This window comes from Malaclemys terrapin, chromosome 3 (genome assembly GCF_027887155.1).
Source record: "Malaclemys terrapin pileata isolate rMalTer1 chromosome 3, rMalTer1.hap1, whole genome shotgun sequence".
NCBI classification, from domain to species: Eukaryota; Metazoa; Chordata; order Testudines; family Emydidae; genus Malaclemys; species Malaclemys terrapin.
In genome coordinates, this window is record NC_071507.1 from 83,538,672 (window position 1) to 84,115,387 (window position 576,716).

The 576,716-nt window shown below is 42.1% G+C and overlaps 3 protein-coding genes across 23 annotated transcripts; 1 reads left to right on the plus strand and 2 right to left on the minus strand.

Moving 5' to 3' along the window:
- Nucleotides 1-1,072: 1,072 nt before the first annotated feature.
- FRMD1 (FERM domain containing 1) lies at nt 1,073-74,675 on the plus strand. Of its 4 annotated transcripts, XM_054024549.1 has the most exons (15): nt 1,074-1,464; nt 12,473-12,507; nt 21,760-21,938; nt 29,929-30,019; nt 45,443-45,522; nt 47,607-47,683; nt 49,863-50,049; nt 52,683-52,838; nt 55,949-56,014; nt 56,209-56,277; nt 56,443-56,617; nt 68,422-68,757; nt 68,898-69,026; nt 70,621-70,700; nt 73,029-74,675. In XM_054024549.1, exons 3-15 carry the CDS (start codon nt 21,843-21,845, stop codon nt 73,317-73,319), a joined length of 1,833 nt encoding a protein of 610 aa, XP_053880524.1. In that variant the 5' UTR covers nt 1,074-1,464; nt 12,473-12,507; nt 21,760-21,842; the 3' UTR covers nt 73,320-74,675. The 4 variants fall into 4 exon arrangements, with proteins under 4 accessions (XP_053880525.1, XP_053880524.1, XP_053880523.1 ...); XM_054024550.1 differs by lacking the exon at nt 12,473-12,507 and having other exon boundaries at nt 1,073-1,464; nt 73,032-74,675; XM_054024548.1 differs by lacking the exon at nt 12,473-12,507.
- Nucleotides 74,676-101,258: 26,583 nt separating this feature from the next.
- Nucleotides 101,259-179,280, minus strand: KIF25 (kinesin family member 25). Of its 3 annotated transcripts, none has more exons than XM_054021357.1 (15): nt 179,220-179,280; nt 164,015-164,080; nt 154,947-155,069; nt 153,088-153,226; nt 145,645-145,748; nt 145,167-145,255; nt 143,341-143,383; nt 131,784-131,851; nt 125,138-125,212; nt 120,020-120,169; nt 118,649-118,825; nt 113,990-114,144; nt 111,298-111,495; nt 108,254-108,409; nt 101,259-101,550 (listed from the first exon to the last, which is right to left on the minus strand). In XM_054021357.1, exons 4-15 carry the CDS (start codon nt 153,107-153,109, stop codon nt 101,393-101,395), a joined length of 1,395 nt encoding a protein of 464 aa, XP_053877332.1. In that variant the 5' UTR covers nt 153,110-153,226; nt 154,947-155,069; nt 164,015-164,080; nt 179,220-179,280; the 3' UTR covers nt 101,259-101,392. The 3 variants fall into 3 exon arrangements, with proteins under 3 accessions (XP_053877332.1, XP_053877330.1, XP_053877331.1); XM_054021355.1 differs by lacking the exon at nt 179,220-179,280 and adding an exon at nt 170,869-172,423; XM_054021356.1 differs by lacking the exons at nt 154,947-155,069; nt 164,015-164,080; nt 179,220-179,280 and adding an exon at nt 154,183-154,249.
- A 6,421-nt stretch (nt 179,281-185,701) lies between these two features.
- Nucleotides 185,702-405,846, minus strand: AFDN (afadin, adherens junction formation factor). Of its 16 annotated transcripts, none has more exons than XM_054021677.1 (34): nt 405,502-405,846; nt 339,272-339,467; nt 327,018-327,130; nt 319,906-320,069; nt 315,660-315,820; nt 314,607-314,764; nt 309,698-309,809; nt 309,073-309,240; nt 292,724-292,818; nt 290,405-290,667; nt 284,933-285,002; nt 283,736-283,854; nt 268,186-268,247; nt 266,425-266,630; nt 263,114-263,134; nt 262,215-262,360; nt 258,752-258,846; nt 255,965-256,230; nt 255,297-255,440; nt 250,448-250,646; nt 249,429-249,532; nt 245,813-245,899; nt 216,722-216,787; nt 216,436-216,509; nt 215,705-215,823; nt 214,276-214,470; nt 213,902-213,993; nt 213,244-213,432; nt 209,743-210,741; nt 208,016-208,051; nt 201,998-202,132; nt 198,650-199,160; nt 189,253-189,337; nt 185,702-187,940 (listed from the first exon to the last, which is right to left on the minus strand). In XM_054021677.1, exons 1-34 carry the CDS (start codon nt 405,607-405,609, stop codon nt 187,796-187,798), a joined length of 5,703 nt encoding a protein of 1,900 aa, XP_053877652.1. In that variant the 5' UTR covers nt 405,610-405,846; the 3' UTR covers nt 185,702-187,795. The 16 variants fall into 16 exon arrangements, with proteins under 16 accessions (XP_053877652.1, XP_053877663.1, XP_053877657.1 ...); XM_054021688.1 differs by having other exon boundaries at nt 199,064-199,160; nt 327,018-327,133; XM_054021682.1 differs by having other exon boundaries at nt 198,875-199,160; nt 327,018-327,133.
- Between the last annotated feature and the right edge of the window lie 170,870 nt (nt 405,847-576,716).

The window sequence follows — 576,716 nt, forward strand, 5'->3', positions numbered from 1 at the left end:
TGGGGCCAAGCCTGGCTGTTTGGGGAGGCACAGCCTCCCCCAGCCTATGCCACCTGCTGCCCATGTTTGCTATTCTATACATTATGATGGTCCTTAGTGTGAATACCTGATCTACACAGGATTTCTCAGGTTTGAATCCAGCCCGTTCTTCTTTGAGCTTTGCATCCTTTCCACCCACTGCTAAAATGCTGGAGATTTTTGAGACAATCTTGAGAAATTCTCCAAAATCTAGAAGTTAGACAAATATTCCCCATCCCCCCACAACTGTGTCTTATCTTTGGCCCACATCCCTTTCAGGAGACTCACTCCTCTATTGTTACTGGGCCTTCTCTACACCACCTCCATCCGTACCCCCTTCCAGTTTGCACTCAGTGCTGAAAGTCAACCCTATCCCATAGACAGTCCATCTAACTGTGTGTGCCACATAAGGTGATCAGAGAGCAAGTGTGAAAAATCAGGACACTTCCCCCCCGCCCCCGGGGGGTATAGTTGCATATGCAAGACAAATCCTCTAATATCAGGCAGTCCCAAGAACATCAGTATGTCTGGTCATCCTAATGCCTCACACCCTGAAGAAAGAGGGAGCTGCTGAGGCTGGGAAGGAGAGCCAGGTTTAATGGGCTGCCAAGAGGTGTTAAGCGAGGGGAGGGGGTTAACCCGGGTCAGGGCGGAGGTTACTCTGCTAAGGGCTTGGCAGGAGGACGGAGGCACGGTGCTGCTGGGGCAGAGACTGTGAAGAAGGGCTGCTGCGAGGGATGCGGGGGTGCTGTGCACGGCCCAGGTGAGCCGGGGGCTACCGCGTGCCTACACTTTGCACGTGCAGCGTTCCCCGGGGCCCCGCCTCAGCGAGACAGGAACCCCTGCAGCTGCCCGGACTCACTCTCAGCGCTGCTAACCCCCCCAGCTCGCCTGCACCGCCCGGCGTTCCGCGACGAGCCGCACCGGACTGACACACCCTGCCGCCAACCGGGAGCGGGCACCGCCCACTCCCCACCCGCGCTGGCCAATCCTAGGGTAGCGGCCGGGGTGGGCGCGGCTGCAGCGTTCTCCCCGGGGCAGCAGGCGCTGCGGGCGCCGCCTCTCCACGTGCACTGCCTTGAGAAGGCAACAAAGCGGCTCCCGCGGCGTGTTTACAGCCGCTAGCCGGGTCTGAGGGGTAGCGCCTGGGGCTGCCTGGCCCCTCACTGCAAGTAGCAGCAGCCCGTGCCGCGTGTGCCACCGTCCTGTACCTGCTGGGGCGTGTCTGTGGGAAGCCAGTGAATATATCCGCGTTTCAATCCCTCTCCCTGCTCTCGGGGGTGGTGAAGGGTACCTGGCCGCAGGGTGGGACCGAGCCGTTGCGCTGAGGCAGAGCATTGGATGCTGCGTCCGAGAGAAGGAGCTCAGGTTCCTCCTGCGCTTGGCAAAATCCAACCCCCCTCATCCTAAAAATAAGGGGGGATCGGTTGGCTATTGGCTCCTGCGGTAAGTACTGAGATCTATCGCAGACCTACTGTTCTAGCTAAAATGAAGTTTCCAAAGCCGCTGTTTTTATGCAATAGGCTTGTATAGACTAAGCACTGTTAAGCTATTATTAGGGATGAAATTTACTAAGCCCCGTTGTGGCAGATTTATACACCCTATTTAGTCTTCTGCTTTACCTACTTAAATGTTTAAGGTATTGCTAGTTTCCAGAGTCTTTTAGCAACAGAATTCTCCTGCTGCAACAGGTGCTTAAATACAGAAATGAGCACCTCTGATCAAAGCCAGTCCATCCATCCTGGTCTGCTTTTTGGTTCTAAATTCAGGCTACTATGTTATTAACATAATGGGGGTTGACATTTTCAAAGCTTGTTGGAACAAGTCCCCTTCTTCCCCACCCTGTCCCAAACATGAATCTTGACTCACTTGAATATACTTAGATGTAGACTACTTTGTCATGGGAATGGGGTAGTTCATTACTGTTCTCATTGTTTGTGTAAGTGCAATACTCCATCTTGTCTTAAACGCCAGGATTAAGATATTTAGTGATGTTTTCCATGATCCTCATTTAGGGTTTTTGAAATTATTCTTCTGGGAATTTCACTTTGGTGAGTTGTTGTCTTTTATAGGCTTGCTTTATGGAGTAAAATCTTGGTTCAGCACTTTTCAATGTTTAGACTAGAATCTTTAATCTGCCTTCATTCAGTACCCTAAATAGTCAGCGGCCTGATTCCTGTCTGCATTACAGCTTCTACCATTATTACCATTGATGGAGCTGAACCCACTGGTGAATTCCAGCTATGAAGTTTGCTAGTGAAGGCAAGGTCTAAGAGAATTAGGTGTTGATCCTTCTCTAGTGGTGGGAACACTTCTATGCCAATTCCTCCAGCAGTTTTGCTAACTGGTCTGTTTCTACAAAAAGAGCATCACCTCTGATTAAAACAAAGCCCAGCTGAAGTAAGGGTTTGGATCATTTATTGACTGGTGGTAAACTTAGGGTTTGTTACTATTACACCTGTCACCTACTAAAAACCATAAAATGCCACACTCCTCTCCTTTTCCCCCTGTTTGGGAGCCTATGATTGTTTAGTATTGTATAATATAAGACAGGAGTCCAAGCTACTTCAGTGTTCTTGGCCCATGCACTCCGTTGCTTTTCTCCCTGAAAATACTTCACAGAGAGTGTGCGGTCAACAAAAAGAGCTTGGGAATTTTAGAAGGGGCAGTTAGTAGCTAATGTGAAAGTTGTTTTCACAGAATAGTTTTCTTAAAGAAATCATAAGCAGTAAAGGAATATTGGGGGTTAGAGGTCGATCAGGTGAGAGTTTATAACAAAGTAGAATTTCAAAGTAAATGATACTTCAAAATTTTTGTTGAGTGGCTGGCTACAAATCAGATGCAAGGGTATCAAATCTAATATGTTTGTGTATATAAATGTATTAAGTATTTCTTCTGAGAAGCTATAATTCTGCACAAATACAGATTAATAATGACACATTGTCATTGCTAAGATACCTTGGAGTACTACTGTTCCTCTCTGAATTAAGGTTATATTTTCTGTGGAAATAATGTGGATTGCAGACAAGCAATGTTGACCGTGATCAGTCCTGTGATGAGAAGGAGTTCTCACTTTGTGTGTGTTTAAAATTTTATTCTTAGTCTCTTGAAAAATCTTCAGTGCTGCCTACTTTGCCAGTAGTTTCTCATCACTTATACAAATTTATTTTCATCAAGTTCTTAACATTAATATAATTCATAGATTCTCATTTTGGTTCCTCCATAGTAGATCATTCTCTGCATTTTGGGGTATTTATCCTCTAGTTAAAATTATTAGTCTCTAGACTTTCAGAACATGTAATTGTTCTGGTACATGACTGAAATTAAAACAACTTTATTGCCACAAAAATGGCAAGACTTGGAAATAAATCTCTTGGCAGTAGTACAAGATGAGATTCTTGCCTATCAATGCCAGTCTGCATGTTTTCACTATATAAGCTTTTTTATGAGCATGGGGTATATTTTTGTGTTAATCCACACACATTTTGCAATAATTAATTCTTATGAATGGTTTACATTTACAACTAAAATAATCTTGGATATGGACTCTATATGACGAATAAAAACTGATATCTTTCAGTTGTAAGCAGAGTATAGTCAACAAAACTGTAGATCAATTAATCTCCGCTGCCAAAAAAAATTAATGGAAAGTTAAGGTTGCTTCTGGGGTTGCCTGGTGCCCTTCCAGAGTGCGAAGGGTACTAAACTTAAACCTCTGAAAGTCAGGAAACACCGAGATAAGGTAATGCTTCACAGGCAACCTCAACTCTGGCTCCTTTAAACAATGTCAGGGAGTCTCTATGAAAGATCCCAGGACAGTACCCTTATCAAGGATGTGAAGATCGATGGGGAAAACTCTTTAGAGTGCATAAATTGTTAAAACTCTTTCATCCTTGCCTTAAGGAATGCCTCAGGGCCATCCTCTTACCTCAGTAAACTTTGTGCTGCAGAGTGGTGTGTGCTAACATTTCTAGTATTCCTAGGATCAATGGTGGAGAAAAGAAGATAGGGAGGATGTATGGCAATATGTGAATGCCAGTGCAGATAAGGCATTCTAGTGGGCACAGAGACTGTACAAGGGATTATTAGAATAGTTCACCCCATTATTATGTTGCTTGTTCCTTTTGACATGGCTAATGGATGTTGTGACCAGTGGAGGTGACAGTAAGTGCTATGCTAACCAGCTGCAAGTACTCCCTGCATCAATACTGGAAGACCTAGTCTAGTGAGAGGTAAGGGGGGGTGTTGCTCTCTAATTAAGAGTAATGAAGTGGAGTTGTGATGAGCACAGAAAACTCATCTATATTAAGTATCCTTTGTCATCCCCCTCAGGGGCAGAGTTAAGGTAGTAAGTACTATGGGAGCGTAGTGTAGCAGGCATTACCTTAACTCTGTATTTCAGAGGTTTAAGTGTAGCCACTCTACACATTCTGGAAGGGTACAAGACAGTGTTAGGTAACCTAACTCTGTGCTAGCATTTTTGGTGGTCAGTATCTTGTTTTGTTGTTGCTGTTAAAGAAAGCAGTGTTAGTGAGGTGTGCTGGAATGAGGGGCATTGAAAGGGAGATGATTGTGAGGGCCATTTGGAGGGTTTGTGGCATCTGCTAGCAGTTTTGTACCTACCAGTAGAGGACTGGGGAATTTTGGTAGCCCCAGAGAACCACTGCCTTTGCTGGGGGGAAAGTAGATCAGTGTCCCTTTTTTCTCAGAAAGGAAGGAGGGTGGAGAAAGGGAGTGCCATGAGTCTGTGTAGTGAAGTGACTCTTTTCTTTCTGAGGTTTGTGGTGTTTTGTTTTGGTTTTTTCCTCCCCCTTTGTACACCTCCTGGGGTATCATATGTCACAGAGAGTCAGACTTCCCCCCCCACAGATAGGCAAACTTCCCCACTATCTTTTTAGGAAGTGTTTGCATCAGCATCGGTAACCACTTCTCCTGCCCCTCAGCCATGCTATTCTCTTCCTTCTCTGAACCTTTCCCTTTGGGCTCTCCTAATGATGAGAGGTAACTACCTCTCTGCAGGGTTCCTCACCCCCATGCAGCTACATCGCCTGTGCGCTTTTCTCTCCTCCAGTGGCCTCTGGTGGTGCAAGGGCCTCTACAAAATATCTTTCAAAAGGGCAAGGATGTTTTAGCATGTAAGACTTTTACCAAAACATGTATTTCGAACATCGATCACCTAGAATTATAAAGAGCCACTTAGCTCCTGGAAAGCTTTATATTGTCCAACTAAAATGTTTTTCAATGTCCTGTTTTTATTACTAGAAATCTGGAATGACAACACAACTCATCCGCACCTTGCAGTGTATTGCTTTAAGTTATAATTTTCTGACATCTCCATTGGTTACTATAGAAATATTCATAATGTCACAATGTCATTATGGCTTCAGGTGAGGACTAACAAACCAGAACAAACGGATTCCTAAAGAGCAAATAACTTGCAAATATTGCTGCTCAAAAAAATTCAGAAAGAAACAGAAAATATATGATATGTATGCATAAGCAGATATAAAAGAGTTTTATAGAACTCAATTTGTGGTAGCCTTTCTGGTCTATTATCGCAAAATAGTGTCTGCATCTTTTTGATAGCCTGGTTTGGGGAATTTTGTGGCAAATGAGTCTTGTATAAAAGTGGTAAGCTGAGTTTAAAAACTCACTAATAAATCTTTTCCTTTTTTAAAAGCGAAAGGATCAGCCATTTTTTGCATGTGTGTTCCTCTGATTAGTTTGAGTCTGTTCAGATACCATAGGAAGCTTGGTGGTAAGGTAGGGATGCTGTCTCTTTATTTTATTTTCTATATATTCCTTGCATGCATACATTATCCCCAACAAAAAGAGTCCGTAAACAGTCTTTTTAGAGCATTCTGAACGTCTGAAGAAACAAAGATGTATTGGATACCGCTCTCAATTTACTGTTACTAATTTGATCCACTAGCACCTCAGGTATAAGGGATATGAACTGGTGGTAAACTTTATATCTGTTCAGTGCACAACAAAGTAGTATTCCCACTGTTAGACTGATTCAGAATAATGTAAATGACTTGCATGCCTGATCTACTCCAAGGTTACGATTCTTCTGTTCCTGCAGAAATTCCTTTTTAACTACACTGCTCCTTGATTATCTTAGCATTGTTTAGCTGCAGTACCTTAATTCTTTCTGTGGTGGTGGTCAGGCAGCAATTTTAACAGGGACAGATTGAGGGGCACAGCCTATCCAAATAATCCTCTTCTAAGTGTGAGTTGCTCTTTAGCATTTTATTTTGCCATTCTTCTTCCTTGAAAAAAAATTGTTTTTCATATTTGTTTAAAATTCTTGGCTTCCTCTTTCCTTTCCCTGCAAGGTTTAACTTCATCTTAACCAGGGATTGTTTTCTGTAGTGTAGTTTGGGTTCCTTTTTAAATTTCCCTATTCCTTTTAAATTTGATTACTAGCAGTACCTTGTGTGGCCCTTGAAGTTGTATTTAATCTTAAAAGCACTGCTGTTTGTGTTAATTTTGTTGGGGTTTTGGCAGACTGGAATTTTTGCTCTTCTATTGTACTAAACAGCAAGCTGAGTTCCAGAAATAATGGACACAAGATATCTGAAAGTCAACACATTTTACATAGATGACGTGATATTAGTCTCTGCACTGACTGAGACTGACTGACTAAATTTAAAGTAAGCACTGCAGAAATAGCTTTCTTTAGAAAGCAAATCTGTATCCAGAATGGTGGAGACTCTGAATATTTGGATATTGTGATTAAATTAACTATTGGGTAGCATTTGAATTTGGGGGGTGGATTTTCCTTCAGGTGGAGTTCATCCCATTTTTTTGAGATGGTATTAGCATAACTATTCTTGCCTCGGATGGCTTTTGAAGAGCAATTTTTGTTTGAGGGATAGCTCAGTGGTTTGAGCATTGGCCTGCTAAACCCAGGGTTGTGAGTTCAATCCTTGAGGGGGCACTTGGGGATCTGGGGCAAAAAATCAGTACTTGGTCCTGCTAGTGAAGGCAGGGGGCTGGACTCAATGACCTTTCAGGGTCCCTTCCAGTTCTATGAGATAGGTATATCTCCATATACTACAAATGTATCAGATTACACCAATCAGCATGTAATTATAAAAAAAAAAAAAAAAAAAAAACAAAAAAAACTTCCGTAGGGAGGAGATTCTTAGACTTTTTACAACGGGTTTATTTATTAACCACCTAACTCTCCAATATTTTGTACACCACTCAGTGCAATCAGACTGATGCTCTTTGGCTGTGTCTACATTTCTTTCTGAAATTCTCCTGCTGTTTCTGTAACATTTTCGGAGCACTAGAGCCGTCTGGCTGCTAATGTTCACACCTTCTTACCACTGTGTTGTCTAGACCTGCTTTGAGGTCTAGACAATATAGTAATAGAAATGCATATAGATAGAACCATGTAGTTGTAGACTATCCCTATGTCTTCTAATCCTGCTCTGAGCAGATCTAGAGGTCATAGTGGTAAAAACATGTCTGTCTACATTAGCACTCCCATTGGTAGTAGTGCCGGGGAAGCAAGAGCAGAGTTAGATTTTTCAGAGAGATGCAGATGCTGCTTTTAGGACCACTTTAAGACTGTGTCTTCACTAGGGAAAAGTGTTTAGAAAAACGTTAGAAATGTTTTGATTTGGTGTTTTACAAATAAATGTTTCAATTCAGGTTGACAGCACGTGAATAAAAATATTTCATCTAGGTTTTTTTCCTTCCCACTAAACATCAAAACATTTCAGCAAAATCAAAATTTTCCCATGTTAATTGAAAATTTCCAGAAACTGCATTTTCTATAAAAACAAATTAACAAAACTACATTGGCAAAATATTCCTAACCAGCTGTGGCGCAAGGGTATAATTAGAAATGTTACATTTACCCTTCCAAAAACCTCAGTATAATCCCAGCAGGCTCGAAAAATGTAACAAGTACTCAGAGAACTTGCCCTGGAGTGATACCAATAGTAGATCCCATTCCTTACTTCCCTGAACCACTTGGAAAGGATCTCCCAGCCCTAAAGCCTGATCTACACTCTGGGGGATCGATCTAAGTTACGCAACTTCAGCTACTTGAATAATGTAGCTGAAGTCGACGTACTTTTAAGGCACCGCGGTAAGTAGATCTCTGTGGTAAGTCGATGGCTGATGCTCCCCCGTCAACCTACGCTTCTCACTCCGGTGGAGTATCTAAGTCGATGGGAGAGTGCTTGGCGGTCGATTTATCGCATCTAGAGTAGATGCGATAAATTGATCCCTGCTGGATCGATCGCTGGCTGTTGATCCAGCACGTAATGTAGACATGCCCTAAGATTCTGGGAAGGAGAAGAACCACTTTTTCATTCCTTCTGCCTTGTCATGGTGGCTCAGATGGGAAGAATTCCGTTCTCACCTCACTATCGCATTTCTAGTGGCAAGGGGCAGTGCCACTAACTCTTTTCCTTCGGTCTTATTATGAAGATCAAGGTGTTTTTGTTTTGTTTTTTTTCCTAACTGCCCCACTTTGCACTGCCAAAACACTCACTCCTTTCTCTCTGAAACACATGAGTAGAGGAAGGGAGCACCAAACCTAGGAGTGTTCTCTGTTCTGCTTCATCTTAGTGTATCAGGCACTGCGTGCCATTCTGTACTCTGAGGGGAATTCTGCGCCCCAAAATTAAAAATTCTGCATATTTTATTGGTCAAAATAACACAATACCATAATTGAAACTGGTGTGATTATAATTTATTTCAAAATACTGGTCAGCAAGTATGTCTGTAAAAATACAAACCAGAAAAAAAAATTAGGTAATTTTTTTTTTTTTTTTTTTACAAATGGATTCCTTACTAGTCATATTAATACAGAACTTTAAGTAATACATTTCTGTATTGTAGTTTAAATGAATTTCCCACACTTCAGAAGCAGTGCAAAAGGCTTGTGGGGATAGGGAAGGAGCCTGGGAGTGAACATGGAGGGTCATTGGGTGTGAAGTATGGAACAGGGTTTTTTTTGTGGGGGGGAGGACGGGATTGTTTGGGTGTTGGGGAGCCTCCCCCATGCAGACCATGGCTGACCCCAAGCCTCTCCCATTCAGTCAGGCACATCTACCCTGTCCTCTTGGTGCTCTACAGCACCCCTTCCATTCAGCCACTGGCTCAGTGCTGTCACCCTACTAGCTCCCAGTCTGTAACCTCCCAGCAGCCAGCATGCCCCAACCCTGTCCTAACCTGGCTCCACGGGCAGGGTGTTATGAGGAACACAGCCGGCTGCTGGCTGTTCTGGTGCCACAGCGTCCCCAGGTGGGTGAAAGGCAGAATTGCAGCACTTCTCACGCAGAATATTTTTTCTGCAGAAAATAAGTCAGACATGAATTCTGCACATGTGCAGTGGCTCAGAATTCCCCCAGGAGTAACTCTTCTTTGATCAGTACTGGATTGCTGGTTCTGCTTATGCATTGCCACAGATGTGCTTACTCTGATAAATGAGGGCCAGTAATGGAAGGGCAATGCACATGCATTTCTGGGTAGAGCTGAACTCTCTATTAGTGAATATCTTTCCAAGCCTTGCACCTTAAACCACAAAGAATAAAAAAAAGTCCTACTAAAAATTACATTGATGGTACAATTGACAACAGGAGCATGGTGTTTGTGGATTAACTTTGTTCTGTTGTATGTTTGTGTAGTGCAGGAGAGATGCAGAAGAGCCCAGATCAGGGATCTCAAACTCAAATGACCACGAGGGCCATATGAGGACTAGTACATTGGCCCAAGGGCCGCATCACTGACACCCCTCCCCCCCACTGCCTCTGGCCCTGCCCCCACTCCACCTCTTGCATGAGGCCACGCCCTTCCCCACCCCCATTCCTACCCCTTCCCCAAAGTCCGCACCCCAACCCCACCCCCTCCCTATCCCTATTCCAACTCCTACCCCAAATCCCTGCCCCGCCTCTTCTCCGCCTCCTCCCCTGAGTGTGTGGCTCCCTGCTCCTCCCCCCTCCTTCCTGGAAAGCGCTGGCGGCGGGAAGTGCCTGGAGGTAGGCAAAGGAGCAGGGATGCGGCGCACAGGGGGGAAGAGGGACGGCGGGTAAGGGGAGCTTGGCGGCCACAGGAAATAACTCGAGGGGGGGCGCAGGGAGCTGCGGGCTGCGTGTTTGAGACCCCAGCCCAGATTCTGATCTCTGCCGCATGACATGCTCCATCCCATATTTCCATAGTCCCATCCTGTGCTCTGTACACGTCTAAGCTAATCAATAATTCTAATGGCTACTAAATCTTAAACTCATATTCATGTGCTTGATTTATGTAGCCTGTACACATCCTATAAATCACACAAGTTTTGTTAATCGATATTTGCTGCAGAAAGTGGAGCCATGAGCCTTGTAGAAATAAACAAATTCATTATAATGAAGAACCTCTTGTCAGTAATTCAATTTGTTATGTGGAAAGAGCACTTGCAGCTACTGTGTCAGTGGAGAAGGTGAGATGGGTGATCCATTGCTCCTTAAGGGATTTGCATAGACAAGGCATTCTGGAGAGAATGCTGTGCTGAGAAAGAAATACATGCTGTTTCTGAAGGCTTCACTCTTTCAAGGGCTCTTAAATTTATATCTTACATATCTCTAATATTTGCAAAGCAATTTGCGTGTTTTTATATAATTGTCTATAAAATAATGTTATTAAGGTTGCAAAGTCAAGCCCTCAGAAGTGAGGAAGTGCCATAGTTAAGGATCCCTGTGCAATGTTAATTCAGTCTCCTGTGCATATGCATTATAACAGTGTCTAATAACATGATCACCATCTAGGCTTTGCATAGGACCGCTCTCTCAGAGGGTGTCTTCACTGCAGAGCTTAGCCTTGTGATTGGCACCGGATTATTTTGCTTGGGTGTGTGCAGCCATGTTGCAAAGCACTACTTGAGTTAGTGTTTTCACTGGTGCAGCACTCCCCGTGTGTGCCGCCAGGATTTCTGAAGGCATATCCCATCATTCTTAGTGCTGCAGTAAGCTAAGCCATTCTAATTCTGTCCCAGTGGATTGTGGGAGAGCTTGTCTGTCCTGGGCACCCATGCTGGGGGGAATTGTGGAAAGACACTGGAGGACTATTGACATTCTACTGATTTAGGCTGTGTCCTCACTGAAAAGTGGGTGGGTTATCAGCCCAAGTGAAAACATAAACTGGGCTCTAACCCTTACTCTCAGCTGTGCCAACTAACTTAGGTTGAAAGCACCACTTACCTCGGATAAGAGGGACAAGAAGAGGGTTATTGGCCACACACAAGTAAGAGCACGAGCTAGCTCTGCATATCAAAGTGTTTTCCCCTCTTCTCTCCAGCATTACCTCTGTCTCACCCAGGTTCAGCTTCAACCAGGGGCTTAGAGTTGGTAGATAGTGCTAGTTGCACTAGAGGAGAAGGAGCTGGATATCATTTGAGTATGGTTCAGCAGTTGAGACCAGTGGCTCTCAATTTTCACACATTTCCTCCACCTCCCAGCACTGTAATATAGATGCTAAAAAGGATGAGGACTCCACAGATGAGCTCACTGAACATCCCCAAAAGAAAGGATTGGAGCCACTTCAGAGCTTTTCCATCAACCCAAGCTACACCTTATGAGAAACGGTAATAAATGGTATCAAAGGCAAAACGATGCAAGAGGGCAACTACAGATGTTTTCTCTCTCATCTGTGGACAGGAGGCCACCCATGAATAGCCTGAACACTAACCGGGAGGGATCCAGTATATTGGCGAATATGTGCGATTGGAGGTGGTTTTTCCTACCTACCCTATCTTGTGCAAAAATAGGCTTGACACCAGGAGGTAGTCTGCAAAGTCTTCTCTTTTCGGAAATAATTTCTTCAGAATAGTCCAAACTATGGCATGTTTTGGGCTGGATTTTCCCTCTTCAAGAGGTGATACCAGTCTCTGTCAGCAGGGGTGCATGGTGCTCCTGATCAAGGATCTGACGTGCGAGTGCTGATTCGGATTTCTTCCAGCAATTCTAGTGTGCTGTGAATAGGCCAGATTTTGGTGACAAGTGTGTGTTCCATCGAAGTATGGAACACAGTATACAGAAAAGTTAACGTCTCACAGAAGCTCAACAGTACCTCCATGTTATGTAGAGCTGGTTTCTGGCTTGGCATGGAGGCAGCCAGGGTTGACAAATCAACTTACTGTCTGGAAATATTCTCCAGGACACGTTTTAGCTGCTTTGATGGCTTGGTGGAGGAAAAGAAGGATGTTTTTACTTCTAATAACCATGGCATAAGATCTCTCTATATCTAATCTTGTTTCCCAGCAATGACGCACCAGTTTCCCCCCCACCCCCATCTCATTGCATCTCATCTGAGAACTGTGGTGATCAGCAGAAACAATGAAGGGAGGGAGTATGTAGATGTTAGCATGTTGATGGTAGTGGCCAGTGTGTCACCATAACATCTCACCAGATCTTACACTCCTTAAAGCTGCTATTTCTTATTCTAATTACAGGGAATAACTATGGTATCTCCCGGATGCCACAATGGGTAAGTTTTGATTCTTCAGATGAGGGAGGTTCCTATTTGTGTGGGGAAGGCAGAGGTTAAAAATCCAATTGGTCCCAATTTATCCAGAAATGTTTAGGTTCTTTAAATATAAAGTGATAATTCCCTGTTCTTTTCCTCAACAAAGAAAATCATGCCGTCTCACTCTAACTGTTAATTGTTTTGGAGTTAAATGAAGTGTATCATTTTTGGGATTGATTATGATACTTCAGGGCATGATGCTTGCTGTTCGCTGAAATGTATCCTGAGAGCCCATTTGAAGGTCAGCTGGTGAAATTCTGAATAGGGTATGGGAAGAGCTTTTTGAATGGCTGATGATCTTGTGTGCTTTTCCTCTGTAATGTGCTGAACAATCACTTTCTGTCATCATAAAAGATGTGTTCCCAAAAATAATCTGTAGTGATTGATAATAAAACACCCTTCCTGGATAAGAATAATATGCACTTCAGGATAGAAACACAGAATTGCCTATGTCCACTTTCTCAATTTGAGTGTTTTCTTGCATTCTTTTTGGCTAGTGAAGTGTTACACTCTCACTCTTTATTATGGTGGTTAATACACAGAGACTCTGATCAGGGCCATAGTGTGTGGCACATTGTACAAACATAAAATACTCTACTAAGAACTGTCCATTCCCTTTAGCATACCTGTAACAAGCCTTGGGCCCAGTCTACACTTAAAAGTTAAGTTGCCATAGCCACATAGGTCAGGGTGTGACGTTCCCCTCTGGTGTTATCTGGACCGGGGACCTGCTAGGTCACTCCAATCCTTGATTCTGGGAGCCAGTCTTACCCTGCTCTGCTGTGAGAACCCCCACTCCTGGGCTGTTCACGCACAGCCTCTGGCATGTAAACTGCTCCTTGGCTTGTGCAACCGAATGACACTAGCCAATATCTCCTGTCCCAGACACAACCCTAGGAACCTCCGTCTTGCAGTGTCAAGTTATGCCTGCTGGACGCTGCAAACTTATGAGTTTATCAATTTCTTTGTTAAATTGACATGTACCAGGCTTGTTATCCCAAGGGGAGCCTCTGACACACTTCAAACCAAATGCGCTGCTTCAGGTAGAATAAACAAACAAATTTATTAACTATAAAGATAGATTTTAAGTGATTATAAGTCAAAACATAAGTCAGATTTGGTCAAACGAAATAAAAGCAAAACACATTCTAAGCTGATCTTAACACTTTCAATGCCCTTACAATCTTAGATGCTTCCCACCACAGCCAGGCTCTCCCCCGGACCCTTTCAGAGTCAGGTGAGCATTACCACATCGCAGTTCCCAACTGACCAAAGGAAGGGGGGTGACTCACTGGAGAGTCCAACAGATCCTTTTGTTGCTGCCTAGGCCAGCGTCCTTTGTTCCTGTGAGGCTGGGCTGGGTTTGTCCCATACATGCCCCGATGAGGTGTGAACTGCCTGGGCTTATTTTAAGCCACGAGGATACATTTTCAGCCTCATAACTATATACATAAAATTATAACCTATAACACTACTGCAACAACAATTACTATAACATGACTATAACAATGCTCAGTGCATCATAAGCCTTCCGAAGACACCCAACATGACAAAGTTTGCATTGGATACCACACAATCACTTTATAAGGATGAACATGGGGGTGTAGGGTGTTCCCACGAAGTACAGAATATCACAAGGGGTGCAAAAAATTCACTTTTCTGGCCAACAAACCTATGCTGACCTAACCCCCAGTGTAGATGCAGCTGCGTTGATGGAAGAATGCTTCTATCAACATAGCTATCATTGTCCAGTGAGGTGGTGTTCCTACAGCGATGCAGAAACCCCTCTGTCAGCAAATGTTGTGCCTACACCTAAGGGCTATGCCAGCACACCTATGGTGAGGTATCTGTGCCAACGTAGTCTCCTTAGTTTAGAGTAGACATACCCTTGCATGCACAATACGTGCTCTGAATTGTGGACATGCCTGCCAAATACTGTTGGATTAGACTTACTTTCTTTAGACTTAGGCTAATTGCTGTGTGGTCCTAAACTCTGTCATTCTGAACCGTTTTAGTGGCAGTGTGGATGTAGGCTGTCTGGTTCAACCAGTCCTCCCACTACTGTTCCACAGTTGTCTGAAGCCCTTTCAGAATTGTCCGAGTCCGCTACTGTTCGGGAGTGTGGAATAAGTATTTGGAGGGAGTTGCTCCTGAACAGGTTTAGAACAGGGTTTAGCATGGAAGCAGAGGTGAACCGGTAATGGTTCTTGCCACAAATCAGCATTCCTAGTGTGGCTGTTTAGACAACTGAGGCATCTGTACCAGAACGAGTTTAGTATAGATACATCTGTGATTTGGTCCCTCTAGGCCAGGGCTGAAGCACCTGAAGGGGCTACTGCCACGGTTTGTACCTGTTCAGTAGAGCAACAGAAGGCTGACCTTTAGGCACTGAATTAATTGGGGCGGGGGGGGGAGGGGAAATGAATACTGTATACTCTTCCCCCCCCCCCCCCCGTGGAAATGAGGTGGCCTAATCTATACTGGGGCTTGTCTATAGGGCAAGTTAATGTGCAGCAAGACAGGGCATGAATCTATAGTGCACCAGCTCGCTTCACACTAACACACCATTTGGACACTGCTACAGTGCACTGAAAGTCTCAGAGTGTGGCTTAGCATACTACTGCTACAACTGTGCTAAGTTCTACTTCAGGACTTTGGGCAAGCTGTTAGTGTCCACATAGGATATAGCTGCGCTGCAAACTAGCGTGCTGTAGATTCATACCCTGGCTTGCCACACAGTAACTTCCTGTGTAGACAAGCCCTTTGAAAATTATCAGCTAACAGCCTGACCAGTACGTCATGTATGATGGAGGTCTTGTGAATGCAGAAATGGCAAATAACTCTAAGGCCCCCGAATTTGGAGGGGGGGAAGAGGGTGATGAAAGACTGTCAAAGCAGTTTAGTAGCAGTTACTCATGATGAATCTAGTCACTTCTGAGAGGAAACTGTTGCTTTGACTTCAGTTCCTGGGCTGAGCCTTGGTAATTGTTGCAGTCATCAACATGAATTGGTGTTACTCAGTTCAGTTCCAGTGCTGTTTGATGGAGCATAAAGTACAATTGAGAATAGTATTATGATGCTGCTCAAGATATTTAATCAAAGGAACCGGGAAAATGCAGAAGCCCAAAAATGTTTGTTTTCCAAAGTTTTGAGATGTGAGTGTTTTTTTTTTGTTTTTTTTGTTTTTTTTTTTTTATTGTGCCAAATAAAACCTGTTCTGCCACTCTAAGCACTAAGATTCCTGACTGAAACAAGGAGCCTACAAATTAGTGGTTTCTTTGATTGTTTGTTTGTTCTATTTGGACTTTGACAAAGCAATTACATCTTGAAATTCACTTCTCTGGGAGCTAAAACCTTAAGTCATTTTTAAAAAAGCAAAGTATCCCAGAGACAGATGATTGACTTAAGCTATATTAATTCTTCTTCAATGCCTTTTCTGGGTTCTTAGGGTTTAATTGGGGTTAAGAGGTTGGAATCTGTGGTAAACAAAAGAATGGCATATGGACAGGCTGAAATTCTGTGTATTTAAGCAAGAGCATTCCTTTTGGCCATTTGTTTTCATTGGAGAGCTGTTCCAGGTTCACAGTATAAATGTGTAAACTTGCTACACTGGTAGGTTAATAATTGCTTGGGCTTTTATCACATTCTGATATACCTCTTGAGCATAAAAGACTCACCCTGGCATGTGTTATCCGTTTCACCTGAAGGTAGGTGTTTGGATTTTTTTTTTTTTTTTAACATCTTCACTGCTGCTGTAATGTGTGTGTTTATTTTAAAATCCACCTCTGACACCCCCCCACCCCCACACACACCCCAAAAGAACCCCTAACCATTCTTTTTTAAAATTCAGGTAGATCGGGGTTTCTAAAACTTCACTGCACCGTGAGTGACCCCCTTCAGACAACAAAAATTACTACAAAACCCCGGGAAGGGGGACTGAAGCCCAAGCCCTGCCACCTGCCCGGGAGGTGGGGGGGAGCCGAAGCCTGAGCCCTCCTGTGGGGAGGGGGAGAAGCTGTAGCTTGAGAGCTTCACCCCTTGGGGGGGGATAGGGGGCTGTAACCTGAGCCCCGACTCCCAGGGCTGAAGCTGAAGCCTGAGCCCTCAGCTTCAGCCCTGGGTGGAGGGGCTTGGACTTTGGCTTCAGCCCAGGGGCCCCAGCAAGTCTGAGGCCAGCCCCGGTGACCCCATTAAAATGGGGTCACGACCCACAGTTTGAGAACTGCTGATGTAGATAAAGTAAACAAGGGCATCTTGTTCCTAGTTACTTTTGCTGACTAATATTTTATAGAAATTAGTGTTAAAATGACAGGGTGAGTGAGGTGGTGATCTATTTTATTGGACCAGCTTCCCTTGATGAGAGAGACAAGCTTACACTCAAGTCTCTCTCACTAACAGAAGTTAGTCCAATAGAGGATACTACCAACAGCAACCCTATGCTACAAAGCCTGAGTGTACTCTCTGAGTCCCTTATGCCATTCACAAACTTCCTGGAGCATATGATGTCAGCAGGTAATGACACATGTGACCTATAGGTCTGGAGTCACTTTGCAGACATCTGTTATCTTACATGCAGTTGTTTACAATTATTGCTTGGAAGCAGAGAGAAGAATATCTAAAAAAATGTCACACGCACACACAGAGAGAGAGAGAGAGAGAAATGAGGAATCACTTACAAGAAAACCTATTCTAGGTGACTTTTACTTGCCAACTTTTGTGGAATCAGATCTGTTCCATGTGTATTGTATTCTAGATTTTTTTTTTATCCTAAAAGTTTTACACAGCTGAAATTCTGATCTTAAAAAACTGCCCCCTTCTACTTTATTAACCTAAACACATTAAATTAGTTCTTGCTCTTTCTGAAAAGTTTGTTAAGTGTGTGTGTGTGGGGGGGGGAGTGTACTATTTGAAAGGAGGTGACAATTACTGAATTTTCCAAATGAAAACCTCAAATCATTCTTTGATTTTTTTTTTTAAATGAATTAAATAATTTAAAAAAATTGTCATTTCAAAATAGACTACAATTAATGGAAATATCCCATCTCCTAGAACTGGAAGAGACCTTGAAAGGTAATTGAGTCCAGCCCCCTGCCTTCACTAGCAGGACCAAGTACTAATTTTGCCCCAGATCCTTAAGTGGCCCCCTCAAGGATTGAGCTCACAAGCCTGGGTTTAGCAGGCCAATGCTCAAACCACTGAGCTATCCCTCCCGCTGCTAGTTTTAAGGTTTAAATCTTTTTTATTTATTTACTACCAGCAAGAATAACCCTTCCCCCCCCCCCCCCAAAAAAAGAAACAGAGCAATAACTTACTTTTTCAAGCAATAAGGTGATAAGTAGCTTAAATGTCACTTGTTCTGATGCTTAACATCTACATTTCAGTAAAAACAGGGAACTGTTGCATTTCTGATTCACAATGCACGAACTTAATACTCAACCAAAACAGTTAGCAGTGATGATTTTAGTGGTATTTAGATCAAACATATTAGAACAATCTGTCTTAAATTTCTAATATAAACTCGCAGTAGATTAAATACTTTAATTCTGCATCTTTGAGGCTATCCTCTTGCAGGATTCTCACTTTTGGGTCTTGAGCTCAAGAGAACTTTGGAGCAGAATTCCCACTCTTATCTTTAAAGAATATACAATGTGCTTTTCCCATGGTGTTCATCTGTATTTCTAAAAGCATCCTGGGTTTTCTCTTTTGGGATGCCAGGAATTGCTAATCTGAGGCTCATCATACTTGGCATCGTCTAAACAAGCTCATGAAAGCACTGATAAGACCCTTGAGAGTGGAAGTCACTGTATTTCTTTGGAACTCTTTTTCAAATGCTTCATTCTAGATCCCTGTTCCCAAGGCCCAGGACTTTGGGGGATTGTTTCTGGCATGTTGGGAGATAGCACGTGGCCCACTGTAGGTTTGGGCCATGATGATTTAGAGGTTCTTTTCACTGCTTTTTCTGACCCTGAAAAGGAGCCATGTCTCAATGTCTTAAGCCAAAGAGAGTGAACAAGAGGTCTGCCACTACCCCACTCCCAGATGTTTGTCTTTGGTTTTTCCCCTTTCTTAGTTCCATTTTCCCTTGAAGTCACTGCAGTCACACTCATTAAGGTAGCCTTCAGGGCCAAAACAAAGAGTCCATGGGAGCCTAGTAGAGGTGGGACTTCCCTGTCTATTTTAGGATTTTCTATAGTACGGACTGCTTTAGTATCTAAATACTTCCCAGGTGTAAATTAAGCTCCTTGGTGGACTTTTTTATTCTTCTACATGCCCTGGTAAAAGAAGCTCTTGTCTCGGATAACTTTTTTTCTTTCCTATGCCATTGATGGTAGAAAAGCTTTGTCCACATAGGAGGACCTTGCATCATGCTCGGGATGAGTCTGACCTCCTCTGGAAACTTATTTGCCAACATTAACCCCTCCTAAATAAGAAGCCTTTGTCTCTGGCTTCTGCATGGACTGACCTGGGCTCTGTGAGCAGCATTGTCACTGAGGAGCATAATTGTCTTTTTGGGTCATCAGTAGAGATGTGGTTATTGTGTCCTGTCCTATTGATGGGAGGTGCCTTAGACTGGGAGCTGGTGGAATGATCAGAGCACGGGGGTGATGTGCCATTGGCAACCCATTCTACTGAAGGCCACGGCCACCCACAGTCTGGAGCCCTTGGCATTCCTTCCATCTTCAAACAACATACAGTGAATGGCCATAATCCAGTTTGGTGGTTGTAACGTTGACTTACCAGATAACAGGTCATGTCAGAGTGTATTCAGGTCAATTCACTTGTGTACTAGTACTGTATAGATCAAAGCAATTTTGTTAAAGGTATAAGTGTATTTAGTGTTTAAACTTTATTAAAACTAATAAAATGTCCCGTTTCTTGCATTGTTTTCACTTGTATGTATCCTGTTATAATGCAATAGCAAACATTTACATTTAAACAGCCCTGTGACTAAATAACCCATCAAAGAAGTCTTGTGGAATGCTAATAAAGGTCTTTCACAGAAAGTGCTAATTTCAAAGCAAGTGGCCACTGTGTGTGATGACTGGAGGTCAATGACTCAAAGTGCATTCCTCACTCACCGGACATCAAAGGAAAAGCCCACGCGGGTAGAGCATGTCAGCAGTGACTATAAATATATGGATTCTAGGAAAGATCCTTCATCTCTGGACTAGGTTTGGACTTTTACAGGGAAGTGTACCAGATGCAAAGTGGAGATCCGCAGAGACAATCTGGGTACTCTGAAAGACTTTTGGGCAACTGGCAGTTTATTCCATCATTGCCACCATTTGGAATTACAAAGTGTGACTCACCTGTTTAAAATATTTTATCAGCTTTAACCTCTCAATAACTCTCATTTCCTTTTCTTAGGGCTTGTCTACACTGGCACTTTACAGCGCTGCAACTTTCTCACCCAGGGGTGTAAAAAAACTCCCTCCTGAGTGCTGTGATTTTCAGCGCTATAACGTGCCAGTATAGACAGTGAACTAGTGCGGGGAGATATTCCCCTCATGGAGGTGGGTGTGTGGGTGTGTTTTTTGAGCGCTGGATGCCGTGACTACACTGCCGCAGCAGCGCTTTAACGTTGCCAGTGAAGACGTGCCCTTAGCTAATAAAACTATAGAATTGGCTGCCAGCGTCGTCTTTGGAGTAAGATCTGGAGTACCAATTGATCTGGGATAAGTGATCAGTCTCTTGTGACTGGGAGCAACCTGATGTGGTGTGATTTTTTTTTTTTTTTTTTTTTTTTTTTTTTAGCTTAAATGACCATTATCACTAAGTTCAGTTTGTCTGGGTGGCAAGATAGACTGAGAGCCCAAGGGGACTCTCTCTGATTCCATGGTAAGACTGTTATAGTGATCCCGGAGTTCACATTTGTTACTGCCTTGGTGAAATCTAATTAAGGAACACACCACCAGCTTGGGTTGTCTGCCCTGTTTTATGATAGTCTGCCCTGAGGTAGGCACTCACGGTCCTGATCCACTCCAGACAGCGTGCCAGAAGTGACAATGCCTGGGTCATTCTGACCAAGTCCTCATCTTTCTGGGAGGAAAGGGACAAAGTGTCTGAACAAGTTGGAGGGGAAGTAAAGCTGGCTGGTTGCTTGGTTTTTGTTTTCGTCACTGACTCTGTGTGGCCTTCTAGGCTAATTGATGAGTTAAACAAGACTGCAAGGCTTCCCATCATTCATTCACGAGCAGGGAAGGGAGCAGTCATTTTAAAAACAGAAGACCGTGATCCAGTTAATTCTCCAAAAAAAGAACAGGAGTATTTGTGGCACCTTAGAGACTAACAAATTTATTAGAGCATAAGGTTTCGTGGTCTACAGCCCACTTCTTCGGATGCTCTGTTGCACTATTTGTCTCATTTCTATTGTTTTTACACATTCTCAGATTTCCAGTGTATGTTTAACTAAGACACTTATGCTTGGCCATTAAACAGAGAGTGCACAATGGTTGTCTCAATAGAACTGTGGTACAGCAGCAGAGCTTGGCCTATGGCTCCTTACTGGCTTCTAGATGCTTTTCTCCTTTGGGACTTAAGTAAGGTCTTGCAACAATGTTCCAAGGAAAAAATGAAAATACAGACTAACTCCAGGCTCTTCTACATTGATAGACTCCTGTTGAGAAATTGGATTAAATCTTTATTTGCACTGAGGGTCATAAACCATCTAGGGAAAGGGCAAGTTCCTCCTGATGTTTCCTCTTCCAAAAAGTTGCCTGTGACGTAGTTATTTGTTGCTAACTATTGCTTTGTAATCTCATCCCTGGCACTTTGATATTCTAAGTACATTTAAATGTTTTGTGGCTCTATAAATCTGATGACTCAAGTGATTTTTGGCTGTTCAAAGGCTGAGTGCCCCTGTTATATGCTATGCTGGTGTTAGAATTGTGGTTCATCTCTTAGTGGGCAAGGTAAAAGAATGACTCAGGAAAAAGGAATGTGTGCCACCTGCCAGTCCCATACAAGTTTCCTGAGGTTTGTATTCCCACCTCCAGAGTAATGTGACTGCACTGCTAATCAATAAGTGAGCTGACTAATGTCAGAATAACGTATGACGATCACTCAGTCAGTGCTGCCTTTTGAGATATTTCTGTTTACCTTGTGTATTAGAACGAAGCAAAAAACATTCTGTTTAAATACAGACTGCCTGTTGCTCAGTGCTCCCAGCCTTGTTCCCATGAACATAACACTAAAGCCTTATGTTTTTGGCAGGTGTGAGGAATGAAGGGAGCCTGGTTTCAGTCCTGAGAAGAGTGCCCCAATAGCCAGCTGGAGCGGGTCAGAGAAGCTCTGCAATGAGCAGACAGCTATTGCAAAGCAGGATGCAGCAGGAATATCGGAATGTTTGCGTCCTTCTGCCCAACAGAGAGCAACTCAGTGTAACCATTGGGGTGAGTTGTTTAAAGTTTCATTCTGAGCTCTTAGTGCAAGTTTCATGGATGTTTTGTGTTGTAACTGCCAGAGCAGACCGTGATAAGGCTGAGCTTAACTTTCATTGCACTTACGAGAGTACCATATTAGTTCATTGATCAAAAGACTATTAGCTGATTTAACATAATTGGTGTTTTGCTTCCTAATTGGCTAGCCTAGCAAAAATTTACAGGATGATCTGATTAATCTCCTTTATTGCATTTGATAATGAGGACCTAATTTTTAATTCCCTTTCACTCTCAAATTGTTTTGTAACAAACTGAAATGAAAATCCAGCTTCTCAGAAACCTGAAATGCGTTGACCTTTGGACCTCAGTGGGCAGTGCTAATTGACATCAGCTCACCCTGCAGTTTAGCTCTGTTGATCTTTCTTTTGGAAGCTGTTCTGTAAATGGGAGTCTCTCTCAGAGACTTTTTTTTTCCTTTTTATAGTTGTTCTTTCTTTACTCCATTAAATGAGAGAGAATTGCATCTGTAGATTTCCAAGTACTTTGCAAAGTATTGTCATCCCCGTTTTTACTGTAGGGAAATCTAAAGCACAAAGAGAAGTGAAGTAACTTAAGCAAAGTCTCACTCGCTGGAGAGATTCCCAAGATGGAATGCTATCCGTGATTAGATCACGCTGCTGCCTTTGTAATATAGTTTGTTTATCAAGCATATGTGAGAAACTGAACCAATGCCTGAAGCTTCTTAGTTTAGCTTGCAATCTAAATTATGAACTGTCCATTTTAGGAATGGGGGTCTGTCTGTCTCTGTAGAGTTTTTCTAGACTTTATTTTGTCTCCATCCCCCCAAAAAGTCTTATTTTTAATTCAAAATGTGGCTTTAGAAAACATGTACATCAACACAGAAATATGCAAAAATCTTTACAGTCTATACAGGAATTTTCCTACTTGCCATACTTAAATCTAGTATCCCCTAAGAAAACAGCCACAGAGCCTAGGGTAGATCAAGGGATTGGTAACAGACTCTCACTTTCAATAGTTCAAAACCAGGCCAGATAAGGGGCTTTTATTTAAGCGCTTAGAAATTTATACTGGTATGGCCACCTACCCACTATCACAGCTGACCCTAAATATCCAACTTGTTGGTAGCTTTTAGCAAGGGTGGGTGGAGATCCAACAGGAATGGAGCCTGAACTACCCTCCCATCTTTGGGCATTGACTATACTAGAGGCGCTTCTCAGAAATTTCCTATTGTTGCCCCTCCAGCATTATCAATACCGGCAGCCTTAATATAGATGATCTGCTGGTGTTTCAAGCATCCTGTCATGTAATTCTGCCTAGTGCAGGATTAACCGACAATGGGTATCTCCGCTCCCTAATTGCGGGGTGTGATTACAGTTTGTGTAGACATGCCTGAACTAGCTTTAATCTAGCTAGCTTGGATACCAGAGCAGTGAAGCTGTGGCTTTAGTATGGGCTGTACAAGTCCACCTGGAACCCTGGATAATTTCTCAGGTGGGTAGCCTACAGTGAAGCCCCTGCTAGTTAAATTGAAGGTGACTTGGGTATGTGTATACGAGCTGCAATCAGACCTCATGATTGCAGGTTAAACGTAACCAATGGTGCTTAAATTGGTTGTGATGTCTGGCTCCCGTGTTTAAAACTGTAGCTTGAAGCGCTTCAGGCTAATACAGTTTTAATAAGCGTAGATGGGGCCTTTAGAGTTCGGCTTTTTAGTGTAGGCAAGAATGGAAAGAATGTCAGGGGTATCGTTCCGGCCATTTATGTCTCATTTCCTGAAGCCTCTTTGAAGGCCCATGTTGTTGGAAAAACTGAGGGGGATAACTGAGTGCAGCCCCTTTTTGATACTTTATCTTAAGTGTCTAGCTCTACATATTTGCCTTTAGAGATGTGTAAGGGTTCTGTAACTTTATATCTGTCAATAGCCTTTTAATAAGTCTTTTTTGTTTATACCTGTTTTATTGGCTAGACGGATGGGAAACTTGGTTTCTTTAATGTACTTGGATGTGTCTGCGTATGAAAGAGAATAGCCGGCTGAAGCAAAACATGAACTTTGAAAATACAGTTGGGTGCAGATTGCATAAAGGATGGAACCCAACCTTTTAGCTAAATCAGGGGCAAGTAACAAAATAAACACGTGACTTAAAAAGATCCTTCCTCTTGCAAAATCTTAAAGGAACATGGGAACAATTTTCTAGCAACCTCAGTAAGGCCTTGTCTACACTGCCACTTTACAGTGCTGAAACTTTCTTGCTCAGGGGTGAGAAAAAACACCCCCCGAGTGATGCAAGTTTCAGTACTGTAAAGTGGCAGTGTAGACAGTACACCAGCACTGGGAGCCGCTCCCCTCATGGGGGTGGTTTTTACAGCGCTGGGAGAGTTTGCTAGTCCCACAACTACACAGCCACGTTAAAGCGCTGCCCCTGCAGCGCTTTCACATTGGTAGTGACCACATACCCTAAGACTTCAGATTTAATTAACACTACAACAGATAACATCTTCCACATTCATTGCTATAATAAGGCTACTGCTCAGGACTTGCATAGCACTTCACATTTTCGATATATTGTGTAAACACTAAATAACCTTCACAAAAGCCCAGTGAGGTAGGTAAGTGTCATTAGCTTTTCAGTAGATTGAAGTGCAGATTCTCCACTTGATAAGCAAAGGATTTATGCATATAATTCCCACTACTCCTGTTAAGAGATGCCACATATATCCTGTCCATCAAGATGAGGCTATAGCTGTACATTTTATGTGATCATATTTAAATCCATGGGGTAGGATTTGTACTTTAACTATTTTTGCATATCTTTAAAAACAACAACACGTACATCACAATGCTAAGGGAAAAAAGAATGTGGCTTTAAAAAAGAAAATCCCTTCCCTCTCTCAGTATCAAATGTCTCCAAGTTCACATTGTTGTTAGCATCTTCCTCTTCCTTCATTATATAAAAGATTGACATTTGAGAAGATAGGTTGTAGGAACACAGTATTTCCAAAATGCTAACTCTCGAAAGGCTGCCAAGAAATCTTTAAGGAACAAAACCATAGGGAGGGATATAGGGGAACTTGCTAAGCACTCTGCATAAATTGAAGCAACGCGGGAGTAATCTTTCCTGAGAGGGAGGAATGTTGTTTGGGCACAGAGGCAGAGAAGGAGCACAGATGGGAAGACGTAGTCTGCGCCCTGAGGCGCTTACTTAAACTGTAGACAAAACGGTACAATTTAAAATGCACTAGGTGACAGAAGAAGGTTTTAACACTGTCACTGGCTTTATTAAAAGATATTATCTGTCGTCTTAGCTCAGCAGACTCAAGCTAACAGGCTTCAGGGAAGTATGGGGGCCTAACTTCTCCATTGCCTTCCCCCTTGTGGAGATACTGACCCCTGTAAAGTGCATATAAAACACCCCCAGTCTCATTTGGCAGCATTTTACACCCACTTTGCTGTCTGTAAAGGACTAACAAGAGGCAAAGCAGTGGAGAATTGAATCCTGTGCTTTTTGAGGAGAGGGAGAATGCACGCTCCGATACCACAGCAAGCTAGGAAAGTGAGCTCCAGCATAAAGAATGGCTTGGCAGAACAATGCAAAGTGAGTTGTCTGGAAGAAGACATGTCAAGGGAGGGAGTATAGGAGATGAGACAAAAACTTAAGCATTACCAAAACTAAGTTCATGGCCTTGAAGATGAGAAAGATGAACTTGATACAGAAGGCGAGAGTTAGTTGAAGGATTTGAAGAGATGAGTGATGTGGATGGGACAGCCTATATTCACTTAAGTAGGCAATTTGATCAAGTTCCCTCTTCAGAAGTGTTCTAACACTTACCTTCACATGTTCAGTTTTAGAGAACTCAGTACATTAACAGGCTTCTGCTTCTCTGAAGTGTTTTGAATATGAAAGTATGTAAATACACTAATTATTTAAAATGTCTGTTCTATTGATATAATGCATTCTAGAGTCTGCGTATGTCTGTGCATTGTATTCTTAGTTACCAGTATGCCAGCACTCTTCATTAGGATATCCCTTCCCAATGACTGGTCACAAGTAGTAATGTGTGCATGCTCTATTTTGTGGGGGTGGGGAGGATGCAGACCTCAGTACACTAGCTCTTTCCTCTTGATTGCACATCATAATGAGCTAAGCAAATACCATACCTACGAGCGTTCTCTCAACTTCAAGCCTCAGTCTCTATCTAGTTCTAATAGGAATTGTACAGTTAACCCCACACACACCCCTAGCTGTCTGTCTGACGTCAGAAGGCACCCCTCTAGTGCAATTTTCATACCTCCTGGTAATGTGGTGATGACTAGCTGGCTAGTGGTACAGTGTCAGTGTTCTATAGGTAGAACTGGCTTCTGGAATGACCCCTGCCCTCCTGCTGCCCAGGCTGGAAGACACTTAATATGTCCAAGAGCAGGGGTAGTCATATTTTTTTTTTTTTTTTTCCCCCAAGTTCCAAATGTCTTGGTCAAGGTATAGTCAAGGTCCAGACTCCAGAGAAACATTTTTCACACTGCAAGTGCCCCTGTTCAACAAACGTGCAATGCTGTGTAATATACCCAGGGATATTGCTTATATTTGTAGTGCATTTAAATGAAAAATAATATCAAACTAGTTGGGGTTTGGTGTATTGTGAGGAATTTTTTTTGTCAATCTCAAGTGAATAAATTCAACCTGGCAGGTCATTGAATCTGCACACGGGGGGGGGGGGGGGGGGATACAATTCTTTCTTGATGACATTAACACTACTGGTCCCAACTGTTAACAAGTGCAGTTCTGTGCTACACTCACAAGACAGGGTTTCAAAAGGAAGGAAGAAGGGAGTGGGAAGAAATGCAGTTGAGGCAACAGTGAACCTGGGCTTTCTGAAGTAAGGGGTGTTAGAATAGACAGTGGCCCTGATGCTGCAAAGATGCACATACGTGATTAACTTTACATACTGTGAGTAGCTTCACTGAAGGCAATGGGACTATTCAGAGTGTATAAATTCAGCATATGCTTATGTCTTTGCAGGATTATGGCCAGTATTAAGTTAGCACCCAATTCTACAAACACTTAAGTGCTTGACTTTACTACCCTGAAGTCCCCTTGATTTCATGATACTAAAGTTAAGCACGTGTATAAGTATTTTCAGGATTGGGGCCTAAGGTACTAAGTGCTACACCTGATAAGTGTATTCAGGCTCAGGCCTTTCTTTATTATACTTTGTGTTATATTATTGTATCATATAATTATACTCATCAATTCTTTTTATTGTAATTTTATTATATTACCACATTATTATTAGGGTTTTTACTACTTCTTTTTATCAAGAGTTGGTTGACAATTTAAAAAACAAAATTGGCGGGGGAAAAAAATCAGTTGTCTCCATTTCACTAGCTTTGAAATTGAACAATTTCTTGCGATGTTTTTGATTTTTAAAATCAAAACACAGTATAAAAATCTTTTCATTTAATGAAAATCTGAGTTTTTCAGTAACCAAATGTTTTTCATAACCATTTCATTAAAGTTTATGATAATATAAAATTTTGAAAAAAATAAATTGCAAAAAAATGAAGTTGAGGAAAAATCAACTTTTTTTTTCACTTTTTTCATCTTTCAGAGAAGACAACTTTTCAATTAAAAAACCTTTGTTCAAAATTTTTTCTACAAGTTAAAATGTTTTCCTTTGTATTTTTTACTTTATTGTTCCCTGTTGTATTTATTAAACCCCAGGCTGATCCCACCTGCAGGATCAAAAGCCAAATAATCTAAGTTAACTGCATCAAATCTGATATGCCACAGCTTATTCAGATGTGGTCACACTCCTGTCAAAACAAAATGTTTCACAGCTCCCTACAGCCCCCTAATCTGATCCTTCTCCCTTTAAAGTCAATGGAAAAACTCTCATGGACTTCACTGATGAAAGATGAAGCTCTCAGTGAGGGCAGATTTCTGTGCTACCAGTAATTGAATAGCTTTCAGTTTTAACTGTTGCGCCTCTGACTGGTATCTCAGCTGGGAAAGGCAATGGATTGGAGCTTCAGTTCTTCTCTCTCATAGGGCTGGGTGGTAAAACAGACACAGTGTGACTCTGGTACTGAAAGAAACTCCCTGAAAGTGACAAGACACTGAAACTCTCACTCTGTCCCCACAAAACCAGAACAGAGTGGGGGACAGTGAGCTCAGAAAGAGGGTGGGGAATAGGTCAATGATCAGAGGGTGACTGAAAGGACCAAGAAAAGCAGTTGCTTGTTCCTCAGAGTGAGCCTCAGACATTCCCCACTGCATGATTGAATCATCTAGGCATATAACTCCCTTATCTCCTGTTAGCTCCCTGCCCGCTCCACCCAGAGAAGCTCCCGCTGCCCCAGCCGCCAGCGCCTGCTCAGCTCATTCACCCTGCACTGCTACCAGCCGGTGGAGGACAGAGCTGGTGGGGCTGCAGCTGCACAAGCAGCCACCCGGGGACACGCTGCACCCTGCAGCTCGCTCGCCCTTGGCTGGGGAGTGGTCATAGCTCCACACATGCAACCCCGGCCCTGCTTCAGCCCATTTGATCTTTATGGTCCATTCAGAAGCTTCTAGCAGTCTGGATTTGGCCTGCGCTCTGCCTATTGACTACCACTGTTCTAGAGGGATGCGTCTGGTCTCTGAGGAACAGTGATAAATACATTTGCAATAACAGGCTTTGAAAAAAAAAAATCTACTTGCAGTGCTATTTAGAAGGCTGGCCTTAGCAATCAACTTCTGCCAAATTTTAAGTTTCTCGCCTTTATGGTTGTGAAGATAATCTTCCACGTATGAACTGATCAGTACTATTTGCAGACAGGCAGCTCCAGTGTCTCTACTGCTGCTCATAGGTTTGCCCAGCCACTGCACAGTGAAATTAAAAAGATTCTTGATAACTTTACTGTTGCTGTTCAGATCTCCGTGGGTGATAAAATGTGATTCTTGTCAGTTTCCTGTCATGGAGTTGCTGATTGGGAAATCTCTGACTAACAGCACATGCAGATGGGTGCTGGAGCTATTTGAGGAAGAGTACCCGAAGAAAAGCTGCCGGGAGTAGTAAGAGTGTGGGAATAGCAGCTGGGAGTCCCCATACATGGTGTTGGGTATTACCTTCCCCTTCGCACCAATTGACCATGAAACTTACTTTGTTGCCATTTTTCTTCCCTGCTTATCCTCCATCTCTCTTTCATATCAACCTGTGGCTAGTAGATGTTTGGTAAACTTTGAAGCTCTTAATAAAAAAAATAAATAATAATAAAAAAAAAAAATCAGACCCTTGGTAGCTTATCTACAGAGCAACGTTTCTGGAGGTGGCATTGTGTGTGGTGGGGAAGGGACATGAACTCTGCTGTTGGTCAGAAGTAAAATATGGTAAAGGGAACTAGCGAAGTAGCGTGATGGCATGGAATGAAGGAGTGGGCAAGAACCCCGGGTCACTCCATGTGAGGCCAACTTGAAAATTAAGTGTTCAGTCTTTGTGGTCAAAACCATCTTCTCCACCCCTCAAAGTGTGCAGTATGGGGGGTGGTGTTTTTTGTTTCCTTCCTAGGTGAAAGTTTAAATCTGTAATTCCTCAAACCCTCCAAAATTAATTTTTCTCCTTCTAAACAATGTCTTTGTTTTGCTGGCAATAAGTATAATACCGCAAGAGTTTCAGTACATGGTCGCATTTGCACAGCATGAATAGTCTAGATGACCGAGTTCCAGTCTCATTAAAAAGGATACAAATAGTCTGGCACCTAAGTTCCATTGTACTGGGATAAGAGCATATACAAAGAGGGCTGGGGGGGGGGGGGGGAGAAGGAGGACAGGAATACACTACAACAGTGCCTTACAGCGACCAAAAAACCCTGGCCCGAGAACTGAATTATGTGCTGTGATTCTGATCTGGCGGCCTTTGTGCCTGTTGATAACCTATGACCATGAAGAATTGTTCAGTGCCAGTATGTGTGGGCTGCCTGTAATGCTGGGTTGGTTGTTTCTTTCAGGTAAAAGCCACCGGACAGGAGCTCTTCCAGCAAGTTTGTGACTTAGTGAAGATTAAAGACCCTCACTTCTTTGGCCTCAGTATTGTTAAAAGTAAGCGAGCTCCATGCATGGAGACAAATGACTTGGCAAATGTCCACAGACACATTTGTGTATCTACAGTGTGTGTGCATATATACACACACTGGCCATGCCTGAGTGGGAACTTTATTGTAATATCACAAACTATGTAAATTATCCAAAGCCTTGTCAGAGTCCTTTGATCTTTAGTCCTTGAGCAGACATATTTGAGGGGGGTGGGGCAGGTATATTTAACCTTGTTCTACTCTGTTTTTCTATAACTATGTTGTTTGCTGACATTTTTGCCATTGATTGAATTTAAAGTGTCAGTTGTTGCACAGAAGATGAAATTTTAAATGACTTTGGGGCTAGAAGTATTACATACCTTCCTAAGTAATAAATTTTAAAGAATGTGGTTCTCGTTAAACTCAGTGATTGGGGGTGGGGGGAGAAATGAGTTTTGTGAATACTAACTGCACTTGGATGAAGTGGTTTATCTGCAGAGACCTTTTGACTTAGTGGCTGTTTTTTGCAGGAGATTGCAGACCTGAATCTGCCAGGTACTCAGTGCTCTCAACTCAGGGGTTGTTCGCACAAACACTTAGTTTTTCTTTGAATGATGGTCCTGACTGTATTCCACGGTGGGTGGGTTAGGCATGTTCCTGGAGCCAGAGAATTTGGAAGTAGCTCTGTTGGCTCACCTCATGACTCCATCCAAGGTCATAAAAGGTGGAGCGGATCAACCCCTTCTTCGGTTCCTTCTCACAGCTGGATGATCTGGATCAGAACCTCCAGTGTCCGTAACTTCAGCTTCGTCCTACAAAATAAGAATTGGATTTACTTTTGTAAATGGTTTTGACAGTTTTTATGTTTTTTTTTTTTTTTTTTAATAGTCTTCAGTATAGCTTCTTATAGATTTAGTCTCTTGGGAGAATACCCTCGCGTTCTGCCTGTGATCCTTCTCAGTCAGCAATGGCCACCAGCACTGCCTTGGGGAAGCCCATGTCATGTTGAGGTGTGGTATCTGCTGACTGCTCCCCAGCTGTACCTGACAAGGGCAGGAACTTCATTTCTGCAAATACCATGTGGAGAAGGCCAGGAGGCCCCCAGCCGACACAGGCCGGGGAACCCCCCTGTACATCCGCCTGATTCAGCATGGAGCATGCCTCCTGCAGTGAAGTCCAACTCTAGTGCAGGAAACTCTCTCTGAATCTCCCTCCCCACCCTCCGGCAGGATCTTGTTGGGAATCTAGGAAGCACTCTCATAAGCATGAGACTTAAGTGTTCCTCTAAATTCACTTCAGAGAAGCCTGATTCAGCTCTAAGCAAGCCCATCAGCTCGGCCCATGAGGCATTGGGGCATATTAAGTCCCAGAGGCACAACAAGAAAGCCCATAAGCATTGGGCTATATTGGTACCAGAACATGATCCATTGCTGTTGTCATCCTTGGCACCTCCCAAACCCCGTGATTCATTGGCATTGATGAAGTCCAATCATTGTCAGTTTCAGGCATGGTCTTCCTCGATGGCTGCAGTGGTTCAAACAAGTAGAACCCCTCTTGCGCTGGGGAGAACTGAATCCCTTGCTGCTCCATAGAATACTTTCAGTCATCTGCATCCAGAATCCCCTCCTCTATCTCCAGAGAGAGAACACCACCACCAAAGGAGTTGACCACTTAAAGGGAGTTTGTTGCCTGTCCCATATGCAGAAGACAACTCCCCTGCAAAAGCACTGACAGTCCTACCATTACAACTGGAATTAGTCCTTTTTCGCCTATCCTATGTATCCTCGACCACACAAAAGACCTGCACTTGTTTGGGGCCAACCTCCACCTCATCCAATACGGCAGTGGTTCTCAAAGCCGGTCTGCCGCTTGTTCAGGGAAAGCCCCTGGCGAGCCGGGCTGGTTTGTTTACCTGCCGTGTCCGCAGGTTGTGGCCGATTGTGGTTCCCACTGGCCGCAGTTCGCTGCTCCAGGCCAATGGGGGCTGCAGGGAGGGCGGCCAGCACATCCCTCAGCCCACACCGCTTACTGCGGTCCCCACTGGCCTGGAGCAGCGAACCATGGCCAGTGGGAGCCGCAGTTGGCCGCAACCTGCTGACGCGGCAGGTAAACAAACCGGGTCCGACCCGCCAGGGGCTTTCCTTGAACAAGCAGCAGACCAGCTTTATTATGTGCTGGCCAAAAGAGCAGAATTTTTGTTTTCTCACCCCGCTCCCAACTCACTGGTGGTTGAGGCTGTTTCTGAAAGGGCTAAACAGCAACATCCCAGGTCTGCACTTACCAATAAAGAGGTCAAATGCCTGTATCTGTTGGGGAGAAAGGTCTTCTTATCATCTAGCCTCTAGTTCAGGATAGCCAATTACCAGGCACCAGTGGCTAAATATGATTTCCTGAACGACTCCATGTTTGCAGAGTTGACTGACGGCTTTTCCCAGCAGGACAGAGCCTGTTTCCAAGCTCTGACAGACGAAGGCAAAGTGATAGCTAAGACCACTCTCCAATCCGTCGTCGATGCCACTGATACCTCCTCTAGAGCTATGGCTACCGCCATCATCCTGTGCAGGGAGTCATGGCTCCAGGTGTCAGAGTTCCCTGGGGAGGTCCAGAATACCATTCAGGACCTCCCCTTTGATGAATCGCAGCTCTTCAGCCAGAAGACAGGCCAGTTTCTCCATGCCCTAAAGGACTCTAGGACTACCCTCCACTCACTGGGGATATATACGAACATGTCTGCTCCTAAGAGGAAGTTTCGCTGCCTATCATTTAGACCTAGGCGTATGGCTCAGCAGTTTTTCCATCGGAGACCCTATGAACCACGACGCAAGAGACAGTGTTCAAAAGAGCCGCTTCCCCACACTCTCTCTGCAACAGTCTCTGCATCTCAATCTCAGCCCCCGTCTCGACATTATTTTTGAATGGGAGCTCAAGAGTTGTAAAATACTAAGCCCAACCTTCCCAACTCCCACCCACCATTTGTGGGCTGTTTAGCACTCCCCCTCCATCCCTCCCAAACACTGGGAGTGCAGTAACAATGGACAAGTGGGTACTGAACGTCCTCTATTCTGACTATAAGATAGAGTTTGCATCCCTATGTCCTCCCTCCTCTTCGGGGACCGCTCTCAGGAGAATACCCTCAAACCAGTGTGGGCTCCCTATTGCAGCAAGGAGTGATAGAACATGTCCCTCCTCAATACCAAGGGAACAGGTTTTACTCAACTTACTTCCTGGTACTCAAAAAGAAGGGTGTATGGGGACCAATCCTTGACCACTGCCATCTCAACTGTTTCATTCACAAACTCAGATTTTGCATGGTTATGTTGGCATCTATAATCTCCTCTTTAGAAAAGGACATGTGGTTTACAGCTCTAGACATGAAAGATTAATCCCGCTCTCAGACACTTCCTCAGAGAATCTGTTTTCTCTACATTGCCCTCCCTCTCAAATAGCGACCACCGCCAGAGTCTTTAGCAAGATATTCTTGGTAGTAGCAGCTCACGTCGGACATCATCTCATTGTCTTCCCCACCTCTACAAATGGCTCCTTGTTGCCAGGTCCCGCCAGGTAGCCTATGCATCAACTTCTATGATGCTGCACTGGGAGTCAGCGTAAACACTGAAAAAAATCTGTTCTCACCTCAAAGCAATCTCTGGATTTCATTGGGGCCACCTTGAATTTTATGGTTGCAAGAGCGTACCTGCCCAAGGACAGGTTGCAAACCATGATTACAAACAGCCCTCAAATACCAGTCAAGACATGTCTTTCCCTTAGGTCATGTGGCCTCCTGCACCTACGTCACCCCATTCGCAAGGCTCCACCTTCGTTGCCTTCAAACGTGGCTGTAGTTGGGATATTCTCCAAACTGCCACTCCATGAACCTTATGATAACCGTTCCGGCCAAGGTACTGTTTTCCCTGCTATAGTGAACAGATCCCGATCAGGACCATTATTACTGTTGCATCCCTATTGGGTTGGGGAGCCGCATGAATAGCCATACAGCATGAGGTACCTTGATATCTCGAGAGTCCAGGATGAACAGCAATATCCTGGAGTTGTGAGCTGCCTGGAAGGCCTTTCTTCGGTTCATGCACACTCGCCATGTCCTTATATCAAACAACATCACGACTATCTTCTACATCAACAAGTAGGGAGGCGGGAGATCCCTCTCCCTGTGTGCAGAAGAGGTCAGCTTGTGAAACTGATGTGTCAGCAGTTGAGTCACCCTATCGGCCAAATGTGCTTGCAGACACTTCATGGAGTGGGAGCTCCACAACTTGGTATTGTGCAATATTTTATTTTAGCTCTGTGCAGAATCCCAACCAAGGATCTGTTTGCCTCTCAAGCAAACAAGAAATGCACGACACACTGCTCCAGAGGAGACCTAGGTCGCCACTCCCAGGGCAACACTTTTGTTTTTTCCTGGGTCGAATCAGTTCAACTATGCCTTCCCTCCGCTACCTCTCCTGTCACAAGTTCTGCGCAAAATCTGGCAGGACAGACCACGGGTCATCCTGATCACCCCCTTCTGGCCCAGGCAGCTTTGGTTTTCCAGCCTCCTATGCCTGTCCTCCAGATTACCAATCATCCTCCCAAGGTTTCCCAAGCTCCTGACCCAGTGGAATTCATAGATTCATAGATTCTAGGACTGGAAGGGACCTTGAGAGGTCATCGAGTCCAGTCCCCTGCCCGCATGGCAGGACCAAATACTGCCTAGACCATCCCTAATAGACATTTATCTAACCTACTCTTAAATATCTCCAGAGACGGAGATTCCACAACCTCCCTAGGCAATTTGTTCCAGTGTTTAACCACCCTGACAGTTAGGAACTTTTTCCTAATGTCCAACCTAGACCTCCCTTGCTGCAGTTTAAACCCATTGTTTCTGGTTCTATCCTTAGAGGCTAAGGTGAACAAGTTCTCTCCCTCCTCCTTATGACACCCTTTTAGATACCTGAAAACTGCTATCATGTCCCCTCTCAGTCTTCTCTTTTCCAAACTAAACAAACCCAGTTCTTTCAGCCTTCCTTCATAGGTCATGTTCTCAAGACCTTTAATCATTCTTGTCGCTCTTCTTTGGACCCTTTCCAATTTCTCCACATCTTTTTTAAAATGCGGCGCCCAGAACTGGACACAATACTCCAGCTGAGGCCTAACCAGAGCAGAGTAGAGCGGAAGAATGACTTCTCGTGTCTTGCTCACAACACACCTGTTAATGCACCCCAGAATCATGTTTGCTTTTTTTGCAACAGCATCACACTGTTGACTCATATTTAGCTTGTGGTCCACTATAACCCCTAGATCCCTTTCTGCCGTACTCCTTCCTAGACAGTCTTTTCCCATTCTGTATGTGTGAAATTGATTTTTCCTTCCTAAGTGGAGCACTTTGCATTTGTCTTTGTTAAACTTCATCCTGTTTAACTCAGACCATTTCTCCAATTTGTCCAGATCATTCTGAATTATGACCCTGTCCTCCAAAGTAGTTGCAATCCCTCCCAGTTTGGTATCATCCGCAAACTTAATAAGCGTACTTTCTATGCCAATATCTAAGTCGTTGATGAAGATATTGAACAGAGCCGGTCCCAAAACAGACCCCTGCAGTACCCCACTCGTTACGCCTTTCCAGCAGGATTGGGAACCATTAATAACAACTCTCTGAGTACGGTTATCCAGCCAGTTATGCACCCACCTTATAGTAGCCCCATCTAATTTGTATTTGCCTAGTTTATCGATAAGAATATTATGCAAGACCGTATCAAATGCCTTACTAAAGTCTAGGTATACCACATCCACAGCTTCACCCTTATCCACAAGGCTCGTTATCCTATCAAAGAAAGCTATCAGATTGGTTTGACATGATTTGTTCTTCACAAATCCATGCTGGCTATTCCCTATCACCTTACCACCTTCCAAGTGTTGGCAGATGATTTCCTTAATTACTTGCTCCATTATCTTCCCTGGCACAGAAGTTAAACTAACTGGTCTGTAGTTACCTGGGTTGTTTTTATTTCCCTTTTTATAGATGGGCACTATATTTGCCCTTTTCCAGTCTTCTGGAATCTCTCCCGTCTCCCATGACTTTCCAAAGATAATAGCTAGAGGCTCAGATACCTCCTCTATTAGCTCCTTGAGTATTCTAGGATGCATTTCATCAGGCCCGGGTGACTTGCAGGCATCTAACTTTTCTAAGTGATTTTTAACTTGTTCTTTTTGTATTTTATCCGCTAAACCTACCCCCTTCCCATTAGCATTCACTATGTTAGGCATTCCTTCAGACTTCTCGGTGAAGACCGAAACAAAGAAGTCATTAAGCATCTCTGCCATTTCCAAGTTTCCTGTTACTGTTTCTCCCTCTTCACTTGGTCCTGCCATGCGGGCAGGGGACTGGACTCGATGACCTCTCGAGGTCCCTTCCAGTCCTATAATCTATGAATCTATGAATCTATGAATAAGCAGTGGGCCTACCCTGTCTTTGGTCTTCCTCTTGCTTCTAATGTATTGATAAAAAGTCTTCTTGTTTCCTTTTATTCCCGTAGCTAGTTTGAGCTCATTTTGTGCCTTTGCCTTTCTAATCTTGCCCCTGCATTCCTGTGTTGTTTGCCTATATTCATCCTTTGTAATCTGTCCTAGTTTCCATTTTTTATATGACTCCTTTTTATTTTTTAGATCGTGCAAGATCTCGTGGTTAAGCCAAGGTGGTCTTTTGCCACATTTTCTATCTTTCCTAACCAGCGGAATAGCTTGCTTTTGGGCCCTTAATAGTGTCCCTTTGAAAAACTGCCAACTCTCCTCAGTTGTTTTTCCCCTCAGTCTTGATTCCCATGGGACCTTACCTATCAGCTCTCTGAGCTTACCAAAATCCGCCTTCCTGAAATCCATTGTCTCTATTTTGCTGTTCTCCCTTCTACCCTTCCTTAGAATTGCAAACTCTATGATTTCATGATCACTTTCACCCAGGCTGCCTTCTACTTTCACATTCTCAACGAGTTCCTCCCTATTTGTTAAAATCAAGTCTAGAACAGCTTCCCCCCTAGTAGCTTTTTCAACCTTCTGAAATAAAAAGTTGTCTCCAATGCAGTCCAAGAATTTGTTGGATAGTCTGTTCCCCGCTGTGTTATTTTCCCAACATATATCCGGATAGTTGAAGTCCCCCATCACCACCAAATCTTGGGCTTTGGATGATTTTGTTAGTTGCTTGAAAAAAGCCTCATCCACCTCTTCCACCTGGTTTGGTGGCCTGTAGTAGACGCCTAGCATGACATCTCCCTTGTTTTTTGCCCCTTTAAGCCTAACCCAGAGACTCTCAACACTTCCGTCTCCTATGTCCATCTCTACCTCAGTCCAAGTGTGTACATTTTTAATATATAAGGCAACACCTCCTCCCTTTTTCCCCTGTCTATCCTTCCTGAGCAAGCTGTACCCATCCACACCAACATTCCAATCATGTGTATTATCCCACCAAGTTTCAGTGATGCCAACAATGTCATAGTTGTATTTATTTATTAGCACTTCCAGTTCTTCCTGCTTATTCCCCATACTTCTCGCATTTGTATATAGGCATCTAAGATACTGGTTTGATCTTTCCTCCCAGTTTTGTCCTGACTCTCCTTTCTCTCTGCCAATATAGCCCACACTCCCTCTTGTTTCCGACTCATTTCCCCGGTCTCCATGTTCCCCACTTACCTGTGGGCTTTGCTCACCTGTCCCCGTCGAACCTATGATCAAGCACCTCGATCCACATCCGCTCCACCTCAGGGCTTGGAATTTGGGTGGGCATCATCCTTAAAGTGGTCCTGCTCCATGCCCGTGTGAGACATCCTTTCTCATAGTAGAAAGGACTCTATTAGGAGATGTAATCTAGCTAAATGGAGGCACTTTTCTTGGGCACATCAAAAAGACAGGAGAAGGAAACAAAGGGATTTCTATAGAAGCATGAAAAATGCACACTGCACAGATTACTTGGATTACAAATCCCCTTGACCTATGTGTTGTGCGGATACATGAACACACATTAGTTCTTATAGTAAAGGGGAGGTGTCAGTCAGCAGCCCCATAAGGAGTTCTGAAACATTTTTGAAAAGGTTTCAGTTTAAAAACAGAAGCTTCATATCCCAGTGTGGGAAGAGTTTAAAATAACAAGTTTTGTTTAAACATCATTTATGGTTTTTAGCTTCTTTGTAAACTCTTGAGTTCTGAATGTTGAGATTTCTTTTTCTGGATTTAACTGTCTCACTATCTAATGGATTGTAAGGATGCAGCTCCTTGCACCACTTTCAACCTTACTGCTGCCCTCAACTGCTGAAAGAGAAACTGAGTTCAGGCTTTAGAAGATTTTCCTAATGAGGATAGGATTTTTCACCTCTTTTGGTTTTGTATGGTCTATATTTTTATTAGGTTCTCTTCCTTTTAAAATAGAAAGCGACTCAATTCATTTTGAAGAAATGAACTTTGCACCAGTTAGACTAATCTCCTTTCCCTTCGAAACGAAGCTCAACAATGGTGCAGACTAACAGGGTGCTGCATTAGAATGTGGCTAGGACACATTGCTCTTCTGCCACGGATCATACTGTGTGCTGGGCCTTATTCCCTCTGCAGTCTTTTGAGTGCATCCTTCCTAAGTGACAGGCCCTGAGCCTCCACTTCACTCCCGGCTCAGTCCCGTGACTGATGCTCTCAGATGGGGTCCCTAGACGTCAGCACCCCTGGGTCATGCTGCGACTCCTTCAGCAGGGCCAGTTTGGCTCGGCACCTTGCAGGATTCTTCTCCTCTTAGGAGCTTTATAACCAGAAAACAGTGCAGTCTTTTCAAAAACTAAGTATTATTTAACTGTCAACGGGAACACAATACTCAGAGATATGGCTCAAATAACAGAGACCTTCTAAAAACGTTAAAATGTATTACTGGCACACGAAACCTTAAATTAGAGTGAATAAATGAAATCTCGGCACACCACTTCTGAAAGGTTGCCGACCCTTGGTTTACGCAGTAAAGTGCCTCCCACAGAGATGGTTGCAACTTCCTGAACACCCACACATTTGAAAGACGCTCCTTTTCAATAGTCACATAGCTCTTTTCCTGGGAAGCAGTTTTTTTTGCTCAGATATACAGGTGTGTGCGTGTGTGTGTGTGTGTGTCTCGCTTAGCATTGATTTGCACCAACACAGAGTCCCGTCCTGTGTCTGAGGAATCTGTGAAGACCGTGAAGCATTTGTTAAAACTGGACTTACCAGAACTGGATCCCGGTTCAGGGCATCCTTCAGTGCACAGAGAGCCTTTTTAAAATGCTGTTCAATCCAGATGATTCTGTCTGGTTTGCCCTTCTTATACAGGAATAGGAGCTACTAGGGAGCTAAAAGTGAGATCCAAATCTCCTGTAATACCCCAGGCTCCAGTCCTTAAGAGCCACCACCTTTGCAGATTCTGGCTTTGGCTACACTGGTGCTGTACAGCGCTGCAACTTGCTGCGCTCAGGGGTGTGAAAAAACACCCCCCTGAGTGCAGCAAGTACAGTGCTGTAAAGCGCCAGTGTAATCAGTGCCTGCAGTGCTGCACGCTCGCTCGCAGCACTGCAAGCTATTCCCCTCGGAGAGGTGGAGTACTTGCAGCGCTGCGAGAGCTCTCTCGCAGCGCTGGCGGCGCAACTACACTCGCGCTTCACAGCGCTGTGAAGTCCCGAGTGTAGCCAAGCCCTTTGTGTGACTACTACCCATCTTGTGTCCTAAATAAACCACCTCCGCCACCCCCACTTTACACTTCTCCACTTTTACAGGCAGTCCCACCTATCGAATGCAGTTGAGCATCGTCCTGACTTGGGGTATCTGTTCTGCCAGATCTTACTTTAAAAAGTAGAAATGTCATCAATGTATACCAGGGCAAATCCTGCCATTCCCCTCCTTAGCGATCTGCAGATGCTGAAAGATGGCTGGGGCACCCTTTAGGCCCAAAGATAAAACCAAGCCCTGTTGGGGTAGTGAAAGCAGACTTAATTTTAGCCTTAATCCTAGTCCAAAGACACTTGCCAGTAACTGAGGTCCATCATGGTAAAGTGATATGTGCCGCTCCCCCGCCCCCAACTTGTCTAGAATCTTATCGGCCCTAAGCATGGGGCACATCAGACACTCTCATTCAGCTTTCTATAATCCACGCAGAATCTGATCCACCTGTTCTCCTTGGGTACCAGCACCATGGGGGTGAGGTCCATGGACTGTTTGACTGCTTAATAACCCCCAGTTCCAACAGGTCTCTGATTTCTTTTTCCATGTTCTGGGCTGTTTTCCCAGCAACTCCAAAAGGGTACATCTAATGGGAGGTTTTTCTCCATCCGATGGTCTGGCTAGCAAGACTGGGAGTACAGTAGTTAAAAAGTGATGTGGGAAAGGACTGTGCCCTGCTTAAATTGCTTGCTGTGCATGGAACTTTGTGCTCCCATCAGTTCACATTTATCTCCATCCTAATCTCCGGAATGTCTGTGTCATCCTAATATTAAAATACACTTAATACAACCAGATTAATTAATGAGCCATTTATGGTTGCCAGTTCGAACAAAGTTCTCACTTTTAGTACCACTCTGGTATTTTGCTCTCCTGATGTGTGGAATTCTTCAGTGGCATCAGTGCAAGTATTGTCCCTATAGGGATAGCAGAATATGAACACTGAGCACTGTATTACCATGCTGCTCTGTGAGGAGACTGTAATAATAAAAGTAAAATTAAAATAGAGACAGTCAGGAAATGTAAAAGTCAAGACTCCTACAGTAGTACTAACTCCATCACATTTGAATACATGCTGTGTTTTCTATTTCAGTTTTCCTTGATAAATGTCTAATTGAATACATATTGGGTCAGATGTGTAGCTGGTGTAAATTTGGCATAGCTCCATTTGATTTCTGTGGCGCAATACCAGTTTATACCATCTGAGGATCTGGCCCATTTTTGTGGTGATAAATCTTTAAATATACGGGATGTGCAATATGCCAAGTTAATGTCGTTGTAGAGCAACAACTTAATGTTTGCATTTCCTGTTTCTCTTTTTTTAAAAATGTGACGTGAAATCTTTACATTCCAATTCATTTTTTCCTCACTTAATTTCATAGAGTTTTTAAAGGTTGGTTGTGGGAGGAAAGTTTAAACAAACTGCACTGCTACAAACTATCTGGGGCAACAGATGGATTTCTTGGAATTACTGCACTGGTAAAGTGCAAACTACTAACTAGCGATTCTTCACTTGTGCTTCATGCTATGCCTACACTACAAGCTAGGGATTGGATTCCCCTGCTGGTGTGTACACGCTCACGGTAGCTCTGTGGGAACTTCACGGTCAGTTTGTTCTCGATATGGCTCAGCCATGCCAGTACCTATGCTATTGTGGCTTCGCTGCTCTTTATACTCACGCAAACTCATTGAGCTACCGCAAGTATGTGTACGTGAGCAGAGGAATCCTGCCTGTAGGTCGTAGCGTAGACTTATCCTAAGAGGAGCTGGTGCACATGTGCGTGCACATGTGCATGCACATGCATCCTTGTGGCGGCCAAATCTTGACTTGTGTAAATTGTCATAGCTCTACTGAAGTCAGTGGAGCTATGACTGCTTTCTCAGTTGCTGTATCTAGCCTGTGTGTATAGTGAATTATAATAGATTTCACCTGAAATGGCGAGACTGTGAATTTCTAAGCAATTCTTTCCAGTTCTGTTCTTAAATGGGTAGAGTTCAGTGCCCACATCTCTGCTGAACAGAGATTGCATCCAAACCAGAGGCAATTTAAACATTTGACAAAGATCTGTAAACTTCACAACTAATCCCGTTTAAAAAAAAAATACAAAAAAAAACTTATGGGTTGGGGGAGCCTTTGTTTTTGTAGACTGAGGATTATACTGCAGGTTGGCATTCCGACAGTAACTTAATTAAGCAGGAATGTGATGCTGCATTCCTGGACTGAGGGGAGGACTGCCACGATTCCAAGCTACACTGAGATGAGGGGGGAGAAACCAGAAGGGGAGGGGACAGTGGGGGAGGTCACTTGTTCAGGCTGTTTATGAAATTTTGAAGTTGGACCCATGTACTTAAAATATCACGTACACTGTTCAGAAAAACGTATTAATTATCAACTGAACACAGTTGTCTGTATTGCCCTAACCTGATCAATAGGATTAAGTTGTGACCCAGGTTATAGGTACTCTGAAATTATGGCTTCTTGTGGGGTTTATCTCAGCTGCTGTTTTATGCCTTGTCCAGGCTAAAAGTCTTAACAAGGTCTATAACTGGTTTCCATTATGGTTGACCTCCAAACATGGTTTGTGTATGGATGCAAGGTAGCTAAAACTCTTAGTAGCCACGGCCCGCTAACAGTGTTTCAACCCTGCCAGAGGCCTAGGTCTTCCATGGTTGTCTTCCTGTAATCTGTTCAGCACACTTGGGGACAGGAAGGGGATACTAAGTGTGGATGGGACAATCCTAATAATCTTTGAGACTAACAAATTTATTAGAGCATAAGCTTTCGTGGACTACAGCCCACTTCTTCGGTTGTAGCCCACAAAAGCTTATGCTCTAATAAATTTGTTAGTCTCTAAGGTGCCACAAGTACTCCTGTTCTTTTTGCGGATACAGACTAACACGGCTGCTACTCTGAAACTAATAATCTTTGTGTAACTTAACTGCTTTGGCTGCTTCTCCTCTTCCCCAGCTCTCTGTGACAGATATAAAGCCCCACGTGCTTCTGGTGTTAAACTGAATGCATGTCCTCCAAACACTTCCCCTCCCCTTCTGAGGTAGTGTGGGATACTTGCTCAGTAAAAACATGATTGGGCAGCATGTCAGATGCACCCAACACAATTGTGATGTCAGAAAAGCTGCCACATGGGCCCAAACTGACCCATGGAACATGTGAAGGTCAATGTGCTCCACCCGGTTCCAAAACCATGGTTAAAACCTGTAGCATGGACAGTGCCTTTAACCAGACGCCGCTTAGGTCCACATCTAATACGATGTGACATAGTGTGATCAGAAATGTTTCTTAACAGAGCAGTCTAAAATGAGGGGTAGCCTATAACAGAGGAGTCATCTGAAATTATGGGCCCCATATAGGATAGGATTGCGTAGCCACACACATTGCTGCATCATTGGTCCTGCTTGAATTGGTCACATAATTTGTGCTCCAGAATACAAACATTTTGTAAAGTCTCTTGCCCAAAATTGCAAAGAAACTCTTCAGAGTGAACTATTGTTACCTATGTGGTGACAGCCTGAAACAACAGCCCCTAAGAGGCGTGGACTGCCTCATGCATTTCAATGGGCCTTTAACACTGAAGTCTAATTGGGAATACTTTAAATGTCATTGTTAACTATTTCACTCCTGTCCTGGTCATCTTAGCACAAGCATCAGCTAAGGTGCTTCTTCCACTGCTGCTAGACACAGGGGTAGATATTGTGAGGGAGGTGCCAGCCATTTGTGTGGGAAGGAGGAATTCAAACCACCCTTCCTTCGTAAATTTAAAATCAATTTTGCAGCTGCTCTTGCCCAAAAAAGGGAGGGAAAGATAAGATGTAGCCTCTCCCCAGTGCCAAAGGCCTAAACTGCCTCCTGGTTGTCAAAATAACAAAACTTCCATATCCTGTGGAGTTAGGGTGATCAGACAGCTAGTGTGAAAAATCAGGACAGGGGGTGGGAGGTAATAGGAGCCCATAGAAGAAAAAGACCCAAAAATCGGGACTGTCCCTATAAAATCGGGACATCTGGTCACCCTATGTGGAGTGCCAAACCTAGTTCTGTCTTCCCAAAACCTCCGGTCCTCCACACCACTGGCAACACCTGCAATGCTACTAAACGCTTTTGAGCACAAAAACCTGTGGCATGCTGAGTGTTTGAGGGCAGCATACAAGGAATAGAATTTAATATGAACATAAATAACAAGTGGTAGTTTACGGACTGGGCTAGATTGTTGGGGGTGAGGGTAACAGGCAAGGAAACAGGACTTGTGGGGGAGGGGAGTGCTGCTAAATCAGGGATTTGTGACATAATTTAAGGGTCACTTTCTCATAATTAGTCTCCTGTGCCATCTACAGACAAGACTTCCTGTCATAGTAATGTATGGAACAATGCTGGCCAAGCATAGAGGTTACTTTTTGTGGGAGTGGAAGGGGTTGTTTGTTTTTTGATGGTTTTTTAAAACAAAACAAACAAAAACCTGCTACGTCTGTGTTCTTAGCTTGAACTTGTTTGGAAAATAGCTGTAATGTAATCCAGAGCAACACTGGATAACTGTTTTGAACCCTCTTGTGGCTAGAATGCTTCATTCCATAGGGTATGCAAGGAAAGGATTATCAGTGTAATCTACTATTCTTTCCACACAGTTGCTGGTTATGCCAATTTGCATTTCCTGTTTTCCCCTTCTTCAGTTCAGCTTTGAACATCATAAGCCAAAGCTTCAGAGTCTCTTCCACCCTCCATTTCAGGTCTTTCAGGAACAAGATCTTTTGCTTGGTACTTATGTCACCAGTCAAAACACTTTTTTCCCGAGTGAGACCGGGGAATAGAGTGACTAGTCACATGAATGTGGCTGCTGGAATTACCTATGTAGCCTGAAGTACTCAAGTCGTCTCTTGAAGACTTGAGAAGGGTCAGACACATTTTCACTAGCTGAATTGCATTTGTTTTTGATACTTTTTGTACATACAAAATTCCAGATTTTTGAAAGGCCCACAAAGTGATTTCAAGACAGCGGTTGTCCAGATGGCCTCCCTTCATTCCCCACCACCTACTCTCTTAGCTGGAGAACGTTCCAACCATTCATGGCAGGCTGGGTTCCTCCATTTCCAATCCAGTTGCTCTAACTGTGTAAGAGAATTTGGGCTAGAGGGGAGATGAACCAAGCTTTCAGCAGAGGGAGTTTGGGTGTGTTGATATGTTGTATTGGGGAGGAGTCGTCTTTTGTTTTTGTGTGAGGGGGCACAATCTGGTCAGAAATACTTGGAGGGAGGAGACTCTCCATTTCATGGATAGGGGATGGTGTATAACATACCAGCTCTGGTAAGAAGGGAGGTTGCTGAAAGTTTCCTTTAAAGACCGTGTTGCTCTATTAATTTGACAGTAAGGTTAACTCAACAAGCTGGCATTTCTCCCTTCCATAATGGCTCACCTCAAGAAGTGAGTATTGGGCTTGATTGTGCAAGATGCTGAGAAGCCTCCACTACTGCTCAGCACCTATAGGGGTCAGGCCTATTTATGAGCTTCCTTCCAAGCCCATGTCCCCAGCAGCGTACAGCTGGAGAGCAAAGTCCCATTTCCCGCCACCTCCCTTGCTGGTGCCTATCTAGTCCTGCTCTGCGGTTACATTTACTATAATTCACGTGCACTGTTGGAAGACTATGAAACAAATCTCCAAGTAATTGTCAGATGGGAATTTCAATTTCTGAAACAGCCTTCGATTCCTACTAGTACCCCCTTCTCTTCTCTCTCTTTCAGACAATGAATATGTATTTATGGACCTGGAGCAGAAGCTTAGCAAATACTTCTCGAAGGAATGGAAGAAAGAGACGAGCAAAGTAGGTCAAATGTGGTTGTATTTCAGAGATTATTAACTTTGTGATGCTATGATTACACCATGAAATAGAGGCCTCAAACTGAAGACTGAGGAGCACTTGCTGGTGGTCTCTGGTGAGCTGGTTGGTCACATGGAACTGAGTCTCGTAATTTCCAGCTGCTAAATTGGATTAAAAGAGGGTAAAATTACATTAAGTACTTTATGCTGCCACATAAGCAACTGCTGTAGCTGCCACCGGGGTGGTGTTCAGGTGCCCATAGAAGGGGATGGGGGTCAATAAGCCACTCTCTTTTGAGAATAGTTGCTCCATGGAAAGGTTTGAGAACCCCTGCTGTATAAAACAGAGCAGCCTTTGGGTAAAATGACCTTGCACAGCTACTTGTAATAACCTGTGTACCACTGTGCATTTGACTATGAAACACAACGGGGGCTGGAGTTGCAATTCAACAGAGGTGCGTGAAAGAGCAGCAGTTGTAGGGAGGAAGCATTTTTTTATTAAGAGGAGTCTTGATTTCTCTGCGCTAGCTGAAATGTCAAGAAAAATCATGTGAGACGAATAAGACATGTCTGGCTTGTACCAAACAACTATTCTAAAATAACATTGTCAAGTCTTTTTTTTTTTTTTTTCTTTTTTTTTTATTAGAAGTTTAAAGATCAAGTCCCATACCCAGTTGTCATCTTTTTACATCAAAACAAAATCTTAAGAGCTGAAACTAACACGAATGTTTTCATTGAACTACATTGTTAGGCTCCAGACATGTTTGTATACAAGTATTGTCTGTTACACCTCTCTAGGAAGATACTTTGCTCAGCAAGTGAACTTTTGGTTTCTTCCACCTCCAGAGCGACTGCTGATTCCAGCAGTATCTCCCATTTTAAGTACAGGAAATATCTCTCAACACAGTATAGCATCTTCCAAATGAGAATAAGCTTTCAAAATGCGACTAATGGAATTTGCTACTGTGGCACCAGTTAGGGCAACATGCCTGTGTAGGTACTCACGTGGCCCTCATCACCATAGTAACTGAGCGCCTCGCAGTCATTCATGATCTTTATCCTTACAACACCTCTTCTGAGGTCGGAGAGTGTTTTGATTCCCATCTGTAAAATGGGGATTAGACCCAGAGAGGCTAAGTGACTTGCCCAAGGTCACACAGGACATCTGTGGCCGAATATGGAATTGAATCCTGGTCTCCTGAGCCTCCTGGTTCAGTGCTGAGTTGGCTAGCTCCCTCCTCCTTATCCCTTCATTGACAACAAAATGGTATCCTTGCGCAGTCTGCAAAATGATTAAGTGTTGTGACTGGATTTTTTTTTTTTTTTTAAATGAATTCCTTGGCGATGGAGTTGTTACTGTTGGTATCATAAGTGTGCTTGACTCATTATGTATGTAAGCAGATGGATCTGTGACCCAACATATGCTTGGGTCTGCTTATGTGAGTGAAGTTACATACTGACCAGACCTCAAAATAGACAAAGCAGAGACGGGAAGGAATGCGAGACTTTAACTCTGTCTTAATATCTATTTTTCAATAAAAATTTGGTGCTCAGGGGACTTCCCCTGTAAGGGAGGTAGGTCACAGTTTGAACAAAAAATCTTGACAGTATTCTTTTAAACATCTGTAGTTGTAGTCTGTGAAATTGACATCGTGTCTCCCTCGAGTTCGTGGCTATATGGTGTGAATAACCAAAGCAAAGGGTTTGCCCTGCCAGCCCAAAGATCAGTAGCAGCCTGGAATGCTTCAGCCTGGGTCAGGAAGGGCTGAGCATATTGCAGAGGTAAAAGGTTTAGTCTTTTCCTGAGAGTGGGGCTGAGGGCTGGTGGCATAGGGTATAAGGAAACAGGAGAGCTTGGATGCTTCATTTATGTCTTGCCATGGCCGAATGTTTCATAGTGTCTCATTGATAAAAGCTCCCAAGACAATTGCTGTACAGCTAAGTGTGGTGAATAAAAAAAAGAAAATGTGGGGAGTGGGTCTGGAGTGGGGAACAATGGGCAAAACACAGAATAGTGGGGAAGATCATGAGCCTCTGGGCTCATGAGAAAATTGTCTAATGCTTTCTTTTTCTCCCTTTGCCCTAAAGGGGACAGAGAAGTTCACCCCTCCTTTTGTTGCCTTCTTCAGGGTACAGTACTACGTAGAAAATGGAAGGGCCATAAGGTAAATCTGTCCAGGGTAACAACTTTATTTTTTAATAAAGCTGTATTAGATGGAAAAACAAAAATCTCTTTCCTTTGAAGAGCTCTTTCCTTCTCTCTCTGGGTGCTGTAGTCCTAAAGGCATTCTCTGGAGGTCAATAATGATGTCTGTCAGTACATCCTTTTATCCAAAGGAGTCGACTTCCATCCTGGTAGGATTCAAACTGAGATGCTTTTCAGCTATCTTTTTAAAGCGCCATGCGCCAATAAATTAATGTTGCTGCTTTTTAATTGTTTAGCATCTAAACAATTACAAGACTGAAGTTAGAGAAGTTATTACAAAATTAATAGTGAGCACCCTCAAGTTTGTTCTGCTATCGACTCTCCATCCTCTCACTCACATGCTTTGATTTAGCTGTTGCTCTTCTTCAAACTCCCCATCCATTTGCCCACAACAACTATGGCAGCCTTGTTTTCATATGCTTTCCACAGCCTGAACTTCAGTCTACAATAATTTTCCCCCTTCTTCCTCCTTGTTCGGAAGGCTTAACTCTTTTTTTTATTTCTCTCTCTAGATATGGATGTAGGTAATATTTATTAAAATGCAGCCAACAAACCTCTGATTGTACGTACAAGATTAAAAAGAAAATCAGACCAACACTGGCAAAATGATCATAGAAATTGTTACTCTGGGATACAGCCTAATATTTTTCCTTTGGTAATTTATTTTTTGTATTTACTGTATCTGAGCCATGCGCATGCTGGCTAATTTGGAAGTGGACAAAAGGAATGACTTGTGAGTTATAGAATTTTGCATTTGAGTGGGTTCCATTCATGTGGAATATAGGATGCACACAACTACCCTTCCCTCCCCAGGCAACAAAGGATGATTCAGTTAAAAATGAACAACTGACAGAGTGTTTTTGCATCAGCACTGCTGGTGTGGTTCTGGCCTCAGGGCAAACCAAGAGCTGGAAGCATTCAGGTGGATTAATGTCAGCATAATCTTTGCTCTATTTAGGCATTTTGCTGTCCTCATCTGAATAAGGCTTTTTTTATTTTCCTCTTTGGACTGAGGGGAGAAAGTTTCCCTTTGAAAGTTTCTCTCTGAGAGGAGGAAGTTTTTCTTACTGCTAAAAGGAGACTTCCCAGTATTCATCTTCCTCTGGGTATGTCTACACTGTAATTTAAAAACCTACCACTGGAATATGCCAGCTGACTCTGGCTCGCAGGCTTTGGGCTAAGGGACTGTTTAATTGTGGTATAGACAGTCAGACTCAGACTGGAGCCCGGGCTTTGGAACCCTGCAAGGTGGGAGGGTCCCAGAGTTCAGGCTGCAGCCCGAACCAGAGAACATCTACACCGCAAGTCAGCTGGCACAGGCCAGCTGCAGGTTTTTAATTGCAGTGTAAACGTACCCTTTGTACCTCTCCATTGGCATCACAAGCGTCTTTCCTCTGCAGTAGTAGTAAAGCAGAGAGAGGTGCACAGAGGCACATCCATGCAATCATGGGGCTTCTTTAAAACACACTCATTGAATCAGAGTCCTAGAAGGGAGGTCTTGGTTCTGTGACCATCTAGCCATCTATTTATCATATGCTCACCTTTCCCTAATAACATCCCCATTTAGTGCTCCTGCAAGACAACAAAAGCAAATCCAAGGTTCCTGCCATTATTATCTACCTCCCAGGTAATTCACTGATATTGTAAAGCACTTTGAGAGCCTCAGCTGGAAGGTGCAATACAAAAGCAGTGCCAGTTCTAGAGAGGAAGGATGGACTTTTGGTTGAGACACTGGACGGGGACTCAGGAGATCTGAGATCCTTTCCTGGCTCTGCCACAACTTCCCATGTGACTCTTGGCACTTAATCACTCTGTGCCCTAGTTCCACTTCTCCGCAGAAAAGTGATGATATGAGTTCCTTTCTTCAACCTTTGTCTATTTGGATTGTTTAGACTGTAAAGATTTGAGGACAGACTATTCCCTACTGTGCCTAGTGCAGTGGGGCCCTGGTCTTGACTGGGGCTGTAGATGCTACTATAATACAGAGAGTAAATGACTATTTAAAAATGCAGTTTATGCACATCAGTGATTCCATACATGTATCCATTCTCGACAGTGAAGCTGCATGTGACTGGCCTTACCTGAATGTGATCTCTCTTTGCTGTGGCTTAAATACAGCTTCTCTCTGTATTCTGCAGTGACATGGCAGCACGGCACCTGTACTACTGCCATCTCAAGGAGCAGGTGTTGAGGTCTCGGTGCCTCCACAAAGAAGAAATCTACTTCCTGCTGGCTGCGTACGGTTTACAGGCTGACTTGGGCAACTACATGGAGAATGTCCATGTTGGGAAATATTTTGAACCTCAAGCCTATTTCCCACAGTGGGTAAGTTTTCACCATGAGAATGAGGCAGAATCGTCTGTAGTTGCAGCAGGGACTCCCCAGGCTCTGTGACTATATGTGGGATGAATCCAACAGGGCTTTTTCTCCACTGAGGCCTATGTGCTTCCCAGTCTGAATCCAACAGTTAAATGGCCGATATTTTCAGAAATAAATTTGCATTGAAATGCATTTGCTTTTGCATCCTAAGATTCTCTGGAAAACCTCAAGGGGCTGAAGAAAAGTATCTTCAGTACCTTGGCCCCATCATATTTACCTGTGGGGTGGACTGAGTTCAGTGCGGGGTGGCAGTACGTGAGGGGCAACACCAGTTGGTCAAAACAGAGAGAAAAGGACTTCTCGCTCTGACTAGGCTCAGCTGAGAATTTCATTGTGATCCCTCTGTGTATGGTCTCTTGGCCACTAATTGGTCTTGAGTTACTTGTATCTCATTGTCCAGTGCTTCTAGTATGTACTTTAAAGATTTCAGTTTCCATGCTCCATTTTTACAGATTTTGGGGTGTTTGGGATAGTTTGGTGGTTTTTTACCCTCCCATCCCCACCCCCCAAAAAAGTCTTAATAGGTTAATTTGAATTGTAACTATCATTTTGAGTAAAATGGTTTGCCTTTTTTAAACCTGTTATGGTGACTAACTCTGCCTGAGGGCAATGACTGAACCAGTCACTTGTCTTCTGGCCATTCAGTACCTTTGGAAGGAGCGCACAAACATGCAACGTGCAGAATGCTTCCTGCACTGTTTCCTACTCTGCTGTTACGCACGGATGCAAAGTGAACCACCACAGTCAGTGAGAATGCAAGTAAATGACAGGGAGGGAGAGGATGATGCTGTGGACTGGGAGTCAAGAAGTCAGGGTTCTACTGGCTCTGTCTCCAACCTGCTGTGTGTATCCTTGAGCACGTCTCCTTACCTCTCTGCCTCTGATTCCCCTCCAACCCCAGCTGTTTCCAAGCATCGGGCGGGGGAAGGGTTCAATGCAGGAGAAATGAATGGCGTCAGGAGGCAGGTGTGGTGGAGGCAGGGCAAGTCTGGACTTTTATACTCCTGAGCCCCAAGCTACTTCTCCTCCCACTGTGCACAAATACTCCCTTTTCCCTGGCAGAATTCTCCCCACTGGACTCTTCCCCACCCTGGAAATTGCAGTTCCCAGATGACATACACCTGGCATTACGTAGTTTCCAAAGGGTTTAAGAAGGTGGGTCTGACAGGGACTGTTCTAGGGCGGCTGTCAATCTTTTTAATCTTGCAAACATTGCAAAGGCCAAGGCTGAGCACAGCCCAGCTGCAGTGAGCCACAGGCCCACGCGAGCGTGTAGATGATTTATTATTACAGATAGCAAAATCTGGCATCTAGGGGGATGCTTCTCTCCCTGTCCCCAGGGTACAGCAGGGAAGACACTGCATGATCTACTTCTTTAACCGCATCTCGTTCAGATCGGTGGCCGAAGGCTACTGCAACCCGAATAATGAATATAAAGGGTGGAGCTGCAGGCTAGCAAGTGGGAAATCTGGCTTTGAAGTCTGGACTTGGCTCCCAGCTATAGCCTCGTGATGCTGTACAGCTGCTGGCTGATAAGATCAAGAGTGACATTGACAGAGCTCAGCCTTCTTGGTAGGAGATTGATTATAGTCACATGAGGTCTGTGCACAGGGAAAAGCAGGGAGTTTGTATAAGAAGGCAAAAGAAGAGCTTAATAGAACTATGGAAAAGGCTCTGTTTGGTCACTGTTCATATCCCTGCTTGGGCAATTTGCTCCCTATTGGATATTCTCAAGTGCTTTGCACAGTCTAGTTTTAAATGTCCTGTGTAATGGGGCTTTGTGAAGAAGCAAGTTTAGCATAAATTTCTTGCTATCTCTGTTGCAACTGTTCCCAACCCAGCCTTTCCTATGTGGAGGAAGGCTTTAACATTACCCTAGAATATTGCATTATTCTACAGTAACACATGGCTGAGTGATCTGAGCACAAGACCAGGAGCCAGGAACTCCTGAGCTGTAAACTCTGGCACTCATTGGCCCTGGAAACATCACTGAACTTTGGTGCAAATTTTCCCATCTGTAAAATGGGAGGATGGTAATACTTGCCTACCTCCATAGAGGCAATGAGAGGTGTATTTGGTTATTATTGATAAAGCACTGTGAAGATGAACACTGCTAAATAAGCACCATGTGTAATTATTATTGATGCATATACTAGCATTTCTGCAGTGTTTGGGCCGTGGCTGCAGAATACGCCAGTATTTTAGGTAGTATTAGATAGCTGCCTGTAAGTGTTTAGCAAAACTGAAACCTGAGAAGAATTGCCAGGACTAGAGAATACAAATATTAAATACCAAATACTATTGTCTTATTGCGCTCAGATATTGCATGTTATGATTTTGCCACATAATTAAGGGGGGACCTATTCAGAGACCTTATTCTCTAATATCTTTTGGGCAAATTTAAATGCTGGCTCTTCAAGGAGAGAGAGTTCAGTGAACTTACATTGCCTGGTGTGGTGTTCAGGTTAACTGGGAAAGAGCTTCCGTTTCCACTCTTGTTTGGTCCTTGCTGTTGACCCAGCTGCCTCCCGTTGGGATCGTTGAAAAGCTGCTGACCATGTCTCTTTCCTTTGTGGCAGATAATTGCAAAGAGGGGGAGTGACTATATCTTGAAGCATGCTCCAGAGATGCACCAAGAACAGCAAGATCTGACTGCTAAAGATGCAATCCTGAAGTTCATTAAGGAGTCCTGTTTGCTGGAAGATGTACCTGTCCATTATTACAGATTACAGAAGGTTAAACAAACAGCTGCTTATTTCATCCTTTTGTCAAAGATGAATGTGCTGCTGGGTTTCTTTTCCCTTTATAAATGTTGTGCCTCTAATGTTAAAAGCAGAGGCTTTGCCACATGTGGGAGTGAATCCATTTGTATCTGGGGAGGCTCCACTGATGTGCACAAATACCATTCCATGGCAGACTCATTTGGTAGAGAGAAGAAACACCTTTTAAGTTCTCAGCCGTTGATTCACAGCCCCACAAGTAGGTCAGCCTCCCTTCTCTAAGGGTAGGTCTACACTACCTGGTAATTCGGCGGCAAGCAAATCGAACTTCTGGGTTCGACTTATTGCGTCTTGTCTGGACGAGATAAGTCGAACCCGGAAGTGCTCGCCGTCGACTGCGGTACTCCAGCTCGGCGAGAGGAGTACCACGAAGTCGACGGGGGAGCCTGCCTGCCACATCTGGACCGAGGTAGGTTCGAATTAAGGTACTTCGAACTTCAGCTACGTTATTCACGTAGCTGAAGTTGCATACCTTAGTTCGAATTGGGGGGTTAGTGTAGACCTGCCCTAAGAGTAGGGTGGAGTCTGCTCCCATTCCATTCCACGCTGCTCTGTGTGATGCCACAGCAACTGCTACAGAGTATTTTTGGGTGCATCTGAGGACTGGCTGAATGTGGAATCGTGGGAGGGGAAAACATTGAAGCCGTATGTTGTCAGATGAGGGAGATTGATTTTGGGGGGTGAGGGGGGAAGAGGATTGTTGAAAGGATAATCAAAGGGGTCTGTCCTATGGCATTCAAGTGCTGTGAAACAGTGAAAGAGATTATTTGTATTATCATAGCACTGAGGGACCCCAGTCATGGCCCGGGACCCCTTTATGCCAGGGGCTTTGCAAACACAGGACAAAAAGACAGTCCCTGCCCCCAAAGAGCTTACAGTCTAGCGCTGAGTGTGCCCAAATAGCAATTTTTGTACCTCTTTGTTCTTGATGTGCGTATTTTTCAGTTTTTGTTTTTTAATTATTTAGTTATTTTATTTCCTTTTTGCCACCTACTCCCTCCCCTCCAGTCTCCTCAATTGCTGTTTGCTCCCAGGCAGATGATGTTACAGGATGGGGAGGTGAGGAGGTGCCTCTTCCATTGCCTACAGTAGGTCACTTATCAAGTCAAAATGCAAGAACAATATCCAGAGTCCAAGAGCAAATATTCACCCCTGGGTGAGTTTCCTTTCCCACATAGGCAAGCCAGGTCCTAGGAGATGTACAGGGCTTTTCCGGAGTGCACGCGGTCCACTTTGCCAGAGCTTACTGAATAATTTGAAGGCTTCCTGATCCAGTCTGTCTTTCTGTGCTGGTCACATTCAAGCAAGGTTATGTCCAGGAGATACCAAAAGCTTAAGAGGCCTGTTTCATTCCATTAAATCTCTGAGATGCTCCACTTACGGGGAAAACATCAAGAAGAAAGTTTCAGGTTCTCTACAGGAAATACATTCCAATTTGGGCTCAGATTCTAATGATGTTGATTTAACCTCTCATAAGCCACATCCATTCCCTCATCTTCTCCCTGCTTTGACTCTAATGCCATTAATGATCGTCATAAGACAGTCTGGCTTGCACTTGAAGGCTATAAGAAACGCACTGGCAGGACGTGATACAATTTATGTCCAGAGGCATGACAGGTGTGAAATCGGTTGTCCTTAATACCTGAATTCCTGTCTGTCTTGAATTGTAGCATATGTTAACTGTTAAATACATTGCTATGGCCACAACACATTGTCCTTCCCGCTGCCAACTCCACCAGAGAGGCAAGAATACTGGCGTGAGTAAGTTTATCCATCCATCGTTGGATTACGAAGCACCAGCCCATTTGGACAGTATGTCAGAGGAGCCAGCTGCTGGTGGCTTGTGTGGCAGTGCATTGTGCCAACTCATGGGAGATCTGAGTTTAAGAGCAGTCTCACATCTCCTGGTCTCTGGGCTGGCGAGGCTCACATCTGTTTCCTACCCTGTTTTCCCCTCTCCAGGCCAGTTTATGAATTCGATAAAGCTGACACCTTTCAAACCATTTTTAATTAGCCTTCCACCTTCTTCCTCCCTCTCTTTTACCACCCCATTCCCAGCAGAAGGAAAGTTAACTATAGTTGTATGAGGCCTGTATCTTAACCAGTGCAGGATGGGAATAGTGGAAAGTTTAATGTTTAGGTCTGAGCTTTATATCATGGTTTGGAGTTATTCTGTTTGTTAGTTCCCAAGAAATTCCAACCCCTCCTCTGATAGGGGAGGTGTGTGTGACTCTGTATCACTGGCATGTCCTCTAGGAGGTATATGTTGCTTAAGGAAATAAAAAGAATCCAGAACATGTTTACACCAACTAATCTCAAATAGAATAGAAGTGTCAATGATACAGCACATGTGTCCATCAAGGTGCAGCACAGGTACAATAGGATAATGATCCTAATAATCCTTTAAAAGCCTTAAGTATAAAACTATGCTACAGTATATACTGAGGACAGAGCGAAAATGCTAAAAAGCTAGATCCAAAGCTGCATTAACCAACACCAAGTCATTCCACCTATGGGGCTTTATTAACCCCTGCTGCTGAACTGCACCTCCAGGTTCCAGCAAGGCCACTAGTGGGAACATTTTCTGCCCTGGCAAGGAGGTGGGACAAGCGGACCTAATAACAGTTTGTTTCAGTCTCTACTTCTGTGCTGTGCAGGTGGGGGTGTTCCTGGGGATAGCAGTGGAAGCAGATTGAAGTAAGGGGCGATTGGCTATGAATAACCGCTTTGTTAAATAAATGACAGTGCTCTAAATTCAGTAAAGCCATTGGATTCCACTTCAATGACTGCAGGTTGTCTTAGGTGTTCAGTATGTGGTGGAAACTCTCAAGACCCCAGCATGAGAAGAACTACACAAGTGAGATATTTAATTCAGTGTTTTTCAGTGAGGAAATGGACACACAAAAAAACCCAGCTAAAAGGGGGGAGGGGGAGATATGAAAGTCTAATAACTTGTACTGAATTGGGATAACCTTGCTGCAGCTCTGTTACAGTACCTATCAGTCAGTGCGGGTCTGTGTGTGTATGGGCTACTTTTTTGACCTCAGACCTTTATGTTCTTGTAGGATAAGAAGGAAGATCGCCCAACAGTTGTCCTGGGCCTCACCCTTAAAGGAATTCACATCTATCAGGTAACCAAATGAAATGAAAGCTATTGATGTACCATTAACTCCATGTAGCCCTCAGCACTCCCTTCTCCCTGTCTCGTTTATGTTCGCCAGACTCTGTATTTCACATTCTTGATTGCGTGTGAATTCCTTGCACATCTCCCCCCCCTCCTTATATCTGCCAGCCCTTGTGTCATCGGGTGTTTGATATGTTGCAGGAGGTGAACCATGTCAGCCAGCTGCTGTATGACTTTCCCTGGTCACACATTGGGAAACTCGCGTTTCTGGTGAGTGTAGCGGAATATGGCCGCCTGGAACCTGGCAAAGCAGTTGGCTTGCCTGCATTTCCGTGCCAAGCTTTACTAGTGTGAATAAAAATGTATTGATCTTTGCCACTGACTGATAACATCCCTCTCCTCATTTTTCTGGGATTGCTCCTTCTGTTTGTCCAGGGGAAAAAATTTGAGATCCAGCCGGACGGTTTGCCCTCTGCCCGGAAGCTGGTGTACTACACAGGTTGCCCTTTCCGGTCACGACACTTGCTGCAGCTCCTGAGCAACAGCCACCGACTCTTTCTGAACATCCAGCCGGTGCTGAAGCATATCCGAAAGCTGGAGGAGGCGGAAGGTACGTGATGGGGAGCAGACTTCATAGTGGCTTCTTCTTATTTGATAGCCTTTCTGTCATGAAAGTGAAGATAGTGAGAGGAAGGAAAGGGATCAGGTTTGTTCCCGTTGGTTAGCATGAAATGGTTACGACTCCCACTGCGTGACTTGGGTTTTCTCTCACTAGAGAGACTGTGTTCAGGAAACAAAGGGAGATTTCCTCCTTTCCTGATGTGAGTGGTGATTCTCGCTCATTGTCCGCTCAACCTTATTTTGACCTTTAATAAGTTCTGAAAAAGATTTGAATTGTGATAGGATCTGCAGTTACTCAAGGTATGCTACAAATCATGGTCACTCTGCTGTATTAAAAGTACCATTTATGAAGGGTTGCTAAAGAGTTAATCAATTGCTATAGATTGATCGAGTCCAGCCATTCAGGAGGTTACTTCATAACCATCTGGAACACATTGCTCATGTTTGTAACATGGGCATAACATCTAATAATTTATCTTTAAACATACTCTGAATATATAAATTGTAATTAAAATGATACGAGCTGTCAATCCTGTGGCTTCAGGGTTTAAGATGATTCCCAGAAGGGGTCAGGAAGCAACTTCTTCCTGTGGTTTTGTATTGACCCACTTGAGTTTAATTATGGGGAATTCACATCTGTCTGAACCAGTGAGCATTGGCTATCCTGAGTCAGGATACAGGGCAAGATGACCCATTGGCCACTTCTAGTACGGTCCTTCTCTGTGTTGTTCTGTTTTTTGTGTTAACTGTTAATCCCAATTACAGTGTGTAAAGAAGGTTACTGAGGAATATGGGTTCCAGTCAATGGCATGTGACCATCATCTGCTAAAGAATGCTGTTAGAACATTAACACAATGCATTTGGGCAGGGTATTCTATGACTGCCATTATGGAGGTTTTGCGCCTTCCTCTGAGGCATCTGGTGCTGGCCATTGTACCAGACAGGATATTGGGTGAGATGGACCATTGGTCTCAACCCAGTCTGGCAAATCTTATAATATTTGTGAAAACAAAATGCAGCAGGTTTGGAAATACATAAATGTCAGGAGTCAAAGTGGGCTCTACTTGTGACCTGCTTGACACACACACACACTGTTCTGATAGTTCTTTCCCATTCCCTTGTGGCTTATTTAGGACTCAATCCTGTGAGGTGCTGAGCATTAACTCCCATTGATTTTAATGGGAGTTCAGTGCATACCTAAAAATTCTGTTTCTTTTACAGATTTCAAGTCCTATCCACACAAGAAAATTGACCCATTGCTGACAATGACTGTGAGCAGTAAGTTCCCCCAGGACTAGTGTTTTGAAATAGCTTTATCCCATCTCCTATACTAGCATTTAAACATCTTTGAACACCAATACAGGAGGACCCCTGCTGACAACTGTTTTCAGTGATGGGTCAATTTCCTGGTGCAGATGGGCTCAGTCTTGCCACCGCTGAAGTAATTGGGAGTTTTGCCTTTTTAATAGCATGGGAGCAGGATCAGTCCCTAAGCTACTAAGTGCTCGGACATACAGAACCCCCTTTCTCGGCCTACCGTGCAAGCTACCTTGAGCCTCAAAATACTTCACACGTTATCTTAATTTAGTGAGAAGTTTTTCAGCTCCACAGAATACTTTTAATTGGCTTTTGTTTTTCATTTTAAGAATGATCATTGCAGGTTGCCTAGATAACATAACTCTCAACCAAAATGTGTCTGTTTTACTCCACACCTGGGGTGAAACTCTCCCTGTCTGGCTGCTCTAATTCACCAGATCTTAACTAAGCTGCAAAGTATGCATCGCAGAAATAATAGTGTTAATAGCCAGCTGGGTGTCCCCTACTCCATCAGAATACACAGTATATAAAAACGTGATACTATTTTTGCTTCTGTTGGTTTTTAATACCTAATGTATGATTCTGCCTCCCCGCCTCATGTTCTTGGTGCTCTGCTGATTTACAATCATTTGGATTAATATTTGCTGTCTGTAAATAAGTTCAAATGTCCATTAAATGGGGACAATGATACTAACACACCCTTACAAACAGAGGTGCTATGTAAGTGCTAAGTATTATTCATTTAAAATTAATTCTGAATGATTGAATACATGGCTAACTGGAGGGGATGACACTTCAGAATGTTAAATATGCAGTCACTGTTATACAACTTAACTTTTTTTAATCTAAAAAACAATCCTCAACTTAACTTTGCAAGCCCTCTGTCAGTGGAGCCAAAAAATCTAAATCAAAGTTAATAGCCAGGACTTTCAAAAGGACTAGTGATTATTTTTTTTTTTTTGGATGTGACACATTACAGGGGCATGATTTTCAGAGTGGGGAATGCTCTCCACGTTTTGAAAATAAGTTACCTTCAAGGTTACTTAAGTTAGGCACCCAAAATTCCTGGTCACTTTTTTTTGAACAATATTAGCCAGCATTTGTGCATCTTCATTAGTTCCTTCTCCCAGCAAAGCCTGGTAGATCTTTTAAGTTCCTAGCTGTTCCTGATGTCATGAGCAGCTCCCCTCTCCATGTTCAAAACGAGCTGTAGTGGCTCAAAGTCCAATATTTCTGCTTCAGTGGACTTAGCCACTAAAGTTCCTCTCAAATGTGGAAACCAGGATTGTTTGAAGGAGTGGGAGGTCTGTTACACCTCACTGTTGAGAAGTAGACTGAATGGCATTGGAGTAGAACGACAAGAGTTTTTCTAAGGAGACCGATTGGATCTGAGGTGGGACAGGGACGTTTCTTTTTTATGTTTGGTTTGAGAAGGAAAGGTGAGGAGTGTGTGGAAGAGCGGCAGGGAACAGCTTGTATGGAAAAGAAGAACACTCCTTCCTGATTTCCCTGTCTATTTCAGTTTGGTACCTAAGACAGTAGCCATGGCAATAATATCAGTTGCCTAAGGTTAACAGTATGTACAGCCACAGCATAATGACTCCATCAGCTAGCTAGGCTTGCATTTTAAAATATTGCTGATCTCCTCCTCCTCCTCATGTAAATCCAGTTTTGAACAGTGATTCTGGGAAAAATCCACAGAATCCATTTGTCTTGGGATGGGGGGCACTTTGTGAATGCTCATGATCCCCATTATTTATCTTGGCAGTTGAACTCCCTAAAACAAACTAGTGAGTATGAGGGTATAAAAATGGGAGAGGAGGGTACAGTCACCTGCTTTTAGTCCTAAGGAAGTCCGTGTGATATCCAGAGCTCTAGGCATTAGACAGAGCTCAAGGTAATGTGGAGAAGACTGAGGTCATGTCACTTAATGATAGGTGGAGCAGGGACATCCTACATTCCTTGCAAGGAAGACTGAAGTCCTTAAGAGTCCGGATGTTAAATTACACCCAAAAATAAACTAAATCAATTCATTGTATAGGATAGCCCCCTTCTCTTCCCACTTCCTAAAGGTCGTTAATAAGGACTTCAGTAGGTTGCGTTCACTTCTGTTGCCCACCGGTAAAAGATGGGGTGTGGCGAGCAACCCAGGCACCAACCTGGTGGTTTGGTTCATGTTCACTTTTTCCTCCTTGTTCCTTTTTCTGCTACAGCCTTACCCTCTTACTCTTGAGTTTGCTTTCCTCTTCCTTCCACTAAGCTCAGTTACACAATGGGTGCAGTTAAACTCAGCACTAATCACTAGTGACAGGTTTGAGGTGACCGGCATGCCTGAAGGGTGTGGGGGTGTGCAGAAGAATGAGAGAGATGGGGCGGGGGAGGTAAACCAGCAAAAGGAATGTAACAGTAGTTTACATATGTCTGAGTGCATAAAGGGCTCAGCAGTGACTCACTGAAGAGACTGTCTAAAGCAGGGGTCAGCAACCTTTCGGAAGTGACAGGTTTCAGAGTAGCAGGACAGTCTCTGCAAAACAATAAATGGACACAAATCTGACATCAGGAATCATAACATTCAAAAACCAGTGGGAGAACACTTCAACCTCCCTAACCACTCAGTGACAGACTTGAAGGTGGCAATTTTGCAACAAAAAAACTTGAAAAACAGACTCCCAAGAGAGACTGCTGAACTTGAATTAATATGCAAATTAGATACAATTAACTTTGGTCTAAACGGAGACTGGGAATGGTTGGGTCATTACACTAATTGAATCTATTTCCCATGTTAAGTATCCTCACACTTTCTATGGGTCATCTCGATTTATCACTTCAAAGTTGTTTTTTTTTTCTCCTGCTGATGATAGCTCTTCTTAATTGATTGGCCTCTTACAGTTGGTATGGCTACTTCCACCTTTTCATGTTCTCTGTATGTATAAATATCTTCTTTCTGTGTGTTCCATTCTATGCATCTGAAGAAGTAGGCTGTAGCCCACGAAAGCTTATGCTCAAATAAATGTGTTAGTCTCTAAGGTGCCACAAGTACTCCTGTTCTTTCAGAAATGGTGTGCCGAGTCTTAAATTAGAGTGAATAAATGAAGGTTTCGTGTGCCAGGAATACATTTTAATGTTTTTAGAAGGGCTCTTTCTATAAATCTATAATATATAACTAAACTATTGTATGTAAAGTAAATAAGGTTCTTAAAATGTTTAAGAAGCTTCATTTAAAATTAAATTAAAATACAGAGCCCCCCGGACTGGTGGCCAGGACCCGGGCAGTGTGAGTGCCACTGAAAATCAGCTCGCGTGCTGCCTTTGGCACGCGTGCCATAGATTGTGTACCCCTGGTCTAAAGAAACCTAAAGCTCTGTGGTGTATTGTCCCCATCCTCCTCCCACCCCAACCTCTCAGACTTCACAGGTCCTTGGAGGAAGGTGGACTACAGCTGGCTTTAGCATTCACTGAGCCCCAAACTGGGGTTGGTGAAAATGGGCCATATGCTGCCTCCCTTTCCCATCCCACTGCCAGGTAGGTAAGTTGTTTCACTGTCTGATCTTGCTTCCAGGAGTGGGGGAAGGGGGGAAGATAAAGCGATTATGCTGGCCCAGGAAATGAAATCTGCACGGGGACTCCAAAAGCCAGCAAGTTGAGCAGTCCCCATCAGTGCTTGGCCCAAGTTCCCAGCTGCACCCAATATCCACTGTCACTTAAACTCTCTGTGCCCCCATTTCCCACCTGTAAAACAGGGAGGATTGCACTTCATATGTAAGTGTTGTGAGGATGTTTATCTGAAGTGTGCAGATACTAGGGTGATGGGGGGGGCTATATAAGTACAATAGGTAGAGGAATGGGAGGCACAGAGAAAGATGGTTGAGACTCCCTGGCTTGGGACTGATTGTGTACTGACTCTGTCATAGTTTACAGCAGCCCTGAGGCTGCACTAAAATGTGCCTGCTGACTGTTGCCTCCAGAATAGGTGGAGCACAGTGTGAGTCCCTTGCTGTCCCCTGCCTCCTGCATGAGGGAGTCTTACCTAGGCCTATCTGGGTGTCCACTCTCTAACATCACCACCCTTGCAGGCACTGTGACAATCTGGTCGGGGGGCAGTCCAGATCAGCTGGGTTGTCACCATTTGCCCTGCAGCTCGGTGCCTTTCAGTGCCTTGTTACTGTAGCAGCCAGCCAGGGATATTCACAGTCAGCAAGTAGTATTCTTGTCTCATGCTGCCCTGATCCGGCAGCTCTGACCCCAGCCTTGGTTACAGCCAGCCAGGTGACTCCCAACTCACTCCCAGCCCCAAACCCTGTGCTTTGTAATGTCCAGCCTTCTCCTGGACAGTTCAGAGAAATTTTATTCTTGTAGAGAGACAGAAGTACATCACAATTTATTGACTTAACTGGGATAAACATACCCTTTCATTTAAACACTGCACTGAGTTGGTTTATAGTAAATATAAAAGAAATTTATTAACAAGAGGACATAGGTTAAGAGATACCAAGTAAAAGCAAGAAAGTTAAAAAGGGTCACAAGCAAATTAAAATTGAAAAACACACATCTAAAAGTCTAAAACTTAACTTAGCAAGGTACAAGCTTTGTTCAAGATATTTTTTCTCACCTGTATTTATTTCCCAGAGATTTCAACCACCCTTAGTTGAAGGACCCATCTTTCTCCGCTCACAAGAGTTCTGTTCCCTTGTCTCTGTCTTGTGATGTATGCCAAAGATTGCTTCTCTCCTTACTTGCATCTTCCAAAGTTCAATGAACTTGTTTCACGAGGCATGATGACCTCATGCTGGTTTTTTTGTTTTGCTTTGTTTTCTTCTTGTGGGCTTCCTATTCCCCTGCTGATTTCTCTGTAAATGGAGCTCCCATTGTTTCTGGTCACACCATGCTTAATTTATGAAGGAGACAGGTAAATAACTGGCTTCTCTCCTTTCTGGAAGGGAACCTGTTTCTCCCTCTTTGTTTTAAAATCTGGGGCCACAATATCATTAAGAAACCACATTTACCCATATAGTATTGTTACTGGTGAACAATAATGTTGTGCAACATATGCAGGGCCGGCTCCAGGGTTTTGGCCGCCGCAAGCAGTCAAACAAACAAACAAAAAAAAGCCGCGATTGCAATCTGCGGCGGCAATTCAGCGGGAGGTCCTTCGCTCCGAGCAGGAGTGAGGGACCATCCGCCGAATTGCCGCCGAACAGTTGGACCTGCCGCCCCTCTCCGAAGTGGCCGCCCCAAGCACCTGCTTGGTAAGCTGGTGCCTAGAGCCGGCCCTGAATGTATGTGTGTCCTTAACTTCCAGAAAAGACCTCACTCAATACACTTTTATAATACAATAATATTGTATACAGTCAGTTGATTCAATTGCTTCTCGTTTTGAGGTTCAGCCCCCTGTCTTTATAAATAATAAACCTTTGAAATGGACTCTTTGGAAAGTAAAACCCAGACCTGCCCTCTCTCTCCTGCTGGTTCAGATGCCATGCTCCCTTCTCCCCCAATTGTTAGAGAGAGGTTTGCCTCCCCCCTTCCCCCCCCTTGTTAGCTTAACAGGTCTGTTTACACAATATGTGAGCACATTCTCCTTCTTTCACAGTACTTTGGAAGCAACTCCGAGGTGGGGAAAACACAGTTCCTTTATCTAAGACAGACCTGTTTACCAACCGCCTAGTATACCTGGTTTAAACACTCTTTAGTAATCATTCCAGCATATGTCCTAATACTTAATATACATTGCACACATGTATCATGGAAGAATATTAATGATCAGTGAGTTATTCATAAATGATACCTCACCCAGCATATTTTGTACAAAGCTTATTACAATAGAGTGTAGGATGTGAGTACAGGGGTGCTTGGTGTCACAGCCACTCAAGCCTTCTCCTCTGGGCTATGCCAGCTCTCTTTGCCTTGCAAGTTCATAGAATCATAGAATATCAGAGTTGGAAGGGACCTCAAGAGGTCATCTAGTCCAACCCCCTGCTCAAAGCAGGACCAATTCCCAGCTAAATCATCCCAGTCAGGGCTTTGTCAAGCCGGGCCTTAAAAACCTCCAAGGAAGGAGACTCCACCACCTCCCTAGGTAACGCATTCCAGTGTTTCACCACCCTCCTAGTGAAATAGTTTTTCCTGATATCCAACCTGGACCTCCCCCACTGCAACTTGAGACCATTGCTCCTTGTTCTGTCATCTGCCACCACTGAGAACAGCCGAGCTCCATCCTCTTTGGAACCCCCCTTCAGGTAGTTGAAGGCTGCTATCAAATCCCCCCTCATTCTTCTCTTCTGGAGACTAAACAATCCCAGTTCTCTCAGCCTCTCCTCATAAGTCATGTGCTCCAGACCCCTAATCATTTTTGTTGCCCTCCGCTGGACTCTTTCCAATTTTTCCACATCCTTCTTGTAGTGTGGGGACCAAAACTGGACACAGTATTCCAGATGAGGCCTCACCAATGTCGAATAAAGGGGAACGATCACGTTCCTCGATCTGCTGGCAATGCCCCTACTTATACAGCCCAAAATGCCGTTAGCCTTCTTGGCAACAAGAGCACACTGTTGACTCATATCCAGCTTCATATCCACTGTGACCCCTAGGTCCTTTTCAGCAGAACTGCTACCTAGCCATTCGGTCCCTAGTCTGTAGCAGTGCATGGGATTCTTCCGTCCTAAGTGCAGGACTCTGCACTTGTCCTTGTTGAACCTCATCAGGTTTTTTTCTGCCCAATCCTCTAATTTGTCTAGGTCCCTCTGTATCCTATCCCTACCCTCTAGTGTATCTACCACGCCTCCTAGTTTAGTGTCATCTGCAAACTTGCTGAGAGTGCAGTCCACACCATCCTCCAGATCATTAATAAAGATATTAAACAAAACCGGCCCCAGGACCGACCCTTGGGGCACTCCACTTGAAACCGGCTGCCAACTAGACATGGAGCCATTGATCACTACCCGTTGAGCCCGATGATCTAGCCAGCTTTCTATCCACCTTACAGTCCATTCATCCAGCCCATACTTCTTTAACTTGGTGGCAAGAATACTGTGGGAGACAGTATCAAAAGCTTTGCTAAAGTCAAGAAATAACACATCCACTGCTTTCCCCTCATCCACAGAGCCAGTTATCTCATCATAGAAGGCAATTAGGTTAGTCAGGCACGACTTCCCCTTCGTGAATCCATGCTGACTGTTCCTGATCACTTTCCTCTCCTCTAAATGTTTCATAATTGATTCCTTGAGGACCTGCTCCATGATTTTTCCAGGGACTGAGGTGAGGCTGACTGGCCTGTAGTTCCCCGGATCCTCCTTCTTCCCTTTTTTAAAGATGGGCACTACATTAGCCTTTTTCCAGTCATCTGGGACCTCCCCCGATCGCCATGAGTTTTCAAAAATAATGGCTAATGGCTCTGCAATCTCACCCGCCAACTCCTTTAGCACCCTCGGATGCAGCGCATCCGGCCCCATGGACTTGTGCACGTCCAGTTTTTCTAAATAGTCCCGAACCACTTCTTTCTCCACAGAGGGTTGGTCACCTTCTCCCCATGCTGTACTGCCCAGTGCAGCAATCTGGGAGCTGACCTTGTGCGTGAAGACAGAGGCAAAAAAATCATTGAGTACATTAGCTTTTTCCACATCCTCGGTCACTAGGTTGCCTCCCTTATTCAGTAAGGGGCCCACACTTTCCTTGATTTTCTTCTTGTTGCTAACATACCTGAAGAAACCCTTCTTGTTACTCTTAACATCTCTTGCTAACTGCAACTCCAAGTGTGATTTGGCCTTCCTGATTTCACTCCTGCACGCCTGAGCAATATTTTTATACTCCTCCCTGGTCATTTGTCCAATCTTCCACTCCTTATAAGCCTCTTTTTTGCGTTTAAGATCAGCAAGGATTTCACTGTTTAGCCAAGCTGGTCGCCTGCCATATTTACTATTCTTTCTACACATCGGGATGGTTTGTTCCTGCAACCTCAATAAGGATTCTTTAAAATACAGCCAGCTCTCCTGGACCCCTTTGCCCTTCATGTTATTCTCCCAGGGGATCCTGCCCATCTGTTCCCTGAGGGAGTCAAAGTCTGCTTTTCTGAAGTCCAGGGTCCGTATTCTGCTGCTCTCCTTTCTTCCTTGTGTCAGGATCCTGAACTCGACCATCTCATGGTCACTGCCTCCCAGGTTCCCATCCACTTTTGCTTCCCCTACTAGTTCTTCCCTGTTTGTGAGCAGCAGGTCAAGAAAAGCTTTGCCCCTAGTTGGTTCCTCCAGCACTTGCACCAGGAAATTGTCTCCTACACTTTCCAAAAATTTCCTGGATTGCCTGTGCACCGCTGTATTGCTCTCCCAGCAGATATCAGGGTGATTAAAGTCTCCCATGAGAACCAGGGCCTGTGATCTAGCAACTTCTGCTAGTTGCCAGAAGAAAGCCTCGTCCACCTCATCCCCCTGGTCTGGTGGTCTATAGCAGACTCCAACCACGACATCACCCTTGTTGCTCACACTTCTCAACTTTATCCAGAGACTCTCAGGTTTTTCTGCAGTATCATACCGGAGCTCTGAGCAGTCATACTCCTCTCTTACATACAACGCAACTCCCCCACCTTTTCTGCCCTGCCTGTCCTTCCTGAACAGTTTATATCCATCCATGACCGTACTCCAGTCATGTGAGTTATCCCACCAAGTCTCTGTTATTCCAATCACATCATAGTTCCCTGACTGTGCCAGGACTTCCAGTTCTCCCTGCTTGTTTCCCAGGCTTCTTGCATTTGTGTATAGGCACTTAAGATAACTCAACGATCGTCCCTCTTTCTCAGCATGAGACAGGAGTCCTCCCCTGTTGCGCTCTCCTGCTTGTGCTTCCTCCCAGGATCCCATTTCCCCACTTACCTCAGGGCTTTGGTCTCCTTCCCCCGGTGAACCTAGTTTAAAGCCCTCCTCACTAGGTTAGCCAGCCTGCTGGCGAAGATGCTCTTCCCTCTCTTCGTTAGGTGGAGCCCGTCTCTGCCTAGCACTCCTTCTTCTTGGAACACCATCCCATGGTCGAAGAATCCAAAGCCTTCTCTCCGACACCACCTGCGTAGCCATTCGTAGTTAACAATAGATGCACCCCAATCCCCGAGCCCCTTTGAAGTGTTCCCCTTTGATACCCAGCCCCCGACACTGCTGAAAGGATAGAGATTTTACTAGAAACAAGAGTGTGAGGGAAACAAATGATAACTTGCAGTACAAAAAATCGTAAAATGTGAACGTGGGTCTGCACTTAATAGTTAACTTTCTTATCTAATAAAGTAGGTTTTCCTCCCCCAAAGTTTGTCAGTTGCAGAGCTGGCTGGCTTCACAGGAATCAGGATCCAGTATTTAATGAGAACACCCCTGTTCCTCAAGATGTGTCTTCAGTGCATGGATCCACAGTGCCTTTCCATATTCTCTGTTATGCAGAAACAGGTTTTTGTCTTTACTCCTAGGAAGGAGTTTCAGTTGTTCGCAGTTGTCTCCATTGGCTTTCCATTGAAAGTCTTGGAGCAAGGCCAGTCAGTTGAGCCTTGCATTGCATCACTGGCTAAACAGGGTGGGGTGACACCTCCCTCCTGCCTGAATGGGCCATCACGAGACATATCCCCTGGTGACTAACTTTTTACACTCCCAGTCCATAAAGTAGACATGCAGTATAAATACATAATTCCTTCAGTATTACCCATACAGACATCTTGCAATGAATATGAATCTTGACAGGTAAGTTTCTGTAGATACCTTTTAGATGTTACTCTTTATGGATAACTGTCCTGCAAGTCATGTTTGGTGTCCATGAGTTTGTCAGGTCTGAGGTGAGAGTTGTTTGCGAAGATCGGGGGACTCTTTGCCAAGGTGCCACAGTAGTGTTGTAGACCCACCATCTAATCTGTGGATTGATGTAGGAGCTGATGCACATGGGGGGGAGGGGAGGAAATCTTTGGCTGAGGAGATCTGTTAACTTTTCAGCCCCTCTGTTCTGCCAGAGTGGTGGAAAGGGGCTGAAGCAAAGAAGAAAATGTGGTCCTTGTTTGTGCTTAATATTGGCCCTGGGGATGGTCTGTTTGGAGTAGAGAGCTAAGCATCTCGCTAGCTCCTGTTTGAATGACCTCAGGATCTACTATAGAAACTTGTGGGGAGGGACCCAATTAAGATATGTTTCCAGTGGGGGCATAGCCTCACATACGCCTCCATCCATCGCCTACCACTTCTACACAATTCCCTTGTGCCCCTACAATTGCGCCCACCCTCCCCATTTCCTTCAGATTATGGGCCGTTCACTGATTAGCGTGCTGAGACCGCAACAGACCACAGTCCTATGTTTAAACACAGGACAGTCGCCCCTCTTGAGGCTTCTACTCCCCCTTCCTTACAATGGTTTTCTCTAGAGCAGGAGTCATGGTGAAGAGAATCAATGAATTTTAGGATCTCCCTTTGGATTTAATTTGTTTTATCTCCAATTGGTTCCTTTCCCCACTGTCCCCCCATATAGAGAAGAAGCGTTATCGGGAATCCTACATCAGTGACACTCTGGAGATGGACCTTGACCCCTCGGATAAGCACTCCCACGGCAGTGGAAGCAGTGGGGGCAGCCGGAGGAACAATAGACTATCTCGTCAGTCAACTGGGAGCCACGGCAGCTCGCACACGTCTGGTATTGAGGCAGATTCGAGGCACAGGATGTCAGTGGAAATGTCAGTGGATGAGCCCTTCGGTATCGATCGGGTTCATCGGAAGGAGAAATCATGCAGCTCGACAGTTAGCTATGGCAGCTCTGGCATTGACAGTGGTGGCAAAGGGAGAGCTGAAGATGACTCTCAGGATGACGGTAAGGAAGTGGGGGGGGGGGCATGTGGTGTTTAGTAACCCTGGTCCTATGCTGTTGTAATGGAAAGGAGGAGGTAATGAAACTTCAAATGACTTGGGAGGGCAGAGACATGACGTTAACTACTCTTCTTTCTCTTCCAGAGGTTGAGCTGGCAGTGGATGAGCCTGAGGAGGTGCCTGTGGATGAGCCTGTAGAGAGAAACCAGTTGGAGGAGGCAGCTGAAGGAGAGTCTGTCAGTTCTCTTGCTTTAGATGCACTTTGCTGTCAAGGTGAGGTGGTTTTCTGCAGTCGTTCCATGCTCTCCTCAAGGTTGCGTATAGTTTCATGGAGATGTGCGTGGCAAGCACAGAATCATCCGGAAGGGATTCCGAGGTAGGCGTGCTGGGAATTGGCTCTCTGTGTTACAGTTCAGTTCTCTCTCTTTGTGGCTTAAGACCAGATTGGAAGCCAAGTCCTATAGAGGTGAAATGCAAATGTGCTATATTATACTGCAGCATCATCCCTGTCCTCCGTAATGGCCTCCGTTTTTCCCTTACCCATCTCAGATTTTTTTTAAATTGATTCATGAACATCTCTTCTGTGTGACTTGAAAACATATGTAAGCCTTTCCAGCGAAGGAATTAACTGATGTACATTGTGAAAGGCAGACGTGTTCAATCACAAGTTGTTGAGCTTGGTGAGGTTCTGTGGCCCTTGTTATGCAGGCCTCCAGTGATCATAGTGGTCCCTTCTGACCCATGAATCTATGTCCCGTTCCAAGCATTAAAGCAGGGCGAGACTGATGTGAATATGAAAGTAGGGCCTTTTGGCCTCAGCCCTGAGGTTGAAAGACACATGAGTATTAGTGACTGAAACGACATCTGTGAGTGTCTTTCAAATGAGCTAGGGAGGTGTGTGGTATGGGACTCGCTGAACATTGTAACAGTCTGAGGAGATATATTGTAAATTGCCTCTTCACATAGGGTTACCATTTTTTAAACTAACAAAAAGAGGACACTCCAAGGGGCCCCGGCTCCACCCCAACTCCGCCCCTTTCCCAAAGTCCCCGCCCCAACTCTGCCCCCTCCCCTGAACGCTCCGCCCCCTGCTCCTCCCCCTCCCCTGCTTCCTGCGAATCAAATGTTCGCGGGCAGCCTAAAACAGGGAGGCAGGCAGCAGGTAAGCTGGGGGGGGGGGGGCGAGGAGGCGCAGCCCCGTCCAGCCCCCTGGCCGAGCGGCTCGGGCCCTGGGGTACCAGCCCCAGTTCCAGCCGAGTGCGCCGGCCCCGGCGGTTCCAGCTCAGCTTGGGCCCCGGGGCACCGGCCCTGGTTCCAGCGGAGCGCACCAGCCCCGGCCCCGGTGGCTCCAGCTTGGCTCAGGCCCCGGAACACGGGCACCAGCCCCGGTGGTTCCAGCCCGGCTCGGCTCGGGCCCTGGGGCACCGGCCCTGGTTCCAGCTGAGCGGCTCCGGCCTGCCCCGGCCCCAGTGGCTCCAGCTTGGCTCGGGCCCCGGGGCACGGGCACCGGCCCAGCCGAGCGGCTCTGGCCCCGGCGACTCCAGCTCGGATCGGGCCCTGGGGCACCGGCCCGTCTGGCCCCGGCCCCAGCTGAGCGGCGCTGGCCAGTGGCCGAGCACCGCCGGCCCCAGCAGCTCCGGCAGCGGCTCCAGCTCCGGCCCCAGTGCAGATCCAAGCCCCACGACCCCTCCCTATTTTCCCAGACAAGTCCGGCTTTTTGGAATTTCCCCCCGGATGGGGATTTGACGACCAAAAAGCCGGACATGTCCGGGAAAAGCCGGACGTATGGTAACCCTATTTTCACATGAACTACTGTAAATGTTTCAGTGCAAATCTATAATCTGAACTTGAATCTCTTCCTCTGCAGCCCTTAAGCAGAAGCCTCTCTCTGTGGTACAAGTCACACTGATAAAAATGAGAGGCCAAAGTGTGGAATCTCTTCATCAGGTAAGAGGAAACAGCAGACTGGTGGATCTGACTGTGGATATTGGGTTAAATTCTGCTCTTCTTTACACAGCTGTAAAACAAGTCAGAGGGGCTACTCTGGATTTACACAGGCAAAAGTCAGACCAGAAGCTGACCAGTAATTACTACTAGAGATGGGATGAGGAGGCAAATTATAATGAGAAGGTTTGGAGTGAGAGAGACTGAAATCTTGCAAACTGTCCTCCTTAGATTTAGGCTTCCAAAAAGGAAATGGAAAATAAGCCACTCCAAGTTTTGTGTCCAAACCCAGAGCCAAGACCATTTGGGTGATTTTGGATTTGAGAGGCAAACTCAATTTCCTCTCCACTCCTGAAGTTGGAAGAGGTTCAAAGCTGAGGGACTGGTTTTGCTCCGTCTGTAATTATTACTGTTTGTTTCATTGTGCTGCTTGTTTGTTGAACTTTTCTGTCTGTTTTCTTTTCCCCAAGCCTCTGAGAAAAGGGAACTATATATGGCAAAAGCACGTACTGTGTCTTAAGCAATACTGTCATGCCCTCTGAAAAACCTCTTACATTTAAAAACTTCTTTAAACCTTTTTATATTTCAAAGTGTGGCTATAGTAATAGAAACAAACTTTTTTTTAATATGATTCTATCATGGGGATTCCCAGTTATTCCCTCTGAGTCCAAAACAAACTTGCTCAGCTAAGAAAATCTGATTATTTTTTTTTTCTCCCTCCCCTCACCTCCATCTGCAAACACTTCCTCGATCTCTCTCGTTTAAATTAATCTGGGGTCTTTCTGCCTCTTACTGGACATGGTCAACAGTGATGATCTCCAGTTGGAGTTTACCAGTCTTTTTTATTGATGCATGAGACTAGAATAGATACCAACTTATTCTTCCAAAATCGTTGGTTCTGCAGGACAAACCATAGTAAAAACTTATTTCTGCTGTCGAGTTGAACAGAGGTGACTCAGACACACAGGGAGCAGACATGTTGAGTAAATTAAATAAATAGGATATCTCCATTAATTTAATTTATCTCCTAGAACTGGAAGGGACCTTGAGGTTATCAAGTCCAGCCCCCTGCCTTCACTAGCAGGACCAAGTACTGATTTTGCTCCAGATCCCTAAATGGCCCCCTCAAGGATTGAACTCACAACCCTGGGTTTAGCAGGCCAATGCTCAAACCACTGAGCTATCCCTCCCCCAAAGATACGCTGTTTTTACATTAATCTGTTTCTGACCACACACTTAAACAGTGCTTTCCACTGATGATATTAAATCTATTTTGGCCCCAGATTCAGACACCTTAACAGTTTTTTATAAGAATAGTTCTGATTTAAATATAGGTTTGATAACACATTTCAAGAGATCTTTTCTTTCTGATGGCTGCCTCTTTTACCAGCATATATACCGAATAGTCAATTTGTGACTTTGGGCCTTTTTTCTTATATACAAGGCTGTGTAACTGAATTAACTGTATTATTGGTAGGATTTTTGAAATCACTCTATGTTCAAACTCTTCTCTCAAAGCAGAGCTGGGGTGGTCAGCCTGGCATAGCAGAAGAGTTGAGTGCTTTTGAAAGTGTGTCTGAAAATTATATATATTTATAATAAACATTTCTATCGATATATGTGGACAAAGTTTTATGTCTGCATTGATAAGGTAAGTGTTTTTGTTTGAATGCTATATTTCTAGAATTTAATCTTAAAACCAATTTAAAGAATAACTATCAAGAGCCAGGGCTGGTGGGTAATTCCTCAGTAAAGGCTAGGCTGCTATTGCTTTTGCCAAATGAAGTCTGCCTTTAAATGCTACTACTGGTTCACTGCGCCAATTTTTCCATTTCTGCGTAACGTGTGGATTAGTTGTACTTGGCATTTGTGTTTAAAATTAGGCACAAAGCTCATCAGTTTTCACAGTTGCTTTCTTGAACCTTCCTTTTAGCTCATAAATTTTTAGTGGACCCCATCCCAATGTTTTCTAGTGCTTGTTCTTCATATGCAGCCAGAGGCTGACCACCCCAGCTCTGCCAGGAAGTGTCACTTTGGCCACGCTTTATGCCTGTCAGATGCTCCATTCATTGTACTTGACACTGGGGACACAGTGTACAGAAATCAGAATCTGGATGAAATAAAAGGGCAATTAAGTGAATTCACAATTTCATTATGGTTCACAGCTTCTTCATTAAGACAATGACCTTCAGAAAGCTGATGGGGGTGGTTTGAGGTAACAGGAACAGTTTAAGAAAATTCCGATAAGCATTAGGAACCAGCATCCTTCGGCTATGTACGTGCTGTTCTTCAGCTCATAGTCATTTCCTCATCTGTCTCTTACTGAACCAGCAGGTGAGACAGCCTAAAGACAGGAGCTGCGCAGACCAGCACAGCCAGAGTTTGGATGACATCCGTCTTTACAAGCATCGGCATCCACCGCTAAGCTCCACATTATCTTCGGACACCTCCCACAGCTACACATTTGGTTGTGCACTGGAGGATAAGCTGGCCAACTACGGCTGCGTTTATTCAACAGCAGACTGCAAAACCAAGTCCGCCCTCTATGGAAAGAGATCCATGAACTGCCTGTCTCTGGATCTCTTGGGAGAAGACCAGCTGCCGGAGGAGTTTGTGGTGTAGCCAAGTTGGCAAGGTCCTAACCAAGGAGACGGCTCATTAGGGAAATAAAAGCTACTATATATACCTCATCAATGCATGATACATTGCTTTTGATCTCGGAGGTGATTGGTAAATGACTTTTGTACCCTATTAAGGGATGTATAAGTAGTGTCACAACCCAACAATCCTGACAAAAGTGCAAGTTTATTACAGGGCAGCACTTTAATTAAAAAGAAAAATACTGGCAATGGAATATCTGTCCTCTACCCAGCGCACAGTTAAAGTGGACTGCCCCAATAGAATAGACAATTTTTTTATTTAAAATACCAGTGGGCAGTTGGCCCAAAACACCTAATAAGCTAATAGCACAGAGAGCACATCTGAATTGACTTACCTGAAAGCAACTACAGATTCCACATTGATTTTTTTTTTTTAAAGCCACCTACTTCCTGACCTTTTGTGCCCATAATGTTACACTAATCCAGTGTGTTGGTCCCCTTGAATTCACTCTACTGAGGTACCTGCTGTCAACTGTCAGTTTTCTCCTAGAACATATCTCAGCCTACCAGCAATGGGGATGGACCTTCTGCAGCTCTGTAATATCTATACCTGTCCTGCTCCCTTTGAAATCAATGGAAGCTTCACTGTTGGCTTCACTAGGAGCAGGATCTGCCCCATTGTGGGTTTGTTTCTAGGTTCCCTCCCCCACCAAACCAAAAACATACCAGCAATTGTACTGCTGTTTTTTTAAACTGCATTTTAGAGCAACGAAGTGGGAACCACTGGCCACTAACTATTGCCACAAACCTCCACTATTGATCCCTAGATACAGTCTTCATCCTCGTTATTGTTTGGAAAATAACAGGATGACTCAACTACTTCCAGCAGTTTGGATTTTGAGGAAGTCATGACAAAAGTGCTAATTGATAGGCTTTTCAGGAAAGAAGTATGACTGGAGAAGTTGTTCAAGGATGATGGCTTCTACTTGAATCAGCACTTTTTAAAAAACAACTCCATTCCATATGAATTCACCCTCTGAGTTTTGGAGGTCGAACATGGAGAAAATAGATTTCAGGGGATGACTAGAGTAGTTATTAGGGATGATGCCCAGTTTTGGTTTTGATTGGGGCATTCAGCTGGTGAAGGATGTGACTGTAAGGCACCTGATGATATATATTTGTGGTTGTTTCTGAATCAAAGGTAGTGGTGTGTGGGTTTGTTTTTTTTTGAGTGCTATGGAGCTGTGCCAGTGTTCTGTGTAAAGATACGTGTGCTGGTACTATACGATAAAAAGTGCTCATATTAGGTCTGGAGATGAGATGCTTTCTGCCTTCATTCACAAAAATGATGCTATGTTGTTTTCCCCTTTTTTCCCACCTGCAGTACTTGGGGGGGGGGGGGGGGGGGGGAGGGGAGGGGAGGGGAATGACACAACCACCCATAACCCAGTGGCCAGTTTGCATCGTGGCGAATGGAGAGAAATGATGTAACGAATCAATGTTCCATGCATCCCCCTCAGCAAAGAATAATTATTTTAGAAAATAAAGCACAATGAATGCAAAATGTCCTCTTGCAGTATCAATCTTGCTGCACTAAAGAGTTGAAAATAGTAGAATGCATGTAAGCTGCAGTCAGACCACAGTTAAAATTGTCATTGCAGTTTTGAAAGTCAGTTTGTTGGGCCTTTTAAGGGGAAGATGCTCACTGTGAACCCAGCACAAATGGAAAACTGCATTGTATTACCATCTTAGGCAGCAGTCAGTTGGACAGTTGCATTGCAAATGAACTATTAAAATAACCAAGCCAGAAACCCCATGATCTCAGTTATGGTACAAGATTTCCATACAGATAGCTATATCTCACAACAGCAGCTGCATCAAACATTGCTCTGTTGAAAATGTCAGTTATCCTGTTGCGTTAGATGACATTTAACTTACTATACATGAGGTAAGGATTGTTGGTGTTGTCTTCTTTTTTCAGTCATCCTTTGTTATCCTGACAAGGAAGTGGTCTTAAACTTAAGATGCACAAAAGCAGCTATGTAGCATGCTCTCAATATGTCATTCTCTCTGACTCAACGTATTTTCATTATCAAGAAACTTTTTTTAAAAAACAATTTTTTTTCTCTATTTTTGGTCAGAAAATGTTTAGAACGTATTTGAGCTTGTGGCTGCTTGAGTGCATGAATAAAAGAGTTGTACTTGCTATATGTATGGGAATCTTCATGGTTTACTGGTAACTCTGGAACTCCATACCTTGGGTCAGTCCTTGATGGAGCAAAACTCCCTATGAAGTCATTGGGAGTCTTGTTGAACTCAAGAACTGTAGAACTTGACCATTTGAGATTTCCCCATTCTCAGCACTGTGTCCATGGGCCAGATCCTGCACCCACTAATGTAGTGTCATTGAAGACATTTTTTGAGTCGAAGAGATGCAGTACTGACCCCAATATGTATTTTTGATAGTGTGTCTCCGCCTATCAGTCACCTATAACCATGTTTTATTCCACTGGTATTGCTATTATTACTTTGTAATGCTTTAGAATGATTTGTATTATGCTGAGTTAATCAGTTTACTTTGACTATCCAAAGCAAAGTGCAAAACCCCTCTACATCATACTTCATTATTTTTACTTGAGTCTAGACAGCTATAGAGCTTTTAACTCGTACATTACCTGTCAAATCCAGCCGAGTTGGGGAAAGTGGGTTTAGTCCAGGATCATGCCGACAAGTGACCTCAATCCATGGAGACTGAACTTACCTTTTCACTCCTTAACTTGGAGGGACCACCTCAGAGTTGAGAAATGCTGGTGCGGGTCTGGGGCTGCTTTTGCTGTCCATGCTGTAGGTCTATTCTATCTAAAGAGAGGACTTCAGCCTACAGTGCTGTCACTTGAATGCTAAATTCACTCAATCACTCACCCATTCTAATACAGTTCTTCCAGGAAATCTTCTATTGTTAAGACTCTCACTTTCAATTATTTTCATTTTGGGGAGGTGGAGGGTAAAAATCCAGCAAGGTATTTTTTTCTAGAAGTTCTTTGGGGAAAAATTTTATGTGCTGCATGCTCGCTCACTCTTTTCTATAAATAAATTACCTTTAACATTTGGATATTTGCTATATTCTAATAGACTGTCTGAAGTGTTGACTACTTTAAAAAAAAAAAAAAAGTGCCAGTCTGATCACTGTCACCAAACAGTGAAGTTAAGTTTTATTATCACTGATTTTTGTGCATGTTAGAAACAAACAAAAAGACCCACAATTCCAAGGTGATGTGAAAACTCACTCTCTAAAATAGTGGCAGCAATAATTTAAAAATTGTAAAGTGCTAAGTTTGTGACTGATTTACAAACGAGGTGGAACACCAATGCCTAAAAGTTAAAGTAGTTCTTGCATGTGTATCCATTGCATGCAATTGCTGATTTTGTGTAAATATATGTATATATTTATTTATTTGTAGTTGGTGCAGAGAGAAAACTCTCCAAACTTTGGGCAGTCTTATCCTGTTGGTACATGCAGCTCATATTGATACTGATGTATGCATATGAAAGGCAGAATAGACCCGTTTTCTGTGTAGATTGAGAGTGACTCGCTCTATATCTTACAAACACTGTGAATATCTATTATGCAATCTTTTTGTATTCATGTGACACTACTGTTTTGACTAGTAATGTACTTTGTTATCTTTGAGTCTAGAAGTTCTACTTTATTATTTGTTTTTGGATTAGTTGTGGTAGGGGGTAAAAATAAGCATTTTATCTATGATGTTATGAAACCAGCTGCCGATGTTTGTACAGCTGTAATATACTCATGGTATAAGTCACTCTATTTTAATGGCAAAAGTTTCTCCTTTCCATGAAAGGAATCTTTGTTTTTAAAAATTTAAATATATATAAATATATGTACACTTGTAATAAAGGATGGATAGAAAAACAGACTTGAATGGATTCACAGTACTATTCACGGTGTAGATGTAAATAACGTTCTTTCCAGAGGCATTTGGGTTGAGGAAGTTTTTTGACTTGCTGATGAGGATTTCTGCACTGTATGTATTAAACCAGAGCCCACACAAGTTAAAACTCATTAGTCAAATCATTAAAGTAACTGTTTTTATCAGTGGGGACTGGCAGAAAGAGAATAAGCTTTTTTACAGTGGCAGTGTTTCCAAATCCATCTATGTCTTGTTTTCAGGATCCAGTCTAACTCTCTGGTTAAAATCAGTAGAAAGATTGATGGGTATTGAATTGGGGCCTAAATGTACAAATTTAGACTCTACAAGAGCGAGGTGTTTGGTTCTAGATGATTGTGGATATGATAGTTGCTGCTCCAGGAACCAGAGCTTGCGGAAGATTCCCAGTGGTGTGAGGACCATCTCCCCATCCTGATATCAGCTGCCACCCGAATCGAACTCAGAGCATTTCTAAAGAACCGTCTTTCCTGTAGCATCTGGGTGCTGGTGTAGTAGCTGCCATGTGTAAGGAACCTGTCTCTTTCCTCAGAGCATGAATTGCATTTCATTTTTTTTAATTACAAAATTTGCATGCTCTCTGAGGACAAAAATAAGTCATTTGAAGAGGTGCCAATAGCTTAGTGGCTGCTCAAATTTCCCGCTTTTTGAGTGGTTTGCTGTAGGTTCTCTGGCAAATTAATTTCCTGCTAACTTCTGCGCACCCAATGAGTTAACCTGCTGTATTTCTTTATATTTTTGGTTTCCCTCTGACCACTTCTTGTACAGTAACATCCCTAATCTCATGATTGAGATTTTTTTTAAAGTCTCATCTTTCTGTAATATCTACTGTACTTATTTTATTGTTTCCTCCCCAGGTTTTTCTCTTTACCCCCAGAAATATTTTATTTCCTTTCTCTTTTCTTAGTTCCAAACTGAGTTTTCCCAAAATGATTTTTTTCCATATTGGGATTCTCTAGTTCCACATTAAACTTCTCAAAAGGCCTCTGCCATCTCCAATTTTCTTCCATCTGCCAGACCATAGTGTTGTATTTGTTTGCTGTGGTGCATTGGCCAATAAGTGTTGTTGACCTTCCGCAGTGTGAAGTTGTCAGTATTAGTTGTTTGTCCATTTCTTTGAAGAGGTAGACTTTTCTATGGGATTCATCACTGTAGGATCTGAGCATCTTGCAAACATTTAATAAATATATCCTCACAAGATATACAGTACTTCCCTGTGAAGTAGGGAAGTATTGTAATGACTAGTTGCTGAAAGCCCGTGATGTTGCATGGACAGAATTAATAACTGTGGCTTTAGTTTTTTAGTTTTTTTTTTTTTAAGCCAAAATTGGCTGAGAAATTGCATTATAACAGACTCTGAATCCCCGTGGTGATTGAACCCCATGATACTCTCAACTAAAATAACTTTTCAACTATGCTTGTATCTGTTGCTATCACTTCACAGTGACTCAACAGCTATTCTAGGCTTCAGATGTTTGTGGTTATTGTTGTGTTGATTTGTGTGTGGGTTGTGTTGTGCTGGGAGAGCTGTGTGCGCAGTGGGGAGGGGCTATGTACATTTGGGATTGAGTATGCTGGTTACATTGTGGGTGGTTTTGAAGAACTGGTAGTTCGGCCAAGTAATCCACCATTTGTGCAGTCTTGCTCATACAAACTTCCATGCAAATTAGCTGTAGCAGTAAGGGCGGTGATTGGTTGAGTTACTTCTGATATCACAGTGGTCTAAGACTTTCCGCATGGCATAGCTACATAGCTCGCTGTCGCATAGGTGTAGGCTGAGAACTTAAAAATTGGATGGTAACACTGTGAATCCCAGTGATGATAGAACCTGATGATGTTCTGAACAAAGAGCTCTCAGCTATGCCTGGAGCAGTTTCCTCTGCTTCATGCTAACTCAACAGACATTCTAGACTTCAGAGTGACAATCCTGGAATCTTATTATATAGATGCACCAAACCTCTAAGGTACTAATAGCGTACAAAGTGTACCATGACTTTGAGGTAAACACAAGAAGTGCTTCAGAGGCTAGGCCATAGCCTTAGAGCATTCCACTCAGACCTGTGGGTAAGTGAAGAAGTATTTTACTATGGCTGGCAGAAAAAGGAATGTTGCAAATATCTGAGGTACAGTAGCAATTTAAGGTAAAACAATAGTAGTGCCTATGTGGATCCTGGAGGAGGACAGCCCAATAGAGGGTAGGGACTCCTCAGGTGTAGTTCTAAAAGCAAATAGGAGCTTGCAGGTTTCCAGGCCAGGATCAGTAAATGGGGTGTCTCCTTGGGGCTCCTCTGTGACAGCACTCTGCCCAGTCTCTGCTGCTTCCTCACACGTTATGCATAGACCTGAACCTGGTTGTGACATCCACTAGTCACAGCCTGTTCACATGCAGTTCCCTGGCTCCTGTTGCAGCCTGCTGTGTATGCAGTTCCCCAGCATTCAGCTTCCTTGCTAATCCCAGTTTGCCATGCAGTGGGAGGAGGTGACGGGTGAGAGTGAACCAGGAGCACCCACCTCCTGCCTCCTCCAGACACCCACAATCCAAGCCCCTGCATCTCCCTGGACACCGAGCATCTATCAGCCCCTTGCCTCCCTCTAGACACCCATCCCCCAGTGCTCCCTTCATCCCCCAGCACCCTGCTTCTCCCAGGTACCCAGCACCACTTTTCTGGCATTTATAGAGCTCTTGACACTACCCCCTTGTCACCCATAACCCTGTCTTCTACACAACCTCTTGCCCAACCCTCAGCCATGCAGTACCTATAATGCTTCCACAAGCTCTCACCACCACTCCCAGCACTTAACTCAAAACCTTTTTTTTGCACCATCTAGAGACTTTTCAAGGTGAGGGCGCTTGGCAGCACTGCACAAGAGGCCTTTGAGTGCAGAAGCAATTCCTCCACACCTCAATTCCAATGAAGCGACAGGTGAAGAAATATTCACCTGCGTGAGGTAAGTCACGTTCAGGGGAACATGAGACTTTTGGTGTAAGGGTCTTCGTGCTCTAAGGTGACCAGACAGCAAGTGTGACAAATCGGGACGGGGGTGGGGGATGAGTCTATATAAGAAAAAGACCCCAAAATCGGGGCAGTCCCTATAAAATCGGGACATCTGGTCACCCTAATTCTGCTGTGAGGCCAGGAGTTAGTGAAAAGCAATACAGTTGAAAACAACATAGCAGTATTCCCCGAGGTATAACTGCAGACCCACACATCACTGAAGCTCCATCTGGTCAATTTTTAATGTGTGTGTCAAAAAAACATGGTTTTAATGAAAATCTTTTATGGAAAAAAATCATTTTCAATGACAAACTGGGAACTGCAAACTTTTTAGTAAACACTTTCAGTTTTTGAAAGTTGAATTGTTTAGTTACATTTTTTTTCATAAAACAAACCCAACATTCAGTTGAGAAATTTTGACACAAGTGAACTTTAAATTAAAAAGGTATTTTTTGACCAGCTTCAACTACAGCAGCAAGATTTTAATGCTCCTCTGGAACAAGGGAAAATCCTGAGGCTATACCCTGACTGATGATCTGTTGCCTCCTCACTGTGCTATCAAAACAGTGTCCTGCAGTCCCACCCATCTACCATGCTGATCTTTGAAATGCAAAGCTGGTTTTCCTCCTAGGATCCTATAAACATAGTTAGGAACAAGTAACTGGCATTGCCCATTTGAAGCACAAGAGGGCGCTAGTGTCTATCAGAAACAAAAACCACTCATGGCAAAAGCGTGTGGTTTAGTCACTTCAGTGAGACTTTTATTGCCATGACAAGCTATGCAGGTATTGCCAAAGTGTGAGAAAAAGACCCTTTTGTTCGAATTGCAATAAAAAGACTTGTTACACAAAACACCGTCTAAACCCAGAGAGGAGGGAGTGTGCAGCCCTGACAGAGGAGGACTGAGCGAGAGAGAACAAAAGGGCATGCTCCACTATTGTGCCACTTCTGCCAAGTTACTTCACTGATGTAAGAGACTCTGTATTTGAAATGGACAGAGCTCTGACTAGGAAGGATCTTGCAGCCAGTGTTACTGGCATGGAGGGCTTTCCTGTTTTTAGTATATAAAGGCAGGTATGTTAACCGTTTCAGTGCCCTGACATCATCTCATTGAACTCTTATTAGAGTTGTATCTGTTGCTGCACTTCTCGTGGTGTGGTATAAATACGTTGTCGGGATGTATCAGGTCACAGTAATATACATTCTTAAATGTTGTTCACTTTTGCTGGATGACATTTGTAACTCAAATAAACATTTTCAGGAATAACCTAGAAGCTTTTAAATGTAGCCATCAGGAAAAGTCAGTGGGATTTTGTGCTAAAAGGATTTGATTTATGCACTGGACAAAGGCTTAGGGTAGGGAGAGTGAGGAAGTCTTCTGAATTTTTGTACAAACTAGTTTCCTCATCCCTCATCAGAAACTTTGTGGCTCTCTTTATCCTTGCCTAGGACATGAGCCAGTGGAACAGATTTTAGCACTATTGCTTCAGATACTCAAGGGTATTTGGTAACACTTGCTTTGCAGTATCTGTTTCACCTCCTATTCCCTGCTCCCTGAAACTTCCATTCATGTTCAGTCTCAGGCTCTCAAGTGAAATCAGTTCAGTGGTGTCCACTGTGCCCTGAACAGTAGTTCACAGTATCACACCACACACATAGACTTGGACAGACAGTGTCTCTCTAGAGAAGCCAGACCGAAGCTGGAAGAAAAGTCTGAATCATCAATTTTGGAATGCGTGGTTCACTTCAGGTCAGTTAGTGGTCACTGTCAACCCTCAGTCCTTCTGCCTCCACTAAATATAAGCACTGAACTTTGGTTCCAACCACATCCACACCATTTGGCTGCTGCCCTGCCACAAGCAGGAATGGTTCACATTAAAGATAAGTTTACTTTGTGTTATTTTCCTTGTCCGAATGAGTAGAAGCAACAATATGTGGCAGTTTGCCCCAGTAGAGGAGGAGGGTGCAATGAGTTTGTGGCCATGATATTTTGTAACCTGATAAATACAGTGGATTCCATTCATTCATGGATCTACCTATAGATTGGAACTCCACATTTGCCCTCTGCAAAGACTGTGATACCACAGTATCTCAAACTGCAAGTATAGGGAGAAACCAAGGTTACAGCAATTATCCAGGGCAGTGACTATTGCCTTTTCAATTATGTCTAATGTAGGAGTGGTTTTCAAGACAGAAAAGCTTCTTAACATTTTGCCCTGGGTATATGCAGTGCTCAGAGCTCTGAAAACCTTGCATTGTACCCACTGCATTTGCGAGTAAAATAAACTACCAAAATGGCAAACAAGATAGCGATTAGTCATCATTAGAGAACTGGCACCAGCTCTCATGTTGTCTATCATTTTAGCCTTCCAAACTCTCAGCACTCAAGGTGGCATGAAAGTGACGTATATTTGGTTTTGTAGTTTTAATAGCTGGGTCAATAGCAAAACCTTGGATCTGAACATACTTACACTTTGAGGAGGGTACTCTTGGTAAATTTGATTTAGATACAAGTTCTACAGCTTGGGCTTATCTGTTTGTTTACTGCAGAGTTCTTTAATCTTTTGTCTAACTCAAAAAGAGCTGAACCTTTTCTTGTAACTTTGAAATAAAATACAATTTTGGCCTGAAACTTTCTGGGCCAACTTTTAAAAAATGGAGAGTAAAGGCTGTCCTGCACAAAAAAAAAAAAAAAAAAAAAAAAATGGTCCTTGTACTTGTTCAGCCATGTTGCCATGTGAAGGTTGGGTAAATGCATGCATCAGTGACTAGTTACAATAGTTGATCAGCTAGTATGTACAGTTGTACTAATGCTACACTCATCTAAGTGTGTTTTCATGTGCATTTTTGGCATGCTCAACCAAACCTTTCCCCTCTGAAAATGTAGCCCACTGGGTCAATGGTCAACCTTGAAGGAATTCTTATCATACTATTATAAATCCCTGAAAATAAGGATTTATAATAGAGCCATTATCAGGCACAACTATATTGAACCTCTTAACTTCTCAATCCAAGTACATTCACGCCAAGCCATTTACTAGCCACTCCTACTTTACTAGAATTACTAAAGTCCTGGTTTTGCAATTAGCTCTGCAGGCATAGACCAATATGCTGGGTCTCTGTGTGGGGGGTGGGGCTTTGCCCGTGCAGATCTGATTGCAAGATCAGGGACGATACATCGGTTTCCCTTCCCTGTGTAAATGAAGCAACTGTTGATTTCAGTGGGAGCAGCTCCCATGTGTTTGGGGGCAGAATTTGACCCATGGTTTTCTGGACACCTTACAGAAGAATTTTGTATGAGTTTATTTCCAGGATGCCAGTTTATAATTAGACCTGTCATGTGGCAGTAGAGCAAAGCACCTCATGCTTCTATTGCAAAGATAATAGGATTTTCATCCTAATGCTGCAATGTTCCCTAAATACTCTGCAACACCTGTTTATATACAATATAAATCTACCTTTTCATACACTCTTACAAGCATTATTCCCCCATGCTGCACTGTGACCCTGAAAGCCTGTTTCTAGGTCTTTTGGTTTAATCAGGGGCTTTGTCACAAAATGCCTTTTTTTCCCTTTGTGCACAGATATGAAAGAATGAAAATTGTCCTTGCTGTAACCTGGCTCCCAGCAGTGCTCCTGATCTGATGTGTCTCTCCCATTGCATCTAGCAGTGTATACTGCTATATAACATAGGCAGGGCAGGAGCTAGAGTACTTCCTAAATTACCAGTCTCACTTGAGTCTGTGTCTGCCTCAAAATACATGGAAACACAGGAAATTTGTAGGAGGAAAGGGGAATAGGGAGCTTATACAAGCCCACTTTTTTCTTCCTCTGCCGCCTCCTTTGAAACAGTGTTGGAACCTGCTAAGCACCAGCTGTTTGTATTGTTGATCTTGGTTTTTTTATGGCTTAGTGGAAGGATTGTGCAGTGGTTAGGGTAAGGGATGGGAGACTGAGCTTCAATTCCCATCCCTGTGTGAGTTTGGGCAAGTCACTATGTAGAATGGGAATAAGGCCTGTATCACAGAGGTGTTATGAGGGTAAATATATTAAGATGGTGAAGCACTTTGATATCTATTGTTGAAAAGTGCTATAGAATAAATAGGCATTATTATTAGCAAAATCAGGCCTTGCTCACTCATCCAGTGATCTCATATCATCCCCAAGTCACTTCCACTCATAACAAGTACTTCCCAGATTTGATATCTATACAAGTTCATTATCATTTAAGTGGTTTCCTTTCCTCTACTACCCTGTTTCCCCGAAAATAAGACAGTGTCTTATATTAACTTTTGCTCCCAAAGATGCGCTAGGTCTTATTTTCAGGGGATGTCTTATTTTTCAGAAATGAAAAATGCCTTATTATTGGTGGATGCCTTATTATCGGGGAGGTCTTATTATCGGGGGGATGCCTTATATTACAACGAGAGGCAAAACTGTAAGTAGGCCTTATTTTCGGAGGATGTCTTATTTTCGGGGAAACAGGGTATAACCCCTACATAAAAATAAAATATAAAGGGGTGGTAACATACACTAAAATACTCAGATCCATTATGTCCATATCTTGTTTAATAATTTGCTTTTACTCCATCTGAGAAGAGGTCTGAGATCTGTGTGAAGCAAGATCCTTCAGTTGTACAATGTGGACTCTTCAACCTTTAACTCGGAAAACATCTTTCTAGATTATTCCCCTATTTTTTGCCCAAAGGTCAGAGTAGAGATGATCACAGTTGTCCCTTCAGACCTTGGAATCTATGGTATCTTGCTCTCTGCTGAAGTTTAGATGAAATATCTCTAGATCCCACAAACATTCCTGGTTCCCAGACTGATACTAGCTTTGCCGTAGTACCAATCAGAAGCAGTTCAAATTTTAACTAAAAAGCTCTCTCTCCCTCTTGCCACTTAGGAATTATCAGCTGGCCCTGAAGTTTTGTCAGTCTTCAGCCATTCTAACGTCTCTGAGGTAATTTTGACTGACTTTAGTATCCCTTTCTAGCATCAGTTATCAATCCTCATTGGTGATCAGAGAAGCAAAAGAATGCATTGTATTTCTAATACTGTCTACCTGCTGTGCCAATAACTTCCCCTTGCCATTTCTTACAGGCTTGCTCTTCTTCAATGACCTCTGCTTGGCCCCTGGCACTTGAAATAATCTGAATTTCCTGAGTGGTGGTGGTAGTAAGGCTCTCTCACTGCTGCTCCTTTGAAAGAACTTCTGTGCTATAGCCATGACCAGAGGTGGATTAAGATTTACTGGGGGCCCTGGGCTCAAAAAACATTTGGGCCTCCCACACTCCTGTCACCATGAGCCCTGCCCCCTGCTGCTCCTTGTCCACCAGGGCCCCCACCCCCTAGCCTGGCTGGAATATAGTAAAAGCAGCCCAGGGAGTTTGGGCCACTGCGGGGAGCCCCGGACCCTCCACCTGCCCTGGGTGGTGCACCTTGGGGGGGAGGAGGGGGGCAAGGGACCCTGGCCAGGCTGCTCTTGGGCACCCTGACCCCCTGCCCAGGGCAAGTGGAGGGTCTGGAGCTCCCTGGATGGCTCTTGCCACAGCCTGGCTCTGATTTCTGTCCTGGCCAGGGGTAGGGCTACAGGGCCCCAGTGAATTTTAATTCCCCCTACTTCTACACAGGTTGTGGAACTCCGGCTGGGGCCCCTGAGCATGGGTTCTGTGGGCCACTAACTGTACCTAAGGCTGCTGAATCTGCTTGTGAGCCTGCTGCATGGCACTACACATAACCCAAACTTTGTGGTGCAGGGTTCCCCAGGATGGAGATAAAGTCAATCAATTCCTCCCAGAGCCAATTCTTACTCTTGACTAACAAAGATTGTGGATTAAAGGTTGAATAGCTGACTCTGTCGCTGGAAGAGTCAGTGTCTTAATTCAGAGACGTAAGAGACAAAAGCCACGTCTGTTCATTCTGGTAGATACAGGACTTAGGCACTGAATTCTATGCGCAAAGCAGGGATTTAGCCACACCCCTTTCATTGGCATCACCCGTTGGCTAGCTTAGACGGTCCCCCACCCCCAAGCATGCTGGCCGAGCAAGTTGGGCCAATAAAATATACTATCTCCCCTATCTTGGCTTTTGTGGCTGGCCTACTAGAGCAGCTGTCTTCCCCTAGTCATTGTATAGGGATCCTAGGTGCCTAACTCAGGCTTTGTGAATCAATGATTTTCCAGGCATCTAAAAGTTAGTCATTGCAATGCTCTGCCGTGTAAGGCCTGACGTCCCCTGGTGGATCTGGGGCTGTGTCGCTGTGGTACAACTGCTGCCTTTTCCATCTAGTTTATATGTGCAAAAAAGTGCCATAAGAGTCTTTCAGTGGAGCTGAGCAGCATGATGCTGAACTTCTGTAGCTGGACTCTGTCCCGCCATTGCTCGCCCGCCCTCCCTCATGTTCCCGGACACGTTTTATTTTATTGCTGTAACATAAGACAGTTGTGTGCGGAGGCAACACTGGCCTGTAGGCTCATGTCATGATTAACAGCAGGCTCAATGGTGCTGCAGCTGGATGTGATTTTGCTTAATGCATTTGCACGACAACTCAGCCATAGCGTGTAAAACATTTCTTTCTAATTTGCGTCAAAGCAAACCACTTCCAGAGTCAAAACAAAATTACTGCTGAAAAATAAAGTGCCGGTACTGGCATCTGAAGAGAGGATGCCATGTTCCTTCGACAGAAATTGCCGTTTCCTGCAGCTTGATGCTGACTGAGCTCCTCTCTACAGTTGCATGACACAGGTATGAGCAGGATTAAACTTTAGGGCCTGATTGTCGTAGGTACTGTGCACATTTAGTTCCTGTTGACTCCTGGCTGCATTGTGGCTATTCAGCGCTTTTCAAACTCACAAGCAGCTCATTGCATTTCTCACCTTCCTAGTTGCTGCTGCCTGATTCTCATGTAGCTGCAAAGCTTTTAGTATAAGTATTGTCATTATGATGACATCGTTTATTCACAAGAGCAGGAGGTGCCATGGCTGTTTGCACAGTAAAGGAGGGGTGGACACTGTCCCTCTTGAAGGTGGGTTCCGTTGTAACGTAGCACGAATGGAAGTGCTGCACAGCACAGTAATGCAGGGTCTATGGGGGTAGAGGGTGCAGCTTCAGGGCCTAGGCTGCTGTCAGCTGGCAACATACTGATGGAGTGTTGTCCATCTCCATCACTCTGCAGCTCCCCCTGCACCTGGCTCACCAACAGCTTTGGCCTTTCTTCTCCCTTTTAACTCACATCTTTCCTGTGTTTGTAATGAAAGGGAAAGGATGAAAATGTAATTACTAGCCTAAACTCTTTGGACAAAATGTTCAAATTTGTGTACCTACATTTAGGCACCTAAGTAGTTGGTCTGATTGTCAAAGATGGTGAGCCCCTACAACTCCCACTGAAATCATAGGGAACTATTGCTTCTCAGCATCTCTTGAATAGCCAGACTCTTATTTAGGCACCGAAGTTTGAACATGTTGGTCTTTCATACTGAGCTGTTACTTGTTAAGTATTCATTTGGTGGGCTTGGCTTTGTACAGCCTTCCAAAGAATGCTTAAAACACTAGTCACCAGTGACAAATGAATAATTTAATCTGATGCGTCAAAGCGACAATGCAGATGTTTAAAAAAGCTGGTAAGTACTCAATTTGTGGACTCGCATATCATCCAAATGCCTTGCCTGCTTAATCTCAAACATTGTGAGGGGAGGAATATCTGTGGTCTCTAGCGTCAGGTGATAAGAGATGTCAGGCAGAGAGGAATTCTTTTGATTAAGTGTAGTAAAAACTGGGCTTTCAATTGAAACAAAACATCTTAACTGTAGAGATATTACTGCAACATCTACTAACATGCTTGTTAGATCAGACAGTGTAGGGTTCTTTATGTAACCTATATGGTTCTTTAAATAAGCCCCAGCAGTAGGTGAATCGGTAGGCTATTCGTACACAAGCTGGGCCTAGGGTGAAGCACAAAGCTAAAGTCTTCAAATAACGATTAGCACCTCAATGGTTTACTGTACAAATGCAGACACCTGCATGGAAAAGGAGGCCTTACTTTTAAATTTCATTGTTAATAACCAGTCTTGAGGTTTATTTTCTTTTAGATCTAGCTCAGGTACAAGGACCCTTGGCCCCTTTGCCATATATTGAATATGGAACACAAAACTAAAGACAATGGCTTCCTCAAAACCAAGACTGGTGGCGGAGGGAGGAATGGGACAGCAGCTTTGGATCCCAGCCTCAGCTCATCTCTCCCTCCCCAAGGCCCAGGATAGCGATTGACTTTGCAGCATGTCCTAACACAACATGGAGGGAGTGAATTCCAAAGATCACAACCCCTCACTGCAATCACTGCCAGTAGGTCCCTCTCCTTTTAACCCACCAGGGAGTTCTAGCTCATGTGCCTTCTTTAAGTGCTGCTGCAGCACAATCAGCTAGGGAGAAAGGTGGTCGCTCCAACAGGCAGGTTACTGGCCCTACTGACAGTGTGCCTCCCACTCCAGGTGTCATAGAAATGTAGGACTGGAAGGGACCTAACAGACATGCTCTGCTAATGCTACTGTGCTTAAAATAATAGGCTGTGCCTGAGTGACAAGCATGCCTGCTCCCCTACATCTGAGCTTGGGTAGCTACCCTGAGCCATTACCCATACGACAACATCCACACTGCTATTTTTAGTGTGCTAGCTCAAGTGCCATTAACCAAAGTCTGTCTACCAGGGCTGGGAGGCTTCCTCCCAGCTGTAATACTGACATGCCTTTAGGGATTTTTAGGTCATGTTCACCACCACCCGCTATGTGGCTGTTGCTGATCCCACACCTCAGACATCACATACAGCAAGAAACTCCACTTAATTGCTGCATTTTGCACTAGCTTCATTTTCTGAGTTGATGTAATGTGTAGCCTCCCTGTGCACAGCCAGTCTAATCTCAAAATGACAGCAGCTTGGACCATAGTAGCCTGCATTAGAGAGAAATGGTCACATGCTCTTGGTCAGAAATAAATGAGTAAAAGCTGTCCAGGGTCATTGCTTTTATATATCCGCTTAATAGCGCTGCAGATCCAAAAGTCCCTTGAGATTGCTAATTCACATAACAAAAGGTAGGCACACAGCCTCAGTTACAAGGTAGATACAGGCCTTCCCCTACCTTCCTGTTACTTCCCCCATCCTAAAAAGCATCACATCTGTCTTATCTGAATTGATCTTCAGCCATCTAGGCCTCTTCCATGCCCTAATCTTTACTAAACACTGGATGAGGCATCGGACGGCACTGGTAGGTTCAGATGAAATGGATTAGGCCTGCATGTTATTTTACTGAAAGTGGCATAGTCCCCATCTCCAACATAAACCTTTTAATGATCCCATATACTTACTGAGTTAGAGGAAGATGCATGCAGAACTACACGTGAGAGAGATTTTGGACAGAAGATCAATTGCTCCAACTAACCTGTAGGCATCTTCCAAAGAGAAGAACAAAGCCTTTGTAGGCTGGCCCTATCTACTCCTGTTAGTGTTCACATGTAAACAAACAGCTCCTCATAGTCAGTGGTACTGAGACCACTGACAGATTGGCATCAGCAAGGACGTTATCTTCATCCAGCATATGAAGCATATAATCTAGGGTTACCATATTTCAGCGAGCAAAAAAGAGGACGGGAGGAGCCCCGCCCTAGCCCCGCCCCTGCCCCTCCCACTTCCCGCCCCCCCAACCCTCCCCCCGTTCCTTGTCCCCTGACTACCCCCTCCTGGGACCCCTGCCCCTAACTGCCCCCCAGGACGATCTAAGCCTCCCTGCCTCTTGTCCCCTGACTGCCCCAACCTTTATCCACACCCCGACCCCCAGACAGACCCCTGGGACTCCCAAGCCCCATCCAACCACTCCCCACCCCCTGACAGCCCCCCCCAGAACTCCCAACCCATCTAAACCCCTCTGCTCCCTGTCCCCTGACTGCTCCGATCCCTCTCCGCACTCCTGCCCCCTGACAGCCCCCCCCAGAACTCCCAACCCATCTAAACCCCTCTGCTCCCTGTCCCCTGACTGCTCCGATCCCTCTCCCCACCCCTGCCCCCTGACAGCTCCCCCCCAGAACTCCCAGCCCCCTACCCCCCCGCTCCTTGTCCCCTGACTGCCCCCTCCTGGGACCCCTGCTCCTAACTGCCCTCCAGAACCCCACCCCCTACCTAAGACTCCCTGTTCCTTGTCCCCTAACTGCCCCCTCCTAAGACCCCCCCCCCAACTGCCCACCAGGACCCTACCCCCTACCTGTACCCTGACTGCCCAAAACTTTCTCCACTCCCCCCAAAAAGCCCCCCCCCGTTTCTTGACTGCCCCCTCCAGAACCTCCCTGCCCCTTCTCCTGCCCCCCCTTACCCTGCTGCTCAGAACAGGGTGTTGGGCTCTGTGCGAGCCGGACACGTGGCTGAGCTCCCCAGCACAACAAAACCCGGTCCCTGGCCCTGCACAACAAAACCCGGTCCCTGGTCCGGACCGGGTTGCAGGGGAGAGCTGCCCTTGTATCAGCACAAAGTGCTCTCGCTCCCGTTTTGCTACCCTGCATGGCAGAAACCGCTCCCAGTTGCAAAAGGGGAGGGCTGCACTTTGTGCTGAGACACTTGCTCAGAATGCAGGGCGGAGCTCCTCTCCAGCTGCTCCGGAGTCCAGCCCGGGACTTTCCTGCAGCCCTCCCAGCCGCTCGCTCTGCTGTGCCGGGGGAGGGGGAAATCCCGGACATTGTGAGTGCTTTACAAATTCCCCCCGGACGCTATTTTTAGCACAAAAAGGAGGACATGTCCGGGTAAATCCGGACGAATGGTAACCCTAATATAATCTACCAAAGCAACCAAATGCAATCTCTGCTGTACCTCGCTTTCTACCTGGAGTAACAAGGCCTAAGGAAATTTAAGTGAGCCTGGTACTCAAAGGTATCTTACCAAAACTTTCTCAATAATCTTAACCAAAACCAGAAGATTGGGTTCTGGATGATAGCTAAGCAGGTTGTCAGCAATAAGTGATGGGTTTTTGAGGGTATGTCTACATTGCAACTGAGAGTAAGCCTTCCAGTACAGGTAGACAGACTCATGCTAGCTTCACTTGAGCTAGCATGCTGAAAATAGCAGTGAGGATGTTGTGGCATCACTGTGAACACAGTGTAAAATCATTTGTGTCTGCTTCTTCCTGAGCAGCACACAGCCGATGCTGTCTTGCATCATACTTCAGCCTCATCATGAAAGTCATAATCAGAATGATGATTTTGTCATGAGGTACTTATGTCATTAGTTTGTCAGATAAAAAGATTGCAAGGTTCTTATTTTCCAGAAACACAGTGAAATTCATCCAGTTACTTAGAAGCACATATCTGCTTCCTACCAATCTTTGGATGGTTCTTGTACCCTCTTGAGCATTTTTGCCTTGTACCCCCTAAATAGGTTCCTTGTAGTACCTGTCAAAACTCACATCTAATCTGTGGAAGTCTGCTTCAGTCCTAAATTCTGGTTTTACAAATGTGTCTGCACGGTCTCCAAATGTTTGGCTCCAAACATTTGTAAAAACAGAATTTAGGACTGAAGCAGATTATGTCTTGTACCAAAGACTGTGCATCCATCAGTCAGCTTCTCCCACAGGGAGAACTATTGATGGGCAGTAGATATCAGCTGTCAGTATTTCACGCAGTATTACCTTTGTGCCAGTTCTTAGACTGCCATTTATCTGTGCTGATGCCAAAGGGATAGAAATTAACCATTTCAAAATCTGTTGCAAATTCACAGTCCTGCACAGGCTGTGATTAGTCACTGAAGAATGTTTCTGCCCGCCTTCATGGCTGAGGCCTTTCCTTTGACTTCTTTCCTCAGCTCATATAATGTGGAAAAAATTGGAGCATTAGTTTTTGGCAGTGGATCATGAACATGTACTCTTACATAATTGTGTCATCAGCCATTTCTCAACAACGCAGTCCAATTGCACTTGTCCTAGTATCTTTGTGTTCAACAGTGCATCCTGTATGGCTTCAGTAGCCAGGTCTTTTGGTGCAATATTTTGCAATGGAGTGGGTGGTTCCTGCCCAGGTAAAACCTTGAATCTTTGACGTGTTCGTAAGAGTGCATCCTCATCTTCATTGCCATGTTGCTTTCTTGCCTGTCTTGACTCATTGTGAACAAGTAGGTTATCCAAGCCAACATGGCTCTGGTATCTGCTGTGATAAGGGCTCAGGTTATAAAACAAGGACCATCTGCTGAGGGCTGAGCCGTGATGATACTTACAATTCTACCTCCTTTCTTTCCAGTGGAATTAAGCCACTCTTGGCTCTGATCTGGGTCTATTTGGTTGAACTTCTGACACGATCTCTTGACAAAAAAATTCCCTTGCTGGAACTGCTTAAGCACTTCATTTGATAATTAATGCATTTCTGCAGTGTAGACGGCAGAACCCTATCTTGCATAGTCTGTGTGGTCAAATCTAATGAAGAATGGTAGCATACATTTGAAAGTGAAGAGATGGAGCTCCCAATTTTCTTTTCTCTGGGAATGGTTGAATAAGAGCAGTCGGAACACCATGTATTGCCACCAACACCTGAAGTTCACACTACCTTCTCTTTTGTTGGTCACAAATGCAGAGGTGAGATTTGGCAATCTTTGTGAAGTATGAACTGACATGCTCTCACATAAGAATGTGACTGATGGGCTTTGCTGATATCTTCTTTGCGCTCTTGATTATGTGCTTTCCTAAAGTCCAAGAGTTGTGGAAGAAGAAAGCACCATAGTGCTTGAAATGTCAGTTTGTGGGCCCACATCACCCTGGCATCTGATTTGCCATTCATAGCTTGTTCTGTTGAGTTTGGTCCAAGAACTCCACTTTCAATCCAGGCACCTGCTAGCCCTAAAGCCGGTGTGTGCTGGCCTATGAATTGCTGAAAGTTCATTGAGATATGGAAGCCTTCTAATCATGGAATAAGCCACTTTCTATATTTTTATGTGGCCCATTTTAGTTCCATCAGTTTGAAGTATAGAGCTTCATCAACAGAACCGCATACTGACACGTTTGCATCTCCGTACAAAAAAGTACTTGGGGTGTCTAGCTCATGGGCAAGGGCTTGAATGATTGCAAATATCCAATGGTAGTTATTACTTGTTCTGCTGTCATGTTGAAATATATCCACTGACATCCTGGATTCTCATTTTGACATTTTGTGATAAAGGCCATATCAACTGCTCCTGCCTGCACAGCAGCTTTGCAGTTTTCTTCAGAGTACCCATCTTCGCAGACACAGTCCTTGAATACTATTTTAGCTTTACTATTTCTTATATTGGCTGGTATGATTGTGGTGATTGCATCAGGAACACTCTATGTGCTGCTGTTTGATTACTTTAAATCAGTCAACATCGGATCAGGTTCTCTTTGCCAACCAGTGACTTGGGTTGCATGGAATGTGTTTTTGCCATCCAGCGAAAAATAATGTATGCCAATATTGTCAGCTGTATAGTGAACAAACTTCCTGGGAACAAAGTTGGGAAGAATAACAGCACTGTTTTCAGCATCCATAGTTTGTAGGGTTTTCTCTGCTAGGGCAGTGTCTACCTTTAGGATTGCTTCATAACAAATGCAGTGGCCAGCCTTATGGAAAAGTTAATAAGTTGTTTTGACCTTGTTTCCTAATGGGAGACGCTGCCGAGACCAATATGCTTTGGTGTTCCTTTCTTCCCACCATATATGTCTTGAACTACACTAAGCACCTTGAATTCACTCATTCACTCAAGAGATTGGCCTTCATACAGCACATAGAGGAACATGTACAGACTATCTGGAACGCAAGAAGCTGTATAATCCTCACTGACATTGAAACCTTTGTGGCCAGGGTGTGACAAAGCATATTCCTGGATTTTCAATGCAACATGTGCCAGAAATATGTCTTCCTGGGAATGGTAAATGAGGATGGCCATCTTGACAAGAATCCATCATTTGTGAGACAGCTACATATATATACTTAGCTGGGACTAAGAGTATTTGTCTCTCAGCAAGAGACTGGTCAGGCAATTAAATGAACTGAAATAAATCCCCAGTATGAGCTTGGAGTTTTTCCTTGAATGGTGATCTACATCTGATGTAGGAATATGAAATTTCAATGCAAGTTTCCTTTGAAAGATTGGAGTAGCAATGCCAAACCTCAAGATAGCATCAAAACATGATCTTGATTGGCTGCATACTGAAGCTCATTTTGAAGCCAAAGCACTGCTGGGTCAGTAATTTTGGTGACCCCACTTTTTTTCAATCACAGACCTCAAACAGGATGTAACATGTCAGTTGGTACTTGACTTGAGAAGCTATAAGGTCATTTACTCCAGCTAAATGAACACTCATTTTGTGATCAAATACAGCTGCCTTCATTATCTGTCCACTCATCTTGAAATGTAATTACAGAGATGAGTCTGGGTTTAGGGTCCATTTCTTGACAAAATATGCAGCCTCTCCGGTCACGAAGGTTTCACAGAGCTGGACTGTCTTGTATTATGGACACTGGTGTCTTTATTGGATCACTACAGCTTGCCACATATGAGACATCAGTTGCAGATGCTCTTGCTTTCTGTAACATCTTGATTTTGCCTTTGTCAATATACTGGGCATTGCAATTTCTGTGGATACTGTCTGTTCTGAATGAAAGATGGTCTCAATTCTGCCGGTGGCTGTCCAGTATTTGTCATCTTGTAGTTTCTTTTTAATGGCTGTTGCATCCCTTATTCTATGCAATCCTTGTTCACCTGTTTCACGCACATCTTCTTTACTTGTTTCTTAGGAGTGGCTCTCTTGAGACTTACTACCAGTTCTATGATTTACCTACAGTAACCAATAGGAGTGTCATAAATCACCTCACAGAATTATAGGATGGGAATGGACCTCAATAAGTCATCTAGTCCAGTCCTCTGCACTCAAGGCAGGACTAAGTAATAACAAGACCATTGCTCACATGGGTTTGTCTAACCTGTTCTTAAAAACCTCCACTGATGGAGATTCCACAACCTCCCTAGGCAATCTGTTCCAATGCTTAACTACCCTGAGAGTTAGGAAGTTTTTCCTAATGTCCAACCTAAACCGTCCTTGCTGCAATTTAAGCCCATTGCTTCTTGTCCTATCTTGAAGTTAACGAGAACAATTTTTCACCCTCCTCCTTGTACTTGAAAACTGTTATCATGTCCCCCCTCAGACTTCTCTTCTCCAGACTAAACAAACCCAATTTTTCCAATCTTCCCTCATAGGTCATTTTCTAGACCTTTAATCATTTTTGTTGCTCTTTTCTGGACTCTCTCTAATTTGTCCACATCCTTTCCTGAAATGTGGTACCCAGAACTGGACACAATACTCCAGTGGAAGCCTTATTGTTGTTTTCACTATCTGTTTAGAAAAAAAAATACCATCACTTTTATGTTAATGCTTTGTAGTTAGACTAGAATTATGTACTATAAAACAAATACTAAGCATGCAAGAAAATGACTTCACATATGTCAGGAAAAATAACTTATGTTATGATTAACTTATTTCTAATATTCTGATATATGGGTGACTAAATGCTATGAAAATTTTAATATTAATATGTAATAGGTGTTAAAACTATGATGTCTTCTCATTTCTGTTCTTAATAAACTAAAAAAGAATTATGCCAAACAGTTTGATATTGCTGATAAATTCATGCACATGCTGTTTGTATATCAAACATTTCTGGTGAATTTTGGTAGCCATATTAATTTGCAAGTTTGAGGGTCTAAACATCAAAATTCAGCTTGGTAACAACCATTTTCAAAATCAGCAGTTTCAAATTATGTTGGAAAAAGTTGTTACCTACTTTTAACAAAAAATACTTCTCGACCACTTATAAAGGATTGATTCTGAGATTTCCATCTAGTCTATATAAGAAAATGATATCTAAGGCAGAATATCCCGAAGTGTGGGCCACATGAAGGACTAGCCTCAAGAAAAAGAGCCAGACCATCTAATTGCTTAGAAACTGATTTACTTGTGTTAGTGCAAAACCCTTGTGCAGATACTTACTTGAGCTTAAGAAGGCCTTGTTTTGATTTAGTTTGTCATGTTTTTACTGACAAGCTAAACCAAAATAGGCCACTTTTTATCCAAAATAAGAATGTCCACACAAAGAGTTTGCTCAAACTGTATAAATACCAGCCCTTAGTCTCTATTTGTTATCACTGCGAATAAAACCTTCAAAATATGACCAGAGTGTAATCAATACAGAGACATCTGCTTGAATTTGCAGCAAGCCTGAACCAATAACTTGGAGGTGTGACCTACCCCATTCATCTCAAGAGGGTGCTAATTCAGATGCCAATGATGTTACTTTAGATGTCAATTTTAACGAGTTCATTGTTGATCAAAGCATGTAAGAAGGGAAAGGAAGTGTTATATCATTAAAATGTGCACAATGAACTCTGAGTAACTCGGATTGCAGGGGGAGCATGATTGGTTGCATTTCCTGAAAAGGGGCTCAGATTTCAAAGGTCTGGGAAATACTGAACTAAGGAATTTAAAATATTAGTGACTCGGTTATAGTCTAAACATCCCGCTCTAGCAGTTTAATTTTTACTTATTTTTATTTTCAGGTGTTTTGGACTCTCTCTCACCTTCTCTCCCATTCCCTATGAGACCCACTGACCTATCCTTCATACTTTGCAGAGAATGACCACTTTCCACTTCTAGTGTAAAAGCTAAATTTTTCTTGGTGATGAATTCCCATCTGTGCACTACTTTGAGATATAGAATGGCCATAATCTTATCAAAAAGACCCTGCTAGTCCCTAAGGATGTGGATTTGAAAAAAAAATCTGTGTGTGTGTGTGTGTGTATATATATATATATATATACACCCCCCCACACACCCCCCTATGAGGCAAAATATAAAATGGGCTACATGCAGAGCCGGGGCACAGATCAGAGGCTATGTTACATGCACAGACTGCACTGGATATGCTTCTTTCCTCATGCCTCTTCTATCCTCTTCCTGCATCAAGTTCACCCACTGGTCTCCTTTGTCTAGTAAATGGTCTGTATGTTTGACTGCCTGGGACTATTATTAATTACCGGTATACTCAACCAAGAAAAACTAAGCCATAGGGGATGCTTTCAGCATTCCAAGGGGCTTGGGCCAGGCCCAGTCTATCCCCTCCATGAACAAAAGCTGCAGTCTTTTTTGTTGGCTGAAAAGAGTTGCAAACTCCTTATCTTCCAACTACTGCCCCCTGGGGGAACGCAAAGCCTTTTCCAGCAACCAGCCCGCTCCTCACAATCTGTAGTGGTTTGGAAAAGCACTTAAATAAAATAGCTTCAGTGATGAATATTTAAAAACAACTTAAACATTATTGTGAGCAGTCCAGTACTAATTATGGTTTTCCAAGCCCTGGCTAAAATGAAGAACAGCCTTTCTTTGTGGTGTAGCTGCAGCCAAGGCATGAAGCTCTGTGCGGACAATAAAATAAGTAAATATATATATATATATATATATATATACACAAATAAAATCAATCTTCAAAAAAGGCTGAGGTTTAGTTTAAGAGTTGGCGAAAGAGGCATGATAGTTAATTGTTCCTTTTTATAAAACTCCAAGCTGATTTGCATAAGTGTAGACAATTATAGCTCCATTTAAGCTCCCAGGAGCTGCTGGTGCTCAGAACCTCTGCAAAAAAAAATCAAACTACTTACTTAGGGGTAATACTTTCAGAAGCATGTACCTGACTTAAATTGCATTTTCAAAAGTGATTTAGGGTCAGATTTCCAAAGGTATTTAGGAGCCTAAAGATGCAAGCAGGCACCTAGTGAGATTTCAAAAGCACCAAATCAGGTAAGATTAATTAAAATCTGGAATTTAGGTCCAGATCCAGGGAGTAAAGCATCTAAATACCGTTGAGGATCTGGGTGTTAGGATTTAGGGCGAGATTTACAAAGGCATTTAAGCACCTAAAGAAGTAGATAGGTGCCTACTGCTACAAGGACTTGAGAGTTAGGTGTCTAACTCCCACTGTCTTTCTGCATCTTTATTCACCTAAATACCTTTCTAAATCTGGCCCTTAGTGACTTGTCCATGTTCATATAGCAAAATAAATTGCATTGCTGGGAAAGATGTAATGTAAACTCCTTGCTATGGACTGCATTTCCTGATGCTTACGGTGCTGCACATTTTAATAGCAATAAAATGACTGCCTATAGAGCTGTGCTCTTCAGGGCATGAACCATAGAGTAAGGAGCACTTTAATCACAGAGCGAGTAAAGCAGCAATGCTAGAGAGTGCACAAAAGGAACAGCTGAACTCTAAGCTGTATACATATTGTGGCTTCATTAAGACCCTATTTTAGGAGTCTCTTATCCAGACTGTACACTGGTTATAATTCTTACCCTTAATTTGCTTGTATTTTCATAATAAAACATCACTTCTTCTATGACACATGAGCCCTTAGGTTATTATTAGTGCAACCCTGACAGACCATAGTTCCATCTAGGTACTAATGGAGACACAAAACACAAATAAACTTATTCTCTCCACACTCCTATGAGAGGGTTAGAATGGGTCCTATAACACAGTTATAATACAAATTGATCTGGTCTCCACAGGCACAACTAAATCATGTTACACCATAGTTAGGACACAACCATGTTGTTACTCCACTGAGCCCCAGACCCAGTATATTAACCACGCAGCCATCTATCATCTCTATGATAACTGAGGGCTCTAGCATAGTGGTAATTTTAGAGTAGACAAGGCCTTATGGCTAGAAACGAGGAATAAAAAGAAAAGCAGCTACCAGGAGAGTGTAAGTACTTAAAAATGAAACGTAATAAGGCCACCTCTTTTAACTTGCACCTTTTCCTGGACCTCAGTATGCACGTTACACCAAGTTAGATCTCCCTGTTTCCTTAAGAGGATGTGAGGGAGTCTTGCAGCATAACAGAATCTAGCTTACATTGCTGTATTAAAGCCAGTTCAGTTCATGCTACAATTTAGAAGCAGTCTGTCTCCCCCACTCACATCCCTCTGTAAAAATAAAGGGACATCAAATACAACACTAAGATTGAGGAATCAAATCCTTATAAGCAGGAAATTCCAAAACCAAAGGTTTCTAGAGTAATGTTAACTTTGCTGCACTGCATATCCTGTACATGTTATGATACAGATCAAACAGAGTAATGCACTAAGGTAACAAGGAAAACAGGAATAGAAAATGCTACATTGTGCAATCTGGCAGAGTTAATGTTAATGTAGAAACTTTAACTTTTGGTATTTGCTGACACTTGAAGACTTGATTTCTCAACCTTAACAATACATTCTTGCTAGTTTTTGTATTATGTAGATTTTGTAAATAAATACCTAGCTTTGAAGAAAAGCCTCAGCAAGGAAATAATAGTTTATGAAAAAAATCAAGTTTGAAGGTAAAATTTTTAAAAGTACCTTCAGGCCAAATGTTCAAAGGTATTTAGGTATCTAAAGATGCAGATAGGGGCCTAGTGGAATTTCAAAAGCACCTAGGTGCCTAACTCCCACATAATTTTATACTGTGCATTTCATTTTATATGCTAACATTACTCAGTCCAATCCTTTCTCCTTTGATTATTTTAGCAACCCTTGGACTTCATTATATCCTCTGTCCTGTCCATATGAAAATAAATTCACACCCAGAAGATGACTAGCTTTTTGTTGTGTTACAGCTAAAATCAGGTAAAGTCAATCCAGGAATTTTAACCTGGCCGCATTATTAGGAAAATGAGTTTTCTCACATCTCACAATTACAATGCTAATGTACTGAGGGTCAGAGATAATACCAGAGCACCACGTTCAATGTAGCAGCTGGTATACATTCAAGGGTGAAATTCCAATAGTAGCATGCTATATAATCTCTGGATAAATATTTATGCTTGTGAAAGTTAAGAGACTCAGAGCACTATAAACTCAAGTCTTTCAGATAGGCAAATGCAATTTAAGCCTTCTCACAGAGCCCCTCCAGTGACCTCTATCCCAGGCTAAAGGCAGTACGATCCCTAGAGGCAAAAAGTCAGAGTGAATCACTGGCCTCTGCTGAGCATTCAAACAGCACGTAACACACATTAGATGTTAATAAAACCCAACTACATGCCTCAGAATCTCTTTTGATCTGTAATGTTATTTGAAATTGCTTAAGACTCCTCCCTCAATGTCATTTCATTCACAAACCTCAACCCACCATCCTACACATTCAGCACAGGAAAGATGGCAAAAGCAGCTAGAAGAAGCCTGACTTAGGGCTTGTCTACATTGGGTGCGTGTGTGTGGGGGGAATCGATCTAAGATACGCAACTTCAGCTATGCTATTCGCGTAGCTGAAGTCGAAGTATCTTAGTTCGACTTACCTGGCCATCCTTACGGCGGCAAGTCGACCGCCGCGGCTCCCCCATTGACTCCGCTTACTCCTCCTGCTGAGGTGGAGTATGGGCGTCGATTCGGGGATCAATTTATCGCGTCTAAACGAGATGCGATAAATCGATCCCCGATAGATCGATTATTACCTGCTGATCTGGTGGGTAGTATAGACGTGGCCATAGTAGTTAAAGCATGGTATTTTAAGTTAGGTTGTTTGGATCCTGTATTTTTCTTGAGGGAAAAGGAATGGGTTAGGAATAACCCAATGCTAGAGAGAGGAGAGCACGTCAGCAAGATATATGCCTAATTTTAACCCAAACATCAAACCAAATATTCCCACCAAGTTTGAGATATTGAAATGAAACCGAGTAATTAAAGACTTGTGTTTTTTACTGAACGAATAGGACAGAGATTCAGCCCTTCCAGTGTGAATTGTCCAGGATCAGTGCACTGCTAATTTAATTTACTTATTTCCCAATGCTAAACATTTGCTCTAAAACTCTGTCTTGATGTTGCTCCCCTAAAAGGCATAATATATTTCTATGCCATGCCATCCATCATGCTTGGTAGCCGTTTTCAATACCTGTTGTTATCTTTGAAACAAGAATATTATCAGCAAGTTTATGGCTTTGCTAATGCCATACTGAGGAGTGTTTATTTTAACTGGCAGTTTACATCTTAAAGCATGGCTTTATGACAACAAGATACATTTCAGTCTGAGGAACTCATTAATAATACTTTAATCCACGGGAGCCTTAGCTTTTATTTTGATTTGCTAGACACTGGCAGATTTCTTTTCTTGACTTGTCCTCTCTGAACTTGCCGAGCACGAGTTCCGAATCCCAAGGATTGCAGCGATTCCGCTAAGTACTTCTGGCAGGGGGAGACGCACAGCATCACCAGCAATTTAGCGTTGCCCCCTAAAAACAGTAAAAAAAACCACACACACAAACACACTTATTTTCAATAAGTTTTTAAATACTGACCTGCTGAACTTCACAGAAGCCAGAGTAGGCTGTTATCAATTCTATGAATCAGAGTGCTATACAAACAGCTCTCGAAAGCACTAAGGTCAAGCCATAGGGGATTGTCTCATTTAGCTAGCTGATCATTTGCTGTTATTTTTCACCATTTGTAATATAGAACTTTCTGCCCCTTTCACTAACAAGTCTACGTATACGTTTTGGGTATCAATGCTTTGTTGTATTTGTAAAATCAGCACATTTAAAAGCTGAAGAGATCACTTGTATCTAAGTATTGCAAAAAAGGAAGCTTTAACTGTCAAGAGCTCATGGTGGTAGTTTAAGGACATTCCCAAAATCATGCATGGGTATAATTGACCTGACTGGTTGTGTCATAGGATGGAAACTGTAGCTCAGAGTTTAGGTAACATGTCCAAAGTCCTACAACATGTCAGTACTACAACTTGCATTAAAACCCAGATCTCCTGACTCACCGGCTCATGCAAATCCCTTCTCCAATCACTGTCTCACTTTCCAGAATTTGAAAATAGGCAAATTTTATCCATCAAAAAAAAAGTTACTGCAGGTATTTTGCTAAGCTTCAATATTTGGCCTTTCACAGGGTGTACTGATTTCCCAAGGCTGTGGTGCAGGAAGAGGTGAATTTAGAATTCTGTGGCAAAAAACCCTCTTGGAAAATCTGTGCTCATGTTATAGTCCCCACACCTGAGATTGAACTGGGCAGCTCAAGAGCTAAAAGCTGGTACAGCTTGAGCTGAATCTCACTATCTAGGGGCTGTAAGAGAATCATATACTCCATGGATAGGACATAGAACGGGACCTGCAACACACACTCACCAGTGGGTTACACTGATTTTTCCTATCACTACCATACACATGGATGAAATGTTAGAGTAGAGCAGCCCATCCGAATACCAAAAGAAAAGACAGTTACCTTTTCCGTAACTGGTGTTCTCCGAGATGTGTTGCTCATGTCTATTCCACAATAGGTGTGCGTGCTCGCCACATGCACCGGTGCCAGAAGTTTTTCCCTTAGCAGTACCCGCAGGGGAGCGCCCCTAACGAACTCTGGAGTGGCGCCTCCATAGTGCAGTATAAGAGCTGCGCGCTCCCCCCACCCTCAGTTCCTTCTTGCCAGACAACTCCAACAGAGGGGAAGGAGGGCAGGATGTGGAATGGACACGAGCAACCATCTCGAAGAACACCAGTTATGGAAAAGGTAACTGTCTTTTCTTCTTTGAGTGATTGCTCATGTGCATTCCACAATAGGAGATTCCAAGTTATATCTGTTGGAGGTGGGTAGGAGTTCACAGACACTCGGGATGGAGCACAGCCCTGCCGAACCCAGCGTCCTCCCTGGTCTAGGAGACTATCACATAATGCGAGGTGAACATGTGAACCGATGACCATGTGGCAGCCCTACAGATGTCCTGAATAGGGACATGGGCCAGAAAAGCAGCCGATGAGGCTTGTGCCCTGGTCGAGCGTGCCCTCACAATCAGCGGCGAAGGGACTCCTGCCAGGTCATAACAAGTCAGATACATGAAGTGATCCAGTTGGAGAGCCACTGAGTGGAGATTGGCTGACCTCTCATGCGCTCGGCCAAGGCAATGAACAGTTGTGAAGACTTCCTGAACAGCTTTGTATGTTCTAGGTAAAAAGCCAGAGCCCATCTCACATCTAGCATGTGAAGGCGGCGCTCCTCACTGGACACGTGGGGTTTGGGACAGAGCACCGGTGAGACGATGTCCTGGCCCATATGGTAGGTGGAGACCACCTTAGGAAGGAACGAAGGATGCAGTCGGAGCTGGACCATATCCTTATGGAACCCCATGTACGGGGGTTCAGAGGTCAGGGCCAGGAGCTCCGAGACCCGTCTAGTGGACGTGATCTCCACCAAGAAGGCTACCTTCCACGAGAGGTGCAACCAGGAGCATGTGGCTAATGGTTCAAATGGAAGTCCAGTTAATCTGGCCAGCACCAAGTTCAGGTCCCACTGTGGGACTGGGGGCCTAACATACGGGAAGAGGCGATCCAAACCCTTAAGGAATTGGCCAATCCTGGCATGAGAGAATATCGTGTGGCCCTGCACAGGCGGGTGGAAGGCCAATATGGCCACCAGGTGCACCTTGATGGACGAGGGTGCTAGGCCCTGGGGTCTAAGATGAAGGAGGTAGTCTAATATAAGCTGGATCAGAGCAGCCTCAGGCAAGATGTCCCGCTCAGTGGCCCACCGGAAAAAACAATACCATTTCACCAGGTAGGCTTGATGCGTAGAGGGATGCCTGCTCTCCAGGAGGATGCGCTGAACCCCTTGCCAGCAAGTCCTGTCCTCCCGGCCTAACCATGGAACTGTCACGCCGTGAGGTGGAGTGCCGGTAGGTTGAGGTGGAGGAGGTGACTTTGGTCCTGGGAGAGCAGGTCTGGGCGGGTTGGCAACAGCCACAGCGGGGCGACCACCAGGCTCATGAGAATCCCGAACCAATGTTACCTGGGCCAAGCCAGGGTGATCAGGAGGACCCGCGCCCTGTCTGTTTTTATCTTTTCCAAGACCATGCCGATCAACAGAATCGGGGGAAAGGCATAGAAAAGTTGGCCCGACCCGGACAAAAGGAAGGCATCGGAGATCACACCAACACCCAACTCCCCCGCCCTTCCTCCCCCTCCCCCTGGAGCAGAAGCAGGGACACTGGCAGTTCTGTTGTGTCGTGAACAGATCCACTTGGGGAGTGCCCCACGTTTGGAAAATCCTGTGCACCACCTCTGGGTGCAGAGTCCACTTGTGCTGAGAGGAGAAGTCCTGGCTCAGCCTATCTGCCCGAGACTTCCAGACGCTCAGTAAGTGATGGGCTTCCAGGCAAATATCATAGTCTGAGGGCTTCATGGCAGAGGTCTGAGGAACAGGCCCCACCTTGCCTGTTGATGTAGAACATCAAGGCCGTGTTGTCTGTGAGAACTCTGACCACTCTGCCCGCCAGGTGCAAGTGGAAGGCTGCGCATGCCAGACAGACCGCCCTGAGCTCCTTGACATTTATGTGCAGGGCAAGGTCCTGTGTGGACTACAGACCTTGGGTCTGGAGGTTTTCCACATGGGATCCCAACTCCAGCTCCGACGCGTCGAACACCAATTCCACAGACGGGTCGGCCCCTGAACAGGACCCCTTGGAGCATGTTCCCCAGGGAGGACCACCAGTGCAGGGAGGCTATCACCGGTTCAGGCACAGTAAGGACCTTGTCCATTCTGTCTCTAGAACTGGGAGAATACCGAGGCCAACCAGAGCTGAAGGGGCCTCATCCTGAGTCTGGCATGGCGAACCACGTATGTGCACGCCGACATATGACCCAGGAGTTGGAGGCACGCTCTGGCTGTGGTCACGGGGAACCTTGTGACTGTGCTTATGAGCTCCCTTAGGGTTTCAAATCTGTCCGGTGGGAGGGAGGCTTTGGCCGATGTCGTGTCTAGAATTGCCCCAATGAACTCTATGTGCTGCACCAGAACTAATGTGGACTTGGTGTCATTCACCAACAGGCCCAGTGTGGTGCATGTGGACAGGAGGAGGGAGATGTGAGCCTGTACCTGAGACCTGGAGCTGCCCTTGACCAGCCAGTCGTCGAGGTAGGGAAAGATCTGGACCCCCCCCGACGTCTGATGTAGGCCGCTACCACAGACATACACTTTGTGAATACCCTGGGAGCCGTGGACAGGCCAAACGGGAGGAGAGTAAACTGGTAGTGCTCCTGCTCTACCGTGAAATGGAGAAAATGCCTGTGCCCCTCGAATATATGAATGTGGAAGTACTCGTCCTGCAGATCGAGGGCGGCGTACCAGTCCCCGGGATCCAGGGAGGGGATGATGGAGGCCAGGGAGACCATGTGAAACTTGAGCTTTACCATGTACTGGTTCAGGCCTTGCAGGTCCAGGATGGGCCCAAGTCCCCCTTTGGCCTTCAGGATCAGGAAACCTTTGCATCTGAACTCCGCTGGCACCATCTCCACCGCTCCTAAGCCAAGGAGCTGCCTCACCTCCTGCTCGAGTAGGCTCTTGTGAGAGGAGTCCCTGAAGAGGGATGGGGATGGAGGGTGGGTGGGTGGGGTAGAATTAACCTGGAGGGTGTAGCCCCGGGAGATGGTGTTGATGACCCATCGGTCTGAGGTCAGCCGCAACCACTCCAGGAGAAAAGCACACAACTGGTTGCAGAAGGGAAGCTTTATTGTGGGTGGATCTCTGGTATAAACTGGTAAGTTGCCCCCGGACATCCATCAAAACTGGCGATTTCCTGCCTGTTTACCCTTAAAGGGCCCAGGCCAGGATTGCCTTTGCAGGCACTTTTTATAATCCCTTGACTTTTTATAAGGGGGCTCATATCTGCGGGACAGAAGGAGCCGTGATCGCCTCATCGGGGAGGATGAGGATGGGGGTGCGGTACTCTGCGTCCCCACCGGTGCCGCAGGTCCCACCACTTGGTCCCCTTCTGAGTGCAGGACCAGGGATGAACGCACCACCAACTCCTTTCTGGGAGGCTGTGAAGGGGAGGCCAACGACCTTCCGAAGCTCCGGCCACTGAGCGAGCCACCACCGGGGGCCCATTGGTACCATGGCACTGGCCAAGGAGCCTGGTGCCACTGCACCTGCTATGGCACGGCAGAGCGGGCTGTCCAGCCTGAGCAGCCTGGCCCATCGGCTAATGACTTCGAAGGGAGGCCGGGCTGGCATACAATTGACCTCTATCACGGGACTGGGATGAGTGGCAACATCGGGAGCAGTGCTGACCGCGAGATTGTGATCCCGGCGTGGAGAAGCGGCTCCGACGGGTGGATCCACGACGGTGGGGTGCCTGTGATAGACGCCTGGGGCAGCGGGAGCGGTGCGAGGCGGGAGCCTCAAGCGAGACAAAGAACAGGAACGGCGTCAACGCCCATACCACGAGGGGCTACGGAAGCTTCTCAGAGACAATGACCTCCGGTGCTGTCTGTCCTGGTCTCAACGGGGCAGACTCTCCTCACAAGGTCTATGTTTCCTGGAGGCGGAGCAGTGCTTGGAACCCCTGCCAGTTGGTACCCAGCCAGACAACCTGGTGGGTGTCGACAGGGACCGGCGTGGACTGTGCCCGGGACGGTCACTGAGTGGGGAACAGCGTCGGGAACCTTCCCTTGACCATGAGTGGTACCGTCCAGGCGACGACTGCGGCAGTCCAAGTGGTGGCTTGCCTCTGGACTGGGGAGCCGATGATGGCGGTGCTACCAGTACTGGCAGAGACATAACGTCTCAAGACACTTGCAGGGCCTCTGGTGTGGAGGGCACCTAAATGTGGCCACTGGTGTCTGGAGAGGCCGGCTCTGAGTGGGCCGGGCTACTCTGCTCAACTTGAGTCGGAGACCGCGAGGCCGACGGGGACCGAGAGCTGCCCAACGTGAGTCTAGTCTCTCCCCCAGTCTTGCTCCGGTGTCTTGGCAAAGACCTCTTCTTCACCTTTTTGGAGTGTCCTGTGGACGGGGAGTGGTGCCAACTGGTGAAGGGCACCGTTGGGTCACTGTGCACCGATGTCGCAGTGCTCGGTGCCGACTCGGAGCAGCGCAGCGGTGTCGGGATCAGGACCGACTATCAAAATGGCTTGTAGCCAAATGTCCCGCTCCTTCTTTGTCTGAGGTTTGAAGGATCTGCAAATCTTGCAGCGATCACTGAGATGGGTTTCCCCCACACAGCGTAAACAGTCCACGTGTGGATCACTCACAGGCATAGGCCGTTTGCAAGTGTTGCACGACTTAAAACCTGGGGCATGGGGCATGTCCTGACCTGGGCACACTTAACTAATTCTAACTAAAACTACTTTCTTTTAAACTACAAGCACTACTAACTATGAACTAACAGAGTCCAAGAGGGAAAGCTACAGCCGAGCTGGAGCAGAGCAGTTCCGAAGCACCTTTACTGGCAGCAAGAAGGAACTGAGGGTTGGGGGAGTGCGCAGTGCCCCTTATACCGTGCCATGGCGGTGCCACTCGGGACGCTCCCCTATGGATACTGCTAAGGGAAAAACTTCTAGCACCGGTGCACGTAGCAAGCATGCACACCTATTGTGGAATGCACATAAGCAATCACTCAAAGAAGTTGTTGCAACACTTAAATGGATGCTGAAGTGTCTCCATTTACTGTTTTGGTATTGTGCATTCTGGGCAGCAAGAACAGCCATGAAATCTGCAAATTTCTTACACACATTGTATTAACAAAACCCTGGAAGAGTTAAGCTTAACTTTTACACTCACTTGATATTAAACCTTAAATTAATGAATTAAGCTTCACAATATCTTATGGAGGTAGGTCACTGTTATCAATTACCAATTTACCAACGAGAAAAGCAAGACTCAAGAAAGTTAAATGACTTAAGCAAATCAGTGAGAAGAGACTCCAGAACAGAACCCCAGAGTTCTGACTCCACATGCCCTGCTATAGCCTCCCACACAACATTGCTCCACACCATACCCTTACAACCTTTGTTCTACCATGCTACACAACATCAATGGGAAAAGATCAACACACAAAAAACAACAACAATTGATTATTTTCCTAACAAAATGTGAAAAAAAGTTTGGAAGAAGAAATGTAACTCAATGTTGTTACATAGAAGGCAAAAGAAATAATCACCTATGGAGTCCTGGAGTAGGTGGGTAAGTTTGCTGTTTCTATATGGAATGTGAGAGCGCTGCTCTGCTATTGCTCCAAGTACGTCTGATAGAGCTGATAAGCTACGGTTAATGAACGAGGTCTCTCGCAGGGCTACTCCTGTCACTCCAGACATACCTAATGCAATATAAGGAAACAACAGTCAGAATAATCAAAGCTTCTTTGTCATCTTCAGGCATCTGCTAAGCTCAATGTACATAAGCTCTATGCGTGGTATATCACTTGGACCTGAAGTGTAACTTTTTTGTTTTAATAACACATTTAAAGACAAGTGATAAACATGATTTACTATCTCTCTTGGGTACTTATATGGCTCCCATTACTGTCGTATCTGAGCACCTCATAATCTTTGATGTATTTAACTAAACTGTCTTTTGCAAAAAATATCCAATATCCATGTTCACATATATACATATTAAAAAGTCAGAATACGTTATACTGCATATTTTTTCCTGACTTCACTCCCTCACATAAAATGTGAAAATACAAGTGAAAGCCACTTGTCCTGTTCTGAATACCAAATATCCCAAATACAGGAAGAAAAAGTACTGCTAATACTATTGACAGAATTATTTTTAAGTCAATATAAATCAGACAAGTACATTAATATATGAAGAAGTTACAAAGTTTTAGCCATACAGGATTTGTTGCGGAGAATATTGTCTTAAAAAGCACCTTTTGCCTTGAAAAATTCAAAAATATTTTATTAATTTAAACAGATAAACAAACCACACACAAGAATCACATCCCCCTCCACTGAAAGGCAGCCACCTCTGAGGTGAAATCCAGCAGCTGTTTAATAATGCACAGTAGCACTGCATTGTTCAATAACACATAGCAATACTCCTATTCTTATGAAAAGTGCTACAGAATCTTGAATGATCACAGGTGGTCTGGGACCTTGCTTTTATTTCTCATCTATACTTCTCCAGTTGTACAATATATCTTCTGTGTCCACCCTTGTCAGTACTAGGGCACTGAATCAAGTGCTAATTCAGAGAGAAGACTGGAAGACAATTCAGTAGGACAGTATCCCTTAAGTCATTGGGTATTGGTTCACAATGACTGAGAAGGAAAAGTGCCATCTCTTACCATTTCCTGCAGTAGGTCCAATGAACGTTTCTCGTGGGAGAACTGAACTGGCATTAAACTGATAGGATCACAGCTCAAGATGGTATAGCAACAAACAAAAAGACTGCAATACTGGATATGAAGGTAGCTATTAATGTATTTCTACAAGTATTTACCGTATGATCTTAGGTAGTAGTTTTGCATAAGGGGCTAGGGTGTCCTTTTATCTCTAGCCCAGTGTAAGAGTTGGCGCATAGTTGCACTGCCCCAGTAGTAACCCAGGAAAGGTTGCCTCTAAAGCCTGGTCTACACACAAAGTTGCACCAGTTTAACTAAATCAATGTAACATCACAGTTTAGTTAAACCTGTTAAAGTTGTTTGTAGACAAGTCCTAGGAGGGAGAATTCCTTCCCTACTCTTGCCATGCTCCCCGTGGGTAATAATCTGCTACCAGCACTTACCAATAGCAGATTAGTACTCTCTCCCACCTTTTCCATGACTGCAGCTGAGATACGGGGAAGTCATGTAGTAACATTGGGAATGGGGGAGAAGAGGATCTTATTCCCCTTATGCCTTTGTGCATAGGCCAAGCCCATGATCTGACTCAAAACGTTTACCTAAGTTTTTATAGCAAAGGCCACTCCAGACAGATTTATAAGGAAATTTGACAAGAGTTTGCTAAGAACTAACAATCTGGCTCATAGACAACGATGTGAAAACAAACTACAATTACTCTGGATGTCCCTCAAGAGACCTATCAAGCTAAGGGGAAAAAGTACATGTCTGCATCAGACTCATGTACAATAAACACTTTAAAAATTGTTTCTCACTTAAACTTGTCCTAAATCTCAGCTTTCAAAAGATAATGTGCTAAAATCTGCTCTAAATTATACCTATGTAAATCCAGAGTAATTTTGCTGTCTTCGGATTTTCACCAGCATAGTTAAGAATAGAGTCTAGCCCACTGCATATGTTGGGCCAGATCCCCAGCTGGTGCAAATCACCATTGCTCTATTAACTTCAATGCTAAAGTACATCATTTTACACCTGTTGAGGATCTGGCGTGTTGAGTACACAGAGCATGAAATGCTTGCCCTTGTCAAACTGAGGGAACAGACACATACAGTATTGTCAATGACATGTTCACCAAAAGGTTTCTAACACCCCCAGCAAATTTATATATATATTTATATATATATATATATTCCGTTATGTTTTTTATAGAACAAAAGTTAACAGTCACCAGCAGAAAGAACTCTTGGCAGTAACCTAAAGAGTTCTTTCATAACACAGATTCAGTTTTCAAAACATTATTTCTGGACTGGTACATTTAGCGGTGTGGCTTTTCTTGGTAAGAAAGCTTGTCCTTTAGGAAATAATCAAGGTTTTGAAATTATTGTGTGCATGGAGGAGGAAGAAAATGCTTTGAAGGAACAATGAAAACAATATTATCTTTTCAATACACCAACTTCCTTCCAGAGTTTTTCCAAAAGCAAGCAGAAAAACCCACACACAGCGGTATGCTCATGACAAATATTTAGTATATTTAAATAATGTATGCACTTTGATCATTTCTATACAAAAATAAGAACATGCTCATTTTTATACATATTTTTGCACTGTAAAAAATACAGCTTTTAAAAACAATCTGAACAAATGGAGCATGTACACCCTGCATGTCACCATTGGCCTGACTGGCCACTGAGTTGCTTTGGTTTTATGCCACCTGATCTTAATGAAGCCCCAGTGACATTAACACAGTGGTGAATCAGGCCCAATAACTTCATTTAAATTTGGATGCACGTGTCTAAATCACCTCTTATGAAGAAACACAAATACTCAGTTAATAAGCTAAATGCAATTACTATCTCCATGAGATGGAAGGCTCTATGCTCTCAATTCAAAATAGCCTGGTCATAAAAAGGTCTGCGTACCAACACATTCACTGCCCGCCAAATCCACCAGCTGTAGTTTAGTTTTGATGTGCTTCAGTTTCTCAGTAGATTCAAACTGTGCTGGAGAAGAGGCTCTGGAAGGAAAGAGGAGTTTATCGTCTTTCACTTGTTGAGGAAAGGTGCAGAAAAGCTCTTTACTTAGCCTTGGACTAGACTCTTCATCTGTCCATAGAGGAGCTGGATGATGGAAACAAATGAATGAGGAAAGTTTATTTTTAACATCACAAAATGGGAAGCAAAAAAAATGCAACAGTGATGGGTTAACCCAGTATCTTCTGTTTCAGATCGTTTTGTGGGCTGTAATTAATGACCTAGGCAGGTTGGATTACTCAGATGCACAAGTATGAAATCTTGGTCTATCTTATTTCACTGGCAATCAGGAAGGTGATACCAATTAGGTAGTAAGACTTATTTTTTTGTTTTGTTTTATTTAATATCGCCAACAGCTCCATCACTACATTCAACTCCACATTTGTACAGCAGGTAGGATACTCCTGAGAATGTGCAGAAAAAGTCATGTTTGCAATTGACGGTTGCTTGGCAGTCCCTTGATTCCTAGGATGGAGTGGGACTCTGTATCTTTAAAAGCCTTGAGCTCTGCAGTCCATTTCTAATGCTGCTGGTCCTTCAGCTACTGCTGCTCTGGCCAGAATTGTTTCTCTTGTTTCTGTTGTCCCACCCTTTGCTGCAATTCCCTCTGGAATCTTTGGAACTCCTCTTTTCTCCATCTCTGCCTAATGAGCCACAAGCAACTTTAACAGTACCCCTACTTGTTCAGGTAGGTCACCTATTAATTATTATTATTTATGTGGATTATCATAGTGCCTAGCAGCCCTAGTCAAGGGTCCTATTGTGTCAGATGCTGTATAAACACAGAACAAAAGATAGTCCCTGGCCCAAAGAGGTTAGTAGTCCTGGCCTTGGTTCTGCAGCCACAGTTGATTCTTTGCTACTGGTCCTTCAGTGCTAGCTTCACTTCTGACATTTTGGCTAAGTGAGCATCTCTCCTGCAGGCAGTAAGAATCTGTGCAAAAGTCTTTTCACTGGGCAGTTTAGCTTTGACTTTCTTCTCCAGTGTCTTGCTTTATTCTTTCCTCTCCTTCTAGTCTGGAGTGGAGTAGCAACCTACCCATGACAGCATATGTCAGAGACAGAGCAGCTGTGTTGGCTTACATAAAAAAGAATGCTTCAGATGAGAAAGCATGAAAGTAAAATTTCTTTTTCCTCCTTACTATAGGGCAAGGAACCAAAACAACCCTCTCCCCACATACACAACAAAAGTTATTGACACTAAATCCTAAAGCTCTGGCTTTAAGTCCCATTTCCAAAGCCTAACTACCACTTCTTAGCTTTCTGATTTTATCTACTATTTATTTCTTCAGTGCCTACCATTTGGCAATTTGCTGCACCTAGGCCTTAAGCAAGGCGTGTCTCTTATTACAGAGGCAGACCACACTGTCACAATTCCACTTTGAGGTCACATTTTGTAGTGCTTCTTTACCTACTGTAATGCTCACTCAGCTATCATAACTCTGATTCTGTGATCCTGAAACTTGAGAGTCCTCCATCCATCAACATATGGCAGAAATTCCTATTTGGCCTTGCTGTGAGGCTTAAAGAAGGGTAGTGCAGTAATTGGCATAGCGTATCAGCTAATGAATGACTGAAGGAAGCCTGGACTAAACAAGATGGCTGGCGAGTTAAAATGGCTGCATTTTGTAATGTCTGCCTGATTTGACAAAGATCTGGAGCTGGATAGATCTAACATCTGGACTGGTAGAGCTGCAGCATCCGAAGTAGCTGTGTCTTTTGGCAGGGGCTGCAGGTAAACGAGGGCACCATTTGTTCTGTTTTGCTAATATCCTCTGTTTAATTTCCGATAGAGATCTGGAGAAAAAAGTTTTAAATATTTTCCACTTCCTAAAACCATATTGTTGTTGCAAGGTATGAAGGAGACAGACCACAGTGCTACAAATGGAGAGTCTAATTACAACATAAGCAAAAGGAAGAAAAGGAAACAAAGTTAACCCCACAAGAGCCAGAACTGCTCCTAATGCAACAGACTGCCAAACCTATATGTGACACTGAAAAGCAAGAAGGGACACAACTATAATATAAAAATACAGGTTTTTCCATACTTGATAAGATCATTGGTTTGTCTACTCTGGCAGGGACCAACTGAAAACCTCCTTAACACACCTAGCTAGTTGTGTAATGTAGTATGTAAAGAGAAAATCCCTTCTGCCCCAGTAGTGATCATATGCCCTGAAGCTTAAACTTTGTTCTAGCCCTGATCTTAGCATGTATAACTAAATAATTCCTTGTAAAATTATCCAGCTACACTATTTGATTCTATGCCTGTTAGCCAGTAAGAGAAAACTACTACTAATACAACATAGACTGCTTCACACTGCATGCCCATAAGTACAACAGCAGTGTGTAAAAATCATCACACGATGTTAGAAGTGTTAAGAAAACATCTCAAACACAGCAACATCAAGAGGTGTTCACAAAAGCAGCCAAAAGGTTAAATAGAAAAGAACAGGGGGGTTAAAGAGTGTAGCAAGAGACAGTCAGAAGAGAGAAAAGAGCAATAAGAAAATCCCTCAACCCAGACACTGCATTTCTGACACAAATGGCTCTAGATAGATTTTAGCACTATCCTACTTACCAAAGCTATCTGCAGAGACAGCCTTCATGGTTATGGTCAATGTCACTACCAGATGAGAGCGAGAAGAATGAGCATGCACCAGGGTTGGATGTTTGACCCTTAGCTGCAGACCTTTATCAACTAGCTGTAAGAATTCTACAGCATTTTCAACAGTCCTGGTAAAACAAAATAGTGTTAGTTGACAGTAACGGTGACATTAAAAATGTGGCAACTTGAACATGAATTGATAATTTCCTCTTATGCCCCTCCCAGTTCCAATCCTGTCTCCAAAATGCTCCCCTTGTCTCCTTTGCTAACTCTTAACTTCATATGTTGCTGCCCTGCAGAATCTTTCAACTAGGTCATGTTCCATTTCAGCCCAAGATGAAGCTGTGCCTCATACTGAATATGCTGGCACAATGCACGGTTAACCCATGGAACCCATTGCTAGGGTTTGTTGTGAAGGCCAAAACTATAAAACTGGGTTCAAAAAAAGAATTAGGTAAGTTCATGGAGGACAGGTCCGTCAATGGCTATTAGTCAAGATGGTCAGGGATATAACCCCACGCACTATGTGTCCCTAAGCCTCTGACTGCCAGGAGTTGGGCCTGGACGACACGGGATGGATCACTCAAAAACTGCCCTGTTCTGTTCATTCCTTCTGTAGCATCTGGCACCAGCCAGGGTCGGAAGGCAGGACAGGGGGCTAGATGGACCATTGATCTGACCCAGTATAGCCATTCTTATGCTGTTAAGTAGCCTGGACACCTTGTATCTAAAGTATACAGCCCCCATCAACATAACACCGGAACACCTCAGAATATTTAATGCATGTGTCCTCACAACACCCCTGAGAGGTAGGGAAATATTATCATCCTCATTTTACAGATTGGGAACTGAGATACAGAGAGGCTAAGTGACTTGCCCAGTCACACAGGAAGTCTGGGTCAGAGCAGGGAATTGCACCTAATTCTTGGAAAAAGTTCACTACTGTTGTCCACTGAACATGGCTCCTAGCTCAGGTATCCTCTTAACTGAAGTAAAAAGTCTAGGGATCACTAAGATTGACATGAAGAATGGAGACATGGATTTGAGAAACTCAGGAGGAGGATTCACCAGAGTGGGGGACACAAATGTGGGGCATTTTTTAACTGGTGGTAGGTTAGCCAACTTGATTGACATGTGGCACCTGAAAAGAAGGAGTAGAAAAAGATTTTCCCTAAGAGGAGTCTAACTAAATGAACTGTATCATATTGTAAATATTACACTTGCACATGGACAGGTTTTCAGGGACCAGCTGCCATTTAATCTATTTAATGTATGGAAAAGCCAATGAGACTCAGTGGGCCAGTACATTTTAGATGAAATATTATCACAAATGAGGATGTGTTTTTATTCAAAATGCCATGTGTTTGCTTAGACTCCAGACAGCAGGGGTGGCCTTTCTCAACGGTTTTCTTGAGTTGTTTGGGTTTGTTTTTCATTGTTAACCTTTTTCGCATAAAGAACAGGAGTACTGGTGGCACCTTAGAGACTAACTATTAATATAGTCTGTTTATGGATTTGACTTTTTTGCTGCTTTTATTGTAATCAAGATATAAATACTGAATACTTATTGGTTGATTTAGATAAACATTTTCCAAAAGTGCTTATCCAAACCTCTAAACACCTTTGCCATGTATTGAAAATTAAATAAATAAATAAATATAGGAGTCACCCCAAGAACAAAGGAAGAACAAAGGAAACCCATTCCAGCCACAGTTTCCAACCCCCATGGCACAAATCCCAGCCTGCAGTGCACCTTCCCCTCCCCAAAAGCCAGGGAAAAGAGATGGGTTAACAACTAGCCAGGCAGAACTCCCTTGATCAAGTAGGCATAATGGCTATTTTTCAAGCATAAATTAAAGCCAGATTTGAGTAATTGGGATTCCACAGTCAGAAGGTGCCTGGACGGTGCAGTGAATTTGAGTCAGAGAGATGGGCAATGGCAGAGGGCGCAACTGATAGCCCGATGTGCTGGGATGAGCTGTGTGGGCTGCCTCACTTGGGAGGAGGAAGTCCAAGAACTCAGAAGTGAGGAAGAAAGAGCTGGACTGGGAGCAAGAGTGTTTCCAGAGTGCTCCTAAAAGCATAGCCTTAATCCACTCCCTGCTTCTCTTTTCAGAAGAATAGAGTACAGATGAGGGTGCATTAATATGCCTGGAAATCAAATTTAACCCAAAGACTTTTGTATTCAGTGATCTGAAATTTAATTTTACTAGGAAGAACCCTAAAAGTTTTGTGTTTAGCTGTAAATAAGTAAGAAAAATAATCATTCCTAGATTAACTACAGTGACTAATTCCACAGAGAGGAAAATTACAAATCCTAGATTCTGGAAAAAGCAATTTTACAGTTTCTATGTGGGTTCCAATTTTGTATGAACAGTTCAATGGACAGAAAACATGTCAGTAAATACAAATAACCGCAGAGAAAGAATTATGTCCTTTCAACCCTCCAGAATATTGGCTGTATTATATCAAGGTTTTCTGGCAATAATATAAAACCACATAAACAAATCTCAAGTTGTTGCTTATGTTACTAAAACCCACAAGATAAAAATACTACTGTCAATTATTTCCATTGAGAGTGCAGTTTGTTTTAATCCATGGAGGAAAAAGCTACTTCTTGCTCTGACTTCCAATTCCCACTGAAGTAGCATAGAACAGCCTTTGACAGGCATTATGATTAGAGATGTGTGAAAAAAAAAATCATGTTTCCACCAGCAACAGAACATTTTATGGTTTTGTGCTGAATTGTTCAGTGTGATGGACAGTTTTCAGAGAAGAAAATTAGTGTTTGCTCTCACAAACCTCTTCTTGTTCTTGTCCTCAAAAAGACACGTACAGAATGATTTGCCCAAAGAACTTTTTCCTCAGTGTGTCACACTAGGCCCTTTGGGAATCCTCTAACACAGTGGTTCTCAAACTGTGGGTTGTGCCCCCATTTTAATGGTGTTTAATGCCAGGGCTGGCATTAGACTTGCTAGGGCCCAGGGCTGAAGCCAAAACCCGAGGGCTTCAGCCCGGGGTGACGGGGCTCAGGTTACAGGCCTCTTGCCTGGGGCTGAAGCCCTTTGGTTTTGGCTCCCCACGCCTGGGGTGGCAGAACTTGGGCAGGCTCAGGCCCCCCCATCCTGAGGTCACGTAGTACTTTTTGTTGTCAGAAGGGGATCATGGTGCAATTAAATTTGAGAACCCCTGCTTCTAACATTTCATTGGGGTAGGAATGAAATGGCCAACACCTTCCTTCTACCTGCTAATGTCATCTTGCAAGTGCCACGACTGCTGCCTGTCACCTCTAACTCTCCCCCATTTTTAATTGTGCTGTTCCAGCAGTCTGTGCAATAAGTTTGTTTAAGACAGGATAGTGGTCTTCCCTTGTTAGGACATGATTTTTATCATCTACATTGTGTAGACAGCAACAGAGAGTCCTGTGGCACCTTTAAGACTAACAGATGTATTGGAGCATAAGCTTTCGTGGGTGAATGCCCACTTCGTCGGATTGTGTAGATAGGAGCCTTATGGGGAAAAAAAAAGGAAATATTTTACATAGGCTGTGTGCACAGGACATGTATCTATAGTGGGCCTGATTCTCATTTACACCACTCTGGCAGTGTAGCTGCAGATTATGCCCACTTTAAGGCCCTGCTGCACAGTCAGAACTGCTGTAAAGGAGAATCAAACCCATTATACATATGTGCTGTAGAAAAAGGTTTATCTAAAAATATAAAGAACAGAAACTGGAAAGGATGGCTTAGCAATCTACACCTTTGGTTTGAACAACCTAGCCTCTCTGGGACCACAGATTTAAATTCCAGCAGCGTCAACACCGCCTTAATCTTTCTAAACGAGATAAGCAGAGTGCTAAAATATGTACGATGGGTAAGTATTCTGGATGACCACTTATAAAATGAAATCCTCTCTCTTCTGTGTGTATATTCAGGACTTACGACATTTTTCTTAAGAGTAGGGTTTGCTCTGGTGTGTTTGAACGTAATTCCCTTCCTTGCCCTTATGGAAAAGTCTCACAGACTTTAACAGGAATTAAACCAACAGGGTTCTATAGAAGTTACTCCAAAATCCCACAAAATTTAATACAGAGTACTATTCTTTCTTTAAGTATTTTCAATGATCCTATTTCATAAAATTCTACACAATGGTCTAAAAAAATCTACAAAAAGGTTATCATTTTCTATAAAGTTCTACTGGACTTTTTCACAGTGTTCCCATTTTTCGCAATGTGCTAAGAACTGCTTTGCCACTGCCATCCCTGCCATACAGCTGACTGCATTTCAAAGCTGCTGAACGTAGGGTACATACAATTGTTATAACACATCGTGGGAGGGAAGGTGGTGTATAAATATAAAAGAATATTAATTGTATTATTATTATTACTGCAGAATATTCAAATTGAGACTAGAAGCCAAGTGTGACCTAATTAGTTGAATTCTTAGTGAAATATTAACAGTAAATGGAATCATCCAGGGCTTTTCTATGTACTGGGGAAGGAATGTATGCTTAGAAATACTAATCAGTGCCAACAATTATGTCTCCATGCCTTGTAGCTGACACATACTGTAACAACTTTTTTCTGTATCATGATCTTGCAATAATGGTTTACTTATTGTTCTGTGTACTCACTCATAGGTAAGCAACGGCACATCGCTCTTGCCTTCCTTGGTTGTGACAACGTCACGTTTAACGCCGAATACTCTTCCACAGCTGTCTTTGGCCAGAAGATCAAAAATTTCATTATTATACACTTCTACAACAGAAACCTCAACCCAATGACTTCCTGGTGGCTTTTCTGAAATAAGCCTGAAAAGAATTACAGAAAAGAAAATGAAACAAAGCTAAAATGGCTGAAATCAAATCCTAAGTAAACCATCCTTAAGAAACAGTTGCATCTCCGAGCTGATTATAGTCTGATGAAAGTACTTATCAAACAACCACAATCATGAGAGTATGTTGCCTTCCACGTTAATGTAAAGGTTGAAGAACAAGAATGTATGCACTTAAATTATAGAGTAAATATGTCACAGGGAGAAAATTACCTTGTTTTGGCTGCATTTAAACCCTATACTATCTGTTCCTGGACTGTGGGCGATTCTAATATCTTGTTACTATTGTGACCCCAATAACTCCTGGGATATGCCAAAGGATTTAAAGCTCTCCAATTCCTAAGACCTAAAGAGCAGCATCTGTGTGGGAAGTGTAGGGTTGTGAAAGCCCACTATTGTTAAGAGGATGGGGAAAAATGCACAAGACACTGGGGCTAAAATAAACCCAGAGAATTTATAAATTAAGCCCTTTCTGCACAGGACAATTTTCCCAGTTAAACACTCTAATATAAAAGTGGCCTTTTTTTGCTGTAGTTTAGTTTAAACCCCTTCCCAAGCAACATAAGCTAAGCCAAGAAAATAGCACTTGTGTATCAGAATATGTGTGTCCACACAGGGAATTATATCAGTATAACTATATTGGGTTTAATTCACACCTTAGGTTATACCGAAGTAAGTTATCCCATTTAGATAAGGCCTAAGTGGAAAATAAATATCCATGATCAAATGTTGTTCAAGTTCCAGAAAAAAATCTCACTCGCCTCCCTTATTTTAATGACTACAATATGCAAACCAATAAGTTACCTCGTAAAATATTAGAGGGGGGTTAAGAAAGAGTATGAAAAATGAAAATTTAGACTCAAACTTAAATATGGATTTGCTACCAAAGCCTCTATAATTAAGTGTTAATCATCTTGAAAAGTTAAATCTGAACAGCAAGAAAATCATGTGCTGAAGAACAGCTCTGTGTAAGATCAAAAGTTTGTCATTTTTACCAACCAAAGTTGGTCCAATAAAAGACATTATCTCACCCACCTTGTCTTGCTAATATCCTGGGACAAACACAGCTACAACAATACAGCAAACAATGTGCATTTTTTCCCTTTTGCATACAACTGTAATGTAAAAACTGGCACTCAAACGTTATTCTCATTCTCCTGGTCAGCAATACCTGAAGACTTCTTCTGTGGCTCTAGGAATAATTCCTAGCTCTAGTTCATCTTCTATTGAAAGAGTGACATCATCCTCAGATTGCGGTCCCAACATTGTGTACGTCTTCCCACTCCCTGTTTGTCCATAAGCCATAATACACACATTGTATCTGAAAATCAAAAAGACCTTGTTTCTTATGCCAGTTTTTTAACAAATTTATTTGGTATTTAAATGGTTAAACCAAGTAGTATTTGGAAAAATATCATTGCTTATTTAAAAATATTTAATTTTAAAACATAATATAATAGTAATATTAATAATAATAATACATATTTCCATATGGCCTTTTTGTAGATCTGAAAACTTTTTGCTAAACTAAATTAAGTAACCCTCACAACACCCCTGAGGTGGATATTTTTTTTTTAAAACAGATGGGAAAACTAAGCCATAAAATTAACAGCTGGTATACATACAAATTTGCAACAAAATACCAAAAGGTGTAAATTAATACTAAATGCAATTCTGTTTGTGGACCCTTATTTCAGAACAAAAGTGGCTAAAGTTAATTTACTTAAAACAGTCCGTTTGTTACATATCTTGCCTAACGCCACTGTCCCCCGCCAAAAAAAACACAAGAGTGTCCACATACAGATTTGGACTGAAACAACTAAACTGATTTTAATTCACACCTTTTGTATTTCAATGCACATTTATGTGTAGACAAGCCCTAAGTGAGTAGGCCATAGAATCATAGCACTGGAAGGGACCTCAATTGGTCATCTAGTCCAGTCCCCTGCACTCAAGGCAGGACTAAGTAATAACTAGGTAGTAACTTTGTATTACATGTCAACAGAGCAAGTCAGTGGAAAAGCCAGGAATGGAAAGCCAGGGTCCCAACTCCTAACGCTTCACTTCAGTCCACAGATAAAAGATAAGAAGCTTGATACCCGCTGCCTTGCACCATGTGTAGTCATTTATACCCACACAAAGTGAGTGCAAAATGGCAGTTAACATGCTTCATTAATTTTAGTTTGTTAGTAGTAAAATCTAGGGCCCTGTCTCACTGCTAATAAAGGTGTGTTTTTCCCAGAGTAACTAACGTTCATAAGCTATCCAGAGGCGAAAACACAGCAGAGACAAGATACTGTACTTTGTTTTATCGGGAGATAAACTATGGAACATCAACCACAGGCTAGGTATTGTGCTGACCTTCCCTAATTTACCTCACAGTAAAACTAAAGTGCCTTGTCTCCACTGTGCCTGGGGATAGCTCATTAGTTTCATAGAGATAAAAACAGTGAAGACCAAGGCCTAGGTCTGATAGGCAGAGTGTGAGGAAGCTTGCATTCCAACTAGGTGATAACTGAATCTTGAAGAGGATTAAAAAACTTAGGTCTGTCAACCTGGCATCTTTGTCCTGTATTAAACATGGTTTTTCAGGCATGTGCAGGCAACAGAAAAGATGTGCTTTGCTGAACTTCAATGACTCAGGTGTTATTTTTTTAATTTGTTTATCTTTTCAGATCACAAAACTTTACATACTGATACTGACAGACACTGTAGAGAGTTATGTTCTCAGCTTACAAGTGGCCTTGCTGTACCTAAGAAAGTTTTTTAGAGTGGGGTTGGGAGAGTGAACACTGATAGCATTGCAGCTGACATGGGGAGGGAGCAGATCCTCGCAGCAGTAAACAGTCATAGATCTGCGTCAATGGAGCTATGACAATTTACCCCTGCTGAGGATCAGCCCCAGATAGGGAGCAAGTCTGCAAGATTGGAAGACAATAATATTTAAAAATCTGGACTTTAGACTTGATGGGCTAAAGGACTCAGACCTACGACGGAAAACAAGGTAGAGAACCTAAAAAAGTGGAACTCAGGCTGCAAATCTTGAGGATGGGATTTCAAAAAACATTCACTGTTGGCCTAACTCTGTCTCTGAAGTCAATGGCAAAACTCTCACTAATTTGAGACAGGTCAATACATTTTTGAAAATTCCACCCTGAAAGTGCACTGTCTGATCAAGATATAGGTTCTACAGGCCTGGTCACTGAACACAGAGTCTTAAAAATAAAATGACATGCTTGGAAACAAAATTAGAGTCTTCAGTTTGTAGTTAACTGGGTTTCCCCAGGAAACAGAGGATGGAAGTCTGAAAGGTTTTGTTTGGTTGGTTGGTTTGGTTTTTTGAAGTATGGATCTATAAAAGTTGCTAATTCCACATATACCTGCTACCTCAGCTTCCCTCTTAGTCACTAGCCATTTATCCTTAAGAAATTCAGCATCATTGGCTAATGCCAGGACAATTCTAATACTTGTACAGATAATGGGATTAAATATAAGGGTTTGAAGACAAGTATATTTGCATAACCTTGAGTATCAAGGATCTTGATTTGGGGTATAATCCAATTATATGCCCTCTCTGCTAAAGCCAAAAAGAGCTTCACTGAGGAAAAAGAGAGTTGGGACTCATCAGGGTGGTATTAAATCCAGATAGGTTAGCTCTAGAACTAATTGTTTGGTGTCTCAACAGAAGAACTAGAAGCAACTGACAGAATTAACACAGATTGAGTTTTATCTAGTTTACTTTGCTTATTTTTTGGTTACACCAGGGTGGCTTTAAATGAACTATACCATTTTTATCCCCAAATTACTAATCTGCAAAAAATATTGGTAAACCCTTATTTCTGTGCTTGAACTTTTTCTTCCGCATTTGCTCACATAGTTATATCGTTCTTAAAAAGACTTTACTATTAAACTAAAATACCATCTATTAAGCTTAATAGCACTCAGCATCTAAAAAACCTCAGATGCTCACTCTGATAGAGTTAGGACCGGAGGGGAACACAATCAAGGAAATCAAAGTAAGAGGAATTTCTTTTTTCTTTCAAAAATGAGCACAATTTACTCTTAAATCTTGTGAGAGAAGGTGATGTTATTTTAATCCCCTGCTGAGCTTGTATTGGGAATTCTAAACTTTGAAGTCTATTTTTTTTTCTATTTCGTAAAGGAACAATCGTTTTTTCCTGTATGCTTACTCTGAAAAATAATACAATGTAATTTAAAAAATATGTTTAAACCCCACCACAAACTCCATTTTTTATAAGTGGATGTTTTGGAGCTCAGACTAGAAGCAGCCAGAAGGAGCAGATAACTTCAAGGATCAAAATAATTATGTCTGTTTCACATTTATAATAGGAAGGCTGTTCAGAAACATGACTGATACAGGCAGACTATTCCTTTTCGGATAGTCTGCTTCTGTTTAAATGGTACATCCTGAAAAAAAGACAGACCTGTAAGTTTTCAATAACAGAACATTTCCTAAATGAATATGAAGTTCCTGGGTTTCAGGACAGAGACTTTAGACAGGAGCATACTAAGAGGTGGAAGCTTCTCTCAATATACATATGTAACCTGCATTGGGGTTAATTGAAAGTACTGCACATAGATAGATAAGTAGGTTGGGACCTAGGGCACAATCCTGAGCTGAGACAAGCTCATGCTCTCTGCAGCTGGAAGGGTGGGGAGAGACAACAGTAACTCTAAGCCATCTCTACGTCTTCCCCTGATCATGTGGTGTTCCCAGGTGAAAGTTATGGTTACTTTACCTTGTAGTGGCTAGAATAGTCCCTTAAGGGCCATTTGGATCAGCAGAACTCATCACATTCAAGCTCTATCCCCTCAGGTACTCTCTCTTTCAGGTCACCATCTCACCCTTCCATACCCCCTGCGCTGTGTGAGTATGTGGGGTGCCCAAGACTCCCACACACTTAGGGAATCCTCAGCAGCCTCTTCAGAGCAGCCTTAAGATCACTTTGAGCTGCTAGGGTACTTGTAGCCTTGGTCTGTGGAATGCCAGGCTCAAGGGATAGGCATGCATTTCCAAGAGTTGTCAATATTTGAAAAAAAAAAAAAAGGTTCCATGCATAGGTGCTGACTTTTACTTTTCCTTGGGGTGCTCCACCCCAAGGCCTCGACCCTTTCCCCAAAGTTCCGTCTTCGCTCTGCCTCTTCCCACCCCTGCTCTGCCCCTCTCGAGACCCAACCCTCACTCCACCTCCTTCCCCCCGCCTCTTCCAGCCCCATCTGCACCTGCTCCCTGAGGCCCCTGCCCACCCACCACTCGCTGGTCTCCACCCTCCCCCAAACGCCTCCCCAAGCCACTAAACAGCTCTTTGGCAGTGCCACCAATCAGTTGTGGCTGGTGGGTGTTGAGCACCTGCTATTTTTTTTCCCGTGAGTGCTCCAGCCCAAAGCACACATGGAGTCGGTGCCTATGATTCCATGGTCATGTGGCTACCCACATGATTCATATGACATCATGGAGACAATGTCACGAAGGAAATCTGAATCAGATGGACAAAGAACATCCACAGTTGAGTTGGATCAGGCAAGGAAGAGAAAGAAAAAGAGAGGAAAGGAAGGAATTAATGGATTTCTGTTTCATTCCCACTGTTTACAATTACAACCACTTCAAGGCCCCTTTTCCAGAGGACTGTAAATTAGCCTTAATGGTTTTGCTGGCCAGAAGTAATTAAAAATGTATAGCAGTATTTATTTCTGGTAGTGTAGTTTCCAAAACTGATTTTAACTTCAGGGAATCTATTTGATGCTGTCTCAAAATCTACAACTGAGGATCATTAATTCTTAAGATCCTCAAATGCTATTGAAGAAAGGTAGGTCACACTGCCTATTATTTTAAAAAATGTTTCAAAATTTAGCACAGCATACATTTTTATCATGCAGAAAAAATAAAAACAAATGTACTATTAACTTAAAAAAGAAATTACACTTGTCTGAATTTGTTTTACCTCTGTTATAAGTAGCACCTATATTTACTATAACTGAAAGAGGCCAGAGAAAAATAATTTTGCCCCCCCCTTTTTTCCCCCCCAAATTTGTCCACTTTGTCTGATAAAAATTTCAAAATAGTCACTTCCATTATTTCCTGTCTGAGTGGGAGAATATCCTAATACTGAGTGACTGTCAGATTACAACATTGAAAATGTGATTGTAAACCCACAAAAACTGGCAAGAGAACTTGGGAAATAATTCTTTAAGTCATTTTAAAAAAAACTGAATAGATTTCAAGTTGGTCGTGTCACTTTACATTGTTTCCTCCTACTTTTCAACTTACCCATCCAGCAGAGATGTAAGCAAAGGGGCCACATCTGCAAACACTGTGTCTTGAGACTCAGCAACACTGTAAACTCTGAGGGGGAGGAAAATGGAATGATTCATTGAACAAAAACGATCCCAGTGTAATAACACAGACCAGAAAAATAAAAGTCAGTTGCTGTGTGCCACTAACGCACAACTCAGGGTTTGCTGATGTGTTTCTATGACAACAACAATTACAGACTGTGTTTCAGAATACTTATTTACCTTTGAGACAGAAAGATCAGTCGAGGGAAACTACTCACTGCAGTTCTGAAACTGGCTTTCTGAGCCAGGAAATGAAGAGGCAAGGAAAAAAGAGCTGAACTACTAGAGTTGCTACTTTGTTCAGGTAGCGGAGGCAGAGAATTTGGAGAGCACCATAGGGCACAGCCAAACCCTACAGATTGTGTAGAGAAGTCTGAGCTGCCTGTGGTATATACTAGAAGAGATGCACACACCAAATGTCTTGGAGAAGGGGAGACACAAAGATCTAAAAAAGTAGTTTGTTTGTTCAGTGTGGTCCAGTGGTTAGAATAGGGGACTGGAAATCAAAATTCCTAGTTCTACTCCTGTCTTTTGGAGCGGCTGTGGTCTTTATTATGATGTGATTTTTAAGGGGGGCGGATTCCTTGGGGATATGAATTCTTTGCACCCACAGAGCTGCTTCAGGGAGACAGGAAGACTGGGAACAGAGTACCTAAAAGAAATTTAAAAAAATAAAGGGGTGTGCATTGGTGACTATCCTTCTGCTAATCCCGCCCAATCACCAGGCCCCAGCAGTCTTTTTGGACCACTCCTGTCTCCCAGCTGTACTGACCCACACTTTGTTTTCTCCCAATTGTCACTTGGCTGCTGGAGACCCGGATTCCTGTGTTATGACATTAAGGAGGCATAGTACTCCCTTCTGTCATTCCCTAGGGCACCGGCTGTTCTCCCAGGGAATGGGATTACTCAGCATGTGCTCCCCCTCATAGCGTCATAGAGTTTAAGGCCAGAAGTGGACCATTTTAGATCAGCTAGTCTGACTTCATGTATAGCATAGGCCACCAACACCGCCAAGCACCCACACTCTAAAGCCAACAACCAAAATTACACCAAAGTATTACAGCCCACAGGAGACTACTAGACTATTATGTGCCACAGGAAGAGAATAAAAGAGGCCAAGGTGCACCAGTACTCAAGGGCCCCACAATGGCAGGAAATGATTAAGTAAGATATACCCAGATAACCCTGGCAAGTGACCTGCACTCATACACTGCAGAGGAAGGCCAAAAACCCCCAAAGACACTGCCAAGCTGACCTGGGGGAAAATTCCTTCCCAACGCCACATATGGCAATCAGATAGACCTTGAGCATGTGAGCAAGTATCAGCCAGCCAAGCACTTGAAGAGAGAAAACGCTCAGTGCCACCTCAGAGCACTAGCCCAACCCTGCCTATGTTCCATCTCCAGCCGTGGCCATCTCTGATGCTTCAGAGATCAAAAACCCTCCCAGAACACACTGAGGCAAAAATCCCTTCCTGACCCCTGCAGGTGGCTGGCTGAAACCCTGAAGCATGAGTTTAAGGAGGCATGGTACATATGTGAAGGGTTTCACAGCTGCAGAGTCAGCACCACAAACATTTCACCTTTTCATTATTAAGTATCTATTGATATAGCTCCTTGCATCACAGCATCTCATCATCTCGCAAACACCATTGAATTTATCCTCATAACACCTGTGTGAGGAAGGGAAGTGCTATTAACTCCATTTTCCAGATGGGGAACTGAGGCACAGAGAGAGAATGTGATTTGCCCAAGAAGAGGTGATGTGTAGGGAGGGCATGTGGGATCAAGTGCCCTCCCCCAGACTGGCCTGCCAGGGGCAGGGAGGGAGCGGGACGGAGCTGCTTGCTTCTGCCTAAGAGAGCCTGGTTGGGAGGCAGCGGTGGCCTGCTCAATGCCCAGGGTTGGCTGCAGGGGAGAGGAACTGAGTGAGCCAGAAACATGCTGGAGGGGAGAGGGGGCTCTGGCTCGCTCAGCCCCTGTCCCTGGCAGCTGGGGCGCCAGCAGGCTGCCCCCAGCCCGGGCCCTGCTTTCAGGAATTGGAGCCGCCCTTCACCCTCGGCTTACTCATCCCCTGTCCCTGGCAGCCGAGCCCAGGCAGGTAACGTGGGGTGGGGAGAGCACGGTGGCTCCGGGCTGGGTGCAGGATGGGGGGTTTATTGGGGAGAGAAGACACTTAGGGTGGTCACATGTCCTCCCCTTTAGATTGTGTCCCAGTATGGGGAGGCAGGAGTTGTCTATGTGCCCAAGGCCACACAGGAAGACTGTGGAAGAGCAGGGAATTGAATCCAATATTCCTAAGTTTCAGTTCAGTGCCTCAACCACAAGACCATCCTTCTGATAAGCATTTTTCACTGCACAGAAACAGATGTTTTTCTTTTATGTTTAGAGTTGTATGTTGCTTTTAAAAATAAGTTTTTGAGGGATGTAATAATTAAATTGAATTAGTTCTTCCACTCCTTAGCAAGTAGCAATAACAACATAACTCTTGGAGTGAAACAATGATAATACCTTAACGAACTGTACACATTTTCAAACTCAAGTAAAGACCCAAACTAGTTTATATAAGGTACTTCTTAATCTACCCCTATCACCTACCCCTTCAAAAACAAAGTACGAAGAGCTCAGAATCCACACCTGAAAATAACAAATCAGAACCTCCTCCATTTCATGATAATAAAACAGGACATTCTGACTCATTCATCTCTTTTCTTTGCATCATGACTAAGTAACTCCCTATAGATTACCAATTGAAACAAGTACAGTCTTGTTTACACAAGATGTACAAAGACAATATGAAAATCATTATCCACACTTAAGAATTTGACATATAAATGTAGTAGATGTCTCTTTGAACAAACTTAATTTCTGATGCCTCCCTACTTTTCCTTCCCTTCTTGCTCAACCTTATTCTCCAATGAATGATGCATCTTTTCAAGATGTTTTGACCCATTAGCTGATTAGAAGCAGGAATTTGGGTAGCAGCAAACAACATAAAATAGTCAATTTGCATGTGATCAAATATTCTGCTGTTTATATATGTTACATTAAAAATGTAAATTAATGAACGTCACATTCTGCTCTTTACCATTTATCCATAAGGTTCTTCAGGTGTATAATTGACCAAGATCCCACCACTCTGATTCATTACATGTACAAATGCAGACTAAAGTGTACACTTTAAAGTGTAGACTTAGTGTACACTACAGATACAACTGTGTCTGGGGACCCCAGTGACACAGGAACATAAAAACCGTCATGCTCAGTCAGACGCAAGTTCCATCTAGCCAAGTATCCAGCACCAGATATTTCCAAGGAAGGTGCAAGAAATGCTGCAGTAGGCAGATGTGGGATAATCTGTCTCCCATGAAGGTCTCATCCTAATCCTTAATAGTCAGATATTGGTTTAGCCCCTGAAATACAAGGGTTTATATACTTTCCAAATTTTTTGTTAGCATTAACTATTATAACTCTAGCTGTTCTTGCTACCCATAAAAACATCCAGTCTTCCTTTGAATCTTGCTGAATTCTTCATCCAGATGGCATCCTGTGGCAATGAGTTCCATAGTCTAATTACGTGTATGAAAAAGTATTTCCCGTTTAATCAGCGAATAGGCACTTGTCTGGCTTGATTGACAAATTCTGCTTGTCTTGCCATTCCATTGACATGTTTTCAAAAAACAGAGACACCTACAAATATGCAGTTATGGTAAAGCACTTTTATTGAGAAAACAGTTACTGAATAACAAAATTACCTCCTGGTTAGGTATGCATGCACATGCATACATTGCTGCATGCTTTTCATGTCAGATCTTCAAAGTCAATCTGGTTGAACAAAAACATCCCCAAACTGCTTTTTCTCTGCTTCATTATTCACCCACACCATTTGAAATATTCATTAGCACCAAATCCCCAATCTTAAGGCAACGAGTCTCCATCTCAATTTGTCTTGAACTGATTTGATATTTCTCCCTAAAACATGTCAAAGTATCTCTCAAGAGATCATCTGAGGACTGTTACAAAGGATTAATTGGGAAGGTGTTTATATGGGATGTGAATACTCAAATTGCCCTATATTGGTGCTGATGAGTTTTTCAATCTGTTGATATATAAAGCAGACAGAACACAACTTAACTGACTCTCTGTTCAATGCTAGAAACAGACTTGTTTTAATTAGTTATCTGGGACAATGGAAGGTACAGCAAACCCAGGGAATCTGCTTGTACAAAATTATTTATTCTACTCGAAAGATGACAGATTTCCCCCGAAACGGATATTAATGTTAATTTCATCCTGAAAATTATTAGCTTATTTTTTATTTTGTTAACTGATTTAGTGATAAAATTATTAAAAGCATAAAATGCTGAAAGATGGAATTTTCTTCCTGAACTGAAATAAAATATTTTGACATTTATTAGTTCCATAAAAAGTTGCTAAAAAAATAAACATTTTGAGTTCATAAGAACCATATGCTCTACTGTTTATAAAAATGAGCTGTGCTGGGACACTGAAAAAACATTCCCCAAGAACAGCATTCTTTGGGGGATTTACATTTTTAAAAAATCCTTTTCCTGATTATCTGGATGGTCACCACATGTCCAGAATCACAGCACCTCCAGAGTGCTTTGCAAAAGTACTCCATACACTTTAATATATTGTGGCATATCTTTAACACTAAAAACTGATACCTATATTAAATGCCTAAAAACTTTGGTAACAAAGCTAAGGTTGCCCAGTGATGCCTTGTGCGCTTCTACAATGTGGAGAGTGGCTAACTCAAACCTCTGAAAGCCAGGAAATGAAGAATTACGGTACATGCCACCCCTGCAATGCAACCTTAACTCTGTCTCCTGAAGTTGGCAATAGCCTTGGAGAATGGTTCAATAAGGAGTAGTGGTGCCATAAGAAGACATGAAGATGTTCTAAGAGAATGTGCCATTATCTGTGTTGTGCACCACAGATTTGAATTCCAGCAGTGATCAGTAGGTATTCCAACTGCCATTCACTGTGTTAGGTGCAGCTGTATTGAATGATGGAGAGAATAGTTGAAGCAGCCTAGCAGAACTATGCCTGTGATATGAGGAGAGGTGCATGAATACTTTGAAGGATCAAGCATACCCTATTTCAGGACCCAGTTCTGTAGGCTGTGTCAGTAAGGATAGTCAAAAATCTGGTGGCATGCATGAATGACAGTGGTTTCCAGGATTTAATAAGGGGTAAATGAAGGCAATGTCTCAGAAGGAATCCTTAGGGCAAGAGTGAAGGGGTGGTAACATTTTGTCAGTCGGGGTGGTTTGTGTGGACTAAATTCAGTGTTTGAGTGTAGGCAGATCCTGTTTGCGACACCAGACCTAAATCTGCGTTTCACCTTAGCAAAAGAGATGGTGTTAGACTTGGTCCTAAAGTGCTCAGCTGCTCTGCTCCCAGAGCGTTCAGCAGCATCTGTAAGGGCAGAGTGCTAATTTGTGTATTATTGGGGTGTTGGGGCATCACTCCAAGAGGACAGAAATAAGGTTGTGTGGAGGGGCATGAGGCACCACTGCGTAACCTTAACTCTGCATTAAGCATGTCACCTTAAGCTACGCAACGACTGAGAGACATCATACTGCCTGGAAACACTCCTGCTTCAACAGAGCCCTAGTTTTGCGGCAGATGTACATTTCACTCTTTTAGGCGCATCAGTTTGGCACATGCAGACCTGGAGTTCTAAACTATCTTTAAAATCTTTTTTCACTATTGCTTCCCTAAAGGGGCAATGAGTACCATGCACCAATTGGGATAAATCCTAGGCAACTGGGATTAATGTAAGGTGCATCAGAGCTATAGTTTGAGCCCCAGATGTGCACAAAATAATGTTACAAGAATAAGGTGATTTTATAAAATGCTGGTTTTTTAGGAGTGCGGGCACTATATCTCAGGAATACCTTGCTCAAAAGACCTCAAATTTGGACCACCAACACCACCGAGCACTTCCATGAGAAATGGCAAATTCCAAGACAATCCAAGCCAGCATGTGGATTTTTTGTGAGCTCGATATAGTCCACCTTTAAAAAGAAAGTGATGCTTAACCTTAACTATAACAGAATTGAGGCTTCACTACAATTCTACATTGTGGGTAGCAAGGATACACTAATGGACAAAACACTGGACTAGGATTCAAAACACCCAGGGTTAAATGCTTGGCTTGGTCACAGATGTCCTCTGTGACCTTGGGCAAGTTATTTAATCTATCTTGTGGCTCAGTTCCTCATCTGTAAAATGGGAATAATAGTACTTTCCTATTTCAGAGTGTTGTGAGGATTAAGAATTGCAATGCGCTCAGATACCACTATGATGAGGGCCATACAAGCACCTAAGATAGATATTAAATTTGGAATATTAGCTCTCTTCTTCATTTGGAACTGTAGGATGAAAACACTATCTAATCTAATTTCTGCAGTGCTTTGTGTCATGGGAAACACCTCATCACCAAATAAGTGAGAAAAATGAGCATGTTATGCTATCAACTCCTGCTATGAAATCAATTTTCATATTTACTGCATCGCACAACAATCCAGAAAGCTTTTCAAGATCACCCACCTGTCAAACTGAAATGTCTTGTTGATCAAAGTATGACCAGGACGATTGCATTTTACAAGGACAGTTTCCTAACAGAAAAACAAAGTGGTTACCATTAGAACATATAGCATAAGTGAACAAACAACAAGAAACCCCTCTTCTGGCCAAGTTCATCATCAGAAGCAAACTCCCCACAGACCCGGACCCACCAACTGAAAATGGCACCAGACCCTGCCAAAACAAAGATGCAAAACCTGCAAACATATCTCCACTGCTACAATGATCAACACCCCTGACAATACACATTTCAAGATCCATGGGTCCTACGGATGCTTATCACAATATGTGATAAGACAGGAGACATTCCAGAAGACTGGAAAAGGGCAATTATAGCGCCCATCTATAAAAAGGGAAATAAGGACAACCCGGGGAATTACAGACCAGGCAGCTTAACTTCTGTACCCAGAAAGATAATGGAGCAAATAATTAAACAATCAATTTGCAAATACTTAGAAGATAATAAGGTGATAAGTAATAGTCAACATGGATTTGTCAAGAACAAATCATGTCAAACCACCCTGATAGCTTTCTATGACTGGGTAACAAGCCTTGTGGATGGGGGGAAGCGGTAGATGTGGTATATTTTGACTTTAGTAAGACTTTTGATACTGTCTTGCGTGATCTTCTCATAAACAAACTAGGGAAATACAACCTAGATGGAGCTACTATAAGGTGGGTGCATAACTGGTTGGAAAAGCATTCCCAGAGAATAGTTATCAGTGGTTCACAGTCATGCTGGAAGGGCATAACGACTGGGAACCCACAGGGATTGGTTCTGGGTCTCGTTCTGTTCAATATCTTTATCAATGATTTAGATAATGGCATAGAGAGTACACTTATAAAGTTTGCGGATGATACCAATCTGGGAGGGGTTGCAAGTGCTTTGGAGGATAGGATTAAAATTCAAAATGATCTGGACAAACTGGAGAAATGGTCTTTAGTAAATAGAATGAAATTCAATAAGGACAAATGCAAAGTACTCCACTTAGGAAGGAACAATCAGTTGCACACATACAAAATTGGAAATGACTGCCTAGGAAGGAGTACTGCGGAAAGGGATCTGGGGGTCATAGTGGAACACAAGCTAAATAGGAATCAACAGTGTAACACTGTGCAAAAAAAAGCAAACACCATTCTGGGATGTATTAGCAGGAGTATTGTAAGCAAGACACGAGAAGTAATTCTTCTGCTCTACTCCGCACTGATTAGGCCTCAACTGGACACAATTGTCCAGTTCTGGGTGCCATATTTCAGAAAGGATGTGAACAAATTGGAGAGAGTCCACGGAAGAGCAACAAAAATGATTAAAGATCTAGAAAATGTGACCTATGAGGGAAGATTGAAAAATTTGTTTAGTCTGAAGAAGAGAAGACTGAGGGGGGACATGATAACAGTTTTCAAGTACATAAAAGGTTGTTAAAAGGAGGAGGGAGAAAAATTGTTCTTCTTAACCTCTGAGGATAGGACAAGAAGCAATGGGCTTAAATTGCAGCCAGGGAGGTTTAGGTTGGACATTGGGAAAAACTTCCTAACTGTCAGAGTGGTTAAGCACTGGAATAAATTACCTAGGGAGGTGGTGGGATCTCCATCATTAGGGGCTTTTAAGAGCAGGTTGGACAAACACCTGTCAGGGATGGTCTAAATAACACTCAGTCCTGCCTTGAGTGCAGGGGACTGGACTAGATGACCTCTCGAGGTCCTTTCCAGTTCTATGATTCTACGTGATGTACCTCATCCAGTGCGCCAAATGCCCCAACACCTACTTTTTGGTGAAACCAGACAATCACTACACTCTTGAATGAACTCACACAGAAAGATGATAAAAGACAAAAACACCATATCACGCATGGACAACACTCTTCACAAAATGATCACTCCATACCTGACCTCTCAGACTCTGTACTCAAAGGAAACCTACACAACACCTTCAAAAGATGAGCATGGGAGCTTAAATTCATAACTTTTCTAGACACTAAAAATCATATTCTTAAAGATACTGGATTTATGGCTCATTACAACAATCTGTAACCCTCAACCCCCCTTTTTTGTTCTGTTACTGCAAAGGTGTTAACAGGCCACTTCACCCTGAATGGTCTCTTACAATGTGTTAACTACTTATGCTCAACAATCTGTTCCACCTCGTACTTAGCTGTGACACTCTGAGTACCTTTCCCAGACCTGAAGAAGAGCTCTGTGTAATCTCAAAAGCTTGTCTCTCTCACCAACAGAATAAAAGACAGCACCTCACCCACCTTGTCTCAAGAAAGTTTACTGTGCTTAAAGTTTCAACATACAGTATGAATTTAGGAATTATCATACTAGAAAAGACCACCTAGTCCCACGCTTGGTTTTTATTAGGAACTTACGTTGATACTACCTCACTCAGGGTGTGGAAAGTCCACACCCTGAACAATGTTGTTATACCAACCTAACCCCTGGTGCAGACAGTGCTATATCAACGGGAGACTTCTCCTGTTAACATAGCTACCGCCTCTTGGGAAGGTGGAGTACCTATGCCAACAGGAGCAGCTCTTGTCGGCATATGTTGCGTTTTCACTGAAGCACTGCAGCAGCGCAACTGCGCTGCAGCATTGTAATTGCAGACCTGCCCTTATATCCTGTTTCCAACATTCACCAATTCTTGATGTGTCAGAGAAAAGCACAAAATCTCCATAATGCAGTTAATTCCTTAGATTGTAAACTCTTACTTAGATTGTATACTCTCTTGGGCAGGGGCAGTCTTTTTGTTCTGTGTTTAAAGTACAACGCCTTGTACAATGGGGTATTGGTCCATGAGTGGGGTTCCTAGAGTCTACCACTATACAAATAATAATAATTAAGAGCAATAATTTTCTTTATGACTGTTGCCAGCAATCAGTTTAAATTCAGGAGTTGAGCCAGTCAGAAAATTTTAACTGTTCAAAACTTACATAGGAAAATGTTCTCTGGACTTCCCCCTCCCCCCCTACAGTTCAACCAGTTCTATCTTAAATAATAAGAATCAATAACTTTTGTAGTTGCCATCCTAACTATTTTAGCTGTAGGTGGTACTCTGATTCATATAGAAGACCATATATGCAAAATACCATTGGTGGACCTGATTATTTACTCATATTTTTGTGCCCACAATTGAACTGCAGATGCAAATTACATAGAAATATCATGGTAATCCACAGTGGAGAAAAGGGACATAGTAAAATTGCTGGCGTTCAATGAGACTTGAGTAAAATGCAATTTCTAAATGTATATGTAGTAGTTTTTGCAAGTGTCAGTGGCTCTTTAAAGCCTAGGCAGAGTGTAATCACAGCACCTTGGCATGAGTTACACAATAACTCAAATCCTGGAGTGCTTTTCTGCTCTCCTCAAATGTGTTTTTAACTGCAGACAAAAATAAAGTAAAATCGCAAAGATTTACAGTATTTCCCCCAACAGCTCAAGGGGTGGCACATAAAATATTTTTAATGACAACTCATCCAATGCCAAGGAGTTTCATAGCTACCTCCGATTTTATTATATTTTACTGGGAGTGCAGAAGAAAAGTCTACTATGTTTCCAATAACAAAGAATCAGAAAACTAACTTGGAGGGGTAACACTAGTTCCTTTCAAAGAACAACTCAAACCAGTGGCTGAGTGTGTTCCCAATACTCTGAATGATGGGCTATGTTGTTGAACCAATGTCTCTACATAATAATATGCCCAGCACACAGGTGGCTAATAAATCAGAGACAACAACACTGCAGATGCATGAATTTCTTATGTTGAATTTACAAGGAGTACTGCTTCCTCAAGGAAGACAAGGGTTGGTGTACCATTGCTCACCCTGTAGATTCAACTGGCCAATATATTGGACAAATCAAGGGGAGATATAAATGGTGGTGGAGATACAAATCAGTGGCAACTGGTGTTACAGAAAAAGAAACCAACAGATTGTGGAGGTGGGGCAGTGGATTTATGAAATGGAATCTATTTTCAGACCAGTTTCCTTCCAAGATAAGTAATGAGAGAGAAAAATCCCACTTGTTTAGCATAGGAAGGAAAAATGTGTTTGTGGGCAGAGGTTTTGATAGGGGAATGTATGGTAACCTTCCTTCTTTAGGGGCTTAGTATGGCTTAAGACAACTTCCATTGCTGCTGGCCTACAAAAGCTCTGCGGGTTTCTCTAGATACACAACCATGGAGGTTACTCCCTATCCAGACGGAGCAATTTCCCTGTCAGTAGTGGCCATGAAATACCAACAGTTGTATTATATCCATCCAAGAGTGCTTCCTCTTCTAGTGGCAGTCATAGACTCCTCCCAGTCCAAATGCCATTATGGCAATTAGGCTCATGGAAATGATGTCAGGATACATCATAAATAAGGCTAAGATTTTGTCACTGTTATTTTTAGTAAAAGTCGCAGGCAACCAACAAAAACCCACGGAGACCATGACTTTTACTAAAAATAACTGTACAAGCCTCGGCAGAGGCGTACAGCTGCAGCCTCCACCATGGGGCAGGGACGCATGGCCCCCTCCACGAGCCACAGGCACACGGCCCCGGCAGCGGCCCCCACAGCAGGGCTATGTAGGGAGCATAACACCGGCTCCAGCCCCAGCTTCAGCTGCTGACAGCTGAAGAAGTCATGGAGGTCCAGCAAAGTCACGGAATCCATGACTGCTGTGAGCTCCGTGACTTAATCGTAGCCTTAATCATAAATATTCTCAGTCTGTCCCTGACACCCCAATGTGAGGAGCTCTGGCTAAATGAAATTCAGAGAACCAAGGAAAGAAATTTAAATGAGTTGTGAGGACCAAAGATTAAGTCTCTGGGTCTGACAGACCCATAACAGAGCTGTCACCTAGGAAGAGAAGGGTCCTATTGGGCTGAAAATTTACATTCACTCAATACGATTCCCAAAAAACAATAGGAGTCCCTCTGCATCATCTTTGTTACTGGAAGAAAGGCTCTCTCCCACCAACCATCTCCTCTTGACCATCCCAAAAATGAAGAGGTTTTAAAAGTTATTTAACAGAGAAAAATAGGCAGCCAGTTCCCGGGGGAATTCCCGGGGGAATTCTGTGCCAAAAAATTACATTCGGCACCCAATATTTTAAAATTCTGCATATTTTATTTGCCAAAATAACACAGTATAATCATGCCAGTTTCAATTATTTTGGTAATTTATTTCAAAATAACTGTCAGCAAGTATGTCTTTTTGAAATCTTTTTCTGACAAAGATTCCTTACTAGGCATATTAATACAGAACTTTAAGTAATAATTCATTTAAACAACAATACAGAAGCATATTTCCTACAACCCTCAGAAGCAGTGCAAAGGCTTGGGGGAATCAGGGGTAATGGAGGAACTTCTTTTTCTTCAATGCTTAGCCAGACAGTCGGCCGTAGCGAACGTTCACCATTTGGTCTGTTCCTCCCAACCGCAAAGGCTTGACGGCCTGAGAGTCCAACATCGGAACAGACATGTAATATGGGGTCTGCCTCTGGGCCACCTCCACCCCTCAGTTGGTGGAATTTTATCCCAGATGTTACAAGCCACCCGGAGAACGGCGTTCATTGGAATGTCTTGTGGCATTCTTGTGATATGTCCGAAAAGCGTAAGGCACTGCTTGCAGACAATGGCCCCAGTAATCTGTAGACCCAAACGACCATAAACATCTGCATTACAGATGAAGTCATTCCACTTGATGCCCAGTATACGACATTCACATTTTGTGTGGAAAGCTTACAGCTTTTTCCAGTCTGTGCAGCGTAGTGTCCATGTTTCACAGCCATACAACAATTTGGGAAGGATACAGCCCCCTGCCTCCCAGTCCGACCTGTACCTCATTGTGGTGGAGGGGGTGCAACATCTGAAGTAGGGGATTGCTCATTGGACCTATGCCATCAGCGATGAAGACTTGTCCGAAATATCACCTTAGGCATTATGCGAGGTGGACAGATCCAACGTGAACCCTGAAAATGATGGCTAACAGAGGCGGTGAAGATGCAGGGCAGTAGCTGCACCTAGCTACCTGAGGCGAAGGAAGTCGCCAAGAAAGACTCAACGGCGTGAAGCCAGTGCTGGTAGACCAGGAAAAGGGTCGTGTTACTGTGCTTCTGGCCATTTTTCGTCTGGTGTGGAGAACTGGAACCCTGCCAGCCACCTGGAAGAACGGTATTGTGATCTCACTCTATAAGGGCAAGGGACCGCGCAGCGAATGTAAAAGCTACAGTCCGATCACTTTGCTCTCTGTTCCAGGGAAGGTGTTTGCTACATCGGAAGTGTCGTCCCCAACAGTCAGGCTTTACGAGGAACAGGTCCACATTAGACGCCATTTTGGCCCTTCGATTGTTGTCAGAGATGCATTGCGAGTTCATGAAGCCCCGGCATGTAGCATATGCTGATCTTAAGGCTGCATTCGATTCAGTAGACCGTGTCGCATTATGGAAGGCCTTAAAGGGCATAGGTGTCCCTACCACTCTGCTGGACTTGATTAGAGAGCTGCATAATGGAACCACTGCCTGTATTCGTCTGGGGACCCAGATGTCAGTGCCTTTTAAATCAGTATCTGGTGTTAGGCAGTGTTGTGTTCTGGCCCCTGCACTCTTTTGTCGGGCAATGGATTTCATAATGCAGCATTCCGTCAGATCCATAGGCATTGAGATTGGTGATCTCTCGCTCACAGACCTTAACTATGCTGATGACATTGTTCTTTTAGTACAGAGCCCCAACAGGTTTCATGAGCACTCCAGCATATGGAGGAGGAGTCAGCGAAGATTGGTCTTCTTGTTTCATGGTCAAAGACAAAACCGCAAAATCTAGGACCAAGTCCACCTATGACTCCAATCTCTTTGAACAACGAAACCGTCAAATCAGTTTCCAGCATTTGCTATCTTGGTTCCATACTTACCAGCTCCTCCAATTCTCACACAGAAGTTCTCCATCGGATTGGCATCGCAGCATCTGCCAGGGGCCGTTTACAACGGATATGGAATCAACATCAATTTAGTATGGCAACCAAATTCAGGATTTATTTGTGCTGTATCCTTCCCAACAGAGGAGCTGAGGGAGAGGAAGTAACTGCTGGGAAGGAGACTGGGAGGGTTTTGGGTGTGGGTGAGAGAAGTATGGAACAGGTGTTTTCTTTGGGGGGAAAAGGGATTATTAGGGATTTGTGGAGCATTCCTCCATGCAGACCCTGTCTGACCCCTAGCCTCTCCCATTCAGTCAGGCACCTCTGCCCGTGTGTCCCTGCACCCCCACTTCCCATTCAGCCAGGCATGGCTGCCCCAGTCCCCTTGCACCTCCATTCCCTATTCACGTAGGTACAGCTCCCCTGTCTCCATATGTCCCTGCGCTTCCCCTCCCCCATGTGGCCCTGTACCCCCACTCCCATTCAACCCCTGGCTCAATGTTGTCACCCCACTAGCTCCTGTGTCCCTGCCCCCATCTGTTTCCCCCACTAGCCCTTCTGAACCCCAGTCTGTTACCCCCCAGCAGCCCCATGAGCCCTGTTCTGTCCATCCCTGCTATATCCCATGCCTCCTCACCTGGCCCTGCACAGAGGGCGCTGTGAGGAAGGTCGCCTCTGCCCCCTCCCTGTCTGCAGCTGTCTGCTCCAGCCTGTGAGCCAGCTGCCTTCTCTTCTGGCGCCACATCAGCCACTGGTGGGCGAAAAGTGTAATTGCAGTTTCCCTTCATCGCCCCATCAGAATCAATTATTCTGCAGGGGAAAAAAATCTGTGAGGGACATAAATTCTGCACTTGCATAGTAATCCCTCAGGAGTACCAGTTGCTCTCTCCTCTCTGCAGACCCAATGCACTAATCACTCCCACAGGCAGAATATCCACAGTGAGAGACAGGGACAAGTAAAGGATAAGAAGTTGCAGAATGCATAAGGTAATGGCCTCATTTATAGAAACTCCCCTTCACCCAAGACACTATACAACTTTGGGGCTGCTCATTGTGTTGATCTGTTCCCCAGTTAGGTCAGCCTGGTGTACAGCCAATACCCACATCCTTCCAAAACTCAAACAGATGGATAACTTCTACTAAAGAGAGTCCACAATAAGCAACTGCCATCCTCACACCACCAGCTTCAAGAAAAGTCGTTGTTACTGTTCAATTGAACAGTTAGGCTTACCACATGAAAACAAAGAAGCAGCCTTGCCAAGCAAATTTTTAGTGAGAAAATCTGAAAACCCAGACATATGCTCTTTCAAATCTCAAAAACCAACAGATTTGAATTAAATAAGAAATTAAAGAAGAAAATACCTTAGAGACAGTCACCCTGGAGCCCTGATGCAATAGCCAGATTCTCCATATGAAAATGATTTTATTTATAGATGCAATCTAAGGCTTTAAAATCTTGAATTAGCTCAGAAATTGAAAAGAAATACTGTGCTGAACAGCCAATAAAAACCTAAACCCTTTTTAGACTTTGGGTTTGAAATAGTGACTCTGAAGACAAGATGTACAAGACTGTAAAACAGATCACTTGCCTCTTTTCCAGATGTAATGATAAGAATCCCTAAATAAACAGGATGGATGTGACTTGAATTTTACTCTTCTCTGAACAGTCTCAAACCCCCCTTACCTGCTTCCCAAATCCAAGGTCATTTTGGCCATGTTTCAGCGCTGCCTATACTACAGTTCAATCTGTGTTAAGCAAAACCTTATTCAACACAGTTCTTGATAGGTAGATAGCAAGGGTCCACCTACCGCTATAGATCTATCTGTTGGGACCGGGTTACAATGGAACTGTCCCACTTGTCATGGTTAAAACACAGCTCAGTCTTGTAGCACAGACAAGACAGAATCACGACATATCTAAAGTTCTAACACAGTTCAGGGACATGGTCAAAACATAGTTAGAGCCCATCTATAAGATGTATGTAGGGGAATTGTCTTGTGACTTGGTCCCCCAACACACCAGTATTTGTACTGCAGATGGGCTCTAATGAGAAGAGTGTAGACAGGTGAATAACCATGCTATAAGCATATTGTAAAATATTTTATAACATGATTAGGTCCCATCTATCATCTACCATGGTCTAGGAAACACTGCTAGCCTCTTGCTAGCAAGATCCATGATTCAATATGGTTCTGGCTAATGTGCTTCTAGTGCCAGTGTTGACAGGGCCATACAGGGAGGGATATGCAATAAATAATATTTTGCACTAAGTGCCTCATCATTGTATCTATAAAAAGTTTACATTACACACAATAAGCCTTACAACATCCTTGTGTGGTAGATACTATTATACCCCTTTAGCAGATGGGGAAACTGAGGTTAAATGACATGCTCAAGATCACACAATGCATCAGTAACAGAGCAGGGAATAGAACCCAGGAGTATTAACACCCAATGTGATGCTCTAATCACCTGAGTATCTTCATGGCAGCAACAGTACTATCTACACAATTATATTCTTGAAATTATTTATTTCCTAACATATTTATTCTTTCTAGCCAATTCTTCATATATATCATTAGCTTCCTAATTGTGTTAATCTAAGAGTCCATTCTAGGCCATTGGGGACCATCTAGTACAGCTATAATTAGGAAGATTTAAATGCATGTGATACTTTGGAAACTTTTCAGTTGCATTCTAAGCACTACCCTAAGAAAAGGAAATTTGGCTCCACAATTAAATACCATATAAATAACACAAAGCATCTGATTGAAAACTATAGCAGCTAAGAAAATTAGGGCTAAAACCTGAATTAACACTCCATCCTCAGCTCACAACTTTTAATTTTTATTTCTTGGTAAGGGCATCAATTAATACTGGAATGTCATCAATTCTCATTCTCCTTACTCTCATGGATTTAAGACAGGCCCTTTAACATGCTTGAATATAATATTTTGTAGGTGATTGTGCTAACTCTTTGGATATCATATTTCCATCCTGATCCACAAGCCATGTTGTAATAATAAAAATGAAAAGGGTCTGACATTTTAAAAAATAGTTACAATGAGCACAAGCAGCTTGACAGGACAGCAGGAAGTCTGGAGCAGTCTGAATATTACAAACAGAGACAAGGACTGATTCCCTCCATGGCTGCACCAGATGAACCCAGACCACCAGCACTATAAAGTTAATCAAAAGCCAGGATGCAGCAGCAGATGACAGAACAAGGAGCAATGGTCTCAAGTTGCAGTGGGGGAGGTTTAGGTTGGATATTAGGAAAAACTATTTCACTAGGAGGGTGGTGAAGCACTGGAATGGGTTGCCTAGGGGGGTGATGGAATCTCCATCCTTAGATGTTTTTAAGGCCCAGCTTGACAAAGCCCTGGCTGGGATGATTTAGTTGGGGTTGGTTCTGCTTTGAGCACGGGGTTGGACTAGATGACCTCCTGAGGTCTCTTTCAACCCCAATCTTCTATGAAATCACCTGCTAATGAGCTAGTCACTGATTCAGAAAACCTATGATGATGCTTTTCCCAGAAGGATCAACATCTGTCAGCAGGGTGGGTTGTTTCAGGTAAACACTTCTAGCCTGTTATGGGAATGCATTGCTGGTAGAGGACATGACTGACCTTTGGTTAATGAATGTTAAAAACCTTATTTCATAGAGTCATAGACTTTAAGGACAGAAGGGACCATTATGATCATCTAGTCTGACCTCCTGCACAACGCAGGCCACAGAATCTCACCCACCCACTCCTGTAACAAACCCCTAACCTTTGTCTGAGTTATTGAAGTCCTCAAATCGTGGTTTAAAGACCTCAAGGTGCAGAGAATCCTCCAGCAAGTGACCCGTGCCCCACGCTGCAGAGGAAGGCGAAAAACCTCCAGGGCCTGTGCCAATCTGCCCTGGAGGAAAATTCCTTCCCGACCCCAAATATGGCGATCAATTAAATCCAGAGCATGTGGGCAAGACTCACCAGCCAGCACCCAGGAAAGAATTTGCTGTAGTAACTCAGATCCCACCCCATCTAACATCCCATCACAGACCATTGGGATATTTACCTGCTAATAATCAAAGATCAATTAATTGCCAAAATTAGGCTATCCCATCATACCATAAATTTATCAAGCTTTGTCTTGAAGCCAGATATGTCTTTTGCCCCCACTACTCCCCTTGGAAGGCTGTTCCAGAACTTCACTCCTCTAATGGTTAGAAACCTTCGTCTAATTTCAAGTCTAAACTTCCTAATGTCCAATTTATATCCATTTGTTCTTGTGTCCACATTGGTACTAAGCTTAAATAATTCCTCTCTCTCCCTGATATTTATCCCTCTGACTTATAGAAAGAGACCTTCTAAAAACATTAAAATGTATTACAGGCAGGCAAAACCTTAAATTAGAGTGAATAAATGAAGATTCGGTACACCACTTCTGAAAGGTTGCTGACCCCTGTACTACAACAATTTACATTTTGTTTTCACTGCACATTACTCAAACCAAATTATTTTGCATGTGAAGAAACAAAGCAGGTGCTTTAGACATTTCCATTTCTTTTGTCTCTTTTCTATTATAATTTAATTTGTTCCTGATTCTGAAGATACTTTCATTATTAAACATACTCACATCATCAGTAGCATGTGCCACTTTTTCTGAAAGCTTTCTGTGCCTGGTGGGGGTGGGGCGGGGGGAGAGAAACAAAATCATTTTTTCATTCATCTTAGAAAAATGTGAACTCTCAGAATGTCTGTGAACTATGTAATTATCTAAACAATGTCAAGAATGAAACCTTAAAAAGGAATTTCTTAGAATTTTCACTACTTTTGTAGAAATATTATAACCATAAAGTAACTACATACTTTTTTTATTAACAAATATAGTATTAAATTGCAATTAACCACAGTAATGGAGTTTATTTAAACAAGCAAATTTACAATAAATAAATTAAGAATAAAACTATATGCAAACCATTCCAATGATGCAGAAACTCTAAGGGCAATATAAAAACAAGTGGTGTTTGGTAAGAGTTTGCTTAGCAGATTCGACATTAATAAATTCAACTAGATACTTTCTTTTAAAGTACTTGAGCTGATCCTTCAAACACTTGTTGACATAAATGATTTTACATATATTGCTAGTCCAAAACTGACAGACTACTGATGTGTGTAAATTTACTCATGCTTGTAAGTGTTTGCAGGATTGGATCCTTAGTTTTCATACATTGTTTGAACACTGTTCCAGCCCATTAAGACAAGTTAGACTTAGCGATCATTTGTATGACATTATCTATTTTGTTCTGCATTGCAATTCTGCAGCTAAATGTATTTATTATTTCAGAGGGTACAGAAACAGTGATCAGGTCCCTTACAGGTATAAAAAGCATACATTATACAAAATTTCCTCATCGGGCTCCTGGAAATTTCCTGAATAAGTTGTTTTTTTTAATACTTAAAATGACTATATTTTGAACAGAGTTGGCAAAAATAAATAGGCTTTTCAAATATATTCTAAGCCAACAGGCAGATACACCAGCCAGGGAAGGTAAAATAGAGCTCCAAACTATTGGTAAACCCAAGGTTCTTTCCAAATGGCTACTTTTATTAGCAGGAAAATTCAAAACAAGCAACTTTGCACCTACTAACAAACAATAGAGGTCTTTGCAGCTTTCAATAAAGGGGGGAGGAGAGGACACACACTCATCTGAGTAGCCATCCTGACTGCGTCCCCTGTGCTTTTATAGCCCCCATCGCAGATCAGCCATGAAATAGGCAGTGGACCTGGGTTCTCTCTGTGACCTCTTACATGCTGGGCCTTAAGGATCACCTTTATACCTTAGGGCTCTCTCTCTTTCACCCCCCTTCCCAAATTAAAGGTTTTAAATTGTGGTTTCTAATCTCGGAAGATCATAGTGCGGTTGGTGTCTAGCCACACACATAGCTCTTTTTTCTTTTTTAATCCCTCCCTTCTTTTCCTTTAGCCATCTAAGCAATTTCCCGCTTCTTACTTACTCAAACCTAATCCTGCCTTTCCTCTTCCATCCCAAAATGTGTTGGCAATTACAAGTGATTGCATAATGGGCTGGAGTTATAGGACCAAATACCCCAGTAGTGTAAGAAGATGCAACTCCACGGAAGTGAATGGAATTGCACCTATTTATGTCGGCAGTGAGTCTGGCCCACAGTATCACAAAACAGCACATGGAAAACAACTATTTTACTGAACAACAGAAAAGTGTGAGATTTCCTTCTCTAATGTCACATTATCAATTTGATAGAAGAAAGCCGATGTTGGCAATACCTTTACAATATATATTTTATAATAAGATTGCAGTCCTCCCAAGAAACCAAGAAAATATTTATTTTCACACACATCCCGCACATACACCCCCACTGTTCTCTCTGTACATCACTGTATGCATCAACTAAAAGAATAAAATTTCAAAAGTAAGTTACCTATCTTGTGAGACTGAATGTCCAGAAGCAGTATCAAAAGGCAGTAAGGGACGGATCCTGCAGTGCACTCTGATATTTCCCCTCAGTTCCTGGGATTATAATATAAAAATGTAATTAGTACAAACTATTACAAGAGGACATGCATGTAGGCCCTTGTCCTGCAAATACTCATGTTTAACTTTTTAAGAACATGCATAAGAGTTTGCAAGGGAGGAGAACTGGGAGACTAAGTTATGCTCCAAGGATTCTTCTTTTTAGAGCAATGGACACAAGTACTATATTTAAAAGACATTTCTGATTAGGAACAATATGGTATGACTTGCTGCAAAAAGCAGATGTGCCTCTGTAAAGAAGCATATGGTACATAGACAAAGGATCTGATACATCAAGTAGGAGCATATTCATTAGTTATGATGTTTGGGAAATTATGCATATAATTGCAGGAGATCTCAATGGTTCTCTCATTATAGATACTCACAACTAAACTGTTGTGAAGTATTTTTCTCTTTCGTTTTTCTTGCTGGTATCTCTCATTAACTTCCTGTAAAGACTGCTCGAGATCAAACGCTTTTGTCTGGAATGCTGGAAGAAGAAAGCCATTTTAAAAACCCAAACTCTTGCGATATACAGGTAGGATTTTCAATAGCACCTAAGTGAACTAGGAGCACAGTTACTATGGACACAAATACATAACTTTGAAAATGTTAAATTATTAGACGTACAAGGCATTCAAAGATCATTCAGATCTGCCAGTCCAGTTAGGCCAGTGCTATTTGTCACTATTTGAGAGATCAATTTACAGAGGCTATCTTGGGACTCTGGCTGTTTAAAGGAGACATCAGACATGCTGCAGTGGTGATGGGCTTTTTCTTACACTGAGCAAACAGGTGGTGATCTATACCATTCTTACCACTTCTTCTGCAGACTCATTAGGCATCAATAGTGACATGTGCTCCCCTCCTATGCAAAGGAAAAGTGCTGAGGCAGCTGCAACTGTGGGTGGCTTTTTAAGGAGTTAGGGTGGAAATGGGGGAGTGCTCTAGCATGAACAGACAGGCTTGGATACCCATGGAGTCACGAGTAGATAGGAGAGTACAAATCTTTTGCAAGTTGCAATGAAAATACTTCACATGTGATGGAACAGGAGTCTGACTGTCCTGGAAAATGGAGTCTATACATATAATGAAGGCAGAAGAGTCATTACTTCATGCCTCTGCTTGTTCAGCTGAGCATAAATTTTCAATACAGTAAGAAGAGAGTTAGACATGCGACTCATTTAGTGTGCTGCTAAACCCTTGTAAACAGAGCTAAAAATGTTCCCCATAAGATGCCAGAGTACACTTCATTTCTAGGATTTTATAGAAAGCTTAATCTTTTGAAATCCCATGAGAGTCCTCCTCACACAAACTGAAGAGAGATGGATAGAGCAGAGTAAAAGCTCTCCAACCTCACAGATGATTTTGTTTCAACCTAATTACATTCACACTGAAAGGTCCATGTGGCAGATGAGAAACACCTGTAAACTGTCAGAGAAAGCAACCTCCCAGGAACCCCAGCAAGAAATCAAAGTCCCCAACATTAGCGAGATGTCCAGTGACACAGAAGTACAGTAGCCCACGAATGTGGCTCTAGAGTTGGATTAATAATAAGGCCACCAGGCAGTATTCATCTTTTTATAAAGAAGTTAATATTGAATTTTAAGATCTCAACATGACAAGCATGTGACTTATACTCCCAGCTAGAAGCTAAAAATCTGAACACTTTAAACAACATTTGTCTTATATTGGAATTTTCCCAGATATTATTTTTGCCATTCCCAATCTGTATGCCTCACCCGTCAGCCTTGAGGTACTCTCCAGTATTCAAATTACCAGGGGTACATGAAACGGTCAGCTGGAGGGGCAAGGCAAGACCCAAGAGCTGCATAAAGAATGGTCACTTTCTTGCATTCAGTAAATCTAGTAAGCTTAGTTTGAGCAATCATTTGTGGGTTAATGTTGGGTTAAACCTCAACAATAAGGGGGTTAAATTTTTCAGTTTTACCCTGGAAGCCTAAACAGAAACTTCTCTCTTTGGCCACATAAGATAGTAATATATATAATTTTTAAATATACACAGCAACACTCAATTCTTGAATTTTCTTGGAGAAACCAACAGAGGAGGAATTGTATTATGGAATTATAACAGTGACCTCCGCTAGGCTGCAAGACATTTTCCATTATAGGCCTGAATTTGACCACTCGGCACAGCTCCCTCACATAAGATTTTCCAAGTGAAGCCCCTCATAGCTAAAGCATGATGTAAAAATCTCTTGTTTGTTTTATACACTAATCCTCTTTAAGAACTAGCCTTTTGGACTATTTTTTTAGCAAGCTGGAGAGCAAATGGTTTTAGTTATTGGAGGTGATCTTTGTGAGGTGAGCTTCTGCGAGAGGTCTGGTGAACATTACAAGCTCTGCTCCACTTAATCTGTGCTTTAGTTTAAAAAACAAATTCTAGTCCTTTTTGTTGTGAAAGTAATTGTGAAAACAGAAATCAATCGTTAGCTTGTCACAATGGTCACTAATTTGTCACAATGCTTTTTCGAAGACAGATGGTTCCTTGGGATCTGCAGAAAACAAATAAAGGTCTACAACAAGCTATGTTTATCCAAGCACTGAACAACCCCCTACCTCGTGTTCTTACACCTGACAGCTGGTATTTTCATACATGCTTTCCCAACGCTCACTCCCATACAAGGAATAAACCATTATGCCGCTCATGTTTTGTGAGGCTTTATATGCAGTAGAGATGGACCCTTTTAATGAAAGTGCCACAAAGCCCATTTTCTAACAGGCAATTACTTCTAAACCTTTCTTGTGTGGAACTATTTGTTTATGTACCTGGCCATTTGTTACCATTATCATTTGTGCTCTCCTGGGATTCCTGCTTGTTTCCCCTGTGAGCCACTCTAGAAGTTATATCTTATTATTTCGTATTCATATTATGGTAGTGCCTAGGAACTCATACTGACATCCATTGTGCTAGGCACTGTACAAACACAGAATAAGACACCGTCCCTACCCCTGGAAGGTTACTATCTAAGTAGACAAGACAGACACAGGGTGGGGAAAAGGGTATCCTGTACAAGCAGAATGAACATGAGTGATAGTTTACAAAGATCGTGTTAATGTCATAATTTTTCATCTTTTCTTCCCCTACTGGTTCCAAATTTTAAAAATGAGGCCAATCAAACCCAATGGAAATGGTTCTCCTACCTTCTAGGTTAGAGAGCCATGATACAATATGCTTCACATCACTAGACCTTTCAATGTTGTTGCAGTTATCTTGCAAAAGAGATTGCATAAGAGGGCAAACATCAGTTATCTTTTCTAAATGATTAGCACCAGCCTGAGTAACTGGTTTTGTTGCACACTGTTTTAGTCTTAAACAGATGCTATCTATAGGTTGTCAGATACTCTATTTGTCTGTAATACTGCTCTGTAGGATAATGCATTTTTATACTGTGCAGAGGTTTGTCTTGCTTTTTAATCTCCCCACAAGAAATTGCGGGTGATTGATACAAGCTTTTAAAGTAGCAGGTCTGTTGTTTTGTTCTTAATGTCAGAAGGAACATTTTGAAGGCACAGAAAAGTCCAGGAAGAACATTCATTTGGGCGCAAATCCAGCCCCTTCTCTTCCCCAGGTGCAGGGGACATCCCAGGCAGCAGAGCTGGTGAGGCTGGGCTATGCAAAAGTGGGCAAACGCAGGATCCCAGGGGACCATGCAGAGAATGCACATCTCCTGCTTGGTGCAGAACTCAGCTCCTGGGGAAGGAGGCCCAGAGTGACAGCACAAAGGGGGCAGGACTTGGGCAGGCTAGGGGATGAGCTGCTCTACATCGTCTTCCATCTTCCCCACCACAAGAAGGAGAAGCCTGTGTAAGGAGACATGGAGGCTTTCATAGATTGGGCCATTGTGGCTTCCATAAAACCTATCTATAGCTTATTGGGGTTGTGGAATAATTCTTCCCCCAGTTATTCATTCGGTCAGGTACAGGGTTTAGAATTCGCTCCTTCATAACTGCTAGGGTTGCTAACTTTAATCTAAACGCACAAAACCGAACACCCTAGCCCTGCCCCTTCTATGAGGCCCCGCCCACTACATTCCCCCTCCTTCAGTGGCTCACTCTCCCCCACCCTCACTCACTTTCACTGGGCTGGGGGAGGGGGTTGGGGTGCAGGAGGGGGTGAGGGCTCTAACTGGGGGTGTAGATTCTGGGGTGGGGCCAGAAATGAGGGGTTCAGAGTGCAGGAAGGAGCTCCGGACTTGGGCAGGGAGTTGGGGTGAGGTCTCCGGCTGGTGCAGGCTCTGGGGCTGAGAGGTTTGGGGTGCAAGAGGGGGCTCCAGGCTGGGGCTGCGGGATTCAGAATGTGGGAGGGGGCTGCCGGTTGAGGCAGGGGGTTGGGGTGGGAGGGGTACGAGCTCTGGGCTGGGAGTGTGGGGTCTGGGGTTGGGCTAAGGATGAGGGGTTTTGGGTGCAGGAAGGGGCTCCTGGCTGGGGGATGGGGCTGCGGGATTCAGAGTGTGGGATGGGGTTAGGGTTGAGGCAGGGGGTTGGGATGTAGGAGGGGGTACGGGTTCTGGGCTGGGGGTGCTGGCTCTGGGATGGGGCCAGGGATGAGGGGTTCAGGGTGTGAGACGGGGCTCTGGGCTGGAGCAGGGGGTTGGGATGCAGGCTCCAGCTGGGGATGCAGGTTCTGGGGTGGGACTGGGGAAAAGGAGGGGGCTCCAGGTTTGGGAGGGGGGCTCAGGGCTGGGGTAGGGGCATAGGCTTACCTCGGTCAGCTCCCAGTCAGTCCCTACCTGTCCTGGCACTGTGCTGCGCCCCGGAAGTGGCCAGCAGGTCCGGCTCCTAGGTAATGGGGGGGAGGGGCCAGGAGGCCCCGTGTGCTGCTCTCACCCGCAGACACCACTGCCCACCCCTAGCTCCCATTGGCCACAGTTCCCAGCCAATGGGAGTGCAGAGCTGGTGCTCGGGGCAGGGGAAGCGTGCGGAGCCCTGTGGCCCTCCCGCCTAGGAGCTGGACCTGCTGGCCGCTTCTGGGGCACAGCACGGTGCCAGGATAGGTAGGTACTAGCCTGCCTTAGACCTGCAGCACCGCTGACCAGACTTTTAACATTCCGATCGAAAATCAAACACCTGGCAACCCTAGTAACTGCTAATTTGCTAAGCACTGACAATACTAGTTCTTCCATCTTTTGAAGACTATTCTGGGTCCACAGACACTGATGTGGCCTTTTTCAGAGAGTATCTATATGATGGATTAAGTTAAAAAGTCTTCTTAAATTTTCAGAAACTTGCCACCCATCACAAAAATGGCTTGATTGATATATGAGTCCCAGGAGGACCCCTGTCAGTCAGTCTGCCAATATTTTTGCTAAAATGATAACATCTACATTAACCAGGGAACTATGGTAATAAGGACAGAATAATGGGTCTGTTCCTGGTTTGGGAATTACTATTATTCACACTTCACATAGCAAAGATGGCAGTGTCTAGTTTTCAGACTGAGATTAAATACATCTAATAAGGGGCTACTCAGTTATTTTACAACTGTTTGAGTTCACTCTATACCCACCAGACTCTGGCAATTTACATACTTGGAATGCTTTTTAACATTTTTCTATGGGTATCTACCTATCAAGCATTTCAGCGTGAGCCTCTATTTTATGAGGTTAAACGGATAATATATGATTTCCCTGGTATATATATTTGGGATTACTGCTAGTAAGGGATGAAGTGTACATCTCATGACAGTAATTCTGAATATATCTCTATGATAGTAAAGACTGTGTAACTGGCCCACCAATTTTATTTTATTTTACCAGATGGACAAATCTGCAGGTAGAATCTCTTCCATGATGATCTGTGAACCTGGTTGTTTAAGTTTATGATGCTAACTATGTAGTTTACTATTTCGTTCATACTCTTTCCCACCTCTACCTCGTTTAGTTAAGAGGGATAAGGGTATCCGACCACGTACCTTTTGTATCATGCTAAGTTCCATTTAGTTTGGGTCAAACAAATTTACAGCAGAAAAGTTCCTCCTACCTTTTCCATTTGCATTTATTTAAAAAAATACTTTAGAATTTGTGTGCATTTGGTCAGTCTTTTGAGTCCGTCAAACTCAAATTTATCCTACGAGAATATTTTTTGTGCTAATGCTGGGCCTTGCTGGATATCTTTACTATTTACCATTATTAACATTTATGTAAGTGTTACACTTGAAAACATTTCCCATGAGTTAATAGCTCACCACTTCTTGACATCCTTGCAAATGTCACTGTTACATAAGGTCCCAATCCTGCATTGTGATCCACATGGGTGGAACTGCTGCACTCACACACAGCTCCACTGAAATCAGTGGCTGCACCCACACAGATTACAATGCAAGACTGTGGCCTAATTCAGAACATGAATATTTTATATTTCCAGGTACATAATATTATAATTAATACATTACAATAATGAACTGAAAAATATGGTTAAGAAAACATAGAATTCACCCAACCGCCAACATGCTATTTTGATATGTGTTGAAGTTTCTCTTAGCTGTGACATTACAGACTGATGTATTAAGGGATGTGAACAGCAAGACTAGAACAGGCCAGAGGACTTTGTGGGACCTATAAAGAATACTTTAAAAACTAGTTTACAACATTGTATTTGTTTATGGGATAACTGCCCCCCAGAGCCTGATAAATTGGAGCATTCAGCTTAATCTCGGTTCAGTTTTGTACTTTGTTCTCCACTACTGTATCAAAGGTGGTCTGTTTAATTGTTTTCTTCATCTTGGCAGTGGAGCATTCTAAATCCATGCAGAGTACATAGTCTTTGTTTAATCCATCTGTCTGACTAATAGGCAAGTTCATTGGCACTGATCCGGCACACACTTGCCACTGTGCATTCTGCTTGCTACCATTACATGAATAATCCCCCTGGAGTCAAATAAGACCCAGACCTAACTGATTTTTGCAGCATAAAAATGGACAATTGTTTCTCATGTATTGCAATACCTGGGGATAGCATTGCGAGTTGCTGAGTGGCCCACAAATTTCAGTTTTTACTTTTTATTCCTGCATTTTGGATAAATTAAATCAGATCTTGATGGTTACATTTTCAAAACTCTGGCCCCCAATCCTGCCATCAGATCCGCTAGCACAGATCCGCATGCCTGTGTGGGGTCCCACTGAAGTCAATGAGTTCTGAACATGTGTAGGAGTCCAGACTGGAGGCTCCAATTGCAGAATCAAAGCCTTGGTGAGTTTTGTGCACACAAGTACATGCTTTGCATTTATACATGTTCTGCAATCAAACATAGGCACTGAGTTTTGAAAACATAATCTTTATAGTGTCATTTTACACAGTACCTTGTGTATGTCTGTTTTTTAATTAAGAAGTATATTTTCCTCCTAAAACATAGGGAAAAAATTAAAAAACCAGTTTGCCCTATTTTCTGACATTATTCTGAGAAGGCTGAACTCTCCTGAGATTTTCCCTGGTACAGTCAAAAGTACAAAGTTTCAGCTAAGGTAACACATTTTTTATTTTACTATTCCAAAACAATCAAGATAACAAGCCTGAAAAATTCACATTAAAATGTTAGAACTGGGCCAACTCGGCAGTCTAGTAGAAGCTGCAATCAGCACAAAAAATCGATCCGAACTATTGTCAGGTATGCTGCCCTGTGAAAATATTTGATTACATACATATTTTTGGTAGTACCTGCTTAAGGAAAGCCCATGATCTAGAAGCCTAAATGAAAAAAAAAAACCAACCAAAATTTAAGTGACACCTGTGTCAGAACCAAACAAAACACATGAAAGAAATGTAATATCAATGTTACAGGTCTGAAACATAAATACGGGGAGCCTTACTTTGCATAGCTTCATTCTGCATCTGGATCCTTTGGACAGCAGTCAAAACTTGGTAAAGAGAATTCTTGCATTGATGATGAAAGTCTCTTGAAAGCTCAAAAGCAAATGAATGGAGATTTTTCAGGTCTCGCTTAAGTCTCTATGCAATAAGCAGAAAACAGCATCTTAAAAAAGATGTAAAAATAGCAGTCGGAGAACTGATAAAATATCCATAATGCAAATAATTACTGTCAGGTATCACAACCAAGAAGAACGTTTATATTTCACATAATGAATTGATTTATTTAAGGACTGAGCTTGCGAGATGCTGAGTCATCTCATTCCCAACTGACGTCTGCAGGAAATTTCATAGCAAGTGCTCAGACCATCACTGCATCAGGCCCTACATGTGGAACAAAGTATCTTTTTTTATTTTGTTAACTAAAACCAGGACACTTTAACTGTGTGTGATGTATATGCTTATGAATCACATATACAAGTAATTTTAAATACAAATACTTAAAAATAAATAATAGTTATTGCTATATTCTTACTTTGCACATTTTACATACTTTGTTCAGTAGCTACACACCTAGCTCATCCTCAAACTTTTCTAGACTTTGCCACTTCTTCTGATATGAAAGAAGATGCATTTTACAAAAATCTGATTCCTTTATAGTGTGGGATACGATGTTTTTTATTATTAGAATACATTAATATACTGTATATTATGTGACTATTCAATAGGTGTAAGAGCACCCAGAGCATCTTAGACTGAGAGTTAAAAATTGAAATAAGTAAAAATAAATTAAATGCAAGAGAAAAGTATGGTCTGACTGTAGGACCTAGGAGCCTTCTAGGCTCTTGGACAAGGCACTTAACCAATCTGTAAAATGGGATTAATAATGATTTACCTCACAGCGGTGTTGGGATGGTTAACACTTTCTAAGGCCCTTTGAAGATGAGAAAGTGCTGAGCATTACTCTGTGGCACTTTGATATTACTAGTACTACATAGTCAGCCTGTCACTGTGAATTAATTATGTGACTAATTTTTAATGGTAAGACAATAAATTGTACTGAAGGTTAAAAAAAAAAAAATCTGCTGCAGCTTTACCTCCGAAAAGCTACGGAACACCACAGGGTAAGAAAACCAGTGTTTTTCAGTGACAGTTCTAGGAATACAGGTAATTTAGAATTGTATCTGGAGAGCTTTTGCCTCTTGTAACACATTTATCTCCTTGTTGCTAGAAAGCCATCACAGTCCAAATGTGTTGCATCCCAATCAGCTCTGCCATTCTATCTAACCTAAAATTTAAAATAGTATTATAAGATTTTCTATGAAGGGTCATTCTAATGAGATTAGCACACTTCATTTATTAAACACCACATTCCTCTTTTCTGTTATTTCTCCTTTAAAGAAGATTCAGATGCACTCCTTTTATACAGGTTTTAGGCATCAACTCAGAGACTCATGTTCCTCTAAAAAAGCTGACATCTGCAAGTGTCCTTGAGAGAAACCCACAGCTTCACGGCCTGTTTGCAGTCAGTATCTTTTAACAGAGGTATAACACATTTTAATATAATTGGGTGGACAACTCTGGTGTTTTCATTGCCTTGAAAATGTTTTAGCTCCTGTAAAACAAACATACACTGACCAATAAAATATAGACTGCTCATGGGTTCGTTCCCACAAGCCCTTCACGTGGGGAACTGCTGATGAAGTTGATGGGAGTGTCACATGCAGAGGTTTTTAGGATCAGGCTATCTTTCAGAAATTATTAACATACTTAGACTTAGAACAGACTGTTTCTTTTTAAACATATTTTACGACTGCTTCAGTGCACTGAGTATCTCTGCATTATTACTAAGATTCTTTACCTGTATTGCTCCATAAACCTGGATTATAACGGAGCTCGTGCTTCTACACAAGTTCTGTTGCTTGTCATGAACAAAGTTAAGCTGTGCCACTTCATTAGTGTCTCTTCCAAACAACCCTCGACACTGTTAAAAAAAATATTGGAGAATGTCACTTTGAAGATTCACAACTCTGTAAGTGTATGTTTTGGTCTAACATAGGAGATTTCTACAGTAGAACCAGCCAAGGAGTAGAACACAGGCACCCAAATGCCATCTCTTAATACAGTATATTCCATATTTGCAGTAGTGAAAAAAGATCAGTCTGTGAAAACCATACTTTAAAAAATAACTGAAGATTATTTTTTATCCATTACGGATAAAAAGACAATGCTCCATCAGCTTTTTTTTTTTTTTTTGGGGGGGGGGGGGGGCGGGGGAGTTAATACAAGTCACCAAATTTTACAATAGTTTTCCTTCAAACTATGAAAATGAAATATTAAAGACCATAACCAAATAAAACTAAAACTAAAAAATGGGAGTGAAGGCTGTAATGCTCTTCTTTTCTAATCCCAAACAAGAGGGCTAATTATTGCAGGGTTTGTCAATTAGCAGATGACATTAAAAATCATACAATATGTTCTGAAGTCCACAGGCACAATGGAATAGGTTAAAGAAGGTGTTTCAGCCTACTCTCTGAATTGCCAGGCTTATGTTACTATAAACACCTTCCTACTATTATTTCAGTTGTGTTTTACATTGGATTATATTTCCCTTGGATTTTCATTTTTATTGAAGCAATTTAAATACTCAGACCTTGACTTACCATTGTGATACTCCAGTTTTACACCAGCAGAACTCCACTGAAATCAGAGGAGTGATATTTGTGTAAACATCAAATAATACACTGGTACACTAGGCCCTCAGTTTAAAGTGGCCAAACCAATTTTTTTTAGGATGTATAGAATAATTAATATCAAAAATCTAAAAGTGTAAACTTAATCCAAAAGCTAGAAGAAGAAAATGGATTTTGTAACTGAACTGAAACTACAACCTTTATTATATTGAAGATCACTAGAAAATTAAATCTATGCAGAGAATTATGAAATTCTGCAGAGCAATATCCCACATAATATAAAAAAACAAGCACTTTTCAGTCATCACCCTTGTTTACAGGCATCTTGGCACCACTAAAGCTAGCTAACATGTCTTATTTCAATTCCCCCCATAACCTGTTGACACCTGTCAATTCTTAACTAGCATTTGTACTCTTCTTTCTTATTTTTAAAGTGCACTGGTATCTACCATGGAACTTGCTTTCCAGTTAATTCAATCTATAAATGAGTTGTGGCTGCAGTTCCCAGTTGTTTAAATTAAGATAGCAGGATAGAGTGCAATAACAGCACTTCTAGTGACAATAAAGAACTAAATCCAGTGAGACAGTGGATTGATTTAATTCAGTTAATTTGCCATCACAGTTATTGTGGAACCAAAGATTCAATTACAGCTGACACACGGAAGACAACAAGAGCAACATGATGCTCAGTGAACTTCTGTTGTCAAAACAAAACAAAAACATAAATAAGAATGATTTATGCTCTCCAAAAAAATCTTGTACTTATCCAAGCAGGGTGAGGTTCTCAAAACTTTTTCATAGTATGGACCACATATTAATAGAAAAATTGTTTTCCAGAGCAGAACACCTCCTATTCAGGATTGCAATAATGAAATAGGAGGATCCACCCAAACACATAACATCCCTGGAGCAGCTACAATTGCTTACACGATAAAGGAAGGCAGGGAAATATTTAATATTTTAAAAAATCTTATTTTAATTAAATTTAATAACTGGCAACAAGGAGGAGAATAAGAACTAACAGCCCAAATCCTCAAAGGTATTAAGGTGTCTAATTCCAACGGATGTTAGGTGTCTAAATACCTTTGAGAATCTGGGCCCATGCTTTCCCAGCTTTCCCCCCTCTCTAAGGACTCCATGCACCACAGTTCGACAACTACTGGAACAGAAGATCACCTAACTTTTCACCTTTACTAGTACTCTCAAATCACTGTAATCAATTATTCTTTTTACATGTAAACAATTGGGAGCAACAAGTAATATGGGAGGCAGAGAGAGATTCTCCTGCATTTTGAAGGGTTGACTCCTCTTTTGAGAGTGCTCAGAAAATGCAGGTAAATATAAAACTCCAGCTTAGAAATACCCCATCAGAAAATCTTCATTCCTCCATATCTTAGCACAAATCTTTCTATGTTAATATTTAAAAGGATACTCACAAGGTTTTTTGATCTGAAAGTCATCCAGTCTTTAAGCACTACCTAAAGTACAGCAGGTCAGAACTTTTTGAAAAAGGTTACCTGACACTAGAAATATAGTAGAATGAAAGCTGCATGATTGTCTATGAGATGCACACAAGGTATTTTATAAATTCATATTTTTATTATAGACTTGATTAGCCAGAAATTGTGACCGCTCCTATCTACTGATTACATGGCATTTTTTCTTTTAGTCTATTTTATAAAAGGACTCCCAGGATTCAAATCTCTTAAGTGCCATTTTTGCAAACACTTATGCATGTGCTTCACTAAATGCACATATATAGTCCTACTGAAGTAAATGGGACTACTCGTGCAAAATTAAGCACATGAATAAGTCTTTGCAGGATTTGGGGCTATGTTATTCAGAATGTTTGAGGTTATTAAAATTAAGAGCATTTTAAACATTTAATTTAAATTTTTGCTATTAATTCTCCTTGTTTTACTTTTTCTATTTTTCTCAGGGTGGACAATAAAAGTGGTTTGGTCAGTTTCACTTTTTCTTTATAGTCAGCTTCTATTCAATTTCACTCAGGTTTTATCTTTATTATCAATACTCCCATGACCTTTTCTATGCAAATAGTTTCCTCTTTGGATTTATCATTCCCCTGAAGTGTTTGCCACCCAGAATTTGTAGGATTGTGTTAGGCCAGGAGAAGCTGAAAGTAAAACAGACTACAAATAGAGAGAAACTGACCAGTTTACTTGCATTGTGCAAAATGTGGCCCCAATAGATCCATGCTTGCAGATCTAGGTGTCCTCATGTAAGTAACTGCAGGATCAGGGCCCTAGTAGGTGGCAAACAAAAGCAAACTGCATGAAGTAATAAAATAAACTAATACACAGTTTTTAAATTTTCAGTTTTAATAATTTAAGATATTAACAACAATACCAGTAAAGAACTAATATTTTATAATATTTTTTCTACTGAGTATATCCCTCCACGTATATGGTTCAAGCAAAAATAAGAAACATTTAGAAGAAACGTTTATTTTGTTTTGTTTTTTAGTGGAAGAGAATTCAATTTTCTATGCTATTCAAAAATGACCGCTCCAGTGCAATGCTGGCAAAATAGTAAGGTTATTAAAAACATGATTGATTAGGAAAAAACACAGAGGACTAAATTGTGGCTTTTCCATAGAATCATAGGACTGGAAGGGACCTCGAGAGGTCTAGTCCAGTCCCCTGCACTCAAAGCAGGACTAAGTATTATCTAGCCCATCCTTGAGAGGTGTTTGTCTAACCTGCCCTTAAAAATCTCCAATGATGAAGATTCCACAACCTCTCAAGGCAATTTATTCCAGTGCTTAACCACTGACAATTAGAAAGTTTTTCCAAATGTCCAACCTAAACTGTCCTTGCTGCAATTTAAGCCCATTGCTTCTTGTCCTGTCCTCAGAATTTAAAGAGAACAATTTTTCCTCCTTGTAATAACCTTTTATGTACTTGAAAACTATTATCATGTCCCCTCCCTCAGTCTTCTCTTCTCCAGACTAAACAAGCCCATTTTTTTCAGCCTTCCCTCATAAAGATCTAGAAAACAGGACCCAATCATTTTTGTTTTTCTTCTCTGGACTTTCCCCAATTTGTCCACCTCTTTCTTGAAACTATATTCCAGTTGAGGCCTAACCAGCGCAGAGTAGAGGGGAAGAATTACTTTTTGTGTTTTGCTTACAACACTCCCGTTAATATATCCCAGAATGATGTTTGCTTTTTTTGCAGCATTGTTACACTGTTCACTCATATTTAGCTTGTGATCCACTATGACTCCCAGATCCCTTTCCGCAATACTCCTTTCTAAGCAACCATTTCCCATTTTGTGTGTGTGCAACTGATTATTCCTTCCTAAGTGGAGTACTTTGCATTTGTCTTTATTTAATCCTATTTACTTCAGATCATTTCTCCAGTTTATCCAGATCATTTGCAACCCCTCCCAGCTTGGTATCATCCGCAAACTTTATAAATGTACCCTTTGTGCCTTTATCTAAGGCTGGTCTACACTGGGGAGGGGAGAAGGGGGGGAGGGGGAAATCAATCCAAGATACGCAACTTCAGCTACGCAAATAGCGTAGCTGAAGTCGAAGTATCTTGGATTAAATTACCCGGGGTCCACACGGCGCGGGATCGACGGTCGCGGCTCCCCCATTGACTGCGCTACCGCCGCTCGCTCTGGTGGAGTTCCGGAGTCGACTGTGAGCGTGTTCGGGGATCGATATAATGCATCTTAACAAGACGCGATATATCGATCCCGGATAAATCGATTGCTACCCGCTGATACGGCGGGTAGTGAAGACGTACCCTGAGTCATTGATGAAGATATTGAGCAGAACCAGATCCAGAACTGATCTCTGTAGGACCTCACTTGAAATGCCCTTCCAGCTTGACTGTGAACCACTGATAACTATTCTCTGGGAATGGTTTTCCAACCCTTTATGTACCCACCTTACAGTAGCTCCATCTAGTTTGCACTTCCTGAGTTTGTTTATGAGAAGGTCATAGGAGACAGTATCAAAAGTCTTACTAAAGTCAAGATATACCATATCTACGCTTCCCTCCTATCCACAAGGTTTGTTACTGTGTCAAGGAAAGCTATTAGGTTGCTTTGATATGATTTGTTCTTGACAAATCCATGCTGACTGCTACTTATCACCTTATTATCTTCTAGTTGTCTGCAAATTGATTGCTTAATTATTTGCTCTATTATCTTTCCGGGTACTGAAGTTAAGCTGACTGGCCTGCAATTCCCTAGGTTGTCCTTATTCCCCCTTTTATAGATTGGCATGGTATTTGCCTTTTTTCAGTCCTCTGGAATATCTCCTGTCTTCCATGACTTTTTGAAGATATTTTCTAATGGCTCAGATATCTCTACAGTCAGCTTCTTGAGTATTCTATGATATATTTCATCAGGCTCTGTTGACTTAAAAACATCTAACTTGTCTAAGTAATTTTTAATTTGTTCTTTCCCTATTTTAGCCTCTGATCATACCTTCATTTTCACTGGTATTCACTATGTTAGACATCCAATTGCTACTAACCTTTTTGATAAAAACTGAAACAAACAAAAAAATCATGTAGCACTTCTGCCATTTTCACATTTTTCATTATTGTTTCCTCCCCTCGTTGAGTAAGGGGCCTACTCTGTCCCTGGTCTTCCTCTTGCTTCTAAGGTATTTGTAGAATGTTTTCTTATTACCCTTTATGTTGCTAGCTAGTTCAACCTCGTTTTGTGCATTGGCTTTTCTAATTTTGTCCTACATACCTGTGTTATTTGTTTATATTTATCCTTTGTAATTTGACCTAGTTTCCACTTTTTGTAGGATTCTTTTTTGAGTTTCAGATCATTGAAGATCTCCTGATTAAACCAGGGTGGTCTCTTGCCATACTTCCTATCTTTCCTACACAGTGGGATAATTTACTCTTGTGCCCTTAATAATGTCTCTTTGAAAAACTGCCAACTCTCTTGAACTCTTTTTCCTCCAAGATTTGCTTCCCAAGGGATCTTACCTAGCAACTCCCTGAGTTTGCTAAAGTCTGCCTTTTTGAAATTCATTTTCTTTATTGTGCTGTTTTCCCTCCTACCATCCTTAGAATCATGAACTCTATCATTTCATGATCACTTTCACCCAAGTTGCCTTCTACTTTCAAATTCTCAAACAGTTCCTCTCTATTTGTCAAAATCAAATCTAACTTCTCCTCTAGTGGTTTTTTCCACCTTCCGAAATAAAAAAAAAAAGTCTCCAATACATTCCAATAATTTATTGGATAATCTGTGCCCTGCTGTGTTATTTTTGCAACAGATGTTTAGGTAGTTGAAGTCCCCCATCACCACCAAGTCCTAAGTAAGGGGCAGATAAAGGGCAGCATATTGTGTGATTTTTAGCCAATTCAATTGAATCAATGTGCTGTGAAGGTAGACACCCTTAAAGTGATTTAAATCTAGTTTGTATCAATTTATTTGTGGAGCAAAAGAAACCAATACAAACAGGTTTAAGATAGTGTGTTCACTCACAAGGGTCCATGGTTTAACTAAACCTGCTTATTTAAACCCAGCACAAGTTTGTGTGTAGACAGTCCTGTTGCTCAGAGAGCCACAACCTCCCTCCTGGTTAGCCCACTGCTCCCAGGACGAGCAAACTTCATCAAATCTATATCCAATGTAGAAGCTTCTCCATGCTGGCTGGTGCAGGGTGGGAATGGAGGTGTCACTATACTCCCAACCCAACCACCTGAGCAAAAGAGGTTCAGTAGCCACTTTGCAAAGCCCACATTGCTGCCTACGATGCAGACAGCTGGCACAAGGGTGCTTGCATCCCTTTATGCCTCTGGGCCAGTGCACTGGACAGGCCAACATTTAACTCAAAGGAGTGGCACTGATGGTTTCTTAAGACTCCAGTCAAAGAGTAAAAGTGACATGGGGGTAGGGCTGGGGTTTCAGTAAAACAATGTTTTTCATGAAAAGTGTCTGCTTTCTGCAGACATTTTCCTTTTTTCCTCAAAAGACTTTGGCCAAAAATGGGCATTGCTCTCCCATAATGCACCACAACCAGCGACTCCATGTTGCACAGCTTCCCCTCACCAAAAAAGGGAGACTCTGATGCATCATGGGAGCTGTAGTCCAGCTGGCGATCCTGGCCCACAGAGGAGAATGGGGACAAAGAACAAGCTGCAACTCCCATTAAGCACTACAACTTACATTTTTGGCAAAAATCTGGTAGTTTTCAGCCAAAACCACTGAACACTCAAAATTTCCCACGGAGAATTTCCATGAAAACCTCAAAAAAAAAAAAAATCTTTTATTTTCCCTGAAAATTTCCATGAGGGTTTAAATATTTGCACCAGCTCTACTGGGGGCTTTTGTATTAGGGGAAGAAAAAGTAAAATGGGGAAAAAGGGAAAGGATATTCAAGTTGTAAGACCGAAACAGTGGTCCCTTCCCTCCACTCTACGAGGAGGAAAGGATCTGAAGTTTATCATGAAAATGATTAAACCACCCGTGACCACAGATTATATTATATTTTTCTATACATAGCTTTGTACTTGCATTTCTGTTAAGACGGTTAAGTAAAAAGATATTTTGATTGTCAGAAACCACTGGCAATGATTCCTCCTGCTTGTGGTGCATTCAGGGTGCTCCCCATATATCTTTATCTCCTCCAGCCACACAGTATATTTGGCAGTTAACAAGTGGAACTCTGGAATGGATTTTTCTAGCAGCAATGTCTAGATTTGTGACAGACTGCCTGCTTGATTAGCCCTACAGGCAGAATATTGAAAAACTTAGTCTTTTCTACATAATGCTTTAGTCCACAGAAGAGGAGTGTAAATGTTAGTCTCTGTTAGCGTGTCCTGCACTAACTGACCTGGGTAGACTCTGCTGGCACACACTAAAAGTTCCCCAGTGCACGTTAATATAGTATGGTTTGAAACAGGAGTGCATTAATGCACACCAGTGAACTTCCAGTGTGAGCCAGCAAGGGCCACATGGGCCAGTTAATGCATGACACACTAGTGCAAACTAAAATAGAAAACTCTCCGGTGCAGACTAAACATCATGTAGACAAGTCCTCATACTGGCTTTGGCTCTGGAGGAGGGTATCTTGTTTACAAGACACATTCTTCCCTCTGATGTATCTTACTATCTAGAATGGTCTCCATATTGTATGCTTGAGATCAAAAGGTCAGTTCAAATTCCTAAGAATACCTTCACTAAATGCTACAAAAGACAATAAAAATATATTTCGCTGAAAAAAAGTACAGTATTCTTTTGTGTACCCAGCAAAAGTCAGCTCAGATGCACCATCTGGCTTGCAGTCAGGACTTCTTATTTTTTTAATCAAACCCAATTTCATCCAGCAGAGTTAACCAAGACACAGTGAGGGCAAGTGGCTTTCCTGAGGTCACACAGCGATTTAATGACTCAGCCTGGATTAGAACGTCTCAACTGACAGTCACTATTACCTCTAATCCACACAGCCAGTCCTGGTCTTGCACAACAAACAACTGCTCAAATTTCTTTTAATCTCTAGAGACCCAGATTTGAAGAGGCAAAATATTACAGTATTTATGAGGACTGCTCATTATTTCAATAATTGCTCCAGAAATAGTTGTCCCTTCTGATCAGTGGTATGATGAAAGAAAGTGGGTTAGTTTAGCCATAGCTAGGTTTTTCTAACTGCTTATATGACATTTTGTTTTACTCCCTCCAACACAAGACACACATGTACACAAATATGAAGACACTGAATAGAGCAGCTTTGATAAGCCCATTAATTATAAAAGGCAGATTCCTGAAACCTACTTATGGCCAAATATTTGAAAAGAGTGGCTTCCTTTTTGTGGGTGTAAACTGCACCCCCAAAATTTGCACTTACATTTTGCACGTCCAGTTCAACTGCAAGCAGAAATAAGATAATTCAGTGTGAAAGTTCTCAAATTTGGCATGCATGTTTAACTCCCTCAGTTCATTTTTGAAGGCATGAAATTACAGGCAAGTATTCTAGTATTTGCACTTCTGATTACCTGATTTGCACCTGCGATTAAAGAAAATGTGAAAATTTTGCCAGCAAAAATTTGTGCTCACAAAAAATGAGCTGTGCCCTGTCCTTCGAAAGTTTACTCCACAGGAAGATGACACAATTTGAAAAGGAGAAAAAGGATTCCAACTTCTTTTTTTAGGTGGTGGGTTTTAGCTCCAACTCACAAACAACCTGGATACATCTCCACCCGCTTTACAAGAGATTAAGCATGGACAAAATAATTACCTCTGCAAGTTTCAGATGAAGAAGAGCATTTTCTGTTTCCAGCACAACTATTCTTTCTTCTTTAGCCTGAAAAAACAACAACAACTGATAGGCTAGATTCCGCATCCTCACCCTCAGCAATAAAACTGAAATAATAATTTCTGAATGTAGTCAGACCAATAATCTTTTGACAATCATGCACTTATTATTCACAGCACGACTATTGCAGTGTAAGAAGTTGGTGTGATATAATAAACTTTCATTAATATATTTTACCTTAGTATACATTTTTATAACCACTTAGAATAAATAATTTCCATTTATTAGATTGTCTAGTTACTGGTTCTCACCTTTTTTCAATATTGAGACCTACTTTCCCATACTGGTACTCCCTTCCAACCTAGCTGGTTTAGCAGCTTGGGGAAGTGCGGGTGTTTACGACACCATGACATCTGTTTGCAACTCTGCTGGGTGCGATGCCCCCTAGGTTGAAAATCCCTGAGCTATTGTTTCAGGTTGTCTGCAGATTTATGCAGGCATCACTGCATCAGTTAAAGCTCAGCTCTCCTTTTCAAGATATTTCTAGCATTATGATTGCAGAGACTATTTTTAAAAATAATGAAAAGGGTAAAAAAAAGGAGGATGACTGGAGCCCACTCACGATCCCCAGATTGAGAACCCTTAGTCTAGTCTTAGTCATCTTAAGCAAAGTAAGCAGTCATGGGATAAGAGGGAAGGTTCTCTCATGGATTGGTAACTGGTTAAAAGATAGGAAACAAAGGGTAGGAATAAATAGTCAGTCTTCAGAATGGAGACAGTAAATAGTGGTGTCCCCAAGGGGTGTGTACTGGACCCAGTCCTATTTAACATATTCATAAATGATCTGGAAAAAGGAGTAAACAGTGAGGTGGAAAAAGGGGTAAACAATGAGATGGCAAAATTTGCAGATGATACAAAACTACTCAAGATAGTTAAGTCCTAGGCAGACTGTGACGAACTACAAAAGGATCTCTCAAAACTGGTTGACTGGGCAACAAAATGGCAAATGAAATTCAATATATAAAATGATGGGGTCTAAATTAGCTACCACCACTCAAGAAAGAGATCTTGGAATCATTGTGGATAGTTCTCTGAAAACATCCACTCAATGTGCAGCCGCAGTCAAAAAAGCCAACAGAATGTTGGAAATCATTAAAAAAGGGAATAAGACAGAAAGTATCATATTGCCTCTATATAAATCTATGGTAGGCCCACATCTTGAATCCTGCGTGCAGATGTGGTCTCCCCATCTCAAAAAAGATATATTGGAATTGGTTCAGAAAAGGGCAACAAAAGTGATTAGGATCAGGAGGTAGCCGTGTTAGTCTGTATCCACAAAAACAACAAGAAGTCCGGTGGTACCTTAAAGACTAACAGATTTATTTGGGCATAATCTTTCGTGGGTAAAAAACCTCACTTCTGCAGATGCATGGAGTGAAAGTTACAGATGCAGGCATTATATAATGACACATGAAGAGAAGGGAGTTACCTCACAAGTGGAGAACCAGTGTTGGCAGGGCCAATTTGCTAAGGGTGGATGTAGTCCACTCCCAATAATAGATGAGGAGGTGTCAATTCCAGGAGAGGCAAAGCTGCTTTTGTAATGAACCAGGCACTCCCAGTCCCTATTCAAGCCCAAATTAATGGTGTTAAATTTGCAAATGAATTTTAGTTCTGCTGTTTCTCTTTGAAATCTGTTTCTTAAGTTTTTTTGTTCAAGAATAGTTACTTTTAAATCTGTTATAGAATGTCCAGGGAGATTGAATTGTTCACCTACTGGCTTTTGTATGTTACCATTCCTGATGTCCCATTTGTGTCCATTTGTTCTTTTACATAGGGACTGTCTGGTTTGGCCAATGTACATGGCAGAGGGGCATCGCTGGCACATGATGGCATATATAAAATTAGTAGACGTGCAGGTGAATGAGCCCTTGATGGTGTGGCTGATGTGGTTGGATCCTCTGATGGTGTCACTAGAGTAGATATGGAGACAGAGCAGGCAACAAGGTTTGCTACAGGGATTGGTTCCTGGGTTCATGTTTCTGTGGTGTGGTGTGTAGTTGCTGGCGAGTATTTGCTTCAGGTTGTGGGGTTGTCTGTTAGCGAGGACTGGCCTGCCTCCCAAGGTCTGTGAGAGTGAGGGATCGTTTTCCAGGATAGGTTGTAGATTATTGATAATGCACTGGAGAGGTTTTAGCTGGGGGCTGTACATGATGGCCAGTGGTGTTCTATTATTTTCCTTGTTGGCCCTGCCCTGTAGTAGGTGATTTCTGGGTACCCATCTCGCTCTGTCAATCTGTTTCCTCACTTCCCCAGGTGGGTATTGTAGTTTTAAGAATGCTTGATAAAGATCTTGTAGGTGTTTGTCTCTGTCTGAGGGATTGGAGCAAATTCGGTTGTATCTTAGGGCTTGGCTGTAGACAATGGACCGTGTGATGTGTCTTGGATGGAAGCTGGAGGCGTGTAGGTACGTATAGCGGTCAGTAGGTTTCTGGTATAGGGTGGTTTTTATGTGACCATCACTTATTTGCACTGTAGTGTCCAGGAAGTGGATCTCTTGTGTGGACTGGTCCAGGCTGAGGTTGATGGTGGGGTGGAAATTGTTGAAATCCAGGTGGAATTCTTCAAGGGCCTCCTTTCCGTGGGTCCATATGATGAAGATGTCATCAATGTAACGCAAGTAGAGGAGAGGCGCTAGGGGACGAGAGCTGAGGAAGTGTTGTTCTAAGTCAGCCATAAAAAAGTTGGCATACTGTGGGACCATGTGGGTACCCATAGCACTGCCGCTTACTTGAAGGTATAAGTCAGGGTTCGGCAACCTCTCAGAAGTGCTGTGCCGAGTCGTCATTTATTCCCTCTAATTTAAGGTTTCGCGTGCCAGTAATACATTTTAACGTTTTTAGAAGATCTCTTTCTATAAGTCTAGAATATATAACTAAACTATTATTGTATGTAAAGTAAATAAGGGTTTAAAAATGTTTAAGATGCTTCATTTAAAATTAAATTAAAATGCAGAGCCCCCCGGACCGGTGGCCAGGACCCAGGCAGTGTGAGGGCCACTGAAAATCAGCTTGCGTGCCACCTTTGGCACCTGTGCCATAGGTTGCCTACCCCTGGTATAAGTTGTCCCCAAATCTGAAGTGGTTGTGGGTGAGGACAAAGTCACAAAGCTCAGCCACCAGGCATGCTGTGGCCTCATCAGGGATACTGCTCCTTACAGCCTGTAATCCATCCGCATGTGGAATATTGCTGTAAAGTGCTTCTACATCCATGGTGGCCAGGACTGTGTTTTCAGGAAGATCACCGATGGATTGTAGTTTCCTCAGGAAGTCGGTGATGTCTCAAAGATAGCTGTGATTAGGGGTATGAAAGTGATTAGGAGTATGAAACGGCTGCCGTATAAGGAGAGATTAATAAGAGTGGGACTTTTCAGCTTGGAAAAGAGACAAGTAAGGGGGGATATGATAAAGGTCTATAAAATCAAGACTGGTGTGGAGAAAGTAAATAAGGAAGTTTTATTTACTCCTTCTCATAACACAAGAACTAGGGGCCACCAAATGAAATTAATAGGCAGCAAGTTTAAAACAAACAAAAGGAAGTATTTTTTCACACAACGCACAGTCAATCTGTGGAACTTCTTGCCAGAGAATGTTGTCCCTCTGGGGCACCTGGCACCGGCCACTGTTGGAAGACAGGATACTGGGTTAGATGGACCTTTGGTCTGACCCAGTGTGGCTGTTCTTATGTTCATTACTGTTTACAGTAAGAACAGCCATGAACCCAATCTTGTATTTCAAGGATCTGTACAGATTATACTTTCTTGGTAGTGCAGAGAAGTAAGCATTGCAGACACAAAGAAAATTTCCCAATTTTGGAACCACAAGGGGTTCTTTTCTACACAGCCAAAATGGGTTGGGAAAGCAGATGATGTTGCTCTTTTCCGATTGCCAGAAGATGCTGAAAAGGAATATTATCTGGGGAATCAGAAGTTTCTCAAGGTCTCAGCATGGATTCAATTTTATATTTTAATTTTGGTATATATATTTTATATTTTAATTGTGATCTAGCTCAGATGTCCAGTGATATTTATCAACGCCAACATTTAAATTATTTCACTGCTACTCAAAGCATGTAGAAAGGGAAAAGGATGAGTATAAAACATGCATAAGCACAATCTGCCAAGAATGACAGCTCATTTTGGGGTGTCACAAATGGAACATGCTTGGATGATGGTCACCATTTCCCCCCAAGTGCTCAAACTGATCCTCGGAAACAAAAGGCTGTAAGGCATCTGAGCCCCATCAAAGGGGAATTAATCCTACAATACTTAGTGGGGCATCTCAATCTTAGCATCCGAAGACACTCCAAATCATGAGCAGCCTTATCTATTCTGGTGGTGAGTGAGAGGTCAGGTAGCATCTTCCACGACTCTAGTGCCTAATGCTCTTCTCCCTGCTGGAGGCATCTACAGAGTCAGGCAGACATCACAGCACTGATCACATTCAGGTCATGTTTTCAAGCTTTTCTTAGCAACTAGGAGGGGTAGAAACATTGTCTTGTAATGGAAACTGAGGTTCTGATCTTATTACATGATTCTGGGAGCAGACTGCCAGGCATATGTTTATAACTTAGTGCAGCTCTGCCCATAGATGTGTCCCAGCACACAACAGCTGCGGCACCCTGGAGCACGGCAAAGCCCATGGCGCATATTTGAACATCTGCACAATCCTGCTGTGAGCAACTTCTTGTCTTGGTGCCCTGAGCAGGTGGAACTTGGGGCAGGAACACGCAGCTCCTCTCCCAACATGGGCCCTGACCCCCAGGACCATCCAGCTGAACCAGGCTGCCCATGGCCAGGCCCAGCAGGGGACATAGTACCATGGGCCAGTGAGCAGCAGCACCGGGGAGACCACAGAGATGCCCAAGAGCTACTCCCTTGCCCCAGCTCCTTGTGGTGGGTGCATCGTTGAGTGGTATTGCCATGGCTTCCAGCTCCACAGCCCACCTGGGATATTAGTTGGCAGCTCCTCCATGGGGCTGCAAGCACAGGTGTTTGCCTGATGTGGTTCACAAACTCCCCTGACACCTGCCCCTTTTGCAGCGAGAGGGAGACTCTGGTGCACACCTATATAGGATGTGTCAGGTTGCAGCACCCTGGTCATCTACCCCTGCAGCAGGAAGAAACTGGATGGGGGGGTCTGCAACTGTGAGGCTTATTTGCATTCCCTTGTTCGATCTGGTCTCCAGGAGAAGCTCCCCTGGGCAGTGCCATTGGCTCCCTAGGGCCTCGGGGGATGGTGAGGAAGATTAGGGGCTCTCTGCTGCACACCCCCTCTGGGCCCTTCCTTATTGCCCCATCACCTTTAGTCCCCTGCCTGTTTTCTCCTTCATCCTCCCCCATGACTGGGGCCCGGCCAAATTCACGGTCATAAAAAAGTATCATGGTCCATGAAATCTGGTCTCCCTGTGACGAAGTCACTGGAGCAATGTTCTGGAACTACTCTGTATGAAGACAGCCAGGACTCTGGGGGAGCATGTCTCCTTTCTCTGAGCATACTGTTGCCAGGGCAAGTAACTTATACAGCTTTGACCTTCCTGGATCTGACCTCAGAGCATTCAGCATCCCCTTCCACACCGAACGCTTCCCGCAGAAAGTCCACCCGGGCGGGGCTCCTGGGAAAGCCAGAGGGCCCTGCACCCCAGCTCTGCAGTCAGCAGTGACTCTCAGCCAGCATGTAGAACAGAAGGGTTTATTAGTTGACAGGAACACAGTGTAGCACAGAGCTTGTTAGCACAGAAATCAGTGACTTTCAGCCAAGTCCATTTTGGGAAGTCCTGGGCCAGACGCCCTGGACTCCCCCTCTTCCAGTCCCCCCAAGCAGACTGCCAACTTCCAGCGACCCGACCTCAGACACCCTCCATTGTGCCTCCTCCTCCTTCTTTATGTCACTTCCCAGGCAAAGAGTCACCTGGTCGCATCCCCTCTCCTGGGTCTCAGGTTATGAAGGGCACCAGTCATAGCATATGTGCAGGCATCTGGAGAAGCCTCACCTGCTCCAGAGGTTTCAGCCAAAGTCACACACCCCTATTCCCACCCCGAGGTATTGGTGAAGCACACAGGGAAACTGAGGCACACAATATTCATGCAAAACAGTAAAACTCACATAGGCTCACATACAACATAACAAGGGAAAATCTACCCTTTGTCACACTCCCCCCATGAAATCTGTTTTTGTGTGTGTGTGCGCTTTTACCCTATACTGTACTATACAGATTTCATAGGGGAGACCAGTGTTTCTCAATTTGGGGGTCCTGACCCAAAAGGGAGTTGCAGGGAGGTCACAAGGTTATTTGGGGGTGCGGGGGGAAGAGTTGTGGTTATTGCCACCCTTACTTCTGCACTGCTGCCGGCGGTGGCTCTGCCTTCAGAGCTGGGATCCTGGCCAGCAGCCGCCGCTCTCCAGCTGCCCAGCTCTGAAGGCAACACCATCGCCAGCAGCAGTGCAGAAGTAAGGGTAGCAGTAGCGCGACCCCCCCCCCCCCCTCCGACAATTACAACACTGTGAAATTTCAGATTTAAATTGCTGAAATCATGAAATTTACGATTTTTAAAGCCCTATGACCGGAAACGGACCCAAGTGGAGGGTGCAGAGGCACAGCGGCTCCTCCCCGCCCCAGCACCTCAACCAGCTCTCTGCAGTGTGTGGGGCGGGGCGGCGGCGATGACGTCACTGTCATGACGCACTAAGGACGGCCCAACCCCCCGCAGGAAAGGGGGCAGGGCCACCGGTTCCTCCCGCAGCATTGCCCCTGCCCCGAACGCGGGCCGCACTCACTCGCAGCTTCTGCTCCAGCTGCCGGATCCGCTGCTGGGCCACGAAGCTCGGGCTGATCCCGCCATCCGGCCGCATCCTCTCTCCCGTCCTGCCGCCGGCACCGCGCGGTCCCGCTGCGCGCACCCAACAACCCCCACCTCGCGCAAAGAATCACTTTGAATCGACCAATCAGATGCTGGGACGGAGCTTCGCTTCGGTTGCTACGGAGACAACGCTTGTCCGCCCGCCCGCCGCACTAGGCAAAGACTCCGATTGGCTGGACGAGGGCCCGGGAGCGTGTAACAATACCAGGGCGCTCTCCGAGTGTTCACTGACAAGCGTTAGGGAGCGTCTGCCAAGGCCCTCGCTGGGGCAGCGGCGGAGAGCGCCACGCAGGGACTGAGGGCAGGGATAAGGAAAGGACACTTGAGACGCTCGGCCTCCGCTCAACCGAACCTGTTCCACGGAACTTGCTCTCTGCTCCGTCATGAGTGACAGCCGCAGCCTGCCAATCCAATGGGGGGGGGGAGGGAGGCGGGACGATGGCGCCTTCCTCGCAGGCAGGGCAGCGTGCCCGCCTTCGCCTAAGTTCTGCAGCGCACGCGCTCTGGAGCGGTGGGCCGTACGGTAGCTTGAAGCGCGTGCCCACCAGCTGCCCGGCGGCGCACGTGGGAGCAGGTGCCCCGAGCTGGAGCGGGGCTCGCTGAATGGCGGGAGCAGGGGGCGTCGCGTGGAGGTGCGGCTGCCCTAGTGCTGGGGGTCGGATTGGGAGCCCCGCTCCTGCAGCAGCCTGGGGGGACAGGAGAACGGCAGCTCGCCCCCTGGAAACAAGAGACGGGCCCTTGTCTTCCCCGGGGCAGGGAAAGGGAGAGTTCGAGCACAGGCTGGGCCTCTAGGCTGTCCGTGGGGAGCGCGCTTCAGCCTGTTTAAAATGCCGTGGTTCTGTGCGCCTGGAGGGAGGCCCTGCTGCCTCCCTAGAGTGAGGACTTGGAGAGGAGGTGGGGGTGGTCGGGGCCCTTGAGCTACACGCTGTGGAAAAGTGATTAGGGCTCCTAGACCATCGCTACAATAATACACACAACCACTGTGTTGTGGTCAGGGGAGAGGGCAGTGCCCTGAAAAATCAGTACAGCTCCCTCTGCCCTGCACTGGGAGTTTTCACGTTTTGGAGCTCGTCCCATACAAAGAGCATATTTGTGCCTCTATATGCATGACACCAGGAAAAGCTCTGTTAACTGATATTAAAAAATATACTTTCAGATTATGATCCCTCACTTTTCCTCAGTATGTAAAATGAGGTGCTGCAGTGCATGCTAAAACTAATAGGTTTGTAAAGCATTTTTTTTTTTTTTTTTTTAAGTCCTACAGGTTTCCCGTTCCCCGGTAAAATGCAGGGTTGTTGTATGCTATGGAGATAAAGACACAGTTCATTTGAAGCTAGCATTGTGTGGCAGTTTATCAAATCCAAAAGAGGTGCCTGAGGTAAGACAAGTTCATTTGACATAACTCATCTGGCAACAGAAACCAGAGCCACAGCTAACATAGATTTTATGTTCAATTAAAGACCAACACAGACTAAAGTTTCAGAGTAACAGCCGTGTTAGTCTGTATCCGCAAAAAGAAGAACAGGAGTACTTGTGGCACCTTAGAGACTAACAAATTTATTAGAGCATAAGCTTTCGTGGACTACAGCCCACTTCTTCGGATGCGGGCTGTAGTCCACGAAAGCTTATGCTCTAATAAATTTGTTAGTCTCTAAGGTGCCACAAGTACTCCTGTTCTTCTTTTTACAGACTAAAGTGTTCATAAAAGAGCTCACTGATATCTTGTTGGTGATGGTAGTGAAATACTCCAGACTTGTCATCCTGGGAGACTTCAACATTTGTGTTGACAAGCCCATAGGTACAAAACTCCAAACTCAAAGAAACTAGCCAAAGGCCAACTTCAAGCTCATCTTAATGGAGCTAATATCCTAGACCTGGCACAATCTGGATTCACGCCAAAACATGGAACTGGAACCACTTTAGTGGCACTGATGAATGATCTCTTCCTGTCAAAAGGAAGAACAGGAGTACTTGTGGCACCTTAGAGACTAACAAATTGGATAGAAGGCAGACATCCATTGCCATTCTTCTGGACCTCTCTGTAGTATTTAACACTGTTGACCATACAATACTGTTGTTTCATCTGAGGGAGGTAGCAGGGGCCCAAGGTAATGTGCTTAAATGGTCTGAATCCTTCCTGGAGGGACACACCCGATGAGAAACTGCACCTCCGCCACTAAGCTTCTCACTTGTAGAGTTCCACAGGGATCAATTTTCTCTCTAGTTCCATTCAACATCTACATGTAGCCACTGGGTGAATTGGTCAGATGACATGGACTCGAGTGCTAGCAGCTCTACCTATCCTTCACTATATACAACCACACTACTCAGTTGAACTGCGGCTGGGTGGAACTGATCCTGAGCAAGACAGAGGTGGTGCAGCTGGGCAGAGGAAAGCATTTTGAAAAGTTTCAGTCCAGTCCATAGTATAGGAGTGCTGCCTTGATTCCTCACTGATGCTAAGCTCTCACATAGCTGCATCCATGAGTAATGCTTTCTACCCTCTCCAGTTGGGAATGAGAGTCCATCCCTTCTTCATGAATGATGACCTAGCCTCAGTTATTCACGTCTTTCTCACTTTCATCAGGACTACACCACTGCAATATACCTGGGCATTCAGCCCTTAGGATACTCCAACTAGTACAGACCACTGCAGCTTGTCTCCTAAGCAACATGGGCTACTGTGAACACATCTGATATGTACTTTGCTCTTTACGTGGGCTTCCTAAAGAACATAAAAGTCAAATTCAAGGTCTCAGTCATTCCCTTCAAGTTGCTCAATGGCCTGAACCCAGGATACCTAGAAGTGTATAAGAACCGATACAGAATAGAATTAATAATTCTCCAAATCCTGATAATACTCCATGAGGAAAGCTGTTCCTCATTCTCTTCCATGTGGGATTAGTTTAGTTTTGCCAAATACTTTTGGCTGTTTGCATGGCTTTGGCACCTGCTCCTCTAATTATGTTATCTAGTGCAATCCATGCAACTGTTTGCTTTTTCATGGAGTACTAAATTGCCTTATGAGAAACCTATTAGGAAACCCTGCATCCAAGGAATTTCTTTTTAGGGATCCAGAAACTAGGCTGAGTACTTTATGTAGTTACTTCAGATGAAATCTTTATGATGGGGAATATAAATGTGGCAGCTGTATAGGAGCAGGAAATAAGCAATATTTACATGTATGCACTTTGTGTATGCACTATACAGTTTCTCCTCCCTTGGTGTTCACATCTCAACTGCTAGCACAGGACCTCACCTTCCCTGATTGAACTAACCTCATTATCTCCAGACTGATTCTTGCCTGCATATTTATACCTGCCTCTGGAAATTTCCATTACATGTGTCTGAGAAAGTGGGTATTCACCCACGAAAGCTTATGCTCCAATACTTCTGTTAGTCTTAAAGGTGCCACAAGACTCTGTTGCTTTTTACAGATCCAAACTAACATGGCTACCCCTCTGATATGTATGCACTATGATTTTTCTGGCAAACCAAAGCCAGGATCATAGTTATAGACCAGTTGAATTCTTGTGAGGCAGTCCAACTCTGACAGACCAAACAAACCTCTCTGCAGAGTTCAGTGAACAATAGTATGCCAAGATACCATTGTTTCCCTACAAATCACTTAAATATTGCAGCACCATAAAAAGCCACTTTCAGACTTGGAAGTTCTCAGGCGTGTATCCTGGCAGCAATTTTGTATTGGTAGGAAGATGAAAACTGACGAATGTGGTTCAAAAAGATTTCCTGACTGCTGTGTTACTGACGACATTCAAAAGATGTTGGCACTAAAAGAGGCAGACAAGTTTGTGTGTGAAAGGGAACATGCTACTGCAATTTACTGGCTTTTGAGAAGATGACAGGCTTCACAGAGGCTGGGATAATGTGCATTTGTGTGTGCCATTTTGAATGGGCAAAAGTTCATTGCATACCTTCTCGGCCAGTTTCCCCTGTCAGAGTAAACAAACAGGATGTATTAACATGGCATTTTAAAGATTTGGGCATTGGCTTTTTAAAAGGCAGTATCTTGAGTGGCCAATATTTACCACCTATATTCAAGGGTCCAGCTGCAGGACTCTGCTCTCCATTTAAACTGCAGTTGTTCGCATTACCAGGCCAGACTCACCCTTTTGTTTCCCTTCCCATTAAATTATGCTGCAGGAGTCTATTATAAAATCCTCAGAACATCACCTGCCTCACTGAGTAATGAAAAAAAGACATAACCAGTATTAATATTTTAAAGCAAATAGTATTGTAGTTTTGAACTCCTATACAGCTGCCACGTTTACATGCAATGAGGTCTTGTTTCTTCCTGTAACACTTATCTAACATATAGCCACAATCCAATGAGATATATTATCTTGCAAAAGTGACTCAGCTTTGAACCAGCACAGCACCACACTTCCAAGCCCCTGGAATCTGGGTAACTGGAACACCAACACCTTCAAAGGACCTTGAAACCTATTACCCACAACCTTCCTCAAACCTTACCACCACCGGCTTGAGGAGATGTCCCCTAAGAACACCAGGCACCAGGATAAAACTGAAAACCAGGCGCCTGAAGCCATTTTCTCAATTTGTAACATCATTAAACAGAGCATCAAAAGAAAACAGCCTGAAGCTTCTGTTGCTTAATGCAAGAGCAGCAGCCCATAAAACCAGAACCATCCCTGTTCTCATTTTAGATGAAGCACCTGCCCTTGCTTACATCACTGAGACATCATTCAATGCTACTGTGAAGCTTCCCAGGGGTACCCAGAGTTGTGGTAGGCATATGCAACCCCTGAGTCCTTCAAGAATCCCTTTGGAGAGCTCAGCCCATTACATGTACCCACAGGGTCTGGGCAGGTTGGTACTCAGGGCAGCTAGCCCATGGTATCAGAGCTACACTACTACTTTTAGCATTCTAGCTCAATGGATCTAGTGCAAGTATGTCTACTTGAGCTGGGAATCATACCCCTACCTCCAAGTGTAGACATAGCCGCATGGCCTTTCCTCCTTCCAACCAGGATAGTGAGCAACAAAGCTGGTCCACCCCCAAAGACTGCTGATGTCCCTAGGTTTTCAGATTGCCCTATGAGAACAAGCCACCCAAATACAGGGCTCAGGTATTATAAATAAATAAGGACATCAGGTGATTATGTTAAGATATTTTCTTATTAAAAAAAATTATTTCAGGGAAGTTCTACAGCCTGTGTTATGCAGGTAGTTAGATTAGATCGGGGTTCTCAAACTGGGGGTCGGGACCCCTCAGGGTTGCAAGGTTATTACATGGGGGGCGTGAACTGTCAGCCTCCACCCCAAACACCACTTGCTCAGCCTATAGTTGAACAGGTCCTGACTACTGTCCAGGCTGCCTGTGTACGGCTTCATGAGCCATGGCATTAAGGGGTAGGCTGGATCCCCAAGGATAACTATAGGCATTTCAACATCCCCAACGGTTATTTTCTGATCCGTGAAGAAAGTCCCTTCCTCCAACTTTTGAAACAGACCAGAGTTCCTGAAGACGCGAGCATCATGTACCTTTCTCGGCCATCCGGCGTTGATGTTAGTGAAACGTCCCTTTTGATCCACCAGGGCTTGCAGCAGCATTGAAAAGTACCCCTTGCGGTTTATGTACTTGCTCGCTTGGTGCTCCGATGACAAGATAGGGATATGGGTTCCGTCTATCGCCCCACCACAGTTAGGGAATCCATTGCAGCAAAGCCATCCACTATGAGCTGCTCGTTTCCCAGAGTCACTACTCTTGATATCAGCAGCTCTTTGATTACATTGGCTACTTGGCTCACAGAAGCCCCCACAGCAGATTTGCCCACTCCAAATTGATTCCCGACTGACTGGTAGCTGTCTGGCGTTGCAAGCTTCCACAGGGCTATCGCCACTCACTTCTCAACTGTGAGGGCTGCTCTCATCCTGGTATTCTGGCGCTTCAGGGCAGGGGAAAGCAACTCACAAAGTTCCAAGAAAGTGCCCTTATGCATGCAAAAGTTTCGCAGCCACTGGGAACTGTCCCACACCTGCAACACTATGCGGTCCCACCAGTCTGTGCTTGTTTCCTGGGCCCAGAATTGGCGTTCCACCGCATGAACCTGCCCCATTAACACCATGATTTGCACATTGCTGGGTCCTGTACTTTGTGAGAGGTCTATTTCTTCATCACTCTCGTCGCTGCGCTGCAGTCACCTCCTCGCCTGGTTTTGCCTTGGCAGGTTCTGGCTCTGCATATACTCCAGGACAATGCGCGTGGTGTTCATAGTGATCATAATTGCCGCGGTGATCTGAGCGGGCTCCATGATCCCAGTGCTATGGCGTCTGGGCTCAAAAAAGCCACGAAACGGAGGGAGGGAGAGGCAACTGACGACATGGCTTACAGGGAATTAAAATCAACAAAGGTAGCTGTGCATCAGGGAGAAACACAAACACAAACAACTGTCACACAGAATGGCCCCCCCAAAGACTGAACTCAAAACCCTGGGTTTAGCAGGCCGTTGATTTCACGGAGGGAGGGGGAAGCAAATGAATACAGAACAAATCTGGTCCATCTATCTTTTACATCTTAGGCTGGCAGCAGACGGTGCAGCATGACCGATAGCCATCGGCATCTTCTGGGTGCTTGGCAGAAAATGCTGCATTATGATTGCTAGCCATCATCGTCAAGACGGTGCAATAGGACTGCCAGCAGGACTGAGTTTCCAGAAGACAAAACATGTCTGCCCAGGCGACTCTGACCGAACTCACTGAGGAGTACAACGACGGATACCAATCGTAATACAGCATCTGCTGCCAAAATGCAAGGAGCTGCTGCTGTATAGCAATGCAGTCCCATGTCTGCCAGCACCCAGATAGCCAATGACGGCTACCAGTCATACTGCACCGTCTACTGCCAAAAGGCAATTAGCTGCTGCTGTGTAGCAATGCAGTACCATATCTGCTGGCACCCAGATGACATATGGTGATGGTGAGCTGAGCTGAGCGGGCTCCATGCTTGCCGTGGTATGTCGTCTACACCGGTAACCCAGGAAAAAAGGTGTGAAACGATTGTCTGCCGTTGCTCTCACGGGGGGGGGAGGAGGGAGGCTGACAACATGTACCCAGAATCCCCCGCGACACTGTTTTTGCCTCATCAGGCATTGGGATCTCAACCCAGAATTCCAATGGGCGGCGGAGACTGTGGGATAGCTACTCACAGTGCAATGCTCCGGAAGTCGACGATAGCCTTGGTATTGTGGATGCAGTCCGCCAACTTAATGCATTTAGAGCATTTATGTGGGGACACACACAATCAACTGCATAAAAACGATTTCTAAACAACCGACTTCTATAAATTCGACCTAATTTCGTAGTGTAGACATACCCTTCATGAAGTCCATTAGGGACTTCGCTGTTGCTATCCATTTTACATGGAAAGCATTCAGATACTTCACTGACGGGTGGCAGTATAAAACCCTACAATAATGGAAGTACTCAGGATCAGGTGCATAAGTTACTAATGCTCTTCACATTAACCCTAACACAGTGAGCATTAGATTAATCAGCTCCCCATCCAGCATTATAACATGAGAGTGTATATATTATGGCCTTCCTGCATGCAGTAACTAGAAACTAAAAGGATGGAAATGACCACTGACAGTCTGCCAAACAGTGACCCTGTCTCTGCCCCTGCAGCACCAAACATGAGACTGTCACCGCTGGATATCATTGGATTCTTTTTGTACTGCATACAAGATAGTAAATTGGCTGAGTGCAGTTGATAGTAATCAGAGACTGCAGTTTTGTACACACAATCATTGAAGCTTTACAAAACTTCTGACCATTTGATCTCATTACTGCTTCCTAGTAAAATGATGTTAAAAACTTAAAGGACATGGATCCATGTTTCATTTTGTTTAAAAGACTCACTGTTTCAAACAGACATACTTTTATTTTCAACCAGGAGGTTGAACAGAATGGCCAATAAATGCTTGAACAAATCCTTCACAAGTTTTGACAGTACCTTTTAGCCTCTAAATGACCCAGCGCTCACACACTTGCCAGTGCAACTCTCTATAGCAGATGGTAGAGTTTTTTCTCTAAGCTGAGAGAAAACTGGGTTACTTACTGGTACCTGGAATTCTCCATGCAATCACATTCACTCATGCACAGTACTCAGCCAGAGAGCCATTAAAATTTAAAATACAAAATGCAGATTATGGGGATTCATAAATGCACTGAACAGCACATTTTCCATCACACCTGATAGTAGACCACTCTTCAGTAGCTGCCTACCTGCTTGATGTGAGAAAAGCTATTGACATGAAACTTTGCCTTGCATTTCTTTATCTCTTTTCTTCTTGTTAATTATACAGACATGGTCACTTAAATGTGTATCTTGAAGTCACATGAAAAAAAAAAGTTTCCTTGTAAGGCAGTATCACATTTAAGTGAACACGGTTGTAGTCTGTTGTGATTGCTAGAGTTTCAAGGTTTCCCAGCCCCAGTACTGTAAGACCCACCATGTTTGTTTGTTTAAATAGAAGCCAGATCCACCCAGAAAATGTGGAATTCTGGTCTGAGCCTGGACAGCCCGCAGTACTAACACTTAGCCTGAAATATAGCACTGTCTTCAAAACACTGTACAAATGTTAATTAAGATGTTCATAACAGATTAGCACTCCGTGTGCCTTAGGTGCCTAGATCCTGATCTTTTGCCAAGCTATTTTTGTTGATCCCTTGAGCTGTATTGGATAAGTGTTAAATGCTTTCTCCTTCTGGTCTTGTAAAACCCGTCTTCTAACATTGTTTGAGACATATTCAGTAAGAGGATTTTTTTTCCTAACTATGATCATAACTTCATACTAGAATAACCAGTTGTCATGCAGCCATAGCATGGGAATTGTGGGCTGCAGATTAATTTAAAACTAGTGAGGGGAAGATCAGAAATAAGTCAAGAATCCATTTTTGGGTTTAGTTCTTACAAAAAAATAGGTTATCAAGACATGAAGGTACACCTATTCAGGTAATAAATATCTCTTTCAAAGACCCAACTTTTTAACTCTAGCCTGAGCTGAACTCTAGGCTAAATCGAGGTCTGGTCCAGACTGACAAACCTAGGCTTTGGGAGACCAGATTTATAGCCCCATTACTGTACCTGCTTTAGGGCACATCTACACTGCCGTCAGGAGGGGTGAGTGCAGCACATGTAGCCATTCCTGAGCTAGCTTTGATTGCGCTAGCTCATTAAAAACAACAGTCTAGCTCCCTGAGTACAGCTACATTGCGATTTTTAGTGAGCTAGCCAGAGGTGCCGTCTGGCTAGCTCACGAAAGGGTGAGGGGTGCTTGACCCCTGCTCTCCCCCAGGCCCTGCCCCCAACCCCCGTCCCCTGAGCATGTCTCATCCTCACTCCTCCCCCTCCCCTCCAGCACTTCCTGCATGCTGCTGAACAGCTGATCTGCAGTGGGAGGGGGATCTACTGATGGGGGGAGCACCCATTGATTCTTTATTTATTTATTTATTGCATGGGTGCCATGGAGTCTGTGCCTATGCAGCTAGCCCAATCAAAGCTAACTTGAGTACGTCTACATGTGTTGCAATCACATCTCCTGAGTGCAGTGTAGACATACACTAAGCTTCAGCCACTTAGCCCTCATGCACCCTTTCCGTGCATGCCCTCATCTTTCTCTCCCCCGTTACCCCTTTTTTCCCTTTAGTGTTAAAAAGTAGTTTCCACATCTTAGCTTCCCATAGGCAGAAGGATGCAAGAGGCCAGCAACACCAGCTACCCAAAACAAGAGTTAAAACAGAGAAACCAGGCAATAACAAATGAGCATGTGCAGAGCTGTCTAGTGTCATGCATGTAGCAGCCCTGTCTGCATTTCCAGAACCCAGCTGGATTGTCATGCATCCCGCTGGGCTGCAGACAATAGCTGTAGCAGCTCCTTCCCAACCACCAGAGGCCACTAGTCTAATGGGCTCTCTTCAGCAGCCTTCGCAGGCTATGGTTTCCCTGATATGGAGTTCCGCCATCAGTTGGTGCTCACATACTTCCTAGGTTCTGTGATGCTGCAATTGGGCCAGTATCCCTGCAGTTGTCGCCTTTGTGGCATCTGTGGAAGGAGGTGTGATGCTGACAGATCAACTCAGTGTGACGCTGACAGACGAGCTCAAATCAAAGCCATAGGCCAATTCTCTTGTGTGTGAATATCAAGGAAATGTTAAGTGGGCTAGGAGGCATACGGTTATTAATTTGTGTGTGGATATAAAAAATGTTCATGTCATTGTCTTCACTTACCTATAACTAGTAAACAACATCTACAACAATAACTATCACATTACATTACGTGTGCCCTGGACTTACTTAACCCTAAATCAAAGGTGTATTTACTTGATGCTTAAACTTCATGAAAACTAACAAGAGACTGTTTGGATTGCTGTAGCTGAATGCATTACGTATGCATCTAATTGGATTGCCTATCAAACAGGATTGGAGCCTTGGAACTGTAAATGAAGAAGCATGCTAACTTCACAGCATGGGTCATTGTGTTCGACAGTGGGAAATCCACAGACCCAGTCTGCATTTAGTCAACAAAGGAACAGCACATGCTGAGGTGGAGACACTTGCCAGATTGCTTTCTGGAGAAAACAGCTATAAAAATAAATCCGGGGGATGATCCTGTATCTTTACACTGATGGATTCTGACAGGGTGGAATACTGAGCGATTTGACAGAGATCCCTAGAGCTATGGTAATCCTGAGAGATTTATGGAAAATTACTACATCTCTGCTATCACATTGGATTTACAAACTTTGACTCCCTTGTTAATGTATTTTATCTGCTTTAACCTCTCAATAACTCATTTCTTTTTCTTAGCTAATAAACCTTTAGTTAGTTTATTAGAGAGATTGGCTGCCAACGTTGTCCAGAGTATCCATTGACCTGGGGTAAGCGACCAACCCTTTGGGATTAGGAGTAACCTAATGTGAGGTGATTTTGGGTTTTAATAACCTTTCATCAGAAAGTCTAGTTTGTCTGGTGGCAAGATGTGCTGGAAAGCCGAAGACCATTTGTGACTACAGGTGAGACTAATATAGTGATCCAGGAGTACATACCTGTTACTGGCTTGGTGAAATCTAATTATAGAATATACCACCAGTTTGGGGTGTCTGCCCTGTTTTCTGACAGTTTGACCTGAGATTAGCACACCCAGTTATGAGCTACTCTAGACACTGTGAAAGAAAGGTCCTTGGGCACCACTGCCTTTTCTTCCCCGGCACCTGGTCAAAACTTAATGCAAACAAACTTTCAAGGTCTTTTTTTCCCCATAGGACCATCATAGAACTGTGGGTCACTCATTGTGGCTATTCTTTAAAGTTATCAATATCTAGTTTTAACTTTTAACAGTGTTGGGGCTATGAGCTATAAACTTAATTGACATGTTGAATGTGAATCCTGTCAACTATGCCAGTGTCAAGCTGTCCTGCAGTGGCTCGAGAGCACAAGTACGAACCTCGGGGAAAACTGTAGGAAACAGCAAAAAGAAGAACAGGAGTACTTGTGGCACCTTAGAGACTAATTTATTAGAGCATAAGCTTTCGTGGACTACAGCCCACTTCTTCGGATGCATAGGAAACAGGTCACAAATCCCAAATTGATGGTGAGTGCTATACTTAAGTTTCACCAACCAATTATCAAGTGTAAACTCCTCAGACACTAACAGCCTTGACACGGAGTCACAAACAGTCCCCTTGGGTACTCCGATCTGTCTTGTCACCGTGATAAGCCTGCCTTTTTTGACTGCTGGTCCCTTACACCAAGGATCACAGCAATATTCAGGTTACTCCCAGCCCCAAAGCACCAGTCACTTACCCCAGGTCAATTGCACTTTAGATCGCACACTAAAGAGAACGCTTGTAGCTAATCCTATAAGAAAAGAGAAAGAAACAAGAGTGTTATTTACAAGGTTAAAGAGGGTATATATACATAAATACATATATATACATATATACATATACATATATACACACACACTCCTATGTGAGTTCCAATTTCAAAAAGTAATAGATGCTTCTATAATAAACAAGCGCTATATGTCCATTAGGGCCTTGATTTTCACACTTTTTTCCTGGGGACCCAGTTGAAGAAAACTGTTGATGCCTGTGACTCAATGGAGCTGGGGATGAGGGGTTTAGGATATGGGAGGGGGTCAGGGCTGGGGCCGGGGAGGAGGAGTTTGGGGTGCAGGAGGGGGTTCTGGGTTTGGGGATGGGCTCAGGGCTGGGACAGGCGGTTGGGGTTGCAGGAGGGGGTCTGAGGATGAGGGGTTTGGGGTGTAGGGAGAGGTTTTGGGGGGGTTCAGGGCTGGGGCGTTGACTTACCTCTGGCAGCTCCCAGTCAGCGGTGCAGCCGTGATGCAGTCAGACTTCGCGTCTGTCCTGGCCCCGCGTACCACGCTGTGCCCTGGAAGAGGCCAGCAGTAGGTCCAGCTTCTAGGTGGAGACATGCAAGCAGCTCCGCATGGCTCTCACGCGCAGGCAGTGTCCCCCACCCAGCTCCCCACGGTGCTCGGGCAACATATGGAGCCCTGTGGCTCCCCAGCCTAGAAGCCGGACCCGCTGCTGGCTGCTTCCGGGGAGCAGCACTGTATCAGAACAGGTAGGCACTAACTTGCCTTAGCTGGGCAGCATCGCTGATGGGACTTTTAAAGTCCTGGTCGTCAGTGCTGACCGGAGCCACTAGGGTCCCTGGGTGCTGAGCAAGGCGACCCAGTGCCTTACATGCTGCGACCCAGTACTGGGTCACAACCCAAACTTTGAAAAACGCTGCTTTAGGACTAACCCAGGCTAAGCACTGGGGATCTTCAGCTTATGCCTAGTGATCTTTGCCTCCCATCCCAAGTTCAAACAGCATAAAGATATTGTTGTTAAGGGTTTTTATACCCTGCCCTCTTTCTGCTTTGAGCTGAAAACTCAGCTGATTGGAGGAATTCACTTGCAAGACATATTCATAGGGATGGGGTGAGTAAACCACAAAGTGTTTTGTCCTCTTTAACGTTCCACTCTAGTTTGGCTGGTGTCAGTGGGCCTTCCTTGTTTGGCAGGACATAACACCTTCTGCCAGGGATCAGCATGTCAGACTAGTTCATGTCTCTCCTGTCTGGTGATTTACAGTTACAGAGGCTTACCAATGCAAACATTACTCAACTATTACCTTATAATATGGGATACAAATGCTATAAATCATATTAATGCAGGCAGCAATTTACAAGCATTCCATGAAGTCTAAACACTGAACACACACTTGTAATTCTAATACCTATTACACCAATAGTAACACACAGATGAGCCCAACAGAATCCAGCAATGTATTTGTTGGTATTCAATTGAGGCTTGGGGACTTTGGCATGAGCTGGCACCTGACCTGCCAGCACCACAGATACTAATAGCTAAATCTTTCCAGAAATCACAACAATGGTTTAAGTTTGTTTAATCGTGGTAATATGCTACGTCATGGAGGGTCCACTACTTAATTATTGGTACCGGTGCACCATTTAATGATTTTTTTTTCAATGCTATTATAAACTCTTCTTTTCCCCTCTGGAGGTATGGTGTTCGATTTTTCAAACAGGTCATTATTTTAGGAACATTTTCTGAATATGGAAGTTGTGCCTTCATTTTGGCAATGAGAAAAGCCTGTATTTATGTCCTCTCATTGCCCGTTTTCCCCAAAAATTTTCAGGGCTAGTCTAAAGATTTCTTACAGAAAAGCACCATGCACATACGTGGTATTTGATATGAAAACTGCTGGAAAGGCTCTGGTTCTTAGGAAATGCATGAACTAACCTCCCTCAATGCAGTTCTATAAGAAACAGGAAGCTGGCGTGGAGGGGAGTGGGAAGAAATCGTTCTATAAAATTACATGTTAGAAATATCTTTTTTAAAGATACAGAAATTTACACTGTACACGGTGATCAAGTCACCTATCTTGGATAAACTAATACATTGACCTTCAGAACTCTCTCACTACTTGTTCTTTCTGTTCTTTACTGAAGACTTTCTCAAGTGTGGATGCTAGAGTTGGACACAGTGTTCCAGGAATGGCCTCCTAATGCCATATACAGAGGTAATACCACTTTTCTACTCTATTTGATATTCCTCTGCTTATAGAATTGTGTTCATTCTTAATACACTGCAAGGTTATGTTCAACTGGTTATCAGCCATGATCCGCAAGTCCTTTTCAATGTCACTGCATTGAAAGATAGTGTCTCCCATCTTATAACTGCAATCTACATTCTTTGTCCCTAGATGTACGACTTTCCATTTGGATGTATTAAAATATGCCATTCACTTTACCAACCAATCTAAGTCAACCTGTAAAACGGACTTGTCCACATCGTTTACCACCCCTCCAATTTGTGTGTCAACTTCCAATTTTTCCAGTAATGATTTTATATTTTTGGTCCAGATTATTGATTAAAATAGTGAATTGCATTAGGCCAAGAACAGATCCTGTGGGATCTCACTTGAATCAATCTCATTGGATGATTCCCCGTTTAAAATTACTTTTTGAGATCTATCAGTTAACCAGTATTTACTCTCATGTAGGCTACACTGATTTTGTACAACTTTTTTTAAAGCAAGTTATGTATCTATTCTTTGAATACCTATAGGGTAGCTGTATAATAAAGAGTATTAGTAATTTATGGCATGAATGAGTTAATACAGTATTAAATAAAAAAAACAATTACAGAAAGTTCTATAAAATGCAATGTTAAATACAATACAAAGTTTATTAAAAATAGGTTGCAAGTGAAATACAGTAGAAATGGGAAACTACAGCAGTTTTCATGTTTTTCCATAATAATGCACAGACAAATATGAAAAGCACTTTTACACATATTCACACTTGACCCGAATGCCCAATAGCGGCCAAATCCACTCAACTGAAGGTTTATATGTATTTTTTTGCTAAGCCTTTTCAGATTCTAGCAGCAACAGTATTCCAGCCACAGCATAATTTTTTTTTCTGAAGAAAAGAGTATTTGTCACTGTAAGGCTGCTAGTGTTCTCAAGATAAATTGGGAGAGGCTTGCTTTTCCTGATTAACAGACACAGCAAGCATGCAAATCCTTCATTAACACTTTGAATCAGTTTAATCTCCTACTTCATATTTAACAGGTGAAACGGTAAAAGCACACTTTCAAATAAGAAACCTGAAATATGTAAAAAACAAATATTTACACTCCAATTTTCATTAACTTGCATTTATTTATCATACAACTCTTATTAAAAGTGATTTCTTTTCTAAGGCAGTGAAAGTCTACCCCTCTGTATTTGGAAGTGTGCATAATTCCCTAAATATATATTTATAAGAGAACAATATGATACAGAAAAATCATCTAAAGCCCAATTTAGGGCTTTGCAAATAGAAAATTTGTTTGGAATCACAATAATATATTTTGTCTTAACGTCACACAAAGAAAAACTCTGATGAGGTCCTTATACCCAACATCAGCCATATATGCATAGCTGAAGAAACAACAGTGGGAGGAACAAAAAGAATTCAACAATTTAAAATTAAATAAGGCTATTATAATGTGTAAAAATAGCTTGAACTGCTGAGAAGATTCTCTACAGTATATAACAATATAAGAGGATGCAAGTAAAACCAGATACATGGACAGCTTGACTAGCACTACTTTCTCAATATTAATAATGGTGGTGTGCTGTCAGGATAATAAGTCAAGCCATCTCACTGACAAATTCATATTCGCAGCCAGCAACATCATATCTGATATTTCAAATATCATGACTGTATGCTATGCCATTTTTCTTCTCTAAAAGTAGTATGTAGCTCAGCTGCTATAACAAACTCCATCAATGATACTCTGTGGCTATTTGCTTAATACTCTATTCTACCCTCCTTGGAAAATGCATGCCTTAGTTCTGCTAGCTTTGGACCTGGAATCATTACCTCCATCTTGAACATTTAACATTTTGGTCCTAGCTATGATAGGGCCACTAAGGTAGCCTATTATCTATTGCTTGTTATAGTCTGTTATTTCAATACAGTGTTAAACAAAACAAAACCCTAAGGTTTTTCCTCTCCACAGTTTTGTTCTTTTTTTTTTTTTTTTTTTTTTAAAAGGAGGTTTGTAAACCAGACACTTCATTTACAAGAGGGATGTATTTATGTATATGCTTTTCCATGGTTATGGATTAAACAGTTTCTGTTATGCATCCATTTTAGACCCAAACAAAACACCTACAGGATTAAAACTGTTTCACTCAAAGACTTTATCCTGTTACTCTAATGCTAGGTAACGATAAGAGGTTTGTACTGATATGCTAATAGTCTGTATGAACAGCATACAATATGTCAAACTTGTATATATAAATTAGACCTTTGTAAAACAGCCCAGAGATTGGCTTCTGTGTCAAACAACTTATAGATATTAACAGCTAGTGCACAGATTAATTTAGGCAGTTCAAACTATTCTCACTCTCTCTGCTCAGCAGCTAAAACAAAGTATGTCTGTAAAAGACCAGGAAACAGAACTTATCTTTGACAAGTGCTACTTGGTCTATTGCAGAAAAAGTTAACCCCCAAAACAAAAGAAAAAAGTGACCTTCACGTGATTCATAGAATTAACATTTTACAGTGTTTTAATTGTATAAACCACAAACTCTTGGTAAAGTAATCAGTATTCTTGCTATTGCAACATCTCTAAATCTCAATTAACAGTCTTGGATACAGAGGAATCAAACTCACTCTTCACAGACAATACACCCTCGTCTTGAACAGCCCCATCCCATTCCCTTCTTTTAGAGATCTTTCAGTAACATTTGATAAGGTGCTTTTATCTTATTTTGTGTTCAACTCATTTTCCAGTTCCATTAATTTCCTAGAAGCCTTTACTTTATTGGATACGTCCTGGCCCTGGGAAAAAAGTCGTTGGCGCTCCCTGAATGTCAAGTTCTCTGGTGCTCCGGGTAAATCTGTATCTTGACTGGAAGAAACAAAAGGTTTGTTACAAAACTTAATTTTAAACATCCTTTTATATCAAAGCTTTGCATCCATATAATCTTATCTGGTGTCCTCTTGCCTTCTAACTGGAAGATCTAGAATCAAGTCCTGCAAGGCTCTTCTTAATGCTGACACTACAGGGCTGTCATTCAGATGAGCTATTAAACAGAGGACATTTATGACAATCTCTGATAGTTGAACATGTGGATGAGATTACCTGGCACTTTTCAAAAAGGATTAAAGGGTAACTAAGGCCTAGTCTACACCAGAAAAGGTTTGCTAATATAGCTATACTGGCAGGCCCTCCTTATATAAATCAAAAAAGTTCTTTTGCCAGTATAGTTCATACTGGTTTTGAGAGTGAAATAAACTGATAAAAGTGCTTTGGCAACTTTGGCCAACCATTCAACAAATTAAAAAAAAAAAAAAAAAAAAATCATCCCCTAACTGATATTGCTATACTGGCAAAGTTTCTAGCGTAGAGTGGCCTCAGAACTTCTGCTGCCTCCTCCTTCATCCTTGCTGCTACCTACCTCTCTGGTTAACTATTTCTGCCACACCAAGAGAGAACTCCGTTCTCGTGTGTCCTCCTCCCTCACCAGCTTATATGTCTGGAAATCTGGCCCTTACCCAGTCAGACTTGGCTCCACTTAAGGCTCACCAGAGTGAGTCTCTATTCTGTGAACCTTACAAAGTGCACAGTGGCCATCACAACACCTTTTCACCTTACAATGTGCAGGAACCAAGTTAAAGGCTCCTGTAGTATCCTTGCCTCAGCCAATGTGAACCTTCAATACACTATGCAGCTAAATTAGCCACACATGCATGTGCAATGCAGTCTTTGTTAGATGTCCACTTCACAAGCTTAGTAAAAACCCCATATAAAGTGTACTGTGTTTGCTTCCTTGTGTGTGCAAATTTATAATCTGGTTGAGGTAGTAAAAAAAAAAAAAACCAAAAAAAACAAACTTATGACTGCTGTTTACTCACACAATCACAACACTAATTTATTTTAAAATACCACATGCATGAAAAAGCATATAAAACCAAATTCTATTTTGTGATAATCCAAGATATCCCAGAACTAACTGTAAAATTGTTTTACACTGTCCTGCATATTCTTAGCACACTCTTTGAAAATCTTTTCTAGGCTTAAATAAGAGCTTTTGAATTCTCTATCGAGAAAGATTTATATAGATATAGGTATTATATGAAGAATTAAAAATATTCCAGAGATCATCAGCTAATGAGTCTGAATACAGATTAATATTTCATGAGTCTCTTCCTCATTTCACCTTTTAGATCTTTTCTCTCTTGGATCCCGATAAACTTCATGGGCTCCAACAATTGCTCCTGTAGATCCAGTGTAAGAATTTGGTCCTTATGCAAAATAATATAAAAGTTACAGTTGAAGGATGGCAGTTATAATACAAAACAAGCTTCAATTTATTTTTAAAAAGGTGCAGTGCTCTTTGCAAAAGTACTGTTTTGGAGGTTTGCCTGAATGCCAGAACAATGATTTCAGTCAAGAGCAGTCAGTCTCTTCCTAAAACTGCAACTTTGCTTGATAAATAATAAAACTAAGGGGTAAGAAAGCAAATTATATTTGGAACAAACTGTGACATGTATCAAATCATGATAAAGTTATTTGTCTTGTGGCTCATTTATTATAATGCAGAAATGAAATCAAATATTACGTGTCTAGAAGGATGTACTTATGCGCAGCTACAATTTCTCTGTGGAACTCTGTCACAAGGTTTTATGGAAGAAAGAACAGCGACTCCAGCTAATTTAACTAGGATAAATATTACTAGTATTAGTAAGTGCCAGTATGCCAATTCCAATTATCTTAAGTTATTTTATCTTTATTCAGCCAGGCTGTGAAAATATTTGGAAACTCTGTAACCTGTAATGTTTAGAGGATGACTATTCATGTCTTATTTCTGTAGTTATCGGGCTTGTTTCATACAAACACTTACAGCACTGCACCTTTAGTTTTAAATTCATATAAGATACACAGTTCTACATAATATATTAATCCTCTTCAAAGGCAACAAGACTAAACACAGGTTTCCAATCAAAAAGTTTTATCATCATAGTCAGCTTTTAAGTATGTTTCTTAAATCACCGGTATTTTTAGGACAGTCAAATTAACTGTCTTGATTCTCAAATTTGTTTTCAGACATTTTTGGTTTCCTGACATAGTATATGTCATGTCTTGTGAGCCTTTCTCCAAACAGAAGGAAATGTTTGCTTCTTCCACTGGTGTATTTTGAACCGCAGATAATTAAAACGTTAAATGTCAGTAAAAGAATAGAACTAGTTTGGATATTCATATATTGTACTCATTTAATAATTTAATACTGTACATTACAATAGTTAGCTAAAAAGGGGTAGCTCAAATCATATTTAAAACACTTTTAATACTTTAGTAGTATGAAGAATTAATTATCTTTTATTCAGACCAAAATCCCATATATCTGACCACCGCCTCCCCTCCAACTTTGAAAAAGTCTAGGTCTGAAGTCTGCTTCTCACACCCTTATCTAATTTTGTTAAAATTAGTCAGATTTTATGCCCCAATTTGATGGAACCAATGTTTTAAGTCAGTTCCTTAAGTAATCCAGTGGAAGAAGCTGGGAGAATGCAGTTTGCAGAAGCGTGGTTTACCAGTGCTAGCATTTATAGCAGAAAAGAGCCGTAAAGAACAATAAAGTGGCAGTGCTAGTGAGATGGACAGATGGTAAGCTGCACAACGAATTCTGCATTTTGTGCAAACGGCTTTATACTTTACAAGGCAGTCTTCACAGAAGCTTGAGCAATCAGGTGGAGTATTTAACCTGTTCCTATAGACTATTTTAAAAGTGTGAAATAAAGTAATCACAATTGTCTGGGTTATGTATTAAGGTTATTAAAGGTGGAGCATCATACTACAATGTTCCTCAATTGTTACCAAAACCCATATAACTGGATCTGACTTGGAAATGGTCCTGATTGTTTACTGAAAAACAAAAATGTTGCTGGATGTGTCACTTGAGATTCCACTTTTCACACGCTCTTTTTTTGGGGGGAGGGCATATGAAAGTCAGCAGAATGCAGGGTTGGAAAATGTAATTAAAAGGCAAAGGGTTTATTGGTTGGTGGATAGGTGGGAGTGGATGGAGAGTGAATAGTGGTTCCAGAATTACTCAACTTAAACACATATACAGCCTTTGAAGTACCAAATCAGAAAGAGAAGTAACAGCATTTTAAAGTGGCTATATTATGATGGAAGCGTGTGACAAAGTGGGACTGTTCTTAATGTTTCCTCTGAATACTGTGTGGGTGCCTCAGTTTCCCTTATGCATTTCTTAAGTCTCCAGTGTGCATAAATGGTCGACAATCTGTCTCCTAGCAACAAATGGCCAGGGCCCTTCCCCCCTTGCAAGGGGATAGCTAAAGGTGAACAAAGAGATCAGGTGACCTCCTGGCCCGGGAAAGAGACAAAGGCCAGAAAAGAGGGGCTGGAGGGGGTTTCAGTTTGGAGCTGGCTGGGGACAGGAAGTGAGGGCAGACGGGGTCGTCTGGCTCGCTGGGCCCCAGAATGGACCCGGCTGAGGGATCCCGTTCTCTGTACCTACAAGCTCTGTTTTAGACCATGTTCCTGTCATCTAATAAATCTCTGTTTTACTGGCTGGCTGAGAGTCACGTCTGACTCCGTGTGAGCTTCTTGCCCTGAAGACGGTCTGCTCCGAGGGAGAGGAGGCTCCCTAAAGTCCTGACTGGCTTTGTGGGGAGCGGTTCCAGAGCATCGCCCGGGGACTCTGTGACAGCATGTTTTATACTTAATCTCAAAATGGCTGTAGTTGAGAATTTCAAGCGTAGAGAAAAAGGAAAATATTTTGAAAGGATAAAAATAAAGTACTAATTTATTAATTTTTAAGAGGCTTTAGGGCTGGGTCTGTTCCAGCATACTATTTAGAACAAACAGATGGACTCATCATGGTTTGAATTTCTGATATTTAAGGAGAATGTTTATTACAAACATATTTTCTTTTAAATATAATTCAACTTAAGAGCCACTAGTCAGCAGCCCGAGTCCAAACACTTTTGATGTGGAACTATGTTTTGAAAAAGAATGTTACTTGCCCTACAGTAAATGGGATTTTTTTAGGTGATGTAGTTAGTGTGGATCCCACTATAGGTGCGCACGCACCTCATGCATACAAGATTAGATTTTTGGAATAGCTGTGTCTGGGCTATGCAGGCGCCCTGTGCCGCCTTGTGTCCCCTGCCAGGGCATACAGGGCAGAGCAGTTACATGTCTCCCTCAGTTCCTTTGCAACCCAAAGCCCATATCAGAGGGCTCAATGTGGGGATGGAGGGCAGATCCTGGGATCCACACCAACTATAATCTCACTCAAAGAACCACGGTAAATGTAGGATAAATAACCATTTTGCTTCTTTTAAGTGTGTGTCAGTGTGGATCTCACTGTAGGTGACTGGCAAGAAGTATCCCCTCTCAGAATGAGGTCTGCCAGCTGTATCAATTGAACAGTGACTGCAATACTGCATTCTCAAAAGCTGAACTGCCAGCTAAGTGCAAGGCATAGCCTTTGACAGAAGTCACTGTGTGATTCCACATTGCTGCCTATTTCTGAGATTGGTACATCACCGAAGCAGGCAGAGAATGTTGTCTGTGCTCTGGTGCAGTGAGTCTTGATGTCTGGTGGGAAATGTATACCAGCCAGCTGGTAACACAATAAAATGCATTGTGTAATCTATTTCAATATCCTTTAGATGAGATAGCTTTAGCTGGGCATTCAAAAAGGTCAAACTATAAATAGCCAGTATGATAGCCTGAATGGCTTAGTCTTGTCAGTGTAATCAAGTATTGGAGAAGTCTAGTGAATGTCATTTCTCTTTTTTTCCATAGTACAGAGTGTGGCTTGGGAAGACAACGGGCAGGATGGCTGATTCCTTCAGACTAAATTTCAAGACCACTTTAGGAATGAACTTGGGTTGGGGTCTCAGCAACACCGTGTCCCTATGGAAAGTCATATTGGGACATTTGGACATAAGAGCTTGGACTTCACTCATTCTTCTGGCTGTGGTCATAGTCATTAGGAATACTGTCTAGTGAGAGGTGATGCAAGAAGCATTCAGAGAGGTTCAAATGGAGGCTCCATGAGCCTCAGGAGGAGTACATTGAGGTCTTAAGCAGGGGTAGGTTCTCTCACTGGTGGGTAAATATGTAATAGCCCTTTGAAAAACTTCAATACTATTGGATGAGGACAGACCTAACACATGAAAGAACAGGTGGATGGTAAGTTGAAGTTGCCACAAGGTGGATCTTAAATGAGTTGAATGTAAGGCCAGCTGGCTTTAAATGCAATAGGCAGTCAAGCATCCGAGGTTCAGGGGCTGGACTGGGTTCAGACCACATTGAGCTACCCATATCAAGAGCCTCTTCCTGCTCTGTATCAAGATCTCCTATTCTTGTAGGGAACAGTATCTGTCTGTTGTATTCAGTCAACAGCCACACTGTCAATCAAATACAGTGACTTTGGATCTGGATGGAGCATTTGACTATGGTGCGGGGGGATCAGATCCAGGATAGGTGGTTGAATGGACATCTGTAATAGGTCTGTTAGACAAAACTGCTTTGGCCAACATGGAGCTATGAGAACTACTATGGCCACGTCCCTTTTGTTCTTGGGAATTGTTGGAAAGGCATAGAAGCAGGCCTGTTCACCTGCAGGAGGAAGACATCCAGCAATGATCCTGGACTCAGCCCTCCTCTGAAGCAGAAGTTCTGACACTTGACATTGTCCCTGGTGGCCAACAAGTTTATTATGGGGGACTCCCCATGATGAATCTATGCAGGGACCATTCGTGATTGGCCACAGATTGCCTGCTCAGGAAGGCTGCTAGATTGTTGCTGACTCCTGGAAGGAGTCTATTCTGATGGCAACAGGTCCAGAATTTGATGGCCTTCATGCTAAGGGGTGATGAGCAAGCGCTCCATTGTTTATGTAGTGCATAGCTGTCATGTTGTGTGAGAAAATCTGTACTACTGAATATGAGGACAGGCAGGAATGCCATACAGGCTAGTTTGATGGCCCTGAGCTCCAGCACATTCATAGATAAATCTCATATTGCCTAAAGATCAGGTTCCTTTAATTTTTAGTTTGCCCAAATGAGTCCCCCAATCTGTTCCTGGTGCATCCATGATCAGTGTCTTTGTCAGGGATGGGTACTGAGACATGTATCCATTTCCATGTCTTCACGGTTCCAACCACCAAACCAATTCTGCAGTGATATGACGTCACAGAGACCTTCTTTCCGTCTGATGTCTCATCAGGGAGTACACTGACATGAGCCAGAGCGGAAGTCTGTCAAGTGGTGTTATTTACATGCATGCCAACTTGTGGCCTAACACTGGATGACATGTTTGTACTGTCAGCTATGTTTGATGTTAGCTGAAGTATGCGTGCTTGTAATGACTAGGACCTGTCCTTACGCAGGTATGTTCTTTCTGCTCTGAGTCAATCATGTCGTTCACTAGGAGGCCTAGCTGTGTGAATGGGGATAGTGCATTCCAGAATTGCTGGTGCCTTCCACTGAAATCTGCCTCTGATCAGCCAGTCATCCAGCCTTACCTTCACATAGGAGCCACTACCACTGAGTCTGAATGGCAGATCCTTGTTCTGGCAGGGATTTGGTCAGACTGTAAATCTCAGGTACTTCCTGTGGGCTGGGTGGAGGGCTCTATGGAAGTATGCACCTTGCAGCTGAAAGCAAGGAAGCAGTCTTGAGCCTGAAGAGATGGGATGTTGGAGGCAAGGCTTATTATCCTGAACCCGAGGTGGTGTACATATTTGTTCAGTCTCCTCAAGTGTAGGATGAAAACACCCCTTCTTCAGGATAAGGAAATATCAGTAATAGAAAGACTCTTGCCATGTAATCCTGAGGATCATCATCTGTGGTTCCTAGATGAAACAAGGCAACTTTTTGAAACAGGCTCTCTGAAGACAGACAGGAAAGGAGGGTTGATGGGGGATGGGTGTGGGAGTGAATGAGATAGGCGTGGGCAATTGCCAACACCCATTTGATGGAGATGATATTGGTCCAAGCCCAATGGAATGGAGCAAGGCTGCTCCCAAAGACTGCTGATGTCTCCTGATCAGTTCTGATGTGACTCCTCACATTCCTGTCAAATGTGCTGCCTAGTTGATGGGCTGGGTCACAGAGAAGGCAGAAGATGGCCATTTCCCTGAGTATCACCATCATTTTCATGGTGGGTACTCTGGTTGCCTATCCTGAGAATAAGGATGTGCCTACTGTCTCTGCTAAGGCTGATATTTGTATGGCATCCTTAAGAGGGGTATTGTATAAATTTCCAGTGACCTTGGGGAGGATCATGAGTCTTTTACTAAGTGAACCACTTCATCCATTCTTTTGCTGAAGAGCTTTATTACCTCAAACAGGAGGTCTTCTTTTATGGTCTTTTAGTCATCTCTTTAATATCTCAGCTGCTAACAGCCAAGAGGCTTGCCTTATGGGTCACCATCTTGGTTATCACCTCGCAGATGTGTCAGAGGTGTTCCTGGATAGCTGTAGAATTGTTCTGGCAACACTTTAAATGATTTAATTCCTCAGTGTCCTGAGATACTTTTGACAGGAAGAGAGTCACCTTTTCCCAGACCAGGAAGTCAAACTGGCAAACACGACTTGGGAGTTTGCCACATGGAGCTGCAGTGAGTTGGATGAGTAGGCTTCACACTCGAACAGGTCTAGCTTTTTGGGATTTCTGTCTTTGGGTGTGCTTTTCATCAATTTAGATATTTCCTGCATTATTGCAACTACCAACAATACTGGATTTGGGTGGGAGTAACAGTGGCCAAAGCTTTTTGGGGGAACTGGATAACACTTCTCCACCCACTTAGATGTGGGCTGAATGGTAGCTGGGGTTTGTCAGAGCTCCTTAGATGGTTCTAGTATGCCCTCACTGATGAGGAGTGCAATCCTAGGTGATGCAGTCAAAATGTTGACTTTATGGGATTTCTCTTGTAGGAGTGTTGTTTCAGTATGTATGATCTCAGGGATACAAAATAAGAAATCCTCCAAGGCTTTAAAATAGTCAATTGCTGCGGCAGAGGCTAGTATACCAGTCTCATTGAACAACAAATGATTATTATTTCAATAGAGAATGGGAATGCTACTGTTCTTTTGCTGCTCACACCAGTGGGTGCTGACATGCAGTCTGTTGTTGGTGGCTTGGGTAGTGATGCCACTTGACAGCCTAATCTCCTCCTCTTTCTGGACATACAGGAGGGGTATCTGCTGTAGGACACATCAGAGGATGGTTCCTAATATGGCCCATATGGCCAGGAAAGCATGTTATATCAGTACTGACCTGGTTGTGGCTGATTGGCTCAATGCCATTACCATCTCTTTTGTGATGATGCTTTGTGAGAAGGCTCTCCAGTACAAGCTTCTAGGGTTGCTCTAAAAAAGCAGGGGAGAGGCATCACTGTTCAATACCAGGAAAAAGCATAATCAGACACTGGTGAAGAAGAATACTCGTCAAATAGTGGTGCTTTAGGGTAATGCCTCAAAGCCAGCTCCAGTGCCAGGTGCCATTCTGTTACCAACGATGTCAATGGAGGGATCTTGATACTTTGAGAGCATCTCTCTGGCCCCTAACTGGCACTGAGGCCTTCATTGGTGCCAATCCCAGCTTCCTGTGCATCACTCCTGCCTTAGCAGAGGTCTTATACATCCTGTCCTTGGAAGAAGGGTGGTTCTCCTCCTTATACGATGGTGTCTCTCAAAGTCTGAAGTCATATATGGATTCCGCCTTTTGATCTTGTCCTTGTACTCAAGTACCAGTCTCAGTTCTGAATCTGCCGGTGTGATGATGGGTTTGTTGGAACTGGTCTTGGTGTAGCAGCAACCCAAACCAAAGGCCCTAGTGCCAAAATAGTCTGTGTGATGTGACTAGTGCCGATTTTGATGATATCTTTTCCTGTTTTCCTTTCACGTCTGGCCCCTAGGCTATACTGTCTGCTTGAGGGAGAAGTAGTTGACAATGACCCCTTTGGTACCTTGGAGGTGGTAGTCTCCTTCAGGTGTGACAAGGCGCTCAACCACCATTCAAGTAGGTGTAGTTTTAGCCACATGTTCCTTGACATGCGGAGTCCTTGGGGAGGACTTGCACACTAAACACTTATGACTGTCCTTCAGACAAACCAGACATTGACCGTGCCCATGGACCAGGGGGATGAGTCAGTTGCAGGCTGGGCAGGGGTTGAAGCCTGAAGATTTAGAGTCCACCATGATGGTTGATGTGAGAGGCATCGCCCCACCATACAGGAGGGTATGGATTTTGTTTTTTTGGGATCATCCAAATTCAAGAAAATAGAGAATAAGAAGGATGAAAATAGATTTTCTTTACCAAAACTAGCTGAGAAAAGGACAAATATAATTAGGAGAAGAAGGTCAGACACTCACTGGATTCCGTCTTGCTGCCATTGGTGGTAAGAGGGAACCGAGGGAGGGTTGTGGCCACTCCACTTCCATGGCCTCACATAGGAGAACAAAGAGACACAGGATACATGTGCGGCCCCAATGGATACTATTTTAAAAAATCCTGTGCATGATGCACACGCATGTGCCCACATACAATGAGATCCATACTGATACATACTCGATACTGACACATACGCAAAGACTCAATGTTATGAACTTTCTCCTACTTAGACATGGTATCCAAAAAATCTAGCATTGAACTTCAGTCTGTGATAGCATCCAGGTTCTGGGTACAGTTAGAAGAAAAAATGTAGTGCTTTGCAGGCAATGGATGGTGCTAAAATTAATGCAACTAAATTGCTAATAACGCTCTAATTACCAGTGTAGTTGTGTGCTTGCAGTGTAAAGGGAAAGAGAAGGAGACTACAAAGGAACATATGACAGGCTGGGAAGAGGGAAGGAGCAGGAAGAAAAGCACTTTAATGATGGAAAAATAGGTTCTTGCCCCCAGGCATAAGGTAACCTGCACTATAATGCAGAAATATAATGACTACTACATGCTGCCTAGAAAATTGTTTTCATTACGTCAATAAGCCCCAAATATCACCTTAATTTTGAATATGTAAGATTTAAAGTGTACGGGGGTCCTTTGAAAGCCATTTGCACACCATATTTAAATCAGTAAGAGTCCCCCTTGTGCCAAGTAATGAAAGCAGAAGCCCCCCCGTCCCCCCATTAATCAATCAGAAAACATATTTTATATTTCATGGAAAACACATGTATAGAAGCAGCAAGGGCACAGCCAACGAAATAGAGTAAGAAACAATTACTGAGACGGTACAGAATGAAAGCCAAAACCAACAGTACTTGGAACTGGTGGAGCAACAGTCAAACTGATTGTTTTTCCTTCATTGTGTGAAAGATGGGATTTTGAGAGAGCTTGGTAAGGAACAAGGAAATTCGAAAGATTAAAAGGTTTACAAATAGGAGCATTCACATTGATATCAGGATGAAAGTTAGATCACCACACTGAGAATAGTGACCAAGTGGTGGTGGTGGGGGGGGGGGGGGGGGAGGAGGGGAAATCACAGAGTAAGTGATTATATCTACAGCACCACAGTGGGAAATGTGCAGATAGATTTGTAGAGAAAGATTCTGATTTCATTTTTTTGTTTCTACCTTTTGAGCTGCTGGGATGGAAGAAACTTGGTTTGTTTGATGGGGAAGGGGGATGACTTGTTTTGGAAGCAGTACTGTTGGCATTGACCGAGGGTGGCTGGAATGAGGTGGAAAGAAAGATGCCATCTGAGACTGGGCGAGGCTGGCGGAAGAGCTGCTGTGGCGGAAGGGTGGCAGGAGGAAGGTCACCATAAGATTTTCTTGTGCTGGAGTACTTATCCTGACCTGCTAGAGTGGAATCCTCCTCCTCATCATCATTGTATGCAACAAACTTGGCAGTATAAACCGTGTCAGGGGAGAGGACCTGTGTTTTGAGGTAAGAGGTGTTTCGCTGAGGTGGGGGAGGAGGAGCATTAGATGAAGGGGGTGGGGGTGGGAGCTCATATTCCCGTGGAAGCGGAGGTCTGTACAGACCAGGCTCGTCAGGTTCCAGTAATCTTCGTTCTGCCTCATCATGCTGTCTACGCCTTTCAGCTTCCAAACGGTTGTAATACTCCTCTTCCTGTCGCCTCTGTAGGCCCATAGGAAAAAAAAGTGCAGTGATCAGAACAAGAGAAACATTTAAACATAGGATGGATTCAAGTTTTCCTCCACAAGAGCACTGAACAGATCCCCTCATCTCCCTTCCCTTGCAATGAGTAAGGAAGCCACTCAAAATCATTATACAAAGAGTATAATTTACTAATGTGAAAATGACAGAATTGTCCTGTAACACAATGGTAATTCTGAGTTATTTCTGGAGTTGATGCATACTCTATGCTGACAACATACTTGAGTTAACAGAAATAAAGCTGTACTGACTAAAGGAATTCCCTGCACTCATCTTTCATAAAGTTAGAGTTGATAAAGTAAGGATTTAGCAAAGCTGCAAGGTATTTAAAAAAGAATGAAAATAAAATGGGTGATCTTAGAAAGGAACTTTGGAAAAAAGTACAATTTTGCCTTATCCCTCCTGAATAGGTCATCAACAGAGCTTTCGAGGTCACTGATTTTACAAGCCTAAGTTATAGACATTAGAAAAATAACTTCATGCAAAGACAAGTTGCGACTTGTGCAATTTAATTTTTTTAAAAAAAAAGCTTTAATAAATCTCTTGAAGTTTCTTCTACAAATTCATGAAGAAAATGCTCTGCCCATGATGCTTCTATAGGGCCATAATAAAAATAATCTGCACTGAACTCTTGGGTGAACCTGAGAAAAATAGAAGTGCATAATAAGGTACAGTACGTATTATTTGAACTCTACCATCTCTCAGAAGCTACCATGTGACTACCATATGTGAACAAAGTTTCCTATATTTTTCCAGTTTAAAGATTGTTTATTGTTTTGTGAAATAAAAACACTTAATTTTCATCAACACCTGTCAGAACTCCACTGTGAGCTAATAGATACAGATCTATTCTGGACTTTCACTACAAATTGTGAAGGTCAAATTCTATCATTTCTTGATTCACTAACTATCGAATATTTGTATTTTGCAATCACATTGATAAAACATTATTTCTTGTTAAATTAAGGATGTATAGTACAGCTTCTTAAAAAAACTTCTTGTAATTTGTGGCAGGATGTCTAGAGTTTTGGATACACATCTTTTTAAAAATATAAATCAAAATAAGTAAATATATACCCTTCTTAAACAGCCTGAGAATCTTCTTAACTAAAGAAGTGAGAGCCAGTTACCCTTCTATTGGTTATGTATGAAATACTATTTTCCATTTTGAAGGCTCTAGAGTATTTAGGTGGCACTAAATTTGTAACAATCTCTGTCTGGGACTTGTATGTAACTGTCGCTGGGACAGATCACATTTGCCAGTCATAAAAGCCTTTCAGCTGTAGATGACCCAAATATCATTAGAATGTACCACATCACCGAAGTTAGAGATGGAGAATATCTATTTATTACTGATCAATCTTATCCACCCTCCACCTCTAACTTTCCTATGCTATGACCTCCACTACTTTGCTGAGTCCAGTTGTGTGTGAGATATCCCAGTGATGGGGTTATGATGACTTCCCTTGGAAAACTATTCTGTTCTTGATTTTCTTTTGCTCATTGTCAGCCCATTACTCCTAGACCACTGAAAAACAGGTCTTAGAGCTTTTAAACTTTTTCCCTACTTGATCTTCCCAGCAGGAGCTTTTCCTATCATTAAAACATCCTTCTCCATTCTGAAATCACAGTTTCACTAAAATCCAAGTTTTCATTCTGAAGAAACCTGATTGTCACTGCTCAAATGAAATCTTACAGTGGGTGGGATGGTTCTACATCTACCACATTGAGAGTCAAATAAAAAGATTGAGATCTTAAGAAATTTATCATAAAAATTTTAAAACATCATGTATGAGCTTTTAAGGGATCCAAATGTCTGGAGTTTTGGAGTGTACCTAATTGTACAGAGATCCAATTTCCTGCTGGATCACATTCAGGTCTAATAGCTTCCTGCATAAAAGAACCAACTCCTAGTAATTTTTTTCCGGATTCAAACAAAAGTAACAAAAATACAGTGAAGCATTCTCTCCAATTCTCCATCTCTGAATTCCATACAATATATTTTTCTTTTCTTATAAAAAAATCCCAAAGGCAATACAAAGCTCTTCTATTGAGTCACAATAGTCGCAGGTGCTAAAACCTGCATTAATTTCCAGGATGATTACTGCTGGGGCAGGCTGGCAGGTCAGTCAGCTCCAACCCAAACAAAAGCAGCGTGGGAATGTCTCTTTCAGGCAGAAGAAACTAGAAAGCCAAGGTAGAGAAGGCTCTGAAGGTAAACTCTAGCAGTGACAACCAAGCTCAGGGAGGACACTTAGGGTATGTCTTCACTACCGGCCAGATTGGCGGGCAGCCATCGATCCAGCGGGGATCCATTTATCGTGTCTCGTCTAGACACGATAAATCGATCCCTGAGCTTTCTTCTGTCGACTCCTGTACTCCAGCTCGGCGAGAGGCACAGGCGGAGTCGACGGGGGAGTGGCAGCAGTCGACTCACCACAGTGAGGACACGACGGTAAGTCAATCTAAGTACGTTGAATTCAGCTACGTTATTCACGTAGCTGAAGTTGCGTAACTTAGATTGCTCCCCCCCAGTGTAGACCAAGCCTAAGCCTGAGATTTCTGTTGTGTTATTGTTTGCGAGTTACCAATAAATACAAAAGCCATGAATGATATGAATCTGGACATTAACTCAGGGTCTGTCTATTCTATTTTGGATGGTAGAGGGTCTGAGCCCATGAATATTACCATCATGTTAATATATTCACCTCCCCCCTACAGCAAAACCAAATTGTTAATGGTCAGGCTAAGTAGGTGAAGCCTACAAAGAATTCTTGCTGCACTCAGAAGACCATAACCTTTTCTTCAGCCTCTCTCTTGGTCCGCTCCTCCTCCTGGCGCCGGCGCTCTTCTTCTTGCCTGGCCCTATCTTCTGCTTCTCGTTTACGCATCTCTTCTAACTGTTGCTGCCGTCTGCGCTCTTCATCCTGTAACTAACAAAGACTTGTCTTTAATTGTTTATGAAATCACCTCCCCCTGGATAAGTCAGAGAGCACATATACCTGGAGCATTCATTTTAAAAACTGACCAGTTTAATGCAAAGCACTACACTACAGCAGACCAATAATGTTTTCCCTGTCCAACTCTGATTACATTATATTTTCCCTGAAAGTCCCTAAAAACCATGCAGAATTTCTAATAATTGTTGCACATAAAAGATGAGAAATGTATAGAAGGGAATGTACTGCTTTCTTTTCACTGCTGAATTGTTACAACAGCTGTGCACAACCAGAGAGACTTTTGGAGACACAGACTGTGCAGTTCCACCTACATTTTGGCATTATGGGAAATTCTACATATAGTTAACTAAAATGAATCAGCAGAACTCTATTAAAAAGCTACCTTGCAAGTATGACTGTACATATGCGTACTGGACCCCTACAGAGGTACAGTTTGACTTACCGTCGAGACCGCTTCAGTAACAAGCGTTTCACAGGTGAACTGAAATTAGACATTTGGAATCAACATTCCACAGCTTCAACGGCTAACAATTAGATAAGGATTTAAGCATTGAAAAATCTTGACTTTTTAGTCATGGGGTCAATCCATTTAAAGTAAGAGGCTCATGTGGCAAGTCTACCAATACCCTCAAAAGATAAATAAAAAGTCTCCCAGTGTTTCTACAACAGATGCGCACTAGGAAAACAGACAACGAAGCAAGGCTTTGGCTACTTGAATCTAACATTGCTAATATATAAACCTCAGATAAACATATATACAATTGTCTATCAGACATTATAACAATGCACTGATCAGACAAATTAGCACCACTACAAATAAATTTTTGCATGGTTCACTGAAGCGGTCAGGAACTGCCACCTATGATGGAGAGTGTACTCATTGGGATATCAACTATCCCTAAAGTACAGAAATTATCTGCCATCTAAGTTGAGTCATGTTTCTTATTGCTATGAGCTTATATTTTTACATTGAACTTTTCACAGCAAGATTTATTAAATTGATTTTATGTCTGTGTTTCCTAAAGTTGTCATAATGTTTACATGTGGTTTTCTGCTAAATATATTCAGTCTGCTCTTGTTCATAGTCAAGCAGTTTATGCACATACATGGTATGTCTACACTGTGATTAGACACCAGTGGCTGGCCTGTGCCAGCTGACTCGGGCTCATGGGGCTCGGGCTAAGGGGCTGTTTAAGGGCAGAGTAGATGCTGGGGATACAGCTCCAGCCAAAGCTCTAGGACCCCCCACCTTTCAGGGTCCTATACCTTGCGCAACAACCCCAGCGTCTACATACCCCGACAGAATACAGCAATAGTGGGAAAGTGGAACTTTAGAGACAGTGATATTTCTCTCCCTATTTCCCATCTATTTGAGCATGTAACTCCCATTAACACTAACAGAAGGGAGGATATGCATTTCAAGACAAAAGACCCTTTCAACTTTCATTTTGATATCCAGTGTGTCAAATATTGAGTGAGGGCTTCCTAATGTTGCAATAGAATTTTTTAAACTGAATCTAAACGATTCTATTGTTCTATTAAATGACTGCAATCAGATTTATAACTATACAATTTCTTGTTCAAATATTTAACCTAAAAATTGAAATAGCTAGGCAAAATACTGTAAAAACAGACCTTTTAAAGAATATTCAGTTTCTCATTTATCTGATTAATCTTTCCTTAACTGGCCGTTTCTTTGCTAATGCCCTGAACACTGGATTTACTTATATGTATCTGGTGGGGGTCTGATTGTAGGTTACATCCTCTATAGAGCACTGTTGTCTCATATGCCCTTAAATGCATAACTAAATCAGCTGATTATCAAGCATGCATTTCAAAGCTGAGAATTCCTCTGATTAGATGGTCAAAGTTACAAACATCAGAGTGTGCCAATCTTTCAAGACCAGTTCATGGTCGTCAAAGTGATCTGATTTTTTTTTTAAATAAAAATGATTTAATATTCATATTGGCATGTATCTGGTGAATATTTTTCAGAGGATGTTACTTTCCTGTAACTGGAGTTCAAAGGTAAGTGGCTTTTATAGTTCTTGACATTGCACAAAGGTAGAGGGAAGACTCAAATACACTCAGTACAATAGGGAAAGCAACTAAACAAGTTTTATAAAATATCTGTTATAAAAGAATAGATCTGTTAATAAAAAAAAAATCTTATCACAATTAAAAGCCTATTGGAATAAAGATCTCTTCTTCCCTTCCCCCTTTTACAACAATTCACCAATTTAGCATAAGAATTAATCTTATGGTACCAAATAATGATATGGAAGGGCAGGAGAGATGAAAAATTCAGAAAAAAAGTCCTCAAGAAAAATACTTTTTTTCCATTCAAAGAAAAAAAATTGGCAAAAATAAGTCTTAATGAGAGAATAAAGGAGAACTTTTTGACTTTGTCCCAAACACTTAAAGAGAAATATTATTTGTATTTCTAAAGCACCAAAATAAGAAGAAAAAACCCTATGCAATGTGCCAATTTTGGAGTTGATGTCAATGTGTTGACCACAGTAATTTTGGAAGGACAGCTGTATCAGGTAGGAATGTGCCAGCTAGATCAGAGGTTATTCTAGACCTAAATCCTATGAAACAGGCCAAGAGTGAGAAATAAGGCTGAAGTGGTAGAGAATCGAGTGATCACTACAAGATGACACCTCATTTCGGTATTACCTGCATAACTAGCTTCTATTTAGCAGTTGTCATACACCAAGAAAGGACTGTTGAGATGGCAAGGCTCTCCATACTGCTTGAAGCAATTAGCTTTTGTGACGGTGTACAACGTGTACTATACTAACCCTACAAGCGGTGAGTAAGGCACATTTAATTCCTAAATTTTCAAAACGGTGAGAAAATTTACCCACAAGCCCCATTTACATCAATAGGACTCTTGCAATTAAGAGTATCATGCACTAGTTTGAATATTTAGAGTCTTTTCTAATTTTTTGTTTGTTTGGTTTTTTTGTTTTTAAAGTTTACACATCTGTCTAGTCTGACATTCAGTTAAAGGGACACCTGTCAATATAACTTCTCAAGATGCACAGTACAACTCAAGACCCACCGTACTGCTTACGTGGAGAGAGACATGTTACATGTAATATGAAAACAAGTTCATTTGCTCTATATTCAGTACCTCCCTTAAGCATTTTTTTGTTTAAATAGTAAAGAACAGAAAAGAAGCTCCGTATACACAGACATACAAGAGTAACTGTAACAGATCACTAGGTATAGAAGCATGAACTTTCCCTTCTCCTCTATCCTAGGTAGATTAGTTTACCATATAAAATGTCAAAAGTTCATCTGGTCCCATAATCCTTGGTTTCCTGTGTGGCCAACCTGGACTTCCAATACAGTCTAGCTTGGGACAGCAGCCAAGCAGCTTCTTCCAAGTTGTTCCCTCTAATAGAGGACTATATCATGACACTGCTAATTCTTCTCACATAGTACTGCTGTGACATGCTCAGTGTGTAGTAGCCCAGACTGCACAAGTACCAATTATGTTCTCCAGTTCTCTCAGGGCAGCATGATGTGCCTCTGCCCAAAACTTAATACACAGCTTCAATAAACTAAACATCTAATCTTTAACTAGATAGCCTATTTCCCTTATATGACAGTCCAAGGGGGTAAAAAAAGGAAATCAGTGCTAGAGTATTAGGAGCTGTTGAGCTTAATTCATGGAAATGGCTTGCGTGCACTGGACTTCAAATTGTACAAAATAAACTAACTTATGGTAAACTAACTAACTAACCAACCTACCTACCTACCTACCTACCTACCTAGGATAGGGGGGAGGGATAGCTCAGTGGTTTGAGCATTGGCCTGCTAAACCCAGGGTTGTGAGTTCAATCCTTGAGGGGGCCACTTAGGGATCTGGGACAAAATCAGTACTTGGTCCTGCTAGTGAAGGCAGGGGACTGGATTCGATGACCTTTCAAGGTCCGTTCTAGGAGATATATCTCCATATGAAAAATAAAAAAAGATGGGGTTGTTAGGAACTTTTAAAAATAAAGTTATTAAATATTTTAAGTTTATCTTTATATACGGGTTTAATACAGGGGAGGGTCAGTTAGAATTAATAATTGCCCCACAGAATTTAAAAGGAAAAACATCACGAAAACTGACATTTTATGCTTTCAAGTTTTCATTAACCACTTGAGGGCCTTTTTAAACATACAGGTTACACTGTTCATTCTACAGGTCTAAATATACAATGAATGTCCTTCAACTTCATTTTCCTGTAGAAAGCAGACAATCTTGGGTACATAAAATGATTGTGGCAGAGATGCAACAAAAATGTAAGGGGTATTATCACTGAAGTTCAATATTGCCCTCCCCAACCATTCAAAAACAATCAGACAAGATTTAAAAAAAACTCATAAGATTGGCTTAAAAATGATGAAACTTTTAAAATAATAGATTTGGGGATCTTTTTATTTGTCTTCTGCTTTTTTGCCTTTAGACTTCACATTTTCAAACTTTTCTCCAGAACATTGTAAAAACGAAAGCTGAGATTCTCAACACAATGACTCCAGGACTTGGAGCTTTAAGAACAACACTGACTATCCAAGACATGCCATAAAACCTTGAGAGATGGCAACACCAGAAGCTGGAATATCCATGGCTTTTCTGAATGTACTGGTCTCATTCAGAAAACAACTGAGAGAGCTCACCTGTTTTGTTGCTGCCAGAGGACTTTGAGATTGGTTATAACAATAGTAATCTGGCACAGAGATACTACAGTAGTGTTTAAATACATGTTATAAATTAGCTGAAGCATACATTTTAGAAATTGGTCTTATAAAGCAGTGTTTGCATTTCAATACCAAAATTGGGCAAAATTTTGAACAGTCACTTTTTCATCTTTTGAGTGGTATAAATAATTTGTATCTACAGGACCTGTCCCAAGCATTGGTTCAGATACATGAATTGCATTCAGATTATACCCAATTATACAGTAACTAATTTTAAAGGTGAGAGTTTCTTTTCTAGAGAGCTACAGGAAACCTTTCAATTATCTGCTCATTCTCAATGCTGGCAATAGCATTTATGTACTGGTTTAGGGATTACTGCCCTAAAACAATCACTTAAACAAGAGATTTTTCCATCTCAATTTTAAATGTAAATGAATGGTATTGATCCAAATGAAATGGCAGTTTAGGAAAAGAAAGTAAGAGATAGGTTTTCTGGTTATGTTTGTAAATTAGTTGGATATACTAACTCAGGGCAACAGCTCCTGAACTAGTGTTTCATTCTATTACAGAAAAATATCAGAAATTAAGAAAACATTGTTTACTGCCAATTAATGGAGAAGCTAAACTGGTACACAAAGCCATCACAAGGGAGAATAGGGAACATGACCTTTTAAAGTAATAGGCCATGTACATTTACGGTGTCACTGGATTTAAAAATCTTGTGTATTTAAGCTGCTAAAACAAGTTCATATACATTTCTGAAGAATGGCAGGACAAGTTTTTTTTGGCTTAGGACTTAAAATGAAAGAAGTGAAACTGAGAAAATCTCACCCCACAATTTGTTCCTTCCAACTGCTTAGTAAGATGTTATAAATATATAGTTACATAGAAATATCAAATACAGAGTTTCATATTAGATCACAGCTGCAAACAATTCAAAGCCACGGGCAGAACACAACAATTAAAGAAGAGAAGCAGGAGGAGAGGAGTAAGAAGAGATTTAGAAACATTCAAAATGCATGCTTACAGTTAACTTACTGTATCACACCTTGATTCAGAACACCCCAGAAATGGCAAAGACAACATCCAATGCATTTTGAACAAAACAAAAATATCAAGACGGGGAAGAGGTATTGAAGAGAAAGAAACAAGAACATACCAAATCTAGAACAGAGATTGCTGGCACAGCAGTCTGCTGCAGGTAATAAAAGAAGGGAAAAAAGAAAGATGCACAGTGAAAATAAAGGTAAGTTTAGATTTGCACTATGCCAAAAGCATTTCCCTTTGCTTTGATACTTCAGCTGTTTTAGAAAGGTATTAAAAAAAGGAATTGAAGAATTTTGGACATTAGATTGCTGAACTGTCTGAACAGCGAAAACCCCAGTGTCCTAATGGTGATAACATTTCAGATTAGCTATTCAGACACTCAAAAAAACAAAACTAATGATGATGCTAGAGATACTATTTTTATTTGCATCTCTGGCATTATAGATAATGACATACAACAGAAGTGCAGACATTATCTTTAAAAAAGAGCAAGCAAACAGCTAACTTTAGTCTCTGTAGGAAACTTTTTACATGTTATAATTCAGGCTAGGATTGTGTAAAGCCACTAATGTTCTAAAAATGTTGGAAAACCTCACTGACAGCTAATATTTAAAATTCATCCCTTATGGAGAAGAATGATATAATGTTATGCAATACAGCTGGCTACTCAACCCATTAATGATGTGTTTTTTTAAGCCAAGCAATAATAAAAACGTTAACAGACTTTTCTGTGCAAATAGCAGTTTTATATGGAATTTGATGCCCATAGGTAACTGCTTATGTGTTACAATCACAAAGTTAGCAACACTGGCCAAGGATATATTTAGCCTTTCCTTTCAGTTTGTAAGTGTGGGGTATTTATTGCTTCAAAACAGTAATAAAGTTAGCCACAGGGTAAAAGGAAAGCAACAGGCACAAAGATTAAGTTTAGGAATTAGTGCCAATGGAGTTAATACAAAGCCAAAAGCTGCCAGAAAGAATCCGGAAGAAAAAAAAACTTCTCAATCTGACAGTTATTCTACGTCAAACAAACGTGCACAGATGTTTCTTAGTGCTTGCCATTTGCTTACCAAGGAACTGATTAGGTCAACTCTTAGGACAAGTAGCAGTAAAGATGCTCAACAAACTATGGAACTAGTTTATAAGTCCTTCAAAGCAAAAAACCTCTCAACTTGCAAATTCAGTATTCCTGGGGTTATGATTCATAAGAAAAAAATTAGTTTCTATACAGAAAGTTTCTCAGTGAAGACAGAAAGGCCAGAATAACTTTAACAGATAGCAAACAGTTGCATTACCTTCTTGCATTTAACAGCTATAAATATCAAGGGCTTTCACCACTAAAGAAGCCAAATAAGAGCTATCAGAGAGTTAGAATAAAATAAAGATACTAAAGAAACACTGCCCTTTTTTGTCCCTTCCCCAAAGGCCTTCATTTTTATCCTCCATAAATAAAACTTCCAAAGCATACACCAGGCATCAACTTGTGTACGTTACTTTGAGGGAATTACAGTCAATAACTACCTCTTCCCCTATCTAGGGGGAAGGGATAGTCATTTCTCTGAAGGAAAAGTTTTACAGTCAGGGGAAAAGATTTTGCTCTCATCTTTGCAGTTAGTCGCTTCATACTTTTATAATATACCACTTAACTGGCCAAACCAAGGTAGTTTACAATATTTTTCTTTAGCATTTTCTATATAATGAAAGACAGGGACATAAAGATAGTCCAGTCCTCCTTTATCCTGTGACAATTTCAAATTTTGTTTAACCAGTCTACTAAAGAACACAAGTTTAAATAATTGTTTGCTATACTTGTGCCTAGAAAGGATTACCCCCTTTTACCCTTGCTCTTTTTTCAGCCTCCAGCCGTTGCATAATTAGCATGGTATCCACATCATCATCTTCTTCCTCGTCATCATCCTCATCCTTTTGCTTTGACTCTTGAAGTCGTTTCTGGAACTGCCACTCGAGCATAAGTTTGCGCAGGCGATCGTTCTCTTCTGCTGTGCGGTCGGGCTTGTTTTGAAGTTCCTGAATCTCTTTACTCAGCATGTCCACAATGTGCATCTGCTGTTGCTTTTCTAGCTTCTCCTTAGCATCCCGTTTCCAGGGATCAGGAGACAAGCTATCGCTGGAGGATAGTTCTTCTTTGCTGATGGTGATGTACTGCAGATCTCTACGTTCGATGGTTCGGGGCTGCTGTTGGGGCTGTAGCTCTCGAATGACAGTGTCCTGGGACCTCTGCAATGTTGAAGGCTTTTCTGGTTTCACCTGCTGCACAGAAACAGGAGGAACCATAGGCTGAGTACGCATCTGGCCCAATTTCCTTTCCTGCTCACGACGCTTCCTTTCTCGCTCTTCCTCTAGACGCGCTTTTTCCTTTTCATACCACCGCTGATGCTCCTCTCTTTTTTTACGTTCTGCAGCAGCTAGCGTTCCTAGCTGGTTTGAAGGGGGAGGTGGAGGCAGAGGCAAAGGCAAATCCATTTGCAGTCCATCGAAATCAGCTGCGTAGTGCACTGGTGGAGGAGGGGGAGGTGGAGGAAGGTCTGTTCTGATGGGTTGGGAAACTGCCACTGGTGTTGGCTGGTTGATAGCTGGAGTTTTCCAACGGCCAGGTCCACTTTTGGTTAAACAAGAACCAGGGGAAATAGATTTGGAGGAGTGGTTCAGATGCTCTTGGCTGGATGTGCTGGAATCCACAGATGAATTCATCCATGGATCACTGTCTGACTTTCGATCAATGTACTCTACATCCTTTCTTATAACCACCTCCAGACGATTCCTCTCTGGTTGGAAAACTTTATCATCTCGAAGTTCTTCCTGGGAATGAGCTGCACGCTGGAAGAAATAAAATAAAGTATGCGTATTAGTTATCTGTATGTAATAACATTTATATCCAATTAAAAAACTAATGGATGACAAAAAAATGCATTTCTACAAGACAAAAAGCCTTCTTATCAATACATTTACTCTTTTTGGTAAAGTAGAGAACCTTCATAACTAGCAAGTTTCTCAAGATTTTAATGTCCGCACTACCACAAAATCACTGAGCCTTTTAAACCATGCAAGCCTAGGAAGACTTTGTAAGCTCTGAGGCAGAGCTGTCAAGCTACACTGAGGGAATGATGAAAACAAAGCAGAGCTCATGCCAGCAATCTCCCCCATCTCACACAAGTTCTCAGGGCTATCCTTATCAGCTCTTACCCACTTACAAACACACTGGCAGCCTCCAACAGTAACTCAAGTGCAATAACTCTTCAGTTCAGCCTGCTGCTGGGCTGGCAAACATTTTTCTTTCATGAACACAGACACAAACAAGGAGCGCTGAGGGAAGGGGGGGAAATCATCCACCCCCCAATTGGGGGCATTCTCCCCTCTCTTGCCACTGTGAAAATCATTTGGGGTAGAGGATGTGGGTGCTTAGATACCCCACCTTACTCAACTACCTCACAGGAATATTAAGCATTTATTCGTTTGTATACTTATAGCATTTTAAAAGATGTCAAGCACTAACTACTATTACTGCATAGAAAGTGGGAATTCAATTGGATATGAAAAATATTCAAACATGATTAGGCTGATGAAATCTATTTAAATATTTTATTTTTTCTTGAAGCAAATATTCATATTTTTGAGGATTAGAACATTTTCAGTATTGACAAAGAACGTACAAACTTTCCATAAGTGACACTGGAGGAGACTAACAATGCAAACTTCTCCATGCTGCCCAACCAATGACCTTAACCATGAACTAGAAAGAATGCCTTGTTTGGGATGAAAGGGTGTATTTTTTATGCTCTATTAGTTCTGTAGCTCTGAACACACAGCTACTTGTGTCAGAAGCACTGGGAAGATGCACCTAGCCAAATAGTTTTCTAATAACTTATGCATTTAGATGATAAAACAGGCATTTAAAGTGAGCCATTAGTTACTGCAACTTTCATGACCACAGCTCCAAATATAATTTAAATGAAACTGCTCCTTAAAAGTGAATAACTAGTTAATTTGACAAAAAATAACCAGAAGAGATCATTCACTAAGATGATTTTACAATAATGAAATTATTCTGAAACTAAGAAAAATAATGCTTTTTAAAACAAAAATAAAACCCTATAAAAACAACGCTTGTGGATTTCATTAAAAAGTAATTGATGCTGTGAGATTTTTAAAGCTGATTTATTTTAACAGTGAAATTTAAAAGCATTGATTGATATATGTGTTGTGAAAACCTAACATACTTTTCAAGTACTTGTGAAAAACAAACTCCCAGCCATTTGTTGCTTTAGTAAAATGCATTTTTCCTGGCGGAATCAGGGTTTCAAGCTGCAACTCAAGGTCTATACCTATCATCAGCTTTCTAAATGTGGGGTATTTAGGTGTTGATGTTTAGCTAAAATATTTTTACAGCAATTAGCCAAATATGATGTGTTAATTTCCATCTTAAACGCTCATGAAAGTTAAATGAACACTGGGTTTGCGTTCTAAATTCTTAACAGCTGTGAAAACTGGAAGTGTATTATAGGCACCAACTACATATCAGCACAATCATACTAAGGTTTTACCTATAATCCTTTCTCAAGTGATTACTGCATTGACTTCAGTGGCACTATTAGCATGAGTGAGGATTACTCTCACAAGTAAGGTTTCCAGAGTCAGTTTCCTACTTTTTTTGTAGGATTGCTACCTCAAGAATCAAGAAAGAAAAGCTTTTCGAAAACAACATTAGATTTTAGCACCCAATTCTAAATCTTTTCTGTGCTTATTATGAATGCTGAGAGACGCTGTATGGTAGTTTTACAGAGGAAGATGGTGGGTGGGCTCTACTAGTGTGGGAGATGGGAGACCCTGGTTCAATTCTGTGGTCCACCGCAGATTTCCTCTGAGGCGTTGGGCAAGTCTACCAGCACAAAAGAGAATTATAGTTCTCTCCATCTCCTAGGAGTATTGCGAGTATACATTAAATATTGTGAGAATGCAAGACACTGTGGTAAATGGTTTCCATAATAGTACAACTGGTGCACTGTTTTTATAACGAGAGGCCCAGTTTACAAGTGACTGAAGTAAATACATGTCATTATAGATCTTGGGTTGGTTCTGAACTACAGATATTCCTCTGCTCCACTTAAAAAAAAAAAAAAAAAAAAAAAGCCACATCAACAAAACTACATGCAGGCACTGGGGTCTGTGTTTAAAACTTCTTGTGGAACTGGCACCTTAATTTGCTTTTTAAAAAAATTAAATGTTTTGAAAGAGAAAACCTAATATTTAGTATTTCTTTGTCTTCAGCAATCAGCAAACAGAAGGGAAAGGTTTTTAAATTCTTGACAGATTATTTCTAACCTGCATTGCAGCACTAATTGAGTGATTACTCTCTGCCTGGATCTGTGGCTTGTCTTCATAACTCGGCCACTGATTCTGAGCGGGACCCATTCGATCCTGGGATTTTGAAGCTGGGAATGTGAAATATTCTCTGGTATAGGTTTGTGTTGGTATAGGATAAGCTTCAGGTCTTGGTGGCAGTGTCTGCTCCTGTAAAAGATAGAGAGAATAGGTTAAAACTTATCTATCATACAGATTTCTGCAGATTTTATTTTAACTTCTAATTTCTTTTTTAACAAGTATATTTTTAGGCATTGTTCTTAATCCCAGCTTTAGCCAAATAAATATGATTCTAAGATTTTCTAAGAACAATTAAATATAAACTAGTAATTATAATTCAGGGTTTGAGTGCTCTGGAATTAAATGCACAATGCTTATTGCATAAATTTACTTATAATAATCAAAAATTCAAATGGCAACGCAATAACCACAATTTTGTGACAATTTCTGTTGCTGACTGAACAGCAGAAAATAAAGCAACAGTGAAGAAGAATAAATACAAATAATTGAACAGTGGCATTCTATTAAAAATCTTCAATAAAAACCTCAGCTTAACCCTACTACTTCTATTGAAATTTAAGTGACGTTAATAGCCAATCCCTTTCTTGCCATTTCTGACCTCTGTACAAAGATTTCCAGTAGAGACTGAAGTTATCTTGGTGGTCGTTCCAGCAGCATAAGCATTCTTCCCTCCAGGGCTTGGTGGCTGATCTATTAGACAGTGAAGTAAGCATTGTTAAACATCAGTAACATCAATTTGACATATGTAATAAAACAAACCAATTAAACTTCATAATGTGGCAATAATAAAGCATTAATTGCATTAGTTGTAACTGCTCTTTAATGAATGACTTTCCCCAAATTTTGTTGCAGTTATTACTGTCAGTATTTCAAACGTAGTCTACATTTTAATCAAGTCATCTTCCCATTTTTAGATTTCAAAGACTACTAATAATTTGCATGAAAAAAGAACAGAAGTGAAGTTTAGCTTACTTGCTACATTGGGACTGGAGCGGTGATCAGCTCGATTCTTCATCAGTCTGTCATCCCCTGACAGCTTCTTTGGTTCATTATACTCTGTCCAAGGCAGCTGAGGGCTCTCAGGTGACCCATTTTGAGCAGAATTATTATACAGCTCAAAACCTTCACTCTTTGGTCGGGGTTTACCTGAGCCACGGCGGTCCGAAACTGCAACAGATTAAGACCTTTAAATTTTTGTTCTTATCCACTTGAACAACTGTTTCCTATTTTAGTCTTGTTTAAAAAAGGTTACTTAACTTTTATAGCTAAAATGAATCTTCTAGTAAAACATGCTGGATTTTAAAAAAGTTAGAATTCTTCAGATATACAATCCCATATTGTTATGCTGAGAGTTCAAGATTTCTTTGATTTACAGGCTTCAAAAAGGTTTTTGAAACAAAGACACCATAATATTTGGCAAAGCCAGATGCACTTTTACTGAAAGAAGTCTCTTGATTAATCTGAAAGGCTTATGATGTCTGGGGTCATGATGTAAACTGCAGTAACGAGGGTTTATTCTTTTAACTCTTTCCTTCCTATATTGCAGCATTCTTTAATAATCTTTAGAAAGCTCTCATATTATAACTTAATCAATCAAAATTTGTATAAAGTTGCCACATGGTCATTAAAATGCCACTTCTGAAAGAAATTTTTGATTTATATGGGGAGGGGGAAGAAAAGCAATTTGGAAAAAATACCGAAGAATCCTAGCTTTTAAAGGATCAGATCTAGAAAATTAACAACTGTCATTTCAACATGATTCTCAGTGAAAATCAATGACCAAACATGGCCCAATGGCTTCTGTTTAGTTTTAAAATTATTTTACTGGTAATCACAAGTATCACAGCATCTTTGCAATCGGTGCTCTTTTGGAGAGGGAGAAAAAGTGAATTGAATTCTTGGTCCCTTTGTGAATTTTGTGTATTCCATTTATTTAGATTGTAAATTCCTCTTACACTTAAATAAATTATATAGTATTTGTACTTAAATGTTGATAACACATTTACTTATGATTAGAACGGTGTCTGTACAATAACTTTAAACAATGGTTACAACTGAGCTCACTCCTTGGTAAGAGAAGTTGCATTGCCATTCCATGGATTCTACATCTGTTTAAAATGTAAAATTTTGGGTATAAAATACTAAACCACTGCTATCAACAGGAACATATGTATATATGTTTTCTCCACCTCTTCAAATTACTCCCAGAAGCACATGCGGAAATCTTTATGAGATGAATTATGTAACTCATGTACATTACAGGAGTAAAATGCTACGTCTAAGTGTTCATATTTCATTGTGGATTGTTGAGGGATTATTTCTCCCTTTCACCAGTGTTGGGGAAAAGGGCCTAAATTTGCAGCACTGTCTTATGAAAATGTTAATCAGTTATTTATTTTACCTCTTTGCATCATTGGGGATGGCTGGTTAAGCAGGGTTGCCAGACCGTGGTAAATTGCTCCTTGTTTTGCTACTTCTAGGGTGACTACAGAACCTGTTCTTGTCATGAGCTCTGCTGCCCTGTGACAGGAGTCAAACAGAAGAGAACTAAGTATAGCATTATTTAAAAGTAATCTCTATACAATTCTTTTTATGTCACTGTTGCTAAACCAAGCATTCAACAATATTTTCTGTTACACCACAGCATTTCTTTTCTATTCAGCTTCACATGTAAGTCACTTATCCTCTTTGGACAATCAGAAAACAGCATCTAGAGGACGTATGAATATAAATGGGGAATGTATGCTGGCAGTTACTATTCCTAATTTCCACAGTTCAATGCCAGATGTCAAAATCTTCAAGACAAAAGCTAGGACCAGTTTCCTTAAAAGATTTTATACTATGAATGAGAATATACACTTTAAGAATTTAATACAATGATGTTTCTATACGGGTACCATATCACAACTATAGCAATATTTGTTCTGAACATACTAAAATAATGGAGTGATGAGCTTTTGTTCCTGAGGCTATATGGAACCAATATAAACCAAGACAGAAATATTCTTAAGTCAAACTAATATTTCTGTCCCAAAACTAACCAAGCCCTTCGTTCACTGCACACACACGCTCTCTATTTTTACAAAGAGTATTCGCTTCTTCAACTCACATCATCTGAAAGCAATACTGTACCTTTCTTGGGACAGACCTACTAAACTTCGACCATCCACGCTGAGCAACTGATCCCCTGCAGCTAGCCGACCATCCTAATTACACATTCAAGAAGAAAAACACTTTATATACACAATCCTTACACGGGCTTAATCAAGATAAATGTAAATTAGATTAGAATAGTGTCTGTACTAATTTTATTTTATTAGTCCAATGAAGAGAATTACAAATGTTTTTATTGAAGTAATCTCTAAATTTGACCATTTGATAGATTTTAACAACTTTAATATTTACAAACATTACTAACCACATCTGCAGCACCTCCTTTTACCACAGACTTGACATAGATTCCAAGTTTATCTTGACCCGCACCCTGCAGATAAAAAGACATTTATGAGGCCATATTTAAATCTTCTCTTTTGTAAGAAAGTGCTCCATGAATCTGTTACATTAATGTATCAACTCTGACGTTTCGTTATTTTAAAACTTCCCCAACTTACAAAATCAGTGATATGGAAAAAGTTCATATCTTCATAACACCAAAGAAAGAAAGAAAAGGTGTTAGTATTTGGTTTCTTAAAACTGTAGCAACTAGAGTACAGGCAAAGGTTATTTGGTTCCATGATAATCAAGAGACTAGGAATAATCCAACAAGAAAACAGGTTTATTAAACCTGTGCTTAACAGTTAACTTTTAATCCTTTTTTAATGAAAGGATTTGTAGTTTTATAGGTATATTTATGAATCCAATAGAAGGGCCTGGTTGTATCCTCAATATCCCATGGTACACCAAAGCATTACACTGCTACCCTGGCCATCTGGCTGGTGAAACAGAGAGCAGTTTGGAGGTGACTTATTTAACCTTGAGATGACAAAGGGAAGGGAGAAAAAGTGCATTGTAAGTTCTTTGGGGCCGAGTGTCTTTCACTACATATCTGTAAAGCATCTAGCACAATGGGACATCTAGGTGCTAATGTAACACAAATAATAAATAATGGATACAGGAGAAAGGAGATGAAATAAAAAAATTCACTTTCATAGTTGACAGGTCCAAAATTTAAATCTACTGTAAAATGTACAATTGTATTCTTAATGCCACCTTCTTGCTCTCTAAATGTACCTATAAAAAACCTAGAAGAAGACAGGTGTAAGCATACAGTAAAGTCATACTGTTGCGCAATCATTTCACATGCACTCACCTGCAAGCTACTACGCAGTGGATTAATCTAACGATAGGGGTACCAGCTTCAAGTGTCACGCTAAGTATAATGATGGGAATGTGACATTATTATTTACTACAGCGATCTGTGCCTTTTTAAAACTGCTCTATCAACTGAAGTCTACCAGTGGCATTGCTAGTGAAACGACAACATATTTTCAGCTGAGATAATACATATATAAAATATTCCTCCTCTGAACAACATCCCAAGTTACTTTGTTATAGAGCAGAGGCTCTCAAACTGGGGGCAGGGGGCATGAGGATTTGTTCGGGGGGGGGGGGGGGGGAGGAGAGAGAAGAAGGGGAAAGGCAATGAGAAGCTTTAGGAGAGTGGCAACTGCTGGACGGGTGCCTAGTTCTGAAGGCAGCGCCGCCACTAGCAGCAGCAGAGAAGTAAAGGTGGCAATGCCATATCATGCCACCCTTACTTCTGTGCTGCTGCTGGCAGCAGCACTGCCTTCAGAGCTGGGCACCCAGCCAGCAGAGACCACTCCCCGTTCTGCCTTCAGAGCTGGGTGGTGGTATATGTACTAGTGTGGGGGATGGGAAATGACTACAGACACAAAGAAGGGGAGTGTGATCAAATAAGTTTCAGAACCAGTGTTAGAGGGAACACACCTATACTACTTACCAGCATAAATTCATCTCCACATTTTGATTTATGTATTTGTGATATTTTGGTAGCAGTACTATTTGTGGTATTTCCTGCTTAAAAAAAGATTCTATAATGCTTAAGCCACTTCCATTTTAACTTCAAGCCAATCATGCTAAAAACTGAATTTAACAGTTTTTTTGGAGAGGTAGAGAAGGACTGGATATGTATTAATGAAAACAATAAAATGGAGTTAACTTGAGTTGATCCAAGTTTCTCCTGTTCTAGATTTCACAAATTCTCAAACACATACAAGATAATTCTTCTGAACTCTAAAATATTCAAATTACTAGCTGATCATAATTGCTTTACTTTTATTTTGGTTCTTACTCCCAATAATGCTTTTTAAAAAAATCTGGAATGAGTAATAAAAATAATATAGAAAGCAATAAATCCAATCACTCAATCAAGACATTAAACAAAAGAATATTTTTTATATACCACCTAGAGCCATATAAATATTCACTTTAAAAGCAGTCAACTATACATTTGTGCAAGAGTAACCTTGAAAGTTTAAAAAGCAATCACTTGCTCAACTGGCACTAAACTCACTGCCCCTTCCCCACACCATCTTTTTGCAGTCTATACAATTTGGCAGTCGCAAAGCAGCACTACCATGTGTACAGGTATCCTTCTTAACTGCAAGTCAGCACACTTACAGAACACTACTGAATTTTAAGAGTCCCAAAAATAAATTATATTTTTAAATCGTCTCATTTAGACCACATCAAGGCCCTTCATAGCCTATCCTCACCCGTGCCCCCTCATTGAGATGTCAACTCCTACCTCTATTCTGCCAATGATGCCATCCTTTACAACTTACTTGTTACATTTCCCCCAACAAGCACTTTTGTGCTGTCTCCCATTTTGCACATCATACATAGGAAGAGCTCCTAGTAAACATGCTCAAAGCCACCTCCCTGTGCTTCAAAAAACTTGACAAGTTAGGGCAGCTGGTGTGCTGACACCGCTGCCTACCAAGCTGACCAATATTGTCTCACTGTTTCCCTGTGTATCAATTCTGTCTGTATCTGCCTCTTTTCTTATACTTAGATAGCATGCTCTTTGGGGAAAGTATGCTGTTTCATGTTTTGTACAGTGCCTATCACAATGGAGCATGACTGGGGCTTCTGAGCACTACCACAACACTTATAATAATATGAAGCAACATCCTTCCAAATGCATGGATGCTAACATCCAGGACTTACATTATGAATACTTTTACACAGCCGAAAACAAACAGGCAACACTGAGGAAAAATGATCCTCTGGGAAGGGCACTAATAGCTTTGGAATTGGGAGACCTAGATTCATTGCCCTTCTGAGCCACAGACTTCCTGTGTGACCTTGGGCACTTAGCCTCTCTGTGCCTCAGTTCCCCATCTGTAAAATGGAGATAAATGGCACGGTCTACCTCACAAGAGTAATGTATGGAAAAATACCTTTAAAATTGTGAGGTGCTCAGATACTACAGTGATGTGGATCATCTAAGTACCTAAGATACAGAGACACTTGTCATTATACCCAAAGAACAGTTTTAAAAATGTGGATTCGACTATGAAAACATATGACCCATATATTATTTCCCTGAGTATCATTTCAGAAAGATACATTACAGTAACATTTGGACCTCTATGGACAGGATATATTATAATACTTTTACCGCAAAGTGAAAGACAACATGGTAAAGTATTCCCTTACATATAAACTGTGTACACTAGTCTAATTTGTTGTCTAATTTATAGCTAAATAGGAAGTTAATATTTAGACAACCTACTAAAAGAATTTTTTCCAATGGCAAAAGTTTAACTCCCCCCTTCCATTAAAAAAAACTACTGTACATTTATGTATGAAGATTGTGAATTTGCCTAAAAAGTTGAATTGCAGTAATAAACTGTATGTGTTAATGGAAAGTGAGGCAGTTTAATATAGATAAAAAAATCAGGACTGGGAAAGCCAAGTCTCCCAGGAGCATACTACAGGTAAAAATTCAAAATTACTCAGAGCTAGATCTATACCAAAATGTATACAAAATGTGCACAAAACAAGAATATCTACAATACTCTTTTGTAGACCAAAATACTCAATTCTGTAAGCAAAGATCTGTCTGCAGAAGTTAACTTCAGAGTTTTAGACCATTTCCTCTGTCTTTCCTCCCACTCAAAACACAATTTTTGAACATTCTTGTACGTGAAAGAATGAAATTTTCCAAGGAAAAACAAGAATGTCAAGACATCCCGCACTTCCAAAACTTCTATTAAGTAGTAGACAAATTTGTCTATAACTAGAAAAGCCATATAAAAATATAACTGACAAAATGCTAGCTATCTTTTAGCACTCATGTTTTTAAAAAAATTCTTATTTTCAACCAAGAGATTACCTGTAGGAAACCTATTGCACGAGTCCACAACAAAACAGTTTTATTAGTTATTTAAACTTCACAAAAATTCTGGATTTATATTAATGCACCAGGATTAAAGAATATTACTGTTACTATTTATCTCTGTATAAAAACAATAAAAAGTATATTTATTAACAGGATCCACATCTTTCCAAGTTCAGGTTCTCTGGTAGGAGTACTACAATAAAAAAGGGTAGCAGAAAATGGTGAAAATATTAATATGACATGCAAATTAACTCCACACAACAGTTTCACAGGATTGTGTATAATAGTTCAAACCTCTTCAGAGCTCACAAGTTTTGGGCAGTTCCATTCCACATGTGAAATTTAATTAAATGTTGTATATTATACAAAAACCTACATTAAAAGAAAATGAAGGCTGCAAACAAAAGCACTTAAAATTGGTGGTATTACTCCCATTTTGTAGATAGGGAACCGAGGCACACAGATTAGTGGAAACTTTCACCTTAATTTTAAGTGCCCAATCTGAGATAACGAGCAACTGATTTATCAAACTACTTGGAATTAAACAGCAATTTATGAGGTCAAGCACAGCTCCCACTGATTTCAGTTGCAGCTGGGAGTGCTCAGCACATCTACAAATCAGACCCCTTATGTAAGGCATCCAGAAAATGAGGAACAACTATTAACGACCACTTGTGAAATGTGTGGTTTAAGTGACTTGACTAGCATCATACAGGAACTCTGTGGCAGAAGGTGGGATAGAAATCAACTCACTAAGGCAGCATTCAACTGCCTTAACCATAAAACTATCCTCTCTCTTCCTGCAATCCCCGGCCTTATTCAACAACAAACAGGGATCCTACAAATAGTCTCCTTCTCTATGAAACCCTTATTTACCCCGAGCAGGTCTATAGATTCATAGATTCTAGGACTGGAAGGGACCTCGAGAGGTCATTGAGTCCAGTCCCCTGCCCACATGGCAGGACCAAATACTGTCTAGACCATCCCTGATAGACATTTATCTAACCTACTCTTAAATATCTCCAGAGATGGAGATTCCACAACCTCCCTAGGCAATTTATTCCAGTGTTTAACCACCCTGACAGTTAGGAACTTTTTCCTAAGGTCCAACCTAGACCTCCCTTGCTGCAGTTTAAACCCATTGCTTCTTGTTCTATCTTTAGAGGCTAAGGTGAACAAGTTTTCTCCCTCCTCCTTACGACACCCTTTTAAATACCTGAAAACTGCTATCATGTCCCCTCTCAGTCTTCTCTTTTCCAAACTAAACAAACCCAATCCTTTCAGCCTTCCTTCATAGGTCATGTTCTCAAGACCGTTAATCATTCTTGTTGCTCTTCTCTGGACCCTTTCCAATTTCTCCACATCTTTTTTAAAATGCGGTGCCCAGAACTGGACACAATACTCCAGCTGAGGCCTAACCAGAGCAGAGTAGAGCGGAAGAATGACTTCTCGTGTCTTGCTCACAACACACCTTTTAATACATCCCAGAATCATGTTTGCTTTTTTTGCAACAGCATCACACTGTTGACTCATATTTAGCTTGTGGTCCACTATAACCCCTAGATCCCTTTCTGCCGTACTCCTTCCTAGACAGTCTTTTCCCATTCTGTATGTGTGATACTGATTTTTTCTTCCTAAGTGGAGCACTTTGCATTTGTCTTTGTTAAACTTCATCATGTTTACCTCAGACTATTTCTCCAATTTGTCCAGATCATTTTGAATTATGACCCTGTCCTCCAAAGCAGTTGCAATCCCTCCCAGTTTGGTATCATCTGCAAACTTAATTAGCGTACTTTCTATGCCAATATCGAAGACGTTGATGAAAATATTGAACAGAGCCGGTCCCAAAACAGACCTCTGCGGTACCCCACTCGTTATGCCTTTCCAGCAGGATTGGGAACCATTAATAACCACTCTCTGAGTATGGTTATCCAGCCAGTTATGCACCCACCTTATAGTAGCCCCATCTAAATTGTATTTGCCTAGTTTATCGATAAGAATATCATGCGAGACCGTATCAAATGCCTTACTAAAGTCTAGGTATACCACATCCACAGCTTCACCCTTATCCACAAGGCTCGTTATCCTATCAAAGAAAGCTATCAGATTGGTTTGACATGATTTGTTCTTCACAAATCCATGCTGGCTGTTCCCTATCACCTTACCACCTTCCAAGTGTTTGCAGATGATTTCTTTAATTACTTGCTCCATTATCTTCCCTGGCACAGAAGTTAAACTAACTGGTCTGTAGTTTCCTGGGTTGTTTTTATTTCCCTTATTATAGATGGGCACTATATTTGCCCTTTTCCAGTCTTCTGGAATCTCTCCCGTCTCCCATGATTTTCCAAAGATAATAGCTAGAGGCTCAGATACTTCCTCTATTAGCTCCTTGAGTATTCTAGCATGCATTTCATCAGGCCCTGGTGACTTGCAGGCATCTAACTTTTCTAAGTGATTTTTAACTTGTTCTTTTTTTATTTTATCTGCTAAACCTACCCCCTTCCCATTAGCATTCACTATGTTAGGCATTCCTTCAGACTTCTCGATGAAGACAGAAACAAAGAAGTCATTAAGCATCTCTGCCATTTCCAAGTTTCCTATTACTGTTTCTCCCTCTTCACTAAGCAATGGGCCTACCCTGTCTTTGGTCTTCCTCTTGCGTCTAATGTATTGATAAAAAGTCTTCTTGTTTCCCTTTATTCCTGTAGCTAGTTTGAGCTCATTTTGTGCCTTTGCCTTTCTAATCTTGTATATCTATGCTATATAAAATCCTAGACTTCAATAAGCTATCATCGATTTGGTAGCATCTCTGTTCTTGCCAGATTTCCTGCATTTACTAGCACACATGCTTAACTTTACACATGTGAGTAGCTCCACTGACTTGAATTTTGCAGTTCTGACTTACAAAAGTCTGAGCAAATATTTTCTCTCATTTTGATCCAAGCATGTTTGTACCCTCATCCCTGAAACGTGGGCGTGAACAAAACCACAATCAGAGCTCCATTGAAATCACTGGGTTTCACCTGGAATCAAGTCATGAAATTAAGAACGAAACTCACATGAAATGGCTAAACTATGAGTTATGCATCACTAATTCAAAACCATACATTGATTTATGCTTGCCCAAATGTGTCACAAACCTTAAATGAGCCTTTTGATGAAGCCAGAAACAGAAAGATTAAATAGAAACCTTTAAAAAGTCTCTTCCCACTAAAATAATATATTTTGTACATGCTATTCAGATTTATTTGTCCTATAAAGGTTTGTCATATCTTCATTTTAGTCAACCTGCTCTCTGAAATTGGCACTAGCAACTACTACTTGCATTTTCACTGCCAGTAATCAACTACTTCTCAGACTATCTACATAACAGACTGACCTATTTTGTAAAATCACTCCACAACAGCAGCAGTCATTAGGGGAATTAAGAAAACAATGTATTTTACGCAGCGAACAACATTTAAGACTGATTACAACTAAAAGAACGGTCAGTTACCTTACATTCCAGTTTTGGAATCTAGTGACAGTTCTCTTATTTGAAATTAATGACAGCTTTGAAGTTTGGAATGGGTAATAAGTGGCAAATATCACATTACCAAATTATTGTACACTGTTCTAAAATATTAAACAGCACACAAGTTTGTTTCAAACGTACATGAAGAAAATCTACAGAAACATTTTATTTGTGTTGCTGACTTTTGGTGAGGTTACAAATTATCTATCTATGAAGCATTTAATAGTTCCTGAATAAAATATAGTGACACTGTGTTCAATATACAAGACTGAATGTAAAATAGGTATGGTAATTAAACTAGGTAATGTTATCAGACTGTTAATGGAAGATAATTTGACCTATGCACTGCAGCATAAATGAAGCTACGTGTTTTATTGTTTGTTGGTTATTATACCAAGTCTCTCAACTTTGAGCACCAAGTGTCAAAGTTGAAGAAAAAATTTGTACAGCATTAAGATGTTCATCTCTCCTACAGTGCACACTGATTACAATTCTAGTCTGCATTCTTAGATAACCTGCATAAATACGGACTTTTATGGATAAAAAGTTTCATGTACAAAAGAATGTAGTTTACATTATAAAAATGCTTTACAGCATATATACAGAAAACACTTCATCCACTATTGAAATACAGGAGTCATCTAACAGCACCAGCAACACTATAACGGGCAAGACATCTTATACTGCTCCCTATATCACTGTGGTATCTGAATGGCATGTTCACCTTATGTGAAGAACTTCTCCAGCTGAAAGTAAAGGTGAACTTTTTTTTTTTTTTTTTTTTTTTAAGTCCATGATTTTTAGTGTTTAGCAGAGTTATGAATTTAAGATACCAACTAATTTAAGCTCACAAAGTGATCACCCTATGTCTGACCTATAGGTCCTAACTTGCACAACTTTCAAAAGATGAGCCTGGGTGCTTCAATTCATAACACTGTTAGACGCTAAAAATCATGGACCGAAAAGAGACTGGATTTATGGCTTATTACAACAAGCTGTAACACACTAACTCTCCTCTTTTTGGCCTATGACTGCAGGGGTGTTAAAGGACCACTCTACCTTGACTGGTCCCTTAGTAAAGAGGTTCCCAAACTGTGGGCTGGGGCCCAAAAGTGGGCCACGACACAGTCCTGGGTGATCCGCCATCATGGGCGGAGTTTCGGGGGGGAGGGAACAGGGTGAGCAGCAACGCCAGGCACTCTGTGTGTCCAGATCAGTTTCCCCACGTGTGTTGTGTATCAGCCGCCATGCCCTTCAGTCTCAAGTTGGTGTAGTTCTTGTTGCCCGCGAACCACTGGTGCCAATGGCCACAGTGACCGTATAGGACAGCTTGGGCCAACCCAACCTTGCACATACACAGCCACAAGGAACGAAGCTGCCCCCACTGTGTCAACTACGAACTGAGCATATGGACAGACCCTGCAGCAGCACCACCTCCTTGGGCACAGCCCCTCCCTGCACACCTGAGTACACCCCTCCCAGCACACAGCCCCTAACTACCCCCTTCCCACACCCTGAGCAACCCCCCTTCCTGCCCACAGCCCCTAGCTACCCCCTGCCTGCACCCTGAGCTGGCTGAAAGGCTGAAAATTGAAATTAAGATCAGGTTGAACCTCACTAACATATGTCCCCAGCTGAAAAAACTGTGCAAGGAGAAGCAGGCACATCCATCCCATTAAGACGACTTCTGGTCTATAAGTTATTACATATTTTTACTTACAATGTTTGATTCTTTTCTAAATAGTAGAGAATATCGTTGGTCTTTACTTCGCACAGAAATTCAGATTTTACACTAAAAATTGAAAACACAATATAGTGTTCAAAGTTGGACAAATGTTGTTTTAAAATCAACCACCAACACAATTTTAACAACAATGTGGTAAACATTGTTGTGTTGCTTATTCAGTTTTATACAAAATTGTATTTTCCTTGTTTGAACACATTTTGCTCTCAACTTTTTTTTAAAGTGTAGTTTTACTAAAACTGTTTGGTTTCAAAGATCTTGAAGCATTTCTTTAAGTGCATATTGCTAGGGATTTCTATAATTACAATTGTTAACATTAAAATGAAACAAAACATGTCCATTGTTTATTTACAGTATTATAATTTGTATGTATGTAATGATTAAAATTAATAGTTTTCCTCAAGAAATGTTAACAGTGGAGTGCACAGGTAGACCCCAGGGAAAAAAGTTTGGGAAGCCCTGCCTTACGCTATGTGCTAACTACTTATGCTAAACAATCTGTTCCACCTTGCATTTAACTGCGATGCTCGGAGTACCTTTCCCAGACCTGAAGAAGAGCTCTCTGTGGCTCGAAAGCTTGTCTCTCACCAACAGAAGTTGGTCCAATGAAAGATAGTATCTCACCCACCTTGTCTCTCTTATATGCTTCCTACTTAAACAAGACATTCTCCTAGCACTTAATTTATGCACAATAAGGATTACAAATTTTGTAAATTAAAGGCTTACAGAGGATGATAACCTTTGAGCACTCAGTTTGGACAGTATGACCAAATCATTTTCTGATCTGTATTATTCAAATATAAAGAAAAAGATGGCCTTAATTCAGCTTTTAGCCGACTTAAAAATCTATATTAAGTACAGTACTGATTTTGATGTATCACATTATGTTCTTAAAATTAGAACAGATGCAAGTTGTCAGAAGAAACAGAATAGGATTTTTATAAATGTGTTTCACAGGAGGAAGTACTAGATAGAGAATAGGCCTGCTAACAAGTGAGGATGTGGATTAAATTAACATAGAAATGGTTAAGTCACTAAATTCCTCTGTTATATACCTAAGAAACAAAAGTTTGAACTGGGCAATAATGAAAACCTTTTAACAGCTATTACTAAAAAGCAGGTAAAGGAATAAATGGGGTAGAAGAGAATGTGACAAATGTAACATTTGAGTTTTAGCAAATCACATGGACTGAAAACTCACAGAAAGATAATTTAATGATAAACAGTGTCAAATTGGGATAAGAGAATTTAGCAGGGGATAAACTGTGGTAGGTACCGATTAATTCAACGTAATTAACAACAATCTGGAAGAGGAAGTGGAGAGCAAGTAAATAAAGTTTATTTACAGGTAATGCCACACTGGGATAATTTGCCCCAGTGAGAAAAGACAAATACAAAAAAGAGATCTAGTGAAATTAGAGAATGGACACACAAAATGAGAGACTCACCTTGGAAGAATACAAGCTAATATAACAGAGTAAAATCATTCAACACAAATATTTAATATGAGAGAAATCTAGAAATGAGCTCCGCTGAGAAAGTTTTATGGTTGACAATGACAGCAAATTAGATGCAATGACTATGTATATGCAGTCCAAAATTACATCAGCCCTTTTTACTATCATCACATTGCAAACTCACATCATACGAGTTCCTATATGTTCTAGCCTTCACTACAAAGTTAACATATTAAAACACAACCATGAAAGGTTGAGTTAGCTAACAGTGCATGACTCTGCAGTCAGCCTAGATAAGGACAAGTCATATTCAGCGTCATTTCAGCTATTCAGTTAAGCACTTCTGTCTAGCATCACATTAGTTAATGTAACTTCAAAGTCGTGTTTTAACATAACATGTTTTGGAAGCCCTCTAGGGCCATGATGTAGCTACATCTGGAATACTGCACTTATTTCAGAGAGACTCATTACTAAAAATACAGACAAACTGAAGGGGGTGCAAAAATGATACAGAAACTATTTGGGAATGAACAGACTGATTTATGAGAAAAGGAACGCAACAATCCTGAGATATCTGAAGAATCTAAACCAAGAAAGGAGAAGAATATAGTAGTACAAGAGAGTAACAGCTAGGAATAATGGTGTTAATCTAAAGGAATAGTTAAGAATAGCAGAAAATACAGTGAGATTTATTAATAAAACTGTAAATTAGACTCCTAAGTGAAGTCACAGAAATTGCACCATTTGGGACACTTTAAACTAGACTGACCACAGAACTAGAAAATATACCATATGGAATAATTCACTCTGCTTTTTCAGCTGAGAATGGTAGTGGATTGACCACATCCCTATTTGCTATAGTGATGGTGACTGGACCTTGAATTAAGATCTTAAAGGTAGGCACAGGACAGAAGTCTAAACTTCTTTCCCTCTGGGCTCTGTGCTGCTGGAATAAATACCCAAAAGAATAAGGTGAGGGTCATGGGCTCCAACTTCTAGTGGGAGTCATTATTCTCATAGCTTCCAAAGCTGATCATTTGAGGGTGATGGATACTTAGCCGGGGGGAGCTAAAGCTCTCACTATGTTTAAAAACAGTGGTCTACAATTTTTGAGAAGTCGTCTGCTTCAGAGATAAAATGTTCTATCTATTATGTATTTTGATGTGCTGAATTCAAATATGACAATTAAAACAACTGATTGGCTACTGTTTCTAAGATATTTAAGTTTTTACATTTTATGTCTATGTATATTGTGTACATAGTAGAGTTTTAATCAAATTGTAAACCTAGGTCTTTTCATGTGTTTATGGTTGCTTTACATGATCATATTTCACCTGTCCTGTTTATGTAACACTTTAAAAATCAGCAAAAGGGTTATATAAATCAAATTTATTATGAAACAAAAGGCAAAAAACTATTATGTACATAGTTTAGTCTTATTCAGTGTCTACTCGGCGCTTCTTGGCTGGTCTCTTGTATTCATTAAATGGAGCATCTCTTGTCACTGTCCAGCAATCTCTTGTCACTGTCCAGCAACAGTCTGCAAGCATTGATGGGCTCCATTTGCCCTGATAGCGTTTCTCCATTGTTGCAATGCCCTGGTGAAATCGCTCGCCGTGCTCGTCGCTCACTGCTCTGCAGTTCGGTGGAAAAACAATCTAGATGAGAGTGCAAAAAATTTATCTTTAGTGACATGTTGCAACCAAGGCTTTTGTATGCCTTGAGGAGGTTTTACATCAACAACCTGTAGTTGTCTGCCTTGTTGTTTCCAAGAAAATTTATTGCCACTAACTGGAAGGCTTTCCATGACATCTTTTCCTTGCCACGCAGTGCATGATCAAATGCATCATCTCGAAGAAGTTCACGAATCTGAGGACCAACAAAGACACCTTCCTTTATCTTAGCTTCAACTTAACCTTGGAAATTTTCCACAGAGGTACTTGAAAGCTGCTTGTGTTTTGTCAATGGCCTTGACAAAGTTCTTCATCAGACCCAGCTTGATGTGTAAGGGTGATAACAAAATCTTCCTTGATTCAACAAGTGGTGGATGCTGAACACTTTTCCTCTCAGGCTCCAATGACTGTCGGAGTGGCCAATCTTTCTTGATGTAGTGGGAATCTCTTGTACGACTATCCCATTCGCAGAGAAAGCAGCAGTACTTTGTGTATCCAGTCTGCAGACCAAACAAGAGAGCAACAACCTTCAAATCGCCACAAAGCTGCCACTGATGTTGGTCATAGTTTATGCACCTCAAAAGTTGTTTCATGTTGTCATAGGTTTCCTTCATATGGACTGCATGACCAACTGGAATTGATGACAAAACATTGCCATTATGCAGTAAAACAGCTTTAAGACTCGTCTTCGATGAATCAATGAACAGTCTCCACTCATCTGGCTCGTGAACGATGTTGAGGGCTGCCATCACACCATCGATGTTGTTGCAGGCTACAAGATCACCTTCCATGAAGAAGAATGGGACAAGATCCTTTTAACGGTCACGGAAAATGGAAACCCTAACCATTTTAGGAATTGAGGAATCTCCTCAAGTGCCAGGAGCTTCCACTGCTGTAGTCTGGAGCCCAACAGCTCTGCCTTACTCTTGGGTAGTTCCAAATCCCTGACAAGGTCATTCAGTTCACCTTGTGTTATGAGGTGTGGTTCAGAGGAGGAGGTTGGGAGAAAATGTGGGTCCTGTGACATTGATGGTTCAGGACCAGAAGTTTCATCCTCTTCCTCGTCTGACTCAAGTGAGAATGATTCTGGTGCATCAGGAACCGGCAGTCCTTCTCCGTGGGGTACTGGGCGTATAGCTGATGGAATGTTTGGATAATGCACAGTCCACTTTTGCTTCGTTGACACACCTTTCCCAACTGGAGGCACCATGCAGAAGTAACAATTGCTGGTATGATCTGTTGGCTCTCTCCAAATCATTGGCACTGCAAAAGGCATAGATTTCCTTTTCCTGTTCAACCACTGGCGAAGATTCATTGCACAAGTGTTGCAGCATGTGGGTGGGGCCCACCTCTTGTCCTGATTTCCAATTTTGCAGCCAAAATAAAGGTGATAGGCTTTCTTAACCAGAGTGGTTATACTGCGCTTTTGTGATGCAAAAGTCACTTCACCACAAACACAGCAGAAGTTATCTACACTGTTCACACAAGTACGAGGCATCTCTGCTCACTTTGGCTAAACAGAAATGTGTCCCTTTGCAAAATCAAACACTGACAAATAAAAGAGCATGACACTGATTTCTAGAGCTGATATAGGGCAATTTGTTCAGCAGAGTGATGTAAGCTTCGTTATGATTGCATCATCCTTCTAGGAATAACATGATGAAATTCATATCATGTATGATGCAATGCCAGCTTCAGATTGCATCATTCGTTGTTTTGCCTAAAAAGCAAGTACTGTCCAAACCCAGTCAGAGATTTATTCATAGATCCAGTCAAAGATGTATTTTAGTCATTTCTGATTTAAACTGAGATCCCTTCCCTTTATAACTCACTTATCCTCCGCCATTCCCAAGTCAAGGGTCGTATATACTGACCCAATAGCATATCTTGAAAACTAGAGCCAATCAACAATTTTAAGCATCATTTTCGTTCTCAGTGACCCAGAATTAGTAAAGTTTGACTACATTTATTTCAGAAGCACTTTGGCTGTAGAGCAGTGAAATCGGTGTGCAAAGTGGTTGGCTCAGGCAGCCAAAATAGTGCTCCAGTACAGTTCATCAAAGTGGGACTGCATAGTTTATGTTCAGTTAAGAAAATGGTAGTGAGGACAAGTGTGCACTCCTAAGGTCATTTGCAAGGAGTATCTCTACCCCTCAGGCACTAGTAACTTGTCTTAATATATTGGAATTGGAAAAGGTTCAGAAGAGGGCAACGAAAATGATTAGGGGTATTGAACGGCTTCCGTATGAGAAGAGATTAATAAGACTAGGACTTTTCAGCTTGAAAAAGAGACGGCTAAGGGGAGATATGATTGAGGTCTATAAAATCATGACTGGTGTAGAGAAAGTAGATAAGGAAGTGTTGTTTACGACTTCTCATAACACAAGAACTAGGGGTCACCAAATGAAATTAATAGGCAGCAGGTTTAAAACAAATAAAAGGAAGTATTTCTTCACACAACGCACAGTCAACCTATTGAACTCCTTGCCAGAGGATGTGGTGAAGGCCCAGATGATAATAGGGTTCAAAAAAGAACTAGATAAATTCATGGAGGGTAGGTCCATCAATGGCTATTAGCCAGGATGGACAGGAATGGTGTCCACAGCTTCTGTTTGCCAGAAGCTGAGAGTGAGCGACAGGGGATGGATCACTTGATGATTACCTGATCTCTTCATTCCCTCTGGGGCATCTGGCACTGGCCACTGTCAGAAGACCGAATACTGGGCTAGATGGACCTTTGGTCTGACCCACTAGGGCCATTCCTATGTTCTTAATAAAACTGTGCAATGGCACAGACCAAATACGTGGTGATCATTTCACTGGGTCCACAGCATTTCACTGGGTCCGGTGTTGTCAGCAGATGGACTAGATGACTTAACAGAGTTTTCCCAATTTTAATTTCGGTATTTCTATGGTTAGAACTAAACATTATGAAAAATACTATGGAAATTTTTTTCCAGGTGACAGAAGAAATGATCAGAAAGCTAGCATTAGACAGTCTCAAACATGTGAACTTAGGCATCTGTAGAATATATTTGCATATGCAGGTACTGTAGCTAAACCTGTATTTCTGCAGATAATTAATGGCAATGCTTCGTTGCTACAAGTTTTAGACAACTATTGTTTGCCTATACCTGTTCAGCTTCACACACCTTGCTTTCTATTCAGTTAAAAATGCCAATAAAACTGGTAAAGCTAAGAATTATGCTTGATTACAGAGTGCAAAACATTAATACACACATGAATTATGTTACTACAGTATGTTACTGTATTAACATCTACTTTAGGTTACAGGAAATATATTCAAATTTTACAAGTGACTTGAGAGAGGACTTGAAGATTTCTGCTTTAACTCCATGATATCTTTCAATGGTTTGAGAATTCACATGCTTAGTATTCTGGGGAAACAACTTTAAAATAAAAGATATCTAAATTTTCCAATTATTATATAATTGAAACATCTGAAGTTGTATTGAGCCCAATTCTCCAATCATTCCCTGAGTATTATTCCCATTGAAATGGTTGAAAAGATCAGGCTTACGTATCAAGCCAGAAGTCCATAAGGCAAAAGAGCTTTGTTAATCAGAAGTCTGATGGGCACCCTGCCTTTTTGTTAATGACAATCATGAACGTTATCTACAGGAAATATATATTTCAGAAAACATTCCAAAAGAAGATAAAGAAAATAACACCACAAATATTTTAAAAAGTGAGTAGAATAATTGGTATGCACTCTGCACACCATTCAGCCATGGGAATAAAATTGTTTGTTCTTGTCATGGAGAATTTTTTTTACAACCTATTTGGGAAGGAAAGAGGGAATGATACAGAAAGGAACGTAGATATAAGAGCATAACACATTGACTAAATCAATTTTTTTATAATAAAAAACCATGCTATTTGAAATGGATTTCTGAAAGGATTAATCACAAAACTTTTGCTTGGAGTAAGCCTAGTCCTAAAATAAGTGATTTGAAGAATAGTTTAAAACAAGCCTTATTTTATTACATTTAATTTAGATTAATCTGAAATGTGTTAGATGATCAATCTACTCAACTGAATTTATAATTAAAATCTTACTTGCTTTCAGGATGCTTCATAAATGAGGATATTATAATACAGAAGAAAAGAAAAAAATAAAAAACTTTTTATGTGTATCTTTGGATTAGATTTTTTGTGCATTATAGTAACTGAGCATATTTTCAGGGATACAAAATAATCTGTGTAACTAGAACATTTTAGCAAACCAATATAACTTCTCCTCTATGATAAAAGAGTCCAGGCTTGATAGCTAGATTTTTACTCCATTCTTCCCACCACCTCTGAAACAGTAGTATTCACTGGTGTCATCAAGACTAATTCTCATTTTCCAATCTCTGTAAGCTTATACAGAAGATCAGAAGTTTTATAAACATCCTTAAAGGCAAGTTTATGCAGGAGAATCAGTCTCAGCCTGACTTGTCTGGCAAGCAGTAAGTCTACAAGTATTTAAATAAGCTATATTTATAAGCATTCTACGAGTACACCAGTTTACTAAAACACTCCAGCTGGTTTACATATGCACTTACTATGAAGTATAAAGGAAAGGCTTCTGAAAAACCACACACCCACATTCCCCCAAAGTTGTATGATTTCACAGGTCAGCCTTGGTCAAGAATGTAAGCATGTAAATCTGCTTATCTATGTACAGAACACGTTGTGACCCTGACATTTTTTAATTTGCCATCAGGTCAGGAGAAGGGGGGGGAGGGGAGAAAACGAACTCAGTAACTACTGATTATACATTTAAAATGAGGACAAAAGGAATCTCTTGTATTTGAAGGTCAAAAACTCTTTGGCAGAGGAAGTTCAGTCCCCCCAAGTCCAATTTCAACTTTGGAAATCTAGCAACATTAGACAAAATACTCTAAACCACACTCCATATAATCTCCAAATATAAATGAGGTGAACCAGCTTGCTGTATGTAAAACTGCTTCCTTTAATTGTGGCTACAGCTGCTTTGTTTCATGTGGTGCTCTTCAAAAAAAATACTGATTTTTGAAACTGACTCATGCTCCACATATGCAAACTTTTGTTTCCCCCTCCCTTGAAAAAACCAGAAACATTTTAGGAATTGGAGAAAGTACAGTTGTAAGCAAAAAAACCTCCTCCAGTAAAACTAAAAGGTATTCAAACACTACCACCAAACAACGTCACCAGCTGGAAGAGACACACAATGCACCTGGATGACAATGACCATTTGAACATACTTTTGTTAAAATACTAAGTAGTGCGGGGTTGAAAGACAGACAAATTCAACCCCCCTAAAGAGCTGGAAAAATGCCACAGTTCATACATGCACAATTTCTTAGAGTTCAAAAACACCCAATGAATCTGCTGAAGCATATTCAGTGTTTACAATCCCAAGGAGAAGGGAATAAAAAGCAGGGCTAAATCAGTGCAAGTTCTGTCATTGACTTTAATGAAACCATGATTTCACACTAGGTATTTGTTAATTTGTTATAAAAAAAATTTCCAGTGAAAACACTACAGGTTCAAGCACAAAAGAGTAAGTTAACTGGACTTCACCTACATTTTCATAAGACTTGCTTCTCAAAGTAGATAGAAAAGAAAAGAATAACCTTTACATCTCTAAAAAATTATGCTTTTCTTCTATTAAAAACAGTATCAAACATATCTTATTTTCCTTCATTCTTAGCTTAAATTTTTACCTGGTTTTGGTTTCCATCTGATTTAACTGCCTTGCTATTAATTCTAATTTGTTAGGTAGATGTTATTTTGCAGGTGATATCTACTGATGTAGACAAAAGTACATTGATTTAGGTGCCATATCATCTTTGTCTCAGCACTAAATCGCACCCATCTGGAAATCAATCCGTTCCAAATAACCTCTTCATTGATGAAAAATACCACTATTTCTCTCTAATTGCTAAGGAATCTGGATTTCAGAAATTAAAGCTGAGTATGCAATGGGTGTTTTGCCTACCTGAATTTTACTCCCACTTTAAAAGACATGGGAGAAAAAAGAAAAAGTGAGAGGAGAAAAATACTTCAAGTGGACTTAATCTTTTCTAAACCTTCATGAAAAACCCTCTTTCACATGGCAGATATGTTATTTAGTATTCCCCAGCTTTTGCAACAGAAATCTAAAATATAAATCTGCATGAAACCCTTCACTTACCTCAAATTATGAACTTTCAAAATACAAAAATTGATTATTTGTTGAGACCCTTTGAGCTTAAAGGTAAAGTCCTCAGTTAGTAAACTTTAACATACACTTTCAACTAATATTCAGATCTGTAAAGCACTGAGATATTTGGAGTCAAGCCATTTACCAGAAATGATACTACTACTGATTCAGTGACACTTTTCCCTTGTGAGTCAGTACTGAACTGAACTAAACTAATGCCTGAGCCATAATTAATGGTTGGAGGTGCTACCTTGTGGGTGTGACATTAATTGGGCAGGACCTCTGTTGTACAATCCAAATATTCCAGAGCACTTTTTTCAAGACATGGGTTTTAGCCCCTGGTGTTGAAACCGAACTTGAGATAATTACATTCTACCCATCTCAATTCAGGTGGACAGTTTTAGATGGACGGAGTTTAAAGTCACATGTAATGTTGCTGGGTCCTGCTAAACAGCTAACAATTTCCAGACCAGCTGAGACTACTTTTCACTGGTGACAGAAGCTATTTCTTTAGGAATAATTGATAGATCTTGTGTAATATACTTTGAGATCCTCAAGAATGAGAGAAATCACAATCAGGATGCTATAGTATTACTATTTGCAGTGTTATTCCAGTGGCACTGGTCCCAGGATATTCAAGATACAAGGTGGGTGACGTACTATCTTTTAATGGACCAACTTCTGTTGGTGACAGAGACAAGCTTTTGATCTTACACAAGAGCTCTTCTTCAGATCTGGGAAACTCAGTGTCACAGCTAAATACATTAATGAAACAGATAAGCAGTTAACACCTTTACCGTCATATGATAAAGTAGTGTTAGTGAGTTATAGACTGTTGCAATGAGCCATAAGTCCAGTATCTTTATTAAGTCAATGATTTTTGGTGTCTAGCAGAGTTATGAATTTAAGTTCTCAGGCTCATCTTTTGAAAGCGTTGTGCTGGTTTCCTTTGAGGACAAGGACTGAGAGATCAGATATAGAGAGATCATTTTGTGAAAAGTGTTCGCCCACAGGTGACATGGTGGTTTTGTTTTTTTATAATTTTTCTGTGCAAGTTCATTTGAGAATGTAGTAATTGTCTGGTTTCACACACATATTTGTTGTTGGGGGCATTTAGTGCATTGGATGAGGTACACTACAAGTTGTAATAGGCATGTATAGGACCCCATGGATCTTGATAGGTCCAATAAAGTTGTCCAAAAGAAGCTGGTCCAATTAAACCCACCTTGTTTAAACTATTGTTTACTGTGCGTAGCTAAAAGGCTTATGAAAAATAAATTTCTTTAATGCCAAAGTTGATCAAACCTAGTAGATGAATACCAGTTAAACCTTCTACACTTACTATGCCCCCTTCCCCTCCGGCTTAATCAACAGGAAAAACCTTTGAATGCTGTTTCTATTGCACAATAAATTGAGCAGCTTCCCCACACACCTATTCTTCTGTACTTACAACAGATGTAATCTGTTTGTGACTGTCTTAATTAAAAAACAGAACACCCTAAATAGACTGTGATCCTTGGATTCTTCCTTTGTGGTTTTCCTCCTTCCAACATGCTGCAGTCTTTGGAGTGGGGAGGGAAAGGAAGCAATCAGAATGAAATAAAATATTTTGTGTATACTAGTAAGTGCCTGAATACTGAAGCTATTATTGCACAGGTAGAATTGGCATATCCACCTGGTTTTGCAAGGAGCTTAGCTCCAGGGAGAAGTGCTTTCCCAGCAGACGACATTAAAACAAACATCTGGGTGACCCATTTGCAATATATAGTCGAAACTTACATTGAGTGAAATCTTACTTGTCCAGCTGGATCAGATCTGTGGCTAGGGTGACCAGATGTCTGATTTTTAACTGGAACACCCAGTGGAAAAGGGACCCTGGTGGTTCTGGTCAGCACCGCTGACCGGGCCATTAAGAGTCCATTCGGCAGTGCTGCAGCGCTAAGGCAGGCTAGTCCTTCCCTACCTGTCCTGGCTGGCACCGCACTGCAGCCTGGAAGTGGCCAGCAGATCTGGCTTCTAGGCGGGGGGCAAGGCCATGGGGCTCCATGCACTGCCCCCACCCTGAGCTCTGGCTCTGCATTCCCATTGGCCAGGAACCGGTGAGAGCAGCCCATGGAGCCTCCTGCCCTCCCCCTCCCCACCTAGGACCCAGACCTGCTGGCTGCTTCTGGGGTGCACGCAGCACGGGTGCCAAGGCAGGCAGGCAGCCTGCCTTAGTCCCCCCTGCTGTGCTGCTGACTGGGAGCCACCACACCCCAACCCTGAGACCCCCCTGCCCCAGAGCACCCTCCTGCACCCCAAACCCCTCATCACCAAGCCAGAGCCCTCACTCCCCCACACCCCTGCCCCAAGCCCGCTCCCATACCCTGAACCCCTCATCCCTGGCCCCACCCCAGAGCCAGCACCCCCAGCCCAGAGCCCTCACCCCCTTCCACACCCCTCATTACTGGCCCCACCCCAGAGCCCGCACCCCCAGTTAGAGCCCTCACCCTCTCCTGCACCCCAACCCCCTGCCCCAGCCCAGTGAAAGTGAGTGAGGAATGTAGTGAGTCGTGGCGGGGCTAGGGTGTTTGGTTTTGAGCGACTAGAAAGTTGGCAACCCTATCTGTGGCCTCAGATAAAGGGGGTTTGGGGGGAGGGGGAGAGAGCGCGCGCGAGCGCAAGCCGCCATGGTGCCATAAGCTTATAAGATAAAGAAGTAGGAAGCAGTTACCTATCATGGAACTTCCCTCAGTACCAGAAGCTATAAAAAACGCTGGAAAATGATGGGGTGGCAGGAAGCAAGTCACTTAGCACCATGTTAGCTGCTTATTTGTATGTCCCATGGCATGAACTAAACTGGCAGCTTCCGTAATTACTTACTTCTAGGAGACCGAGGCATGAAAAAACAAAAACCCTGTGGTGATAATGCTAACGAAATGCTCTAGGTTCTAAAAAGTTATTAAGAAGCATAGGTAGTTGAGATGCCTGATCTGAAATAATAGGCACCAGAAAAACCTTCTTTGCTCAATAACATCAAATAATACACAAGATTTGCTTTAGGCATGTAAACTAACGTACAGACTGATCAAGTATAAGTCTATCCACATCCCCAGGATGCCTAAACACTAGAATTCTACCAGAAGAGAAGCTTGTATGAACAATGAAATAATGAACCGTACAAAAGTATACCAATGCTTTGTAGTTTGCTAAGTCATGATAAATATACTCATACATATTTGTCAGCATATACTGGAGAAGTTCAGATCCTAAAAGTACTATTGGTGACAGAAGAATCCGATTTTAAAGTTCTTTTTGCGGATACAGACTAACACGGATACTCTGAAAGTTTTTTTTAGTAAGTCAGATAATTCTGGATTGCCTAACAAACAAGTTATCTACACCACATGTGAAATATCAGAAAAAAATTTCTGATTTGCATAGATATCCCACAATATATTCAAAATTCCTGATATTAAAATCAATCCCATTTCAGCCCCTTTTTACACCACCAACTTATACTGATGTAATTTATTGGGCTAAAGAACCAGTAGCAGTTAGTACAACTAACTGATTATTTAATACAATCAATTTATTTTCTAGTCTAAAATGTCTTATCCCATATTCTGATTAATTCAACCTTAAAAAAACAAAGTTACATAATCAAAATAATCTGTTTTAGAAAGGTAATGCCTTTTTCTACAGTATCTAATGGCAAAATCTGTCTTGTTCAGATTCTGAAATTCTTGTAATTTTTTTTAAAAGCCTGTATATCCATCAGCTGGTCACTTTATTTCAATGGAAATACTTTATCCAATTACCATATTTTTACAGAAAAATACACTTATTTGTGTTTTGAAAAATGTTTTTCCTGAGTCAGTTTTCTTGTGGCTGTAACAAATGACCAATTTTAATAAACGGAAGAGAAAAGTCCCATATCCTTCGAAGTACAAAAACACAATATGTTTAAGTCAGTCTTCACACACTGGTTGTGTTAATTAATCAGCAGCTTCTTCTAAACAATTTTTGTTCTACTGTGCTCACAGAAGATGTTGAAATCCTGCCTTGTTTTGTACAGTATCAATCTAAATTTCTCCACTCTGTAAATATACCTTAAATTCAAGAAATAGTTTGACTCACTGGAGCACATTTTCTAGGTCTGTTAGTTATTCTAGTCACAGACCAGGTCCACGAAATATTAAAATCTCTCAGAAGTACTGTTTAGGATGTCAATTTTAATTATTCTTACAACACTTTATAAATGGTAAACAGGGACTTTTAGAGGAATCTGGATTAAAGCCAATTAATATGACAAGCAGACATCATAAGTCATGCTATTCATGCTCTTTTAAAGTAAAATAGTTGCAATCAGTGCTGTTACTTAAACAGTAAAAATCTAAAACTGTCACTACCACAAGTCTTTCTTTTGAGAAGTGCATAGAAAGAAAAGTACTTAAAATTAAAATTTTTTCCCCTTCTAATTTTTGAAAAGTTAGCCACTACCCCAACTGTGTAACTGCATGCTACATTAAATAGCTGCTACAAGAACAAATACCTACAGACAGGTTTAAACAAGCAAGAGTACAAGTATAACATTTAAAACTTTACAGCAAAACAGTTCCAAATAGAACTCTGAACAAAACTTACCATGGATTCTGTTCTTCCAACAACAGAAAACCACATTTTGATCTCCGGGACTACAGATCCTTAAAAGAAAAAAAAACCAGCAACAAACAATTCTCCACTTCTCTCTCAGCCCTCAACAGCAACCAACACTACAGTCTCCTGGGTTTTCCAAGACACCCATCAAGATAATTCTGAGCTGGACGCTATGACACTGTATGGCATTTATCAACACTAGCTATAACCAATACAATATTCAGACTCTTACGTAATCACTTATGCGGCTCTGACTTTCATTTACTTTAGGAGCATTATTAAACTTTGAAAACTGATAGAAAAACAAAAAGGGACCTCTTGTACAAAAGACAAAAAACCTCCAAATTAAACAGGAAGTAATGTGCTGGCCCACAGATGGGTACGTCGTCACATGCTAACCTCCCCACCCCCCAAAGTGATATATTTTTAAAGTAAACTGCATGCACATTCTGCTTCCAAATCATCTGGATTGCATAAAAAGTAACCGCAATGTGGTTGAGAGTCAGGCAGCTTTTAACATCACAACATCTTTCAGGGTTAGAGCAACCAAATTCTGCACACAACCGCAAAAATCAGTACTGCCACTGATGCTCAACCACTCCCATCTCCCTAAAAATCAATGCCCCTCTGATGCTATTTGAGGCACGATTACAACAGGCTTTACTACAGAAAAATATGCAACATTACAATAGTGGTGGAGCAGCAGTTAGACTTGCTGGATAACACTGGACAACCTGTATAATTTAAGCTTTTTAATCAGAATACAACTATTCATAGTTTTAAAAGACATTCCAAGGTATTTTTTCTAACTCTTAATCATTTTAATAAACTCTTATAAGCTCAAAACAGGTGTTTCATTACTAACATTTGTTTTCATTCATTGTACATGCACACTTGTTTGTTACATGGTTTCTCAAAAGCTGTGTTGACAAACATACCATTCATTTATAATGTAAAATTACACAAGTTGAAGGGTAGGGCCAATTTTGAATCACATTTATAATTGTTTGGGGGGTCAGAATAATGTACCCAGTTAAAACATTAAAATTGAAATTAAAAGAAATGCTGTTGATATTGTAGACTCTGATTAAGTGGAAAGAGGACCAAATAAACTGCTTCTCAGTGACTATATAAATGTTTTCATTCTTATATTCCTTGTTTCACACCTTCTTAACTTAACATGGGTTTGCAATCCCGTGTATTACAGACTGAACTCCACCATAAGGACAAGCAGGTCCAGCAAATTTCAGTGCAAATTCTGTTACTTTTCCTTACAACTTTAGGTTTGACCTGAACAGACTATCCTTTGAGATAGCAGAGAATTCTTTCTGTAGGAAGAAGTGACAATGGACTGTGCCACTAAAGTCTTTGTGTTCTTAATTAGTAAAAGTTTTGCAAGTTTTCCATTATGTCTCCTTAACTTCCATGGATTTTAATTCCTTGAAATATGAAGTTTTGAATATATGGTATGAGCCAAGAAGGGAATTTTAACATTTTAAAAATATGACCTACTTCATACGTTATTTAAATGTTTCACTCTGATTTGAGGGGGGAAAGTAGTTAATGTTTTTGGGAAGGGGGAAAGAAATGCAGAGTGAAAAGAATTTCATTTTCTTCACCAATCTGAGAACCTGCACACTTCCCTCTCTTCTCCAAAAATGCCTGTAACCTTGCATTACAGTCATCTTCTGACTGGCAAATGTTGACCAAACAGGAGTCCCTTCAAAGCTAACCAGTTTCACTCAATAAGTGAGAGAGGTCAGTGTTGAGATGGCACAGCACTCCCTTCCCTCCTTTATGAAGCATAGAAGATTAGGGTTGGAAGAGACCTCAGGAGGTCATCTAGTCCAATCCCCTGCTCAAAGCAGGACCTAATCCCCAACTAAATCATCCCAGCCAGGGCTTTGTCAAGCCTGACCTTAAAAACCACTAAGGATGGAGATTCCACCACCTCCGGAGGGAACCCATTCCAGGGCTTCACCACCCTCCTAGTGAAATAGTTTTTCCTATTATCCAACCTAGACCTCCCCCCACTGCAACTTGAGACCATTGCTCCTTGTTCTGTCATCGGACACCACTGAGAACAGCCGAGCTCCATCCTCTTTGGAACTCCCCTTCAGGTAGTTGAAGGCTGCTATCAAATCCCCCCTCGCTCTTCTCTTCTGCAGACTAAATAAGCCCAGTTCCCTCAGCTTCTCCTCATAAATCGTGTGCCGCAGCCCCCTAATCATTTTTGCTGCTCTCCGCTGGACTCTCTCCAATTTGTCCACATCCTTTCTGTAGTAGAGGGCCCATAACTGGACGCAATACTCCAGATGTGGCCTCTCCAGTGCCAAATAGAGGGGAATAATCACTTTCCTCGATCTGCTGGCAATGCTCCTACTCATGCAGGACAATATACTGTTAGCCTTCTTAGCAACAAGGGCACACAGCTGACACATATCCAGCTTCTCGTCCACTGTAATCCCCAGGTCCTTTTCTGCAGAACTGCCGCTTAGAAAGTCGGTCCCCAGCCTGTAACAGTGCATGGGATTCTTCCATCTTAAGTGCAGGACTCAGCACTTGTCCTTGTTGAACCTCATCAGATTTCTTTTGGCCCAATCCTCCAATTTGTCTAGGTCACTCTGGACCCTATCCACCTCTCCCCCCAGCTTAGTGTCATCTGCGAACTTGCTGAGGGTGCAATCTATCTCATCATCCAGATCATTAATGAAGATGCTGAACAAAACTGGCCCCAGGACCCATTCCTGGAGCACTCCGCTTGATACCAGCTGCCAACTAGACATCCAGCCGTTGATCACCTTCTGTTGAGCCTGACAATCTGGCCAGCTTTCTATTCACCTTACAGTCCATTCATCCAATCCATACTTTTTTAACTTGCTGGCAAGAATACTGTGGGAGACCGTAACAAAAGCTTTGCCAAAGTCAAAATATATGGCATCCACCGCTTTCCCCATATCCACAGAGCCAGTTATCTCATCATAGAATGCAATCAGGTTGCTCAGGCATGACTTGCCCTTGGTTGACTTTTCCTGCTCACCTTCCTCTCCTCCAACTGCTTCAAAATGGGTTCCTTGAGGACCTGCTCCATGATTTTTCCAGTGACTCAGGTCAGGCTGATCAGTCTGTAGTGCCCTGGATTCTCCTCCTTCCCTTTTTAAAGATGGGCACTATATTTGCCTTTTTCCAATCGTCTGGGATGATTGGAAATGAAATGAATGCAGTTCTTTTGTCACTGAAGTCAGAGACAGAGCTGTATTCATAATTTAAACTTTAGCACTGGAAGTATAAAAGTAGCTCCAGCAGAGTAAATTGATACTTGCGTTATTTGTAACAGTGCCATCTACTGACAAATCACTGTAATTTTCAGTTTTTATTGCCTTTTTTGAAGCACTCCTATTATCTAAGGGCCCAAGAGTTCCACCTCTGACACAGGTCTTCATTTCTTACAATAAAATATAATTTTACATTATTATTTGAAAGTCAATCGCTTTTCCAATTTTGAAGAGAAATATTGCAAAACCAATTTGCAAAATGTTAACAATGGTGTGTAAGTGCAACCGCCAAATTAATTCCACTCTGACACATGCCGTCTAAGTCTTTTTGGATATTCCATACATTTAAGAACTTCATTTCACAGCATAATTTTTTTTAGACCTGGCAAATTTCAAAACATATCATCTCTCTCTCTCTCCCCCCCCCCTTGTTTTCTGCAGGGGAAAAAAACAAACAAACACAAAACAACCACATTCTTCCCTCATTCCAGAATTTCAATTTCTGTATCAATGCAAAATATATGACTGAAATCCACTGGAAAAAACCAAGAGTCAATAGCTAAGGGAAGTAACAGAAAATGAGAGAGTATGTTCACTGTTACAACTTCTCAAATACCATTTACCTACTTTGAATTGCTCTTTTCTACACAACCTTGGAAATTGCACTGCCTGTACACTTTTTTGCACCTTTTATTACTTTTATGATCATACAGGAAAACTGAAAAAAGCAGCTCTAATAAGCAATTCTCTGTTCTATGCAACCACTTGAAAAATATCTCCATTCTATTTCTAGGACCATTTGATTCAGCTTTCAATGAAAGACCATCTCTTTTATGCAGCCAATATTCTACTGGTTTCTTAAGTAGTCACATAACATAGATTTCACTATTCACTTTGCTATTTGAAATATATATTAGCTGGGCAAAAAATATTTTCTACATATCCATGGATTAACATCAGGATAAGGAGACAGAACATCTGCTTTTTACTAATTTTCAGAGAGGTGAGAATTATTTTTTAAGCATAAACTTTTTAAAAAACCTATTTTGACACCAGCCAGTAGTCCAGTTGTATACTGCTGCTATAAATTAGGAGTATGCTTCCAGTGAAAACTGTGCCCGACAGGGAAGTCAGTTCCAGTGGAAACTGCAATTTTCCCCATCTCATATCCCTGGTCCTCCTTACATGAGAAAGTTTTTTCATGCTAAATTAGGACTTCCCATCGATTTAATAAAACAGTTCCACTTCTCATTTCCAATTCCATCTCAAGCAAACACTGAACTGAAATTCAGTTGGCAGTCAGAAGTCTGATGTGAAGATAAATTGGAGTACTCTCAATACTCATGTACTATTAGTCTTTCAGACTACTACTGTACTAACATGTCAACAGCACAAAATTAAAATTTTTAGTCTCCAATTTCGAGATTATTTTCTTGTAGTCACAACATGATCATTAGGTGTATACTCCTGAAAGCCCCCCAGCCCCCTCCCATGGCAGAAACAGAACATTAAAAATAAATACAAAATAATCAAATCAACACCATCAAGCAGAAACACATTCTGAAATATGCAAAATTTCAGCAAAAAGAAGAATCTTTACAAGAACTCAATCATGTTTGACAGCTTAAAAGCCATCAGATAAAAGCATCTTTAGGACGTAAACTCGTTGGGACAAGGGACTTAATTGTTTTGACACAGGTCATCTACTGCACAGCAAAAAGACACTGTCTCTATCGGTTTGTACATGGTCTACTCATGATTGGGGCTTTTGGGCACCACAGTTATATTAATAAATCAGTCACTAATATTTAAGCTGAAAAATCAAGAGAATGTTGTGTCTGCTACATAAAGCCCATATAAACGGACCTAGCCAATAGGTAGAGCCCTCCATCTGGTGGCTGGAGTAATATGTGCATTCTTTATGTTACCAGAGCCAAGATGAATCTATTGCCAGTACCCTTTATAAGGCAAACTTTCAAAAGGTAACCTCCTCTTGCTACAGCTACTCTGCATAAAGTATTTTAAAGAGCAATAAGATGAAATAACAAAACAAATTAAAATCACAGGCACCTAATTTCAGTGCACAGAACAACACTTCACTACACAGCGTAGATAGAAACTTCCATTTACATACTTGAATCTTATTTTTCTATTATCTCATTTTTAAATTGTAATACATATAAAAATAACACTTCCATAAAAATTGGCATTTATTACTCCTTATCCTAAAGAGTTTCTGCTACTTTTTAACAGTGAATCGGTTTTAATTATCTTTTCATACTCAGTTCAAACCCAAAATATCCAAATACAAAGGGTTGGAGGCATCAATATTTAACTTTAAAAAAAAAAATACAAGTATGAATGCAATATTTTAACAATTACTGTGATACAGTCAATATTAAGAGTGCCAAATTATAAAATTAAATCCAAAAATTCATTATAGGACAACTTCAATATTAAAATTTTCTGATTTAAATAGTTGTTTCTCTTACTTTGTTCATACTGTGTGTTGAGTGTAGACCAGCATTTCATAGTCAGGAACCTAGCAGGCTAAATATGGTATGCAACATATACTTTCCCAGGACATGTTTAAGGAAATGTTTAAGTAAAAAAAGGGTCGCTTGATGATTTTACTGCAATATGTTTTCATACCTTAGCAGCAACAATGCTTAGGCCCATTCCATTTTGTTTCTTTAATGTTACTGTGATGATTTCAGGTTCTTTCCTCAAAGGCTGAGCCTATCAAATGGAGGTGGGGGAGGGGGAGAGACAAACATGTAAGTTTGCATTAACAGCAAAACTAAGTATGACGAGAGCTGCATAAAACAGTTTAAATCAATAAAATCAACAATGAATGATTGGATGGAATACCTGCTGACACGCAAAAACTCCTTTTACAAATCATTTTCACTTTAAACACCGGTGACTCTTGATTAGAATTAGTTTAGACAGAGGTTATCAGCATTAAATCTGTGCTCATATCACTGCCAAAGGTAAGGTCAAAGTCCACCAAAAAATTTACTGAGGTCTAAGAGATCTACAATTCTAAAATCATTTAACAAAAATAAAAGCTGAAAACTAGTTAAATCATTTTATGATAACTGTGCTCTTTGAACCTTGTTTCAGTTTTTTTTAACCCAACTTCTAGAAAATAAAATTCACGTGCAAAAATACTGGGGCAATTAATATCTTCAGAGCAGATTAAAACCTTTAATACTTCACAAAAAAGCAAGACATTTAAGTTTGAAAAAATCGCCAGTGGATATTTGCAGTAGGTAATTTTCATGGTATTTTCTGATGGTGCCAATATACTCTTAGGTAATGTAGGTGACACTACAATCTTAAGCATATGAAGCCCATAGTAGTGTCCAAATGAAGCAAAACTCTTACTGTCAGTTTCATAAGACAAAAGTTTCATTTTTTTTAAATTGTGTAACACAATTGTGGTAAAGTTAATTAAAAAAAAAAATAAAAGCAAGGAAATTCTAAGCGAAGTCTACCTCAGCACACTTATGCCAAAGACTGCAGCAAAACAGGAGCCTGCTCCCATTTTATTTAATAGGAGTTTTTCTATTGATTTAAACTGGAACACAATCAGGTTTCAAGTCTATTAAAAACCCACTGGAGAAGTGACGAATTTCTCCAAAAACACTATGTAGATGAAAAAGTCACAAGACCCGGGGAACATATAGCTTTGTCACTGTTTCCATCTTTCAGCTCCTTTTCAAACAAAGGCTTAAAAACTAAGTCAATGTAAAGCAAATCTTCAGAAGTATTTATTTTTATAATTTTACAAACTACCCACCGGGAGTAAAACTCAATTTTAACTCTCAAAAAAATCGGTGTCTCAAAAAGATTTCATCACCTGCTCTAGAACCAAATTATCCACTTTGTTATGGATGTCACAAAAGTACAATTATTGTCAAAAAAGCAAATGGAAAAATGGCACTTTCTTACTCATGAGATCTACTTAGTGTGTGTAATTCAGGGTGATATTAGCTTACATTAGTGACAAATAGACAATGTGTTACTTGATTACTTCCTTTTTGGGACTGATCTCTAACTAGTCCAAGACTTCCAGGATACTGTCCCCCTCTGTTTCCAAATATTGGAGGCAGTTCAGATTTGTCCACTTCTTAATAGTAATGTCTTATACTATATTCCACTATCTACTGGAAGACATTTCTAACTTTTGGCTTGGCTAGACAGGTTGTCCCAAAGAGCCTGAATACCATAAGACTTGGATGAGCCTGCATTTATGGCATTATTTAATGAGGAGGCATGAGGTGTCATGGTCAGAGGTCTAATCCCAAAGAGCTGAAACATCTTATTTCCTTTGCCTGTTATTCCTTTTTGTCCACACTCCTTTTTAGTCCGAGATGGTGGAATGCCTGGCATGAGGCCAGAAGAGCCATTTACCTTGTAGGAACATCCAATGTATTTTAGAATTTATCACTGAGTAGCCAATCAATCAGATTCCAAGTATTAGGAACTGGGATATATAAGCAAACTCTATCCCACCTATTCAGATGATGGAGAACAGACCCCTGCAATAGCTCCATTAGTGTTAATTGTGTCACAAAGAGATACCATCTAATAACTAGGTACAGACAAATTCCTAGACAAGCCATCTAGTCTATTATTAATATTTTTGTGAACGCTCTTGGAGGAGTAAGTGAGACCAAAGAGTAACATTTTGTACTAAAAAAAGCAACTGCTATGGGTGAATGAAGACTTGGCTGATGAAAGTGTCATCTTGTAAGTCTGACAGGTCCACTGACATGAGGGGGTTTCCTGGAGAGATTACAGAGAGAGGAAGACTGTCTCCATCCTGACTTTTGTTTTCTTCATCAACCCCTTCAGCCTTTTGAGCATACACAGCCCAGACTCCTCCAGAGCTTTTTCATATTATGACGAATAAAGTAGAACCTTGTTACCTTTTCTTGAGGGACAAGTTCTACTGCCCCCAGCTGTAGGGCCTACAAGATTTCCTTCAGGATGAGTTGATACTTTTTGTCATTGCTTGAAGTGAGGAGATGAAAACATGGTGTGGAAGAATCTGAAGCCCAAGACAGTACCTCAGCTGCACTACCGCTTGTACCCACTTTTCTGATGCCTATTAGCACCAGATGTCTTAAATGAGATATCATGCCCTCAAGTCCATTTTAGAACCAAGGCAGGATGGGTCTCCGTAATAGTGACTGTCTGAACTGGAAGGAGATTTTTTTTTCTTTACTGTTAACTTAAATTTGGCATAGTTCTGAGGGGCTAAGCTTCTTTACGCTATTGCAACCAGGATATTGTGGTTTAAAAAAAAAGAAAAATTGCCAGTGAGGCTCCTAAAGGCAGTTTGGAAATCCTGTCTAATGAGGATTTCTACCATCCTGTCTATAGGGTCTTTTGGGGAGGAATCCCTCTCAGCAGGAATTGCCATTTCCTTTCCCAGGGATGCCACTGCTGCATCAGCCTTAGAAAGGATGAAGAAAAAACCTTTGGGTTCAGGATTTCTTGAGTCCTGATCCCCCACGTTGGCAGGCACTTTATCATTCCATCCTAATGATTTCTTCGAAGCAGTTGAGTAGGGGATGGCAAATTCTGCATTTCTTGATTTCATCATATTATATTTTTGGTAAACTAATGCAATTATAACAATGTCAAAACATTTAGGCTATGACACAAACTTCTCATTGAAGTAGTACTGGTCTTTTACAAAAAGGTTAAATAAGTGTTTTTCAGACTGAGTCTTGTTGCCTAAGAGTGCTCCAACAAGTAAAATGAAAGTGGAAAAAAAAACAACCCAAGAACACATTTCCCTGACGATTTGGCAAAAACAGAAGAATGTGCTAGATTACTGAATATTCAATATTAATATTTAGTTGGTGACTGCTGGTTTACACAGCCCAAAGCAGAAAAGAATACACAAGTAAACAAATGAACAGGTTGCCCTGTACATATAAATTAAAAATATACTTTCAAAATGAATCTTTTAATAGTATTTTTGAGGGAAATCCCTTTGCCTTCTGCTCCCCATTGAAAAATTGTTTACATTATGATAGACATGCTATGACAAAGATAGAGAATAACGGATAGAAACTGATCTTGAAACATTTCCACAAATTGTTATTTTTCTTTGCTAAGAAGCCACATAAACATCAGTGACATCTATTCTTTGGAATAAGGATAAAAACTGAGTACACAGAAAATATGGTTCACTGCAGGTTAACATTTATAGACTCTCGCTCTGAATTACCCCAAAATGAATACTTACTAGCTCAGCATTCTCACGTAACAGGTGACTTTCATAGTCTGCACCTTCAAAATACATTGTCCAAGTACCTGGTGAACGTGGATGAGGTGTCAGCCTGCAAAAGCCTAGAGGGGAAAAAAGCACAAGTGAACATGTGCCACTCACTAGAAGAATTAACTGGTGAAACACAGCTAAAAATAACAGTTTTGTTGGTGCATTACTACCATACAGCAATATTTATCCTTATCTGTTAACATGTTTTGAATGGTGTATGCTGAACAAAAGATTACAGGCATGTAAGAATTACACCGTCACAAGCACATGATTAACACCACAACCTTACAGTTCTTTATAGCATCTTCCACTGGAGGAACCCAATGTGCTTAGCAAACATTAAGGGGTCATTTATGACTCCTTTGAGCTTAAAGTGTTCTACAGAGAGAGGACTGGCTGTATAACCCAAGCAGCAGTTCTTGGTAGTATTGTGCCTTTGAAAGACTTGGTGGAACACATAGGAGACACTAAGCCCTTTTCCCCTCCTCTTTCAGTTTATGCACTTTCTCCCAATTCTTTCATGCCATGTTTCTCCTGTCTTTCCTGTTATTTTTCATTTCTGCAGGATCCGAAGTGGTAACCCTTTACAAAAGGAAGGGCCACACAGGGAACATTTCTCTCTTTCTACAGGTCCATGTATAAAGACCTTGATGTAGGTGCTTACTAAACACACACTGCCAATACACAGAAGCTCACTTCAATTATTTAGAAGCCTGAAATAAACATGCATTATGCCAAGGGGATTCACAATGTCATACGAAAGTAAAATTCAGAAAAGTATATAGAAGTTTTACATACCATGTGAGTGAGGTAAATTTAAATAGTTTAATGAAAGTGTAAAGCAAAGGATAATGAAATAAGGATTGAACACTATTGTGATTGAGGGGAAAAACACAATAAATACCTCTAAAGATACCTCAAGTTCTACATTTACTATACTACAGAAAAATAACATTAATATACAGTTTAATAGTAGCAGGACTGACCTCTCTGGCATAGTGGATCTAAAAATTCTTGTAAACCACTTGGAATGTTTCTGACAACATCACATGAATAGCCATCTTCTGGCAAAAGAAAAGGCAGCTGTAGATCAGGATCCTCTTCTAGCTGGACTTCTCTGCCATCACTACGAGCTAGTTCGTCAGCTGTATTTTCTGCAACAGCCACTACATTCTCTATCAACTCCTGTACATAAGACAAAAGGACATTGTTATGTTTAAAGGGCTAAATTAATTCCAATATTGATAGATAGATAGATAGATAGATAAATAAATAAAGAGAACGTTATGATTGTATCATTAAGCAGCCAAAATTCAGGAAATTACAAAGCTAAAGTTGCACATAAAACCTCAACTCTACCCCCAGACACGTGCCTATATATTACAACACAAGCTTTATCAAATCCAATATCATGCAACTTCATTCTCCAACCCTGTGTAGCATCTTCTAATATCGTCTCTTTTTTAACGTAAGTCAATACACTAATGAACATATATTAGACATTTTACATGAGGTCTGCATTTGAGAATTAGTATGTGATCATGCAATTAAAAACTATACTGTAATGCATATGCACAGTCAACTGCACATGGCAACCTTAATTATGACACTTCTTGTCTTGGGTCTAATAATTTTTGCATAATATTTTGTCCTTTTTTGTACAAAAGAAAGATAGGGGGGAAATGCATTAAAAGGGGCTGCTTATTCCAGAATATGAAAGCTCTAGTGGCTCACAAAATGTTGATGATCATGTACAATTCCATAATCTGGGCCTAGTTAGCTATTTGCTACCAGAATGCCCTGTCCCACAGTTCTTAGAAGGTTCACTGGAGGGAGGGCCCTTATCCTGTACCACAGTAAATAAATCCAAAGGGGCCCATATCATAAAAACTTTTGGAATAATCAAAGGTACATCAGAGTGATGCTCCCACTTGCACACACTATATAGTGCAAAGCAGCCCTTCATATCTTGCAAAGTTTCATGTACAACTTCAAAACACTTTTCACTGTGCAGCTAAATAAGCAACATATGTATACACAGTGATTGAGCTTTTTATGAGCTTAGCAAAAGAAATTCAAAAGCTACCAATTGTCACAGTGTTCACTTTTCATCGGAACATTCAAAGGGAAGACCATCTCCATGCCACAATTCTCTCTTTAGTTGCTTCCACTCTAGAGCTGTTCAACCACCACAACATTTTAAAAAATAAATAAGACATTTTGACTCTCTCTTCTTATACTCAATCTTCTAAAAATGTCACTGCAGGTCAAAGAAACCTTGGAAATTTTTAACCTGAAATGTGAATGTTCTAAATGGGCAAGATGCTCCACAGATAGTGTTTAAGAAACAAATATAAAAGACCCCACCATGCTCACCATTCCTCAGTTCCTCTCCAAATCAGAAGAAATGACTAACACGCCAGACATATTGGAGCATAAGCTTTTGTGGGTGAATACGCGCGTCTGACGAAGTGGGTATTCACCCACAAAAGCTTATGGTCCAATACGTCTGTTAGTCTATAAGGTGCCACAGGAGTCTGTCGCTTTTTACAGATCCAGACTAACACTGCTACCCCTCTGATATTTAACGCTCCAAAGTAGAATGGAAGGGGGTGGGGGGTTAAATGAGGATATACAGAACAAAACTCTTGTTACTGGCAAGTAATTTTTTTTCTTATGACTGTCTCTGCAGATCCCCTCCGCAGTGGACCAACTTAATAGCAGTGATAATCCTGAGAATAGCTAAACAGTGTGTGACTCTTACTAAGTGTGGATGACCAAATATCAGTACATAAAAATGCCTTCTTTCTCTTCGAGCTCCCTAGTGAACAAAATCCTTTCCACAATGATCCATGCATTTGTCACCTCCAGGCTGAATTACTGTAACTCACTGTATCTGAAGGTAAAAGTCAAGATAGAGCACAGCTTTCAGCTGGTACAGAATGTGGTTGCCGGCCTTCTCCATGGCTTAGATCGCGGTGAGCACATCAGACTGGTACTTGAGTCCTTATACTGCAGGGATTCTCAAAACTTCATTGCACCGTGACCCCCTTTTGACAACAAAATTTACTACATGACCCCGAGAGGGGCTGGGGGAGGGTGTGACAAAATCCAAACCCCGCCGCCCTGGGTAGGGGGCCAAAGCCGAAGCCCAAGGGCTTCAACCCCAGGAAGGAGACCTGTAACCTGAGGCCCGCCACCCAGAGCTGAAGCAGTTGAGTTTTGGTTTTGGCCCTGGGCAGTGGGGCTCGGGCTTCAGTCCTGGGTCCCAGCAAGTCTAATACCAGCCCGGGCAACCCCATTAAAAGGGGGTTGCGACCCACTTTGGGGTCCTGACCCACAGTTTGAAAACCTGTTATACTGGCTTCTGGTCAGCTTTCAATGCCAGTTTAAGGCTTTGGTCCTAATCTTCAAAGCAATTAATGGCTCAAGCCCCAGTTCTAAATTGTACACCAAATTTTGATCTATGAACCATTTTGACAGCTGTGCTTCTCTGGGACAACACAGATCACAAAGATCAAGACAAAACACATGAGAATCTTCTTCAGCTATCCCTCGATGCGAGGATAATGTCTGCCAAGAGGGTTCATTGGTGAGTTTTTAAGTGGCTGAGGAGCCCAATTCTTGCACTGCAGATTTTCCCACAGCAGTGGCAGGTGTAATCTTGGAGGAGTCAATTGTTGGCTGGACTGTTATGCCCTCTCTTTCCTCCTTTGTTACTTCTGTCTCATGAGCAAGTCTGTTCTCCTCAAAGTGAGCTGTGGCTTGGTGTATGGTGTGGCGTCACTGTGTTCTGTTCCGTGCCAAGTCCTCCCAGTTTGTTGGGTTGGTGCCTCCCTTTTTAAGACGTACTTTCAGTATGTCTTTGAAACACTTCCACTGCCCTCCACGAGCCTTCTTCCCTGACTTAACTGAGAGAAGAGCAGTTGCTTCAGGAGGTGAGTGTCAGGCATAGCCAGTCCAGCGGAGCTGGTATTTCATGACCTGCGCTTCTATAGTGCTCATGTTGGCTGCAGAGAGAATGCTGATGTTAGTGTGTCTGTCTTCCCAGCTGATCCTGAGAATCCTCCTGTTGGAACCACTACAGCCACTTGAGATGAAGGGTGGGGATGACAACTGCCTTGTAAACCAAAATGCAAATCCCTATAATTGAAGACTCGTTTGAGTAGTCTTCCAAAGGATGTGCTGGCACAGTGGATCCTGTATTCAATTTCTGTGTCAATGCTAGCTGTTTGGGAGAGGTGGCTGCCAAGGTATGGAAAATGGTCCACATTTTCCAGGGGGTCTCCACTGATGGCGATTTATGGAGTACAAAGAGTAGATTGTGCAGGTGATGGCTGATAGAGTACCTTGGTTTTCCTGATGTTGAGAGAGAGAGAGAAAGAGAGAGATCCAGACTATGATAGGCATCTGCAAAAAGATTTAGGGTGCTTTGCAGGTCAGCCTCTGTGTGTGTAAGAATGACAGTCATCTGCATACTGAAGGTCAGTGCCGCCAATTCTTGTGATCTTAGATTTTGTTTGGAGACGTCAAAGACTCCCAGAGATCATTGCTCCTGTCTTCCCTGCCACTTAGAGATTAAGGATAAAAGATTCTCAGTTGAGGAGATCCAGATATGGAACAAATTTCCAGAGGAGATCAGGCAAATCCAGAATCTGACTGTCTTTAGGTAATACTACGAAACCTCTGTGCCATAAGAATGACATTAAAAACAATGGAACACTCCCCTTGCAAAAAAGCCCATCAACCAATACAAAATGTTGAACCAAATCAACCTTAAAATAATGCCTGGTCTACTCTAAAAAGTTAGGTTGACCCAACTACATTGCTCAGGGGTGTGAAAAATGCACACACACACACACACACACACACACACACACACACACACCCCCAAGCGAGATAGTTAAACTGACCTAACTCCAGGTGCACATAGCACTTGGTTCACAGAATTCTTCCTTCAACCTAGCTAGCACCTCTCAGGGATGCAGATTACGTGTGTCAATGGGAGTCCCGTCGGTGTAGGCAGCATATACATTGAAGAGATCTACAGAAGTGCTGCTGTAGACAAGAGTTCAGCATCTGATCTGGATTTACAATTAAGAGAACAGAGCTTCATAAAAGCATGACTTGAAATCTAGACAACAGCTTTTGCAAATTTCAAGCAGGCCGCAAGAGCTTTAGAGAGTGAGGAGGATTCAGGATCAAAGACTGCTTTGCATCACTCAACAACTCACAGTGCAGAGACTTGAAAGACCACAAAGTAGGGCCCCAAATAGGTGTTGGTTCCAAAACACAAAAAACTAACACGCAGTCTTGGATCTGAAAAATCCTAACTCCTTCAGATCTCTTAAGTATCCAATGAGGGTGAGTTCAGAGCTGACTCCACAGCATAATTTTAAATGTCTACCAATTGAAAATCTGTGAATATGGCCTAAATTTGAAAATAAACACAATTTTCCATACTCTTCTTTACTGCAGAACATAGCTTAATTTAAACTGCCATTTTACAAGCAAGATTCACCCATCATTTTTTATTCATTCATTTGCTGTTAGAGACCTGGAAACACTTGATTAAACCATCATCTTTGCATTAAAAACACTGTTTGCTTTTTTCCTTTTCTTTCTTTTTTTTTTTTTTAAGCAACCTTTGCTAGTAAGTTACTTTATAATGGTATCCAGGATACCATAATTCAATATATACTAGAAAAGACTCAGTACACTGGGACATATCCCTAAAGTCTGAGAAGAGGTCCTAGATTCTAACAGAAGAGAATCCAAACTCTATAGCCAAAGTATTTTCCCCAGAAATGCTGAACAATGCATTAAATGACTTACTGTTGGGATAAATGGTTCATCTGGAGCACAGTGATAATTCTGCAGTAATGCCTGTAGCTGTAGAGAATTCAACTTAAAGCAGGTACTGTTAATATTTGGAATGTCATCATGTGAGTATTTATCCATGGTAAGTAGTGTAGTTGCCTTAAAAAAAAAAAAAAAAAAAACACCGGAGACTTAATTATAATTTAAGAATGGAATATAACAATAGTTCTTATTTATTTCACAGTTTCCTTCTGTCTACAGAGAAGGCAGAGCAGAGGACACCATGAAGCAAGAAGCCAGAATTGCTGCAAAAGTGATGTAAACTTCATTTTCAAAATCCCTCTTCTCTTCTGCAACACAAATACTCTTCCTCTTAGTTCAGGAACCAAGGGAACCCTAAATTAGGTAACATTAATTTTCCTGCTACTATATCCATGCAAACTAATCAAACTCAGTGTATTAGGAAGAAACTGATTTGATTCTCTTGGGGGAAAAAAAAAACCCACATCCAGATATTCAGTTCATTTTCAGTAAATGATTGCACTAATATACAGAGGCTTTTACAACTCTACACACTGAACCAGCGGTTCTAGAATACATTTACACAATTAAATCATGCTATATATTTGAAAAAACCTTATGAGGAGTACGTTTCACTGAGAACCAAGAACAACAATACTCACCTGCACTATCCTGCTTAGGTGGCAATCAGCAGCCAGCTCTAGGCCCTGTTTTTCTGCCCAGGCCTCTATATGGCCCAACTGCTGACGGATGATGGCTCCCCAGTAATGCGAACACAATCCTGAATCTGGGTCAGTAACCAATCTATTAAAAAGCCACATGTTGATAAAGTGGAAGAGCTGGGAGAAGAGCTGTATAGTCAGTGCAGCATTCACTCTACATCGTCGCAACAGGGACATAGCTCCAGTTAGTGTATGCAAGACATCATCTACAGAGACAAAAGAATGTATTAGTACACATTAGTATTTAGGGTTTAACAAAACCATAGGTTCAGGCATCCAAATGGAATTTAATATTGATATTGGGTACTATTACATGAATTATGAAAGACAATTTAGAACACTGTTCCAGAATGGCACCTACACACTTGATATCGGTTTATTCCATAATATATTCCAAGAACTTATTAACTGATAAAAATCTATTTTAAAATTAGAAAGCTAAGTGATTAAAGTTGAATCTTCATAGCATTTTATTAAGCTATACAATTATAGAAACCAACTAATTATACTCTTTAGATTCCAACACAAAATAAATACAGTAAAAAATTATTGCAAGTTATGGTTCCTATGCATAAAACGCATTTAAGCTATTCCATACTAGTGATAAATAGCATGCTTTTTGGCAGAAGACAAATAATTATTGGTTTTTCCACTTCTAAGAGAATATAGACAAGGATTGTATTGTAAGCCCAAATTAATATATGGCACATAATGTAGTTAAAATTACATAAAATGTCCTCTTGCTCACAAATGTCCAGGGTGGGTTTTTTTTAATTATTATTTTAGTTCCATCTTTCTACAACTACATTATAGACAGACACTTTGCACTCCCCCTCCTAGCTTTAACTCAAACAGGTAACTAAAACGGTGCTAGAGACTTCCTGATAAGAAAGTTTATTAATAGTCTGTAGAGCATGTTTAGCTTTTCAGATGAAGAAACACTATCATTAATGCCCAAAGATGGTGGGAGTTGTTTGGGGTCAGGGGAGTTGTGTTTTTTTTTTTTTTAAACATACATATGGAATTACTAGAACTTAAAGTTCTTATTAAATAAATCAGCTATACTATTTTCACCTTTGCTCAAAAATTTAAATAAGTCATGTGACTGACAAAAATCATCCCCTAAATGTTTCAATGCTAAAACCTATAAAAGTTACTTGAAAACACTTAGTACTTAAACACAGTGAATACCAGGATAGACTTTAATGTGGAAAATGCAATAGAGTCACATCTGACTGTATAGTGCAGACTCACATTATTACCTACTAAGCTTTATATAATTCAGATCTCAGAAAGATGTAAACATACTCTTTCGCTCCACAGTGCAGGTCACCATGTGAGAACATATTTACATTTTCAGTCAGATCAGAATATTGTACCTTTTCTTTATATACAATATTATAATTGTGATGACTAAACATTTTTCCTGAGATGATGTTTGCCAGCTAAAGGTTATAAGCAAAGATCAAAATGAAGGTTGAATAGTTTTTAAATTGTAAAGAAGGGCTTTCACACTCGAAGAAGCTTTAATATGCACTAAACAAAGCTTTTCCTAGTTTCTCATTTTTCTTCACATTTCCTAGTTTGTATTTTTTTTTTTAAATAAAAGCTTTTTTTTGCGCATAGTCCTCCTTCTTACACCCCTACTTGATCCCAGTTAAAACAATGAAATTTCTTCTTGTTTCCATACAACTATTTGTAATGTCAAATGAAAACTTACAACTATCTAGGTTTTTATATGGCACCCATCACCATAGCAACTGACTGTACTTCAGGATCATGCAAAAGAGGAAGCTGGACAATGACACAAACCCTTATTCAAGCCAAATATCTGAGAGAACAGTAAAGGAAATACAGAAACTGCTAGGTGAAAAACTGCTTTTTAATCAATATTTTTCTCTTTTTTAAAAAAATTCCGCAACACAGAAAAATGTTCTAATCTCAATCTTTTTATTCAAAAGATCTAAACTTTATATTTTATTTTACAAGAACGTAAATGTTTTCGTTCAAACCTGAGTATATTATTTAACATTTTTGTCAGTGGATGACATACCAGTAAATGCTCATTGTCAGTGGAAGACATACCAGTAAATGCTAATTATCTGGTATTCTATTACATAGATACACTCCCCACTTTCCAAAAGCTAATTTCTTTATCTACAACACTGATTAACCAAACATTTCAAGTGTTTTTCCCAAGACATTATCTAATGTGAGTTTACATGAAAAATACTCTTTAAAATAAAGGTAAATTCCATCCCAAAGAGTCTAGTATATTATCCATATATAGTGAATTTACCCACAACTAAGGTGTTAGTGAGAACATGTAAATTTCAGATCAATGGTAAGGTAGACCAACTCAATCCATTAACAGTGGCTATAGACTAGGTGTGGGAAAACTACGGCCCGGAGGCCACAGCCGGCCCTTCAGACATTTTAATCTGGCCCCTGAGTTCCTGATGGGGAGCGGGGTCTGGGGCTTGCCCTGCTCCGCATGTGCCATGGCTCTGCATGGCTCCCGGAAGCATAGGGGCAGCCAGGGGGCTCAACACGCTGCCCCTACCCCAAGTGCCGCCCCTGCAGCTCCTATTGGCTGGGAACCGTAAACATTCATAGTCCACCATACAATTTCCATACCCAGATGTGGCCCTCAGGCCAAAAAGTTTGCCCACCCCTGCTATAGACTATTGATTTAATAGCAAGACAAAAAGACCAAGCAAGACTAACCTATTTTAGGCCTTTGAGGATTATTTTCATCTGGATCATCAAGGAATGCTGGCATGTAATTGTTAAGCTCTGACTGAAGACAGTGAACTAAATATCTGAAAAAGAACACAATTTTGATTATCCAATATAAGGAATTTTGCTTTACTTACATGGAATCTGTTATCTGAAATATATACTGGACCCCCATATAGATTATTTAAATCTGGAGTTATTTGTAGCAATAAACGCTGACATTGTTAAGAAACAGGTGCCAATTTGGTTAATCTCTGTAGAGTTGCCCCAGTATAATGCAATTCTGGAAGGAGCTCGAGAGTAAAATTAACTTTATGTCATCTGACATTTGTACTTAAAAGGACTACATATTATTCTGGGGTTAGTAGGTACCATAAGGAACCTTGATTATTCTAAGAAGCAATAGCTGTACAGAACCCTGATAGTGACTATAAAAAGTGTTCTTCAGTGGAAATAAAAATCCAGTCCAATGACTGAGAATTGGTATACTGGTCTGGCTGCACTGCTAGCGATATAAAGGATCTTCTTTAAGAAAAACTGTATAGATTATTCACTGATATGGGCAGACTTTATAGAAACAGCAGAATGAACTGTAGGTCAGTTTATGACTCCTTCCAGTGCCTTCGCCTCACTTCCTCCCCTTCTTCAGTTTCTTTCTATCACCTTCTCATATTTTTATTCCCTTTTGCGTGTCTATTTCATCTTGTATGTAAAAGTTAATACACCTGAAAGTTTTATCCTCCGTATGGTCATTTCTGCTACCTTTTTTCAAAATATTAGATAAAAATTAAAACACATTTTTGCAGCCATGTACATGCTAATTATGCATCTTATTTTGCATACTTCCAAAGTAAAAAAGTATAAGCAACCTGCTGTAAAAATTATAAAATGCCTAACTCAGTCTTATGCTTATGACTATATCTGAACCAAAATAATACTCCTTGAAATGATAAAGTGTGACCAAAATCTAATACAAATTTTCTAGAAACATGCAACTAATAATTCAGCAAGCATTAAGAAATGTAGAGAAGATTTTTTGGACATCTGAGACTGAAACTTTCAAATACTCATTTATGTGAATGTCATGAATGAATTTAATTAAAGGGAGTTTTTGTCAGGCTAAAATTGACCCATAATTTGTGAAAATAACCTTACATAAAAATGTAGACTGATTTTTTTTAAATTCCAGTGAAAGTACTGTAAAAGAACAATGTCTCTAAGTATTATTTACAATCCAAACATTCTAGCACTGAGCTAGCATATGAGAACCCGATATTGTGTAGCTTTTTATATTGTTTATTCTTTGCATTTCACTCAGCTTGGAGAAACCAAGGGAAAGGTACACTTGATTTTTAAAATTCTTTCAGTTTTATATTAATGACTTTTTTTCTAAACATTGTTTTTCATTCCTAACATCATTTCTGTGTGTTGCAGAATGCTAAAATTCAAATCCAACTATTTGACTGGAATCAAGCTGCAATATTTTCCTCAAGTCTTTATTTAAGGAAGCCATAAAATATCATTACAAAAAGTATGACATCCCTATCTTCTTGTTCCATCTTAAAACATTTCTAATAATGGAAAGTACCTGATTTTTAAAAATTTCATTGCAAAATAATTTCAACAAGTTCTGGTACACTTTTTGATGATACCACTGAATTAAAATTTTTTTAAGAGCAGACAATTTTTTATGTTGCTAATATTTCATACAGTTGTGTAGTGGTAAAAAGTGGATAAACTAAACTAAACTCCATATTCCCCCTATCAGAAGTGGGTAAATTCTGTTCACCTGCATTTACTCTCAATTACACTACTTTATTCATGTGTCATAAGAAGAAAGAAAATATTCAAGTTACATGGAGTTAGTACTAGTCTCCTGGAAGCTTAGAAGTTACAATGGGAGGATAAAATATATTCAAAAAGATGGTGACTGCGTGTGAATAACTGTTGTAGTTAGAACCAATTAAGCTACAGGGGAAAAAAAAATATGGTCATTCTTTCTCAGTCATAAAAAATCTGTACAATATGCAAGCTAATGTATGAAGACAACAGAAAGTCACTTGGAAGATCTGTACACAAGCATTTCGAGACAGTAATGCAAAACACTGATCTAGGAGAAATTCTAGCTTGACTGAACAACCACTAAGCAACTTATGTTTAATATTGATCTATACAGTTGATTGTTATAAGTTGCTATTCCAAGCATCATTACTTACCTGTAGTAATTGCTATCTGAAAATAATGTTCTGCATGGATCCATTTTCATGGGCCTGATGTCTTTGCCCACAAATCAGAGAATATACTAGGTAATTGCAAAGTTTAGAAGCCCACAGATAAGGTCACGTTCCATAACTAAATACATATATACTCACTCTCTAGCCCCAGGCCATCAGTCCCCCTCCCCCCCTTTTAAATAATGTGGTACATCACCACCTGATCTGCCAGACATGCCTTCATAACCCTAAAGCCAATCTTAAGAAACAGAAACCCTTCCCTCCAAACTAAACTTCGAATATTTAATGCTGTTGTAAAAATCTGTCTTACTATTTGGTGCTGAAACTTGAAAACTCATTCAGACTTAGACATCAGATGGCCAGAAAGGCGGAAAGGGGGGGGGGGGGGGGGAGAGAGAGGAATCACCAATGTAAAGCTTTGGAGGAGGATCAAACAAAAATACATAGTACAGGAAATTATGGAACGAGATAGCTCCAGCCATTATTATGGGCTAATACAATGCATGGCTGCTGCAGATAACTACTGATTAATCCACAAACAACCTATCTAGGGATTAAGCTATATATATGGCTGCAGATACTGACCAAAATGTCAAACAAATACACCTCTACCCCAATACAACGCGACCCGATATAACACGAATTCAGATATAACGCAATAAAGCAGCGCTCCATGGGGGTGGGGCTGCACACTCTAGTGGATCAAAGCAAGTTCGATATAACGCAGTTTCACCTATAACGCGGTAAGATTTTTTGGCTCCCGAGGACAGCATTATATCGGGGTAGAGGTGTATGTAGTCAATAGCAACTTTGATTGGTATTTCAACATTTTCATGATCAGATGTGTAAAAATTTGGCTAGCTACTGTACACAATTATAAAAAGATACGTATATAGATTTAAACAAATCGAGTTAGCACCTAACCACTCAGAAGGGCAGGATCTCTGTAGAATTTGCTTAGCAAGGAACACGAGAAAGTGATGCAATTTACATTCTCACTACAGCCCAAACGATCCATCTCAATGAAATAACTAAAAATTTAATGCTTGTCCACTCCCTATGCATTTCTTTAACTGGTTTCAATATAACTAAAGAATCATGACATCTAGAACTTTTGAAAAGTACTGCGCACTTTTTCTAAGTATAGAAATAAAGCCTAATACTTCCATATGGCAAATATACAAAAGAAACAAAATTCTGAAAAAAAAATCCCTTACTTGAAAGCCATTTGAACCAAATGTGCCAGAACATCTTGCGCATCTAAAGTAATTCGGCTAAGGTCTCGGTCTTGCTTAATGAAATTGAGCAATTCAGATGCATTTGCCATCCAAAAGGCAAGTGCCCCAGCAATATTCTTCTGCTTCTGTAAGTAAAAAGAGAAGTAGCAAACAATATAGGGCAGGTCCTTTCTGATCAGAAATTATTAGATTAAGAGCTCCAAAGATAGACCAGTACATTTCCCATTTCAAACATACCTCAGATACCAGATATTTGCAAAATATTTTTCTATATATAACAAATGATAATACTGCAATTCTTCCAACAAATAAGTTACATTTTAAATATATACAGTATGTACAAAATTCTGTCCAGTTGCCATTAGTGAAATCAATGGAATAATGGCATTAGCATTTAGTTATGCAATGCTAAAAGATTAGCTGTATGCATTATCTGGTAATCTGCGTGTGCATAAGCACATATTAGCTGTTACCCACTGCCACCCTGATACTGCTAGTCACTGGCTTTGACACCAGACAGCTCAGTATCGAGTACTGATCTATCTCACCATCTCCCGACCACAAATGCCAGGTTAGGCAACCTCAGATGAGATCCAAAGAATAGGAACCACAGACAAAAAAAAAAAAAAAAGAAAAAGGGAAGAAAAAGAACTTTGGTCATTTCATATCCACACTGAAGTGCGTTAAGCAGAAATTATGGAATGCCGATAAAGGTTGCACAGTCAAAAAGAATTTTAGTACTGCATGTTCCAGTTGCTGAATGAGTGTTATGAACTGTTCAGTCCAGCTGTTTGAATATTGTATTTTGACATGGAAGCAGCATGAGAAACTGAGCTAAGCCAACATAGCTAGGATCAGTTCCCAGCAGTATATCCTACCTGATCAACCTGGTCTACCTCCTGGAGAAAAACGGACGAAGGAAATCAAACAGAATAGAAGAAAGAAACTTGTGAACAATCATGGTAGTTTTAGAAATCAGACACTAAATGTGAAGGTATAACACTTATGTTCACAGATACACCTAAATATATTTCATCAGTGGCTGACACACAACTGAGACCACTTATATTTTAGGTAGACCCAGTAATATGACAGCAAAGAACCAAAGTGCCAATTAGTTCAAGGAATGCCCTTGAACCACAAGCTGTTTCAGAGTCAGTGCAACAGACTTCCTGCAGAGCATCCGCCAAGTCTCTCTGTAGCAGAATGAATGCTAATTCCAGAGAGCTTGCCCACACATAACTGAAATGAAGACAATGTACAAACACAAACAGGGACAAAAGGAAAATTTAAAAAATAAAATACAAAGTGGGAAACAGATTAATACATGGTTTTCAATTTAAAACAATGGTTTGAGGTTTTTTTAACACAACGAAAAATACGGAGTCAAATAAAATATTGCACTAAACTTACAAAATTCTGCAACATGCAACCTACACTAACTATATTTTGCCTTCTGCTATTCCAATATAGATTTTACTTCACTACTTGACTTTTTCAGACCCTTCCATAAAAGTACTCCCCATCATATGAAATCTTAATATTTTGTGCTGTTTATCATTTTTACCACCAAAGATTCTGAAAATACTTGACAAAATTTTAAGATAGTAGCTTTTGGAAATTACACTAGAAGTCTCTTTATAATTCTGATCGGCAAAAATCAGAATTTTGACCAGTATCTCCTCTTCCCAGTCCCTGGCACAGATGTTTGTTGCTTTCCTCCTCTAGCTTCTCCATTTGGCTCCAGTGATCTCATCCCATCTACTTCTCTTGCCCCACTCGCTGTACAAATATGGTCTAGAGTGCCTCTCCTCCAACTGCATCCTGTATATCTCTCCAAATCAGCTTCCACCAATGACTCTCGAAGTCTCCAATGAACTCTTTCTGGTCAAAGCTCAGAATTAACATACTCTGTCTTTATCCTCCTTAACCATGCTCCTCCTGAAATCTTGTCCCTCACTTGGCTACCATGACCGTCCTTTCCTGGTTCTTCTCCTACCTCTGTAATCACTCGTTCAGAGGATTATCCTCATCCTCCCTCTTCTATGGTGGGGAGTGGGGTGGTTTACACAGGGCTCAATCCTTGATTCCCTCTTCTCCCTTCAGGCCTTGTCTCAGAGTGATCTCATTCATAATTTCAGCTATCATCTCTACGCTGATGTGTCTCAGATCTACCTCCCCACTCCTGACTTTCCTCCTTCCACCAAAACTGACGTATCACCTTTTCTCTGACTCCTCACGGATGTCTAGCCACCAACTTAAACTTAACATGGCCAAAACAGAGCTCTTCATCCTTTGCCCCTCAAACCCTCCCCCTGCTGCTCCTCTCTCAGTCACTGTGGAAAACAGTACCATCTTCCCTGTCACTCATGCCCAAACCTGGACATCGTCTTTGACTCAGGCCTCTCTGTAGATGTTCACACCCAGACCATATCTAAAGCCCGCAACTTCATCCTGAATAACGTGTGTAAAATCAAGCCTTTCCTCTCCATTCATACAGCTAAGTCTCTTATTTAGGATCTCCTTATTTCTATCATTTCTGCTTGCTGCAACATTCTCTTGTATGGCCAAGATGAATTCCCTCTTTGTCCACCTACATCCATTCAAAATTCTGCTGAAAAGATCATTTTCCTGGCTCACCACTTCAATCATCATCACTCTTTGAATCCTTCAACTTGCTACCCCTACATCACCACATCAAACTCAAACTAATTGTCTTCACTTTTAGGGCTTCTCAGGGTCTATGAATGCCCCATTTATTATCCCTTATTGTTTTGAGACATCAGCCTCTGTTCGCATTCTTCAAATGTTAAGTCCTGATTTCCCTTTTATAAAAAAGTTCTTACAAACACTACTGCACTTTCTCCAATGCCACCTTATGCACGGGAGAAGCATTTTGTAAATATCTGCAAAGCCACCTCATTGTTCTCCTCCCTTCTTAAAATTCTTATTCACTGTAATGCCTACGAAAGTTTAACAGTTGGTTTGCTGTGACCAGTTTTTCATGCTGACCAGCAATTTCATTATGCTCCATCTATTTGTTTTATCTGTTTTTTATAGTTGTACACTTAAGACTGCAAGCTCTTTTGGGGCAGGGATTATGTCTCTTTGTTATGTTTGTACAATGCCTAGCACAATGGGGCCCTGAGCCTCTAGGCACCAATGAAATATGTAAATCATAATACACAAATGTAAGTATATAACAATAATTCATTTATTGATAATTTTTAAGAAAACACTTATGTAATCTTGTGTTTTATGTATTATAAAGAATATGGATTTTAATGCTCCTGCTGAGAAAAATCTGCAACTGATGAGTTAGGGCTATTAGTAATAACACAAAATATTATAACTACTTTCTCAGGATATTATGGTAAAATTAAATACAGTAGAAGCATATTTCAACAACAAGATTTTCCTGTCTAGATTTCAAAGTCAAGACTGTGGATATGATCCTGCATTCCTTGTAAAAGCAAGAATGCCATAGGCTTCATTGGGATTTTTATATGTGCAAGGAACGCAGGATCAGGTTTCATATTATATACTAAAACTTTTACCCTGATATCTTAAATTTCTCTTTGTGCAAGACGTGTTGGTATCAAATCAGTATATTTGAGAAAAAAATCAAATAAAAATACTAAACGCTGTAATATCTTTGTGTGTACGTAGTAAGAGGAACAGGACCAAAGTTCAATAATTACATTCCTTTTTTAAGCTAAGTATTTTCTATACAACACTCAATTGATCAATGTAAATCCCAGTATTTATAAGGCATTACTAAAAAATCAATTACAAGTCACATCAGAATTGGTTGAGAATCAAAAATAATTAATGGAAAGACTGATTTTAGAACTGTTTGGGGTGTGGTGGGTTTTTTGTTTTGTTGGTTTTTTGCTATGGGGAATGGGGCAACAATGTGGAGATGGAAAAAAAATCACCTTTACTCTCCTCATATAGGTCTTTATCAATGGAATAATGGCATTAGCATCTGGTTATGCAATGCTAAAAGGGAATTTAGTTTACTATCTCACAAGAAAAAAAAACTTTACAAGAGAAATAAATACATTACAAGCTGATGCTCAGCAACCTTTTGAGTGAAACCCTAGAGCGGGGGAAAAAAGACTTTTCTGAAGAAATTTATGTATATATTTTAAATTCCTTTGACTTGTCTCTGCAGATCAAAACTCACCTGTATAACTCCTTCCATCATGCTCACCATCTTGTTGACTATTGCAATGACTTTGTGAGTACGCTCAGTAGGACTGATGTCAGGTCTGTACTGGTTTGACAATACATACCGACATGTCATGTACAAAACATAAGTAGGTGATAATTTAAAATGAACTGTCGAGCTGTTGGTATAATTAATAATGGCAGATAAGAAGGCATCTTCAGCTGTGGAAACAGACAAAAAAAAGTCACCCGAGGATTGGAAGAATAAAATAAAACTTCATAATTCAATGAAATGAGAAGGTGAGTTTCTTTTGTTTTATTTAGCTCATATGTTCCTAACTGTCTAAACTATGCACTGCAACTACTAAAGTAGGACAATAAATCATCCAGATATAAGCTAAGAGACTTTATGTAGGAGGAAATAGCTCTACGTTATTTCGCATTTATGTACAGTAGAACCTCAGAGTTATGAACACCAAAGTTATGAACTGACCCGTCAACCACAGACCTCATTTGGAACCGGAAGCATGCAATCAGTTGAGACAAAAAACACCCAACAAAAACAGTACTCTGCTAAACCTAAACTACTAAAAAAATTAGGGAAAGTTTAAAAAAGATTTAACAAGGTAAGAAAACTATCTGCGCTGGTTTCATTTAAATGAAGATGGTTAAAAGCAGCATTTTTCTTATGCATTGTAAAGTTTGAAAGCTGTATTAAGTCAAAATTCAGTTGTAAGCTTTTGAAAGAACGATCATAACATTTGTTCAGAATTACAGACATTTCAGAAAAACAGTGAGGAGTCCGGTGGCACCTTGAAGACTAACAGATTTATTTGGGCATAAGCTTTCATGGGTAAAAAAACACATTTCTTCAGATGCACAAAAACGTGGGTTTTTTACCCACAAAAACTTATGCCCAAATAAATCTGTTAGTTTTTAAAGTGCCACCGGACTCATTGTTTTTGTGTATACAGACTAACACAGCTACCCCTCTGATACTAGACATTTCAGAGTTACGAACAATCTCCATTCCCAAAGTGTTCGTAACGCTGAGGTTCTACTGTATCAAGTTAACTACTCCAGCGACAGTACTGTTCTTTAATAAAATAAAATACAATTTCCCTTTTCACTGTGCCCTTCCAAAAGCTCTCTTACAGTACATTTCGGTCAGAACAGTTTCTCTATTTGCTCATCAAATGTCCAATTTACAGTGCTGTGAGGTTTCAGACAATCACTGGCCTGAAATTTTCTTATACAACTGGAAGTTTTTAAAAATCCATAATAATGTGGCATAGCCAAGAGTCTACAATATTTTTGACAGTAAAAAAAACTATCATCAAAGCTAACGTTTTACTTGATACCCTTTATGGAATATTAACTCAACTGGCCTTTTGACCAAGATCTAGTTTATTATTAACTTACAAGCCAGTATATGTGGAACTTTTTATAAGGGGGATGGTTTCAATCTGATATCTCTTTTCTATTAACAACTCTGGTTCTATTTTAATTTATTTTGGAGACCGGGAATTCCAATGTGCTTGCAATAAACTACATAGGGACCCATCTACTACTTGAATAATTTTTCTCCCCTCTCCACCAAGCCAGCCATATTGGTAAAATAAATACCTCTTTTTAAGTGATTTCCAAACTTTACTGCTAAGTTTCCTTTTGAGTTTTTAAAGTGATTGACTTTAACAAAAAAAAAAGTTGAGTTTTTTACCTTGTTATATTTAATATTTTATTTTAAACTATAGTTAAAGCTTTATTAAATACTCACAACTTTCCTTGAATTCGATGCTTGCAGGTAATATCAGTTCTGGCCCAACCATGTCCTGAGGTCTAAAGGAAGAGGGTATATATTTAAAAAAACCAATTCACATAGATAAAGTTAATTCAGCTATCAAATGATGTGTTCTTCTCCAAGGGCTTTGTTTTTGAACCTTTATACAACATTTTCCCAAAAAAGTGTATACTGCAAATATGCTTTCCTTTTATTCGACTGCTTCCTCCCGCCCCTTTTAAATTCACACACTGTACTTGCTTGCAAGACAACAGATCACAATAAACCTGAATTGTGGCGTATATTATTAATGAACGTCCTCCTTTTCATGGTATGCTATAATGATCAAGTCAGTCTGCCACCTGCCATTGACATGACTCAAATATCACTATTAAAAAAAACCAACTCAGGAATACATGGAGAAAAAGTTAATCAAAGTCAGCCTAAAGAGCTAGCCTAGTTGTAAAGATATACTAAACAAGCTGTTATGAAGCAACTACACCAGCCATTTTAGAAGCAGCTTGGGAATCCATTTCCTATTTCTAAGGGTACGTCTTCACTACCTGCTGTATCGGCAGGTAGCAATCGATTTATCCGGGATCGATATATCGATCCCTGAACGCGCTCACCGCCAACTCCGGAACTCCACCAGAGCGAGCAGCGGTAGTGCAGTCGACGGGGGAGCCGCGGCCATCGATTCCGCACCCGTCTGGACTCCAGGTAATTCGATCCAAGATACTTACGCAACTTCAGCTACACTAATAGTGTAGCTGAAGTTGCGTATCTTGGATCGATTCCCCCCCCCCCCCACACACACACACACAGTGTAGACCAGCCTTAAGAGTGATGAATCAAGTTCCCCTTAACCTTCATCTAACTTAAATTACAGTGCTATCCTGCGAAGTGACTCTAAAGTTGGCATTATAGGGTTTAGTGTTTGCTGCCTTAATGATTTCTTTATCATATATGTCAAGTTCGCAATTCAACTGGCTTTTTTAACTGTCAGACTTACAAATTTAATCTAGGATCTAAAAGTCAAGCTAGGTACTTTTCTTCTTATGCATCATATTAAAATATTCTCTCATGCTCTCAGTGACAATTGTGTTACACCTTTGTCTCTGATGGTTCACATAGGTTTAACTGTTTGGACCTCAGTAAATGCTTCTGTTAATGATACATAAGACAGAAGAGAACCCAGCTTACTTGCAGTGGTAATGCAAGTAGTGGTACTTACTTTGTAGTGGTAATGAAAATGGCCCATTTCCAGCAATTGACAAGGAGATATGAGGAACTATAATGGGGGTGGGGGTAGGAATAAGCATGGGGAAATAGTTTTACTTTGTGTAATGGATGGGCCATCATCATATAATATAAACTCATATTTCCTTGCTGGAAATGGGCCATTTTCATTACCACTACAAACAGTTTTTTTTCCCCCTCTCCTGCTGATAAAAGCTCACCTTAACTGATCACTCTCCTTATGGTATGTATAGTAACACAGTAACACCCATTGTTTCGTGTGTGTGTGTGTGTGTGTATATATATATATATATCTTCCTACTGTATTTTGCACTACATGCATCCGATGAAGTAGGCTGTATCCCACGAAAGCTTATGCTCAAATAAATTTGTTAGTCTCTAAGGTGCCACAAGTACTTCTGTTCTTTCAGCAGCACAGGTGACCATGTACTCCCCCCAGAATCGTAGAGCATAGAATGTTTCTACGCCCCCCCCTAACCCCGTCATCTCCATCCCTGAGGTTATCACAGATTAGAAGGCGAAAAAAACACACTTGCAATGACATGTTTTCTGAGCTCAAGCAGTCCTCTGGCACTGATAGGGCACAGCTTAATGCATGGAGGCATTCAGTGACAGAGGCCAGGAAAGAATTGAGTGAGTGTGAAGAGCAGAGGCAGGATGCGATGCTAAGGCTAATGGGGGAGCAAACGGACATGATGAAGCGTGTGTTGGAACTGCAGGAAAGCCAACAGGAGCACAGACCCCCGCTGCATCCACTGTATAACTGCCTACCCTCCTCCCCATGTTCCATAGCCTCCTCACCCAGACACCCAAGAACGTGGAGGGGAGGCTCTGGGGCACCCAACCACTCCACTAAAGAGGATGGCCCAAGCAACAGAAGGCTGTCATTCAAACAGTTTAATTTTTAGTGTAGCTACAATAAGCAATGTGGCCTTGTCCTTCCCTCCTCCCCCACACCACCTGGGCTACCTTGTTAGTTATCAATTTTTTTGTTTTAAATTAAGAAAGAATGCATCGTTTCAAAACAATAGCTACTTTATTTCGAAGGGGGAAGGGTGGTTGGCTTACAGGGAATTAAAATCAACAAAGGGGGTGGGTTTGCATCAAGGAGAAACACACACAACTGTCACACCGAAGCCTTGCCTGACATGAAACTGATTTTCGAAGCCTCTCTGATGTGCAGCACGCCTTGCTGTGCTCCTCTAATCGCCCTGGTGTCTGGCGTGAAACGATTGTCTGCCGCTGCTTTCACAGAGGGAGGGGCGACTGACGACATGTACCCAAAACCACCCACGACAATGTTTTTGCCCCATCAGGCATTGGGAGCTTAACCCAGAATTCCAATGGGTGGCGGAAACTGCGAGAATTGTGGGATAGCTACCCACAGAGCACCGCTTGGTAAGTCAATGCTAGCCATGGTAGTGAGGACACAATCCACCAACTTAATGCGCTTGGTGTGGACACACGCAATCGACTGTATAAAATCGAATTCTAAAAACAGACTTCTATAAAATTGACCTAATTTCGTAGTGTAGACATACCCTAAGAGACAGCATCAACGCACGTCTAAAATTAGATAGGCTAGCTATAGCTTGCTTTGAGAACACATGAACAATCCTTACACTTTTATACATTAAAATATTGTTCCAGCTCACCCAGAACTAAGGCAGACACACATGATTTCATGCAGTCTATTAAATGTTTTATTATGAGGTTGCTCAGCAAAGTCATTTCAACTTTAAGGTGGTTACAGGACAAGATTGAGACAGATTTGCTGGCAGTACTACAGAAATATTGAAGTTCCATTAAATTTTGAACCAGTCAGCATTAACCATACCACCTACATAAAGGATATTTAATGGTGTTTAAGAACTTAACCCCCCTCCCCCGCCACCATTATTCACAATCTCTAAAATGTTTTATTAATTTCCCCCCATTCACATCATGAAATACATGGCTATACTTCAATTACTGTTAAGACAGCCAGCTTCAGGAAATATCAGTACTCAAGGTTCAAGGAAGAAAAAAGCTGGCCACCAAGGAGCTGGGGAGAAAGGAAATCAGAAAAAGAGGCCTGGAAGTTTATAACCATCAGAGGCAACAGGCCACGGCAGCAGCATTCTACACAGCTGCAGACAGACAATGATGTTCGGGCTGTGGCCATCAGAGTAAAGAGGACAAGGAGGAATTCCACACAGTTAGACATTTCCTTTTGATACTAGAAACATGGAAACTGTGGAAGATACCTCACAAGATGCAGCTGGTCCAAGGGAATGGAGGCCACACCTGTGGATTGCAGCTTGGCCTAATCCGTAAGAAAATCAAGCTTGTTGACAAAGTGTTCTCTAATCATCCACAGAAGACAGATGAGCCTTGTAGTGAATTCAATACTCAGAAGAATCTAGAGAACATTCTGCAAAGAATAGGCAGACAACAGGACAGCATGCTGCCTTCCTAGAGCCAAGAGACAAGACATCACTTAGATTGGATGGGGTTCTGAAGTCGATGGATGTTCATATTGGCCCTAATGATACAGCATGATGAGATGTCACAGATAATGAATGACCTCAGGGAACTTGGAAGCATGCTGAAGAAGAATATCCAACCATCTTCACTGAGATCCTTCCTGTCCCACAAGTGAAGGAAGACAGAAGGTAAATGATTCTTAAAGCAAACCACACTGGCTAGGTAAGTGGGACAGGGTGGAGGGTTTGGGGTTTTGTGCAACATTCGTTCACTTTCTATGGGGAGACAGGGCTGTATAGTTTGGATGGATCCCTTACAGAATGGTCTCCACTTCAGTATAAAGGTTATCGCAGTCTCCTCAGGGATAGGCTGGCTACAGTAGTTAGGAGGACATAAAACTTTTTTTAATAGGGGAGGGTACAATAAAGAGGGAAAAAATGGGCACTCTGAGCACAAAAATGAGATGTTGAGAACAAAATTAATCAAGAAACCAAAGGACATGGGGAAGAAATTTTTGAACTGTCTAGACATCAAGGCTAGGTGTCTGGGTAACGACCAAGAGGAACCGGAATTGCTCATTTATAAGCATAAATTCATTTTCTAGTTGGTATTACTGAAACCTGATGGGATGATTTGCATGATTGGAACATTATAATCAATGGTTATAACCTATTTAGGAAGGATCAAATGGGCAAAAGGGGAGAGGGAGTGGCACTGGCACTCTGTCAAACAATGTCAGAATCTGTTTCCAAGTCACTCATAACTTGGAAGAAAATCATCTGGAATGCTTATGGATCAATGTCCTAAGACAAAGCACAAGATGGGGTACTAAATGGCATTTGCACCTGCAACAGACCATCAAATTACACTAGGGAACAGGATGACTGGCTCTTTACACACCTATCTATAATGTATAGGAAAAAAAGCTGCAGAATCATGGAGGACTTCAATTTGAGTGACATATGCTGGAGAACTTATGTTACCAGTACTAAAACATCCTTAGACTTTCTAAATAATATAGAAGACAATTTCCTAATTCTGAAAGCGTTGCTACCAACATGGTAGACCTCTCTCTCTCTTTCTCTCTCTCACACACACACACACACACACACACACACACACACCTTGTCTCTTTTAAAGCACCATTTTCACAATTATGAGCCAAATCAGCTGGGAGTAAGAATTTAATCAGAAAATTGTGAATGATAATTGGGAACTGTTTAAGAACACTTTACTAGATATCCAAAAAGCCACAATCAAGGAAGAAGGCTGTTAAAAAAAAAAAAAAAAAAAAAAAAAGGAAAATCTATCTTAGAGGGGAAGTGAAGGCAGTTATATAAAAAAAAAGATAAACGGAAGAAAGGGGAAACTGATAGTAATGAATATAAATCAGAAGCTAGGAATTGTAGAAAACTGATAAGGGAAGCAAAGCGAGACAAGAAGAAATCAATAGCAAGCACAGTTAAGGAATCTTTTTAAGTATATTAGGACCAAAAAGAATCCTAACAATAGTATTGATCCCTTGCTAGTTGGAAATTGTAGACTTAATATTGCAGGAAAGGCAGAAGTGTTGAATAAATATTTCTCTTCTGTATTTGGGGAAAAAGCAGATGATGTAATCATATCATATGATAATGCTCTTTCCAGTCTACTAGTATCTCTGGAGGATGTTAAACGGCAGCTACTACAGATAGACCGTTTTAAAATCAGCTGGCCAGAGAACTTGCATCCAAGAGTTTTAAAGGAACTGGCTGAGAAGCTTCTTGGACCATTATTGGTGATTTTCAGAAAGTCTTGGAACATCAAACGGGCGTGTTTCTAGTGGGGTCCCACAGGGATCAGTTCTTGGCTGTACACTATTTAACTGGTTTATTAATGACCTGGAAGACAACAATATCATCATAATGTTAAGGTTTGCAGATGACTCAAAAACTGGGTGAGTGGTTAATAATGAAGAAGACAGATCACTAATACAGCGCTATCTGGATCACTGGGTAAACCGGGTGCATACAAATAATATGCATTTTAATGTGGCAAAATGTAAATTTATACATTTAGGAACAAAGAAAGTAGATCATACTTACAGAATGGGGGACTCTATCCTGAAGAACAGTGACTCTGGAAAAGATTTGAGGGTCATTGTGGATAACAGGCTGAACATGAGCTCCCAGTGCCAAAAGGGCTAATGCAATCCTTGGATGCATAAATAAGGGAATCTTGAGTAGGAAGTAGATAGGTTAATTTACTACTGTATTTGGCACTGATGTTGACCACTGCTGGAATATTGCATTTAGTTCTTGTGTCCATAATTCAAGAAGAATATTGATAACTAGGAGACAGTTCAGAAAAGAGTCATGAGAATAACTGAAGGAGCAGAAAGCCTGCCTTACAGTGATAGACTGAAGGAACTCAATCTACTTAGCTTAATATTTGATAATAAGTTCTTCAATCTAGCAGAGAAAGGTATAATATAATTGAATGGCTGGAAATTTAAGCTAGGCAATTTCAGACTGGAAGATGTAAATTTTTAAACAGTGAGTAATCAATCACTGGAACAACTTACCAAAGATTGTGGTAGATTCTGCATCATTGACAATTTCTAACTCAAGACTGGATGTTTTTCTAAACATGTTTTTCTAGGAATTATTTTGGGGAAGTACTATTGCCTATGTTATACATGAGGTCAGACTAGATGATCACAATGGTCCCTTCTGGCTTCGAAATCTATGAAAGACAGTATGACTGAGAAGAACAATTTTCTATTACATACTTGTTTTCTATGAAGTGTTAATACTAGTACATTACATATAGAACTGCGCCACTTCAATTCATAAGCCATATTGTCTCCCTCGTTGAGAAATTAACCACCAACAGTGTCTTTACCCTACAAGTGCTCATTAACTAAAATGTAAAAAACAGGAGAAAATATCTGCCCATTTCACAGGCTTCAAAAATAGCTTATGACTCAATATGACACTAACCATCTTAAATTGCTAAAAGATGGAACTAAAAGGAAGACATGGCGTAGACCAACCACTTCTCCAGTTACCCAGAATAGCCCTAGGATAAGGCTCTGCAGCAGAGTGAAAGAAGAGCTGGTAGTGGAATTCAGATAGGGACCACACATCTCTAAGAACCTCCAGTTATGGTATCAGTGAACAGCGAACCAACAGCATACCACCACCACAGACCCAACAGTATTGGTGACTGAGTCTGTGTAGATCGTAGTGTTCTCCAGGGCAGTGTACCTGGCTCCTGATACTGGAAAATGGACCAGGCTTCTGTCCATTGGTGACACCGATGGGTACCAACTTCAGGTGGACCATGGTCTTCAGAAAAAACGGTTACTCACCTTTGTAACTGTTGTTCTTCGAGATGTGTTGCTCATATCCATTCCAATTAGGTGTGCACGCGCTGCGTGCACAATCATAGGAGAATTTTCTACCCTAGCAACACCCGGTAGGTCAGCTGTGGAGCCCCCTGGAGTGGCACCTTCATGGCACTGGATATATACCCCAGCCGACCCAGCGCCCCCTCAGTTCCTTCTTGCTGGCTACTCCGACAGTGGGGAAGGGGGGCGGGTTTGGAATGGATATGAGCAACACATCTCGAAGAACAACAGTTACAAAGGTGAGTAACCGTTTTTTCTTCTTCGAGTGCTTGCTCATATCGATTCCAATTAGGTGACTATCAAGCCTTACCTAGGCGGTGGGGTCGGAGTGAGACATTGCTGTGTGCAAAACCACTGATCCGAATGCAGCATCGTCTCTGGACTGCTGTACAAGCGCATAGTGAGCGGCAAAGGTGTGGACCGATGACCAAACCACCGCTTTACAAATGTCCTGGATCGGGACATGAGCCAGGAAGGCAGTCGAGGAGGCTTGGGCCCTCGTGGAGTGGGCGGTGAGACGCGGCGTCGGGGCACCGGCCAGGTCGTAGCAAGCACGAATGCAGGACGTGATCCAAGAGGAGAGACGTTGCGAGGAGACAGGTAAGCCTTTCATCCGGTCGGCCACTGCAATGAAGAGTTGCGTCGTCTTCCTAAACGGTTTTGTACACTCAATATAGAAAGCAAGGGCTCTGCGTACGTCCAAGGAGTGCATACGCTGGTCTGACGGGTGACGTGCGGCTTAGGATGGAAGACCGGGAGGAATATATCTTAGTTCACGTGAAAAGCTGACACCACCTTGGGAAGAAAGGCAGGGTGGGGGCGAAGCTACACCTTGTCTTTATGGAAGACTGTGTATGGAAGCTCAGACATGAGCGCCCTGATTTCGGAAACACGCCTTGCTGAAGTGATGGCTACAAGGAAGGCTGTCTTCCAAGATAGGTAAAGGAGTGAGCAGGTAGCCAATGGCTCGAACGGGGGCCCCGTGAGCTTGGAGAGAACCAGGTTAAGATCCCACGCCGGAACAGGCTGGCGCTGCTGTGGGTATAGCCGGTTTAAGCCCTTGAGGAATCTGATGACCATCGGGTTAGAGAAGACCGAGGAAGCATGTTCTCCTGGTTGGAACGCCGAGATAGCTGCCAGGTGAACCCTGACCAAAGATATCGCCAAGCCCTGCTGTTTTAGGGATAGGAGATATTCAAGTATAAGAGGAATAGACGCCTGCAAGGGGGGCGTGGCCCACTGCTCGCACCAACAGGAGAACCGTTTCCACTTGGCTAAGTAAGTGGTCCGTGTAGAGGGCTTTCTACTTCCCAGCAGAATCTGTTGCACTGGGTGTGAGCACCGTAGCTCTATCCGATTCAGCCATGGAGCATCCACGCTGTAAGGTGGAGTGATTGCAGGTCAGGGTGACAAAGTCGGCCATGGTCCTGAGAGATCAAGTCTGGGCACAAGGGAAGCGTGATCGGAGTTTGTACCAATAGCTCCAGAAGCGTGGTGTACCAGTGCTGTCTTGGCCAAGCTGGAGCGACTAGAATCATACGTGCCTTGTCTCTGCATAGCTTGAGCAGCACCCTGTGGACCAGTGGGAATGGAGGGAAAGTGTAGAACAGCTGGTCTCTCCACAATAGGAGGAAAGCATCCGACAGGGAGCCTGGAGATTGCCCTTGGAGGGAGCAGAACACGTGGCACTTCCTGTTGCCTCATGAGGCGAACAGGTCAACCTGGGGAAATCCCCACCTCTGGAAGATGGAATGGATGATATCCGGGCGAATTGACCACTCGTGCGTCTGGAAGGATCTGCTGAGACGGTCCGCTAGAGTGTTCTGGACTCCAGGGAGGAACGATGTATCAAGTGGGCAATGCAGAACTCCCACAGGCGAATGGCCTCTTGGCATAGGAGAGACGAGCGGGCTCCTCCTTGCTTGTTGATGTAGAACATGGTCGTGGCATTGTCTATGAGGACTGACATGCAACGACCATGTAGGAGACCGAGAAATGCCTGACAGGCTAGGCGCACCGCCATCAGCTCTCGAACACTGATGTGCAGAGCTAGTTGGGATGCGGTCCACAGGCCCTGGGTATGGTGCTCCCCAAGGTGAGTGCCCCAACCTAGAGATGAAGCATCTGTGACCAGGTGCAGGGAAGGTTGTGGGGCGTGAAATGGCACTCCTGCGCAAACCGCCTTGTGATCCAGCCACCAGGTGAGAGAGGTCAAGTGAATAGTGACCACCATGTTCAGGCTGTCCTGATAAGGACGGTACACCGACGATATCCAGGCCTGAAGTGGGCGAAGCCGAAGTCTGGCATGCCTGGTTACGTAAGTGCAAGAGGCCATTTGTCCCAACAGGCCGAGGTACGTCCTTATTGTGGTGATCAGAAAGACCTGGAGTCCTTGGATGATGTAAAACGGAGTGTCTGGCAGAAGAGCTCGGGCGAGTCTGGAGTCTAAGACTGCCCTGATAAACTCTCTGGGTTGGCTCCAGAGTGGACTTTTCTCTGTTGAGTAGAATGCCTAAGTCATGGAATGTTTGTAGTATTATCTGGACATGAGCTTGAACTTGCTTCCTGGTGCAGCCACGCACCAGCTAGTCCTCTAGATACGGGAAACACCTATATCCTTTGTCAACGAAGGTATGCTGCCACAACAGCCATGCATTTGGTGAACACACTCGGAGCCGCGGACAAGCCGAAGGGAGGGACGGCAAATTGGTAGTGCACATTGTTTACTAGAAATCGAAGGAAGCGCCTGTGTGTGGGGTAGATTGCTATATGAAAATATGCGTCCTTCATGTAGAGGGCGGCGTACCAGTCTCCAGGATCCAGGGAAGGGATGCTGGTCCCCAAGGAGACCATGTGGAAGTTCAACTTTATTATGAATTTGTTGAGTCCGTGTAAGTCTAGAATGGGTCGCAGACCCCCTTTTGCTTTGGGGATCAGGAAGTAGTGGGAGTAAAACCCCCTGCCCCTTAACTCTGGGGGAACCTCCTCTATGGCCCCCCATAGACAGGAGCCCAAAAACCTCCTGTGTAAGGAGATGCTTGTGAGAAGGGTCCCTGAAGAGGGACGGGGAGGGGGAGGTGGGAAGGGGGGAACGAAGAAAACTGGAGAGCGTATCCCCTCTCCACCGTGTGAAGGACCCAACGGTCTAAGGTTATAAGGGACCAAGCACGGTGGAAACGGGAGAAGCAATCCCAAAAGAAAGGAAATGGATCCTGGGTAGTGGCTGGCACACCGTCCTCAAGCGCACCTTCAAAAGTTTTGCCTAGGTCCTGAAAGCGGTCTAGGAGGGCCTTGGTTCTGACCGGGTTGGGGGCCGGTCAACCTGCATCTACCACCTCGTCCCCACCTTCTGGGGAAGTCCTGTCTCGGACGAGGAGGAGGAGGGTAGAAACTTTGTGGCTGGGGCCTAAAGGGCCTGCGCTGGGGTCCTGGGACATGCATCCCCAGGGAGCGCATGATGGTTCTGGAGTCCTTGAGGCTCTGCAACCAAGAGTCCATCTTGTCCGAGAACAACCCCTGGCCCTCAAACGGCAGATCTTGCAGGGTCTGCTGCAGTTCTGGCGGTAACCCCGAAACCTGACGCGTCTCATGGCTATCCCAGACGCTAGTGTCCTGGCGGCCAAGTCCGCTATGTCGAGGGAGGCCTGCAAGGAGGTCCTAGCCACCTTTTTACTTTCCTCCACTAGGGCCCCGAACTCTTCCCTCGAGTCCTGGGGGACCAACTTTTTAAATTTACCCATGGAATTCCATGAGTTGTAATTGTACTGACTCAAGAGCGCCTGTTGGTTTGCAGCTTTGAGCTGCAGACCCCCCCCCCGCTGAGTAAACCTTGCGTCCAAACAAATCGAAGCGTTTGGCATCCTTCGATTTGGGTGCTGCCGCCTGCTGACCACGACGCTCTCTTGCGTTCACTGAGGAGACTACCAGTGAACACAGCGGAGGGTGTGTATAGAGATACTCATTGTCTTTAGAGGGGACAAAGTACTTCCTCTCTACACCTCTGGCAGTGGGAGGGATGGAGCTGGCGTTTGCCATATGGCATTAGCGTCAGCCTGGATCGTACGAATAATGGGCAACGCCACCTGGGATGGGGCATCAGCTGAGAGGATGGTCACCACCGGGTCCTCCACCTCCACTATCTCCTCAGCCTGTAGGTCCATGTTCCGTGCCACCCTACGCAACAAGTCTTGGTGGGCACGGAGGTCTATTGGAGGTGGGCCTGAGGCTGTTGTACCCGCTATCGCCTCATCTGGGGAAGATGAGGAGGACGCCTCAGGGGGTAAAGGATCCATATGAGGGTCCGGCTCCAAGGGTCCCTGATGTGCAGGATCCCCTACACCGGTGTCTGGGGCCTGCATGGGTGTCGGCACTGCCCCCTGGGGGAGGATGGGAGATGGTGGCCTCAGGAACCCTGGGCTCAGAGTGTGCCGAGCGAGAGGCCGCTGGTGGAGCCCCTTGAGCTTAGTGATATGCCCATGGGATCCAGAAAGACCAATGTGCAGGGTCCTGTCTAGGGTCCTCTGCCCCCTCCTGCCAATGACCGAAGTCGTCTGCAGCCTGACCCTGAGCAGGGTATGCTGATCGGGAAGCCCCTTCCGACAAGCGAGACACCGATCTTGAGGGCCAGGGCGGTGCTGAGCGTGGTTGCAGGGGCTCGTCCTGGTACAGTGCCGAGCGGTGCCAGTCCAAAGGCGAGCGGTCTCTGTGCGGTACCGGGATCGAGAACGGTGCTGATGGCCATGCCGGTACCAGGATCCAGATCTGGATCGTGAAGACGAAGACCATCTGTAGACTCGATGCTGGGAGCGGCCTCGCGAACGGGAGCGGCGCTCATACCGGTGCCAGAAACCGTGTCTGGACTCCGACCGATACCAATGTTCAAGTCGGTGCAGAGAAGTAGACCGGTGCCGGGAGGAAGATCTGGGCCGTGCGTACGACCGGTGCCGAGATGGAGATCGGTGCCAGGACTGCGAGCGGCATCGGGACCTGCTCCGAGAGTGGGAGCGGTGCCGCGAGTCCACGCTCGGAGATGGAGAGCCTATCAGGGCAGGCTTGCCCCTGGATTGCACAGTATGAAGGGCATGCGGTGCCGCGGGTTGAGATGGCGCCGGCTCCGTGAGAGCGATGAGGTCTTTCGCCATTGCAAAAATCTCTGGTGTAGAAGGGAGACAGGGCTCAACCATAGGACGAGGTAGTGAGCTAGTCCACACCAGACTCAACAGCTCTTCACCCGGTGCCGTAATCAACGGTGTTGACGATGCCTGCACCCTCTGGCGCTCCGAAGCCAGACGCGGCTCTACCACCGGTGCGGGGGGAGCCAGTGCTTGTTGGACGGCAGCGTCCTGGGTCTTGCGGGGTCTTTTATGCCCCGGAGACAGGGAACGGCACCGAGGGGCTTGCGGCGGACGCGGTGCCGAGGGAGGACGGTGCCATGGGGCCTTATCTGCGTCAGCTCGCGGTGCAGTACTGGAGGGTGCCGCTGGGGCGCTGAGCACCGAAGCGCTTGGTGCCGGGACTTGGCGCGCTGAAGGAGGATCTGGGCTAAGTGCCGCCTCCCTAAGGAGCTGCTGAAGTCTAAAGTCCCGCTCCTTTTTGGTCCTGGGCCTGAAAGCCTTGCAGATCTTGCACTTGTCTGTCTGGTGAGACTCCCCTAAACACTTCAGACAAGAGTTGTGAGGGTCTCCCGTTGGCAAAAGGTTAGCACAGAACGCGCACAGCTTAAAGCCAGGAGCCTTGGGCATGAGCCCGGCTGCGCGCTGGGTGGGTGGGGGGATAATAGCCCCCTTAACCCCAGCTAACTATTTATAACTACTCTACAAACTACTAATCTAAAGAATATAACCAACAACTATCTACAAGAACTAACGAGTAAAGCTAGGGAGAGTGGAAAACAGCTATGCTGCGCTCCACAGTTCCAACGACCGTCACGGGCGGTAAGAAGGAACTGAGGGGGTGCTAGGTTGGCTGGGGTATATATCCAGTGCCATGAAGGCGCCACTCCAGGGGGCTCCACAGCCGAACCACCGGGTGTTGCTAGGGTAGAAAATTCTCCGACGATCGTGCACACGGCACGTGCACACCTAATTGAAATAGATATGAGCAAGCACTCGAAGAAGAACTGACGACTCCTCTCTCCTCATTGGCATCAATAGTATAGGAGGCATCCACTGCCTTCTTTTCCTCACCAGTTCCAAGGATGATCCCTGCGCCCCTTTGGCTAGTCCCAATATGGGGGGGACTTTTGCTCTTCAGTTCTGGGAAACTGGTACTATGCTCCTTATAAGTTCCAGACACTTGGGTATTAGGGCAGAGAGTCTCACCTGACTTAAGCCTGGTCTATGCTGCCACTTAGATCGACATAAGTTACATAACTCAGGGAGTGTGAAAAAATCACCTCCCTGAGCAACCTAGCTTACATTGACCTAACATGGGGTCTACAGTGCGCTATGTCGGCAGGAGACGCTCTCCCGACAACTTACATTCTGTTTCTCAGAGAGGTGGAGTACTGAAGTCGACAGGAGAGTGCTCTCCCCTCAATCGCAGCGGTGCTGATTTAGTGGGCCAACGTAAACTAGCCCTTAGAGAGTGTCAGAGAGGAGGTGCTCTTTTTGAATGAGGGCTTGGAAGGGGATTTCTCACAATTTTTTGTGAGCTTGTTATGAGGGGGTAGGAGGAAACTTTCTTTGGAACAGTCTTTAGCACTGGTCTGATTATCCCCAAAGCTGGAGAATACTGTGCTCGGAGGGATGCTTCTCAGTGCCTCTGCCTGACGCACCGGAGGTGGAGGGTTATCTGACGGGCCAGGATCAGACTGGGGTTTCACTACACATTCCCTCAGGAATCTTCTATGCCTGGCTTGTACATAACTTGATGGGTTCACCTAGAAAAGGATGGCAGATAGGATATGAGCTTCCCCGGGACAATAGAGGCATGTATCATGCTCATTGCTAACCAGGAAAGCTCAGTTGCAGGCCACTCAGATTTTGAGTCCTGGAAACATGGGCATACTAATCACTCCAGATGTCCAGACAGGGGGTGGGGAAGAGATGTCCAGATAGGGAGACCCCCTAGCCCCAAGACTACTCAACTACTCTACTCTAACTGTAAGTTAGCTAAAAACAGGTTTCATTAGCTATTTACATCTACACTTTTTGAAGAATTCTAACTAACACTGTAGACATTACAGAAGTTGTCTCAGCCCACGGGTGGTAGAAAGGAACTGGAGAGATAGTCACTCCACGCAAGCCCTCAGTTTGGTGCACAGGAGAAGGTTACAGGCACGGACCAGTGGATACTGTTAGCAAATGTCTTCCAGTTTTGGATACATTGAGTGCATGTGCACCTCAAATACAACACATATAGGCCGTCCCTGGCAGGGGCGGGGTCCAAGACAAATCAGCCTCCCCACTAGTCTCCTCGCCATCCGCCTGCGCACCCGCTGCTCTCCTCCTCGCCGTCCACCTGTCACTCGCCTCCTCACTAGTTTCCTCACCAGCCATCTGGCGCTCCCCCTCCCCTGTCCGCCCGCCTGCTGCTCTCCTCGCCGTTCACCCACCCCCTCAACCCCTGCCTCCCAGCTAATCTCTTCACCATCCGTCCGCCTGCCTGTCTCCCCGTTCGCCTCCTCACCCCGAATGTCCACCCACCTTACCTCTCCACCCACCTCCTCACCTGAATATCTGGACAAATGATGTCCAGATTGTATATTGGTCAGGACGTGAGGACAAAGGGTTAAGTATCGAGACAGTCATGATTTTATCGAAGCGCGGGGCCTAGGGCGGTCACCCCAATTCACCCTACCCAAGGTACGGCTCTGCATATAGGCATCATCACTAAAAGAACTTAAACTTAAGAACAGATTTTATGAAGACTCACAGAGACAAACATCATACTTTGATTGTTTTACCAGGTTTTGATAAATGTTTTACAAACTAGGGAAGACTGAAATGACTAGAGGCTGAAATTGTCTGTCAACAAATCTTGCCAACTGCATTGCTACAAGGACTAACAGAAGCTTACAGTTGTGCCCCATGTTCAGACAGAAAAACACATCAACCCAAAGTTGACAAATGTAGAAGCCCAACCAATAGATGACAAGAAATTCTGTACCTGTTAAAATACTCCATTAGATGCATTTAAATTATCAAAAAAAAAAAAAAAAAAATCAACAACGGTCTAACAAATTCAGAAAATAGCAATTTGTCTGGAAAAAACTGATATAAATTACAGAAAAATCAAAACTAAAGATAAAAATAAGATATTTTAATATTCTCTTAATTTCATCCTTTATTTTGGAAAGGGTTAAAAACTTTTTTCCCCAGGCAGACACGTACTATTTCAATACAGCTTGATGAGACCTTGCTTCACGTTTCCAGAAAAGACATCTGTTTAATTGACAATATCAGAAATGATAGAATATGTATTTCCTACCTGCCGTCGTGCCTGCGATAATCTTGCTGCTGTTCCACTCTAATCATTGGCTTCACCATTCCTCGTTCAGCTGTGCTGGATGCTGATGAAATTCTGTCACTATCCAGTCTATTGGTGCTCTAACTCAAACAGGAAGACAAATCTTTAACATGCATGCATTAGATCAGCCAAGTCTTACGTTCATCACTATGAAAAAAAAAAAACTTATTTCAAGGCTGCCAGAAGGAGACCGTGAACAGAGAAGACTACAAAACAAAAGACAGCAATGCAGCATGTGTTATCACCACAATGAAATTTTCATACTAGCTATTCAAAACATCACAACAGCCAACTAGAAACATATTTTTGGCAACATATTGACAGGAATTTTAAAACCAACGAAGTTAACATTAACAGAAAGCCAGTAACAGTGCTTATAATGATGCAAAGATTCTACAGATTCTTGCTTAAAACAGTTTTAATATATAATAATTCCAAAACTAGGAATAACAGGCTGCCTTTCTTCAAAACGTTAGTTACTGAAGTTAAATAAAACTTCAGTAATAAAATAAAAAAAAAGTTTTAAAACACTGATTAAAAATCCTTTCCCCTCTCAATTGCTGTGTTTATACTTCTGACATATGCTGTTATTTCACTAGTTTTCCAATATTCAGTCCCTCCCCCAAGCTAGACAGAACCTGAATTTCTAATGTTAAAAAAAAAATTCCTATTTTTGAAAAAAAAAAAAAAAAATCTTGCTGTTCTTTATACATCATAAAGAAGCATAAAAGGGCACACATCCATTTTTTCCCTCTTTATAGGTCAGCTATCATCAGCATTATGGGCTTCAGTCTTACAGGTGGCTTTACAATGCATTCTTCCCCACTTCATTTACTCATGCACCTTTAACTGTGTAACATGTCCTCTGTCCAGTAAACCATTTCTTTGAGAACTTATGCTAATACTCCAAAGTTCTGACATGTTTCAAAGTATTTTTAAAAATTGCAGTTCTTTTCCTAAAAAAGTTCTTCTCTCCTTAAACAGAAAGTATGCTAGATGCTCTACAGACATATAAAAAGATAGTCACTCATCCAAAAAGCTTACCTAGGGCCACTCAAGAACCACACAATATTTCATAATTGGTGAGCTTTAACAACAAACTGGGAATATAAACTATAAATGTAATCATTTTTGACCAGTCTAATTACAGTTTGATACCTTGCTCGCTGGTAATGCTGTTCCACTGTGAACATCTCCCTCCAGATCAAATGTTGTTTCCTGAACAACCCTGAGAAGATTAAGACCGAAAAAACCTCTAGTAACTTTCAAGAAGAAATTACAAATATGCAGTATAAAAAACAATGGTACAGGATAGCTAAGGTACACTGCAAACCAAATAGCTCTGCTATACCGCCTTATTTTTTAATATTTGTATTTAAAATACTGTATTGATAGGACATTTATACATAGGCTTAACAGAATTCGATTTTTATTTTTTATAATTTTGATGTTTCAATATCAATGTTTACTGTTAAGCATTTGTTCTGTTTTTATTGATTTAAATTTTCACAGTTGCGCAAAATAGTGGGTTTTAAGGTGGTTTTTTTTTCAAATTTTATCTATTTAAATATTCACAGCTGCAGGAAACTACAGGGTGGTAAGACAAGAAAATTTAATGACAGTAGATGTTGAGATTCAGGAAGTGAAAGTTTTGTAACCACTGAAATAAATTCTATATTTTGACATGCAATGTTGACAAAAAGTAAATATCCTTAAACAGAACTCTAATAAATTCTTAAACAGCACTTTTCTTACTTCGCCTATCTGTAAATTTCAATTATTGAAATATTTTTTCCCTTGGTTTGTGTGTGTGTGTGTGTGTGTGTGTGTGTGTGTGTGTGTGTGTGTGTATGGTGAAACGGACATAGTAGTAAGAGAGCTCTGAGGTTCAGGATGGGTCTCCAACTTCCCTTCCATTTGGGTAATAGGAAGTAACGAGAATAGAATCCCTTGCCACGTAAATGTTGAGGTACTGGTTCTATGGCTCATAACTGCATGAGGCGATCTATCTCCTGCTGCAGGAGACTCATGAGAAGGGTCCCTAAAGAGGCATGATGGGGAAGGGTGTTCTGGAGGCGGCACAGAGGGGATGTGAATGGAATATCTGCAACTAATGATCTCTAGGACCCATCTGTCTGAGGTTATATGCTCCCAGGCACTGTGGAACACTGCCAAATGGTGGCCAAATGGGTGGATGGTCACAGATGATAGTGAAGAGAGGTCTTGCGGAGCCTTGACCTGCCCTAAAAAGTGGGAGTGGGAGCCTGATGGCTTTCACTTTGAGAACTTTTCCTTTTTCTGCTGGGGCTCATAGTTCCGTTGTTATGGGAATTGGAACGAATAAGGCTTCTGTTGGTATTGAGGGTTAAAATGTCTCTTTTGCCCTGGTGTGGAGATTCCCAGTGACCTGAGAGTGGCCCTGGAATCCTTCAAAGAGAGAGGCATCAGTCTTCTTGGTGAAGAGATTCACACCCTTAAAGGGGAGGTCCTCCACCATGGTCTGCAGCTCCTTCGGGAATCCCGAGAGATGGAGCCACGACTCCCATCTCATTACCACAGCTGTGGAGATGGTCCTGGCAGCCGTGTCAGCAGCATCCAGGGCCGATTGCAAAGATGTTTTTGCTACCAGTTGCACCTCCTGGATGATGGCCTTGAAGAAATCCCGGGAGCTTATCAATAAAGTTGTGTAGTTTATTGTAATTCGTCTAGTCATACTTTGCCGTGAGTGGCTGGTAGTTGGCAATTCAAAACTAAGTTGGCCAAGGAATACGCCTTCCAGTCTCTGTCATAGGTGTTGTCTTAAGAGTGGTTATGTCAGCCATGAGAGTTCACAGCATCACGATGGAATCTGGTGGTGTGTGGGTGAATAGGAATTCATGATGTCCCCGCAAAGGAATCAATTTTTTGTCCACCCACTTGCATGTTGGAGTCACTGAGGCCGGGGTTTGCCACACCATCTTAGCTGGTTTCAGAGTAGCAGCCGTGATAGTCTGTATCCGCAAAAAGAACAGGGGTACTTGTGGCACCTTAGAGACTAGCAAATTTATTTGAGCATAAGCTTTCATGGGCTACAGCCCACTTCATCGGATGCACAGAATGGAACATATAGCAAGAAGATATTTATACATACAGAGAACATGAAAAGGTGGAAGTAGCCATACCAACTGTAAGAGGCCAATCAATTGAGATGAGCTATCAGCAGGAGAAAAAAAAAAACTTTTGAAGTGATAATCAAGATGGCCCATACAAGGTGTGAGGATACTTAACATGGGGAAATAGATTCAATTAGTGTAATGACCCAACCATTCCCAGTCTCTGTTCAAACCCAAGTTAATGGTATCTAATTTGCATATTAATTCAAGTTCAGCAGTCTCTCTTTGGAGTCTGTTTTTGATGTTTACACCATCTTAGCTGGGTGTAGCATGGCCTTGTTGATTGACAATGTGATTTTGGAAGTAGATGAAGCATGGAGGATGTCAATAGGCTGGCGATGCGTATCTTTAACCAACTCCAATGGCATGCAAAGCGTGTCCGCCACTCTCTTCGCCAGCTTTTGGAACAAGCGGAAGTTATCCGCCATGGAAGGTGGCGATGGCATAATTGCTTTGTCCTGCAAAGAAGAGGATATGGCTTTGAGTGTGATCTACTCCTCTGTGTCCACCTCCTGCTCCTCCACTTTTTGGGATTCTGAGGTGTACAATGCTGTAGCTGAGGGGGTGTGCCTGAAAGGCTCTCAGGTGATGCTTGATGCCCTTGAGGCCACTGCAGAGGGATAGGGCCTGGTGAAGGTACTCATGGATGACCATACCAAGATGGTGGTGGTGCCATCTGGTTGTACATTCCTGGATCCTGTTGATAGTGTCCCCCATATAGAGCTTTGGAGGAGTATAGAGAAACCCCATCTAGCTCATTGTCCGATCCCTCACTTGACATCAGAGGGGCATGGCATAATTGTCGGGGAAATAACCCTTGATTGGCCATGGCTCAGTTCCAGTACCAAGGGACTGAGAGTCAGGAGCTTCCAACATAGCCAGGTCACCAGCCTGATGGAATACTGCCAGTACCGAATGTCCTGGCATTGGTGGTGGTGCCAGGGAGAAGGGGACCTCATCTGTACCAATCTCTCCAGTGCCGAATGCGTCAATGCTGCTGGTGGTATCGATGACAGCTCACATACCAGAAGCATCTTAGGGAGTTTGCTCTTGTGTTTTCGTACCGAAGATTCAGTGTCCAAGCCCAAAGGGTCTGTGAGCCTATCAACAGTACTGGACACTGAGTGTGCCATGAGGCATGGGTGCCAGACGATCTTGGTGCCGGCGGTGCTGAGGATACTAACCAAGTGAGATGGTGATCGCTTTCGGCTATTCCTGGGCTTGTTGAAGGGAGTTCCCACTCTCTTTTTCGACTTGGGAGTGGACTCCCCAGATAGTTTCTTTGATAACACCGTTATAAAACATTAATTCTTCAATGAAAATATTATCCATGAACTATCAAACATCTGATTACTACCTAGAGGTGGGGCCTACCTTGTATCACCTTATATTCCCTGGCAACAAACTTCTCCAGCATGAAAAACTCAAAAGAATAATTAGACACCCCTATAACCAATGGGAGTCTGAAGGATGACAAAATTAGGGACTTTGAAGCCAAATCCCAGCACAGGGGAGAAGCCAATGAAAATATAACCTTGTGTGTGTTTTGGGTACCCCCACTGCACATAAAGGCTTCTGTTGCAGCAGTACTCCAATACCCATTCTATGAGGATAGACAATGGAGATTAATTATAACAATTGATATTTCTGGACCTGAGAAAAGATACCCAGTCACAAAAAGAGGTACTACTTTCTAATTACTGCAGTAGTCCTGTAGAGAAAAAAAAACTGCATATCAACTATAAAATTATCAACTTTACAGACTTTTGGTCTGATCTGAATTGAGAAAATATGCATGGCAACAGAACTCAGAGAGGACTCAATAAGTGAGTACAGCCATTTTGCAAAAGAATTTATGAGTTTCAAATACTACAATAGACTGTTTATTAATGTCATTCCTCAGATCACAATTTAAAATAATCGTTTAACAGTAGTTTTTACCAGTGATTTATTTAGCTGAAGAACATAAAATTATTTAACTTACGCAATTAAAACTGTGTGTACAAGTTTTACAAAGGGGAGACACTTATTTCTTTGCTCTGTTAGGATTACATTTCTGAATGCTTGCCAAGGAGAGGCACTCTCTCTCCACATTCAATGAGCTGCTCCATCTTTGGACCGTGAATCTTTTTTAAAACAATACAAATTCACAAGTATGGTACTGTCCAAGAGTTGTCAGATGGGTTTATTGTATTTTGTGACCCTGAAAGGAATGTAACATCTATAACCTATACTTCAAAAGTTGACTTGACTTCCTCTGATATAGTGGGTCGGGGGGAGAATCACACAAAAAAGGACAAAAAACCTGACTGATTCTGGATCAATGCCTTTTAAGGTATAAAAACTTTTCATCCATAATGAAGATCACAGAAAAGCAGCTTTCACAAAATTCTCTAACTTCTCATACTGAATGCCCATGTATACTTTGAGTTTTAAACAAAAATCCAGAATAGGAAGATGACTGTGGTAAAAGTATAGATTTTTAAAATTAACTGGTAATTCAATGACAACATAATATGCCTCTCCTCACCAATGTGTTTCACAATGGATAATTTCTTACATAATCAGCTTTTGTGCCTCAATTTCTTCCATCCAGAACATCCTACTCTAGTAGTTTCCTTTGGACCAGTCAGAGAAGAGAGCAGATCATCAATATTTTACATCTTCCAAGTAGTTCTGTATGGTTTTAAATCCTGCGGCTCTCTGCATATTTTCATTTCCAATGAACATGAAGCCCTAAGGCCAGGCAATATTTGTCCTCATATCTAATCTATGTATCTAATACTGCACCCATCAAAATAATACGAGCACAAATAATAGGTGAAAACTTAGGATTGCTGGACTCTAGGCACAGAAAAAAGAGAAGCAACTGTTACACATCTGGAAGACAAGGCCACAAGGTAAAATATTGGGCTCCCTATTCTGACATCTCAAATGGAGTTTTGCAATCATCCATTTCCGAGGGGGAATCCAGATATTTTAGAAACTCTTGATAAAATCCAGTGTAAGTGGCAAATAGCAGAGACGCACTCAAAGTACATCTTTTTCTGTTTTGTTTATTCACATCTAGTCTAATGAAACTTCCGAAGTTACTGTCTAAGGAAAAAGAATACCACCAGACTCACTATGTAAAGTCAGTAAATTTCTTATGTTCCTGGTGTTTGACTGAGCTGTCGTGAAATGTATTAGGATTCTAATAATTCTCCCCTCCCCCACCCCCCATTTTGGACTGGTGGATCAGTGTCATGAGAAAAATATACTTCTATATTTAATAATGAAACAAACATATGCAAGTCCTAAAAACTTCACAAGGTGGAGCTAAAGTATTATAATAGTTATATTTCTACTATAAATTTTACTTAGAACAGTTAAGAGTAGGCACTCAGAGCCTGATGGTCTTACACTCAAGACTCCATATTATTTTATTATTTCAAGGCTCTATATCATTTTCACTCAAAAAATAGGATTGTGTACTCACCCAGTTTTGTGCCTTGGACCTTTGATCATGAGACCTGCATCTAGAGTTCTTTTAGGAATAATGTGGTCCTGACTGGGATCCACAAATTTAAATACATGAGATGATCCAAACTGAACCTTCATGCCACTTTGCAGCATGGTGGTCTCTGAAATACGCTGACCTTCTACATAAGTTTCAGCGTCAATGCTTCTTGGTGTAACAGTAACAACTCCATCCATATTGGTGAGATCACAGTGATGAGACTGAATTCCTGGACCAAACAACTGGAAATACAAATATTCAATAGTTCTAAAATTACCTAATTCAGAATCACTGCAGAAACAAAGCATAACTGTGTACCCCAATTCACCCTAATTGCAGTATATGGATATATTTTACTCCTGCCTCTGAATTTTCATGAGAAATTTATCAATTAAAGCATCAGTAATTTAATCTTAGCTTAAGCTTTGCTCCAAGTGAAGACAACCATAACGTGTTTTTGCAGCATATTTTAGCTAAATATTTCCACTCAAAATATACTTTGCACATTATTAATAAACTGTTATAAATATGCTGCTCATAATTGAATTGCAAGATCCACAAAGGGACTTAGGAGCCAAAGTCTGAGTTTTAGGTACCACTGTGATCCACACAAAACTGCCTTACCCCATAGGTTCCTTTGGTGCCTACATTTTTGCTATAGAAGTTCCTTAAGTGCCTAAGATTCTGCCTCTGATCATGCACACAGCTACCTGACACTTCAATCCCAGTACAATTCTCAAACTAGGGGAAGATAGGCACTGACCCACCTACCTTGCCTGTGCGGTCTGATCTGGTAGGCAAGCTTTGAGCATGCCTAACTTCACATAAGGGGGGGAGAGCAGGAGAGTGAGGAGGGGAAGGAGGCCTCCCTTGTAACTCTTAGCCCAGTAGTTAGGGTAATCACCTGGGACAGGAAAACTCCAGTTCAATTCCCTCGTCTTTCTGATAAGTGATTTGAACAGGGGTCTACCAGCTCTCTGGTGAATGACCTAGTCACTGGACTAGAGAGTGATTCTCACAGCTTCTGGCCCAAATAATATTTTATTAAAGTGGAATGGCTTCAACAAGAGAGACAGAAGGCTCATGTCAGATTATCCCATAGATCAGTGATTAGAGCACTAACCTGAGATATGGGAGATCCTTGTTCAAATGCCTTCTCATCGGGCAGCTGGGAAAATTGAGAAGAGGCCTCCTACATCCTAGTGAGTAACCTAGTCACTGGGATAAGGGAGGTCTCTCCACCCCAGCCATCTGTGTGGAGTTAGGCAGGCGCCTAAGTCTTTCTTGAAAGAAACTGCTTGGATGTCTAAGCTGCCTGACTCCTGGTGAGGGGTTCCCAGCTGCAGATCACTGACAGAGATAGGCATTTCCCCGCAGCCCGGATCCAAGAGGGGCGGGGCTTAGGTAGCTCCCCAACTAGCGAGCTGACTTTTGTGGATCCCATTCTCCAGGTGCTTCTATCTTCCCATTCATTTTAGGCAACTAAAACTCATGGTTTGTGAATTCCAGTAATTTTCAAGAGGTCTAAAAGATAGACATTGCAACACCCAAGGCCTTTTGTGGATAAAAGACTTGAACCTGCAAATACTTACACACTAGTAAAGTGGATGAGGATGGATGGTTCAGTGGTTAGGGTGATAGCCTGGGACATGAGAGACTCCTCTGCCACAAACATCATGTGTGATTCAGGACAAGTTACAGTCTCTCTGTGCCTCAGTTCCCCATTTTACTTCCCTAGATCACAGGGTTGTTGTGAGGATAAATACATTAAAGACTGTGAGGCATTCTGATTCATTTATAACAATTGGTTTCAACTTTACGATGCTCAGTCATGCAATGGAGTGGATTGCAGTTCCGAGTTACGACGTTTTGACTTACGACGCAATTTTCAGGAACCAATTGCGTCGCAAGTCCAAGGACTACCTGTATTCATTTTTGCGTTTAAAGGATCACGCCTTCAGTTTCTGCTTTAAGCAAAACGGAAAAAACAAATCAAAGCATTCCGATCAACAGAAAATCATTTGTTTGCGCATTTAGATTTATATGCTCTTCTGACTTGTAAAGGTAAGTCACTTCGGCCAGATGTGCTCAGGATGAAGTAAACTGGTAGGTACAGAGTGGCTTTTTCTAAATGCATTTTGAATTAATGCTTACTAACAGGAAAGCCTGAGGCCCATGCTGAGGGGGTTAAATAATTAAATAGTTATGGTCCTCAGTGAACTGAGCTAGTTCCCAGGATTAACATGTGACTGGTTGAAGTTCAGATCAGCTCTTTCACTTGAGGCTGTTTTTCCTCACCTGGATGGAATTGTCATCAAATTTTTCAGTTCCAACTTCAGTGACACTTAACTGTAGACGATAGAGTTTTGGCTTATCTCTGGAGTCAGAACCATCTGTAGAGTAAGTGTAAAGCACTTGATTTGCAAATATTATAGCTTGATTTCTAATTCATATTACAAAACTCAAAACACCTAATTCTGAATTAATGTTCACCAAAAATTAATCTAATTTGTGTCCTTAAACTTTGTTAGAAACACTGAAGAGTTGCTAATGTTTATGTGAAAAAAGATAATATGGATGGTAAATCTTAAATAGGAAAGCCTATGCAAAAGAAAATTGCTTTAGCAACTGCAGAAAGGAAAATAATCTTTTCATTAGAGCTTTCTACTGTACATATTCTTGTATATTTCCATTTGTGCTTAAATAGTAGCCTACAGTATAGAGGAAGAAATTTTCCTCCGGCTTCTGATATATATGAACAGAGAAAGAAAAAAATAAGGATTTCAAAAATATTTGTATGAAATGTGTAGATGTCAGCACCACAGATATAGGTCTAAGCCTTGTCTCTATCACAGCACCTCTAATGAAATGCATATTGCCATCAATACCTCCATCACTGTGTCAGGTAGCCTGTGAGACCAATTTTTTTCCCCTTTACCAGATGCTGAAACAAGTCAAAAAGCCAATAAATAAATAAATAAAATAAATAAATAAAATAAGATCCTTGTAAAAACAGTTACCCTACTAAACATATGCCTGAGTCAGCTTCTTCCTCATGGATCAGAAATGATAATTCTGATACATTTGTAAGAGAACTATGACCTCAGTAATGTTCCTCCTGAGCTTATCTTCAGTCCCAGCGACCTACATTTTGATCTTGCAGAAAATGAAATGGGGGAGAAAAGAGGAACTTGAGACCCTAAGAATATTATTCTCTTTAAAATGTACACACTAGCCCCTACTCTCCCTTTCCCACCAAAGAAAACCAAATGTGCGCACATACATATGCACCCCTTTTAGTGAGACATATTGAAGAGGAGAGAACTTAGCTGCCATCTCCTCTAGCCATCTACCATTGATTTTCATGCATATACACAAACTCATTTTACAGCTAAGTATTACAGCTTTTAATGCTAATGGCAACTTATGCATCTTACTTTCCCCCCCAAAAAACGAGTGCATAAGTTCAAAATTCCCCTTTATTCGACATTGGTGAGGCCTCATCTGGAATACTGTGTCCAGTTTTGGTCCCCACACTACAAGAAGGACGTGGAAAAATTGGAAAGAGTCCAGCGGAGGGCAACAAAAATTATTAGGGGTCTGGAGCACATGACTTATGAGGAGAGGCTGAGGGAACTGGGATTGTTTAGTCTCCAGAAGAGAAGAATGAGCGGGGATTTGATAGCAGCCTTCAACTACCTGAAGGGGGGTTCCAAAGAGGATGGAGCTCGGCTGTTCTCAGTGGTGGCAGATGACAGAACAAGGAGCAATGGTCTCAAGTTGCAATGGGGGAGGTCCAGGTTGGATATCAGGAAAAACTATTTCACTAGGAGGGTGGTGAAACACTGGAACGCATTACCTAGGGAGGTGGTGGAGTCTCCTTCCTTGGAGGTTTTTAAGGCCCTGCTTGACAAAGCCCTGGCTGGGATGATTTAGCTGGGAATTGGTCCTGCTTTGAGCAGGGGGGTGGACTAGATGACCTCTTGAGGTCTCTTCCAACTCTGATATTCTATGATTCTATGATTCTATGAAAATCTCTGTCTGATATCTAGAATGGGAAACAGTGGGCCACAAGATGAAAAATATTGTTGCCTACAAATAGCATACCAATTATGTTTAATTTCAGTCTGTACACAAAAGCACTAGAGAATGTTATTCAAATTACAGCACACGTAGAAATACTCTTCAATGGGGGAGTGGTGATTTTGTAAGTTAAAATGGAAACCAATACATATGGGATCTTCATGGGGACAAAAGCCACTGGAAATCTCTCAAAATTATTGTATTGAAACTCAGTTTGGGGAACAATTGTACGTCTAGAATACATGTCATTTAAACAGCCCCACTACACATCTTTTATAGCAATCAAATCAATTTTATGCTTCAGCATCTGAAAACAAGAGGTAGGTATAGTGTTTATCCACATTCTTCCATACCCATGATTAATTTGGCAACATTTTATCAGTCAGAAATTGAAAATTTATTCATAGTCCAGAACTAAGTTTTACAGTGTAGTGCAGATTCCTGAAAGCCCCTTAAAAATCACTCCTAATTCCTGAGCTTTTGTTAACTTCCATTTTCAGGTCTCTGTCTAGGAATACAGGAACTGCCAGACTAGATCAACTCACAATCCATTTAGCCCAGTATTCGGTCTTCAACAGCAACCAGTACTTGATGCTTCAGAAAAGTTGCAAGAAGCCCCAATGTAAGCAGATTTGGGATGATTACCCTCTCATCCCCAATCTCCAATAGATATTGGTCTAAGCCCTGAAGCACGAAATCATATATTCATTCCATTTTTTTGTTTCACATTAATTATCAAAACTTCAGATATTATTATCCATGACTGTCTAATCCCTTTTGAAACCAAGAATAGAGCAAAAAGACATTTTGTGGCAATAAATTCCATAGTCTAATTATGCTTTGTATAGAGACAGTATTTCCTTCTATCAGTTTTGAATCTGCTACCTTTCAATTTAGTTGAACGTCCTTGTTCTTGCATTTTGAAATACAGAGAACAGCAGCACCTCATCTACCTTCTCTTTACCACTCAATGTATATACTTTTATAACATCCCCTCTAGTCATCTCTTTTTTAAGGTAAACAATCTCACTTCTTTTCAAGTTTCTCTTGATATCCAAGTTCTTCTTTACCAGTGAACCACTGAATATATGACTGTTTTAGAAGCCCATATCCTTAAAGGGCACTTCCCTTGCAGATTCATCTTCTTAGGTTGCTCTCCTCATCCAAAGTGCTTTACTTCCACTATACTGCTAGCTGCACTGCCCACGAAGTTCACAAACATACACATCTTTGAAATACTATATGCTAGTGCTTTATTGTACAGGATATTAATGAATTACACTTATCCGCCAGCACACAGAAGACAGCACAGCAGCTGATGAAAGCCACATTCAGGCCAAAAAAAAAAAAAAAAAAAAAAAAAGGAAGACACAGGAGAAGAGTTAAGTGATAATGTAGAAGAGGAGAGAAAAAATGTTAAGGTGGATGAGAGAAACAGCAGAATAGAAAGAAACAAGACAATGTGCTAAAAAGGAGAGAACATTCATTTACCTCTTACATTCCTTCAAGTGTGGCATGCACAACTGGCAAAAAGCTAACCATATGTTTGATACTAGGAATGCACAACTCAAGTCACTGCATCCCACTGAAATTTACTATGTTAACTTTGGTAACTACAGTAGTTCTGAAGGTGCACATTTTGTTAATTTAAATGGGTAAAAGTTACACAATAGCAAATCACAGAAATCTAAAATTTCACCATATGATGTTTCAAGGAAAACTACAAGCATTTATAGTATTTATCATATACACCTTTGATCATCTCACCTGCACTCTGCCCATTAATACTTCTCCCGAGGACTTATTTTTACATTACAAAATTCAAAACAGCGAAGTTTTGTTTTGAAATCTACAAGTGTTTCCACTTCCTCTTCCCAAATTCAGAATTCCCAACACCACAGATCCAAATGACACCGACTGATGCCCTGAAGATGCAAGTTTCAGGCGTGTACTAGTGGCAACTATTCTACACCTAAAAATACCACATTTTTAAAGACCAATAACTCAATATTCTGCAGTGCTAGTTTACTTAAAGGTTTTTACAGCTTCCGCTGAGCCGACTACTGTTGGACTCAGGATGAAATCCTGGCCCCATTGAAGTCAATGAAAGTTTGCTACTGATGTCATCTGCGGCCAGAATTTTAATCATGCTAACAAAAACACCTACATTTTCATGCAGGGAGATATGAAAAAGGATTTTAGAGATTATTTGGGATATTTCTAAAATAGTTCTTCTGTTATGTATGCCACAGAAAAAATACTTATAGGCATAAACAGACACTTGCTTGGGATGATCTATATCTCGCATTCATGATTTTCTCTCTTGTGAATAGTGAACCTATATCACACACTCTTACTAGTAAAACCTTACATCATTCCGTCAGGTATTTCCTACATAGACATACACACCATAAAATATAATTACACACACACACAAATACAAGGTATGGAGTTCAAAGTTTTCGTTTATCTAAATTACAGAAATCTTCATTACTCACTGAGTGTCCAAGCCAATAAAACCTTTTATATCACTTTGCATATGCCACATATTTTATAGTTTCTTAAAAAAATAATTAGTACTTTTTTTTTTAAATCCATCCACTCATAAAGTCAGGTGTCTTGGTTATCATGAGAACAACTTTACAGGCTGCCCAGAGAGAGAAAACTAGATTTAATAAAACTTTAGAAATCTCTGAAGAGTACTTTTCCATTCATCGTAATTCCACAATGTTAAGGTCTAACTCGGATTTTCAACAGATAAAAGCAAACACAGCATTTCTCATTGGAAAGCTTCTAACCATTAGAGGAGTGACGTTCTGGATCAGCCTTCCAAGGGGAGTACAGGGGCAAAAGACATATCTGGCTTCAAGACTAAGCTGATAAGTTTATGGAGGGGATGGTATGATGGGATAGCCTAATTTTGGCAATTAATTGATCTTTGATTATTAGCAGGTAAATATGCCTAATGGTCTGTGATGGGATGTTAGATGGGATGGGATCTGAGTTACTATAGAGAAATCTTTCCTGGGTGCTGGCTGGTGAGTCTTGTCCACATGCTCAGGGTTTAACTGATTGCCATATTTGGGGTCAGGAAGGAATTTTTCTCCAGGGCAGATTGGCAGAGGCCCTGGAGGTTTTTCTCCTTCCTCTGCAGCGTGGGGCATGGGTCACTTGCTGGAGGATTCTCTGCACCTTGAGGTCTTTAAACCACCATTTGAGGACTTCAATAACTCAGGCATAGGTTAGGGGTTTGTTATAGGAGTGGGTGGGTGAGATTCTGTGGCCTGCATTGTGCAGGAGGTCAGACTAGATTATCATAATGGTCCCTTCTGACCTTAAAGTCTCTGAGTAACAGTCCCATTCCAATGGTGTTAATTATTACAATGGGTTAGGTCTAGTTTACATATATAAAATACAATCCCTGCTCCCAAAAACTTAAGTTTAAGAAAGTTGTTCCTTTCCCTAATAGGGCAAAGGTATCAAACTTTAAACCTGTCACTGATCCAGAATGGAAATATGGTTCATCCTGGAACTCAGACCATGCAGGTTTTTTGGGGGAAGGGACGCATGTGTGTCAAGGGGGAATTATACATTTGAGATTGAATTATACATTTGAGATTGAATTATACATTTGAGAAATATAAATTTTATTTATTTGGCACGATACTAATTTTAAAAACTATCAATTTTTTTTTGTGTGTAGAGAATGAACTGTATATCTTTTCTAACTTGGCATTTTACACGTTTCAAATGTCTTGATAAGATATTTTCTCTATGACTTCCTTAATAGTATTAATTTCTTCAAAGATTTGTATTTGCATGCACACATTCTTACAAAGTGCCCACAACTAGAAAGCTAATATTATTTGAAGTAATAAAAATCTGCAAAGGTGATCTTTTCACCTAAAACTATTCAGGGAATAGTCATTTATGAAAATTTCTGATTTACTAACATACTGCCTAACAAGATAAAGCTGTAATTAGAGCTGGTTGGAAATTTTCTGATGAACTAGTTTGCTGAAAATACCGATTTGTTGAACCTGAAAGTTTCACAAAACACTTCAGATTCAACTAATTTTGTCCAGGATCAGTGGAGCATATTTAGTTTCAGAAATACCATTTTTCAGTGGTTTCTTGTTGTGTTTGGTTTTTTTTCCCCCTGGTTCATGGGAAATCTTTAAAAAATTGATTTTGTTCTGACAAAACTCCAAATTCTGACCAGCTCCAGTTGTAATAAGCATGTACTGCACAGTTAAAAAAACCCACAACATTGCCCACCACGGATACTTATTAAAATATAGCAACAAGTAAGCTGATAACATATAAGGCACTATTAACTTTCCTAGTGCTTTGTCATTCATCTTTTAGCTTAAAAATATAAAATGAAAGATGGAACTTCATACACCATTTGTTTTGCAAAACTAGTTTTGATCAAAATGTTCATATATTTGTTTAATCATGCTACAAAAAAAAATCAGTGCACTGTACCACTGATATATAGCCACTTTCATAACTACCAATTCAAAGATACTACACACTGAATTTATAAATTTGAGGAAGGTAGACTCTTGAAACAAAGTATACTACCATTCAGTATTACATACTCTGGATATATACATCATTATTTAGCTAGCTATGCACAGAGTAGCACCAGTTTAAAGGTGTAATTTTAAACTGATTTAGTTAGACCAGTGCAAAAGGCAATGTTGGACACACACCTCTGTTTAAACCAGGCAGGTTTACTTCATTGATTCACATATTCCAAGACCAAAAGTGGCCATTGTGATCATTTAGTTTGACCCCCTGTATTAACCACAAGCCAGATAACTTCCCCAAAATAATTCCTAAAGCAGATCTTTTAGAAAAACATCCAAACATGATTTAAAAATCTTCAGTGACAGAGAATCCACCATGATCCTTGCTAAGTTGTTCCACTAAGTTTACTCACTGTTAAAAATTTACACCTTATTTCCAGTCTAAATTTGTCTAGCTTCAACTTCCAGCCATTGGATCATGTTATACCTTTTTCTGCAAGACAGAAGAGCCAATTATCAATATTTGCTCCCCATATAGATGCTTGTAGACTGCAGTCAAGTCATCCTTAGCCTTCACTTTATTAAACTAACTAGATTGAGCTCCTTGAGTCTACCACTATAAGGTAGGTTTTCTAATTCTTTAATCATTCTCATGGCTCTACTCATCAACATCCTTCTTGAATTGTGGACACCAAAACTGGACATAGTATTCCAATACCAGCTGCAATTCCAGGATCGTATTAGCCCTTTGGGTCACAGCATCACACCGGGAGCTAATGTTCAGCTGATTATCACTACAACTCCCAAATCTTTTTCAGAGTCACTGCTTTTCCTATTCTGTAAGTATGGCTTATATATACACACACACATATACACACACACACTCTTACATTTTGCCATATTAAAATACCTATTGTTTACTTGCACCCAGTTTACTAAACACTCCAGATCATTCTGTATCTGTGACCTGTCCTCTTCATTATTTACCCCACTCCAATTTTTGAGTCATCTGCAAATTTTATCAGTGATGATTTTATGTTTCCTGCCAGGTTATTACTCAAACTGTTAAATAGTACAGGGTCAAGAGCCAATCCCTGAGGGACCAACCCCCTTGATGTTCCTGTTTGATGTTCCAATACTCACTGAAAATCAACATTAATGGTCCAGCTAGCTCTATAAAATACTCTTTGATGCACGTTATATAACCTGCTCATTTAAAAAAAAGTCTAACTTTAGAAACACCTGTTTAACATCCTCTTAAGAAACTAGTGGACTGGAAAGAGTGTTATATGTGACTACATCACCTGGTTTTTCCCCAAATGTAGAGCAGAAATATTTATTGAACGTGTTTGACTTTGCCGTATTATTGATAATTCCACTATTTTCATCTAGTAAGGGATCAATACAATTGTTATGATTCTTTTTGTTTCTAACATACTTTTAAAAACACCTCCTTATTGGTTTTAAGTTGTGATGGCCATCAATTTCTCCTTGTGTCCCTTTGCTTTCCTTATCAGCTTTCTACAATTCCTTGTTTCTGATTTATATTAATTACTATCAGCTTCCCCTTTCTTCCATTTGTTTTATATCTCTATCTCTCTAGCATAGCTGCCTTCACATCCCCTCTAAACCTGGTTGCATTTTTTAACCAATATGGTCTTCTTCCTTGATTGTGGCATTGAGACTTTTTGGGAACCTAATAAAGTGTTCTTAAACAATTTCCAATCATCATTCATATTTTTCTGATTAAATTCTACATACAGATTTAGTTGCAAATGTAACTGCTCAAACTTGTGTGGATACTTTTATTTCAATTGAAGTGTGTCTTACTTCTGATTATCTTAAATCTCTCATCAACTACAGCTAATCCTGTCAAACTAAGGGTATGTCTATACTATAGCCATTATGGTGGTACAGCTATGGTGTTGCAATTTTGCTGGTGTAGCACATAGTGTACATGTTGCTACATTGACGGAAGAGGTTTTTCCATCAATGTAGGCAGTCAACCTCTCAGAAGCAGTAGCTAGGTTGATGGAAGAATTGTTCTGTGGATCTAGCTACTTCTACAACAGGGATTATGTTGACCTGATTATGGTGCTTAGGGTGTGAAATTTTTCACAGCCCTCAGCAACACAGCTAGGTTGATGCAAGTTTTATGTATAAACCAGGCCCCACTTGATTTTTTTTTTTAAATGAGATTATAAGTTTGGCTGATAAAGGAATAGTGTTGATATAATATATTTAGACTTCTGTAATTTGACTTGGTACATCGAAATATTTTGATTAAAAGATAGAATGCTATGCAATTTACGTATAACATATTAAATGGATTAAACACGGTCTACCTGATAGGCCTCAAAATGTAACTGTAAACAGAGAATCACCACTGAGCTAAGGTGTTGATAGTAGCATGCCTGGCTGTCTCTGCAGCTTCTCAGCCATGGTACGTCCCTTTCTCCTTGTCAGAGGGGTAGCCGTGTTAGTCTGAATCTGTAATAAGCAACCGAGGGTCCTGTGGCACCTTTAAGACTAACAGAAGTATTGGAGCATAAGCTTTCGTGGGTGAATGCCCACTTCATCAGACGCAAGTCTTGCATCTGAAGAAGTGAGGTTCTCACCCATGAAAGCTTATGCTCCCTGTACTTCTGTTAGTCTTAAAGGTGCCACAGGACCCTCTGTTGCTTTCGCCTTAGTTCTACCTCCTGCCTCTGTCAGTGTTGCCAGTTCTCCCAATATTTCATGTTTTTCTTAAAGCCTGAACTCCTGGAGTTCAGTTATTGTATAAGAGTCTCAGCTTTTATTTAAAACTAGTTTCTAGACCTCCGGAGGCAGAGCAAATCTTGAAAACATGAATTCTAAAGGCTCGTAAGTGAAAAGGTTATTTTTTTTTTTTAAATCATGATTTCTGAGCTGCTGGGATTGACAATATTTCTCTACACACCACCACGCATATTCATAGCTAGGAAATTTGGTCTTTGAGACCAGCCTGGTCAGGAGACCTGAACCAAGGCAGCAGTCAGATGTCTTTTTCCTCCTCTTATTTTGCTGTATCTGATGGGACCAGGCAATAAGGTCAAACAATATTACCATAGTTCTTCTCAATTCACCATTACAAGATGTTTAATTACAATATAAATGGTTCTGGTAAATTGAGACAAGTTATGGAAGAATTCTGGAGAGCTACTGGTGTTGCCTGGATGACCTGTGCCCATCAATCGAACCCTGGGTTTGTGAGGGAGTCCCAAGAACTGGAGACTCATCTGCAAATTCTTTCTTTGGGTGGGAGAAGGAATTATTTGGCAAAATCACAATCCAGGTTTCAGAGGGTATACAGTAGTCTCCTATATACACCAGTCATTCTGCATCTCCAGCTACATCAACTACTCCCTGTGCCCATCTGGCTCCAGATCCCAACCTCCCACTTCTAATTTGGTCACTGGGCCCTTATCCTTAATAGCTTCCCATTGTTTATGTGAGAGCTATATTTGCGAAACATACAGTGAGGAAAAGCACCAGGGATGGTACCAAAGATAGAATTAATGTATATTTTTGCATCCCAACTGATTAGTCAACTGCTCTTGTGAATGCAACAGCTGTAAGGCTAACAAGATTATACACTAGACAGAATGTGAGGGATACATCTGGCAGCAAAATGCACAACTATCAGGCAGTAATTGCAATTGTGGCGTGAAGCTAGTCAGTATAAAGTCTGCCAGGCCCTTGTGGGAAAACAGTCTAGATGGCTAAGACTGTGACAATAGTACACACTCAGTGAGGAGGTAACTTCTACTGTAAAACAGAAGACTTTGAACATTGGAAAACAGCTTAATATACAGGCTCTAATATATGAAGAGCTCCAACAAAGGAAAGGCGTCTTCCACAATCTTAAATATAGTTTCCTATAGTAGGAATTGGTGAAAAATACATTAAGTAATATATTTTAAAGAACAAAAACTGCTTGAGTGGAAAACCTGCAATTGTAATACGAGTTATTCCTCCATGATGAAATCTACTCTCTGTAATCAAGATTTCATGAGGCTTTTCAACTCTATGGGACAATGCTCTCTGTGAAACTGGAGTAAGCTCCATAAAACAATGGAGCCAGATGCCAAATGTCTGCAGAGGGGATTATTATTTCACCAAGCAAAGATACTACACTTATACACTGTAATATCACTGCTGATATAAAAAAAACACTACTGTCTTTAAAGTACTCTATGGAACAAAGACAAAATAAGAGAACTGCTAAATAAATTGGGAAATGGTGTATTAGTAAAGGCTTTACCATAGTAGTTTCTCAAGTAGTAAGCAAGCTGCTTTGCACGCTTCTCCTGTTTGGCAAAATAGGCTGTAACTACATATTGTGTTACATTAACAGGAGAATCAAAGAACACTGCAATGATTTGTAAAGCAGGTTATGAGCAGAGCTTTAAAATTGGAGACTTATAACTGAGTGCAGCCCTGCTGTGGTTCCTCATCTCATCCCTCATAGAATTTTACATTGAGTAATTATTAAATTCGAATTTTTTTTCCAAAAATCTTTTGGCAGCAATCATAAAGGCCGTATATGTTTAGATATATTTCCCTTAGCTCAGAATTGGGGACTCTGTCCTGGGAAGCAGTGACTCTGAAAAAGATTTGGAGATAATCAGCTGAACATGAGCTCCCAATGTGACACTATGGCCAAAAGGGCTAACGAGATCCTTGGGTGTATACACAAAGGAATCTTGAGTAGGAGTAGAGAGGTTATTTTAGCCATATATTTGGCACTGGTGTGACCAGTGCTGGAATACTGTGTCCAGTTCTGGTGTACACAATTCCAGAAGGATGTTAAGTTGGAGAGGGTCCAGAGAAAAGCCATGAGAATGATTAAAGGATTAGACAACATGCCTTATAGTGATAAGCTAAATAGACTGAGCTCCTTGAGCCTAACAAGAATGTTAATGGGGGGAGGGGAGAGAGACTTGATTACAGTTTAAAAGTAGCTACATGGGCAACAAATATTTGCTATTGTGCTCTTCAATCAAGCAGAGGAAGGTGTAACAAGATCCAATAGCTAGACAATTTCAGACTGGAAATAAGGCTTAAATTTTTAACAGTCTGAAGGTAATTAGCCATTGGAACATTTTTACCACTATTAAGGTGGATTTTCCATTACTGGTCATTTTAAAATCAAATCAAGTTTTTCAATCAAGACTGGATGCTTTTCTAAAAATATATGCTCTAAGAATTATTTTGGGGAAGTTTTATGGTTTGTGTAATAACAGGAAATCAGACTAGATGATCAGGGCCTTTCTGGCCTTGGAATCTATGTGGGTGAGTCCCTCTGATCAATGCTCTGCCTAATAGACGTATCATATAGAGCACGGAGTAGCGTATCCAGCTTTTTGAGAAATACCGAAGATTGCCACTGGGACTCTATAGGGAAGACAGAAGAGAGAGTTCTTCCAGTGGTCCAAGCATCCGCCTAAGCAGCAAAGATTACTGAATACTTCATCCTCACTCGGACAGCCAAGAGAGCATTCAGAAAAAATCCTTCCCCCCTCTACAGTCAGGGAGAAGGTGGTTTAAAAAAAAAAAAAAAAAAAAAAAAAAAATATCACCACTCCCCTTGTGTTCTGCAACAAGGCAAATAAGGGAGCATTTTCCTTCACAGTAGAGTGCTGCCTTTTAACCACAGGGAAAGGCCTTATGAAATCCAGTTGTGAGCCTTAGCTGGAAGGTTTAGCTCTTGGGTTAATAGTATCTGATTAATTGAAGACCTATTTGACACCTCTTCACCAGTAATTAGACTATTTAAAATTAATCTGATATATGCAGGAAAATCAGTGTTTCATATAATAAATTGCCCATTTCAAAAAAAGGACAGTCTTTCATTCTTTGAGAAAAAATGTTTTTTTTTTTATTTTTTGCCAGCACTGTTTTTAGTGAGTAGGGAGAAAGAACAGTATTAAATACAGCATTACCTTCGTAAGTGTGATAGTTGTAGTAGGCAAAGTGATTCCTTCTCCCTGGGGTTAGAAACACATGCACAGGACCCAGGTGAAGGCAGCACCAGCAGGACAGATACCATGCAGAACATGCGGAAGAAGGCAGGAAAAGAAAAGACAGGAAAGGGTGAAACTGTAGCCAGACAATGCTTATTCAATTTAAAAGGATGCAGTGCATTTAACTCTTTCAACTTGAAAACCTACAAGGACTTTAATCCTGAAAAGTAAGTGGATGGATTAATTTCTATTATTGTTTAAGAAGCCAACAATTAGCTGTTAGAAGAAAGCACAAACAATAGATCAGTGTCCAAGCAAAGTGCAAAGGCTGTAGTTAGTTAACTGTATACAGAGTTGCCACCTGTCTCATTTTAAGATTCTTTATCTATTGATTATTGGATGTCTCGTTCCACTGGCCAGATGCACAATAGTTTAATACTAAAACAACTAGGCTCCATAAGCAGAAAATTTAGACCAGAACCAAAAAAAGATTGTTTTAAGCATTTTAATTTCTTATGAAATTCAAAGGCAAATCTCATTAACTTTAGTCCTAAAAATAAAAACAAAACACACATTTCTGGCATGTGCCACATGTTCTGCTGACCTCACCAGCCATTATCTGAATTTTTACTGATTTAAACAAAATCATAATTTAAAATAGTACCACAGGAATACTGCAGCCAAAAGGTTAACTGATTCAAAAATCACTTAATACAAAGTGTCCCATCCACTACAACTTTCAAATTCCAGAACAAATACATCAAATTACATCTACTGAAAGAACCAATTCAAATACACAAACAGTACAGCCAAATTACATAACCAGTAAAACAGAACTACAAAGAACTAATACTAACAAAAAAAAATTTTTTTTTTTTAAATCTAGGTTTAATCCCTAAAAGGCTAAAACACTAAAGATACACTGAAAAAACAAATTATACATTTAATAATAATAATAAAAAAAACCCTGATATGCTATGAAAAAGTAACTCACCCAGTGGAGTAACTGTACTTCTTCGAGATGTGTGCCCCGATGGGCGCTCCACTTCAGGTGCATGTGCGCTGCATGCACCTTTGATCGGAGATTTTCATTAGCAATGATGTCCGTTCAGCATGCCCATGTGCTGTGTTGATATGCTCGTGCCCCACACAGAGACTATAACAGGCTGCACGTGCAAACTGCCCTTAGTTCCTTTTCTCCATCACTGAGGGCAGGTCTACACTAGAAGCGCTACAACAGCGCAACTGCACCAACGCAGCTGCGCCACTGTAGCGGGTCTGGTGAAGACACTTTATCCCAACTGGGGAGAACTCTCCCACTGGCAAATTATTCCACCTCCACGAGAGGGAGATGCTATGTCCGCTGGAAAGTGTCTCTTGCCGACATAGCACAAGCATGGACAGTGCTTATGTCGCTGTAACTTGCATCGTTTTGGGGGGGGGGGGGTCTTTTTCACACCTGAGTGACATAAGTTAGATCGACTCAAGTGGTAGCACTTCAGAGTTGGGTCCATTACAGAGGAAAGGACTGCACCACCAACTGCCGCAGTAGATCTAGAGGCATCAACTAAAGCATGATGTCTGAAGGAGGTATGTACTGAAGACCATGTAGCAGCTTCACAGATCTCAGCAACTGCTACATTTTTAAGTCGAGTCATAGATGTAAGTAGAGTCATCCAGTGAGCTGACACACAGGCAGGAGCTGGAATGCTGGCAACACTGTAACAAGCTATAATACACCCTGAAATCTATTTCGTTAGCACCTGGGTAGAAACAGCAGAGATCATGGATCTGTCTGGAAACAAAACAGACAGTCTAGGCGATTGAGGAAATGGTTTAGTCTTATGTGGTAGAAGGATAAACGCCCTTCTGACATCTAGCATACAGAGCACAGTCTCCAGACAGGACTCAGGCGGTTTCAGAAAGAAAACTGGCAGGTTAATGACACGTTAGAAGGAACCTGGGATGCAGATATAAGGAAACCTTATCCTCGTAGAAAACTGTGAAAGGAGGGTCTGCTATTAAGGCCCTAGTCTCTCCATCTCTATGGGCTGAGGTAATAGCCACTAGGAAAGCTGTTTTCATAAATAAATTCAGTAAGGAGCAGGTCACCATCAGTTCAAAGAAGGCTTCATGAGACTTTAAAGAACCAGATTAAGGTCCCAAATAGGAGCAAGAACTTTTACAGGTGGAAAGAGATTTCCCAGGCCTTTCATGAACCTTGCAGTTGCAGGCTGACCAAATAGGAAGAACCCCTCAACAGTGGTCTGAAAGGCCATTAGGGCTGCCAGATGAACCTTAAGAGAACTAAGTGACAGTACTGTTTTCATTAGATGCAACAGATATTCCAGAACAAGTGGAAGAGGGGCAGAAGTCAGGACAGTGCCCTAGAGTTCACATTAGTGAACAAAACTTCTCCATTTCTGAAGGCAAGTATATCTGGTAGAATTCTTCCTACTATATAATGATATGTGCTGTACCTCTGCAGAACAGGATAACTCTAGTCCTGTGACCCATCAAGGAGACAGACCTTGAGGCAGAGAACATCAGATTGGGATGCAGCAGTGAACTGGTGTCCTGGAAGAGGAGTTGAAAAGTGACTGGAAGATTTCTAGAGCCCTGCAAATCCGCAGATATCCATGGACCACATTTGCGGATCGCACATCGGATGTGGATACCAATTTTGTGTCTGCGCACAGCTCTAGAGGAGGGGTTCTCAACCTTTTTCTTTCTGAACCCCCCCCCCCCCCCCCAACATGCTATAAGAACTTCACAGCCCAGCTATGCCACAACAATCTTTTTTGGGAGAAAAAAAAAAACAACAACACTTTTTTTTGTTTTAAACAAAAGAAATTACAAACTACTTCAACAAACTAAGAACCAACTAGCTAGCTAAGTTGGGATAAAAAAAAGCACAGCAAAAGCCAAGGCAAACACCAAGTGGACCAGCAAAGGCAGTTGATAAGGAACAGAAGGCAGTTCACCCAGGCAGCCTGATATAGCTTTGGTGCTGGGCACAAAGATATCAATGGCACATGTGCAGGCTGAACGGACACTGCTAATGAAAATCTCCGATCCAAGGTGCATGGAGTGCACAACCACTGACATGGAGCACCCATAGGGACACTACTCAAAGAAGAAACAGCAGATACCAGCACTTCAGGATGTTTCTCATAAAATTATGATGTTGTTCATGGAGCACCCTGAACAGTGGCAATAAAACCTCATTTTTGCTAATCATTTGGAGATCAAATGTAGATGGTTTTTGTATATTAGAAAATAAAACAAATTATTTTAAAGAAAAATCAGAGAAATACATGCAAGTATACTTCTATGTATAATATTTCACAGCCCATAGTAATGATTTAATAACTGTGCTGCAGTATATGGTAAAGCAATTAGGTAATTCAGATTTTAGCAACAAACTTTTTAAAAGAAGTCGTGTTTACAGTAGAACCAGCTACATGATACTACTTCTACCAATCTGAAGCCTCAAATATGTACACAATCTATACACTTGTAAACCACAAAAGGAATACAGTTCTATGAAAGTCTCAATTTATTCTACTTAAGGTGGCAACCCTATGTACAACTACTTTTTCATATTAAGTTGTAATATTGAAAGACATCTATAAATAAGGTGTTAAAAGGTGATAAAAGTGTATAAGAAATCTAAATACAGTGATGTATCTATCAAGTTTAACAAAATCCAAACAAAACTCCAGTTTATGCTTTCTTTTTTTTTTTTTAATACTTTGTGATCTGCCTTCAGTGAACAACTTATTTTTTTAGATGAATCTTCTAAAAATATGGAAAGTTAAAGAATATCAAACAAAGGTTCCTTTGCAACACTTTAAAGCTCATTTTTGTAGCTAGCTAGTAAAAGCTCAGAGAAAATCTGCTACTGAAGTGATATCCATTAAGTGTTTTAACCACTGTACTTAAAGTACCAAATCTGAAAGCTCAATATAACAAATCTATAATTCAATCTGAAGTGTGATCTGTTACAAAAACTCCATCAGTTACAAATCAGAACTCTTACCTGGGCTTAATTCCACCAGGTAGGGTAGTTTCTCAGGAGGAAGGCAAGAGCCATAGCCAGACCCGTCAACTCTTTCCTTCCCCTTTAATGGCTTTCCATCAGTTTGTTTCTTGGTTTTCTTTGGGATATAGTCAGAAGGCCGTCTTTTCAACTGAAAGACTAGTATTCCTAAAACACAACAACATTATACACATCCACTGAGTCCTACTACCAATGCGTAAACAAATAGAACATCCATAAAGCAGTAAATGTTCTTCATATTGCTTATAACATAGCATATTCAATATGTTCCTTGTATTTTTATTAAGTTAAATTATTTAAGGTTCATGAAACCATAGATTTTTTTTTTTAATGCGTCATTTATTTTACCCCACTAGTCAATTTTAAGGACTTTGGTAAATTCTTCCACTTTATTGTACATTTTGAGAATGTATTTAACCATAAAGAATAAGAAAATTTTACTGTCGGCCTTGAAGTTACCCTGGAAAATTCTGGACATGGATTATTTAAAAAAAAAAAAGAATACAATACAACTGAACACTGCAAAATATAATTCAAATGAACCTCCTACTTTACACAGATGGCTTGGACTATCTTACATTTCTGTATAATATTTTAAATATACCTTTATCACTAGACCATTCCCTGAATATTTGAAGTGGGCACTCATCATCATCAAGGATAATTTCTTTAGCACCTTTATCATCAGAGTGTTGAGCACCAGGAGGAAGCATAACCTATAAAGGAAAGTTAACTATGAGTTTCCACTGAAAAATTATCAGATTTGCACCGAGGACGTAGCGATGGATTTTCCTCACTACAGCTTCTATTTTGAGATAGTGAATTATGCAACTAGAAATATAAAAAAAACCTTAGCAAGCAACACATTAACCTATTTTCTAATTCTCTCCCTTTGCTGAACTAGGGTCAATCACACTTCTCATGGCACCAAGGAAAAACAAATTTCACTCACGATACACTATCATCCTCTGATAAAGCAATTAATTTTGTCTTCGCAGTTTGTAAATCAGAATCAAACATGCTTATTATCCTCTCCCACACACACTCTTACTTCTCACTTCGCAATTCCCCCTACACACACGCACCATATAATTATCTTGACCAACGCAATTAATGTACAGTACTGCACTAGATCTTTGGCCCTCTTAATGCTACTTTGTGCCACTCTGGCAATGCAAACCAATCTTAAAGTTTGCTTGATAGTCTGGTGGAGGATTACCTTTGTCAGAATCTTCAGAAAACACTGCAAGCCACTAACAAACCACTACCTATCATGTGCTAACTGTGGGTTTTTTCAGAGGTGTATAACTGGGTCAAATTTGAGTGGATTTTCATGGGGGCAGCAAAAGGTACATCACTGATACCAGGGTAACCCCTGTGGCAAGCCCCCACTCCAAAGCAAAGCAGCATTACAGCATTTCATTGAAATGGATGTAACAATTTTTTTAACATGGACAAAATAATTTTTTTCCTAACCTCATTTTCTGAAATGTATGATGAACCATTTTAGCTGAAACTTCCCCCAAAATATTCAGCCTAAAACAAATAACCAGCATGGAAAATTTCAACCTGAACAGTCAAAATTTGATGAAGTTATAAAAAAACTGTCTTATAATAGGATGTGTTCGGCAACTTAAGCTGCAGGAAAAGCTACTAGTTATACCTCTAATACAGTGGTACCCAAACTTTTCCTGTCACCCCTCCCTTACCGGCAATGGAATCTGTACGCACACCCCTCCATTAATGTACAGTTGGCTCAGCAGAAGAGCTTGGGCTGAAGGTGGAGCTGGGGGCAAAAGTGGGGTGAGGGAGGAGAGGGGGTTAGAGGCAGAGCTGGGTGGTGCTCCCTCCCCGCCCCCTGTGGGGGGCTGGCCCAGGTCCTGCTGCATCCACTCAAATATTCCTCCACACACCCCTAGGGGGAGCATACCACGGTTTTGGGATCACTGCTCTAATATATATTTTAAAAAATGTAACAGTGAGTTTCCACAGGCTGTGCTTTTGCCCTGCCACTTTTTGTCAACAAGCCAGTGTGCCATGTTACTAGTGATCTATTAAAAATAAATTAAAATTTTGATTTATAATCTTATATCATCACAAAGATCAGCTCAGTGGTAGTAAGATTTTTTCGTATCACTATGATAGAATTAAAGGTCACTGACTCTGCTACCCAAAAACAGCCACTAACATTTATGTTATTCACATGCTGGAGAACAAAAACATTTCATGTCATCTACAAAAAGTGTAATTTTTCTTTGAAAATGATCCATCAGCATGTGTGTGCTTTCATTTTGTGCGTTACAGGCAAAAAAATGTTAATTTATCTGAGGATAAGGAATAAAAGAAATAAAGCATCCTAAATTAAGAATATAATCCAGATACATCCTAAAATAGAATCTTGTATGCCACACAATATTTTCCAAGTTTTAGGTCACATTCAAATTAATATGTACAGGTAGCTTAGACAAAATTGTCTAATTAGACACCTTGAGAGGTGTGCAATGAATCTCATGATATGCAATGAACCTCACAATTAACATGCTGAAAGACAAAGAAAAATTAGTATTGGAACAAAAACTTATATTCACTTAATGTTTAGTTAGAACGGCACCATTCTCGTACCTGGTAAAGTTGCAGTATAGAGATAGGCTAACAAAATGTGAGAAGAAAAATGATAAATACAGCCCCAAGGAGCCATGTCCAACAAAAAGTCAGCACTGGCAAAATATGGATGTTGGTCTTTCAAGTGAAACTTCAGAACAAGTGAAATGAACTTTATTATGGATATTTTATGAAGCATTATAAAGGGTCTTTTCTCAGTAAAATAATTTAAAATCCAATTAGATAGCTAAGTAAATGTCAACCACTTGAATCCTCCCCAAAGACATCTCAACACTATCAACAAAAAGACAAAGAACCATATTTTCAAAATGCTAAACACTAGGAGAGGAAAACGTTTTAAAAAAGTGATGTTACTTTAGGTCAGTTTAATGCAGCTTTTCAAAGACTGCTTTAAATGAAGATCATAAATACAAGGTAAATCTCAATATAGCAGTCTTTTACAACACTGGAGGAAGAGGAGAAATTGTTCACGGGATGCTGACAGATAGCTGTGATTTCACTAAAAGTTCCTATAAACAGTACTAAAGAAGTTACAATGAAACCAAATCTATTTATTTAATCTATTTAGCACATTATTCACATGTCTCACCGTCAGGAAAATAATGATGTATGTAGTCTAAGCTGAATCAAGGACTTTTTTTTTTTTTTTTAATTAAAGAGTTCAAGCAATTCTTTACAGGAAAGTTCAGTTTCATAAAACATTTAGCTAGAATTAGGTTTTCAAGTTATTTCAGTCTAATAGTAAATCACTTCCACATTTAAGTTCATATACTACAGTGTCAGAAGTGTGGCAGATTCAGATCAGTTAGTGAAGAGTACAATATATTATCCAACCACAATGACTCTAAAGAGTCAGAAAAGCAGGTCTGCCACATTTATAAGGATACAGCACAAAACAAATCTATATAATTATCTATGGAAATCACCAGTTACCTCCTTAAAAACACATGAAAGCATACTAGATATACAAAGAAGAGTTGAGTTTCTGGGGAAAGTTTCCACTTTCCACATTAATGCTTTTCCACAAGCCTACAAAATTAAAGAAGCAATTTGCTTCTTTGGCAAGACCAGCAAAATCCTTGCTGAACTTCATGCAAAAGTCCTTAGACTACATTTCTTTATTTTAATCATACAAGATAAGGCTTGAAAAATTCACCATCGTAAGGGAATATTTCTCTGGCATGCATACAAGATTTAAGACACTTACTTCTGCAAAATATAAACTTTTTTTTTCTTAAGACACTCCACAGTGAACCAAAGAGAAACTGATTCAGTGCTATCTTCCTAAGCTGCAGTCTTAGGCTGCAGTATCTCTGCAGCTATTCACAGTTCTCTCAAACATCAGAAAATCGAATCAAAGATCTCTAGTCAGATTCCTTGATGCTATTTAGACCCAGGTGGGAACAGATGAAACTGTCACAAATCAGTTTCAAGCTGATAATGCCACTGAGAGCTATGAGCATGGCAGTGTTAGACAAAAAAAGAAACAAAAAAAACCAAAAGCTTAAAGCAGAGCCTGGAGAAGATTAGAATGGCAGGGATCACTCCCCACTCTCCATTCACAACAATTAGGAGACTCAGGGTATGTCTTCACTACCAAGATTAAAGCACTGCTGCGGCAGCACTTTAGTGTGGCTGTGTAGTCGTGGCCCCAGCGCTGGGAGAGAGCTCTCCCAGTACTGTAAAAAAACCCACCCCCTTAGGGGAGTAGCTACCAGTCCTGGGACCGCGGCTCCCAGCACCGGTGCACTGTCTACACCGCCACTTTACAGTGCTGAATCTTACATTGCTCGGGGGGTGTTTTTTCACATCCCTGAGCAAGAAAGTTTCAGCACTGTAAAGTGGCAGTGTAGGCAAGGCCTAAAAGTGGCGCAGAGAGGACACCTTCCCCCCTTCCCATCAAAAACCAGTGAGTCTTGGGGAAGGCAAGAAGAATGGAGAAAAGCCTTTTGTCCCTTCTACCAACTAGAGGAGTAACAGCTTCAAATTTAAATCAAACAGGTACTAGCCAGAGGCCGATATACAGGATGGAGTTCACAAACAAGGCCCAGACGTAGCACCTTATTTCAAATCCCACCACCATCCTCTCCTTACCCCAACAGCTGGAATGGGCAGATGGAGCTGTATTTTTAATCGGTGAGTTGCCTATGGACACTCCCTAGTGAAGCTACACCACTCAGCTAATAGGTACATTAAAAACAAATTCTATATAAAGTTTGATTTTTTTTTCCAAATTAATTAAAAGAAACCTATTTGTCTCATTTTCATATCATTCAATGAGCTGAGGGTGTTTTTTAATTAGACATCCTTAAAATATATATTCAACTTCTAAAAATTAAATACCAAACTGAAATTCAATTTTAGCTTCAGGAACAGCTCTCTTATTATACATTATTGAACAGCGTCTGAAAATATCTCAAAATGTGTACTTTGTCAGACTTGGGCCTGATCCTGCCAACGCTTATGTATTGAGTATTCCATTTAGTTCTGTGCAACCAACCTTTCACAAAGTTTCTCACAAACTTAAGTGTTGGCAGGACTGAGGCCTTAATTTATAAACTTTACTAAAATTTATTTGATATAGTTGCATAAGACTGCAGTATCAATTTAAGTATAAAAATATATTTCCATCAGTTACACATTGCTTTGCAACAAAGCAGCAATAAAAATGCTATCAAGCTGGAAGGTTTAGGTTCGTTTTAAAGATTTATGAAAATGAAAATAATTGAATTGCTTAAGAACTACTAACATATCTAAGTGACAAGATACAAGTTCTAAGATTAAAATATCAACAAACTTTGATAAACTGTGCTGATTTTTTAAAAGTTTTAAAAGAAAAACCCCTCAAACATAAGCATCAGGAGTGTTTTGATGTTAACAGCTTTACTTACCCGAGCAATACAGTAATCCTTGGGATTTTCCTTTTCCAGACCGTACTTCTCCAGTGCTTCAATAACTGCAAAGTCTGCAGTATCTGTAGTGGACAGCAGAATGGTCTTGTATGGTATATTTGGTTTTAAACTGTCTGCATAAATCCTCAGGGTTCCACCTTGAAAATATATGTAATTACTATTTTATCTGAGCAAAGGGATATGCAATCACAGATTTAAGAGTCATAAACGTTTGAACAGACTTCTTTGGTATACCTTAACACCAAAACTCTACAAATTCCTCCTTTCATAGATTCCATCTCTTGCCCATCCCTACATACAAACGCTGTGCCCACCCAAATAGAAAAAGCTATCTTTTAGCACATTATATAAAGGGATTCTCATTTGTTACTATAAATATTTGATTTCATGTATCTGAGAAAGACTCTGCTTATAAAACACCAGTATACAGCTTCTTCCATATTTCCCTGAGAGATCCATTTCTCCTTCCTTTTAAAGAAAAGGCCTGGGATCAGAATGAGCATGCAATCACTGAATCAAAACTAAAACTGTTTCCCAGAAACCTTTTCTGAAATATAAATGACATGAATGGGAAACCACACATTCTAACAATAGATCTTACAACCTTTCTGACAGCTAAATCCAGTTACACACAGGAGAGTTGTGATAAACAGAGATAATTTAAGCTCTTCAGTGTCCTAGTTTACCTGAATCCCCAAACACCTCCACACACATTGATACACTGAAGTCCAGGAATTTTACAGAACTAATTTTTACTTAATGGTTTGGCAGTAGTTTTTTTTTTTTTGCAAACTCTAGCAAGTGTTTTTTGTTTTGTTTTGTTTGGGAAGATGTTACTAGCAACAAGACCAAAGTAAACAATCCGTTATCAGATATAGAAACTGGCTTTAGTATGAGTAAGTTAGATTTCACTGGACTAATTTAATAAAAGAAAGTTTCAAGAATTGTTGGCCATGTGAAAAAAGGGCTAAGCTTCCTTTAAGTAGTATATCATTAAATTAAAACATACAAGAAGCAAATCTGAATCACTACCTGAGTCTGGCCGGCCATCAGAGCTGCGGAACTCCTGCATTCTCTTCTCTAGTTTCTGTTGTCGCCGTCGTTTCATGACTACCTCAGGATTGGATATTGTCCGAGTGAAGCTGGTCTCTGGCATATCTTTGTACACCTCTGCTGCGAGACGAGAATTCTCACTGTCAAATTAATTTAAAGAAAAAGAAAAAAAGGAAATATATTATTCAATACTTTGAAATATCTAAACACATCCTAATTACCACATGAACTATTAAACAATCAGATCTGTACCGTGACAGTCAGAGTACATCACTATACAAGGACAGTGTTTTCACTTACTATGCCTCTGTTAGACTATTATTCACATGTCTGCGTTCATGTACAATAAATAGTAACCAAGAGTCTTGTATATTAGTACTAGTCATCTTACAAAGACAAGAGAATCAAGGTCTTTCTAGAAAAAAAATTAAATTACGAAATGCTAGTCAGATTTTCACATATTTAATTTTATTCTGGTCTGCAAGTGTTGTAGATCATCTAGAAGCAACTAGGGTTGGTATGTGTTTGCTACTCAACTTTCATTTTATTGCATTCAACTTGAATCACAAAACCAAGTTCAAGCAAAATTGCATTAGGGAAGGCTAAAAAGATTATTTTGAATGTGAAGGCAAAACTACAAAAAAAACAGAACTCTGGACAAAACGAAACACTTGTATTCTACTAATAATTCAAATGAACAATTAAATCCACTGACATGTCAACCAATAATTTCTTTATATTAATGTAAAAAACATTAAAATTGTGCTAAAAAGAAATTGCATTATTAACAAAACTCCAATATTAATACACAAGAATAGTGTATTGTGGAGCTAAGTTTGCCCTCTACATAATATGTTTAACAAATTAAAGGATGTTGATAAATTGGAGATGATTCAGAGAAGAGCCATGACAATGATTAATGGATTAGAAAACACGCCTTATAGTGACTGACCTCCTTGAATCTATGTATTTAGCTTAACAAAGAGAAGGTTAAGGGGTGACTTGATAAGTCTAGAAGTACCTACATGGGGAACAAATATTTAATAATTGGCTCTTCGTTCTAGCAGAGAAAGGCATAACACAATATAATGACTGGAGGTTGAAGCTAGGTTGGTGGATTCTCCATCACAGGCAATTTTTACATCAAGACTGGATGTTTTTATAAAAGATATTCTCCAGGAATTATTTTGGGGAAGTTCTATGGCATACAGGAGGTCAGATTATGATCACAATGGTACCTTCTGGCCTTAAAAATCTATGAAAGCCTAAAAAAAACAAGGCTTTAAAGATGACCAACAGTAGTATATTTCCTCACCCTGAGACAAAATTCATCACTACCACAAGCACCGATACACCACAGAGAATGCACCACTAAAACCTGTCTCTGAAAAAATGCCGGCGTTCCATCACCTCCTCCCCAAATCCCACCCACACATTCTGCCTACCCCGTACACAGATCAGGCTCTTCCCTCTAATCCCATTGTCCCTTCTGCACAATTCCATGAACCTATATATTTTCATTCATTCAGGAATATGTTAAAAGATCTTGATTGCCATGAAACTATTCAACTGATCCACAAGAAAAGCAGGTGTTGAAGATTCTGGTCTTCTACAAAGTAGCCACGATTTTGTCAAAGATCTCTGATGCTATACAAACTACATCTGACTAGCCAAATTTATTCCCCATACACAATGTTAGCCCAGAGCTTTATCTCGGAGATCATATAGTTATTCCTGACGTTCACAAAGTGCTTGTAGAAGTTTTCGTATCAGATTAAGGTTCATCTACTCCAGTATCCTGTTTCTGTCAGTGGCCATACCAGATGCTTGAGAATCAAGTGCAAGAAATATCATGATGAATAATTATGAAAACATGTCTACAGGTGAAGTTTCTTGCTAACATCCAACAGTAAGTAGCTGACTTGCACCCTGAAGCATGAGAGTTTAGATCTCCCTTTTTATCCTGTTCTGATGTGGATGTTAATATCCATATAAGTATCCAATCCTTTTTTTAATCCTCATAAGCTCTTTGCTTCAATGATACTTTATGGCAGTGAATTACACAGCAGTTATCCATAGTGTAAAAAAATATTTTCTTTTAGCAGTTTTAAATTTGCCTTTCCATGATACTGATTGTCCACTGGTCCTTGTATCATGAGAAAGGGTAAATAGGTGTGCCTAATTCACCATCTATACCATTCATTATTTTTGTGTACCTAGTTCATGTTTCTTGTTATTTAACTCCTCTTTAAACAAGTCTTTTCAATCACGCCTCATATAGCATTCACCAGGCATCTATTTCCCCACTTCCCTCTCAAACTCTTATTTCTGCTCTATCCTTTTTGTAATAAGAGAACCAGAATTGAACAAGATATTCTGGGGAAGATATACTACTATACGTACACACATACATATATACACATACATATACCTATATAAAAAGGAATAATATTCCAGCATTATTTTCTATTCCATTCCTTACACATTCTAATATTTTGCTTCTTCAAAGGTGAGCACTGAGCAAATATTTTCTTTGAAATGTCCACAATGAGGCTTACGTGAAAACACAAGGTGTTTATTAAATTTCTGCAGCAAATAAAGCTGCAAAGCAGGAGTAGGGAGAAAACTGGTGCTTTTAAATCCCAGTGTGAGGTACTTCAGGCTCCTACTGACCGGGAAGAAAAGTGCTGTTATGAAGTGAATGACCCCAAATATTCTATTTAGATGAAAGTGTTTATGCCCAACAAAATATCCAGGTCCAAAAACTGGGAAAAAAGAAGAAAAAACAACTCTGCAGGACATGAGGTTCTGAGGCAACAAAAAAAGAAATTGCTGCTGTCCTCCAAAGATGTGGACTGGGGCTCCAAAAGGAAATCAAGCAATGGGTTCGCATTTGTAGCAGGTAACAATGGAAAAGGAACTCTCATAGCTCCCTCTGGACAAAATAAAATGGGTAGCAAGTAAATAGTTGTGGATTAGAAACATGAGAAATGTTATGGCACACATTTTAAAGAACAGGATTTCAGAACAACGTATGTGCGTGAAATTTGACTGAATTAACATTACTAAGAGAACCTTAACTTTTTCATTTCATAGTTTGAAAATTCAAAAGCTAATGCTATATGCTAATGTAACACTAAAGGTTATAAGTGTATGATTTTGTATTTTATTTTTCCTGTAAATCCCTGATTAGGTTTACAAGTTTTCAGTCTGCAAAGCGGAAGGCAAACGTTTTCAAAAATGTATGCCTAAACTTAAGACACCTAAATCTATATTTAGGCACCTGAACAAGTGACTTGATTTTCAAAGTAATCACTATCTGCTGCTTCAATAGGACATGATGGATGCGCAGCACTTTTGAAAATCAGGCATTTTATTTAGGTGCCAGAATATGAGAGTTCAGAACCCTAACTTTTGGTATTAATTTCTACAACTTTTAGCCTTAAGTTTATCACATTGACATAAGCTACAGTACTTAAGTTTCTTGGTCATCACAGCCAACATTTTCTTTTGTCTGTGAGCTCTACAGGCACCTGCCCACATTGCCTTTTGCTCTCCAGTTTTTCCAACAAATTAAAGTTCCATACAAGGATTAATAGTTTATGCTCCCTGCACTGTTCCACTGAACTAGGCAGCAATATATGTGGGAGTTAGAGATGGAGTCCAGTTTGCAGTTAGAGAACTGCAGGAGCCAGAATCGTAGGCTGGTGAGGTAAGCAGCCAGGAGAACAGTGAACAGTCAAAGACCAGGGAGCTAAAGAGATGAGCCGCTGAAGCCTGCTACAAGCTCTTCCGTTTCCTAACGGAAGCACATGAGCAGGATCGCCTGGACAAGATCCCAAGAGTGAAGGCCCAGGGAGTGGATCCAGGCTACCTGGAGCGCAAAAGGAGAAACTCATCTTTGAAAATAATCATTTCAAAAGAAGTTCCTGAAAAGTATTTTCACCTATGAGCAACAGCTGTGGATTTTCGTATGGGAAGAGAGAGTCAGGAGTGAAAGCTGTCTCATGACAACAAACAATTTTACTGCGAAATTTACAGGTTGTTGCACACTTTAGGAGTTACTGCCATAAAATTTCGTCCTGTTGTGGTAGCCAAATCTTATTTTAAATTATTCCCTCTCCACCCCCAATGTTAAGTGGTTACTTATTATTTAATTTTTTGAGAGGTAATAATACAACCAATTTATATAATAATTAACTCATAAAAATTAAAATAAACTTACATATCATCTCCATGAAAAGGTCTATCATCTCTATCTGATGCTTGCCGCAATGCTTCTTTCTCTCGCCTCTTCTTTTCTTTTTTTTCTTTCTTTGATAGAGTCCGTTTGAAGTTCTGGATCACTCCCTCTTTTTCTTGTTTTTCAGGCCCATTGCTCTGAGCCTTCTGAAATGAATCAAGTTAAACTGCTTTTGTCACTTGGTCTACTGCAAAGTCACTAATGATCTCTAATTACATCACAAACTAGATTTGGTAGTTCAAGTTTGTAAAGCATAAGCTAAAACACTTAGTAACGCCATATTGGAAATAGATACAGGAAAAGCAACCACCCCACCCCCCATTACCGGGGTCGGGGAGAAGGGGAAGGAACCATTAGCAATTAAGCATTTGATTTTTAAGTTATAAACAACTAAACACATTCTTCAAAGACTGACTGAAATTATTACAAACCTTGTAGCAGGTGCAGCAACTCACTACCACCTTCCCAACTAACTTACAGTACTTACTGGCATTTTAATTTTACTCTCTTCTTTTATACTTTAATGGAAATATGAAGTTGGATGCATACTTTGAATTTTTTTCCCCCTTGTATAATATACCCTCCATTCTTTTTATTTAGAAGGATCTGAAAAAGTTCTTTCCTTCTTTCACCACATGACATAGGTTCAATGGCTCCCTGCAGCAGAGGTTATATTTCTTGCAGCTTCTTTTCCTGATAAGATTGTACCCAAGTGCATTTTTGGGGAAACAACATAGCATTAACAAGTAATACTAAAACAATATGTCAGGAGCAATCAGTAATAAAAGGCTCCCAGACTGCCTCTGACAAGGAGATCCTTGCAGGCCACTGCGAGTGGCAGGCTGACTAAATTGCTTGGGAACCTTTTCAAAAACCATTTCAATTTTTGATATTTCTAGAAAGGAGATCTGGTGAGGCCAAAACACCTATACAGGGAGGTACTGATTTCCCTTATGGCTGGGCATCAGTATGAATACTGGCTTCCTCTCCTCTCAACATGGGAGGGGATTGATTGAAAGATATGACAACCCTGCCCAGGTGTAAGTCAAGTGGAGCCAAGCTTGTAAGCACCGCAAATTGAGTCTGATGAAAGATGTCAGATAGGTGCATATAGCCTAACAGGGAGAGGCACTGACACACGGTAGATCGAGGTTTACGGGTGGTGCAAGAGATCAGGTTGCTCGTTGCCTAAAATCTGTCTGCAGGAACGAAAGCTCTCACAGAAATTGAGTCCAGCCATGCTTCTATAAAATTTACCGTCCTTGTGCAGGACAAATATAAGTCTTCGTTTATGCAAACACTTAAGATGGCAAGGAGGCCCCGAAATAACTTTGTTGCTGATATAACCTCTTAGTGGGATTGGCCTACCAGAAGCCAGTCATCTAGGTATGGAAATACCATATATCCCTAATGTCTCATCTGGGCCACTAGCACTGCAAAAACATTCATGAACACCCTGGGCACCATCATGAGTTCAAAGGGAAGGACGTGGAATTGGTAGCACTGCTGACCAATCATGAAACACAGGAACTTCCTGTGTGATAGGTGAAAGCCCGTGTGAAAATATACATCCTTCATATCAAGAGCTGCATACTACACTCCCTCTTGAAGGGAGGTGATTATAGATGCTACTGTTATCCTGGATTTCAGCTTTCAGATAAAGTTGTTGAGCTGCCAAAGGTCCAGGATAGGTTTCCGCGCTATGTTCTTTTGGGGAATTAGGAAATATAGGGAGTAGAACCCTCTCCCCCGGTACTGAGGAGGGATGCTCTCTATCCCTCCCCGGAATAAAAAGGATTCTGCTTCCTACTGAATAATCAATTGGTGAGAAGGATCCTGGAAGGGGTTCGGGAAGATAGTTTATGAGGAGGGAAGGAGAAATACTCTATAGAGTACCCCTGATGGACAATCTGCAGAACTCAACTGCCTGTGGTGATCTTGTTCCAACTGTGGGTGAAGAAAATAAGATGACCCCCCAAAGATGACAGGAGGAGATGTAGGTGGCATCTGTGGTGATACATGGATCTCAACGTGCATGTCAAAACTATCCTCTCACCTGAGGCTGAGAGGATGTGGAGGGTGTAGGGTGGATGGAGCTGAGAAACGGGACCTCTGAATCCTCTGTCACTTACGAAGAGGTTCAGGTGGATGCTGGTAGAATAAGATATATGAATGGGGTAGTCATAGCCATAGGCTGGCACCCACCAGCAGCCAGCTCCGCCTCCCACCCACCAGTGACCACACCACTCAACTTCTCCGCCTCCCTCCCAGCGCCTCCCGCCCGTCGTGATCAGCTGTTTCACAGCGTACAGGAGGCGCTAGAAGAGATGGGGAGGACCAGGGATGGGGCGCGCTCGGGGGAGGGGATAGAACTGGGCGGGAAGAGGCAGGATGGGGACTTGGGGGAAGGGGTTGGGTGGGGATGGGGCCTGGGGCAGAGCGGGGGGTTTGAGCACCCTCAGGGCCCAGAGGAAGCCAGCGCCTGTGGTCACAGCTGAAAGTGCTGTCTCTGGTGTTTCCTCTTTGGGGCTGGAGTATAAATCCCAAGGGATTACAAGGTGGATCTCGAGTCCATGTGAGAATGAAGAGACTTGTCTGTCTTTTCATTAAAAAGGTTGGACTTATTGAAAGGGGGGAGGGAGTGTCTTGGATAGTATTTTGGACCTCAGAGTCAGACTAAGGCCAGAAGGGACCACCATAATCATCTAGTCAGACCTCCTGCACATTGCAGGCCAAAGAACCTCACCCACCTACTCCTGTAATAGACCCCTAACCTCTGGCTGAGTTACTGAAGCCCTCAAATCATGGTTTAAAGACTGAGTAACAGAGAATTCACAATTTATGCTAGTTTAAACCTGCAAGTGATCTGTGCCCCATGCTGCAGAGAAAGGCAAAAAAACCCCAGGGTCTCCACCAATCTGACCTGGGGAAAATTCCTTCCTGACCCCAAATATGGTGATGAGTTAGACCCCTGAGCATGTGGGTAAGACCCACCACACACATACCTGGGAAAGAATTCCCTATAATAACTCTTAGCCTTAACCATCTAGTGCCCCATCTCCAGCAGCTGTGAACTTTTGCTACTGGGAGTCGCCGATTGGCCACATGCCATCATAGACATTCCCATCATACCATCCCCTTCATAAACTGATCAAGCTGAGTCTTGAAGCCAGTTAGGTTTTTTGCCCCCACTGCTCCCCTTGGAAGACTGTTCCAGAACTTCACTCCCCTAATGGTTAGAAACCTTTGCCTAATTACAACCCTAAACTTGTTGATGGCCAGTTTATATCCATTTGTTCTTGTGTCCACATTGGCGCTTAAGTTAAATAACTCCTCTCCCTCCCTGGTATTTATCCCACTGATGTATTTGTAGACCGCAATCATCTCACTCTCTCAGCCTTCTTTTGGTTAGGCTAAACAAGCCAAGCTCTGAGTCTCCTCCCAGAAGGTAGGTTTTCAATTCCTCAGATCATCCTAATAGCCCTTTTCTGCACCTGTTCCAGTTTGAATACATTATTCTTAAACACAGAAGACCAGAATTGCACACAGTATTCCAGATGAGGTCTCACCAATGCCTTGCATAATGGTACTAACACTTCCCTGTCTCCACTGGAAATACCTCACCTGATGTGTCCTAGGACTGCATTAGCCTTTTTCACGGCTGCATCACATTGTCGACTCGGTCATCCTGTGATCAACTAGTACACCCACGTCTTTCTCCTCTGTTACTTCCAACTGATAAGTCCCCAGTGTGCAAGAAAAATTCTTGCGGTTAGTCCCTAAATGTATGACCTAGCACTTCGCACTATTACATTTCATCTACGTTTAAGACCTCTCTAAGAAAGCCCGAGGATTGAAGACAAGTCCCTTTGCATGACCAGTCTTGTGGCTAAAGATCTGGATGCTGTACCTGCAGCATCTACTGTACCCTGAAGACAGAACCACTCTTGCTACCAACCTCCCTTCACCCAGAGAGGACTGGAACTGGGCTCTGTCTTTCATGGGTAGCTGGCCTTTAAATTCCACAAGCCTAATGTAAGAGTTAAAATAGTATTTTGCTAATAAGGCTTGGTAGAGGAAACGATCTGGACCAGATTGGGGAGCAAAAGCATTTCTTTTGGACAGTCCGCTGCAGCGATCTGTCCTTATGCCAATGCAAGTGGCTTACTCTCATGGGAAGCTGTGATGCTCTATACCAATGGCTCTCAACCTTTCCAGACTACTGTACCCCTTTCAGGAATGTTTTATCTTGCGTCTTCCCAAGTTTCACCTCATTTAAAAACTACTTGCTTACAAAATCAGACAAAAATACAAAAGTGTCACAGCACACTATTATTGAAAAACTGCTTGCTTTCTCATTTTTATCATATAATTATAAAATAAATCAATTGGAATATAAATATACTTACATTTCAGTGTTTACTATGTAGACCAGCATAAACAAGTCATTGTATGAAATTTTAGTTTGTACTGACTTCGCTTGTGCTTTTTATGTAGCTTGTTGTAAAACTAGGCAAATATCTAGATGTGCCCCCTGGAAGACCTCTGCTTACCCCCAGAGGTACATGGACCACTGGTATATACTATTATGGTGACCACTTTTACAAGACTATGATACATTTTGTACAAAGTACGCCTCGTGAGATATTTGAAAACTCAAACTGATGAATATTGTTGTCCTGGTAAAATGTGTCTACCAGCATTGTATGAGAAACTATTATGTATCACTTTTATAACATGCTCCAAGGTGAAGACAAGCAAGTCCAAACCAGTTTTTCAGAGACAAAGACACACTAGCATCCAAAACAGGTGTTAAAGAGTGATCACTGGCTTAAGCAGCCATTCTTCAGCAATGGGAAGGTGTAAACAAGAAATGTACACTGCATCACAGAAACGTTCAACCCTCGCGTCCACAAGGGACTATGTGTTGCCTACACCCCAGGGCGGGGGCCGGGTGGAGGGCAATCCTCAAAAAGGGGAGGGTGGTATAAAAGAGAGAGAGAGAGAGACAGTGACCTCCAACTCACCTCTCCCTCCTCCCATCTCTTTGCTCATGACATCAATGAACACCTGAAGGACTCTGAACTGGGAGAAGGGTCCCTGGCTGAAAGAAAATCCAGCCTGTGAACTATTACAACTTGTGGTGAGAGAAAGATATTGCTCTAAATCCTATTAGCTTGTTAAAGTTTAGGAATTAGCTTGCGTTTTTATTTTCTTTTGTAACCAATCCTTTCTGTAGATAATAAACGTATCTTAATGTTTTATCTTAACCAGTACATATTTGGATTAAAGTGTCTGGGAAATTCCATTTGGGATAACAAGGTTGGTGCAATATTTTCTTTTGATGAAATGACAGACTTTCCAAGAGCTTAAATTGTTCATGAGTGTGCTGGAGAGTACAAGACACACACATTTCTGGGGGGAAAACTGGGACCAGGAATTTGCGGGTGTCACCCTGTATGTAATTCATCAGTGACTGGTCAGAGTGCTCATATATTTAGGTGGGAGTGAATCTGCACTTAGCAATCATAGGTGCCTTACCCTAGATGGTACAGGTACCGTTGATGCTTGCTGCTGAGAGAAAAGGAGCAATGGCAGGAGATAGCTCTTGAATCCCAGGACCCTAGGCACAGTCCTGGGACTGGGGGTATTTTATTCTGCACTAAACTATGTACTGACTAGAATTAAGCTAAGATATAAACTATTTACAATTAAATTTTGTACAGGTTCTGCAATAGCAAAGGAGGACACAATTCCAACTCAAGCCACGTGGCAGTAATAAGGAACTGGAGTGACGTCGACCCACACAGCCTCTTATACTCTCTGTCAGGAGAGCGAGGAGAGCTACTGCGTGTGTGGGTCAGACACCGCTTTGAAGAAAATCCGGACTCAGGCACATGGTGCGCATGCATATGCATGTGTGGAATACACATAGGGACCATCTTTTGAAGAAGAACCAACACCTTAAAACTAGGTGAAGCAAGTCCAAAACATGGCAACCATGCGCGACCCGTGACTTTCACATCAGGTGAGGCTGGGCCTGAGCACCGGAAGCTCCCTAGAAGTGGGGAGGGCCACCGGCACCCAGACCATAGCCCACCCCCTGCTCTGCCCCGAGACCCACCCCCACTTGGCCTTGTCCCTCAAGGCCCCATCCACGCTCCACTCCCAGACCGCCCCAAGCCCGGCCCCCTCCCCTAAGAGGCTCCCCTGCCTGCACCTCTCAGCCCCCTCCCCTGGGGGCCCCCTGCCTGCTGCCCTCACCTCTCTGCTTCTCAGGGGGCAAACAGGCATGAGCAGCAGGTGGGGGGCTGAGGGGGGAAGAGAAGTGGTGAAGCGCGAGAGACAGCCGGGGGTGTGTGTGTGAAGAAGTACGAGATACAGGTTGGGGGGGGCGGGGGCAGGCCCGCAGTGGAAGAGGTGGAGCAGGGACAGGAAGAAGAGCAGTATGGGTTGGGCCACAGGGGAAAAGTGGGAGCCTAGAGCAGGGCCTCAGTGCGAAGAGTGGGTGGGGCCATGAGCACCCTTTCAGCGATAGCACTCCAACAGCTGCAGGCCAGTGGGGTGCTTCGAAAGTGAAGTGTCCCGCATCCCATTTGGGGAGGCTTAGCGCCCCCCCAGCCTAGTATACCAGCCGGCCATAATGGCAGACCTCTGGGTGCAAGGATATTAAACTAGTTCTCCACAATCTACACTGCCTGCCACTAGATTTGCTGGTAAAGTTTAAGTAGTTGTTTTGGCCTTTAAAGTCCTAAGTAAGTTTGAGAGTAACTAACTAACTCTCTTGTCATGCCATACTTACACAGTTGGGAGCAGCAAAAATGCTCAAACTGGGATCCCAGTGGTGTAAACCAGAAGGGACTACTGGCAAGGAATTCTTTGAAAGATCTTCACAGCTTTAGAATTCAGTCTCTCTGTACTGTTAGCAGGTTAATGTAAGTTATACTGAAGCACTTAAGCTATTTTTAAACTTATGATATGAACAGGTACACTTTTATAAATCTAAATAAATATTTATTGAATTTGAACAAGTCACAAAAATCACAACAGCACTTTCCTAAGAACTAAAACCATCACCTTGCATATTACTTTACCTTTGGAGGAAGTGTATCGTTTTCATTCTTGAGAACAAACCTCCCCTCTCGGTCATCCTTGTTCCAATTTAACTGTACAACAAGAGGCTTCTCATCTATATCTAATCTTCTTTCTTCTTCAAAATATGAAAGAGAAAATTGATAACTAATGGTTAATTCAGCACCTCAAGATTCAAGACAATTATGGTGTGTTACTTTGTCTTAGTCAGAGTTGGCAAATTTAGGATTAAACTGATTCTCTCTTTAAAAAAAGATTTGCTGTGCAGCAGCAAGTCTGCTTATGCTTTTCTGCAGCTATAGAAGGCTTCTCAATTCAGGGAGCTATGCCTTTTCCAGTGACTAAGAGGTTAATTTTTTACTCCTGTAGCTGCACAAACTGAAGATCCATTGTAAGTAGATCTGTGGAACTTGTAGGACAGACAGTGAAATTTGGGACGTATAAACTTCCCATGCGTAACTATAGGTGGAACACACAGCAATATCTATAGATAAGAATGCCTAAAGCAGTGGTTCTCAACCAGGGGTCCAAGCCCAGAAGCAGGTTTCAGGGGGGCCGCCAACAAGGACCAGCATTAGACTCGCTGGGGTCCAGGGTAGAAAGCCGAAGCCCCACCGCATGGGATTGAAGCCTAGAACCTGAGGGCTGAAGCTGAAGCCTGAGCAATATAGTTTCGCAGGGGCCCCACAGCATGAGGCGCTTGCTATCCCCTAACGCTGGCCCTGGCTTTTATATGTAGAAAACCAGTTATTGTGGCATAGGTGGGCCATGGAGTTTTTATAGCATGTTGAGCGGCCTCAGGAAGAAAAAGCACTGCCTTAAAAGACCTTTTAACTTTTTCAAACAAACATTCACCTTTCAGACTGAAATTTACCCAATCTGCACAAACACAAATATGTTTGGGAAGGTTGAACAAAAATAAACCAAGCCATTTTAGAGTATGAAAAAAAGTGAAAAATCCACTATGCACATATGTAAGGGGGCAGAGTTTAAATTGCACATGAAAGCTTAACTTAAAAAAAGTTGGAAAACCACTGGTCTAAACTTATGATTTCTTAGAACATATAAATAAAAGTTTCAGAGTAACAGCCGTGTTAGTCTGTATCCGCAAAAAGAAGAACAGGAGTACTTGTGGCACCTTAGAGACTAACAAATTTATTCGAGCATAAGCTTTCGTGGACTACAGCCCACTTCTTCGGATGCATCCGAAGAAGTGGGCTGTAGTCCACGAAAGCTTATGCTCGAATAAATTTGTTAGTCTCTAAGGTGCCACAAGTACTCCTGTTCTTCTTTTTATATAAATAAAAGTAAAATATGCTAAATCCACATGCCTCTGTCGAAAACAGAGTTAAAAGTTGCTTTTCTATAGAAATGAAAAATTGGGGGGAGAGAGTGCGGCGAAGAGTGGGGAGGAAACATGTAACTTTTGATGTCAAATTTTATCAATATGGCACAATAGGTCATGCACTGTATTAAGGGCTTGACCTAGTAGTGGATCCAGGAGCTGTGCAACAGACTGGCAAAGTCACCACAGGCTTTGGGACACAGCCTCTGACTCCAAGAGACACCATCATATATCTCATCAGGATCATCCATTGAGCCCACCTGAGTGGTCTCATACTCCTATTTTATACTTTCTCCCTAGCTGAGCTCTGATTGGCTCAGTTTCAAATGGAGTATTATTTATGACTTCACCCATATTGGAAACCCACTTTCCAGCTTATAGAAAAACAATGATTGCCCAGTGACTACCAGCCTTTGCTTCTGGATAGTTTGGGGCACTTGGAAACAGCCTTGATCTGTCTCCTTGCATGCGTACACCAATACAGATATAAACAAACAAATCTATTAGTTTCTCAACTGCCTTCTGCTCGGTTTTATTTATACTGCAGTGCAATTACAAGAGCAGAAATCTTGGATTGTTGTTTTTATTTTTCTAGGGGTAGGGTAGGGTAGGGCTAGGGGTTATGTAACAAGGGAGAAAGAGCAGAATGTGCAGCCAGACAGGAGGAACATTGGTGTCAAGGCAGGACACTGTGGAAAGAAGGTACAACATTCTTCAGTGTGCAGCCTCTAGAGTTGATTTAGACTTAGAACAGTCTTAGAAGGAAAAAACTGCCATGGCTGCAGGTCATAATAAAGATCCTAATTGGGAATCTTTTAAAGAAATTCCTATACCTCTGCATAAGAAAGGAACAGTGCCAAAATGTAAACAATGCAATAAAGAGATACAAGGCCTGGTTGTCAGAATGAAACATTATAAAAATGCTCCTCACAACGCAATAACTTTGATGATGATTATGAGGACATGTCTGAACAATCTCGATCAACTGGTTAGTAAACTTATTTTTTCACCTGTCATAACTAAAGGGAAGGGCAACAGCTCTCTTGTGTACAATACTATAAAATCCTTCCTGGCCAGAAACTCCAAAATCCTTTTACCTGTAAAGGATTAAGAAACTCAGGTAACCTGGCTGACACCTGACCCAAAGGGCCAATAAGGGGACAAGATACTTTCAAATCTTGGTGGGGGGAAGGCTTTTGTTTGTGCTCTTTGTTTTGGGGGTTGTTCGCTCTTGGGACTAAGAGGGACCAGACATCAATCCATGCTCTCCAAATCTTTCTGAACAAGTCTCTCATATTTCAAACTTGTAAGTAACAGCCAGGCAAGGCGTGCTAGGTTTATCTTTGTTTTCTCAACTTGTAAATGTTCCTTTTCCTAGAGAGTTTACCTTTGTTTGCTGTAACTTTGAACTTAAGGCTAGATGGGGTTCCTCTGGGCTCTTTAAATCTGATTACCATGTAAAGTTATTTTCCATCCTGATTTTACAGAGATGATTTTTACCTTTCTTTCTTTAATTAAAAGCCTTTTTAAGAACCTGATTGATTTTTCCTTGTTTTCAGATCCAAGGGGATTGGATCTGGACTCACCAGGAATTGGTGGGTGGATGAAAATTCTCCTTGTGTTAAGATCCAAGGGTTTGGATCGGTGTTCACCAGGAAATTGATGAAGAAGTCTCTCAAGGCTACTCAGGGAAGGGAGTTAGTACTTGGGAATGGTGGCAGCAAAACCAGATCTAAGCTGGTAATTCAGCTTAGGGGTTCACATGCAGGTCCCCATATCTGTACTCTAAAGTTCAGAATGGTGAAGGAACCTTGACAGCACCATTCTTATGGATTGCCTTCCATGTCTTGCTATATTAGTAAATGATGACAAATTATTGTATGCAGTTTTGTAGCCGTGTTGGGTCCCAGGATATTAGAAAGACAAGGTGGGTGAGGTAATATCTTTTATTAGACCAACTTCAGGTGCGGCTAGAAAGCATCTCTCTCACAAGAAGTTGGTTTAAAAAAAAAAAAAAAAAAAAAAAAAAAAAAAGACTTGCCTCATCCACCTTGTCTCTCTAACTTGTCTTTTAGATCTGTGTTTTGGGTGGATTACTTGCCTATGAATTTCAAAATGTTTGAGTTCAAAATATTAGTTTGTTCAGCATGTTAGTTTGTGGTGTGACCGTTTGTCAATTACATTTTTACTGTTACTGCTGGACTTCTGAAATGGATTTTTATTGCTCAGTATAAACAAACAGTCTAGGTAAAGATTTTCTGTTTAAAAAGTAAAGTTTTATTAGGGATTTATGAATTTTAACATTTAGAAATCCTTATGATTTATTAATTATTTTCCCTATAAAACTGGGTTTAGAATAAATTACTATTACATAATGGTACAAATCCTTTAAAAAAAAAAGGCAGTGAACTAAGTAATAGTGAGTGAGAGTGACTTTACCTTTTTGTTTCAGGGTCTAGCTTAGACATAGAGGTATGAACATGCATCATCTGCAATATCTACAACTTCAGAGACAGCAGTGCTGTAACTAAACATATGTCACAGTAATTTTTTTTTTAAATAAGGTAAAGAGTTTTCTTCATCATCCAGTAAAAATCATGGATGAGCTCATAATCAGGACCAGCAAATTCCAGCAATACTGCTTGGTTCATTTGTGCAACAAATTCTCCTTCTCATCTTGTTCAGAACAAACATTTCATTGATGTGGTTCAATCATTATGACCAGACTACACTCCAACCAGCAAAGCAGACATTCCTGGATACAGCATATGAGAAGGAAAATTGAACAGTGTGCAAAAAACATTGATGGTAAATTTGTTGATCTGCGTCTTGATGGATAAAGCAATATACAAAAAGATTCAATACGTGCTTGTGTGACAAGAAGAAGATGGGTTTGTCTATCTTACAGAAACATCTGATACATCAGGAAATGCCCATACAGAAGAATGCTAAAAAGAAATAGCAGTAAACGCTATTTCAAATTGTGAACAAAAATTCAAGTGTCCAGTGTATAAGCTTTGTCAGGCAATGCTGCAAATGTAGCAAAGATGAGGAGAATCTAGAAGAAGATAATGAAGGGACCCTGAAACTTAAAACAGATGGATGCCATGCTCACTTGATGCATCTTTTCACCAAAGACTTAAATACAGCTCAAGGGATAAAAGAAAACGTTGCTGAAATTGTAATGCTTCTGTAACAACCACTTTGCTCCAGGCTTCGCTGAAGAGAGCAAGAAGATCCAATCTAATTCTCCCCAAGATGTATGCTGGAATTCGGTGGTTGACTGTGTTGAGCTATTTATTAAAACTGACCTATTCTGATTACAATTTGTGAAGAAAATTGTGACAAAAACAGATGGAACTATCACACGCAAAGCAATCAACTTCAATGCTGAACATGAGAGGGTTACTCTCCTTCTGAAGTAACTGAGGTTCTTTGAGATATGTCCCTCTGTGGGTGCTCCACTTCAGGTGTCGGTGCGTCCCAGCACCGTCAATCGGAGATTTTTGGTAGCAGCTAAGGAGGTAGCTAACACTCTTGTCAAGTGGGTTCTGGTGCCCAGAGGGGCTTCAGTGTTGTGTAGAGAATAGCACATATGGATACAGCTGGATATCCATTTAGATAATCTTTGCATAGATATGGCAGAGCTTTCATCATTCTGTTGTTGACACAAAGTCTAGGTGATTTTTGGAAGGGCTTTATTATGTCCAGATAAAAGGATAAGACATAGCGAACATCTAATGTGTGTGGGACCGCCTCTTGAGTGTTAGTGTGTGGTTCTGGATGAAATGTAGGTAAGTGAATCAGTTGGTTGAGATGCAACAAAGACAATATTTGAGGCATAAACTCAGGATGTGTTCTAAGTTATCCTTGAAGAAAATTGTGTACAGGGAGTGAGCCATGAGAACCCCTACCTCACTGACTCTGCACGCAGATGTAATGGCGATGAGGAATGCCACTTTCATAGATAAGCGAAGTAATGAGAATGTGGCAAAGAGTTCAAATAGTGCTCTGGTTAGACTTCTGAGCACCAGATTTAAGTCCCATGCTGGCATGGGTTCTTGGATTTCTGTGTACATGTTCTGTATTCCAGTGAGAAATCACTTAGTAATTGGGTGAGCAAATAACGAAGTACCATCTGCCGTGTTGATGGAAATCCATGATGGCAGCGAGTTGAACTCTAAGTGAGCTTGTAGCAAGCCCTGAGTTTTTTAAGGATAATAAATATTCCAGAATTAGTTGCAGTGGTGCCTGGCTTGCAGATATTTGTTTGTTTCTGGCACCATAGGAAGAATCTTTTCCATTTTTGGAGGCAAGTAGGGTATGCGTGTTGGATTTCCTGCTGTTTATTAACACCTGTTTTACTTGTTCTGAGCAGGTTAGTTCGTCTTGGTGGAGCCATGCAGGAACCATACCTTCAGGTGAAGTTTCTCCGGGTCCGGATGGAGGACTTGACCGTCATCCTGAGAAAGAAAATTCCGCAGGGGAGGGAGAGTGAACGGTGTATAGATCGCCATGCATGTTAGACATGGTTCCCTTACCTGTCTGGGCCATGTCGGGACTATGAGTATTATGTTGGCCTGGTCAGTCTGTATTTTGTGTTTTACTCTGGAGATTAATGGTATCTGTGGGAATGCATATAGGAGAGGAGTGTTCCACCTGATAAGAAAAGCGTCCCCTAGGGATCATGATCCTAGTCCTGCTTGTGAGCAAAACTTTTACTTTTTCTTGTTTACTAATGTTGTGAACAGGTCTATGTGTGGGGATCTCACATGTGGAATACGTGTTGTGTTATTTCATTGTTCAGTTCCCATTCATGCTCTTGGGAAAACTGTCTGCTTAATGTGTCCACCATCATGTTCTGTCAACCTGTGAGGTATGCTGCTGTAATAGTGATGTGTGTTATGGACCAATTTCATAGTTTTAAGGCCTTTGTGCACAGGAAGAAGGCCTCTGTGCACTCGGTCAATTTATATAGAACAGACATGCAATGTTGTCCGTCAGGACCCTTATTGTTTGCCTCTTATAATAGGGAGGAAATGTAGGCATGCATTGTGGATCACGCGTAATTCGAGCAGGTTGATGTGGAAATGTGTTTCCGTGGGGGACCACTTGCCTTGGATTGTATACATGTCCAGGTGAGCACCCCATCTGATCAGTGAGGCATCTGTTGTGATTTATATGGATGGTGGAGCCTGTTGAAATGAGATACCCGAGCAAACATTTATTGGATTTGTCCACTTTTGTAGTGATTACAGCACCTCTGGGGTTGGTGGGAGTCTTTTGTTTAAACTGTGCTTTCATGGTATAGATACACCAAGCTCAACCATCCTTTTAGGCAGTGCATGTGTAGTCTTACGTGTTTTACAACTATAGTGGTGGCTACCATATGTCCCAAGAGTCGTAGGCTGTCTGAAATCACTGATACGAAGGAGGTCATTGCTGTGAATCGGACATCAGCAATGATGCTTTGGCCTCCACTGAGTTCAGGTGTGCGCCTATGAAGTCCAGTTGTTGTTCTGGAGTTAGGGTAGATTTTTGCTCATTGATTTGTAGTCCTAAGGAGTGAAAAAGAAATATAGCTTGTCGAGTGATGTGCAACATTTCTGTCTGGGTAGGGCCTTTTAGCAGGCAGTCATCCAGGTATAGTAAGATCAATATTCCCTGTTTGCGCAAATGCACCACTACCTCCGCTAAGGTTGGTAAAAACTCATGGAGCCATCGATAGTCTAAATGGCAATACTCTGTATTGGAAGTGATCCTGTCCCACTGTAAATCGTAGGAATTGTCTGTAAGCGATATGGATGGTAATGTGAAAATATGCATCCTGTAGGTAAAGGGCTGAGAACCAGTCCCTCTCTTCCAGTGCAGGAATGATCGAGTTCAGTGTGACCATTCTGAATCTGTGGGTACAGACAAATTTGTTGAGTTTTCTGAGATCTAAAATGGGCCTCCAACCTCCATTTTCCTTCTGAGTAAGGAAATAATGGGAATAAAATCCCTTTCCTCTGAGTTCTGTTGGAACCTGTTCCCTGGCCCCTTATTGTAGAAGGCAATGTACTTCTTATCTCAAAGGGTGCTTGTGAGAAGGGGAGTGGGTAGGTGGGATGGAGGTAAGGGGGATGGTATAATCTATTTGAATGATTTCTAAAACCTAGTGGCTTGTGGTGATAGAAGCCCATGTATGATATAACAGTTGTGGCCGATAACCAAAGGTTTGTGATACTCAGCTTATTGGCGCTGGTGGTGGGTGAGGTCAGGCAGACCCTCAAACAATTTTTCAAAATTGCCTCTTGTTTGGTAGTGTTTGGGACATCATAGCCTGAGATTGGGTAGGGCAATGTAGATCCCGAGGGTCCTCAGTGTTGCTCTACAGTCCTGCATGGAATGGAGGACCTGATCCGTCTTAGTGGAGAAGACCTTGTCCCTGTTGAACGGGAGTCCTATACTTTGTTCTGAAGTTCCCTTGGGATACCCGATGAGTGTAACCAGAATGCTCTGTGCATGACAATGGCTGTCGCCGTTGTGCATGCTGCTGTGTCTGCCACATCAAGGGATGCGTGGTGCACTGTTCTAGCAATACGTTGGCCCTCATTGATGATGGCTTGGAATTGGTCTTTTTTCCCCTCCGGAATTTTCTGGATGAAATTGTTCATTTTGGCATAATTGTCATGGTTGTATTAGTGAGTAATGCTGTGTAATTGAAGAGTTGCTGAAGAGTAAGCTTTTCACCCCAAGAGGTTTAATCTCTTCCAATCCTTCTCTTGGGGCATGGACCTGAATTGACGTTGTTTGCCTCATTGGTTGACCACCTCTACCACTAAGTAGTTAGGTTGTGGGTATGAGAAGAGGAGTCCACACCTTTATTTGACACACAGTATTACCTGTCCAAACGCTCATTGGTTGGAGAGATAGTGGCAGATGTTTGCCACACCATTCCTGCAGGTTCCATTAAGCATCATTTATGGGCAATGCTATTTTTATCATGGAAGAAGTGTGCACGATCTTGAGGCGTTGGTGTTGTGTGTCTGGTTCTGCCTCAAGAAAAATATTTTGGCTCTGTGCCACCCCCCTGAATAATTCCTGAAAGTGTCTGAAGTCATCTGGAGTAGTGGGGGGCAGAGACATTACTGCCTCATCAGGGGAGGAAGAGTTATGATGAGGGGATGTTTCATGTTCCATGGTCCCATCCCTGTCTTCCCCCACCTCCTCTGTTGCCTCAGAGGACTTGGGTATTGATGTCATTGCAAAACATATAGGTTTCCTGTGACAAGTGGGAGGTCTGTAGAACTGAGACCTATAGACTGCCCCTGGGTCTCCATTGTGGCCATTGAATGGGGAATGGCATAGGAGGACACATCCAGAGTTAGTGAGCCATGGGGGCATGTCCCTGGTTCTCTGTTCCCTGGATCTATAATGAGGTTCCATGCCTGATGGGGAGCAATGTCCAGATGAGAAAACTGCCTCCTCCATGTCTTCGTCCTCATCACTGGAAAAAGGTGAAGCATTGGGGGATTCTGGCTGGTCTGGCACCATCAGTACCGGCGAGCAGGCGGTGCAAAGCAGTGGAGATCTGGGAGCAGAGGACACTTCCATATCTGATCTGTGCATAAGGGAGATCGATGCCATTGTATTCGATACCGTACCCTTCTGCACCACTGCCTTAGGTGGAAGTGTGACCAGTGCCAGAGGGGGAGCCATCACAGGTGGAGAAGTTGCAGTACCATGCTCTTTTTAGGGGTAGTCGGTTCCATGGTGGAGGCGGCCACTTTATGCCTACTACTCGACTCCTTTCTCCTGCCAGCAGAGGTCCCAGAGTGGACGGTGCCGCAGGTGCCCAATGCATCAAAGGTGCTCACGCTGGAGGAAGTTGGCACCGCAGGCAGCGATCTCGACAGAGACCATTTCTTTTTCAATGGCTCTTGGCTTGGTGGAGACGTGGCCCTTTTCCTCGGTCTTGTAGAGGAGTTGGACTTAATCTGTCCATGGAGGATGTGCCTGGGGAGTCCCTTGTTGCGGGTTTTCTGGGGTCTGATATTCGAGTGAGGGATTTCTCCATTAAAATGAGTTTAAGGAGAAGATCCCTGTCTCTCCTTGCTCTAGCTTTAAGATTCTTGCAGTGAGTGCACTTCCGTGGTATGTGCGACTCACCTAAGCATCGGACACACAAGTAGTGGCCATCAGAGATTGGCACTGCATCCTTGCACAAAGTGCATCTTTTAAAGCCTGGAGAGCCAGCCATATTTGAGACGTCCCTGTTGTGAAAACTGGGGGTACGGGGAAAATGAGGGTTTTTTTTTTTAAAATGGCTAATCTAACTAGATTTAACTAACACTAACTATACTAGGTAAAATAAACTGTTAATAAACAAGGGTAAAAACGAAGATATCTAACTTAACAATCTTATTTTAAGGTTTTCAGCGACACTGCTAACGAACTCAGTCTCAAGCCAAGGACGGTTGAGAGGGAACTGAAGAGGGTCGGACATGCATGTGTTAGACGAGGCACTAGTGGCACCACAAGACTGCTACTGCACACCCCGACAAGACACTGCTACCAAAAATCTGTTTGATGGCGCCAGGACGCACTGACACCTGAAGTAGAATATCCACAGGGACAGCACTTGAAGAAACTAAAATCTATTTCCATAGCCTGGGACAAGTTGCAGAAAAATTGCTGTTGTATTGCTGATGATGTTCTTTCTACATTTCAATCGCTGATGGCCACTACTTGTGTGTCCGATGCTTAGGTGAGTCGCACATTTCAACAAGAAGAAATACCCAACAAGAAAGTTAATTGCATGCAGAAAAGAAGTGGCTGGATCAAGCACTTACTCCACTGCATTTTCTTGACAATATTCTCAACCCAAAGTATCGGGGTAAATGCCTAATTGCTGAAGATGCTGTTACTATGACATGGGCATCTAATAATCACCCATACATACATTCATGCCAACCATAATAAATTTCAAGGCTGGAAGTGACCCATTCAAGCAGTACGTATTTGCTGATGGCGTCAAAGAAAGACAACCAATTGAACTGGTAGACATCACAAAGTAAGCATCTGGAACCAGAGTTTGTTGGAAGTGCTAAACCAGCTTTTGACATCAGTAGCCAATTTTTTTTTTTTTTTTTTAATGTAAAGGCCCTATTTAGTTGTAAATCAAAATATTTTAATATTTATGTCAACCAATGAGCATACACCTTTATTTAGAAAATAACTGAAGTACAAATGGAACAGTTAATTAAAACTGATTATTTAAAAAGGCTTTCCACTTGATGATTTAAATTGCCATTGATTTAAAAATCAATCAATCCTTTCCTATTTAAAAATCTTTTCTTTCCTCTATTGCTATTTGTAGCGGGGCAGTCACCCCGCTCCGACCGTGAAGGGGTTAAAACAGCCCTGGGAAAGGGCTGCCCTGGGGAGCCAATCATGGGTGGGCTTGAGGCAGCCAATCAGGGCCCAGCTGGGCCAGTGTAAGAAGGGCTCCTGGGGAGAAGGCAGGCGAAGTCTCACTCTAGCCCTGGAGTGGGAAGGGCTAGCTGCCTGGGAGCAAGGTACCTGAAGCGGAGCAGTGCTGGGGAAGGGCAAAGGGAGCTGGGAGTTCCAGCCTGGTAAACCCTCCAGGCTACAGGCTGGGGAAGGTCTACAAAAGGTACTGAGGCTGCGGAGGGGCGGCCTGGGGATAGGCAAAGGCAGCAAGTCCTACCCTCTTGCCAATGATGAGTGGCCATTACAGACTGCAGTCTGCCCCAGTGAGCAGGGGCTAGATGGTGACTGGCAGTAGCCACTCAGGCAAGGTGGGTTTAGAGCGCTGGGGGATCCCCTGGGAGGGGAGACCCAGAGAGTGGGGGTACTTCTGGGGCAGAACCCCAAGGTAAAGGGTCCAGGAGGGACACAGGGCCAACCGCAGACGAGCCACCGGCCAGCAGAGGGCACTCTGTGTGCTGGAAAGAGCTAATTCCCAGGACGACCAGCAGCACTACGCTACACTATTTCTCTATTGAAAGGAGAACAGGAGAATCTCAGTATAGAACTGGAAGAGGAAAACTGACGATACACCAAATGCTATCAAATGCACCAACAAACATTTCCCCCCCCCCCGTATTTCAGTTACTATAAACCAGGGGTCGGCAACCTTTCAGAAGTGGCGTGCCGAGTCTTATTCACTCTAATTTAAGGTTTTGCATGCCAGTAATACATTTTAATGTTTTTAGAAGGTCTCTTTCTATAAGTCTAGAATATAAAACTAAACTATTGTTTATGTAAAGTAAATAAGGTTTTTAAAATGTTTAAGAAGCTTCATTTAAAATTAAATTAAAATGCAGAGCCCCCCGGACCAGTGGCCAGGATCCGGGCAGTGTGAGTGCCACTGAATATCAGCTCGCGTGCCGCATTTGGCACGCGTGCCGCAGGTTGCCTACCCCTGCTGTAAAATTTGATACTACTTGTAAAAGCAGATAAACCTTTTCTGAGAGAAATGTGTTTAACGTGACAGTGTCCCTTCACTAGATTGTGTTCCTTTAACTATAGCTGTGCTGTGTACTGCATTTATATTAAACTTAGTAGTTTTTGAATGAAGGTCTTTTATTTAGAAATGAGTATTCCCACACCACTGACATCATCCACCAAAAGGATAAGTATAATATTTTCAAAAAGGTCAAACTATCATCACAATTTACACAAATTGTATCTATGTTACACCCCATTATATTTTGAAATACTACCACCACCAGTTGAGAACCCTTTGCAGTTTTATATTTAAGTGCCAAAGAAACCGAAATAATTTGTTATGGTAATTAGTAGGAAACATTTATCTTTCTGTATCCTTTAAAACACACAAAACACACACACACACACGCACACGCACACGCACCCAGGAACGAGACCCAGACAGCATATACTAACCTCCACTGACGTGCACTTCATAAAGTGAGTATTTAGGAGATGACAACATTCGCATATCTGGTCGGAATTTCTCTGCAAGGGTTTCTATTACATCTTGCGTTGTGGCAGTGCTAGAAACACGAATACATTTTGTTGCAAAGTTTCCAGCTGCTTTGTCTTGAAAATAAAATCTCATTACCCCATGAAACTCCAAATCCTGTAATGAAATAAGAAGTGAATGTAATTCTGATTGGTGACTGAAAGGTTTTTTTTCCCTTGGGAATGGATAAAATTATTCCAACCATACACCATTGATTTATGTCTGTATAATTTATTAAAAATTTTCCTGAAGTATTCTAAACACACTGCATTTCATTAAGCAGAGGAAAGGAAAGTTGGAAAAGCCTGGGATATTCTAGAAATGCAGGTGTTTATTTTTTAAATACTCCATACTGTTAGGGATGGTTTTATGAGCTATGCCTTCGATATAGACACCCAAGAATCATCAGTTTTAAACGCAGAAGAATTAGCTCAGCCCTTCTTCCTTCCAGAGTAGGCTGAGTAATACACAGTTTATGCAAACGTGTGTGCTTTTTTAAACAAGACAAACACCAAGGTCCTGTCTGTTTTGCATGGATATTAAAATCCTAATGATTTTTGTAACAGAGTGTGTTCCCAGGTGTCCTTGCCAAAAAATTTCTGGGAGGCTGTTGTCTAAAGTTTTGAGCCAAGAGCCAGTTTACACCTTGAATATTCATTAATTTAATATAACTATTGACTGCACCTTTAGCTCCCAAAGAGTTAACAGCAGATGACCACCAAGACAAACCTAAATGCAGCATTAAACCTATGTAATAAACTGACAGGAGCATCCACCTGACACCATGGTAGAAACAGAACAGTCATAACCTTGGTGATATTTTCTCTGAATCACAGATGATTGAAATACTCATGAAAATTATGTTTTTATTCTAAGATGTTAGTGGCAGAGAATGTGTTATGCTCTAGGCCTGTAAAAGAGCAAACTTGATCCAACAAGATGTATATGTGACCAGAGAGTACCAATTTTTTCTGTGATCATTGTTCTTTCTATAGCACACTTCCCCTTGCTCTCCCTTCCCTTCCCCACCCCCATTAACAGACTACGGGCATGGCTACACTTGCAGATATAGAGCGCTGTGAGTTAAACCAGCCCTCGGACAGCACAGTAGGGAAAGCGCTGCAGTGTATCCACACTGTCAGATTCAAGTGCACTGGTGTGGCCACATTAGCAGCTCTTGCAACGCCACAAAGAGTAGTGCATTGTGGTAGCTATCCCAGCATACAAGTGGCTGCAACATGCTTTTCGAATAGTGGGGGTGGGACAGAGTGTGACAAGGAGTGTGTGTGTGGGGGGAATAGAGTGGGTTTTTTGGGGGCTGAGAGCATGTCAGCATGCGGTCTTGTAAATTCAGACAGCAGCAGACCCCCTTACCCCAACCTCTCTCTCTCTCACACACTCACAGCAAGCAACATTCCACACTAATGGCTTTCTTTGTCCTGGAACAGATAAGCATGCCAGATGTCAGAAACGGAGCTTTGAAAGGGCACATCCGCATTCCTACAGCAGAGTTCAAAACAGTGACAAGAGTGGCCATTTGACTTAAGGGGATTATGGGACATTTCCGGAGGCCGATCAGAGCGCAGTAATGCAACACCTCTTTCACAGTGATGCCGAGGCATTTCAGCCGAGGCGCAGCAAGCGTTATGCTTCTCGTGGAGGTGGAGTACCAGGAACGCTCCAGCTGCAGAGTTCAGGCGCTCTAAGTGCCTTGCCAGTGTGGACGGATCGCAAGTTAGGGCGCCTGGGGCTGTTTTAATGTGCTCTAACTTGCAAGTGTAGCCAAGCCCTAAGCTTCTTCGGGTAGTGACATGCCTTCATCTGTCTGTAAAGAACCATGCACACCTAATGCACTACAGAAATTAACATAGGCATAGTGGTTAATGTCAAAAGCATTACAATTGCCTTATACATAAACGTTACTTCTATATTTGTGATGCACCCTAAGTTAGGTATTCTATACAAGTAAACAGAATATTATGGTAATGTTATCTAACGCAAAACTGGAAAGCTTTTTTGAAGCTATTAAAGCACTTTTATAGCGTAAAAAGGTAGATTTAAAAGGAGAAAAATGGCAGCCCCTAATAAAGGAGGGAGACAGATTAAAACGGAAGGACCCCCATCAGCCTGTCCATGCAAATACATTAGTTTGATAAGTTCCCTCTTGAAATATACTTCTGGCCTGGAATAAGGGAAGAAGAAAAGATAAAGTGAAAATAGTTGCCACAAAAGATTGTTTTATTTTTAGATCAGCAGGAATTTTTTCATATCCATTTACCTGAGAAAAGCACGGACTCTCATGGTGTTTTAACTGCTGCACAGCCTTTTAGTCTGTGCACTAAGGGGTCCTCTCCTATTCAAATTTATCATTCCAGTTCAAATTTAATCTCTTCTCCTATATTCTGGCAAACTTCAATTTTCTTCCAGCAGGATTAGAGAAAGTTTCTCTATCTGGATCCATTCATTCATTTAGCTGATGTATTGTATACTATCAACAAAGTTAGTTAAACTTCTCCGGTAGCAATGCTTTAGATGGAGAAATTAATAAAAATAGTGTATCAAAAGTGTGTACCAGATGTGTATATGAGAACTTTAAAAAAGTAAATGTGCCAATGGACAAAGTAACGTACCATACTGTTAAGTGTACACTAAGTAATCTATGGCCTCTTCCACAGATACTCTTTGTTATTGAGTTATGCCTTCAACACAAAAGCAACTGATTTTCCCCAAAAATTTCACTTTGTGATTAACTGTATTGAAGATTAGTCTATTTGTACTGTCTAAAGCAGGGTTTGGCAACCTCTGGCACGCAGCTCGGCAGGGTTAGCACCCTGGCGGGCCGGGCCAGTTTGTTTACCTGCCGCATTGGCAGGTTCGGCCGATCGTGGCTCCCACTGGCCGCGGTTTGCCATCCCAGGCCAATGGGGGCGGCGGGAAGCTGTGGCCAGCACCTCTCTCAGCCTGTGCCGCTTCCCACAGCCCCCATTGGCCAGTGGGAGCCCTGATCAGCCAAACCTGATGACGTGGCAGGTAAACAAACTACCCTGGCCTGCCAGGGTGCTTACCCTGGCAAGCCGCGTGCCAGAGGTTGCCGACCCCGATCTAAAGAGTTAAAACTGGCTTGCTTTAAACCACGAACACCCACAATGGATAAGTTTTGCTTTCCCAATAAAGCCAAAATCTAATTAAGTATGATATACATCAAGTACTAATAACCTTCCTTTACAAAGCAGAAAAAAAAAAACCACAGCAATTTGCACAAAATGTTTTACTAACCTCTTCCAAAAAAGGTTCAAAATTCACACCATAATTTTAGTAAAACAATGGAGACATGGATAATGTGAACACAAATGTTGGATTTTACTGCTTCAAGTAAAAATAAAAAATATATACCCCATGTCCCCTACAATGAGCACAGAAAAACGTAGGTAACATTTATCTGCCAAGTTTCTTCCTGTTTCCTGTATAATAAAGTGACTGTGATTAATATTTCCACAGCCAGTCAGATCTGCCTCTCACATTCAAAACAATATATTTTATAGTTTCAGTTATGACTTTTTTACTGCAAAATAAAACAGCAATAAATACTATGTGCCACAGGAGAGAATATTTTTAAAAGATCAGTATCTTTATATAGACAAAGCATGTACAGGTGTCAACAAAAAGGTCACATACAAGCTAGCTATGCTACAACAGAAAAGATTTCAAAACACAATGAAGCCTCATGAAAGGCTTTAAAAATATTTTGTTTAGAAACAATTTTGGGGGTGTCTTGTTGTGTTATCATGGGTGTTTGCTTAAAAACAGCATCTCGTCTTTGTGCTTTAGGCTATGTCTACACTTGCGGAGTTTTTGCGCTATAAGTTTCACCGGTGTTAGGGAACCGGTGAAAGCGCTGGTTTGTGGACTCATTTAATTCCTCAGGCGACAGAGAGTGTTTACATTAGCAGCACTTCCATCTCTGATGAGCCGTGCTCTAGGGCAGCCAGTGTACAAAAAAAAAAACCACACACACACACACCCCACCCCCCACGAGGGGAGTAGCTCCCAGTGCTAGTGCACGGTCTACACTGCCACTTTACAGCGCTGAAACTTGCAGGGCTCTGGGGAGTGTTTTTTCACGCCCGAGTGAGAAAGTTGCACTGCTGTAAAATGGCAGTGTACACAAGGCCTTACTTTCAGCAGAAAGGTGAGCTGTGCTCTTGGGGACAGCCAATGGCAATGTAGATATCAGTCATTAAAAGAGATGCTACCCCAAAAAACTGCAAGAGAATATAGGTCAAGTATGAAATCTAGGAATAAAGGTGTGTTAAATATGCAGTGTAAATAAACTATTAACAAGTCAATGGATGATTTTGAGATATTTCATAGCTAACTGAATTTGTGTATGTTCAATATATTTCCCTGCTTGAAAAACCCTGTTGGGAAAAAGGTCTTTGATGGTCTTCCAATTCCCCTTGCTCCTTTGGAGCAGGAAAATATAGGCAAATAGCCAGAAAAAGAGATTCTGGGAGCGAATGGTGCTAATAAATGTCTGCACTCTGAGGCAGGAGTTGAAAGGAGTCTAAATGTGATACAGTGGTCTGAGCTGTAGAGGGAACCTGGACTTCCCAAAAAGTGGAACAGAAAGGCTTCAGCAGTCAGACTGATTATACTCAGCAGTGCAGGGTTGTGAGTTCAATCCTTAAGGGGGCCATTTGGGGATTGGTCCTGCTTTGAGCAGGGGGTTGGGACTAGATGACCTCCTGAGGTCCCTTCCAACCTTGATATTCTATGACTGCACGTCTGTATCTCTGGATGCTCATGTATGAGAAAGCAGAGCACTCCATTCCAGCAACTGATGTGACAAGGATGTTCTCTTTTCTCAATAGCTAGAACAGGACAGTGAATAAGGAGACTGGAGCACATAATTCCAAGGAGCCAATGGAAATAATGGGGAATGAATAGGCCTATTTAAAAAAAAAAATCACTTTTTAATTACAAAACAATAACGGTATCATTAAATGATATCTGAACTAGAGATTAATACATACAAGATCAAACTTTGGACAAAATTTTATTCCTTTAAAGCACAGCTTATATGTATGAGTTTCCCTTTGGGACACTGCAACCAGAATCCTGCTGGGACGCCCCTCAGGGAACACACTTTTGGCATCAGCCCTGGCTAGCGGAGTTGTTTTTTGTTTGGTTGGTTTATTTTTGCCTCCTAGGTGACTATTTCCTAGCCCCAATTGTCATAGTAAGCATTTTTTCTTCCCAGTATCTAACAGGTAATCATGCAAGTATTACTGCAATTACAGCATTAATCTCAACTCTATCCATTCCCCTAATTCTGGCTCTGCAGAGATTTAGGACAGGACTAAAATCCCAACTTCTAATCTATGACTGTTATTCAGACAAATATATTTTCCAAATATTCTGCAAACTTAATACAATAATCAAACTTTTAAACTGACAATTAGTCTTAATTTAAAATTAATACAAATTAATTTCAGGACACACCACACATACAAAGCCTGGCATAACAATAGAACTCCTATTGGAGAAATTGCTGGGAAAACTCCTGGGATGCCTGCACTATATCGGACCTGTCAAAAAATGCTTGATAGATTACAACGGAATTAGTCCCTCCCTCTCTCCATAACAACAAATATGCACTGATTCAGTCGACCTTCAGACTACCACTGACAATACAAAGGAAAAGGGAGTGATCTTTACAAGATTTTAAAACTAAGGATGTTTAGCCATCATATGCATCAACATTTATGTTTGAATCATGGATAAATCAGAATGTTTTTAGCATTCACTAACAGCAGCTACATCACTTCATAGACAGGCTAGATTTCATTGTATACCATCTCTAAACTCAAGTATTTAAAAATCCTAACTGGACTTGAAAAAAGGTGGATAGTACTATTTGTGGTAATTGCATTAAACTCTCTTCCATCTAAAACAATGTTTTTTGCCTACCTGTAGCATTCAGTCAGCTTTTAAAAAACAATGCAGCTTTATTATCAAGATAGAGACCTTTTGAACAACCAGAAGTCTCAAAATGTGACTTTAAAAGTTCTTACATAGGTATTTCTGAACCCATTCACAGGATTCAAAATACTCAACATCATTTTTTTTTCCATGCAACTAAGGTGGACTGATTTTAAAATGAAGTAAATCATTAATTTTAACAATACTTTTAAAGGAAAATAACTTGATTTAAAATAGAATTGTAGTCATTTCTTTTTTTCCCCTCCCAGTTTCCTAAACTATATTCTCTTTGGTTAGTAGTAAGGTCAAAACATTTTGGTCATCTATTTGATGTATTAAAATTATTAGTTGCCTATCTAACAGTTCTTTTTGAAAGGAGACGGGGTTAGCCTCCTTCCCCTGCAAAAGGCTGGTACGTAGTAAAACTGCAGAAATAGCTTCAGCTACATTTTTAAAGTTGACCAAAAAAAGGGGAGAGAGGCCATCTCCACAAAGCTGATTTGCTCCAAAACTGCTATTTATAATTTACAACACAATAATCACTCCTAGCACAGAAGGGAAACGTAGGATGTACTAGATTTTATCAATACAAAAATATACTGCAGTGATTACCAAAATGAGAGCAGTAACACTACTGCAGATTTTCCCAAGGGTCTATTGCACTGTATTTATGGGGAGACATTATGGTCACCAAACACACACCAAAACAGAATTTGACTTGCTCCCACATAACCACACATGTTGTGTAACACTAGCAGAATTAACTAGCAGCATTTTTTTTTTTTTCATTTTATTGTTGGGGTGGGGGAAGTGAAATAATTAGAAATGACCCAAAATATACAGGAAGCACATCTAAATAAGAAGGTGGTATTTTTTAAATAGTCACTTTTCTGAAGAGAGATACAACTTTCAGAAACCATGTCTGCCAGTTAGACCCACAGAAGCAGAATCCAGCTCCACTGAAGACAGCGAGGTTCTACATGGACACAAGGGTTTATCTCAAACATTCAATTGTGGGACTGGTACGTAAGACCTTTTCTGCTTAAAGTTACATCACTTTAATTCAAGGTGTGTTCTTCATTTCAACTTTCTTAGAGCTCTTGGACAAGGGTGTATGAATATTGATGCGTTTTGATCATAATTACAGTCATGGAGAATAAATTGGTTTAAGTGAAATATAATGGAAAAGAACAGCTATACTAAAACTGATTTGATTCCCCCATTAAGGCATAAACACTAAATGCAGCTTTTTATTCATGCAGTTACACAGGTGTTGTTACTAACAGAAGTTGCATACAACATTGATGTGAATTACACACATGAAATCTTCCAGCTGTTTACGTCTTTTCAGGTGTTAATATTTACAATGGATTAAAACAAATGTCATCTTAAAGGTACACCTTGTTTGTCTTCCTTCTCCCTCTGAGTACTAATTAGTTGCTCTATAGGAAAGCTTGCAACATTTAGCACAACAGAATGTAAGTTATTGTAATTAAATAAACATCATGACTGCTCTGTCAAGCCATCAACAGTGACGTTAAACATTCAATTTCATCTTGGTTTAAAAGCAGTATCAAAGAATAAAGCTTTATTTAGGGGTTCTTAATTCCAGGTTCATAATAGAACTGCCTAAACTAGGTAAATTCGGCAAAGATTCCATATGATTGCTAACACCGTTCAGCTTCACAATCATTAGCGACATTGGGCTGTTTTCCATGTACCTCGCATTATATTATATATTGATAATAGTTTGGCAGAAATATCTATATACAAGAGATAACAATTATCATCGTATTAAGTAACTGACCGTAGCGTTATGAAAATCATTTTCAAAAAGAACTTCAACCAAAAACTTAAGTGTTATATAAGCTACAGCTGAACATAAACATCTTCAAACAGAAAATTTCATCACCCCAGAAGCAATCCAGAATACAAGATACAATGCCTATTAAAGATAGAGAGTACTATATGGGCTCTTCCATTATTCTCACAGGATTACACATCTTTTCTTGACAATCTTCATAAGAGTATTTTCTATTTCACATTCTTTAAAATCCACTTTATAAAATTATTTTCTTGATTAAATTCTGCCTTAAAATTTCATAAAGCATTTAACCTTTTTTTTTTTTTTTTAAAAATGTATTCAAGAGAACTACAGACAAAATCCTTTAGCCAAATTTAGGGGCACTATGGCATGTGGTCAGTTTTCACTTTGCATTTTTTGGTGATGTAGCCCATTTAGAAATCAGTCCACAAATGTTTGATTTAGCATCCTTGAAGAAGGAAGGGATTATATAACAAACAATTTTCAATAAAGTTTGAACATCTAAGGCACCATAGCTTAAGTTAGTTTGAGGTAAGCCTGTTTTTACCAAAGGTTTGACACACAAAGATGCATCAATAAAGGAGTACTAAACATATGAAGACTGACTGCCACCTAGGGGTTGTTCCTGTTAAACTGCAGTTTCAGTTGTAAACTACAGTACTCCCAATAGCAGCAAATCAAAAAATAATACAGCTTCAACATTATACTTGTAACAGGAAAAGTAGCTTACTATAGCCAAGTGCACCGTGATTCAATCTCAGAGTACATAGCAAAGGAAACTGATTATAGCAGACAAAAGGTGTAAAATATTGTTTAGAAATCTAGATACAATTTTTAAATATGAAGTAGTTCTTATTCTGTTCATATGACCAACCTAAAAATATTATCTCTACCAAGTTATTATAGCAGACACATATCTAGCTATATTTTGATTGAAAAACAAAAATAAAAATACAATGCACTGTATGCTACATATCCTTTAAAAAGAAGGAAGCTAGTTAAAGTTTGAAGACTAGAGTTAGGAATTCAAAAACCCTGGAATAAGTATGGAGGCTAAAAATACTATATCAGAGTTACAAAAAAAATTTGGTGCCTAGATGCCAATGTAACCGCACAATATAAATGCAGCCAGGACAAAAAAAAGGAAGCAGAAAAGACAAGGAAAATATATAGTTAATCAGGAAAATAAAGTTTATTCAAACAGTGGAAAAGATACCAACAGAAAGCAACATACCACGATAGGGCAAAATGCAAGGTGGAAATTAAGAGGGTACCTGAAGAGAAAAACCAAGGAATTCTTTAACTTCAGAGGCAGAAAGCCTACTAAACAGGTCGCAGTCATCTGCTCTCCTGGTCTACCAGGGAATAAAAAGAACATTCAAAAAAGAGGATACAGTCATTAGAGAAAAGTTAAACTACTACTTCTTTGCATCAGTTTTCATCACAGAGGATGATGGAAACATAGCCAGTACAGAAGCTACACTTTGCAGACAGACAGAAGATATTGTCACAGAGCTTCAGGTGTCAGAAAAGTGGTACTGCAACAACTACGGATATGTCTCAAGCCAGATCATATTAGGGAAACAGGCAGAGAAAGGAAAAATTAGTTTAGGTACTGAAAGTTTGTCTTCTCTTTGGTACTACTGCCTGTCATTCACCTGAAGAGCTGTAATCCTGGTACTCAAGCTTTTTTTTTTTTTTTTTTTAAACAAGTACAGCAAGCTAAAATTACATTCTGTAATCATTTGATTATCTATCCCAATAGTAAATCCGAACATGAAAAGAAATCTCAACAACCTGCTCAATGTTTCTGATCCATTTTAATGCCCAACATCCCTTTGAAAAAAGCTACCAACTGCAGTCTATTTCACATCTTTTGAATATGGAGCTGTCATCACCACACAGCTTTCACTTGATTTACAATACCTGAGTGACAAAAATTAGATTTCTACCTCTTGATGTACGGTGTGCATTCCTGAAGGAGTAATTATAGCATTGTAGTAATATTTTTTTTTTTTTGGCAATTCATTTTAAGGCTCTATTTTACTTGCTTATATCTTTTTTCAACCACCACCACATTAGCTACTGAACAAACATTTCTAAAGTTTAATATAAATGAGGAATTTTTTTATTGTTAATTTTTTTAAATGGTGTTGGAGTTTGATTAAATCTAGCTCAGTCACTTAAGTTATCCAATGCAATGCCAGATGAGATTTTAGTCATAACAGCTTGGTTACCCAGCAACCTATAGAGCAACCTTAGTTTCAACCCCTTGCATGTATGCACATTATAATAGGACAGGGACACCATTTATTTCTATTTCATTGCATCTTATTATATAATTAAGCAGCCAAACAAATGGCTGCATCATTGCCTCTAAGTTGTGCCACTGTACTGAACCACCTCAAGAAGTTTCCATGGTAGGTTGAACCAAGTCCTAGCACTGACTAACAGTTTTGACTGACAAAACATTGAGCAGAAACTTTAACCCACTGCAGAAGTGGCAGACCTGGATATGGGGGGGGGGGGGGGGGGGGGATAAATAAAAATAAAAGAGAGTGGTCTAGAGGATCATTCCCCAGTCAAAAGAAATAATATTTATTTATGAATTATACAAGAGAATCAACTAAGCTTAAAATCTCAGTATTTGTTTCCTGGACACGTATACTTTTCCCCATAATTCCTATAACTTCCACATACTGTCAAAGAAATAAATTACTAAATACAGATGACTTTCTGTAAATTTTAAAAAAACAACAGGTTGGTTAAAGCTATTTTCCATAATGATTAAGTTTTGATACTTTTTAACAGTTAATTTATCTCAAATCTAGAAGTGATGACAGGGAATTAGTGTCCTCTGGAACAGTGCTTTTTTCAATTAATCATCATTAAACTGGATGAAGGATGATAATGAAATTACCACCTCAGCAAGTTGTGAACCCACTAAAAGTTATACTCTACTGTTCTTATAGTGAGAATTTGATGTATAAAGCCTCGTTAAGTTATTTTTATGCTACCTACTCACTGTACTAACTTAATTTTAATATGCTGTGTGTACCAACAGCAAATCCAATGAACCAAGGCTAATGCTTAAAATATCCATGCTGTTTCCAAAACCTGGTAAAAAACAGTCAATCACTTTTGTAACTGTTGTTCTTCGAGATGTGTTGCTCATATCCATTCCAATTAGGTGTGTGCGCGCCGCATGCACAATCTCCGGAGAACTTTTATCCTAGCAACACCCGGTGGGTCGACTGTGGAGCCCCCTAGAGTGGAGCCTTCATGGCACTGGATATATACCCCAGCCGACCCAGCGCCCCCTCAGTTCCTTCTTGCTGGCTACTCCAATAGTGGGGAAGGAGGGTTTGGAATGGATATGAGCAACACATCTCGAAAAATAGTTACAAAGGTGAGTAACTGTTTTTTCTTCGAGTGCTTGCTCATATCGATTCCAATTAGGTGACTACCAAGCCTTACCTAGGAGGTGGGTCGGAGTGAGACATCGCTGAGTGCAGAACTGCTGAGCCAAATGCAGCATCATCTCTAGACTGCTGTACTAACGCGTTGTGAGCGGCAAAGGTATGAACGAATGACCACACTGCCACTCTACAGATCTCATGGATTGGAACCTGGGCCAGGAAAGCAGTCGAGGACACTTGAGCCCTCATGGAGTGGACGGTGAGGCGTGGCGTCGCGACACCGGCCAAGTCGGAGCAAGCACGAATACAGGACGTGATCCAAGAGGAGATACGTTGCGAGGAGACCAGTAGGCCTTTCCGGTCAGCCACTGCAATGAAGAGTTGAGTCATCTTCCTAAACCGCTTCGTACGCTCGATATAGAATGTGAGGGCCCTGCGCACGTCCAGAGAGTGCCTATGTTGAGCTTGCTGCGTAGCGTGCGGCTTAGAATGGAAGACCGGGTGGAAGATATCCTGGTTCACATGAAAAGCTGATACTACCTTGGGGAGAAAGGCAGGGTGGGGGCAAAGCTGCACCTTGTCTTTATGGAAGACTGTATACGGAAGTTCCAACGTGAGGGCTCTGATTTCAGAAACACGCCTTGCTGAAGTGATGGCTACAAGGAAGGCTGTCTTCCAAGATAGATAAAGGAGTGAGCAGGTAGCCATTGGCAAATTCACTCAGAAAGTAACATCTTCAGAGAGTTACTACCACTTGGAGAAAGGCTCACATATACTGTTTCAAATTGGATGCTCCAGGGACAAATAGACAAAGAAAGGATTTTTGTTTAAACAGCCTGTGTTAAAACTGACTCAGGGCCTTCTTTCTGATCCAACAAAGAGACAGACTTTTGGCCCAAGAGGGTCCCCAATTCTTCCTGGGGAAAGTAGGAAGGTCTTTTGCCCACATAGGCCCCATAAGACTTGGGGACTAGTTCTGAGCAAAAGTTATGAAAGCTGTTATGAACTATTTGCCACAGGAAAAACCCGAGTGGAGTTAAAGAACTAATCACCAACCAGAACCCTTGTTGGAGTGAAGGATTGATCTCTGGTAAGCTTATTAGCATGCATGTAGGTTGTTTTATTGCTTTTAATATATTTTCTCCATAATGCTTTCACCTTAAGAATCAATGTGTTTGTTTATAAATGGCTGCGTGTTAAATTTACTGTGGCAGTTATACTGTGTACCATCACTGAGGAAAGAAGCAAAAAAGTCCTTCTCAGGGAGTCTGTCATTCACTGCAAAGGTCACAGTATAGTCAGGGAACTCTTCAGCATGGAAATACCATGGACAGAAGATGCAATAGCTGAGGAGCTGGAAGCTTAGAGAGGGTGCCCTTGCTGGACCACAGAGAGGAAATAGAGGTAGAATTGCCCTGAACTGTGACAAGTCCCTCTGTAGAGGGAATCAAAGGCAGAGGGCCAACTTTGATCGGCACTACAAACTGACCCACATGATTGTAGCACCTCTCAAGTTTGGCAGATCCTCCCTCTATAGATAAAAGAAGAACAGGAGTACTTGTGGCACCTTAGAGACTAACAAATTTATTAGAGCATAAGCTTTCGTGGACTACAGCCCACTTCTTCGAAGAAGTGGGCTGTAGTCCACGAAAGCTTATGCTCTAATAAATTTGTTAGTCTCTAAGGTGCCACAAGTACTCCTGTTCTTCTTTTTGCGGATACAGACTAACACGGCTGTTACTCTGAAACCTCTATAGATAGAAACAAAGGTAGAGGGCCAAACCAGTGTCATGTTGCTACCTACCACATGGGGTCACAATGACACTCAGGTTTGGTCCTCCACCCATCTCCATGCACAGAGTAGTGGATGTGCTAAACCTCAATGGTGCCGAGACCATGCACGACACAGAGAATGGATTCCAGATAAGCAGGAGACAGGCACAATATTTCTAGAACTTACTGCTGCATACCAAGGATCTGGCATACAGGTCCTTTTAAAGTGGGTCATCCTGACTGTGGAACTGTTGTGAGAGGCTACCTGGTCCAAGTTTCACTTTGAATAACAAAAAACAAAACATCACACAGCTCCCCGGAGGTCCCAAAACAATGGTCTACCCTCAGTGCTCAATTCTAGCAACAACACTTTCCAATCTCTTCACAAATGATCCTCCCAAACCCGCTGCCAGGCATTTTATCTACGCAGATAACATCTCTGTGGCAATACAAGACCAAGATTTCAGCCACCTAGAGGAAGTCCTGAAAGCTGACAAGAAAGATGGCACACTATTGCAAAAAACGGAGACAAATCTAGTACCAAAAAGATAAGTCTCCAGCTGTTTCCATCTATATCACACAAAGGCCAACAAACAGCTCAACATCTGCTTGAATGGAAGTCTGCACCATGACCCAAAGCCTATGTACTGAGGTGTTACAATGGCCCGTACCTTGACTTTCAAGGACATCTCAGTGAGATCTCAGTGAAAATAAAGACAAGAAACAACCTGATCAGCAAATTAGCTGATTCTACCTAGGGGAGCCAACAAGCAGGTATTGAGAAACTGAGCTTGCCTTGTGCTATTCTGTAGCAGAGTATTGCTCCATGGTGTGCTTCAGCTCTTTTCACCCAGGACTAGCTAGTATGGTAGATGCTTAGCTAAATGAAACCATGCATATAACAAGTACTATAAGACTGACCCACCTGACCTCATTGCTGGTCCTGTTCAACACTGCCCCTTCGGACACAGGCAACAAGTCGCCTTGCAGAATTCTGCTCCTTAAGGTGCAAGACATGCCACATCTACCCCTGTTTAAAGAGGTTTTTTATAATCCATCAACCCACCATCCCAACTCAAGGCTCCTCGTTTGGACACTTTCCTTAAGGAACCTCAGTATCACCTCCAGGTGGCAAGAACAAGCTTCAAACACAGCCATTTTTAATCTCATTTCAGACCCAATAGCTCAGCCACTTGGTGTTGACATTTCATGCCATCTTTGGGTCAAGCTCAGTTGCTTCAGGTGTGGAGAGAAGGTGTGTTGCAGCAGCACTGCTGCTGGTGACTGTAAGTGGGGCCTTCGTGACTTTCCCTCTTTGCCACTGCAGCCAGTTAGAAGATGTAGGCCACATATTTGAATGTTGCACCCATCAGCAAAGGCTGCCTGGTTCCCTCATGGCATTGCACAATACCTTAAGTATCTTAACCATTCAATAGCTGAAGGAAAGGCATATCGACACTAAAAACTTAAGTCAACCTACATTAGGGTCAACTTACAGCCACGGTGCATGTCCACAACTACCCTCCGTGGGTTCATGGTGCATCTCCTCATCAGTAGCGCTTTCACTGAAGTAAGAGGGGCAGTGAGGGGAGCTAAGAGCCTACTCTCATAGGCTCCTGGCAGGCTTCCCCCTGCTGGGAGCGGGGAAAGGGAAGAGGAGGGTCCAGCCGCCCTGCTTTCCAAAGGAGCAGGGGGCAGCTGGGCTCTAGCTGCCCAGCTTTGTTGTCAACTACACAGCTCCTGTGAAACTGACAAGAGAGCTAACAGAGGTAAGTAACAGTATCTACACAGACATTGCAGCGCCCCAAATACAGGCATAAGCCCTGCGCCTCTCATGGAGGTGGAGTTATTACGCCGGTGTTGTAGGGCACTTACATCAGCAGAACAAGGCTGTAGTGTAGACACTGACATAATTAGGTCGACATAAGCTGCCTCATGTTGACCTATGTAGTGTAGAACAGGCCTTAGACTAACACGCCTGACTTGACAGTTTATGCAGATGCAATCATTTTTCCACAAACTACATTCCTTTCTTAGAATTTGATCACACATACACAGTATCAATAGACTAAAATTTGAAAGAGTAATTATTTTGTTCTTACTTAAAAATTCCACAAATACATATTTTAAGTTTTGATTACACACACCTTTTTAGCTGCAAACCCTCATGCTACTATGCGATTTTATTCCTTAATTTCCCCAGACAAAAAACTTCCATTAAACTGGAATAAAGCACTTAAAGCATATATCACTAAAGCTATGTCTACACTATGGACCTTACAGTGAAACAGGTTTACTGCTGCAGCTGCACCACTGTAAAGTCTCCTGTGTAGCGACTATGCCAGCGGGAGAGAGCTCTCCTGCCAGCATAATTAAGCCACCCCCAACGAGTGGCAGTAGCTATGTCGGCAAAGAGCAGCTCTTCCCAACACAGCGCTGTCCACACCTGTGCTTTTGTTGGTGAAACTTATGTTGGTCAGGGTGTGTTTTTTTCACACCTCTGACTGACAAGTTTTGCCAACAAAAGTGGTAGCATAGACAAAGCCTAACTTACAGTAGGAAAAAAGCAGACTACTTTAAAGCAGATACAGTAACACAAAAGAAAATTCAGAAAATTTGGTTTACACTTGCAAAAAAACCCACAAAACACTGAAAGTATGGAAATGCAAAACTAGTGTATCTTAACTTTGCCACCAGATATGCACTACCCTGGGTGTTCTTCATGGGAGGATGGGAAGGGGAGCACAACAGGTCTATGACAGGTGTAACCTGTTAAATCCCAAACACTTAGGCCAAGTCTACACTTAAAACCTGTATCAGCATAGATGTCGGGGGTGTGAAAAACTACACTCCCAGTGACACAGCTATGCTTACAAAAATCCCAGTGTAGACTCAGTGCTTCTGTTGGCACAGCTAATATCATTTGGGCTGGTGGAGTTCCTACACTAGCAGAAAATGTGTCAGCATATGCTTATGCCACCATAAGCTCTGAAGATACTACCTATATCAGTGGTCCCCAAACTGTGGGGCACGCCCCCCTAGGGGTGTGTGGAGGAACATCAGGGGGCACAGGCCAGCCCCCACAAGAGGGTGGGGAGGGAGCACCACCCAGTCCTGCTCTTTCCCAGCTCTGCTGCAGCCCCCAGCTGCAGCCCCAGTTCCACTCCCAGTTGCAGCCCGGCTGCTGGCCCCTGGCCACAACAGCAACTCTACGCCCGGCCCAGGGGGATGTAGACACATTCTATTACATAGAGGAAAAGTTTGGGGACCATTGCCTTACACACACCAAGGTTTCCAACAAAACTGCAAAATATTTTAAACCCTTTATATCTCAGGGCTTGTCCTCACGTACAGTGCACCTATGTCACTATAGCACTTGAGTGAAGACACTCCTACACCAACGGGAGAAGTTCTCCAGTCAGCATAGATAAACCATCTCCCCGAGAGATTGTAGCTCCATCAACAAGACAACATCTTGTACGTCATCATCTACACGTGGGGTTAGGTCAGTTTAACTATGTCACTCAAAGGTGTGGATTTTTCACGAGCAATGTAGTTATACCTCTATAGGTCTGTAGTATAAACCTGGCGTCAGTGTTTTGCCTGCAGCTGTAGTTATCAAACCACATTCAGTGAGGTTTACCATGCAGAATACAGGTAACGGAACTTAAAAGCATAGAGACTTTTAGATGTCTGCAGCTGCAAGTAACTCTGTGGATAGTAAAGGGTTAAAATGGTTGTAAAACTTCCAACCCCTGATGTGTGAGGAGCATATGAGGAAGGTGATTGGGTCTCTGGTATATCAGAAGCACAATACTACTTTGTGCTTATACAGTTAATTCTATCCAATGATCTCAACACAGTTTGCAAATATTAATGCAGTAAAGATGCCCCCTGCAATTCATTACCTTGTTTTTTCAGATGAGAAAATAGAGTTATAAGATGTTACATGACATGCTCAAGGTCACACAGACTGTCAGAGTTAGGAACAGAAACAAGATATCCTGGGGAAAAACAAAAATCCATCCCTTAACCATTTTTCAGCCTCCCAAAAACAAGAGGGTGGTTATTTCACTGTATTAGGGCCACATGGCTCTTATTATGAATGCCAAAAATATATAGTGCACAGGCATACTGGTGGAGGATAAGCAGAGATACAAGAGCAGAATTAAAGTTATTCAGGGTACCTTAAATCTATATTTTCATACTTCCCAGAAATTGTTCTGTTTTTCAGCATAACTAACTTTGAATTTCCTCACTTGGACTTTTAAAAACTATTGTATATGATTAAACGTTACCAATATGCATACTGTGTCACTTAGTTTTCAGTCTAAGAATTTCCTTTGATCTTTCCTTATTTTTTTGATCGGAGTCTTAAAGAGTATCTCAGTACTTGATGGACATTATAGGCTCTCAAACCTTTGCTACCATTTTAAAAACAATCTTAACATGGTTCAAATATAGCAGATTGGGGGAGGGCACAAGTAACTAAACCAGTTACACGGGGGAGGGGGGAACGAATAGCATTAACAGAACATCTCACACCACATATCCAGCTTACAGGCACTGTTCAAATACAAAATTACAGCATGCAGTAATACTACAGCTTCATTCGTCAGGAGTGACTGCAGCTGCTAGTACCAGTGTAGCTAGTTGTGCTTTACAATTAATTCCTAAAATAGCTCAAATTAACTTAATTTTCCACCAACACTCACAAGTGATCAATATTTCATTCCTCAATATTTTAATTATATTTTAATATATGAAATAAGTTGAATGTTATAGGTTTGACAAACATTCAGAAGACAGTAGTCCTTTAATTCTGCACCACATAATTTAGTTTCTTTGTAACCAGCACTATATATTTTTACAGTATTAGCTTCAGGACTATTAGATTACATGCAACAGTACTGTAATAAGACAAAGCACAGATGTGATATCCTCATGAGTAAGTGGCACTGTTTTCTTTTGACCTCTGGTTACAACTACACTTATTCTTTTCCACTGAGACACTCAGAAAACAGAGTGATTGATCAGAGTTTTAAGTCTATAGTAGTATATTCATTTTATGTGAATTACAAATATCTGTGTGTTACAGGTTGGACTCTTCATTACAGTGCATTAAAATGTACTGCAAGACATTCTGCAAGCATTAATGACCTGCATAGAAGCTGGTACCTGACACTCTGGCTGTAAGCTATCTGGCAGCCGGACCTAATTAGTCAGGAGTTCCACGGAGGAATGCTGACAAGCCTAATAAACAAGCACCTGACTTTCCTGGAGTAGACAGAACGAACAGCAGCAGGGAGTGAGCTCAAAAAGGTCTGAAGGCTTGACCACACCAGATATACTGAATCACTCACTCCTTTGGAGTGTGGACCTCTAAGAAAGATTAATCCCTTCATTATACTTTATCACAAATTCCATACTTTTGCATACCAACGTGTGTTTTAAGTAAATACATTAGTTCATGAAACGAAGTGTAAACTATGTCTTATCCTTTTTTCTTTTGTGGCTTTGGCTCTAAGCAGTCCTAGCCTCTTCTGTTTGAGACTTGAGTCACAGGTTGCCTCTTTCCACCTGATGTCTAGCTATAAGGTGGACCAGGATTCCCCAGGATTCTAAAGTGTGTAGGTTCTTTTGAGAACAAGTTGCCACTGCCCTGTTCACACTGTTAAAGTGTAAATAAGCTTTCACCATTTAATGCGGTAGGTCAAGATCTTGCCAAAAACTAATCTAACAAAGAGCCATATTATTAGCCAGTTTCATTAAGTCTTATTATTTACTGATTTAACTATCTGAAGAGGCATTTATGTACAATACTTCATTCAAACTGCAAAACTTGTGTGCTAGCAGGTCAGAATGTGTTTTATATTTAGACGTCAGATTCCCATACTTCTGATGACCCAATTACACCACACTCCGGCTCAAATTCAGCTCAGAACTAGTTAAAAAAAAAGAGCCAAGTAAAAGGTATACCATTGATAGCTACATGTGTAATTGGTAGTACTGTGGGCTCCCAAAAGCAATACCACTCCAATATTTTGACTACACAATCCTCGGGGCACAAATTGTGTTAGCAACAGTTCCGAAAAATGCTTTAGAATCACTACTGCTGTCTTTCTTCCACATCTAAAATCTGTCGTCTTTTGTATCTCCCTTTGATTTTGTGGGTCTCCTCTCAATGTTCATGATAACCACAAAAGTAGTATAATTTCAATTCTGCATACAAACTTACACCCTGAGATCTGCACCATTAAGTGAAATTCATTAAGATTGAGTTATGTTAGTTTATCTCACTCAAACAGGTTCAGGCATTGTTTCTATGCAGATATGACACCCTGAACATTAAACACAAAGCAAGCAACAGCAAATCAGACAGACAGGCATGCCACCACCTCTTTCAGACATCAAACTGGGGAAAGGAAAAAGGAGGAGTTGAGGTTTTTTTTTTTTTTTTATTATTTTATTTTTTTTTTTTTAAGAAGATATCCTATCTCCTAGACCTGGAAGGGACCTTGAAAGGTCAAGTCCAGCCCCCTGCCTTCACTAGCAGAACCAAGTACAGGTCTGTCTCATCTTACGCGAGGGTTCCGTTCCGTTCCGCGGTTAGCATGTAAAGCAAAAACCACGTATAGCCAAAACCCCATTGAATTCAATGGGGGGCGAAATCACCTGCACTACAGGTAAAACATTTTCTCTTTTTTTTGTTTTTGCCGACCGTATAAAGTTGAAATCGCGCATGTTAAATGTGCGTAAGATGCGACAGACCTGTACTGATTTTGCCCCAGATCCCTAAGTGGCCCCCTCAAGGATTGAACTCACAACCCTGGGTTTAGCAGGCCAATGCTCACACCACTGAGCTATCCCTCCTACCTCCAAGTACTGCTGAGATGGGGAACCAGGTTTATTTTCTCCTGAACACAATATGCAGTGGAACATGGTTGGAAGCTCTGGTCACCATGTGAACATATAGAATGTAGAGAAAAAGGGATGCTATTTCCTCCATTACAATTACTAAAAATTAGGGACATACCTAGCAAGCATGCTTTTAGACTGTTTTTAAAAACAGTGACCCGATAGTAAACATCAACTGGAGGAATTTAACATACTAATCCTACTTAAAATAAGTAAGGTCACACCCCATCCTGCACAAAATAGTAAAATGTCATTCACTATCCAATTATTTTTTGGTTGCTGATATCAATACTAGAGTACCTTAGGCTAGAGTTAGCCTGAAAAATCTTTAATACAGTAGCTATAATACTTTAGCAAATTTTATCTGCTAATAGCCTTCCCTCCATAAACCTACTTAATCCTGTTGTATAATCATTGGCAGCAATTTCTTCAGTCATTCTGCATCAACTTGATTAATACTGTATAGCTTCAGTTAATTATATTTACCCCAAGAAGGGCTCCTGTTTTTTACATTTCAACAACTGTTTTAAACAGTGACTACAAAGGCTTTATTACTGATTCTAAATTCCCAATCCACACTCCTCTGAAGCATTGTACATTCTATTCTTATTCAAACATGCTAAAACCAAATAAATTCCGCAGTTCCAACATGGAAACTAATCTCAAGCAAATGAAATTATGCTATATAATCTTACACATCATTTGAAAAGATCTCCCTTTACATTACCAATTAACTTGTTTATTTAACCAAAAAAATATTAAGTTAGTTCTGCTTCTTTTGCCAGATTCCCCAGATACTTACCTGTATAATCTTCAACATATCAGGATACCAGCATTGTGTATTTGATTTGGCATTCTTTATTTCACAGCCATAAATGAAATATTTTTTACTCTCCATATTGCACCAGAAATGTTTTGTCCTAAAAACTATCCACTGGTTGCTTATTACAATGACCATCTCAAATACTCCAGACAAGGAGCAAGTCTCATTAGCTGATTATCTTACTCATCAATGGACTTGTTTTGCATTCAGATCTCCATGGCTCCAAATTCTTTCCCCTAACAAATCCCACAGGCTGTGTCCTATATCTTACTCAGATATATTTACCAGCAGATTTTATATTAGAGGGGATTGGGAATTCTGCAAGGCCATAACCTATTCAAGCCAAAGTTCAGGTTACTCTTCTAATTATGTATGCAATAACTGAAGTGACACTTCGCCCATTACTTCAGAACCTTGCATAGTGACCTCCAATTTGTTTGTTGGAAAAGACAGCTGGCCAAGAAGGCTATCCAATAATTCTGCTAACACCTTTTCCCAAACTTTTTATTGGCTAAGATTTCAAATGATGATGACAGTTACTTTGAGTAGGTCTAATATTTAGTTTTTCAAACAGAAGTACGGATGGAGCAATAATCTCCCATTATCTGCTAGTTCAATAGAAAATTTAAATAGTACTGATAAGCAATTTCAAGAAAAAACCCTCAAACATGCTAAAGTCAGAGAATGCTATTTATTAAATCTATTACATTTAGATGTTCTTCCTATAAATTGTGTTAAAAATAAGGAAAAATGTAATTTACACTAGTAAATATCAAATGCCAACCACAAGAGCGCAGTACAATTTATTAATTTAATTTATGATAAACTCATTCATTTTCAACCAATTTGTATTTAACATGCACTATCTATACAGGAAGCAGTGTGCCCTAGTGTCCAGAGCACTGGACTGGGACTCAGGAAACCTGAGTTCCATTCTTAGCTCTGTAACTAAACTACTAGGTAACCTAGGGCAAGTTACTTGAAATCCGTTGCGGATCTGGGCCAAATAGGGGTTTTTCTCCTCTTTAGTGCCCTAACCTCTTGGCTATGGAGTCACTCTCTCTGGTCCGTCTCCTCATGAAGCAGAAAGGGGAATTGAACCTGGGTCTCCCACACTACAGGTGAGTAGCCTAATCATTGGGCTAAAGCAGGGGTTCTCAGACTTTTGTACTGGTGACCCCTTCCACACAGCAAGCCTGAGTGCGACACCCCCCTTGTACATTAAAGGCACTTTTTTTATATATTTAACACCATTATAAACGCTAGAGGCAAACCGGGGTTTGGGTTGGAGGCTGACAACTCGTGACCCCCATGTAATAATCTCATGATCCCTTAAGGGGTCCCTTGGGCTAAAGATTATAAGGGAGGCCACCTCTTCCTCCCCACCCAAGGCCATTCTCTGTGGAGTTAGGCATGCATCACTATTGTCCGTGTAAGAAATGGCGTAGGCACATACAATGCCTGACTTCAGGAGAGGGTTTCACAGCTGTGGATCCCAAGCAGAGACTGGTGCCTAACTCCCTAATAGGGGGAGGGCTCAGGGCAGACCTTTCTCCTTAGCATTGCCCACTAGCTAGCTCAGGCATCTCCTTACTTGGTGTGCTTGCTGTCTTTTGTGGATACCATTCTTAGGCACCTATCACTTCCATAGCATTGTATAGGCAGCCTATGTACCTACCTCAGGGTTTGCCGATTCCACTAAGTGACTAGGAGTCCCTTTGTGGATCCAGGCTTTCCCCTCTCTGTGCCTCTGTTTCCTCATTTGTACAACGAGGCCAATAATACTAATCTCCTTTGTTAAACACTGAGATCTGCTATGAAAAGAATTATATAAGAGATAGTTTGTTATAAATAATACCACCTATCACATGATTTTAGGGAGCACTGATGCTTTTGAAAGTTATTTCATCTTGTACTTTTACTACCCCGAGCTTAGCGTCATCCACAATACATCTCAAGGTTCTCCAGTGAATCCCAACCAGGCTTTCTTCTCTAGAGGATATTACATTTAAAAAACACATTCTCAATGCTTAGACATTTTCCTTTCAGGCCCCGGCATGTAAACTAATATGATGCTCGCCTTTTTGTGTCAAGCAACATTAAACCTGCTTAGCTATGGGGTTAGCTCAACGAGTCATGAAACTACCACAGAGCAAAACAAGCTCAGGAACTACTTTAGACTTCCCAGATTATGTTAGGAGAGACCAATTACATTAGAGGCGATCTGCTGAAAGAAGGAATGAGTGACAAGCCATGACATGCCAAACCATTTTGTGTTATCTGACTAACAAAACTAAGAGAAACCTATTTAAAAAACAAACAAACAAACAAAAAAAACCACACCCCATGAATCCTCAAGTATTCACACTCCAACATGAATCTGGCCTACTCATATCAATTTATGCAAGATGAATAGGTTTCCAGGAAAAAAAAAAACACTAGCACCATGTTAAAAGGAAATGTGCACTCTTCAAGAGCATTAAAAATAGTACTGCTCCTTCTGATTTCGTTTAAGGTAAGAGGAAATTACATATTGGTACTTATTGCTCTCTGCCAGTAGGAATCAAGCTAGAACCATATGTTTTTGGTGGTTTTGGGGGGAGGGGGGGGGAGTTGGAGAATGAAAAGAGTGGGGCAAATGTATATACCTACACATGATAGGAATCAGAATTCTTCACAGAGCATAACCTACATCACCAATCTATTAACTAGCGATGCAGTTCAATGTCAGCTTTTTAGTTTCACTTTTTTTATGGTCAACCTATTTACTAACCAAGAGAAAACCAGTAATTCCCAATTTAGGAGACCGGGAAGTAGAAGGTCTGTCATAAACCAGTACTGGTCAGAAAAGCAAAATTACACTTTTTTCCTCACTAAAAAGGATTTGTTACTGAGCCATATTGCTGGAAGCTAGTGCTCCAGTAACATCTGTATTAAAAACAAAAAGGTAATGCAGTGCCAAGAAGCATATCCTTTGATACATATAATCATTCATGTGTTGTGAATTCTAAGAGGTTATTTTGTATTTCAGCACTCATATATTATGTCAATATTTAATAGTAATCGTTTACTAGGAATCTAGAGGTAAAAAGCAAAGTTTTGTTTCCCAATCAGCTACACCAGATGACCACATCCAGATTAACTCCACAAGGCTTTGCACTATTTGACAATGGGAAATCAACAACTTTCAATGGAAGGGAAAGTCAGTGTCCTGGCTAATTCATAGAATGTGTCTCTTGGGACTAGTATCATTTCTATGTTGCCTGGGTTTAGATTTATATCCAGGAGCTGATTTCTTGTCAGCATTATGAAATCCTTTTGATGGTGTGGGACTGTGGAAACCGAGATACACAGCTGGGTATCATCAGCCCATCACTGGCAAAAGTAATGTCTCACCACCTCTCCAAAGAGTCTCATGACAATATTGAGGAGGGAGGTGGGACAGAAAGATCCCTGCAAAATTTCACATGTGAAAACCTTGGAGAACTGCTCTCATTGCCTAACACCACACTCTGGGCCCTCTTGGAGAAAAATAACTGCACTCGGTGTAGTGCTGCACTATTTAATCCAGCTCGGTCAAAAAAACATGTTTAATAGTACTTTGCTTGCAAGTGAGCGGCAAGGTACGCAGAAGTCAAGCAACATAAGCACTGATAGTCTTCATCCATTGCTGCTGTATTGTGTATTGGGCTGAAGCATCCAGGATGTTGGTGCCACATGCTGTCAGAGATTAGTTGCACTACTTTCCCAATGATTCTGTCTAGTAACAGGAGGTTGGAGACAGGACAGGCTGGAGAAGAGACAGAGGTTACAGCATTTTTCTGCATCAAGTAGTGGCTTTTTAAAGGTCAAGTAGACTATGGTATTTTTCTGAGTGGATGACAGGTTTGCTTCTCCAAAATAGGAGCTGATAATTTCTGTTAACAGTGGAGGCCTTCGTTGAGTTTCCCCAATCAGGAAGGTGTCAGATACATTTCACACCTTGTAGCTTAAATATTCCTAAAAACTTCTATAGCTCCATTTTATGGGATGGAGCCAAGTTCACTCAGGAATATTTTGACAATTTGGGGAGTTAGTAATGAAAGGAAGGGAAAATCTAGAGGTGATACTGGAATGGAACTCAAGGTAGAAAAAAATAAAAGCTAAAGGACTACATGACAAGGAGACCGCCCATCTAGCAACAGATAGGAAGAAAACCAAGGATTTTGATACCTTGGAGTCTCTGTGTTAGAGACACTATTGATGAAACATGGTACAGCTCCACTGAAGGCAATTATGATACAGCAATTTAAACCAGCTGAGGATGTGGCCCTTAGGGCAATCCTTTACATTACTGAGACTGATCAATATCTGGCCAGTTTTCAAGAGGAACTGTCAAACTGGATGTGAGAGATCCTCCTTCCCACTATCTAAAACAAGTCACATTTTCCTGTTGATGAAAGACTAGCAAACTTCAGATTGATACTTACTCCACCAGTCAGAAACTACCTGTAACATTACAGAAGTTAAAATACACAATTTGAATCTTGCAATAGAAGAGATCTATCATCTTTCATTTCTATTTATGGACTTTTACAATCCTGCTTCTTTTAAAAATAGTATGCTACTAAATTTGCAGATTTATGTGAAAAGAATGGGAAACAAATAGCATATTTGTGTGAACATAGTAGTATATATTTAATTGCCAAAGAGAACAAAAAGGTGCAATACTGACATTACAAGAAATAAGTTTATCCTTGCATTATTTAAAAATTTTGCTTCAACTAACTAGGTAGAAATTTTTAAAATGTTGTGTAACAAGGTAGTAACAACAGAAGCATATTAGAAAAATATGTTTTCTATCATAAGAAGCCCTTCTTCATATCTTAAGACCTGCAGAAAACAAAGCTGCTATTAATATCTACCCTTATTGTGTCACACTCAAACACATTTTTCAAGGCTTATATATAAAAAGGTTTTATTGACATGAGTTCAAATAACAGTCATGTGATGTAATTACTTCATGATACCGACAAAACTTTGTAAGATGTCACATCATCATACATTTTATTTTATGCACTATCTTACCGAATTTGTTTTTATTATTTAGATTCATTATTTGTATATGATTTTGTATTCATTTACCTGCAACACCAGGATATGTTGGTACTAAGAGTCAAACAGAAAAGAAAAGAAAAAAAAAGAGGAACGTTAATACAGGTCATTGAATACTCAGTGATTTGAGGAAAGCAGGCTTGATAGAAAAAAAAACAAACAAACCACAATGAATAAGGTGCATCCTGCTGCAAATAATTTGGACTACAACCTATTACATCTATAGTCAATTAAGTCTGTTAGCCTAGTTTCTAGACATCAAACCATCAGAAACCTTTCACAAATCAACAAGAGAACTTAGAGGTCCCCGTAACTACACTAATCAAAACCTTTTATTTAATTTTTTTTTTAAATCATCAATAGTTCATCCATGACCTTACATTTTCTCACCCTTAGTGAAGCTACTGTTTAAAAGACTATTTTCCAAACTCAAGGCAACATTACAAATTTAGTGACTCAGTAATGGCCACATCTATTCCCTAAAGAGGAAACAGCAGTTGACCACTTGATTACATAGAAAACTCCCGGTTTCCTGTGCTGTTCTCTCCATAACTTGTACAAATAATCTAGAAAATGACATCATGTGGTGTGCATACACAAATCATTTTTAGTGACTAACTTGTCAAATGATATTTCATCAGAAATTATAACAACCTTTTGGCCTAAGCTTTTCAAACACTGGAGTTCAGGTATTTGCACAGCAAATGTTTCAATTAATAGTGGCCTGAAGTTTATTATTTGCAGATCCGGCACTTAGAAAGTATTCTTACTGAAAGCCTGTTCAGGTTAAAATCCTCTCAAAATTTCTTTGAAACACTGAAATGACTTGATTATAAGATGGGAGGAAGAAAATAGCCATGCAAGACACTAATTTTTAAATAAGAATTTCTATTTTAAAAATGTAATAAAATGGCTCTCTTCCTTTCCATTTATACGTTAATCTATACTTTATATTTTGTTTAGTCTTATGCCAATTGTCTTCCTAGTTGTGTCACTGGATAGGAAGAGAACATAGGTTTGATATTAGTCCATAAATATGTTGGGGAGTTGTAAAGATGATCCCAGAAATTAACTAGCTCATTAACAGTATTAATCACAAAATCTTTAAAACAATTACAAAGTTGGGTGCTTAAACTAAGCAAGTAGCCTGATTCACTATTTGATTTTTTTTTATTAAATAAAGATTTTTTTTTAATTACCATTAATAGGGTGAGCAGACAAATCCATGTGAGCCAAAAAGTAACCACTTCATGGCTGCTTGCTTGTCACATCACCAATTTAAAAAAAAAAAAACACAAAAAAAACCTGCTACTGTTGGCACCCTAATGCTCAAGTAAGATACCAAAGACTGAATGAATACACAGAGAAACCGAACTAGTCTAAATCCTAGAGCGAGTCCCTCCAATGTCAGGGAACAGGGCACACCAATGGTGTTGTATATGGAAGCTTGCACTTCCTCTGCTGTACCTGATCTATAAATGAATGGAGGCTAACAATTCAGCACTTTCCAGAAACAAATTAAATTAAAAAAAAAAAGCCAGTGAAACCCTGAGATTTTAATCAGTGTAACTGACAAAAATAGAACCTCTTAAATTTTTAGCTATAATCTACAGGTAGATTAATACACTCAGTACAAAGGCAAATACTTATTCTTCCAAAATACTGCAAGAAAAACCAGGTAAGTCATCAGTAAGTACACAGACTATACTTGAAAATCTTAGTAAGAAAAAATAAGTGCATCAAACAAAGCTGAAGAGCCATACTCAACATCTAAAAGTTCAGTAGTTATTCTTAATAATATTTGACAGAAATAAGAAAATTAGTTTATTACTCCAAAGGATAGAATACATATACTGTAATATAATCTGGTATGGTCTGATCACTAATCATAGGAAATTACTATGATGACTTTCACCTGACAACTAATACGGTCAAATGCTCCCCAAATATTTGGTAAAAACTGAGGTATAGATGAAGGCTGGCTGGCTAGAAAGCAGTCTAGTTAAGACAAAAAAAGGATGCTGAGAAGATAGGGATAATGAGAAAGTTATTTATCTTTGTAAATGGAGGTTCTTCAAGATGAATGATCCCTCTCTGTATTCCACTGTGGGTGTGCATGAGTTTCATGTGCCCAGAGCTGGAGAATCTTGAAAGCAGTGCCTGTTAGTCCATGCACGCACCCTCATTCTCCTCATGCCTCCAACTGAGAAGAAGAAGGGTGGGGCGGATCGACCGCCTCTCCAGTTCCTTCTCTACTTCAAATCCAAGGATGATCTGAGGCAGAGAAGGGAGGGAAGATAGTGGAATATAGATAAGGACCACACATCTCGAAGAACCTCCAGTTACAAAGGTAAGCAACTTTCTCTTTTTCAGTGCTGATCCCTATGTGTATTCTGCTGCCTGTGTCTGACTAGAAGTATTCAAGTAGGAAAAGGGTGTGAAGATGCAGATGTCTGAAGGATCACTGTTCCAAAGGATACGTCAGTGGAGTAGTCCTGTATTGAAGCATAATGCCTTACAAATGTGTGGATGGAACTCCATGTAGCTGATCTGCAAATGTCAAGTAGACACAAGTATTGAAATGATCCAACTGACGTTGCTTATGCTCTTATGGAGTTAGCTCGCACACCATGAGGGGAAAATTAGACAGCTGACAGTAAAAAAACAGCCCAAGATCCATTTAGAGATTCTTTGAGAGGACTTAGCTTGACCTCAAGCTTTTTCCACTATGGCAATAAGCAATCTGGAAGATTTTCTGATTGGTTTTGTTCTTTTTGGGTAAAAAGCTTTATGCTCACTGCACATCGAGGGAATGAAGCCTCCCCTCTTCCACAGATGTATACCGTTTTGGAAACATAACAGTGTTGCATCCACCTCTTGCAAGCGCCCCCTGGCCGAGTGTGTGTCTGCACCTCTCAGTCTTTAAGCAGTCTCAGTCTTTACACAGTCCCAGCCATGATGTTGAGCCATATCCCCGGGGCTTCCTCCCCAAAGGCAACGGTTTCACACTCTCTGGGCCTATTTGGCCCCAGTGGAGCCACTAAAAGTTCAGGTCCCCTTCCAGAGGTGTGTCAAAGTCCAATATTCAGGCCTTCCCCCAGTGGCTAATGTGGAGGACCTGGGCCAAACCACTTCTTGGGTGGAGGACCTGGGCCAAACCACTCCCAGCCCAGGTACCAGGCACGTGCTGCCATGACCCTTTAATGTGACTGTTTTCAGTTCCCTGAGCCACTTCCCCATGACCCCATCTTTCATCAATGCTTCATCTTTAGCTCAGTGATCTTGTGTGTTCAGGCCCAGCAGCCAGACAGGAGTTCTTTCTCACTGCCCCAGTTTCTGCCAACACTGAGTAGTCTGTGGTGCTGCAGTTCATTTTGACCAGCCAGGAGCACCATCTGCACACTTCTGGCTCCAGCAAGGAACTGACTGACTGTCTCTAGCTCTGCAGCTTCTTTCATATGGCTTTCCTGAACCCTGATGTGGCTGCTTCCACTGCAGCCACTCCAGGCTGCTTGGAAGACTCCACTACTGCTCCCTTCCTAGGACGGGTGTGGCAGGACCCTGAGGCCTCCAGCAGGGCAGCCTCTGGGCCTAGTCCACCCTGTCACAGGAAAGACTACAGGTAAGAGAACTGACTGGTTCAAGTGAAATTGTGCAACTACTTTGGGGGTGAATTTAGAATGTAACTGCAATGAGACTGTCTCTAAGGCCTGGTCTACACGGGTGGTGGTGGGGGGAGGAGGAGAATTGATCTAAGATACGCAACTTCAGCTACGAGAATAGAGTAGCTGAAGTCAACGTATCTTAGATCGACTTAGAATCACTTACTTCGCATCCTCATGGCGCGGGATCGACGGCCGCCGCTCCCCTGACTTTCCTTCCGCCTCTCGCCGAGAAATTGGAATAGTTCAGATAGTCCTACTTAGTCATCAGTGCTTGGTAGTTGGCTACCCTGAACTTGAGGCTAGCAAAAGTAAACATCTTCCTTCCCAACAAAATCGAGCCATTTGCCTTCTTTATCAACTGGAGTAGATCTAGTGTGCTGCTGTCTAGACCTCTCCACGACAGTGTGGACAACTAAAGAGTTAGGAGCAGGAGGGCAAAAGAGAAATTCCGTCCCTTTTGCTGGAACAAAATACCATTTTTCTTCCATCTTAGGGGCAAGGACAAGTGGCTGGGTCATACGAGACCATTCTACCTGGTTCCCTCAAGATATTAAAAAAAGCAAAAAATAAAATATAACATTTTAAATGGGGGGTTTACAATTGATGCGTATTTTCGTTTGCCACATTTTCCCCAGTGTCCCCTCACCATTCATTTAAGTTTTTCCTGGAATGCTCTTGTTACTTCTGCTCAAAGCACTTAGTTGATGGCTCGTAGACTCAGCAACAGAGTGTAACACAGCTTCACTGTGCTGTTTTCCAGGGACATAGGGAAATCTGAATGAAAGAGCAGCAGTGCAAGCGATCCTGAAGAAGAGGAAGGAAAGTTGTGGGACATGATAAACACAAGAGACAAGCTGAGAAAGCAGGAACAAAGGGATAATGAAGTGGGGATAAGGAAAGAAAGAGGAAGAATACAGAAAAGGGTGGATTAACACACACTAGGCTAGCCACAGCATCAACTGAGTACCAAACTTGCTCTTTCACTTCATATAGTAGGGAGCACTTGAATTGTTACTAAGGCAGCATATTAAGACACAGACTAGAAAGAGGTTTCTCACATTATTCTATAGGGACCTCAGACCAACTGAAAGAGTAAGACCAATCAACGAAGGGCCATCCTTCCTGAATCAGAGAGAAGATGGCTGCTAGGTGTTGCTTTTAAGGAAGGAAAGAATGGAGAGAGACCAGCAGAAATAAGTTAGGGAGGGGTATGAGACAATAAATAGCTTTATTTTAGAGGAAGAAGTGCATTTGAGGTTAATTTACCAACCCCATACTTTGAAATACTAGCCAATCAACTCAACTTTACGGACTCCCCTTAAATTGCTAAACCTCCACCACTTTAAAGTATTACAGTAAAGTAGAACTACCATCTTATTCTAGGACAATGATTTAAGCATTTGAAAGTACCAAAGAATGGAGCAGCTAATATGTTGTATTTAACATTTTAAACAATAAAAAACATTCAGGACCAACTGAGAACATCTGGTCTATAAAACGGTTTCTAAAATGTATATTTCATGTCTCAATTTATATTTTAAAGGTGACAGAAATACAATGACTACACTATTTAACAGACAGTTAAAGTTGACATTTCTTCGACACATGCTTTCAGACTCTTTAGATTGCTGTATTTTGCAGGAAAATCAATATCAATCCATGAATCAGACACCATGCTAATTAACGTATTTGCTGTAACCAAATATGCAAACAACTACACCAAAGGTGAATGCAGACGAAAATAATTTGCAGGGAAGAAGAAAATCAAGTAAATGGAACCCTTTTGTACAGATTAGAACTATTCGCCTTTGCATAGAATATTATGGCTATAACCTTTTAAAATTTTCAAAACCCAAATGATATTATATGCCTACCTGATAATCTAAGATCCATTCTATCTTGGACAGTAATTCCCAAACTGTGGTTTACTGGATGTATACAGACTACATCCACTTTGTCAGTTAATAGCGCCATTCATAAGCACTGAATTAGACACTGTACTGAGCAACACCAAACCTGGAACAACGGCAGGATATGACAATATTTCACCAGGGTACCTTGGAACCAACACCGGTCAATGGTTATCCAAATTCCTGATGTGGGTTGTTAATGAGGGTAACCTGCTAATGATCTAGATGTCAAAACTGATCACCCATCTAAAACTCAGAAAGGACCCACAGAATGTGGCAAACTACTGCCCAATCTCTCTGCTGTCATCTTCAAAGTCCTGGAGCAGCTTATCCAGAAAACGACTGAAACATGAGGCAAAACTGCTCTATCTTGAGGTCACGTGTCACGTTATTGATTTGAACTGGGACCATATAGAACATGGTTGCAACTGAAGTCCTGTAGTGGCACTAAATCTTGTATAAAGGGGGGGGTCAAATGAGGTGTCTAAGACAAGGTTATGGTTTGCTGGTTATGACTATGCTGTCTATATGTGTGTATCAATTTTGTAGTTGAAGTTATGAATACTGGCTCTATACTGTCTGTATTTCAAACTTATGCTATGCTTCTGGGAAACTTCCCAGACAAGTTGGTGTTAGCTCTGCCTAGCCTGCTTGATGGCCCATTAAGGACCATCAGCTATACAACTGACCCATTGGGAGAAAGCAAATACGCCTTGCAACTCAGCAAAGTATGTAAGGACTGGCCCATGTGACTCCAGACTCCATTTAGCTGTAATTTTCCACAGTAAGGACAAAGATGTTTTTACACCTGGAAAAGACTATAAAAAGCTGAGGCCTCTCCTCCATCTGGTCTTCAATCCTGCTTCTTACCTCTGGAGGGACTTTGCTACAAAGAGAAGCTCTGAAAAAAAGGACTGATGACCCATCCCAACTGGAGATGTATTCCAGAGACTTGAGTTAAACCTGCAGTTTATGCTATCACTGCTACAAGCCTCAACCAAGAACTTTGCCATTACTGTATATAATTGATTCCATTTAACCAATTCTAACTCTCATCTATATCTTTTTCCTTTTATAAATAAACCTTTAGATTCTAAAGGATTGGCAACAGCGTGATTTGTGGGTAAGATCTGATTTGTATATTGACCTGGATCTGGGGCTTGGTCCTTCGGGATCAGGAGAACCTTTTTTCTTTTATTGGGATATTGGTTTTCATAACCATTTGTCCCCATAACGAGTGGCACTGGTGGTGATACCGGGAAACTGGAGTGTCTAAGGGAATTGCTTGTGTGACTTGTGGTTAGCCAGTGGGATGAGACCAAAGTCCTCTTTGTCTGGCTGGTTTGGTTTGCCTTAGAGGTGGAAAAACCCCAGTCTAGGGCTGTAACTGCCCTATTTTAAGAGATTTGTCCTGAATTGGCACTCTCAGATGGGTCCCACCAGAACTGCATTGTTACACCATGATCATTAAAAGACTGCTGCAAAAATCAGGATCAGGAATAATCTAATCAGCAAATTAGCCAGTTCGACATGGGGTGCAGAAGTAGACACTTCGCACATTGGCTCTAGTGCCACGGGGAATACTGTGCCCGGGGTGATGTCGTTCACCTCACCCTCAATTGGTCAACGTTGAAATGATATTCATGAAAGTGAATGAGAGATGAAGTGGTCCACGAGACTCCACACTACAAAACAGTTTAATAGAATATCAGGGTTGGAGGGGACCTCAGAAGGTCATCTAGTCCAACCCCCTGCTCAAAGCAGGCTCAATCCCCAGACAGATTTTTGCCCCAATCCCTAAGTGACCCCCTCAAGGATTGAACTCACAACCCTGGGTTTAGCAGGCCAATGCTCAAACCACTGAGCTATCCCTCCCCCAAATGCACGTGTCTGTGTTCACAGATGTTAAGGCCAGCTACATATTAAGGTCTGCAGCGGATTAGACCCAATTTCAACTTGCAACCAGTAGTACACAATGCACGACACTTTCCATTGCTCTTCTAAGCTTCTATGTATAATTTTGGGTAACTAGAAGATAGTATCTGAGCACAAAAGCTCCTACCATAAAGGATTTCACATAGTTTCTTCAAATATTCTTTAAAAAAAAAAAAAGTGACATTATCTTCCTAAGTGATTTAATTATTTAAACTAACACTGGCAACTGCAGAACTAGTGAAACTGTGACTTCACAAGAGATAAAGCTGAACAACTGAAAGGTGAAGGAATTTTTAGTCAAGAATCATACTTTTCAAATGTTGATTTCAAGGGGGGGGTGACTCATTTTAGCCCCAAACTTGTGTTCCTTCTCATAACATAAGAACTATGGGTCACCAAATTAAATCAATAGGCAGCAGGTTTAAAACAAACAAAAGGAAGTATTTTTTCACACAATGCACAGTCAGTCTGCAGATCTCTTTGCCAGAGGATGTTGTGAAGACCAAGACCATAACACGGTTCAAAAAAGAACTAGATACATTCATGGAGCAAAGGTCCATCAATGGCTATTAGCCAGGATGGGCAGGGATGGTGTCCCTAGCCTCTGTTTGGAATGGGAAGCTGGGAATGGGTGACTGGATGGATCACTTGATGATTACCTGTTCTGCTCATTCCCTCTGGGGCACCTGGCCACTGTCGGAAGACAAGATACTGGGCTAGCTGGACCTTTGGTCTGACCCAGTATGGCCGTTCTTATGTTCAAAATTATCTACGGTCTACAAAAATTTAGTTTCCTCTCACTTTTATTATTGAATATTATTTTCACCAGAAACAAAAAATTATGAAACTCAGGTTAACGAAAGTGTTGCTTATGCTAACAGAATGCAATACCATGTCATTTTAAATTTGCTACAATTTCTTGTGTCCATCACTTTGGGTCTATCACACGCAGTAGCCCATATTTGATCCTTGGCAGGTTGAGGGGTATGGTCAGGCTAAGATTTTTTTGCCAAACTAAAAGACCCATGTCCTTTCAAATTGGTCAGATTTCAGCCTCTTGTGAGGTCATAACTCCATTAGCTCCCCCATCATCTTGGGTAGACAAGATTAAGTCACTAAAGGAAAAAACAAGCAAGAAAACACACCCCACCACCCATCACCAAAAAACAAAAACTTTGAATGTATTATTTATCCCAACAGGTACATGCTCGATCTTCCCTTACATGTCACCTATAAGGACCCAGGTCCCAATTCTACTTGAGTAGCCCCCTGCCAATTGTGTTATTGGGGCTCCCCACAAATGTGAGGACCTGTGCACATGGAGCTGCTTGCAGTATCAGGCCACTCACTGATATTTCCATATAATGATCCTCATACAAGACTTCCCCAAGTCTTCTTCTCTACGCATTGCCAATGTTCTCCCAAAATGTTGCTTTTCACATTTAAGATGACATGTGCTTTATCTACCTTTTACACTTTTCTGACAATGAAATGGAAGCTTCCATGTTTGTTCCATCAACAAAATATGCGCTCAGAGAATCCAAGATAGAATCTAACATAGAAATAGAATCCAGTCTAAACATATTTTCATTTTAATGAGACAAAGAAACTAAATTCTATAAACAAAACAAACATACTTTAGCTTTAACACAAATGTTTAAGAATAAATCATAGAATCAAAAATGCATCAAAGACACGGTGTGTTAGAAGTTTTTTTTTTGCAATTTTAATGTACTCTTGGAACATTCCCCTTTTGACAGATGTCAGCCACATTAATGATAAGCTGAAAAAAAGAGGTTCATGAATGTTCCTCTGCATACCTCTCACAAACTTACATATAGCCCGCAAACCATTTGTGCTGGGATATCCTTAATTCTAAAGAAAAAGCATTTACTCTAAAAACTGCCCATTTGATTATTACATGAGTTGTGAACTTTAAAACTAACATGAAAAATCTCATAAAACGTATCTGTGTAATTGGTACAACATAGGTCAATTACATGATTTATCATGTAGCACAGATTACTTAAACAGCAGCCAAGTTAATCAGGAGCCACCAGAAGAAAATGTTTGCCAGTGCCCATTGTGTATTAAATCCTGAACTCAGCAGCTGGCTTAACTCTTCCCTGCCAGTGATTTTACTCTCAGCTGCACTAGTAACATCTTTGGTTTGCCCAGCTCCATGGGATCTGAAAACCATTTCACTTGTTAGCACAATACTATATTATATGCAACCTAAAATAATAAATCTGCTCTTAAAGTTTTATCATATGTAAACAGAAGAAAATGTTTAATATATAAACAAATTGTTTTAGCCAAGGTTTTATTAAATAACCCTCTATTCCTATCAAAAGTATTATACTTCCATTTCAATGGCATGTAGACCAAGGACAAGTTACATTCCAAGGCCCCAATCCTGCAAACACTTAGGGTATGTCTTCACTAGCGACATTAAAGTGCTGCCACAGCAGCATTTTAACATGACTGTGTAGTTGCGGCACCAGTGCTGGGAGAAAGCTCTCCCAGCGCTTTAAAAAAAAAAAAAATTAAATAAAAAGACACCCCCACAAGGGGAGTAGCTACCAGTGCTGGGGCTGGTGCACTATCTACACTGCCACTTTACAGTGCTGCAACTTGCAGCGCTCAGGGGGGTGTTTTTTCACACCCCTGAGCGAGAAAGTTGCAGCACTGTATAGTGGCAGTGTAGACAAGGCAAGTGTAAACAGAAGCAGGGCCCAAGTTACCAGATACACCCTGTAATAAAACAACAACTCCACTTTACTCAATGAAGCTACCATGCAAGTTCTTACAGCATCTTCTCATGCGTCATGAAGTAATTCGGAATTTAATCTGTGTCACTGTCCAAGGAATCCTACCAGCAAGCCAAGGTTACTTTAGCTGAAAAGGGGGTCTCAAGATTAAACCATCATAGGTCTATTTTCCCCATCAATAGAGTGAAGCATTTTAAATTAGCACTAAAACGTAATCTACAAAGAAAAACAATGAGTTTGTGCTCTTTTTTGCTTCTTGAGAATACAGAAAGGTGGCCATAACAATATTCTCTCTCTCTCACACACACACACACACACAGTATTCTGTGGGTTTGTCTGTTGAAAATCAGGAATTCCTCCTGATCACTTGTCTCTCCTTGATGGGCTCTCACCAGGAGACTTTATATTGCTGATCAGGAGCCTTCTCAGCACTTATTTTAAGGATGAAAGTGTTGGCTCTAACAAAAAAAATTTTCTTCTGTTTGTTAAATTACCTGAACAGCAGTCACTTCGCCAATCAATTCATGTTTCACTTGCTTGGTAGCTGCAATATTACCTTACCAGTTGTCCAAAGAGTCTTCCAAAAAAAAGATGGTAGACTTGGCCTGAATTTGTAATACAAAGAAGCTTATTTCTGACTGACTTTTGAAGCCTTTTTTGTATATCAAACTGCTACAGCTTTGAGAGACTGTTGCGGTATCTTCAATTAGCACTACAGCAATACTGGGGGTAGATCTTTACTAATTTTGGATACTACCAAGAAAAGTATGCTTTCTTGAAGGTTAATTTCTCTACGTCAGTTAAGTTCAAATAAATATAAACTCTGAACTGTTTGAACTGATTGCCTGTTTATCAAATTATTATAGTTTGGTTTTAGTATTTCTTTTGTAAAGCATTTTAAGTAGGGTTGCCAACTGATTACAAAAATTGTGATTAATTGCAATTTTAATCACACTGTTAAATAATAGAAGACCATTTATTTAAATATTTTAGATGTTTTCTACATTTTTAAATATTTCAATTACAACACAGAATATAAAGTGTACAGTGCTCACTTTATAGCATTTTTTATTACAAATATTTGCACTGTAAAAAGATAACAAAATCAATTTTTTCAATTCAACTCATAAGTACTGTAGTGCAATCTCTTTACCACAAAAGTGCAACTGAGCCCTGGTCCACACTACGAGTTTAGGTCGAATTTAGCAGCGTTAGATCGATTTAACCCTGCACCCGTCCACACGATGAAGCCATTTTTGTCGGCTTAAAGGGCTCTTAAAATCAATTTCTGTACTCCTCCCCAACGAGGGAATTAGCGCTGAAATCGACCTTGCTGGGTCATATTTGGGGTAGTGTGGACGCAATTCGACGGTATTGGCCTCCGGGAGCTATCCCAGAGTGCTCCATTGTGACCGCTCTGGACAGCACTCTCAACTCAGATGCACTGGCCAGGTAGACAGGAAAAGCCCCATGAACTTTTGAATTTTATTTCCTTTTTGGCCAGCGTAGCAAACTGATCAGCACAGGTGACCATGCAGAGCATATCAGCACAGGTGACCATGGTGTCCCAGAATCACAAAAGAGCTCCAGCATGGACCGAATGGGAGGTACTGCAACTGATCGCTGTATGGGGAGACGAATCTGTGCTATCCAAACTCTGTTCCAAAAGACAAAATGCCGGAATATTTGAAAAAATCTCCAAGGGCATGAAGGACAGAAGTTATAACAGGGACCCGCAGCAGTGCCGTGTGAAGCCTACCAAAGAACCAGAGAGGCAAACGGCCGCTCCGGGTCAGAGCCCCAGCCATGCCGCTTCTATGATGAGCTGCATGCCATTCTAAGAGGTTCCCCTACAACTACCCCACCCCTGTGCTTCCCTCTTCCTCCACCCCTCCCGGGCTACCTTGGCAGTTATCCCATTTGTGTGACAAATTAATAAAGAATGCATGAATTTGAAACAATTACTTTATTGCCTCTGCAAGCGGTGATCAAAGGGGGGAAGGGAGGGCGGTTGGCTTACAGGGAAGTAGAGTGAACCAAGGGGGCGGGTTTTCATCAAAGAGAAACAAACAGAACTTTCATACCGTAGCCTGGCCAGTCATGAAACTGGTTTTCAAAGCTTCTCTGATGCACAGCACGCCCTCCTGTGCTCTTCTAACCGCCCTGGTGTCTGGCTGCGCATAATCAGCGGCCAGGCGATTTGCCTCAACCTCCCACCCAGCCATAAATGTCTCCCCCTTACTCTCACAGATATTGTGGAGCACACAGCAAGCAGTAATAACGATGGGAATATTGGTTTCACTGTGGTCTAAGAGTCAGTAAATTGCACCAGCGCGCTTTTAAACGTCCAAAGGCACATTCTACCACTATTATGCACTTGCTCAGCCTATAGTTGAACTGCTCCTTACTATTGTCCAGGCTTCATGAGCCACGGGAGCAAGGGGTGGCTGGGATAGGTGCGACCGCACGGTGCTGCCGACTGGGAGAGCAGCCTGAGGCAGAAGCCTCCAGCTGGCATGATATTCCAGGCAGGACTGAATCTCCATTAGACAAAACTTAAAGAAGAGAATGACCTGGAGTCATTCCCATTTTTGTCCAGGCGCCCCCGACTGACCTCACCAAGGCCGGCCAGGAGCACCCATGTCTGCCCAGGCACCCCCGACCAACCTAACCGAGGTCGGCCAGGAGCACCCACGGGGGGACGACGGCTAGCAGTTGTATTGTACCGTCTGCCATCCGCAAAGCAAGGCAAGGGGATGCTGCTGTGTAGCACTGCGGTACCACGTCTGCCAGCAGCACCCAGGAGACATACAGTGACAGTGAGCTGAGCGGGCTCCATGCTTGCCATGGTATGTCGTCTGCACGGATAACCCAGGAAAAAAGGCAAGAAACAATTTTTTGCCATTGCTTTCACGGAGTGAGGGAGGGAAGGGAGCCTGACATCATGTACCCAGAACCACCCGCAACAATGTTTTTGCCCCATCAGGCACTGGGAGCTCAACCCAGAATTCCAATGGGCGACAGAGACTGCGGGAACTGTGGGATAGCTACCACAGTGCAACGCTCCGAAAGTCGACGTTAGCCTCGTACTGTGGATGTACACCACCGACTTTATGCGCTTAGTGGGGGGACACACACAATCGACTGTATCAAGTCGATTTCTAAAAAAATCAACTTCTATTAAAATCGACCTAATTTCGTAGTTTACACATACCCTTACAAATATTGTTTTTTGTTACATAACTGCACTCAAAAACCAAACAATGTACAACTTTAAAGCCTACAAGTCCTCTCGGTCTTACTACACCTCTAACCCGATAGAACGCTGTCCTTGAGAGCCAAAAATAAAAATCTTACCGCGTTATAGGTGAAATTGCGTTATATCGAACTTGCTTTAATCCATCGGAGTGCGCAGCTCCACCCCCCCGTGAAACTACAGACCCTGAACCATCAAATAAGAAAATCAACCTTCTTGTTGGTGGCAGCATCTGACTCAAATGATGAAAACGAACATGTGTCAGTCCACACTGCTTTGGATCTTTATCGAGCAGAACCCATCATCAGCATGGAAGTATGTCCTCTGGAATGGTGGCCAAAGCTTAAAAAGGGGCATATGAATGTTTAGCATATCTGACACTTAAATACCTTGCAACACCAGCTACAAAAGTGCGATGCAAACGGCTGTTCTCACTTTCAAGGTGACACTGTAAATAAAAAGCAGGCAGCATATCTCCAAAAATGTAAACAAACTTTTTTGTCTTAGCGATTAGTTTTTGAGTTATGTAACAAACAAAAAAAATCTACATTTGTAAATTGCACTTTCACAATAAAGAGATTGCACTACAGTACTTGTATGAGGTGAACTGAAAAAAATCTAATTTTATCTTTTTACAGTGCAAATATTCAATCAAAAATACTATAAAGTGAGCACTGTACACGTTGTAGTCTATGTTGTAATTGAAATCAATATATTTGAAAATGTAAAAAAAATTCAAAATATTTATCATAAATTTCAATTGGTATCCTATTGTATAACAGTGTGATTAAAACTGCAATTAATCACGATTCATTTTTAATCGAGTTAATTTGTTTTTAATCACTTGAATTAACAGCGATTAACTGACAGCCCTAATTTCAAGGTATTTAACAAGGGTTAGGATTTCATATTAGCAATTAAATGACTGTTTAATTAGTGAGCCACCAACATGAAATTTTAATAGTGACTTTTTAGAATTTAATAAATTAACACACTTGAAAGCAGAACACTGTTCTTTTGTGAGTCAGGAAGAGAATTTTCTTCTTCTTAAGTGAAAACATGAGATGATAAATTGTCAAATCATTCTAAATATGAAGGGCCCACGGCTGCTTTTTGTCCTAGATAACTATCACGTACAACAAAAAGATCAATGTTATCAACTAAATGATAAATATGAATACAAACTGTTTAGTTAAAGTTTTGTATTCAGAGGCCTACAGTAATTAAAAGGGATAATTATAAAACATACCTTCTTTGTTGTATAGGATAACATCTATAAGCAGTAGTGGGGTCTAGGGATGTAAAATGTTAACCGGCTAACCAGTAAGCATTAGTCTTACTGGTTAAGCCCAACACTAGCCGCACCGCGCCCGACAGGATCAGCCCCCGGTCACTTAATCAGTTTAAACAATTAAAATACGTCATTTAAATGGTTAACAGTTAAGATTTTTAATATATTTACATCCCTGGTGGGATCTAGAATAGAACAATTGGATGGAGAGTCAGGAGACCTGGGTTCTAATTCTGGCTCTACACTATCCATGAGATCTGGACAAGTTACTTTACCTCTTTATATCTCTGTTCCCCACCTGACCCATTGTACACTCTTCAGGACTCTCACCTAACACAATGGAACTTCCACCTCAGTGAAATACATACATAACACAAAACACCATACTCACACAGACAAAGAGTAGAAGGGGGGAGATGAAAGTGAGTACGAGAAAGCATCTCATTTAATCATAAAGTTCAAGAAATGCAGACTAAATGTCTACATACAATTTAACAGAGATAGAAGCAAATCACAGATCTTAAATGACTAACACATGTAAAGCAATCATAATCAAACTGATTATTTCTAATGATTGATTATAAGCCCTGCTAATAATAGCACTTCTGAAAAATGGGCTCTTTACTACACAATCATTTAGATCTACCTGTAAAAATAGCATCAAATATTCTGTGTCAAAGGAAAGCTGCTGAATAATGAAATAAAGATCCTAATCAATACAAGCCATCATTCAAGCACCAATTATGGCAGACCTACATTTAATAGAATGGCATTTCCAAACCCTGATAAGCAAAAAACAAAATGAAATATATCATCTGCATATGTAAGAAAAGAGTTACCTTTTCTGTAACTGGTGTTCGAGATGTGTTGCTCATGTCTATTCCATAATAGGTGTGTACGGGGGCTTGGTGGTCACTGCCCTGAGTTCTGAGACCCGCTTAGCCGACGTGATCGCCACCAGGAAGTCTACCTTCCACAAGAGGTGCAACCAGGAGCACGTAGCCAGCGGCATACTGTGTGGCCCTGCACTGGCGGGTGGAAGGCCGATACGGCCGCCAAGTGCACTTTGATGGACGAGGGCAGCAGGCCCTGGGCTCTAAGGTGAAGGAGGTAGTCCAGAATGAGCTGGATCAGGGCAGCCATAGGGGAAAATGCCCCACTCATCCGCCCATCGGGAGAACCGAGACCACTTCGCTAAGTAGGCTTGGCGTGTGGAGAGTCGCCTGCTTTCCAAGAGGACGCGCTGAACCCCTTCCAAGCGCGTCCTCTACTCCCAGCCTAACCATTGAGCAGCCACACCGTGAGGTAGAGTGCCGCTAGGTTGGGATGGAGCAGGCGGCCCTGGTCCTGGGACAGCAGGTCCGGGCAGGACGGCAACGGCCACGGCAGGGTGACCGCCAGGCTGAAGGGTCCCCTACCAATGCTGCCTGGGTCACACTGGGGCAATCAGGAGGACCCGGTCCCTGTCCATCTTTATCTTTTCCAGGACCTTGCCTATCAGTGGGAAAGGCATAGAAACCGGCCTGACCAGGACAGGAGGAAGGTATCGGAGATAGCGCCTCATTCCAGCCCCCACCCCAGAGCAGAACCAAGGACAGCGACAGTTCTGCCAGGTCACAAACAGGTCCACCTGGGGCGTTCCCCCCTCTTGGAAAAGCCTGTACACCACCTCTGCGTGAAGGGCCCACTCATGCTGAGAGGAGAAGTCCCTGCTCAAGCGATCTGCCCACAAGTTCCAGGCGCCCGGTAGGTGGTAGGCCTGTAGGCAAATGTTGTGGGCTATGCAGAAGTCTAACAGCTGAGGGCTTCCTTGCAGAGGATCAGGCCCCGCCTTGCCTGTTGATGTAAAACATCGAGGCCGTGTTGTCCATGAGAACCCTGATCACCCAGCCCTCCAGGTGCGAATGCACACCAGCCGCAACGCCCTGAGCTCCTTGACGTTTATGTGAAGGGCCAGGTCCTGCGCAGACCACCAACCTTTGGTTTGAAAGTCCCTCACATGGGCTCCCCACCCCAGATCCGATGATGGGGCACCAGTTCCATCGACGGGGGCCTGCCTCTGAACAGGACCCCGTGGAGCATGTTCCTGGGAGAGGACCACCATCGTAGGGAGATGATCACCGGTTCTGGCACAGTGAGGACCTTGTCCATCCTGTCTCTGGCCTGGGAGAACACCGAGGCCAACCAGAGCTGGAAGGGCCTCATCCTGAGTCTGACATGGCAGACCACATATGTGCACGCCGACAAGTGACCCAAGAACTGGAGGCACGCTCTGGCTGTGAAACTTTGTGACCGTGTCAATGAGCCTTTTCAGGGTCTCGAACACCTGTCCGGTGGGAGGGAGGCAAGCTCTGTCTGACATGGCATCTAAGACCGCCCCGATAAACTCCATGCTTTGTACCGGGACTAACATGGACTTTGGTGTCGTTTACCAACAGGCCCAAAGTGGCGCACATGGACAGAAGCACCACGTGATCCCGCACTTGCGACCAGGAGCTGCCCTTGACCAGCCAGTCGTCCAGATACGGGAAGATCTGGACCCCACAGCGCCTGAGGTAGGCCACCACCGACATACACTTCATAAATACCCTGGGGGCAGTGGACAGGCCAAATGGGAGGACCGCGAATTGGTAGTGTTCCTGCCCAACCGTGAAACGGAGGAAGCGTCTGTGCCCCTTGAATATATGGATGTGGAAGTATGCGTCCTGCAGATCGAGGGCGCTTCTTATAGTCCCATGACTTTTTATAAGGAGGTTCGTATTTAGAGTTGGTGGTCTGGGCGGGAGCCTGCTGTGGCTTCAACTTAGGTCGAGCCGGAGCCAGAACATAAGAGACCCAGAATCTGAAGAGTCGTGCAGGAGTCTTTCAGGCCATGCAGTTTTATATCAGTCCATTCTGCAAATGGAGTTTTGCTGTCAAACGGAAGGTCCTGCAAGGAGGTCTGCGCCTCACTGGACAGCCCAGAGAGCAGGAGCCACAACGCCCTTCTCATGGACACGGGTAAGGCCATGGACTGTGCGGCCGTGTCCGCTGCATCCAACGCTGCCTGCAGGGTTGCCCTGGCAGCCGCTGTACCCTCCTCCACCAGCGCTTTGAACTCCTTCCTGTCATGCTCCTGGAGGGAGTCCTCGAACTTGGGCAAAGAGCCCCACAGATTGAACTCATACTGGCCCAGGAGAGCCTGATGGTTCGCCACCCATAACCTGAAGCTCGAGGACGAATAAATTTTCCTTCCAAATGAATCCAGCCTCCTTGAATCTTTATTTTTTGAAGTAGGGGCTGGTTGGCCCCACCGTTCCCGGTGGTTGACCGACTCGACTACCATGGAGTTAGGGGCAAGGTGAGTTTATAGGTATTCGTGCCCCTTGGCGGTCACAAAATGCTTGCGTTCCACTCTCAGAGATGGGGGCTAACGACGCCAGGTTTTGCCACAGAGCATTTGAAATTTTCGCCACCCCTTCATGGAGGGGCAAAGCCACCCTGCCCAGTACCGAGGCGGATAGGACGTTAAACAGGGAGTCCGAGGGCTCCTCCACCTCCTCTGCCTGAAGGAGGAGGCTTGATGTCGCCCTTTCCAATAGTTCTTGGTGGGCTTTAGAGTCCTCCTGTGGGAAGGAGGGGCTGTAAATCACCTCATCAGGGGAGGGCGAGGAGGCAGGCGCAGTACTTTGCGTGTCCACCGTCACCGGAGGATCCACCACCTGGTCGGTCTCCGGGCATGGCGCTGAGGATGTGTGTCACACTGACTCCTTCCTCGGAGGCCGGGAGAGGGATGCTGACAGTTGTTCTGAGGCTCCGGCCACCGAGCGAGCCCCCACCGGGGGCTGAGTCAGTGGCCACGGTGCACACTGGTACCATTACAGCAGCCACGGGGCCCAGTGCCACTGCACCTGCTGTGGCACCAGCGGAGCAGGCTGTTTGGCCTGACCCATCTATGGATGGGGAGGCCAGGCTGATGTTTGAGCTGCCACTGTCCCTGGACTGGGAGGAGCGGTGGCGCCGGGAGTGGTGCCAACCTCGAGACTGCGACCTCAGTACCATCAGTAACAGCTGCTCAGCGATCAGCTCCAGCGGGCAGATCCGCGATGGCGAATTGCCAGCAATCGACACTGAGGGCTGCAGGAGCGGTGCCGTGGCAGGGTCCTGGAGTGAGACGACGAACAGGAACGGGCGTTGACATTCGTGTAGCGACCGGTTACGATAGGCCCTCTGAGATGAGGACCTACGGCGTCATCTGCCTCGGTCCCGTTGGTGTTCGCTCCTCGTGGCGGAGCAGTGCCTGGAGACTGTCAGACAGAACCCAGACAGACAACCTGGGGGGAGTCGATGGCGACCCACGTGGACTACGCACGGAACAGTTGCTGAGCGGCGAACGGTGTTGGGAACGTTCCCTCGACCGAGACCGGTACCGAATCGGGGGTGACTGCGGAGATCCCAGTGGCGGCTTGCCTCTGGAGCGTGGGGCCCAACGTTGACGGTGCTCCTGGTACCGGCATGGACATAACGTCCCTGGCCGCCTACAAGGCATCCAGGGAAGCCTGCTCCAAACAGGCCAGGCTACTCTGCTTGACTTGAGTCAGAGGCCTAGAGACCAATGTGGATCGAGGACTGCCCAATATGGATCTAGCCTCTGCCCCAGTTTTACTCGGATGCCGTGGACGGGGAGTGGTGCCGACTAGTAGATGGCGCCGAAGGGTCATCACGCACCAACACCGCGGTGCCCAGTGCCAACTCAGAGCAGCGCGCCAGAGTCGGGGTCAACGCCAACTCCATCAGGATAGCCTGGAGCCTAATGTGTCTCTCTCTCAGTCAGACTTAAACGACTTGCAAAGCTTGCAGCAATCGCTGAGATGGGTTCCCCCAAACAGCTTAAACAGTCCGCGTGCGGATCACTCACTGGCATAGGTCACCTACAAGTGTCGCACAACTTAAAACCCAGGGCGTGGGGCATGCCCCGACCTGGGTGCACTAGCTAAACTAAACTACTCAAACTAACTAACTACAGGTACCATACACTGAACGAACAAGAGTTCTGGGGATGAGCTACAGAAAGCTGGAGCAGAGCAGTTCCGAAGCACCTTCACTGGCAGCAAGAAGGAACTGAGGGTGGGAGGAGCGCGCAGCGCCACTTATACCACACCATGGAGGCGCCACTTCAGGGGTTGCTAGGGGCGCTCCCCTACGGATACTGCTAGGAGAAAAAACTTCCGACACTGGTGCATGCACACCTATTGTGGAATACACATAAGAATCACTTGAAGAAGAAAGCAAAGTTCAGGAGCATTCAATTTAACAATTTCCGTGATCTTTATCTATTTGCAAGTGATATTTGGGTCACAAAGGAGCTTTGACTTAGAACACTTCACAGAAAGCAATATTTGATTAAATAATTCAGAACATTAAGTAGAAGACAAATTAGTAACCATTTCAACTGCTCTGAGTGATAATAGTTTCATTGAACCGCCAAAGGGAATACCCAGGTTGGCCAAAACAGGAGAACTCAAAGGCAAGGCAGCCAAGCAATTATTAGGGGTCCAACAGGGAAATTTAAGACTCTGAAGACTAGATTAATATATTCCAAAGCCAGAAGTTCTAAGTCACCAGGCAGACAGTTCCAGTATCTTTATTGCTGCTCATTATTTTCCCAAGCTGCAAAAGAGTAAATGTTGACAAGATACTAGTCAGTTTTTACTGCTACTATTCAGAACCCTTGGGAGGCCATAACACTGACAAGAATCAGGTCAATATGATTTCTGCTACTTAAGAAAGCTATTAACACCAATGAAGGCAGGCAACAAAGCTATCCACAAAGGAAGAAATTCAAAAAGGGAGGACGGGAGAAGCTTTAGAGCAGTGGTACTCAGACTGAGGCTCACAAGCAGCTCTTTAATGTGTCTCCTATGGCTCTTTGCAGTATATGATATTAAAACACTGATTTAATTATTAACCAATCAGGATGCTTTTACAACATTATTAACCAATTGTAGTTGATAAAATAATACTTAGTCATTCTGCTCTGAGAATAATTTTTATATATATATATATAAAAATAAAAGAATGAATTCACGCTACTATAGCGCTTTTGGGTAACGTTGATTGCTAATTTGACTCCTGAACCACTGAGGTCTGAGTATCACTGTTTTAGCGTGTCAGAGAGACACCATGGTACAGCAATCAAAGCTAAGAAAGGGCAGAAACTCTTTGCCAACTCGCCCTGTGGTCCAAAAGCTCTGGGAGTAGGAGCAGAAGAGTGAAAATGCTCCTCCTTCCTTCTAGCAGCCAAAGGGATTTGGTGGCGCTTCAAATTCATTAGCCACCTATTAATCAAAGACTAATATGAAACATGAAACTCCTGAGGACAGCCCAGAGACAGCACCTTCATATGAACCCAAGAACCTTTGACAGCAGTTTGGGGCAGGGGAGGCGGGGAAGGGAAGAGTGTTTTCAACTAGTTCAAGGGTAGGCAACCTATGGCACGTGCGCTTATTTTCAGTGGCACTCAAAATGCCTGGGTCCTGGCCACCAGTCCGGGTGGCTCTGCATTTTAATTTAATTTTAAATGAAGCTTCTTAAACATTTTAAAAACCTTATTTACTTTACATACAACAATAGTTTAGTTATATATTCTAGACTTATAGAAAGAGACCTTCTAAAAACATTAAATTGTATTGCTGGCAGACGAAACCTTAAATTAGAGTGAATAAATGAAGACTCGGCACACCACTTCTGAAAGGTTGCTGACCCCTGAACTAGTTGTTGTCCCTAGACAATGTGGGGGAGGGGGTGTCATTTTTCATATCTTTCTTCGGCTTGTAGATTTAGACATTTAGTTGCCACATCTGTCGTAACATTTCTAAGCTCTATATGAGGTGATGGTTGCAAACAGAGAATTAAGGTGCGAGTTAGAAAAGAGAAATATATTATTGATAAAGATACTCTGGGGGGAAGAAGGAGGGTAAATATGAGACTAAATACAGGGAGGTAGGGGGCAGAGAGGAAATTAAAAAAAAAGAGAAAAAACACTGAAAAGAATGTCAGAAAAGTTATAACATGATCTATTAAAGGCGGGGGCAGAGAAAAGAGAAGCCAGGAAATGTAAAAAGATTCAAGAGCAAGAGACACACAGGGCTTATACACTCTCCCCACTGCCCTATGGAACCATTCTGCACTGGGAAGAAAATGTAATCCCAAGATGGGGAAGAGGAGAGAGTAGGACTGGATTTGGGGATGTTGCAGTGGGCACCACGGCAAGTCTTCTTTCTGTGGCTGGGAAAGAATTGTTCCCTCGCTGCCAAATCAGCCTGGGCATTGTGGGTTTTTGCCTTCCTCTCAGCAGCCAAGGGACCCAGTGGGTAGGTTAGGTTGTAAAATCCATTTTGCCAGACCTTGGCAGTGCCCAGTGCAGAGGGCTTGGCTCCCTGACAAACCAGAACGGGAAGTGGATTAGGAAAAGGGATCTCCCAAACAAAGTGAGGAGAGGAGTTGGGGTTCCTAATGTCTGCTACGGCAAGGACATAGCCACACCACGGTAATCCTAGAACACAGGGAGAGTAGTGTGGTCCCCAACAATGACATGGGGACCTGGTGGATTACAAAGGAAGGATGACCTGCACAAGTTATTGGTCCATATTTCCCAGATGTCTTATTTAATACAGGTGTGGCCTAATTAAACCACATTCCTGCTGTCTTTTTTTTTTTTTTTTTTTCCCCCATGCAGTGTCCTGGACAAGTATTTATTTCTTTAAGCTGCAGGATGTGCACATTTGTAGGATATGGCAATGCAGGCAGGGGAATGCCAGCAACTATTTTTCACCCTGACTAATTCTACACAGGGATGTTTACCAACAGAACCAAACCAGTACAAATACACTGATACAACTTCCATGTGGATACAACAATTCCAGTATAAGAGTTTCCACATGGGGAGATATATAAACAATATACAGCTTGCACAATCAAACAGTTCATCAGGAAACTAGGAAGTGGCACATTTATTTAAATTAAAACAGACACTTAGTTTCCCCAATAACTGAGTTTTACTAGGTTTTTTAAAACCTCACATTTCCACATTCAGACTGCTGCAGTACATTTTCCTTCGGTACTTATTACAGTACTCAGTTTTCTGTTTTAAATCTACATGTTAATACTGTACTGCTTTTCACATCAATTATCCCACATTTAAATTCTAAATAATTACTTCTGTAAATAATTACTTCCTAGTCAGTTATATTAGCTTATACATTTTTTTGTGAGATACAGTTGTTTTACCTACAACATATATAAACTACACTTATGAATGGGTCTACTGCTATCAAAGTTTTGTTCTGCCACCCATCATCATGGTATTTGAACACAACTCAGTCTCACCTTAAAAACTCAAGCTTGAAGAAATTCATGTATGTTTAACCTTTATTTATAACCTTAATTTTGCTCTCATTCTAGGACTACACACCTTTGATTAGTTTCCACTGAGAAACCTGTTTTTCAGAATACAAATATGGTATCTCATATGGAGAATACTGTTGAATTTGCTATACTAAAAATTGCAATCATTTCACCAAAGAATTACTAATTAACAAGTAAGAGCTAGGATTACCTCCAATGTTATATGCCAATAGGCAGGGCCATGCTATGACAACATCAAATTGAGTGGGTTACATCTCCAATAAAAACAGTTTTACATATTTAGAAAAAATCTATGTATAGAAGAATCAATAATATGTTGTAATAGCAACCCTAATCTTTTTATAAATCTGTTTAAACTGTTGTTTTAATGACCAACAATCCTCTCTCTGGAGACCACCTTTGGTCAAAGCCCTTTATATTCAGATTAGACAGAGACAATAACCAGAACACAGAGGAACAAGCCAGACTTCCTTTCTTATTGCGAATCCTGACAAGAGGTCTAGGAGACACAAGAGATTAAAAAAAACAAACAAAAAAAACCACTGCATTTTTCCTGTTAAAAGGCTAAAAGGTAATGGCAGATTGCAACCTAAACTTCAACATCTTCAAAAATACCTTAATGGAGGTGTGTCAATTACTTTACAAAAGGTTGACTAGCTTTTCAGATGCTTCTTACTGGCTCCAGTGGACTGATTACACCTACTAGTACTCCAAGCTAGAGCATAAAACTAGTTTATTCCCTATTATGTTTTTTTTAGAGAATGCATGTGTGATGCTAACGGCCCCCCTACGACAGCTGGGGAACTGTTGTCATGGTATATACCCAAAAGGTAGCAAGTAGTACTATATAACTGGAAAGCTAATAACTCACTGATCATTAGTATTCTTGCCTGACAGATGTATGGTAAATGCACAAATGAGTTTATAGATATGTGCTGGAAGTAGGTTCTTAAAATGTATTTGGCAAGTAAAGCCTAAGCCACACCTGCTCCAGACCGAAGAATGTCGTTCTACCTGCTTGAATGCATCTCCAATGTAAATTAAGCAAGGTATGATCAAAGACAAAGAAAAGCATATTTACGGGCAAAGTAAAGGAGCCATCAGGAGAGCAAGTGGGAAAAGATGACCATTTAATCTCAATGAGGGATGGAGACTGCACCCCCAGGCAGCCTTCCTGCCTCTTGAAGCAGGGTCAATTAACTTTGGGAAAATATGAGAAGAGAAAAAGCCATTTTGGTATCCTTCACCTAAAGTGACAAAGAAACTGAGCACTTTGAGCTTTGTGAATGGTCCTGGCCAGATAGTGTGGTCAGCCATGCTGGAAGAGAGCCTTGGTGAGAAATATTTCTTTGAAAAAAGAGAATCTAATTTGTTATATCAGGTTTTAGTCTTAGAAGCGTATTTTTACTTTTGTTTCTGTGTAACCCTTTCTGTCTTTATTCCTTATACTTTCTATCACTTTAACCTATGTCTTTTTGTTTAATAAACTTGTTTTACTTTTACTATAAACCAACTGTGTTTTGATTACAAGAGAGGGTTTGTTAACCCCAGTTAAGGTAATCAGCTGCTGGGTACCATCTCTTTAAGGGAGCAGCGAACTAAACTTCTTTAAGTGTTCTGCGAGAGGGCTGGACCCTACAAGACAGATGGCTTTGGGGAAATCTGGGACTAGGAGGGTGTTGGGGTCACCCTGTGAGGAATAACCAAAACCAGGGTGAGGGTATTGTGTTGTAAGCAAGGTGACCTGCTGGGGCCAGGAGTCTGAATCAAGGCTGCACAGCACAAATACACCCAAGTCTACAAAGCAGGCAGTGACAACACCTTACCAGTTTGGGCTGACCCCCAAAACATCACAGTATATCAATCCTTACCTGTCTGAAAAGGACAGACTAGAGCATCAAGGCCAACATAAAGCTCCTGAATTACACCTTGTGTGCCCTGCAATGACTAAGGTCATATAATTTTAATACTACACACAATTTGAAATATTCAACAAATTCTACAACTCCATACCATTCATTTAGATAGAGAGATCTCGACTTTCATTCCTTGCTTTGGAATTGTTCAGCTCTTTTTTAAATTCTTTCCTCTTAATTTAAAAAGGGAGTGTTCAACAAAACTAATGGAATTAGACAACAGTGTATGTCACATTAAGATTAAATACCGTATATACTCGTTCATACCGTATATACTCGTTCATAAGCCGAATCTTTTTAGTAAAACAGGGAAGCACCACAGAAGGGGGTCAGCTTATGAACAGGTATAGAGAGGGAGAGGTGGGACACAGCCCCTCCCCCCAACAGAGGGAGCAAGGAGAGGCAACAGAACCAGAAGGGAAGAGGCGGGGCCAGAGTCTCTCCACTTCTGGCCACGCTGCTCTCCCCCAGCCTCCAAAGCAGCTGCAGCGCCGCCCGGCCCGGCCCGCCGGGGCAGCGCCGTCCGGCCCGGCCCGGCCCAGCCCGCCGGGGTAGGCTGCGGCCGTGTCACCCGGTCTGGTCCACCGGAGCAGGCTGCAGCTGCACTGCCCAGCCTGCTGGAGCAGCTCCAGCCAGGCCAGAGGCATCCTCCCCAGATAAAGTGGGAAGGGATGGGGAGAGTGTGGGGGACCCAGGCTAGGGGTAGGGTCATGTGGGGGGTGGTTACAGGGGTTACTCCCCTGACTCCCAGCTTCCTCCCCCCCATAAAATTTCCCCACCAGTTGCTGTCCCGGCCCATCAGGGTAAGCAGCTGGCGTACCCCGGGACACTTTCTTTACTTAGGTTTACCTTCGTGGCTGTGGACACTAGAGGTAAACAAACCATCTCGGCCCACAAGTCGCTTATCCTGATGGCCCGAGAGCCAAAAAGTTTGCTGACCCCTGAATTATAGGGTCGGCTTATGAACGGGTTATAAAAAATTTCCATTTTTACTTATTTCAGTTGGGGGGAGGGGAGGGGAGGTTGGCTTATAAACAAACCAGCTTATGATCGAGCAAATACGGTAACTCATGTTATCTTTTGAGTTTCCTTGTTGTAAGTTAAAAGCTACAATGCTGCCCCTAAATCTACAAAAGGAAAAAAATTAGTCCACCAAAACAGAAATTATCAGGGTTAAGTAATTTCTTTTAATTGCCAGATTTATAAAATAATCTTTTAAAAAATGTAAACTTTAAAATGCCAATTAAACACTATTACACAATTTGACTAATTTTTCAGGTTATAAATATGAAAAGTACTTCTCCCAGGAAGACACAGTCCTCCGTACAAATGTAGCTTGCTATAGAACACATTTCTCATGAAAAGTTATATCTTAAATATGGATAAAACAGAAGAGATACTTACATTTAATTCTTCCATGATTGGAATGTGGAAAAAAAAATCTTATTTACTACATTCCTGCCTTCCACATTTCTCTCAGAGAATGCAGCTCTAGGAAGTATGTACTGTTCAGACACACTTTTTTATTAATTGAGCCAAGATTAATAAGATGGGCTTGATATAATAGTTACTAATATATCAAGAAGTATCTCTTTCACCTGTGCTCTTTACAAGATTTGGCTTTTTACTAGATTAAATATACATTCAAGTAGTTTATACCAAAAATGTTTGGAAAGATTTACAGTGTTTATTAGAAAGATTTTCTTTTCTTCCATTTCATTGTGAATACTTTTAATTGAATATCCTTCTCCAGGTCTGGACCTAAACAGCATTGCTCTTATGCTTGTGAACCACAAAGCACAAGTGACCAGTCATTAAAATGTGCATTTTGAGTACAAGCAAGTAAATCGATTATATGGCATTAAGAAAAAAAGATTTTTCAAAATGTTAATTTAAGTTATTGGTAAGAGTATAATTCTTAGATTGTGTCCTTTTGTACCAAATGTAGACTATAATCTCTCTGGGGCAGGAAATGTCTTCCTTCTCACTTTTTTGTACAGCTATTAGGACAACAGGGCCCCGCGCCTTGGTTGGGGCTCCCAGGCAATACCATAGTATACATAATGCAAAATAATAAATCACTGTTTAAAAGTCTAAAAACACCAATAAGATTACATTTAACAGTAAGAAAACATCTCAGTGTGGACTTAAACACAAAAGGCAGCTTGTCAAGATAGCGGGGGAGGGAGGGACAGCTACTTTAAAAATGCTAGTGGGGGGGGGGGTCCATTAAAATTAAGTAGTTAAAATTCTGTCTAGCTTGCTAGGACAACCAAGGACAACTTATTTTGGCAACATATACTTGCCTAACCTACAAATGAATCATTTGCTATTTCATTAGTTTTATTATGAAGGTGCTCTCACCTTTGGGCAGATAAGTGTTTTCACCCATGCACTGGAAGACAGAACATAACCAGGGCAAACATTAAAAAAAAAAAAAAAGGTTCACCAAGAAATTCTAATGGAAGATCTGTCAGTAACTTACTACTTAACTCTAGTTACAAAATGTTAAAAACAAAAAGTAAAAATAAACAGACATCTGAGTGAAGAAAACAACTTGGGTCCTAATCCTGCAAATATGTAGACCTTGTCTACATGGGGTAAATGACCGACATATCTATTGTGAAATAAACTATTCCTCATTATCTATTCCTGAATAGCTTCCCATAAGGGCACTCTATTCCAGAATAAGAGTAATTGTTATTCTGCAATAATTATTCTGCTTCCAATTAAAATAAAATCCTTTGGTTTTGAACTTGTATGAAGAAATAATAAAACAATTAGTACAGTAAATGTTTTAACAAATTTTCAATTTTTGAAAATGTTTTCCTGCACCCTCAAATTTTCTATGTAAAGAAGATTTTGATATTAACACCACATAACTGCATTTTATAAGTTGTCACAGGAAATCGGGAGGTTTTAATCTACTGAGTAAGGGACAGTTTCTATTTTTTACCACCCAGGGTTTTGACATCAGAAAAATGAAATACATATTTGCTTCCCCTTTATTTTTTGGGCAAATAAACAAGAACATTTTTTGTGAAGATTGAACTAATATTTCCCCACCTCAATCTTTTCTGACAGCAACCAGCTACTCAACTACCACTCCTGCCCCAAACATCCATCACTGTATCCAACAATGGGGTCCTGATCCATGACTGGGGCTCCTAGGCACGACAATAAAAATAAATAGTTTTACATAAACACTATCTGGGTGATTTGTTAAAATGTAGGAGAGTGAAATGATTAATGCTGACAGTTAAATGGAAATTAGGTTTCAGAATGAACACTAAATTGAAATGAGTTAGGCAGATCATAAAGCTCACAGCTATTGTTCCCAGCTGTCTGTAGATTCAGAAGAAAAAAAAACTATCACATTTAAAAAATGTAAATGTCTAGCCCCTCTGTTTAGAATGTGCATTAGGAATATGAAACTTTGATTCTGCAAATGGCAGAATCTTTGGCAGCAGAATCACAGGAGCCTATGTATAACAGACTATATCCAATCCAAAAATATACTGGACCACACTAAGAAGCAACTAGACTATTTGGCAAGAACTAAGTAGCCATGAGTAGTAATCTCTGCTCCAGAAAGGTTCATGACTTGAACCGATGTTATAGGTTTCTTAGTCTACATGAGAAGAGTATATAATGTCCTTAATCACACAGTAACATGCTCTCATCGAGTTTCTCTTTTTTTATGATTCACCCAAAAAGAAAAACAAGTCAAAATATTAATTATTTAAAACTTCAGACAAACTCTGGGAACATTTTTGACGTTACTGTCCTGACACAGCAGATTTTCCAGTTATCCTACATAACATGGTATGTTGAGGCGTTTAAGTCCACAGCCTTAGTCTGAGCACTTTTGTTACTCAGTTTGGTCCTTTACAGACAGGTATTCTGAAGGCTGTAGTTTCCAGAGAAAACATGTGACCACAGAAAGGCCTCTTGGAACAGAGAATAATAAAAGAACTCTCTTCTGCTCAATATAGACAACTGGGGAGCTGTAGCTTGTTCATAGGGCTTCTCCAGTGATGTGGTGACCAAGGTCTGGGTAGGACCTGAGGTGTGGTTCCCGGTTGAGAAGGAACAAGGATAAGGAACTGGGCTAAAGATGCTCTGAGGAAGAGCTGGGCAGAAGGCGAAAGCAACAGTAAAGAAAGAATGCCAGGCAAAAAAGTAGTTCGGGAGCTGTGGGGGGAGAAGTGAAATAGGAACATGAGTCTGACACAGCCACTTCACTGCTCTGAACCCCAAGGTTGGAGTCCCTTGTAGAGGAAGGGTACAGCTGCCGGTATGGTACCACAGAGGCAGCATGAGACCCCTTCCATGAAGGGGCAAAGGAGTGTCAACCTCCTAATGCAAGGGAAAAGATCACAGACTTACTATTTTTGGGCCCCAGCCCTCTTGTCAAAAACGTTTTGGGAAAAAACCCTGTTTGGGGATTTTTGTTTAACCTGGAAGGGGGGGAGGGATAGTTTAACCAGGGGGGCAGACTACCATACCAGTGAAGAAAAACTGAGGTCTGGCTGCAACTCAATGACTGAGGGGTAAGCAACGCTGTTAAATCATACTGTGAAGACGTCGTTCTTCCACTGAGAGATTATATGTTGTCTCCTAGATGCTGAATAAATCATCTTCAAGACGTTCACAAGGCAACATACAGTCCCATTTAAAAAAAAAAAAAAAAAAAAGCCACCCACCAACCAACCAGGCACAAATACATCTCTGTTCCCATCCCAGTGTTTCCAATCTAACTATAACAAGGACGTTACAAAAGAGTAGAGGACAAGGAGAGAGCAGACAAGATTACATAGTTCCTGAAAGTATATGCGTAGCATATTTTTTTTTAACATTAAATAGGAGTCTTGGTCAATTCATTTCTTGTTGGCATTGTGGCAAATATGGGGTTTAAGATGGGATTTAAAAATTAAAGAATGACAGCAGTTCAGGAAGGTAATTCCTTACCTAGGGAGCAGCACAGGGAAAGGTACAAACAGTTGCAAGAATCAAAACAAATTGTATATTGACAGCAATGGCTAGAACAGAATGGGTAGAGGAGATTAGGCAATAAGAGACTAGGTCAGGTAAGTAAATACAGTAGAACCTCAGAGTTACGAACATCTTGGGAATGGAGGTTGTGCATAACTCTGAAATATTTGCAACTCTGAACAAAACGTTATGATTGTTTTTTCAAAAGTTTACAACTGAACAACTTAATACAGCTTAAAGGCTTTACTATGCAGAGGGAAAACGCTGCTTTTAGCCATTTTAATTTAAAGTAAACAGGCATAGAGTTCTCTTACCTTGTAAGAAACACACTTTCGTTGGGTTTTTTTTAGTACTTTATGTTTAACACAGTACTGTACTTGCTTTTTTGGGGGGGGGGGGAGGGGGGGTGTCTCTAGTTCTGCCTGATTGCATACTTCTGGTTCCAAATGAGGTGTGTGGTTGATCAGTTAGTTCATAACTCTGGTGTTCTGGAGATTTCCATTACTTGCATCTGAAGAAGTGAGGTTCTTACCCACGAAAGCTTATGCTCCCAATACTTCTGTTAGTCTCAAAGGTGCCACAGGACCCTCTGTTGCTTTCTGGTGTTTATAACTCTGAGGTTCTACTGTAGTGGCAAGTATTGTGCTGGGCTTCCAATGGGACAACAAGCAGCTTGGATTTAATGCAGTGGAGCAGAAAGAGCCAGCAGCGTGATTCAGAAAGGATAACAGGGGTGTGGTAACATGGACAAGTAAGTTGACTGTAGCACTACCACAAGATTATATTTTATAAGACAAATTATCTAACAGGGCAGAGTTAAGGTTGAACACTCAGCCTTACCTCTGCATTTCTTGACTCTGGAGTATTTTATTTTTCAACCTTAAATTTTGTGTTGGTGTTTGCCTGGAATTACCCATATTTTGGGCACAGAACTATGACTACTGCATATCTGAGGAGCGGGTGACACTGTATGTTGAAAAGCAGGAGTGACACTGATAGTCATAACAGTTTCATATTTGCCATTATGAGCAGAAGCAGTGAAATTTCAATTTCCAGCTATTTGGGAATTCTTGAACCTTTTCAGATGTCTAGCAATCTCTTCTCGTCTTCAGTTAACGTGGTTAAGCATCCTTTTAACACTTAATATAGCTGACTATCAGCAATATCTTTAACGCAAAATGGATACTGAGGAAAAAGTGGTATCTGCATGACCATATCAACAATGGGGCAACAATTTCAATAGTAGAAGTCAATAGATTCTACTAATTCATTTACAAGCTAACAGTAAAATCTCTCATACATTTCCTATATTTTTAGCTCACCGAAATGAACTTTACACAACTGTATTATGCATAAAAATTCTGCCATATATTAGGCACAAGTATATTTTGCTTAAAAATATTTCAAGAGACTTCCATTGAAGTTTAAAATACTTACGTTTTATTTTTTATTTATTTATTTTAAACAGATCTGCCCTCCTACATACCTAACTTCACTGACAGCATGGCATATCATTAAATTACTACTTCATCCTGTGGCTTCCTACTCCACCTTCAGCAACATAACACTTGCCAAACTGGAATTTCTCTCTCACACACCTCTCTGGGTTTTGTGAGTCACCCCCTTACTTTCCTTAGTTAATAAAGCATCTGTTCAAATAAAAAAATATTCTGACAACAACGTTAAATGCAAGAGTGTTTTCCTTCACAGACATATACTCGCTATCTACACTATTAAAATTAAAAGAAGTCAAGATGAAATATGGTCAGTCTGTTCAATTCTTAAAATTATTTTAAGTTTCAGATGATCTTCATAACCCATCTGGTTGGGCACATTTCTTTTTGATTAGGAGGGACATAAAAATTGTTATTCTGATATCTTTGCATTACTGGGGCACAGTTATACATAAAATTTAAAAGTGTCTTCCATTTCCTTTATTTTGTTAAGCCTGCTTTAAATAGAAGACATCAAGAAGTCTCATGTTTTATTGTCAGAAAAAGCACATTTGTACAAACATAACACCCTAATATTTCAAAAGGGCTCATTTTTCTCAATTGAGTCAGTAGCACTTTAGTCAATAACAGATTCACCCATCAGGAGGGAATTCTTTAAAAAAGTATTTGTCTGAACCTTACAGAATTAATTAGCCACTAACCCAAGAAGTAACTTACATAAGAAATATTCAGAGAGACACATAGTGCATCTTCTTACAAGGAAAAACCTTCAGGCCACTGCTATGGTGCCTTTGCTATGCTTTACATAGCGGTCAAGAACTTACACTTATTATGGTTCTCAAGGCAGCTTACAATAATGTTAGGTTTGCAAAGACTACACATTCACTTTACTCAGTTAATAAGAAGCTTGTGTAATGTAATCAAGCAGACTATCGTCACCTGTTTTCCCCTAAATTAGCTTTTCAACCCAGCTTTCATGCAAAATTGTGAATCAATGGTGAGCCAAATGAGTAATTCCATAGTACAAGTTTAAATGTAACTGAGCTAAAAATCATTAAACAATAAATTTAAAAGGTATCACCACTTTTATCTTTTGTAAAACGGTAAAAGATGTCAGACTGAAATTTCTGTAAAGTCTTCTATTCATTAAAAGAATAGGTACAGCACAGGTAGCTGCATTTAAAGATTTTCCACTTTGCCAATTTCTCTAAAACTCAATCTTCAGTGATTCCCTGCAAAGAGAATTCATTTTCCATGTTCATTCTGTTTTTGGAAATCTCTGAAAGTAATCTTACAGTAAACACAGCCTTAAGCTTTTTCAGACCCCATAATTTCTAGCTAGTGAAGCTCCTCAAGTGGTAGAAGGGGTGGAAGTTATAGTGTACAAAAAGCACAAAAAAGATACAAATGTTTTTGACACCATGTTGTCTTATCTTGTTCTCCGCAGGTTTGGATAACAAAGTGGTAAAAAATGCACAAGACTTGTCTATAATTCAGCTTCCATCGGTGCTACCATTAATGGAGCTGCATGCATTGGGAATTATGCATTTGAAAAATTCTTAAGTGTTCTAAAGGCCTATCAACTCACGTTCATATAAGCTCTATCAGACATCCCTCAAATGATAATGACTTTTAACCTCTATCAGTCACACAGGATCAGATCTGAATCCATCGCCTAAAAGTAAAAAATGACATCTCATTTCCAATCCCCTTCCCATGCCATCCAATCAACATCTCACCATTTTTCCTAATTATTTTTTTATATTATATATACACACACACATATATATATATATATATATATATATATATATATACACACACACACACACACACACACACACACTGCCTAGACCAGGGGACGGCAACCTTTCAGAAGTGGTGAGCCGAGTCTTCATTTATTCACTCTAATTTAAGGTTTCGCGTGCTGGTAATACATTTTAACGTATTTAGAAGGTCTCTTTCTATAGGTATATAATATATAACTAAACTATTGTTGTATGTAAAGTAAATAAGGTTTTTAAAATGTTTAAGAAGCTTCATTTAAAATTAAATTAAAATGCAGAGCCCCCTGGACCAGTAGCCAGGACCTGGGCAGTGTGAGTGCCACCGAAAATCAGCTTGTGTGCCGCCTTCGGCACGCGTGCCATAGGTTGCCTACCCCTGGCCTAGACCAAGTTTCTGTTTGCACTTACATGGTCTCCAAACGAGCAACAACAACAAAACCCCTCAATATTGAGATCTGAACCAGTCAGAGTTAGCCTAACATATGCTGCTGTTGAACCTACAAAGGCAGATTTGATATCTGCAGGCAAAAAGTCTCTAATATTTGACTTAAATGAAACTAGACAATTTTTCAGAAGTTTGCTTTTTAAAAACAGTAATTATTAAATATGAAGACCATCTATTTGACTTCAGAAGCTAGATTTAACATAAAACAAATACAAGATTAACCAAAGTTGTGCATAAGCTTACACACATGAAAATTACAATATATGTTATGAATGAAAATGTCATAAGATTAAAATAGTTTTTCTGGAAATTCTAAATAAAATAAATTTTGGTTCATGACAACCATCCTACTCAGCAGCCCTCGGGCAAGCTTAAAACTGCTCTAAAACGTTTCTCCAAAAATAAATCTAACTCAATATGTAACATAGCTATGTAGGATAAGAAAGCTGAATTATCAATATTATGAAAACCACAATCCTTTTAGCCTTTTTCACTTTGATTTGAGAATAAAATGCACAGTAAAGTTAAAGATGTATGGTCATCAAGACGATAATAATGTCTAGTTTTTACACATACTGCTTTTCATCAGTAGATTTCAATGCGCTTTACAAAAAAGCAGGTACACTATTACAGCTGGGCAAATAACTGATTTTTCAGTTTGCTGGCAGTTCTGACGAAAAAAAAAAATCAAAAGAAGATTCAGGTCAAGCTAAACCAAAACTGAAAATTAAAAAAAGTGTCATTGAATCAAAAAAGTCAAGAAAAAATTCATTTTGGTTAAATGAAATATTTCTTTTGACGCTGGCTAGATTGACTAAATAGCCAGAGGAGGACAATGACAAGATGGTGGTGGTGATGCCTCTCTTATAACCTTTAGCCCAGTGGTTAGGGCACTCACCCAGCATGTGGGAGACCCAGTTCAGTTCCCCCTTCTGGCTGATGTGAAGGAGGAATTTGAACTAGGGTCTCCCACCTCTCAGTGGAGTGCCCTAACCACTGGGTAGGACCCTACCAAATTCACTGTCAATTTTGGTCAATTTCACGGTCATAGCATTTTAAAAATTGTAAATTTCATTATTTCAGCTATTTAAATCTGAAATTTCACAGTGTTGTAATTTTAGGGGTCCTGACCCAAAAAAAGGAGGTGGGGGGGGGTTGCAAGGTTATTGTAGGGGAGGTTGCGGTACTGTTACCCTTACTTCTGCACTGCTGCTGGTGGCGGCGCTGCCTTCACAGCTGTGCAGTTGGAGAGTGGTGGCTGCTGGCTGGGAGCCCAGCTCTGAAGGCAGAGCCTCCGCCGGGGGCAACGCAGAAGTAAGGATGGCACGGTATGGTACTGCCACCCTTATTTCTGTACTGCTGCCTGCAGAGCTTGGCCCTTAGTCAGCAGCTGCCACTCTCTGGTCACCCAGCTCTGAAGGCAGCAGCGCAGAAGTAAGGGCGACAAGGTATGGTATTACCACCCTTAATTCTGCGCTGCTGCTTAGCAGTGAAAAATTCTTATAGTGAAGTGAATTTAAGTAATGGCACCCCCCCCACCTACACACAGTTTAAAAAAATATATATTTGCTACTGAATAATATTTTTATCTGGTTTATGGTACCCAAAGTACCAAATCAAGCTCAAAGCACGACTGTGCTGGGTGATAGCCAAGCACATAATGTGACATGTTCAAAAAATATAATATATAGAGATATACCTCTCTCATAGAACTGGAAGGGACCCCAAAAGGTCATTGAGTCCAGCCCCCTGCCTCCACTAGCAAGACCAAGTACTGATTTTGCCCCAGATCCCTAAGTGGCCCCCTCAAGGACTGAACTCACAATCCTTGGTTTTAGCAGGCCAATGCTCAAACCAAAAAAGCTCAAATTCTAAATAGATAAGTCAGAAACCAAGTAATAGACTAACAAGCAAAATTTTAAGAGTACAAGAATTTGTTAGTTCCATTTTCTTTCTGGAAGAGAATTGTTGTTTTTGACTCTTGATTCTTTGTTGATTTCCTCAAACCACAATATACACATTATTTGGTCCAGATGTCCCAACCAACTTGCCGTGCCTTAGATGACCTAGCATTCTTTAAAATGTTGTTGAATAGTAAACTATATTTTTAAAAGCAATTATTAATTGTAGTTTAATCCAAATTCAAGCAAGTCTCTCAATGTTTCATAAACCACAGCAAAGCAAAATTCCTTAGAACTATGAAATTATTGCATTCCACTATTTCCATCGATCTTGACAACATAAGAATTCAGTTTATGTTAGTTGCACTGATATTAAATTAAGTCATAACATGTAGTATTTTATATTAATTTGTAAACTTCTTGTGTCAGGAACCTAATCTTATTTGATACCTATAAGTGTCACATGCTGTACATCTGGGGCACTAATAAGTAACATGGACTACTAAAAGTTTTCTGAAACACACAATGTTTAAAAAAAATATTTAAATACCTACAATGCTATTAGGTGTAAATGTTACCTTACTTTCAATAAGTCCACACAGTATTTCTGTAAAAACATTTGTATTTAAAGAGGCTTGTTCACAGTGTAACAAAATATGAACCCCTAAGTGTGCAGTATTCACTTTACTTGGCAAAACATCTTGAAAGTTGTGAAGTATTTTGATTGTATTTCACATAGTAAAAGTTCATCTATAGAACTTAAAGCCCTTTAGCAAAATGTCACACACACACACAAAAAATCTATACAGCATGTCTATGAAACAGAAGCCAAGAGAAGTTAAGTAATTTGCTCAGATCAAACAGCAAGCCAGGGAGAACTGGGAATAGAACCCAAATTCTATACCCTACCCAATGGATCACACTGTCCAAAACCCTGTGGATGACTTGTTTCATTTTTACAACTAGGATTTTCAAAAAAGCCCAAAGGGAGTGAAAACGGTCAATGGAATTTGGACAGCTAATCCCCTTAGGACTGATCCACACAAACTTGCACTGAAATAACATACATTCCAAAATAAGAGTGTCCACCCAGACTTGCATCGAAACACCACCAGGTGTGAATTAAAACTGATTATTTCTCATAGACTCATAGACTTTAAGGTCAGAAGGGACCATTATGATCATCTGGTCTGACCCCCTGCATGCTGCAGGCCACAAAGCCGTCCCTACCGCTTCCCTTGACTCTGCTGTTGAAGTCCCCAAATCCTTTTCTGGTCCACACACGAGCTTGTACTGTCTTCAGGCTCATTTGAAAATCCTAGCCTACATGTCTATAAAATAGCACTACAATTCACAATCAAATCAAGACTTGCATCTGAAGAAGTGAGGTTCTTACCCACGAAAGCTTATGCTCCCAGTACTTCTGTTAGTCTCAAAGGTGCCACAGGACCCTCTGTTGCTTTTTAATCAAAGCAATGGGACTACTCACAGTAGTAAAATTAAGCACGTACATTTGCAGTATCTGGGCCTAAATTGCAAATTTATTTGTCCAAAGTGAGTAAAATATAATTTCTCATTACAATCATGGTAAAGGGCAATCAAATAGCTTATATGCAAGGACTGGTAAATCTCCATGGCAAATGTGCAAAGCCAACCTAAAGAAATGATTTTTTCAAGCTGGCTGTCACTAGCACAATAACACTGCACAAACATAATTTGCCCTAAATGGGAAGAAAGAGATGAGATATGAAACACTGGGGGAGACAACAGGGAATAGGTAAAAATTCAACTACTGATATTTTGTGTCAACCTATAGGTTATCCCTGGAGGAATTCTATGACAAAAAATTAAAAACTCTGCATCCAGAAGATCTGCATATCTTATTTGTCAAAACACCACAATATAATCTCCCCAGTTTCAATTATTTTGGTAATTTATTTCAAAGTATCTGTCAGCATGTACGTATGTATGTATGTAACAATGCACACAACAAAAAAACATTGCCCCAGCAGTAGAGAGTTAAAGAAACCCCTATGACAACCCAGTTTCTGTTATGCTTTGTTGGGCACCTCAGTCTGGGTGTGTTACATGTGACAGCTAGGCACACCTTGGGGAAAACTCTACCCCTTGGGTCTTTTAGTTGATTCTTGTTTTTTCACCCTGCCTCCATAAGAGTTACCATATTTCAAGCTCTGACGGGGGTATAACAGGGAAGGAGGGTGGGGGGCTGTGTGGGGCCCCTCTATCCCAGACTCCTGCTCCACCTTCCCCCAGAGCCCCGCAACAGGCTCTACTCTGCACAGCTTCATTACTGTCCCACCGGGCAGAGATGACCCATACCTGCTGATGGGGGGGTGCGGGGGGGAGGGGACGCACGGCACAATTTAAAGGTTCAGCCGCCTGCGGAACAGCTCAAGTCATGCCCCCCACCTCCAACAGGCCCCCCCACACCTACCCTCAGTTTCCCCTCCCAGAAAGTAGCAGCCTTTCCCTGCAGCTCCCATCTGTTGCTCCTGCCTCTCTCCGCTGGGCACCGCGTGCCAGCTCCAGCTCCGCATCATATGAGCAAGCGGGGCTGGCAAACTCAGGAACTACAACCTGTCTTGGTCTCCCGCACAGGCACACTGTGAGCTGGGGAGCCGGGGTCTGCCAGGTCCACCAGCCCCTAGAGGCGACCAGCAGCTCCACTGTGCCAATTGTGTGAGGAAAAATGAAATTCTGTGCAGAACATTAATTCTGCACAAATTCTGCATTGCGTGGTGCACAGAATTCCCCCAGGAATAAACAGGTCCACATTGGAAGAGTGCTTTGCTCCCAAAACAAGCTATGAAAACTGCATTAGTGGTAGCACCTACTTTTTTAAGTGCCTATAGGATATCAGGTTTCAGAGTAGCAGTCCTGTTAGTCTGTATCCACAAAAAGAACAGGAGTACTTGTGGCTTAGAGACTTAGATACATCTGATGAAGTGGGCTGTAGCCCATGAAAGCTTATGCTCAAACAAATTTGTTAGTCTCTAAGGTACCACAAGTACTCCTGTTCTTTTTATAGGATATCAATGTGTTTTGTAATTCCTAGTGAATAAAAAGCAAAGAGCTGGAATTACGATAAACGCAGCAAGATACCACAAATTACACAGAACACTTATCTTGGTAATATTAATAGAACAAGAAAAGTTCACAGCAGTGCATAGAACAGACCACGTCCAATTAAATATATTACTTTTTTCAAGCTCTAATAATTTAAAGATATTAGATTGCTTTTAGCTTTTTCATGGTTTCCCCACCTCTATATTAGTCTGTACTTGGAACTCAAAATGGGACTGCAATTTAAAGAAGGCAAGATTCTTTCTGGGACCTTTGTTAATAAACAACCACAAACAGGCCCAGGCCAAAAGCTAGTGTTAATTTCCTTCTTTTCCTTGGGAACATGCACATGATCAGTCTCCACCCTATGAGCAGGGACCTCACTGTCAGACAAATAGGACTATAACCTACCTACCCAAACCCTCCCCCACCCCACACCCTTTCAAACCAGACACACAACACTGACCAGCTGATGTGAATATGACAAGAGGTAGCGATGGGGTGTGGCTTGAATGTTACTTTTTAAAAAACAACTCCAGCTTCATTCCAGTCATTAAAAAACGCCCATTTCATTAGGAAGAAATCACCCACTGTGTTTTTCCGGTACAACATGTGAACTCTCGGGACTAGGAATCTGCCCGATATTTACTTTAAACTGAACGTTGGCAACCTCAAAGTTTTCAAACACATTGAGCCAAAAAGGCTCCATCGTCACGCCCTTTGAAAGCTACACAGGAGATTTCACCAACAGCTCACCCTGAGCTGTGAAGTAAAGGAAACTGCGTTTTAAAGGGGGCATTTTCCGCACAAAGCGAAACATTTAACACACTCCCAGCGTTTCCCTCGCCGGCCGCTGCCCTCCCATCTCTAAGCGTTACAAAGCACAGCCCCCCAAACCAGTCCTCCTGTTTGCATCACCCTGAAGCCCCTGGCAGCACCTCTCCCAGAGGGTCCCTCCCTGTTCCCACTGGGCCGGGGGGGTGCGGTGTCCTGTGATCTCTCCCGTCTCTTCTCCGTCGCAAACCTGCCCCCGCCCCAGAGACTCTCGGGGCATTTTAAAAGCGAAAATCACTCCCGCCTCGTCCCCCACAGGGCACAGCCCCACCTCGGCCAGGGGAAGAGTCACCTTCGGGCAGGGGGCGGGGGTCTAGGTCATTCCTCCACTCCCCTCCTGCCCAACCCCAGCACTCCCAACAGCGCCCCGCGGTTCTGGGCAGAGCCGGGGGAGGCTGCCCCGTGTCCCCGTCCCCCCCGCAGCAGAGTCTCGGGGAGGGGCCGGGGTATCGGGGAGGGGCGCGCCAGGCTGACCCGGGGCGGGGCGGGCGCGGCCTGTGCCGGGCGCGGCGTCTCACCTCGCGGGGGGAGGGGTCCCAGCGGCCGGGCCATGGGGCGGGGGGGGTCCGCTCTCGGCGCGGGGCTGGGCCGGGCGCAGGTGTTGGGAGCGAAGGGGGCCGCGGTGGGGCCGGGCTCTCCCCTGGCGGGGGGCCGCAGGGGGTCTCACCTCGGTGGGGGGGCTGATCTCGAACAGGTCCAGCCGGTTCGCGTTCCAGTGGTTGATGATATCGGCGAGTTTGCGCCGCTCCTCCTCCCGGCTGCCGCCGCCCGACATCCTCCGCCGCTGCCTCCGGGGCGCTCGGTGCCGGGGCCTCTCCGCCGGGGGGTCTCCTGGGCCGGGGGGGTGTGGGGCGCTCCTCGCTATTGGATTGTTTTTATCCCAGTCCCCGGGCGCGCCCGGCGCTTTCCCTCCGTCTCAGTGATAACGCGGGGAGGGGGGGACCCGGGGCGGCGCCTCCTGCTCGGCAGCGTCTTCCCGGAGCCGAGCGCAGCCGCTTCCCCTGCCCCGGTGTCTCCCTCGCGCACACACACCGTCCCGTGCGCGCCGCCGCCGCCTCTGCGCGCACTCCCCTCCCACGCCGCTCACCTCCCCGCGCCCGGCCGCGCGGCCCCGAGCCCGGCGACTGCGGCGGGAGCGCGCCTCGGGTGGTTCGGCCCCGCTGCAGCCAGGGCAGCGGGCGGGGGCGGGGGCTGGGGCGATGCGCTCTCGCGGGCCGGGATCCCGCGCCGCTGGTGCGTGCCGGCCGGCTCGCCGGGGTAGGGGGCGCTCCCGGTGCGCGACCCGAACGACGGGGGCGGTGCAGGGATCCGCCGCCCAGTTCTCAGGGTAGGATCGGAGCGCTGTGTTGAACTCCTAGTGATAAAGGGCGGACCCACCCCTTTCCCTGAGCCGATCCCCGAGAGGATTGGTTTTATAGAGTGGTTGTGTCCTTATCAGAAGGAATAACAGTTTTGGTCTTTGTATTTCCTGGCTCTGTTGGCAATCTCACGCTTTGGACAAACCAACCCCCCAGCAATTGGAGCACATGGCTGGGAGAGAGGGGGAGATCCCTGGGCTCTCTTTGATGCTCTGCCACTAGCTCCCCATGTGGCCCTGAGCATGTCACTTCACCTCTCTCTCAGTCAACCTTTCTCCCCTGTAAATTGAGGAGAATGATACTTTGCTGGCCCACAGCGGTGTTGCAATGTTTAATAACATTTCTCCAGCTTTGGTAGCCTTGCATGAAAGCAGTTGTATAAGAGCAAAGTGTTGATATAAATTTTCACAACCTGAGAGCAATCTGAGGTGACATTAAAGGGCCAGGTTTTTGTTTTTAAAAAATAATATATATTTTTTTTTTTTTGCAAAATCTACTGGATATATATGTTCAATAGGTACTTGTACTAGATTTTGAAATCCAGCACATTTTCTTTCATGGTGGAGTTACAAGGCTTTAACCAGTTACAATCCATACTGTACTGTGTGTTTGCAGTACTGCAATGTTATTTATTTATTTTGCCCTGGAAAATGTAAACAAAACCCTATCTTGAATGTCTGCTCTTGGCCCTATTATCAAAACATTTTTTCAGTTTTGTTCAATATTTGAAATAACAAAATAATATAGTATCTGTTGTGCTAGAGCTGTGAAATGTACTTGCCAGAGTATTTCAAGTCTCTCCTTAGCTAAATAGTTCAGATTGTTTTTGTCGATGAGGTTTTCATTGGCTGGCCGATTTTAAAGTGGAGATTCTAGTACTCAGAGAATTAAATAATTGTGATTTTAGCAAGTGGGCGATGGTACCAATGTAAGTACAAGCAATGGTGGGTAGTCTATGGTGGTTTTACAGGTGCAGGTCAGATACAGTTTTGCCCTACCTCTATACTTGTGCTGTTTCACACCTTTGCAGTTGCACAGCCCTGTGGGAACTTGTGCCCAGGACAGGGCCCTGAAGCAGTGACCTCTGGGAGATTTTAGAAGGCTTTCTGGAAGCTCTGGTGAATTGTAAGAGAAAAAATTAAGCTCTATAGTCCACTATAAAACTCTCATAAATCTGCTAATACCAGCAACCTTTCTTAGTCCTTTAGCAACATGGAAAATTTAGCTCTCAGCAAGAAAAGCCTTTTTTTTTTTTAAAAGCAGCCCAGCTGTACCAGATAACCGAGGATGTTCTGGCAGTGCCTGCAGAGAGCTAGAGACCATATAAACTTCATGCTATAGTAGTTGTGCACCCACCACTGCCTGAGCAGACAGCTGTATGCTTTGCTTGCAGATTACATTTGCTGAGTGGAGTGCTGCTTTTGTGTCTGCACCCCTCCTACAGGCTCATGAAACCAAGTTGTTCTCAAGACCTGCAATGAGTAATAGTGACTGTTTAACTTCAGGATTAGGAAGGAGGCTGTTCTGTGCCTGGTATAAATTGATCCCAATATTGCTGTGCCAGACCATAAGGATAATAATAATAAATGGAATTATTTAACAGAGTTTCAGAGCTGTTATCAAAAGTCATCTTCCTTTAAATATCACCTGCTGTTATTTGGGACTATTAAAACAATTTTCTGGAATCTGTTTTGAGATTTATTTTCCTTTATCACTTATATCGTGCCATAAATGGACATGATGCTTCATACAAAAATGAGAAGACAAGGTCCCTGCTGGAGGATATTATAGCTTAATGCCCAATCCTGCTAAAATTACTCCCATAACATAGCTTCAGTTAAGTCAATGGGACAACTGGATTTGACTCTAAATTAGACAAATCATCAAACAGTTGATGACAAATAATGGAGCAAAGCTGGCAGAAACAACAGAAGAAAAGGAAAACTGCTCTAAGGAGAGTATTTTTTTTACAAGATGTAAAATTGCTTTTTCAAATTTTGTTTTCCCTTACATGAACAATGTAATGTTTGATTTACTAAAAAAAAATAATCATAGATGATTAGGTAATTAAACTATCATAAAAAGCCATTGTTGTGATTATTTATACAGTGCCCAATGTGTGACAGGCACTTTACTGAACAAATAAGACACATGCCCTTCCCCATGGAGCTTACAATCTAATTTTAGTCCTGATAAGACTGAGCACAATAAACAGAACGGGGGGGAGACTAAAAATGATGATGGTTGAAATATTGAAAGTGGGCAGTTATGGTTCTGTTAATTTATATTAGATTATTATTTTCTTTCTCCCTCAAATTTGTTTGTAAGACTCTCAGAAGAAATGTCTTTAGGAATGATTTGAACAAAGAGAGGGCACGCAACCTGGCACATTGGGGTGGAGTGGTCATTTTACACAAAGCAGCAGCATGGAAGAAAGTCATGATGCAGGTCTCAAGGCTGGGGTAGCAAAAGGGGTTCCTAGGGGGATATATAATAAGAATGAGGTTTGAGATGTAGAATAGGGCAGATTTATGAAGGGTCTTGAAGGTGGTGAGCCCAAGAAATTTAAAAACTTATACAGTGGATAATGGAGATATTTGAGGGGGGAGTGCAATGGTCTGATTTTAGCAGCTGCATTTCAGACCAATTGACAGGGAATTAGTGTGCATATTAGGAAGGCCACGGTGGAAGTGGTTTCAGAAGCAAGATTACTAGTGTGTGGACAAGTGTCTGAGCTGTTGAGAGGAAAAGAAAGCAAGCATCAGAATTTTTGAAATATTGAAGGGGGAAAAGCAGCAAGACTTGGTAACAGTCCTGGTGTGTGGTAAGAAAAGAGAAGTTAAAGATTACCCCTAGGCCGAGTGACTAAGAAAATAGTTGTGCTAGCCACAATAATGGAGAAGAGCGAAGGCAGAGGGGCTTGGGAAGAAAAAATAAGCAGCTGCAGTTAAGTTTTGGCAGCATACATGTAGCTAAAGTCATCAAATATGCAGGGTTGAGGACAAATGCTGTTACAGTGGTCTGTGCAGGGGACAGAGTAAAACAGACTTTAGAGACCTTCCCTCTTTGGTGATCACAGTCATGAGGGAAAAGGAGATTGCAGCAGGCACCACCTTGAGAGTGTACAGATGGTAGGCTAACCAGTGGTTTAAAGAGAGCTGCCTACTGGCCAAGATCTCAGAAATCAGCTCCACGTGGAGAGTGTTCTTACTGTGTGTGTGGAGTAACTGCATCTCTGCTCCTGCCCCTTGCTGCTCACTCTCTGCTACTTGTAAGTTCTTGGGGGCCAGTTAAGGACTGGGTAAGAGTAGGGCATTGTTTGGAGGGCTGCCCACTTTTTGAGTTTCTGTCTGCTAGTCACCAGCTGCCATAGTGCTAGCGGTCAGAATTCAGTATATATATTTAAGAGATGTACCTAGCACAGAACCTCAGACACTAGTGCCATACCATATAAATCAGTACACTGCTGGAGATTATGAAGAAATTCAGGGTGAAACTATGACCTAACCCTACTTGAAGCCACCCACTTTTGTGTTTGTGCTGTAATTTATATAATGAAATGCAACTCCTACATTAAAGCAACATTAAATTGCAAACTTAGGGCATCAAGCAGCAGCCTTTATTTAGGCAAAACATCCACTGAAGTCAATAGATGAGCCAAGTAAGGACTGCACGTTTGGACAGTATAAATTTACAGAAGTCAGGTATGGGGAAAAAGTGTTTTTCATTGCATCATTAACTCACCTACATTACTTGAACACACTGTATACATCAAAGTATCAGTTATCAGCCTAATTACTAAACAAGAGTACTACATATGTGCTATGTGGGCAAGTTAATATTGCATTAAAAATCTCTTATTTTGTGTGACTTTTTAGTATGTCTAAATCTGCAGTCTTATGCTTCTAGCAATGTCGGGGCTTGCATTTAATTTGACTTGTTTTTCTTAAATAACTAAATGGAGGGGGTGACCACAATCAAGTTATGCAACTGTGTTTTGTGGAACTCTAGGTTTTAAACTCAACCATCCTCACTTTTTTGGGGGGGACAATGCCATACAATTGCAGGTAATCACACAACTTAATAAAATATCATACCTAGTTTTGTACATTGAAGAATCACAAAGCAGTCAAATGGATTTCCCTAAGCAAAATGCTTAACTTTTATGAAACAAAGAAAAAAGATCCCAGGTAGTTTAGAGATAAAAACAGCAATCTCACCAACTTCCAGAAGCTGGTTTCTCTAACAGCTCCTAACTCAAGACCACTTGAAGCTCTTTTGCACAGCTCTGGCTTTAGCCTAGGAGCCCCACCCTGAAAGGATTTATGCACCTGATTAATCCCATTGGCAATGGCACATCTCAGGCATGTAAGTGTTTGCAGGATCAGGGTCCAAGGTCTCAATTCTGCTTGCCACTGAAGTCAATTCTTTGGCTTGAATTCACAAGACACTTAAGCATGTGCCTATCCTTACGCATGTGAATAGTTCCATTGATTGCAACAAGGTACTTAAGGGCATGGCAGACTTCAGTGGGACTACAGTTAGAAAGCAGAAACATTCTTAAGTACCTTGGTGAATTTGGCCCTTTAATGGCTCAAATCCTAGTTAAATATTCATTGTCATTAACCACTGAAATAAACTGTCACAGGAAGTGGAGGATTCTACATCTCTTGATGTCTTCAAGTCAAGTCAGGATGCCTTCCTGGAAGATATGTTTTAGCCAAACACAAGTTATTCTTTTATAAATGGAGATATCCCATCTCCTAGAACTGGAAGGGACCTTGAAAGGTCATCAAGTCCAGCCTCCTGCCTTCACTAGCAGGACTAAATATTGATTTTGTCCTAGATTCCCTAAGCGGCCCCCTCAAGGATTGAACTCATAACCTTAGATTTAACAGGCCAATGCTCAAACCACTGAGCTATCCCTTCAACTTAGTACAGGGGAAATGGGGGAAATTGAATGGCCTGTGATATAGAGGAGGTCAGCTTAGATGATCTAATGGTTTTTCTGACCTTAAATTCTATGAATCTATTTTTACAAATGTTTAAGTAGTTTCAAGTACTCCCCTTATTTCCAAGGCTCCCTGCAATTTTCTTATTTTAAAATGTTTTACTCTCCCCTGTTGCTTTGTGAAAGACCCATATAAACAACAGAGGAAATTAGGTGACTATGAAGAGGGAAAAGAGAGAAAGACTCTATACACAGTGCTGTCAAACACACAATGTAAACAAACTAGGGAAGAAACCCACCAGAAATATATAACCTCTAATCTCTGTGTTATGTTAGGTGCTACTTGTAACAACAGTAGGTAAAAATATTTAGACAGAGATTTTATTTTTAAATTGACAGTGACACATCAGTCAATAAGGTCAAATTAAATTATTAGTTGCAGCAATGTATGATTGTTCCAGGTTGCCCTGCTTCCTGTCAGCTCTTGAATTACTTGACTAAAATATAACGCTGTTTAAAGCACCCACTGTATCTAACATGCCGTTATGAAAATACTAAAAGCATTTTATATACTCACACAGTGATAACATGTGCAATTCGAAAGCTCAGCAGCTTTTGAGTTCTTTGTGCAAGAGGAAATCGTACATATCTTTTTAATGGAGAAAAAGTGTGTGTGTGAGAGAGAGAGAGAAAGAGAGCGGGTAGAATATGGGCAGGAAGCAGGGGTGTTCCTTCAACAGCTAACCCAAAAGTGACTGAAGGGATTTTCTTCAAAAATAACTTACCACTGGCCTAAGAATGAGGACAAGACTTGAACTCCTTACTCCAGCAAAACACCCAGGGAAGTCAATGATACTTTTGCTCAACTAAGGACTGCAGGATCTGGTCCTGAGCATAGTTTTAGCCTCAAAAGAGAATGTTTCAGAAAGTTATTATATGTGAAATCATAGGTGTAAACTGGTGGAGTGAATCAGCTGGTTCAGCAAGAAAAGAACTGTCCTTCAGTTGGCAAATTTTCCTTAATAATCCCTTAAACATTCTTGAGGTCTTAGAATGTTTTGGTTACAAGAGTAACAAAAGGTTGTTTTCATACATAGAAAAGAACAACAACAACAAATTCCAGGGAAACCCCACCCATGTAACAACTTGGTGTCATGTCTTACCTTCTTAAAGACTTCCCCCAACCCCCTGACAAAGTATATAGCTTTTCTTTTTAGCGTCTCCTAATACAATTTCTCAGGGCCGGATTAACTTTTTGTGGGCCCGGCGCCAAACATATTTGTTGGCCCCCATTGGGGAAATAGGGCATGTGATGGGGGGTGGTCAGATCTGCAGAGCGAGGGGGCGGTTGGGGGCAATGAGACGCAGCAAAGCAGGAGTGGCCCCACTCAGCCCAGCACAAGGGCACTGTTTACAAACCCCAAACTGCTAGACGCACACTGGCCCGCCCAGCCCTGCGCTGCCAGCGTGCCCCTTCCACACTGCCCCCCTGCCCAGTGCCCTGACCTTATGCCAGCGCCTCCTCACCCAGAGACTTCCCCCACAGATCCCTACGCCCAGCACCCCCTGCCTAGAGACCCCTCCCGCTGACATCCCACCACAACTGCACAGCACCCTGCAAACCATACCCCCTGCCCAGCTCCCCCACCCACAGATCCCCTACTGTCCAGCATCCCCTTCACAGCCCCACCATCACAGCTGTACAGCGCCCCATATTCCTGAGGGAATTCTGCGTCAAATTCTGTGCATAATATTTTAAAATTCTGATTTTTTTTTTAGTAATAAATAAATGTGGAAGCTCCACCATGGCAGTGGGGAGCACAGGCCACTGGCTGCATGGAGGAGGGAGAATACCCTGCAGCCTCCCCTGCCCCCCTGGGACAGAGACTTGGCAGTGAGACTGAACCTGACCCTGACACAGCACAAGGGCCATGCCTGCCACAGAAACACCCTGGGGCCCTGCCCCTTTTGTGCCAGGCACACCAGATGTGGGCAGGGAGGCTCAGCCCAGCAGCAGGATCCAAGTGCAGAGGGACTTAATGTGGGGGTATCCAGATGGGGGTAAGAGGGTTCTGTGGGGGGGGGGCGGGGAAGAGGGTTCTGTGGGGGGGGGTAAGAGGGTTCTATGGGGGGAAGTCTGGGTGCAGGCAGCTCAGTGGGAGATCTGGATGCACAGGGAGGTTCCAGGTGCAGGGGCAATGGGAGTCTGCGGGGGGACCAAGTGAAAGTGGTTGGAGCTCAGTGGGGGTGGGGAGGAGGAATCTGGGTGCAGGGGAGGTGGGGTTAAATTAAATTAAATAAATTAATGGAGATATCCCATCTCCTAGAACTGGAAGGGACCTTGAAAGGTCATCAAGTCCAGCCCCCTGCCTTCACTAGCAGGACTAAATACTGATTTTGCCCTAGATCTCTAAGTAGCCCCCTCAAGGATTGAACTCACAATGCTGCATTTAGCAGGCCAATGCTCAAACCACTGAGCTATTCCTCCCCCACAGGATCTTTTCAGGGGGAATAAGGCAAACACCACATTCATTGGTAATACATACATCAATCAACACTGTATCATATGCATATGATCTATATTACACTCATGCACTCACATACACACACACAAACACACTCTGTCTTGTTGTTGTCGCCAACTAGTTGCTCCCCTTAACTTCACTGGCCAGGTGAGTTAGATAGGGGAGAGGTGGAGCTGGGCTTCTGCTGATCTGGATCAATGCTCCAATGTTGACAAGACCCCAGGGTCCTCTGCAAGACACCTCACATTTAGAGCAGCTTCCCTCTCATGCAAATCTATACCAGATTCAAAATCTGTGTCCGTTGGTCCTTTGTGCTGCTTCCTTCTGGGTGTTGTCCCAATACTGTTCAAAGAGGTTGTTTCCAAAAGAAGGTGCTGTTCAAAGAGGGTGTTTCCAAAAGAAGGTGCTTGATTCTAAACCATCCCCCGCTTCCCCCCCCCCCCGTGAGGCCGTCAATATTAGGGTTACCATATTCTGTGCCTCCAAATGGAGGACACTCCACGGCCCCCGGCCCCGCCCCCAGCCCCGCCCATACCCCCGCCCCAACCCCGCCCCCTCCCAAAAGTCTCCGCCCCCTCCCCTGCTTCCCGCGAACATTTGATTCGCGGGAAGCCTGAAGCAGGTAAGGGGGGTGTGGGGGGGAGGAGGCGCGGCCCAGGCTGGCCCCCTGGCGGCTCCAGCCTGGGTCGGCTCGGGCCCTGGGGTGCCGGCCCCGGCCCCCGGCCCGCCCAGCACTGCCAGCCCCCGGCGGCCCGGCGCACCCCCGGGCCCCCCGCGGGCCCGGCTCCCCGCGGGCCCGGCTGACCTGCTCCCCGCCGGCCCGGCTCCCCGCCGGCCCGGCTGACCTGCTCCCCGCCGGCCCGGCTCCCCGCGGGCCCGGCTGACCGGCTCCCCGCCGGCCCGGCTCCCCGGCTCCCCGCCGGCCCGGCTCCCCGCGGGCCCGGCTGACCTGCTCCCCGCCGGCCCGACTCCCCGCGGGCCCGGCTGACCAGCTCCCCGCGGGCCCGGCTCCCCGCGGGCCCGGCTCCCCGCGGGCCCGGCTGACCTGCTCCCCGCCGGCCCGGCTCCCCGCGGGCCCGGCTGACCTGCTCCCCGCCGGCCCGGCTCCCCGCCGGCCCGGCTGACCAGCTCCCCGCGGGCCCGGCTCCCCGGCTCCCCGCCGACCCGGCTCCCCGCGGGCCCGGCTGACCTGCTCCCCGCCGGCCCGGCTCCCCGCGGGCCCGGCTGACCTGCTCCCCGCCGGCCCGGCTCCCCGCGGGCCCGGCTGACCTGCTCCCCGCGGGCCCGGCTCCCCGGCTCCCCGCCGACCCGGCTCCCCGCGGGCCCGGCTCACCTGCTCCCCGCCGGCCCGGCTCCCCACGGGCCCGGCTGACCTGCTCCCCGCCGGCCCGGCTCCCCGCGGGCCCGGCTGACCGGCTCCCCGCGGGCCCGGCTCCCCGGCTCCCCGCGGGCCCGGCTCCCCGCGGGCCCGGCTCCCCGGCTCCCCGCCGGCCCGGCTCCCCGCGGGCCCGGCTGACCGGCTCCCCGCCGGCCCGGCTCCCCGCGGGCCCGGCTGACCGGCTCCCCGCGGGCCCGGCTCCCCGCGGGCCCGGCTCCCCGGCTCCCCGCCGGCCCGGCTCCCCGCGGGCCCGGCTGACCTGCTCCCCGCCGGCCCGGCTCCCTGCCGGCCCGGCCCCCTTTCCCTGCCGGCCCGGCTGACCGGCTCCCCGCCGGCCCGGCTCCCCGCGGGCCCGGCTCCCCGCGGGCCCGGCTGACCTGCTCCCCGCCGGCCCGGCTCCCCGCGGGCCCGGCTGACCTGCTCCCCGCCGGCCCGGCTCCCCGCGGGCCCGGCTCCCCGCGGGCCCGGCTGACCGGCTCCCAGCCCGGACCCCGGCCCGGCACCGCGCCCCCGGCTCCCCGTCCGGCCCCGCGCCCGGCACTGCGCCCCTAGTTCCCGGCCCGGCACCATGCCCCCGGCCCCGCACCGGCCCCGCACCGCCGGCCCCGGCCGAGCACCACCCAGCCCTCCCGATTTTCCCGGACATGCCCGGCTTTTGGGGATTTCCCCCCGGACGGGGATTTGAGCCCCCAAAAGCCGGACATGTCCGGGAAAATCCGGACGTATGGTAACCCTAGTCAATATGTCTGCTCTTCTTTAGTGAGCCCACTTGACAAGTTTGATTGTCCTTGGCTCTGGCTTCCATCCCCTCTCCAACTAGCTGTCTGGAGGTGCTTGCGTTCCACGCCTTGCTCATTCACACCTCATTCATTCAACATGCCAATTGATTAAGGGAGTGTGGGGAGAGGGAATCTTATTCTACTCCTAGCAAAAAGACATTTTTCTTCTACTTTAACTATCCTTAGGGGCTATAACATTATACCAAGGCTTAACACAAAGTTTAATATAAGTTTTTCTACATAGGGATCTGATACAAAGTTCCTATATCAAAGGACTTGATACAAAGTTATATGAAAATAGCTTAATACAGGGTTATATGAAGAGGCATAATACAAAGTCATATGAAAATTAGAGGTTATATATGGATAGGCTTAATACAAGGTTATATAGAGAGGCATAATACAAAGTCATATGAAAGTTATGTGAAGATTAATACAGAGATTTATCTACAGGGTTCATTTGGGTGGGGATCTAGGTGTAGGTGGTTGGGGCTCAGTGGGAAGGGTGTCTGGTGGGGCTCATCGGGGTTGTACAGATTCAAGGTGGGGCTTGTCAGGGTGAGGTTTGATGGGCCTGCTTAACAGGGGAGCCCCAGCTGCTGCCAAGGGAATCCGCATGCTGGGCCCCCCCTTTCCCCAATCTCAGGGATAGGTAACCTTCGGCATGTGGCCCACCAGGGTAAGCCCCCGGTGGGCCGGGCCGGTTTGTTTACTTGCCGCGTCCACAGATTCGGCCAATTGTGGCTCCCACTGGCTGTGGTTTGCTGCTCCAGGCCAATGGGGGCTGTGAGAAGCCGTGGTCAGCACATCCCTCATCCTGCAGCCCCCCATGTGCCTGGAGCCGCGATCGGCCGAACCTGCGGACGCGGCAGGTAAACAAACTGGCCCAGCCCACCGGGGGCTTACCCTGGCAGGCCATGTGTCGAAGGTTGCTGATCCCTGCCCTATCCCCTTCTCTTCCCCATCCCATGCCCCTTCCCCACCACTCCATCTCCTCCCCATCCCACCCCCTTCCTTCCCCACTGCCTCTGTCCCCCTGCCCTGCCTGCCCCACCATGGGCACTCACTGTTGTACAAGATGAAGGATGGCTCCCAGCACACAGAAGGGAGCTCAACCAGCACTAGGGCCCAGAAGGTGGTGTCCAGCTGCAAAGTCCCGGGAGCTGAGCAGCATCTTCTTTTTTCAGCTTGGCTGTGCAGCTCTGCAGTCAGAGTATGTCTGCTCGTTCTACCCCTCCTCCCCAAGGCCCCACCCAACCTCTTCTCTGCCTCCTCTCCCCAGGTTAGCATGCTGTGGCTGTGCTCCTCCCCCACCCTCCTGCCGGCAAACAGCTGATCGGCAAACAGCTGATCGGCGCTGGGGGGGGGAGGGCGGGAAGGGAGCAAGCTGTGAGAAGAGGCAGGGGAGGGGGAGCTTGGCTGCCCTACTGCAACAGGAGCCTCACTGCCAAGAGCACCAAGCTTGTGCCCCCCGCAGGAGAGAGCAGGGGGCGGAAAAGAGTGGGCCTGGTCGGGGCCCCCTTGGAGTGTGGGCCCGGCTCCATGGTGCCAGTGGCTCCATGGTAAATCTGCTACTGCAATTTCTCACAGAACATGACTGAGTTTTCAGGCCAATGGGCTTACCTGATCACATGGCCTCCTACATCTACATAAGAGCAAAGAAGGGAATTCCTAGCTTGCCACTTCAATTACAGCAGACTCTCTCCCCCTTCAAATGTCTCCACTCACTCCCCCTTGGCTCCACTGTATCAAACACAAACTTTAATGCAACATCACAGTTTAGTCCCATCCTAGTGATTATCTCTTATGTGCTTTCGACTGGCTGCCCCCTGACTCTGCATTGTTAATTATCCCAGCCTTTAATACAATTTAGTCCAGTTTAATCTTCAAACATCTTCACATTTCTTCCCATGCCATACCTTAATCATGGGAGGAGCTCTTTGTAAAAATCTACAAAGCTACTATATTGTCATCTTCCAAACTCATCTCTGTCCAGATGCATACAAACCACTTAACAAAAGGCTAGGTAGCTGGGGTTCCATGAGCTAATCATGAGCATTCCACTGTTACCTTGTCATCCCACCCCTACCCACACACACACTGTCTGTTGTTGTGTCTCAACATACACTCAGATTGCATATTCTTTGAGGCAGGGGCCATCTTTTCATTATATGTGTGTGTTACACCGAGCAAAATGGAGCTCAAATGGCTGATTGGGCCTCTTAGGCATTGCCACATTACAAATAAATAATAATAATAATAATTAATAATGTTTTCTGGTAATCTGGTGCGGCCACCAGATCCTGTTATAATGATAGTCACTTGTGTCATTAACTATAGTATTCTCTACTGCAAATGTTACAATATATGCCACAACATCCATTAGAAAAATCAAAATATCTCCTGGAAGTACATGAAAGCTTACACCAGGGCTCCTAGATCTTTTTGTTAATAGCCATCAGAGTCTGTCATGTACAATATATAGATTCATAGGTAATTTTTAAAATGGGTAGTACTGTACTTACTTGATATTGCTGAAGGATACATTATGGTTTATTTATACAAGTTTTAAAACAGATTACGTACTCTATTCTACAAGCGCCTTCAAAATCATCAACACCTATCATGTAAACATGCATTTACACATTTTTTAAATGTATCGTTTGACTTAGATGCTGTTGCAGTTCACATTGTAAAAATGTATGTAGTCACTTAAAAAATTACACACACACACAGAGTTAGGATCTGATCCAGTTCAAACAATCCAATCTTCTAAGCTGCACAACCCATAGGAGGCTGTTCAACCTGCTTCTGCACCAGACTGAGCTATTCAGAGGAAAGGCCAAGCTGTTGTAAAAGTCAAAAATAAAAACCACTGCTCTCTAGACAAAAACTGTGGAGTTATCCAAGCTTCTGGGTGAAGGATCTCCTGAACTACACTCCTCCCAGTTCTCAGGACAGGAAGGCCAATACTTTCAAACTTGGGCCCAGGTCCTCAAAGCTATTTGAGTGCCTAACGCCCATTGATTTCCATGGGAGTTAGGTGCTGAAATACCTTTCAGAGTCTGAGCCATACATCCATATTTAGGTATCTGTGCTAATGGCCTAATTTTCAGAGGTGTTTGAACACCTGCAGCTCTTGAAGTCACCTTTGAATCTTCAATATGGATTTAGATGTCTTACTATAGACCCCTGAGTTTGAAAAATTTGGCCTATGTCTCCAAGCAGCAACTGCTCAAAGCCATGAGAGTTCAGTGCATAGCACTGTGGAAACTCTCCACTCCATGACTGTATGGTTTATAGAGAGACAAGGTAGGTGAGGTAATATCTTTTATTGGACCAACTTCTGTTGATCAGAGAGATAAACTTTCGAGCTTACACAGAACCTTTCTCTAGACCTGAAGAAGAGCTCTGTATAGGCTGGAAAGCTTCTCTCTCTCATCACAGAAGTTGGTCCAATAAAAGATATTACCTCACCCATCTTGTCTCTCTAATATTCTGAGACCAACACTGCTACAACAGCACTGCATACAATGTATGGCTTATGGCAGATGGACAAAGATTGTTTATTTTTTAAAATTACTGAGATCTAGAGCCACCCTTGAAGTCAATAGCCAGGAAGTGCTGGGAGATTTCTATCCTTGACTCCCAGGGCTGGTCCACACTAACCCCCCACTTCGAACTAAGATACGCAACTTCAGCTACGTTATTCACGTAGCTGAAGTCGAACTATCTTAGTTCGAACTTACCGCGGGTCCACACGCGGCAGGCAGGCTCCCCCGTTGACTCCGCGTACTCCTCTCGCGGAGCAGGAGTATCCCTTGGAAGAGGGTGGATTAGAAAATTGACTCCAGAGATTGATAGATTTTAAGGCCAGAAGTGATCATTTAATTCTCTAGTCTGACCTCTTGTATAACACAGGCTATAGAATTTAATCTAGCTACTCCTGTATGGAGCCCAATAACTTATGTTTGACTAAAGCATATCTTCCAGAAAGAGATGAGGCCATGTCTACACTAGCAAGTTTACAGCACAGCTGTACCGATGCAGCTGCACCACTGTAAGATTGTGCTGTAGCCACTCTATGCTGATGGGAGAGAGCTCTCCCATCGATGAGTGGTGGTAGCTATGTTGGCGGGAGAGCGTCTCCCGCCGACAGCACTGTCCACACCAGCGCTTCTGTCGATGTAACTTATGTAGCTCAGAGGTGTGTTTTTTCATACCCCAAGCAACATAAGTTATACCGACAAAAGTATTAGTGTAGACATAGCCTCAGACTTGACTTGAAGACCTCAAGAGATAGACAATGGACTAACTCCCTTAGTAGTTTGTTCCAGTGATTATCCGCACTCGTTACAAATTTGTGCCTTGTTTCTAATTTGAATTTGTCTGGTTTGAACTTCCAGCCATTTGGTCTTGTTATGCCTTTCCCTGCTAGATTAAAAAGGCCATATAATTTACTCCATTGACTGTAACTCTCCTCTTGAACCATTACAACGCATGTTATTGTTTCCATCCAGAGTACAGTGCAGTTATAAGATTAATACAGAAATATATATTATTAAAATGTTACTGCATGTGCGCAGTAACTGACTTTTAAATACAGTATTAAATATAAAGCATCTTTTTAAAATAATTTAAAATATTTAAAGGGTTGTATCTGCAGTACTGTAATTAATTTGATTCTAAAATCAGAGTTGATTTGAAATTGTGGAAGTGCGACAAGGCTCAAACCGACAAACTTCTCTTTTGTACATAATTATATAAAATAAATACATAAAGTCAAAATAAAAATGGATCAAACATATTTTAAAATGTCACGCTTTTAGGCTGAGTCTTTGTATGGCAAATTACATTGTGAGATAGACTCTTTACAAATGAGTTCTAAAACTTGAGTGACATTTATAATGGAAATGCTAAGAGATCCTTAATGAAAGCCATCCTGTTTGTTGCTGCTATAGTTACTTTCAATGGATCACAAACTACAGTGACCATACAGACTGTGTATGCATGACAACTCTTCTTTTGTCAGGGATTATAGGATGCTTTATTACCTGTTAAACACAGTACAAGAATTACTGTAGATCTGAGAGTACTGTCATTGTTTAAAAATTACTGCAATTCACAGTATTGCTCAGCTGCCAAGTTTTAGGCCTCCAATCTCATAAAAAGCTACATCCCATGTACAGTAAGGGGGGAATTCAGAGATATGAAAATGTAAATACTTTCTGAAGGCACAAGATCTTCTGAATCCCTAGTTATTTCAATGTATCCTTGGAAAGCAGATATACAGAGCCAGAGCCTTAGCTTTTCAGTTTTCACAACATGCTACACCAGTTTTGAAACTGATTTTAGGAAAATAAAAGCTTAATACGGTCATATAAAAAGAAAGTGTTGGGCTCCAAGGCCTCTGCTAGACTCCAGAAGAGAGAAATAAGCTATTCATTAATTATTATTCCCTCTAAAAAATTAAAATTTTTCTTTAGTAGCATACTGGAAAAATTTGCACTCTAACCAGGCTTTCTTTGATGTTTGTACAGTAGCCTGTTGGATTAATTTGAATATACGATTTAAGAGGGCTGGGTCACCACTGTCTTATTGCACTTCTTACTTCTCACAGCGCACAATCGACCTGTGGAACTCATTGCAAGGGGATATTGTGAAGGCCAAGAGTACAATTGAATTCAAAAAGGAATTAGATAAGTTCATGGAGGATTGGTCCATCAATGGCTATTAACCAAGATGGTCAGAGAAGCAGCCCCTTGTGCTGGGTGTCTCTAGCCTCTGACCGCCAGAAGTTGGGACTAGATGACAGGGGACGGATCACTCTATGACTGCCTGTTCTGTTCATTCCCTCTGAAGCATCTGGCACTGGCCACTGTCAGAAGACAGGATAGTAGGCTAGATGGACCTTTGGTCTGACCCAATATGGCTGCTTTTATGTTCTTATTTATTTTATGGCTCCCTATAAAGAGAATGTGCTAACTTACGAAGCTCTGAAGAAAAAAAAAAGTATGTGAATTCAATACAAATTGACCTGTCCTTTAGCCTGGAACAAATCAGCCTGTTATTTTGTTAACTAATTCAATAAAAATAATTACTTTACCAATACATAATAGTACCCTGAGTCTATCATCAGATAAGCATAGCTATAGTCCTGTAGATAAGCACTGGAAGAAGTCATTAGCAACAGAGTAATAATTTTAACAGTTTTCTGTTTCTCTCCCTTGAGGAATTTCATACATTACCAGCATCTTTTAAAAATTAATTTTAGTAACCAAATGTAAAATATTATATACAGATAGATTCATTAGCCTAATTTAGACTCAGCTTGTTGTGACACCAGGAAATAAGTATCAGAGTAAGTGTAGATTTATGTTTTTTAGTTCAGATGCTCAGCTGCTGTAAATCAGTACAACTTTCAATGACTCAGCTCTGAATTATATTTATGCACACAAATAAAAGGCAAACAGACTTCAGTGGCGCTACATGGATTTACACCAGCTGAAGATCTGATGTGACTCTTTAGTAGCTAAAGTGAAAAACCAGTGCAAAATGATTGCTACTCCTGTAACATGAATTTTAATATATAAATTTAACATGTGTATTTATATTTATACACATCATATATATACATATACATTATATATACACATACACATGTAAACTGAAAAAATATATTTACACGCATATACATTTCTAATATCTAATATGACTGAGGAAAGCTGAAGGACCACAGAGCCACCCACTACACACACTGCAATGTGCTACTGCAGGTAAAGCAGCGGGTAGTTTATGTAAGGCACCCACCTTGCCTCCCTATCCTTATTGAGACCCTACCTAGTATAGCCAGCTGTGGAAGCTCACACGTATAGTACTCTAGGTTCATTCAGTAGCCCACCGGTCCAAGCTTCTTGTCTTTGCTACTATGGCAATGTCACTTGGCTCAGTCTTGAGGGGTACCAATGGAGCATGTGGCCTCCTAGTGAGTGGAAGAATGGCGAGAGGGATTGGAGCTGCTGGAAAGAATGGAAAGAAGACTCATAAGAAATGCAAAAAAGTAAAACAATAAAGAAAAAGGCTAAAAATAGGACAGGAAAGAATGAAGAAAATGGACAAAAGGAGAAGCAACTGGAAAGAAAAACAGAAAGGCAATGGGCAGAAATAGAAGAGCTGGTAATAACTGTGTCAGGACATGGTACAAGAAAGCAATGGTGGGTGCCCATCTGCCAAGCTATCTCAAGTGGAGGGTCAAACAAAAACATCTGGGAACCACTACTTTAAAGACTTCTTCAGGTTGTGTCCTTTAGCTGTGCTCCTCTAACAACTTGTCTGGGTCCCCCAATCCTGTAGATTCTTTCTCTCTCAGTTTTGGCAGACTATGAGCATGTTTTTGTTTGCTCATCTGTTCCCACTGCGTATAAGGGAAGAAACTTGCCCTTAATCTGCCGGTGCTTTAGGATCCCCATAAAGGTACTTATGGCAGCCCAGCCCTGTCAGCAGCTTCAGTTATCTCTGCTACTTAGACTGTACATATAATTAGCTGGAGTTTATCTTTCCATTCCTTATTTTTAAAAAAGCCACAGGTGTTATGTTTTGTGTCTTGCTTAAGCCCCTAGGGTGACATTTCTTACTAGAACTGATTTTATTTTCATCTGCTCGTTCTAACTCCAAACATAAGTCTCTCTATAAAGAAGTGGTGTAAAACAAGCTAATCAGATTCATGCAAACAACAGCACATTCTGTTACAACAGGCACCTGAAATTGGTGACATCCCAATAAAGGCAGTTCCCAACCAGAATGTCATGACAGGAGAAGCTTCTACTGTCCCTGTTACAACTATTCCCAGTCATTACCGGCAGAACTAGCTATGGAACCTAGATCTTCTGAGTGAGAGGAATAGTTTATATAGGACTATATATCTTATGTAACATTTTAAAAATTATTATTTAAACGGGTTTAATCTTGATGGGCTTGTAATTTTTCCTCTATCAGCATAAAGATTCCAGAATTTAAACAGTTTGACTTATAGCCCAATTCCAAAACAGAAAAATTACTGTAAATCCTTTGTCTAATGGAGGTGATGAAACTGATAACTGATCATAACTGTTCAAATCTATTTTTAATTTTGTGGAAGAATGCTGAGTGACTCGCTGCTGCTAGGATTCTTTTTCAATCAGTTCTTTTTATACAATTTTTATGTTTAACTTTCTGTCAAACTTGTGACACATCATCTCACCTGGATCAGACCATGCCAACATCCTCAAAACTGGTCTCCTGTGTCCAGATTTTTGATAGTTTTGGGGGAAGGGACAGGTCACAAATGTCAGTCCCTGTGGTATGCAAAAACACCAAATATTTTTTAACTTGCTGATCTAAGTGTTTTTTTTCTCCAAGTTGATGATAGCTAAGGATGACCTAATTTGAACCTGATTGGACCAAGTTGCAGGACTCCAAAATAGGCCTTGCATATGATTTGTCCAAGACCTTGAAGGGAGGATCTGCAAGGTGGAATAAGATAAGAAGTATAAGACAAACTATAAGAATCAAGGGTAATGCTGAGAAACCTCTCTTTTCAGGTGAGCAAGTTGCCTCTGGGAAGAATGATATTCTACAGTACCCAAGACCCCTTTGAGGAAAGGAAATTAAAACCTCATCAAACAGGCAATGACAACCTTTGACCAGTCTCTCCCTGAGCCCACATTGTCCAGACATCTGAAAAGCAGAATCGTTTGCAAAACCCTGTTATATGAAGTATCTTATTTTCCTTTTTCTATTTTTATTGGCTGGGAGATGTCCCAACCTTTTTATAGTTGCTAATATTAGGGTGTGAAAGTGTTATATGCATGCATGTGTGTATGAGCACCTATAAGTTCACATGGGGAAGGCACCAAAAAGGAAAATTCCCCAGATTTAAACAGCCCTAAATAGTATCTGATAAGATCATTCATCAGAGTGTGTTTTGTGTTTAGAAGTCCTGACACCCTTGAAATAGTCATCCAATTTCTGGTGAATAAGAGTTGTCAAACTTCTGCGTATCAAGAGTGTTTTATTAAAGTCTGTATTAAAATATCTTAATTGGGGGTAGGGCAGGAAAGGGTTAGGACCAGATAGATTTTTTCAAAGCTATGAAGTAGCTCTTGGGACTTAGGTATGTAACCTACTTAGGTGCTTTTGAAAATCCTACTTGGTGCCTCTCTGCATGTTTGGGTACCTAAATACCTTTGAAAATCTGGTCCTTAGCCACCACTTAAGAATAGAATTCTAAGAAGGATGATTTATAATTGGCTCTGAGGTTGTGATTTAAACATTAGACAGTTTGATTTCAGTAAAAGATACTCAACTACTGAAATTAAAGATTCTATTTACTATGATTAAATTATTTAGTTGGCATTTATAACAAACAAGGACAGCTACCTTCTGAGACTCTTAGAATGTATAAGTATGATTATCTTTGGTGTTAGTTTGATGATTTAACTAATTTGATGATGTAATTCCAAACCAGTATCAAGACTAACTTAGTTTATCTTGAGCTGATTTTGAGTTGATAGATGTAATGCTTTATTGCCAGTTATGTTTAATATTAATAGCTTAGCTTGTGATAAAAGATAAAATCAAGAAAATGTAAGTATTTTAATGTGCTTAATAAAACTGAGTCATATTTCCTGCAACATGGGTCCAGAATATCAGAAACCAAGATGAGTATGGTCAGGCCTAGAGGTCAGAGCGATGGTGGTTAGTCCTAGGGGTCAGAGCCAAGGGTCATAGCTAAAATCAGAGGTCAAAAGCAGGTTTAGAACAAGGCAAAAATAGGGCTGGGAGCTAGGCTGGAGCCAGATCAGGACTAGGGACAAGACTGGAGGAAGACCATAGCTAAAGCAGGCTGAGGCCTATGGAGTCTGTCACCATTATCTAGCAGAGAAGAGTTCTAGGTCATAAAATGACATTGAGCAGACTGAGCTGCTGTTTGGCCTGAGAGGCTTATATGTCTGTTCTGAGAGTCACCAGACTGCTGCTGGCTTGTGGATTGGCTGGAGCCTAACACAGGAATAGCTCATCACTGCATATGGCTTAATTAGGCTCTAGATCAGGGATGACTCATCACCTCACACAGAAGTTTCCAGAGGCGATGTGTGGAGGGGTTCTGGGGGGTCATGTGGCCCACCGGAGTTGTTGCTTGGCTTGTAGTAACACTGCTGACGCTGGCTGCCTTCACTTTGCCCCTCCCCCCCACTATTGTCAGGCATGGGTCATCTCTGCACAGAACCTTTGAGGACCTGAGTGGATATCAGCTGATCAACCTAAAAGCTTTTCCAGCTCCCCTTAATTAGTCTTTGGTTCTCACACCTGCTCCCCAGCTCTGTTTATTATGGCTTTTCTACATACTGTTGCACCGGTTTAAGTTTTTGTGATTTTGAAACCTATTTAAAGCAGTGTAAAAGGCTATGTGGACACACTTACTTTGGTTCAAACACAGATTATTTTGATTTAAGTTAATTAGGAACAGATTTAAGCTAAACAAAAATAAATCACTCTTAGATCAAAGTAAGGATCTCCATACAGAGGTTTTCACTAGTTGAATTAAACTGGTACAAATGTGCTTAGCCATAGACCATCTATGCCCTCACAACAACATAGACTTGAAAAATAATAATTTGCCCACTTGGGCAGGACAAATAGTTTTCTTGGATATGCAAGTTACTTAGAGTAAAATATCATCAGTTTTTCCATTGTCATCAGTCATTGTGACAAAGGGCAGGTGAGTCAATTTTGGGCCTGGGCTAGTACAATTTGTATGAAAATGTTGCAAGGCTGCAGTAGCACATGTGAACATAATCTTAAGAAAAATTACAAGACCTTGTTTAGATTGTAAGCTCCATGGTTCAGGGCCTCAACGTTCCTGGCATTTTATAGGGGGTTGAGCTATTAGCCAATATTTAACAAATAATAATTATATGGACTTTGGACATTCTTGAATTGTTTTACGTTCCAAGTCCAAACTGACAGTGTAGAACAGATATGACCTTGCTTCCACATGTGGCAGGCTATTTAAAAAGGAACGGTGCCAATTTTCCAAGAGATTTCTCCCTTAAATATTGTTCATGCACAGTTCTAAAATTATATCATTTATTACACAGCTATTAACAAGACAAACTCATGCAAGGAATATGACAAAGAATCAGAAATGAATACATGTGATATCTAGTTACCGTGGGTTTGTTTGAATAAAGGGACATTATCTGAAAAAAAAATCACATTTTGTGCCTTCTGTTATTACAAGTCACCCCAAGATCATTACAGCAGAAAGAAACTTCTCTATATTCTCAGTTTGTTTAGATTGTTCTTTTAACAGTATTGTTGTGTTGATGCACCAGCTTGGCAACAGCATTTTTGTAGAGGGCTCTGGAGAAAGCTCATGTACATGTTCTTGTCTCCAAGTTCTGCCAGAGGGTGTTTACCAGTAACAGTCGCAGCAAACCGGAAACTGAAGGCAGATGTGCACAGAGCAGAAGAAGAGGGAGGTGGGCCCAAGCCCATCTGGTGTCGCTGTTCTTGTGTACACCCACAAGACCCTTCTAAACATCACCAGTGGAGCAGAAAAACAGATATATTTTAAATATATGTATATATTTGTCACAGTTAAGGGCAACTGCACCTGTATTCCCCCTGCAAGGGTACTCACTTTCAGACCTCCAGCTCTGCAGCTGTTACCTCTGTTGGGTGGAGACATGCATCTCTCTCCCTCCTGCCTGGGCTGCACTCCTCCCTGCCTTCGCTGTGAATTCCCCAGCAAAGTCAGACTTCCTAAGCTAGCCTGCTTTACTTTTCCCCTCAGAGATAGCATACAGTGTAATTGCCACAGTCAAGTTACCACATGGTTGTTTCTAAGTAAGCACATTAATTCTTAAGGTAAAAACATTACAGAAAAAACATACATCTCTACCCAGATATAACACGACCTGATATAACATGAATTCGGATATAACGCGGTAAAGCAGTGCTCCGGGGGGGGGGGGGGGGGGGCGTGGCTGCGCACTCCGGTGGATCAAAGCAAGTTCGATATAATGCAGTTTCACCTATAACGCGGTAAGATTTTTTGGCTCCTGAGGACTGCGTTATATCGGGGTAGAGGTGTACTAAAAACAATAAAGGAAGCTATATGCATGCTAATAAGCTTACCAGAGAACAACCCTTCATTCCAACAAGGGCCCTGGCATATAAACAGTCATTCAAACCCTACTAAAGGTTTTTTCTGTGGTTACAAGTTCATAACAGCTGTTAGCTCAGAATAAGCACACCGACTGGACCAAGTCCTTCCAACCTTTCCCAGAAGGACTAGGGTCCCCCTTGGACCTCAAATCCTGTTCTTTTATTGAATCAGAAAAGAGTGCCCTGAGTCAGTTTTAACTCAGGCTATTTAACCAAAAGTCCTTTCTTTGTCTGTTGGCCCCTGGAGAATTGAGTTTGATCCAGTATATGTGAGCCTCTCTCCAGGTGGTGGTAGCTGTCTGGAGGTGCTACAAGCTGAGTGAATTTGCTTTATCACACTCCACTGTTCTTAGTTCCTGGAGGGCTGTGGTCTTCTCCTCTCATGGAAATATACTCAATCTCTGGCCCACAATGATACATAAACTTAATTCAATAGGGTTTGTCCAGGATATTGCAAGAAATTGCCATATCTGTCCCAATATAATTTAAAGGGAGCCCGGGGAAAAGGGGAATTTTAAAAATTTCAAATCATAACACCCAACACAAAAGCTTTCTCAGATGCTGTTTTACTATAGAAATGTCTGGACTTATTTGTACTTACACATGTTTTCTAATGTAGTGCAACAGTCTCAATGCAAGCACTGATACTGAGAAACACTATATGAATTTTGGCCTCTGGGGATTTTAAGAAAGTGGAATTCTGTACTTACACTAAGGGCCTGCTTGGGCAACCCTTCCTCACGTTAATGATCATGTTCTCATGAAGTCAGCTGAACTACTCCTGTACATAAGTGCTTCCCAATGTAAGAGTAGCACAATCAGACCCTGGAAATTTTCATACTCTTTAAACTGTAATTGTATCCAGTTTCCTTGTAGCAGAATCTGTAATTTAAGACGTTAACACTTTTCTGAAGGGTATATTGAGAAATATTCCTTTGCTATATATTTCTTAGTTGCTGGCTTCTGGATGAAGAAAATGGGTGCAATTTTTGTTTTGTTTTCCTTTAGAATATCGCATGTGAACAGGAAATTGTTCTCCTGATATGATAGAGGGGCTTCAACATCTTGTAGAAATGTTGCCTGCATTTTAGTGATGTGACAGACATGTCACACACCTACTTTTTGGCTTGTGTATGCCATTTAAGATTGCTTATGTAAAGGATTGACAGCTCAAAATGATACCTCCCAATTTGGTTAGAGTTTAGTCTTAAATAGTTCAAATACTCAATAACTGCAAAATGCATACGGCACAAAAAAAAGCAAAACAAATACCTTTGAAAAAATGTTAAAAGGTATTGGAACAAGAACAAATCACTGTTACATCACTTTTACCAAATGTAGAAGTGAAAACCACAGCAGGAAACCATCAAAACCAACTGTGTTGAATCTTCCTGTCTACAGTGGTTAGTTCTCACAACATGTAGCTGGTGTAGAATCTTTTTCATTTGATTACTTATTTGAAAAGACCTATCAAATGGAATATCTCCGCCTCCCCCCGTCATTATTTCTGGTGCCGTGGATGTACTTTTTTTTCTTGAATATTTGTCTGAAATATTTTTTTTTAAACCAACTATGGTTGAAAGTAACACCTGACATTTCTTCCCGCTTCTTGTCATGTAAATTACACCAATTTAACCTCCTTTAAACATCTGTAGAGTGGGAGGGAGTAGATCTCACCAATGGGAGTAAGGAGTTAACAGTTTGTCCCTGTGGGATTATTTCATGAAAACCATGGGAACTAATAGCAGAGATAGGTATCACTCAACTTGACTAAGGGTTGCAAAATCTGGCTCTATGTATTTTTCTTTTAAATTAGAGGTTGTGGTATTTGCTGTTGTTGCTTAGAATTGATTCCAGAGGTTTTGCTCATTTTATCATGATTTTCTTCCATAGTTAGATGCTGCCAGTAATAATTCAGAACAGAAACAGGATCTGCATTACTGTCTTCCAACAACAGTCTATTAGTTTAGACCCACAGGGATAAGTTTACAACTTTGGGGGCAAATGCTAAACCCAACCTCTCCTGGAAACACAATCTTTGAGCTTGGACACGAGCCCTGACAATGCAATTTCTGTGTGTGTGTTTGTGTGTGTGTTTGTGTTTATGTGTGTATGAAAGAGAGAGAGAGAGAGAGGCTTGCAAGATTTGGGCAGTTTGGCTAGACTCTCTCTCACACCCATGTATACCAGGGAGCTGTATTTAAGACCATAAGAACGCCCATACTTGGTCAGACCAATGGTCCAACTAGCCCAGTGTCCTGTCTTCCAGCAGTAGCCAGTGCCAGATGATTTAGAAGGAATGAACAGAACAGGGCAATTATCAAGTAAACCATCCCCTAGTTCCAGCTTCTGTCAGTCAGAGGTTTAGGGACACCCAGAGCATAGGGTTGCATCCCTGACCAGCTTGGCTAATAGCCATTGATGGACCTATCCTCCATCCACTTATCCAATTCCTTTTTTAATCTAGTTATACTTTTGGCCTTCACAACATCCCCTGGCAATGAGTTCCATAGACTGTGTGTTGTGTGAAATACTTCTTTATGTTTGTTTAAAACCTGCTGCCTATTAATTTCATTGGGTGACTCCTGGTTCTTGTGTTATGTGAAAGGGTAAACAACACTTCCCTATTCACTTTCTCCACACCATTCACGATTTTATAGACCTCTATCATATTCCACGTTAGTAATCTCTTTTCTAAAATGAACAGTCCCAGTCATTTTAATCTCTCCTCATATGAAAGCTGATCAATACCCCTAATCATTGTTGTTGCCCTTCTCTGTACCTTTTCCAAATCTTTTTTGAGATAGGGCAACAGAACTGCACACAGTATTCAAAGTGTGGGTGTACCATGGATTTATATAGTGGCTTTATGATATGTTCTGTCTCATTATTGTCAGTCTCTTTCCTAATGGTTCCTAATAGTCTGTTAGTTTTTTTGACTGCCACTGCACAGCAGATGACTCCAAGGTTTCTTTCTTGAGTGGTAACAAATTAATTTAGAACCCATCATTTTGTAAGTATTGGTGGAATTATGTTTTCCAGTGTGCATTACTTCGCATTTATCAACATTGAATTTCAACTGCCATTTTGTTGCCCAGTCACCCAGTTTTGTGAGATCGCTTCATAACTCAGCAAAGTCAGTTTGGGACTTAACTAGCTTGAATAATTTTGTATCATCTGCAAACTTTGCCACCTCACTGTTCACCCCCTTTTCCAGATCATTTATGAATATGTTGAATAGCACAGGTCCCAGTAGAGATCCCTGGGAGACACTGCTATTCACTTCTCTCCATTCTGAAAACTGACCATTTATTCCTATCCTTTGTTTCTTATCTTTTAACTAGTTACTGATCCATGAGACAACCTTCCCTCTTACCCCAGGTTTGCTTACTGTGCTTAAGAGCCTTGGGTGTGGGACCTTGTCAAAGGCTTTCTGAAAGTTCAAGTACACTATATTCACTGGATCATGCTTGTCCACATTGACCCCTTTAAAGAATTCTAATAGACTGTAAAGGGAAATCATGCCTCACCAAAAAACACCTTGACTCTTCCCCAGCATGTCCTGTGTATCTATGTGTCTGATAATTCTGTTCTTTACTATAATAGAACTGAACTGTAGCACACTGGAAGGCTCTGAGGGTAGGCTGGGGCTAGTGGATTCACAACTACACCAGCTGTTCACAGCAGTTGTTGGAGTAGTGCGGCCCTGAGATGGCAGAGTGGCTTCACTTGTGCTCCACAGCCTACTGTACTTCACTATCCTCCTGCTGCTCCCAGGCCTCTCCAGTAGAGCTGGTTGGAAATTTTTCAACCAATTTTTTTTGAGGGAAAATGCTGCTTTATCAACACCATATCAAACATATCTTTTTGGACAAAAATTTCATCAGGAAGGTTTCTCATATTCCAAGATGGAATAAGTGAAGTGGGAACTTGAACCTGGGTCTCCTACAAGCCTCGTGGATGCCCTAACCATGGAGCTATTGGCTATTCTGAGATGGGTCTGTGTCATTCTCTCTGTCTCAAAAAAATCTCATTTTTGTTCCACTTTAGAGCAAAAGGAAATAGAAATGTTGTTTTCTGGACAGTTCTACTCCCTGGCACCTGACCTGTAGTATCCAGCAGTATATCCAGGATGGGATTTTCCTTTTGTATCTCTAGCTATCTCATTTGAACAGACTCATTTGTCATTTTTTGAAGAGACATAAGTTGACTAGCAAAGGAACTACACTGTTTGTTCATGTTTTTTTCTGACACATGGTACTGAGAGGAACAGCTCTAGAGGAAAAAGCTAAACATACAACTGAAACATCATCTTACAGCTCACAATTTATATTCGCATGGGATATTGATGACCAACGGAAAGTTCTGACCTATCCATCTTATCTGTCTCATTTAGGATTTAAATGGGGCCTATCAACTTGCTATCTAATCCAGCACATGCCATATCCAAGATTCTGTAAAAGAGATGAGCCTGATCTGTTGTAGTTTCCTCTGACATCAGAGGGATGAGAAAAGATGGAGGTTTGTCGCATTATCTGTATAAATGCATCCATATCTCAAGATCTGTTTGTCTCAGATGAGAGATAAGAACAGCCCAGTTGGCTAAAACTCCCTCCTTTTGGTTAAAACACATCTTTTTGGAGATGTGCCATAACACTTATCAAGGGCATACAGATGTGATGAAGCCCACACCTGCAGAACTGAACTTTAAAGGATGGGAAACTCAGTCATCCTATCAGAAAGCTTGTTAAGGCATAAATTGGTTTGATACTTGTAGATTGCATATGGCACAATTGTATAGAATGGAGATAAATTGTAGTGACTGAATTAAACTAGGAGAGCCATGTTACAATATATAGAATTAAAAAACCTGTATTATTTGCCATTACAAGCCTGAAAAAAGAAATCACACTTGTAGTTAAGTTATGACATTTTCTAAATAGTACTGTCACTGGATTAACAACAGTTAGTGCAAAACTTTTACATAGAACTAATACGTATACATGAGGAATTCAAGGAAGGGAGGGCTGCTTTGCTGTCTATTGTGGGCATTTTAAACTAATGTACTGCTCTGTTTATATGCCCTGATTCCACAGTGCTAGATGCATAATAAAATAATTAAATACCTGCATTATGACAAAAATATCTGATTTTTTTTATAGCCACAAAGACCTCCTTGAGTTAACAAAATGCTGATATATAGTTATTTGGCAGTGACAGATATTTCTTCTTACCAGTTTCATAGCCTCACATAACTAATTCCAAAGTATCAATCTTTCTGTGCGCTTTACTGACAAGAGCATTGACAATTTCAAAAATCTGAGGTCTGCATCTAATTTGTGTACCATGGATCCGACTGAAGACAACCTCATTTTACATTTGTATTTATTTATAAGGCATTTTTGAGCACCCACCATTACAGAATACAAGCACCTCACAAACACATTATTTAAACTTCATAGCTCCCCTGCCAGGCGTGGAAGCATTGTTGATCCCAAATTTACAGATGGAGAAACTGAAGCACACAGATACTAAATGACTTACCTAAGATCACAGTGGATGTTTGTGGTATTGCTGGGAACAGAACTCAGATCTCTTGACGGCCCTGCCTGTACTTTAACCACAAGTCCATTCTTCCTTGTGTAGGACTAGCTTCTGATGCACACCTCAATATGGCGAAGGACCTTACCTCATGAATTGTCCCATTTACTCCACTGCTTCTGCTCACATAGTGATGTGCTTCTAAATGAGTGAGGATATCAGAATCTAGCCCTTCATAAGTAAAATCTGAGAGCCATGGAGACTTCAGGTCCTGCATGAAATCTTCCACTCTGATCCAAGCACAGATCTTCCAGATCAAGATGGAGCATTGCATGTTACACGCTGTACTAGCATTGCCACTCATTTGAATTTCTCCAAAGGGGCACGCTCATGAATCAAGATGTCAACACTGAGCCTGCACATCATGGTACAATGTGATGCTCTTTATCAGTGCAACACACCTCTGTGTTACATTAAAATGTGACCACATTGCATCAACTGTGTGATGACATTGCATCAAAATGTTATCACGATGAATTGCAATATGAGTGATAATATTTCACAGGCACCAGAAAGAGGTTGTGGGACCTGCTAATGCTCCATGATCTAGGCTTATAGTGTGGGACTGCCCCAGCCAAGTCAGGATAATCCCAGATATCAAAAGGAGTAGTGAACATAGACTTGTACTCTTGAGGCCTTATTCTAAATCAGGGTTATAAATGCAAAAAACAAGATAGTGCATAAAAAATAGCAAAAACCTTAAGCAATTTGATAAATGATTGAACAAGATATAATCCCCCACAACCCACAAAAAACTCCACCCAGTGTCCACCTTGCCCCTTTTCCTCAGAAAGGGAGGTTATTGTAGTAGTTCTAGAAGTTAGAAATGGAGAAGTCCTATTCATTTATCTAGTCCATCACTCTGTGAATGCAGGGATCATTCCATTTCAAGCATCTTACCTTAACAAGATGATTTAGGTTTAATACTCAAGGAAGTGATGACATATAAGCATTAGGGTTTTATACACAAATAGTTTTCTCTTGTTTGTTTTATAAAGTTAAAATAGTTCACTGTCCTTCAGTAGTAATAAAAAAAATACTACTACCACCACCACTAAGCTCTTGTATAGCATTTCTCATCCTTGGATCTCAAGTTATCTTTACCAGTATCTTAGTCTGCTCCTTTTTGTACATGCCAACTATCATTCTCTCACAAAGAATTATCTGATATTTCGCTATGCCAATTTTTCAGGGTAGAAACAATCTTTATTCTCAAAGGTTTGGACTGGAGAGAAATTGAAGCTACAGCTAGACACAGAGTGTAAGTTGAGGGGGTATCATGAATGAATCAACCCCTCTTTCTCATTTTGGCCAAGAGTAACCAGGGCTCACTCAGAGCCTCAAAAGGTATTTAGGTGCCTCACTGCCTTTGAAGATCTGGGCCCCGTGTCTTTCATAAACTACTACCCTGTGCTTTGAGATCTAAAGGCTACTTGGTATTGGCACTATAGTACTCAGACTTGGGGCTTTCACATCACCAGTTTAACATGTTAAAGATCTCCTTTTTCCACACATACAAGATAGCATATACTGGTGACTGACTGACTCCCATGATAATGAGTATATTCAGAAAGAACTGCAAGATCTAAAAAGATGCTGTGAGCAATAGATCTGCAATTACATTTCTGAAAACATGCACTGGTATTTTAGGACAATCCACACCATCACAAAACTTGTAGCCTAATAAAAGTACCTTAAGTTTGGCAGGGATTCATGGGTAGATGACCTACTTGATTCCTTTGCCTGGGCTGTTCTATTCAGTGGCATGACTTTGGCAGGCATGACCTATTTAGATGGAGACACTATTGGAAGGCAAAAGGGAAGTGTTCAGAGTATCTTTCTCTGCCTGCTATCTTTGCTCTTTATTCCTTCTTTTCTGACAGTGAAATGATTGCACGACAGACAATGCGTTACTGCAGTGACAGTCATTGCCTGCAAAAATACACTCTATTCTCGTCACTGTGAACACCTTATAAAGCTGAGACCACTTGGGATGTGGGAGACAACCTCCCTGCAGCTAAGCAGCCATACATAGAAATACACAACTTTGTGGGTTAAGCTGGGCTGTGCTCTCTTAAGAATCATGCACAGGCTCTGCCTCATGCTAGCTGTAGCCTGCTGTGTGTTGCTATACCCACAGACTGACTAAAAGTACAGAAGACTCTTCTCTCTGTCTGTGTTTTTGCTTAGATAGGGCTAATTTTCAGGTAGAAAAAATTGGTACAATCTTGTATTGCTATGAGCAGATGTGAAGGAAGGGGTGTGTGTGTGAGAGAGAGAGACACACACATGCTGGTGCTGACTGCTCTGGATTGTGCTCTTCCAGCTGGGAGCCCACTGTGTGCAACAAATGTTTGACCCATCCCTTAAGCAGGGCCGGCTCCAGGCACCAGCCGACCAAGCACATGCTTGGGGCAGCACCTTAGGGTGGGGTGGCGCTTGGGTTTTTATTTATTTATTTATTGGTTCGTCGGAGCAGCACTGGAAGGGTTTTCTTTTGTTTCCGCGGCGTGGTGCTCGGGGGGCGGGGCTTCGGGCGGCACAGCGCTCGAAAGGGGGCGGGGCTTCAGGTGGTGCGGTCCTCGGGAGGACGGGGGCTTGGCGCGGTGCTGGAGGGGTGGGGCCTGGCGTGGCACGGCGCTCGGAGGGGGGCTTGGCGTGGCACTGGAGGGTTGGGGGTTGGCGCGGCGCTCGGGGGGGCAGGGGTTGGCACAGCGCTCAGAGGGGCAGTGGGGGCTGGCGCGGCGCGGTGCTCGGAGGGGGGCGGGGGCTTGCCGTGGCTCTCGGAAGGGGGGCAGGGGCTTGGCGCTCGGAGGGGGTGGGGGCTTGGCACAGCGCTTGGAGGGGAGGCGGGGGCTTCATGCGGCGCGGCATTTGGAGGGGCGGGGCTTCGGGTGGCATGGCGTTCTGCGAGGCGGCACTCTTCTTTTTTGCCTGAGGCAGCAAAAAAGTTAGAGCCGGTCCTGCCCTTAAGTTCTGATGGATTTGTTCTTGTGTGGTTTCATGTGTTGCATGAGGTCACCTGATAGAAGGGTGTGTTTACCCAAATCCACTGCTGGCAGCATTTCCATGGTACCTATTTTCTGACATCTGGCTGAAGGGTAGTTTTCCTGCAGAAAAGAAGGTTTCTACAAGATTTTACAATCTGCCTATTTAAAACTACGAGGGCTATGTGCTTACAATTTAGAGACAAGTTTGAAGGATTGCAGGAATAAACTATATAGAAGGCTCTCTGCTACTAGGTTATGTTTTTGGGATTAGGTGTGGAAATGCACTTCAGATTCTTCTTAGGTGCTTTGCTACTCACCACACACAGTTCATAGATTTTAAGGCTAGAAGAGACCATTATGTTAATCAGAATCACAGTCCCTGCATTGAACTACTGTTATTCCTCACCACTCAAACGAGTTGATTAGGTACTGAAAATGCTTCAGTTACAAACCACTAACATTGTAGTTTTATAATAAATTCTCCTTATAGACTTTGGAACTGTAGTCAAACCTTTTCCTTCCTCCCCTCCTCTTCTTCACCTGCAAGCACTACAGAGAACATCAGCAGCAGCGCTATAGAAATGACAAATGATTATATCTTGTTCAATCATTTATCAAATTGCTTATGATTGTCCAAATGCCATACATTCCACCTTGTGGGAGCAACTGAGGGAAAAGGGGAGGAGAGGAAGGGAGATAAGAGGATATAAAGAAGAAAGGAAGGAAGGTAGCAATTAGAGGGGAGGGGGTGTGCGAGACAATCAATCAGGGTGAAGAGCAGTAGATGCACAACATGGAAGAAAGGGCAGAGGCTGACAGAGGGAGAGACTAAGGGACAAGGTGGAAAGGCAGCAGACATGTAGGGGAAAGAAAATTAAATAAACGGGCACATGAGTTAGAATTGGTAAACAGCAATGAATAGCAACAGTAGATAAATGGCAATTAATAGCAGTCAGCTAACGGCATAGGACAGTGAGCAAATGATGATGAACTAGCGATCAATTAAAGGCGGTAAACAGGCCATCTATTTAAGGCAGTGAGAGCAAGCACTCAGTCAATCAATAGCAATGCAGAGCTGGGAACAATATTAATAGTGAGCAGGTACTACAAACCATGGTCTCTCGAAGAATCACAGTGTGTGTTTGAAAGATATGTATGCCTGTGTAGAGAATGTCTGTTGATAGGGTGCAGAAGTCAGAAAAGTGCACTTTTCTGTGGGCTTCTGCACAGCAAGGAGGTGTAAAATTGTAATTATTGACAGGAACCCAATAGCAACTCTGCATCAGACCTCAGATGCCATTGAATTTATGCTGCACTGGTATGAGAAACACAATTGGCAAATAATGGAGTTTTGCCCCTGCAGAAGACGTTGGCAGGTGTGAAGTTGCAGCATCCAGCAACCTGGACAATCTCGATAGCAGCTGGTGCTCAAAATAAGTAGTAGGGCCTTGGCTGGCATTTAGATAACCTTTCCCTCTCTAACTATATATTTCTAATACCCACTCTCCCATATGTATGCAAAAATCACATGTGATCTCCCTTCAAAAAAGTCAATTAAACCATTTGGGGCCCTTCCCTCCTCCTCAAAAAATAAATGTTACCACCACAATCACGCCTCTGCTGTAATTCCTACCATTGCTCTCCCCTCTATGCTATCCCTTCCTTTCATTCTCTGGTTACAGACCCTCTTCCTACCTGCTGCCTTCTTACAATTTGAAGCAGCCAGCTCCTCACTCCCTGCCTCAGCTCTCCAGAGTCCCTCCTACTGTGCCTGGAGCTCTGCCTGTGCTTAGGCACCGGGGCTGCTATAATTCTGTCCCACAGGGAACTGAAAAGGCAGCCCATGAGCAGCCTCCAATGTCAGCACTGCTCTATTTTTTTCCTATAGAGGGAAGAGCTCTTAGTGTCTAGAAACCAGCAGCCTGACCTGCCTCTCCTTCTGAGATTGCACTCCATAGTGTTGTACTGAAGGCTTCCAACCCCTCCACCTCTCCCTCACCCCCCACCCCCAGCTGTCTCCATTGAGAAAAGGGAGAAAAGAAGGCATTTGCCACAACAGGTTGTTTGTTTAAAGAAAGGAGGGGGAGATTTAATCAAGGGGACATAGTTCTATTAGTATCTCAACACCAGACACCACTGGGCAACCTGCTTATGTTTTCTGAATGAGTTTGGCTCTGATGAGGCAAAAATCATAGCTATTCCCTACTGTATCAAACGAGGTTTCATATATAATTCTAGCACCTTCAAAGTTAGGTGTAATCATTTATGTGGTATTGGTGTGATTATCATTGGTGGATATAATTTCCGGTATGTCCAGTTCATTGCCATCCAAACCCTCAGATTTGTACGTGCCCTAAATACGTAACTAAAACAAAATCACAAGTAATTGGGCAACATGCCCTCATACACTTTGTAGCCCAGTGGGCTAGCTTGCCTTTATTATATTCACTGCTTTGCGTTATATTCTGCTTTTATTATATTCGGCAGTAATGCAAGGAACCTACAGGCCTGTATGCTGTTAGACATTAGCTTCAGCAAGTTAGCATAAGGCTCGAGGCCTATGAACTTTGAACAGATAAACGGCCCAACGGAAAACCTCCAGTATTGGGGAGCTGAAAATAGAGTGTTTAAGGGGAATTTCTGACCACGGGAACATGACCCAACCACAAGAATGTCATGGCAACAAGTTGACATATATGATAATAAGTTGAAGATCATTGCTGTACTAACCTATAGGAGAAGGACACTCCAACCTTAGCAAGGGGAGGATATACAAATAAGGAAAAGGGGAAAAATCCCCTACTGAATATGCATCAAACATAGTGGCATCAGCGTAACATATTATAAAAGTTGCATCCCAGCCTAGGGGCAGTCAGAGAAGGAGATGCAGTCCTTGGGAGGTGCTAGAATGATGGCCACTGCTGATGAGGGGGAAGGTGATGAAGAAGATGATGGCTAACAGTTCAGGTTGTTCTACAAGGGATGGTGATGGATGTGCAGATGTACATTCCGTAGTATCTCTATCTACCTTACTGGGATATTTGTGACTGTGCTAAATGTATTATTAATAAACTATATATAGTTCATGTAGTGTGAATGTTGCAACTGTGCACATAGGGGTTCCCAACTATAGAATAATTTGAATAATACTGGGCCTGATATTGGGACAAGAAGCTGTCATACCTCAAAGTGACAACTGGGGATTCTTAAATAATCAATACATGGGCAGTGCATGAAGCCCCCCTTCAGGAAGGCTAAACCCTGGTCCCACCCCTTCTGCCCAAGTCCCCTTCCCTCCCCCAGCCCTTCTGCCCTCTCCCCCATGTCCTGAGGAGGAGCCCTGCGCCAGCCAATTCAGTCCTCAGAGAGCTGGGCCTCACACTCACCTCCTTCTGGGGGAGAGGCTGAGCAAGGGCAGGAAGAGGAGCAGCTTGGGGGAAGAGCAGGACACAAGAGGGGTTCTCGGGGCAGAGTGCGGGCAGGATCATGCCTGGCTGTTTGGGGGGGGTGGGTTAGACTCCCCTGGCCTGTGATACCTGCCGCCCATGAATCCATAATTTATAGATTGGGCTACAACTTCCACAATGAAGAGGAACACAAACAAACCCCTACATCTCTTTCCTGAAGCAAGCGTGCGCGCACATACACACACACACACACACACACACTCAAAATATTAAAACTCAACAAAATAAAGTCAGAATTCAAGTGGAAACAATTTCAGTTTTTCCCTGGTAAATAACGGATGTACATTATTCGCTATACAGGAGAGAGAGAACCAGGGCCTGGTCCTTTTCATGCTGAGTACTTTCAAATCCTAGTGAAATCCAGAGGAGAGAGAGCACTAATCACCTCAGGAGGTCTTCAACACTTCACAGGATCAGGACCTAAGAGAGCAGTAGATCCTCAGTGGAAGAGGCCACATTTCCTCTTTTCTCCCCTATACTTTTCAGGATTGTATCTTGGGGCAGTTGATGGTACCAATTCTTCTAATCTCAGTGGCCACAGTCCTTACTTGAGCTGCCCCTATATTATTTAGGGCTTTAAATATTGATACAAATGTAAAACTGATGTGCGCTTGTTGACTTACAGCCAACCAGTGCAGGCTGAAGAGAGAAAGCATCATGAGTCTTGCAAGCCAACGATCTTGAGAAGCTTTTTTGCCATGTTCTGCAACAGCTGCTTTCTGGGGTACAGCTTTCAAGGGTAGGTCAAAATAAAGGGCATTACAATAGTTTAGCCTCTTTGCCACAAAAACCTCAGCAGTCAAGCAGTTTTATCAATACCGTCAAAACCAACCAACACCACCTCATGAATGTGCAGGATAGGCAGTGGGTCTCTGTCATCAGTGCAATACATATAGCACTCAGTAAAATTGACCCTTAAATTCACTTACCACATCATGTGGATGAGTTTGCACATGTCATTGAAATAGAACCTTTTCAGAGCAGTAAATGCCTCTGTGGCACAGGCCTGCAGCTGTTCCTTTCGGTGGAATTTCACATATCCATGTGACATTGCCCTATGATATTGCTCAGATGACTCATTACACTGAAGCTTGTCTTTCTGGACAGTCTTTCCCAAGCATCTTGTAGCCTTTCATTGTTCAGCAGGAAAAACAAAAAGGAACATCACTGGTAAGGCCTAGTGCATAGAATGGTGCATGGAGTGTCCATAGATAGTGGCTCATGTGCCTTTTCCTAGTCCAGGTAGCACTTGTACAATTTGCCAGTTTACTCATCAGAAGTGTGGTGGCTTAGAAAGGTGTGACTGAATGGTGTCATGGGTTAATACTTGGCATGTTTTTGTAAACCATGAGTCTTTCTGACACATTTTTGGACTTGCATATGTCACCTAACATTCTTGTTGTAGCATGACAAGAATCCAGCGCAGAGACAGCTAAAGATGTAAAGTGAGGGGAGCCTTGTAATGCCCACTATTCTTCATTCTAAAAAGATATGCATGTGTGCATCAGACATTCATAGCAAGCCCTAAGAGTCAAATCTGTGAATTCAAAAACTCTGTATTTTAGATTTTTTTTTTGTTCAGGATAGTGTGTGTTTGACCTAATTTAATTTGCCTGTGGCCAATTTGAGAAGAGACCTATTATCCCCTGCCTCAAGACATGGGGTCCCAAATCTCCAGGAGAGCCAAAATTCAGAAACAATATTGAAGAATGGGCTGGGCCAGATCCTTAGTTGATATAAGAGGGCACAGAGCAGATATAGGGCAGATCCTTAGCCGGTGTAAATGGTCACAGCTCCATTGACTTAGTGAAGACACAATTTTCATCACCTAAGGATCCAAATTTGTGTATACTTAACAGCAGTGGGTGCCATGGCATGGCAGATTTTTTCCACAATTTTAATCTGTTCATATTGTTTACTCTTGAATTAGTCCCTTAAAACACTGGTAGAGACAATAATAAAAATGAAAGAACTCTGCTTTCTCTATCAGAATCTTGGCACAAATCTCAGCAGAGAGCATCACTCTCCTTTTTGGCAAGGAGATCTCTTTTCTATCCCAATAAAAAGAGCCTCTAGAGAGCAAATAAGATGAATAACTTTGCTCAAGTAGTTTATTATAACACATGCCGCCCCAGATGGCCATAGCACAATGTGAACTTCTGCCCCCTTTCATGTGCTGGAGTTGATATTTTGGCAAGTCCAGAAAGTCTCTAAAAACAATTAGATGTTTAGTTTTCTGGTCAAAGAGGGGAAACCACTCCAGACAAGTAAATAAGATGCTGCGATAAGACTATTGTAGAATTAAAAGTTTGAATGAATATACAAAGGTTTCAAGGAACATACTAAACATTGAATGGAAATACAAATAAGCAGCATTTATAAATAGTATACAGTTATTCATTTGTTATTGGTTTCTCTCCAATTATTAGAGTTAAAAAAAAGACGTTCCATAAGGATGTTTTCCTTGAGCCTATTTAATTATAGCCAGTAATGACTTTATGCATTTAGAAAATTAAGCTATTTCACTATTGTAAAATGAGACCTCATACAAAGATGCTTATTTTAATTTAATAAATTCTGTTGAGTTATTATTGGTTTACCATAAACTAGATTAATTTGTTCTATTTTTTCTCTTCCTAGTGACAGGGAGCAATGTAAATTCTGAGTGAAATCCTGCTCCTCTTGCTATGATTACAGAAGAGTCAAAATTTATTAGATGGGAGAAAACATGTAAGGAGATGCCACAGGAGAGATTTTAACAGCCCCTACATTCCATTAAACTGCTACTTGGGCTCCTCCTCTTGAGAGTCTTTTTTTATTTTGTCCACTTATCAAAATATTTTGGAGAAATGATAATCTATTTAAGGACTTCTAATGCACCCATCACAATATAATTTAAGTATTGTTATAATACTTTGCACTTCTTTAGCACTTTCCACTCAGCGATGTCAAAGCACTTTGCGAACAATGTCACAACACTCCTGTGAAGTAGATCAGTACCAACATCCCAATTTTATAGTGGAGGAAATTGAGGTGCAGAAAGATTAATAGTGGGATTTTACAAAGCACTCAAAGTTGGCTTAATTCTTCTCCTATTGGAGTCTCTGGTAAAACTCCCATTGACTTTGATGGGAACAGGGTTCTGCCTACAGTGAGTACTTTGGAAAAAATCCCACTTTAAGTGACTTACTAAAGGTCACACAGGATGTCAGTAGCAGACTCCAAAGTAGAAATTAGAACTTTAAACTCACACCTGTTTGTTACCAGTAGGACACTCTTCCTTTGGTAAATAAAGTAGAATTATATAGTGTCAAATGAAAAACCGTGGCCAAGATTTTCAAAAGTGACTGGTCATTCTGTGAAATTCGTGTGTGCTCTGCTTGAGACAAGGGGTCTCATTTTCAGAAGGAGGGGAGTATCCACATTCTGGAGGAGGGGGGGAAGAACCCCAAATACAAACCAAGCTGGTCTTTTAAGGTGTCTCCAACTGAGCACCCAAATAGTGAGACACTCAAAATCACTAGTCACTTTTGAAAATCTTGGTCTGCCCTTTTAAATTGCAAGATATCAGCTATTTGTTGGCCTTTAGCCCCTTCCCCCCCAAAAAAGGGGGGTGAGAGAAAGAAAATTCTATTCATTTTAAGAAGCTTATGATGTCATATGTGAAATGACAGATAGACTAAGTTTAGACAAAATTCCTAAAAAGATGACCTACTTGAGGGTGTTTTACAGCCTATGCAATCTCCGTAGAGAGTCAACAAGACATTTTATGAAGCTGGATTTTAAAATGTATCAGATTTTGTGCAAGACAGACTTATTATTGGATTCAATTTGTATTATCTAATCTAATGTTTAAGTGTTAAAGAGACAATATATTCATTCTCAGTAAGCTCTGCCTTCAGATCTGATTTTTTCACGTTTAATTCATTTTTATCTGAATTGTTCTTTTTAGTTTCCACAGATGTCAAGCTATAATTTTCTTATAATTGTATTTCTTTCCATAGGCTTATAACTCCCACCTGCTTAAGTGTTTGCTTCCATTATAGTCAATGGGAAGTTTGCCATAGACTCCAAAGGAAGCAGAAGTGGGCCCTGAAGGACTTAGATAAAAATTACTGTGCAACATGATTCATATGTGTAATTTGAGTGAAAAAGAAAACCAATCTAGACCTGGCAAACTAGCCAGCTTCTTTCAATGTTGGTATTTTTATACAGAACAAATAATGTTGCTGAGCCATAGAAATGCTGCTTGAGTGAAATGCAGCCCTATTCAGAGGGCCAGCACATGGTCTTAAATGATGCATAGGCCTTGTACTGACCCTTGGCACAGGAGAGAATTTCACCTTTTATACAAATAAAACGGATAGCCTTGTCTGCATTGAGACTAAGAGGCATGTGCCAAGAGTGATTATATAGACAGATATTTTGTTAATTTAACTTGTTTCCTCAGTGCTTTTGGCTTAAATACAATGTTTTCTGAATATGTTCTTTAAAAAATCCTGCCAAATAAGACATTTAGGCTGAGATAACTACACATAAAATATTGAAAAGCTGATTTTGAAAATGAGAAAGGGGGGCATGAGCTGTGTAAGGACAAAGAGCACACCCAGAAGGGTTACCATTGGAGATAACTACTACAGTAACTTTGAGAATATACCTTTACACTGCAGGGAACATAGAAGGTCTGTTCTAGTTAGCATATACCTAGGGAAATACATTCATATTTACGGTAATCAGACCTCCAATTAAGTCATTGGGCATATAAACCTGTTCTGTAGCCTGTTAGCAAAGTGAGGAGGGACCTTAGTGATTCTAATGTGCATAAAAAGCTAGATCAATCAATTGTTTAATTTAAATGCAACAGAATAGTGATAACACAATGTTGAGTCAAGCGCTCAAGAATCAGGAACTTCCAAAAGGGAAGGTTACCCCAGTAATATTAATCTGGCACAATGCATGTCTAGTACATTTTATAGAATGCATTAATGGTAAAGACACTAGGATCAGAAAACATTACATATGTGCAGAGCAGCTGTGTTAACATTAACTGCTTACTGAGGCACAACTAAGGATATACATAGGATATACAGATTCAGATTTATAATCATGTCTCTAGCTGCCTGGTTTCAGTATTGATGTATTTAAAACAAAACAAAACAAAATAAAAAAAAACACACAAATCACATGGCAGGAGCAATAAAGGAAAACGATTTTGAAGTTTGTGTCTCTTCCACCTCCAAAAATGCATACATCTTTTTTCTTACTCTTCTCTACTAGATAAAAATCTATATTTTAGATAAAGAAAAGTTTGATGCTTTGGTGAATGAGATGTACCTTTCATCTCCCTTTTCCCCACCTACAGTAGACAAAATAGAGGTAGCTTTAGAAATATTTAAGTATCCATCTGTCTTAAAAGACCTTTAAAAATGAAAATGGAAAAAAAAAGGGGGGGCAGGGGGCTAGACAATAAGTAAACAGAATGGGGAACAATTTACTCACTATAACTTAAAAGTGCTCGGTATTTAATGAGATATATATTTATAAAGACTCATTTATGAATTGAATATCTTGATATTCAAAATGCAAGCATTTCACTAGCCACTTGCTACATAGTTAAGTCAAGTTATAGCAATTATGTTAAGATCTTCTGATAGAGACTTGACAAAGTGAAGCAAAGACTAGTATTTTTGAACCACAAATAGGCACAAACAGAATGCTCGGCTAAGATTCCGATGGACTGAAAGTTGATAAGGCAAACTAGAAGCATATTTATAATAACACCACAATTATCCAAGGTTCATGATCAAGTTTAGACCAGCTAGTCAGTTGTTTTTCCTGGGTCTTCATGTAATCCTAAGGTTTGACTTTCTGTGGTCCAAAGTATGATTGTTTTACTGAGCTAGTGACAACCTGCTTATTGTTTATGATTATCAGTATTCCCCTAAGAGATCCTCCCTGCTATGTTATTATTGTAGACATAAGTCAGGAAAAGAGTTTAGATTCTCCCCCTCCCCCTCTTAAAATTGTTGTGTAATTTGGGGAGAAAGATCATTTTGACCTTACCTGAATTGGAATTTTACTAACACCTCATTTGGCAAGAGAAGGAGAAGTATGCACTGGACATATTTAGACTTACACTGCTTTGAATATGTTGCTGGACTTCATCCTTTCTGTTTTATAATTATGTTCTCAGCACTGTAGTATGAAACAGCAGATATATAAAGATGCAGTTCTGAGTAGAGATATAATGGTTTTATCCTCACTACTAAATATTTAGAAGAGAAAACAAGTATGTTTTTCCATTACACTGCACAATACTGTTGATATACAATGGTTATTTGAACTTTAATTTTTGTATACTTTTCTGCACTACATCAGTGGGTTTGTAGAGTCTCACTTATAGGGCCACATTTAATGTTTACCCTTCTGGAATATGTATCTGCCAGATATATACATCCACAACACATAGTAGGGGTTACTGTTCCTTTCACCAGAAAAATTAATAAACTTGAAATGAAACAATTAAAATTTGTACAGTTGGACAGAGCAAGAGGGCAATGCCATTAGCAAAACAAAGTAAAACTAACTGCAGGTATTGAAATTCTTTACTGTTTGCTTCTAAACATGCAATAAGAAAAATGATCTGGGCATTATAGGACAGCATAGCTACTCCATAGTTAAAGCTGAAGCTAGGTTTGTAACTGATTTTCTAAACTGCAACTTCCCCCAAAAGAAACTGATCCCACTGAAAATCTCACATGCCACATCCGTTCAATGGTACAGTTTGTGTGGAAATCAGAAAAGAGGTTTTCAGTGTATGGCATTTATTTCAAAATGTCTGCTGACTAAAAAAAAACAAAAAAACAAACTTTTTTTAGCACATAGTATCTAAATGGTTTGGCCTACCGACTTCATATTTGTTTGTCTGAGGAGGGTCTTTTAGGTTTTTTTTTTTTTTTTTTTTTTGCAGGGGCGGGGGGAGAAATAGAGGGGAAATTACACAGAAGTCTCTGCAATACCATCTGTGCAGGAGATGGAACCTTTTCTGGGGTTGGTCTGAGACTGTGGAATGAACTCCCCTAGTAACTAAGACTCACAAAACCTCACCAGCTTCCATTCCAAGGGAATAAGATGCATTTCTTTGACCTTGCCTTTTCCAATAAAAACATGTATATTTTAAAACAACTTTAAACCCTACCAAATAATAAACACTCCACTGCACACACTTCTCCCCCTGGTGGGAGGGTCATAGAATCATAGCAGTGTAGGGCCAAGTAAACCCAGACCATCCCTGACAGCTGTTTGTCTAACCTATACTTAAAAGCCTCCAATGACAGGGATTACACAACCTCCCTTAGAAGCCTATTCCAGAGTTGAACTACCCTTATCAGGAACAAATTTGTAATTATATCTAACTTAAGTCTCCTTTGCAGCAGTTTAGCCCATAACTTCTTGTCATACCTCTAGTGGACAAGGAGAACAATTGATCACAGTCCTCTTTGTAACAGCCCTTAACATGGAGGGAACAAACACCACATGCCATATGTGTAGTCATGTTGCTTAATGCACAACTGGAAGTTGCTCAGCTACTACAGTGATGAGTGTGATACAAGAACCTATAGACTCTATAGCGCCAACAGCTTTATAACAAACTCTGCGCTAAAGTAGGCAGAGGAGGAGTTAATTAAGGGCTCATTAGAGCCAGGCTATAAATTGAAGCTACAAGAAGGCTGGAGGACAGGCCCGGAGGAGAAGCATATATAACCAACACTATTTATTCATTTGAAATTCCCAGAATGGTTACACTAGTTTTCCAAAAGACAAATGCCTGCCCTTACTGCTCATTGCCTGGAATCTGGATGTCCTGAGGAATTTCTTCTGATGACTAGCAAAGCAGACTGGCCCTTTCCAGGTGGCCTGCAAGCAAATTTGGCTCCAGTCACTTCCCAGTTTTCCCTTTTAATCTTTGAGCTCCTTTATTGATTTGAGTTCTTAGTTGAAACTTACCATTTTCAGCACTTCAGATCTTTTCTCTGAGAAGTCGTTGTGATTTCTGAATACCTCGTTAGCTGATGATGGACTGGGCTTTACTCCTCAGTGCCAGACCACCAGCCTTCTTCTTCCACTCATCTCTGAATCAGAAATAATTGCTGTGTAGATTTAATATAGTACAGGTGAGCTATTCAGTTCTTGCAAATGCAACACTTTGTGCACTTCCTCTTTAATTAAAACTTGAGAGACTCATTCTCGGTGCTTCAATTATTTTTGAAATAGTTTTGGAGTCTTTTGCTGCATTTGCTAGCTGCAGCAAGACACCAGCACAGGACCATGATTTCCAGGGAGTTAGACACCTAGGTGCGTTTGAAAAATCCCACTACGTGCCTAATACAAAATGTGGCTCAGAGTACTTCCCACAGGCCCTATTCTGCTCCTCACCACCAGAGTGAAAGGCAACAAATCCCAGGGGAGAAGAGGAGGGCTATATCCTGGAATTTACAAGGGTGGGAGCAGTAGCATTTCAGCTGCCTCCCCACTTTCCCTGATTCCACAGAAGCCCTGTTCCTATAGCACATGTATGCTGTGAGGATGGGGGTCCATGGATTGGGAGGAACTATTGCTGGGTGTGGAGAAGTATAGGAGCCAGGAGGCTGGCTGCTCCCAGTGGCATCAGTTCCCCATCAGAACTAGAGATTTTTCAGTTTAGAGTATTGCTGACCACATAGGGGGGCTTAGCAATACTTTTCAGGAGGGAGCTTGTAGGCATACCTGTGGACATACCTGTGGGCATACTTGGGCCAGTGGCAAGGAGAAACCCAGTGATCGGTGTGATGTCACTGGACCTAAGTGTAAAAGCCCCAGACTTTGGTGGATGTCTGAAGAGACTCTTTATTTCCTTCTGGACTTTGGGACATCTGCAAATTTGGAGAGCAAAGCCACTTCTTTGCTTCCTGGAGAGCAAATGCTGCCCACCCTCCCCAATGGGATAAGCACATGGAAACTCCACAAATAGAAATTCGATGAATTTCCTGGCCTTTACTAGTGTTTTCCCACTCACGGTACACTCTTACCCTGAGCCATTGGACATGATCCTTCTGCTCCATAGCACTAATCTTAAAGCAGCTCGAAAATCGTCATTTCTTGGCAAGGGACACTTGCACGGCAGCTGATTCAGCTTCCAGTAATCAACACAGAAGCACAACTGTGTTGGAGCAGCTGAGGGTATAACTCACAAATTGTGTTGGCATCTAATCTCCTTGTCACCTTTTTTCACTGATGTAATGTGGGAGAAATGGTACAAAAATCTTTCACTGATAGTGGATGGATGATCTGATGAATTATTTCTGAAATAACTCCTTTGGATTTTGAGTGTAAGAGGGCTTTATTATTCCTACTAATCAATTGTAGCAACTTTTCTTTCTCTTATACTCCAAGTACCAATACTAATTTTAACCCCCTGCTCTTTATCATTTAGGTTAATATACCATTTCATAATTAACCTCTTCATTACTACTTTCTGCTTTAGTTTTGGTTTTACTGATTGCCACTTGTAGGTAGAAATTTACTTATATGTACCACTAAAACTCTGGATTTCACTCCATGAGTATTTAAGTGACTCAAACTGTACTTTCTAAAGCACTTTCGACTGCTGATGTTGTTTATGCCTCTCTCTTTTGGTAATTGAGGCTTTTCGTCCAATGTGATCAGACAAGATACTCATCTTTTTCAAGCGAGAGCCATTTGACTGCAGGTAAGGGATGTTACAGCTTTTAGAATGCCAGCTAGAGCTAATAAGAAGCTGACTGGCCTGCCTTAGCATTAAAATGCCTCACAGAATTCACTCTGTCCTTGCAAAAATGGATATTTTGCTTTTCTGCATATGTCTGACTTAGGAGGCTCATAGTTTCATGTGCCTGTAGTGACTGGCTATGAGGATCTCACAGCAGACCCAGATTTATCCTTATAAGAGCAATCCACTGCATCTGATACAGTGTGAATAATCTCTGGAGTACAAAGTGAAGGGAAGGAAAACAAATTCTGCAGTAGAAGGAGGTTGTTAAACTAGTAGAAAAATGTAAGTAGGTTCAGTTATTTCAATATTAGCTAACAAAAATTATCTTGAGTGACAGTTAAGATTATGGCAGGATACACTCCATCCACCCAAAACTTTTAAAGAATGGAAATAAGAAGAGCAAAGACTTGTGTATTCCTTTCCACCCTCACATTGCCTGCAATGCTGTTGATGATACACTCCAACACTCCATAAGGTTTTTCCTTCCATCTTCAGATATCAAAAAGGAATATACACCCAAAACTCCACCAAACCTGCACTCTAATGAAAAACCGTAGTGGTGACCTCATGTGCTTTTATATCAATTATATCAACAGATCAGCACATCTGACTGTCACACATTCCATGCATTTGGGAAGTAGGGTGACCAGACAGCAAGTGTGAAAAATCGGGACAGGGAGTGGGGGGTAATAGGAGCCTATATAAGAAAAAGATCCAAAAATCGGGACTGTCCCTATAAAATCGGGACATCTGGTCACCCTATTGGGAAGTTATTCTGCCTGAACACTGCTAAAGTTTTGAGTATAGCTTTTCCTTAACTCTTTAAGTTGGAGTCCACAGGCTTAGTCATTAATAAAGGTAGAATCTTAGAATATTAGGGTTGGAGGAGACCTCAGGAGGTCATCTAGTCCAATCCCCTGCTCAAAGCAGGACCAACACCAAACTAAATCATCCCAGCCAGGGCTTTGTCAAGCCTGACCTTAAAAACCTCTAAGGAAGGAGATTCCACCATCTCCCTAGGTAACACATTCCAGTGCTTCACCACCCTCCTAGTGAAATAGTGTTTCTTAATATCCAACCTAGACCTCCCCCACTGCAACTTGAGACCATTGCTTCTTGTTTTGTCATCTGCCACTACTGAGAACATCCTAGCTCCATCCTCTTTGGAACCCCCCTTCAGGTAGTTGAAGGCTGCTATCAAATCCCCCCTCACTTTTCTCTTATGCAGACTAAATAACCCCAGTTCCTTCAGTCTCTCCTCATAAGTTATGTGCTCCAGCCCCCTAATCATTTTCATTGCCCTCCTCTGGTCTCTCTCCAATTTGTCCACACCTCTTCTGTAGTGGGGGGACCAAAACTGGACACAATATTCCAGGTGTGGCCTCACCAGTGCCGAATAGAGGGGAATAATCACTTCCCTCGATCTGCTGGCAATGCTCCTACTAATACAGCCCAATATGCCATTGGCCTTCTTGGCAACAAGGGCACACTGCTGACTCATATCCAGCTTCTCGTCCACTGTAAACCCCAGGTCCTTTTCTGCAGAACTGCCGCTTAGCCAGTTGGTCCCCAGCCTGTAGTGGTGCATGGGATTCTTCCTTCCTAAGTGCAGGCCTCTGCACTTGTCCTTGTTGAACCTCATCTGATTTCTTTTGGCCCAAACTTCCAATTTGTCTAGGTCACTTTGGACCCTATCCCTACCCTCCAGCGTATCTACCTCTCCCCCCAGCTTAGTGTCATCCGCAAACTTGCTGAGGGGGCAATTCATCCAAATCATCCCGATCATTAATAAAGATGTTGAACAAAACTGGCCCCAGGACCGACCCCTGGGGCACGCCTCTTGATACTGGCTGCCAACTAGACATCAAGCCGTTGATCACTATCTGTTGAGCCTGACAATCTAGCCAGCTTTCTATCCACCTTATAGTCCATTCATCCAAACCATACTTCTTTAACTTGCTGGTAGTGAATTGCATGGGGACTTAAACAGCAGTCAGAAGAGAGCAGATCTGAACTCCTAGTCACCTCTTTTGTAGCTCAGGTAGCGTTCCGTAGAGCACAGAGGTACTCGGTGAAAGTCTCATACACACTTTTTTGCCCTCAGTAGTTAGTGGTGGCATTCATGCTGCAGCCCATTTGTTTTCAAATTAAAATTCAGCTGGTTCAGCATGGGGCACATATTTTCCGTTGTGTCTCAAATGTTATAAAATGCTGTACAGATAAATATTATCTCTGTATAAATGACATTCTAAGAATCAGCCCACGTGTAGCCACAATCTGGCCAAAGGACACATCCCAGAGTGTTTTACATTTCTTGCAGAAGGAGTGCAAAGAAAACCAAGACAATAAATCAGTACAGTGAATCTCATGCTTTTGGGGGATCTGACTCATGATTTTTGATCTCTTGTGGTTGGGACTACTATAACTGCATCTACCTTAGAGCTTTTGCTGGCATAGCTATGTTGGTTTGGGATGTGTGTGTGTTTTTTTTAATTATATATTCAATATATATATAAAAACACAATCCTAACTGACATTGCAATGCCAGAAAACTTCTCAGTGCAACCACGTCACAGACATTCTTAACAGATTTCTACAGGCAGAAGTAGGACTCTCCATCATTTTGGCTAGATAACCTATGATTGTCAAAAGACCCACAAAGTGTGTTTGGAATAGTGGAAGGAGGAGTTGGACTAGTCAAAGAATAATCCATAGCACTCCTGTATTTTAATCAAGTCCCACATCCCTTCCCAATCTTGCCAGCAATTTTGGACAACGTCAACATAAAGCAGTTACAGCCGCTGCCAAAATACTACTGGCAGAGCTACAGGGGGAAGGAATGTTTACCAGCACAGTCCAATGGACTGAGCATAGGGCTGGAAACCAGGAGCTCCTGAGTTCTGATTTGCTATGTGGCTTTGGCAAACTACTGAATCTGTGTCTCCATTTTACTATCAATAAAGACAGAGTAATAATAATGATAATACCTACTTATCTCACAAGGGTGCTCAAAGGTCAATTAGTTAATGGCTGTAAATAATGGCTTTGAATATAGTATGTGCCTTTTGATTCAATTACTACTACAGGGACCTCAGGAGCAGATGCAGCAGCATCAGAGAAGTGTGAAGATATTTCAACAAGGCTGACAGGATGGTGGGGTTCATTGTCAGCAGGAGACAGCTCTAAGGTCTTACTTTAACTTGATGTAGCTTTCAAGTGTCTTATGCTTTTATTATACTTACATAATTCCTATCTTTTTGTGTTTATACTTTTCAAGTCCTGATAGACCATTTTCATGTGCTCCTTTGCTCATTGCTAATCCAAGTTATATAACTGAATTCAACCTTCTCATACATTAATCCCTCTACTCTACTAACAATTTTTGTTATGCATCTTTGAATACCTTCCAATTCAGCCATGTTTTTCTGGTCATGAGGTACCCAGAACTGAGCACAATAACTCAAGCACAGTTGCACTAGAGCAATAGAGAGAAGCTATACCTCTTGATTACATGATGTAACTTCAAAACTTCTATTGGCTTTAGTGGGGCCAGGATATCACCCATGGAGTCCAAAGTTACATTGGTAATTTTTGTCACTATATTAAAATAGAAACTTATAACTAATTTATAGTTCACTATCACTTCTAGTCTCTTAAGACTTAACTCTGCAATTATTTAATCTCATACATAATTTTAGACACATAAGTAGCCTCACTGATTTCAGTGGACTTATACACATGTTTAAATACCTTGCTGAACAGGAACCTTAATGTACTGTAGGAAAGAACATTCAAACCTTAAACCATTTAACTTAATGAGTAGTTAATGTGCTACTTTCACCCTGGATGAGCACAAGTGTCTACCTATTTGCTTGGTGGGAACTCATTTGTCAGTTAGTAGTTGCACTGACCAAGTTCTCATTGACTAAATAAATAAATATTAATTTTTACCATTTAAAGTTGCTAGATGATGTTTATTAGGCTTGACTATAATAGTATCTTTAGAAGAAATGCCTGGAATACTGGTTTGGGTGGAGTAGTAGTACTTATTAAATCTCTTATCTAACCTATTCATCACCTACTAATTTAACAGTAATTAACTAGTATCTCACACCAATGAGCACAAGCTGAAGAACTGGCTAAGCAAGTCTCTCAGCACTTTGAATGAATGATAAAGAATCCGGAATCATGAGGTGTGCCACAAAACTGGCTCTCTCTTCTCAGTGATGTGAGGAATGAACTCCCCCAGAAGAAAACCAAAGTTCTAATTCCTCTCCTGTTCAGGGGTATAAACAAAATCCAGCTAAAAGCCCTGTATTTTCCATAGGCTAGGAAAGGTCCAAAGGAGGGCCCTCCCCCTGCTTTTCAGGCCCCACAAAATTAGCAAAGTCTTTTTGTGAGTTGAGTCTAGTCTCATCAATCCCAAATTCACCACTTTTGTCTTACTCTTTTTACACATGGCAGTTAGACTTGGTAGGTTAATGAACTCCATCTGCATCCACTCCCTCCAACCACTTTCACTTCTCTAGCTGGCTTCAAACTCACTGCAGGTGTAAGAGTGGGAACAAAGACTTAGGCTTTAGTTCTAACAACCACCCAGGGCCCAGATACCATGGTGATGAGTGATTCCTAAAACCTAGATACCCAGTTGTAAGTTATAAATTCTCATTTAAAAGAGACAGGAGACATCTGTCTAGGCAGCAGTTCTGCAGAGAAGGACGTAGGGGTTACAGTGGACAGGAAGCTTGATATGAGTCGACAGTGTGCCCTTGTTGCCAAGAAGGCTAACGGCATTTTGGGCTGTATAAGAAGGGGCGTTGCCAGCAGATTGAGGGACGTGATCATTCCCCTCTATTCGACATTGGTGAGGCCTCATCTGGAGTACTGTGTCCAGTTTTGGGCCCCACACTACAAGAGGGATATGGAAAAATTGGAAAGAGTCCAGTGGAGGGCAATAAAAATGATTAGAGGGCTGGAGCACATGACTTATGAGGAGAGGCTGAGGGAACTGGGATTGTTTAGTCTGCAGAAGAGAAGAATGAGGAGGGATTTGATAGCTGCTTTCAACTACCTGAAAGGGGGTTCCAAAGAGGATGGAGTTAGACTGTTCTCAGTGGTAGCAGATGACAGAACAAGGAGTAATGGTCTCAAGTTGCAGTGAGGGAGGTTTAGGTTGGATTTTAGGAAAAACTTTTTCACTAGGAGGGTGGTGAAGCACTGGAATGGGTTACTTAGGGAGGTGGTGGAATCTCCTTCCTTAGAGGTTTTTAAGGTCAGGCTTGACAAAGCCTGGCTGGGATGATTTAGTTGGGGATTGGTCCTGCTTTGAGCAGGTGGTTGGACTAGATGACCTCCTCAGGTCCCTTCCAGCCCTGATATTCTATGATTCTATGATCTGTGAAAGGCTAATTTGCACACAATATCTAAAGCCCAAATTCACAAAAGGGAGTTCGGCACCTAGAAAAAAATAAGTCACAGGAACGCCACTGTGATCCACAAACCTTGAGTTAGGCACCTTAGAATACAATCTAAATGCCTGCACACTAGGCAGCTCCCCACTTAAACTAGCCAATGGGAGGACGTGTCCTAAGCCCAACCCCTCTCACAGAGACAGGCACCTAAGCCCTGGCTACATGGAGGTGCCAATCTCTGCTTGTGATTCACAAACTGGGGGAAGGGAGGTGTTTGGCACCTAAGTTGCATGAGGGACTTGATCTACTAGGCTCGCTCAGAGGCTGCTTATCAGATTGAGCCCCTCTGTCATGTTCACACAAAATAGCTGGCAGGGGGTGGGAGGTGAAGGAGGCTCCTCCTTGTAACCATTAGCCCAGTGGTTAGGGTACTCACCTGGATGTGGGAGACCCCTAGTTCAATTCCACCATCCGCTTGTTCAGAAGGGATTTTAATAAGGATCTACCACCACTGAGGTGAGGGCCCTAACTACAAGGCTAAAGAGTTATTCAGTTATTTAATTAAAGTAGAACAACCTGAATAGGCAAGATTGAAGGAAACTCACATCAGAATATTCCCTATCCTACTGGTTAAGGCATTCACCTGAGAGGTGGCACACCTCTGTTCAAATCCCTTCTCCTCATTAGGCAGAATGGGACTTGAACTGGGAGGGGGGTGTCTCCCATTTCCCAGATGAGTGATCTAACCACTTGTGAGTGAGTGGTTGTGACTCCTGCTCCAGCCACAAGGTACACCTAGGCATTAAAGCACTAGTTGGTAGCCAGGAATAGATGCCCAAGGTCACAGATTGAGTCAGAGGCCAGAACCAAAGTCAGGAATCAGAGCTGAGGGCCACACCCAAGTCAGAAGCCAGAGCAGGAATCAGAGCTGAGGGTCAGAATTGAGTTACCTCGAGCAAGGCAGGGTAGGAGTAGGACTAGAACAAGCAGGAGCTATCGTAGCTGTGAGAAAATGCTTTGAGCACCAATCAACCTGCTGGTGCTAGGCTTAAGAGCTAGTCTGCTGGCTCTTCCCACCAGACAGACAGCGTAGCCAATCAGGCAGCCTACTATAGGCCAGCTGTGCTCACTAGGTTGCCTGGCGACCTGACACCACTGGGCTACAGTTATTAAGAAGTTCTTCTTCTCCCCCAGCTGTTTTGTGTTAATTTCCCTGAGGGGCCTGATCCAGTAGGTGGCCTCTGAGAACACCTATCAGATTGGAACCCACACATGACGTAGGCTGCTGACCCCCTATCTTCTCCAGTTTGTGAATCACTCTGGAGGTTAAACAGGATATAGGTGCCTGGACACAGTCTTCAAAGGCTGTCTTGATTGCCACTAGCTCTTTATCCCAAATGCTATTGTTCCTCTCTGCTGGGGCTAACTTTTGGGAATAAAAAGCACATGAGTTGAGCTGATTATGTGGACCCATTAATTGCAACAGGCAAAATTAGATGCATTAGCCACAGTGAATTGCTTGGTGGGGTCTGGATGGATGAGGATGGGAGCCATGGTGAAAGATTTCTTTAGTTGGTCAAAGGCAGATTGTCTGGTCTTCAGAGGGTCAAACTGGATTCCATTCCAGAGAAGTGCCATTAGAGGGGCTACCAGGTGGGGAAACCCCTTGATTAAATGCTATTCAAAGTCAACAAAACCAATGAACCGTTGTACCCCTCACTTGTTCCTTGGAGCCATACACTCAGAGGTGGCAGATACCTTACATGGATCCATTGTCAGCCCTTGAGGCAAAATAATGTACCCAAGGAACTCATTTGTACTCTGGTTGAATTCACTATTCTCTAAGTTAGCATAAAGGTGGTTTTTGTGGAGCCTTTCCAAGATGCAGCACACATGTTGTTCATGGAGGACTTGGTTCTCGGAGAAGATGAGAATATCATCAAGATAGATCATGAGGAACTGATCCAGTTTGTCTCTAAAACTATCACTGATGAAGTGTTGGAATGTTGCAGGGGCATTGCACAATCCAAAAGACATTACCAAGTATCTGAAGAGCCTGTATCAAGTGCAGAAGGCAGTCTGCCACTCATTCATGCCACAGAGGTCCAGCTTAGTAAATCTCTTAGCAGAGCGGTGTCTCTCAAGCAGCTCATTGATGAGCAGCAGAGGTATAGACTCTCAATGGTTACCTTTTTCCAAGGCTCAATAGTCTGTGCAGGTGTGCAGGGAGCCATCTTTTTTGGCCACAAAGAAAACTGGGATGTGGACATGGATGGCAGGATGAACCCCATTTCCAGATTCTCTGGGAGGTATTCACAAAGTGCTGGCAGCTCAGGAACCTCAGCTCCTGGCTGGAGATCAATGGAGCAAAAGTAGAAGTGATATGGTGGCAGTATATTGGCCTTCTTTTTATTAAACACATCTGCCAGATCCCTGTACTTTGCCAGTACATCCGGGGCTACTGGGGGAGCTGTGAGTGTGATGGAGGTTTTGCTGACCTGATCTGCTCTGTTCAAGAATCCCTGAGGGTCTTGGGTTTCCTTAGATTTAAACTATGGGATGGCCTCTGGCACAGAACTGGATTTAGAGAGACAAAACGGCTGGCAAAATGGTGAGCAAAAACAGACTGTCCCTGCCCCCCAGCTAATATGTAGTGACCAAGGATGACCAGGAAATGTAGGAAGTGAACCAAGCCAACTGTAAGATTTCATGATGGTCCAAGAGTTGTGACTTCCTGATGAGAGGAGGGACCTGGGAACTGATTCCATGAGGTCAGGGATGGCCTTGCACTGTGCCTGGGCAAACTTCAAGTTTGTAAAATTACTAGTGGTGCCAGAGTTGACTGGTACTTCTTTACAGACCTCTTGCGTGGCAGGGTGCCACAAAGTAGAAGCTGGAGGGTTGTTGGCTGCTGGTTGGACACCTGAAGAGCTCCTGTGGTCAGGTGCAGGCTCTTGTGCAAAAATGAGGGGAGGAAAAACAATTCAGCCCAGACCCATCTATCAATGTTGGGGTGTGGCATTTTCTGACCGAGATGTGGGTTGGGCAATGCGCAGGCAATACAGAGACCCCCACACCCAGCATTGAGCCGTCTCCCCTTCGAGGTGGTGAGTCTGGGCCATATCAACTTGCATTGTTTTGGGCTGTGGGGTGGGTGCAGGAGACTGACAGGTCAGGTCTGTCAAAATCAGAGTGGTATGGAGTGTCATCCTTCTTTCTTGGCAGTGTTCAGCTAGACAGCTGTCAGTTTTAATGCACAGATTGATAAAAGAGTCCACGCTGGCCAGAGGTTCCATCCAAGCCAGCTCATCCTTAATGTTGTCATTAAGACCATGCTGAAAACGATGTTGCTGAGCGGCCTTATTCCATTCTGTGTCCGCCACTAGGTGCTGGAAGTCAGTGGCCAGCCAGCGTCCCTGTTTTAGGGTCTGAAGCATGGCCTCTGATACGCAATTCCTGTTCGGGTTGCCAAAGATCACTGACATGGCTTGAACAAATTCTTTGAACCATTTAAAGAGAGGGTTGGACTTTCAAGGGCTGTGGAGGCTCAGATCAATACCTCCCTGGTCAGCAAGCTGATGATAAGCCCCACCTTGGTCTTGTTGGCAGGAAGCAGAAACAAGAGATGGCACTGGTTTAGAAACCTTCAGAACTTCCCCCAGTCACCATCCAACCTGTGAAGTAATGGTATCTTCGGCTCAGTTACTGGTTAAGCTATTTAATGTATTAAATTGCAGCTCTCTTCTGAAAAATGTCTATGTAAAAAATGGCACTTTGTTGTTCAACAGATCCGCTTCTTGTGCATATCCAGAATCATATCTACTGATTTTACTGAGAAACATTCTGTGGGCTAAATTCTACCCAGATTTATGCCTGTGCCACTGTCTTCAAATTAATGCCTCAGTGATACAATTGTAACCCTGTTGCCTTCACTGGGTCTGCACATGTATAAATGATTGGGCCTGATTGGATCTTAGTAGACATTTCTGTGGGAGAACAAAAGGAACAGGCTCCAGCTCTTTCTCCTTTAGCTGTATAGGCTCTGCAGGGCCCAGCACAGAAAAAGCGACACAGGCTTATTTTGGCCATGAGTTGATTATATGCCCTACTTGATTTTCAGGCCTCTTGTAGAATTTTCAGGGTTACTAGGTTTTTGTTTTGTTTTTAAAAATATACCTTTTTACTTGTAAACTGAGCACATGATCTGGAAATCACATAAGACCCCATAATGCTATTAGAGCAGAGATTTTCACAACTTCTGCTTTCCCCATCAAAGTCCTGGCTCCAAGACCCTACTGCTTCCTTCAGTCATCTCTCTCCTCCCATTCTCGCATTGGTTTCATGCCCTGCAAATACTCTTCTTTCCAGTTTATGACCTGACTGGCTGCCCCATGTTATCAGATCTTTTTGTGTACTTCTGAATTCCACCACAGTAGGTGATCCACTCCACTGCAAGACATAATTATTTACTGCTTTACTTCTGACCTTCAGCAAGGAGGAAGCTGTTACTCCTCCACAGTCAAGCTAGTTCTTCATGGAGTGTATAAGTCTCTGCAGTGTTGCCAAATCTTTTGATTTTATCCTGAATCTTGTAATGTTTGGTATTTTCCTTAAAACCACAGATCCTACAGTTATATGATCACATGAGAATCTTCGCATTCATTTCAATGAGGGAAAAAAAACCTAAGTTTTTAGCCCTCTTAGTTGCAGTTAAAGCCTGAAAATGTGAACCCTACAGTCTCAAAAACAAAGGCTAATAAAAAGACCGTACATTTATTTTTTTAAAAAAATCTAATGATTTTGGGGGGTCTGACACATGATTTTTTGAATAGTTGGGGTGGGCAACCATAGGTAGTCCTAGAGTGGGAGTATTGAGTGACGAGCCTCAGCACGCTGACTTGCTGCTTCAGGCTGCTCAACCTCAGGTCTCCATTTATAAGTGAGTAGGTGCAAGGAGATGATTTTACCTCTATATACAACTTTGGTTAGATCAGTTCTGGAATAGTGTCTCCAGTGCTGGCATCCACATTTTAACAAGAATCTTGAAAAATTGGTGAGGATGCAGAAAAAAGTCACAAAATTTGTTTGAGTGCTGGAAAAAATGCCTTGCAGTGAGAGACACAAGGAGCTCAGTCTGTTTAGTTTATCAAAATGAAGATTGGGAGATGACTCAATTACTGTGTAGAAGAATCTTCATGGGGAGAAAATACCAAGTACTGAAGAGCTCTTTAACCTAGCAGGGAAAGTTATAACAAAAACCAATAGCTGAAAGTTAAAACCAGACAAATTCAAATTAGAAATAAGGTACACATGTTTAGGTGAGGTTGATTATACATTGAAACAAACTACCAGGGGAAATGGTGGATTCTCCATCTCTTGATGTCTTCAAATCAAGACTGGATACCTTTCTGGAAGATATGCTTTTGCCAAGCATAAATTATTGGGCTCAGTACAGGGGTAACTGGGTGAAATTTGATGGCTTGTGATATACTGGAGGTTGGACTAGCTAAATTCTTCTGGCCTTAAATCTGTGACTATGAAAATAAATCCAAGAAGTGTACTCTAATTTCCCTTTGCCTCAAGAGTACATCTTAAATAGCCTTATCTTCTAAGCACATCCAGAACTGTCTAAAAAACATTCCAGTTCTCCACCTTCATCTCCTGCCTCATGGAGTGCTCCCCCCAGTGCAGAAATTTCATTGAGGTATCTGGCACCAGTACTACACCACCAGGGTTGTCACAAGGTACAAAAGGCCAGTCCACCACTCTGCTTAAACAAATACTGAATGATGATGAAGCAGAGAGGCTTCTCTGTAACAATAGACTAGAAACATTCTTAATTTACAAGCTTTTTCTATTCAGGAACCCTATCAACACGTTTTACAAGAAAGACAGAGCTGCGGAACGTGTTCTGGGCATGTCTGTGAAATCCAATTGGTTTTCGGACATGAAACTGTCATTTTCAATTACTGTCCTACTTCTGAATTAGATACTGAAATACATTGTTATTATTCTATGGCCATATACAAGTTGGGGGAAAAATACTACCCTCAGTTAAAACTGTTCAACTCCACTGAAGTCAATGGAGTTGAATGGGTTTTTGAGGGCAGAATTAGGTCAAGTTGTATAATCTTTCAGGGTATGTCTACACTGCAACTAAAAACCTGCCAATGGCCCATGTCAGGAGCTCGGGCTAAAGGGCTGTTTAATTGCTGTGTAGACGTTTGGGCTTGGACTTTGAGCCTGATCTCTGGGACCCTCTCTCTTGCGGGGTCCCAGAGCTTGGGCTCCAGCCTGAGCCCAAACTTTACACTCCAATTTAACAGCCTGTGAGCCTGAGCCCCGCAAGCCCGAGTCAGCTGACACGGGCCAGCTGCAGGTGTCTAATGCAGTGTAGACATATCCTCTAGGTCTTGATGCTTTTCTTAAATATTATTTTTTTAAGAATATGATTAAGTTCATAGGAAAGTTTTCTTGAAAATGCAAATTCCCATGTGGCAACACATACATATCATTCAGAAGTGGACAAAGATATGCTGTAGTAAATTCAGGGGTGGATGGGATGGATTAGATGATCAAATATGTCTTTCCCATTTTTAATGTCTAGGATTCCCATAGAATAGAAAAAATCATGTTGTACCTACACAAGGAGATCTTTCCTTATGTGATTTGTATTACAAGTATCACCTGGCAGCTTGATTATAGCCTTGCATCTCATCTGACTACATGTATGCTGATCCCTCCCTGATAATGGTCTCCCTGCCAAGGATTAGTATAAAAATGCACATCCCTCCCAAAGCTTTATCACATCTTCATTGCAAAGCCAGCATGAGCTCTTTTCTCTTATGACAGAATAGTTTCTCTCTCATTCCTTAATCTGTCAGTATTCTGTATAGAAGAGATGATGGGATTTGAAATTCATCCTCCAGGCTGGGCCAGCTGAATAAAAAATAAATCTGAACAGGACATATTTATACCACAACCCCTTTCTCTGCCCTGAACTTTGTAAAGGTAAGAGACATGTCTTTCCTTTAACAATTGATCCCTGAGTGATCATTATTCTATACCACTAAAATATACAATAATAAAGTGTACATTTAGAACTGTGCTTTCACTTTGAGTTTTGTCTAATGTATACTGTAAAAATCAAGTACTTCCTAAACAAAAGTGAGTTCATAATCTGTGGATAATAAATATTGTTACTGCAGTGGCATAGCCTACAGAACAGTGAAATGACTTTGATGTGCTGCCGGAATACTTTATGTAAATATGCTAGAGTCTATTCCATCTTCCCCCGGTCCCCCACTACGCCCATCTTTTTATTTGTTAGGGACATTAGAGGAAAGTATTTATTTCCCTGATGAATGCTGTCTGCTCATGTTTGTTATGATTCAGTACTATGTAGATATGGCTGGCTGGATCAGAATAAAAATATAAAATATGGAATATAAACATAAATATAAAACATAGAATTCATGTGCTTATAAGGATCATAAAACAAGTAATAGAACGTATATGTTTGATCCTTACTTTCAGTTACTACAGTTAGTGCACTCTGGTTGCTGCTTACTGAGCCAATCAATTTGGCCTTGTTGTTATATTGTGCTCCACCTATCTGTTTATTTTATCCAGCTGTTGTCTGTTCTCTGGTACTTAGGTCCTGATCCTGCAACCACTTATGCCTGTGCTTGACTTTACTACACTGAGCAGTCTCCTTGAAATTCATGGGACAAATCATTGTAGCAGATTTGGTGCCTTAGAGAAATCTTCTAGACGTAAGGACCATCTTTTTGTTCTGTGTGTATGGTACCTAGTAGAGTGCAAGCCTGGTCCCTGACAGGGGAATCTAGGAGATACCACAATACAAATAAATAAATAAATAATGCATCAATAGTAAAATTAATTTGGGTGGATTTCTACCTGATCTTTTTTCCAGTTAACTGCAATAACTGAATCCTATTAAGGATAGATGTTACAAGGTTAATAGCAGATAAACAATAACACTGATTTATTTTATATTAACAGAGCGACTTTTCTATTCAGTTAATATGTGAACACTTTGCCCTCTCTGTTCAGCAGCTTTTCTTTTTGTTTTGTTGGTAATTTCATGTCTTTTGCTTTTAAAGGATAGAAATTAAAATGGGAAAAACCTGTTTTTGTTTCAAATAATACAAACAATAACACCACACATTAGAACCCAGCTCACATTAAAAAATACTTTTCTAAACAGGGTGTCCTAGAGAGTTTAGTGTGGATGGGCTGCTATCATGCAGTGTCTAAATGGAACTGGTGCCCGTCCAATGACACCTTTGTGAGATGTGAGAAAGCTGTTTGCAGAGAGTGAGAAACTGTGGCTAAAAATAGCAGAGCTTCACCATCAAATGGGGATAAGAAGAACTTACATGTTAACTTCATTCTGTATGGGATTTAGAAGTTGACAGAGAGATAGAAAAAGATAGCAACCATGAATATCTACTGAGTGGCCCAAAGTGGGGAAGGAAATGAAGTATAGGGAGACAACGGTTGTCCAGTTGGACCAAGCCTCCTCAAGGTTTATCACAGTGTATACCACTTCTTAAAAGAGAAATCTTTTCCTGGATAACCTCCCAGCCTTCTCATCACTAGCCTCTTCAGGATCCCACCCTATCCCTGTGGGCAATTATAGAACTTGGGGCCTGATTCAAAGCCCATTGAAGACAATGGGAGTCTTCCCTTTTACTTCAAGGGTTTTGCACCAGGCTGTTGATGGTTTTGTACCTACAGTTATTATTGTCACTAACTATCAAACTAGTTTCCTTCCCCAAATTCTAATTCTGATGGCTTCTTTTCTCCCACTCACTTCCATCAGTCTTCTTCAGTCACCACGGCATCTTCGGTCCTGTGGCACCTTTAAGACTAACAGAAGTATTGGAGCATAAGCTTTCGTGGGTGAATGCCCACTTCATCAGACGCAAGTAATGGAAATTTCCAGAGGCAGGTATAAACCAGTATGGAGATAACGAGGTTAGTTCAATCAGGGAGGGTGAGGTGCTCTGCCACAGGACCCTCTGTTGCTTTTTACAGATTCAGACTAACATGGCTACCCCTCTGATACCTGACACTGCATCTTCATTGACCCTGGACAACAGAAGAAATAACAGTAAAGGAAAAGGTGCAGCTAGCACCATGGCCTGGATCCACAAAGGGTCTTGGGCGTCTAGAAAATCATCAGGACCACTCTGTGATCCACAAAGCCTGAGTTAGGTGCCTAGGCTCCATATACAATGACTGGGGAGAGATAGGCACCTCAGAATGGGATCCACAAAGCCAGCACACTAGGCAGGGCACCAGCTAAGCAACCCCATGAGAGATACTGATGAGAGGGACATGTCCTAAGCCCAGCCCTTCTCATGGAGTTCTGGGCTGCAGGGGGGCACCTCTTTCTGTGACTTAGGTGCCCAGTCATTTTTTGTGAGACTGAGTTAGGCAGGCATCTAACGCCACACAAAATGGCCCAGGGGTTGGGGAGGAGCAGTTGGGGGGGAAGAAAGTAGGAAGAGCTCCCTTATAACCCTCAGTCCAAAGATTAGGGTACTCACCCAGAATATGGGAGTCCCCTGGTTTAAGTCACTCTCTACCTGATGCGGGGAAGGGATTAGACCAGGGTTCTGGCAGCTCTCAAGTGAATGCTCTAACTAACCCCTACGTTATAGGACAGTCCAATGTGGCTCGCTCTGAGTCTCTCCTGGTGAAGTTGTTCAGCTTTAATTAAATAATTAGATATTATTTGGGCCACAGAAAGAGTGAGACTCACTGTATAGCCCAGCAGTTAGGGCACCCACTTGAAAGCTGGCAGATCCCTGTTCAAATCCCTTGTCATCAGACAGAGGGGGACCTCCTACATCCTCTACAAAGTTATAAGGGAGGTTAGTGTTGGCCTCCCCCACAGCAGGTCTTGCGTAGAGCTAGACAGCATCTGAGCATGCCTACAGGATCAGGCCCAATAGGCAGACATACCCCAATCTTGCCTTGGTTCATGGAGCACACTGAGGCTTAGGCAGGAGATGGGTGTCCAGAGACAGAAACATAGGCACTTAGAGAACTTTTAACCTGGAAACTTAGGTGCTGAGTGAGGTTAGAGCACCTACAAGGAAAGGTGGCAGCTGAGTGGGGGTTTTGTGGATCACAATGGTGCCTAAAATGGAATGTAGGTGCCTAAATCTGGGGTTAGATACCTAAGTCCCTTTATGGATCTGAGTTTACATGATTAGCACTATATAGAAATAGGATAGTACTTCTTTAAATAATTTGTAAGACCTCCAGTGGTGCCCACTGCGTTCTGTATTTTAGAAACAAGCCAAATTTAACCACACACGTTAACAACCAGCAAGTGCTCCCCTGTCTACAGTATGAGAGCCTGTGACAAAAACAATGCAGGTGTTGGTAATGTGATCTTTAAAATATTCAGTCAATTTCTATTCCAACCAGAGTTAGTTAAAGAATAATCAGCAAATAAAAATGTTTGGCTTTTTGAAACGTTTGCAAACCAATCCCTTTATTCCCAAATTTAGTCAATGTTCCAAAACATTCTAGGAAATCACAAGTGACAAAATGGCAATCTATGGGTGAAGTATCTGATATTGCTTTTTGGTGTTCAATATTCCAACTTCAAAACTGATCACATATTTACTCTAGAAGGAAGAGCACACACACTCTACTTTGAATACTGGCATTCATGATCAGTACCCATAAGTGATGCTGAAGATGTATATTAGGAACTGAATACATGCATTCAATGTTGACTCCGTGTATTCAATGGAAACATGAAGTCCAGTTTCAAAGTGTCATCAATCAATGCACAGCAGTAAGAAATGAACCAATGTCCTACCATCTGAATTTTTTACCCAGTATTCAGCCATCTCTGCTTCTGACAATGTCCCATATACAATGAGTTGGAGCATTCAGAAATATGCTTTAGCGTAAAGTCCACCAACATTGAATGGGGGAGGAGGAGAATTTGGCTGCTGAAGAGCTACTCTTTTCTGAGTATCGGATAAAGGACATTCATATTGCTAGACAATCTCCTAATTTCTGCCTCTTTTGGTACTGCAATTTCTCCTTCAGTAATACTCTCCATAACTTTATGAACTACGCAGTGAGAAGTGGCCTGTCCGTAGACGGTAAGCTCCTTGGGGTATGAGCTCTCTTTTTGTCATGTGTTTGTACACTGCCTAGCACAGTGGAGTCCTGGTCCATGGCTAGGGCTTCTAAGTGCTACGGTAATACAAAGAAATGATAATAATTGTTAGTGTCACTTTAGCAGTTCCACAGTTAGGGCCTGATCCTGCAAACACTTCCACAAGTTTTTAGTTTTACACACGTGCAATGCTCCACTGAAGTCAATAAGTCACCAGTGTGCAATTTAAGCACATGCATAACTCTTGCAGGATTGGTGCCTTAGTAATTTTTCAAGCAAAGCAATATGTTTAAATTTCAGATATTCTTTTTTGTGCTGATTCTTTCAGATTTGTCAGAAACCAATGAGCTTTTGCTGACCATTGGCCAACAGGTTTTGTGACCTGTTTGCAGATTGTGGGTCACTCAAGTGGATTTGCTCTTTTCTTTCAGGAAGATCCCAGAGGGTGGTAGAGGTTTGCCCTTATATGTCTACATGGGGATAACCCTTCCCACCCCGCCCCGGCTGGACTGGCTTGGCTGACTTGGGCTCACGAGGCTTGGGCTTTGGGGCTGAAAAATTGCTCTGTAGCCCTGTGTAGACATATGCTCAGTTCTGTTACACTGCAAGGTTTCCTTCTGTTACTGCTCCTGCTCATCGTATATATGTAACCCTTCTGCCAGGTGGAGCCAGCAGCAACAAGGGCCGGGTTCAGTATCTAGGGGTTCCTTTTCAACAATACAACCCAAAAGCGCCTTGAGCCCCCACCCAGTGACCTGGGACAATTACACATCACCCACTGGGCGCCTCTAAGAGGCCAGACTTCCCCTTTCGCAAGCACAGAGTCTGAGTGTAGCAAAAAACCGTTTGAATGAAAGGGAAATAATGTAGCCAATGAGGTTAATCCGAGGCGCGATTATTGTTAATTTGGGGGAAACACTGCAAAGAGGGTTCATAAACATAAATGATGAGCAAAAGACCCACCGCCAAGTAAGTTGGGCAGTGTCCTTTTCCCCTCAGGTTCTTAAGTCCAGCAACTCAAAAGTCCCTTTCATGTGCCCGTCCCTCCTCTGCACCCCACTCACAGTTGCTGTCCTTGGCCAGTGCAGCCCCACAGTTCGGAGGTTCATCTGCAGAGTTCACCTCCCACCCTAGGTGGAAGAGGGGTTAAGGAGGCACTTTACACGCTCCGCTGCTTGGGTACTCACTCATCGCCCCAATGGCTGATTGCTGTGTCTCTTTGCAGGGCTCTGCTCTGGGCCTCTCTGCCAGCTACCCTGCTGGCCGTGCCTCTCCACCAGCCGCACGGCTGGCCACTCTTAGGTTATAGCCCTTCCCCTGAGCAAATGTGCAAGCAGAGGGAGGGGACCTTAGCTCAGGAATGGGGTGTGAGCCTGTTGTTTCCTTGGATCCCACACCTCATCACAATATCCCTCCATCAATTTTATTTAGGACTCATCAAATGCAGAGCCATTTACTGCCTACTGAATATTCCGTGCAGTGTTCTGTTCTTGCTGAGTTGTAAGTGGAAGTGAGCCAAAAAGAGAAGAAACAATTAACAGCCAGCTCTGACCACAAGATCAAAATGCAATGCAAAATGAAAACAATCCTCTGAAAGAGTCCTTTGCATTAGAACCCTTCCATCCAAGGGAGCGTGAATACCTTCTCCATATCTAAGGGGAGGGCACTGTGACAATGTTGGAGAAACTGTAGCTTATGTCAGTTCTTAAGAATCTTCCTTTCCAATTCTCTTGATTCATTGTTCATACATTATATAATCTATATACAATTAATACTGTACTGTGCATTAAGACTATTTCAGAGGGTCAGCATGCACACGAATACTAGGGTAGAATTGATATGGATTAATGGCTCTACTTGATAGAGAGGTGGCCCAAAAGGGAATGGCTGAGCCCACTCATCCTCAAACACTGGGGGAGTTTGGATCCAGATTTGGATCTGAACTTTGCCTTGTAGGCTTGTCTCTCTAAGATGGATCTTAACTAGAATACCAGATTCAAATCTACTTGCAGCTTGAGATCTGGACCAGAACTTTGTAGCTTGGGTTTTCTCCGGAAAGAAATCAGGAAGGACTATTTTAAAAACTTAGACTCTGAGAGTAATGGAGGGAAGAATTCAGACCCTATTGCAGTCAAAAAGGTTTGAAAGTGCCTGAATGCTGCATGGTCCCCTTTAAATCTCAAACTTCAGTGTGTCTACCTAGGAACCAAGAAATTGTTTAGGGATTTAATATGAGGTCAGACTAGATGATCATGATGATTCCTTCTGGCCTTAAAGTCTATGAGTCTATAGTAGCACACTGCTGCCTATTGGCCAGATTATCAGCTGTGTTGCATTGTTTCATGCTGAGCTACTAGTGCCAAACAATCATGATCCCAGCAGAACCAGCCAGTAAAAGGCCCTCCCCTGTGTTGGGGAATCCTTCAGCAGCACAAAGCAGACTGTACCTTCACCTCCCTCATAACCTCCAGCATAGTGATCTTGAGTGGGGGAAAGAGGGCTTGGTCAACTGTTCCCGGTTGCTGCCATAGCCTCATTGGTGTGTTGGCACTGCAGCAGCCTTAAAATAAAGCAGCCCTGAATGTATTCTGCTTTACACCAGCAAGCAGCCCACTGTTTTGTAGAAGTGGGGGAAAAGGGACAGGGAGAAAGGATGCAAAATCATCTTAAAGCCACCTGTCAATCCTGCCCTCCCCTGAACTGTTCTGAATGCAGCTTAGACACAACCCAGAATCAGGGCCAGGGTGTGGCTGAATCCCTGTGTGCTCTGCATGGCAGCAATCTTCCCTGCAGTTCATTAACAGGCTCTTTCATGGGGAGAGCTTCAAAGGTAAGTGCCTCTATTTATTCAACCGCCTCTCCCCCCCACCCCGCAACACATCACCTCCAAAAGACATGTTCTGCCAGAACTGATTTTTTTAAATAACGGAAAAGCTGCCTTTACATGTTCACCTTCCTCCATCAACCTCCCGTCCTGGAAGCCAAACTAGGAAGATTTTTACCTAGTAAAATGAAGTCAATAAATGACATATATTTCACTCCAAAACACCACCACATAAAGGAAAAAGGGAAAATTCTCCTCTCACTTACGTAACCAAGAGAAAAACTTGGCTCTTTACTACCTGATGGCTGGTCAGTGGGTTATAAGAAATGAGCTGTTGTGCTCAGCCTGGTTTCTAGTACATACCACAAAGGCCAGCATCTTCTTGGCAGTGTCAGCAGGGAAGCTAAGGATTGACTAGACTAGGAGACCAGCTGCTCTTCCACCCAAAGAGATGGGCTTTCTAAATCGGGATTCAGGTGCAATGGCAGGGCAGCGTGGGGGAAGCTTGTCTTGCCACTGCTTTGTTGCTCCTGTTCTGTCATCTCTAAGGTTGTTAATCTGGGAAAATACTTTTTAAAAGCTAACCTGGCTGGCTACAATGCTTACTGGATGATAATCAAATATGCTTCAATCTGGGGAAATCAGCAATGCCAAATGTCTATTTGACCAGGTATTGTAAGATTGACATGTCAGACATTTCCTGGACAAGCCAGGATTAGGTGCCCTGAATAGCTGGGGATAGTTATTCACCTGTAACTCCAAGGATGTCTCCTAGTTTTCAGTGTCTTAGGTGATTGCCCATTCTATGGTGCCTGGCACTGCAGCTTGGACTGCTATAATGTGTTTGTACAGGAGTATCATTTTAGGCCACACATTTAGATCTGGATTGCAGCTAGTTCTGTGTGAATGGACAAAGTGGGAAGGGAGGCCAAGAATTTCTCACCTGCACAAAAGGCAGCCACAATCTTAGTCCTTGCCTTCCTGATGCACAAGGAGCAGCAGTCTCTAGTGCTCACAGAAGCACTAAGTTGCTTCAAAGTGGACAACAGTGGGGCCAGAGTTCCTCCACCCCCTCAACACCTAGCACAGGGGTGGGCAAACTTTTTGGGCCGAGGGCCACATCTGGGTGGGGAAATTGTATGCAGGGCCGGGGCAGGGGGTTGGGGTGCGTGAGGGAGTGCGGGGTGTGGGAGGGGGTGCGGTGTCAGGAAGGGGCTCAGGGCAAGGGATTGGGGCAGAGGAGGGGTGTGGAGTGTATCAGGGGGCTCAGGGAAGGGGGTTGTGGTGTAGAAGGGGTGCAGCAGGGAGCTCAGGGCAGGGAGTTGGGGGGCGGGGTGCAGGCAGGGTTCGGACTCTGGCCTAGCACCGCTTACCTAAAGCGGCTCCGGGGTGGCGTGCACCGGGACCGGATCCCTGCATGCCTGCCCTGTCCCCGGCCCCGCGCCACTCCCAGAAGCACTGCGGCCCCTGAGTGGGGAGGGGGCGGAGTGCTCCGCATGCGCTGCCCTTGCCGGGCCTCCAGGTACCTCCCCTGAAGCTCCCATTGGCCGTGGTTCCCCGTTCCCAGCCAATGGGAGCTGTGGGGGGCGGTGCCTGGAGGCAAGGGCAACGCACGGAGCCCTCTGCCCCCCGGCCCGGGGGCCACAGGGAAGTGGTGCTGGCTGCATCTGCAGAGTGGCGCGGGGCCCGCAGCACCACGGGGGGGCAATCCCATGGGTTGGATCCAAAGCCCTGAGGGGCCGGATCCGGCCCGTGGGCCATAGTTTGCCCACCTCGACCTAGCAGCACAGCAGGACCAGCATAGGGAAGATCATAAACTCCATTTTTAAAAGGAGGCCATAGCTCCCATTCTGGCATGTGTTCCTGAGTCAGCCCAAATGCCCTGATTACTACCTCCACATTTCCCCCACCAATGCAAGCTCTGGCTGTCAATCCCAGAGTAGGACCCTTAAGAAGGATTTTTTCCCCAGGTAACCAAAAGGACAAAACACATTGAATTAAAGAGTTAAGCAGGGTATTAAGTAATTAAAAGCTTGCAAGATGGTATAAAGCTAATCACAGAAATAAATAGTTACCTAGTAGCTTTATTACATTAAAATAAAAGGCCTATACACTACATAACAGAAAAACAGTTCAGGGACCTTTGAAACCTCTGAAAAGCCATAAATCATATTCTGAAACACAGGAAAAAGCCTGCATAGCTGCTGTAGTACATACTTAGGAGAAGGCAGACTGAGTTCTGGGCTATATCTGTCAGGGGGCAGATGACATCCTGATATCCTTTTTAAATTACATGACATGTGTGCCCCCAGGTACTGTGTCTATGGTCTGCATATGTATAGCTTGCCTTGCCTATGCTAGCCAGTGGCAGGGGTCGGGGGATTTACACTGGCGGTCTATCATGTAACAACCAGCCTGTGTTCTAAAAAGGTAGCAAGCCCTGGAGCAAGCAATTTACCCCCGGAGCTAGACTATTAGAAACTGGCTGAATTCCACTCTCCTAGCAGAGGAAACCCTCCCCCACCCATAGCTAAATCAGTAATTTAATTTAAATTATTCTACACTGGTACTGTCCTGAGGAAAAATCAGCATGCATCTCCTGGTCTTGGAATAGGATTGTCCCACAGAACAAGTTACACCTGTTCTTCTTTCCTGTACAGAAAAGGAGAGAGCAGAGAAGAGCTGTCACTGCTGAAATGAAACATTTTTCTAACACTAGCATGTGATTGAACTCCATATGCTTCCATTCCCCCAATCCACAGGCACAACTCCCACTGACATTGATGCAAGTTCTACCATGGAGTCGGACTGATGGCAGTCTATGGCCCACTGTGTTAATGTCCTACTATGAACTGAATCAAAGGTGCATTTTATTATTCCAAAAGACAGAATTCCAAGCACAGTACATATCTGTGGACTCAAGCAGCACTTATGAGCACAAGGCAGAGATGTGAGTGTAACTCTGAGAAGGATAGGGACAAGAATTATGTAACTGTATAGACAATCAGTCAAAGTAATCTGGAAAATTCCTCATGGAGCACAGAACAAATACTGATCTTTTGGATTCAAAACAAATCACGAAGACTCAGAAAATAGGTAATTCCCTGTGTTTTGCAGATGCATTTTGACTCTAATTCTGTAGAAGCTTTAGAGGGCTGGCAGAACCAGCTGTCATACAAGCAGAGGAGAGATCTACATTCAAGGAGTGAAAATAACTCCAGCCTCACTATCTAAAAACAAAATGGAGACAATTACTGTAGCTGTAGGACTGTTTTTAAATTTTGGCTAAATCTTTGGCCTTCAGACTAGAACAGATGCTCCTATTTTGCCAGATGAACATTATTTAAGTGGGGCTAGTTGGCAACAATTGTAGCAAGGTTTTGTAACCAATGCTATGTTATATACACTGCTATACATTTATTAAATAAAGCACATTTCACTTACTAAATGACCAGACTATAAACACATTTTGTAAGTGATAAGAATTATGATAATTTTTATTGTTATTATTCTACAATAAAATGGTGGTAACTGCTTGCAACTCTTCCAGCTACCTCAATGACAAAGTAAGGTGCTTTGTAAGTGTCAGACTCATCCCAAACCAGTTCCCCTCTCTATTTGCCTCCTTTTTGTCCAATAATATCATGAGGTAAGGAGAACGGGGGAAGAGAACAAAGTCGATCAGGACTGTGATGCTGGAAGAATAACATTCTCACAATGCAGGAAGTCAGGCTTGTGTTTGTGTGTCGATTTCAGAATTCTTCCCTGCAGATCAAGACATTCCTTCCGCTCCCTTATTCTTCAGGTTGTTGATTTGATTATTCTGAATTCCTTGCATTGCTCAGTGTTCTTATAAATGAGGCCTGCCATGCCCATCTGTTGATATCTGCAGGTCACTGGCTTTCTTCTTAGCCTCCTGCAGTTTTGAGCCAACCCTTCATCTTCCAATCCGTGAAAGTCAGGATAGTTTAGATATTATTCAATATGCCAGAAATATTTGCTGCTTGTTTTCTGTGAATCCAGTAATGCATGGCACCTCTTGCAGTTCCCTTGTCTTTATTGTGGGCTATCAATGCAATGGTTGTGCCGGGGAGAAAATGGCAATCTAAACCAAAAACGCAGAGAGTCACACAAAGATGTTTAACTCTGCATTTGTGATGAGAGTTGACCGAAGCTAGTCAAATATATTACTTTGGTATTTTAGCTACAGAAAAGTTGCTCTATTACAGTGGGTCTCAAACTTTTTTTACTGGCAACCCCTTTCACATCGCAAGCTTCTGAGTGCGACCCCCCCTAATAAAATTAAACACACTTTTTTATATATTTAACACCATTATAAATGCTGGAGGCAGAGCGGGGTTTGGGGTGGAGGCTGACAGCTCACGATCCCCCCATATAATGACCTCGCAACCCCCAGTTTAAGAACCTCTGCTCTATTAGGACCTGATCCAAAGCCTTTGAAATCAATGAAAAGGCTTCCACTGACATCAGTGAGGTTGAAATAGGCCTTTAGAAGGTATTTTTTTCTGCTTTAAAATAAAGATTCTGTGAATGTAGAGCCCAGGGAAGTGCCCTTGAGACTGAAGTCCTCTGTGTCCACAGAACTGCATGGGCAGTGGCAGCACAAGCATCTTACCCTGCCCTGTCAATGTATCTCAACCCTGACCTGAAGGAACTAGCTCAAGAATTTCTGAGAATAATTCCATCTCTGTTCTCATTCAGGCCCCCAGTTTAGTAAATCGTGTGCTTAAAAGTTTTGCTGAATTGGGATCCCAGTCCTTCTTTTCTCTGCCATGACTCTACAGGGGCACCAATTATTGCACACTTTGGTGGTGGACCAAGTCTGCAAGCTATCTCCACAAAGGCCACAGAAGAATTCAACAACATATTTTGGTCACTATTTGCATATCTGTCATAGGTACTTGTATGGCCCTCATCACCATAGTACCTCACTATCTTTAATGTATTTAGCCTCATAAACACCCCTGTTAGGCAGAGTGGGGAACTCAGGCACAGCAACACCTAGTGTAGGTCTACACATCAACTAAACACCTGTGGCTGGCCCATACCAGCTGACTTGGGCTTGCAGGGCTGATTCATTGCTGCATAGACTTTTGGGCTCAGGGTGGAGCCCACACTTTAGGATCCTGTGGGGTGGGAGGGTCCTAGAGCTCAGGCTCAGCTCAAACCTGGAAGTCTACACACCAGTGAAACAGACCCACACCCTGAGCCCCAAGCTGGCTGGAGCAGGTCAGGTGCTGGTTTTTCTTCACTGTGTAGGCATACTCCAAGTGACTCACCAGGGTCACACAGGATGGCCGTGGGCAAGCAAGACTAGAAGCCAGGTCTCCTAGCGGACTAGCTTAGGGCCCTGACCAGTGGACCATCCTTCTTCTGGGCTAGTTTTGAATAGTTGATGTAGAGGTTATTATTATGAAGAATTATGACTTTGTTGCAGGATTTGTATATTATAAATGCATTTAATTTTTTTCTGCCGCTGTTCTAGAGGTTTGCACTTGTAAGAGAAGAGGGGAGTTTTGCAGGTTCAAACACGTAATCATGTGCCTCCGATTTACTGTTTCAAATATAAAATATGTTAAGAGCATAATACGCTAGAGATACAGTTAGTAATCAAACCCTACATGCTTGTACCTTTCCATGATTTGGAAGAGTAGAGTGTTTGGTTGCATCTGTATATAAGTCAGTGTGTAGCACTTAATTTTTCCCCGAAAGAGGAAGGTGCGTGTTGTGTCCTAGGAGCCTGGAAGTCTTTAATTAGCTTATTGACACTGAGGATTAACGTAAAGAATTATCGCACAATGTGTGTTTTAGTTAGAGGCACAGATTAATTGCTGAAGGCCAGATGGGAACCTTGGGGTAAATAAGGGGTGTTGCCAGAGATGTGCTGGGACTGTGTGTGTGCCTAGCTGTGGCATCCAGGATAGCCAGCTAGCAAGGAGAGTGCTAGAGCTCTGAGGCATTCTGCCTACACAGGGCAGATGAAGGCAGAATGGTTATGGGGCGTAGGGGAGAGGAATAGTCAAAGCAGGGCTTCTAACACCCCCTGCAGACAGGTGCATTGTGAGCTCCTCCTTTGCCTGTCTTTGACTGTGCCTCAAGTGATTGCCCCTCTGGGCCTATGGAGTGCTGCTGGATGCAGTAGCATCACCTCGAGCCATTAGGTATGTCTACACTGCCCCCCCCCACCAAAAGAAGCCCCACAGCAGCAAGTCTCAGAGCCTTGATCTACAGACTTGGGCTCGTGCTATGGTGCTTAAAGTAGCAGTGTAGACATTCTTGCTTGGGCTGGATCTTAGGCTCTGAGACCCACCCCTTTTGCCAGGCTTCAGAACCTAAGCACCAAGGGCTATTTTTGGTGCCATAACATGAATCTGATCCTGTAGACTTGACTCTGAGACTTGCTGCTGTGGTTTTTTTGGTTCTGCTGTGTAGACATACTCTTTGTGGTTCAGGGAGCATTGTTCCTGACATGGGTGTCTAGGCTTCCTGCACAGTCCTCCTTTTTTCCCCTGGTCAGTGCACCTGTGCAAGCAAGGAAGAATACAGAGCAGGATTTTGACAAATTCACTACTGTGTGTGAAGCAGGTTTTTAAATGACATGGTGATGTGCACCACACACCTGAAGTTAGAGTCTTGGCCTGAAAATGGGAATGGATTAATTATTAGCACATTCAGAAAGGTGGGCATGACTGTCAGCAATGAGAGCATAGTTTTGTGTGCTATTGGATTAAAGGTGGGATAGTTGGACTGGTTTGCACAAAACAACAACCCCAGACCTTTGCTCAAAACAAAACTAACTTTTTTGTGGTTCAAACATGGAAATAGGTCTTCTGAAGGAATTATTGCAGGAAGTTACTTTTTCCTCTGCTAACGCTCCTGTTCCCTCCAAAAAATGGCCGTTGGAGTAAATATTTAAATAATTCGATGGTTGCTGAGTGCAATCATGAGAACCTCTGGCCATGTCAGTGGGCTCCTAACATAGTTCATGTAAGCGTTATAAACATGGATAATGGTATGCCTAAAATACTGTAAACCCCACTATTCTCCTGCTTTTACGTTTAAGGCAGGGAGTTGAGAAAGGCACAGGCAGAATGGTCCATATGGGAATATGAGGAACTGAGATGTATGAGGGAAATGCCACTTTCAAGCCAAACTGGCACTGATATAATTTCAGGTTTTTTTCCCTCCTTCCCCCATCACATTAGAGCATGATCCAGCTCTCTCAGAACTCAACAGGAGTATTGCCAGTTGGATCAGGCTTTTAGCTGACTTACAACAGAAAGTGGCAGTGAGTATAAAGTTATATGTGGACAGAAGTGAAATGCAAATTACAGAGCAGATATAGGGGTGTTTTTTTTTGTTTTTTTTTCAAAGGTAAAAAAGTTTTATTGACACTGTAACAGGGGGTGAGCCATACTTTAAAATCCCAAGTAAAAACAGGAAGTAAACAGTGAACATTTATGTCCAGGTATGTAAAAGCTACTACAGTGTAGTAGGCTGTGATTACATATAAACCAACCTGTGGTTTTCACATGTGGCTATTGTTCTCTTTGTTGTCTGGAGTGGAGTAGTAGGGGTAAGGATGTATACTATGCTGCCACCTGGTATGTTGGGGAGTGTAGTTCTCCAAAGTTTGGAAACGCTGCTGAGTCTGATGTCTTTGGGCATGTAGATCAATAATTCTGTGACTGCAACATTTGAGATTGTTGCCTGAGCAAATCCACAATGTCTTGGTGCATTTCCCAGAGCATCGCTCAGTTCTTTTGCCTCTTCTGCAGCGATCACTCTCTCCATGGTCATATTGAGATGCCCCCTCCAATTCCTTTGTTTATGGTCTGAGGCCGTTCAGGATTGGAGAATCTCACAGAACATATTCTCCCTAGATCTTAGCTCTGATGTAACTCACTGCAATTTATGTTACCGTTCTAGGCAGGGATGCTTTTTTCAAGAGAAAGGCTCCCATAATTTAAGATGGATCTGGACACTATTGCTCATCTTTTATTGACAATGTAGAAATAAATCTGCTGCGGAAAATTCTACCTTCCAAACAACTCAGGCTAGCTGAACATTTTAATCCTGACCTTAAAACTGAATTGGGAAAATGACAGACAATAAAGACTAGTTTATAGGAATATAATTTTGTAGCAAGCAAAAAACTTGCAGATGTTTTCCACAGGTAATTTCAGTATTCCTGCATTTATATTGATTTACCATCACAAACAGCATCTTTTCTTTAGGCCAAGAAGTGCCATATAATTTTTCTATTATGGTGGCACCTTATTGCTTGATTTAAAAATGCATTTCATCACCACAGTTAAAATAACAAATGATATGCTTCAGTTTACTGGCATTTCATAGATCAGTGTTAAGATGTCATGGTTTGAATCTGAGGCACTAGAGCAGCAACAATAATAGGCAGTCGTGGGAGTGGATTCTGAGTGTATCTGCTTGTGGTTTTTAGGGGTGGCTGGCTCCTAGGCAGAACTGGGATGTTATGCATTTCTGTAATTCCATTTATCTAAGGCTAACAAAGAGCTTTAAATCATCATAATATCCCTGTGACATAGATACAGTAGAATCACAGAGTTACAAACACCTTGGGAATGGAGGTTGTTCACAACTTTGAAATGTTCGTAACTCTGAACAAAATGTTATGGTGGTTCTTTCAAAAGTTTACAACTGAACATTGACTTAGTACGGCTTTTAAACTTTACTGTGCAGAAATGAAAAATGCTGCTTTCCCTTTATTTTTTTAGTAGTTTATGTTTAACACAGTACTGTATTGTATTTGCCTTTTTTTTTTTTTTTTGGTCTCTGCTGCTGCCTGATTATGTACTTCCGTTTCCAAATGAGGTGTGTGGGTGACTGGTCAGTTCGTAACTCAGGTGTTTGTAACTCTGAGGTTCTACTGTAAATATTATCCTTGTATGGGATAACTGAGGCCCAGGGAGTTTATGTGACTTGTCCAATGTCACATGGAGCATCTGTATCTTAGCATCAAAGAGATCCAGCTCGCCTTACTTCCAGACTCATGACTGAATGACAAGATCATTCATCTATCCTTTTACTAGCCTAAACCTGCATTCATTTGGTAGGGTGTAAGCTACGCAGTTTTCATGCTTAACTAGGCTGAAAACCCCACATTGAAAACCAATATAAACAAGTGGGATTTTCAACCGAGCTAAACTGAACAGAGCTAACTGAGCTAACTCAGGTGAAAAACATACCTTGTTTCTCATCTAAATAAGGGCATGGTTGCAAAGCAACTCTTCAAATGTGACCCAGACATGATCAATGCAGCCGTATCTGCCTGAGTCTGTTTGTAAGCTATCTGAAAAATTGTGAGTGGTGTGTGAACCAGCCCTTCATCTCAGTAGTTGTGAATGCAGATGCCCCAATTATGGCAATTTAAGTGTCAAGATTGTTAACTATTACATTGCTGATCAAAGCATGTAAGAAAGGAAACGGCAGCTTATATTATGAAGATATACACAATCTACTGTGTCTGGTATTTACATCACGAGTGCAGGGCACTTGGGGAAGAACTACTAATTATTTTTTTCACCAATAAAGGAATCAAGCTCCAGTGAGAAGGATCCATGCTCAAGCAGTCCAGTGGGACATCTGAACCCTACACCAGTGGAGAGCTGACCCTGAGGAGCTTAGCAGAATCCATAGGTGGATTTAAAACCCACAGAGGAGTGCCAGCCAAGAGCCTAGAGCCTAGCAGATCATATTGTGAATATCTGCATGACCTACTGTCAGTGGCATCTCATTTTGGTGTCTCAAGTAGGTGGAGCTTATTTGGGGCGGGGAGAGAGCTTGGTGGAATACCACTATTTTCCCCCTTTCCATATCCACCCTTGCTTAAAAATAATCCTTGCAGTCAAAATGCTGTACAAATGCAAGGTTTCAGTTAGTGGAAAGTTGCTGAAGAGGATGTGGGGAATGAAGAAATAGAGCTGGAGTAGGCGGTAGATCAAGGTGGAAGGGAATAGAAGTTAAACTTTTGAATTTCTACAGAGTTGAGTCACCTTGTTTTCAGTACACTCCTCTGATTTGTCCTGTGCTCTTAAATATATTAGAACAGGCATCAGAGAAATATATAACACACTCAGAGCGTTATTATATGCATCTGTTTGCTGTGAATTGGTCTTTACTTTTATCACTTTAAGAGAATTTGTTATGGAGGACAGTAAATAGGACCAAAATTGGGAAGGAAGAGAAGCAAAGACTGTTAAATATAAATTAGCCTGTGGGGAAAAATTTATATCCTGGTTCATGCATAATATTATCATGTATCAGGAGGTATAGCTGTCATCACCAAAGCCAACACTAAAAATCATTTCAGAACAAAATACATTGTTATCTTTTGTGATATGAAAAAGGCCTTAGAGACAAATAGACCAATGAAACAAAATGGCCTGAAGCAGCCGTAAGCCAACATATAGCAGAGCTAGCTTGTGATTACATGAGTGTATTTGATGGCGCTTACCCATTCTCAAGTGCAATTTTCTTTTGAGAAACAGGATTCCGTAGGAAGGTAGGCTAGCTATTCATTAGTACTCAGGAATTATTCAGCTAAATTGAGGCTTCAATTTAGCTACCGGCTATTTCAGGCAATTTGTGACTGCAATGGGTAATTTTTTTTAAACTCATTGACCTACTGCTTATGTTAATAGCTCACAAACAGAACAATGAGATGATAAATGAAAAATTTTATTGAGCACCTGGCTTAACTGGATACATGTAAGTTTGTCTTGTCCTACTGCTTTTTATATGTGACACTTGACAAGGAATCCTCAATAGTGTGGCCTTCTTTAGAATGAAGACTGAAGAGCCCGGCTTGTCAAGAGCAAAACATGAATAATTTCATGGGGCCATGTGGTCTCATGGCTTGTGTGCCACAGAGTGACAAAGATTCCAGTTCTGTGAGGTGCTGAGCACTGAAGTCAGCAGAAGCTCATCACCTTGTTGGGGTGGGTCCAGAAAGCTAGAACAAGTAGCCTCAAAAGCCAAAGCACTGGCCAATATCTTGTACTTATTGTGATACCGTTCCAGATTAGAACAGAAAGATGGCGCTAGGTAGAAAATTGCCCAGGTCAGCCAGCCAAATATGTGCGGGGTGTAATCTGTAAAAAGTTGGGAGGAATCAGGGAGAAAAAATTACTATTTATGGCACTCTGCATGACAACAAGATCGATCTTGCTACCAAAAAGACATGGCAAGTTACTCATGGCATGAGTAGCCATATGCACTTTGAATAATAAGGGATATAAACATCATCTGATTTCTGAGACTTATTTGGGGCCAAATTCAGAGGGCATGTGTACAGTGGTATAAGTTACAACCCTTTACGCTAGCTTAGAATGCCACAGAGCTGCTTACAGTCATTTTCCCAACATGCAAGGGAGTCTAAGTGGGTATAATTTACATGGTGAGAAGTCAGAAAAAGCTGTAAGATAAAGCAGTGTAGGAGCTATGCAGAATTATTGCCAGTGATAGGGCTAAAAGACAGATGGCCTCCAGTGAGCACTGGAGACTAAAACCCATGAAACATTGCTCCCTTACATAAGGAGTGGTGGGAATGTGCATCATTCCACATGGTACCAGAGTGGGATTGACTGTGACCCCCCCCAGGAAGGAGGAATGAGAGATAGTCTGAGATTTTAAAAAAAAAATAATGTTATTGGAGGTTCAGTTGGTTAAATGGAGGAAGTAGTTCACATGCCAGTAGCACAGCAGGAGACAGACTCACATGTTGTTACTATGGTTTGTACAAGGGCAACAGAAGCAGCAGGAGGCCCAACAGTTACAGCAAGAGTGTTTTATCCAAAGCCTTGAGAAATGGGGCCCTGGCAGATGGGTGGCTCTGGGGGAAGAGAGCCCCAGTAGGCTGGTACTAGTTTTGTCGAAACTAGGCCCTGGAGATAATCCAGAGGTGTTTTTAGACATGCTTGAGCAGGTGGCAGTGCTGGCAGGTGGGGCTGAGGTGTCTTGGGCAGCCTGGGTGGCCCCGTTTCTCTGACGAGAGGCACAAGTTATGTACCATGCCCTTTCATGTGAACAAGCAAAGCCTCATATTGTTGTAAAAGAGGCCATCTTAGACTCTTTAGGTCTAATTTTGGAAACCTACAGACACCACTTTAGAGTTGAATCTCTCCCTCTGGGAGGGCAACCCAGGTGGTGGCTCAGTCCCTACAGGACTTGGAAACACAGCGGTTGCCTCCCAAAATGAACTGATTGAATAAAGCATTGGATTTGATGTTTTATAACAGTTTCTAAGGGTCTTGCCTGCTGGAACCCAAAGTTGTATCAGAAGGTTTCAACCACTCCCCTCCGAAGAAGCTGTAGAGATGACAGAAGCCTATCTAGAAACATGGTGAGACTCCTTATTTCTCAGATGACATTGAACTGCCGAAGTGAGGGCCTAAATTAAGCATATTGTACTGTGGGAAATGGGTTGTTGGAGAACCCCAAATGCCAGAGGTCAAAGGTGATGTACGAGGAGAGAAATTTTGAGATGCTTCTAAGTTGCAAGGACAAGAGGACCTATCAACATCTCAGCAGTTCCCACAAATCTGCAAAGTACCACTGGGGGCAACAAGAACACTATATGGTCTGTTTTCACTGGAGTAAGTCTGTCCATATAAAAAGAGACACCCCTTATGCAATGCAACTATCCAGGGTGTTAGAGCCAAGTCTGTGGCCTACAAGTCTCCCTTAATAGGGATTGAACCCTACCATATATAGTACCTGTTCGACTAAGGGCACTAGGTAGTAAAAGTCAACTCCAGCTGCAAGCAGATGTTAGTCTGGGGGAACAGTCTCCAATTAATAAAGGCGGGCAGACTTCTGCCAATACATAATTCTTGTGTGCGTGGTGAGACACATGCGTACCCAATGACAGAGGTAGACATTAATGTATGAGGTCAGCAGGGCTGGTGGAAGGTTGAGGTGGTCAGGAAACTCCCTGGCCCAGAACTGTGGGCAGAGACTAGTGGAGTTTCCTGGCCCTGATGCAACACAGGGTACCCACTGAGCTGATAGGCTTGGGATTGGTTAGCTTTGCTGAACAGGCGGGAAGATTAGACAGTTCTTGCAGGAGATGTTGAAAGGCCCAACCAGAGGCTTTAAGGTGCCTTCAAAGCCTGGAGGTGCAATTATATAAGAGAGGAGGCGAGAGGAGGAAGAAGTGAAGGCCTCCTGGCAGAAGATTATGATGGAAGCAGAGAAATGGGAACAAGAATTAATCCAGACAAAAATAGAATTGGAACAGGAAAAGTATTTTTGCCAACTGCTCAAACAGGAGCTGGCCACACGGCAGGCAGAAAAACTGGAGGCCAGACCATGTTAGACAGGTACAAACACCCATTGGGACTGAAGAGGAAAGAAATTGGACAGATCTTTGGGAAAAGGACATCCTCTGTGAAAGGACAGAAAAGGCTGCACTAACCAGCACAGTAACTCCTGAAGAGTATCCTATTGGAGGGGTGGATGAGTGAAACCCCGCATCATGGGCAAGAAAGGGCTAAAAGGCCCAATTAGTCATATTCACGTAACCTGGGTGGTAATTAGATCATTATCTGTCAGCCAGAGAAGGTGGGACTAAGGCAGGATAAGGTGATAATTCAACAGACACCTGGGACTGATAAATAGGCTGAGAGTTCAGTCAGGAGTGAGAAGCCACAGGCAGGCAGACTGGCTCCTAGGGGCCAAAGAACCAGAGACGGATGGAGGCCAGAGGCCTCAGGAAGACTTAGGTTGGATGGGACAGTGTTTGATACCAGAGCCAGGAAAGGCAGTGGATCTCCAGGAAAGGGTTGAGCACAGTGCCCCAAGGACAGGTGGATTCTTTGGGATATGGACCTCATTTGGACATTTCTTACCCCAGTAGGGGTTTGGACTAGCTGCTTCTCAGCCAGAGGGATGGGTGGGGTTCAAAGACAGATGGCCTGCAGAGGGCACCAAAACTAAAATCACTGCAACACTGCACCCTGACACAAGGGGGCTGCACTGGTGGTGAGTGCGCATCATTACACTGTCTGACTATAGACATGCTGACCCGTGGTTTGATCTTTGGAAAGTGGCAGAGAGTTCAGTAGTTGTGACACTCTGTACCTCAGGGGAACACCCTGCACCCCCATGTTCATCCTTATAATATGATTGTGTGGTATCCAGTGTAAAGTTTGTTCTGTCGGGTGTCTTTGGAAGGCTCATGATGCACTGAGCATTGTTGTCATAGTAATGTTATAGGTTGTAATTTCATGTATATAGTTATGAGGCTGAAAATGTGTCCTCATGGCTTAAAACAAGCCCAGGCAAAACTCTTCAGGAGCAGAGGGGCAGTTCACACCTCATCAGGGCATGTATGGGACAAACCCAGCCCAGCCTCACAGGAACAAAGGACACTGGCCTAGGCAGCAACAAAGGATCTGTTGGACTCTCGAGTGAGTCACCCCCCCCTTCCCTTCGGCAGTCTGGGACTACAATGAGGTAATGCTCACCTGACTCTGAAGTGGGGCGACAGAGCCAAGAGGGAAGAAAGAACATGATAAAAGGGAGAGACATTTGCCATGCTCTCCTCTTCTACCTCCATCTGCAGACATCACCACCAAGCAACTGAAGCGCTGATCAAAGAGGACAGCCTGGCTGAAGGGCAACGAGCCAGCCTGTGGTGAGAAGCATCTAAGTTTGTAAGGGCACTGAAAGTATTAAGATCAGCTTAGAATGCAAGACGGAGGTTCCTAGGGTTGTGTCTGGGACCAGAGATATTGTCTCGTGTTATTTGGTTGCACAATCCAAGCAGCGGCTGGCCAAAAGTGCTCACTCACGTAGCTGGGAGCAGCTTACATGCTAGAGACTGTGCGTGAACAGCCCAGGAGTGGGGGTTCTCACAGCAGAGCAGCGTAAGGCTGGCTCCCAGAGTCGAGGATTGGAGTGACCTAGCAGATCACCGTTCCAGAAAGCACCAGGGGAATGTCACAGTAGTGAGCTGCTAGAACAGAGAAATAAAAGCCTCGGGCAAGAAGGTAAAGGAAGAAAGAAACCTGAATTTCTTTTCCCCCTTCCTTTGATGTCCTGACATACCACACGCTGATACACACATCTTTACCCAGAGTACAATTGTGTTACACAAAATGTGTCCACAGTGACAGTGATCAAGCAGACCCCACCCTTAAAGAGACGTGCAGAAGGAAAATACTAGGATAGAGTTAAAAGCTCCACAGGTGCAAAAGGCCTAAATGCAGTGGAACAGGCTCCATTCCATTGTATGAGAGAGGGTGTGAAGTTGCCATGCAGGGCGTCCTTGCTTCCATGTTCCATGGCAACACAGATTGGAAGCTGCAGTGAAATGCACTAGGCAGGGGTAGGAAAATGGACAGTGAAACTGCAGATTCAGAGATCTACATCCCTCGTGCAGCATGTATACAAGGGAGCCTGCTGCTACTACAGTCCATTAGTTTACTGCCATTTCCATGGAAATATCTCCATTACACAGAGCAAGAAATGGAGGGGCAAGGAGATTAAGCCCACATTTTCAAAAGCGGTCAGTAATTTTGGATTTCTAAGTTTGTAGATGCTACTTAGGGGTTCAAGTTCACACAAGTATCCTGATTTTTATTGCCTTGCAGCCTGAGGAGTCATTTGCACCTGTACAAAAGGCTACCAGGTTGGAATGGCAGCAGGTCACACACACTTTGCAAAGGCGAAAGTAATTCCACAGGTTTCAAGGCAGTGTGGAACCAGGCCCATGATGTCAGCAGCGGCAGACCCAGGAATAGAGCTCACATTGCCTGCCTCTTTGTTCTGTGTGTAACCACAAGACCATCCTTCATCCCAGGGGATGCATAGTGGTGGCCGCAGTGCAATGGCTATATGCCAAAGATGTGAAGAGGATTAATTCCCTTTCCACTTCTATTTAGACCTCCTCCATTTACTTGGATTTTGCCTTCTGGGGGTGAGGAGTAAGGAGGATTTGACCCAGAGTGAGTATTATTGCAGAAAAGAAATAGTAAGCACAAAAGAGAGATTGGACAAACAGCTAAGGTAATCCCAATTGCATTACTGGCCTAGCATACGTGAGAAGAAAGAGTATTTTTCAATCAACTGCATGTTTACAGAAACAACAGTCATATGACTTTCCATCTAGCCTTCAGGATAGCAGTGGAACTGGCTTGGCTTGACCTAAAAATATTGTTAAATAAATGTCACATAAAGCTCCATGGTGCAGCAGTTCAGTAAAATTGGGCAAAAGTGCATGGACCTCCTACGTTAAATTCTAAGGGTGGAACAGAAAAGCTGATGTTCTGTCAGGAATAGCAGAGATAAATATTTGTTTTCAAAATAAACAGGTAACTCCCTCTTAAGCCTCAGAAGCCAACATTACTTCCCTTCCTGCAAAGCGTGATGGAGTAAGGAATTATTCTTAGTAACATAACACAGTGTAAAATAGTCACTAGCTCGCTGCAAATCTTGGGGAAAAGTGCCTTGATATTTTATTTTAAAAATCTTTGCAAAATTCATCAAAACTATGCTGTGAATGCATTAGCAAATTATTTCACCAACTTTAAAAGCTGGGAAAATTGGGGTGGGTGGCAAGGAAAAGTATTTGTCAAATTATCTATGCAAAAATATCCTAACTGAGGCAAAACTCCATTATTTTCAATGGAAGTTTTCCCTGTAGACCACAGGATTAGATTGCAAGATCTTAGTTTATTTATAATAGTGGTTTATTTATATAGGGAGGGAAGGATGATTGTGTGGTTAGAGCACAGCATCGGGAGCCAGACCTAGTTCAGGCTCCACCATACGCTTCTCGTGTGACCCTGGGCAAGTCACATGAAGGCTAAATTTAAGGCACAGGCAGGGCAGTGAGGAGGTGCACCACTCCAGTGAGAGTTCCTGGAGGGATGCACAGTTGGGGGACTCTCTCCCTCGTGCATGCATGCCCCCGGATTCTTTATATCTAGCTAGCTACTTATATGGCCCTCATCACATAGTACCTCAAAATCATTAATGAAATTTAACATCATACAGGGAAGTGCTATCCCACTTTTACAAGTGGGGAACTGAGGCACAGAGAGTTTAATGCTACGTCTACACGTATGGTGGCATGTAGAGTACATGAACGACATGTGTAGCTACATGCTGCTGTGAAAGGCAGGCTGCGTCCATGCTTGTCACTGTGGTGTGTTGCTACACATGGCAGTGAAAGGCTCTGGCAGTGGGAGGCAGCATGTAAATGCTCCAGCAGTGGGGAGCTGCTGGAGTCTTTTCCCTCTGCCTCCTCCCTGCCAGAGCCTTTCCCCACTGCTGGAGCCTTTCACTGCTGTGGGAAAAGGCTCTGGCAGCGGGGAGGCTTGGCGGGCACTCTGTTCAACTTGACAAAGCCATGCCTCACTGTCTACATGGCTATTTATACCAGCGTTAGCTGGGTGTGCAGCATCTGTACTCTACATGCAGTGCAAATTAAACCTAACCTAGGTGATTCACCCAAGATTACACAGGCAGTTTTTGGCTGATCCTTGAATTGAACCAAGGTCTCCCAAGTGCCACAGCAGTGCCCTAGCCATTAGGCCATCCTAATTGCCCCTAGGTGCAGTCTTACCATGTGACTCAGTCTTCTTCATCTGTAGGTGGATGATACTTTGAGTGCAACGAGGACTTGAGGTCCCATTTTGGAAGCTCATACTCAAGAGAATAGTCCCATTGACCTCCTGAAGTCTCTTGGGTAAGGCCTTAACTCCTGAAGACCAGGTTGAGAGGGTCCCTTGCATAACTGCAGTAAGGCAGAGGGGTATACAAGAAGTCTCTGCCACCCAGAACCTGCATGAGGGCTGCTCACATTAGTTGTCCCTTTGAGCAGGGACTTTGTGTCCTTCCATCCCCATTGAGCCAATCACACAAAAACAAGGGGCAGGCAGGGACAAGGAAGAGATGGGATGATGGCTTCCACAGCAACCTGTGAAATGGGACCAGTGCACTGGGGGGCGCTATCTGCACCTTTGTCCTAATGGCTGGCACAGAGTTCCCATCCCCCAGGCACACCATGGAACACAGGGACAGATTGTATCTCCTGAGGATGCTGGCGGAGGTGATGGATTGTGATTGTGGGAGGCAACCCGGAGTTGCTCTGGAAAGTGATGTGTAGAGGAGAGCTGGTGTGTAGGTGATTGCTGTGTATATCAGAAGGGAAGGAGGCCTGAAGGAAATTGACTGGTGGGGAGGAAGCCTCAATGCCTCAAGTGGATTGAGTGGGGCTGTGTGGGGGCATCTTGGTGAGGGCAGGGAGGTTGTGACACATCCCTGGGAAATTCCCACACGTGGAAACATAGGACTTGCCCGATAGGATGATACCCCTAGTCCAGTCTTCGACAGTGACCAGTTTCAGAGGAAGGTGCAAGAAACCATATAGTGGATAATTTGGGGAAAGTTTCTCACTAGCCTCCCCATTAGTGATTGGCTTCAGTTTTGTAAGATTGGCTCTGCACAAGAAAATCTCTTCTCCTGAGATTTTTGGGTGGATTTCCAGAGTAAGTAGGTCCAGCTGAGATTCAAATTAGCATCTGAACTGCATCAATCAGCTGCTTAGATTTGCCCATCACCAGCCTTAAATTGGGAGACCACATTCAATAACAGCAGTAGAAATTATGAAGTCACCTGTATACATAAAATAAATAATTAAATAACAAATACTTAGGATCTTGGCACAAAAACTCAGCTAGGACATATCCTGGCACTGACTAACTGGGAGTACCAATCACCTCTTGATTTATTTCAGCCCAGATTCTCTACATGTCATTCCAAAGACAGAGTGGTACATGGACACTTTTTTATCTTTGTATTTAATCTGAGCCTAGAGAGACTCGATTGGACAGCTGTACAGGGATTTTAAGGGCACAGTTGCTCAAGTTCCTTGTACTTGCCAATTCTGTTGTGTTTTGAGAGTCCATTAAATGCAGTGGAATGGACCTAAGGAAAGACATGAAAAATGATAAGGCTGGTGTCACAAACCTGCTCAGTAGGCTTCAAATGTTGTTCTAAAGTGCAGGTCACCTGTAATTTCAACAGTTTCACTACCAATACCTTTGATCTATTATTTCTATTATTAAATAGCACAATAATAATAATTGTGCCTTTATCCAGAGATCTCAAAACATTTAAAAAGATTAGCTGATTAGTCCTCAAACAGCCACATCTAACAATTGGAGAAACTGAGTCACGGAGAGGTTAGGTGACCTGCCTCACAGAGCTAGGACTAGGCATTCTGGGTTCTGTCTCCTGGTTCCCCACTCTCACCACAAGTCACATTTGTAAAACAGTTTTGTTTTAGTAGCCAACAAGTTACTTGAACGTTTGGTTTCCTGACCCTCCTATAGGCTACACAGGCAACACAGTCACCGAAAAGTCAAGGTGTATAAGGCAGGGTTGGTCACTGAATGTGAGCAAAGTGCTTTAACCATAGAAAATACGTTACCTATTACCTTGTTCACCCTTCTAATAAATCTGATATGAATGTGTCAGTGTTTCTCCTACAAAGTGCAGTGTTTGAGGACTGCTGTATGTAAGAGCCACATCACACAGCCACATAAGAGCTAAAACTTATTTTTAAGTGCAGCATCATGCACTGAGAGTGACTACCACACACACACACACACACACACACACACACACACACACACACACACACACACACACACACAGGCATATAAACTGACCCTCACATAAGACCATTGATAAAGAAACTAACAAAAGATGGGTGAGCTGTGTATAAATTGACCCACATCCTCTATAAGCTTTCCTCTGCATTACATACACTCTTTTCACATCACTTCTATCTAGGGCTGCCACAACCTTTTATTCAGCTTCCCAAGTCTTCCCCTGTTTCAGCTTGGATATTGACCTTTGACGTCTCTGGATTTCAGAGCTGACCTTGACCTTCCATACCTTTTTTCCAGCCTCCCAAGAATTTTCCCCCTACCCGCTCCCTCACTTCTGTCTCCTCAGCTATCTGTGTCTGTGTTAAGAGTTACTGTAACTGACTCACTAAAGCAGTTGTATGCAGTGTTGTTGTAGTCGTGTCGGCCTCAGGATATTAGAGAGACAAGGTGGGTGAGGTAATATCTTTTATTGGTGTTTTATTTTATTAACACCAGAAGTTAGTCCAATAAAAGATATTACCTCACCTACCTTGTCCCACTAAAGTAGTGACACTGAGCTTCAAGGAGCCAGAGAGCCAATTCATCATCAAACAGAGTCTCAGGTGAACCAGAAAATAATCATATTGAGACTAGAGTTGGGTAAAATGTTCAGTTGTAACTTTTGTTGTTGTTGCAAAAGATAGTCAGGAACACCTAAAACTTTCACAAACTTGTGTCAGTTTTGCTGAATTGTTCATGTAAAAAAATTTGTTTTTGAAAAAGTTCAGAAGTTTTCCTTTGACTTTTTTGAAATGAAACATTTTGATTTTTCAGTTCATAACAACTTTGTTTAGAAATTTCCTTCAATTTCATTAAAAAAACAGAAACTCAAAATCAAAATGAAACATTTTGTTCAACCCAAAACTTTTTTATTTTTACTTTTTGATTCCCTGAAAATTAAAAAAAAAATAAAAAAATTGGGATCAACCTCAAATTAGTTTTTTTTAAATTATTTTTCACAACTGCCAGTGCATCAAAAAAAGTTATTCGCACAGCACTGGTAGTGACATCCTTGTGCCATGTTTGTCACGGCTGTGTAGTGATAATGCATCATCTCAACCCAATGCTGTCAAATAGCAACCTAACATACTGATGAGCACGCCATCACATAAGGACACTGACTTCTGTCTGTCTCCATTTTACTCTCATCTTCCCCCCTGCTCCCCAATTCTTCTTCCTGCCTGGGAAGATGGGGAAGGATTCTAGTGATTCCAGCCAATTTCCTTACTGTTTTCCTTGCTGCCTTGCGGGTGTGGAAGAATGGGGGAGGGGAGGGGTGCCTCTGGGATCTGTATTTGGATTGCTCAAGCCTAGGACTAGCCCTTACCCCCTAATGCCGTTGACCTTGCTCAGGCAACACTCCTCATTGAAATCAAGCAGAGTGTTGAATGAGTACAGAGTGCAGGATCAGACCCTTAATTATCTCTTTGTAATCTTGTCTATTACTTGGCTGCTGTGACACGTCTAACTGTGTTTTCTCAATTCCAAATTCTCCTCCCTCCCTGAGTTTCCATCAGGTTAAGGCTGATTTGTGATGTATTCTTGCTTTCATGTACTGGAGTTTGGTTTAGACCAAGCAAGCTCTAACCTTTCATGTAGATATGTCAAAGTAATTTATTTCTGTATTGCCTCAGCCCCACAATTCTCAAGATATTTTATGTTCCCTTGTGGTGAAGGTTCCCTCCTTCCCGCTGAACTTCAAACAGTTTGAAAAAGAAATTGAATGGTACAAATGTATATTATGCTGGAAAAAGAGCATTAAGCAGGAGAAATGTTTTCTCCTTAGAAAGCTTCAAATCCAAAAGAGCTTTGGAAAAGATGGCACAAAAGTATCATTTTAAAATGAAATGTGTCTTTGAGAGGTCCTGCTTGGTTAACAGGCTACAAAATAGGAAAAGGTAAGTGAAGATTAATGCTTTGTGGCTTGATATTTAGAAGTGCTGAGCACCTACAAATCCCATTAACGTCAATGGAAGAAGCAGATGGTTAGCACCTTTAAAAACATCAGGCCACTGGTATCCAGAGACTCCAGATGGTAGGAACAGAAGCCTCTGAAGCAGAGACTGCTGCAGTGGTGAGCTGGTGATAAAGTATGGCCCAGCAGGGGCCGCACGCTCCACAGAACACCTCTGGACTCAGAAATGTGCAGAGATGACCCTCCGCCACTGGAGGGCACTTTGACCAGGTGGTTCCTCCCCTCCAGGGGTATATCTACACTGTATTGTAAACCTGGGTCTTTGGGACCTGGTCTTGTGGGCTTGGTGTTTCCAAGCCAGTGTTTGAACATCCACACTGCATTGTAAACCTGGGCTTACAGTCGCTGGACCCAGATCTCATAGCCATGCTAACATGTCCATACTGCTCTCCAGGGACCTTCTCACTGAGGTCTGCCGCTTGAGCTGCATCCCCTCAGCAAAATGACAGGGCTTGGACCTGAGTCACAGTGGGGAACATAGCCCACCTTCCCAGGAGGGTCCTAGGAACCGAGTCCTGAGAGGTTGCTGACCCAAGTCAGACTGATTTGTGTGTGGACGTAAGTGGGACTTGGGCTCAAACCTGAGTCAGAGCCCAGGCTTAGTGTGCAGTGTAGACATACCCTATATGGGAGAAAACTGCAGAGGAACCAGCCAGGAACTCCAGCTGGTAGGGGCAGAAGCAGCCAAAACAAAGACCTTTGGAGAAGTTTGTTGACTGGACTCTCTCTGCCTTGTGCTGATTGGATGTTTGCTCCAATCATCCCCACTCCTCACCCCCAGGGCTTGTCTACATGGGGACACTCAGGAAAGTTAAATTGAATTAAACACAGGGGTGAATTAAAAGTGAACTAGTTAAACTGCATTAAACCTGTGTGGATACTCTCATTCGGGATTACAGTCGTCTTAATTCTGGTTAGCTTAATTCAAACTTTAGAAGTCTCGTCACCCCACACCTATCTGTCCTACCCTCTGCTCCCCGGCACTATCCTCCTCACCCCCACTCTCCATCCCATACCTTTCCATTTAGCTGATCCCCTCCTAAGTAAACCCAACTGCCTCCCCACCAAAATTGTGGAACTAACATGACATTTGCCACCATCACATTACTCACTCTGCTTGTGTATTAGACCCCTTCCCCCACCCTGTGTCTGTCTGGTCTATTTAGATTGTAAGCAAATTGAGGCAGGGACTGTCAGGTACTCTTTGTTTGTTGAGTGCTTAGCACAATAGGGCTCCATTCTTGGTTGGTCTTTAGGCGCAACTGTAAACAAACATGTTAAATAATATTACATTTAAAAGATTGCTTTGGATGTGTGGCTACAGCTTCCCCTGGGTCCAACGGGATGACGCTATCACCTTGAGTAATGAGTAGTCCCGTTAAAATCAGTGCAGGATCAGGCCCTTTGCAGTCACCGGTAATATGTTTCAGAGTAGCAGCCGTGTTAGTCTGTATCCACAAAAAGAAGAACAGGAGTACTTGTGGCACCTTAGAGACTAACAAACTTATGAGCTCAGTCCCTACAATATGAAGGGTCAGACTGTGGCTTCTTTCCTCTCTGGAAGGCTGGGGGTGGAACCACAGTAACCAGTCAAGATGCTCGGAGGAAGTTTTCTGCACATACAAGGCAGAGTGTTGTGGAGGAGCAGCTGCACAGAATGTTTTCCTGGCACAGGTCGATGAAATATATAATATGTGCTCCTCACAGTTTCTGCTGCAAAAAGGTAGCAGGTGTGCTAGAGTGTACCTGGTGGCCACTCCCCCATGTGATTACAACCACATAGACCTTGGACTGCAGCTGAGAGTTCTAGCTTCCGATTCCCACACTCAGGCAGCTGTTAGCATCTGGGTGGGATGGAACTCCCTAAACCCACTTTCAGCAGGGGGCACCCACAGGATTTCATTCTAAATTTCAGAGAAGTCATGGATGTCTCACACTCATAATCAAGATCAGTCTCCAAGGGGCCAGATTCTGCTCTCATTTGCATTGGCATAAACCAGGTATCGCTTCATGGAAGTGGTGTGAGAGAAAAATCAGACCCAGAATTGAAGATGCATTATTTGCTCCAATTCAGTATCTACCACTCCCTGCCTGCAATGGTCCCTGAACAAACAATGACGTGTTGGGAGAGAACCTAGCGCTTAAGAACACATATGGATTTCCAGGATTTTCTTTCAGACAGAACAGCAGGTTTCATTCGGTAAAGCCCCAGATATGCTACTACAGTGGCTTTGTGCAATGCAGGGTTTTCAGCATTTTGTGGTTAACCACAAGTGACATTTAAGATTGAGAATCCTCTTTACATTCCTGCATTGGTCTCTCTCATTATGTCACTGTACCTGACAATTAGTTATGCAAGGGCGAAAAAAGCTGCGTTCCTCCCCTTCCACTATGGAGTAGAATTTGAGGCCAAATTCACCCCCACTGGCAAAGGGAGGTGCAAATCATAGCTCCCTGGAGCAGCCTCGCCCCTTTTGCCCTAGGAGGGATTCGACCTTTGGGCGGAACAACAAGCAGCATTTTTGCAGCCACCTTCTTTTCAAACAGAGTGATTCAGACCATAGGACTATTTACATGCCAATGGAGAAGTGGTGTAATTTAGCTGACCAGGTATGATGCACCTGTCCCCCATTAATATTTATGAGGAAGGGCCATCTTGTTACACACTGTAACCAGATGGCTAGGCCAGGAGAAAGAAGAAAATACTTAGAAGATATTTTTAAAAATCTGTTTAAAATTTTTAGGTTGTCTTAAGACTTCTGAGCATGACAGGGCTGACTGGACGTTCCTGGTTTTCTCTCTCTGTGACCTTGGGCGCCTCTAAAGCTTGACACCGTCCATTCGGTCCATCAGTTGCAGTTCCAATTCATTTCCAATACTTGCAGCAACGCCACTGAGTCCCATAACCGTATTTTTATAGCCATATGAGAACAGTTCTGTTTATAGGGAATTACATTGAGTTTCTCCAAGACACATCTTTGCTGATACCTTCAGATTTTCTGGACCATTGCTTAGCATCACATGTAGTCATTTACTTTAGCACAAAGCAACTACAAACACCACCATCTCTGGATACCAGCATTTTTACCCTCATTTTGCATTGGTGTAAGAGACTGTCGAAGATACAGGGCAATGGAGAATGAGGCCTCCACTATGCTCGTCACTAGAGCAGACATGGCTGCCAAAGCTTCCACATGTCATGTGACCCTTACACTGCTTGAGACCTAGTTGTTTAACACCATCTCCAAACAATCAAGAAAGACAAACACACACTCCAAAAGAAATATTTGTTTTGGACATAAGAAGAGATCATATATACTATGTCACGTGTGCTGGTAGCAGCTGGTATTTCTGGTTGAGTATCTTGTGTGGGCTCCACTCTGGTGCCTGCTGAATCTGCCACCCCTGTAGTTCCTGTCACCTAGGTACACTGGGCAGAGATTTTGTTTCACTGTAGAATCAAACATAATTAACATACCTCTGCCTTTGCAGTTTTTGAACCAGTTAAGGAATCGATCATGGTTCAAAGAGCCAGAGCTGGGGGGAAAGAGATGAACTGCCCAAGCAGCAAAGGGCAGAGGCAGGATGTCTGTCAGGGGCAGAGGAAGGCACAATGCGTTTATGGATGCTGGAGGGAGTGACCTCAGTGATGGCTACTGACACAGGTGTACCCTATGGCATATACACAGGGACCTGGGCTTTTCCTTCAGCTTTCTCTGTAGTACCGGACAAGGGTCAATTTCTTGCAATTGCAGGTAGGGACAGACATGGGTGGATGTTGGTCTTTTCTCCATATCAGACATTCCCTTTTCCTGTATTGTTGGTATCTTCCCCCTGCCCATTGCTATAGGTCCAGTAATGGATTAATGCCCAATGGTGTGTCACTAAGACATGAGTTCTGCCACGGTAGGGGCAACTAGATCATTTCCTTTTGAGAGCATATTGCACCTCTGGTGCATGCACACACACGGAGTAGTAGGGACAGGGGAAGGTCTCATTGGCAGTAGAGGGATATGGAGAAGGAAGAGGAGGAAAACTATTCGACACCTGCGCTCAGTAAAGACAGCAGTTTCTTCCATCTGCCATTGTTAGCCACATAATATACACCTCCAGCAACTATGGGGCGGGGGAGGGGGGGAATTCCAGAGCATGCATTCCATATGGCTGTCTCTTCTTCAGACACTTCTGCCCTACCCTGCAAGTGGTTACCTTTCAGATTAAGTCCTGGTGTCCATCTCTCATTTAACGTGGCAGAGTAAGAATGCTGTGTGAGAGAGAGCTCTGGGTTTGAGCTGGAGGAGAGAAGTAGAATTGGAGAGGAGAAGGCAAGAGATCTAGGAGGGTGCAGGGCCGGCTCCAGGCACCAGCAAAGGAAGCAGGTGCTTTGGGCAGCCAATGGAAAGGGGCGGCACGTCGGGGTCTTCCGCGGCAATTCGGCGGCGGGTCCCTCACTCCCTCTCGCCAAAGAATGAAGTGGTGCGGTAGAGCTGCTGCCGAAGTGCCGCCAATCGCGGCTTTATCTTTTTTTTTTTTTTTTTTGGCTTCACCGCTTGGGGTGGCAAAAAAGCTAGAGCTGGGCCGGGTGGGTAAGAATAACTGGAAGGAAAGTTGTTGAGGAGACCCAGCCAAGAGGGACCCCAAAGTACTTGTGGGCCCCATTTAGACACCATTGCACAGAGACTTGAATAGAAAGAGAAGGGAGGCTTGTGACTGAAGCTACTACTAGGATCCCTACTTCCCCAGCTTTTGAGCCATCAGCCAAAACCCAATAAGAGAAGCACAATGCTGACTTATTCCTGCTACTAGCATATGCAGTCACCAAGGAACTATTCAGAAAAAAACCACATCTTGCACATGACGTACAGCATGGTATTAGTGGCAACCTGAGACAGGTGCTGCTAATGTTGCTGTCTGATGAGTCAATGAACAATGAGTGCTTGTTACTTTGGCTTTTGTTAATCTACATAATCAGACCTATTAAGTCATCAAGCCCTTCTCCCTACAGAATGGTTCTCCAAACTATATCTGCTAATTTTAAAATTCCTATGCAATGTGTGTGGGGGTGGGGGTGGGGTGTGTGTGTCTGCCACAGCCCTTGGGAGCCGTTCTTCACTCTAATACATTATGCCTCACTATCAAGAAGTTTTGGGATGATAGTCAGCCCAAGTGTTCCTTTTTCCTAAATTCAGCCTGTTATTCTTTATTCCACTTCATTGTCCCACTCTGCTTTTCCACTCTACCACCACCAGACCTCACCACTTCTTGGGGCTCCTTTTCCCCACAGGATACAAATGAAGTTCCATTGCCTTTCACAGGAGTTATTCATATCCTGAAATTTGAGAATCAGGCCTGTGGCAGAGCCTGGAATCTCTTACTACACTGCCTTCCCCTTGCTTTTACAGACAGTCAACTCAACATACAAAGCAAATAGGGTCGCTCTTAGTTTCTTCCTCAGAGCTCATTGCCCTGACGTCTGCTGAGCACATACATATGTCCTTTCCTCTGCTGAGAGGCACACAACTTCCTTTTAAGATGTTGAGCCTAATTATGCTCAGCTACACCTAATTATCTCCCAGATGGTAGTGCCTGCCTGAGCTGACTCTGAACCTTGCCTGAGAAAGAGTACCCCCCCCCCCGGCAAAAACGCCAAAGTGGCTCCACAGGACCTGACCTAAAGGGCATCCCTTAAGTGGGCTGGGGTGCAGTGAAGCGGCAGTGTCCCCACCAGGGGGCATCAAAGGATCTGTGTGCCCTGTCATTGGGCCTTTGGTGTTATACACTTTCCAATATGTTTTTTTTTAAATGTTCTCCCCACACCCACCTCAGTCTTCTTGCCAAATTAGAGAGATTTAGCTCTTCTAACCCAGTCATCATAAAACTTCCTCCCAGGCCATGGTCGGTTTTATTGTTTTTCTCTGAATTCCCTTCAGTCTGTCAATCTGTCTCCACTAATGGGATACCCAGCATTGATCTTGGTAGGGCAGTGTGTCCCTCTGCAGTGTCCCCACTCTTCATCAGCTGACAGCCTTATCCCCTTGAGAAGGTGGAAGTGTCACATTTCCATTCCATTGTTCATTTCAGAAAGCCAGCAGCACAGAACTGATGGCTACCTGCGCCTTTTGAAGGCTCCCTGAGGAGTTGGAAGATACATGCCACCCACGGGATTGCAACTTCAGGCTTTCCTCCCATGCCTCACTGGGCCAACTTAAATAGCTTTATGTCAAGAAGGTAATGGAAGCGTGAAATTTCACATCTTTATTTAAGATGCCTCTTTTTCCAGCTGCATGACATTGGCAAGCATAAGAACACTGCACATCAGCAGAAAAGAAAGTGGAAAGCACTGGGGGCACATGCCTGTGACTGCAGACCAGAGTGTACTTCTTAATGAAAGGCCAGCTTTGCTGTTTAAGGGGCCAAATCCTGCAGAACTTTCTCAATTTTTGGCCCTTGCTCAGGCAAAAGTCCCAGTGAAGCCATTAGGGAAATTTGCCTGAATAAAAATGGAGATCTTCAAGATCTGGCTAAAGATGATTTGAATGTTCATTCTGGAATTAAGCCTGGTTTCTTCATTTTAGTTAACATGTACAATAAAAAAAATTTGAAGAGAATGCTACTTGAGAATAAACTAACTTGAACTACTGCAAGCAGTCCCTTTGGATTCTTCTGTAATATATTTTTCTTTTCTATATATACAGTGCCTATGAAACAACCTGGAAGCTGAACTCCATTTAACCAAAGTACAGTGATGATAACACTAAGTGAAGCCACTCTAGCCTTCCCACTCCTCAGACTGCCTGGCTGATGTACTGCAACCCTTACTTTGAGGACCCACCTCTGTGTGAGAAAGCAGCTCAATCCCTATGCCCATTCATTGCCTCTCTGTCGTGGCTGCCAGCAAAGGTGTGATTTAGTGCTAGTTTCAGTATTCATTAGCGGAACTGCTCTCCACTAGCAGCTGTACATTGCATTCTCTGTCTTTCTAATGCTTTCTAGGTGTCAGCTTGGAAACAACCAACTGCAACCAAGGGTTGCAGGATTGAGATCTGTGATACCAAGCCGCCACGGCAGAGGCAACAATGCCAAAATCTGATGGAATTGAGCTGGTGACCTAGAGGTGAAAGATGATCCCATCTGAGCCATTCATTCAGTTGACCTCACTCCTTATATCTAACTGGGTACTTTACACATAGAACTTTGCTTATTTCAGTTCATTCAGTCCCTAAACATTTTGGGAGTGGCCCTAGAAATGTGAATTTGCTTTGTTGGATGTGATGCTATGATGCATTAAGAGGAGTGTCATATGTAAATCACGGGAGGTAATTGCCCCGTTCTACTCAGCAGTGGTGAGGCCTCAGCTGGAGTACTGTGTTCAATTCTAGGTGCCACACTTTAGGAAACGTGGACAAATTTGAGAGATCCCAGAGGAAAGCAAGAAAAATGACAAAAGGGTTAGAAAACCTGACCTATGAGGAAAGGTTCAAAATCTGGGCCTGTTTAGTCTTGAGAAAAGAAGACTGAAGGGAGACCTGATAAGAGTCTTCAAATATGTTAAGGGCTGTTGTAAGAAAGATGGTGATCAATTGTTCTCCATGTCCACTGAAGGCAATCTGCAGCAAGGGAGATTTAGGTTAGATATTAGGAAAAACTTTCTAACTGTATGGGAATCTGGAATTGGTTTTCAAAGGAGATTGTGGAATCCCCATCACTGGAAGTTTTTAAGAACAGGTTGGACAAGCACCTGTCAGGAATGGTCTAGGTTTACTTGGTCCTGCCACAGCACAGCGGGGCTGGACTTGATGACTTCTCAAGGTCCTTCTGGCCATATGTTTCCATGACTCTATGCTTTTATATATATCCTGGCTTGGACATTGTTTGTCTGGAATATTCTAAGAAATTAGTTAGCCACTTGTAATTATGACATGCTATGCATTTATAAATGTTATTGAAGCGCGTTAGCAAACTTTGAAGTATGCTCAAAATATATAGGAGCAGGGTTAAAATGAGGCAGATGCAACTTCAAATGCTTCATTGCCATACTTAACAGCTGGAGTCCATTAAAAGTGTATTAGGAAAAATATTGGAGATCCATGAAAATATGGTTTACTCTGTTTTGTTGAAAAGCAAAGGACCAAAGCGATTGTAAACTACCTTTACTATACTTAGGTCTACCTGAGTCCCTCGATCTATTAAATAAACAAAGGGGCCAGATTCATCCTTGATGTAATGGAATGATACCAGGGCTAGTTTGACCTTAGGAGACTGAATTTTTAAATCTACAATTGAACTCAAATTTTCATCCATTCTATAGACCAGTTGCAAGTCTGCCTTGTGTCCACTAAAGTGAGTGGCAAAAAATTCAGCACTAATCTAATTAGGGAAACAATGACAATCTGTTTAATTACATTCCTTTAGAGGAAAGTAAATTTCATGGCACATCCCCAGAAGATGCCATTGGTTGGGTCTTCAGCTACACAACTAGTTCTTTGATACCTTCTCCTTCCTTTTCCTTCACCCAGCCCCCCAAAATACCAAAGTTAGAGATGGGCCCAAGCAAAACCCAGGTTTGGATCCAGACATGGAATTGAATTTCCTCAATGATCTGTTTGTTTTTAGGATTTTGATTGGGCCTAATTCTATCTGAAATCTTTTATTTAACATGAAGCATGTTGCATGGGATTTACCTTTCTTTAAAGAATATGCATTTTCATATCTAAACAGATTGAAACGAGTGTCCCTCGAATGACTAGAGAACCCAGTGCATTATCCTGAAAGCCTTCGCGCTGTGTAATTTTAGTTCTGAATATAAGCTAAAACCTCAAAAATGCAATACTCCTGTATTGTCAGCAGACAAGGGAGTGGCAGCACAGATGCTGCTCATTATACTCCTTGAGCTTGATTGTCCCCATGTGTGTGCTAAAGTGTATATGTGTAGAACATATGAAGAAAGGAAGACTGGAAAGAAGCCATGAACTGAGTGTGGTGTTGTACCTCATAAATGTATAATAAAGGTGGTGAAATAATTATGCAATGCAGAATGTAGATTTGCAGGTAGACCATATAAGGTCAATGGGCAGTCCCTAAAGCAGGCTGTACTACATGCAGATAGAAGGAGATGTGGTAAACAAACAAAAGTGGGCCCAGACTTACAACGCTTTTACTCTCATGAGAAATTATTATTAGAATCTTCCAGGTGGGTAAGGGCTATTAGGGTGTTTAAGGGTTGCAGGATCAGGCCATATGGTACCAAGCAGTTATGGCAGAGACAAATAGCACCACACAGTGGTCAGCAGGAAGAAGTGGAAAAGCAGAACTTGAACCATAGCATGGAAAGTGAAAGCAAGGAAGGAGAAATAGTAATGTCAAATAACAGAAGGTAAACGTTTGCAAGCTTTGACGAATGCAACGAAGATGACAGTCTGGCCAAAGTACATCCTAGCTCCTTCATGGAATAGGCTCTCTGTAATGGCCAGCTTCAGACCTGACAACTCCTTTACCTCCACTGGCAGGAGGAATGATGCCACTGCGTCTACCACACCTGTCCCAAGTAATGTTAGATAACATATAAAAATACTGTGACTGGTCTAAATTAGCGTTCCCAACCTTGCTACCGGTGGTGGAACTGCACTGCTGCTAATGCAAAGCTGAGAGAATTCTCCAGGGCCTGCACACGTGATGTGAAAGTTTGCACTTTTTCTAGCAGTTTTTTATGTGAAGTCTTCATAGCATAAAAAAATAATGTGAACACTCGTAGTAGATCTCCAGTTTAACTGGGAAAAGGACTAGCACTTAAATTTCTCTATCAGTGCTTATGAACACTGATTGACTGGATGCAGAGAGAATCTACATTCTTCAGTGCAATTAAAAAACTCTCATTTCATATGTTTGTGACAGTGATGAAGATGGTTTTGTTGGCACAGAAGTCATTATTTTCAGTTTTCTCAGGTGATCTACATGCAATATGACAAGCTCACTATGCATATACAGGGCCGACTCCAGGCACCAGCTTAACAAGCAGGTGCTTGAGGCGGCCAAGGGAGAGGAGCGGCACCTGCGGCAATTCGGGGGCAGCAGCTCCCTCACTCCCTGTAGGAGCGAAGGACCTGCCGCTGAACTGCTGCCGCCGATCACAGCTTTTTTTTTTTTACTTGGTGCGGCAGAAATGCTGGAGCCGGCCCTGTGCATATCCAGGTTAAGAATCTGTGGAACCCATTTTTACACATAGCCTAGATGATCTCCTGCATCCACAATTTCTGGAAGTACTAATACCTCCATATTTTTTGCATGGAATTCACTTGGACTCCTGGCATTCTAGTTGTCTCAGTTCTCCCGTACCCATTTTTTCTTGATAACATGTCTTGTGGGTGCACCTTCTGTAGACGGTATACTTGTTTTCCAGTAAGAGTGCTGATGCACTACTAATAGCAATGGTTTAAGTGCTAGCATAGAGAGGGCTCAAGTGTTTTTATCACTGTATCATTAGAGTCTGATTATCATTTCATTTCAGTAAATATGCCTGAGCCTTCTCTACACTACACATGGTACATCTGCATCTTTGCTGAAAATTGGGAATAACATGTTCTTAGCTAGATAAGGCCTCGTGTGTGCAGCTGCAGTGCACAGCAGTGAGGTTCACCCTGTGCCCAAGACTGAGAAGCAGCATGGGCACCTCTTTTGAGCACTTTGCACAGCATGGCAAGTAAGCTGAGGCTTTCACTTCTTACTGGGAACTGCAGAGCACAGGGGATATGTTGCCTTCCACAGAAAGTGCTGGCTGACTCCACCCACACAGAGCTCTTTGTTTCAGAAGGAAGCAAGGGTAAGGGTATGTCTACACTGGAAAGTTTCTGCACCACAAGCTATACCACTTTTATTAAAAAGCTAAACTGCTGTTGCGTGTCCACACTGTGCTCTTTGTGACGGTGGCGCACATCTACATTAGCAGCTCTTGCAACAGCAAAGACAGCAGTGCATTGTGGTAGCTATCCCACTATACAACTGGCCACTGGGTGCTTTGGGAATGGTTTGCAATGCCTCATGGGGCAGGTACAGGGTCACATGATGCAGTTCCCAGTCCCATTGTTCCATGGGAATCCTACTATGATTGCCAGCTGCTTTTCAACTGAAGTGTGTGTTTGTGTATGGAGTGGGAGAGAGAGTGTGTCAGAATGCTGTCTTGTAAGTTCAGACAGCAGCAGGAAGCAACCAGTCCTGAGGCAGAGGGAGGGGGGAACCCCAACATCAGCCTCTACCTCCCTCCATGGGCTCTCTCTCTCTCTCACACACACACACCTGCCTCTGTGTTCAATAGCACGAGCATTCCACATTAATGATTTGCTTTGTGTCGTGGAGCAGATCAGCACAGCACACAACAGCTGTCAGAAATGGTGCTTTGAAAGGGGAGGGGCGCCTCCAGGGCAGCCGAGTTCAAAACAATTAGCAGAGCGGTCACGTGAGGCATTATGGGACAGCTCCGGAGGCCAATTACAGCACAGAAAGCAATCAAGTGTCTACACTGGCAATAGAGTGCTGGAGCCTCTGTGCAAATACCCTTACGACTCTCGTCGAGGTGTTTTTTTTGGAGCGCTGCAACTGAAGAGTTGCTGCGCTCAAAGTGGCTTGGCAGTGTGTACACGTCTGCAGTTTGAGCACAAAAAGCTGCTTTACTGCACAGAAACTTGCCAGTGTAGACAAACCCTAAATCTGTTGTGACATTGCACTCTATCTGATTTTATGAAAATATGCTAATGAGTGTGAATATAATGTAACTGGAATATGCTTCATGCAAAAGGTCTCTTGTAAGGTATCATTACAAAGCTTATAATCTACTGAGTGTGGTCATCCTATTTGTATAAATGTATCATTCTTGTATCTGAAACTAGAAATATGAAATATAACTCTGAGGGCCTATTGTAATTATGCAAAGTGTGGGCCATTAATGGTGGTTTGGAATCTTGATGGCTCCCATTAACCAGGACAATTGACTGTAGATGACTCTCTTTTACTTGTAAGTCTTCCTGTATATGTGGCCTTGGCTACACTTGGGGATTAACAGCGCTGCCGCTGCAAGTACTCCACCTCTCCGAGGGGAATAGCGTGCAGCGCTGCGAGCGAGCGTGCAGTACTGCAGGCGCTGATTACACTGGCGCTTTACAGCGCTGCACTCGCTGCACTCGGGGGGGGGGGGGGCATTTTCACACCCCTGAGCACAGCAAGTTGCAGCGCTGTAGAGCACCAGTGTAGCCCAGGCCTGTGTGTGCTGACAAGTGGGTAATGAAGTCTTACAGTGACATGTGATCATGTCACCTGAACTGGAATCCATCTTTAATCTTGTGCTTTTCCATTTAGAAGGAGGGGTGGGAACCCAGAGAGGGACAAAGGATTCCTGCCTTATGCAAAAGATATATAAGTGGGTGGAACAAAACAAAGGGGTGGCAATCATGAGAAATCCCCTACCTACCAACTGAGCTGAACAAGGGCTGTACTGGGGAAAGGATTGTGCCAAGACTAGGAAGGTGTCCAGTCTGTGATAGAAGCTTATTGAAACATCTGAGGGTGAGGTTTTATCTGTATTCAGTTTTCTTACTGTACTAGGCTTAGACTTGCATGTTTTATTGTATTCTGCTTGGTAATTCACTTTGTTCTGTCTGTTATTACTTGGAACCACTTAAATCCTAAAAAAGCAACAGAGGGTCCTGTGGCACCTTTGAGACTAACAGAAGTACAGGGAGCATAAGCTTTCGTGGGTAAGAACTTCAGTTGCAAGACATCTTGCATCTGAAGAAGTGAGGTTCTTACCCACGAAAGCTTATGCTCCCTGTACTTCTGTTAGTCTCAAAGGTGCCACAGGACCCTCTGTTGCTTTTTACAGATTCAGGCTACCCCTCTGATACTTAAATCCTACTTATTGTATTTAATAAAATCATTTCTTACTTATTAATTAACCCAGAGTATGCATTAATACATGGGGGATGGGGCAAACAGCTGTACATAGCTCTCTATCAGTGTTATAGTGGGCAAACAATTTATGAGTTTACCTGTATGAGCTTTATACAGGGTAAAATGAGTTTATTTGGGGTTTGGACCCCCTTGGGAGCTGGGCATCTGAGTGTTAGAGACAGGAGCACTTCTTAAGCTGTTTTCAGTTAAGCCTGCAGCTGTTGGGGGACGTGGTTCAGACCTGGGTCTGGGTTTGCAGCAGACAAGCATGTCTGACTCAAACAAGGCAGGGTTCTGGAGTCCCAAATTGACAGGGAAAATGGGCTCAGAAGTAATCTCAGCACATCAGGTGGCAGTCCCAAGGGGTTTCTGTGATCCAACCTGTCACATCTGTGTCCCTCGCTACACCTAGTTCTGCCTGTTCAGTGAAGGCAGAAATTCCCTTTAACAGATTATGCTTTGCAGCCTTCTCTCTGACCCGCTACCTGTGAGGCTAGGCCTTCTTTACATATGCCCAATATTTGACTTGAAGATCGTATCTCCCTGAAACTCAATTTATGCATTTGTAAAATGGCTATAATATTAATACCAACCTACCCAGCGGGGTGCTGGGGAGGCTTATTTAGTTACACGTTTGTAAAGTAAATTGAGAGCCTCAGATAAAAGGTGCCAAATGTAATTATAAAGTATTATAATGATGGTTATTAGGCATCTAGAGTTGAAATTCCGACAGGGATGGCTGTAATTTTGAGGAGAAATTTTTAGGGCACCTGTATCTTCTGAAGGAAGGGGAAATTATGCCTAACCCCTCCCACACAGAAAGACCATTGTGAAGAATGACGTTTGCACATGATTTGCAGGACGTCTGTTACGGTGCCAACATGGGGCAGTTTTCAGTAACAAAGCATTTAGTCACAGAATACCTTTACAGGTCCAGAGCACCTGCAAATTTGCTTTGGGTAGCATGGTTTTCATTATCTCCATAAATAACAGCTACAATGTAAGATGAAGACCAAATGTGAGAGACTTCTCAGTGAAAATGTCAGCTCTGGGTATGAGACACACATTGTTCTTTAGCCTGCCCTCCCCATGCTTTGAACTGCTGAGAAGGCGGGAGTGGGGGCGGGGGGGGGGGGACACACTGAAAAATGAACAGTTTTTAACTAGATTGCTCGGATGGCTGGTAATGAGCCATCATGCCTTTCACCTCTTGTTTGCTGACTTGATTGTAGCTTAGAATGGTGGTGACCAAAAACCGTGGCCATCTGCTGTCTGTTAGGAGGCCTAGGTGAAAGGAGTCTGGTGCTGTCACCCTTCTTCCCCGTGAACAAGCACCCATCTCGTCACAGGGAGGTCATAGGGTTCAGTAGCTAGAGCATGTGAATGGGGGACAAGGGAGCTGGGGATGTAAGCCCAGCCTTCACGCTAACTGGCTCTGTGATCTTGGACAAGTCACTTAGGTTTTCTGTGCTTGAATCTCCCCATCTGCTCCATGGGGTGAGTAATACTCACCACATCTACCTCACAGGAGTTTAAACCAATAGGAGTGCATTGCAGCATTAAGCTCTAGCCCCTCTTTGGAGGAGGGGTGCAGCCATGCCAGTGGGAGATCCAAGCACAATGCCTGCTAGAACTCAGGAGGACATCTGTGCCTGGATAGCTCTGTTGGCTGCTGTGGAGGCAGTGGGGTCAGGGCTCCACCCCTCCATTCCTTCTCCCCATAGCCTTTTCGGAGGCTAGTGGCAACAGCAGCACCATACCCAGATCAGTCCATCTGCAAAGCGGGGTGGGGGGCTGGCAGCATCTACTTGTGACTTTTCCTCCTTTCCCACCCACACAGGGACAAGTAAAATCTAGCCTTTAATGTTGCCCTGGGAAGCATTTGAGACCCTTGGATAGAAGGTGCTGTACTTTTGGTAGCCTCAGCACAGAGACCAAGGACTGAATGAGACTGGAGCCTGAACTACCCTCTCATTACTAAAAAAAAGTCAAAAAGAAGAACAGGAGTACTTGTGGCACCTTAGAGACTAACAAATTTATTAGAGCATAAGCTTTCGTGGACTACAGCCCACTTCTTCGGATGCATATATGCAAGTACTCCTGTTCTTCTTTTTGCGGATACAGACTAACACGGCTGTTACTCTGAAACCTAAAAAAAGTCACTGTAGTATAGGGTGTGAGGGTTATGGGTGGAGGGCAGTGTGGGGAAGCTTGCATTACAAGCTGGGTAACAGCACTTACTCTGTGGTTAAATCACAGACTCCACTCTCTGGAACTAGGGTGAGCAGACAGCAAATGTGAAAAATCGGGACAGGAGGTGGGGGGTAATAGGAGCATATATAAGAAAAAGACCCAAAAATCATGACTGTCCCTATAAAATCGGGACATCTGGTCACCCTATCAGGAACTGTCAACATGGAAATTTACATCAAAGTGTGTGTGTGTGTGTGTGTGACTAAATTAATGAAATAGGGAAATGAGAGATGGGCTACTGTGGTCTGGAAAAGGCCAGTTGTTATTATGAATGCCTGAGTTACAGTATCTTTGAATGATCATCTCATATGAGGCTGTTCCCATACCTACTGCTTAGGGTGGTATTTCTAGAAATGACCAATTCAAATTCACAAATGGCTGCAAATTCCCTTAAAGCAAACACTTATTTATACAGGGATGAATTTAGCTTGGCATTCTAACTTTAGCCAGGTCAAACTGGTCAAATTGCAAAACCATTGGCTTTGTGTCTCTACCCCTCAAAATGTCTGTCTCAAGTCTGCAAATACATTTGGTACAACAAAGAGAGAGCAGTAACTCTGTGGGCAGCCACTGTAGTTGTAGCCATGTCAGTACTAGAAGAGCTCTGTGGAAGGAAGCTTGTTTCTCTCACCACCAGAAGTTGGTCCAATAAAAGAACACCTCACCCACCTTCTCTCTCTAGGTTATTCAGTTTCAGTCAATCTGTAGTGAACACAGTTCAGGAGCACCTGCTGTGGGATTTCCCTTACTGGGCTTTTGCATTCTGCCAACACTGTTTCAAGAGTTAATCTAAAAATTACATGATATTAATGAGCTCAGGTTGAGTAAATTTAATTAAATGACAAGAACCACATGGCAGGGTGTGCCTTAGTTTCAGTCAAAGGTGGAACATTATTAAGTACCATTTACATCAAGGGAAACACCCACTTTTGAAATCACTGATGCCAGTAACACATGCTTTGTATTTAACTCACTCAGTAACATGGGAAGCCTGTCTATAGAACACAGAGTTTCTAATTTGCTTTCTGCCAGGGTGATGATTAATGTAGTTTCAACACACCCCATCAGCCAATTATGACGGATAGTAAACCCTGTAATAGGAATCTCTGGCTGCATCCTTGTTACTTGGATTTACTGTTCAGACCAGTTAGGCCATAAATTACTTTCTCCCTGGGAAAAGAATGAACATCTAAGGCTAATAAGTAGTGACTCAAGCTTTTAATTTTCATATATGTCCAGCTAAATTACCAGGGCACTCTGTACGTTCTCTTAACCTTACACAGCCACTTGATCATCTGTGCAATTAAAAATAACTGCTTTGATCTATAGGCCTCTGTTCTCTTGGAGAACTCTCAATACTTGGGGGAAAATCTTAAAGTAGAAATTCAAGCATTCAGATAAAATAGGGGAGATTCTTTGGACTCAATATCTACCCTTATAAAATAAAAAGTCCTAGAAAAATCTAGAGTAATGGCTCCAAACACTACGGTTTACAAAGCTGATAAAGTGTTTGGGCTATTAGTAGAGAATACAATAGTTGTGTAATTTTTTTTATTAGACAAGATGAGACTTATTATTTTAGCTTCTCCTGGTAAGACTAGCAGTGGAAGATTATAATGAAGTAGTTGGCTTTTTTGTTTTGTTTTTAATACACCCCAGAAAATCACAGAGGGGGTGGGACTCAGAGCCCAGGCTCTAGCCCAAACAGAAACATCTACTCTGCTATTTTTAGCCCTGTAGCACAAGCCTGAGTGAGTTAACCCAGGCTCTGAGATTTGCTGCCACCGTGTTTTTTTTCTTTTTTTCTTCAGTATAGAGGTACTGAGTGTCAGGTGAACTAAGGGAATTCTAAGTACCCGTGAGAGCATGGACAGCTCAGAGAATCATCTTCACGTTTTCTCTACTTGCTCATTGCTGCTTAGGTTTTGGATCTAGCTTAACACATATACTCATTGAAAAGAGATGCTAAAATGGACTTTTCTTTTTGGATCCAGTATATTTAGAGTTACGTGCTTCACAAACACATCCGAGTTATATACTTACAAAGGATTGCCAGATTGGATTGGAATAATGGTCCATCTAATCCAAACTCCCGTCTCCCAGCTGCTTCAGTGGGAAATGCAAGAATCTCTGCAGTTGGCTTGTATGGGATAAGTATTCCTACAAGTGGACAGTATGCAAAGATATTTAATGAAATAATTTTTCACTGCAGCAAAACACTTGCCCTATGGCTGATGCAGGATGGAGTCCCCTCCTGTTATACCGTACTGTACTGTTACAATCTCTTTTAATGGCAGATTAAAAAATATGTTATGTGTGCTGACTAAAGGCAGTAAAAGGAGTTTTAAAAAAGCCAGAAAAAAATGTGGCAGTTCCAAGGCTACACTCTTTATATAACAATCCCAAACTGGGTGAATTCCTATATGAAGCGCTTGCTTGCCTGGTGGTAGTACCTGTCATTGTTTCCTTTGCCTTGTGTCTGGTGGACATCAAAGAAAGTGACACCCATACGATACACTTGACAACCCATTAAAATGCCATGTAATTCCACATCAAAGGACTTTTATGGAAGTAGCGTTATCAGAAGCAAGAAGATACATAAGGCACTGGAGAAAGGAAAGACCAGATTATAAATAGGAAGGAATGTTTTTTCTTCCTGCATTCATCTTTTTTTGTTACCTTAGAGAACATCCAGAGATATTTAAGAAAATATCAGACCCATACTTGACTTGAATTTGATTAATATAACCTCTAAATGTTGTATATTTATTATATATGTTATAAAAGTTATAAACATTATAAATGTTATATATTTATTATAAATGCTTATAGTTCCACAGAAGGTTTTTATTTGATTCACTTTCATATCAATATTGTTTTATATTTATATGTACGTGTCTTTGATAAGGTACAATTTCATATGCTAGCAAATCAAAATATATATATATTGTGGTCCAAACATATAGTGGTGGTCCATGTTTACACAATTGGTGGGGACTTAAAACATGCAATGACACATGTGAGAGCAGTGACATTTTTGAAATGCACTTTGTAGGAATCTGTTCACCAGGTATGAAGCAACCTTGTGTAGCTGCCTCAAAACCATCCTCTTCTAAAGGACGTCCAAATAATTGTGAGCCCGGTCATCAGGTGTGGTGCTGAAGAGGTTAGGTATGTGATTACCTGTTGAAGTTTAGCCTATTTATTTAAACAAGTTTCAAAAGCCTCTTGAACTTGAATGAAGTGCAGTTTCATATTTTCTCCAGCAACAATGACATTCAGGAGGAGTCCTGATAAATGAATTTGCTAAAGAAGTAGCTAACTGTTTAAATAATGCCCCATGAAACTTGTTTGCTGCTCTATAAACTTCTTGAAAAATCCCCCCCCAGAAAATCCCAGCTTGATGTTTACTTTTGACCTTGACACAGTGAGCCCTTTGTAAGCAGTTTTTTAGCCCAAACCAAGGCCCAATCCATCTTCTGTCAGCAAAGGATACAGTGAAGAACTGACCCTTCATTCCTTAACACCCCAAACTCCCAATGACTGCGGTGGGAATATTCAGAATGCAGGACAGGGCCCTAAGCAAGCTTGTTTTATTTTCCTTCATTCACAATCCAGACCTGTTTGTTCATTTCAACACAAACAGCAGGAAAACAGCAACAGACCTCCCTGTGTGGTCAGCTTTAGTCAATCAAACAACAGCTCTCCAGCACACCTGTCACATACACAGGGCATTTGTTATTCCAGTTAACCCCCAAAGTCCCACCAAACATTGTTTCATTGCATGTGTGGTAGGATGGATGGGACAGTCTAAAATTGGTTCTGAAGTTCCTAGGCTCTGACTGGTCCCTAGCAATAAGGAAATGTATAATAATTATTACTATTGCATGGATATGAATCACATTTGATACTCTAATTAGAGTCTGTGTAATGAAATCTGCCATCAGGCAAAATTCACCAAGCAGTTTCAGATGAATTTGGTTGAATTTTGAGCATGTCGGAGCCAGATATCAAGCAGAGCCTGAAAAAATTGTGATTATAAACCAGGAAAAACTTGGGTGTGAATTTCAGTTTGAGTCAGTGGCACTGCTATGGGTACCCGCATAGCCCCACAGTATGCCAACATTTTTATTGCTGACTTAGAACAACACTTCCTCAGCTCTTGTCCCCTAGCTCCCCTCCTCTACTTACACTACATTGATTACCTCTTCATTATATGGACCCACGGGAAGGAGGCCATTGAAGGATTACACCTGGATTTCAACAATTTCCATCCCACCATCAACCTCAGCCTGGACCAGTCCACACAAGAGATCCACTTCCTGGACACTACAGTGCAAATAAGTGATGGTCACATAAACACCATCCTATACCGGAAACCTACTGACCACTATACTTACCTACATGCCTCCAGCTTCCATCCAGGACACATCACACGATCCATTGTCTACAGCCAAGCCCTAAGATACAACCGCAATTGCTCCAATCCCTCAGACAGAGACAAACACCTACAAGATCTCTATCAAGCATTCTTAAAACTACAATACCCACCTGGGGAAGTGAGGAAACAGATTGACAGAGCAAGACGGGTACCCAGAAGTCACCTACTACTGGACAATTCCAACAAGGAAAATAACAGAATGCCCCTGGCCATCATGTACAGCCCACAGCTAAAACCTCTCCAGCACATCATCAACAATCTACATCCTATCCTGGAAAACAATCCCCAACTCTCGCAGACCTTGGGAGGCAGGCCCATCCTCGCTTACAGACAGCCTCCCAATCTGAAGCAAATACTCACCAGCAACTACACACCACACCACAGAAACACTAACCCAGGAACCAATCCCTGTAACAAACCCCGTTGCCTTCTCTGTCCCCATATCTACTCTAGTGACACCATCATAGGACCCAACCACACCAGTCACACCATCAGGGGCTACTAATGTGATATATGTCATCAAGTGCCAGCAATGCCCCTCTGCCATCTACATAGGCCAAACCGGACAGTCTCTACGTAAAAGGATAAATGCACACAAATCAGACATCAGGAATGGTACCATGCAAAAGCCAGTAGGAGAACACTTCAATCTCCCTGGACATTCAATAACAGATTTAAAAGTAGCCATTCTTCAACAAAAAGCCTTCAAAAACAGACTTCAAAGAGAAACTGCAGAGCTACAATTCATTTGCAAACTTAACACCATCAATTTGGGCTTGAATAGGGACTGGGGGTGGCTGGCTCACTACACAAGCAACTTTCCTTCTCTTGGTATTGACACCTCCTCATAAATTACTGGGAGTGGACCACATCCACCCTGACTGAATTGGCCTTCAGCATTGGTTCTCCACTTGTAAGGTAACTCCCTTCTCTTCATGTGCCAATATATATTTATGCCTGTATCTGTAATTTACACTCCATGCATCCGAAGAAGTGTTTTTTTTACCCACGAAAGCTTATGCCCAAATAAATCTGTTAGTCTTTAAGGTGCCACCGGACTCCTCGTTGTTTTTTAGTTTGGGTTTTGCAGTTTGGTCCAGGGACTGAAAGCTAGATTCACGGAGTGTGAACTCACAAGAACTGAAATCTGGATTAAAAAACCCCATTGTTTGGTACATTTCTGAAACTGAACTCTTCAACATGAGGGCATTAAAGAAATCAACATCTTGTTCTCCAGAAGCAAAAAAATCCATGGAACTGCCCCCATCAACAACACCAGATTTATCAGTCATTTCATATGTTAATAAAAGGACAATTTAAAAAATAAAGATTCAGAGCATTTTGTTTTTAAACATATTAGGCCTTCATCCTGCAAAGCGTTACGCATTTTGAGGGGGCCAATTAGGCATCTGGGGCAAAATCAGTACTTGGTCCTGCTAGTGAAGGCAGGGGGCTGGACTCAATGACCTTTCAAGGTCCCTTCCAGTTCTAGGAGATGGGACATCTCCAATAAGTCTTTGCAGGATCAGGGCCCTAGAGAGATGGGCAACTCTGGGTGTCAATGGGGCACTAAATCTGCTGTGAAAAATTATATTGACAAAGTTTCTTCCCCCCACCAAGTATTAAACAGTAACTATCAAAAATAACTTTTCTGCTTATAACAATACTTCAATAAAAATGTATTTTAGTTTTAACTGAAGAGTGGTGAGAAAAGATAAACTCATTTAAAACAATAGGGTTGTATATTTGTATTTAACACTATTTAAATGCTAAATGATGTATTTTTAATTTATAAGGGGGCGGGGTCGCACTCAGATGCTTGCTGTGTGAAAGGGGTCGCCAATACAAAAAGTTTGAGAACCACTGGGTTAAAACAAATGTCATCTTAGCAATTTGGCAATTCTTGGATGTGATCCTTGGTACACAGTGGAAAGTATTTTCCCACTAGCACAAGCTTGCCAGTTTTCATGTAATTTATTGTCTCTTTGATCTCCAACTCCACCTGGGCTTAATTGGATCAAGAACATACAATTGCAGACACTTTTAGGGGTCCTATTGGGCTCTGGGTTAAAATGGACTATTATTAAAGTGTTCTGGGATCCACGTGGGCTGTAGTCACATTGAGGCAGCTCAACTTATTGAAAACCTCTTCATATCTTTCCCTTGTGTAGGAAGATACCCATCACTGCATCCAACTGACTTTAAATAAGGTACAGCCATAGCAGCTGGATGTGGAATTTAGGAATGAGAAAGAGCAGCCACATGTGAAAGTTTGAGACAAGTGTTAGAAAAAAATTATACCATTCCGATTCCATTGCGGGGGGGGAGGCTATAAAATAGCTTTTTTCATGGTTTGGAAAATGTTTTGAGCAGTATGTATTATTTTTTCTGGGGAAGCAGCATGGATCGAGACCCTTTGCATAAGCTTTGGACATTTTTGTAGAGCAGCTTTGCTAACGCTCTAAAAACTGCAGTGCTGTACTATAACCCATTCTCACAGAACATGTTTCATTTGGTCACACTGCAGTTACATCAAGAGCCACACTATCAGCCAGTACCTGTACCTCATCTTACATTCTTGCTGTACCTTACCAGGGGCCAAATCCTGAGATCCTTTTGCAGACAAAACTCCCCCTGAAGTGAGATTAACTCCAAAAGCTCTGCAGATGAATATAATCATTGGCTCCAATTCAGTCTGTGTTTGAGGTGAATTCTGGTGGCATAAACTCAGTTGAAGGTCCCCAATGGCAGAAAGACTGCTGCAGGGCATTTATAGCCACTTTCCAACATTGCAACTTTCTTGCTAACCAGTGTGGACACTGCAGGAGGCCAGCATAGTGTTTAAAGTGGGCAATGTTTGGCAGGAAACCTGTAGCCAAATTGTGCAGGAGATGTGGTCTAGGCCTTAGAACAAAGGACTGCAAGTCAGGATTCAAATTCCATTCCCCACTCGCCACCAGCTCTCTGCATGGCCTTAATTTCTGTGAGCTTCTATTTTCAATCTGTAAAATGGGGACATTAATATGGAGGGGGCTTATTTAATTAATGTTTGCAAAGTACTTTACAATAAAAGTCAGTGCAGAAGTGCAAATTATTATATTTGGTGTTGATATTTTGCATTTCAAAGGCTTACAGTATTCTGAGCTATTGTCACATTTTAATCTTTACAACATTTTAAGTGTGAGGGAGATACACTATTTTAATTTTAAAAATCAGACCTATTGGTTGAATAAAATAAACCCTTCAGAGAAGGCCTGAGCTTTTGCGCATGCAGAAATGACAGTGGGCATTTGAACTTGTCTCTCTATGTGTTTGAGGATTTCTTTTTTAAACGAGATGAGAAAGCAAGGTTTAAGATTACACTTCACACGTTTTCAGATTCTAGGGAGATTTTACTCCAAACAGTAATTGTTTGGCTTGCTGCTACATGGGTCAGGTGTGAGGTGACCCTGTTAGTCTGGATTCCTGCTGTGCAAACTTTAAACCCCGTTGGTAGGAATGTTTAGCTTGCTACAGAGATGTCTTGTATTTGAGTATAAATCGCTGTATGAAATGACAAAATATAAGACACTAAAAAAATTTCATGCTGCTATTTACTAACTTGCTATTTTAATTTTATGTTGGGTGGGATTTTCTCCACTGGTCTTCTCCCGCTCTCGCCTTCTCTTCCTGCATTCCCCTTCTCACTCTGCTTAGGACTTTTTATCTCACATTCCTAATTTGATAAGATCCTTAGGCCTCATCTAATTCCCACTTATGTGAATGGAAAGACTCCCATGGAATCAGAGGAGTTTAGATCATGTCCTTTCTCCTCTCCTTCCCACTAATCACAACTACATGGGGTGTTGTTTCTCATTCCTTAACTATGCAATAGACATTGCAAAAAAGTCCTGGATTGTGAATGGAGGAACAAGTCACATGACAGTACAGGTAATTACCACTACTGAATAGAGAGGAACTTCTTTTCAAGTAGATGACCTCATAAGAATTGAACAGAACAATAAAGCACTACTCCAGATATAGGGGAAGAGCGTTGCCTAGTGATATTTAAAGCCCATTGTAATAATCTACTGTGGCAAACATATAACACATACATTCATTCTAAACATATATTTTATCTGAGGTGAAAGGAAACTTTTAGAGACTGGAGCCCATTTAGATCTAGTTTCCATGGCAAGAAGATGGAAACTTCTTTAATAACTAGTTGGGACTAATTAGGAAAATACTTTCTCATACAATATTCCCGCTATGCAGTACTTGAGTTTTGCTTGAGGAACAACTGAACCAAGGACTTCCAGATTTTGGGTCCAACTACCTTAGGACATCTACAAATGTAACAGGCACCTTCAAACCTGGGATGGGAAATGGTGCAGAGTGCGATCCCAGAACATGGCATCCTGTGTTGTGACACTGCAATCACCTCGCCTCAGTTCCCCTCTTGGTTCTGCAGTTAACTCACACACAGCCAGGAGTTTTTGTAAACATAACATTCTTCCTCTGAGGGTCTGATTGATCGATTCCTCACAAAAGAAACATTCAGTTTCTTATGGCCCTTCCAGGCTTAGTCCCTTCCTTCCTCAGAGCTTCCTCACTTGGCTTTTCAGTTCCTCTGAGCAGGGGAGCTCTGCCAATCCAACTCCAGCCCTAGGCCTCTCTGGTGAGACTTTCCCCTAAGTCTCTTCTTAGCCCCTGGTTCCTAGGCTCAAACTCACTCTGCAGTTGCGGCAGGGTCTCCCCAACCCTCCTTCTTTAGGCTGTGCTTGAACGTTGGCAGGCTTCTCCAATCCACCATCAATCTGTCAATCACCTTCAGCCTCAGCCTGGCTCAACCACAGGAGACCCTCTATGGGGGTCTCTCCCAACTCTAGGCTTTCCCGACTGAGCTAAGAGCACTCTTTTGTAGTCCCCACCAGGTAGTCACTTTCATAGTTTCACAGAGTTTAAGACCAGAAGGGACCCTTAGAACATCCAGTCTGAGCTGCTGTATATCACAATTAAATTTCACCCAGTTACCCCTGCATTGGGCCTAATAACCTGTTTGACTGAAGCATATTTTCCAAATTGGGATTCAGTCTTGACTGAAGACATCAGGAGATGGAGGATCAACCACTTCCCTTGGTGATTGCTTCCAGGGATCAGTTACCCTCACTGTTAAAAATTTCTGATTGAAATTTGTCTGGCTTCAGCTTTCAGCCATTGGTTCTTGTTTTGCCTTTCTTTGCTAGATTAACGAGCCCTTTGCTACCTGGTATTTTCTTCCCAAGATGGTACTTATGCACTGTAATCAAGTCACAGCTCAACTTGTTTTTGATACGCTAAATGGACTGAGTACTTTAAGTGCTTGTCTACATGAACACTTAGTTCACAGCAAGATGAGGTGTGAATCTACCCTGGACTAGCCTGCCCCATAGTGTCTGTGTGGACCCTGCTGCCCTGCACTAACAGTTCCTTGATCTACCCTTCTTTGAAACGGGACTAGATCAACGCTCACGAGGGAATTGTTTTGGTGCATGGCAGCAAGGTCCATACGGACAGTTAAAGCACAGCAGGCTAGTGTGAGGTAGATTTACACCCCAGCTTGCTGTAACTTAAGCATTTGTGTAGCCAAGCCCTAAGTCTCTCTCACTATAAGGCATTGTCTCCAGGCCTCAGATCATTTTTGTGGTTCTTTCTGCACCTGCTCCAATTTTTCAACATTATTTTTAAAATGTGGACACCAGAACTGTACACAGTATTCCAATACTGGTCTTACCAGTCTTATACAGAGGTAAACTCACCTCCCTACTCCTATTTGCTACTCCTCTGTTTATACATCTAGGAAACACATTAGCCTTTTTGCTACAGCATCATACTGGGAGCTTCTGTTCAGCTGCTTGTTCACTATGACCCCTAGATTCTTCGAGTCACTGCTTTCCAGGATACAGTCCCCCATTCTGTAGGTATGGCCCTGCATTCCATGTGGAAATGCATTGTGTTTGAATGGGCCCAGGTTACCAGGTGATCCAAATTGCTCCATATAAATGCCTTGTCCTGATCATTATTTACCACTCTGTCAGCCTCAAATTTTATCAGCAGTGATTTTATATTTACTTCCAGATCAAAATATTGAGCACAATTGGCCCTAGAACTGATCCCTGCAGAACCCCACTAGAAACACCCCCATTTGATGATGATTCACCATTGACAACTGGCAGTTAGCCAGTATTAATCAATTTAATGTGTGCTCTATTGACATTGTATAGCAGTAATTTTTTAATCAGAATATCATGTGGTACTAAGTCACAAACTTCAGAAACGCCTAAGTATATTATATCTATGCAGTCACCTTTATGAACCAAACTTGTTATCTCATCAAAGAATGAAATCAGGTTTGTCTGACAAGACCTATTTTCCATAAAAACATGTTGACTGACATTAATTACATTCCTATCTTTTAATTCTTTATCACTTGAATCCCATATCAGCTTTTCCATTATTTTGCCAGGAACTGATGTCAGGCTAACTGGAGTAGAGTTACCCAGGTCAGCCCGCTTGCCCTTTTTTTAATATTGGTACAACATTCTTCCAGCCTTCTGGAATTTCCCTGGTATTCCAAGATTTATTAAAAGTGAACATCTGCAGGTCAGAGATCTCCCCAGGCAATTCTTTTAGGAATCTGGAGTACCAAGTTATCCAGGCTTGCTGATTTTAAAATGTTTATCCCTAGTAGATATTGCCTAACATATTCGTTCATAGAAATGAGATCATAGAATATCAGGGTTGGAAGGGATCTCAGGAGGTCATCTAGCCCAACCTCCTGCTCACTAATGGATTGGAAGATACTCCATCATCCTCATATGATTCAAGTACACTATCCTATTTCTTTCCAAATATGGAACAGAAATATTTATTGAACACTTCTGTGGTTTCTGCATCATTAACAGTTTTACCATCTATATTTGGTAATGGTCTGATACCATTGCTAGTATTTCTTTTGTTTCAAATATACTTAAAACCCCCTTCCTATAGTCCTTAACCCTGCTAGGCATGGATCTTTTCCCTGATGTCTTTAGCTTCTCTTATCGATTTTCTGCTCTCCATAATTTCTAACATATCAATTTCTATTTCCCCCTTTCCTCATGTGTTATATATTGTTTTTTATTTCTAATCGCTATTGTCATTTCACAACTGAATCAGGATAGGCTTTTTAGCCAACATTGTTCTCTTTCTTCATTTTGGAATCATGGCTTTTTGGACATCTTAGTAAACTCTTCTTAATGAGCTCCCAATTTTCATTGACATTTTTCTGTCTAAATTTTTCCTCCCAATTTTGCTCATAATTTTCCTTAGCTTTGGGAAATTAGCCCTTCTGCAGCACCAAGTATATATATATATTACTGGTTGTGACTGTCCTCTGTTTCCCCATATTGAATGTAATCAAGTCAAGATCACTGGTCCCTAGGCAATCACCAACTTTTCTGTTCAGTTATTAATTAATCTTTGTCTGTAATCATGAGATCCAAAATACGGTTACCTCATGTTGGGGGCAATTCTTTTTGTGTTAGTCAGCCATCTATAATTTTCAGAAACTCTAATGATATTTTACTACTGGATCCATGAGATCACCAGCATGTCTCCCAAACTGAAGTCCCCCGTAACAACACCATGTTGCTTTCCACACTGTAGACTGGTGTTTAACGAATAATTTATCCTTTTCACTGGTTTGATTCAGTGGTCTGCAACAGACTTCCACTGGTATCCCGTCCTGGGCTTTGTGAATTAGCACATTGATCCATATGCATTCAACATCCTATGGTCCTAAGTTATCAATAATATTGAACAGGTACCAGTGTCTTTAATGCAGAGTGCTCCCACCCCCGATCTTTTATCCACTCAATTCTTCCTGAACAGGTTATAACAGAGATTTTAACATTCCAATCATGCAAATCGTCCCACCAGCTTTCAGTAACACCAATTATATTCAATTTCTTCTTATAAATGAGAATTTCCAATGCCTCTTGCTTGTTACCAAGACTTCTAGCGTTGGTATATAAGCACCTGAAAAATACATTCTCCTCACATTCTGTCACACCAATTCAATTTGCTCATGACATGCTGAGGTTGAATTTGTACTACATTTACCTTCTTAGCACCCTCCCTTTATGTTGCTAGTTTAAGGACACGTGACTCAGACACCTCCTTCAGCTTGGTCAAGTGATCCTTTCCTTAACTACCTGTTCTTAAAGGGCCATGCCTTGGACAGGGTTAGCTAGCCCTGAGCCCCCTGCCCTTAAAAGGGATAGGTCACCCCCTTACAAGGAAGTTCAGTAGGATATAACTGAGCTGTTGTCTTTAAGAGGGAGCGTAAGATAACGTCACCCTTGCTCCACACATCTAGGTAATATCCAAACCCTGTTGCTTCTTCCGTCTCAACTTTCCGAGATCCATCATTTTCTTTCTACCCCCACTGCCAAATCTCTTGTTCCAGGGCCTCATTTTATCGCACCTTAATTACTGCAACATCCTCCTCTCTGGTCCCCCAAACACACACACTATCCCCTTTCAATCCATATACAATGCAGCCAATAAACACATCTTCCTTGCCAGCCTATTTTATCATGCAACTTTCCTTTCACATCTCTCCACTGGCTCCTCATTCAATGTCACATCAAATTTAAGCTTCTTGTCACCACTACAGCTGGTCAGCATTTCTCAAAGTTCACAATTTCGACGATACTTTCCTTGATGAAAAAACTGGTTGAAATTTTTGCAGAGATTACGTCTCATTTTTCAACTGGCTGTAGACACCCCTTTCAAAGCTCTCTGTATATGTGCCCATCTCTACTTATCCTCCATTGGAAAGCACTGTGTTGCCCCCCCATGCCCTCCACTCTGCCAGTGCTCCCATCCTTTTCTGCCCATTTGTCAGTCTCTCACACAATCTCTTTTATGCCTACATCCAGATAGCTTCCCATGTACAACCTCCTTGAGCTCGCCTGCAAAGCCCCTATCCTGTCCACATTTAAGTCCCTCTTAGAGACTCACTTCTGCCATGTCACAGTGAATCATACTGACTCGTACGGAAGACAGATTGGTCAAGTCTATATCCTGACTTCACCCCCATTCAATCTTACTCAAGTCAAGAGCAGGCCGTGGCTCATGATAACAGGTATTATCATTTATTAATGTCATTTATTTGCTGCATGCTGACTGTGTCCTTAAGACTGTCTATAAGAAGGAGGAAGACACCATCCCTGTTTCAAAAAGATCGTCATTTACATCATTACCTTTCGGAGAACCCACAACTTCAGCTGAAGTCAGTGGGAGGTGCAGGTGCTCAGCACGTCTGAAAATCTGGCTGAGAAGGTACTGAGTTGTATCGCGTGATATACATCACATGTTGTAATATGTAACATGCATGTTATGTGGGGAACTCACATGTCAGAAATGTAGAGAGAAAGCTGTGGGGGGGTGTTTGTTCTTAGGTAGTTACCAGCCTCAGTGCAGTGGCATGGGCTAGGCTGGAGTTGCTTGCCAGGAGACACATTTTCACTTGCACCCTTCTTTATTCCAAATGAATAAATGCATGGAGGGTATCTGCTGCTGCATCACAGTAGGGCATGTATGTTTTGCTAATTAATACTTTCGTCTTGGGAGTGAAATAGGAAAATCCTGAAGTAGACTTTGGCTCCCATTATAAATGGCGTATGGAAACATCCCAGGCTCAGTGGGTAGTAATACCAGGGCTACCACTTTGTCATAGGACATCCTGTGTTTGCAGCTGATAAAATTACCAGTGGATAAATCAATTTCTCTTTCCTGGCACTGTTGTAGCTGATGGATGGGTAAGTGTTTGCAGGAGTCATGAGCTGGTGAAGGGTATGGTTCACTGACTGCCTAAGTCGCTTTGAAGCTCTGGCACATCTCCAGATGTCACACACTTCAGTTACAATAATTAGATCACTGTGACAGTTCAGTGCAAGAGGTTGAATCTGTGCAGTCTGTCTCTGTTCTGGAAATTCATCCTTTTGAAAGCTGCTTCCTTCGGTAACACACTTCCTTGCCTCTCAGCATTGCTGCTGCTGCCTTCAGCTTACCTCCTGGGAGGGTGGGGCTGAGGGGGTCAAGTTTGTGCAGGGCCATTGCATTCAGGAAATGTCTCTGTTCTTCCACTGAGAAAATCTGCATTTCTCTGAAGATAATGGACTCCTCTGAAGTGTTTTTTTTTAACCTTGAGGAAAAGGGAGATGTATTTTTCATATTAATATCAATGAAATAATTAAAATGCATGAAACCATTAGGATTCCTATCCAGCTTTAGCGTGTGTCCTCATCACTTATCAGCTTGCAAATTTCCTTCAAGGCATCCAACAATTGCATAGCCCACATTACGAGTAAAAAGCCCTTAAAGACAAATCTAAGGCTTGTATTGCTTGTGTTCAGCAGCAACATTGCACAATCCTTCTGAACAACAGCGTTCTTTTCAACTTTTTCAGCAGGGAGCATATCCATTGCTTAGCCAGTTCCACAGGGAAGAGGGGTAGTGAATAATTCATTAAAATACTCCTTTCCCTTTCACTGACACAATCATTCACAAGAGACAAAATCTTCCCTTACCTGACTGTGCAAGTTTCCTTTTGTCTTGCAAAGTTTAAATCAGCTCTGATCGGAAAGGGCTGTATCTACGCTTATGGAAGAGACATTCAGGATGGACAGACGTACTGATGACTGGCAAGCTTGTCTTTAACACACGCAGTTGATGCTGCTGGTGTGGGATCATTCCACTCAAGTGTTAGGAAAGCTGGCACTGTGCCCACTCACAGCTGGGTATTCTACCCGCCTACCAGGACAAATGGTCAAGCCCACAAAATGAGTTTAGATGGGAAGGTTTAATCATAATGGAAGCACCATCTGTTCCATAGAAAGACCCTTGTCTGTGGCAACATTGAGACACTGATGTTCTTAACATATGATTACATATGTTGACATTTACACAAGAAAATAAATGGCAATGCCTACTGTAAACAGAGAGGGAGATGAAGAAAACTGGATTGCGAGTGATTGCTGGGCAGAAACAGTGTTTAGAGCAGAGGACTAACAGTCAGGATTCCTGGATTCTGTTCCCCACTCTGCCAATGACTTGCTGTGTAACCGTGGGAAAATCCTATGCCTCAGTTTACCAGTTAGCCACTCTGTGCCTCAGTTTACTTATCTATAAAATATCACCTACCTACCTCACAAGGTATTGTGGGAATTAACTTCTGCAAATCACTTTGAGATCCTGGGGTGAAAAGAGGCATTATAAGCATATATTTTGCCATGGAAAACCTTTTAAGAAAATGTGGAGCGCCTGCATGTATGTGGATAGATGCACAACCAGAATACACTTAAAACTGCCTGTCCCACCACAGAGGGGCACCTGCACTAGGCTAAACACAGTGGAGCCAGGTTGAGAGCATCCAAAGGTCAGCATGTTTACTTACCCTAAAAAATGAGCAAACAGCTATCCTGACTGACTTCTTTCCCCCACAATGCATTTGAAATCCTCCCAGGAACAGCACAGAAGAATTTGAGACTTCATCTGTATTAGGCCTGAGCCTACTCCCATTGAAGTGAATGCCAAAACTCCCATTGACTTCAAATCCAGGTCCTTTACTTGTTTCTGCATTTGGGAGTGTTCACATTCATTCATTTGTCAACCATGACTTGTCTGTGTGGGCTAGTATAGGTAAGTGACAAAAACAGAGAAAATGAGTCATTCTGCTCATCACAATTGTCAATGACTCAGTGGATAGATAGAACAATGAGCATGTTCTAACCATCATGGTTGAGATTCTGGGGACATCAAGTTGTTGTCTTCTTGGCATAATTTCAGTTCTACTCCAAGGAAATCAACCAGGAAACCCATATTCCACAGATGGGTGTAGAAGGGGATGAGCCTTCATGCTTTGTGATGCAATGAACTTCAGGCAAGGTAATTAGAGTTTCTGTAGGAAACTGATTTACGTTTGCAGTTGAGCTGCAGAAACCAACAGAAAATGGAAACTTTGCAGCTGGAGCCATATAATTCGGAATATTTGCTAAATAACATGGTTAGGATGGTACAGCCATTTTAAACATAATGGGCCAGACTTGTGGATTTATTAGTCCATGAAAAGCAGTGGAGTTACAGCAAGGATTCATCTGGCCAATGGGCAAATTGTTCTTTCAGTTACACAAGTGCAACTCCAAGTGGGGTTCATAGATGAAACAGAACAGAATTTGGTACAGACTGACTTCACATGGGTGTAAATGAGGCAGATTTTGGCTATAAAACAGCAAAAGCCCCATGAAGATGGGCCATGAGGCCATGCAGAGGGAAAATACTACACAGCTACATGGAATATTCCCCTTCTCTAGATAGCTGCTAACTTTCCCCCTTACAGATATTCCATGCCACATGGAAATAATTGGAGTGGCCATGGAGCAGTGAAAAGGAGTAAAGAAAATCTCTCTCTTTTTTGTGGTGATGTCTACAAAAACTTGACAATGGTTATGCAGCAGCTGTGTTGAGATCACTGCCTATCTTGCTGACTGATATTGTCTCATTGTTCCCTTGTGCTTCACTGTCTGTCTGTATCCCCTTGTTGTCTCTTGTCTTTTACTTACATGGTAAGCTTTTGGGGGTAGGGAGCATCTTTATGTTCTGTTTGTACAGCATCTAGGACAGTGAGGTCCTGGTTCATGACTGGAGCTCCTAAGCACTATGGTAATACAAATAAATATTGTGAGTGAGACCAGGTGGTTGAGGTAATATCTTTTAATGGACCAATTTCTGTTGGTGGAAGAGACAAGCTTTGGACCTGTACAGAGCTCTTCTGCAGGTCATCTCATCCACCTTGTCTTTCAAATATCCTGGGACCAACACAGCTACAACAACACTGCAAACAATATTCTGAGCAGCATTCTCCCCACTGTATGGGTCCAAAGTTCTGTATAAAAATAGAGGATTAACTATTGCTGCAATTCCATGCTCATATTTAAGAGCCTTGTACCTCTGGTCAATAGTTAACATAGGTCCTTGATAGCCAGAATATAGGCTAGGGACCAAATGTGTAGAACCAATATAGGCTTGGTTCTACAGTGTGTCCTGTGGCTTGATCGTGATAGAGCATTGCATGCTGGGACCTAATGTTTCTGTGGATCACCTCTCTACAGTAAAGACTAAGTCAACTGCAATCTGCTCTATTTTATGCAAACCAGGTGCAAGCCTGAGGCTCTTGGTGAGTTGCCAATGAGGCCCTTGGCTGGACAAAGTTTGGGCATCCCTGACTGAGTGTTAATTGCCTGCTGTTTGTGACTGGCTTGCTGCCAGTGTTGGAATGAGCGTGGCGTCTTTGAAGCTGAAATACTGCTTTTTCCACTGATGAAGTGGGCTTTAGCCCACAAAAGCTTATGCCCAAATAAATTTGTTAGTCTCTTAGGTGCCACAAGTACTCCTCGTTCTTTTTGCTTTTATAAAATAATCATCTTGGTTCTATTTAGTGCCTTGCAACAGTTACATCTGTGCTGCTCTGTCTGTAGCATCTGCACATAAAGATGACCTTCTACAAAGCTTAATGTAGTAATATAAATACAGTGTATGTGACATTCAGGCTGCCTGTTCCAGTCTTGAGGTGGGAGGTTGTGCTAAATAGTGTTGCTGCTGAAAGAGCTGCTAACTTATGGCTTAACCCACTCATTTTCATAGACATATGCATCAAGTTGCTCTTGCGCTTCTGAACCGGGCTATATAAACCTGCACAGCCCTACAAGCGTCATCGTTGCATCTTGTGTATATAATAATAGTTCCAGCCAAGGATGTCTACGAGCTTTGTAGCTATTCAGTCTCACCACAGTCCTGTAAGACAGATGTGTCTTTTACAGAGGAGGAAATGGAAGCAGTGAGGCCAATATTTTCAATCCTTAGTGCCTACAGCTAGGTATGGAAACCTGTACTCAAGTGACTAATCATAGGCACCTATGTTTAATAATTTTGGCTTAAATGACTCTGTAACCCAAAGTCACACCGGGGCACAGCTGGGCATAGAACTCAGACCTACTGACGCTAAGCCCTATGCCTTCACCCCAAGACCATCCTTCCATATTTGAGAATGGCTTCAGGGAGGAAGCATGTCTGGTAGCTAGAGCACAAGGCTTAGGGCTTGTCTATATGGCGGTGTAGTTGGCGGCAAGCCGGGGTGTGACTCTACAGAGCACTATGGAGCTTTTAGTCTTTGGTAGGAGGGTCCCTGCAGCCAATTAGTGTGCGGCAGACTAGAGTGCTGGTGATTTACACCCCAGCTGGACGTGCAATAAATTGCTCTGTAGACGTGTAGCGTCAGAAGGTAGGGGCCCCCGATTCTTCCACCACAAAATGCAAAGAACTAGCTTTGCCTTCGATGGGAGTTATTTGTGTAACCCTCCTGCCAAGTGTCATTAGCCAGGTTGAGATGATGTCTAGAGGTTCTGTTTAAAATATATACAAAGATTGGCTCACTCTGCTGCTTAAAACCTTAGCCATTCCCAGGTTTTAGGAACCTGAGATGTAACCCCACTCATCTCTCTGGCGTCCTTGGGAATAGGAAACCACAAACACTTTTTATTTGGGAAAGGACACAATCATATATTTCCATAAAAATCATATTAGCAAAACCCAGACAATATATCAGTTGTATGACTGACTTCCTGGTCTTAGTTATTAATTGCCCGTTTTTTTCCTTTGGCCCAGAATTATTACAAATGATGTAAATCCCATTCAGCTCTTGCTCATAAATTCATTAGACTCAGGAGATGTCACCATAGTCTCAGAGCACTACACAATGTCCTTGTGAAGCAGGGAAGTACTTTTACCTGCATTTGATGGATGGGGAACACAGAAAAGAGGCAATTCTGCCCGGAAGTGCCAGCTTTCCCTCTTTTTTCTGGAGGCAGCTGCTTTCCCAGTAAGACTCTATTTGGGTCAAAATGTTACCTAGTTGCATAAATAATAAAATATAGCTTTGTCTTTTAAATTACAATTGCCACCTGGGTTAAAAATTGCTTTCCTCTTCTAGAAGAAAAGATCATACTGGCATCCTCTGTCTTACATGTAAAAGACATGGGGTGAAATCCTGGCCTGGTAGTTTTGCTATTGACTGCACTGTGGCCAGGATTTCACCCAGGATTTTAATAAATGATTGTATATTATGGGTTGAATGACCTTTGTTTGGTGGTTAGTGTTTTTAGGGAAGGGTCTTGTGATGCAGTGTGTTATCCTTTGGTGGACTTCAGCTCTTCCAAGCTTCATGGTTTGTAGGAGTACATGAATGCACTGCTGTCCTAAGCAAGGCAGATCTGCTCCACTTCAGCTGATGACATTCCAGAACAAGGAAGGTCTTCTGGTAAAGACACTGGATTGGGACTTGAGAAATGCGAGTGCAATTCATGTTTCGATCACATGCTTCCTGTGTGACCTCTGGCAAATCATTTAACCTCTCTGTGCGTTAGTTCATCTGTAAAATGGGGGGAAACGACGCTTCCTTTTGGGGCAGGAACGGTCTCTGACTATATGAATGTCGAGTACTTAGCAAAATGGGAAGTCCAATTTTGGGAGGTGGCACTAGGTGTTACTGCAGAGTAAATATTTACTACTAATAATTTTTAAAATAAAGATGTTACACCTTTTCTTTCTATATATATTTACAGAGAAACAATGAAACAGTACCAAGCTAAAACTATACCAGCAATACAGCTGGTGCTTTTGCAAGAGCTATAGTTAAGGTTGCCCAGGCTTTTTCATTATAATCACCCCCGTTGCAGTTGCTCATAACTTTGTGAACTTTTCACATGTCAAGCTGAAACTTTCCAAATCTAGTCTTTGTCTACGTGTGAATATATTTTTGCAAATTTGAGCAAAATTAATTCATCCATTTCTGAAAATGAGGAGAGTTTTACAAACAATTTACATTCCTTATTCTTGCCACATAGCAAAAACTACATAAGCCTCATGGGACTAGCTTAACAAAGGTCTGATGGGTGTTAGGAAGACAAATCAACATTCTAGATTGGAGCAGTGGTTCATTAAAGCCATTACCCTGCTGCATGGATAATGCAGAAATGTTTCAGTGTACAGAGCAAGAATCTCGACAGTAGTAATTTAAGAACACTGAGTGAACTTCCACAGCAATATAGTTAGCAATATCTCCCAACACCTTCCATGGCTCTGCTAAATGCAATTTCATCCAAATGGCTCTACAATTCAGAAATCACGCCTTATACCAACAAATATTGTTCTGTGAGTCATGCTGCCCTTAATGGGAACATATGCTACAATGCTTCAGAATGAGCCAGCAACCACTTGAAAGGGAGATTTATATCTTTTGCCTTGAAGGAGATTTAAGACCGTGAGTGCTTGAGATAGGTTACTGCTCCTGCACTATTGCCCAAAATTACAAAGAAACTCTGGTTTTCAGTGTCACTTAATGCAATTGTATAGTGTGTAAAGCCAGCCATCATTTATCAAAGGAGTTTTATATTTAATAATTGTCATATTTGCTGTATACAGATGCAGTATGTGCAATATGGCTGTTTGGTGGCATTGTAATGACTAGTGCAGGTTGGGGAATTTTCAACAAAATGGTTCTTGACAGAAAATGGGATATTTTTGGGAGGTCAAGAATGGTTGTCAGGGAGAATACACTGGGGTTATCTTCTGGAGAGAGCGGGACTAGGCTGAGATCAGGAGATTGGAGAGCGTTCTTTGGCGGATAAGAAGAGGTGATAGGGGTTGGAGGAGAAGGAGGATGGAGCAGAAGATAGTGAGGAAGGAGTAGATAAAAATCAATGAAAATCTCATCCCCACTCCTAGATAATTTCAGTTTTTATGCAACTTTACTACATTTTAAGTTGGCCCCTATGGTTTCATGAATATAAAAGTGTGAACTAAATAATATACACTTTTCAATTTATCCAAAAGCATTAACACAGAAAGGCCAGAAATTAAATATAAAGGCCAGATAATAAGACCAGTGCTGGTCTAGCTAGTCGTATGTTGCTTTTTCTTATCTGGAGTTATATTCTGTCATATTTAGTTTCTCCATGTCTTGTAATATTATGCATAATGCCTCTAGGGAGCAATACCTAATAACTTAGGATGTGCTCCTCAGTATAATTATCTTTTTACCATTATAATAAAATCTATATTCTGATAAAACATTAGGCTAATAATTTGAAAAAATATGAAACATTATTAGGTTATAAAACATAATTTTACTGTAAGGTAGTTGTAATTCCATGTTACACAAAATTAAATGATAAACTATATATAATATACATTCATATCCTTTCTTTAAAATCACTTTTCCCACCAAGTTTACCACCTCTTACCCTCTATTGCAACACTACTCACCTCTTCATAAATTCCACCTCACCCCTTCCACAAACGTATCTCACTAAAAATCAACAGTGCACCCAGTATTTATATCTCTCTCACTGCACCCCCAAGGGCAATGAGAACCTCTGTTTTACACATAGCTACTGCTGTTTTACCCACACCTTCTTTATTTGTTGCCCATTCGCTATGACGATCTACAATGATACCGTAAACTCTTCAGCTTCGAACGCTTGGGCTAAATTCTGCTGTCACACCTGTGCAATTCTACTAACTGGGATTGAGGTTGCACTGGCATAACAGGGAGCAGAATTTGTCCTCTTATCCCCCTACCACTCATACTTATATCATAAAGGGCCAATCCTGTAAGATCCTGAATGTCTCCTGAGAGGTGCTGAGTGCCTTCAACTAACTTCAATGGGAGTTGCAGGCACTCATCACTTCTCAGGAGGTGCTTAGTACCATCTAGCATCAAGCCTGTATAGATCACAAGAACACAGCTGTGTCTCTTACTGAAATGCATACCCAAAAGAGATAGCATGATGATTATCTTGGGGGGCCTGGGATGTGGGACGTGGCTTCAGTTTAATTTGTGTAGCATTTCACTGAGGGCCAAGATTATTTAGCTAACTTGTCATATGTCTGAGCAAGATTAAGGTGGTCAGTCAGGGATAGCTAATGTGTAGCAGACATTTGACTTTTGTAATGTCATTGCTTATGTTGCTCAGAGCTTGTGCAATTCTTTAGAATGTACACACAGAGAGACTTTAACTGCTGTCGAGCCTTTTGCTATATTTAGAAACAAAATTTTACAATTCCTTTCTTATAGCAAAGAAAAATTTGCCTGGATGGGTACAATGCCATTATTATGCATGATTTAGAATACTGACAGTCTGGAGTCTCATGCAGAGAGAGCCTCCCCCAAAATAAATACTGTCGAGGGAGCATTTGCAGATTGCCATTTCCCCTTGTGCTTTTGCTTTGGATAGGAGCTGCCTGCAGCTTGGGGCTACTGGTTCTGTCTTCTGACTCAGTGTGCTGGGAATACCCTTTGCATCTGCCAGGCTTACTTGGCCTGCAGAACTCTCAGATCTGTCAAAAAGATAAGGCAGAGAAAACGCTGTTTTCAATGGCTTATTTATTGTAACAGGAATGGCAGAGCCAACTACTGTTGGCTACAGCTGTGGAGAGAGATGAGAAAAATCACTGAAGAGGCAGAGTATATGGGGCGAAAGCTCCAAAGAAGTCAGAACTAAGGGCCTACCTACACTGCAAGTACATATTTGTGGCAGGGGACTTGGTTAAAACATTGTGGCCTAAGAACCAGTTACGACATGGCTCTATTCATGACCAAGGCTTTAGCAGTTAAGGTAGCATCAAAATAAAATCATGTTATGACGGGGTCATGAGTCAACAGTGTTGTAACTAGGTCCCCTGCCATGGTGATAAGTGTTGTGTAGCTGGGCACGGAGAGAGGCTGCTGTGAAGCTTGGGGTGCATGGGATCCAGCATTCTGATTTGTGTCCATTTCTAAGCTAAACACCACAAAGTCAGACCCACCCATCTCCAATGTGAACCTCCTAGAGCTGGGTTTACAAAACATAAGTTAGGGACTAAAGTAAGCCTTAATTAAGTCTGAATTTAATAGTTGAAATGGAAAACTTTAAAAAAAAGTATATGGTTTAATTTCTCATTTTAACTGTATTTTTATCATTGTTTGCTCCATCATTATGTAAACATCACTAATAATTTACTACTGCACTGAATCCGGTACAGGGATTTATTTGCTCAAAGTATACAAGTCACACTTTAACGCCAACACAATTGTTATCAACACAGCTAAATAAGGGGATTTAAACCATTGCCTCCCCCATTGCACAGGCAGCAGGAACTAGGGAGAGGGGGCTGGGGCAGAGATAAACAGTTAGGATTTTTCACATTGCACAGAAATGTACTAAAACAAGATAATAATATAATATAAATAGTCTACCTGGTAGTGCTTGCATTGGGGAAATAAAGTGAGAAGAGCTCAGTGAAAAATGTATTTTATTTTCCACACACAAAAAAAAAATTGAAAACATTTTTTTTGTTTGTTTTCATTAAAAAATCATTGATTTTTTCAGGTTTCTGTAAAAAACAAAACAAAATAAAAAAAACCCAAATGCCCCCAAAACGATTTTTGTTGTTATTTTCCGTGGTCAAAAGCTGAAAAAGTTTGTTTTCAGGTTTTTCAATGTATATACAAAAATACTAAAAAAAAATAAAATCTTTTTTTCAAAACCCCATGTTTCTTTAAAAAATGTGACCAGCTCTAACAGAGAGGTGTGATCTCCATCCTATATCCCTTCCCCCTACATTTTCTTGAAAGAGATGTGAATACAGCATACCTGAATACTCTACCCCCCTCCCCCCCGTCACCATTTGAATACTGCTCCCAGGCCTTCCCCTCTCAGAACTAGCCAGAGCCATTTCTTGTTTTACTTTGCTGACTCCCTTTTCCAGAACATACTGGGCTACATCCTCAGCTGGTCTAAACTGGTCATTGACATCAGTGGAGATGTGCCAATTTATACCAGCTGAAAATCTGGCCCACTGAATCTGATTTGGTGTAATTAGAAAAAGGATCGGTGCAAAACCCTGGATCCTAACACTCTCGAACTTTGTGGAAACTGAAAACTGGATCTGAACTTCCCAGCTGGACCATATCTCTTTTATAACAGAATGAATGAAAACCCTGAATCCAGTTATCCTCGCCCCTCAAAAGTCAGGAATATCCAGATCTTCATCCAGATTTTCATCTGAACTATGTACCTCGGGCCTATTTCTAGTAAATATACACTGTATGACTCACAAGGAAGCAGGCTAGAGCACTGATGCAGACACATTCATCTACACAATAGTTTTATAAGAGACAGTTAGTTCACCTCTTGTCCCCTAGCCAATAAGGCTGGGATCTGGAGGAAAAACAATTTTCTCAGCTTCTTATTTTATTTCAGATTTTTTTTGTAGTCTCATGGAATACTCAGTCATGATCAACTAACTCTAGCAACATCACAATAATAGTCCTTCCCAGTCTGCCCTTCCTCTGCCTTTTCCCCTTTTGGGGATATGAGCATTCGCCATATATGGGATCTTCTTCAGGGTCAGTGTCTAATATCTTAGGGCCCTGTCTTGCAAGATGCTGAGTACCCTCAATTCATGTTAAGTCTAAAACACTCCCCACTTTTCAGGGTCTTGTTATTAACAGTTCCAACAACGTTATGGCATCTTTGCCTTCATTCTCTACTGGGATCAGATGGATTCTGATGTTGTGGCATCTTTGTCTCGTATTCTAAAAGCCGTGGGCATCTGTCACTTGCTGCCTTATACTGAACCAAAATTCTGAAGCCTTTCTTGTTTCTCAGGAATGTGATCAAACCTCTTTGCTGCCTAGATTTTCAAATGAAACTTCTTCCCATTTTCTCTAGCTGACCTGCCATGTTTTTACCTTGGCCTCATCAGCCAGCCTTGCAAATGTATCTAGTTGTGAATGCAGAGGTTCCAGTAGATCTAGGAGAGCTGACTCTTCTGCAGGGTTCATCTGAGGAAGGTTATATGCTAGGTGCATGAAATGATGTCCTCTATGCCACTTGTACTCCTGATGCTTGTGGTCCTGAAGTGTGATTTCTCTCTTTATTTTTGCTCTCATTGGGCATTTTAAGTCTCGTATCTCTTCAGGTTTCTGAAGCCGTTGAAGAGAAATTCACTAACTCTCTTCACTTTTAGAAGCATCCTGTTGTCTTTGATGCTGCACCTGCTCAGGAGCTTTCATCAGGCAGATAGGACCATTGATAATGAGCTCTGATGCTCCCCAAAGCATGAATTATTTTAAAGGTATCACCTCTTTATATTGCTTCACTGTTTTTTAACTCTGCTTCCTCCCCCCCCCCCCATAGAACATCTGTCGGAGCAGATCTCTGCCCACAGTAAAGCTACTGTTCACCTGTAAAAAAATAATGGAGGTGATTCCATGTGGCTTCCTTTGGAAGCAAAGGCCAGAACTCACAGCCCAGAGGAAGGGAAGACAAAGGGGGCTTCCCACATTTCCCATGTTCAGGCTGCTGCAGGCCTGAAATGACGCACAGCACAATGTTAGATGCTCAGCACTTCACAAGATCTGGCCCTTAATGATCTCTTGAGTTACACAACCAGGCACAAGAAATAGCAGAATGACATGTTATCTTTACCAGAATGACTTTATTTATTTGTTACCTCGCTGCTGTTACCACTGATGCAGGAATCTCTTACCATGAAATAGGACAGCTAGGTTAACCAGGAATTCCCCTCTCTCTAAGCAGTAATCGGGGCCTCCTTTTCAAAGATGCAACTGTCCCCACCGTAGGTTAAAATAAATAAATAAATAATTGTCACTGAACAATTTAATAACATTTGCATTTAAAAGTCTTTATTTAAAACTCATATTTAATTAAAAAGTGGCCAGTAACATTTTAAATAATATTGCCATTTTAGGCAGTAAAGGATCCAATATTACATTTCTAAATTCTGTTCGGTAGCTATACTGTAGCAGGATGATGCATTACCCCTAGACTCAAACCAACATCCCTGATAAGTCGCTCTACACATGACCAGGGCACTTATCTGCAACACTGAGGTGTCTGGTCTTTCTTTCATGTTTCTCTTCAGTTGTTCTTTGGAATTATTTCTTATTCCAGAAGCTTCTCTCTCTCTCTCGCTCTGCTTCAAGTTGCTTTTACTCACTTTGCATACAGAACCCTTTTCTGCTTCTTAACTTTGCCTGCTCCTTGTTATTCTCCACTTCCTGGAAATGTCTGTGCTCACAACCCTCTTTCTTCCCTTGGCTCTTTCTTCCCAGCAGCTTCAACCAGCAGGAGGTAGGTAGGTAAGGGATAGAACAAAGGTGATAGGAAGGAAAGATGTGGTATACCACGATCTATGTGGGTGTGGAGAATAATCTGAAAGCACCAGGGGATAAGCACAAGGAGTACGTGCGAGGTGTGGAAGACGTGTGAATGTCATCCATGCTGCTCATCAGCTGGAGCACCAAGAACATAGCAAACAGAACTTCCATTCCTCCCACAAAATGTACAAGCAGCTTACAAGCGTCATCACTGGCTGTCCATTCTAGTTTGTGGACAAGTGTGCTGCGGTCTTTTTTGAACCTGGATCACCCTCATGGTGTGTTGGGGAAGGAGGTTGCACTGTTCCCAGGCCAGTGACTGGATTTTCCCTTCTTGTGAGGAAGTACTTGGGGAAGAGGGCGTATTATTAGTGCAAATTAATAATTTGACAATTGAATGGAATTGTATTGAGCTGGCTAGTGTGTGTGCACACATGAGTGTGCATATGGCCAGACCATTGCCCACTGCGTATTGGAATCAGAACTGCAGATCCTGTCTCATAGGTTGTACACTGGTCATAGCTAATGGCTCAGTTCTGTTGGTCACCAATCCTTTAGCTCAAGTGGTATTATAAATAAGATCTGAGTTCTGTCTTTTCTATCACTGTGAAATTCTTATAATAGGTGGCCATGGGCCTGTTATATTATCTTAACCCAGCATATCATCATGAATTAAAACATATTCACAATGAAGCCAGTATGCCTGATGCAAGGAACCTGTCTGTCTTTGTGTTTAAGTAGCAGTCATTGAACTTTTCAAAGACCTTAGGTAAAAGTATTAATGAGGTGGGAGCCAGAAATCTGAAATTGAGTGTCGGTAATGTGAGACAGAGAATGAGTAGCTTGGCAGTTAATGGCAAGTCCTGGAGCAAGGGGGGAAGGAACTGTAGTTTAAAATCCCTTTCTCATTTAAAGTAAGAGAACTAGGAAAAAGTAGAAAACAGATTAGAAAAAGTCAAAAGATTTTACAAGGATTGGGAGCTGTGACTTCTGGCCATGGAGTCACATGTCCATAAGCCTGAAATATGAGAGATGCTTTTCCTTATTGTTGCCCCAGCTTGCATAGCTAAAATATATTATGATAGCACCTATGAATCCTAATCAAGGATCAGGGCTCCTTAGAGTTAAGGACAATTCTATTCTGTTTTGTATAGGTTTTTATACCGTGCTCATCACTGTAGTATCTGAGTGCATTCCAGTCATACATTAAATAACATGACTACACATCTGTCATGTGATGTTTGTTCTCTCTTCTCTCCCCCCCACCCCGAGGGAGAAACATGTGCAGCAAAGTACCTTGGTTTGGTAGGGTGTGGCTTTTTTTTTTTTTTTAAATAAAATATAAACATGCTTATCAAATAACAAAGAAGAGAGTCCCTGACCCAGAGAACTCACAATCTCAATGTCAGACAGGATGCAACAGGTGGATGAAAGCAGGACCAGCTCTAGCTTTTTTGCTGCCCCAAGCAAAAAAAAAAAAGCGGCCGGACTGCCGAAGCAAATAAAAGAAAATGGCAGCCGCAGGGAGCACGTGGAGGGCGGTCAAGGCGGCTCACAGGGGGGTGAAGGGCGGCGCCCGCCCGCTCCCTCCACCCGTGGGCAGCCAGGCGCTGCAGCCCTCTCGCAGCCAGGTGAGAGGGGCTCCTCCCTCCGGCCTTGGGGTGCCTCTCCCAGCCGGGCAGACAGAGCCCCTGGGGGCTGCAGGAGGTGCTGGCTCAGCTGCTCCTTTAAAGGCGGCTCGGCCGGGCCGGGCTCAGAGCGGTGTGGGAGGCGGAGGCCGGCGCAGGCAGTGGGGAGTGGCGCGTCCCGGGGAGTCTGGTGGCACGGTGAGCGGCGGGGATCACTAGTTCCTGCCACCCTGGGCTGGGGTCCGTGCCCCTGCAGGGCTGGGATGGGACTGGCGGAGCGTGGGGAGCCAGCCGGGGGCTCCGGAGCTGCAGACTGGGCTGCCAAAGCAAAAAAAAAGAACCACGGCAGGGCGGCCGGAATGTGCCGCCCCAAAATTGGCCGGAATGCCGTCCCTTACAATGTGCCGCCCCAGGCACGTGCTTTCTCATCTGGTGCCTGGAGCCAGCCCTGGATGAAAGAGACAAATAGGTGTGGGTTGGGAGACTGAAGTAACAGTAAAGAGGAGTTTAGCAGAAAAGCAGAAGTCTCAGCTACCACTAACGTGGGTTGTGGCTGTTTAATTTGTTTTTTGTTATCTCATAACTTCTGTGTGTCAGAGCGAAGGGGATATGTGTGCCTCTTGGATCAGATCATTCCCCCCAAACAAATGAAACTCAGAACTCTATTCCATTGTTCATTGTGATGACAATCTCTGTTCATTCCCTGGGACATGCAATTTGCACTGAAAACAGAATTTGGCCCCTTTATATCACAGATACTGCATAAGAGCATTTCCCTCTTCCCTTTTCTAGAAAATAGGATGACCCCTTTCCAGGTGGTAGCTATGGCTGGAAATTGCAGTGAAAGAAATATCCAGGTGGCAGTCATAGTATTAAGAGATTTGTTCTCAATATTTCAGAGAGACTGTAGGTGTAATTAGAAATTTTTGCTACTTACTCTAAGGGTAGTGCGGTTATATTTAATTAATGTGCTGTTTTCATATTTGACTCCTATTATGAGCCATAACTATCCTCTGCAAAGGGATCAGAAGAAAGTCCAGTGAAGTGCATGGGAAAGTTTCTCCTAAGTGTGCTATACAGCAGGGGTAGTCAATAGGGAGACTGTGGTCCAAATCTGGCCAACTGAATGCTTTTGAACAGACCCCATTTTCTTTTTATTTAATTATTATTATAATAATTTTCTTTTGTTATTATTTTCTCTGGAGTCTGGACCTTGGCTATACCTTGACCAAGAAATTTGTACCTTGACAAAACATAATTGATTACCCCTGGTCTACAGGATGAAACACATCACAATGAAAGCAGGAACCATTTTTTCCTCTGACCTATGCTGGATGATACAGCCTACCTGAGCTTCACTTGAATGCCCCCCAAAAAGGTGTGTGCATGGAGGGAGCTGTGCAAGGGGCAGCTGTGGTCTAGTGGAGGGAGCATGGGGATGGCAACCAGGACACCTGGCTTCTATTCCTAACAGATTGAGTGTGAGCAACTCATTTAACCTCTCTGTGCCTCAGTTAACACCTCTGTAAAATAGAGATAATACTTCCCTCATGTTTGGTGATAGTTTAGGATGCAAAATAGCTATATAACTTCAACGGGTGGGCCCAGTCCGCAAGTGCTGAGCACCTTTAGTTCCACTGGAATGAGTAGGACTTGAGAGTGCTCAGAGCTTGGTAGGGTTAGGTTCTATTGCAATAGTGTAAGATGGCAGGCTATGAGGGTTGGAAAAGAAGCTGCATTATGTTCTCTTTCACCTTCCTTTGAAGCTGCGATCACTTCAGAAGGACAGAGCTACTGGACTAGGTTGTCCAAGGGCTTGATATGGTATGGCAGCTTGTATGTAATTACATTGTTCTATTCAGCAGGATGCATTATTCTCTATTTATCACCTGTTGTTTACATTCGTTGAGGAAAATCAAATATTTAGTTCTATTGAGCAATTCTTATTCTGACTGGAGTTTCACACAATGGAATAATCAGTTACTGTTTTAACATTTGAATGTATGCATGTCTACAGCTTCCTTCAGTAGGGCAGAAAACAGACAGTACATGTGTGCGTATATTATAATAGCAACATGCAATACTGGCGCTGCTATCCATAATTCCATCCCAGTTTAACCTGGCAATAGAAACAATGGCATTTTAGAGGAACGCCCCTTCCTGGGTGTCACAAAGGGCTGCATATAGATGTTACATCAATACCATATAGATGTTAACTGTGTGTGTGTGTGTGTTGCAATACCATATAGATATTAACTGTGTATGTGTCTGTGTTGTAATATCATATAGATGTTAAGCTTGTGTGTGTGTGTGTGTGTGTGTGTGTGTGTGTGTGTGTGTGTGTATGTGTGAGAGAGAGAGAGAGAGAGAGAGAGAGAGAGAGAAATGGGAGCCAGGCAGATCATATAGTATAATAGTAATACTGAGCATTTGTATAGCACTTTTCATCCATAGATCTCAAAGTGTTTTACAGAGGCTGGTAAGCATTAGCAGCCCACTATGACAAAGCATAGATGTTAAAGCAAAATCTGTCTAGCAGATAGACAGTATAGCACAGTATAATATAGATGGTAAACCAATGACCCAGAATCTAGACAGCTAAAATCTTAATCCCCTTTAAATAGATTCACAGACATCTTTTCATTGCAAACATTTGATCCGATGAGACGCTGTGTACTGTTGTGCTGTATTTATAGACCAACATGACAAAGGTTTGCAGTGTTTTTGCTTAAATAATTCCATTTTCTCCTGTTAATTTGTCAACACACTGTGGTCTTTGAAAAGCATACTTTTGAGATGGGAAAGAAAAAGAACATCAGATCTGTATCAAAACAGTCAGATAATAAACAAAGGGCTATGTACAGCGAGTTCTGAGTCAGCAGACACCCTGATTAGTAAGGGTACTTTCAGTCTGAATAAGCCAAGAGTAATGATCTTCCATAAAGAAAATTTTTTTTGTCTCCCCATGTCCAAAGATTGGGGAAGTTACTTACAGTTTAACTTACATAAGCAAAAGCCTCACTTCTGTGGAAAAGGAGGAAGCAGCCCCTCTCTCTATAGCTCTGGTGCAGCTGCCCTTGGAATACATTGCATTCAGTTCTGGGCACCATGGGGCAACTGGAGAAAGATCAGACAAGAGCAACAGACAGGTCAGGGCTAGAGTGGTTAACCGTGCCCTGATTCAGTCAGGTGCTTAAGCGTGTGCCTAATTTTAAGCATAGACATAGTCCCTTTGATTTTAATTGGACTACACATGCTCCAAGTCAGGCACTTGCTTAAGTGCCTTGCTGAATCAGCAACCTAATAAGGGAGAATAAAAGAGCTAAGTATACACACTAAGTGGGGGACATAAATATTTTAAGAGTGTGAACCCTGATTTAGAAGAGATATTTAGTGTGATACCTGAGGTTTAAGTTGGAACAAAGAGAAGAAGGTAAGAAAGGGAAAATGTAGGCAGTGTAGCAAGAACTTCCTGGCTTTTGGTTCTTTGGCCAAGAGTGAGCAGGGTCTTTAGAGGTCTTCATTTTTGGTTGCCCAACATACAGCATCCGAAACAGGCATAATTTTCAGAGGGCAGGCGATGAGCACTTTCTGAAAGTCAGGCTCTTTTAAGGTTGGCCATCCAAGTCACTAGTAACCTTTAGAAATCTTGGCCCTTAACTGTGCACCGGCAATGTTGTATTAAGACACTATTTATGTATTTAATTTCCATTTTTATAGAAGACTTTATTTCTTTAGGAAAAAGGGGGGATATTGAAAAAAGAAAGTCCTCAGTTCTATCTCAAAGAGGCAATCAGTCAACAGAGGCCAACCGGTGGCCATCTTTGTCATTAGTAACTAAACACTTATAGACACCTTAAAAGGGACCAAATCCTGTAGTCCTTGCACAGGCAGTATTCCTACTGAGCGAAATTCTGCCCCCACTGAAGTCAGTGGGAGTTTTGCCTGAGAAAGGACTGCAGAATTTGGCCCAGGAGAAAGAATTTTCAACTTGAAGAAATTTCTCACTAAATGTTTAACTTAATTAATCAATCTATAGCTTTTACTACTTATTAGTGGGCTTACTGCAATCAGTCAATAGGGAAATGGTGATCTCAACTTCGGAACCCAGGTCTCTGTGGCCGAATTGCTATTGGAACACATGCAAATGAGAAAGGTGACTGTTGGTGGAAATTCTGCAGTGTCAGGAAAATGATACTTGTGGTTTACAAAACAAAACCAGAGCCCAATCCTCAAAGAATTGCAAGTATGCTCATATACAACCCCAATTCTCTTGCCACTGCTGCTGCTACGCACACATTAAATTTGGCAGGCCCTTACTGAGAGACTTGAAAGATGCCCTTCTGCCATCTTAGCAGTGACGTGGACTGAAGGAAGGCATTTGGTCTGAGTGTGGGCTTAATAAGGAGTGATATTATCTTAAATACCAAGCACTAATTTTTTTTTAAAGCATACATCCAGGTTAGTCTCTGAAGGGCCCTTGGAGTACTTGCTGTCCTTCCCTGGCAGCCAGCCATTAGAAATAAACCAGGGAGACATTTAAGAGCAGCAGAATGGTACTCTTTGCACCCTCAAAGAATGCCGATAACCATAGTGCATGGAACAGAAGAGGTGCCTCGAAAACGCATTATTTAGCTCAGAGTCAGGGATTAACGTGTCTCCAAAACAGTATCCATTCCCAGTGTCCATTCCCACTCCCCTTCCCTTGATCCTCCATAGTTTAGTCTCCTTTTGCCAACTGAAACACCCCCAACCCCCAAGAATCAGGAAGAACTGCTGACATTATGGCAAGCTGTGCACGAGCTGTATTGTTTGCTAAACTCCCTTCATCCTTTTCTTACTCTCCCATGTCACAGTCAGGGCCAGCCTCAGAAACCAGCCAGGGGCTGTTGGGTTATAGAATAAGTCCTCCAGGAAGTGTAGAGATGCTTCCTGTACACTCTTCATGCAGTCTTTGGTTTCCCTGGGACACTCCTGCTGGGGCAGAAATAAATGAGCTCAGGATAGGGCAGTTGTAGGCTGCAGCTACGCAGAGTAGTAGGAAGTTTATCTCATTTCTGTACATAGTTGTTGTTCATAATAAAGAGTTTATCCTGACACCACTCTGCTTGTCATTAAGCTACTACAGTTGTGGCCTGGTTCTTTTGCGGTTCTACCTCCCACTGGAGCAGCCAGACTGAAGGAGGAAAACATCTCACCTCCAATCATGGCAGCAGGGTGAGAGGTGGAAGAGACTGGTGGTCACTATCAGTAGCTAATGTTTGTACTAGAGGTGGGTGAACCTCACAGAGTTTTGCTAACCCCATGGCCTCTTCACAAAACTAGCTTGAGTTCATGAACCTTTTTTCCTCTTTTAATGTAAACCCACATTCTTCCCCCTCCCATCGCCAACGGGGTTAAGTCAATTAAAATACGCTTCTTGTTAAAAGGAAGACAGTGCCAAGTATTAGGGATAGAACATACCCCTACAGCTAGGCAGTCGTGTGCTACATATTTCATATGATTTTTTTCACCCATCTTTTCGGCTCCATTTTCCCAGTCCCTCTGTATTTATTTTTCTCGCAGCTCCATTTTTCACCCAATTTCTTCATGGGATTTCTTCTCTTTTCTTGTAGTCTCCCCTACGTGCAGTGTGTTAAAGTCTAATCTTTGAACTCAAAATGTTCGAGTGGGTTTGAACCTAGGCCAAGAGAGTTGCCTATCTCTTTGGATATGTACAGCCTTATATAAACGCTAAGTGTTATTAGATTCCTCTCCAGCAGACTGGGGAGGAAGAGTTTCCCTGAAATGGTGCAACCCTAGTTGATTGTTTGACTGCTTGTAATCCTGCATGCCTCTGTTCTGTTCATAACTCCTCCAAAGGGTCCCTATCATTTCAAAATTGTCAGGGTAGTATTTCAGTGAGTACCAGCTACAACTAAACCACTTAGCACCTAAAAATAAAGTCTGTGCTCAGATGCAGCAGACCCATAACTCTGACTGAGGCCAATGTCTATTTGCAGTTAGATTGTGGCCCTCAAATTTATGTTAATTTTTTCCAATGCCTTTCTGGTTTGGGCTATGAGAGTATTTGTAAGGTACAATAATAGTATACGTTAAGGAATTTGGAGCTTATTTAAAAGGTTAAAACCTAGCTGAAAAACATTTGATAGAGTTTTGAATTTCTGGTTAGTGGAATTTGCTGTACATGAGATTTGAAATAATGTGCTGAGCATATTTAAGTGATGAATAATAAATAAATAAATTTGGAATCCATGGGCCAGATCCTCATCAGGTGTGAATCAGACATGCCAAACCCACAAAAAAAAAAAAAAAAAAAATGCAGAAATTGGGCTTGTTTTGGGCTTAACTGGCATGTGGGTTGCTTGTTGGCTTGTAGCTTGTTTGGCTTGTAGATTGTTGCTTCTTTTTTTTTTTTTTATATCAGCTCCTGGCAAGCAGGGGCAAGTAGGGGCAAGGCAGGGAGAGAGTCAGGGATGCACAGTGGGCCCACCACAGTCCCAGACTGCACGCCAGGGGGATCTAGTCATGTAGAGTGTTGGGGTTCTTAGGGATTGGCTTGTTTTGGCCTTGTTTTGAAACGGGATTAGCTTGATTTTTGGCTTATTGTGAAAGTCGGGGTGCTTATTTACCGCATGAAAGTTGGCAACTGGGGTGTGAATCAGTGTAGCTCTAAGGGACTCAAAAGAGCTATGCCAAGTTACAACAGCCCTATAGTTTTCTAACCCAGGGAGTGGCTAAAAGGCCTATTTTTTTTTGATACTCCATTTCAGCATCCAGTTTTAGAAGATTTATTTTTCACTTATCTCATCCCTTCAGCCAAGGTACATTTATACATACAACCCAAGTCTGGTGAGCTGTTTAGATTGATTAACGCACCTGGCTGTTTGTATTTCAGTGCTGATTTGGTATAAAAAGAGCTCAAAGAAAAGTGTGTTCAATTACATGAAGAAAAGCATGAAGAAAATGCTGTGTTTTTATTGGCTTGTTTCATTAGATTCCGTACACTAGGGATATTTTATTCGGTTCTCCGGTCACAGCACATTTCCTGGTCTCACCATTCCACAAAAGAAATATATTTTACTATGGCAGTTTTCTACATCTTGAGCTGCCCCAACTCTCTCCTCCATTTCTTGTTGGGATTTTGTACTAGGCACAGATGGGCCTGATTCTTATTTAACTAAGGCCTCTTTACACTCTCAGAACAGTATAAAGGGGCCTTAGTATAAATGAGGATCAGGCTCAAATGTGTGGCAAAGGGATAACTGAAGGGTCAGGGATTTAGAACAGAACAGAGATTCGGGCCCCAGTGGTGTCAGAGTTGTGTCACTGACTTCAATGGGAGAAGGACTGAGCCCAGAGCTTTTTACCTGTAAGGGTGTGTCTACACTAGAGCTGGAAGGTGTGACTACCAACCCTAGGAGACATCCCTGAACTAGTTCTGATCGAGCTAGAACACTACAAATAGAAATGTAGCTGTGGCAGCACAAGGGGCAAGAGGAGCTAGCTGCCCTAAGTACGATCCCTCTGAGACAGTAGGTGCATATTTGGGGCAGCTAGCCCCTCCCACTCCTGGCACTGCCAAAGCGACACTGTTTTGGAGCACTACCTTAGAACGAATGCAGGTATGTTTACTCGAGCTGGCAATTACAACCTCCAGCTGCAGTACAGACATACCCTAAGTCATTGGTTTGAATGTGGCCTGGTTGGCAGTGGCCCGAAATTGTTACTATATGACAGCCCTTTGGGAATCTAGGTAAAATTGAGTTGGTGGACTCTAGAGTTGGTCCAGTTTCTAGTGGACAGGGGTCACAGAAAAGTTATTACAATTGGCCACTGGTACTCTTGTTGGCATGAGCAGCAGAAATGCCAAGGACTCCACTGATGGAAAAGACCTCCACGGGTAAATAAATAAATGTATTTATAAGTAAGTAAATGAGACCAATGAAGTTGTATAGAAATTGAATAGGAATCTATAGCAATCAGTCTAAGAACCTTTGTAGAATTTAATAGAGAATTATAACTTTTCTATAGGGTTTTGAACCATCCTATAGAAGAGATAGGTCTCCATTAAATTCTATAGGATGGCTCAGAAACCCAATAACAAGGCTATCATTTTCTACTGAATTGTATAGGACTTTTCGAAAGGAGCTGAATGAATGTGGAGACTGAAGTGCCCTCTAATTCCTGAAGGTGTCTGAGTTACAATGCCATTAGGAGGCTTTTGCCACTGCTGTTGCAGTTGTGCCTGTTCTGTGGATAAAAAGAAAAGTTCTCTCTGGGACAAGTTTTCAATACACTCGGGAAATCTGTATGAAAAGCAGTTGCACAGCTGGCCCATTAGCCCAGCAATAATATAGATCTGGGGTTTGAGTCGGATGTTCAGTCCCTTGTTCCAAGCTGGTTTGGGAGCATTATACAGGCTGCACATTCAAACATGTTGGTTACAGTACTTCTGTCTCCTCAGCAGAGGGAGAGTTGTCATAATGGATGGGCCCTAAGGGTAGTGATGGTGAAATTGGTTCTGATGAAAGTTGTCATACTGGGAACACTAGGCCTTGTCTACATGGGGAATTTTAGGGAATTCTCTCACTGGCGCTAACAACTAGTGTAGGCCAGCCGCTGCTGGTGCTTTTACTACTGTGTCACAAGACTTGCTCATAGAAATTGTGACATTATCTGATTAAAATCTGACCATGTAGATCACTGTTGCTGCCACTGTTATATAATTGCAACAAATCTTGTACAAAGTGTGGCATGTGAGATGTCTATGGAAAAGTTATGATTTGCTGAATATGATTATGCCATTTATAGGCATGCATCATTTTTGTATCTGAAGTTATGAATATTAACTATGTACCTCTGTTTCAAATATTTGCTCCTGTGGTGACACCAACAAGGTATTTAGCCAGCACATTGTGAAGGGACTATTCAATTTGAATAGCCCATCAAAGAACACTTAACTCACAATGAACCATGGAAGACACCTATTTACACTTAATGGACTTTCCTGAGGACTTTTTTTTACTAGAGTATGGGTAATGGCTTCTGGTATGACTAAGCGAAGCATGCATGGACATAAGACTTGCCCGTGTGACTCCAAACTCCATCTGGTTACCTGTAATTTTCCACAAACGTAGAACAATGGGTTTCCCTTCACTCAGAAGAAGCTATAAAAGGCCCAGGAAACATCTCCATTTTGCCTCTTTACTGTTCAAACCTCTGGACTATGAACTTATACTAATGGGAGCAGCCTAACCAAAGGACTGAGGACCTTCCAATGATTTGGAAGCAACCAGAGACTTAACAAGCCAGCAGTTTATTTCATCGCTGCTACAAGACTGATCCAAGAACTTTGCAAGTACTGTATGTATTTGATTCCTTTAACCAATTTTAACTCTACCTTTCTTTCTTTTTATAAATAAACCTTTAAATATTAGATACTAAAGGATTGGCAACAAAGTGATTATTGGGCAAGATCTGAGTTGTATATTGACTTGGGTGGGTGGCTGCTCCTTTGGGATCAGACGAACCCTTTTGTTTGATGAAATTGGTTTTAAATAACCACTCATCATTAAGTCTAGTGTCTGGGTGTTGAATCCAGGATTGGAATACCTAAGGAGGCTGCATTTCTGACTTCTTGATAGCCAGTGTGGTGAGACACAAGTTTACTTTTGTTGCTGGTTTGGTATATTTCATGGAAGAATAACCACCAGTTTTGGGGTGTGTCTGCCTTTTTTCCAAGCAGCTTGTCCTGAATTTGGTATTCTCAGTTGTGACCCATTAAGGCATGGTGACACAAATATTTCCATTTGCTTTAGGTTTCATAAAACCATTTTAAAAATAAATCCTACAACTGGGCCTAAATGACTTGACCATATCCCTTCAAAGCCCTTACTTCATAAAGCAAATTAATGAATAGGTTTTGTATATAAAAAAGAAGGAAAGATTGTATCAGAAAATGCAATTCCCATAAAAGGTAATACTTGACTCTTACAACTCCTTGGATTTTTTCAATGCACAAGAAAAATGAAAAATAACTAACAAAGTACAGTATAGAACATTCTAATTAGCAACTAGATGTCTCAGCACCATGGTCAAGATCGGAGTCTATAATTTCACTGGTTGCTTTACAAACTCTTAAAGGACAGAGAATCATCAAACTCATAAAAAAAGTTAAACTAAGTGTGATCTATAAAGGGATAACATGTAGAGAACGAGCTCCCAGGCTTCTCAAATCATTTCTCATGAAAACAGATCCATAGGGTTGGGTTGTTTTTTTTGTTTTTTTTTTTAAAGCCAGAGCATTCACAGAAGTTCTGATTACATTTTACTGCAGGAGAAGGAAAGAAGAAGAAAAAAAGCAGTTTTTCAAGTATTCACTGAGTGTATTCTTCTCTCATGTACCATGGTTTACTTCTACACCGACACATGCAAAAGAGAATTCTGTACAGGTGGTCAAGTCACCTCTCTATACAAAGCTTTAGCCTGAAGTCATCCCATTATAGAACATACAAATACATTCTAAGTGACTTATAGTAATATCATAGACTTATTTAAAAGAACAACACAGCTATTGCATGGAATACTATTGTTTTCTGGTTAAAACTCTTTTCGATACTCACAGGTACCTGGAAAACACATGGCTTTGAACCTCCAAATCAAATGAAAATTTAAACTTTGTAAACAATTCTCTCTTATTTCTCCACCTGGGGGGAGGAAGAGGAGGAGGAGAAAGAGGGTCTGTCTGGATTACTTGGGTGACCTCTGACAGTCACCTGAGGGGTCTATCTTTTTCTTACACTGTGGAACACTTATATAGCTTGTCATGCCCATCAAGTCTCATTCAATTTTCAATTGAACTGGATGGGCTGGTCTTCTCCAGGCTAGCTCCTCCCTGTCAGCCAGGACAGATGTGACTGACTTCTCCCTTCTGTTTCAGTTCTTTCCCTCCTGGCAGGTTTGATCTAGTGGACTTTTCTCCTATACAGTTTGGATCCAGACCCTCCTCTCCAGGCAGGGCTGGCTCCGGTCTAGCTCCTCGAAGTCTAAGAGCACCTCCTCTTCCAGGTCTGGCTCCACTTCACTTCTTGGAGAAAGCCTTTTCAGTGCCTTTCCTCCCCAGAGGAAATGTAGCTCTTTTCTTAGGAGAACTACTTACTAGAGCTGGTCAGGAAACTGTTTTCCCCTCCTGTTAGAATTTTTGAGATTTCAAAAATTTTCCCGCCCCCAAAATCAGGATGAAAAGTTGAAATCACAAAACATTCCAAACCAAAAATCCAAACAAAAATTAGCATTGGGTCAATCTAAATATTTCACTTTGGTAATTTTGAAATGGCTTGTTACCATTTTTAAACAAAGGTGTTTTAACCTGAAAAATGCTACGTTTTGTATTGAAAGTGTAAAAATGGGATGTTTTGACAACGTTTTTTTCCCCAAAGACTTTTCAAAATGCAAATTGGTTGAAACTGACCCTTTGCTGTGAACAGTTTCAATAATAAGAACATTTATAAATCACACACAGACAAACCTGGTTTTGTTGAAAAACAGAATATAGACAATTCTAAAGGAAGTGTGTCTGGCGCTCATCTCAGCAGCCTGTTAAATTTTCTAGGTAGTGTGCAATAATGCTAATACTCATGTATCTGGTCAACACACAATCATAAATCACATGGCAAGAAAGACGGTGCTAAGAACTCAAACATTTAAACAAAGTCAGGCAAAGGGGTTTAAAGCTTCTTATAAAACAAACAATCAAGCACTTGATTGCCATGCCACCCACTGAGAAAGTCATGTGACAGCCAAAGGAAGGGCCGTTTGCAGCCCTTCCATCAGATTAAGAAAACAGCTGCACTGGTTTGTGCTCTACCCTTTTAGGATGAACTACTCCCTTAGGCCTTGCTTGAGGTTTTGCAAGAGTCTGGGTTACAGGCTGTTGGGACCACAGTGGTAATGTACAGCAGGCAGCCTGGATATACAAACACAGGCCTACCTCTTCTTTCCCGTACAAACAACCCGGGTTAACCAATGTGCACTTAGTACACTTGCACAGGGCTCCCATCTCAAGGGGGCCCCCTGACCACCAGATCTATGGGTGGCTTTGCAACGGGCCAAACCTGAGTAGTGCTGTGACCTCACACGCTCCAGGCCACAGTGCCACTCACTCAAATTTGGCCTGTGTTGTGGGAGTACAGGACAGGTGATGGGAGCAAGCGGAGCTGCTGGGAAGCCAGGACCAGGAGGAGCCCTCCTAGCCCAGGATGGGAGTGGAGCACTGAGCCTGGCAGGGTGGGGGGTGGAGTGAGCAGGTTGCTGGTGAGAGGCCAGGAAGGTCCCAGGGGAACTGGGGAGGGACTGGGGTGAGTGGGGCACATTGGGGGGCTGCAAGATGAGGGGTTGCAGGCAAGTGGGGGATTAGAGGGAGGTGGAGGGAGTTGTGGGGAGAATGGGGGATGTTGGAGGTGATGAATTTGGGGGCAAGGATGTTGGGGGCTGTGGCTGGTGGACTGGTGTTGGGGGTTGTGGTGAGCGGAATGTATGTCAGGACTCCTAGGATGCATGTGGGGCCTGAGGGTTGTTGGGGTATATATGGAGTGGGAGGACCATTCGGGGGAGAGGTCTGTGTGTGGGGCGGGCAGAGAAGAGCACTCGGGCTCTATGTATGAGGTGGGAGTGCTTTGCTGAGTGGCCCCTGTTCATGCCATGCAGGGTTGCAGCCTGGCTCGGGTTTGACCAGGCCGCCCCTCTATCATGTGGGTGGGGGGGGGTGGAGAGGGAAGGACAGTTGGGCCAAATGTGAGTGACGGTGGCAGGGGCAATTTCCATAGTGCACAGGGCCCCAAAATTCTTTAATCCCGCCCTGCATACAAAGTTTTTACAGTCCATTGACATCAGTAGATTATTTACTCTTGGTTTACATCAGTGGGATAGGAGAATCAAGCCCATATTCTCCGGAATGGAGCATTTGAAGGTGGGTAATGCTAATCTCTGCTCTCTTTGGCTGAAATGTCAGTATGCTGAGTCTTGTAACACAGAACTTTGTTAAAAGGTAGGAGTGTTTGCAATTAAGGGACATTTCTTAGAGGCAGTTTTGAGGGGTTTGCATGAGAGGATGATGGATACTGTGGAGGGCTTGAAGACAAAACTTACACAAGTTGAAACCAAACTGTTTGTGAGGACCATCGCGTTCCCCACACTGCCGTGACTGACGCGCACGCAGTCTCAGGCTCACTCTGCTGCTGAACAAAGAATGGACCCATTATGGCAAAGAAGCACGTAAGCATTAGTCATTAATTACATCTCACAGGTGTTGCTGCAGCACAATCAAGCAGGGGAAGGGAGAGAATGTGAGGGGGAGGGAGAAGAGGAGGGATAGATTCATTCCTATTGCGCTGTCAGTGCCAGCATCAGAATCCCCTTAGTTTCCTTCTGCCACTCTCATCTTTGGCCCTAATGCTCCTTATCATGCCCCATGTGTAGTTATTAACTCCTTGTGCAAACTGAGTATAAAATGCTACTTTTCTTTTTTGGTAGCACACTGCATGGCCAGGTTTCACAGGTATAAGTACGTGCACAAGGTACACAGCTCTTTGTGCTGCCTTTCACATTACCCCTCGTGCTTGGAATGACCACGTAAACCCCACTACACCAGGCCCTCAGCCACGTCTTACTCAAATCCCTCCTAAAGGCTCACTTCTTCATAAGACCAGCAAAACTTAGCCTACACCACTCCAATGTCCTCCCTACTCACAATGTTACATAACTGCGGTCTGGAGGCCCCCAGGACCTCCACAGTGCTAGGTGCTGTACAAAACAGAACAAAAAGATGGTCTCTGCCCCAAAGCACTTACAATCTAATGTGGGCTCTTATCATCTAGCGTGTGTCATCTGGTCCTTTCTGGGTCTGCCTTTTACACTGTCAGTTCCTTGTGCCACAGACTGCCTTTTGGTATGTCTTGTACAGCACTAAACATGCTGTTGATGCGTAACAAAGAAATAAAATAAATACAGTCAATTATTACATTTTAAAATAGTGCCAAAGTCTGGTAGGGACTAGTTGCCAGATGTGTTTATGGTTGCCTCCCATAGCATAATCTCAAAAGACAATCCAAATAAATACAGATCAAATCTAAGGATGCACTGCTGCCCCCAGAAATGCACGTATCATTCATACTGAAGTTCTGCAGTGATAGTGCGTGGCTTTTTCTCAGCAAACTCGGCAAGAAGCCAGCTCCCATACTGACATGCCAGGACTTCATGGAAAGGCAAGCGAATGAGGCTAACAGTGAGGTTTTCAGACTACGTGAAGCTATTTATTCTGTACAGGTTCAGTTGTTGACCTGAAATATGACATATTCTTGACTACTCTGGGCCACATTGTACCCTCTAGTTCTGTGAGAGGAGATTACAAGGATCTAGCAGGTCCCAACTCAGGCTACAGGGGGCAGGGAAGGGAGATCACCGCCTCTGCAACATTATTCTCTCCCTCTAATGACCCTACAGAAGCCCCTCGGCACAGACTCCATAGACTTGGGATCCATGCATGGGTGGAATGTGAGGAAGACTAGAAAGGGCTTTACTCTCTTGCCATGTCCTCCCTTTCCCCCAAACCTATGGATCTTTTGTAGTTAAGTTAAATGAATACAGACAGGATCAGCATTATCACCGCTCCCCTTCCACAGACTAGACTTCACCCTGTTAGGGAGGATTCTGAGGTCAGCAGATGGTGAGGGTGACATGGATTCTAAGGGGAGCTGGTAGGGACCAGGACCAATGCAAAGGTACAGGGTGTTCATGCAGATTACTCTGTGTTCATGGCTACCACAAGATCTACTAGTTTATGGGCTAGGTTGGAACCCCTGGTCAGGTCCATAGGAGGCAGGAAGGAATTGTAGCTCCTACATTATCCAACAAAAGTATTCCAGATTCACAGAGTTCCCTTGACCCTATGTGGGAGAAATCTACCATTTAGTAAAACTTCATCTTCCTCCTGAAATCCTTCTGTCATGAGAACTACAAATCTGTTTTTTTTTAATTCAATGAATATTATTAATAATAATTCATTCATCTCAAATGAATTTCAACCCAGCCTCCATATTCTGCTGTTAGTTGAAAAAAGAATGACATATACTAGTATCAGTCATGTTACTTTTTCAGACCAATTTTGTCTGACACCTGGAATGATCGCAGACATTGCCTCAACCTGGTTTTTAAGATATGGGGTGGGGGGGGGGGGGGGAGAGAGATGGGGAATCATCTGAAACCTGACAGCCACTGTTGGAGGGAGTGTTTTACAATAATACAGAAATCTATTAGTCTATTATGTAATAGACTCAGACCTTGAATGTTTCAGCTTACAGTGCATTTTAAGCCATTTTTGGAAGCATAGTTACATAAACCACTGAACAGTGATTTGGGACTGTAATGCAGAGAGATTTTGAATGGTAGAGATGCTAGTGGGGAAAGGATGTAAGTTAGAGATGTGCCTTGATGGGCTACTCTTCAGAAAGCAACAGGGATCCAGTACCCAGTCTTTCAATTCCCAGCAGGACCACCTTTCACCTGTCTGAGGTAGATGGAGCCAAGTTTACAATGTGAGAGCTTTTCAGATGAGACCTTAAATACTTTGCCGTTGTTTATACTGTATGGATATTAGTGCTCTTTTGGCTCTTGTACCTTTTGGCCAAAATCTCCTTGCTGTTGTGCAGCATGCTATGTATTTGCTGGTTGCTGCTCTCCACCCAAGACCGGGCTGCATTTCACTGATATTGTCTAATGTGAAGTACTTAGGGATTCTTTGGGATGAAAGGTACTGTATAACTGTGTCATTAAACATAAACCTAGTATAAATGTTTTAGATTGCATGGTTCCTAGGGTAGGGATAATCATTTACTATATGTTTGTATAGTGCCTAACACAATGGGGCCCTGATGTAGTCTGTCTCTCTTGGCACTACCACAAAACAAATAAATAAAATAATACTACAAAGACAGGCTTTATAATATTAATGTTGCTTTACATGACATTAGCTCTAAAACCTGTTACCACATAGATTCACATAGGGCCTGGGCAATTAGGTTAGCCTCTGAAACCAAGCTATTGCACTAGGGGGGGGACAAAACCAAAGCCCACTATAACATCTCTCCCTTAGCTCATGCAATGAAGCCTATAATTGCATTTAATCTGGGGATTGTTTGTGATGCAAGATACCTATTCTTCTTCCAAACTTATCACCATACATTGATGTTTCCTGTGGTAGCATCTTAGCACTTCCTTCTGAATGAAGTGGCAGTGCCAGGAATTACATCATAGCAGCAGCCAGAGTAACACAGCTGTTATTTCTGGGCCCAATTCCCTACACCTTTATAGTGTACTTGACTTCTATGGAGTTACTCCGGATTTACACCACAGTCTGTAAACGAGAACGGAGTCAGGCTCACTGAGACTGGGGAGAGTGGTGAGGAGGGTGATTCTTCTAGGACCAACGAACAAACCCAATTCTGTGATTGTGCTTCTTATTTTCAGTGGATTTTGGAAGCAGCATGAGTATGTTGTGTATACCCAAACTACCTGTGCTTGCAGTTGGCCCTGGGTTCACTCGGTCATTCCCCATCATGATAAAATTTCCTCCCTGTTTAAGTTGTTTCATATTTCCATCAGCCTTTAATGAAACATGTTCTCCTTTCTCCAGAACATTAAGTGAGGCTCAGCTGTTAAGATCAGGCAGCTGTATTTTCCCCAACAGGCAGTGTTCTGGGATGGCGGATGGGGTGGGGAGAAAAAGCTAGGCGTGGGTGGACTAAGCTTGGTCCCCCTCTTCCCTTTAAATTTCAATATTTCTTTAGAAGCTTGAAAGAGTAGGATGCTCGTGTTGTTTTGAGCCATGTTAGAGTAAATGGCACAGCATTAATGGACATGGCCTGTTACACTCTGAAACAGGCATACTACAAAGATAACATCCTCAAATGATGCTGTGGGAGAAAGCTGACATTAGAGCAAGTTACCGATCTTTTTGAAGGAAAGCCTCAAAGCTGTGGCGACTGTTTGAAAAAAGAGAAGCGAAATTCTAGACTGTTACAAGTGACCCACTTAAAAAATCTGACATAGATTTTCTGCATTTGCAAGATACACTTCCAGCCCTGTGCTGTTCACATAGGACCACAGAAAGTAGTCACAACAGAGAACACCGGCCACAGCTGTTCAGATTGCTGCTTGAATACTGCCAAGCTTCAGCCAATTTGCCTGTAATTCTATTCAGATGTTCAGAATCTGCCTCACTGCTTTTCAAAGTGCCATGCACTGGCTTATCACTCATCACATCAGATGAGCAATGACTGCACTGCATTAGAGAGTGATGGTGACAGACATTAATGGGGGAATTAAAAAGATCATTAATGCATGCTAGCTTTGACAGTTCTTTCCCTTCCCCCACCCTGCACCTACACATCCAATCACATGGCCCAAAGTGAAATCACGTGAGAGAGAAAACAGTCAGGGTGTCTCCCCACCATAGATAATGTTGCAAAATCTCTTGCTGTATTGATGACATACTTTATATCCTCTTTATACACCGGGGAGAGACAATATTCAATTACTTGCATATGGCAACAAGCATTCTTTTACTGTGCCAGTTCTTTCCTTATGAGGCAGTACCTGCATAACGCATGGAACAATATGAGACAATATCATACAGTACTATTCCTTTACACAGGAATAGTCTTCAGTCCCAGAGCACACACCCCTCAGTTTCTATTCTGAAGAGGAGGCTGTTGCTTAAGAAATTTCCTTAAAGCCATTGGGCCAGTTTCATCCTTGGAGTAGCTCTGTTGTACTCAATGGAGTTGCGCCAGGGGTGAATCTGGCCTGTTTTCTGCACAGTTACATTGTCATGGTGGACTCAGCAGGAGACTGGAATTTAGACACTGCATGACACAACTTGCCATCCCGGGTCTGTAGCGATAAAATGCATAATATAATATCTCATAGGATAATTAATGTCCTTTATTGTATCTTTATGACGGTCAATTATGCTCTACATCAACAGCGTCCATAATGTAATGAAGTAACTAGCGCAGTAAGCAGTCTGCTGCAGAACTAAAATACATTCAGAACTAGGCTGAGCAGAGGTACCCAGCTCCTGCCAATGCTGGTAGGGATGGTTTGGGTCAGTGTGCCCTGAATTTTTGATCTAATATTCCGGTAGCAGTTTAAACCTGTACCAGGAGTGGAAGAGTTGGAGGCACCTCTTACTCCCTCATTATAGTGAAGCTGCCAGACATTCTCCTTGTTCTGCAACAGCAGTGAGCTGGCACATGTGGGCTTTTAACAGCACTGCTCACTGACTGCAACAAAACAAGGAGGCAAAGTCCACATTCTTTCTTCTTCAAATATTAATGTGCTGGTGCCAAAAGAGTTCCACCTATTTTAACAAAAATGGAGCCTAAATAAAAGGAAGGGGATAGCCAAATGAAAGAAAAAACAACATTTCCCTTCCCAGAGAATGCTGCTGCCCATGGATAAAGGGCCAGAGAATTTTGAAATGGGCAAAATTGTCATTCAATGTATCTGTGAAGATGTTTGTCTCAACGTTGCTTTGCTCTCTGATATTCCTTCCTTAGCTAATGAAATGCTAAGGGTTATACCATGGCGATATTTGTTGCATTAAAATAGTTATACAGTCAGGCTCAGTCAGTGTCTCAGAATAGCCAAGATTGGAAACTGGTGCAAGACTCTTTAATGAAGGGATTCTTAACTGCACGAGTGTCCTCTGATTTACTGATGAATGATGAATACATCACTACTGTATTCAGCCCAATAACTTGTGTGTGGTTAACACATCTTCTAGAAAGGCATCCAGTCTTGATGTGAAAACTTCAAGAGACCAAGAATCCACCCCTTTTCATGGTAGTTTATTATAATGGTTAACCTCCCTCACTGTGCTTTATTTCTAATTTGAATTTGTCTGGCTTTAATTTCCATCCATTGGTTCTTGTTCTGCTTTTCCCTGCTAGGTTAATGAGCCTTTTAGTACCCTATATTTTCTCCCTGTGAAGGTACTTAAATATTGTAATCAAATCACCTCTCAGTCTTCTTTTTGATAAGCGGAAAACATTCAACTCCTGGAGTCTTTCACTGCAAGGTGTTTTCTCCAGCCCCTGAACTATTTGTGTGGCTTTTTTCAGCACGCCCTCCAATTTTTCAACACCCTTTTAAAAATGTGGATGCCAGAACTGGCCAGAGTATTCCAGTATTGATCTCACCAATGTCCTATACAGAAATAAAATCACCTCCCTCCTCCAAATCCTGTCTATACTTCCAAGTATTGCATGAGCCCTTTTTGCCACAGCATCACAGCGGGAGCTCATGTTCAACCCTTTGTCCACAAGGATTCCTAAATCCTTTGCAGAGTCACTGCAATGCAGGATACAATCCCCGGCTCGATACAGTTGCCTGGTTACAGCTCGGACACGTGATTCTTCTCCCTTCTGATCATCAGGATCTACAATATTAACATAAAATAGTGTAAAGTACTAACCCCAGCCTGCTACGTGCAATGTGCTGATTGTTCTGGGCCTCTCAAGAGAAGCCAGGTTGAATCTTGTGTGTAGTTTCTCATCCTTGGGCTGGCACAGGCTAGGAGAGCTGAAGGAATCACATTAAGTCCTCTAAGGATTAGATGGAAAAAATGCCTCATGCTGCTCCCTAATTTTTTACCTACTTACCCATTAGAAAATGTTAAAAAGTGTGCTCTATCTGGGGTGCCTTTCCATAACTAATTTCCACGCGAACATGAAATCGGACCACTCCTCCCATTCCAAGAAATAAATTAACCACAGAAATAATAATAAATGAGTCCCCTCCAGAATAGTCAATCAACCCCTCCACTCACAGGGCTGGAGCACCCACAGGGAAAAATTAGTGGGTGCTCTGCACCCACCAGCAGCCAAGCTACCCCTGACTCCCCCTCATCCTCGCTCCTCCGCCTACCTCCCAGTGCTTCCCCCCGGCCGCCGCCAAACAGCTGTTTAGCAGCATTAGCACGCTCCAGGATGGAGGGGGAGAAGTGGGAACATGGCACGCTCAGGGGAGAAGGCGGGGCCAGGGAGGGAATTTGGGGAAGGAGTTGGAATAGGGGCAGGGAGGGGGCAAAGTTGGGGCGGGGACTTTGGGGAAGGGGTTGGAATGGGGGCACGGAAGGGGTGTGAAGAGGCGGGGCAGGAGCAGACCCTCAAGGAAGGGGTGGAGTGAGGGGTGGGGTCAAGTACCCACGGGGAGGAGGAGAAGTTGGCGCCTATGTCCACTCCTCATCCCCCCCAGCAACAAATATATGGGAAACTAACTATGTTTTATTGTGTACCTGATGGATGAGAAAACTGAGGCTAATTTGGACAAATGGGAAGAGCAATTTCCAAAGTAAAGGATAAAATTAGATAAAATGATTATTTTGCTATTGAAAATATGCCAAAAAGTTAATTTATTTTAAGTCAGAGTCTGCTTTCTGATACACCAGAGTAACCTTGGACTAACTCTATTGGGGTCACTCCAGATTGACACTGGTGGAAACTAGAGCAGAATTTGGCCCTTTGATTTTGGAATTATTATTTGTATGATGGTAGAACCTAAGGCCTCAATAAGGACTGGAACCTCATTGTACTAGTCTCTCTTGTTGGTGCGCATGATGATGACAGAACCCCCTATTATTAAGGTTGCCTGAAATAACCCTTTTTTTTAAGTTACTTATAAAACTTATCCAAACTATAGGCATTTGGGCTATCATTTCCCATACTGGCTGTCTGTCTCAAGCTGCATTATTAATGATTAATTATTATTATTACTATTTTAATTTCAGTGAAAACCGTTCCGCTGTTTCCAAGAAACTAAGGAAAACATGATCAAATATTACTTTTCCCGCAGGACCCCTGCCTCATTCAGTGCACAGCATCTGCGGTTGCATCAGAGTTGTATAGTGAAGGAGGCTGCTTTCTATAGGACCCCCAACTCATTTGTTGCAGTAGTGGGAAGGTGTGTAGTGAATGAGGCAGGGACTGCAGGAAGAGAAAGGACGGTCTCATTGTTAAGGTGGTTGAAAGTTGCCCTAGAAATTGGATTCTATCCCTGGCTTTCCCACAGAGTTTGTCTGTGATGCTGGGCAGGCAAGTCACTTAAATCAAACTGGTCACTAGGTGTATGTTTCTTATTTTCTAGGTGCCTGTTTTGAGACCCGGGGGTCTGATTTGCAGAAGTGCTGAGCACTCACAACTGCAACTGAAGTCAATGAGAGCTGTGGTTTGAACATATAGTCCTATCTAATGCTAAGTAGACCAGAGGTTCTCAAACTGGGGGTCGGGACCCCTTAGGGAGTTGTGAGATTATAACATGGGGGGGGAGTCATGAGCTGTCGGGCTCCACCCCAAACCCCGCTTTGCCTCCAGCATTTATAAAGGTGTTAAATATATACAAAAGTGTTTTTAATGTATAAGGGGGGTCGCACTCAGAGGCTTGCTATGTGAAAGGGGTCACCAGTACAAAAGTCTGAGAACCCCTGAAGTAGACCGAAAAATCATGTCCTAAGCATCTCGGCCATCCAAAATTAGTGGTTGCTTTTGACCTTAATCTCTTTGTGCCTCAGTCCCCACCTGTAAAATGGAGATAATACTACCTCATCTCACAGGGGTACTGTGAAAAGCCCATGAGAAAATTAATAGTTCTGTCATCTAGACAGGATTTGATTAGTGTGCAGTAAATAAGGTCTAGGGTCACACACATTGAACAATGAGGAGAAAAGAAAGAATTGAACAGCTGCTCAGTAAGTGAGTGTCATCCACTCTGTGCACTGAATGAGGCCAGGGTCCCGTAGAAAAAACAATATGTGAACATGTATTTAAAGTCTGTATTATAATGCATAAACAGAAGGGGGCTGAATTAAGGTTGCCTTAATTCTGACATTTCCTAATTTTGGAGTGCTTGACTTTGCAACCTTAAAAAATGTTCTTTTAATGTAGTTGTTTTTATGTGTAATATAAATAAGTGACAGTCTCTGCCTCAAAAAGATTAGACCATTTGGTCAGGAGGGATGCATTGTCCCTAGGAAAGGGGTTATTTTCAAGCCAAAAAAATAAAGTGGCAAACTTGAGCTAATCAAATCAAATCAAATCCCCCTCTAATTTTCAGTCCTTTCCTCTTGTTGGAAATATTTCCCACACTTCTACTTCTGATTGAACCAACACCAAAGCTACTGCAAATTTCTTGGCAGAGCCTGTTTTTGCAAGAGTTTCAGACCAAAGTAATTTGGATACATTTTGGAAAAGCAGCCAGACTTGTGTGGGAGCTTATCCAAACCAAACTGCTAATCTTTTAGATATTCACTCATTCTTCTTAGTCCTATATCCTAGTCATAGAATTTCTGGTAACTTTTGAGAATAGCAGTGCCATATTTTGGTTATAACTAGGAGACTATTTCCACATGACCTGGAGCTAACAGGTTAATTGAGGATTTTGAACATGTAATTCACTGGAAATATTTATCTCCTCTAACTCCTTGGTGTTTGTTTACTTTACAGATACCAGATCCTGATTTGTACAAAATGAATTACAGTAGAAGACCATCCCTGACAAAAAAATGTACTGATAGAAACTGAGGATTGTTGCTTATGCAGAATCGGGGCCACAGAGCAGGCCATTGTAGGCCACGGTGACTATAGTTATGGGACCAACCCTAATTTGGAGGATTGTAAAGGAGAATCTCAGCTTTTATTTGTTAAAACGCCGAGGGCCAGATTTGCAGCTGGTGTTTATCAGAGTAGTTCCACTGCCTTCAATGGAGCTATGGCAATTTACACCAGCTGAAGTTCTGGTCCTAAGCTTCTATATCTTTTCCTTTTAGAGATAGACTTGAAAATGTAAATGGATGCCCATCAGTGCAAACGGATCCCTAGTTTGTCATTCTTCTCTGGACCCTCTCCAGTTTATCAGCATCCTTCTTGAACCGTGGATACCAGAACTAGATACAGTATTCCAGCAGCGGTCACACCAGCCCCAAATACAGAGGTAAAAGTACCTCTTCACCCCTACTTGAGATTACCCTGTTCATGCATCCCAGGATCATATTCTCTCTTTTGGTCGCAGTCTCACACTGGGAAGTCATGTTCAGCTAATTAATTCCCAAAATAAAGTTCCCCATTCTGTAAGTACAGGCTACATTCTTTTTTCCAAGATGTAAACATTTACATTTAGCCATATTAAAACACACATTATTTGCTTATGCCCAGCCTACCAAGTGATCCAGATTGCTCTGAATCAGTGACCTGTCCTCTTCAATATTTGCCACTCCCTCAATTTTTATGTAATCTGCAAGCTTTATCAGTGACAATTTTCTGTTCTCATTGATAAAACGTTAAATGCCATAGGGCCAAGAACTGGTCCCTGTGGGAGTCCAATAGAAATACACCCGCTTGATGATAATTCCCCATTTACAATTACATTTTGAGACCTATCAGCTAGCCAGTTTTTAATCAGTTTAATGTATGCAAAGTTAATTTTTGTATCTTTCTAGTTTTTTAATCAAAATGTTATGCGGTACCAGCACCTTACAGAAGTCTAAGTACATTATGTCAATCCTATTACTTTTATTAACCAAATTTATAATCTCATAAAAATATCAAGTTAGTTTGACAAAATGAAAGCTAATAATCAAATGCATTTATATATTGGCTTCCATATGAAGATCAATCTCTAATGTAATTTACAAAGCGATGGAGAGAGAGTGAGTACTGTAAGGTTGGGATGACAAAGCACTAACGTTCAGAAATTCACAGTCCCGGGGGAAATATGCCAGCTGTTCTGCAGTATTTAGCGTTGACAGGGTGTCATCTTAATTACTCTTTAAGGCACCCTCTCATGCTTAGGTACTACAAGATGTGTTGTCTTTCCTCATTCAGCAGCCTCTCCCTGAATTCATTGCTTTGGTCTCAACCTGAGGTCATTGTATAATAGCTTTGTGTGTGTGAATAGTTTGTGGACAGACTGAGATTTTCAGTTTTAACAAGCCCATGGAGTTTTCTTAGAGATTCACTGCTGGCTCCTAGAAGGGATAAAGGGCAAGTTGTGCCTATACAGCTTCTAAAATGTCTCACTCCAAAGTTCTTCAAGGTACAGAAATTAATTACTAAGACTAGTGTTTTAATTACACACACGCTATTTGCAACAATTACAATGGGTGCCCAAAGAGGAAATAGCTGTCTGCATGCATCTGCTCCTGATATCTTAGGATATGGTTCTTTGTACTAAAATAGATGTGTGAACTTGACAAGCTGATCAAGAAAATAGCAAACATACTATAATAGCAACAATAATCTTAGACTGTGTGTGTGTATGTGTATATATATATTCTGTACCCCGTCACATATTGAATTTCTACACCAGTCAAAACACGGTATATACAATGTTTCTGGTCTGTGCCAGAGTCAGGAGACTAGGAGTGTGTCTGGATTAGGACTAAGAGAACCCAGAGAAATTCAAGTGTGGATCTGGGTTCTGCTTTTGACCAAAGTTCTGCAAAATATCAGAATTTGCAGAACCTGAATGTAAACATTTCAGAATTTGGTGAGAAAGTTGTTAAGCGTTAAAAGTAACACAGCTAAAAATATACTACTACTGTATCTTTTAGAAGCTACTGTTTATGTGAATTATTGATCAAGAATGCTCAGTAACTTTTAATGTAGGCCCTCTCTCCCCTCAGAGCCACTCCTACCTCCCTTACATCCAGAGTGGAATTAACCATTTGGTTCCTAAACTGTGTTATATTGGGGGACCCTATTCTTCCAGGACATCTATTTTTTCTCCTCTTTGTACCAAACATTGTCTTCAGTCAGATTGTTGTATTGTCCTGACCAAACAAAAGGGGGAGCCATGATTTGAAGATAAATGTCCAAGGAGGCAGAGAGAAAATGTCAGAGACAGATTTTACCTGGGAGACCTTTAGGAGTGGAGAGAGATTAATGAGGCATCCTTGGAGAAGGATGCTAAAAAGAGATAGCCAAGGCAACAGCGCATTGCTGAAGGATTTAACACTGGGGGATCAAGCCAGCAAAATTTACTATTGTAAATCTAGGACTTGTTAAAATCCATATTCATCAATTTGTTGCCATGAGATGTACCATGATTGGATTTTAACACATTTGTATAACAGTCCAAATAGTTTCCCGTGATGATCAATATTTTTACAAAAGTTTTAAAAGTTTAGCAGCACTTTTTTGGGGGGAAGAGACTGTCCTAAAGTGACTTTAAATCTCTAAAGTGATCTAGGTTCTTCCATTGCTACTTGAAAAGCCAGCTATACATCTGGGCAGCAATTAGATTAGCACAGCAGAAAAATCAATCCGAGAACTAAATTGAAATCCTAGCACAGCCTCGTCTAGCATAAGGAGTGGATGAATAGACTCATCTGTACCAGCTCGCAGTCAAACAAGAGGTAACCAGAGGCTTTTACCAACCATTTTCTGTGAAGGATTTTTAGCCTCTGATTGCTGCAATGAATGCGGGCACAGTATCTCCCACAATGACTGCACTAGTCGCGACAGACAATCACTTGTGTGAAAACATTGCCTGGCAAGGATTTGAACATCCTTTGCCACCTCCTGTCTATGCCAGAAATAGTTGTTTGTCAGTGACGGGGGAAATTAATGGAGTGTGTGACAGGGAATGGAATAAAGTATTACAAGGAACCCAACAGGGCAGGAAGATGTTAAAGCAAAGAAAACATCTGGGGTGAAATCCTGGTCCCACTGAAGTCAGTGACAAAACTCCTTTTCTGGGCCAAGATTTTGCCCCTGGAGAAGAATCCACAGGAGTAGGATGGGAAATGCCTTAACATGGAAGAGCTGGAGTGACTGAAGCCATGGGAGAATTTCAGATGGGTGTCTTAGCTGCATGTAATTGATCGAAATGGATTATTCAGTATGTTGTATTTTATTGTTATAAGGGCACTGTCAAGGTATTTACCATAATTAAAAGAAGTCACTGTTATTTACCTATAGTGTTTTATAATAACCCCTTGGAATCTTGAAATAAATTCTATTTCTTACGTTGCAGTCTTCTACATTACTTTGTTATTGTAGGGCTGTGTGCATGTGATTTCAATAACTGATATTAATTTTATGAATGATTTTAAATAAGTAGATTTAGAAATTCAGAATTCTGATTCTGACTTTAGTGCAAAATCCCGTGCCCTGGGTGCAGCCTGAATGAGTAACTTCTATAGGGAAGCTTGGTGGCTGGAATCCTCTCCCTCCAAGGCACAAAACAGCTGTGCAGCAGGTGCAGAGATATTTTTTTCTTCATCTAAACTAGCTAAATCAAAACAGATGGGGAGTTGAAGGGTGTCATGGTGATGGGGCTAGCTGCACCTCTGCCCTTTTTCTGGTCCCTGTGAATGCATCTGCCTCAAGGATTTGTCCTCTTGCTTGTGTGTGGGGTGAAATCTTGCTGACTAGGGCCCAAGTCCACTGCCCTATCTAAACCAACCACTTAACGCCCTCCAGGTTCAGCTGAGTTTTGGAGCTCTCTCAAGAAGACCAGGTTATAGCCATTAAAGCTTCCTGTTCTGGCATTGTCTCTTAACAACCTTAAAGTGTAATCTGTTTGGCAACTACTAGAAAGAGCCTCCCAACCCCACTCCCCATGCTCTGCCTGTGGCACATAACAGTCTAGGCTCCTGTGGGCTCTCATACTTTGATCTAATTTTGGTTGTTGGGTTCAGTGTATGGGTGCTGGGTGGCATTGGTGGCCTGTGATTTATAGGAGGTTCAGATTAGATGAACTGGTGTTCCCTCCTGGCCTGAAACTCTATGACTCTGTAGGGTAGGGAATGATTCTACATTGGCATGTCATTGACTTTTAATGGGACTTGTGTTCACAAATCACTGAGGCAATTTTGAGAAGCCCACCTATTATTCCTAGCAACCCCTTGCACTCTGCTAAACAATCCCTCTCTCTCTGGGGTGCTTGACTCTCCTCTCACTTATAGCAGTGTAAATCAGGAAGAAATCTATTTATGTCAATGATATTATACTAACATGAAAGGCAAATCAGGCCTTTAAATATCCATAGCTTGTTATGTCCCTCCCAATTTTGCATAGTCATTGATTAGCACAGCCTTATCTGGGACTAAATTCTGCTGTAGGATTACATAAATGCATCTCCCAGTTATTTCAACTGAAAGCAGCATTTGGTCCATTTAGTTCTGATGACCCTGACAGAGGGTTTGACTGTCATTAATAGTAAGCCACTTTCCACCACTCTGGCAGTGCAAAGGGACCTTAAAGTAGGAGTAAATTATATTTGTACCCACTTTAAAAATCCCTTTACACTTCTAGAATGGTGGAAAATGGCCATAGTGTAAGTGACAATCAGGGTCAGTCCTTGTGTTATCTACAGGGCAAGTATCTCTAGTTCAAGGAATTTCCATTATTGAGTGAACCCAAAAAGATTTTGTTCAAGAAAGTTATGAGCAACTGAGAAAGGTCAGGTTATAATGGGAATTTAAGTTTGTATTTAACTATCTGTGCTTATGATAAAAATGTTAATCTATGACATATTACAAATGTGAAATGAGGTCATACCTGGACCTACCAAGTTTGATAATACCCCTATCTCTTATTGAGAGAATAGCTGAATTAAATTGATAGGCATGATCAGTCACATATAAAATATCTACACATTTTCTTTAAAATGTGTATTGTACTGCATATTTTACTGCAGCACTCTCCAGATTTTAACTAGTAATTCTGCAATTAAACCTGGACAATTCCTTTAAATAGGTTATTTTGAATCCTTGCAGCATATATTCAGCTCTGGTGACCTGGTGACCACTGATTGAGCAGCACATTTGTAAAATTAGATTGTATATAAATCTACTTTTCTGTACCTGAGGCTTTCCAGATGCTGTAAAAATCTTATTGCATCCATAAAATGTATCCCAAAAGAACTGGTGCAAAGCCTGATGTGATAAAATGCATATCTCTCAATATATGTATTCATTAGGTTGTTTAAAAACCACCCAGTATCAATCACTGGTGTGGACATGTTTAGTGGCTGTCTGAAATATTAACTTGGACTGGATAGTGATTTTACAAGCAAGTGAAAAAGCAGCTTCATTGGACATTTAATTTACTGAACAATGCAGTGGATTGAAAAACGGAGAAGAAAGAGGGAGAGCAATTCCTGAAAGAAAACAATTATTGGAGCTTCAACAATTGCATGCAAAAGCCCAGTAAACACAGCTAGAAAGGAGCTTCTGAAGTTGAATCTTATGTTGATCATTTGTTATTTTGTTTGCTGATTGATGTAAATTGAGGTTGTGAAAAGTACGTGTTTCCTGTAGGCCAGTGGCTCTCAACCTTTCCAGACTACTTTATCCCTTTCAGGAGTCTGATTTGTCTTGCGTACCCCAAGTTTCATCTCACTTAAAAACTACTTGCTTACAGAATCAGACATAAAAATACAAAAGTGTTACAGCACACGATCACTGAAAAACTGCTGACTTTCTCATTTTTTACCATGTAATTATAAAATAAATCCTTTGGAATACAAATATTGTACTTACATTTCAGTGTATAGTAAATAGAATAGTATAAACAAGTCATTGTCTGTATGAAATTTTACTTTGTACTGACTTCGCTAATGCTTTTTATGTAGCCTGTTGTAAAACTAGGCAAATATCTAGATGAGTTGATGTACCCCCTGGACGACCTCAGCATACCCCCAGGGATACGCACACCCTGGTTGAGAACCTCTGCTGTAGGGGGTTCTATGGCTCAAAACTAGTTTAGGAAAAATAAGAATGTACTCCATGCTCGTCAATCAGTTTCTAGAATCAAACTCAGAAAATCAGCCTTTGAAACCAGATATGGCTTCTGGTTTCTGGCCTGCCCAAGAAGGAGAAGTGCTGAAATACTGCGGGGAGGGGAAAGGCTATACATGAGGTATTCTTTCCATGACTGAATACTGAAAGCATCAGAAATCTCAACCACACATGCTGTCCTCAAAGATTTCCATTCCAATTTTAGGGACTTCAAGAGGCCTAGAGAATATTCAAATTTGCAGTGCAGCTAAACTAATCCCAATGGCCAAGTGTTTTGCAGTTCACCCATTGCTATTTAATGCCCAGTCATATCAGGGTTATTAGCTTGTGTATCTGCTGCTATACCTGGCTGGTTCTAAGCAAAGCTGGTTTCAAGAATTAAGCACTGCTTGAACTCCTTATGTCAGGTGTCCCCATATTGTTCAAACTCTTAGGGAAGAGAATGGTGACAGAGTAAGTGTATTGAACTAACTTCTTATGTGGCCACTCCCCATATCTTTGTGTCCAAGTGCCCTACAAAAGATGAAGGAATTTATCCTTCCAACACCCCATGAGGTAGGGATTATTATCTGCATTTTAGGTGCAGGGAGCAGAGGCATGGACAAAGTTGCTTACCCAAGATTACGTAGGAAACCTGTAGCAGATCCAGGAATTCAACACGGGTCTCCTGACTCTCAGTCCACCACCTCAACCACTCGCTCAGTCTTCCCCCACCTTAAGCAGAGAGGGAATTAAGCAAAAAAGTTTGGCTTTGGATTAGGATTCAAAGTTGTTTTCGGTGGGAGCATTCAGACCCAGGATTTTGATATAGGCCCATTTCGAAATATAAAATTGCGTTGTGTTGTTTTTAAATCAGCCTAAAACAGAAGTGATGAGAGCAGTGGAAGCCTCAAGGGATGGAGGAAGGGGAGTGTTGAGGAGGAAGGCGACTGAAGACACCGGCATTTCTATGGCCTCCCCACCCCCTCACACACATACCTTCCAGGTTATTGTCACACTTCTAAAAGTGCGAAAGCAAAGCAGGGGCTCTAGGAGAAAACACATTGACTAGTAGTAAACAACTTTTGATGCTGATGACCAGTTATCAAAAAACAAAACAACAAAACAATGTTTTTCATTAATCCTTTGAAAGATGCCCAAACAAAGGTAGGAAAAATATTACTCACTCCCCACTGCATTCTGGGGAGGATTCACATTTATTTTCCTACTGTGACAGTGGCAATGGTGGGGAAATTAATTCCATATAATTTCTTTGCTTTTTTAAAGCAGAACAGGGATAGAAAATTGCTACTTGTTTTTAAAAAACAAAACAAACAAAAACAAAAACAAAGGTAGGAGGCTGCAGTGAGCTAAGCATCCTTGGCTGACAAGGATTTAATTACTTGCTGAGCTGAAATGAGGACCTCACACAGTCTGGCCCTTGGAAAGAGTTCTGTGGGGGATGTCTGTCCATTCCAGCTAAGTATGTGCAGTTCTAGTCTAGTCTGATGAGCCACAAGAGAAATCAGGTATTTCTCATCCCGTCCACAGACTGAGGGTGTGTACAGGGCCATAGGGAGCAGCAGTACAGAGAGAAGGCCTTTGGAAACATGATGAATTTAAAACTTCTTGGTTAATTTCAGCTCTGTGACATGAAGGCCTCTTCCAATTAATTTTCCATTGAATTTGTCCTACCTTGCTTAAGTCAGAAATGTGATTATATGATGGTTGAACACTGAGCAGATGCAGAGAGAAGGTCTCTCCTTTCCCAGCTTTTCTCCATTCACACAGAAATATCCAGGCTGCAGAGAAATCCATTGTGTGGGCTGCAGAAATTAGTTGCAGCTGTTAATGGTCATTGTTTAAGGAGTGTCTTGGCACTTCTTTGGGGTTGAGAATTCCCTTTCAGGAGCCTTTTGTGGTAGTTTTGCACAGTGTTTGTTGCAGTCCTGAGCCCCCTTTATAAACCATATATTAACATGAAATCTGACTATACAGATATTTGGAAGGTAGTTTGGACAGGGGGAGCAGAGAATGTTGGGTTGGAATGGTTTTGATTTATTTCTTATTGTCTGTGACTTTCTCCCCCTTCCTTTGCAGGGCAAGAACTAGAGCAAGAGAAGGAATAGCTATCTAACTTGTTTATAGACAAGCACAGGTGTGTGGAGGACAACTCCTCTCCATAGGCTGAGGTTGACAGCACCTGACATAAAGGGGAAGAATTATCTATGAGGGCCCTGCTCACAAGAGTTTCTCATAAAGAGAAGGGGTGGTGGGGCAGGAGTTTACTTCCTCACCCTGTGCCATGGAATGAGCCTGGTCTTTAGGGCCCTGCTGCAGGCTAAGCCATCAATTGGAGGCCTTGTGTCTCCATATTGGCTCTGTGCTCCTGGCAGCTTCTACTAGCAGAGACTCCTCTGACCATGGCTGATTCCTCAGGCTTCTGTACAGAGGGATACCTATCTTGGAGGGGGCTCAATGAGATTGTGACAGTGTACATTTGTACCCAGCCCAGGGCTGCCCACTGCTCATCCATCCCCCAGTCTGCTCAATTCCTGTAACCCTTCTTCTTACTCTTCACCGATTCCGACTCCATGGAGTGCCCTCAAAAGGTGACAGCACCACACAGGTGGCTGACCCCGTCACTCACTCTTCCATCCCTCTTGCGGATCTTTGCAGATTGGGAAATTATGCTTCCTCATATTTCTAGCTGCCTGCCTGTTCTGGCAAGGTAACTTCTCTTTTGTAGTGACCCTTAATATGTCTGTCAAGGACACATTTGTTCTGAAACTTTAAAAGGCAAGCGGCTCTTTGGTTCAGAAGGTTTTTTTTTTTCTTTTCCCATGAATTAATTTCCAATACAGGCAGACCTTCCAATTCTGTGTGTGTCCCAGTGCCATTGCAAATGATTGCTTTTTAGGCTACGTTTGTTTTTCAATTTGTGCTGCCACATATCGATCCTGACAGAAGAAGCTTTTGTACAAACAAACAACAATTTTTTTTCAAAGCCCAGGATTAATTGTAAAATAATACACAGTTGAGACATATGGTGTGTGGCATGTAAAGTATCTCGCATATAGAATAGACAATGCCAAGTCCTTCAGACTGCTTCCCTTTCTATAAGAGATGAGGAAATTCGGGTGGTAATGAGCATGGGGTCTTGATTTTTCCTCTTCACTCTGTGAGCCCTCCATCTTCCCACATATAAATCTCACATGCATGCACTGTATAGTCACGCCCAGATATGCCCAGCGATTATAATGATCACTCCCTGGAATACACTGACACTGAAAGGACATATTTGGGCATTTCTTTTCCATGGCCATTTCTCTCTCTCCTTCCCTCTCTCTCTCCTGTCTAAAGCGGTCTCTCCTCCCACTCCCCAACAAAAGCAGTAAAGAGTCACTCCTCACAGACTCCCTTTGACAGCAACCCTGGGTGGGCGTAAATTAAGTGATTACACTGCTAGAGAAGTCTCCTGAGGAGGGGATTAAGGCAGCTTTGAGATCCAGGCAAGGTCAGGAAAAGGTGGCCACATGTGAACTAAAAGCGCAAGCTGCCCTTTCAAGTGCCTAGAATTATCAGTCAAGCAGCACCTACATTTCATGGCAGCGTGCGCTTGTTCTCAGCCACCATTCAGGGAAAGGCAAGGACATTTTCCTCCTCTTTGTCCAGTTTCCCCCCTCTGAATTCTGCAGTTCACGATATATCAATGACCAGAAGGGTAAAAACACTACAATCCTATATATTGTTACAGAATGCACCTACATGCAGCAGCATTAGAGACGAACCCCAGGATTGAATGCTCATACTGGATCAAATCCATGGACTAATGGACAGGCAGATCATTTGGATCTAAACTTCCCAATTTAGAGCTCTCTCTCTAAGCAGCCTGAGCAAGATCCAGAATTCAAACAACCCCTTGGGGGAGCATTCAGATTTGGATCTAGTTTCACATCTGATTGTTGCCATTCCCCTCCCTAATTAGTATCTTTGGCTTGGATCCACAAAGGCATTTAGGCACCTAAGTCCTGTTTTTAGGCTCTATTGTGATCCACAAAGCTCTCACTTGGCTGCTGCCTAACCCTGTAGGTGCCTAAACTCACTTGACGCCTACGTTTTCCGTAAAAATTCCCTAAGCGCCTCTGTTTCTGCTTCCCACTAGGAGTCCGGATGCCTATCTCCAATCTAACCCCCACTGCCATCCACACACTGGGAGAAGATGGGCGTTCCTCCACCTAACCTGCCTGTGGGGCCTGATATGGTAGGTTTGCTCAGGGGCTACCTAGATGTGCACAAAACAGCTGTGGGGGGAGGGGAGGAAAGGAGAAGGACGAGAACAATGACTGTAGAGTCACTGGAGCTCTTTCTCTGGCCCAATTAACATTCAATTATTTAATGAAAGTGGAACTTCAGTAGGAGAGATTGAGGGAGTCCAACCTTAGCATGTCCCATAGTCCAGTGTACTCACCTGACAGGTGGTAGATCTCTATTCTAAACCCTTCTTATCAGGCAGAAAGTAGACTTGAACCAGAGGTCTCCCACATCCCAGGTGAGTATCCTAACCACTGGGCTAAAGGTTATAAAGGAGGTGCGCCTCCTTGGCTGTTTTAAGCAGATCTAAACAGTCTGCAAACACCTACCTTTTCAGGCACCACAGGTGACTTCAGTGGAAGAGTGCTCATCTTCCCCAGGATCTGTGGATTGCAAGCAAGCTAGGTGTCTCCTTGCAGCCCAGATTTAGGCACTTATCTTCATAAGAGGGGTGATTATTTGGGTACATCCCTCTCATTGGCATCTCCCATTGACTAGTGTAGGCAGCTCCTTCTCCCAGCGCTGGCTTTCTGGATCCTATTCCAAGGCATCTCTCTCTCTCTCTCTGTGCATTCCTTGTATAGGGAGCCTAGGAACCTAACTCATAGGCTTTAAGGCCAGAAGGGACCATCATGATCATCAAGTCTGACCTTCTGAACATTGCAGGCCACAGAACCTCACCCACCCACTCTTGTAATAGACCCATAACCTTTGGCTGAGTTACTGACATCCTCAAATCACAGTTTAAAGACTTCAAGTTACAGAGAACCCACCATTTACATTAGTTTAAACCTGCAAGTGATTTGTACCTCATGCTGCAGAGGAAGGCGAAACCCCTTCTCCCCCACAGTGTCTGCCAGTCTGACCCAGGGGAAAATTCCTTCCCAACCCCAAATATGGCGAGCAGTTGGACCCTGAGCATTTTGGCATGACCCAACAGCTAGATACCTGGGAAAGAATCCTCAGAGCTCTCCCCATCTCATGTCCCATCACTGCCATTGGGGATATTTGCTACTAGCAGTTGCAGATTGGCTACACGCCATTGTAGGCAGTCCCATCATACCATTCCCTCCATAAACTTGTCCAGCTCAGTCCTGAAGCCAGTTAGGTATTTTGCTCCCACTGCTCCCCTTGGAAGGTCTGTTCCAGAACTTCACCCCCCAGATGGTTAGAAACCTTCCTCTAATTTCATGCCTAAACTTGTTGATGGCCAGTTTATATCCATTTGTTCTTGTATCAACTTTAGCACTTAACTTAAATAACTTCAAGTCACTTGAAGTGAGGTTCTTACCCACGAAAGCTTATGCTCCCAATACTTCTGTTAGTCTTAAAAGTGCCACAGGACCCTCTGTTGCTTTTTACAGATTCAGACTAACATGGCTACCCCTCTGATACTTTTCACTTGTGGGTTATCACCTATCATTTTACAGCTTGCCTCAGGTGAAATTTGTAAGGCCCTTGTGCCAAAACAATTCACTCTCTCCTTGACTATAAATAGGAGTAATTTATGTCTTTAGCAGAGTTTGAAGCAAACCTAGTCTTTACTGTCACTAAAGTGTCTGCAGAAAAAAACGTTAATAACCCCCTATAGGGGAATTGTTTAAAAAAAAAAACCCATCATACTGAAGCCCATAAAATTAACAGTGAAAATATAAATTTTGAAGAAAGATTTTTCTTCTGCTACTCAAAGGTATAGAAATTAAATATGCTGTATAAACTAGGTATGTGTGTTAGACATGGGCTTCAGCTGCCTAGGTCTGATCCATATTTGAATCTGAACAATCCAAAGTTCAGGGGTGTTTGAAACTGTATTTTGGTTTGAACCTAGCTCCAAATATTTTCCGCAGAATCTTGAATCACTCACATCATCTCTTATGCTGGAATGGTTAGCACAGGCCTCCTCAAATTTATCCATCTAAATGTAGCATTTAGTTGCACCTTGTGGTCCATGTGCTTTCAGGATGTAGTTGAATTTTACTGCCTGCACCATCTGACACTTGGTGTCACATGTCCGTCTTTCTAGGTGCTTCTAAGCTGCTATTTGTCCCTTCCAGAAAGGCTGCCTTTGTCCATCTTTCCTGTAGTAATACACTGGCTCTTTGTATATAAGCAAGCCATATTACCCTCTAGAGCCTGGTCACAGAGAAGATCAGAGACCTACTACTAGTGTGTGCTTTACGATTTCTCCTTCAGTTTAACTGGTAGAGACCTGAAGCTTTTTGGAGCTGAAGGCTCAGTGTTTCAGTCCCAGTTTCCTCTGTACTTGTGTAATTTACATAATAATTTCATCTGTCTGCATCACCTGGTTATGCCATCGACTATAACCATGTAGTCATGTTCCAAATATCTAGCATGACAACCTGGCCAGGGTAGGACAGGTGAAAAAAAGAGCAACTCCTATTCATCTTTGTGAAACAGTGCCACACCTTCTGAATAACTTGTATGGTGACATTGTTTCTTTGCCAACAGCAGATTACCTCCCATTGTGGGACATCAGTTTATTATCGTAGTTCCAAATCTTCATGTGATGGGTTTGGGAGGTGCTGTAGCTGAGTGATCTCCTCTCTCTATTGTTGCTACATTTAATAAAATGATAAGGCTGTATTTGCTCCTAGGCTAATTTAGGGGGCAAGTTATTGTCAGCTGTGATCTAGGGTACATTTAATGAGCGAAAGTCTCATGCATTATTATGTGTAATTGGGGTGAAAGGCACCAAACAATGCTCAGTAGCCAAGGAGCTTTGAAAAAGTGCTGTTGTCTCTATGTCCCTAATACAGGAAATACAAGGATAAACCTTACAGGGAGATAGAGAAAATAAGGCCAAGACAGGTGACTTGCCCAACGTCACAAATTTAGTCTAGGGCAGAGCTGACACTAGAATGCAGAGCCCCAATCCCCAGTGCCATGGTCTTGATACAGTGGGTCACATTCTGCTCTCAGTTACACCAGGGTAAATCTCGAGTAACTCCACTGCCTTCTGCTTTGCATTGTGTTAACCTCCAAGACCAACATAGATTTTTTTATGAGGTTTTCCACTGGTAGTAGGTTCCTGTAAGCTTCCTGGATGTACATGCACTGTCATATATTGACTCAGTTGACTCTGGGACAAAAAACCAACAAAACAAAACAAAACAAACAAACTGTTGCAAGCCAAGCCCTTGCTTACTACAGGCTGTTCCACCCATACAGGCCCAGGGCGTCATCTTTATGTTATGCCCTGTTAGCAGGGCCGGCGCAACCCATTAGGCGACCTAGGCAGTCGCCTAGGGCGCTACGATTTGGGGGGAGGCAACCGTGGTGGTATTTCGGCAGCGGGACCTTCGGCTGCCTAGGGCCGATATAGCTCTATTTTTGTCATCCCCTCGGAATTAGATTCTGTTCATTCCAATGAAAGAGATGGTTAGCTACACGAGCCACTGACAACAGTGGGGATACCATTAGGATACACCTGGCTTTGAGACCCCTTTTTCTGGGGCCCTCACAGCATGTGGATCCTCAGTCCACCATTAGGTGATTCTCCATCAGCCAACTCTCTTTAAGTGCCTCCTTTTTTTCCTGTGCAGTCTCCCACAGACATGGGGGATGTAGCCCATTTGACTGTGAGCCTAGGTGCCATACTTTCAGCACACCAACAGCACGACAGACTCAGGGTGGCAGTAGCCATTTAAAGGCATTCAACCCTTTTGGTAGCAGAATTTCCTTCATTCTGCCCCAGCAGCACATTCTTCCTTCTTGTTCTTCCCTCCCATTTCTCATTCTCCATCGACAGGGGTTCCCATGAGTACATGCATCTTCACAGGCTGCATTAGCTGGCTGAACACATGGCCAAGCAAAGTTGGGTGGACACTAATTGAGTATATCCTCCTCCGCCAAACCCTTAACACAACCACCACCACCCTTTTTACAAGGAAGACTAATAGACTAAACTGCTTTATTTGAAGGGGAAAGAGAGAGGAACTTTGTTCCTCTTCCTTGTGGGAACTGAGGTACTGCAAGTTTAAATTCAGAAAAATGCATGCAGGTAGTGCAGGCACAAATGCCTTAGAAGTATTATTAATACATACTTATTATACATACACATGGAAGAGGACATGAGGAAGGACTTGGGTGTGTTTGCAGGTGACTATCTAAAAATAAAACAAACAAAAATTATAATGGTTTGACAATGCTCCTGTTAGTGATGGGTGAACTTATGAAGCAAAGGTTTGGATAAACATGAAAAGGTTTATCCTAGAAAGTCTACAAAACTCTGATGGGAGATTTTTGACACCTGACTTTAACAAAATTTCAGGCACTTCTTGCTTCCATCTATGTTGCAAACAGGAAATACCATCACCATGTAAAGAAAGGAAAAAGTAATGAAACAAAAATTTTTCAGACACTAGCAAAGCTAGGGGGAGGGATAGCTCAGTGGTTTGAGCAGTAGCCTGCTAAATCTAGGATTGGGAGTTCAATCCTTGAGAGGGCCACTTAGGGATCTGGGGCAAAATCAGTACTGGGTCCTGCTAGTGAAGGCAGTGGGCTGGACTTGATGACCTTTTGGGGTTCCTTCCAGCTCTATGAGGTAGGTATATCTCCATATATTTGTATTTATATTTGAGATTCTGTTTTTTGGATGAATGCTTAGGCCAGTCTCCTGAAGTTGCCCATTCATATTTAGTTTCTATAGACATCACACTTACACAACACCATCAGCAAGTTCCAGTATTCCCGTAGCATAGCGTTAATTCCCTTTTTCATGGAACACACTGTTATAAATCCCTTCCCTCTACTTAAACAAGCCTGTATATGTACTGAGTTGAGACTGGCCCTGTAGAATAGCTGAAGGACTCCCAACACACAGTATTCCCGTGGGAAATAATTGTTCATGTTTACACTTTCTAGATGCTTTACACAAAGATTAACTAGTTGATCTTTTCAACACTTTTGGAAAGCAAGTAGATATTGTGAGCCCTGCTTACAGATTTGAGGAAAAAATCAAAGTTATTTATACTCAAGACCATTGAGCTAGGGTTTGAATCCTGTGATCGGTCCACTAAGGTGCACCCTTCACATAGCCGCATGTTACTTTCCCCCCAACTACATATCATTTTGAACTATTCATCACTATGGACAAAAAAAATTGTACTCCATACATCTGTGGTCCAAAATGACCAGAGCAGCTGTCAGGGGCCCTCTGGACTCTGAATATCACAATGCTTCATTACTGATCTGGACACTGAATGAAATCAGTCATCTTAAGAAAGATGCAGTTTGAAAATGTGTCTGTTTGCCTAGAAGAAAAAACTATGAATTATTCTGTGTAATCATTCTCCTGAAAGCACAGCTCCTGTCAGCTTATATTATATGTGAGTTACAAGCCAAACTTAGACCCACAGATTTTAAAAGAGAACAAAAACCCATGAAGTCTATAGAACATTAGCAGAATGGAACCAAAAATACTAAGCAGTTTTCCTCCTAGCTAGACAACGCTTGTCCTCAAGAGTTGCATTCTATATGAACAAAAAAGCAAATATATATCACTTACAATGCTAAATGAAAGCAATACAATCCCCAATGCAGAAAGCAAAGAGCATATTAGAGTAAATCTCAAAGGAAAAACAGCAGACGTCAGTCAGGAAGTCACAGAAGTATGAACAATGATTAGCATTTTCCCCACTTGTCACTATTCTTCATTTATACTTGGTTTCTTTGATTGCATCTATGTTGAAAATGTTAGGCATTTCTAGAACCAGTGCAGCTCCACTCCTGCTAACAATGATAGGAGTGCTAACGTAGGCAAACGATAGACATTTTTATCACTGTCTCATCTAACCATGCTCAGAACAGATCTAGACAATGATAGTATAAAGTTGCCTGCAGCCAGTCTACACTAAAGATCCCATTGTTGCTAGCACTGGTTTTAGGACAAATGCCTAATTTTCTGGGGACTGGACTCTGGCACTTTGAGCTGATCAAGTGGCACAGAATGGGTGGATTTTGGCTGTAGTTGACCAGAGCAGAATTCCCTTTCCAACATGGGAACTTCCCACTGGCATAACTGGTACCAGGTCCTGTGCCAGCTGCCCCTCCTCCCCATATCATAGGGGGAAGAGGGACATGTGGGACAGCAAAGCTCCCCTACATCTATCTTTCACCTGCATAAGGTCCCATAGAGGCTTTGCACCAGTGGCACAAGTTAGAGCAGCTAAAGGCCTGCTCTAAGTTTTGCCAGGCTTGGCTGGCACAGGATCAAGGGCTGCAATCGCTCCTTGTGGCCTCCACTCTCCACTTTTCCTGAGCTCCCCTTGGATGCAGTTGTCCTCACCACAGACGATGCCATTCTTGCCTAAAACCAAAGTATGTTGGGCAGAAAGTTCTAAGTGTCTTGAATGGTCACTAAGGATATGTCTACAGTACCCACTGGATCGGTGGGCAGCGATCGATCCAGCGGGGATCGATTTATCGCGTCTAGTCTAGATGCTATAAATTGACCCCCGAGTGCTCTCCCATCGACTCCTGTACTCCAGAGATGCGAAAGGCGCAGGCAGAGTCGATGGGGGAGCGGCAGTAGTCGACTCACCATGGTGAAGACACCACGGTAAGTTGATCTAAGTATGTCGACTTCAGCTACGTTATTCACATAGCTGAAGTTGCGTAACTTAGATCTATCCCTCCCCCAGTGTAGACCACGGCTAAGAGACTAGCTATTTTACTTCCACTCCTTCACTTTGCTGGTTGGAATCAGACATACCCAGATGTTTGTGCCTTTGCCACCATTTAGTGGCTGACTTAGAAAGTAGATAAGCACCTTTATGTGACTTCCAACTAATGGGAGCACATGTTAGCACAAAATGCAGAGACCAGTGGTTCTGGAGAGGAAGGGTCATAAGTTTTCTTTCATATGCTACAAGTAAGCAATTTAATGGTGACCATGGCATTTGTTTTTGTTATTTAACTAAATAAAATGTGAATTCCATGCCCACTGATGTCATTTATGTCTTCAGAACCACCAACACTGTTAGCTAAGGGAGCGAAACGGGATTCTAATCAGGTTTAGATAGGTGCTCTTGAAAATTTTACCCTCCAACAGAAAATCAAGGGAACGTAGCTAGCTCTGTGCCTGTTGCTTTTGAAAATGGGATAAAGGTACTTTTGAAAGTTTTACCCAGAATGATTTTCTTCAGCTTTGAAAAACAGACTCAGCTGCTCTACATGCAATTTTTTAAAAAAGCAACAGTTGTTGTCTTTCTTCATTTAAGAATGATCTGAGCAGAAGGATCATGTAGCAGGGGCTACCTAGATTGAAAGGGCAGAGACTTTGTTTTCATACAAGTCCCGGTTCCTACGACATTTTCTTGTTTCCTGAGACTGGCATTTCAAAGGTTAACAGTCAAGTTTAAACTCTTGGATGACCCAAATGTAGCCAACCACGGAGCTTGCTTCTCTTTCCCTTCTCCTACCCCATCTCAAAGAAAAGGATGGATTTTTACTTGTTTAATATTTAATGCAGCCTCTCTAAAGGAGTTCCAGCCCAACAGAAATACAAGCCTTAAGCACAGAACACTGCAGTGTTTCGACTATCTCGCCTGATCAATGAATCTTATTTTGTGAGAGGTTGGGCACCTTCGGAGGGTGTTGAGCATCATCAAGTCCCATTGAAGCCCAGGGGAATAGAGGATATTCAGCACCTTGCAGGAAATGCTGAGCAGCTTGCAAGATTAGACCCTAATGTAGTCCAAAAAGAATGGATGATCGAAGAGAACGATTCTTCGTAATCAGTATCCCACGTAAGTGCTGAGGGTATCAAATCCAAGTGCTGAGGGTGTCAAATCCAACTGCTGCATTCACAGCAGTTCAGCTATTTTACAAGAGTTCCCCCTTCTTTCCCCCCCCCCCAATTGTATTATGGACTTTTCTCTTTTAGGATAGAAGGCACTGTAGACACGTACAGTATTTTCCAGGGATGTCTGGAGTTGTTGATTCAGCGTGGAAGTGATGGGTGGTAATGCGTCAGAAAGCTGTCTGGCAGACGCGTGTATAGGCCTTTGTTTTATCATTTAGACAAACTGCCTGGTGGGTCTGCCATATGTAGCAGTGTCCCAGTCAGCCCTGAATATGATGTGTTAATGTCTGACACTGACTTGTTCTTTGCTTTCACCAGAAGCAAGAAAGCTCTGGCCAGGCCAGAGCTCTTTAATGGGAATTTTTCACTCCTCCAGTTCTTTTCTCAGCTGTGCCTTGGCCTATCATACAGCCACTAGAAGCCTCAGAGGACAATAGAATTGTTCTTTATCAAACTCAAGTCTTCCCTGCTCCCTAGATTTGTTAGAAATATTTGGAATATTACAGGCTTTTCCACATTCAAAGTACTGAAGGTTTTCTTTCTAGCACCAATGCTGCCATTGTAATAAACAAGCCAGCTGATGACATATATACACTCTGCTAAAGAATCAGAACCCACATGCCATTTGTATATATTTGATTTACTAGTAATCATTTGAAAAGAAATAGCAAACATTGTATATTTGCCTAAGCCAGCACATACATCTCATAACAGGTGCTGTAACATTTATGCGGCATACACAGAATACAGATCTTAGTCTATATTTCCTCATCTGTCTGACCCAGCATTACACAACAGTTAACTTTCATGATGATCAAAAGCCGAAGTACCTTTTGTTTTCCCCATAAAGCATTCAGATTAAAATTGGCAGGGAAACCCCCATTCTCCCAAACCTACAAATCAAAATGCCCTCAGTGGTCTTAAATTTGTGCTGTTGTTCTAAATTGATTAAGATCTCCTGGGTTTTAATCATTTTTTCAGGACTTGCCACACAGATTTGTCCCTCAGATCTGTCTGCTAGAAAATGTATCATTATTATTTGTATTGCAGCATCACCTAAGACCTAGTCAAGGGTCAGGGCCTTAATTTGTTAGGCACCATACACACATAACAAAAGGACGTTCCCTGCCCTAGGCTAGGTCTATACTACCCGCCTGAATTGGCGGGTAGAAATCGACCTCTCGGGGATCGATTTATCGCGTCC

What these genes read in the sequence shown, in the direction of transcription:
- FRMD1 (XM_054024549.1), top strand. Translation starts at nt 21,843, where the DNA reads ATGAGCAGACAGCTATTGCAAAGCAGGATGCAGCAGGAATATCGGAAT. An exon ending in GGAAGAAAGAGACGAGCAAA is followed by an intron (nt 45,523 to 47,606) that starts GTAGGTCAAATG and finishes TTTGCCCTAAAG; the next exon opens with GGGACAGAGAAGTTCACCCC. An exon ending in AGATGACTCTCAGGATGACG is followed by an intron (nt 68,758 to 68,897) that starts GTAAGGAAGTGG and finishes TTTCTCTTCCAG; the next exon opens with AGGTTGAGCTGGCAGTGGAT.
- KIF25 (XM_054021355.1), bottom strand. Translation starts at nt 170,943, where the DNA reads ATGCGGCCGGATGGCGGGATCAGCCCGAGCTTCGTGGCCCAGCAGCGG. An exon ending in GCAGAATGAAGCTATGCAAA is followed by an intron (nt 145,749 to 153,087) that starts GTAAGGCTCCCC and finishes TTCTTCTTCCAG; the next exon opens with CATTCCAGACAAAAGCGTTT. An exon ending in TACTTCACAACAGTTTAGTT is followed by an intron (nt 145,256 to 145,644) that starts GTGAGTATCTAT and finishes TTATAATCCCAG; the next exon opens with GAACTGAGGGGAAATATCAG.
- AFDN (XM_054021676.1), bottom strand. Translation starts at nt 405,609, where the DNA reads ATGTCGGGCGGCGGCAGCCGGGAGGAGGAGCGGCGCAAACTCGCCGAT. An exon ending in TTGATGACAATTCCATCCAG is followed by an intron (nt 290,668 to 292,723) that starts GTGAGGAAAAAC and finishes TTGTATTTCCAG; the next exon opens with TTGTTTGGTCCAGGAATTCA. An exon ending in CTCCAGTCCCAATGTAGCAA is followed by an intron (nt 213,994 to 214,275) that starts GTAAGCTAAACT and finishes ACTGTCTAATAG; the next exon opens with ATCAGCCACCAAGCCCTGGA.